This window comes from Muntiacus reevesi, chromosome 16, assembly GCF_963930625.1.
Source record: "Muntiacus reevesi chromosome 16, mMunRee1.1, whole genome shotgun sequence".
NCBI classification, from domain to species: Eukaryota; Metazoa; Chordata; class Mammalia; order Artiodactyla; family Cervidae; genus Muntiacus; species Muntiacus reevesi.
In genome coordinates this window covers 35,410,552-35,987,267 of record NC_089264.1, presented here as the reverse complement: position 1 = coordinate 35,987,267, position 576,716 = coordinate 35,410,552, and the positions used below count along the sequence as shown (strand labels likewise).

General features: G+C 38.2%; 6 protein-coding genes and 1 pseudogene across 25 annotated transcripts; 4 read left to right on the top strand and 3 right to left on the bottom strand.

The window, feature by feature from the left end:
- Nucleotides 1-175,861: 175,861 nt before the first annotated feature.
- On the top strand, nt 175,862-343,727 carry LCORL (ligand dependent nuclear receptor corepressor like). Of its 18 annotated transcripts, none has more exons than XR_010659432.1 (9): nt 175,868-176,175; nt 222,882-222,947; nt 235,073-235,152; nt 236,028-236,157; nt 286,304-286,555; nt 294,537-294,655; nt 296,322-296,594; nt 308,792-308,885; nt 310,175-310,200. XR_010659432.1 is itself a non-coding variant. In XM_065907512.1 (9 exons), the coding sequence occupies exons 4-9, from the start codon at nt 235,105-235,107 to the stop codon at nt 341,196-341,198; spliced, it is 5,343 nt and encodes a 1,780-aa protein (XP_065763584.1). In that variant the 5' UTR covers nt 176,115-176,175; nt 222,882-222,947; nt 232,318-232,380; nt 235,073-235,104; the 3' UTR covers nt 341,199-341,338. The 18 variants fall into 18 exon arrangements, 16 of the variants coding, with proteins under 16 accessions (XP_065763599.1, XP_065763583.1, XP_065763594.1 ...); XR_010659431.1 differs by lacking the exon at nt 310,175-310,200 and adding an exon at nt 301,812-301,930; XM_065907512.1 differs by lacking the exons at nt 294,537-294,655; nt 296,322-296,594; nt 310,175-310,200 and adding exons at nt 232,318-232,380; nt 316,914-321,718; nt 341,185-341,338 and having other exon boundaries at nt 176,115-176,175.
- Nucleotides 343,559-388,243, bottom strand: NCAPG (non-SMC condensin I complex subunit G). Its single transcript, XM_065907529.1, has 21 exons — nt 388,038-388,243; nt 386,710-386,916; nt 385,997-386,225; nt 384,012-384,157; nt 383,723-383,807; nt 382,547-382,739; nt 381,948-382,097; nt 377,181-377,321; nt 376,492-376,615; nt 374,437-374,526; nt 373,940-374,119; nt 368,849-368,959; nt 366,368-366,487; nt 360,565-360,792; nt 349,823-350,004; nt 349,380-349,554; nt 347,030-347,191; nt 346,657-346,795; nt 346,250-346,333; nt 344,701-344,776; nt 343,559-343,779 (listed from the first exon to the last, which is right to left on the bottom strand). Exons 1-21 carry the CDS (start codon nt 388,146-388,148, stop codon nt 343,656-343,658), a joined length of 3,057 nt encoding a protein of 1,018 aa, XP_065763601.1. The 5' UTR covers nt 388,149-388,243; the 3' UTR covers nt 343,559-343,655.
- On the top strand, nt 355,887-356,275 carry LOC136148084 (cytochrome c oxidase subunit 5B, mitochondrial pseudogene; annotated as a pseudogene).
- A 113-nt stretch (nt 388,244-388,356) lies between the features above and the next one.
- On the top strand, nt 388,357-400,620 carry DCAF16 (DDB1 and CUL4 associated factor 16). 2 transcript variants are annotated; one of them, XM_065907104.1, is made up of 2 exons: nt 388,357-388,581; nt 397,241-400,620. In XM_065907104.1, exon 2 carries the CDS (start codon nt 397,857-397,859, stop codon nt 398,505-398,507), a length of 651 nt encoding a protein of 216 aa, XP_065763176.1. In that variant the 5' UTR covers nt 388,357-388,581; nt 397,241-397,856; the 3' UTR covers nt 398,508-400,620. The 2 variants fall into 2 exon arrangements, with proteins under 2 accessions (XP_065763176.1, XP_065763177.1); XM_065907105.1 differs by having other exon boundaries at nt 397,226-400,620.
- Nucleotides 400,621-418,293: 17,673 nt separating this feature from the next.
- Nucleotides 418,294-536,016, top strand: FAM184B (family with sequence similarity 184 member B). Of its 2 annotated transcripts, none has more exons than XM_065907096.1 (18): nt 418,294-418,758; nt 475,974-476,729; nt 477,681-477,816; nt 479,083-479,222; nt 479,796-480,002; nt 492,041-492,151; nt 493,993-494,100; nt 503,049-503,155; nt 512,608-512,737; nt 513,534-513,746; nt 518,851-519,004; nt 522,043-522,206; nt 525,130-525,308; nt 527,043-527,189; nt 529,286-529,403; nt 531,417-531,521; nt 532,313-532,512; nt 534,559-536,016. In XM_065907096.1, the coding sequence occupies exons 1-18, from the start codon at nt 418,612-418,614 to the stop codon at nt 534,650-534,652; spliced, it is 3,216 nt and encodes a 1,071-aa protein (XP_065763168.1). In that variant the 5' UTR covers nt 418,294-418,611; the 3' UTR covers nt 534,653-536,016. The 2 variants fall into 2 exon arrangements, with proteins under 2 accessions (XP_065763168.1, XP_065763167.1); XM_065907095.1 differs by having other exon boundaries at nt 532,310-532,512.
- A 144-nt stretch (nt 536,017-536,160) lies between these two features.
- Nucleotides 536,161-546,560, bottom strand: MED28 (mediator complex subunit 28). The gene is made up of 4 exons (XM_065907097.1): nt 546,387-546,560; nt 543,321-543,387; nt 542,470-542,582; nt 536,161-541,189 (listed from the first exon to the last, which is right to left on the bottom strand). The coding sequence occupies exons 1-4, from the start codon at nt 546,543-546,545 to the stop codon at nt 540,992-540,994; spliced, it is 537 nt and encodes a 178-aa protein (XP_065763169.1). The 5' UTR covers nt 546,546-546,560; the 3' UTR covers nt 536,161-540,991.
- Nucleotides 546,561-549,330: 2,770 nt separating this feature from the next.
- LAP3 (leucine aminopeptidase 3) lies at nt 549,331-573,811 on the bottom strand. Its single transcript, XM_065907447.1, has 13 exons — nt 573,634-573,811; nt 571,115-571,230; nt 569,741-569,795; nt 569,175-569,280; nt 567,764-567,923; nt 566,197-566,361; nt 563,266-563,424; nt 558,676-558,800; nt 557,442-557,530; nt 556,491-556,593; nt 552,211-552,290; nt 550,334-550,443; nt 549,331-549,891 (listed from the first exon to the last, which is right to left on the bottom strand). Exons 1-13 carry the CDS (start codon nt 573,733-573,735, stop codon nt 549,702-549,704), a joined length of 1,560 nt encoding a protein of 519 aa, XP_065763519.1. The 5' UTR covers nt 573,736-573,811; the 3' UTR covers nt 549,331-549,701.
- Nucleotides 573,812-576,716: the final 2,905 nt, after the last annotated feature.

Sequence of the window (576,716 nt, the reverse complement as noted above, 5' to 3'; positions counted from 1 at the left end):
CCCTATTACAGGGAACAATGCAAGAAGGCAAAGAAGAAGCCTTGTCCCCTATTGAAGGCTTCTGACTGACTCATCCAGGTTTTGTCCTTGCCTGTCCCTGATCTGTTCTTAAAAAAAAACCATCTCTCCAGGTGACATGCGGGGCACAGATGGGACTTGGGAGGGTGGAAACATGAATTCTTGTAGCACAGCCAGCTCCCACTCCCAGACAGATTAGGCTTCAGCCATTTGATAAAGATTGAAGATATCATTTGAAAAGAAAGGGAGAATTAAGTCTAATACACATGTAAGCATTTTAAAACAATTCCCTGAACCCAGCACTTTTGGTAGGCATTCCCTGCCTACATCTAATGGCAGAAAAGCACCAAAATGTACCCTAGGGCTATGAAAAGAGGCTTAAGTAGTCCTCTATAGGAAAATAAAAATACAAGCAAAATTGGTAGTCCATGTTATCTCTATCTGCTGCCTTTACCCTTCTGCTCTCCATACCATGTAGTACATCTCTGGGAGCACAAGAGGTACCAATAGTTCTGTTGAAGAGTCATCTTTGTTCCATGTCTGGCTATCTCATGATCCTCTCCCCCTTTTATAGGTGAAGGGATAAAATCCTGAGAGTGAATGAGGTTTCTCTTTCCCTCAGGATTCCTGTTTTCCTGTGATCCACCGGCTTTTGAAAGAGGGATTACATTACTTCATAGGGAGAAAAAACACGAATAAAAGCCAGGAAGGCAAATGAGTCTCTGGAAGGATTTTTTTTTTTTTAATTCAGAACTTAGAAAATAGTTTAGAAAGCTAAAGTTATCTAAGTGTGTTGGTCATTCAGTTGTGTCAACTCTTCGCAACTCCATGGACTGTGGCCTACCAGGATCCTCTATCCATGGAATTCTCCAGGCAAGGATACTGGAGTGGGTAGTCATTCCCTTCTCCAGGGGATCTTCCCACCCAGGGCTCCTGCAGTGCAGGCAGATTCTTTACCATCTGAGCCACCAGGGAAGCCCAAAGTTATCTAAAGTAGACTTTAAAGGAAGAAAATGGGGTTTGAACTTTAAAAAGCTAATGGATTAGGAAATTTAGAGAAGAAAGTTTATAACATCAACCTCAGAAAAGAATAAATTACATTGTGTGTTCTTTTCCCCCCCAATAAAAAGACATTAAATTACAAAAAGCTAGTGGAGGGGAAACAAATAGGAGGAATAAGACTTGACTGTAGGTAGTGGTTACCTAATGAATTCTTCTGCTCACCTCCAGCCAAGGAAAGCAGATAAAACCCCTTGTAGGTTTAGGTGTTTGCTGAGCAGAGGCAATCTGTAAGTCCCTTCCAAATGAAGCCGTCTTCCTAAATCCTCACAAACTCCAGTAACAAGGATCTATTAATCAATCCAAAGTAGAATTGAGAAGCTATGTTTAGGAAAAGAAAATTTAAGCGGTTCCTGCTTCCCTGATGCAAAAGCCTTCAAGACCCCAAAACACTATAGGAGAGAAACATCAAAACAACACAATTAGACATGTTTCCTATTTATAAATGTGTATAATCTCCCCCAGCATGCTGTCCATTTAGTAATGCTGCTAAATCACAAAACACACACACAGAAATTGAAGAACCCAGGTATGGGAGAGGAGACAGGAAATAAGCTATAGTAGGAACTGCAGTCTTGAATAACCAGGTAATGGAATCAGTGACACTTTAACACTCAAGGTGAGGTTTAAGTAAATCAAGAATCCAATTAGAAAAATCAATGATAGGCACAATTGAGTACATTTTGCCTACAGTCTCACACCAGGGCTTCCCTGGTGGCTCAGATGGTAAAGAATCTGCCTGCAATGTGGGTGACCTGGGTTCGATCCCTGGGTTGGGAAGAGCCCCTGGAGGAGGGCATGGCAAGCCACTCCAGTGTTCTTGCCTGGAGAATCCCCACGGACAGACGAGCCTGGCGAGCTACAGTCCATGGGGTGCAAAGAGTCAGCCACAGCTGAGTGACTACGCACAGAACGGCACTTCATATCTTTAGAACATCAAATGTATTCAAAAGATGTGTCTCAGTGCCCTGCTATGATATTAGGGGGTATTTATAAGGGGCATTTTCACTCCACCAGTGGAGACATTTGTTGTTGTTTGCTGCTATTTAGTTGCTAAATCGTGTCCAGCTTCTTCTGTGATCTCATGTAATATGGTCCATCAGGTTCTTCTGTTCATGGGATTTCCCAGGCAAGAATACTGCAGTGGGTTGCCATTCCCTTCTCCAGGGGATCTTTCTGACACAGGATTGAACTCACGTCTCCTGCTTGGCAGGCAGATTCTTTACCACTGGGCCACCTGGGAAGCCTTTGAAGAGATTAAATTGTATCAAATAAAATAGTCCGAAACATTTATACTTATTTTCATGAATGACTGGTTACTTTGAGAAATATTTATCTATTCAAATATTTCCATCTCTTCTTGGAAAGTTTTTCATTTTAAGAAATATTCATGTGTTAAATAAACTTTTTTAAACTTTAATAATCAAAGGACAATTGTTTTACAATATTGTGTTGGTTCCTGCCATACAGCAACATGTATCTAAGCATCTATTGTAAGCTAAGCACTATGTTAGGGTAAAGAATATCGGCACCAGTGTTCAGAACTGTGCTTGTTACATAGGAAACACTTGTATTTGTTGAATAATTGATTAAAGATAGATAAGATGCATCCTTGAGAAACCTGAGAGTTTCTATGGTTCCCATGACCCCAAGAAGGATTCAGAAGTGACTAAGAATTGGTCAGTTGACCTAGGGAGGTGGCTAAGAAGGATGCAAAATGGTCTGCAAGAACCTGGAGCCCAGAAATATAAGGAACTATAGATGATTTAGTAGCAGATAAGGCCTAGAAAGACAAGAAACAAGCATATAAATACAGGAGCATCAGATACAAATACATAAATGAGAAAGACGAAGGATGAGGAGTAAAGACTGTCTCCCACCAACATCTGGACCACACATGAGCCTGCAAGAACTGAGACATCCCTGAAGAAAACAGGAAAGTAAATGAGATGGAGAAATCTTGAACTAAGCAGATTTTATCTGAAGGGGCTAAAGGAAATGTGCTTGAGTTTACCAAGATTTGGTAAGACTGAATTTTCTGCTCTAAGGGGAAAGAGAAGATAAAAAGATATACTTAGTTCAGTTATTAGAGAAACAGAAATTTTCTCATATGCACATTTGACCATAGAATTACCTGCTACATAGGAATGAAAGATCTAGGACTTTCTTGGTCCACAAAATTGGAAAGGAACAAAATATACTTCCAGCCCCAGGCTGTATGGCTTCAGGAAAAATCATACTTTCTACTCTACCAAGGAATCTGTTTAAAAGACTGGTCTCAGTCAGTCAGAGGATTTTTTAAATGTTTTATTCACATTTTCAAATCTTAACAAAATGAATGTGTTTTTCTGGTGAGTAAACCTCACAACGCCTTGAATTAAATGGCTTTCCCAATTTTCAGCATCATTTAAGTTTCCTACCTCCGTAGACCAATGTGGATCCAAAAGTTTTCACTCAGCTCAATAGATATGTATGTATTTAACAGCTGACATCTGTGGCCACCAACTCGATGTGCTGGATGCTTTACATGTGCTATCTAGTCCCATGCTTCTCCAGTTGTGGTCTTCAAATCTGCAGCATCCCCCAAGAGCTACTGGAAAGGCAGACTCCCCACACATACTCTGACCTACCAGATCAGAATCCACATTTTCACCAGACTCCCTGGTGAGCTGTGTGAACTTTCAAGGTTGAGAAGCACTGCTCTACTTGACTCTAAGAATTATATCAGGTTTTTATAAGATCACTTATGGCCACAATTTTTTATGTAAAGTATAATGCATGCAAGCTCAAAATGGTATGTTTTGGAATGTATTTTGCATTTGTCACAACTCTTTCCATTGAAAGTCGCAACTCAAACCTGCTTAAATTTAAAAGAGAAATGTATCTGAAGTTTCAGATAACTAAGAGAAGAATTAGCACTCAGCCAGGAGAGAATGTGGAATGGGATCAGAGAGATCCCACTCACTCATCTTTGCTATTGTGTTGATGTGTCTACTTCATTCTTTCTCACAAGGAACCACTACAAATCAAAGAACATAGCTAAGACCTCAGCACCAACCCCCCACCCATCTGTAGGTTTTTGACATCCAATAGGATAAAAATCCTTTTCGCAAACTCTAGCCCCCCCAAAAAAACTATGAAAATTCTCCTTTGGCTCACCTCAACTGTCCATCCTGGGATCATCAGCTGTGCTGAAAAGTCAATGTAGCACTGGGAAATTGGGAATGGGGGGACTTCCATTAAAAGATGGCAGCTCTTATTCAAACCCCATAGTTAATGTAGAGTAAAGAATATTTCTCAGGTGAGTTGGGAGGATAGTGCTATTAGAAAGAGAAGGAAGAAGTAGTGGTGGGCAAGCAATCCAATAGCATCTATCACATGTGCCACACTCATGTTATGCTCCTCCCTGTGCCTCTCACTCTTTCTCTATTGAATATATAACTACAAGTACATGAACTTTATGCAAGTTCGAGGCAAGGTCAAGGATTAGACAGAAAATCACAACACAATAAAATAAAAATAAAAGATAACAAGCGTGTGAAGGCAAAAACACATCATGATACCCTTGACAGAAAGAGACAGCAATGGGCTGGAATGCCAGTCTTGTTACTAAAACAAGATAATGAGCATCAGTTTTGTACGCTTCCTTTAACCAATGGAATTAGCAAATGAATGTTCTTCTTCTGCCTTAACTAACATTTCTTTCTCAAGTTAAAATTTTAGTTATTAAACTACAGCTGCACAAGCTTCTTCATTAACCCCAGTCTGGCATGACAGGACTTCTTGCTATTCCTCAAACACACAAAGGTCTTCAGGATATTGCACTTGCTATTCTCGCTACCTGGAATGATATCCCTCCAGAACTTCCATAGCTCACACCCTCTCTCCATTCCAGCTTCGGCTTGAAAGTCACCTCCTTAGAGAGATCTTCTGTGACCACCTTACCTAAGCAGGTGCAGCCATTACTTGCTCACACACCATACTCTACCTCCTTTGACCTGCTTTAGAACTTATCACTATTTGACATATTTATTTGTTTTCTTATATGTGTCTTGTCTGTTTCCCACTAGTGTTAGCACTATAAGGGCAGGAACTTTTACTATCTTTTCTCCTCTGTATTCCCCACACCTAGAACATCCCCAGCACCTAGTCATTGCCTAGTAAATTTTGCATAATGAAAAAAGAAAGATGATAGAAAGTGTGAAACCATAACTGGAACAGTGGTCAGCACAAACTTCCCAAGGATGGCTGAGGGAGCAGGCATAAGGAATAAGATGGATGACAAAACCCACTGAAAAAAAATAAAAATAAAAATAAACAAAAATCAAAGAGGAAATGAGAGTCTGTCCGGGAGATTAGCATATAAAGGTAATAATCCCCAGGGAAACAGAAAACAATCACATAGCCCCAAATGGAAACCTGGGACTGGTAAATTGGCAACCTGATTCTGGACTCTACAGCTGTGTACCAGGCTTCTCTTGTGAAACTTTTAGTGCAAATAAAGAAGGTGTTCACTGATTACCACCTACAGCTACACAGATAAAAGATGCAAGAGGAAATGTTTACTCTTGCTCAGAAGTGCATTGCTACTATATTAAAAGAAAGATGTATGCTCACCCCTTTCCTAAAGTCAATGATAAACTCTGAAAGTCATGACCAGAAAAGGCACTGAATGGAGTTGAAAACCCCAGGTTAAACTCAAGCTCTTCACCCCACTTTTCATGACTCCAGGAGAGTCGGTTAAAGATCTGGTCGTCCCAGTTTCTTCATCACCTCCAAAAGATAAGTAGCCTCAGATAAGGCTACTCAGGTCCACAGAGATGATGTAGTTTGCTCCAGATTACACATCAGGAGATTTATTTGAATGTTCATCTCTCCGACTCTAAAATTCATACTCTCACGTTGTTAAGTGCTCATCACCTAAGAGAGACAGTATACAAACAGACCACCAATAGAAACAGTACACTGTTAGACACGTTCCCCAGCAACCAGTCCTAGAAATTAAACCACAACCTCTGCAGCAATCTGCCCACAACAGTTAGCAACTGATCAATAACTGACAGCTTCCCTAAGTTTTGGCCCAGCTTTCAACTTAGGACCAACCAGAATAAGCCGATTATGCTCCACCAATCAATAACACAGGTTGCCCTGCGTGTAAACAGCTCACCTCCAGCCTCCTCATGACAGGAGCCTCCAATCAGGGCATAGATGAAACCTTCCTCTGTTTTCACTAGAAAACTTTCCCACTCCTCTGCTTTCCTTTTAATTCTGCCAAATACGAGCAATGGTGCTGACTCCTTCCTTATAGCAAGCTCTGAATAAATAAGTTTTGCTTGTTCTCATCTGGGTAGTCTTCACTTAAGTATGAAGGACATTATCCCCCAACACCTAGCAGAATGCTAGGCACACAATAGGTGCTCAATAAGTGTACAGTAGAATTAAACTGAGCTGAATCTACAATAGAACGATAACAACAGATAATAATAACTACCTTACATTGTTACTATAAGCATTAAATTAGATAATCTAAGTAAAAATATTTTGAAAACTGTAATCTGCTATGGAATCATAAGGTATTATTAAGTTAAAAACAAGGTATAATCAGAACCACATAAGAGAGTAGCAGTATAATGCTATTTATTCTGATTCTTCATAAATGAGAAACCCTTAGAATTATTTTCAGCTTTGTTATTACATGAATTTAATAGCCAAACAGGAAGAACTCTTTCTAGATTCTTTCAAAACAGAGTCTTAACCAATCTAGGTCATAGTGGGAGAAATTTCGGAATTCCAAAACCATCTCTCCTTTCTTCGATCAGACTCTAACCATACCTTCTCATTTCTGCTCCTCTGGCTAAAAAATCACATATTTTTAAACATGTCTGCCTATGCCAGCACAGGAAACATAAAAGAGAGCAGATTGTTAGATTTCCACTTTGGTGTCTTCTGCCTGGGGGTCCTAAGCTTTTGAGGTCCCTTGCCCTGGATAGACTGTGGAAAATTCTGAAAGATATGAGAATGCCAGACCCTGACCTGCCTCTTGAGAAACCCGTATGGAGGTCAGGAAGCAACAGTCAGAACTGGACATGGAACAACAGACTGGTTCCAAATAGGAAAAGGAGTACGTCAAGGCTGTATATTGTCACCCTGCTTATTTAACTTATATGCACAGTACATCATGAGAAACGCTGGGCTGGAGGAAGCACAAGCTGGAATCAAGATTGCCAGGAGAAATATCAGTAATCTCAGATATGCAGATGGCACCACCCTTATGGCAGAAAGTGAAGAACTAAAGAGCCTCTTGATGAAAGTGAAAAAGGAGAGTGAAAAAGTTGGCTTAAAGCTCAACATTCAGAAAACTAAGATCATGGCATCCAGTCCCATCACTTCATGGCAAATAGATGGGGAATTAGTGGAAACAGTGGCTGACTTTATTTTTCTGGGCTCCAAAATCACTACAGATGGTGATTGCAGCCATGAAATTAAAAGACACTCCTTGGAAGGAAAGTTATGACCAACCTAGACAGCATATTAAAAAGCAGAGACATTACTTTGCCAACAAAGGTCTGTCTAGTCAAGGCTATGGTTTTTCCAGTGGTCATGTGTGGATGTGAGAGCTGGACTATAAAGAAAGCTGAGTGCCGAAGACTTGATGCTTTTAAACTGTGGTGTTGGAGAAGACTCTTGAAAGTCCCTTGGACTGCATGGAGATCCAACCAGTTCATCCTAAACAAGATCAGTCTTGGGTGTCCACTGAAAGGACTGATGTTGAAGGTGAAACTCCAATACTTTGGCCACCTGATGCAAAGAGCTGACTCATTTGAAAAGACCCTGATGCTGGGAAAGATTGAGGGCAGGAAGAGAAGGGGACGACAGAGGACGAGATGGTTGGATGGCATCACCGACTCAATGGACATGGGTTTGGATGGACTCCAGGAGTTGGTGATGGACAGGGAGGCCTGGCATACTACGGTTTCATGGGTTGCAAAGAGTCAGACATGACTGAGCGACTGGACTGAACTGAACTGCCCCGGATAGAGCTCATCTCCTCATTTCCTGCCTCACCTGAACTCAAATAGCTCCCTGCCTATAGCCTGTCTAACCCTAGACTTTCTGCCTTGTTCTGCCAATCTGTATAGTCTATTTCTTGCCTGCTGAAATTCATCAGAGCACCTGACTTAGTCTCCAGACTCTAGACTCTCAGAGACTGGAACTTTTTTGTCAATGTGGATCACATCCTTAAGCAAAGCAGAGGATTGAGACAAACTTTCAGGCTGTTCAGAGACAGCCTTCCTTGGTAGTATTTTCTGGGTGAAGTCACCACAGACTAGAATTATTGCACGTAAGTAGTTTTGCATGTAGAAGTTTTGCATGTAAGAAACTCAACAATCATCGTCTCAAGAAATAACCATTTAAGAATAGCTTATACCAAACATACTCACAAGAAAGTAATGTATAAACTAGAATAGTTGCCATTTCCTTATTGAACAAGATACACTGAGCTAAGAGCTTTGTGGACATGATCTCCTTCTGCTTTTATAGCAGTCAGAGGACGTGAATGCATTTTAGCCCCATGCATGAGAAAAACGACTTAGGTTCATGGAGATTATATAACTTGCAAAAAGTTAGACATCTGATGAGTTTTGAATGCTCATCTGCCTGATTCCAACATCCATGTTATCTGGTTTATTCTATATGTCTTCATTTTCACTAAGAATAGCACTGTTAGTCAACTGGACCTTGAAATAGTTTGAAAAGTGAATTTGACCCCTGAGGGAATGCTGCACAGAAAGTCAAAATCCAATTTAGAAGTGACTTGACAAGCCTGGACACTAAGCAGGGGGGAGTGAGTCAGGTGAAGTAAACTGTGAGTTACGTGAGGACAAGGAATTCAATCTTTATCTAGCATCTTGTTTTGGTACACTGATGCTCAATAAATATTGGTTGGCTAAATAAATGATGGCATTCACCATAACACTTTAATGCACTCCTTCCTACCACAGTAATATGTCCTGAGAAGTGGAAAGCAGACACTGATGATTATTCTTGTCAGTTTCCTTCAGGAAGCTAATGGCATACATGCAAATTAGGATGATTTGAAGAGGGGGGCTTCCTAGGTGCTGCTAGCAGTAAAGAGCCTGCCTGCCAATGCAGGAGATATAAGAGACACAGGTTCGATCCCTGGGTCAGGACGATCCCCTGGAGGAGGAAATGGCAACCCACTCCAGTATTCTTGCCTGGAGAAGCCCATGGACAGAGGAGCCTGGCAAGCGATAGTCCATAGGGTCACAAAGAGACAGACATGACTGAAGTGACATAACACACACACACAAAGAGGATTTAATAAAAGCACTATTTACAAATGTGTGGACATGATGTAGGAAAAGGGCACGATCCTGGGGTTGTTGCAACCCAATAATCCTATAAACAAGAGAGAAGGAATGGTCACTAGGATCAAAAAAATGAGCTCATACAGGGGACAATTTTAGAGTAGCTGTGACCTCTGGTCAAGAACATAACTGCTTCTGGGTGATCTCTTGAGAAGCGTCTCTGGTGGTAGCAGCCCAAGATGATCTATTAACAAACTTAACATGAGACAAAAGCTATGGAAGAAAAGCTATGATCAATCTAGACAGCATATTAAAAAGCAGAGACACTACTTTGCCAACAAAGGTCCATCTAGTCAAAGCTATGGTTTTTCCAGCAGTCACGTAGGGATGTGAGAGTTGGACTATAAAGAAAGCTGAGCCCCAAGTAATTGATTCTTTTGAATTGTGGTGTTGGAGAAGACTCTTGAGAGTCCCTTGGACAGCAAGGAGATCAAATCAGTCAATCCTAAAGGAAATCATTTCTGAATGTTCATTGGAAGGACTGATGCTGAAGCTGAAACTCCAATACTTTGGCCACCTGATGTGAAGAACTGAATCCCTGGAAAAGACCCTGACACTGGGAAAGATTGAAGGTGGGAGGAGAAGTGGACGACAAAGGATGAAATGGTGGGATGGAATCACCAACTCGATGGACATGAGTTTGAGCAAGCTCCGGGAGTTGGTGATGGACAGAGAAGCCTGGTGTGCTGCAGTTCATGGGATCGCAAAGAGTCAAACACGACTGACTGACTGAACTGAACTGAACATGAAAGAAAAATAGATCCTCCATTAGGTCAATCCATAGACGTCAGATTCCTATTTTATACAGTCATATTTAATCTTGAATTGATATAGCCTCGAAGCAATCAGATAGGGGTAAAGCCAGGGAAGGTCATTCTTTCCCCTTGGAAATAGTATTGGATCCATACACACAAATTTTGAATATCAAAGCTTTTTGATTGGTCTTTCCTTGAAGACTTTTATTCTTCCATCCTCATACTCTGGCATCTTACTGGTTAAGCTATGATCAGGTTTTGGTAGCCTAGGAGTCACTTCTCTTTTGAGTAAATTTCATAACTTTTCTCATCTGCTATGTTGACTTCATTACAAAGTTCTAGCAATGACTTCCTATGACTGCCTACCATCAAGTCATCCAGGAATAGATATTCTGTAATCTACTACTACCAAAATAAGAACATTTGTGGAACAGTTACTATGTACCAGACACTGTGGAATACTTTATTCCTGTCTTTATTTTTCATCTCATTTTATATATCAGAAAACTGATACTTGGAGAGCCTATGTTTCTTGGCCAAGGATACCCAGTTAACAAGAGTCACAGCCATTATTTTGGCCTTGGTGGTCTAATTTCAGAATCTACATTATTGTAAATACTATAAAACAGTGTATTAGTGGTTAAAGATGTATTCTCTGACTGCCTGAATTCTAAACCCAGCACTGCTATTTAGCAGCTATGTGAGTCTATGGAGTTAATTAACATCTCTATGCCTTGGTTTCCACATCCATGAAATGGAAATAGTAATAATGCATTTTATGAGTCTTAAGTAAATCAACACACAGTGCTTAATCCAACATCTGACACAAAATAGCAACTTGGTCGCTGTTAGTTCTTATTATTCACCACAGGAGCAATATGGTAGCTCGGGTGGCATCTCTTCAGAGCTGAAGTGGAATGAAGAAAGCACTGGACTGTGTGACTTGGGCAAGTCATTTACCATCTCTGACCTTAATTTTTTACATCACTAAAATGGGAATAAAAATCCATACCTACTGCACAGTGTTTTATGAGCACTATATAAATATAAGTGCTTCACAAAGCACTGTATAAATATGTCATTTGATTTGATACTCACTCAACTATTTCAGGGCTTCCCTGGTGACTCAGCTGGTAAAGAATCTGCCTGCAATGCAGGAGACCTGGGTTCCACCCCTGGGTAGGGAAGATTCCCTGGGGAAGTGAAAGGTTACTCACTCCAACATTCTGGCCTGGAGAGTCCATTGGGTGGCAAAGAGTCAGACACAACTAAGAGACTTTCACTTTCAACTATCTCAAGATAATGGAGAAATAGCCAGAAGCAATGTCTCCACTGTATACAGTATGTTAGAATTACTTTTATTTGTCTCTTTTGGAACAGACAGTTGTTCAAACTTTTTGTGGAGCTTTTTTTTTTCAATTGAAGAATAATTGTTTTACAATGTTGTGTTGGTTTCTATCATACAACTTGCAGAGCTCTTTAAACTAAACTGAGCTCCATTCCACTGCTGGGCTCAAGATATATTCCAGAAATAATGGGAAGATCTTAACATGCCATGGATATTTCATCCTGTGGTTGGAATGCCCCTTTCAAAGTCAAAGTTCAAAGAGTCACAGTTCCCAACGCGGATACTTTAAGGTATGACTAATTTAGTCACTGAGGATATTAAACCCTTTCTATAGGTCAGACACTTTCTTATCATTGGAGATAAAACAGTAAATCAAAAAGTTAAAGTCTTTACAGACTCACATTGATTCTTGAAGACAGACACAAAGACACATCATTGTAATACAATGTTCCCAGAGGAAAACTTGTACCTGAAGGAGTAAAAATTTCTAGGGGAGGTGACATATGAGCTGAGTCTTAAAGAAGGACAAGCAGGGGAGGGATAAGAGGAAGAACAGGCAACTCTTTTAGCTATCTATACTGAGATGGCACAGTATTGTGGGAAGATTAAGCCCCTTCTACAGCCTCATGTCTCATTAGTCTGGTCTTTCTGATGGGGAGAAGAGCAGAGAAAAAGATGAGTTTAAGCTGAAAAGCCAAAGAAAAACTTCCTACTTAACCGACTCAAGCCCATCCAAGGAGCACAAACCGGGTTTCCCCAACTTACCATTTGAAGATAATGTGTCTGTGCCTGTTGTGTGTGTGTGTGTGTGTGTGTGTGTGTGTGTGTGTGTAAGAGAGAAAGAGATCTGTTTGATATTTTCTTTGGATAGCTTAGTGTCTTCTTGGGTGAGTTAAAACAATTCCCGTTCTTTCAGACGTTCTCCCCCAATTCCACACTCCGACTTGGCATCAGGGTATTTGAACAGGGTAAGTGGAGTGGTGCTTACTTGATCTAATCATATTTCTTCCCAATTTTTCTTAAAATTTAAAAAAAATCTCTTAGGACTTCAATAGACATTAAATAAATCAATGTGCACCTTGCAATAAGATCTGTTTGTGAAAAACAAATAAAGAAATCTTTAAAAGTCTTTAAAGATTGCTCCAGTGGTCAGGTGGGTGTTACTAAATTTTAAAGATTAAATTTCAGGATGAAAATATCTCTTGAGAAACAAGTGCCCTTTCTCAGATTATCTTGGTCTCTCCAGTTCTGGGGAGAGTTCAGTTAGGAAGAGCCTTTATCTGAAGAGTAACAATGAAACAAGAGATACAGGCATCCAACAAATTTAGTGACCCTCACCAAATTGGGTTCAGGGCAGGCCCCTGGATGCAAAGATAAACTGGACATAACCCTATGTGAAGGACTATGAAGGGGATCACAGTCTGGAATCCTGAAAAATCTGGGATTTCAGTCCCATCTCTCCTCCTAAAAATGGTCCTAGATTCTCCATCCCTAGTAAAATCCCAGGTGAGGATTCCCAAACACTAACTAGATGACAATTAAAAAATGTCAAAGCTGAGATCACAGAATATTCACTTAATCTACTAATCCCATCTCATACTGAATATGTAAGCTTCAGCAGCATACCACAAACTTTTTATCATGAAGGACTTTTTTGCAAAGTCTGTCCATTTGGTAGGTGTCCTCCATGCCACTTTCCACCAGTCTGCCTCAACCATCTCAAAGTCTCAGATAGTTGGTCTCCCCAGTTTCTTCATATAATCAGTGCTTCTCCACAGGATACTGTACTCATTTCTCTAGTATTATTCCTGTCTTTGAAATCATCCTGCCTCTTAAAACTCGGCTTTCTTGTCCATCTTTGGCATTGTCCACACAATATAAAATGAAATAGTTATGTGGCAGTTCTTCACTTATTTGATTTCTGTGGATAGCAAAACCAGATCCTTTGATCCAAGAAACCAACTCTGCAGCATCAGCTATCCCACTTGATCTTATGATTGAAATTTATTAAATAACCACCAAATCTTCACTACATAATGGGACTGATTATATGATTGAGCAATTTCACTTGAGACAAAGAAGGATTTTATTACATAGCATTTACATTTTTTAAATTCAGCACTTTGAAGACTATTATTCACATTTGGAAAATTATTATTTCCCTGACACACAATAAATTCTCAAATATACTTGTGAAAAAATGAACAAATTAAAAATAGAAGGAAAGTTTGTAATTTTAAATTCTAATGCTCAAAATCACTGTTAAAATGGGCACATAGCTCCAAAAATTTTGAAGCACGATAATAATAGTCAAATTTGTGTTTTAAAATATGTTAATTTTATTTAACCTTTATTGGCTTCCTAGAAGCAATATATAATAATATACAAATATATAATTCAGTAAATAGACTGAGGAATGAATGATCCAGATTGAGCTGATCAAAAACTCCTATATTTCTAAACATCAGAAGCAAGAAAATCAGTACCTTCATTATCCTCTGAATATTCCACAAATATTTATTTTTCCCCTCCAGGTAGATTTAATGAAAACAGAGATATTATTGTCCTGCTTTTTGCTTACCTCCCAATATAGTAGGTGCTCATGGTTTGGTGTTCATCATATTGACATCCATAACTTATAAATAACTCTCCAGCTACACCTACACCTACCAAACTTGCTCCTTCACTGAATAAATGTAGCACCTATCCTATTCTGAGTCCCTAACCAAGTGTCAAGACAACCCAATGGCTCATACCTTCAAAGGCTTTACTGTCTATGACAATGATTTTCATATATGAGTGCATCTAAGTCAGCTTTAAGGAGGGCATTGAGAATCTGCATTTCTCATACAGTTCCAGGTGGTGTAGATGTTCTTTTGGGGATCATACTTTAAGAACCACTGGCCTACATTTCTTTGAAAATTTAAAAATAGAACTACTGTGTGATCCTGAGGTAGTTCTTGGCATATATACAAAAGAAATGAAATCAGAATATCAAAAAAAAATCTGTTCCCATGGTTTTTTTGCAGCATTCCTCAATATAGCCAAGATATGGAAACAACCTCTACATCCATCAACCAATAAAAGGATAAAGAAGATGAGGTGTGCATATGCATGCACATACACACACATGTATATACACACCAAAATGGAATATTATTCAGCCATGAGAAAGAAGGGCATCCTATTATTTGCCATAATACAGATGAAACTTGAGGACATTATGCTATGTGGAATGTCAGGCAAAGAAAGACAGATACTATATGACAACAATCATATGTGGAACCTAAAACTGCCTAACTCACAGAAAAAGACTGGAATGGTGGTTACCCTGGAGCTGTGGGGTAGGAGGGGAAAGGGAAATGTCGGTCATAGTACAAACTTTTGGTTATAGGACGATCAAGTTCTGGGGATATAGTGTAGAGCATAGTGATTATAGTTCAAATACTGTATAACATATTTGAAAATTGCTGAGAGTAGATCTTAAATACCTTGCCACAGAAAAGAAATGATAATTATGTGACGTGATTATAGGTGTTAGGTAATGCTACAGTAATAATCATTCTGCAATATATGTGAATATCCTAGTGGATTCCTAGATATTCCTTAAAGAAGTTGGCAAGCCAGATGAGCAAGGCAAACGCCCAGCTGGAAAGTACCCATGTGTCCCTTGTTCTACTTCTCAAGAAAGAGCTTACCACATACTCAACCTCCAAATAAGTTTGATTAATAATCTTCTGCCTGCAAAATTTAAGTAAGTCAGGAATTCTGACCCTTTAAAAAGACTTCTAAATAAATAAACATTTTAATGAAGATATAAGATCTGAAAAATAACTGAAAAAAATCTATCATACATATGGGTTCTTTTCTGTCCATTCATAACAAACTTGCCAAATTGTACTGAATATGTTTTATAATGTTTTTTCAATGTAAGACTTTTCTCTGAAAATATATCGTAACAATCCAATGTGCTATTCATTTCCCTCCTTAAAAATCCTAAAAATTTGCACTGCTTGTTTAAATTTTAATCTTTTCAATTTATTAATGATACCAAAAAGAAATACTTGCCTTCTCCTTGTAAATAATTCAAATAATATAGACAATGTGAAGCCCTCTCTGAGTTCCTATTCCCCACATCTGCCCCTCCCTGACTTGAAGGCAAGGATACTCAGTTTGTTTTTAGGTAAATCCTTTTTCAGTTGTTGGTGGTGGTCATCGTATTTTCTAATCAATTTCATATCATCTACTCACAGAAATTTTTAATTTTGCTTTTACTTCTAACATAAATATATGTTAATAACAAATGTATTCTTCTGCAATTGGCCTTTGCCCTTTAATACATTATGGTATTCTTATAAGGTCTTTATATGTAGATACAACTCACTACTTCTAATTTCTGCACAGTTCAGTTCAGTTCAGTCCTCAGTCATGTCCAACTGTTTATGACCCCATGGACTGCAGTACGCCAGACTTCCCAGTCCATCACCATTTCCCAGAGCTTGCTCAAACTCATGTCCATCGAATCAGTGATGCCATCCAACCATCTCATCCTCTGTCGTCCACTCCTCCTCCTGCCGTCAATCTTCCCAAGTATCAGGGTCTTTTCAGATGAGTCAGTTCTTCGCATCAGGTGGCCAAAGCATTGGAACTTCAGCTTCAGCATCAGTCCTTCCAATGAACATTCAGGACTGATTTCCTTTAGGATTGACTGATTTGATCTTCTTGCAGACCAAAGGACTCTCAAGAGTCTTCTCCACCACCACAGTTCAAAAGCATCAATTCTTCAGCACTCAGCCTTCTTTACGGTTCAACTCTCACATCCATACATGACTACTGGAAAACCATAGCTTTGACTAGATGGACCTTTGTTGGCAAAGTAATGTCTCTGTTTTTTAATATGCTGTCTAGGTTGGTCATAGCTTTTCTTCCAGGAAGCAAGTATCTTTTAATTTCATAGCTGCAGCTTCCATCTGCAGTTATTTTTGAGCCCAAGAAAATAAAGGCTGTCACTGTTTCCACTGTTTCCCCATCTATTTGCCATGCAGTGATAGGACCAGATGCCATGATCTTCGTTTTTTTTTAATGTTGAGTTTTAAGCCAGCTTTTTCACTCTCCTCTTTCACTTTCATTAAGAGGCTCTTTAGTTCCTCTTCACTTTCTGCCATAAGGTTGGTATCATCTGTATATATGGCTATTCTCCATAATACAGAAATTCATTATTTATCATTTCTACTCATTTTTTTTTCATTTCTACTCATTTTTAATAGACAGACTATTTCTAATTTTTTTTTTTTTAATTTTTTTATTTTTCAGTGGGTTTTGTTATACATTGATGTGAATCAGCCATAGAGTTACACGAATTCCCCATCCCGGTCTCCCATCCCACCTCCCTCTCCACCCGATTCCTCTGGATCTTCCCAGCCCAACAGGCCCGAGCACTTGACTCATGCCTCCCACCTGGGCTGGTGGTCTGTTTCACCACAGAAAATATACATGCTGTTCTTTCGAAACATCCCACCCTCCCCTTCTCCCACAGAGTTCAAAAGTCTGTTCTGTACTTCTGCGTCTCTTCTTCTGCCCTGCATATAGGGCCATTGTTACCATCTTTCTAAATTCCGTATATATGTGTTAGTATACTGTAATGTTCTTTATCTTTCTGGCTCACCTCACTCTGTATAATGGGCTCCAGTTTCATCCATCTCATTAGAACTGATTCAAATGAATTCTTTTTAACGGCTGAGTAATATTCCATGGTGTATATGTACCATAGCTTCCTTATCCATTCATCTGCTGATGGGCATCTAGGTTGTTTCCATGTCCTGGCTATTATAAACAGTGCTGCGATGAACATTGGGGTGCACGTGTCTCTTTCAGATCTAGATTCCTCAGTGTGTATGCCCAGAAGTGGTATTGCTGGGTCATATGGCAGTTCTATTTCCAGTTTTTTAAGAAATCTCCACACTGTCTTCCATAGTGGCTGTACTAGTTTGCACCCAACATAGGAGCACCGCAATATGTACGGCAAACGCTAACAAGTATGAAAGAGGAAATTAATAGTAACACAATAATAGTGGGAGACTTTAATACCCCACTCACAACTATGGATAGATCAACTAAACAGAAAATTAATAAGGAAACACAAACCTTAAATGATACAATGGACCAGCTAGACCTAGTTGATATCTATAGGACATTTCACCCCAAAACAATCAACTTCACCTTTTTCTCAAGCGCACACGGAACCTTCTCCAGAATAGATCACATCCTGGGCCATAAATCTGGTCTTGGAAAATTCAAAAAAATTGAAATCATTCCAGTCATCTTTTCTGACCACAGTGCAGTAAGATTAGATCTCAATTACAGGAAAAAAATTGTTAAAAATTCAAACATATGGAGGCTAAATAACACGCTTCTGAATAACCAACAAATCATACAAGAAATCAAAAAAGAAATCAAAATATGTATAGAAACGAATGAAAATGAAAGCACAACAACCCAAAACCTATGGGACACTGTAAAAGCAGTGCTAAGGGGAAGGTTCATAGCATTACAGGCTTACATCAAGAAACAAGAAAAAAGCCAAATAAATAACCTAACTCTACACCTAAAGCAATTAGAGAAGGAAGAAATGAAGAACCCCAGGGTTAGCAGAAGGAAAGAAATCTTAAAAATTAGGGCAGAAATAAATGCAAAAGAAACTAAAGAGACCATAGCAAAAATCAACAAAGCTAAAAGCTGGTTTTTTGAAAAAATAAACAAAATTGACAAACCATTAGCAAGACTCATTAAGAAACAAAGAGAGAAGAACCAAATTAGCAAAATAAGAAATGAAAAGGGTGAGATCACAACAGACAACACTGAAATCCAAAGGATCATAAGAGACTACTACCAGCAGCTCTATGCCAATAAAATGGACAACTTGGATGAAATGGACAAATTCTTAGAAAAGTATTTCTAATTTTTATTAATATTTTTGAACATGCTCCGTTTTGAAGAGTTTCAAGCATGATCTTGCTGGGTCTTAAGAGTATCTATTAATACATTTAAAAATGTAATTAGACATTGCCAAAGAGTTCTCCCAAAAAGCTACATCAATTTGCACTCTCAAAAGCAGTGTTTAAATACAAACTTTTTCCCACATTCTCACCCACACTGGATATTATCAAACTATTCACATTTTACAATATGACAAACATCCAAAACCAGTTTTTACATGAACTTAAAAAACTATTCTTCATTCCCAATGAATCTTCTGAATATAGACTTCTTTTAAAACCCTACCTGCTATATATACAAATTAATTTCATTTGAATTTAACTGATCTCATTTTTCATTTTCTCTCTTAAGAAATTCTCCTAAATAACAGAGATGCCAGTCCTCTGAGTTTGGATGAGTTACCAATGCCCTCAATAAAAAGATATGAGTTCAAATGAAAGTGAAAGTGTTTGTCACTCTGTCCTGTCGGACTCTTTGCAAACCCCATGGTCTGTAGCCCATCAGGCTCCTATGTCCATGAATTTTCCAGGCAAGAACACTGGAATGGCAAATAAAATACATCAAAATATTAATAGTAATTGCTTCCTGGAGACAGGCAATATTTTCCTTATTTATTTTCTTTCTGTCTTTTCCTAATTTTCTCCAATAACTAAAACTTGTTGGGGTTCTATTTGGTAGGCCCTATTCCAAGCATTTTCCGTGCTTTATCTCATTTTATCCTCAAAAGAAGCATGTGAAGGAAATATTACCATTATCCCTGTTAAATACATAAGGCTTAAAAAGGTAAACTAATTTTCCCCAAATTCCACAGCTATGAAGGATTTGAACACAGGCAAGCTGGTTTCGAATCTTAACCACTGTACCATGCTTCTGGCTATAAACATGTATAACTTGAGTAAATAAAATAAGATCTAAAAATCAACTGAAAGCATATATATTTACTAACCAGAAATCAATAGCATTATGACCTGTGAGCTTATTCCTCCCTTTGCAAGCTTTCTTACACATCTCAAAGGCAATTTTACCTTCCTAGCCACACCAAACCTCTTCTCCCCAGCCTCATCTCTATCCAAAGACTTAAAGATACAAGCTTCAAAAACCCAGAGGTTTTATGATCTTTTAATCTCCCTATAATTCATTTTTATCGGTTTTCCTTTGTCTCTTGTGAAGACATCTTGTTCTGTAAAGCACGCACTGTAATTTAATTGTTGGCTCCTCTGTGTGATATTCTTAGCCAGCTTCTGCTCCTTTTTTGAAGCTCCTCAATCTAGCTGATGGTCTATATTTCCTAATATCAATGGGAATGGCTGTAACACCCAGCACTGACATACAGTTCCCTCAGCAAAGCCTCTGTGTTTAGGATTCCAACTCCTTAGCAGTGGTGGCAGCGACCAAGAATCGCCGTCAAAGAACACCAACAGATTGCATTACAATCTGTCAATCCTTCTCTAGAGAAAGGAATTGGCAACTCATTATATTAAAGAATTGCCATCAAGCATCTGGAATATGGCAATGCACGTCGATTTTATGTGAATTAATGAGTTTCAGCAATTTATCACCCTGAACTTTTTCATATAATCTCATCCACAACATCTCTAACACAAATGTACATTTTGTGTGAATCACAATTGCTATTCAAGCCACACCTTTGTGAATATTCCATTTCAGAGGTTTAGCTTTGGAGACTTACATATACACTTATACCAAAGAGAGAAATTATGTACTTTTAAATTTTTAATTAACAAAATACATGCCCTTTTCATTTGCCTCATGCCAGCAGGAAATTAAGACAGCTTCTTAATAAAACATTTGTATCGAGCCATGTCGTGTTAAGCAATAACCTCATCGTTTTCCCACATAGAGTCAACAGTTAGATAAGGCAGACAGGCTACAAAGGCCTGAAGACTTCCTCATAAAAATTAGTTTATTGAGCACTCACAGTGTGCCCAGCATTGTGCCTCCATTTTACATGTATTTTTTTTTCATTAAATCTTCCCAGATGTCCTGTGATATGTGTTATTATTATCACCAAGTAACAAAGAAAGTAAGGCTCCAAGATGAAGCAATATGCATAGTCATATAGCAAGTAAGTAGAAGAACTGGGATTATCTACCAGTTAGCTTTGCTGCATAACAAACTACTCCAAAACTTAGTGACTCAAAACAACAACCATTCATTTAGTTCATAGAATATAGGTCAGAGATTTGGACTGAGCTCAAGAGATTTCAGCTGGGCCTCACTGATGTGGCTGCAGCTGGCTGCTGGGTCAGTTGTTGGGTCAGCTGGGAGCTGGTTGGAGGACCTAGGCTCTCATTCATGCAGCTTCCCATAATCCAAAGGCTAGTTCAGGCTCATTCACCTGGCAGCCCCAGAGCTCTACAAACTGCAAGAAGAGGCAAGTCTGAAAGTGCATAACATTTTCAATCCTCTGCTTATATTCCATTTCCTACTCTCCATTGATTAAACCCAGGCTCAAAACCGGCCCGGTTCAAGTTCAGAGGAGAGAAAGAAAGACTGTGACTGTACCTCTAGAGAGATCACTTTTACGGTCTACCACAATTTCAGCCCACATCTTGCTGATGCCAAAACCCACTCTGTCTGCCACTCCTGGATTTGTCTGGCCTCCGATCTAGTCCTAACTTCCCATCTGCTCTGTTCTGTGTAACAGGCACACTGATTCTTACAGGCTCTTTCCAGACACCTGTGAAAGCCAGTACAAGGTAATGGAAAGAGATTAGAAGGTAAGAAACAAGAAAAGCAGGGTAGACATCACCCTCCCTCTCTGCCTCAGGCTGCATGTCCATCAGGGTGGCCCCTCCATACAGGTCTGCCATGGTTTCAGGCTCCGCCTCCTCCATGTGGTCCTTCTTCCCAGAAGGGTTTCCTGCCATTGCTAATCTCAAGGCTGCCACATTATCCTTTGACTTCCTAGCCCCTCCAAAACCTATGTAACCAAGTCTTGGCATTAAATTCCCTCTCTTCTAAATATTTAATGATTTCTGTTGTTCTGGTTGAACATGCATGCTACACACACTCTCCTGATTTTTGAGTCTCCTAATGGGAACTACTATGTAATTTCCCTCCTACAGTGCCATGCGCTATGAAAGCAACCATATTCATTTACTCAGAAAACATTCACTGAGAAACTACTAGGACCAAGCACTGGGCCAAAGACAGTTTGCAAAGTTGAATAATACTTTACAAAACTAACCCAAAGGAGATAGATCTATGTATAAATAATAACCATATAGTCAAGTTTTTTAATGAACATGTAAAGAGACTTTATTAGAAAAGCAGTCAGATGTGATAGGTCTGTGCACAAGTTCTGGAGTCAGATCACCTAGATCAGAATCTAGGACCCTTTTACTATCAGAATCTGGGGCACTTTTACAACCAATAAAGCAAGCTATTTATACTCTGCTTCTTCCTTGATCCAAAGAGGCACAATAGCATCAATTTCAGAGGGATACTGTAAAGACCAAAAGCAATAATACCTTCTTGGAGCTTAGGCCTGTGCATGTCTGGTCCATAAGTGTTTAAAAGGTGCTAGGTATGAATTTTATGGAAACGCAGTATGGAAAAAATATCCATTTGTTTTGGGAATTGGGGAAGTCCTGAAAAGAAGACGCTTTTCAGAGGACAAGAAAAAGTGATCACCAGGTGAAATACAACTTCTCCCAAAGAAGTTTCTTCAAATCCCATCTATAAGTGATTCATCCTCCTTCTGACCACCCACGGCATTTTATTTTCATACTCCTGGAACGGTGATATCTCAATTTTTGTTTTGTTACATATGCTTTATCTGCCCTATGAAACTGAAAGCTCCTTGAAGGCAAACACAAGCCTCTCCACCCTTGTCCATCCATAAAGCTAAGCAGACTGCTTGCCACATAGCAGGTGTGCCAATTACTAAGCTGTTGTTTCTCAGCTCCAAAATCACCCTGCTATAATTACTACATGATGCTGGGGTTGGAATTACAACCAAACTTCTGGGGTACACTAGAGGGACAATGCAAGACTGAAGGGGGGACATTATTTCCTTCCTGTTGACATCCTGTCTGTTCCCTATTCCTAGGTGAACAGCACCTTAGAAATGCTTCTTCACCTCAGACAATGCCTTCCTGGAGTGACAGTTGAAAGCACTTTGGGGTTCTCCCCAACACTGGGAAAACCAGCCTTATCCTGCCACCTCAGTGACACCAGAACCATTACTGGTACCCTGCCACTGAGGTCAGAGTTTCAAACCCATTTCAAAATCCTCCTCTAATTTTTCCTTCTAACCAACTTTGTTGAGCTTTAATTCATATAAAACAAAGTGTTACCATCTTAATTATACAGTTTTATAAATTGTGGAAAATTCTTAAATAGATGGAAATACCAAACCACCTTACTTGCCTCCTGAGAAATCTGTATGCAGGTGAAGAAGCAACAGTTAGAACCAGACATGGAACAACAGACGGGTTCCAAATTGGGAAAGGAGCACGTCAAGGCTGTATATTGTCACCCTGCTTATTTAACCATAAGCAGAATACAACATGTGAAATGCCAGGCTGGATGAAGCACAAACTGGAATCAAGATTGCCAGGAGAAATATCAATAATCTCAGATATGCAGATGATACCACCCTTATGGCAGAAAGGGAAGAGAAACTAAACTAAAGAGCCGCTTGATGAAAGTGAAAGAGGAGAGTGAAAAAGTTGACTTAAAGCTCAGCATTCAGAAAAATAAGATATGGCACCCGGTCCCATCACTTCATGCCAAATAGATGGGGAAACAATGAAAATAGTGACAGCCTTTATTTTATTGGGCTCCAAAATCACTGCAGATGGTGAATGCAGTCATAAAATTAAAAGACATTTGCTCCTTGGAAGAAAAGCTATGACCAACCTAGATAGCATATTAAAAAGCAGAGACATTACTTTGCCAACAAAGGTTTGTATAGTCAAACTATGGTTTTTCCAGTAGTCATGTATGAATGTAAGAGCTGGCATTAAGAAGGCTGAGCACTGAAGAATTGATGCTTTTGAACTGTGGTGTTGGAGAAGACTCTTGAGAGTCCCTTGGACTGCAAGATCAAACCAGTCAATCCTAAGGGAAATCATTGAAAGGAATATTCATTGAAAGGATTGGTGCTGAACCTGAAGCTCCAATACTTGGCCACCTGATGCGAAGAACTGACTCACTGGAAAAGACCCTGATGCTGGGAAAGATTGAGGGCAGGAGGAGAAGGGGACGACAGAGGCTAAGATGATTGGATGGCATCACTGACTCGATGGACATGAGTTTGAAAAAGCTCTGGGAGTTGGTCATGGACAGGGAAGCCTGACGTGCTGCAGTCCATTGGGTCGCAAAGAGTCTGACACAACTGAGCGACTGAAATGAACTGATGAGTTTGACATATATGAATATAATTATTTCAATTAAAATATAAATAATTTCTATCACTCCAAAAAGCACCTTTGTGCTCCTCTGCCATCAGTATCTCTCCCCACACAGTCTCAGAAAACATGATGTGTTTTCCATTTCTTGTTTTTTGCTTTTACTAGGATTTCATAACACTGATACCATGCTGTAGGCACACTCTGTATATGGATTTATTTATTTAGTATAATTTCAAGATTCATCTGTGGTTATGAGAATCAGTAACTTTTTTTTATTGCTGTTAACTATTTCTCAGTATATTTGTACCACAGTTTATGTATCTACTCAGCTGTTGTTGGACAGGTGGATTTTTCCAGTGTTGGGAAACTACCATGCCACTAATGTACAAGTCACAGAATGGAGACATGCTTTCACTTCTCTCAGGTAAATATCTAGTAGTGGGATTGGTGAGTTGTACAGCTTTATAAGATGTCAAACTGTTTTTAAAAGTTATTATATTCCCATCAGCAGTGTCTGCAAGTTCCAGTTCCTCCACATTCTCATCAGCACTTGCTGTGGTCAGTCTTTTAATTTTAGTCATTCCATTGGGTATGCAAGGGTATTTGATTATAGCTTAATTAGCATTTCCTAAAGACTAAGGCCACCTCATGCAAAGAGTTGACTCATTGGAAAAGACCCTGATGCTGGGAGGGACTGGGGGCAGGAGGAGAAGGGGACGACAGAGGATGAGATGGCTAGATGGCATCACCGACTCGATGGGTATGAGTTTGAGCAAACTCCAGCAATTGGTGATGGACAAGGAGGCCTGGTGTGCTGTGATTCATGGGGTCGCAAAGAGTCGGACACGACTGAGCGACTGAACTGAACTGAAAGACTACGGACTTTCAGCATATCTTCATTATTCATTAACTAGTCACATATCTTCTTTAATAAAGTGTCTGTTCATGTACTTTGTCACCTTATTAGTTGGATAATTTGTCTTCTACTCAGTTCTTCATATATCATGGGTGCATGTTCTTTATCAGGTTTATATGTTGGAATATTTTCTCCCAGTCTGTGGCTTCCCATTTTATTTCCTCTAAGTGTCTTTCAAAGAACAAATGTCAATTTTTGATGAATTCCAAATTATCAATTTTTTCCTTTCTAATTGAACTATTGTGGCCTGAGTAATCTTTGCCTGCTCAAGATCATAAAGAATTATTTCTATATCTTGTTCTAGAAGTTTTAAAATTTCAGCTTTTATATTTAGATATATTCATCCAATAATAGAGCTTAAAACATGAAAAACAAATATTGACAGAACTGAAGATAGACAGAAATAATTTAATTTTGATCAAATATTTAAATACCCTCTCAATAATTATCTTCATCAGATTGAGATCCCATAACTGAGTATTATAAACTAGATGGCTACAGAACACAAATTATTTTCTCACAGTTCAGGAAGCTGGAAGTCTGAAATTCAAGTGTCAGCAAGGTCAGAATCTGGTGAGAGCTATCTTCCTAACTTGCAGATGGCTCCCTTCTGGCTGTGTCCTTACATGGCAGACAGAGAGAGAAAGTTCTCTAGTGTCTCTTTTTAAAAGGATGTTAATTTCATCTTGAGGGCTCCACTCTCATGATGCTGTCTAAACCTAATTACTTCCCAAAGCCCCATCTCCAAACCATCACACTGGGGGTTAGGGGGGACACAATTCAATCCACAGAAACAATCAGCAGAATGACTCAACAGAAAATCAGTAAAGTGCAGAAGATGTGAGCAATGTATTTAACCAAATTGATTTAATTGACACTTGTGGAACACTTAAAGAGACTTCCCTGGTGGTCCATTGGCTAAGACTCCACGCTCCCAATGCAGGGGAGCTGGGTTCAGCCCCTAGTGGGGAAACGAAGATCCCACATGCTACAAGGTAATGCTCAAAATCCTTCAAGCCAGGCTTCAGCAGTATTTGTACATGCTGGATTTGGAAAATACAAGAGGAACCAGAGATCAAATTGTCAACATCCACTAGATCATAGAAAAGGCAAGGGAATTCCAGAAAAACATCTGTTTCATTGACTCCGCTAAAGGCTTTGATTGTGTAGATCACAACAAACTGGAAAATTCTTAAAGAGTTGGTAATTCCAGACCACCTTAACTGCCTCCTGAGAAACCTGTATGCATGTCAAGAAGCAACAGTTAGAACCAGACATGGATCAATGGACTGGTTTCAAATTGGGAAAGGAATATGTCAAGGCTATATTTTGGCACCCTGCTTATTTAACTTATATGCAGAGTACATCATGCGAAATGCTGGGCTGGATGAAGCTCAAGCAGAACTCAAGATTGCTGAAGAAATATCAATAATCTCAGATATGCAGATATTATCACCCTAATGTCAGAAAAAAGAGGAACTAAAGAGCCTCTTGATGAAGGTGAAAGAGGATAGTGAAAAAGCTGGCTTAAAACTCAACATTCAAAAAACTAAGATTATGGCATCCAGTACCATCACTTCAAGGCTAATAGTTAGAGAAACAATGGAAATAGTGACAGTCTTTACTTTCTTTGGCTCCAAAACCACTGCAGATGGTGACTGCAGCCTTGAAATTAAAAGATGCTTGCTCCTTGGAAAAGAAGCTATGCTAATCTAGATAGCACATTAAAAAGCAAAGACATTACTTTGCCAACAAAAGTCCATACAGTCAAAGTTATGGTTTTTCCAGTAGTGATGTATGGATGTGAGAGTTGGACCATTAAGAAGGCTGAGGACCGAAAAACTGATGCTTTGAACTGTGGTGCTGGAGAAGACTCTTGAGAGCCCCTTGGACTGCGAGGTGATCAAACCAGTTCATCCTGTAGGAAATTAACCCTGAACATTCATTGGAAGGACTGATGCTGAAGCTGAAGCTCCAATACTCTGGCCACCTGAAGTAAAGAACTGACTCATTTAAAAGACCCTGATGCTAGGAAAGACTGAAGGCAGGAGGAGGAGGGAATAACAGAAGATGAGATGGTTGGATGGCATCACCAATTCAACAGATGTGAGTTTGAGCAAACTCCGCAAGATAGTGAAGGGCTGGGATACCTGGCATGCTGCAGTCCATGCGGTGGCAGAGTCAAACACAACAGAGCGACGGAACAACAATGAAAGAACACTCCACATACAACAGAAAAATAAACATTTTTCTCCTAATTCACACAGAACACTTACCTGCATGTCATATTCTGGGTCATTAAAATGTTTTCAATGAATTTAAAAGTATGTTCTCTGACCACAGTGGAATTTTGTAAGAACTCAAGAACAAAAACATTTCTAGAAAATGTCTAAATATTTGAAATGTAAACAACTGAATAATCCATGAATCAAAGATGATTTCAAAAGAGGGATTAGAAAGGGTTTGAACTGAACTGAATAAAAATGAGAACACATTAAAGTTTCGGGGATGCAACTAAATACCTAGGAAGAGATACAGAGCATTAAATGCCTATCTTGACAAATGAGAAAACGTCTCAAATTATTTTTTAAAAAAGCTTTGCAAATTAACAAACTAGAAAAATAGGAACAAATTAAAGTCAAAGTTAGTAGAAGAAAAAATATGGTAATAAAGACAAGAGTACAAATCAATGAAATACTAAAAAATAAGAGATAATTAGTGACATCAAAACCTTGTTCTTTTAGATGGAACAAATAAATGCCAATAAATTCAAATGACATGAAATACACAAACCCCTTGAAAGACATAAATTAATAACATTCACATAAGAAGAAATAGATAAAATGAATAGCCATATATCTATTAAAGAAAATGAATTTATAATTAAAGTCCTACTTAGAAGGAAAAATGCAGGTATAGATGACTTTCTTGATGAATTCTACCAAGTATTTAAAGAACAAATTATACCAACTTACACAAATTCTTCCAGAAAACTGAGAAGAAGAGATTACTTCCTAAATCAATAAGATCATCATTGCCCTGATAACAAGACCAGAGGACATTGCAAGGAAACAACTTATAGATAACCTCTAATGAACATAGATGAATACATTCTGAATAAATTTTATCAAATCAAACCTTCATACATTACTAGTGGGAATTTAAAATGCGGGAGCCACTTTGGAAAACAGTTTGTAGTTCTCCAAAATATTAAACACAGAGTTACCACATGACACAACAATTCTACTCCCAGGTAGCTATCCAAAAGAAAACAAAACATGTGTCCACACAAAAATGTGTGCATAGATGTTTACAACATCATTAATCATAAAAACCAAAAAATGGAAACCCAAATTCTCATTACTTGTCTAGATAAACAAATGTGGTATATATACACAATAGACTATTTGGAAATAATACTGATACATGCTACAAAACAGATGAGCCTTAAAAAATATAAAAAGTACAAGAAGTCAGACACAAAAAAACCACAGATTATGTGATCTCATATATAAAATGTTCAGAGTAGGCAAATCTATAAGACATAATTAGATTAGTGATGCTCTAATAGTGGTGCTGAAGCTGAAACTCCAATACTTTGGCCACTTCATGCGAAGAGTTGACTCATTGGAAAAGACCCTGATGCTGGAAGGGATTGGGGGCAGGAGGAGAAGGGGATGACAGAGGATGAGATGGCTGGATGGCATCACCGACTCAATGGGCATGAGTTTGAGTAAACTCCGGGAGCTGGTGATGGACAGGGAGGCCTGGCGTGCTGCAATTCATGGGATTGCAAAGAGTCGGACAGGACTGAGCAACTGAACTGAACTGAACTAAATAGTGGATGGGAGGGTTCCCTAGGGGAGACCAATGGAACCAGGGTTTCCTTGGAGGATCATGAGAAATGTTCTAAAATTAGATCATGATAATTATTGTACAAATTTGTACTGTAATTAAAACCATTAAATTTTATACTTTAAATAAGCAAGCTTTATGGTATGCAAATTATATTTCAATAAGGCTATTGAGTAAATTAGAAACTGAAACCCAACAACACATGAAAAGGGTAATATATCATTGTTGTTGTTTAGTCACTTAAGTTGTGTCCAACTCTTTTGTGACCCCATGGACTGTAACCCACTGGGGTCCTCTGTCCATAGGATTTCTCAGGCAAGAATACTGGAGTGGGTTGCCATTTCCTTCTCCAGGGGATCTTCCAGACTCAGGGATCGAACCTGTGTCTCCTGCATTAGCAGGTGGATTCTTTACCACTGAGCCACCAGGGAAGCCCATTATACATCATTAGATATACAGAATATATATTTTACATATAAAAACATAAGTGGGAATTATCCAAGGAATGCAAGACTTGTTAACAAATTAAACACATAAGCAAACTAAAAGGCAAAAGTCACACTATCATTCTAGCAAAAAAAGCACCTGACCAAATTCAATATCCATTCCTAATAAAAGCTATCAGAAAACTAGGAATGAAAGGGAGCTTCCTCAACCTGCTAAAGAACATCCACAAAAACCCTCCAACTAACATCATACCTGATGGGGAGAGATTGAATACTTCCTCTGTAAGATCAGTAACAAAGCAAGGTGTCTGCTCTCCCACTTCTATTTAACCTTTCACTCAAATTTCCAGCCAGTGAAACAGAGCAGTATTTTAAAATTTGAAACATGTAGAATAGAAAGAAAAAATTAAAATGCTTTTACTTGCAGGCAACATAATCATTTATGTAGAGGGTCCATCCAATAAAATCAACCAAAAGTTACTATAATAAATCAGTGAATTTAGCAAGGTCATAGGATAAAAGATAAATACATTAAAACAACTGTAAAACAATTTACAGCAATATCAAAATATGTAAATTACTTAAGAGATAAATGTTACAAAATTCATAAAAAGCTGTACACTAGAAATTAAAAAACATTGCTTATAGAAATTGAATAAAGTATAAATAAATGGAAAGATATCATGTTCATGGAACAGAAGACTCCATTTTGTTAACATGATAGTTTTTCCTAAACTGATCTATAGGTTCAATGCAATCACATTCAAAATCCAAACAGACTTCTGCTTTGTAGAAATTTGACAAGCTAATTCTAAAACTCATATAAAATTGCAAATGATCTCAAATAGTTAAAACAACTTTGACCAAAAAAACACAAAGGTGGAGAATTTTCCAGTAGTCATGTATGGATATGAGAGTTGAACTGTAAAAAAAGTTAAGTGCTGAAGAACTGATGCTTTTGAACTATGGTGCTGGAGAAGACTCTTGAGAGTCCCTTGAACTTCAAGATCAAACCAGTCAATCCTAAAGAAAATCAGTCCTGAATATTCATTGGAAGGACTGATGCTGAAGCTGAAGCTCCAGTAGTTTGGCCACCTTATGCGAAGAACTGACTCATTGGAAAAAACCCTGATGCTGGGAAAGATTGAAGGTGGGAGGAGAAAGGGACGACAAAGGATGAGATGGCTGGATGGCATCACTTACTTGATGGATGTGAGTTTGAGCCAGCTCCAGGAGTTGGTAATGGACAGGAAAGTCTGGCGTGCTGCAGTCCATGGGGTCACAAAGAGTCAGACATGACTGAGCAACTGAACTGAAGTGAAGAAATTAAAACTGTTCTTTACATGACCGTGGTAAGAGAATGATAAGAAAAACAACATAATGGCAGAAAATATTTTCAAACCATGTATCTGATAAAGGAATTGTATCTAGACTATATAAAGAAGTACAGATGGCAAACAAGACAATGACAGTGCAACAACATTAGTTATTATGTTCACAATGAGATACCATGAGGTAACTCCTCAGTTCAGTTCAGTTCAGTCATTCAGTCATGTCCGACTCTTTGCGACCCCATGAACTGCAGCACACCAGGCCTCCCTGTCCATCACCAACTCCTGGAGCCTACCCAAACTCATGTCCACTGAGTCGGTGGCATTGGTGGCATCGGTGGCATCCAACCATCTCATCCTCTGTCGTCCCCTTCTCCTCCTGCCCTCAATCTTTCTGAGTATAAGGGTCTTTTCAAATGAATCAGCTCTTCACAGCAGGTGGTCAAAGTATTGGAGTTTCAGCTTCAGCATCAGTCCTTCCAATGAATACCCAGGACTGATCTCCTTTAGGATGGACTGGTTGGATCTCCTTGCAGTCCAAGGGACTCTCAAGCGTCTTCTCCAACATCACAGTTCTTCTGAACTGTGCTTTTTGCATCAATTCTTCAGCGCTCAGCTTTCTTTATAGTCCAACTCTCAGATCCATACATGACCACTGGAAAAATCCAAACGGACCTTTGTTGGCAAAATAATGTCTCTGCTCTTTAATATGCTGTCTATGTTGGTCATAACTTTCCTTCCAAGGAGTAAGCGTCTTTTAATTTCATGGCTGCAGTCACCACCTGCAGTGATTTTGCAGCCCAAAAAGTAAAGTCAGTCACTGTTTCCACTGTTTCCCCACCTATTTGCCATGAAATGATGGGACTGAATGTCATGATCTTAGTTTTCTGAATGTTGAGCTTTAAGCCAACTTTTTTTTTAGATACCTCCTAGAAAGGAGAAAATTTAAACACTGATAGTGTCAAGCACTGGTAAGAAGGTAAAGTAACTGGACCTCTCACACAACTGCTGGAAATGTAAAATGGCACAGTCATTTTGGAAAACCATCTGGCTGTTTCTCAAAAAGTTAAATGTTTGCCTACCATATAATACAGTCTTTACAGTCTAGATAGGGACTTCCCTGGTGGCTCAGACGGTAAAGCGTCTGCCTACAATGTGGTAGACTGGGGTTCAATCCCTAGGTTGGGAAGATCTGGAGAAGGCAATGGCACCCCACTCCAGTATTCTTGCCTGGAAAATCCCATGGACGGAGGAGCCTTGTGGACTACAGTCCAAGGAGTCGCAAAGAGTCGGACAGGACTGAGCGACTTCACTTTCACTTTCACTTTACAGTCTAGATACTTACTCAAAAGGAATGAAAGCATATATTCATTCAAAGACCTATACACAAATGCTCATAGAAATTTATTTATAATAGCTAAAAACTGAAAACAACCCAAATGTCCATCAAAAGGTGACTAAATAAGCTGTGATTGGTTGTTGTTCAGTTGCTAAATCATGTCTTACTCTTTTGTGACCCCATGGAATATAGCCCACCAGGCTCCTCTGTCCATGGAATTTTCCAGACAAGAATACTGGAGTGGTTTGTCATTTCCTTCTCCAAGGGATCTTCCCAACCCAAGGACTGAACCCACGACTCCTGCTTTGCAGGAAGATTCTTTAATCTACACATGAAATAACATTCACCAATAGAAGGAATGGATGACTGATACATGCTACAACATGGATGGCTCTCAGAATGATTATGATGAATGAAATGAAACAGAAAAAAAAGGAATTGACATTCCATTGTTTTATTTATATGAAGTCATAGGAAATGCAAACTAATTTACAATGACAAAACAGACCTCAGTTGCCTGAGGATGAGGTAGGGGGTAGGTAGGGGAAGTGAAAAGAACTATTAAAGAGCACAGGAAATTTCTGGAGGTGATGAAGTTGTTCATTATTTTGAATGTGAAGATGGCTTTGCAGGTGTATGCATATGACAAAACATCAAATTTTACACATTAAACATGCACAGTTTTCTCTGAATCGATAATACTTCAATAAATTTGTTTAATGATTTCTGTTTCCTGACTGGACCTTGATTATTAGAATGAAACAAAGGGAGAGAGGCAAGGAAGAAATTCTGTAGAATGGAATTAAACAGCATGGGAAAGGAAAGGAATGAATGGGATGAAATGGAAGGTCCATCTCTTATTGAAATCTCCAAAAAAAGCCCTTCCAGATAAACCAGAAAATGATTTGGGGTCTTATTGCTGCATAATTATTTAAGGAGAGAATATCTTCAGGCTGCTTTAGTATTTCATGGCATAGGATTAGAGATGAGTTATGCTTTGACAAACTTTTAGTTAAACTTTTTGTTCAAAACAGTTTTCCTGAAAAAAGAAAACTACATTCCCTAATTTCATCCTGTATATTTTATAAGTATAGCAATGTCTACCTTTTTTTTTTTTTTTTCATTTTAAGTAGTGAGTTGACAGATTCAGATAAAGAACCCTACAGTTCTTCAGGGGAAAGTTTACTGCCTAGTTCATGGGAACAGCACCAGAAGGGCATAAAATCCATATTGGAAGATCTCTACAGCATTTCCCATTTCCCATTCCCCATAGGATGGGAGAAGCTATTGTTTCAAGCTACTAAGGAACTTTATTCTCAGCTCCACTAAGGAATTTTACTTTTACCAACAAAAAAAGCTACTCATTCAATAAAGGTGTGCAATTCTAGGAAAATGAAGAGTAGCTCCTTATGACAGAGCCTGCTTAATGACCCTTATGTCTAGTCTCTGCTTCTTCCTTTTAATATTTCATCCCCCCAAAAAAGGCTGACCATGAATATAGCCAACCAATGGCCTAATAGAAATTTCCAGATTCCCATGGATCTAAATGTAGCTACAGTAATCAACACAGTACAGCACTGGCACAAAATCAGATATATGGGTCAACAGGACAGGACAGAAAGCCCAGAAATCAACCCATGCACCTATATTGATTAATCTACCACAGAGGAGGCAAGACTACACAATGGAGAAAAGACAGTCTCTTCAGTCAGTGATAAGAAAACTGGACAGCTACTTGCAAAAGAATGAAATTATAACATTCACTAACACCATACATAAAAATAAACTCGAAATGGATTAAAGACCTAAATATAAGACCAGACACTACAAAACTCTGAAAGGAAAACATAGGTAGAACACTGCTTGACATAAATTGCAGCAATCTTTTTTGGATTCATCTCCTAAAGTAATGAAAATAAGCAAAGGAAACCATAAACAAAAGAAAAGACAACCCCACAGAATGGGAGAAAATATCTGCAAAAGATGTAACCAACAAGTGATTAATCTCCAAAATTACAAACAGTATATGCAGCTCAATATCAAAACAAACTAACTAACAAACAAACCCAATTGAAAAATGGGCAGAAGAACTAAATAGACATTTCTCCAAAGAAGACACATAGATGGCCAAAAAGCACACGAAAAAATGCTCATTTCTAATTATTAGAGAAATACAAATCAAAACTACATGAGAGATCACATCACACTGGTCAGAATGGGCAATAAATGCTGGAGAAGGTGTGGAGAAAAAGAAGGCCTCCTACACCATTACATTTACATGATAGGAATGTAAATTGGTACAGTTAACAAGAGAACAGTATGGAGGTTTCTTTAAAAACAGAAAATAGAGCTACCTAATGATCCAGCAATCCCACTTCTGTGCACGTATCTGGAGAAAACTATAAATCAAAAAGATCCAGTGTTCACTGCAGCACTATTTACAATAGCCAAGACATGGAAGCAACCTATATCTCCACTGACAGATGAATGGATGAAGAAAATATGGTGCATATATACAATGGAATATTACTCAACTGAAAAAAAGAAAGAAATAGTGTCATTTGCAGCAACATGGATGGACCTAGAAATTATCATATTAAATGAAGTAAGTCTGATAGAGAAAGACAAATACTGTGTGATACCATTTATATGTAGAATCAAAAATAAATAAATAAATAATACAAATGAACTTATTCACAAAGCTGAAACAGACTCACAGACTGCAAAAACAAACTTATGGTTACCAAAAGGGAAAGAGGGGGAAGAATTAGGAGTTTGGGAGTAACATATAAACCCTACTACATATAAAACAAATAATCAACAAGAACCTACTGTATAAAAGCATAGGGAACTCTACGTAATAACCTATATGGTTAAAGATTCTTAAAAAGAATAGATATATGCATATATACAAATGAAGAATTTTGCTATACACCTGAAACTAACACATCACTGCAAATCAACTATACTCCAATATAAAATTTTTTAAAATTTAGTTAAAAATAAATAAATATGGCTAAGTGACTTAAGTTCTTGCCAATGGGATGTAAACGGGGATAATGGGTGCAGTTTTTACATCACTGCCTTTAAATGGGAATCATTTGCCTTCTACCTCTCTCTTTTCCTCTTCCTGAAGAGTAGAACATAAATGTGGCCATAAAATACATGCATCAAAAATGCAGATGTGGACCACACCTTAGTCAACAGTGGGGCAACATGATTAAAGTAACTGAATTCCTGACTGACCTTGTGAGTCAGAGTCATTTTCCTGTTTAGGATTACTCCCTCCCTCTGGAACAGTAAAGTGAGAGAGAAATAAGTTTGTCTGTTAGTCAGGCTTTTGTAGATTTGGATTTCCTTGCCAGAGCAGCATAGCGTCTTCTCAGATAATTGGGGATCTTTGCCCTTACCTACCTAAACTTGGTATGTTTCTTGAAACAAAAGATGTGGGAAGAGTTATGAATAAGAGGCATAAAAATGTGATAATAGTAAAGCTGAATGAAGGAAATTACTAACCAGAGACAAACAAAAGAAATGAAATGAAATGAAAGAAAAAATAGAAATTTAAGGATAACAGAGGCAGAGAACTCATCTGAAGAAGGAAAGAAGGGAGAAAAGAGAGTCTTCCTAGTACTAAACCTCTTATTTTGAATCAAGAGGAATTTGAAAAATTCCTAGCCAAGACCATTTCACTTCCCTGCCATAATTTAAAGTTAATAGTGTGTTTTTAGCAACGGTGGGTTCTCTAATCACACAGGCAAATGTGTCAATGAAATAAAGTGGTATGTCTCTCCATTAAGCAAAAGTCCTGTATTATGCAAATATACAAATAACTTTGAATTCTCCATCTTCTAATAAAGTGGATTTTCATCTAATCCTTCAACTATACAGCAATGATTAAGAGTTAGATATGTATTCATCTTATTCCTCTTTATCCCTATCTAGTCTTCATAATAAGTTCAAGAAATGTGCTGTTTCATGACTCTTTGGTCTTTGTAAAATTAAAATAATCACTCCTAGAATGAAATATTGCCATCTGAAGAGTAAATATGTGTCATAAGGACACCACAATTCTAACAGGTAACTGTGGCATTTCACTGGCTTTGCCCTCCCACTGAAATGCAGTCCTGAATTCCTACAGTTCCTTCTCAAGAAAACTTTACTGACATCACTCCATCATCTATGTTACCTATTTCTAGCAATAATCCCCTATCAGTTAATTATGGTTACAGTAGTGCTATATAACAATCTCTGCAGCATATACTAATAAGGCTTTATTTGTCTCATGGATGTGGGTAAACTGATTCACACTGGGCTCAGCTGGGCAATGTTATTGTTCTCACCTGTGCTCATTTACACTTCTGAAGGTTGTCAGGGGGCCAGCAGATTCTAGACAGATCAACTCTAGCAAACTATTGCTGCTTCATTTGTCTATCATCTTGCTCCTGGTAATAGAAGCAAGCTCAATCATGCAGGACATTTTCAAGTCTGTGGTCATGTCATGCCTGTTAACATTCCATTGGCAAAATCCTATGTCTAAACCCCAAATAAAAGAGTAGGGATATAGACTCTGCCTCTTTAGTGGAATAAACTAAAAAGTCATGTAACAATGCACATGTATATATGGAGAAGGGAAGAATTAGGACCATTATTAATGAGTCCTACCAGAATCTATTGTATGGGCACTAGAAGAGAAACTTCTTTTTCTACACTCCCAATATTTACAAGACCAGATGTCTGGGGGATTTTCCCATCCCAAGCTGGGACACCAGCTGGGTGTCCTATAATTCAATTCTGACCCTACCTGGAGATAATGTCAGACCCCAAATGGTAAAGGCTCAGTCCCACAAGACAGGCCTCTCACTTCAGAACCAGTAGCAAGCCCAAGTTCTCACCTGGGCTTATAACCAACAAGCTATAAATTAGAGGTTCTCACAGTCCCCTGATCCTCAGGTGTCATAATTATTAGGTTTCATAATTTACTAGAATGGCTTACGGAACTCAAGGAAAGAGTTTACTTAATAGATTACTGATTACTGGAGTCTGTGCCATTTGTGTAGCAATTTTTGCTTTGATGCTAATAAAGCTTATAAAAATGGGAAATATGCCATCTATCCTGAAGGAAAGATCTTTGGGCTGCATATTAGATATATTAAGATCAGAAGAGCAATGACCCCTGAATGGCTCACAATCTGGCAGTCAGAAGAGCTTTACAAAGGAGAGGAACACTCTGATAATGAACATGCCCGGGGGGCTCCCCTGGACTTGAGGTGTCCAATTTTAATTTCCCCTACAGGAACGCTAGGGGAGGGAATGGCAACCCACTCCAGTATTTTTTTTTTCAAATTATGATTTTTTTTTATTGGAGTATAGTTGATTAACAATTGTGAGTTTCAAGGGTACAACATAGTTGATTCAGTTATACACACAAGTATCTATTCTTTTTCAAATTCTTTTCCCACTTAGAATTATTATGGAACATTTTTTTCCCATTTATTTTTATTAGTTGGAGGCTAATTACTTTACAATATTGTAGAGGTTTTTGCCATACATTGACATGAATCAGCCATGGATTTACATGTACTCCCCATCCTGAACCCCCCCTCCCACCTCCCTCCCCATCCCATCCCTCTGGGTCATCCCAGTGTATCAGCCCCGAGCACCTGTCTCATGCATCCAACCTGGACTGGCGATCTGTTTCACACTTGATAATATACATGTTTCGATGCTATTCTCTCAGAACATCCCACCCTCGCCTTCTCCCATAGAGTCCAAAAGTCTGTTCTATACATCTGTGTCTCTTTTTCTGTCTTGCATATAGGGTTATCGTTACCATCTTTCTAAATTCCATATATATGTGTTAGTATACTGTATTGGTATTATTCTTTCTGGCTTACTTCACTCTGTATAATGGGCTCCAGTTTCATCCATCTCATTAGAACTGATTCAAATGAATTCTTTTTAACGGCTGAGTAATATTCCATTGTGTATATGTACCACAGCTTCCTTATCCATTCATCTGTTGATGGGCATCTAGGTTGCTTCCATGTCCTGGCTATTATAAACAGTGCTGCGATGAACATTGGGGTACATGTGTCTCTTTCAGATCTGGTTTCCTCGGTGTGTATGCCCAGGAGTGGGATTGCTGGGTCATATGGCAGTTCTATTTCCAGTTTTTTAAGGAATCTCCACACTGTTCTCCATAGTGGCTGTACTAGTTTGCATTCCCACCAACAGTGTAAAAGGGTTCCCTTTTCTCCACACCCTCTCCAGCATTTAATGCTTGGAGACTTTTGGATAGCAGCCATTCTGACTGGCATGTAATGGTACCTCACTGAGGTTTTGATTTGCATTTCTCTAATAATGAGTGATGTTCAGCATCTTTTCATGTGTTTGTTAGCCATCTGTATGTCTTCTTTGGAGAAATGTCTGTTTAGATCTTTGGCCCATTTTTTGATTGGGTCATTTATTTTTCTGGAATTGAGCTGCCCACTTCAAAACAAGGGACACATATAGACTGAAAGTGAAGGGCTGGAAAAAAATATTTCACACAAACTGAGACCAAAAGAAAGCAGGAGTTGCAATACTCATATCAGATAAAGTAGACTTTCAAATAAAGGCTGTGAAAAGAGACAAAGAAGGACACTACATAATGATCAAAGGATCAATCCAAGAAGATATAACAATTATAAATATACATACATACCCAACATAGGAGCACCACAATATGTAAGGCAAATGCTAACGAGTATGAAAGGGGAAATCAACAATAACACAATAATAGTGGGAGACTTTAATACCCCACTCACAACTATGGATAAATCAACTAAACGGAAAAATGACAAGGAAACACAAACCTTAAATGACACAATGGACCAGCTAGACCTAACTGATATCCATAGGACATTTCACCCCAAATCAATCAATTTCACCATTTTCTCAAGTGCACATGGAACCTTCTCCAGAATAGATCACATCCTGGGCCATAAATCTAGCCTTGGTAAATTAAAAAAAACTGAAATCATTCCAGTCATCTTTTCTGACCACAATGAAGTAAGATTAGATCTCAATTACAGGAAAAAAAACTATTAAAAATTCAAACATATGGAGGCTAAATAACATGCTTCTAAATAACCAACAAATCATAAAAGAAATCAAAATATACATAGAAATGAATGAAAATGAAAACACAACAACCCAAAACCTATGGGACACTGTAAAAGCAGTGCTAAGGGGAAGGTTCATAGCATTACAGGCTTACCTCAAGAAACAAGAAAAAAGTCAAATAAATAACCTAACTCTACACCTAAAGCAACTAGAGAAGGAAGAAATGAAGAACCCCAGGGTTAGTAGAAGGAAAGAAATCTTAAAAATTAGGGCAGAAATAAATGCAAAAGAAACAAAAGAGACCATAGCAGAAATCAACAAAGCTAAAAGTTGGTTTTTTGAAAAGATAAACAAAATTGACAAACCATTAGCAAGACTCATTAAGAAACAAAGGGAGAAGAACCAAATCAACAAAATTAGCAATGAAAATGGAGAGATCACGACAGACAACACTGAAATACAAAGGATCATAAGAGACTACTACCAGCAGCTCTATGCCAATAAAATGGACAACTTGGAAGAAATGGACAAATTCTTAGAAAAGTATAACTTTCCAAAACTGAACCAGGAAGAAATAGAAGATCTTAACAGACCCATCACAAGCACGGAAATCGAAACTGTAATCAGAAATCTTCCAGCAAACAAAAGCCCAGGACCAGATGGCTTCACAGCTGAATTCTACCAAAAATTTAGAGAAGAGCTAACACCTATCTTACTCAAACTCTTCCAGAAAATTGCAGAAGAAGGTAAACTTCCAAACTCATTCTATGGGGCCACCATCACCTTAATTCCAAAACCAGACAAAGATGCCACAAAAACAGAAAACTACAGGCCAATATCACTGATGAACATAGATGCAACAATCCTTAACAAAATTCTAGCAAACAGAATCCAACAACATATTAAAAAGATCATACATCATGACCAAGTGGGTTTTATCCCAGGAATGCAAGGATTCTTTAATATCTGCAAATCAATCAATGTAATACACCATATTAACAAATTGAAAGATAAAAACCATATGATTATCTCAATAGATGCAGAAAAAGCCTTTGAAAAAATTCACTCCAGTATTTTTGCCTGGAGAATTTCATGGACAGAGGAGCCTGGTGGGCTACAGTCCACAAGATCTCAGAGTCAGACATGACTGAGCAACTAACATTTACTTACACTTACTTACTGATTTCTTATAAAAGCATATACAGGAGGATTTCTTTTCCTCCACACCCCCTCCAGCATTTGTTATTTGTAGATGTTTTAATGACGGCCATTCTGACTGGTGTGAGATATACCTCATTGTATTTTGATATGCATTTCTCTAATAATTAGTGATATTCAGCATATTTTCAATGTTCCTGTTGGCCATCCAGATATCGTCTTTGGAGAACTGTCTATTTAGGTCTTCTGCACACTTTTTTAATTTTTTTTTTATATTAAGCTGTATGAGCTGGTTTTATATTTTGGAAATTAATCCCTTGTCAATTGCTTCACTTGCAAATATTTTCTCCCATTCCATAGGTTCATTTTATTTCAGCTTCTTTTGTTATGCAAAAGCTTTTATTAGGTCTCGTTTACTTTTGTTTTTATTTTCAGTTTTCTAAAAGACAGATCCAAAAAAATTTTTTTGCTGCAATTTATGTCAAAGAGAGTTTTCTGTCTATGTTTTCCTTTAGGAGTTTTGTAGTATCCAGCCTTACATTTATGTCTTTAAGCCATTTTGAGTTTATTTTTGTCTATGCTATAAGAGAATGCTCTAATTTCATTTTTTTGCAAGTAGCTGTCCAGTTTTCCCAGCATCACTTATTGAAAAAGCTGTCTTTTCTTCATTGTATATTCTTGCCTCCTTTTTAGCATATTGATTGACCATAAGTGAATGGGTTTATTTCTGGGATTTTTATCCTGTTCCATTGACCTACTGCCTGTTTTTATGCCAGTATGATACTATTTTGATGACTGTAGCTTTGTAGTATAGTCTGTAGTCAGGCAACCTGATTACTCCAGCTTGAGAATCTTCTCTCTCAAGATTGCTTAGGCTATTTAGGGCTTTTTGTTGCTTCCATACAAATTTTAAAATTATTTTTTCTAGTTCTGTAAAAAGTGCCAATAATAACTTAATAGGGATTGCCCTGAATCTGAATATTGCCTTGGAGAGTAAGGTCATTTTGACAATATTGATTCTCCTAATCCAAGAGCACTGTTTTTCCATCTGTTTGTATCATATTCAATTTCTTTCATTAGTATCTTAACAGTTTTTGGAGTACAGGTCTCTTGCCTCCTTAGGTAGGTTTACTCCTAGATATTTTACTTTTTGATTCAAGAGTAAAAGGAAATATTTTCTTAATTTCTATTTCTGATATTTCATTGGAAGGAACCTTCCTGCACTGTTGGTGGGAATGTAAATTGGAACAACCACTATGGAGAACTGTATAGTGGTTCCTTAAAAAATTATGATAATCTTGCAATCCCACTCCAGGGCATATACCCAAAGAAAACTATAATTCAAAAAGTAACATGCACCCCATATTCACCAGAGCACTTTTTACAACTGCCAAGACATGGAAGCAACCTAAATCTCCATCAACAGATGAATGGATAAAGAAGTGGTGCATATATACAATGGAATATTACTCAATCCTAAAAAAAGAGTGAAATAATGCCATTTGCAGCAACATGGATGGACTTAGAGATTATCATATTAACTGAAGTAAGTCAGAGAAAGACAAATCTATATATCATTTATATGTGAAATCATTAAGAATGATGCAAATGAACTTATTTACAAAACAAAAACAGACTCACAGACATAGGAAACAAACTTATAGTTATCAAAATGAATGGGATGAATAGACAAGAAAAATAAATTAGGAATTTGGGATTAACAGATACACACTACTATATATAAAATAGATAAACAAGGACCTACTGTATAGTACAGGGAACTATATTCAGTATCTTGTAATAACCTTTAATGAAAAATAATCTGAAAATTTTAAATTAATATGAAAAAATCTTTTTTCAAGAATGTTACAGAGTTTATTTCTTCCAGTAGTCATGTATGGATGTGAACGTTGGACTATAAAGAAAGCTGAGTGCTGAAGAACTAAAGCTTTTGAACTGTGGTGTTGGAAAAGACTCTTGAGAGTCCCTTGGACTGCAAACAGATCAAACCAGCCAACCCTAAAGAAAATCAGTCCTGAATATTCATTGGAAGGACTGATACTGAAGCTGAAACTCCAATACTTTGGCCACCTGATGCAAACAGGTGACTCATTTGAAAAGACCCTGATGCTGGAAAAAGATTGAAGGCGGGAGCAAAAAGGGATGACAGAGGATGAGATAGTTGGATGGCATCACCAACTCAATGAAGATGAGTTTGAGTAGACTCTGGGACTTGGTGATGGACAGGGAAGTCAGCGTGCTGCAGTCCATGGGGTTGCAAAGAGTCGGACACGGACTGAGTGACTGAACTGAACTGATGGAATTTATCATATTAATTATTATAAGGAGATAATTCAAGCCTCAGTTCAACTCTACAGCCACTGAAATCATACTACATGATTGAGCATTATTACCCTAGTGTTGAGAATACATGTATAACTGAATAGCTTTGCTGTATAAGTTTGCTGCATATGTTTGCTGTATACCTGAAACTGATACAACACTGTACATTAACTAGGCTTCAACTAAAAAATAGTTTTAAAATTACATGTAGATGGGTAGGGCAACATATAGGGGAAATGGCACAGAGCCTCCCTCCCCTTTCCTGGTGTACCATCCTCCCAGCACCAATCCAAAAGCTCTCTGAACCCCATACTTCAGGGATTTTTATAGAAACATCATTATACAGTTGTGATTAATGAAATCATTCATCATTCTGTGATTAAATCGACTTCCAACCTCTTTACCCTCCCCTGAAGTCAAGAAATGGAGCTGAAAGCTTCAACTCTCCAATCACAAGGTTGGTTCCCCTAGCAACCAGCTTCTATCCTTAAGGGCTTTCCAAAAATACCTCATTAATATAAATTCAGGTGTGGCCGAAATGGGCTTGTGATGACCAAGAAAACACTATTGCTCTTACAGGAATTTCCAAAAGTTTTAAAACTTCTGTGCTAGGAACCAAGAGGAAAACCAAATGATATGGGCTTCAGGTGGCACTAGAGGTAAAGAACCTGGCTGCCAATGCAGAAGTCGTAAGAGACATGGGTTCAATTCCTAGGTTGGTCAGATCTCCTGGAGGAGGGCATGGCAACCCACTCCAGTATGCCTGCCTAGAGAACCCTATGGACAGAGAAGCCCAGTGGTGAGTCCACAGGGTCACAAAGACTGAAATGACTTAGTCATGTCATCCTGTACACACGTGGCTGAAATGGGCTTATTGCGACCAATGAGAGATTTTTTGTTGCCCTTATGGGAAATTTCAGGAGTTTTAAAAGCTCTGTGCCATGAATTAAGAGAAAAATCAAACGTATATTATCATCAATCACAAGTATATACAGATATGAGAGAGTTGAACTATAACAAAAGCTGAGCATTGAAGAATTGATGCTTTTGAACTGTGGTGTTGGAGAAGACTCTTGAGAATCCCTTGGACTGCAAGGAGATCCAACCAGCCCATCCAAAAGGAGATCAGTCTTGTGTGTTCATTGGAAGGACTGATGCTGAAACTGAAACTTCAATACTTTGGCCATCTGATGAGAAGAGCTGACTCATTTGAAAAGACCCTGATGCTGGGAAAGACTGAGGGCAGGAGGAGAAGGGGACAATAGAGGATGAGATGGTTGGATGGCATCACCGACTCAATGGACATGGGTTTGGGTGGACTCCAGAAGTTGGTGATGGACAGAGAGGCCTGGCATGCTGCAGTTCATGGGGTGGCAAAGAGTCGGACACGACTGAGCGACTGAACTGAACTAAACACATAAATCCTCATACATACAAACACACTCCTATTCTGTTGTCCCCTGCTCACCTGTTGCCTCTTCTTAGGATGTTTTTCCTAAACATCTCCTGACTTACATATAGTTGCAGCTACATTAATGTAGTAAAAAAAAAAGAAAGAAAGAAAGAAAAAAGCAGAGACTAGGAGTCAGCCAACATATTCATATTCTGGATAAGTCAATAATCAACAATGTAACCCGTGAGAGCTCTGGAAATAATCTCTTCAAGTTTCTTTCCAACTCTTAATTCCCAGTTCTGTGTTTAGACTGCATTCCCATCATGCCCTTCCAAGTTATCACAACCATCAGATATCATCTTCATTTCTTCAGCAAATATCAACTGGGTGCCTTTTGTATGCTAGGACCTACTCCAGGAACGAAGAATTCAGAGAAATATTAAGCCAATCTTCATCTTTAAGAAATCACAATCTAGTGGATAAAACAGACAGCTAAAGCAACAATGCCAATAACAATTTGAAGTATAAGTGCCTAACAATTAGCTCTTTGATTGTAATCTAAGCACCAGACATTAAGCTTTTGATTGCCAAGGCATCCATTTCAAAGACATTCATCTCTAAAAAACACATTGCCAACTACACAACTAGATAAAAAGCCAGGCCACCCCATGCATGAAGTTCCCCTTTTGGTGACTTAGATAACTGACCACTGGAGTAACCCTGCTTTTCCCTTCCTGCATTTTAACTCTTACTTCTGTATTTAAATTCACCAATTAACAATGAATCTGCAAAACTGTAGGCACTCCACACTTGACCCCCCTAAAAAAGCAGAACCTCAGATCCACTCTCCCTTTCTCTTTCCCCTTCTTTCTCTCTAGCTGTGACTTCCCTGTGTGATCTTGGGCATGTCCTGTACCCTCCTGGTCCTGTGAGTAATAAACCTTTTTTAAGTCCCTGATGGTTATTGCTAAGGTGCATCTTGCAATCACAGTAAGAATCACAGTGTCCAATCTAGCCACAACATTGGCTAGATTGTCTGGGAAACATCTGTGAGGGCCCAGAGAGTGCCTCAGGCATTCCTAACTGACAACATCACCATCAATAGACTGAGACTGACACAAAACAAGAACTTTGATAAAGTTCTAACAGACAGCTAAGTAAGCCTGAAGGAAGGGCACATAAATCAAATCATTTCCTTGCTGTTATACTACATACTGCTAGGTCAAAGATGCTAGGTGATTTGTACAACTGATATAAAAATTTCAAGTAATCTACCTTGGCTATCTCCAAGATTAGACTGACCCAATTTCTATCCCAAAGATACCAAAAGGATTGTGTTATTGTTGTTCAGTCACTCGGTCATGTCCAACTCTTTGAGAACCCGTGGACTGCAGCACCAGGCTTCTCTGTCCATCACCATCTCCCAGAGTTCACTCAAATTCATGTCCATTGATTTGGTGATGTCATCCAACCATCTCAACCTCTGTTGCCCCCTTCTCCTCCAACACTCAATCTTCCCCAGCATCAGGCTCTTTTCCAATGAGTTGGATCTTCACATCAGGTGGCCAAAGTATTGGAACATCAGCATCAGTCCTTCTAATGAATATTCAGGGTTTATTTCCTTTAGGATTGACCAATTTGATGTCCTTGCTGTCCAAGGGACTTGCAAGAGTCTTCTCCAATAGTGAGCACATTTTAATTAGGAAAAGGTAGAATCTGAGCATTTCTGCTTATATTTCACTGGTGAGAACTTGGTCACACATGCTAGCTACAAAAGAGGCTAGGAAATGAGTTATCTAGCTAGTTGTCTATGTGTCTAGATAAGTGTGGGAACATGGAGTTCAATGCCAAAAAGTAGAATAAGTGGAGAATTAAATATTGAGTACAACTGTGGAGTTTCTGTCACAAAAAAACTACCCTTAATTTCCCTGAAATCCAGATTTCATGTGACTCCCATCTCAGCAGTCAATAAAGCTTAGCAGTTCCCTGCCATTATGGTCACTTTCCAGTCAACAGGAAATGGGGAAAGTGGGATGGCATATGCCTTCCTTTTAAAAGCATGCCCTGGAAGTTGCATCTAACACCTTCTCTTTTTTTTTTTTTTTTTTTTTTTTTACAGAAAATACCTAAGAGTTCATTTCCTTATCAGCCATTTCTTTCTGCTTTTGTTTGGCAAGGTGATTGGCCAGGATTCCCTCCTGTAAGATTCTGGCTTCCGTTCTCCAGAAAGCTGGTTCTGAGTGTCATGTCACTCTTCCATAACCTGATTCAGATCATTTCTCAGTCTTCAGTTCCATCTAGTGCTCTGAGAGTGAGTTCAAGTTGCTGTTTCATTTGAACTTCTTTACTATATTGGTCTTCCTTTCTTCTTAACTGCTCCCTAATTTTTTCATATAACATGTCAGCATTTCTTCTATTCTCTTCTTCTTGCTTTAAGGTCAATCTGTGAATGGTTATTTTCATCTCCATCAGATTTTTCTTGTTCTTCCTCTCATGTCATTTCTAAGTCTAGTTCTGCTGACAAATCTGTAAGTTTTGTTAAAATTACCTTCTACTTGTCCATTTAATATCTTTTTTCCTCTTTGGCCAGCAGCTCCAGATAAAGGATCCACATACTTCTGTGGAAGTCTCCCAGAGATACTCCGCCGCCTCGGCCTCAGTGCGCCGGCGGCGCTTCCGGCTCTCACCCGCGACGCAGGCCCGCCTAACACCTTCTCTTATATCATTGAACCTGAACCTAGCTGCAAGAGATGCCAGGAAATGGACTCCATTAATTGGATGAGCATGGGCCCAATGGTAAAACAAGGGAAAAAATGAACAGATATTGGAAGACAATTCAATTTCTGCCAAGAAACCAACAGTAAGATAAGCCATAACTGGTGTATGGGGGGGAAAAATGTGGTGTGTTAAAATCTGTTTTAACAGTGAAATCTGTTTTCACTCAAGAATCAAAAAGCAAGTGGTTAAGATTCTCATATGTGTATGTCTGATTAAATGTGTGCATGTAGGCACAAAAACTGTAATAAAGTCATGCTCACAAGCTACTCCACTCCCTCTTCAGGTGCAAGAGTTCCCTGAAATTGCCTTCCTAGACCACCTCCTCAATTATTTTAGAAAAGAAAGATTCTCTTCTGCTAAAATGAAACCTAAGCTGATTTTCCTAATAAAATGGGAGTTAGAATGGTAGGACACATAATATAGCTAATAAGTCTAGACTTGATTAATAGGAAGAAATATTTAGAGAATTGAAGAATGAGTTGAATGAGCCTAGGGAGATGAGAAAAGAGCAGGGAAGAGAAAGGAGATTCTAATGAATTCTAAAAACCAGTATTATTAATTTTTCTATTAACACATGACTAACTAATAGCCTTAGAGACTTAAAAACAACATAAATTTGTTACCTCACAGTTCCCTTGGATCAAAAATCTAGACACACCTTTTCTGGACCTTCTGTTCAGCATCTCACAAAGTTACAGTCAATGCACTGACTATGAGGCAGTACTCATTTGGAGCACGGTTCTTTTCCAAGCACATTCACTCATTCCATGTTGCCTGAATTCAATTCTCTGTGGTTGTAAGACTGAAAAAGTACATATTTTCTTGCTAGCTGTTGGTAACTAGGTATCATGCTCAGTGTCCAGAAGTCACCCACAGTTCTTACCTTATGTCTTATATTCAGGTCACAATATAGTCAAATTTGCTTTCTTCCGGGCCACCACTTCTTCTAATCTTCATCAGATCAGGTCATTCCCATCCAGGATAATCCCTTTAGATTAACTCAAAATCAACTCATCAGTAACCTAGTATTCCCTGGACTCATCTATACTCAAGGGTATCTCAGATAATAAGCCAAGTAAGGTGCCTTCCAGGCTCCCTTCCCAGGATGCCTGTCATGCTAATGGGACACACATATGTCACAAACCAGAAGATACAAAGGAAAGGAAAGGAGGGAACTTACAATCTGAGTTGATTGTCGATTTTAAAGAAAAAGAAAGGGAGGCCATATCATACTAAATTAGAGATTGCTAAGCAGGAAACTTGAGTAATACAGAAGCTTAGGAGTTTGAAACACATTTTAGCCACCAGAAAGAAATTGAGTCACTGAATGTTGCCATCATCTCCTTTCTCACAGCAATAACTTTCATTCCATCAGAATGGCATCTTTAACAAACATTCTTCTAACATATTATTTCATGGGTTTACCATGTGTCACTAGCTTAATATTCATGGCTCAGGGGTAAAGAATCCACCTGCAATGTAGGAGACTTGGGTTCAGTCCTTGAGTTGGTAAAATTTTCTGGAGAAGGAAATGGTAACCACTCCAATATCCTTGTCTGGGAAATCCCATGGACAGAGGAGTCTAGGGGGCTAAGTCCATGGGGTCGCAAGAGTCGGACAAGACTTAGCAACTAAACCACCACCACCACCACCACCACACCTCAAGAGCTTCTCCAGGGGATAATATATGAAAGAAGCAGGTTGCTTATGAAACCCCAGAATTGTTCATCTAAATGCCCATATATTCTTTATCTGACTCTGAACTATATTAGCTCTGAAAATGTGGTGTGATGCCATATTCAAATTTTGTCACTAGAAATTAATAAAACCATATGGTATCACAACACAACATAATAAAACATAACAAAGAGTCCCCATAAGAAAAACTATGAAAAAAAAAAAAGAAAAGAAAAACTATGCTTATAGAAGATGCCATTCTTCCACAAACTAAAAGATATCTATGGTGATTTGTCCTTGGGGAAAAGACTGACTTTTAGATAATTGAATCTGGTATTAAAATAAGAAGTTATTGAGAACTGCATACATATCCCTCCACTTAGAAGCTCTGGGACTCTGGAAAAATCACTTAACTCTTTACAGATTCCATTCTCTTGCCTATGGAATCTACCACATAGAGCTGTTGTGAAGGTTAAATGAACAATGTGTATAATGTATGTGGTTTGCTACATACAAAATAGCTCAACAAATGTTAGCTATTTTTATTTAATGTACAGGCACTAAGCATTCATGTCTTTCTGTATGTAGCAACTAGATTCTTGAAAAAGACTCAGATACAAAATTAGGAAAAAGTCCACCCAAGTTCCATCCTAAATAACAATAATATTTCTAGCTGCTGGAGGAAAATATTGCATATAATCCTGCTCAAGTCTTTTATTAGATTCTTGCTTGACAATTAGGGCCACTTCTGAATTTGGTATTTAGAATACTGACTAAATTTATTCTTTACAGAACTCAGCAACATTCTATTCTCCATGGCTACAGGTCTTCAACATCCATTATCTATAATTTTCTTTTTCTGTCTTCCTAGAAGTGTTCTTATTGGCAATGGTTACTAGCTGGGCCTTCTTTTCTCTATAATTACTTCTTTAGAAAAATATTCTTATTTTGCTTACAAATTATTCTCCCTATGTGCAGTCAGAGTTCTTTCAACTATTGACCCTCTTCTTGCCCTAACCCAGGCCAGCCACCCAGTATGCCAGCTTGCTAGTTATTTTGTTAGGCCCACTATTTCAAGAAAATCTTTCTTTCCTGCATTATATATGGACTTAGAACATGAGTGTTAGATAAACAAGGCATAATGAAAACACTTAAGAGGCAGAAAAAAATAACAGAGCTTCTTTTAAGTGAATTAATGTCATAAATTTAAGGTAAACATAATTTTAGGGATTGTTCCAGGTGCAGACCAGAAACAGAATTTTGTTAGGTCTTTATTAATCTCCTGTATTATGACAAGCACCCAAATAAGTGCTGAAAGCCCAACTGGAAACAAGACAAATGCAATCTCTGCCCCCACAGAGCTTGGAGTACAGGAGATAAGCAGAGAAGACAAATGCCAAATAATTATAGTATAATAATGGATGAAGGCAGGGGTGAGGTAAGTACTAAGAGTTTTCGGAGTGAGACAGAAAAAAATCATCTATACAAAAAATAATCACGACTTCTGTCCTCCCAAAATTCATATTGAAGCCCTAATCCCCAAAGGGATGTGTTTGGAGGTGGAGAACTGGGACATAATCAGGTTTACATGAGGTTGTAAGAGTGGGCCCCCAAGTTCAGATCAGTGTCTGTACAAAAAGAGGAAGAGACCAGAGCTCACTTTCTCTTCAGCCTGATGAGTTTACAGTGAGAAGGTGACTGTCTATAGGACAGGAAGAGGGCCCTCACCAAGCCAAACCTGCCAGCACCTTGATCTTGAACTTCTCAGCCTCTAGGACTGTGAAAAAATAAATGTCTATTGTTTTTAAATTCATTTTTAAATAGAATACATTTTATCATACTTTATAAAACATCAGTCTTGGTGGATTGTTAATAGAAGTACCAGCTCTTCACCACAGATGACTTAAGAAACCACATGCAGCAGACTACATTTTCCATTGTCTTCTTGTGTCGAGGGACAAAAATGGTGTGCGAGAAGGGATGTTAAGCGATGTGCACCACCTCGGCACCAACATCGGGATGAGGTGTTGTGCCTTCTCCACTCTCTCCTCCTTTCATCAGCTTCACACAGATGATGCCAAAGTCTGAAGGGCAGTAGAGCTACAAACAAGAGGCTAATTCCTTTATCATCATATGAAAGCTGCTCATTGACCAAAACCAACTGTATTATGTGAGTATTGTGGGTTGAATTATACTGAAGTCATAACTCCCGATATCTCAGAATATGGCCTTATTTGGAAATAGAGTCTCTAGAGAAGTAAACAATTTTAAATGAGGTCATCAGCGTGAGCCCTAATTCAATATGATGGAGTCCTTAAAAAAGGAAGAAATGGTCACAGAGACACACACACCAGAGGACAGACACTGTGAAGACACCCAGGAAGAAAACGGCCACAGAACTGGAGTGATTCATCTACAAGTCAAGGAACACAAAGGATTACTAGCAAACACCAGAGGCTAGAAAAGACAAGGAATTCTCCTTGAGAGTCATCGGAAAGAATATCTGATACCTTGATTTCAGATTTCTAGGCTCCAAATCTGTGAGACAATAACTTTCTGTTGTTTTAAGCAGTCCTGTTTTTGATACTTTATTATATCAGCCCTAGGAAGTTAATATAATGAATAAGAAATAAACTGTGCAAAACCACTGAAATTAGGAAGTTAAATTAGTTAGCATCACCCTAACTAATGCGGAGGCTTCCCTGGTGGCTGGGTGGTAAAGAATCTGCCTGCAAAGCAAGAGATGCGGGTTTGATCCTTGGGTTGGAAAAAAATCCCCTGGAGAAGCAAAGGGCAACCCACTCCAGTATTCTTGCCTGGAAAATCCCATGGATGGAGGAGCCTGGTGGGCTGGAGCCAGCCCGTGGCCTCTGCAGAAGAGTCAGACACTACTTAGGGACTAACCAACAACTGACGCAGAGAATGTATTTTAAGCAAGTGCAGTGTAGACTATGTTGTCAAAGACATTATCTCTCCAGTAAGGCATTTAACAGAGATCCGAGGAATGAGTAGGAATCATCTAACAAAAGGAGAGAGAGAGGGTTGGGACAGAGCAAAGAGTTGATCACAGCAAAAAAGCAGAAGGACTATCTAAGATGGTCCTGAGACAAGAGAGAATATGGTTGGTCCAGAAACTAAAAAAAAAAATCCAGTGTATCTGGAGCATGGGGAGTGGGATGACAGAGGTAAGCAGGTAGGTAGGTTGGTAGACAGGGATCAGAGCCTCTAGTTAAGAACTTGAGCCAGAAAGGTGTTTGTCATTAGCTTTAGGGAGGACAATAGGGTTCACAGACATTCATGCAAAAGGGGAATTGTTTTGTTTCTGATCTAGTCAAAAAGTGACTTCACACACAGAGAAAGTCAGGATTGATTAACAGCTTCCTGTCCCTGCTGCCCACTGCCCAAGTCTAGAGGAACCTGGAGGAAAGAGAAGAGATGCTGCTGCAAATACAGAGCCACACAAAAGCAGCCTTGAGCAGCCAATGCTTTGGAAAGAATATTGAAGAAAGCAATTAAAAAAAACAAACTGTGGTTAGAAGATGTCTTAGTTTGTTCAGGCAACTATAACAAAATACCACAGACTGGATGACTTACAAACAACAGAAATTCATTTCTCAGTTCTGGAGGTTGGAAGTCCAAGACCAAGATGGTCGGATTCTGGTGAGAACTTTCTTCCTAGTTTGCAGACTTCTCACTGCATCCTCCCACCATAGAAAGAGGGTAAGAGAGCACTCTGGAGTCCCTTTTATATGGGCACTATCCCATTCAGGAAGGCTCTGCCCTAAGATCAACTCCAAAGGCCCCATTCCTAATACAATTACCTTAGAGGTTAGAATTTCAATTCACAGATTTGGGGGTAACAGAAACATTCAGACCATAGCAGAATTTAAGCACCAAACAATTATAGAAGCAGAAAATGAGAAGTTCCAAACCCTCGTGGTATAATTCCACCTAATTCGGAAGAGAACCAGAGGAGCCAATGGCATAAGTCCTGGAGTCCCAAGACCCAAGAATCAGAGCTCTGTTGTCTAAGGGTAAGAAAATATGGACTTCCCAGCTCAAAGAGAGAGAGACCTCACCCTTCCTCACTTTTGTATTCCACTCAGGCCACCACCAGATTGGATTATGCCCACCCACGTTTGTGTGGGTGGCCTGTCTTCTGAATCAAATGCTGATCTCTTCTGGAAACAACCTACTGAAACATTCAGAAATGATGTTTTACCAGCTATCTGGGAATCCTTTAGCCCAGTCAAGCTGACACATAACATTACCCATCACATCCAATGAAGCATGGATGACTTTTCCATGACTAACTGGGATATGGATCAATGGAGACTAAAGAAAGGGAGAATCCCAGAGTATTTCCCTTGGCAATGAAGCCAGGAGGTTCTACCTAATTATTTATAATGCATTTAAAATGTAATGTGGTTTGTTCCTACATGTTTAGTAAAAAAAAAAAAAAAAAAAAAAAAAAAACTGTACATAGTTCTCATTTGCTAGTTGGGAATTCATTAGCAACCCCTTATATAACTTAATGTAATATTAAGTTTCTAGTGAAAGAACTTCCTCAGTGTTAATTAAAACAATAATAACAGTAATAACAATATCCAGATGGTGTTGACTCCATTAACAATTGCATTCAAAAGGTTCAAATCCAGTGTGGGTAAAACAGGTATACAATTCTTCCTAATCCACTTATTAAAATGGTATAAAATACTCCAAAATATACATTTATGTCTGGATATGCTACATGCTACAACAGAATAGTTCTATTGTATTAACGTTAGCCCTTAGCACACAGTCCACTTGGCACTACTTTATGACTTCATTTGCATATCTGGTTTTTTCCCTCTACCAATGAGTTAAGTTTTCAAAACTAATATCCCAAAGGCCAAGTCTCATGTAAAGGAATCAGTCATTTATTTTCATGCAGAGAGAACAAAGTCCCCTTTCCCCCTGACTGTTGGCATAACACTTTCCTCCACACTCCCACCTCAAAATGCTCACGCCAAAAATGTTGATCTCACACATGACAGACATTTGCTATAACAAGTGAAACAAACAGAAGAGGTTATTGTGTTTTGAAATTTGGGAATCTGGAACTTCTAAATTCTGCCTCAGAAAATCAGCCAAAGCTAAAGCAAGCTGTGCGTTTGAATTCCTTAGATGGGGACCACCTGTTCTCAGGGAACTCCAACTGATGAATCTGTTCCCATGAAACCTCTTTATTATGCCCTTGTCATGAACATACACCCTGGGAATTTCACAGATGTTTGTGGAATAAAGGAAGAAAGGCAGGTAGGGAAGGAAGGAGAAACGGAGGGTAGAAAGAAGGGGAGACAAGCTAGCAAGAAGCAGGCAGGAAAGGAAAAAGAAATGACATATATACAAGGAAAACAGTGCATGCTGAGCTAGGACACTGCTGTTGAATCTTCTGTTTCTGATAGCAGGAGGAGATCAGTTTGAAGCATCAAGGTCAAGACGGCAGAAAATGTAGTCAACAAAAAAGGCAAACTTTTCTTCCCTTTCAATGTCCCTCCAATGTCAAACAACATAGTGGTCTCTGAATTTCACTTGAATGTGGGTACTAGGTAATATTAATAAAAATAGCTTGCAGTTCTCTGGAGAGAGAAATAAACTCATCCACATCCTAACATCTGCCTCAGCTTTTCCTCTACTTGGGTGTTGTTTCCCTTTCCCCAAATCTCCACCTGCCGGCCTCCTTGCCATAAATGGCAAGGTTTTGGATCAAAGGTAATTCCCTTGACAAGAACATCTTTAACCACCCACTAGTAAAATAAATAGCCCCTCTAAATGATTGTCATTATAGCACTCAACACTAGCTAATATTTTTGTTTGTTTAGCATCTGTCTACCACTGCTAGAATGTAAGCCTCCTGGGAATAGGGATTGTAGCCTTAAGGTCTCATTCTCTGCTGTATCCCCAATACCTGTAAGAATGCTGCAACAAAGAAGGCTTAAATAATTGCTTGCTGAAGTAATCAATTTCTGTTACTTTCTTTTTTTTTAAAGAAGGGTGAAAATATCTGTGGCATGGAACAACAGATTGGTTCCAAATAGGGAAAGGAGTATGTCAAGGCTGTATATTGTCACCCTGCTTATTTAACTTATATGCAGAGTACATCATGAGAAATGCCACACTGGATGAAGCACAAGCTGGAATCAAGATTGCCGGGAGAAATATCAATAACCTCAGATATGCAGATGACAGCACCCTTATGGCAGAAAGTGAAGAGGAACTAAAGAGCCTCTTGATGAAAGTGAAAGAGGAGAGTGAAAAAGGGGGCTTAAAGCTCAACATTCAGAAAACTAGATCATGGCATCCGGTCCCATCACTTCACGGCAAATAGATGGGGAAGCAGTGGAAACAGTGGCTGACTTTATTTTGGGGGGGCTCCAAAATCACTGTAGATGGTGACTGCAGTCATGAAATTAAAAGACGCTTACTCCTTGGAAGGAAAGTTATGACCAACCTGGATAGCATATTCAAAAGCAGAAACATTACTTTACCAACAAAGATCCGTCTAGTCAAGGCTATGGTTTTTCCAGTGGTCATGTATGGATGTGAGAGTTGGACTATAAAGAAAGCTGAGCACCGAAGAATTGATGCTTTTGAACTGTGGTGTTGGAGAAGACTCTTGAGAGTCCCTTGGACTGCAAGGAGATCCAGTCCATCCTAAAGGAGGTCAGTCGGGGTGTTCATTGAAGGACTGATGCTGAAGCTGAAATTCCAATACTTTGGCCACCTGATGCAAAGAGCTGACTCATTTGAAAAGACCTTGATGCTGGGAAAGATTGAGGGCAGGAGCAGAAGGGGACGACAGAGGATGAGATGGTTGGATGGCATCACCAACTCAAAGGACATGAGTTTGAGTAAACTCCGGGAGTTGGTGATGGACAGGGAGGCCTGGCATGCTGCAGTCCATGGGATCACAAAGAGTCGGACATGACTGAATGACTGAACTGAACTGATGACATAGATTCCCACCATCTTTACTCAACTTAATTAACATCCACTTTGGAGTAAAAAATTAGTCTTTGTAATGTATTGACTTCCAGATTATTAGTTTTGTTTTCCCACAGATCACTCATCCCTGTTAACTTTCTAAATGGCTGAACATTGCCTTCATACAGTAACTTAAATCATTTATGGTACTTGATTGATTCTTTAAATAAGTGTAGAATGTGTATGCATGTATACTTTTCTTTATAAAAAAAACAAGCATATCTCACAAATTTAAGACCTCAAAACAGAATCTTGATAATCCAGTAGGTTTTTCAGAGTAATTCAATCAATAGCAGAAATATCTAACCACATAGAGACAAAAAAAGAAAAAAGATGTTTACCAAACAGCTAAATGTCACATTGGGGAATAAGTTCTGTATGTTATAAACTTAGATTTGAAAATTCTCAGAAATCCATGAATTATACAGATTTTATGCAACTGTTTTTTCTATCATTCAATAGTTTCCATAGCAACTCTGACATTAAATTGTGTATATGCTACCTTGAAGACACAAAGCATCATTCTCTCTATTTAAAGTGAAGTACTATGTTATTTCTCAGTGTTATGTTCTGTTTAGAGAAGAAAAATATACTGCCACTGTACACAACACTGTTGGGTTAGCTTCACATTGTTTGGCTTAATATAGATTTGAGTTCTCTTTTGTTAAAGTTTTCAAGTTGCTAAAAAGAAACAGGGAAAGTTAACAATAAAATTAAGATATTTTCCTTTCTGGTAAGAAGGAAATTTTTAAGACAGTGTGAGAAGTAAAAATATGGGAGACAAATTTAAAACTGTTCTTTTAAGATTGGATTGAAAATGAGGCTACGCATTTGCAAGAACAGAAAGCCAGGCCGTTACAAGATGATTTCTGGGAACCCAGGAATATTCTGTATCTTGATCTGGGTGCTAATTTCACAGGTATGGTCAGTTTATCATGTTTATGGAGTAGTACACTTAGGGCATGTGCACTTTTCTGAATGTATACTGTACTAAAATTTAAAATCCTTTAGAAGTTGGTCTGTTCCAAAAGCTGTTTGTCTTATCTGCTGTGCAGTCAAATCTTTTCTTTAAAAAACCAGATAGTGAACCAGATAGTGAGACACCATTCTATCTTTTGGATTAGAGGGTTTGGATGATTGGTTGGTTGGTTGGTTGGCTTTTTATAGATCTTTAAATTGAAAAGTCATTCTTAACTTGAGAGTTGTACAAAAACAGGTCATGGGCAACTTATGAAGTCATGAGAATTTGGGATCACCAAGGGAGTGAATGCAGACAGAGAGGAAATAGGACCACAGATTGAACCCCAGGGTCTCCAACATTAAGTTACACCTATTAAACCTATTATTATGATAAACTACATCACTAAATTTCCTAATTTTAAGCCTTTTCAGTTCTGACTTAGTCATGTTATATTATTCTTTAGTGTGCTACCAAGCTTTCTTTGCTAATGCCTTTTTTTTTTTTTTTAGTATTTTTCATTTTTATTTGTAAAGTGAGATAGTTTTAGTTTCCTTTTCTGTAAAATTTTTCTTAAGCTTTGTTATCAATGTTGTACTTACATCACAAGAATTGATCTGGAAGTTTTTCTTCTTTCTCCGTGCTCTAGAATATATAAAATAGCAATAAAAGTATATGCACTTGAAAGTTTTCATAGAAGTTTTCTACAAATCTGTCTAGGCCAAAGGCTTTGTAAATCTTTTTGATAATAGCAATAATTTAACATAGGGTTTACTCTTTGCCAGATCTTGTTCTAAGAACCTACACATAGTAACTCATTTAATCTTCACAACAACCTAATGAGCTAAGTATTATTATCATCATTATCATCATCTCCATTTTACATCTGAGGAAACTGAAGCAAGACAGATTAAATGCGGATGGCAGGTGGACACTGTATATTTTAACAGATGGAATTCAATGTAGGAAATTGATTATATAAGTATTGAAAAGCTGAAGGAGTAAGAAAGGAATATTGAGGCAAAGCAAAACAAAGACTGGTACCACTATCAGGGGTGTAGCAACAAAGGGAAAGAAAGTTAGAACAGCAAGAACCTAGGAGCTTGGGGATTTCCAGGTGGTGCTAGTGGTAAAGAACCGCCTCTCAATGAGGAGACATAAGAAACATGGGTTCAATCCCTGCATCAGGAAGATCTCCTGGAGGAGGACCTGGCAATCCACTCCAGTATTCTTGCCTGGAGAATCCCATGGACAGAGGAGCCTGGCAGGCTACAGTCCATAGGATCACAGAGAGTTGGACATGACTGAAGCAACATAGCACATGGGAACTCGGAGGAAGGGCCCAGCAGAATGGAGGCTCTGATCTCAGGGGCATGATGAAGCTGCTTCTGGGGATGTCCTTAGAAGCAGAAGGATGTGTGACAAACAGAAACAGCAACAAATCAAAAGAAAATCCACTTCCATAGCTCCTGACTTTCACCTTCCTCAGCGTTCCTTATCTACAGATGGCAGTGGGCAACGGAACCTGTGACTGAAGTTTGCAAAGGCCCAGCATCAGAGAACGTTTTAGGACGGATTTCAGAGCTCAAGGGCAGTGGATGGAGAAACCAGAATCTATTTTTCCCCCTTGGTTATTGGTTTGTTAGGATTTTCTTTCTCTCCTAGGTACTTTTGTTATAATTGGCATATCTCATATGTTTAAGTCATAATTTCTGAGAAAATTATTCAGGTTTTAAATTTTAATTTTATAGAGTTACACAAACTACCCTCTTATGTTTTAATTTCCTCTTTTTGTTTCATTTTCCCATTTGTTATATATGCACTTTTTTCCGTTTCTCTTAACTAGATTCTCATCATTTATCAGGTTTTTTTTTCAAATCACTAGATTTTTTTGTTGTTGTTATGTTCTCTAACCCCTTCCCCTTCTGCCTTTTTCTTTGTGAATTCCTTCCTTTGACTTTCTTTGGTTTATTCTGCTCCTTTTTTATCTTTTGTGTCATGTTTTTATGGTTTCTTTTTATTGTTCTAAGTATTTAAGGAGATAAATTTTCTTCTGAGCATGGCTCAGGATTCTGATATGCAGTATTTTCACTATTTTCAATAAATTCCACACTTTCTGCTCAATTCTTCTTTTCTCTAAAGAGTCCTTTAATATAGCTTTAAATTATTTTTTCAAAGAGGAAAATCTTTTTCATCTTGTGCTTTTCTCATTAATTTCTAGTTTTACTGCATTGTGATAGTTGTCCATGGTCTGTCTTCATTTTGGAATCGTGACCTCATATGTAGTCAATTTTATGAGAATTTCAAAGATATTTGAAAAAATATTTATCCTCTATTATCAGGATACAGAGTTTGATATATATCCCACCAGAGGTACCTTACTGATTATAATGTATAGGTTACTTACCTATACCTATTTCAGTCCCACTGATCTTACACTAAAGAGATGATTGAAAGCTTTCTACTGCTGCTGCTAAGTTGCTTTCTACTAGCAGTGTGTTTTTGCCTATTCTTTAATAATTGCCTCTATTGTCTCCTTTCTGAAGTTATTAGATAAAAAGATAATTATGACAATTACATCTTTGTTGTAAATTGTATCCTTCAACACTATATAACTGTTTTAAATACAAATTGAATGATTTTCTGTCTACTTTAATGACACTGGAACTAAATATTTGGACTGCAATCCTTGATTTTTATTTTTGGCTTTCATTTATATACATTTGTTTACCCTTTTATTTTTAACATTTCATTTTAATTTGTGCTAACTCTATCTCTTAGATTCAGCACAGAATTGGCTTTTGTTCAGTGTCCAATCTAAAGATCTTTTCTGTATCAATGGATGAATTAAGCCCATTCATAATTATTGCAAAAAAACATAGTTTGAGGTTTAGTTCTGTCATATTATAGGAGGAAGGCAGGATGGGGAATAGATAGATGCTCTCACTACGTGGTCTCATTCATTTTCTTTTTATAGTTCTGATATTTTGGAAGGCTTCAATTTTGTTCAAGTGATTACCTTTAGTCAGTGTTGAGAATTCCTAATATCACCCCAGTTTCAATGATTACACAGGAGACTCACAGGACAACTCATGGAGTTGCACTCAAGCTATGATCTATTACAGTGAAAGATCAGCAAACAAGATTAGCAAAGAGCAAAAGCACATGAGGCACAGTCTTAAGAAAACCAGACACAACCTAAAAGAATCCTCTCCCAGTGACATCACAAAAGACATGTTCAGTTCCCCCAGCCACAGGTCATGAGGTCACATGTGAAATTCTGTCTACTAGCAAAGCTCACTAGAGACTCAATGCTCAAGAATTTTATTGAGAGTGAGTCACGCAGGAACCCTGTGTTTAGCATGCAGCAAAATTCTAGACTCCCAGAAGGAAAGCAGGTGTTTAGCGAAACCATAATGCTTGCACAAACAGTATAGGCACAGTAAACCACTTTTATGGTCTGAAAGGTAGGAACCCTCCTGAAATCCAATTTCATTGGTGCCATTCCTAGGCACCAGCCAAAGACTAGTCATCTGGAGAGGCTTTTAAAGGACAGCAGCCTCAGTTCTTATTGAACCATTTTTGTAGCTATATCTTCACATTGTCAGTTCACATAATATTAACATGCCTTATCTTACCTATGATTTTGTCCTAGAACTGTAGTTAAATGTATTCACTGCTCACTAATTATCTTGCTGAAATTTCCTCTACCATCTCTTGGTAGATTGGAGTTAGTCCACTAGTATATTCTCCTAAGAATGGCTTATATGAACAATATACCCATAGCTTCTGCATGTTCAGTACTATATACTTGGATGACAACTTGAATAAATACAAACTTCTTGACACACATTTTTCCTTGAATAAGTTATAAACGTTATATTATCTTCTGAAATTCAATATTGCAGTGGAAAAGCCTGATAACTGCCTGATTTTCTCTCCCTTACAGGTGACATAATCTTTTTATCTGTTTGTCCAATACATTCTGTCTTTATATTTTAACAGCCTAATTTGCTATATTCTGGGTCATTTTTCCATGGAATGTGATATATCCTTTTGCTATGAGCTCAATGTCTGTGCGCTCATTCACTCAATCGTATCCGACTCTGTGCAACGCTATGGACTGCAGCCCACCAGGCTCTTCTGTCCATGGGATTTCCCAAGTAAGAACACCGGTGTGAGGTGCCATTTACTTCTCCATCAGTGTTTGTACCCCCACCCCAAATTCATCGGTTAACCCTCAATGTGATGGTATTAGGAAGAAGGACTTTTGGAAGGTAATTAGATCATGATAGCTCCACTGAATCATGGGATTAATATCTTTATAAAAGGAACCCCAGAAAGTTCTCTCTGCTCTCCACTATGTGAGAATACTATGAGGAGAAAGCCACCTTCAAACCAAGAAGATGTCAGATCAGCCAGCACCTTGATTTTGAGGTTCCTAGCCTCCAGAACCAAGAGAAGTGCTGTTTAAGCCACTTAGTCTATGATAATTTGTTATAGCAGCAAAAGCTTACTAAAATGCTTTTCAATATGTAACTTAGGTTTTCTTTTTTTCAGGAGAGATTTTATAAATTACATTTTTATATAATTGCTCTACGATACTACTTTTGGTTTCCCCTACCTCACCCCACCACTTTGGAAACTCCAATTATAAATATATTGCATCTCCTTTGTCTTTATTCTAAAGTGAAGGTGAAGGTGTTAGTCAATCAGTTGTGTCTGACTCTTTGTGACCCCATGGACTGTAGTCTACCAGGCTCCTTTGTCCATGGAATTCTCCAGGCAAGAATACTAGAGCAGGTTGTCATTCCTTTTGCCAGAGGAACTTCCCAACCCAGGGATCGAATAGCTTTTTCTCTTTAATCATTGTATCTTCTTATTTGCACTTCATTTGCTTATTTTTCCTCATTTCTTTCTTCTATGTCCCTTACTGTGCTTTCTAACATATCTGTTCACAAAATATATCTGTTTTATGCTTTGAAATTTAGTCTTCACTTCTACTTTCTTTTTCTTCTTTCTCTTCTTTGAAAGCTACCACTTTATGCTTCAACTCCTGCAACAATCTAGCTGATACTTCTTGTTGACTGTTCAGTTTTTCTGTGGTTTATTATATTTCTTATATATATATATATATATATATATATATATATATATATATATATATATGATATTACTTGAGAGTTGTAATTGCTACATTAAAGTTTTTAATTCACACTGAAATGTAGGATTTTAATTTTCTTTTGCTTCATGAAATATTTTCCAATGATTTTCTTTCTATATAGAGGATTTTGGCATTCTTTTGCACATTTTTCTTATTGTTTTTATGTTTGGATACTGTCTTTAATTCATTTTTGTTATGCATGTTTAAATGAGTTGAATTTTCCTAGATCAGTTAATAAGAGACACTGTGAATAGTTTTCTAGGTTTCTTTGTTCAAAAGTTCTCTCTGGTATTTCTAAAATAGTAGACTATTTAAAATATAATACACAGCTCCTTTGTCACTTAACACCTAGCCTGGTTCAGAAGAACTTCCACCCCCCAACTCTAATTTCCCTTAGATCCTTTGCTTATTACTGATATCAAGGGGATATACCTCTTGATTTCCAAACTGTTGACTCTCTTTTGGAACATGGAGTTTTGTAAGGCATGTCAATGACCTCTTGACTTCCTCAGATACTTTCTGCAACTTCTTTACCCACCTTCGTTAGTAATTACACCCTGTTCTGTCTCAGTTCAGTTCACAGCACTTTCCATTCAGACATGGGTCTGCTCCTTCCGGGAGTAAATGTTTGCTTCTGATTTCTAATATCCACCACTGCTAATCCTTTCTATGTTCCCAAATTCTTCATCCTATCTTCAGCACCCAAAGCCCCATCATTCCCATAAAGCTGATGTTGATTTCATTTGCCTGGGTACAGTTAAAGGTAACCTAAAGTTTGTGACAGAGAAGGCAATGGCAACCCACTCCAGTACTGTTGCCTGGAAAATCCCATGGATGGAGGAGCCTGGTGGGCTGCAGTCCATGGGGTTGTAAAGAGCCGGACACAACTGAACGACTTCACTTTCACTTTTCACTTTCATGCATTGGAGAAGGAAATGGCAACCCACTCCAATGTTCTTGCCTGGAGAGTCCCAGGGATGGGGGAGCCTGGTGGGCTGCCGTCTATGGGGTCACATAGAGTCAGATACGACTGAAGCGACTTAGCAACAGCAGCAGCAGAGTTTGTGAATTCTCTGTTTTCTAGAGAAAAAAATTTATTTATATTCTCCTTATGATTTCCAAGAAAAAAAATTGTAAGATTTACAACTAAGCTGTCTATGCCCCTATTATTTCCATTCTGATGATTAATTTATTTCTACTGAAACTATAGGTGCAAGAATTGCCAGGCCTACTGACAATAAAACCAATGATCAAAAAGGAAACCAATGCCCTATATTTATGCTTATAAAATTTCCAAAGTATTTTAATTATATCCCCAGGATGCCTTCTGTGTCTAATGTACTTCTTAATGCCCTCTGATCTGAAGTGTTGACTCTGTAAATATTTTTTTGTCTGAGCAATGTACAGTAGAATCACAATATCACCTTTCATAAGGATAATGCATGGTAGTAAAAGGCCAGCTAATAGTGCAATTCCCAATTTAATTATCTTTTCTGGCATAAAATAACCACCTACTTTCAATTATTATACTCATCATAATTAAGTCATAGAGACACTCTGTCTCTGAATATGTGAACAGTACGTTTGAACAAAGGACAGAGAGTCAGAATACAACTTGGAATGACTTTCTATTTACTGAAGCATTTTGCTATTACAGAAAGTGTTCCATTTCATGAAAATTTTTTACATTTCATAGAAATTTCTTTTCAATATGTTGAAAAGACAAATTGCAAGGAAAGCATTTCAAGTAAGTGTCTATAAGTGGTTTAAAATGTTGCCCAAGGAAGTTGTACAAACCTGGGCTTGAATCTCAGGGTCTTTGCTTGTTATCTATTTGACTTTCAAAGCTTCACTTTCTTCATATTGACATAACCCATTTGTCTGACCCATATTACTTTGGGATACACAGCAAAGTCACTCTTTTAATATCCAAATTAGTACATCTCAAATCCCACTCCATGAATCTCAGTTCATACTCCTTCTAACCATTCCCTCCATTTTAAGTGCTGCTTTCTCTGTCCATAGCAAAAATTCTATTTAAAATTGTCACAGAATACCATCAGCCCATGCAAAGAGATATCTTCCCTGATGCTGGCTCTTCATACACTAAACCTGGGAATCCTGGGAAATTTCAACCAAATTCCTGATAATTGTCTTCACGGCTGCCTCCTTCAACAGTTCCCCGGGAGACTGGGACATGGAAGGATTTCAGTATCAATGATGTGTTAAGTCCAAAACCAGCCCTCTCCTTCCAGTTACTCAAATTATGTGCACACACTTCTCCCTTGACTCACAAGGCACACCTTATTGTTATTATTATTGCCATGGTTAGCACATAGTAAAGATTATATAAATTTTTGTTGGGTATATGGATAGATGGGTAGATGAATACAGAGCACCTTCCCCCTTGAGATGCAAACTTAAATGAAAGAATACACGGAAAGTGTCAGCATAAAGCAGTACAGGACTTAAAAAATATATTAGTTTCCTGTCATTTTTGGTGACAATATTAAGTGAAAAATCTCTAATTTATCATATGCTTCAAAACATGATTTTAAAAAGCAACAAATATCCACTTTTGAAATAAGAGTTAATCCTTCAGTGTCTATAGATACAAATGTGAGTGAAATTAGCAATTCAGTTTTACTTCAGTATCAACAACCTTGACACCATACCTTCCAATTATGTAAAATACCACAGTGAATCCACAGACCTCACTTCATCAGTTTGAACCACTGACTCTAAACATTTCCAGTTCTTTTGATAAAAACGCTTATTTTTATCCTACCTTTTGGGAAAAATAAGTAAAAAGGCATGGCAGAAATGTATTTCCACAGTCAAGGAGAAAGCAGAAATTCTCTAAGAAATTTACATTTCAAATTTACTTGAATAAGCAAGAGTGTTCAAATTCTTTGTCATACTAATTTCATAGCTTTTTAAATAATTGTGAATATCATACATATTTCCTTGGAATATGATCATATTTCTTTTAAAACAATTTCTTTAATGAGCCATTAGCTTTATATTATTATTATAACTTGATTTTTTTATTATGATTAATTATTATGCCCACTTTACTCCCAGGATTTCAAATGTAAACAATTTTATTCAGGGTTGTCCCATACTCTTTGCTTCACAGTCTCCAGAGAATCTATAATTGTGATGAGACATTGTAGACATGAAATTAATATTTATAGAATTAATGAAATGTGTGTGATACCAAGTATGTAACATTTTGGTAAACAGAACCACAAAACTGCTGCTGAATAAGTTTGAAGCTCATGCTTGTTCTCTCCTGAGTGTCATTTAACCACTTATTTAATCAGTGTTAAATAGGAGACTATGCTAGAATTAGGAGTCATTATGGAGGCATAAAAATTGGGGGAGCTGGGATTTTTAAAAATTAAAAAGTGCAGTCTTGAATTAGGGGGGAGAGAATTTTTTTTGCCTTTTTTTTTTGCATTTCCTTCCCCATAAATTCCATGTAAATGTCAACTCAGTAAACTCAGTAAGTCCCTTGATTAGACTGTCCAGGCTTAAGAAGATGACAATTAAATTTAAAAAGATACATGCACCCCAACATTCACAGCAGTGTTATTGACAACTACCAAGATATGAAAGCAACCTAAGTGACCACAAAAAGATAAATGGATAGAGAAGCAGTATAAATATATACAATGGAACACTATTCAGCCATTAAAAAGAATGAAATTGTGCCATTCACAGCAACATGGATTGACTTGGAGGGCATGTGCTGTGTGCTAAGTTGCTTCAGTCATATCCGACTCTGCGACCCTATGGACCATAGTCTGCAGTCTTTTCTGTCCATGGGATTTACCAGGCATGGGTTGCCATTCCCATCTTCAGGGGATCTTCCCAACCCATGGATCAAACCCAGGTCTCCTGCAGTGCAGGTGGATTCTTTACCAGCTGAGCCACAAGGGAAGCCCAAGAATACTGGAGTGGGTAGCCTATCCCTTCTCCAGGGGATCTTCCCAACCTAGGAATGGAACTGGGGTCTCCTGCATTGCAGGTGGATTCTTTACCAACTGAGCTATCAGGGGAGCCTGAAATAAGTCATACAGAGAAAGATAAACACTGAATAATATCACTTACACGTGGAATCTAAAAAATACAACAAACTAGTGAACATAACAAAAAAAGAAGCAGCAGCAGATTCACAGATATAGAGAACAAATGAGTGGTTACCAGTGAGAAGAAGGGAGGGAAGTGGAGGGGAGAGGAGTGAAACAGGCATAGAGGATTAAGAGGTACAAACTGTTAGGTATAAAATAAACTATAAGGATATACTGTACTACACAGGAATATAGCCAATATTTTGTAGTAACTATAAATGGAGTATAACCTTTAAAAATTGGGAATCACTACTTTGTACAGCTATAAATTATATAATACTATACATCTACTATACCTCAATTAAAAAAATTCTGCAGGAAAATAAAAAGAAGTTGACAGTGAAAACGATCATACAACACTGATAGTCACATCAAGTTAGTTACTAAATTGTCTTGTTGAGGTCCAGCCAGACCACACTTCTATTAAAAAGGTAGGAGATGATGAGAGCTTCCTGGAAGGGAATGCACTTTTCCTTTCTATCATCCCATGAAGATTAATCTGATCAGAAAACAGAATGCAAAGACTAGAAGATAGAAAGGTATCTATTTATGTCTAGAGCTAAAACCATCTGGACAAAGAATCTGAGCGCCAGAGAGGCTCAGCCCATTCTGAATACAGAATCTCTTCACCCCATAAAGTCATACAGAATCCAGGTGGTTCTGTGAAGTTTGGGGGTTTTGTGGTAACAATAAGAATCATACAGACAAGGGATGACATTCTGAGATTACCAAGTCCTCTGACTTCAAAAGAATCAGAGACTGAGTTCTCGATGCATTTGTGAATGATTAAAACACAACCAGACACAAGATTAATCTCCAAAATATACAAACAGCTCATGCAACCCAATATCAAAAAAACAAAAAACCCAACAAAAAAAATGGGCAGAAGACCAAAACAGATATTTCTCCAAAGAAGACATACAGATAGCCAACAAACACATAAAAAGATGTTCAACATCACTAATTATCAGAGAAATACAATTCAAAACTACAATGAGGTATCACTTCACACCAGTCAGAACAGCCATCATCAAAAAAATCTCAAAGAGTAAATGCTCAGAGTGTGGAGAAAAGGGAACCCTCCCTACACCATTGGTGGGAATGTAAACTGGTACAGCCACAATGGAGAACAGTACAGAGGTTCCTTAAAAAAACAGAACTAGAGTTACCTTATGATCCAGCAATTCCACTCTTGGGCATATACCTGGAGAAAATCATAATTCAAAGAGATACATAAACCCCAGTGTTCACTGCAGCACTATTTACAATAGTCCAGAAAAGGAAGGAAACTAAATGTCCATTGATGGAAGAACGGATATAGAAGATGTGGCAATATAGATACAATGGAATATTATTCAGCCATAAAAATAATTAAATAATGCCATTTGCAGTGACATTGGAGAGACTGTCATATTTAGCAAAGTAAGTCAGACAATGAAAAATATTATATGATATTGCTTATATGTGGAATCCAAAAATAGGGTAAAAATCAACCTATTTACAAGAAAGAAACAGAGTCACAGATGTAGAAAACAAATTTATGGTTACCAAGAAGGAAAGGGGCAGAGAGAGAAATTGGAAGATTGGATTGACATATACATACCCTACTGTGCGTGCTGTGCTTAATCGCTCAGTCATGCCCAATTCTCTGGGATCCCATGGACTAGCTGGCCAGGCTCCTCTGTCCATGGGGATTCTCCAGGCAAGTATACTGGAGTGGGTTGCCATGCCCTCCTGCAGAGGATCTTCCCAACCCAGGCATCAAACCCGGGTCTCCCTCATTGCAGGCAGATTCTTCACCGTCAGATTCTTCACCGTCTGAGCTACCGGGGAAGCTCAAGAACACTGGAGTGGATAGCCTGTCCCTTCTCCAGGGGAACTTCCCGATCCAGGAATCGAATGGGGATCTCCTGTAATACAGACAGATTATTTATCAGATGAACTACCCGGGAAGCCCATACACACTACTATATATAAAATAACTAACTAATAGGAAACTATTGTATAGTACAGGGAACTCTACTCAACACTCTGTAATGACCTAGATGGGAACAGAATCTAAAAAAATGGATATATGTATATGTATGGGCTTCCCTTTTGGCTCAGCTGGTAAAGAATCTACCTGCAATGCAGAAGACCTGGGTTCAATCCCTGGGTTGGGAAGATCCCCTGGAGAAGGGAAAGGTTACCCACTCCAGTATTCTGGCCTGGAGAATTCCAAGGACTGTATAGCCCATGGGGTCACAATGGGACCCATATGGGAACAGAATCTAAATAGGTCATAATGGGACCTATACGGGAATAGAATCTAAAAAAAGAGTGGGTATATGTATACATATAACTGATAAACTTTGCTGTCAGCAGAAACTAACACAACATTGTAAATCAACTATACTCCAATAAAAAGTAATTTTTAAAAAATGACCGGTTAGGCCCTAGTAAGCCCCTGGGGATTAACGAGCATATTGATATGAGAGTCTCTAAGGATAGACTGGATAGAAGGCCTGCTAATACATAAACCCATGAGAAGTCAGAATTGCTGCATCTGGGAATATCAATCACTATATTCCAACCTGAATATACCAGTTATATTTAGAAAGAAGTATTAAACTGAACCTCTGAGAAGAAATTAGATTTGAAATCTCAGAAGCAAGAATTTTGTGTCATGAGAAAAACAGACTGTAGTGATATAAGTTCTAGGGGTATGGTATGTAGGAAGCAAAATCTTTTAAAACAATTTTTAAAATATAAACATTTTTAAAATTCTGATCTTTGAATATTCATATATCAATTTACATAATAATTCTACAAACTTTCACTATTGAAATATAGCATTTTAAAACTAAAACTCATAAACTCATGGAATCTAAGCGTTGTGAAGGTATTAGTCATGTCTGACTCCTTGTGATCCCAACAACTGTAGCCTACCAGACTCCTCTGTCCATGAAATTCTCCAGGCAAGAATACTGGAGTGGGTTGCCATTCCCTTCTCCAAGGGATCTTCCCGACTCAGAGATCAAAGGCATTTATGAGGGCATCAGGACCAATTTTCCCTCTATAATAATTCAGATTCCCTTATATAATGTCCCAAACCACAGAACCACAACAAGGAGCTGTGTTCTTGGATGGTATTGATGATCTGAGTAGGATGAACGAATCTTTTAACATTTAATGGGATTAAAAGGAGCATCACCTAGCTATGACTCAATCCTCTTATAAGAACTATTGAATAGGCTCCCTTACCAATTAATTCCTACTAAAGAAAACATATTAAATATTGCTTAGAAGTCAAGTTCATCTCTAAAGAAGAAAAAATAAAACTACTGAATCTGAGGGCTTACTAACTAGCATTTGTTTGTGGGAGGAGAGCACAGCCTCTGTTGGAATTCAGAATGAACTTTAGACTAAAATCTTGATGGAGACACACAACAACCTTATTTTCTTAGCTCCTAGGACTTAACTTCTTTTCATGAACTATAGAATAGTTTTAAATCTACAATAAACATTTCTAGTGTTGGTGGTATGACATTATGTTAATTTGGCTGTAAATCACTCACACATATTGTAAAATAATAAGAAATGTTAGGGCTGATCATGAATACACTGGTTTGTCTTATTATCCGCACTGTAGGATAATGTCTCAATAAGGATTTTAAATTTTTTGAAAGGAGCTTTTAAGTACTCACATAGAGCTGGCCCTATTTCACATACAGAAAGGGGCACACAAGACATGCAGATGGCTTTTAATTATGCACTGCTTCTAATTATACCATTTAGGGTTAGCTTATTGGCCTCTCTCCTCTGTCAGAAAGGATCAGCTCAGAGGATTTGGATCTTCAATGCCTTGCATTTAAGGCTTTTCAATTCTTTAAGCTGCTGATACATTGTCAGGGTAATGCTGAAAAATAAAAACTTTGCTGTTACAGAGAACCTTTCAGAAGGTGTTATTAGAATCTATAAAGACACCTTTCAGAAGGTGTCTTAGATAAAGTCATGTTGTCTAGACTGGTGCCTGTAATACTGTCTTCGATTCTCTAATTAGAAAACTAAAATGGTTTCTCTAAGGATTGTTCCCAATGCTGTTCCAAAATTTAAACTCTATTGGGTAACTTCCAAGCAAAACATATATTTCTGAAGGGTCAGAGGCTTTCAAAATTTCCTTGATGAGTGAGCATACTTTACAAGTGCTTTGACAGAACTGCTGTTGCAGATATTACTAGAACTCTACTCAATACATAAAAGAGTGTTCTAGCAGCATAAAAGTACTGGAAGAAATGAATACTAAATCCCCTAAGAAAAATGTTCTCAGCAATTTTTGAACAGTTAACAAGATGGAGTTCCTTGAAGGAAATTATGACAATGCTCTCCTTGTGGCAATTACTAGCCTTTGTATTGAGCCTGGCCTTATTTTTTTAGTCACCAAATAGAAAAAAAGAAATTAAGATGTGCTGAGTTATAAAATGCAAACTACAACAGAATATGTGTGAGAAGGATTTTTATATAATTAAATAATAAGCCTTATCATTTGTCAAAAAAGATGATAGGATGGAGTAAAAATTATTTAGGATTCTAAGTCCAAATGACACAGCACCACTACTAGAGGTCATGGGAAGAAGTTAACTGATAGAAAAATAGCAACGAAAAGGAAGATTTGAGCTCATTTTTTAGTTGTAATAGAGTTTGTGGAAGCCAAATAAGTGGAAGCATGAAGAAAAGATTTATGTGGCATAAAGAATTATTAATACATGAATTGTATTATTAGAAAATGTAAATGTACTCTCTTTTGGAATTATTATAGCTGCTTAGATAGTCAATTTTCTCAGACATTAACCCTCCAAGATGAATGTGAATGTTCTACTCTCCTTAGAGCTCTAGCTCATCTATGTGTAGGATAATCCCTGAAAAACTTACTGGGGCTGAGACTTATCTTTTTCTCAGGAACTCAGAGTTTGACATCAGGTAGATGGCTTCTATTTTCTGTAGGTCACTGAAATTTAAAGGCAAAATCACCAAAGTAATTTGGCTTAACCTGCCATCATAAGCTGCTTCCTTGAAATGTGTTCTCTGTTCTCTTTTATACCAAGCATATTTAAAACAAATTTCTTTTATATCCCTAAGAAGCATAGCTCATACTTTACAGATGTAACAGTTATTATACTATTCTAAGTTTTTGGTATAATTATTCTTTTCCTATGTGTTAACCCATGTTCAACAATTTAACCTCTTCCAGCTGAGCAATATCACAGAAAAATGGCCATCTTAATATTTCAAAAGTCAATCAAAATCCTAACTAATTTAAAGTAGATTGATAGCTGCCAATACTTCTTCTGAGTATTTTCTAATCTTGACTGACATAGACGTTACTAGGTCAGTCATGCTAAGGTAATTTCACATATCCCAAAAAGAAAATGAGATTTTTCACTAAAATAAAAAAGCTAGCCCTTTGAATAGCTCTGACTCAAAGTTTCAGGAAGATGGAAATGGGAAAATATTCAATGTCAAGAGTTGATCAGGATAAAACAATAAAGTACCATATATACTTATCATATTGGCAAAAACAAAAGGTTATTTTAACCAATGTGCTGGAAAATGACACAAAAAATAGAAAATAAGAGAACCCAATACCAACCTCATTCCAATAGAAGAGTTAATTTGAGACAGATCATAAACTGTATTAGAAAAATTAGAACCAGAGAGCCTAGAAAAAAACATAGGAGAATGTCTTTGTAGCCTTGCAGTAGGTAAAAAGTTCACAAAATACACAAGAAACAGCTAAACACAAAAGAAAAAAATGATATATTGTACTTTATCCTAACTGTAATTTCTGCTTATAAAAGCTACGCTCTAGAAAATGAAATTCACAACAGACATATCTGATGAACTTGTGTTCAAAATATATAAAGAACTCCTACAATAAAAAGAAAACTAAATTTGCAAAAATGGACAAAAGACCTGAACAAATCCTTTACAGAAGATACAGGAACAGCCAGTAAGCATTAAAAGGAGCTCAACATCCTTAGTCAAAAGGAAAACACAAATTTACATTCTCACAGCCACTTGAATGGCTAAAGTGTAAGACCAACAATGCAACTGTTTTCTGGGATAAGAAGCATCTAGAATCCTCACACATTGCTTCTGGGGGAAGCATAAAGTTGTATAACCACTTCTCAGAGCTACATGTCAGTTTCCTTAAAAGTTAAATAGGCATCTACCTTATGACCTAGCAATCCCACCTTAGGTATTTTCAAGACAAATTAAATGAAAAACGTATATTAACAAAAAGTCATATTCTTTATAGCCCAGACCTGAAAAAAACGGAAGTATTTATCAACCAGAGAGATTTTTTTCTCAGTGTAGTAACATCATACAACAAAACATCACTGATATTTGCAACAACAAGGATGAATCCAAAATAATGAAAGCAAAGAAGCTAGAAAGGAAATACCTCCTGTATTATTCTATCTATATGAAGTTAAAAAATAAGCAAAATTAGAACTCAAGACAATATTTGCTACTGTGGGATGGGGATTAAGGAAAAGGGCACAATATAACTTTCTAGGTAATGGAAATATTCCATACATTTTTTTGTGTATAACAGTTACGTGAGCATATACAAAAACTTAAGGAACTAAGTACTTAAGACCTATGGACTTAATCTGTGCAAATTACCTCAAACACATTTTTACAAATGTAACAGGGTATAGCTATATATATATATATATATATTCCTACTGGTAGGGTAAATTAATGCAGAAATACTGGCAGTAAAATTGATAATGAATGTTAAAAATGTGAAAGGCCTTTAACCAAGTAATTCTATTTATAGGAATTTACTTCGGGGAAATGATTAGAGATCTCTATGTGTGCACATATACACACATATATACACAAGCGTATGTTTACTGTATATAAGATTTATAGCAGTAGAGTTTTTATTCCAGTATTATTCAGTTCAGTTCAGTGCTCAGTCGTGTTGACTCTTTGTGATCCCATGGACTGTAGTACACCAGGCCTACCTGTCCATCACCAACTCCTGGAGTTTACTCAAACTCATGTCCATTGAATCAGTGATACCATCCAACCATCTCGTCCTTCTCCCGCCTTCAATCTTTCCCAGCATCAGGGTCTTTTCAAATGAGTCAGCTCTTCGTAGCAGGTGGCTAAAGTATTGGAGTTTCAGCTTCAACATCAGTCCTTCCAATGAACACTCAGGACTGATCTCCTTTAGGGTGAACTGCTTGGATCTCCTTGCAGTCCAAGGGACTCTCAAGAGTCTTCTCTAACACCACAGTTCAAAAGCATCAATTCTTTGGTGCTCAGCTTTCCTTATAGTCCAACTCTCACATCCATACATGACTACTGGAAAAACCATAGACTTGACTAGACGGACCTTTGTTGACAAAGTAGTCTCTGCTTTTTAATATGCTATCTAGGTTGGTCATAACTTCCCTTCCAAGGAGTAAGTATCTTTAAATTTCATGGCTGCAGTCACCATCGGCAGTGATTTTGGAGCCCAGAAAAATAAAGTCAGCTACTGTTTCCCCATCTATTTGCCATGAAGTGATGAGACCAGATGCCATGATCTTAGTTTTCTGATTGTTGAGCTTTAAGCCAACTTTTTCACTCTCCTCTTTCACTTTCATCAAGAGGCTCTTTAGTTCTTCTTCACTTTCTGCCATAGGGTGGTGTCATCTGCATATCTGAGGTTATTGATATTTCTCCTGGCAATCTTGATTCCAGCCTGTGCTTCCTCCAGCCCAGCGTTTCTCATGATGTACTCTGCCTATAAGTTAAATAAGCAAGGTGACAATATACAGCCTTGACATACTCCTTTTCCCATTTCCTATTTCCAGTATTATTAACAATACAGAAAAACTGGAACAACCTACAAGCCCAATGATAGGGGTTTAGTTAAATAATTAACAACATATCTGTACCTTGAATATTGCTGCTGTTGTTTAGTCACTGAGTTGTATCCAACTCTCTACAACCCCATGGACTGACTGTAGCCCTCCAGGTTCCTCTGTCCATGGGATTTCCCAGCCAAGAATACTGAAATGGATTGTCATTTCCTTCTCCAACCTTGAATATTACTTGATCATTAAAAATTTTAATGGTAAATAAAAGTATTTTTCAATGATAGTAAATTTAAAAAGGAATTTTAAAAACAGTATATACAATGTGAATATTAATTTGACTGCTTTGACAATAGCAGTGGTTTAAAAAGATGGAAGTTTTATTTTTTTCCTTCTATGAGAGCTGCTGTTCACTCTTGGCAGGTAGGCAGCTCTGCTCTACACAGTCATATGAAGATCCAGATCTTTCTGTCTAGTCCTTCCACAACCCCTGGAGTGTCTTCTTCTACAGGATTAAAGCTGGCTCACTAACACCATGTCTGCTTTTCATCACAAGGAATGAAAGAAAAAGGGGAAGGTAAGCAGCTTCCTTTAAGGATCTGAACTAGAAGCTGCACACACCTCTTCTCCTATCTTGCTAGTAAGAACATGGTCATAACAACTTTCTTAGTAACTCAGGATGCTATACCAAAATACCACAGAGTAGGTGACTTATAAACACTAGAAATTCATTTATCACAGTTCTGGATGCTGAAAGTCCAAGATGGTGGCACCCACATGGTTGAGTGGAGCTCTTCTTGTTTTCGAGAATTCTGCTTGTATCTTCACATGGCAGAAGGGTTAGCAACCTCTGTGGGGATCTCTTTTATAAGGGCGCTAATCCCATTCCTGGTGGCTCAAATGGTAAAGAAATCACTTGCAATGCAGGAAACCTGGGTTTGATCCCTGGGTTGGGAAAATCCCCTGGAGAAGGGAATGGCAATCCACTCCAGTACTCTTGCCTGGAGAATTCCACAGACAGAGAAGCCTGGTGGGCTCCAGTCCATGGGGTCGCAAAGAGCTGCTCACAACTGAGCAACTAACACTTTTCACTTTTATCCCATTTAAGAGAGTTCCACTCTCATGATCTAATCACCTACCAAAGGCCTCACCGTCTGCTAACCATTACCTTAAGGCGTTAGGAATTCAACATGAATTTTGGAGGGACACAAGCATTCAGACCTAGCCCTACACTACCAGGGCACTCAGAAATGTCTCTAATTGGCCACCATGTGCCCACCCAAAACTGGTAACACATAGTTTCAATGCTTAAAGGAAAAGAGGGGAAATGGATGAGCTTAAATGCAAATCTTGGAGACAATTCTGGAACTCTCTTTTAAGAAAACTATATCATCAATGTTTTTGATAGCACAAAGAATGAAACCATTAGGAAAAACACAGATATAAACAACTCTGAACCAAAAAATGACATGGAACTTTTGGACTCTGAATGTGAAGAGGTTTTAAGGCTCCTTTAACCAAATTTTTTTCCCTTATATTTTCTTTTTGACATGTGTTCTAAAGCCATCCATAATATATCTATATTTAAACAAGTCTAAAAGAACTTTTCCAATTAGCATAAACTTTTTAATAGAAAAGAAAGTAGTATATCATAGCTTGACTGCATTTCTCCTTTCATAGTGGTAAAATAGTAGAAGTTCTAGCCAATAGTGTCTTCAATTTGATGAAACACAGTAAAAACTATTAGTAATTATTTGACAGTGATAATTATTTTACATAGTTGGATTACAGTTGGTCTTTATATCATTCTTTATACTTCTATTTATTTTTTCTTTTTTTTTGCAATAAATAAAATTAGATGAATAACACACATTTTAAATGGCCCAAAGGGGGCAGCCTCATATGGTAGGAAGACTAAACAAAATATCAAAAAATGATAGCCTGAATAAAGATGTGGCATATATATATACATATATACGTATATATATAGTGGAACAGTATACTCAGTCATAAAAAAAGAAGAAAATAATGACATCTGAAGTAACATAGATGAACTTAGTGTTATACTGAGTGAAGTAATTCAGACAGAGAAGAAATATCATGTGACATCCCTTATATGTGGCATTTAAAAAGAAATAATACAAATGAATTTACTTACAAAACAGAAACAGACTCACAGACTTCGAGAATGAGTTTATAGTTGCTAGGGGAAAGGATGGGGGAAAAGGATAGTTAGGGCACTTGGAATGGGCATGTACACACTGTTGTATTTTAAATGGATAACCAACAAGGACTTACTGTGTAACATATGGAACTCTGATCAATGTTGTGTGGCAGCCTGGATGGGAGCGGGGTTGGGAGAGAAATTATGCTTGTATGTGTACGGCTGAGTCCCTTCACTGTTTACATGAAACTGTCACAACATTATTAAGTGACTAAACCCTGAAACAAAAAGTTTTTTTAAAAAAGGATAGACTGAGTACATTAATTCAAATATTAAAGAACCAGGTAATGCAAGAGGGTGTCATGCCTGAGTCTGAAAGATGGGAGAGGAGGAGGATACTTGCAGATCCCGGACATTTACATGGCTCAATTGTATGACTAGGTTATTTCCATTTAAAATCTAAACATAAATATGGCTAAAGAATATGTCAACCTGATTGGTTAAGAAAGAGTAAATAAGTGTCAAGCTAATCAACTACTATATCTGATAATTTATCTGTAAAGCTAAAACCAAGGCAGTCCCTTTCTCTGCACCCTAACTTATTTAAAAATTAGCATTATTTAAGTAGATGCATCTCCATAATAAGAAGCTTTTCCTCTCTGAGCTGCTTATGCCTACCTGACTTTCTTAATCTGAGTAATGGCTCAAGTCATTTAACATGTTTTCAAAATTCAACAATGTGTTCAATTTTATCCTTCTCATTTCCTACTGTTATATCATCCTGAAACTTATTTTTATATCAACTTATCATGGTAGCTCAGCTGGTGAAGAATCCGCCTGCAATGCAGGAGACCGTAGTTCGATTCCTGGGTCTGGAAGACCCCCCTGGATAAGGGATAGACTCCACTCCAGTATTTTTGGGCTTCCCTGGTGGCTCAGACGGTAAAGAATCAGCCTGCAATGCGGGAGACCTGAGCTTGAGCCCTGGATTGGGAAGATTCCCTGGAGAAGGGAATGGCTACGCACTTCAGTATTCTGGCCTTGAGAATTCCATGGACAGAGGGACCTGGCAGGCTACAGTCCATGGGGTTGCAGAGTCGGACATGACTGAGCAACTTTTACACACTCACTCATCCTTATCTCACTATCTTACCCTCTTCCCTAGCCAGTAATAAATACATTAGAATAATTTTAATCCAAACCAATTCCAGATTAATAAACTATTCTACAACAAAGAAACTATTTTACAGATTTATTTTGACTATAAAATAGCAAAAGCTTATAGGATAATTTAATTGTTTATCATCTGTGATCATACATCAGTATTACCTGATTCCTAATTAGAATCAAGCAGGAGATCAGGTACTGTCATCCAGCTTAGTTTCCACACAAGCAACCTTTATGAATGAAGAGTACCTGGCAAGGAAGTACAGGCATGAGAGTAGTTCTTTTGACAAATCCATTAAACAGATAGATAAGATAGAAACATAGAAATATCAATGAATCCATTAAGGACTAATAAAAACAACCAGAATAACAGTGCAGATAATTTAGTCTGTTCCCCTTTCCCAGACATGCAGGAGCCCACAGACTGAACTAAGACTAATTATAGGGAGCAAAGGTTTTCCCAGAGGCTGCAGCGCATTAAACCAACATTCGTGATCTGAGGGTGAAGGTCAAAGATGGACACCAAAAGCAATCTCTGGCAGATATCGATATCACAAAGCAGGTTATCAGTCTAAATGGGGTAGGCTAAAAGAGAGAAACAGAAAAGAGCCCAAAAGCCAGAAACCATGGAAACAAGAAAAGGGTGACAGTGTCCAAACTGGAGAGTGAGAAGCAGAGCATGAAAGAATTTCATGAGATGCAGGAGCACAGTTTTAGCAACTTTTTATAGAAAAATCACCATACTGTGCATGAGCTGAAAATGTGCTATTAAGGTCACTATACAGGCATTTCATGCAAAGATAGGCTCAATAAAGGACAGAAATGGTATGAACCTAACAGAAGCAGAAGACATTAAGAAGAGGTGGCAAGAATACACAGAAGAACTGTACAAAAAGATCTTCACTCCACAGATAATCACAATGGTGTGATCACTCACCTAGGCCCAGACATCCTGGAATGTGAAGTCAAGTGGGTCTTAGGAAGCATCACTATGAACAAAGCTAGTGAAAGTGATGAAATTCCAGTTGAGCTATTTCAAATCCTAAAAGATGATGCTGTGAAAGTGCTGCACTCAATATGCCAGCAAATTTGGAAGATCCAGCAGTGGCCACAGGACTGGAAAAGGTAAGTTTTCATTCCAATCCCAAAGAATGCTCACTACCACACAATTGCACTCATCTCACAAGCTAGCAAAGTGATGCTCAAAATTCTCCAAGCCAGGCTTCAGCAATTCGTGAACTGTGAACTTCCAGATGTTCAATCTGGTTTTAGAAAAGGCAGAGGAACCAGAGATCAAATTGCCAACATCCACTGGATCATCGAAAAAGCAAGAGAGTTCCAGAAAAACATCTATTTCTGCTTTATTGACTGTGCCAAAGCCTTTGACTGTGTGGATCAAAATAAACTGGAAAATTCTGAAAGAAATGGGAAAACCAGACCACCTGACCTGCCTCCTGAGAAATCTGTATGCAGGTCAGGAAGCAACAGTTAGAACTGAACTTGAAACAACAGACTGGTTCCAAATAGGAAAAGGAGCATGTCAAGGCTGTATATTGTCACTCTGCTTATTTAACTTATATGCAGAGTACATCATGAGAAACGCTGGGCTGGAAGAAGCACAAGCTGGAATCAAGATTGCCAGGAGAAATATCAATAACCTCAGATATGCAGATGACACCACTCTATGGCAGAAAGTGAAGAAGAACTAAAGAGCTTCTTAATGAAAGTGAAAGAAGAGAGTAAAAAGTTGGCTTAAAGCTCAACATTCAGAAAATTAAGATCATGGCAAATAGATGGGGAAACAGTGGAAACTGTGGCTGACTATTTTTGGGGGGCTCCAAAATCACTGCAGATGGTGATTGCAGCCATGAAATTAAAAGACGCTTACTCTTTGGAAGGAAAGTTATGACCAACCTAAAGAGCATATTAAAAAGCAGAGACATTGCTTTACCAACAAAAGTCTGTTTCGTCAAGGCTATGGTTTTTCCAGTAGTCATGTATGGATGTGAGAGTTGGACTATAAGGAAAGCTGAGCACCAATGAATTGATGCTTTTAAACTATGGTGTTGGAGAAGACTCTTGAGAGTCCCTTGGTCTGCAAGGAGATCCAACCAGTCCATCCTAAAGGAGATCCGTCCTGGGTGTTTATTGGAAGGACTGATGCTGAAGCTGAAACTCCAAATATTTTGGCCACCTGCTGCGAAGGGCCGACTCATTTGAAAAGACCCTGAGGCTGGGAAAGATTGAAGGCAGGAGGATAAGGGGATGACAGAGGATGAGATGGTTAGATGGCATCACCGACTCAATGGACATGAGTTTGAGTAGACTCCAGGAGTTGGTGATGGACAGGGAGGCTTGGCATGCTGCAGTCCATGGGGTTACAAAGAGTCGGACACGACTGAGAGGCTAACTGAACTGAACAGGCATATGTGGTAATTTGCACATTAACCCTTACATTGAACTGCTTCTTCCCCATGGAGAATTTTTCTTTCGATAGTTAGGAGCATGAGCACATGATCTACTTGGCCAAAGTGGTTCATTCCTCCATTCACAGTGATGGAGCCACAGAACGGGCATATAACTCAAACCAGACCATATCTACTAGACTTAATAAAGGACATCTGAGATGGATAATGTCTCCTATGCACTTTTGTCAGAATCATGGAAGCCTGGAACTGCCAATGGCATGGAAGATGCCTGACAATGAAGCAAAGAGAGAAAAGTGGAGCCGAGCTACAGAGCAAGAGGCAGTATCTAGTACGGCCTATGAGCTCCTGCATTCAGTCTTATTTGAGGACAACTGAACTATACTTTTCAGTTAAATGAAACAATTAATTTCATACATAAATAAAAAGCATATATTACCTCTATATCCTTATTTCTAAAACAAACGGGAATGTACACTATACACTGCTCCACATACTGATTTTTTTCACTTAACAACACATTTGTAGACTCCTCATATTAGCACTTACAGATCTACTTTATTATTCTTTAATAGCTGGATAAAACTCCATTGTGTAGGTGTGACATGGTATATTATTCTATTTCTTCACTGGTCAACATTTAGGATGTTTACAATCAGTTGCTAAATCAAACTAAACAACAATGAATATCCCTAGACTTGTGTTTTAAGTGTTTTTGTGCTGCATGCAAATATATCTCTAGCTTTCAGGAAGCAACTGAAAAGCTGATTCTGAAATTTAAACAGAAATTCAAAAGATCTAAAGCAGTCAACAAAATTTTACAGAAGAAACTGTGAACTATTCACGAAACGGATTTCAAGACATTATAAAGTTGGAGTAATCAGGACTGTACCTTTAGTACAGGAATGGGTGAAGAGATCAATGTAACATGATGCAGAGTTCAGGGGAAAAAAATGTACATGCACATTTAACTGACTTTCAACAAAGATACTAAAATAACAATGGGGAAAGAAAAATCTTCTCAATAAATTGAACTGAAAGAACTAGAAAAAAAAGACTTGTGAAAAATATGAACTTTAACCTCTATCTCATACCATGCACAAAAATTAATTTGAAACAGGTCATAAACCTAAGTGTATGTAGACACACCTCAGCCATCTTGCAGATATGGTTCCAGGTCACCACAGGAGATGCCCAAGGAGAAGTGGAGAGACAAGGGAACCGCCAGTCAGTGGAGCTAACAGAACACACACAACATTTAACCATTAAGCTTGCCATCTCACATGGGTGCAGTTTAAGATGCCTCAAAATGATCATAATAGTCACAGTGAAGATCACTGATCACAGATCACTATAACAAATATAACAATTATGAAAACTTTTGAAATATTGTGAGAACTGCCAAAATGCGACACAGAAATGAAACAAGCAAATGCTGTTGGAAAAACGATGCTAATAGCCTTAATCAAATCAATGTTTTCACAAGTCTTCAATTTAAAAAAAAAAAAAAAGCAAAATCTGCAAGTCACAACAAATTGAAATGCAACAAAATAAGGTATACCTGTACACTAAAACTGCAAGTCTTACCAGAAGAAAATTCATTCAGGAGAGTATCTCTACAACCTTGGGCAAAAGTTCTGAATAGATACTTCACTAAAGAAGATGTGTGAATGGCCAGTTAGTCCATGAAAAGGTGCTCAGCATCACTAGTCAGCAGAGAAATGCAAAATACAACTACAGTTAGCTACCACTTCACACCTAATGGAGTGACTTAAATTTTAAAAACGATCACACCAAACGTTAGGAAAGAAATGTAGCAACATACGTTAAGACAGCACACATGCTGGTGAAAGTGTAAAACTGTACAATCACTTTGTGTGTGCATGTGTTAGTCGCTTAGCCATGTCTGACTCTTTGCAACCCCCATGGACTGTAGACCGCCAGGCTCCTCTATCCATGTAATTCTCCAGGCAAGAATACTAAAGTGGGTAGCCATTTCCTTCTCCAAGGGATCTTTCCAACCAAGGGGTGGAACCCGGGTTTGCTGCAATGCGGTCAGATTCTCTATGGTCTGAGCCACCTTACAATCACTTTATAAAACTGTTTAGCAGCTTGTCACACTAAACATACACTTACACCATGACCCAGCAATTCATTTCCTAAGAATTTACCCAAGAGAAATGAAAACCATGGCCACAAGAAGTCTTGCACAAAAGTGTTCATAACATTATTCATGATAATTAAAAACAACAAAAACATTATCAATAGGAAAATACATTCTAGTATATTCAAGTTGTGAAACACTACCCGGCAATAAAGAACCGTCTTTTCACAGTGCATGTTCATATTCCCAACAGAGAGTTTGTCAGGGTTTCTTTGATTTTTAAAAGAACAAGTCCACAGGACAATAATCACAAAGCAGTCACAAAGAGGTAGGCACGACTTAGCGACCAAACAACGACAGAAATATTTACAAACCCTCTTGTGGTCCCACCGCTGGATGCTGTGCTTCTTGCTGGGGAGAGGTTTCCGTCGGGCCCATTAACTCATTCAAAAAACGTGCTGTTAAAATCATGGTTCCTTCCTGAGGCGGCTGCTCCCAGGAGCCCTAGCACTGGCCAGAGAAAACCCCAGCAACATCATCACCAACCCGTTACACCGTCACAAGGGTTGAAAAAGCTTGTTTGAACAGGAAACAAGACTAAAACAGCTGTGGAGCGGCGTTTTACCTGTATGCCGTTTGGGCGCTCATGCGCCCAAGGAGACACGCCAGGAGTTTTTAATTAACTTGGATCACTTAATTGACTTGTAAGGAAGTCAGTTTAGTTGACTTGTAAGTAAGTAACATCATGGACTCAATGGATGTGAATGTGAGCAAACTCTGGGAGATAGTGGAGGACATAGAAGCCTAGTGTGCTATAGTCCATGGGGTAGCAAAGAGTCAGACACAATTTATTGACTGAACAAGTATCAATAGAAAATAAGGATATTGATCTTTTATCAGTTTTATCTATCAAAGTATTTTCCCAAGATGTTTTTCTTTTATCATCTATTTTTTTCATAATCTTTCACATTATGTTATAATTTTTAATATGTGTGATTATTTTCTTTGTTAAATACTGCCTGTGAAGTCTCACAAGGTTTCCCTGGTAGCTCAGCTGGTGAAGAATCCACCTGCAATGCAGGAAACACTGGTTCAATTCCTGGGTCAGGAAGATCCCCTGGTGAACAGATAGGCTACCCACTCCAGTATTCTTTGGCTTCCCTGGTAGCTCAGATGGTAAAGAATCTGCCCGCAATGCAGGATGCCTGGGTTCGATCCCTGGGTTGGGAAGATCCCCTGGAGAAGGGAAGAGCTACCCACTCCAGTATTCTTGCCTGGAGAATTCCATGGACAGAGGAGCATGGCAGGTTACAGTCCATGGGGTTGCAAAGAGTCTGACACGACTGAGCGACTAAACACACACATACACACACACACACACACACACACACACACACGAAGTCTCACCATAGCAAGAAGATGCTTATGCATTCTATAAACACCTTGTCACTAACAGCTATTTTAGATTCTAAAATGCATTTAAAATTTTAATTTCATAAATTTAGAATAGCTTTAGTACGGCTTTGGAGTCTAGCAAAAATAGGATAAACTCTATAGTAGTAAACATCTTCCTTTCTTATTAGCCTTTGCCTATGTCAAATACATTTGTAAACCATTTTGCTTGTAGTATCTTAATACAGGGAAGAAATGAAAATACGTGTGCCCCTTTAAGGAACAGAAACACCAGTCCTCCTGCAAGCCATAGATTTAAATGTGTTCCATGACTCTGTCCTTAACATTCAGTATCCAATCTATCCAACAAGTTCTCCAAAACATATCTCTAATATGTTCAGTTCTCTCCCTCCCCATCACTACCATCTCAATCCAAGCCACCATCATCTTCCATTAGAACTATCACTATAAACCCCCGGTGTACCTTTCTTCCACTGTGACCTCTCCACCATCCATTCTCAACCCAGCAGCCAGAGTGCTGATTTTATCATTTACATAATGCAGTCCCTTTCTCTTATTTAAAACTTCTAACGACTTTCCAATCACAATTAAAATAAAAACCAACTTCTTCCTAGCTCACAAAGCCCTAGGTGATCTGCCCTTGCTTTCCTTTCCACCCACATCTTGGGCTACTCTCTTCCTCATACACTGCACTTTATCACAAAAGCCTTGCTTAAGCTCCTCTAACACACACTGAAGTTTTTGAGAACCTTTTGCCTCTTGCAAGCTGTTCCTCAGAGTTAAGTACTCCTCTGCCAGCCCCAACCCCTCCAATCTTTGCATAGTTTGCTAGCTACCTTGTCAGGGAAGTCTCCTTTGGCCTTGCAGTCACACCATATGATGTCACCCAATTTAATTGTCTGCTCAATAATTGTCACTTTGATTTTTTGTTTGTGCTCACTATTTACAAGCATATTTTTGGCTGCCCTCACTAAAATGTAAGTTCCAGGTTTTCAGACTTTGTCTTTCTTAACACTGTATACCCAGCACCAATAACTGTATTTGATATATGATAGATAACTTTCAGGAAATTAGAACAACCCTGAAATACAGTGTCCCTTCTCTGAGGCAGTATTCAAAAGAGATTAAACAAATACCTATTAAGAAAGCTAGAGATTTTTATTCCAGGCAATACGATCAACCTGCAGTCTTCCTCCTTTTACACTGCTTGCATTTGCTACTGAGAACTTCTGCCCATTCTTCAATCCTTGCCTTCCATTCTCTTACTCTGTGGGCTCCCCGCTGCCCTCAATTCTTGCCTAGCTCTTTAAACTTGGTCTACAGTATTGGCCTTCCTATATCCTTGAAATAATTTTTCTTCTTTAGGAATTAAACATAGAAGAAACAGTAAAGAATGCTATAGCTGTACATAACCTTTTTATTACCTCTCCTGGATCTCCCATATGTATGCACTCACATTTCATAATTATCAGGTTCTGTTTCTTCTCAGAATTCCTATTATACATGGAAACATTTTCTAACACTACCTTTATTCATATGACAGACCATTAACATCCATGAGAAGTATTTTAACGTGTCATTACAATATACAATTTCTCCTATAAAAAATGCATTAATTATTAGTGAAAATTTTTAACTGACCTATAAAAATTGTATAGGGACAGAAACAAAAGAATTTACAAAGTCATAAACATAAATTTTGTGACTAAAATAAACTCCATGATATTTATGCCTTAGTTGAATGGCAAAGGATTACGTTCCATGAATTTTCAGGGTCAGTTAGGAATAGTGAAAAAGAAAACACAAATGTTAAAGCCAGTAATGTCAAGGTTTTCTCTCCTTGAAATCTTATTCAAAGATGCATTTTATGCTTCCATGCCATCCTATTTAGATTATCAAATAGCATCATATGTAACTATTAATGTATATTATAAACAATTTACTTGACTGCCATGCATGCCTGCTCTTTAAAATCTAATAATTCAACACTTCCGGAAGATTTATAATGTACTAGCAATTCACTCAAAACAGATTTAAAAGTATGCTGCCCTCCAGTAGAGCATTAGCCTTCACACCTGTCGTGAGGGACAAACACATCGATTTTTCTGATTCTTCTCATAACAATTAAATACAGGTAGTTGAGGACAGAAAACAATCTTAAGTCAATTCTCTTGAAAAGGGGCCTCTAAGAATATTTAAATGTCCTTGGTCATATTTTTCAAATGTGAAGAATTTACATGTCCATATAAACATTCCAGTCCATTTCTGTTTGTTCCTGAAAGCACTGTAATTCATAGATCAGCAAGTGTATGTGAAGTGATTTATTTGTAGAAATCTGTCATTAAATTTACACCTTTCTGCACTTGGGAAAGGAAGTGTTTCTGAGAGCAGGCAGCTTGTCCACACTTGTACATAACAATTTTACATCTAAGATCCTTTATTTCAAGTATACAAGTAAGTGCCCAAAACTTTTTTTTCCTACCAGAAAATAAGGATATAGGTAGGCTTGAATTAGCAGAAACTGTCCAGTCTGAGCACTAATTTGGGGAACAGGTGTCTGGTAAAATTCACCCAAATTGAAGTATTTTGCTAATCTATTGCTATTCTCTATGAGAGCTAGTAATTTTTAAAATGGAAACATGCTTGAGAACAACATGTTATATTTAATACATACTAAATGATTTTGTCAACCTCAAACAAGATAATGGAGAAGGCAATGGCAACCCACTCCAGTACTCTTGCCTGGAAAATCCCATGGACGGAGGAGCCTGGTAGGCTGCAGTCCATGGGGTCGTGAAGAGTCGGACACGACTGAGAAACTTCACTTTCACTTTTCACTTTCCTGCACTGGAGAAGGAAATGGCAACCCACTCCAGTGTTCTTGCCTGGAGAATCCCAGGGACGGGGGAGCCTGGTGGGCTGCCGTCTATGGGGTCGCACAGAGTTGGACACGACTGAAGCGACCTAGCAGCAGCAGCAGCAAAGAAGATAAAATACTTATTCTATAGGCAGGAACCACCTGTGTCCTTCGTCTGGACCACCCATTCCCCCTCCCACCAGGGCTGGTCCCCGTGCTCCCTCTGGGCGTGTCTGGTCAGTGTCTGGCTGCTCCATCTCTTTTCCGTCCTCTTCCCCTCAGTCCTCTCCTACGTGTTGTGCCACACTCACACAACCCCATCGTGGTTATGTTGGGCCTCTTTACTGCATTACTCAGACTTTCCTGCTCTGATGACTAGTTCTTAGAAGGTCACCTTGCCCTTCTCCTGTGATTGCTGACCATTGCACAGTTGGTCTCTGTTCTGCATTTCCTCAGGTGGTGAGTTGCCACTGCCTACTTCAGGTTGGAAATCTTTTGCCTTTCAGTGAACTTCCTGGAAAGTTCTTCATCTTTTACATCTGAATGTCTTTATAGGATATGCCAAAGCCACTTTGTTTTGCTGTCTCAACACCAGTCACAGAATATTATTACCAGCGTAAAGGAGGCTCTTCAGAACAATGAGTACCCACCTAACTCATAGCATCACCAATAGCTGGCGTTATTATCTCAGTATTTGCTAAGGTAAGGGCTCAACTGAAAGAACCTGGATGTATCCTAGAAGCCAGTCTTAAATGGCTTATTGTTGGTGTCACACAGCTGAGGGGAATGGATTCACAGGATTTATGAACAATTTCAACCACTCCTCCCATATTGACTCATCTTGAGCACACTTCCACTGAAATACCCTCCCTTATATCCTTCCATTGGATCATATCCATCCTTCAAGTTCCGATTGATCTAAATGAATGAGTGCCTGTAAGGATGTCCTTTCTAGTTCTAACAGACCAGCAACAAGCACTTTAGGAAATGTCTCTGTGGCTACATCCAGAACCTCAGGGCAAAACCCTGCCTCTTTTTCCCAAACTGCTTGCTCTGTTGGAGTCTCTGATGCCTACCACATAATGGATTATCTCTCTGCCCAGACCCATTAAATCAACACTTTGATAGTTATACGCTTGGCTCTCAATTCCAACCTCAGCCCTGGACTATCATACATACCTCCCCTTAGCTCCATATTCTCAGGCTCTGCTTTTAGGAAACCAGACTGCAGACAATCCCTCGTGGTCAAACTTAATTCTGATTAATTTAAAAGGTGAAAAGAAAATATGGAAAAATTAAAACACACACTCGGTGAGAACATGTTTGCCCCAACACTGGCCTCTTAACATAAGCTGACAAATCCAAGATTTGATCACCTGTCACCATTAAAGTAAAACACAAATACCATCATCAGACTTTCCCCTCATTCAATTGCAATTCAGGTTCATAACTTTTGAGTCTTTACCTGGCTCCAAACTTCTTCTTCTGAGTCCTTATATTTCCATCACTCCAGACCTCCAGGCTGGCCCTTGTGGTTTTCTCCTTGGCAGAGGAGCCTCAGATTTCTTCAGCAAACATTGCTTTGACTTATACCTTTAGTTCCCCAAATCCTGTGACTTTAGGTTGGATCTCTCTTTCATGGCCTTGTGTTTACAAGTTGTAGTCCCTGGGTCAGAGAAAGGGACACTACGTAATTTTTATTTCAGTTTTAAATCACTTATTTCTATAATGATAGTTGGTGCACTGTGAGAGTTTTGTGAACTAAGTTCAGGTTCCTTTAAAAAGAAAAATAAGTCTATCAAGAGGCAGATCCCACGGACGTTATATACTACCATTCCAGGAAAGAAATTAAAACCATTAATGCCTGAAAATCTCCTATTAACATGGCATGTGAAACTTATTCCTATTCAAAATATATAAAACTTTCCCCAAAGAGGAAAAAATTATGTGAAAATTATACAGTCTGAAATAAAGATATTAATTAGCTAGCTTTGAACTGCAAGCAAATTGTCTGCAACTGAAAGATTCTTATTTTTTTACCAACTCTCAACTCCTTTAATTTTCTCCCACCTTTAATTTTATTTTTATGTAAAAAACTAAAGTTATGTTACTTTCCAGTCAATACAGAGGTTACCAATTGAAATTCAGCCAACAATTCTAACCACTTTGAACTTGTGTCTCATTAAAAATAAAAACATTTACCAGTACTATATTCCAGTTCCCTAGGTAACCAAGACTTCATTTCAAAAATGGACTGGATAGTCACAAGTAAGCATAATATACACATATACACTAAACCAAACAAAAGGCAATTTTACTTCATTTGCTAAAATAGATTTGACCAAGTGCTTTTGCATGATGACAGATGGTAGCTGCATTAACATTTATGTTGGACATGGCAAGAGAGGCTCAGAGGAAAAGGAGTTTATATTGAAGATTTATCCTTGGAAATAGGTAAAAATCAAGTTGTCAGTGTAGAATGACCACAGGTTCCCAAATATGAGCATGAACCCATGCTCTACCACCCTAAACAGATATATTATCTTGCATAAGTCTTATGTTCTCTAAACCTCAGTTTCCCCATGAATTAGAACTAAATTATAAGACTGCAATGGAAATTAAGTGAGCTAATGCTTATAAATCATAATTATAGCTACCATTTTCCACATGCTCCCCCTGGATTCACGTTTAGTTGCTCAGTTGTGTCTGACTCTTCGAGATCTCATGGACTGTAGCCCACCAGACTCTTTTGTCCATGGGACACTGTCTGGGTTTGTCATAGCTTTTTTTCCAAGGAGCAAGCACTTTTTAATTTCATGGCTGCAGTCATCATCTTCAGTGATTTTGGAGCCCAAGAAAATAATGATGGGGTAAATATTGGCACCTTCATTTTACTGACAAAGAAAGGAAGATTCTGAGAGTTTAGATAATTTGTCCATGCCCTCACAACTGATAAGTGGCAGGGGTGAAATTCAAAACTAAGGTTTCAAAGTCCTTGCTCTGGACCACTCCACTGTCCTGCAGCAAGATTGTACCTTAATTACAGTAGGCATTCTATAATGCTTTTTCTTATTAATTAGTATTGCAAATGCAAGAGGCACTTTTAGGGCTTCCAACTTGCATGACTCTAGAAGAATCATTCACATCTGAGTCTACATGAATGGCATACCCTTAGGAGTTATGCACTGAACAGCTAGTATTTCTGTACATGGTAATCCTTGGCACTATTTTTCACAGGTCTCTGTAATTAAGAAAGTAGAGATGGAAATAGATTTAAGAGAGAATCTTTATTTATAGTGGGTTCATAATATGTTGGCTCTCCCAGCATCTTCATAACAACCTTCACACGTTTAAAGAATGCCCTAAATTATGACTCTTATCTCTAAAGCTAGAACTCAGAACCCCTTTACCTTGCTTAGGAAGTTTGAGTACAAGTATATATAATCATGGGGCATGAATTTAAGCCAATCAAGCTCATCTGTATTTCATTCCAGAAGTAATAAATGTGGGGCACCATACCTGACTTTCACTGTTTACCTCCTCTTAAAATGTTCAATTTTCACTTTTGCCATCTCCTTACAGCATGGTCTTCATACTGGGTCACCAATCCTCACTTTGCACCGTCACAATAGTTTAACAAAGTTTTCTGAATAGTTCTTCTCTTCCTAAATAACTTTTTTGGCAATGCCAGCTGTCAAGATAGAAATATTTTTCAGTCTCTCCTCATGGTATATACCTAATATAAGTGGATGGCACATAGAAAGTGCTCAGTAAATGCTAGTTCCCTTACTGTCTTCCCTACACATCCCATTTCCTCTTCAAGAACAGAACTAGGCCTTATACCTACTACTGCACCCAAAGCATCCAGGGTTGTATGTCAGGAGGTGTATAACCTGTTGACTTGGTGATGATGGTGGTGGTAAGGACCCAAAATACAACTATAAAGCACAAAAAAGTGCCCATAACTACTTGCTATAGGCAAATATTTGTGTTCCTTCAAAATTAATATCCCAAAGTGCTGGTATTTGAAGGAAGGGTTTGTGGAAAGTGATGAGGTCATGAGGACAGAGACCACATTATCAGGATTAGTGCCCTTATAAAGGAGGCCCCAGAGAGTTTTCATGCCCCTTCTGTCACCTGAGGATACAATCAGAAGGGGACTGTCTCTGAACCAGGAAGTAGGCCTCATCAGATACAGATCTGCCAGTGCAATAATCCTGGACTTCCAGCCTTCAAAACTGTGAGAAAGAAATTTGTTTAAAAGACACCCCATCTATGATATTTCAGTTATAAACAGACTAAGACACCACCCATGCCTAAATGCTGTATTTCATTTTACAAGTGTCCTATGGAAAAGAAACAAAGAAAATTAAATACCAACTTTTGCTTATCATCTTTTCCCTTTTAAATAATGCATTTTGTTTTTTATATAATCCTGCAAGTATCAGAGCCTTCTTTCTATCTTGAACTATTTTTCTTTGTTCAACTATCTCTTTTGTTTTATTAAAACTCTCAACTGAGCATTCCCAAAGGCTCTGGGCAATGTAAATTAATTCCTAGGGGCTCAGCCTTAATCATCTGGTAACAGAGCAGTGAGAATATGACCTGCCTTGGGTATCAGGAGTTGCCCAGGCTGCCTAGTGATAACCATTATTTACACAGACACGCCCTTCACAAGAACCTTAACCCCTTCTACTCTGTCAGCAACTTTAATGGTTTAATGATCCTTAAAGCCTGTGATACTATGAACACAGATTACCCATCTCCCAAACCTGTTCAAGCTCTTCAGGTTAGCCAGGTTGGTCTTCACCATCTCCTGCAACACTAGCCGATCACTCCTCTCTGTTTCTGCATGTGCCTGCACAGAATCTGCCCGTCCACCTCTTCTTGTGAACTTCAGTGAAATGCCCCTTCTGCCTCTCTTGCAGCTCCAGAGTAAATGTTAGTAATTATTCAATAAATATTAATTTTTTTCTTAAATTTAATTTTTACTTTATCTTGGAATATAGCTGATTTACAATATTGTGTTAGTTTCACAGCAAGGTGCTTCTGTTTCGTATATATATATATATATATAAGTGAAAGTGTTAGTCGCTCAGTCATATCCAATTCTTTGTGACCCCATGAACTGTAGCCCACCAGGCTCCTCTGCCTATGGAATTCTCCAGGCAAGAATACTGGAGCTGATTACCACTTCTTTCTCTAGGAGATCTTCCCAACCCAGGAATTGAACCTGGGTCTCCCAAATTGTGGTCAGATTCTTTACTATCTGAGCTACCAGAAAAATTACATTCAGTTATATATGAGTATATAAATATATATGAAACTGAATCACTTTGCTGCACACCTGAAACTGATATGAGTGTATATACATATAAAACATTGAATATATATATATATATATATATATATATATATATATATATAACTGAATCACTTTCCTGTACAACTGAAACTAACACAATATTGTAAATCAACTACATTCCAAGGAAAAATAAAAATTGTTGTTCAGTCATGTCCAACTCTTTGCAACCCCATGGATTGCAGCATACCAGGCTTCCCTGTTCATCACCATTTCCCAGAACTTGCTCAAACTCATGTCCATTGAATCAGTGATACCATTCAACCATCTCATTCTCTGTCATCCCCTTCTCCTCCTGCCTTCAATCTACACCAGCATCAGGGTCTTTTCCATTGACTCACCCCTTCACATCAGGTGGCCAAAGTATTGGAGCTTCAACTTCAGCATCAGTCCTTCCAATGAATATCCAGGGTTGATTTCTTTTAGGATTGACTGGTTTGATCTCCTTGCTGTCCAAGGGACTCTCAAGAGTCTTCTCCAGTACCACAGTTCAAAAGCATCAATTCTTTGCTGCTCAGCCTTGTTTATGGTCCAAGTCTCACATCCATACATAAATACTAGAAAAAAAATAGCTTTGACTCTATGAACCTTCAACAGCAAAGTAACACCTCTGCTTTTTAATATGTTGTCTAGGTTTGTCATAGCTTTTCTTCCCAGGAGCAAATGTCTTTTAATTTCATGGCTACAGTCATCATCTACAGTGATTTTGGAGCCCAAGCAAAGAAAGTCTGTCATTGTTCATTTTTTTCCCATCAATTTGCCATGAAGTGATGGGATCAGATGTCATGATCTTCATTTTTTGAATGTTGAGTTTTAAGCCAACTTTTTCACTTTCCTCTTTCACATTTATCCAGAGGCTCTTTAGTTCCTCTTCACTTTCTGCCATAAGGGTGGTGTCATCTGTATATCTGATGTCATCTGCATATCTAATTTAAATAAAAATTAAATTTAAGAGAAATTTTGACATTTACTGAGTAATTACTAGCATTCTATATTCATTCTAAGTCTAAATATTAGGTTGGTACAAACATAATTGTGGCTTCAGACCGTGAATTTTAAATCATTATAATAATAACCAGGCTCAAACATATCTTTATTAATCAAAATAGGAACCATTACAATCAACAATTTGGCCAAAAAGAAATGTTTGTTTATTTCTGTAGCATAAAAAATCCATGCTTCAGGATTCAATGAACTCTTGGAAAGCATTTTCTGCATCCTGCTGGTTGTGAAAGCTTCCCAGGTGGCACTAGTGGTAACAACCTGCCTGCCAAAGCAGGAGATGAAAGAGACGCAGGTTCAATCCCTGAGTTGGGAAGATCCCCTGGAGGAGGGCATGGCAACCCACTCCAGTATTCTGACCTGAAAAATACCATGGACAGAGAAGCCTGGTAGACTATAACCCATAGGGTCATGAAGAGTTGGACATGACTGAAGAGAATTAACACACACACACACACACACATATATATATATCCATTCTTTTTCAGATTCTTTTCGCATATAGGTAATTAGAGAATATTGAGTAGAGTTATCAGTGCTATATAGTAGATCCTTGTTGATTATCTATTTCATATAGTGGTGAGTATACATTAATCCCAAACTCCTAATTTGTAACCCCCACCTTTCCCTTTTGGTAACCATAAATCTATTTGGAAAGTTGTGTCTTTGTCTATTTTGTAAATAAGTTCATTTGTATAATTTTTTAGATTTCACATATGAGTGATATTATATGATATTTGTCTTTGCCTGATTTACTTCACTTAGTATGATCATCTCTAGGTCCATCCAGGTTGATATACCACATCTTTTCCCATTCATCTGATGATGGACATCTAGGTTGCCTCTATGTCGTGGCTATTGTCAACAATGCTGCAATGAATTTTTAAAATTGGATTATAATTAGTAGATCAGCCATGTGTACACATGTAACCCCTCTCTCCTGGGTTTCCTTCCCATTTAGGTCACCAGAGAACACTGAGTTTCCCTGCTCTACAGTATGTTCTCCTTAATTACCTGCTTTATACATAGTAGTGGACATACGCCAACCTCAATCTCAGGTCAGCCCACCCACCACCTTTCCCCCACGGTGTCCATACATTTGTTCCCTAGTATACGTCTCTATTTCTGCTTTGCAGAAAATATCATCTATACCCTCTTTCTAATTTCCACATATATACAGTAATATATTATATTTGTTTTTCTCCACTTCATTCTGGATGATAGCCTCCATTCTGTATGATAGGTCTATCCATGTATCTGCCAAAGACATAACTTTGTTACTTTTTATAGCTGAGTAATATTCTGTGGTATATATATACCACATTTCTTTATTCATTTCTCTATTGATAGACATTCAGGTTGCTTCCACATCTTGGCTATTGTAAAGAGTGCTGCAATGAACATTGGGGTGCATGTATCTTTTTGAATTATGGCTCTCTTTGGGTACATGCACAATAGTCTGGTAGTTCGATTTTTAGCTTTTTATGGAACCTCCATACTGTTCTCCATAGTGGTTGTATCAGTTTACATTCCCACCAACAGTGTAAGAGGGTTCCCTTTTCTCCATACCTTCTCCATGATTTATTGTTTGTAGATTTTTTGATGATGGCAATTCTGACCGTTGTGAGCTGATAACTCATTGTAGTTTCGATTTGCGTTTTTCTAATAATTACTGATCTCCAGCATCTTTTCATGTGTTTGTTGACTATCTGTATATCTTCTCTGGAAAAATGTCTATTTGAGTCTTCCACCTACTTTTTTTATTGGGTTGTGTTTTGTTTCGTTTTGCTTTATTGCACTGCATGAGCTGTTTGTATATTTTGGAGAGTGATCCTCTGTCAGTTACTTTATTTACAAATATTTTCTCCCATTCTAAGGGTATCCTTTCATCTTGTTTATGGTTTCATTTCCTGTGCAAAAGCCTTTAAGTTTAATTATGTCCCATGTTTATTTTTGTTCTTATTCTCATTACTCTGGGAGGGGTCAAAAAAGATCTTGCTGTGATTTATGTCAAAGAGTATTCTACCTATGTTTTCCTCTAGGAGTTTTATAGCGACTGGCCTTACATTGAGGTCTTTAATCCATTTTGAGTTTATTATCCTGTATGGTGTTAGACAGTGGTCTAGTTTCATTCTTTTACATGTAGCTGTCCAGTTTCCCAGCACCACTTATTGAATAGAATGTCTTTTCTTCATTTTATGTTTTTGCCTCACTTTGTCATAAGTGAGGTGACCATAGGTGGGTGTGTTTATCTCTGAGCTTTCTATTCTGTTCCATTGATCTATATTTCTGTTTTTGTGCCAGAGCCATACTGTTGAATCTATAGCTTTGTAGTATAGTCTGAAGTCAGGAGCCTGATTTCTCCAGCTCCATTTTTCTTTCTCAAGATTGCTTTGGCTATTCGGGATCTTTTGTGTTTCCATACAAACTGTAAAAAAAATTGTTCTAATTCTATGAAAAATGCCATTGGTAATTTAATAGGGTTTGTTCTGAATCCATAGATTGTTTTGGGTAGCAAAGTCATTTTCACAATATTGATTCTTTCAATTGAAGAACCTGGTATATCGCTCCATCTATATGTGTTGTCATGGATTTCTTTCATCAATATCTTAGAGTTTTCTGCATACAGGTCTTTTGCCTCCTTAGATAGGCTTTTCCCTAGGTATTTTATACTTTTTGTTGCAATAGTAAATGGGATTGCTTCCTTAATTTCTCTTTCTTATCTTTTGTTGTTAGTATATAGGAATACAAGAGACTTCTGTGTATTAATTTTGTATCCTGTAACTTTACTAAACTCATTGATTAGCTCTAGTAATTTTCTATTGGTATCTTTAGGATTTCTACGTATGGTATTATGTCATCTGCAACGTGACAGTTTTACTTCTCCTTTTCTAATTTGGATTCCCTTTGTTTCTTTTTCTTCTTTGATTGACATGGCTAGGACTTTCAAAACCATGTTAAATAATAATGGCAAGAGTGCACACCCTTGTCTTGTTCCTGATCTTAGAGGAAATGCTTTTAGCATTTCAACCACTGACTATGATGTTTGCTGTGGATTTGTCATATATGGTCTTTATTATGTTGAAGTAGGTTCCTTCTGTGCTCACTTTCTTGAGAGTTTTTATCATAAATGGATGTTGAATTTTGTCAAAAACTTATTCTGCATCTATTGAGGTGACCACAAGATTTTTATTCTCCTCTACAACAGGAGACACACTCAGGCTGGGGTGTGCAGGGCTTTGGTACAGACCAAGGATATAGTTCTTACTTTGCCCTGCCTTCCACAAACTCCCCTCTACATTCTCCTTTGATCCCCTAAAGGTTCGTTTCTGTCCCAGCTGATTTCCCCACTGTGAAGTGGTGGTTTTCTGAGTACAGGAACCTCTCCGCACCTTCAACTTCCCACCAAGGTTTCTGGTCCCTTTTTTGATTCCTCTTTTCTTCCTTTGTTTTTCTTTCTTTCATCCTACCTGGTTGCCAAGGGAATTTTTCTTGTTCTTTAAGTTGTCTGAAGTCTTCCATGAATGTTCAGCAGGTCCTCTGTGAGAACTGTCCCATTTGTAGATGTATTCTGGATGTGTTTGTGAGGAGAGAGGAATTCTGCATCCTCCTATTCCATCATCTTGACACCTCCCGTCTCAACATTAATTTTTGTATCCACAATATGAGAGCAACAGAACATACTTCAGCATTGTTCTCAGGGTTAAATGGCATAAGGTATGTAAAGCACCTGGCACAGTGCCTGGTATATAACAATGCTCAATAGAAATAGGCTTCCTGCCTCCTCCTCCTCCTCCGGCCCTGAGTGGTCTCTCTTCTCCCCGACTCTTCTAATATAGTGTTTTGTTTCTTCTTCCACTTGTCTAGGCCCTGGCAAGCTCTTTTATTTAATTTAATCGGTTATTTAATCAACATTGAATTTGTCTAAAACTGTTCTATGAATTTGGGATGATGTACAGAATACACTCAGGGGCTTGTCTTCAACAAATGCACAGTGTATCATGGGCAGTAAATTGTTTTAATTAAACATAACTACTACAAGTTAGTCTCTGCTACAAAGAAGTGATGTATAAAGGACAGAGTGACAGTCACTGCTACAGAATATAAATGAAAACCTCAGCAACAAGATATTTAAGCTGGGTTATAAATAATTAATAAAACTTCATAGAATATGGCCAAAAAGTTGCTCAAGCAGAGAAAAGAAAATTTGTCCTGAAGAAATAGCTCACCATAGGAAAAAATCCTGTTAGGCATACTTTGGCTTATTGTATTATTAATGGTGATTATCAAGACCATATTTTTTAAAGCAACAAACAGGATAGCTAAATACAAAGGAAATTATAAGGATAATGAAACAAAACATTTAGAAAACCTAAATGTGTAGTTGTAATTTCTAGGAAAGTAAAATGAATGAACAAAAACCTAATTATAAAAAACTAAGGAAATGGTTAAATAAGTAGTGACTAACCAAATCAAGATACTATGTAGGCTTTAATAATGATAATAATGGAATAAATGTAATATCATTTCAAATTTTTAAATAATCTAAAATTGAAATTTCTTATACTATGCGAACAAAGACTTCAAAGGAAAATGCTTAAGAAAAACATGGCTGTTATTTGATGTGGCAGTAGTCATTATTTTATAAAAATCTTTTTGAAATCCTCTTATATTGTACAATTTCAAAAAGAAAAGATGAGGTGTTACTATTCAGGAAATGCTTTTATGTTTACAAAATTATTTTAAAATATTTTTCAGATTAACATAATAATTTTTTACTTGTGCTAAAAACAACAAACTGGAAGCATCAAGTATTCACTAAAGTAAATATTCCCACAATGTTAACTTACACTGCATTCTGGGAGCTTCCACCTTGTCCCTCCCTATCTCCAAAACTCAAGTTGCTCCCATTTAGAAAGATTGTAGGGCTTTTTTCACCCAGTGAAGAGCATATTTAATATTCAAAGCACAGAGCATTTAATTACCTATGGTATGAGGATTTTCAACTGAAGTTGCCTCAACAAGAACACATTTATTTGGTGACAAAATGAATTCTCCTAATCCTTGCTTTTTCCAAACAGTAAGATAAAACAGGAAAACCTTCACCAGACACATGATGCCTAAACATGAAATCAGTTGTCAGTCTAATGTGGAGTCAGAAGAAAGAACAAGGAACATGCTAACTCCTAGTAATTCTTCTATTTCCTAACATTTAAAATTATGAATGTTTTAGCATTTGATTTTTAATATGCCTGAAAGATTCATTCTTTAGTTTCTTATTAACTAATTGTTACAGAATTTTACTTTCTCAAATTACAAGATTAATGCACATATTTTTAAGAAAATATCAAAACAATTAAGACTCTGAAGAATGTCACACATCCAGTTTTAAAGAAGGAAACTGAACTGACTTTATATTATTACTGTCTTTTAAGTGTGATAGATATGCATATGTGTTTTATTAAATTTTTAATAAATGTAACAAACTACACTACAAGCAATAAAATAATTATCTCCTTCAACACTCAGGATTTTCTTTTTTCATTTGTGTTGAATACCAGCTTCTCTTTCACAGGAATTATTAATCTTGAAAGGTCAACTATAAATATCTTTTCCTAATATCTTTGTGGCTGGATAAAACTAAGCATCTGCTTAATGAGCATGATGCTCGTCAGCCTTGATTTTCTTTCTGTGGCTAGAGGAGATCAACAACTCCAAATACATTTCCTAGAGCTATTCAGCAGCAAGGGCCCAAAGTTTTCTGAGGTTCCTGCTAGTATGGGGAGTTAGCAAGTGAAAGAAAGAGAAAAGGCAGTGAGCTTTCTGAATCTCCAAATGTTACACCTCCAGGAAATGTAACAAGCATCTGCCACTTATGTAAATAAATCACATTTAAGCAGCACATTACTCTTTCTTAAGCATATTGTACACATGTTCTCCTCCCTATAGATGATAGAACAATCTCAGAGAGCCCAAGGTCATGGCCATGGCCACAGCTACTGAAGAGGCTGGAGATGAAATCTTCCTGCCCCAAATCTTAAGCTCTTCCAAGTGCACCACCATAGCCCATGGCGTTTAGAGTCAGGCAAACCTGTGATTAGTTGTCACAGTTTCTGCCACTTCCTAACTTTGGACAAGTCACCCAAGACCTCTGTGTCTCAGCTTCCTCATTTGTAAAATGGGATAACAGGAGCCTAGATAGCTTGTTATGAGCACAAAATACTACATGTAAATCCCTTAGCACGCTCACAGCCCTGAGATCATCCAGTTCTGTCTGTTATCATTGCTTCTGCTCTTGCTGTCCTTCATCCCTAAACGCAACCACCAGGACGATTCTTGTAGAAGGCAGCATGGTGTGGTGGCTAGGAATGCTGAGCTCTCAAACTAAACCCATCTGGGTTCAAAACCTACCACTGCTGAGTAAAAGCCATGTGATTCTAAACAGATTACTTAATAATAATAACTTTTTGTTATCTCCATCTCCTTTAAAATGAAGGCAATGATAATAAACCTAACTCTTTTGGCTTCGGGGAGGATTAAACAAACTGCACACTTGGAATACTTACAATAGTGCCTGATCTATAGAAAGCACTTAATAAGTGCTAACTTTAATCTATTGTCACTTTTATCTTATTAATTTCCAGCAGCTTCCCCCAAGGTACTGACATTAAACTTATTTTAAGACAACTAGACATCTGTCATGTGTAGATTATGGCAATACATGGAAAGAAAGTGACACTTCCTGGGTGTGGTTACAATCTATTTTACTAGCTAGGACATAAATCTATACTTACAATGCAAGGCATCATAATCTAACTGTCAATGAAGGGGAAAGAAAACAGGTGGGACCAGAGTCCAGAGGAGGAAACCATTTTGAAAGCAGTAGCCTTTCATTTTGGGGAGAGGATTTGTTATTCACGGCCAAAAAAGAAAAAGAAGTGAGACGTGGTTCCAAGACTGTGAAATTTCATGGTCCTATAATATTAGTTTAAAAATCAAGGGAAATAGAACTCTTCAATTCATTTTTATTTTATCTTGAAGGTTGAAGCATTAAGAAAGCCATCTACCCCCTATTCATACCCTAGGTTCTCAAGAGAAAGGATATTTAATTCCAGAAATCAGTAGAAAGAAATAACCTCAGAATGAAAAACAATCATTACCAAAAAAGGAAACAGCGATTGAGTGTATGTATGTGTGTTGTGCATATGTACGTATGTGTATTCAGAGGCACATACAATAGCATCTCTTCGTTTCTGATTTCTCTTCAGGCTGTTGTAAAGTGTTGTAAAGTGTTCTCATCACTACCTTAAGCAGGTCAAATTCACAAACCAGCTTTTGGCAATCACTGGGGTAAAGTGAACTTCAGAGTGTAACAGGTGTGGACAAGATCTATACTGGCAGAGCAAAGCAAAGAATTGGAATTAGATCATTTTAATCAAAATGTTTGTTTGGCTTCAGTTACTGAAATAACTTCTTTCCTAAAATCTGCTTCCGTTTCCTGATTCTGTTTGCTGAGAATAACAACTTTTTCAGACTGATCATGCCAACAATCCCAGCCCAGGGAACAGGAGCTTCAATGGGTTAAACTGAAAATCATAAGCCAGGCCAGCAAATGGAGATGAATTGTTAGTGTTCCTAGAAAGAACAGCCCCGTTTTCCAGATTTCCTGAGGAAGGAGCTGCATAAAGTGGTTTATTTGATTTTGCAGACGGAAGCAGGTAGCACGAATCTAGCAGGAAACAGAGCCCTCAAGGGAATATTCAGAGAATGTTTAAAAGGAAGCATTTTAGAAAAAATTTTTAAATAACTATTTCAAAGTTGGAGATATTATGTGGAGTAAAGGGCACAGGCTGTAAATGCCTACACCACTACTTACTGGTGATATCCTGAGCAATCCTCTCAACCTCTCTGAGCCTCAGTTTTCTCATCTATAAAATGGGGAGAGGAACAATACACCCTTTGCAGGATTAAACTATAATAAATTACAATGTATATAAATTGCCTGGCCCTTATTAGGTATTCAAAATGAATAGCCATCACAATGACAGAAGGTTTACTCAAAAGGGGACCACTAATGTTTTTTTACTCATTTGGCAAATATATAGGACACTTGCAAGGTCACAGAAGTCTTTGAATCCAAGGTGCTCAAAGTCCAGTGGCAGAGAAATAGTCTAATAGATTTTAACTGATTCTACAATTTTAAAAGCATAAATAAGGTAACAGTTTTGGAATCATGGACCAAGGTACAGAGCAATCAAATGTGTATAGGAGAAGTCCAGGAAAAACTAAGTGTTTGAACTGTCTTGAAAGGCATACAGGAACACCTTCAGTGGAGAAGGAAAGAAATGGCATTTCAGCCTGGAGGACTTGCATATACAACAGCATGAAAACACAAAAACCCCTGGTGCGTTCAGGGAACCTTAAGCAGTCACTTTCTGGAAATCCTCAAACATTTAATTTGTCATGAGGATTTAAATAGGCTATTCATGCTGTTTTATCCAAAACAGTAAAACTGTATTTGCAACAAATATGGCCATGCAGCATATATATATGGCCATAAGGCAATTGACAATTTGCTCCTATCACACATTCAGCATTGTCATCAGGCAATTTTGGCAATTTTGAAGGGTTAGCTCTCTGCAGTGAATAGAGGGGTAGTGTTAAAAATGACTCTTCCCCCAACATTCAGGCATTTTTCAGTTTAGTGAATGATGCGCATTTTGATTGTAATAACTGATCTATTTCCTATACATCTAATAAATGAAAAACATGTTTTTATTTCCTTCTCTGCACAATAACAGGAATAATTTTTTAAATGTATATTGCTTTTGTTTACATTGTAACAATAAAGCACTACGATATTCATGGCTAAACTTTTGGGACTACATTTAACATTGTGGAAGGAATTTGCTTTGTTTATATACTAAACAGATGCCAAAATAACACGTAGATTTAGCATATAGATTTCTGTCAGATCGAATATAGTATAGTGTCAACTTTTGACTGAGTTCTTCAATGTTTTTATTAATATTTTAAAGCATAACACCTGAGCCATTTCTGAATCAAAATCTTTAGTTACAGTGAATCTTTCCTAGACTTTATTAGTCTTGAGATAATCAACTATTTGCCAAAGAGAAAGAAACATCACACCCAGGAGCAAATTCAAATTGTCAGACACCAAAGAACATGCATCGCTCTCAGCATGCTGTTGAGATGACCTTAGAGAATCAAGATGGAATCATTGTTCAGAGCCATAACAAGCTAGAAAAACACCTTCACTTTCTACATTGGGAAACTGTGATCCTTGAAAACTGGAACTGTGGCTTACTGGCCTACAAAGTTACATCAGTTAGGACTACACACCCAACCCAAACCAGCTTGAGTAGAAAAGGGTTTTTGATTGAACTGGAAGTCCAAAGGTGAGGCAGATTTTGAGGTGTGGCCCAGTGTGGGTGCTTACCTAGGACAGTGATGTTACCAGCACATAGTTTCTTTTTCCTCTTTATCTATCATTGCCTTCTGCTCTGTTGGCTTTCATCCAAGACTCCACATAGTAATAAGTAACTCCAGCTCCACCCTCTCCCAACGCCACGCCAAGAAGAGAAGACCCATTTCCCACAGCTCTCCCCAAAGTCTAGGATTCCTCCTGAACCCAGTTCTGTCACTTGCCTCCTCTGAATTAATCTCATTACTGGGGCCAGACAACAGAAATTTCATTCTTCAGGAAAAGATATATTCCTGAAACTGGAGTCCCACCTGGTTCACACAGACAGAAGATAGGGAACGTCTGGCTCCCCAGTGAAACTTGAAAATCATCGCTGAAAGGCAGGGGAAGGGATTCTAGAGAGGTAGACACCTAATCAATCCTATTTCTGCTCTTTACTTCATGCTACCTAGGGAAAGTCAATTACTTAAGTTTTAGTTTCCTAATCTGTAATTCAGTAGTCATCTCACACACTTCAGCTATATCACTGGGCATATATTTGAAGATCAGGAGAAAAAGACATAAAATCTCTTCCTGTATATGATAAAAAATATTAACATAAAAGAAAAACATAAGATTTAAATCTGAACATGTGTACACACACAGCCCTATAGCATAAATGTGGGAATTTTGCAAAAATACTCTATATTGTAAACAAATCAAATTAATTTCCTAACCTTTATAGTCATGAGTCAGCCTTCACACACTTTCACTTAGGTATACTCATGTAGAGAATACCTGAGATTTTAAATAGGAAAAGCCTACTGCATTGCACTTTCTCACAAGGTATAGCTCTTAATTCTAAATGTTGTCTATTTCAGAAGGAATGTAACTTTTTGTAGGAGTCAGGAAGTATTCCCAAAGGAAAGGATTTTAGAGTGACAGGGAGTAGTCATCTAGGCAACGGCCAGTCTTGAGTTTTTGGGGGCTTTTTTTCCTGCTCCAAACCAGAGTGGACTATAACCTTAGTCTCACTTCAGCAACTGCAAGAAAAAGGCATTATTCAGAGCATCTCTTCACTCTGTCATTTCTGGCCTTGCTTGGATTTGTACAATAGCAAGTCAAAACAAAAATAGCTAATCCAATAAATATGTAGTAGTTGAATTCTAATTGATGATGAAAAATTGAACTCTAACCAACCGGCATTGCTCTATACTGAGGAAAAGTGTTCTGATACCAAAGGCAATCAGTCTAGTGGAGAAACCAACATGGAAATAAAAGAACAGTCCCAAGCAGAAAAACACAACACACACAAAATAACTCTAAGAAATAATTTCTGTGTAGGTGAGGTCACAGGACTTCCATCAACCCCTTCAAAACAAAGCTGCTTGGAGATGAGAACTGCACCTTAGTTATCCTTATCTACACAATACTTAGCATAGCACAGCTTCCATCAGATAGGAAGCATTTGTTATTTTTTAAAATATACTTGACTTCAATGAGCAGAGTTGGAATGAAGTAAAAGATACTGTGTTATCCCTTCTAACAAAGGCATTACCTGCTGAAAATACTCTGAAATAAGTTAAAACCAGACCCAGATCCATATGCTCTAACCGATCTATCTACCTATCTATCTGTATCTATCTTATCTTTGTACTATTTGCAGTGTTCTGTGTATATTTATGAGCTTAGTACAATAAGCATAGATTATTCCTTACTGTCCGTTTCTCAACCAATCTTTTGTCTTTCAGAGACCTGAGTTAAAGGCGGCCCTTTAAAGTTATTGGTAAAGAAAAATAGCAGAATACATTGTGCCAAATCTATGTTTGTAGTTACTTACTTGTTACCAACTTTGAGTGAAGTGATAAACAGTCTTCCTAGCAGAATGATTTACAAATGATTTTGGCTGAGCAACATCTTACAGGACATGTGAAATAGTCACAGAAGATTAGAATGCATTTTAAAGCTAGTCACCGAACTCAGAGATTTAGGGGGAAAAAATTGCTATTTTCTAACTCTGTATGTATAACGTCCATCTAAGCAAACAGCTCTAAAATCTGAGATACTCAGTCCCCTAGAATTCCTCATGCCTCTGTTCAAAATTCCACAGAGAAGCTGCCTTGTCCTTTTAGGATGGTCTCAGCATGTAGAAATAAAGTGAAGCAACACTTAAGGAAGGTATATTAATGCAGCTTTTGGACCTGGAGCCTGAGAGCCCAAATCCAGAATCATCTTGCAAGCTTTCCATCCATTGCACAAGCCTCTCTGTTATTCAAATAAAGCCTGTATGGACTGGATTACAAGTCAGAAGTCTACTGTGACCTGTTTTGTGGCTCTTCCAGAGCCTTAATACCCAGAACAGTAACTGTAATGAGTAGTATGGAACTCTTGAAGTGGGCATGGCTCCTGCAGCAGCAAAACAACCCCCACCTTCAGAAAGCAGCTCAGCTACCTTTACCTCCATATATCTTTAAGCCAGGCATCACCAAGCTTCTGGTTCTAAACTCACCACTGTCATCAGCTTGATCTAGCAGCTTCTGGGTTCTAATCCTGACACTGCCTAGCTGACTTTTGTGCCCTGAAGTCCTCCTTTGTAAAATGAGGATTTTACATACATGATCTCTAAGACTGGCTAGCTCAAAACGGACCTCATGTCTTGTAAACATCATGTTGTTGAGAAAGCTGAAGGGTGATTAGTCTAAAATAAGTAAACTTTTCGACTGGGATTAAGCTACAATTTCAATAGCACCTAACATTTATTAGGGGCTTATTATGTATCAGACACTGTTCTAAACATTTCACATGTTTTGAACTATTAAATTTTCAGAAATTGGGTCTTCCCTGGTGGTTCAGAGGTAAAGAATCCACCTGCCAATGCAGGAGACATGGTTTGCTACCTGATCCAGGAAGATCCCACATTCCATGGATCAACTAAATCCATGTGCCACAACTATTGAGCCTGTGCTTTAGAGCCCTGGAGTCGCAACTACTGAGCCCACATACCCCAGAGCCTGTGCTCTGCAACAAGAAATGCCACCACAATGAGAAGCCCATGCTGGGCATCTAGAGAGTAGCCCCCATTTGCCACAACTAGAGAAAACCTGCACTCAACATCTAAGACTCAGCACAGCCAAAAATAAGTAAATAAACGAATAAAACTAACTTCAGAAGTCATCTAAGGTAGGTCCAACTGCTATCCTTATATCACAGGTAAGGAGACTGAGGCACAGAAATGTTACAAAACATGCCCATAGTCATGCAGATGATGGCATGGGACTTAAACACTAGAATATTGGTCCAGTGGAGAAGGAAATGGCAACCCACTCCAGTATTCTTGCCTGGGAAATCCCATGGACTGAGGAGCCTGGTGGGCTACAGTCCATGGGTTTGAAAAGACTCGGACACGACTGAGTGACTAACACACACATACAGTGAGAGTTAAGATACTGAAAGAAACTGAATAAGGCTCAGGCAGAGAAAGCAAGGGGGAAAGTGGTGAGAGAATGAATTGGACATGTTTGCAGAAGCTAAATCATAAATAGCTATATTAAGACATTTAGACAAAGGCAGGATTACCTTAAAGCTAATGAAGTGCTCCACTCCCATGAAAGGCCTTGGCAAAGGGTTTACATAGTCACAGTTTTTGAAAATTTTGCAAAAGAAAGGTTCTTTTCACTGAAATTGGCAGAGACAGCTGTCTATTTCATTAAACATCCTGTGGTGTCAGTTGGCATTGAAGTGGCTATGGCACTTGAGGGAATCCAGTTATGGAAAGTAGGGTTGACTAGACATTAGTTTGGGTTTACTATTCACAATCATTTCCAGATATGGGGAAATTACCGAAAGTCATTTCAGTGTTAAAAAGGCTTTTTTCCTTTTTTTTTTTTTTTTAATGAGAATGGCATATTTGATAAAACTCAAATGCACAGCTTTTATTGCCGTTTGGAAAACATATTCATAAAACAAGTTGGGAATTAAAGACTTCTAACACGAGTGTCTATGAAAGGTATTTTCTTTTATTACTTTCAATTTTTTACAAAATATGTGATAAACTACAGATTAAAACAATGAAATATGAAATAGATGCAAGACAGATTAGAAATGAAATCAATAAGAATTTCTCTAAAATTGAAAAGCAAATTTTTACAATAAGCTCTCAGATCATACCAAATGATTAATTAAGATGAGGAAATAATAATTACTTTGGAATAGAAGTAATAAGTAGACACCTGGATATTTTGATAATCCAATTAATGCAGAGAAGTGAGTCATATGAAAACATTGGGAAAGGATTTAAAATTCTTGCTAATTTGAAATAAAATACTTGAGTCAACAAAGATGACACTTAACACGCCACTGCAGAGGGGGCATCAACAACCAGTTGCTTAGTGTGTATCATGAGCTTTACTGGTCCTGAAGATTAGTCACTGAACAAGAAAATCTGAAACATCCTAAAATCTTACAACTCATATTTAGAATAAATTTGATAGATGATTCCCCAAATTTGACAATAAACTTAAACAGTTACAAGGCATATCAATATGAGTTGTAAAGTTTTTCTAAAAAGAAAGCTATTCTAAAAAAATAAATAATCAAAAATCAATTTGAAAACATCAAATTATGATTACCATTTTAAAGAAAAGATTGAATTATCAGCCTACTCTCTTTATAGAAGATTTTACAAAACCAGTCATATGAAAACATGATCAAAACACATGCATCTGAAAAATTAAGACAGTATTCCAGTGGGATGGTAGTCAGATAATTAATAAAAATAAAATATCATTCTACTCAATTTTATAATATTTGTGGCATTTGTCAGAATTTTTTAATGTATGCTTTGCTCATTCACAAACATTCGCTTTGTTCCTAATTTTTGTATTGATAATCTTGTGTTGTTTTCCCTAAAGAGGGAAACTTGTATAAACTTGTATAAACACTGAAATCTGTCTCTGAGCTTGGACATTATTCCAAGGTTTTTGTCTTCCTCTTCTATCCAGTCTATTTTATGCTCTGCCCAAATGTCACCTCTACACCATATTTCTTTGTGTTAATGTCTGTTTTTACAAAGGAAAGAGGGACTAAAATGTTTTAAACAACTGTTCTCTACTGGACATCATATTAGGTGCTTTATGACATTATTTCATGTAATTGTATACATGTCTTGAAGGTAGGACATTTATTTTCCATATTTCCCCAAATCAAAAATAAATGCTGGTTGCAATAAGGCCTGCTCTCTATGAATGCCACCTTGCCAACTGCATATCTTAACAAGTCCTTCATAAGTGTGTTGATTAAAGATAACATATAACCCTTCAGGTGACCCATTTTAAATTTGAACATAACTCCCCAAAATGCAGCTTTGGGTTAACTGTGGGCTCGTTGTTCATGAACACTGTTAATGTTAAGATTGCATGCGCAAACCGTTTACATAAGGGCTTGAATGCACTTTGTTTTCTGTTCCTCAGCCTGTTTGAGCATATTCCCTTCTAGCTCATGGTAGTCGGTGCTTAACACCCCACTGAGAATGACACTCTAATCCTGGGGGATTAAGCAAACACTGCCCCTAGTCTTCAGCATTACATTGTTAATCCATTAGGATTTACAAAAGTACAATTTGAAAAACAAGGAAATAATTCTATTGCCCATAATTTAGGATAGCAAAATCAGATCAATTAAGGCTGCCAACATATGATTTAATTAACACAACCATTGTACGGAGGGTATTGCAGCACATATGGTATGATATGTAAAACCAAGCAATGTTTTTTTTTATAATGTGTGAATATAGATAATATAAAGATCAAGTAGCAATCTCTTCCTTAGCTCTACCTTGGGTTGCATTTTTAACCTGACCCTGACTATATCAAGTGTCAATTTCATATACAATGATGAAACTGTCTATTGAAATAAAAAGTTATAACCAGCATTTTTTACTTTATATGTCAGGTTCTTAATAGTTTCCTAAATAACACTCTTAGTCAGTTGGCATTTTCCAGTGTTTTAATTGCCTGCTGTGATATAATTATTGTGACATTTTGGGATGTTTTTAACATCCTGAATTAAATATTCTGACATCCCACAGAGCACTTCATGAAAACAGTCAAACTGTATTCAAGTCATTAGCAGTCTACAGCTGTCCTTTAATATTAAAATTATTTTCCAACACAAAACACAGATGAAAATTAAAGTACTTAACAACTTTGAGCTCAGGTTAGATTTGAGCTATATATTACCCTAATTTGGCAGGTAAGGAAGATCAAGGTGACTCTGAGATTCTTCCATTAAACTTTATCTGAAACACCAAGTGAATTAAGGCCACCTCATAATAAAAGATAATGAACAAAATGTACTGATTTCAACAGTGCAATTAGCCCCAGATTACACAGCCACAAATTCTGCATTAAGGATAATCACCAGAACACCACATCTCTTTTTCAATTGTCCTGGAAAGCTGGCTTGCTTTATTTTATTCAGGTATTTATTTATCTATCCATCGATCTGTTTATTTATTTGCTTCATATGATATATTCAAATAAAATCTTACAGATAACTTAGATAATCTATTTTTCAAATTCTTATAAAAATTTTAAAGGTAACACTCCATTTGCAGTTATTACAAAATGTTGGCTATGTATCCCATGTTGCACAATGCATCCTGGAGCCTATCTTACACCCAGTGGTTTGTGCCTCGCACTACCCTAGCCCTATGCTGCCTCTCCCCCCAGCCCACCCATAATCACTAGATTATCTCTGTATCTATGAGTCTGCCTTGTTATGTCTTGTGAACTCTTTTTTGTTATGCTCACTAATTTGTTGCATTTATTAAATTCCATACTTAAGTGACATTATACAATATTTATCTTTTTCTGTCTGACTTATTTCACTCAGTGTGATGCCCTCCAAGTCTGTCCATGTTAACACAAATAGCATATTTCCATTCTTTTTTATGACTGAGCATTATTGCACTGTAGCCCACCAGTGGGGTTTCCCAGGCAAGAATACTGGAGAGGGTTGCCATTTCCTTCTCCGGGGGATCTTCTGACCCAGGGATCAAACCTGAATCTAGTGGATTGGGAGGTGGATTCTTTATCACTAAGCTACCAGGGAAATCCTAGTATTCCATCGTTAGATAACTGATATTTTTAAAATAACAGACCCTATGCTGTACTCAATGTGACAAGGTCCTAATGGATTTCTGAAGGGAAAGCCTAGCTGGGTTGACCAGTGATTAGCACAAGGATAACTCACCATCTTCACTTGGATGTCTTTCAAACATCTCAGAATTAGCACATCCGAAATCTTCTTGATTCCCTTACCTTCTCTGCGCATAAGTCTCACCAGTCTCAGGGAAAGGCAACTCTATGCTTCCAGCTGCTCAGGTTCACAAACTTATTATCCCTATATTATCCCAGTATTATCCCTGATTCTTTTCTTGCTCTCACACATCAAAATGCAAAACATCAAAGAATCCTATTGGCTAAATTCAAAATCCAACGCTTCCTACCACCTCTTCCTCTGCTTCTTAGTTCAAGCCACCTTTTTTAATTTGGTAAAATAGACATAAAAAAGGGACTTCTTTGGTGGTCCTGGGTTAAGACTCCATGTCCCCAGTGCAAAGGGTGCACATTTGATCCCTGGTCACAGAACTAAGATCCTACATGTCATGAGGCATAGCTAAAAAAAAAAAAAAAAAAGACATAAAATTTGCCATGCTGACTATTTCAAAGCATACATTCCATGGTTTCCTTGGTGGTTCAGATGGTAAGGAATCCACTTGCAATGCAGGAGAGTTGGATCAACCCCTGGGTTGGGAAGATCCCCTGGAGGGAATGGCTACCCACTCTAGTATTCTTTCCTGGAGAATTCCATGGACAGAGGAGCCTGGGAGGTTACAGTCGATGGGTCACAAAGAGTTAGACACAGCTGAATCACTAACACATACCATGGAATTAAGTATATTCACAATGCTGTGCAACTATCACCACCATCCATTTCCAGAACTTTTTCATCATCCCAAACCTATGAAACAGTAACTGCCCATATCCCATCTCCCTCCACCAGTGCATGATCACTCCACTTTCTCTATGAATCTAATTCTCATAGATATTTCATATAAGTGAAATCATGTAATATTTGTCCTTTTATGTTTGGCTCATTTCACTTAGCATTTTTAAAGCCTTATCCATGTTGTAGAATGTATGAAATTTTCCTTTTTCTTTTTAAGGCTGAGTAATATACCATTGTATGCCTATTAAAATAGCTGAGTTTTTAAGATTTTCATACATACTGTCAATTTAAACTCTCCAAGGTAAGATAAGACAATGCTTGCTTTAGGGGTACCTGACAATCATTAGTGTTACCTACAGCAACTATAGCTATGCAGTGAAATAAACAGAGCAACCTCAGGGATGGGTTAGGAGGTGCATAAGTAAGGGAGTAAGATTAGTGGAAAAGAGCTCTGATTGGAACTGGGGAGGATAATATTAAAAAGAGATTTTACCTTCTTCAAAATCTCTGCCTGGACTGACCAAGATGGAAAATCATAGCATAGCAGGAGCAGCACGAATAAATGCTAAGCGTGTTTTACGTTACAACAAAGAAGTAAATAATAATTTTGATGCAAGCTCTGCATTGATTATGCCTGGTTTTTCTAAAAACGTTGGCTTCACACTCTGTGACACAGCAATTTAAAAGTTGCCTCTAAATTCAGTTGATTTCAATATTTGGCTTTAATGGGTTTATAGCTGTTTTTACAGCTGAAAGAGACAAGCTTGCAAAGGCATGATACACACAATAGAGAACAAACAGGAAAAAGTTTAGTGACAACAATGGATGAGATTCATATTTCAATTCACTGTAAATGTTTCAAGCCTTTTGGCCCAGTCCTGGTGGGGTTAAATCATTGTTTTGTTATTTCAAAGTGACAACTTGCAGTAGAAAGGGAAGGTTCTCTCGTTCTTTATAAATTATTAAAATTCTCCTTGATAAGGCGGTTTCCTTATAGGAATGTTTTTAAGAAACTTGTCCATTTTTTGGAAGTTTGCTTTGTTTCAGACTGACAGTGTAACACTTCTTACCCAGACATGAACTGGAATATAGTTTATTTCACTGGAAGTAAACAAAGTGGTACCAAGGGCAGTACCACTGCCCTGTATTTGGTGTGTGAAGCCCTCACATTTTCTCCCAACACCACACATCTTGTTCATGAAAAAGTCCATGTAGACCAAGGGAGACACTTCTGTCAATCAGCATGTTAAAACTTGGTAAAGCTCATTTCTCTTATTATTAGATGAAATTAATATCCGCAAGGTCTAATACTTCCTCTTGCACTCCACTTTAGAAATCACTGTTACAGGGAAAGAGCTTGCTACATTTTAGGGAAAAAAAATCTCAATATGACATAATGTGATTTACAGTTTTCAAAAGACTTTAGCATCCACAAGGTTGTCAGCACTCACGAACTCCACGGCTCACCATCCGTTCAGTTCTCAACTTCTTCCAAACATCCTTCCATCTTTCTTCCATCTTTCTAATGAAGATTTCCTTTCGTTAAAAACAAAAAAGATACTTCTTAGTCTTCATCTGTCTCAATCCCTCTTTGACTATCAACATGGTTACCAGGCCTTCTTTCTGCTTTTTTCTTCACAGCATATTGAAGTATAATTTATTTATCATAAAATTCATCCATTTTAAGTGCGAAACTCTTTATAGTAAATTTACAAAATCATGCAATCACTGCAACAGTCCAGTTTTAAAACATTTTCAAGCACTCCAAAAATACCGATGGCCTATTTATGCATTTTTTCCTTAACAATTGCCTTTGCTTTGGTCCGGTGACAGCACACTCTTAATTTCCCTGTTGTCTTTTTCCCATTCTAGCCCATCCTCCTTGGTCTGTCCCTCCTACTCAACACAACCTTTAAATATATTCCTTACAACCTAGTCCTAGGCCTAGGCCTAGGCCCTGGGCTTCTTTTCTTACTCCACATGCTTTCCTTAAGTCACCTTGTCCATTCCATGACTTTAATTACCATCCCACCTACACCAAAGTCTATTCTTATACTTGAAACAAACACATTGCAAATCAACTATACTTTAATTTTTAAAAATCTACTCTCCACTCAGACCTCTCTTCTGGGCTCTAAAATTTTATTTATTATTTGTGTACCACCTCCAACTTAACATGAAATGAACTTTGGTATTCTCTGCCTGCCTGCATGCATGCTCAGTCACTTCAGCCATGTCCAACTCTTTGAGACCCAGTGGGCTGTAGCCCACCAGGCTCCTCTGTCCATGGGACTCTCTAGCAAGAACACTGCAGTGGTTGCCATGCCCTCCTCCAGGGGATCTTCCTGACTCCGGGATTGAACTCCCTTCTCTGTCTCCTGCATTGCAGGCGGATTCTTTACACACTGAGCTATCTGAGAAGCCCATTCTCTTTCTACCCCAAAACTTTTCCTCCTCCAATGTCTCTTCCCTCAATAAAGACATCACTAACATCTTTCACTCAGTGACCTGTACCAGAAAACTTGTGCACTATCCTTAACCTCTCTCTTCCTATCCTACCATACTCAGGGCATCCCTTCTCCCCATCTCCATGGACACTTCCCTAGGCCCAAAGCAACAGCATTTCTTGCTTGGACAACTACTGTAACCTCCTAATGGTTTCTCTGCATCCACTCTGGAACCCTTCTACACTATTATCCACAACGTTATCAGTTGTGGATATAAGTAAATATAATTCAAATCTACTTTAAATGTTTCAATGGTTTCTATAACCTTTATGATAAATTCAGAATTCTTCACCATAGCCCTTCACCATCAGATCCCTAACAATCCCCCAGCATTCCTTTCATTCTTGCCTACTAAAATCCCACCACAGCCTTAACGTACCAAACTCTCCTCTCACTGTGGGTTACTTCCTCACCCTGAAATGTTCTTACATGGGTCTACCCACATCTCACTCTTACTCATTCTCAAGTGTTCCACATCTTCCCAAGAGAAACTTTCTTCCCTGACTCTAGATTCTTGGTCAGTTTCAATAAAGTACTCTCTCATAGTACCCTGGTCCTTGGTAGGACTGATCACAACTGTAATTAAATAACAATCTATATTGTTTAATGTCTGTTTCCCTCTTTAGACTGTTATCTTCATGAGGGCAGAGACAATGTCAAATTTGCTTCATTATTGTATGCTTGGGAGCCTGACACATAGGAGGCACTCAGTAAATGCCAGTCCAAGGAGTGCGTGGTTCATTTAGTCCTCATAATAATCCTGAAAGTTAACTAAGACCATTTATATAGCATAGGTAAAGAAATTATGATTCAGAGAATGCAGTTAACTTGCCCAAGATCAATCACAGAGGATTTTATTAATAGAAGCATAAATAGACTAACACATTGAGCATCTTAGAATACTTGCTTAATCAAAGCTAGAGTAATGATAAATGATACACACTGTCATTAATATTGTTCAGCTTTTAAACAAATCTTCCAGCCAAGGAGCCAAAGCAGTTAGTCAGCCTTAGGAAATAGAGTTAGTTACACCTATACATTTAATCTCTAACTCTCAAAAAATGCTTTTGAAGTAGAAATTAGCATATATTAAATTACTTTCTCCCAAGAAGTCCTAACCCATGGCCAGTCTATTATTTTTACACACCATATAGAGATGATTGATGAAAAGAATCCATGGTTTCTCCCACTCCTATACCCGGTCACCATATACTGAATAAACTGCTATGAATCAGGGAATCTAGGTAGTACTGGGTGGTATGGTAGATAGTAATAAGCACTTTATAAATGTTTGTTGATTGGATGTAGAAATGTTGATCAATAGAAATGAGACAAAGCTTGAACCCTCAACTTCCTGATTCAAATTTTAAAGGTAACTTATATCTCAATCAAAAAAATTTAGATGGAACTTCTTGAGCCTCCCTGTTCCTAAGGCTTTACATGATCTAGCCTTTTCATGGTACTAACTACCACTCCACCAGCACTAGACAACTTTGCCAGAATTCTCTGGAGAGAAAAAATGAGGCTTTGAAATAAGATAAGAATGTATAGTAGACACAAGAACTTTTTGTAATAAACATAAAAGCCACTAACCAATTGATCAATTAAAAAGCAAAACAAAAAACCTAAGCAATAAAAGCAATGGATATTATTTAGCAAATACCTGTTGAGTACCTGCTTTTGCCACATAGTGTTGATAATAATGACCCACATTTGTATAGTTTATAAAATGTTAATACCTGCCTTTCCTCCCTTTGTGCAGTGAACTTGAACATGCCAAACTGTGGTCTAACAGCCACTTACTTTTTTATCTATCCCCCTAAGATGCCAGCACAAACAGAGAAGTAGATTAGTCCTATGAGTTTTGTATCCAGCATATGAAGATAAGCCCTGAACTTATGTAAGCCCACCAAACCATGGCATTTTCTTAACACTTTGGGAGTAAACATGTAACTGGTTCTGCCACAGGTTCTAAATAGGACTCCAGTTCTTCCACTAGACCTGGGTTCTGCCTAAACCCCATTCAAACAGAAACCTGATGAACACACTAAGACTTGCTGGTCCCCTCTCAATGAGGTTGAGACCGTATCTATGAAGTTTCTCCTTAAAGTCAACCAGAACAGGCCAAACCAAGGCCACAGATCAGCAGGTCAACTGCAAGATTGGATACCAGGACCAGACAAGATTTGATCAGCTTCCGTAGTACACCAGGGTTATCAGAAGTAATGGAGAGCAAAAGCCAAGTGTCAACCCGAGAGGCCAAATCTTAAACCTAGGCCAAGTATGTTACTTACAACCAACAATAATAGATGATACACAAAGACCAGGGCCACAGTAAATGCAGGAGAACAGTTTGAGTCAAGGATCAAAGTAAGTAAGCAGCAAAAGATTTCAAGGATTTAATATTGAGGCCTCTTCCTATTAGTACTGAGTTAGTAAATGGCTGGCTAGGTTAAAGGCATAAGGGGAGTCCGGAATTTGCAACCAAAAGAAAACTAAAATAGGTCCTCTTAACAAGATAAAGTGTGTTATTCCCATTTTACAGATGGGAAACTGAGGTTTCAAAGCCCCAGTGATTTGCCAAAGGGAGAACTCTGATCAAGGAGTAGGATGCACCCAAAACCAAAAGAAATGTCTGACTTCTGAAAAGCACTTTATAAATGTCTGTTGACTGGATCCAGGAACAAACCAAAACTTGAACACTTCTGATTCATATTTTACCTGTAACTCTTGGGTTTTACTATAAAAGCATTTTACATAAACTAGCTCTTTAATTGTACTATCTACCATACCATCTTGCTTCCATTAGTGCTAAAGGTAAGTCAAATAACTCATGATTGGAGTTAGTCTAATGCAAGTCAGTTTTGTAGAAAGAAGTTTTGAAGGTGAGAAATGAACCCACAGAGAAGTCTTCCCTTACATTAGCAATAAGCAAAAAAAAAAAAAAGTGATAATAGAAGCCATATATATGCGTGTTCTTGAGAGAAGCCGTATTTGCCTGGTTAGAGAAGCATCAGAGTTAATTTCTGTATCCCACAGGCAAAGTCACAGTGGACACAATAGTGAACACTTAAATGACACCCCTGTAATGACAACCTCAACACAGAATATTTCTCTTCACTCTCTCTCTTTCTTTATATGACATCTGCTCAAAGCGGGGGATGGAGAGTACCTATATGGTAATGTGTTGACTATATTAATAATAAACATTTGTTTTGAATTGTATCTTGAATTAGTAATGAGACTCTCAGATTGAGAGCTCACTCACTGGAAGCCTGTGTTTGTGAATATTGTTGGTTAATCATTGAGCCACACTAAGAACTTATCAGGCACTATATACAATAAACATGTGACTACAGTTTGCCCTTCATGCCTCTGTGTTACCTAACAGCATAGGTCTGAGAGCACAGTCTTGTAAATGATAGAATAAAGTACACAAAATAACAATAAGACAATTCAAAAATCTCAACAGATGGAGACATAAAAGGTTAAGGTTGACATTCTTTCTTTAAAGTCACTGTGATGAGAGTAGGAAAATGTCAAACAGAAAGGAGGTAAAACAAATGAAATTCACCACAGTAGCTGAATTATGTCCAAATCTCAGTGGTGACAAGAAAGGCCTTTCAAGTCTAAAGATGGGGAAATACCAGTAATTATGCCTTCTATTTATCACCTTTCAGTAGCTGAAGGCATTTTACAACCTTTAACTCATTAATCTTCAAAACATGACTGTGAGTCTAGAAGATGACAGCTGGTCCATCTTGCTTCACAGAAAATGATGAGACCTAAGGGATGGGATGAGTGGTAGAGCTGCTGTACCATGCCTGTGGGTCCACCAGGGGAAACATTCAAGCAAGTAACTAGCCATTCTAAAATCCAGGCACTAAACCCACAGAAACATAGGCCTCTCCAAAGACATTTACTATCATAGCACAATCTAAAGTCCTAAGATTGGAAAGTCATTCTCTTTTAATTAGCTGCCAGGAATGACTCTCTGGTCTTTTCCTACTAGGTATTAATGAGAATGATTTATTTGTGAAAAGAATCTTGATGCCATCAGTAATAATAAACATGCAACCAGAGCTTTAAAATCATAAGTCATTAGATACTAAAGATGAGATCCATGTGTTATATTACCCTGTGTCTATACTACCCTCAAGTAGTCTGTATCATTCAATGTTTGAAGTATTTGCTGTTACTCTCTGGAGGAAACTGAAACTCCTATAAGAAGATTAAATATTCCTAGCCTATTGAGGTCAGGCTTGACCATATAACTGCCTTTGGCCAGTGGAATGTAGGCAAAAGTCACTTTTGTCACCTTTGAAAAGAAGTTTTAAGAATTAACATATGGTAGGCCATGGGAATTTCCCCTCTGTCGAGAAATCTGAAAGTTGCAGGTAGAGACTGTTCCATCAGTTTATCCAAAGTCACAGTTGGAAATGAACAAAGCTAAGATGTGAACCCAGGCATTTGAGTTCCAGCACCCATTTTCTTAATGATTAGTCCAGGAAATTTTCACCACTGTAAGAGTGTGCGCCAAAAGAGTCAAGGGTGAATTGTTCAATAAAAACTTTATAATTAGTAATTCCTTTAGGCATTGAGAGAACCCGACTGTGGTTTATAAAGGTAATCTTTAATTAAATGTTTTTCTGTGTATATGTTTGCTCAAGGTCTTTATATAAGAGGTATATTTCTAATATTAGGTAGAAACCTATTTATACTTGAGAACAAAGTGACCAACTTTTTGTCTAATAGGCTAATACCTGCCCTCAAGGATTTCAATTACAATTCTTTATTCCCCAAAATAAGTTGGACAACTGACAACTTCTAGATTCACCAGTCTCTTTGTATGGCCTTTTAACAATGCTTATCCTTCCCATTAGTTATTGTTCTTTGTCCCTCAGGTTTCTCTACTCTGGAAACAGAGATTGAAACCGCAACTTTTGGATATAATTTCCTACTCTAATCTGCTGTTTCCCAAGTCTTCCACATTTCAGTAATCAGTACCTCCATTAAGCCAGGTGCTCAGAATACAAATTCAGAGTCACTCTTGAATCCTCACTTTCCCTCACACCCTTTATTTAATTCTTAAGCATCTACTGTCCTAAATATATCCTATATTCCAAAGTTTCCTATATAACATACCACTTCTCCCAAACTCTGAGCCAACATCAGCACACCCAGGGCTGTGGCAGTAAATTCCTAACTGGTCTCCTTATTGCCACTCCTGGCCTCAAACACACTGCTCTCCATAGAGCAGCCTAAGTCATCCTTCTAAAAGATAAATGGGATTGTGCCACACCCTCCTCTTTTAACAGTTAGAAAGCTCTCATCCAGTCTTACACTTATCAATGTTTAATAACCTGTGTGACATCACCAAACACAAGGTTGGGAAGAGATGCTAACAGTCTGATCGCATGCGTATTGTAAACGGTCTCTATGATATCACTGTTCCCTCCACACTTAGAAAAAACTTGAAAAAAAAAAAAAACTCGAGAGTTCTTGCTGTGAATTTGAAGCCCTACATAAGCTGCCCCTGCAACCCCTCAGATCTTACCATTCTTTTTATTTGCTCTGTAGCCATATTGGCCTCTTTGTTACTCCTCAAACATTCCAAACATATGTCCATCTCAGTGAATGTTCCTCCCACAGATATTCACAGGGCTCTCATCTTCACTTCATTCAATTCTGAGTTCAAATGTTCCTTCCTTAATACCCTATATGAAATAAGAACCTCCCCTCTCCATGCCCTTACCCTTGATAGTTTTTAATCACTGTGTAATATACTGTTATCTTTATATACCCATAAATCCACTGGGAATATAAACTCCTCCCAGTGACTGACAATCACCTTGTTCATTTCCATACCCTCAGGATCTAGAACAGTTTGTAGCAAATCATAGATGCTCAATAAATGTCTACTGAGGAAATGAACATATGAATCAATGAAACAACCAATGAATAAGTCAACAAATAAGGTTTTTCAAAACAAAAAGATAGGAATAAGACTAGTGGAGAGGAGTATAAGGACCAAGTGTCTTTTGAGTCTTAACTGAGTCCTGAAATATCAGTGAAATCCAAGTTATATATGCCTTGGTCTGTGTCAAGTGGAGAGTAAAAACTAATTAGATGACAGAGGCAATGAAATGAAAGCAAAAATAAAGTGTAAAACAAATTAGGCAAGTTTCATTAACCAATAAGAATCTGGGGAGGGATTGTTAAAAAGAATTGTTATATAACAATTGTTATTGTTATAAAGAAAGAAAGAGTAAGGACACATTAAACATAATCTTGGTCCAGTAGAGAAAGTCCATGAGTTGTCAACAGGATGGTCTTCCCAAGTGGCTCAGCGGTAAAGAATCTACCCGCGAAGCAGCAGACGTGGGTTCAATCCCTGAGTAAGGAAGATCCCCTGGAGAAGGATATGGCAACCCACTCCACTAGTCTTGCCATGGGCAGAGGAGTCTGGTGGCTACAGTCCACAGGGTTGCAAAGAGTCGAACACAACTGAGGAATTGAATACCACCCATCATCAGGATAATCAGACACTAATCCAAATACTGCCATTTACATGCTGAGTGAGCTCACCCAAGGGATTTTGCTTAGTTTTCTAATCTATATTAAAAATCAATAAAAATAGGGGATGGGATGTCATCATTTCTCAAGACCATTCTTATTGGTTAAGATCATGTGGCTGCAAGGAAGAGACCAACTCTGGCTACCTCAGGCAGTAAAGAAGTTCCTAAAGAGAATTTTCGGAAGCTCTCTCAGAATCAAAAGGAAGGCTGGAGAACCAGGACCAGGGGAGAATAGGAAGTAAGGTAGGTCTGGATGTCTCAAGGCTAGAACAGAATAATAATACCCCCAGTGTTAGCAACTGCAATTATAGCAGTTAAGATGTATTAGACACATCCTAAACCCTTTAGATATTCTTACCTAATTCTCATAACAACCCTATGAGTTAGGTACTATTAATGACTCCATTGTAGAGATAAGGAAACCTGGCCTAAAGAGGTTAAGTAACTTGTCCTGGTTACAGTCATTTAGCTAGTAAGGGGTCTGAACTCAGGCTATCTGGCTTCTGAGTCTTTGCTCTTAGCCACTCAGCATATTCTGACCTCTTATAGTTACTTCAGGGTCCCAAGTGATTCAACAATTTTCCTGCATTTGTGTTATTTCACCAGGATTCAAAGTCCTAAAAAAAAAAAAAGTTGGCAGAATTGCAATGATTTGAATCTCATGCTCAGCCCTCGGCTAAGGGAAGGCCTGTGTTTACCTGACTGTACTCTGAAGACTACTCAGAAGAGGGCAAAAGGAACTCCCTTAAAGGGAATGAGAGCGGCATCACCCAAAGCAAAAGAAATGGATCTCCAGCGAAACACAGAAGTCTCTAGCACACCATTTCATTTAATCTTCTAATCACAGTTTCTCAAGTTTCCAAGATCCCACTCACTCCCAATCACATATGATTGTGATTTTCATAAAATCTCTTAATAGTCAGGCAAGAACAAGCACAGGACACTAATGTATTTTGTAAGGAAAAAAAAGAAAGAACATTGAGGACTATTTCCTGACCTTTTAATGTGTATCAGAGCACTGTGGTAACAGCTTTACATATAATCTCATTTCATTCTTTCAGTGTTATGAGATAGGCATTTTAAATGACATTGATGTTTAGAAAGATCTAGTGATTTGCCCAAGGTCATGTAGCTGGTAGAGCTGAGACTTAAACCCCAATTTGTCAGATTAAAATTATAATTTTTTAATTTATAAGATATTAAGTTATGCTTTCCTGTACAAAAATTAGAATGATCTTAAGGTGATGAAAAAACAATTCTAAGCATACATAAAACTCAAATTGTTTTATAACAGAAACCTAAGAAGATTAAAAATAAATCATAAGTGTGAAAATACCTTTAAAGCTAAAAGAACTAATTAGATTGAATATATTTTTATAATTGGTACAAGGCTATTAAAATCATATAATGATTATAAAATGTATCGACTCAGTAAAGTAACAAAAAGAATTGCTTTTGTAATAAAGCATCATAACCTTGAACTTTCATTATAATCTTGCATTTGAGGTGTTGACAGCTTTGTGATCTCCAGCCCAGGGAAGGAGAAAGGAGGGAAAAATAGAGAAGCCAAGACAAGGGGGAAAGGTTGAACATTGATGATGCCAGTGAGGATGCCTTCCAGTTGCCCTCAAATCAAGTGAGTTGTCCCTACAATTTAACCCTCCATTTTCCTTGCAAGGAAAAAGATCAGTTCACTTCTAACAATTCAGTTACTTCGAATCATTTTTTTAACAAGGCGGAGGATAACAGGAAATTTTCCTTTCTTCTCAAGTTACAGAGAGGAAACATCAAAAAAAAAAAGATGCAAATAAATAAATCTGGAATTAGTCATAAAGATCCACACACATCTATTCATGAAGGGAGGGGAATGACTATGTCTATGTGTACAGTCTCTATACAACTTACAGAATGGAAATAAGCAGGCTAGGACTTTAAGCAACAGATAGAAACTACACGTAATCCAGGTTAAGTCATTAACTAATTACACGACTCTGGGCAAGTCACTTGGTTTCTCTGCCCTTTAGTCCACCCTCTGATTGGGCACTACACAGAAATTCCCTGAAAACCAGATGTTACATCAAAGGCAATATTTCCTGGAGGCGAGCCTTGCTGACTTCTTTGAAAGGCACTAAATTTAGAAATAGCATGCAAATAACACTGCTCAGATTAAACTCGCTTATTAGTGGTCCAGATGATAATCAAAGGCAAACAGATGGTCGCTTAACGAATGTTATTGGAAGGAAGGCATCTTTAAATATAGGATTTGTGTGAAAAGTTTGCTTTTTCTTACAAGTTATTTTGATGATTATGTTGGAATGTTGGCATCTTTTTTCAGAATATAACTTTGTGGAGTCTCATACACATGTTGAGAAAGATCAAAGCTTTGGAGCACCAATGGAAGGTTTCTCCAAATCTAATAAGCAAAATTATGCAGTTAAAATGGAACTTGAAAACCGTAATAGTAAGTATATAGATATCAAGAGCCAGAGGATTCATTTTAAGGAATCAGAGATATTGAATATAGCTTGTTTTTAGAAACTTGACCCAATCTACACAAGTGCCAGAAAAGGAAACATCATTTCTTTTAGCCTAACATATTAAGAACAGGATTTTATTTGTTTTGTTTTGTTTTCAAAAAACATGCTATCCTCTTTGCTCAGCAAAAAAAAAAAAAAAAAAAAAAAAAAAAGTGTGGTTATTAGCTATATCTCTTTCCCTTCTATACAGAAAAAAAATTTACAAACTGTATCCTAAAATATGCAAGATAGCCTTCCACATGACTACTGGAGCCTCTGAACCAACATTAACTCATATTATTGATGTTAACTAATGTTAGTAACACAACTCATGTTATTGATTATTTACAAAATTCTAGGTGTTAGGCACCTTTTACAGAAGATATTTGTCAAAACAAAACTACACACAGTTACCAGATTTCCTGAAGGACGACTAGGATTGATAGAGGCACAACTCTACAAGGTAACATATCATTCAGGGTCCTTCTAGAATACAGAAACCACACTAGTTATTTGAACAGAGAGAAGTCAATGTAAAGTATTCTTGAAAAGTAGTGAAAGTTAGTCACTCAGTCATGTCTGACTCTTTGCAACCGCATGGACTATAATAGCCTGCCAGGTTCCTCTACCCATAGAATTCTCCAGGCAAGAATACTGGAGTGGATAGCCATTCCCTTCTCAGGAGGTTTTCCCAACCCAGCAATCAAACCCAGGTCTCCCGAATTACAGGCACATTCTTTACCATCTGAACCACCAACCATATACAAAGTAATTGACTAGGTAACTGAAGGAGTAAAAGGAGAACTCTAGTTAGTAGTGGGCTGCTAAGTGTTTACCCTTAGATCTCTGGTTGGGGAAATCTCATTTGCAGCATTTGCCAATTTCCATGGTGTAAATACTCCCATGGTGGCAGATTTCCAGCTATCAACAGTTTAACATCTCACTTGCAAGATTTCTGAAAATTTAACAACAGACTCTGCAAGCCAATATGGGCTGGCTCCCGCACAGAGGTAGCAACTGCAGGCAACCACTAACACCCCTATGGCTGAGGAATGAAGAGGTTGAAATTACTGAAATTTAGAAGCCTGGAGGAGGGACTCTGCAGGGTGGCGCAGCCTCTGCACCCAAGGTAACCTTGTGTACCTGAATGGCCTCAATCAAAAATGCCAATATATTGGAGGAGATGCAACAGGGCTTGGTGGAGTGGGCTATTCAGTCCTTGGAGAAATATAACACTGAGAAGGGCATTTGACAAGTACAAGCCCACTTGGGACAGCATCTTAGAAGGAACTTGGTACTTATGTGATGTCTGTAACTACTTGATCTACTTCTACCTGAGCCAGGTGGTCATTCTTTTCAGATCTGGTTTGGAAACATGGACTGTGCCACGCACTCAGTGGTCCAGCCAAAAACAAGGACTTCAGTCTAAATTCCAAATAGCAGAGGCTGAAATCTTTAGCCTCGCCTGAGGGAACACCTCAGTCTTTGAAGTTTTATTGTGCTGTTTTGAACAGGACACTCTGACATTTCTTACATTATAAAAGAAATAGCCAAAACAGCTTCCATTTGTATTTTTTTTCCCATTCCCCATTTTTTTCTGGACAAAATCCACTCTTTCAAAAAAATCTGATGGAGAAATATGAAAAATTAATAAATGCCTTCATACGTAAATGAAGGTGAAGGTGAAGTTGCTCAGTCATGTCCAACTCTTTGCAACCCCACGGACTGTAGCCCATCAGGCTCTTCCATCCATGGGATTTTCCAGACAAGAGTACTGGAGTGGGTTGCCATCATACATAAATACATAGACTAGTATTTATGTGACTAAATATATTAGTATATAAATATAAATTATATAAATATAAATACATGTGACTAGTGCTGGTGACTCTGAAATCCACAATATCTGAAGGCATCAGAGTTACTGCAAACTGGATTCAATTCTGAATTAGGGAAGGAACTGCCACATTGGGTAGAAAAGGACTGGTAGAGAACTGCTCACAAGTATAGGAAGAGGTCTGGAAGCAGTCAGGAAGGAGCATGGCTTTCTCCTCCAGCCTCACTATCTCCTTCTAATGCTCCCTGATGGAAGAGAAACGGGAAACTCAGGGCAAAGCTGAATGTGGTTTGCAGAGTCCCAGCCCCAGGACTACTGCTCTGAATCTAGAAAAAATGATTTGGAGCTGAAAGGCAATAATAGCTTAATAACAGGCCCAGTTATAATCAGAATACTATATTTGTATAACTCTTTATAATTTGCACAACTTTAATAAAAATGTATTTGACATGATAACCACCATTTACTGCTAAGTATTTATGAGCCAAGAACCATGCTAAATTTTATACACAACATACTTCATTCAATTTTCAGAATGCTCTTATGAGATAGGTATTGTTTTTTTTTTTGTTTGTTTGTTTGTTTTAAATATTATTTTATTAGTTGGAGGCCAATCACTTCACAACATTTCAGTGGGTTTTGTCATACATTGACATGAATCAGCCATATAGTTACACGTATTCCCCATCCCGATCCCCCCTCCCACCTCCCTCCCCACCCGACTCCTCTGGGTCCTCCCAGCCCACCAGGCCCGAGCACTTGACTCATGCATCCCACCTGGGCTGGTGGTCTGTTTCACCATAGATAATATACATGCTGTTCTTTCAAAACATCCCACCCTCACGTTCTCCCCCAGAGTTCAAAAGTCTGTTCTGTACTTCTGTGTCTCTTTTTCTGTTTTGCATATAGGGTTATCGCCACCATCTATCTAAATTCCATAGATATGTGTTAGTATGCTGTAATGTTCTCATTCATTTTATGAAGAAACTGAGGTACAAAAAGTCTGACAGTTGCCTGAGATTACACAAGCTGATGGCAACTAAATGTTTGTTTCACGTAAGTCCATCATGCTGTCTCTTAGCCACAGGGCAATCATTTTCAGTTAAGAAATAAACCAAAATGATAGCAAACTTCATTTGAGGTCAATTCAGAAAGATTTCTATTCTTAATGGGCTGTAGCAGAGATCCTATTAGTTCTGACAGTTCCTGCTCTCAGTCATTGCATAGGAAAATTTTAGTAATATTCAAAAAATGCTCTTCTTAAGAGGTGTGTGTTAAAGTCAGGATCAACTGGAAACAAAACCATAAAGTTAGCAACCTAAATAATTCAGGGGCCTCATTTTTGTCATATAAAATGAGTCCAGAGTTTGGCCTTCCAAGAATGGTATGATAACACTTGATGTCCTCAAGGATCTAAGTACTTTCTAATTTTTCACTGTTTATTATTCTTTTGCAGATGTCTTCCCTTCTTGTGTTGCCTCCTTGTGCAAAGACTGTTCCTGCATATCAAATGTTGAGTTCTTGTTTAAGTTGAAAAGAGAAGGACAAAGAACAGCTAATTCTTTTTAGAAGCCTCTCCCAGGAACTTCTGCTTATATCTGATTGTCCAGAACTGTGTCAAGTGGTAACACACAGCTGAAAGGAAGGCTGGGAAATACTTCTTGTAGCTAGGCATTTTTCCACACAACAAAATAGGGGTTCAGTTAGCTTGAAAAGAACAAAGCATATTGGTTTGGAAATTATGTATATCAATCACAAAAGATAAGCAGGACTTGTAAGATTGACAGCTTATTTCCCCTTTACTTAATTCATCTGTCTACTTTTCCCTACTTCCTTCATTTGTTGACTGTCCCAGATTTCCCAAGGCAGCCTCAGGTGAAAATGTTCATCCCTTTGTTCCTTAAATTCCCTCGTGCTCACCAGCCTTGTGCCTTGATTTTGGCTTGGAAAATATGTGCTGATATAAACTATTTACTTGTTTTCTAGTGTGTTCTACAATAGCCCTTCAGTTTCTCTTCTCAATTTAGGCACAGCTGACTCTGAAACCTAAAGTCCCAAAATGTCTCTTTTTCTTTTTCACCGTTTTTTTCAAACTTCTGTAGTATTCAGTAACACAAGATTCTTAGAGTTTGGAACCATTGCTAGATAAACTGAATAGAATATGTCAAGAGAGCATATTAAACTTCATGTGGAATAATATCCTCCTTCAACAGAGTATCTACCTTTCATCCACAGAGATTGTGAATTTGAAGACTAAGGGTTAGGAGGTCCTGAGCGTTCAGCCTATGAGTACTTACTCTCTCCATCACTCTTTCTTCATACTATCTCAATGATAATACTATCTCAATGATAATAAGTAGAACCTTAAACAATAGGAAGACTTCAAGGACATAGGAAAGCCTTCCAAGCAGGCACAGTACCCAGGATCTCTTTCCTCTCCTTCTCCCTCTCTCTCCAAGAGACCAAAGGCATGAGAATCAATAACCAAGCTCCAGGAGCCAATGACTTAATAGGAAGCTCTGTCAGGTAAGAGATAGGTGACATCTCATAATTACTATGCAATACCTTAGCCTTTGTTTTGACAGATTGTTATAAAGTGTTGATCTGTGTTATGTGTGTGCGTGCATGTACTTAACTCTACAGCCCTATACCACCAGAGCAGGCCCTTATGTCTTTTTCCCTTTTTTATCCTAAGGGTTTTTTAACAATTTTTTTTAGAAAGATTTTAGATTTGTAGCAAAATAAAGCAAATAGTACACAGTGTTACCATATACCCTCCCCTCAGGAAGTATACACTATTATTAACATCTTACGTAGAATGGTACATTTGTTATAGTTAATGAACCAGTATTGATACATTATTATTCAATAAAGTCCATTTGTTGTTGTTGTTATTTATTTGCTAAGTCATGTCTAACTCTTCGTGGTAACCTGGACTGTAGCCTGCCAGGCTCACTGGTCCATGGGGTTTCCCAGCCAAAAATATTGGAGTAGGTTGCCATTTCTTCCTCCAGTGGATCTTCCTGACCTAGGGATCAAACCCATGTCTCCTGCATCTCCTGCATTGGCAGGTAGATTCTTTACCACTGAGTCACCAGGGAAGCCCAAGTAAAGTCCATAGTTTATTCATATTTCCTTAGCTTTTATCTAATGTCCTCTTTCTGTTAGAGGATCCCACAGGGATACCACATCTATTGCATTTAGTCATCAGATCTCCTTAGACTCTTCTCGGCTGTGACAGTTTCTCTGACTTCCCTTATTTTTGTTTCTTTTTTAAATATCTTATTGCAGTATCATTGATTTTCAATGTTGTGTTAGTTTCTGTGGTACAGCAAAGTGAATCAGTTTTACATATACATATGTCACTCTTTTTGAGATTCTTTACCCATTTAGGTCATTATAGAGTATTGAGTAGGGCTCCCTATGCTACACAGTAGGTTTTATTAGTTATCTATTTTCCTTGTTTTAAAGACCTTAACAGTTTTAAGGCTTGCTGCTTAGGTGTGTTGTAAGATGCCCTCTATTGGAATTTGTCCAATGTTTTTCTGTCTAGTTGGGGGTTATGCGTTTGGGAGAGAAAAATCACAGAGGTAAAGGGTCACTTTATCACAATCTTATCAAGGGTACACACAATCAGTTCTGTTCAGTTCAGTCACTCAGTCATGTCCAACTCTTTGCGACCCCATGGATTGCAGCACACCAGGCTTCCCTGTCCATCACCAACTCCCGGAGTGTACCCAAACACGTCCACTGAGTCGGTGATGCCATCCAACCATCTCATCCTCTGTTGTACCTTTCTACTCCCGTTTTCAATATTTCCCAGCATCAGGGTGTTTTCAAATGAGTCAGTTCTTCACATCAGGTGGCCAAAGCATTGGAGTTTCAGTTTCAGCATCAGTCCTTCCAATGTATGTTCAGGACTGATTTCCTTTAAGATGGACTGGTTGGATCTCCTTGCAGTCCAAGGGACTCTCAAGAGTCTTTTCCAACACCACAGTTCAAAAGGATCAATTCTTTGGTACTCAGCTTTCTTTATAGTCCAACTCTCACATCCATACATGACCACTGGAAAAACCATAGCTTTGACTAGATGGACCTTTGTTGCAAAGTAATGTGTCTGATTTTTAATATGGTGTCTAGGTTGGTCATAGCTTTTCTTCCAAGGAGCAAGTGTCTTTTAATTTCATGGCTGCAGTCACCATCTACAGTGACTTTGGAACCCAAAAAAAATAAAGTCTCTCACTGTTTCCATTGTTTCCCCATCTATTTGCCATGAAGTGATGGAACCAGATGCCATGATCTTAGTTTTTTGAACGTTGAGTTTTAAGTCAACTTTTTCACTCTCCTCTTTCACTTTCATCAAGAGGCTCTTTAGTTCTTCTTCACTTTCTGTCATAAGTGTGGTGCCATCTACATATCTGAGACTTTTGATATTTCTCCTGGCAATCTTGATTCCAGCTTGTGCTTCATCCAGTCTAGCATTTCTCATAATGTACTCTGCATATAAGTTAAATAAGCAGGGTGACAATATACAGCCTTGATGTACTCCTTTCCCTATTTGGAACCAGTCTGTTGTTCCATGTCCAGTTCTAACTGTTGCTTCCTGACCTGCATACAAGTTTCCAAAGAGGCAGGTCAGGTGGTCTGGTATTCCCAACTCTTTCAGAATTTTCCACAGTTTGTTGTGATCCACATAGTCAAAGACTTTGGCATGGTCAATAAAGCAGAGATAGATGTTTTTTTGGAATTTCTTGCTTTTTTGATGATCCAACAGATGTTGGCAATTGGATCTCTGATTCCTCTGCCTTTTCTAAATCCAGCTTGAACATCTGTAAGTTCACGGTTCACATGCTGTTGAAGCCTGTGTGGCGCTGGGGTGGCTGGGAAGAGATACCCCACCTCCAAGGGCAAAGGAGAAGCCCTATGAAGATGGTAGGAGAGGCAAAATTGCATTTAGAATCAAACCCCGTACCCGCCAGAAATGCTCAGATGGCTCAAACAAACCTCGGGTACACCAGGACACAGAGACCCCACAGAGATGGGACAGAACTGTGCTTGAGAGTCTCCTGCAGGGCATGGGTCTGCAGTGGACTGCCGCAGTGGCAGGGCTCTGTGCGCAGTTGACCTGGGTATGGAATACGACCTCTTGAAGGAGGTCGCCACTAACCCCACCATAGAGCGGCCAGAACTTCCACAGAACTGGGAGACAGACTCTGGGAGGGCACAAACAAGACCTTGTGTGCACAAGGACCCGGGAGAAAGGAGGACTTACCCCACAAGAGACTGAGCCAGACTTGCCCCTGAGTGTCTAGGAGTGTCTGGCAGAGGCCTGGGTCAGCGGTGGCCTGCTGCAGGGTGGGGGGCACCGAGTGCATGGGGCCTTGTGAAGGAGGTTGCCATTATCTTCATCACCTCCACCATAGATTGGCCTCAGGTCAAATAACAGGGAGGGAACACAGCCCCACCCATCAACAGAAAATTGGATTAAAGATTTATTGATCATGGCCCTGCTCATCAGAACAAGACCCAGTTTCCCCCTCAGTCAGTCTCTCCCATCAGGAAGCTTCCATAAGCCTCTTATTCTTTTCCATCAGAGGGCAAATAGAATGAAAACCACAGTCACAGAAAACTAACCAATCTAATCACGTGGACCACAGCCTTGTCTCACTCAGTGAAACTATGAGCCATGCTGTGTAGGGCCACCCAAGATGAAAGGGTCATACAATCAGCATGACATACAATCAGCCTTACTAATTATTGTTGCAGCTGATCTTGGTCCCCTGGCTAAAGTAGTGTTTTTCAAGTTTATGTACTATAAAGTTACTCTTTTGCCCCCTTTCTATACTGTATACATTTTTGAAGGAAGCCAACTATACAGTCCACACTTAAGAAGGGAGGAGTTATGCCCCGTCCTTTAGCATGGAGTATCTACACAACTTATTTGGACATCCTCTATGTGAGAGATTTGTCTCTTCTCCCTCATTTATCTGTATATTCAGTCATGTATCTCTATCAGTGTGGACACACGAATATTTATTTTACACGTTGGGTTATAATCCAGTGCTACTTTCTCATTTTGTTCCTCAAATTTGTCCAGCTTTGCCTATTGGCATCACTTTCAATTGACTCTCATGCTCCTTTGACATAATATAAATAAATGAAGTTTTATTTTGTAGTTTGTTTAGGCCTTCCTTATTTAGAGGTTCTACAAGATATGCCAGGCTCACCTTGTATTATTTCCTGCCCCAGTCCTAGAATTAGCCATTTCTCAATTACATTTTCATCTTTATTAACAATTTCAGTTTTTTCAACAATTTTTATTCAATTAATAAGCATGAATTTCCTGTTTCCAACAAAGAAGAGATGAGAAGCACATACAAAAAAAAAAAAAAAGTTTAGAAGATACAGATTCTTGAGAGAAGGAAGGAAGAAAGTGTTGCACATCTTCCTTTCCCTGAGGTTTCCAGAAGGTGAGTCACACTTCTGGACTGTCAGAGAGGGAAATCCATCTGCAGGAGAAAATCACCACCTGGACCCCTTCAGAGCATCCCTAGAGTGAGTACTCCCCCTCCAGAAGAAACTTTGCCCTCTTTTTCTTGCAGGGAAAAACATTGCTTCTAATAGTATAAAGAGAGGACACTATCCAGCACATACTTATGTGGAAATGGTTCAGATTCTGGTGCTAACATGGAGAAGAATGAAAAGAGCCCAAAGAAGGTGTCTGAAGACAGAGATATCCACCAGTCCCTCAAAATATCAAAATACCCTTGTGAGAGGTGCCAGTGTATGTGAAGAGGCCAGTGGATCTTTCAGTGAAGCAGCATAAAGTAAAACGCACTGACTTCCATTTCTTAGAGACACAGGAAATATGTTGATGGGACCATGTTACAGAGAAGAGGGCCCAGCAAATTGCATGTTCCTGAAGGCACCAACAAATGGATAGAGGAAATCAGATCCAGAAAAACTGGCTGGGATTTTCCTTCTCATAGTTCTCAGAGGCTGTTTCCTCCAGAAAACCCTCCCTGATCCATAGAATGGCTGGGTGGGGCCATTTGAGCCCCTAAAGCTGTGGACTCTCATTGATTTATCAACAAATGTTTACTCAGCCCCTAATATGAGTCAGGGAATAAGCTATCTGCCAGGGATAAAGAGATGAATTTTATCCTGTCTCACAACTCACATACCAAGAAATGGAAAAGGAGAGTGGGGTAATCACAAACATGTCAGTGTGTAATTACAATCCATAACAGAAGGCAATAGACAAGACAGAAAAGAAAAATCTATACAGGCTAGGAGGTAAAGATGGCTGAGTGTATGAAGAAGCAACTAAGCAGTCTTAAAGGACAACAATTAATCCTCCAATTTGACTCGTTGACCATTCTTCATACTATCTATTATAATATTATCGTATTCTTCTCTTGCTTTTTTTAACTCCTCTTAAAGACACCTTTTTGATTCTCTCAGTGTTACCAGTCAAGGTTGCACAAGCAAAATGGAACCAAAAGGAAACATATATATATGTATTATACAATATAATAATTATTATTTATGTATATATAATTATATATATATATGTATATATATATAGGAGAAGAAAATGGCAACCCACTTCAGTACTCTTGCCTAGAGAATCCCGTGGACAGAGGAGCCTGGTGGGCTGCTGTCCATGGGGTTGCACAGAGTCGGACATGACTGAAGTGACTTAGCATGCATGCATGCATGCATCGGAGAAGGAAATGCCAACCCACTCCAGTATTCTTGCCTGGAGAATCCCAAGGACAAAGGAGCCTAGTGGGCTGCCATCTATGGGGTCGCACAGAGTCGAACATGACTGAAGCGACTTAGCAGCAGCAGCGTATAAATACATACATATATATATATATATATATATACACACATGTATATATATAGACATATATATATTGATATATATAGATAAAAAGAAAGAGAGAGACAGATTGACTGCAAGGAATTGGCTTAAACACAATTGTAGGAGGTGGCTAGACAGGTCTGAAATCCTAAGGGCAGGCTGTCAGGAAGGGTGGCTGGAAACTCTTCTGCAGGAGCTGACACTGCAGTCCACAGGTAGAATTTCTTCTTCCTCAGGGAGAGGTCAATTCTGTTCTCAAAGCCTTTCAACTGATTGGATCTGGCCCACCCAGATTTTTCAGGGTAATCTCCTTTTACTTAGAGACCAGATTTTTCAAGATAATCTGCTCTTAGTAGAGATTGTAGAAGTTAAACAGATCTATAAAATGCCTTCACAGCAATACCCACATGAATACTTGATTGATTAACTGGGGGCTTACAGCCTAACCAAGTGGACACATACAACTGACCACCACACTCATCCATCTCTTTCTACCATCTGCCCTCAGCACACCATTCACATGAGATCACAATGAGATTAATTCTTCCAGGACTTGTACAATGTAGTAGCCTTGCTTCCTCACTGATTCCCCCTGTCTCCTGCCCCACCACACCTGACTACTTGAAGCTTTTGCCTGGACTCGGGTCTGGCTACAGCTGTGTGTCTGGGTGTGGCCAGTGCACAGATCATACTGAACATTTCCTGGGTGAACAAACAGGACTATTGCAATACAGGTGAAAGGGGAAAGGATGCCACGTAACTGTTTAGAAAATGGTATGTAAAGCACAATCATTTAGAAATTAATGAAATTTGAAAATATGAGAGTTTGGGACCCTAGGGAAAAAACTTCTATTCCTAAACCTGCCTTCCTTTCTCCTTTAAGTGTTCAAAACAGTAATTAAATACTCAAGTCCCAAAATCAACTGGATTTGAAATCTAGATTATATAACCTAGTGAAAGTTGTTTGAAATTTAGTGGAAGTTTTATAACCATTGTGAACCTCAGTTTCTTCATCTTTGGCATGGGAAAATAATAAACCTTACTTCAGAAAGTTATGAGGATGAAATGAGAAAATACATTAAAAAACACTTAGCACAAAGACAAGCATCCTATAGAGTTTTTAAAGTAGCTATTATTATCATTTTGCGGTTTGTTGTTTAGCCACTAAGTCATGTCTGACTTCTTTGCAACCCCATGGACTGTAGCCAGCCAGCTTCCTCTCTCCAAAAGGTTTCCCAAGAAAGACTATTGGAGCCAGTTGCCATTTCCTTCTCCAGGGAATCTTCCCAACCTAGGGATAAAACCTGTGTCTCCTGCATTGACAGGCAGATTCTTTACCATGGAACCACCAGGGAATATTATCAGTAAGTACCTACTATGTGCCAGGCAAAGTAAGGGATAGTGAGATAAGTAAGAAGCTTGAAAATCCATTGAGAAATGTCAGACATTTCAATACAATAGGTAAATTCAACGGGAGAGGGAGAAGCACATAAAGGAGAGGGAGAAACAGCCTAGGGATCAGGAAGACTTCACAGTGGAAATTCCACATGAAATTCCACATGAATTGAGCTTCCAAGGACCAGCAGTGCCTTCCTGAGCACAAAAATGGCAAAGGGCATTACAAGCATGAGGAACAGCATGTGTCAATGCAGAGGCATAGAAGAGCATAGCGTGTCTAGAGGAGAGCTGAAGTCCAGTATGAATGGAGCATAGGTGCTGTCTGGTGGGGGGAGAGGATGGGGTAAGATGGAGGAAGTGGAGAGTAGGAGGATGGCAAGGAATAAAGACATCTGATGAAGGCTGATATGGCATGCTAAGGAGTTTGGCCTCTATCCTGGAGGCAGTTGGAGGCAGACTTCCAATTCTGCTTTTGGCCACAGAGCAATTGTACTGTAAATTGATAAAGCAGCATTTGTATTCACTTGTCTACAAGCCAGACATAGCAAATGCACACATCCCCATGGAAATGTTCCTCGCCAGGATCATCAGTAATCTGGGCAGAGGAGGGGCAGGGGGATTACACACACCAAAAACAAGTCAACCATGGCGCCCAACCCAGTCCCTTGCCTTACATCACCACATGGCTGGACTTACAGAGGATTTGGGAGGAAGAAAACTTTCTTAGTTGAAACAAAAGGACATAGCCACAGATATATTTCTCCCTTCTCTCCCTTTTGCATACTCCGGTTCTGAACCATTTTACACACTTGAGTATTCCCTCCTGCTTTCAGCACTTGCTCCTCTTGGCTTCTAGGACACCCTCATTCTCCTGGTTGTCTTTCTACCGCACGGGTTGCTCATTCTCAGTCTCCTTTACTGGTTCCTGATGTTGGAGCCCCAGATTTCAGTCTTTGGATGTGTCCCTTATCTTCCCTCACTCCCTAGGTCCTTTCATGCAAATGTATTACTTTAAATATGATCAATGTGCTGACAATTTCCAAATTTATAGCATCAGCTCAGACCTCTCCTTTGAATTCCAAACTCTATATTCGATTGCCTGCTCAATATTTCTACTCGATGTGTCAGGCATCTCAAACTTCAGATGGAGAAAACTAAAGTTTTGGTCTTCCAAGCCAAATCTGTTCAATAAACATAAATCACAGGAGTATTTTAAAACATAAATTATCACCTCACTTCACTGCTCAAAATTGTCCAACACCTCCTTGTTTCCTTCACAGTAAAAACCAAAGTACTACAAAATCCCAACTATTGAATTCCCTTCCTTTGCCTGACATTGATTTTCAACCACTCTTCACCATGGCCACTCCATGCCGATCACATTAGCTTCTTCCTTTTTCTCATATACACAAGAACACAGGTGCCTCAGAGCCTTTACACTTCTTCCCTCTCCTGAGGATGCTCTTCCCCCAGAATACTGTAGATTGCATGTCACTTTCTCAGTTAAATCTTCCCTAAGCACCTTATTTAAAATATTAACTCGGCCACTATCAACACCTCTTCCAGAATGCCATATCTTCTTCTCTGCTTCATTTTCTCCTTAGTACCAGTCACCATCTAATCAGGCATCTCATATACTTTTTATTTGTCAGTTTGTTGTTGTTTTTCTCTCTTGCCATCACCCCTAGAATATGACAAAGCATGAGGACTTTTTTTTGTTTTATTCAACATTGTATCAGTTCAGTTCAGTCACTCAGTCATCTCCAACTCTTTGTGACCCCATGAATCACAGCACGCCAGGACTCCCTGTCCATCACCAACTCCTGGAGTTTACTCAAACTCATGTCCATCGAGTCGGTGATGCCATCCAGCCATCTCATCCTCTGTCATCCCCTTCTCCTCCTGCCCCCAATCCCTCCCAGCATCAGGGTCTTTTCCAATGAGTCAACTCTTCACATGAGGTGGCCAAGTATACCCTACTGCAAAAAAAAAAAAAAAAAAAAAAAAAAGAACCTGACACATAGCAACTATTCAATAAACATTTTTAAACTAATTAATCAATCTATGGAAAAAGCACTGCACTTAGAGTTTGAAGACTTGGGTTTGAATTCAGACTGTGACTTATTTCTTTGTACCTTTGGTCAAATGATTTATCTTCTTTGGCCTCAGCTTTCTCCTTTGAAAATTGAGGATAGTAATCTCTGTTTAACATGTAGCAATGATTAACTAGGATTATAAAACATGATACAGTGGGCACTCAACAAATGATTATATACTCATTTATCTTATTTAATGTTTCTGGCAAATAAAAAAGTCAATCCTGTAATAGAATGAGAGCTTTATCCACTGCCAGCAATTCTTAGACAAAATATGATTTGTAAAAACCAAGTTTAAACATCTACATTTCAAAGCATTATTATTTCCATACTCCATATTAACTCCTCAAACTTCAGTAGGAACTTAGGGCTCAGATATGTTTTGTCAAGTTGAACACAGAATAAAATGACAGATTGCCTGTTTTATGTCAGATATGCATTCACAAAGTTATTTATTTAACAACATTTATTCAGTTCAGTTCAGTCGCTCAGTCGTGTCTGACTCTTTGCGACCCCATGAATCGCAGCACACCAAGCCTCCCTGTCCATTAGGAACCCAGTATTTGCCAAACACTGTTCTAGGTTCTGAAGATAGAGCAGTGAACAAGACAAAGTTTCTGCTTTCATGGTATTCATACTGTAGTGGAGAAAGAAATGAATGAATACCTTAAGGTAGCAATGATTTACAAAGGAAAAGCACTATAAAGGACTGGAGAGGGTTGCTATTTTTTACAGGATAGACTGATAAAGTAAAATTAGATCAGAAGCCTGAATGAAATCATGGATAAAGCCATGGGAATATTTGGGAAGATAATGTTTCATAAATATAAAAGAGAGAGGGAAAAAAAGGCCCTGAAGTTTGATGTGCTCAAAGAACAAAAAAAGAGGATAGTTTGGCTGTAGCTGAGAAAGCAAGGAAGAAAATAATCTGAAATGTAGTAACAGATTACCTAGGGACCATAGCATGTAAAAAGTTACAGGCACTGGCTTAACCACTAGCCACTAAGCTTCAAATAATAGGACATGTATTTTTAAATTACATGAGTAATGTTTGATAAATAAATATTTTGGCATATTCCATCAAATTTTTTCCTAAGAATTTAGTAATGCTTTCTTTTGTACATTTTATGGTCATACCATAAATACAGTCTTAAATCTTGCTTTTTATATTTAATGTACCACTCACACTTTGCATAGACTTCAGCATTCTTTGAGCATATATATTTAATGGTTGTATGATATATCATTATGTTGTGTACTACAGATTAATTAACAATTCTCATTTTAGTTATTTTTTACATTTCACTATTATACATAGTACTCAGACTTGAATTAAGATGGGGGACTAGGGCAATTTCTTCTATCTGCTGCAATCTCTAGAAATGACAAAAGAAATATATAAGAAGTAGAGAGGAAAAGGAAGATGAGAAGGTGGGGATGAAGAAGAGAAAGATGAAATGGGAAAATAAAAATAAATAAAAGTACCCAGGTTGGAAAAAAAGAAGTGAACTTATCTCTATTTGTGGATGCCATGGTCTCAAGTATAGAAAGTCCTAAGGAATACACATGCACACATACAAGCTATTAGAACTAATAAGCAAGTTCAGCATGGTTGCCAAGATACAAGATTGGTGTATAAAATTCACTTATATTCTAACCCGCCTGAAATACAGGAGACTTTAGAGACTCAGGTTCAGTCCCTGGGTTGGGAGGATCCCCTGGAGAAGGAAATGACAACCCACTCCAGTATTCTTGGAATGCATGGAAAATCCCATGGAGAGAGGAGCCTGGTGGGCTATAGCCCATGGGGTCACAAAAAGGTCAGACACAACTTAGCCACTAAACTGCAATCAGCAATGAACAATTCAAAAATGAAATTAAGAAAATAATCCCATTTATAAAAGAATTCAAACAAGTAGAATACTTAAATTTAACAAAAATAATGTAAAATTTGTATACTTAAGACCATAAAATATCATGGAAAGCAATTAAAGAAGATCTAACCAAATGGAAAGACATCCCATATTCATGGACCTGAAAGCCTTGGTATTGCTAACATTGCAATACACCTTACATTGATCTACAGATTCAACACAATTTCTATCAAAATCCCACCAGCCATTTTTGCAGAAATTGACAAGTTGATTTTAAATTCATAGGGAAATGCAAGGGACCCAGAACAGTCAAATTAATCTTGATAAAGAACAAAGTTGGAGACTTTGATGATTTAAAATTTTAATATAAAGTTACAATAATCAAGGCAGTGTGATATCAACATAAAACTAGACATATAGATCAGTGGAATAAATTTGACAGTCCAGAAAGAAACCCTTGCATGTATAGTGAACTGATTTTCAACACGGCCAGAGACCCCAATGGGAAAACAATAATCCTTTTAACAAATGGATTGCTTGTTACTTGAACAACTTGATACCTACATGCAAAAGGATGAGTTTATACCCTATCCCTCATACTATATGTAAAAATTAACTCAAAATGAATATATTTGTAAGTTTTTCTCTAAAATTAAACACATGGACTGAATTGTATAATGGACATGACTGCAGATAAATATTTGAGTTAGAAATCTAAGCCAGCTTATACTCCCAGGACACAGTATGAAAGGACAATGTGTTCAATGTGTAAAAGCAACTTAAAGACAGATGTCATCTAGATTCAGATATTTAGAACTCAATAAGATTTCTGTAGTAATAGAGAGAATGGAGGGAAAGACAGAACCAATGAAATAACCAATAAAGAAAATTTCCCAGAACTGTAGAAAGATATAAATATTTCTACTTAAAAAGTGCAAATGCATATGAATTTTCATTTTTCCTAGGAAAAGAAAAAATTCTAAAAGCTTTCAAAGATGGCACAGAGGGGAGGAATTAACAGGTACACTACAGAGGACTTAGATTTAGATTGGCATCACAATTTTTATCAATTTTAGATTTCAGAGATAATAGTGATATTTTCCAAGTTCCAGAGGGAAACAATTATGAGTCCACTCAAGCAAACAATCATATTACTCTAAAATATTCACCTGTACAAAACTAGTATACCACAAATCAGAGTAAGACAACAACTGGGATTCATTTAAAAATTAAGGGAAACCATTTGTTCACCATATATATTGAGCTCCTCATACCAGGCAGCATTGTAGTTAGCTGTGACATAAGGGTGAATAGTATACAGTACATTCCCATCATTCGTGTGTCCTGTATTTGCCTCCTTACTAACCCTTACTCACTACTCTTTTGTAGGCTTGCACAGATTGGAAAAGATTGAGTTGCCCTGCGTGCACGTTCCTACTGAGGTCAAACAAGGAGAAGCTCTGCCTTCTTATGTCAGCTCTCATATTGTAAACAAGTGTCAATGTTTCACAATCTATTTAGTATCACATTTTCCTCATTTTTCTGCCCTTTTTGGGAAAGGAGATTTTGCTATTTAAAGTGATCCCTAAGCATGATGGAGTAGTGCTGTCTAGGCACAAGAAGGCCTTGTGGAGAAAATTCATGTGTTAGATAAACTTGGTTCAACCATGAGTTATAGTACTGCTGGACATGAGTTCAATGCTAATGAATCAACAGCATATATTTAGTTCAGTTCAGTTCAGTTGCTCAGTCACGTCCGACTCTTTGTGACCCCATGAACCACAGCACACCAGTCCTCCCTGTCCATCACAAACTCCCGGAGTTTACCCAAACTCATGTCCATCGAGTCGGTGATGCCATCCAACCATCTCATCCTTTGTTGTCCCCTTCTCCTCCTGCCCCCAATCCCTCCCAGCATCAGGGTCTTTTCCAATGAGTCAACTCTTCACATCAGGTGGCCAAAATATTGGAGTTTCAGCTTCAGCATCAGTCCTTCCAATGAACACCCAGGACTGATTTCCTTTAGGATGGACTGGTTGGATCTCCTCTCAGTCCAAGGGACTCTCAAGAGTCTTGTCCAACACACACAGTTCAAAAGCATCAATTCTTCAGCACTCAGCTTTCTTTATAGTCCAACTCTCACATCCATACATGACCACTGGAAAAACCATAGCCTTGACCAGACAGACCTTTTTGCAAAGTAATGTCTCTGCTTTTTAATATGTTATCTAGGTTGGTCATAACTTTCCTTCCAAGGAGTAAGCATCTTTCAATCTCATGGCTGCAATCACCATCTGCAGTGACTTTGGAGCCCAAAAAAATAAAGTCTGACACTGTTTCCACTGTCACCCCATCTATTTACCATGGAGTAATGGGACCAGATGCCATGATCTTAGTTTTCTGAATGTTGAGCTTTAAGCCAACTTTTTCACTCTCCTCTTTCACTTTCATCAAGAGGCTCTGTAGTTCCTCTTCACTTTCTGCCATAAGGGTGGTGTCATCTGCATATCTGAGGTTATTGATATTTCTCCAGGCAATCTTGATTCCAGCTTGTGCTTTTTCCAGTTCAGCGTTTCTCATGATGTACTCTGCATATAAGTTAAATAAGCAGGGTGACAATATGCAGCCTCGACGTACTCCTTTCCCTATTTGGAATCAGTCTGTTGTTCCATGTCCAGTTCTAACTGTTGCTTCCTGACCTGCATACAGGTTTCTCAAGAGGTAGGTCAGGTGGTCTTGTTTCCCATCTCTTTCAGAATTGTCCAGAATTTAAATAAGGTGTATATAAATAGAAACATGAATAAAAACAAGATTGTATACTAGGAAAAGAAAAAATTCTAAAAGCTTTCAAAGATGGCACATGATATTTTTATCAGTTGATAAAAATATTGTGACCAGAGGATCACAGGAACTTAACTCTATATTTCCCCTGGGAGTGGAGATTCAATATTCAGCACTAATTCATTACCAGTATTCAGCACTAATTCATTAATTCAGTATTTCTGTCACAGTGACGTGATAGAAATAATCACCATGATTAATGGGAGTTGGCTAAAAAATTGCAAGTAGAGCACAAAATTTTTAAAAATATATAATTTTGCATAAATAAAAACAACTTAAACCATCTAAAGCCTGAAAAAAATTCCAACAGTATTCTTTAAAATTTATGAGCTGCCTTCCGTCTCCTTGTAATATCAAAATGGTTCTAAACATAACCTTTCAGTACTAGTCTCCTTAAATTCCTGAAAAGATGATAAGAATATTTATATGACTACATCAGTCAGTATTAAAGCACGTTGTGTTTTTTTTTAACTTATTTAAAAATAATCCTGAATTATTTTCTTGAATTTCTTGGAAATATTTCCTTTTGGAATTTCTGCAGGAGTCTAAGCACATCATCCACGTTAGGAGGGGGAGAAATCTGCTTTTTAATCTTTAAAATAATCAACTAGTATCATCTTTTCTAAAATAAATTAGCCAGTTAATCAGTAGGAAGTGGCAATACACAAACAAATCAAATTAATGGAACAAAAAGTAGAATACAAGAAATGATGAACTGAATGAGGACAAAATGGGAAAAGATGTTAAACAATTTGAAATTTTATATTCATATTAATTCTTAGAAAAAACATCTCTTTGAATTGAATTTCTCTTTTACTTTCCTAAAAAATAGAACACATTCATTTTTAAGTAGAAATATTGAAATTACTTTCCTTTATTTGCATATTTGGCACGACTTGCTTCTATCAACCACTTAGTAGTACTAAGATTTATGAAAGAACTAAAATACAAAATTAATGGGAGTATCACTCCAATATACTTTGAAGAGAAACTTATTCTTGCTGTCTTTGAATAATAAAGCAACTAAGCTTGCACACCAGTTTCCTGAACTGGGAGTCGAAGATCAAGTGTGAGAGAGTAGAAATTCTAAAATTTTTCAAATGTTTCAAAACATACCTTACTAAAGCTGATTCCTACCTGTTTGACTCCATTGTGATAAGCAAACAGATCTTGATTCCCAGTTTCTTAGGGGCAGGCTGTCCAGTACTTAACTGCATGATTATTAATATCATTTCCTATCACCATTAAAAGTGTTCTAGCAATGAGGGACATATGGAGAGGGGGATTGAAAGAGAGAGCTGACATGATTCTCTTTCCTATTTCATTATTCCCTCAGGCAATTTTCTTTTCTGGGGTCTGCCTTTGTCCTTTTCCAGGTCTAAGGAAACACATTTTTTTTTTTAATTCCAATTTAAAAGCTCCTTCTTTTAATTGAGGACTTAATTGGAAAAATTTTATCATTTCATATTACAATAGCAGAACCAGTTTTTTATTTTGTTTATAATATGATGTAAAATCAGAAGATAATATTTTTTGTTTCCTGGGTCACCTAATTATAACTATTTTAAGAATATCTCATGAGATTTTAAGAGGAATTGCTAAACTAAAGTTAGAAACAGGCTTCTGTATCCTGTCTCATCAATAGTTTGGTCAAGAGGAATATTTGACCATCTGGGTCAATATGAGAATTCCAGGCCTTTGGGAACAGACTGAAAATAGCACTTTGGACTACAAAGAAACCACAGACTTCCAAAGCATTGACCAGAAGGAAATTTTTTTTCAAAAAAAGAAAAGGAAGGAAGAAAAAATGAGGAAAGGAAGAAAAAGCTTTCTCTGCAATGTTTTTTTCAATTGCTTGATTTGCATTTTATTTAAAATTGTTGATAATTTTCCTTCTAGAGGAGTAGGCATCAGGGATTCCTTTCCCATGTTATCAGTAATAATAATAAATGCACACATTGTGATAGTTGAAGAAAATGCATAACAACAAAAAAGTATGAATTAATTACATTCTTAACTGAAATTACATTATGTTTGTTCATACTATCATCTTAATTTTAGGGATATTTGTCATATTATCATCTTATCATCTCTGGGAGTTGGTGATGGACAGGGAAGCCTGGAGTGCTGCAGTCTGTGGGGTCGCAAAGAGTCAGACATGACTGAGCTACTCAACTGAACTGAACTGAACTGATCATCTTAATTACGTGGAGAATATAGTCTTTAGATTATAGTTAATTTTTGGTATTTATTTTGATTCACTAATCTTTTGGACAAATTTGAAGCTTTTCTAAGACTCTGAAGCCTGGAGCCTGGGAAACCACAGTCTGCAAGAAAGAATGTAGAAATTGGAACCAATTAACTGTGGTTTTATTTCCAACTCTACCTCACTTGCTAGAAAGTGAAGAAAGTGAAGTCGCTCAGTCCTGTCTGACTCTTTGCGACCCCATGGACTGTAGCCTACCAGGCTCCTCTGTCCATGGAATTTTCCAGGCAAGAATGCTGGAGTGGGTTGCCATTTCCTTTTCCAGGGGACCTCACTTGCTAGACTTGGGTAAACCACTGAAGGATCTTGAACCTCAGTTTCCTCATCTGATGAAAGGAAGTCCTAGGACCAAGAAACACTGCTTAATGTTATGTGGCAGCCTGGATAGGAAGGGAGTTTGGGGAAGAATGATTACATGTATGTGTATGGATGAGCCCCTTTGCGGTCCACCTGAAACTATCACAACACTGTTAATTTGCTATACTCCAATATAAAATAAAAATTTTTTTAACTTTTAATTTAGAAAAAGAAGTGCTAGTATCTTTCATACCACATCTAATTGTTTTAAGGAACACATGAGAAAACAGAGGGAAAGAGATTGACGCTTAGAAACTACTGTACAAATTATTCAAATTGTTTATAAGTAGAAATAGCATTATCTGTTTAACTAATGCCTAATTTTAACAAATAAAAACAAAACTTGCTAGAAAGAGGCTGAGTTTCTGTGTGATTTTTATGTGCCTGGCACACAAAAATCATATGTGTGATTTTTATGTGCCTGCAACAGAGCATTCTTTCTTAAAAATTAGATTCACTATGATACAGTCCTCAGATGCAAATGATAGCCTCTTATTATTTCCAAGGAATGAAATTGTAAACTGAAAATATAGGGGTAAACTGAAAATATAGGGGTGAATGACGCTATATAACCTCTCATGATCCTTATTCATTTCCTACCTTATGTCCTGGGTACATGCCTTATCTCCCATTCAAATCATAAGGTCTTTGCGGATAAAGTTCCTGTTTGTTTCATCTTTGTTACCTTCACAGAGCCTTTGCACATAATTGAGAGCATAATTATGTCACAGGCACCTAATCAGAAATGAAGAAGCTCAGTTTCAAATCCAGGTCTTTCTAACATTGAAAGCCTTCTCCTTTCCAGATACCATCTCAGTGCTGTAAACTAGTTATTTTGTAAAACAATGTTGAGAGTTCCGTGGACAGCAGGTCTTACATATTTATATGTAAAATCATATATATAAGTGTAAGATCTGCTGTCCATAGAACACTCAACACTTATGCAATGTGACTAGTTTATAGTACTCATTAGAAATGACTTGAGGTCCCCAAGTTGTGTTCTTGATTCATGTTCTTATCCACTCATCACCTTTGCTCTCACCATCTCAAACCTTTACCTCCTTGGTTCTTTTCCACAAAGAAAAGGTATGCAGAGCTCTTTAATTCTCTGAGCACAAGGTAACCTCTTGGAGGCATCTCCCCACCACTAGGCAGAAAAGATAATATACCCTCTGATCCGAATTCAAATTGATATTTTGAAACATTCCAAAATAAATATTGTCTATTAGCATCCCTCTTGATATTAAATAATTGAAAACCTTCACTACTTCAAAGTACTTGAGTCCCATCTTGTCCCTGTGTTCCCAGTGCTGACCTCAGTGGCTGGGTGCACTCAGGGAACCTAAGTGTGTAAAGTCTTCAGTTAGGTCTACTTCATTGCTTGCCCCTCCTGGCCTTGTTCTCCAGCTTCTGGACCTCTTAGGGAAAAGTCATATCAAGGCAACCTAATAGTAAATGCAGCCCTACAGTTTCTCAAAGCATGGTTCTCAAAAAGACAGTCCCAATATGCTCCACCAAAAAGAAAGTAAAGAAGAAAAGATTCCCCTGGTTAAGAAAAGTAAAGAAGAAACTGCATATCATACATTTGCTTGCAGAATGACAGGAAATTCTCACCAGCCCTTACTTTACTAAAGGCAGGCCTCTACTATGCCCCCAGAGCTTACAGTTTCTGGCCCTGGAAGGTGTTTAACAAGTATTTGTCAATCAAAAAATTTAATGCATTTCCAACACCAAATACTCTGAGAAGAATTACAATGTTAAGCATTTTTTCAGTTTTGTTTCACCCAGAGTTACCCAAAATACATCTTAACAAAGAATCCTTTTCTCAAAGAAATCATGGACCACATTGTAGGAATAATTTATGAGCACAGTAAATCAAACCAAAGAAAACCTATTTTGCTCCAAAGGTTAGAGAATACTTTGTTTTAATTCTCTAGAATCTTGACTAGCCCTCAAAACACTCATACTCTTATCCAGTGGTCTGAATAACTCCTATTAGAGAGTGGAGTTCAAGAAGGAAGTAGAGAGTTTAGAATTTTTTTAAATTTGCTCAGTTCCCTATCATTATGGGAAAATTGAACAGTTCAGTTGTAGGAGATGGGCTAGTTCTGGATTCTCTAATGGTTTGTTTTCCTCAAACTGTGTAAATACCAATTTACCATCTTTATCAGATTTTTGAGGTAAAAATACAATGCTTTATCCCAATGTCAACATAATTTCTTAAAGGTTAAGAGCAAAAAGAAATCTTACATATTAATTGATCTAGTTCTATAAGCATAGAAGGAAATAAGAATTCCCAAAGAATGTTGAACTCAAAAGTCTGAGTTTCATATTTTTTGAAAGCTTTCTGAAAAAAATATTTTAAATGAATTTTATTCTTTCAAAAATGTTGATAACTTCCCCTCGAACTTCTCTCCTTCCTTGACCTGTATGATTGAACTGCATTGTCTTTCCATCCAACTCTCCAATTGCTGTCATTTCTTTCTTTCTTCTCCTTATTCTCTTGCTGTGGTATAGTCCAAAGATTTGCCCTGGACATTCTTTTCTCTCTTCATACTTTCTCTCCCCAACAAATCCATCCATTATCATAATTGTCTTAACTACTTCTGGGTAGATAACAACCAACTCTATCTCCACTATTGACTCCTTGCACGCACTCCTTGCCCTTATCCAGCTGAGTCCAAACATTTCTGTGTGATTGTCACACTATTTGTTTTCACTCATCATGACTAAAATGCCAGTCATTGTCGTCCCTCCTGTGGCCTCTGTACATCATCATACATCTTTCCAAACATAAGGAACAAACTCTCCACTTAAGTAGAAAATGAATTGTTAGTCTATAAAGACTGTCTCACAAGATCAATGGAAGTGCTGGAGAACCAGCCTCAAAAATAAGCAGAAACCAAGACACAGCCACACCCCACCATATATGCAGTCTGCTGAGGATACTGCCCTTATGTCATCACCACTTAACCATTATCTTGTGCTACTGGACTCACAACTCTGCCACAAGAAAGAAAAAAAGAATCTCTGACCATCAACTACCTTATTTCACTACTCCCTCAAGAACTAAAGCTCCACATGGGTGTATCTGATGTTTCCAGCCTAGGTGACATACCTGCACTTAAGCTACTGTATGAAGAAGCTTGGAGGGAGATTATCTGCTCCTGCACATAAACTTTAGGCTCCCATGATAGAAGGTAGGACTCTGCCTTCTTATTTTGCAATCCTTCCAAAATATGAAAAATCAATGCCCAGTTTAGATATTGGGCAATGAAAAAATACAAGTGTTTCTATACCTTCCTATAAAACCAGCTTTCCCTCCTGATCACACGCGGTTGTCATCACCTTCAAATCATTATGAACATACCCCACCTGATCATCAACCACTTTGGGGGTAACATCAACTTTCTTCATATTACTCCTTCACCCCAGTCCATTATTTCATCACCTCATATGGTGTTTTGAAATGATCTTCTCACTGGATCCCTGCCTCTAGCTTCTTTCCTTACATATTTGCTGTGGACATTTGTTCTTTAGTAGCAGGGCTCCAGTTTTCTTTTGGATAATTACCTCTCTTTCATTGTATCTGGGACTGTTAATCAAGGTGACTTGACCTACAACTCCTAATAGCAGACCTGTGATCCAAGGTAGACCATGAATACAGATATTGACCTGATATAATACCAAGACTGAAAATGGTCAGATCTAATTTATCTCAGTCAAGGCATCATGATAGTTCCATAGAACAGTTCCTTCTAAGCTGACCCTTGAAGTAAACTTGGTCCTATGTTTTTTCAAGTCTAATTCTCTAGGTTTTCCATCTGTGAGTTCCCATACAGTGTCCCACCCACAAAATGATTTTTTGAGCTTAAGTTACTTTTCAACCATAACTGCGTTAAAACATTGCAGTCAAATCAGTTTTTCAGAAATACCTCTGTAATCATAGTACTGCTCTGTCAGAAACTTCAAAAGCTTCCCACAGGACGAATGTGAAGCCTTTTCAAATGCTCCCCAAGACCTTTCACATTGTGGTTTCAAGCTATCCGTTTTAGGTTGAATTATGTCCCCCTCAAAATTCACACATTGAAGTGCTAACCAGTCTCCCACCTAGGACCTCAGAATGTGGCCTTATTTGGAAATAGGGTCATTGTGATGTCATTAGTTAAGATGAGGTTATACTGGAGTAGAGTAGGCTCTGATATTGTCCTTAAAAAAAGAATATCATGTGAAGAAAGACATGCATAGCTGACATGAGGGCACAGGGAGAACGCCATCCACAATGAGTGCAAAAGATTGCCAGCAAACAGGTGCTAGGAGAAAGGCATGGAACCAACTTCCTTCAGAAGGACAACCCTACAAACACCTTGATCTCAGACACCTAGCCTCCAGATCTTTGAGGCAATTTATTTCTGTTGTTTAAGCCACCCAAGTTCGTGGTACTTTGTTTCAGCAGCCCTAGTAATTTAATACACCATGTTTCTGGATTTAACTGCCATGCTACCTTATAAGAATAATTTTCTCACGTGAAATAATGAATCATTATAAACCATTCTCCTTATTTTTATACACACTTGAAATTTGTGTGACAAAAAGTTTTTTTTCTAAATCCCAACAGATTTCTAGGAACAACAAACTGATTTTAAAATTTACATGGACAAACAAAGATCTAAACTGCCTGGAAAATAAAATGTAGGAAATCACCCTATCAGATATCAGACTAACTATGAATTTATTTTAATTAATATAGCACCTTCTAAACACAGAGATAAAGAAATTGACCAATTACAGTGCCAATAAAAGAGAGTTACATATTACAAAATCTTGATACCTAGCAGAGACAACTCTATAGGTAACTAGAAGAAAAACAACTTATTTAAATGATGCTGAAACAACCAACTATCCACATGGAAAAAAATAAAAGTAAATTGAAATCACAACTTATGTCATATATAAAAATTAAATTCTAATGGATTACAAAACTAAATGTGATGGTAAAACTGTAAAATTTTCAGAACGAAATCTAAAAGAGTATCCTATGGCCTTGGGATAGCAAAGTATTTCTTAGGTGAGATCTATTACAGAAAAGACATAAATTCTACTATAATAAGATTAAAGACTTCTTTTCACCAAAAGACACCATAATGAAAGTGAAAAGACAAGCCAGAAACTATTAAGAAAACCTGCAACACAAATGAGTGACAAAGAATTAGTTTCCAGAATACACTAAGAACTTCTGTGAATCAATAATAAAAAGTCAAATAACTCAATAGGAAAATGCCCAAAAGATGTCGACAATAACTGCATTAAAAAGAAAGCAAACAGCCCAATAAACATGAAAGTGCCTTCAGTTCCATTAATAACATAGAAATGCGAACTAGGCACATGATATAGCCACTATATTGGCAGAGATTAGGAAATATAGCAATAATAAATATTGACAAGACCACTGATAGTAAGATTATAGTTTGATACAACTACTTTAGAAAAGAATTTGGCACTATCTTCTAAAGTTGAAAATGTACACACTTATAATCCAACAATTTAACTCCTAAGTATACCTCCCACAGAAACCAAGAAACGTGCTAAAGAATAGTGATGATTCTAATAGCAAAAATAATGAATATAACCAAAATGTCCAATAACAGGAGGTTGGATAAATTATAATCTGTTGATACATTGGGTTATTACTGAATGAACCAAAACCATATGCAACAATAGGAATAAATGTTAATAATATAACCATGAGCAGAAAAAATACAGGCCATAGAGGACTACATTGAGTATGATATTTTATAAAGCTAATAAACAAACAAAACTGGATAATACATTGTCTAAGGATACATACATATATTGAATTTATTGCTAATTCGAACACAAACAAAGGAAGGATAAATATAAATTTCAAGATAGAGTTTATCTGGTTGGAATAGAGAAGGGGAGACCCAGAAAAAGAAGGGAAGGATCCTAACATAACACTGATAGCTTCATCAGCATTGGTAATATTCTATTTCTTAAATTGAATGGTGGGCTCAAAGATGTCCATTCTAGAATTATGCATCAAATCTCATATATATAGTGCATATATCATTTTCTGCACCTAATATTACATAATTAAAAATTAAGGAATATGTCAAACTATGAGATAGGTTTGTATTATGTTTCATTGTTTCATTACTTACATTGAAAGCATTAATACTTACAGGGTTTATTGTGATGTATTATGAAGAGGTGATTCTCTATGTTTATTTACCTCACCCCAATAAGGTAAATAATGAGTTCTCTATTGATGTATAACACATTACAACAAACTTCCTAAAACAATGTCAGTTTATTAGCTCGTAGTCCTATAGGCCAGAAGTTCAATTATGATATGACTGAGGTCTCTGCTCAGGTGCTCATGGAGCTGAAATCAAGGTATTAGCTGAGCTCTCTCTCTGGAAAGTATGGGGAAGAATCTACTTCCAAGTTAATTCCAATTATTGGCTGAATTGCAGCCCTTGTGACTGTGGAATTGAGGTACACAATAACTGTCAGGGTGACTAAGCTCTTTCAGAGACTTCCCACATATCCAAAGTCAGTAAACAAGACTCTCTCTCATATGGAATCCTTCTCACACTTCACAGCTCCTTCCAGAAAGAGCTTATCATTTTTAAAGGTTCATCTGATAAGAGGATCCATCTGGATCTTCTCTGTATTTTTAAGGACAAATGATCTGGGACCTTAATTACATCTGCAAGATTCCTTCACAGAAATACCTAGATTAGCACTTGACTGAATAGCTAGGAGTATATGTGTCTGCACCAGGAGCCATAAATCTTGGTGGTCATTTTAGAATTATACTCACCACTGTTAGCTAATTATCAAGCTTGCGTTCATAATTTCTCCCATTGCCAGTTAGTTCTTTTATGCCATCTTTATCATATTATAAATGTTTGTAGTAAATATTAGCCAAGATCCAGTTTTCAGATTATCTATATTTTAATATTGATTAGTTCATCTTTTCTGATAGTATTTCCATGCAACAATCTTTAATTACAATATTTATAAAGTATTTTAATATTTTACATGACAAGCTTTCCCCCATTACTGTTCTTCTCCATATTTTGGTCTGGTTTTATATTGCATGTTACCCCAAATTTTTAAAAGTTAAAAATAAAGTGAAATAAAAAATTCCTTTGGAAAATATTTTATAGACTTTGGGACTTAAATCTGACAAAACTAGAATTTGGATTGGAACTGTATTTGAGAACAATTGACATTTGTATTAATCTGAACTCTTACCATTGCTGGTAAAAGAAAGTCAGTGTAAACTGTTAATATTTGTAAATCATATTAAACAGGATCTGATATAAAGTCAAAGTGTCAGTTTAATACATAAACAAACTATTTTGGTTTCAGCTTAAATATTTTCTCATCAGAAAGGCCTTTCCTGGCATTCCACATTAAAGTAGTCCTTCCACCATTTTCCATTCCATCCATTAAAATTTTGCAAATTGTAAAGGTCAGGTGACTGTAAAGAAATTAAACTTACTTTCTAAAGCAAACATTCAAGAACTTATACTTTAAATAAGTGACTATCTCCATCGAAGTTGTAACCTTGAAATTTATAGAAAACACCTCTGAGACATAGTCCCCGTTTCTGCTTCCCTTACCTGAGGACTTCCCCAGGTAGATCAAATGGTAAAGAATCTGCCTGCAATGCAGGAGATCTGGGTTTAATCCCTGGGCACAGGAAGATCCCCTGGAGAAGGAAATGGCAACCCATTCCAGTATTTTCACCTGGAGAATCCCATGGACAGAGGAGCCTAGTGGGCTACAGTCCATGGGGTCACAGAGTCAGACACAACTAAGCGACTAACACTTTCTCTGAGGACTTCTCCCAAGCCCATGCCACTTCGCCCAAGGTCTTAAGTCTTTGTATTGGGTCAGTTCTGTTGCCCAACCACAGTCAAACAGACACTGAGACCCTTTGGACTACTGAGCTCTCTCTACTGGGAATTTGTAAATGAGAACTTGAGATACGATAACCTTACACAAATGCTAAGCTTGTGCACGAGGGATCAGTCATCTTCCGCCCTCCTCCCTGTGGCCATGTGCACAGAAAAGTGGAAAAACTAAAGAGGGAAGAGGAGTGATAATTAATTATACAGATATGCAATTGTTAATGGACTTTGTGGCTTTAGAGGGAGAAAGAGATAAAGAAAAAGTAGATTTTGGTTACTTGTCAAATTCCACTTTTAGCTTTATAAAACATAGTACTATTTCTTGTATTTGGATTTCTCAAGGATATCCTTTCTTCAAGTAAGTTGCCCCTTATGTTAAGCTGTTTTGTGTGGGCTTCTGCTACTTGCAAACAAAAAAACTCCAATTAAGAAAAGTTACTTTATCCCTTTCTAATTATCCTTTGAAATTCAAGGCATGTTTGAAACATTACTCTAGAACTGCCTTCTGAACCTGGATCATTACCTTTCATTTGATGACATATCTTAATCTTTTAAAAAAAATTTTAACAAACAAACATCTTTCAAAGACACACAACCTAAAAATGTGAAGAACGCTCACTGAAAATTCATGTTTTAAAAATTGGCCTAATTGTTTTACAGTAACAAAGTTTTCCTGCAGAGTTAGAATGTGATTGAGGTTAAGATGATAGGTTCAGGAATTAGATTTCCTTGGCTCAAATTCTGGCTCTGTCACTTATTAATTGTGTAACTGAGAAAGTTACAGGGTTACAATGAGATACACATACAACATCCATAAAACACATAAAACAGTGTCATATAGTAAGTGTTCAATAAATATTAGCTACTATTACTACTATTCTTATTATGTGCAATATGCAAAGCAATGTAATACATACTATAGAGGAATGCCAACTGAATATTAGAAGGAATTTCTGCCCTCATGAATAAACAACCTATAAATAATAGTTTGAACTCAAGAGAATTAGAGCTTTAGTATCCTTAATGGTTTCAGTTCCGTTCAGTTCAGTTGCTCAGTCGTGTCTGACTCTTTGCGAACCCGTGGACCACAGCACGCCAGGCCTCCCTGTCCATCACCAACTCCCAGAGTCCACCCAAACCCATGTCCATTGAGTCGGTGATGCCATCCAACCAACTCATCCTCTGTCGTCCCCTTTTCCTCCTGCCCTCAATCTTTCCCAGCATCAGGGTCTTTTCAGAAAGGTTTAGTTGCGTGAATTTGTATACAACAATGTTTTAAATGAATTAGTTAAATATAAATTACATACATAATGTAATAGCTTTCATAGAAGCATTTAATATTAAAAACTTTTGATCATCTTTGAGTAAATAAGTTTTTAGTGCCTTTGTCAGCAGAAATGTTTCTCTATACCTGAATTTCATTCATTCCTACAAATTCTCAAGTATTTATTATGTATTTACAGTATGCTATGTTTTAAGAGCTATGGATACAGCTGTGAAGAAGACAAGATCTAGCTGGAGTTTTACTGTATGAAATCAGGCAATAAGCAAATAATTAATGTAGTGACTTTAGATATTGATAAATGCTGTGAAGGAAAGGAAACAGCAGAGTGACTGGGATGACATAGTACTCGGTGAGTTCCAGGTCTCTGAGGAAGGGACACCAAGGGAAGTTTATACAGCCAGAGTACCCACCTAGAGACGGACCCACCTAGAGTACCATATGCATTGCTCAGCCATGAAACTCCTTTTGGCCATAAACGACCAAAGTTTATGTTTAATTCTTTATTTTTATATTGCTGATACTTCAGATCCAATTTTTTTTGAGCACAGAAAAAAAAAAATCTAAATATGTAAAGCTTGTGACTAGTTTAACCTGACTATTTTAAAAGAAGTCTATTTTCCTTGTTTCATTTTAAACCTCATATGTAATGATACAGAACTGGAAGGAAATGGTGATCAGAAGATGCAAATTTCATTTAAACTATTTCAGTACCCAGTATCCTTCCTAGAATGACTGGACCTGTCTGGATGCCCAAGATGTAGGGAACTTTGTGTGAACATTTCAAGCATAAATCCATCTTCAGTTTTGCTTTCAGCTATTTTGGCAGCTGACCCCAGTTCTGGGAGAATCGTTGGGCCTCATAGGAAACCTGGATGGCTCCAGTTCTGTAAGGAAATAAAATTCTTGGATAATAACGCATTCATTTCACAATTGCTGCAAATTTTGAACAACTGATAAAATTGAGTTGTATTTACAAAATTATTTCCAGTGGGAGAGTACTAAAATCTCTCAACAAAATAATGAATTCTATCAATAATGGAAAAGGGAAGTAACAAGGCTAAATTGAGAAAGGTACAAAGATCTAAAATCAATAAGACCAAGAATTTTTAGGTTAGGTATCTTTTATGTCCCATCCCACTAGATCCAGCTTTAACCAATGTCACCCCTAAGTCTTATCTGCTGGTCTGTATCTAAATATCTTTTTAAGGTGTTGTTTTCTGATCACTCTCTCCAAAAAAGCTTATCTACTCTTCCTCTATTTTCTTCTCTCATTATATGCTCTTTATTTCTTTCAGAACACCTTCCATGATTTATGATAATGTACTTGCTGTTTGCTTATTCATTATTTGCCTACACTAGATAGATAATGTAAGTTCTTAAGGGCAGAGAAGAGGACTCCTCCATTCTGTTCTGTGCCGTATATCAGACACCACCAGGGCACCTAGCATGAAGTAGATACTCCATAAACACTGGTGAGGTCAGACACTGCATGCCATCCACCCTCCCTACTTTGTTCCATCTCCATCAAAATATTCCATTTTCATCAACTTGTTCTTGCCAACATTCTTACTATTGACACATTATTATCATCTGCTTCCAGTCTCGGGATCACTGCTAGTTTGGGCTGTTGGTGCTCTACACAAAGACACTATGCCGAGGGGATAAGGGGGGCTGAAATCCAGCTTGTGCTCTCTCTCCAGCTGTGAGCCCTGGCGTGGTGACTGCGTCCACCCTGAGGGACCATCTTTCCTGATTCGCACAGTCTCCATTACAGGCTAACGGAGGTCCCTTTCTGACCAGAGTCACTTCAGAGTTTGAGTTCTCTCTCTGCTTTATATTCTGTGATGGGTTGATTTATGCCCTCCACAAAAACAAACAAACAAAAAAATATGTTGAAGTCCTAACCCCCAGCTACTCTAGAAAGTGACCATACTTGGAACTAGGGTCATTGCAGATGTGAATAGTTGAGTTAAAGTGAAGTCATGCTGCAATAGGGTGCGCCTATAATCCAGAATGACTGGATTATAGGCGCATAAGGCAGACAAACGAAGACAGAGACACACAGGGAGAACATCAAGTGACAATAATGGCAGAGATTGGAGCAATGCACCTGCAAGCAAAAGCCTCCAAAGATTTCCAACAAATCACCAGGAGCTAGGAAGAGGCAAAGGAGAATTCTCCTAGAGGTTTCAGGGAAAAGTGGCCTTATCAACACTTTGATTTCTGACTTTTGGCCTCCAGAACTGTGTGATAATACCCTTAGTTTGTTTTAAGCCACCCAGTGTGTGGTGTTTTTCACAACAGCCCTAGGAAACTGATATACATCCCTATATCTTTTCATTTTGTTAGGCTGATTAAATATAGACACACACACCCCCAACACACACACACACAAAATAAATACCCTGCTTATTGAGTACTTAGTAGGTTCTTTACCCCCTGTTTCATTCTTTTTTAACCCTAGCTGGATAGACTAAGGCAAAAACTGTAGTGAATTTAAGGAGATCCTCTTTACACAATCAGTGATAGCTGACTTGGCACCTAAACTTGCACAAAAAATTCATAGATTGTGGAAACATATTTTTAAGCTTAGAAATTTGACTTCATGCTACATACTCCTATTTATTTTGAAACTTGCCTTTTCAAAATAAATTCAGAGATTAGACACTAATAGCTGTCACAAACATGATTCGTAAACTGTGAATAGCAAGCTTGTTCCTGAGATTTAAACTCTCAAGAATAGAAGCTTCCTAAACCTGAAACATTTCATGACAACAAAAACTTTCTTTGCACATCTGTATGATCTTTCTACATCTCTATCATAGGTGCTCTGGGAGAAAAAACACCTAGCTGAAATACAAAGATATTAATGGTTAAGGGGACAATGAGGTGTATTCAGGCCAAGATGTGAGTATAGATCTCATTAATAGTCTCCAATAATAGTCTCTCATCTGCAGGCAGAGCAAAGTTTTTAAGTAAATAAACAATATAGTAAAGTCAAACTGCACTGTAGAATAGATATGCTATCCCCAATACAAACTTGCATTCCATTAATATTACAGAGATCACTAAATTACCAGCTTCTCTACTTTCAAAAGAAATCAGACCTAGGTTACTAGAAAAGCCATTCAATTGGCCTCATTTCATGAATAAAATCCATGGTCTTGATCCAAATAGTTTTTTATTTTCTATCTTTGCTAAAGAGCTTGATTAGTTATTTCAAACAAAACTTACTAGTTAATAATAATTATTTTAAAACTTTTTAGAGAAGAAAATCATTGTGAGAATACTTTCTAATTCATTAACGTTCACAAATCAAGGCTTAAATTGAAGCCAAATGTAGTCCCACAAAACAGGAAAAAGTCACCTTTGTGGCTGAATTTTCTTCATATATTTCAGGCCAATTCTTTTACTTCTAAAGTGAGGTAGTTGATAAAAATTTTTTAGAAATTTAACAATATGAAATATTTTCCATTTAAATTCTAAAGCAGCTACACTATGAAATCCTAAATTTTTCAAGTAAATTATCCTTCAGGGTAGATATTTCTAATGCAACAAAAATTTTAAATTAGCCTTGTATGTATTTTAAGGATGAAAATTAAATATAGTCACTGAACCACTTCAGTTAGCAGAACAAACCCAGGACAGATAAGGTACATTTTCATGTCTAACTCTGAAACTGTCTCAAGTATCTGGAATAAAAATAAACATTTTTGAAACTTTCTGATCTGAATAATCCATTTTGAAAAACTAGTTTCCTTTTACTCACACATTCATTTACTTAGTCTATCAAATATTTCCTGAGTGTTTGCTTTGTATAAGGTCTGTTAAATACTATCACTTTACTATTCTATTACATGGACCTTTTTCTTAAATGTATGTGATCTTAACAAAAGTCAGGTATTTGCCTGAAAAAGCAAATAATTTAGGGAAAAAACTGGTTTTCAGTAGCCATTGGAACCTGTGGTAGATACTACGACTGGCTCCCAATTCATTCGCCCCCTGCCGCACAGTCTTGTCATGGTTCATCGTGTGCAAAATATACATCCCTTCCATTGATATTGGACTTAACTGTGTGACTCGATTTAACCAATGGAATGGCAGCTAATGTGATATGAGGAAAGGCTTTAAATGTTTCATGTTGTCTTGCTTGTTCTCATGCCTATCTGTCATCTTATGATAAGAGCATGCCCTGAGTAGCCAGATCCCAGAATAAGCCATGTGCATAAGAATCTGACCCACAACCTGAAACTAAACCTACCCTACCCAAAGGCTTTGGCGTAGTTAATAAAGCAGAAATAGATGTTTTTCTGGAACTCTCTTGCTTTTTCGATGATCCAGAGGATATTGGCAATTTGATCTCTGGTTCCTCTGTCTTTTCTAAAGCCAGCTTGAATATTTACTGATGATCAATTGTTAGGATCAACCCAGAGACAAAGTATATAACACTTAAATATGGTTGCAGGTTAGATTGTAAATATTATCAAACTTGATGTGAAAATGCAGATGATGAAAAGTGAAAACTAAAAGGGAAAGAAAGAGCAAATTGAAAGGTAAGGGTGCTAAAAACCTTCATCTGGAAAAGTGGAGAATCAAATACATTGGCTACTATTGATGAAAGAAGCAATAAAAGTATATTAAATAATTTAAATTTTTATTTTATTCTTTATTAGTTTGCTATGGCTGCCCTAGAAAAATACAGCAGACTGTGTGGCTTAGCAATGCATTTATTTTCTTATATTTCTGGAGTTTGGAAGTCTGAGATCAAATGGCTGTCTTCTCATGTCCTCACATGATCATTTCTCTGTGCACACATTCCTAGTGTCTCTTTGTATCCAAATTTCCTCTGCTTATAAGCATACCAGTTAGAATGAATTAGTGCCTGACCTTATGGCCTCATTCTAACTTGATCACCTTTTTTAGGGCCCTGTCTCCAAATGCTGTCACTGTCTGAAGTAGTGTGGGTAGGGTTTCAACATAAGAATTTTCAGACAACATATCTAAGCATATAGCAAGCATCCACATGTTTAAAAACGTGTATTCAAGACTTCCCTGGTGGTCCGGTGGTTAAGAATCTGACTGTCAATGCAAGGAATGCGGGTTCAATTCCTGGTCTGGAAGATCCCATATGCCTCAGAGTAACTAAGGCTGTGTGCCTAACTACTGAGCCCCGCATGCTGCAACTACTGAAGCCCATGTGCCTAGAGCATGTGCTCCACAACTAGAGAAGCTACCACAATGAGAAGCCTGCTCACCACAAGAAAGACTAGCCCCCACTTGCCATAATAAGAGAAAGCCCACACAACAACAAAGACCCAGTACAGCCAAAACTAAACAAAATTAATTTTTTTTAATGTGAAGGGCTAAATACTCCAATTAAAATACTAAAAGTATCATTAAAATATATTCAAATAGTGATTCAACTATATTGAAAGGTAGGAAGAAAGGAAAATAGATTAATAAGGTCAAAAATTGAAGTCAAGAACCAGCTATAAACACATACTATTCAGAGATATGGAGCTATTTTAGGGCTGCCACAGTTGTACAACTGAATATGGAGATTCTGAGCAACCACAAGAATAAATTTAAACATAAACAATTAAGAAGTTAAAATAGTTAGCTGTGGAGAACAGGACTGGATTGAGGACGGGCAAGGAGGACATGTGTTTTCATCAAAAGTCACTCAGTACTAGCTTATTCTTAAATCATGTGTACATATTAGTTAGATTTAAAATTTTACCTATAATGAAATTAATAAATTAATGAACTAATATTTCATTTTTTTCTTTTCCTTCTCTCCACCACTGCTCTATTTCCAAACTTTATTAACTCTTGAATGGACTATGGTAAAGTCTTCTAAATGTTTTCCTTGCCTCTAGTACCTTCCATCCTGCAATACCTCTAGAGGGTTCTGTCTCAAATAAAAGTATGAACTATGCCAGCTTAAAAAAAAAACTGATTCTAAATCAAGGAAACTATATGGGAAAAAATTCTAGAAATGTTCTTGTCTCCATTGTCATATAAGAATATACCTCTAGTGGATTGAACCATATGTAAATTTTTATAGGTCAGACACACTCACATATCAGCAATTTTGTATAGTTCAATACAATAGATCAGAGATTGAACTTGATATGATTCAAATGACTGTCTTCCATGAGTTCACAATCCGTGTATGTGTGTGCTAAGTTGCTTCAGTCATGTCCAACTCTTTGCAATCCTATGAACTATAGCTCACCAGGCTCCTCTGTCCATGGGACTCTCCAGGCAAGAATACTGAAGTGGGTTGCCATGCCCTCCTCCAGAGGATCTTCCTGACCCACAGACAGAACCTGTGTCTCATGTCTCCTGCATTGGCAGGCAGGTTCTTTACCACAAGCACCACCTGGGAAGCTCAAGTTCACAAATTTAATACTTGTTAAAATGTGTCCCCACATATTCAATTTCTTATTGCAGCTTCTGTTCTAATTCATTGAGTGCTTGCTTAATTAAAGCACTTTTTAAATGATTTTTACAAAACCAATACAACCATGTCACTCCTCTGCTTAAAATATGTTAGTGATCCTACCATTCTCTGTGTGATGGTCCTTAACCTAGAGGACAAGATCTTTGATTAGTTCCTTGTCTCTTTCTCTAGTCTTTTCTCTGATCACTCTATTGTCATTTTATATTTTCTCAAAATGAACTGAGGTTTTTTTTCCTTTTATCCTGCTGTTGCTGCCTTTAATCTTGTATTATCTGGCTGGAAGGCTTGTTGTCCTTCTAAAATCTGGCATCTCCCCTCCCCTCCAAATCTCATTGGTCTCATTGGCTCTCATTGGTCTTATTCTCTACTTTTCTTCTTTTTGTCCAAGGTTACTGGCTTTAGACAAAGCTCATTGTAGGACTTGGTTTTCCTCTCTCCTTTTGTGAGCTCCATTCCTTGGCAGTGGTTTCATTCTCAAACACCATGTATTTAGTTGCAAACGGTCACAGCACATTTAGTGGAAAAAAACAAAGTTCTCTCCCAAATTTCGCTGTGTCTCATTAGCCTTGACTAGTTATGTGCCCATTCTTGTGCCAGTCACTATACTAAGGAATCCAATGTTCTGATTGGCCATTCCCCACTCACCCGCTCAAGTCTGCAGTCAGGCTGCTGCTGCTGCTACGTCGCTTCAGTCGTGTCCGACTCTGTGCGACCCCATAAACAGCAGCCCACCAGGCTCCCCCGTCCCTGGGATTCTCCAGGCAAGAACACTGGAGTGGGTAGCCACTTCCTTTTCCAATGCGTGAAAGTGAAAAGTGAAAGTGAAATCGCTCAGTCGTGTCCGGCTCTTAGCGACCCCATGAACTGCAGTCCACCAGGCTCCTCCATCCATGAGATGGAGTCAATTCCATAGGAAACAGATACACAGAGAACAGGAGAGGACATGGTCCTTGGGGAAAATTCAGATCTTATTTCTAAAAGAAAGGTTTACAAACAGTGTGCAAAAAACACTAAAGGCATATGTCATGATCAAGAGAGTAAATTTTGTGAAACTTACCCTTAATGTCCATTGTTGCACTTGAAAAACACTAAAAGCCAAAATGTTTATTGAATTTTTATGTGTTTATTGTTTCTGGCTAAAAGATAGATTTTTATGATAAAGTATATATCTTAAGTAATGTTATTTTAAAATTAACTCACTCATATACAAATGCAAGTTGTTTAAGATATTTCTGTGAAAATGAACAGTATTTTATAGCAGCATATAAATTCTAATCATACTAAATTTGCAGAATAAAATTCTGTCACATTTTTATATATACCACAGTTTTGTTTGAATTGAGAAAATAATATAAAATCTATCCCAAGGTAGTTGACATTTTGGAGGGCTTTTTATTTTATTTTTTATCTTTCTTAAAGAGTCCTTAAAAACCAATGTTTCAAAAGAAAATGCTGCTTCAGCAATAAGTTTTACATAATCCTCAAGGTGCCAAAATAAACCCTTGGATCAAGGGATTCATAATAGAAAAAGAGCTTGCTTTTTAAATGCACAAAAAAGTACATCTGAAGATTTATCCTCAAAAGCATGAGCAAATCAGACTTCTTTAAGGAATAAAGGTGCACTAACAGATATTCTACCTTAGCAGTTGAGATTCCCCCAACAACATGATGCAATTATTTCATTAGCAGTATGTGAATAATTTGATTCTTCTCACTCTTTCTATTCCTTGTAGAACCTATCTGGGCAGCTATTTAACAGTACCAGGCCAAATTCCTTCATTTCTTCCTGCCAAATAGTACCATAATTGTCATCAAGATGTGATCATCTGTTTCACATTGCTTTAACTCATTATGAATAAAAGCACCAGAGTGATTTGCCATTTTATTTCAGCTCTCATTCCTGAAAAGTAGAAAATATGTGAACACTTCTTTTCAGTCCCTTTTCAAAACCATAAGACTGTGAATTAATTAAAAATGTCCTATTTAATTGGAGGGAGAAAGATGATTAGAATGGAAATAGAAGTTTTTTAAGAGAGGAAATTGGTTGGGAGGCAGGGAAGAATAAAGCCTTCACTTAACAGAATATAAAACCTTTCACAGTCCATAAATGTTTTGTCCACTATGGTAGCCTTCATCCATATGTGGCTAATTTGAATTGAAATGTGCTGCAAGTATAAAATACACATTGAATTTCAAAGAATACAGAAAAATAGCTCATTGAAACTTTTATATTGATTATATGTTGAAGTAGTAATGTTTTAGATGTATTGGATTAAATAAAATATATTTTAAAAATGAATTTCATGTGTTTGTTAGCCATCTGTATGTCTTCTTTGGAGAAATGTCTGTTTAGTTCTTTGGCCCATTTTTTGATTGGGTCGTTTATTTTTCTGGAATTGAGCTTCAGGAGTTGCTTGTATATTTTTGAGATTAATCCTTTGTCTGTTTCCTCATTTGTTATTATTTTCTCCCAATCTGAGGGCTGTCTTTTCACCTTACTTATAGTTTCCTTTGTTGTGCAAAAGCTTTTAATTTTCATTAGGTCCCATTTGTTTATTTTTGCTTTTATTTCCAATATTCTGGGAGGTGGATCATAGAAGATCTTGCTGTGATTTATGTCGGAGAGTGTTTTGCCTATGTTCTCCTCTAGGAGTTTTATAGTTTCTGGTCTTACATTTAGATCTTTAATCCATTTTGAGTTTATTTTTGTGTATGGTGTTAGGAAGTGTTCTAGTTTCATTCTTTTACAAGTGGTTGACCAGTTTTCCCAGCACCACTTGTTAAAGAGATTGTCTTTTTTCCATTGTATATCCTTGCCTCCTTTGTCAAAGATAAGCTGTCCATAGGTTCGTGGATTTATCTCTGGGCTTTCTATTCTGTTCCATTGATCTATATTTCTGTCTTTGTGCCAGTACCATACTGTCTTGATGACTGTGGCTTTGTAGTAGAGTCTGAAGTCAGGCAGGTTGATTCCTCCAGTTCCATTCTTCTTTCTCAAGATTACTTTGGCTATTTGAGGTTTTAGAAGACATACAGATGGCTAACAAACACATGAAAAGATGCTCAACATCACTCATCATCAGAGAAATGCAAATCAAAACCACAATGAGGTACCATTACACGCCAGTCAGGATGGCTGCTATCCAAAAGTCTACAAGCAATAAATGCTGGAGAGGGTGTGGAGAAAAGGGAACCCTCTTACACTGTTGGTGGGAATGCAAACTAGTACAGCCACTATGGAAAACAGTGTGGAGATTTCTTAAAAAACTGGAAATAGAACTGCCATATGACCCAGCAATACCACTTCTGGGCATACACACTGAGGAATCCAGATCTGAAAGAGACACGTGCACCCCAATGTTCATTGCAGCACTGTTTATAATAGCCAGGACATGGAAGCAACCTAGATGCCTATCAGCAGATGAATGGATAAGGAAGCTGTGGTACATATACACCATGGAATATTACTCAGCCGTTAAAAAGAATTCATTTGAATCAGTTCTAATGAGATGGATGAAACTGGAGCCCATTATACAGAGTGAAGTAAGCCAGAAAGATAAAGAACATTACAGTATACTAACACATATATACGGAATTTAGATAGATGGTAGCGATAACCCTATATGCAAAACAGAAAAAGAGACACAGAAGTACAGAACAGACTTTTGAACTCTGGGGGAGAACGTGAGGGTGGGATGTTTTGAAAGAACAGCATGTATATTATCTATGGTAAAACAGACCACCAGCCCAGGTGGGATGCATGAGTCAAGTGCTCGGGCCTGGTGCACTGGGAGGACCCTGAGGAGTTAGGTGGAGAGGGAGGTGGGAGGGGGGATCGGGATGGGGAATACGTGTAACTATATGACTGATTCATGTCAATGTATGACAAAACCCACTGAAATGTTGTGAAGTGATTGGCCTCCAACTAATAAAATAATATTTAAAAAAAAAAAATTTAAAAAAAAAATGAATTTCACTTTTACCTTTTAAATATGACTACTAGAAAATTTAAAATTGGAAATGTGGCTTACATTTATGTCTCACATTATACTTCTATTGAACAGAGCTGGTCTACATGTCAAGAAGTTAGAAAGACGGGAGATGAGGTATAAGAAGATATATGAAGTCAAATCTCAAATGCTATTTTCTGTTTTGAAAGGCTTATTTGAAGGAATATGCATGTCTCTAATAGAGGTCAGGGTAAAGGAGGTGAATTTTTTTCAATAAAGTGCTATTTGGTTTTGCCTGTATAGATATCTACATTTCCTTTTTCTGGTAATGGTGCCCTTTGAGGAACTCTCTGATTTTGAGCCCATCTGGTTTGGATGAGGCTGACCCATGGGTCTAGGGTTGGTCATGCGACCCAGGCCTACCTAATCAGAATATTCTATTCCCCTGGCCAAAATAATTAGCTCAAGAAGTTGATAAAAGTTTATCAGCTTTTAATAAGCTGTATATGTTGGAGCAGATAATAAAAAAGAGGTGTAGTTAATCTTGGGGAGGGACTCTTTAACAACCTACAGGGGTGGGATGGGGAAGGAGATGGGACATATGTATACCTATGACTAATTCATGTTGATGTTTGGCAAAAACCAACAAAATTCTAAATAAAGCAATTACCCTTCAACTAAAAAACAAATTTAATTTAAAATAAAGGACTAAGTCTAAAACTACTAATAGTTACTTTGGCCAAGCACTTGTGGAGATCTGACCTAAGAATCAACCTCTTAGAAACAACCAAGTGGAAAGCAATGGTAGGAGACAGAGAAACAGATTACTTCTGAGTACCTGGATTCATTCAATGACTAAAAGTTACCACCCGGAATTTTTCAGAATCTTAATAAATTCCCTACTTTGAACAAATTTAAATTTAATTTCTGTTTTTCAAAACTATGAAATCTGACTAATAAAAAGGGATTAACAAATGATTAAGTAAACAATATGCATTCACAAAATTCAATAAACATACACAGTTTTGTCTATGTTTAAGAAACTGTCAGGTGGAAGGAGGCACAAAGTCATTATTATTATTATCACATTATTAATTCATCCATTCATTTATCCATCCATGTATTCATACAGTAAGCACTCACTGAGACCCTCTTCCATGCTAGGCACTATCATAGATACTGGAGGAGCAAAGATTAAAAACTCAAAGTCATGTACATTGAAGGATCATTCATTTTCTAGGTTATTTATATACCTATTACTAGTTCTTTTTGCTCTCCCCAACATTCTTTAAATTTTCAGTTTTACACAGGTCAAGTACAGTTCAGTTCAGTTTCTCAGTCATGTCCAACTTTTGGGGGCCCCATGGACTGCAGCACGCCAGGCTTCCCTGTCCATCAATCAGCAACTCGTGGAGCATACTCAAACTCATAGAGTTTGTGATATAGAGTTGGTGATACCATCCAATCATCTTATCCTCCATTGTCCCCTTCTCCTCCTGCCTTCAATCTTTCCCAGCATCAGGGTCATTTCCAATAAGTCAGTTCTTCGCATCAGGTGGCCAAAGTATTGGAGTTTCAACTACAGCTTCAGGCCTTCCAATGAATAGTCAGGACTGATTTTCTTTAGGATGGACTGGTTGGATCTCCTTGCAGTCCAAGGGATTCTCAAGAGTCTTCTCCAACACTGCAGTTCAAAATCATCAATTCTTCAGAGCTCAGCTTTCTTTATAGTCCAACTCTCACATCCATACATGACTACTGGAAAAACCATAGCTTTGACTAGACAGACCTTTGTTGGTAAAGTAATGTCTCTGCTTTTTAATATGCTGTCTAGTTTGGTCATAACTTTTCTTCCAAACAACTTTTAATTTCATGGCTGCAGTCACCATCTGCAGTGATTTTGGAGACCCAAAAATAAAATCTCTCATTGTTTCCATTGTTTCCCCATTTATTTGCCATGAAGTGATGGGACTGGATGCCATGTTCTTTGTTTTCTGAATGTTGAGTTTTAAGCCAGCTTTTTCTCTCTCCTCTTTCATCAAGAGGCTCTTTAGTTCTTCTTCACTTTCTGCCATAAAGGTGGTGTCATCTGCATATATGAGGTTATTGATATTTCTTCTGGCAATCTTGATTTCAGCTTATGCTTCATCCAGTCCAGCATTTCATATGATGTACTCCGGGAGTTGGTGATGGACAGGGAGGCCTGGGAAGCTGCGGTTCATGGGGTTGCAGAGAGTCAGACACGACTGAGCGACTGAACTGAACTGAACTGAATTCTGCATAGAAGTTAAATAAACAGGGTGAAAATATTCGGCCTTGACATATTCCTTTCCCAATTTGGAACCAGTCCATTGTTCCATGTCTGGTTCTAACTGTTACATCTTGAACTGCATACAGATTTCTCAGGAGGCAGATAAGGTGGTCTGGTATTCCCATCTCTTTAAGAATTTTCCACAGTTTGTTGTGATTCACACAGTCAAAGGCTTTGGCGTAGTCAATAAAGCAGAAGTAGATGTTTTTCTGGAACTCTCTTGCTTTTTCTATGATCCAACAGATGTTGGCAATTTGACCTCTGGTTCCTCTGCCTTCTCTAAATCCAGCTGGAACATCTGGAATTTCTCAGTGCATGTACTGTTGAAGCCTCATTTGGAGAATTTTGAGCATTACTTTGCCCGCGTGTGAGATTAGTGCAATTGTGCAGTAGTTTGAGCATTCTTTGGCATTACCCTTATTTGGGATTGGAATGAAAACGGACCTCTTCCAGTCCTGTGGCCACTGCTGAGTTTTCCAAATTTGCTGGCATATTGAGTGCAGCACTTTCACAGCATCACCTTTTAGGACTTGAAATAGCTCAGCTAGAATTCTATCACCTAGACTAGCTTTGTTCGTAGTAATGCTTCCTAAGGCCCACTTGACTTTGGACTCCAGGATGTCTGGCTCTAGGTGAGTGATCACACTATCGTGGTTATCTGGGTTATGAAGATCTTTTTCATATAGTTCTGTGTATTCTTGCCAACTTTTCTTAATGTCTTCTGCTTCTGTTAGGTCCACACTGTTTCTGTCATTTATTGTGCCCATTGTTGCATGAGTTGTTCCCTTGGTATCTCTAATTTTCTTGAAGAGATCTCTAGTCTTTCCCATTCTATTACCCATCTGAATGCAGAGTTCCAAAGAATATCAAGAAGAGATAAGAAAGCCTCCCCCAGTGATCAATGCAAAGAAATAGAGGAAAACACAAGTCAAACCTGTGCATAATTTCTGTTTCATTTTGTGCCAAGAAATTCTTTCTTGGATCCTTCCACCATGCTACTTGCATTTGGACTTGCTTTTGAAATCTTTTACTAAATCTCTTTTATAACTGTCCTCTGCTTCCTCACCTTAGGAATTCTTTTGATCTCTTTCTTATGGTGGATTCCCTGTTTCCCTGGTTACTTATCTCCTCAGTTATAAGAAAAGCACATTGTCCAGTAGCATCTGAAAAAAAAAAAAATACATGGGGTGTAAAGGTTTTGAGACCTTGCAAGCCTAAAAATATCTACTCTGTTCTCATAACTGACTGATAGATTGGAAATCATTTTTAATTTTAATTCTGAAGATATTTTCCATTGTGCTCTGTTGAGAAATCTGATACTATTCTGACTCTATAAACTGCATACGTGGTCTACCTTTTCTGTCTAGAAGCTTTTAGAATTGTTTCATTATTCCTGGGATTGTGCAATTTCATGATTGTATGACTTGGAGTGAAGCCACTTAATCTAGAGGCTCATTTCCCCAGGTTCTGGGAACTTATATTATTTCTTCGAAAATACCTTCCCCTCAGTTTGTCTGTAATCCCTTTTTGGAACTCAGGTTGGTCAGATATTGGACTTCCCAGATTGACCTTGAAATTTTCACATCTTCTATTGTCTGTCTCTACATCATTTTGATTTTTTGATGCTACTTTGAAGAAATTTTCTGTCTTAATCTCTCAACATTTCTATGGAATTTTGTAATAATTTCATCGGAAATATTTTTAATTTCCAAAAGATCTTTCTTGATTCCTTGTTGTTCTCTGCTCTCACAGCATCTTGTTTCAAAGTAATTTTTGTTTTAATGATGCAGTATTTTCTTTTATCTCTCTGAAGATTCTAATTATAATTACTTGGAAGCTTTCCTGTATTCCCTGCATTATCTCTGTTTTAATTTGGATTACATTTATCTGTTTGTTTTTGTTTCTGTCTTTCAAGTTAGATATTTTACTCATATGTCTAAGGACTCTTAACAGCCAATGCACATTTATGAGTGAAACCCTTAAACATTGTTTGGATGCTCTGTGTAAATGGCGGGCCTTATGACTGGTGGGCTTTACTGAAGTGTCATCAAGCAGAAGACCAGCTTTTTGTTAAGGAGATATTCACATATCATCTATATATCATCTACATATCAAAGCATCTATAAATCTTTTCTATAGCATCTATAGGTCTTCCCTGTAGCTCAAATGGTTAAGAATCTGCCTGCAATGCAGGAGACCCAGGTTCAATCCCTGAGTCAGGAAGATCCCCTGGGGAAGGAAACTGCAACCCACTCCAGTATTCTTGTCTGGGAAATCCCATGGACAGAGGAGCCTGGCAGGCTATAGTCTATGGAGTTGCAAAGAGGCAGACATGACTGAGCAATTAACTCTGTAAGTCTTTTCTGTGAGACTTATGAGTTTATCTTGAGAAAGATCTCCAATTTCCTGTTGAATTGGAGGAATATAATGAGATATAACTCTGGTTATGCGTGTTCTAGGAGCAAGTTGGGGGAAATTTAGCAAACTTTTACTTAATAATCTGTGTTCAGTCTGCAACTTTAGCCCCTTCCCATGCAATACTTGATGTCCTCAAATTCATAATTTCTCCAGTTCAATTTCTCCAAAGTGTGAATATCCAGTCTCTTGTAGGAGTCAGGATAAAAAGGCCTGGCTGTATATGTATGGTCAAGAAGGAGTCTGGAGGAGGAGGTGATTCTCATCTCTTCATACACACCCTTTAAATTTCTCACTTAGGATTTTTGTATTCCCTGAGAACAATGGAGAAACAGAAATTCAGGGAGACCAACGATATTCAAAAGAGTTGCTGAGTTTTATATTTAGATTTCTTTTTTCTTTCAAGTTTCTGGTTTAGAGCTTAAGAGCTTAATGACTTTAGAGCATATTAATAAGATTAGCTGATTTCACCTATTAAATTTGAAAATCTATGATATATACTATTTTTTACCTTCTACTTTGCATTAGTAATTATTAATTATAATTTAAATCTTATTATAATTTAAATCATCAGATGTTATTAACTTTGAAATATTGACTACTAAGTTAAAAGGTACTAAGCTTTATCAAGTTTATTTTAATTCATATCTCTTCTTTATACGGGTAAATAATAATAAAATTTAATTGCTTTTTTCTTTTCTGTATTTTACATGTATTCTCTAGATGGTGTTAACATGCACCACTACCATATTTCAACTGGTTAAATAAGCATTTTTTATAGCAATATTTTAAAATAAACATTTAACCCACTAGATTTTACTTCAGAGCTTTATTGCTGAACCTGTTTACCATGAAATATTAGTATTTTGTATTAAAATACATAAATATTTTCTGTATGTTGAAACTGAGAACCCAATCCTAGCTATTGTCAATAGCATGGAAAAGAATTTTCAAATTCATAAATTGTTCCTATTTCTGTTCCCCTAGTCATTTTAGTAGGTAAATAGATTTGCTTTATTCATACAAGACATTGTGGTTTATTTTGTATGAGAAATTTCAACATGTTGAAAGGCCAAATGACTATTTCTTGGTTTGAAACATAACCTCTGTAAAATGCAAACATGCCACTTCCTTTTGTCACTGTCTTGACATCAAGGATGAAAAATAAGTTTGGATTTATGAGTAGGTCTTGAGAATGTTGGTGGGGGTTGGAGTGAAAGAAGTCATATATCTTTCATGTTTTCTTTTAAAAATCTCCATTTGTTACCTTTTCACTTCAACTTAACAGAAGTTTCTTTGGTATCAGCTAAATGTTGAATACAGATATAAAGAAATGATGAATACCCAGGCTTTGACTTCACAATCAACAAGGTGATAGAGTGTTAATAAGATACCTCACAAATAATTATAATATATGAAAGAATATGATAAAAACTTATGAGAAAACATGTAAATAATGTGTTTTAAGAGCACAGAAAGGAGTATTAGACAAGCTCCATGAGAGTAGACCACATGGAAACATCAGAAGGTGGGCAGCAAAAAACCCAGTTTGGCTGAATGATATATTAAATACTGGGGACCATACTTTTGTGTTTGTATCACTATCTTCCCTCAAATAATCAGAACCCCTCATGAAAATCATATAAGGTCTAGGCTCCTCAATTTCTGACTTTTTTTACAAAACAATATTATCACCTTCTTTTCTGCCTCCTAGTGTAAAGCAGTCATTAAATTTTGAAAAAGAGACTCAGATTCCAGTAATGTCAGTAACTAGATGAATGATGTTGAACCAGTTAACTTCTCTGGATGAATTTATAATTTCTTCTCTGTGATATAAATATATTACTAACAGAACTTATTGCATAGGGTTATGGGAAAGATTAAATGAATTAATAATGTATATACATGACATATACCTTTACGGCAGAAAGTGAAGAAGAACTAAAGAGCCTCTCGATGAAACTGAAAGAGAAGAGTGAAAAAGTTGGCTTAAGTTTCAGCATTCAGAAAACTAAGATCATGGCATCCAGTCCCATCACTTCATGGCAAATAGATGGGGAAACAAGTCAGACTTTATTTTTTGGGCTCCAAAATCACTGCAGACGGTGATTGCGGCCATGAAATTAAAAGACGCTTACTCCTTGGAAGGAAAGTTACGACCAACCTAGATAGCATATTAAAAAGCAGAGACATTACTTTGCCAACAAAGGTCCGTCTAGTCAAGGCTATGGTTTTTCCAGTAGTCATGTATGGGTGTGACAGTTGGACTATAAAGAAAGCTAAGCGTCAAAGAATTGATGCTTTTGAACTGTAGTGTTGGAGAAGGCTCTTGAGAGTCCCTTGGACTGCAAGGAGATCCAACCAGTCCATCTTAAAGGAGATCAGTCCTGAATATTCATTGGAAGGACTGATGCTGAAGCTGAAATTCTGATACTTTGGCCACCTGATGCAAAGAGCTGACTCATTTGAAAAAACCCTGATGCTGGAAAAGATTGAAGGCAGGAGGAGAAGGGGATAACAGAGGATGCGATGATTGAATGGCATCACCGACTCAATGGACATGAGTTTGAGTAAACTCTGGGAGTTGGTGATGGACAGGGAGGCCTGGTGTGCTGCAGTCCATGGGGTGGCAAAGAGTCGGACACGACTGAGTGACTGAACTGAACTGATACATGCTCAACAAATTATGGCTATTATTAAAGTAAAGAAAGTCAAGATTAGGAAACAGGAAATCTGATCTTTAGCTTGTATACTACTGCTTATAAGCTGTATAACCTACGTAAATTGCTTATTCTCTCTGGGTTTCAATATGCCCAACTGAAAAAGTAAGGGATTGACCTAGACAACCCATACTCTCACTAAACTGTAATAGTCTAGGTGCTATAGATGACATTTTATTTGACTTTGATACTGAACTATGCAATTGGATTAAATTGGATCAAATTGCCATCATTAAGCTATAATACATTGAAATTTTATTAAAAGACTGAAAATGAAAGTGATAATAATGAGTTAGGATGAGGAAGTAATTTCAAGTGCACACAAAAAGAGTAGTGATAGATCAGATCCTATTAACATCTATCTGGATGTAAGAGAAAATAGATGGTAAATTTATTCAATTCAGATGCCAAGCTCTAAGGTGTGTGATTTTGTAAAAAGAAAAAAAAAGAGAACAAGAAAAGAAAACATGCTCACCCTACTTTCAGTATTGGTTATCCTTTCAGTTTAGGGCCTAAAATCTTCCTAATACAGCAAAGCTCGTATCTAACTATAAGATATTTAATATGAAGAGGTTACAGGGTGTAACAGCAATCTTTTTAAAATGTATTTTAAAATACCCAGTGGTTGAACTAAACAAAGAACATGGAGAACAAAAATCTGAGATATGCCTCTGAGATAAGTGACAATGCTGAATCAACTATTATGCCCATTTTAATGTACACTGACAGTTTTGGAATAGCAAATAGACATTGTAGTGTAAGAAAGGAAATCCATGATCATTGTATTTCTGCTTCTTCAATTTTTATTCCATCATTTGAAACCTTATCATTATTCCCTACAAAATGTACAAAAAAGATGTTGACAATATTTAGAAATATATCAAGAAGATAAAATTGGTCATCTATTTAACTAATTATTTAACTACAGTATTGAAATTAAATGCATCAGCATGTGTATCTGAAGCAAGTGTCCTTAGAGTCCAAACTCCCACAATTAAAAAAATACTGAAAATCTTTGGCTCATAAATCTGGATGAATCTAAGATGCTTGCATAACATTTAGCATAATATGGTAGCGTGGTTGATTAGAAATATTTTGTAAGGGGCTGTGTTCCATGTCCTAATAATTCATTGATCAAATTTGTCTTTGATTCTTATCCTTCTGATCAGTGCATTATAGCTCAGAACTAAAGGAAATATAGTAAAGTATGATATTTTTAAAGCAGTTAATAAAGTTTACTTAAAAAATGACTTCTCAGAATAATGAACAATTTTATAGTTAAGGCATCTAATAGCTATGCTTTATACTTCCAAAATCTAGTTCACACAAAAATGTTTATATTTTATTAAATTATAAAATATATGCTATTTTGTATTTCATGTTGATAATTCATAATTAAATAGGTATTTTATAATCTTATTTGTATACTGGGTTGTTTATTTTTGTTGCAAAATAAAAGGATAGCTTTCATTTTTTGTTAGTATCTCAAAAAGCATCTCTTGTCATGTACCTCTGTAATTTCATATTTCTCTTCTATGAAAACATGGGTATTTCAAACTACTCCAATTTATTTGTATGTTTATGTCATATTCTAAAATGTACCCTAGCTTAAGAATTGACCAGCAAATGATTACATAAATCAAGAAATGCAATTTTTCCAGCAGTTCATATATATACTTGATACTCTATAGATTGTTTATAAGTTTTAGGGGGATAATAGTGAGCTTGGATGGATATTTTGGTGGTTTGATTGAAGTAATAACCCTAATTTGTTGATCTTTTCTGTATCCATGCCATTTGTTAGCTCTCTTGGTCTCAGACGTTGAGCTTGGTCATATGATTTGCCTTGTTTAATAGGAGAATAGCAAGTAAATATGCAAGCAAAGCCTTCAAAAGCACTTACACTGCTTACCCTCTTATTGTGCTTTATATCCTGCAACTAAATAAATAAACTTTAGCTCAGTTCAGTTCAGTCTCTCAGTCGTGTGCGAGTTTTTGTGACCCCATGGACTGCAGTACACCAGGTCTCCCTGTCCATCACCAACTCCCAGAGTTTACTCAAACTCATGTCCATTGAGTCAGTGATGCCATTCAACCATCTCATACTCTGTCATACCCTTCTCCTCCTGCCTTTAATCTTTCCCAACATCAGGGTCTTTTCCAATGAGACAGTTCTTTGCATCAGGTGGCCAAAGTATTGGAGCTCTAGCTAGTCTCTCGATAATGAGATGCTTGGCTCAGTCACTCCTTTTACCACACCAAATGGGGAAACTCCAGACCAGAGAGAGGACACTGTAGATCAAGCAGCTTCCAGCATTAGCAATCCCAGTCAAAACCAGCAGTGCTCACCAAATAAGCAGAACCACCCATTTAATCTGTAAACTTTTTGAGTGATAACAAATGGTTGTTCTTATTAGTTTGTTACACAGCAATAAACAATGATACAATATATACTGGAAATAGATGGAAGAACAAAAAATCTTTCTAAAGACCATTAACATTTTGTTAATTAAAATAACATTAATATAGCTATATTATGATATTATATTATTAATATAATTTTGCTATATTAAAAATCCTTTGTGAGTAGCTAGATTTTCAGAGTAGGAGCCAACCTTGCATATGATTCCTCTATCCTTGGCTCTATAGATATCCCTAACAATTGCCAAATCAATCAATAAACAATGGGCATCAACTAAGTGCCTGGAACAGCACTAGATGCTGAAAATACAAAGGCGAATCAATTAGACTTCTATTATTATGTTCATTGAACTCACACAAAAATCAAGTTATTGGATTGTTATAACATACTCTGTGATACTTGCCATGGGAAAAAATCTTTGCTCTTCAAAGTCAAGCTGAATTCTAGTCCATGGGGTCACAAAATATTCGGACACGACTTAGCAAGTAAACAACAACAAAAGTTAACTCAATTCGTGTATTTCATTGTATATGGCCATTATCTTCCTCTTCACCCAGAAGTTCTATAGATATGATATTCATTAGTTCTGTTCATTAATACTTATTTCCCCTACTTTGGTGGAATGGCATTGCACATTCCCTCAGGCAGTAGACTGAAAAGTGGGCACAAATAGTTTTCTTTCCTCTTTCTATGTCCTTTTCCAATGTGTCTTCCTGTTAAGAGGTAGGATCTATGTACCCATTTTGACACTGGGCTCGGCCACATGATTTGCTTTAGCCAATGGACCTGGAGCAAATGTGACCCAAGGCGAAACTTAAAAAGTGCTTGTGCATAGAGGCTTGCTCTCTTGCTGCTTTTAGAATCCTGTGACTACCACCAAGAGAACAAGCCAAGGCTAGCCTCCTGACGATGACGGACACCTGAACTGTTTGCTCTGTTGTCTCAGCTGACAGTTCACCCTCAAGAAACAGAGGTGCCTTGTTGACAGGGAGCTTTTCACAAACACCTGAGTGAGTCCAGGCTGGGCAAGCAGAACTATCTGGCTAAGCCTAATGAAAATTGCTATTCCATAGAATCATGAACTAAACAAAGTTGATGTTACTAACTTTTAAGTTTTGAGGTGCTTTGTTATGCCCTATGTGAAATATCAACTCCTCTGAAGTTAGGCATAGCCACACGATTTACTTCACCCAATGAAATATTTTACTTTTGACTGAAGCCTTTAAGAGCTGGACTATGCTTTGGTTATCTTTTTTTCTCTTGTCATGCTGACTGGGGGACTTTCAGATTGAGGGGGAGTCCCATAAACTTGGGTCCCTGAGTGGACACAGAACAGTTTCCCCTTCCCTCATCAATACCGATTTTTTTCCCCAATCATTTTTATTAGTTGGAGGCTAATTACTTTTACAATATTGTAGTGGTTTTTGCCATACATTGACCTGAATCAGCCATGGATTTACACGTGTTCCCCATCCTGAACCCCCCCTCCCACCTCCCTCCCCATCCCATCCCTCTGGGTCATCCCAGTGCACCAGCCCTGAGCACTTGTCTCATGCATCCAACCTGGACTGGTGATCTGTTTCACACTTGATAATATACATGTTTCGATGCTGTTCTCTCAGATCATCCCACCCTCGCCTACTCCCATAGAGTCCGAAAGTCTGTTCTATACATCTGTTCAGGCTCTACTACAAAGCCACAGTCATCAAGACAGTATGGTCCTGGCACAAAGACAGAAATATAGATCAATGGAACAAAATAGAAAGCCCAGAGATAAATCCACGTACCTATTGACACCTTATCTTCGACAAAGGAGGCAAGAATATACAATGGAATAAAGACAACCTCTTTAATAAGTGGTGCTGGGAAAACTGGTCAACCACTAGTAAAAGAATGAAACTAGAACACTTTCTAACACCATACACAAAAATAAACTCAAAATGGATTAAAGATCTAAATGTAAGACCAGAAACTATAAAACTCCTAGAGGAGAACATAGGCAAAACACTCTCCGACATAAATCACAGCAGGATCCTCTATGACCCACCTCCCAGAATATTGGAAATAAAAGCAAAAGTAAACAAATGGAACCTAATTAAACCCAATACCGATTTTTGGAGAACATATAGTTTAAGTAAGAAGTAAATTTTTATATTAAACCTCTGAGATTTTGGGTTTCTATTATTGGAGCATTACCCAGTCCATCTGACTAATATAGAATTTGGTGCCCAGAAGGAAGTACTGTTATGATAGAAAATCTAAAATATATTCTATGACTTAAAAGCTCAGTGAGTAGTGGCGAGGAAACTGTCATGAGAGGCTAGAAAGTAGGCAATCCATGTTAGCTGTGGTAAAATATTTTGCTAATACTATTCATGCATGCCACCCATTCGTGCCCTTTCTAAACAGTTATTCTGTTCCTGTCCCACCACTGTATGTTAAGTGCATGTGTGTGTGTGTGTGTGTGTGTGTGTGTGTGTAAGCAGGGAAGATAGATACTTTGTCATTTCAGGTCTCAGAGAAATGTTTTTTCCCTGTTCTAATACAGGAACTACCAAGCATCACCCAGAGATGCTGGACTTTGAGGTTAATGCCAGTACTGAATAGAACTTTTGGATTGTTTCACTTGTGATAGGAATGAATATATTTTGCAGCATAAGGAGAGTGATATGTAAATTGGTGATTAGAAGGATGGATTGCAGTAGTCATTGATACTATTCACTAGTAAATTTTGGTTAACTTTCCTTCTGGGCAAATGATAGAATTATACTTTTCTGCTTCCTTCAAGGTAGCATGCCCACATAACTTGCTTTTGTCAATGAAATATGAGGGAAATTTACTTGGATCACTTTTAGAAACAGCCTGTTTGACATTCATCTTCCTTGAGCCTATCATGCAAGTGGGGAAGCTCCAGAGATTGGCTGGAGCCTCCTTAAGCCAACTGGTTGCTTGGTGACAATCTCAGGAGTGAAGTTCTCCCCAATCCCTCCCTTCCTTCTACCAGAAATGAACATACAAATGAGCAGGGAATAACTGTTTTGTTGTTATTTTTAAGCCACTAAAACTTTTGCATCCTTTGTTACTGCACCAGTAACTTGCTGTTACTGCTTAGTAGCTTCAGTCTTGTCTGACTCTATGCAACCCTAAGGACTGGAGCCTTACCAGGCTCCTCTGTCCTTGGGATACTCTAGGCAAGAGTATTAGAGTGGGTTGCCATGCCCTCCTCCACAGGATCTTCCTGATCCAGGAGGGACTGAACCTGGGTCTCCTGCATTGCAGGCAGATTCTTTACTGTTGAGCCACCAGGGAAGCTCTAGTAACCTAGCCTATGCTAACCAACGTGAAAGAGGTTGATAATTCTGGCAATTACAGTTTCAGTAGAATGCACAACTGAAACCATCCATTGATAACTCCAAAAGCATCTTCATTCATGATTTCACTTGCTTCTTCAATGGTGTTCATTCTAAACAAGATGATTGAGATTTTGAACTTCACTTTTTTTTTTTTTTAATTTTTGAAAATTTAAAACTGCATCTTCACTATTGAGGAAGAAGTGATGAGCAGGGCTACTTTCTCCTGGGGGCAAGGGTGGGGCGAGAGGTAGATAAGAAAGGATAACCCACAAAATAGGGAGGGTGGAACCGAATTCAGAATTCACAGACGTTTCCAATAAGAATTAAAACGTGTTTTCCACAGACTTGTGCATAAATTCCCAGTAATACATTACTTCTCAGAAAACTTTGGGGTCCTAGTTTCGGTTCAACACTCTGCACTTATATAGAAACACATGCACAATCACTGTGGTGCAAAAGTAAAAACTGTCATTGGAGCTCATATTTAATCAAAAGCTTTCTCTCTGTGTGAAGAAACATTTTCTCTAGAGCAGCGCAGAATTTATTCCAAACGTTTAAGTGCTAAATCCCGTACCGCGCACTGTACCAGGGTTGGGCAAACGAAAGATGACATGGAACACAAGATTCAGTGGGTTGCTGTCCAGGAGCTTACATTTTGCCGAGCACAAGTTTCTCCTTTTGGAGTTTTAACCCAGCCACATCCAATCCTCTGCCCCGTAAACGATTTCCGGTGAAGTCCCACATCCTTCCCCTAATTTTACAAATGTTCTCGCTTTCTGAGATGTCATCGCCCTGGAAACTGAAGTCACTGTGGGCTCTGTCTTGGGACGTTCGGCAGATCTCGGATGCAGCTGAATCACCGGCTTGTTCTTTCCCTAGAGTGGCGAGATGACAGTGACCCCAAAAGTTTCCAGAACTTAGAGCATAAGCTTAAAGTAGCCCGAACCTCCACGGGACCCACAACTCTAGCGGCTTCCACTGCCCTTCTACCACGAATTCTAAGGAAGTTAAGGCGGCTGGGTCAGACCCTGCAACTCTCGCAGCGCATTGTTCTGGGCGCTAAACCCACAAGCCGCGCCGAGCTGAGAAATCTAAGGCCGGGCAGCAGTCCCAAGTGTGCTAAGGACCGAAAAGTGCCCGTCTCTACTGGACTGCAAGAACCGGCATGCATCGCGCCGAGACGGCAATCTCCGCTTCGGAACCCCAGCGCAAAGGGGCCTGGGAAGTGAAGTCTCCGGGCGTCCGGAGTCGCGGTGCGAAGGCAGAAGGAAGGCATTGCTAGTCTGCTCCATTAGCGCGCCGGTTCCTGGCCAGGCTCCGAGCCTCTCGCTGCTGCTCAGGGTTTTCGCGGGCGGCGGGAGCAGTATGGCTTGCTTGAGTAAACTCCGGGGGGAGGGGAGAGAGGGGAGTAGATGGGGAGGCGGGGTCAGCGGAAGCGGCAGGTTGCTTCCTTCTCCTTACGCTCCCTCCCCGCCTCTCCCAGAGGGAGCGATGGGAGGGGGAGGGAAGGGCAGAGGGAAGGTAGTGTGACACGTGTCAATCAACCCCCCTCCGGGGGGCGCGCGCTCCGGGGCTCGCGCCGAGGGCTCGCGCCCCTGCCTCGTGCCTGCGCCGCTCGTATGTAAATGAGGGCGCGTGACGCGGGACGCAGATGGACAAGGGAAGAGAGAGAATGGCCGCTGCCGCCGCCGCTGCTGCCGCCGCCGCCGCCGCCGCCGCTCAGTGCCGGAGCCCTCGGTGCGCGGCGGAGAGGAGAGGATTCCGGCGGGAACTCGACTCTTGGCGCCACCGCCTCATGCACTGTGTAGGTAAGAGAGACACGGGCCGGAGCCCCGGCTCCGCGCGGCGACGACTGCCGCAGCCCGAGGAGTTTGTGGCTGAGGGGTTTAGTTGAATCTTCCGTTCGGGTCAGTTCAATGGGGGAGCGAGATGGGAGCGGCGGCGCGGAGACTCCGGCGCTCGCCTTTTGTCTGGGGGCTCTTCGCCCGGCGCGGTCCGCGCTCATTCTCCTTCTTTGCTCTTGGGCTCCCCTGGAACTGTTAGTTAGGACCCGCTCGCCGAGCCCCCGAGGAAACGGCTCGCTTGCGCTCTCCCCGAAACTCGTCGGCGCCCCTCGCCGCTCACCGTCAGCCCTGTCAATAGGGAGGAAGCGGGCCGGCGGGTCGGCGCCCGGGCGGAGGGGAACCGGCGGGCAGAGCCGACGGGAGGAAGGCGGGTTGGTTCGCGCCCCCGCCGGGCGCACACACACCCCCTTCTGCCGCTGGGGACCGGGCTGGCGGACGCGGCCGGGCTCCGGGGACGGGGACCTGAGCGACCCTCGGGCGCTCGCGGGGCTGGTATCTAGGGTGGGCCCGCTGGGGGCGAGGGGCGGCGGGGGCGTCGCCCGAGGGGCGGGGGTGCCCAACTCTGCCCTCTCGTGCTCGGCGGCGGCGGCGCTGTGTGTACCCCTTTAAGAAGGAGCCGCTCGAGCGCTGACGGTTGGGATTTGAAGTTCTTCCTCCCTCTTTGGAAGTCTGGACTGAGAGGGGGTGTTGCCATGGCGACGGCAACCCGCCCCCCCCCCCCCCTTTCTCCTCACGGACGCCCAGACGACTCGGGTCCTCTTTTACTGTCATGTGGTGGACCCTTCCCTGCACAGACATGTACATCGCTCTCCTCACCTCGCATCCCCTTCTGCAATTTCGTCTTCCTTTTTGGTTGGGTGGGAATCGTTTTGCTTCAAACTTCTGGGCTCCGGACTGTCATTCTGCGGGTTCCTCGGGGGTGGCGTGAGGTGGTGGGATCTCGCCGCCTTGCCGCCGTTGCTTTTTTGTCTGAGTGAGACGTGTACGTGGAGCTGTTATCCAGCAGGTTGGTTGAGTGGGCACCGAGGGGATAACGCGGGTTGTGGGATGGGGTGTGTTGTGTTTGTTTTGGAAGGGGTTGATGGGTAGGAGAGTATGAGAAGAGGTGAAGGGAAGGTTGCATTGTCTAAGGAGTGGATAGTGGCAGCACCTTGCTCAACTGGCGATTAAACCTTGGCTTTGGGAGTTGAGGAAGGAAACCTTAGTTCCCTAAGAAAACAACTACCTTGTTTCCATCTGTTCTTGCGCCACCTCGCGCCCCTTTCCCTCCCCCCACTCCCCTTAGATTTGTTTAGTTAGCGCTTGAAGATCTTGTTTTTCAGTAGTGAAAAGGAGATCGTGGTAAGAAACTAGTACAGCTTAACTCAGAAATGTGCACTGCGGAGTACGGTGGGTATAGGAAAACACGAGAAGGAAGGTTGCTCTGGTTAGGGACATTTAAGTTATGTTTAAGCAAGCCACAGTTTTACCCTTTATATGTTTTGTTCTTATCTAAGGAAACGTTCTAGGAAATAGCTTTAGTCAAGTAGTCATAAGTGATTTTGCTTTAAAAAATGTGAAAAAGAACCTCATCGTATTTTTATATAAAATTTTAAGCGAAGTGTTGCTAATGCCTCCCGAATACAAAATGGACCCTGTTTTTATAATTGCTTATGTAAAGATCTCTCCCACTGACAACCTGTTTGAAAACTGTTGAGTTGTTCAGTGAGAGTCAGGCAGGATGGTAGCATTGTAATACTGGCTCGAGATACTGTGTTAAGTTTTGCCGAGGCACAGTTATTTGACGATGTCTTTGGACAATTTTTATATTTCAGTATACTTTGGCTTTTTGTTTTTTCTCATCTTGCTTGTTTAGTTGCATTAAGTATCACTTTGTCTCACAAAAATATGTTTTTGAAAAATAGTCGAATTTTTGTTAAACGCAAAATTAATTGGATTTGATGGAAAAGGGAAACAGGATATCTTCCTGTCTTACCTACTTGGATACTTTAGTAGGATTAGAAGACGTTGAAAATTGGGTTAATGCTGTGTGTTTAATATGCAGTCACTATATTCACTTGTACGATATTTGAAAGGAAATTTTTTTTTTTCCCTTAAGCCCTAACTATATTTGAGAATTACTTCCCACAGCCCCAGTCCTACTCAGGAGACCTAAGAAGATCCATCTCCTACTTTGTTTTTATCATGGTTGTTTTTTAAATAAATGATAAAACTCTTAAGCAGGATAAACACTGGTTGATTGGGTTTTTTTCAGTAGTCTTATGTGTGAAGCACCTATTCATAGTATGAATTGAGATTGAATGCATTTGTGTAACTTTTAAGTTGCGTTTTGCTATTTGTAAACATGTTCACAAAGAAACTGTATTCTTTTTACTGTGCCTGTGTGTATATGTGTGAATATATGTGTACTTCCATATTGAATATTTAGTGCTCTTATTGATATTTTATAAAATATCCTGTCTGCCTTTGGGGAAGAAAATGATGTACAAGGCTTTTTTTAAATGAGGTATGGAAATTGTAAGCAGTGTCTCAAGGCTGTACAGCAAATTAGTATTGAAATAATAGTGAAATTTTAAAATCTCAGTTCTTAGCCTAAATCTTCAATCTTTTTCATTTTTTTAAAAAAATATATTAATGTTCTAATTTTATGGGCAAAAAGTCCATTTTGTTTGTCATAACTGCTTGTAGTTATAAGATGTTTAATTCTTGATATGGAAAATATTGTTTACCTTTCTCTATTTGTGGAACTCATCTCTTTATGTTAGATTTATAGCTACTCTGTGATTTAATCCTAGTATTTCTTTTTTTAGAATTGAGGAGTTGTTCTGTAAGCTCTGTCACAGTATCATTATATACAATATGGTGCTTTTTACAATTTGATGTTTTTTGTTTTTTCTGCAATCGTCCTATACTGTGCTAACTTTTAAGTAGGTTCATCTAACAAATGTTTGAGTGCTTGTTGTGTATAATTAGTAGTATCCTAGTACTCAGCGTGATATTGAGTGATAACAGATTTACTCCTGGATTGTATGAGATACATAATTAGTATCTGATAAGTCATAAGATTTAAAGCAAAGTCAAGTCTAGGATTAAAGAAATGCATTAATATACTTTTAAACTTTATCAGGACTTGTATGTATAGTCTATTAAGATATTTGATCTGGGAAATGAGGCAAGTTTTTTGTTTTAACTTTTAATTTTGATATAATCTCATGTTTACAAGAAAAGTTGAAAGAATAGTACAAGGGACTCCTCTATATCCTTCCTCACATTCAGGAATTGTATTACATTTTGCAGTATTTGCTTTATCATTCTTGCCCTGTATCTATTTATATCTTTTTTTTTTCTGGACCATTCAAAGGTGATTTGGAGACATGATGCCTCTTAATCCCTAAATTCTTCAGTTATACTTCCTAAAACCAAGGACATTGTCTTGCCTAACCATAGTATAGTTATTAAAACCAGGAAATATACATTGACATACTTTAATAATACTATTACTGAATTCATAATTCATGTTCATGTTTTATCAATTTTATTTTATAGCCTTTTCCCCCAGCCAGGATCATACATTGAATTTGGTTGTCATATTTCTTTAGTCTCTTTAAATCTGGAACATTTCCTCAGCCTTTCTTGTATTTCTTGACCTTGACATTTTTGAAAAGTACAGGACAGTTATTTTGTCTAATGTCCCTCAATTTGAATTTGTCAGTTGTTTCCTCATGATTAGATTGGTTATGCATTTTTGGCAGGAATATCTTCTGTCCTTCTTAATACCTCCTATATTAAGGTTCATGATGTTGGTTTGTCCCAATGTTGGCGATGGTACCTTTGAAAGTTTGGTTAATGTCGTCTTCTCCCTATTTCTCCCTAAAAGGTACTGTTTGTCCTTTTGTAATTAATGGGAAAATACTTTGCAAAATAGGATATTTACATAGTCTCATAAAACTTACGCACAAGTTTTAACATCCATTCATGATTTTTTGTTCTGTGGCTAGTAGTTGATACTCTGTCATAAAGCAGTCTTTCCTCTCTCTTCCTTTATTTTGTTATTTTCATCAGAATGAACTCATTGATTATTACTTTATTCAGTGGTTAAATCCATTGCTGTCATTATTTTGATTTCCAGGTTGTCCTTGGTTTGGCCAGTGGGAGCCTCAGCAAGCTGGTTCCAGTGTTTTTTGACAAACCACATGTTTCCCCAACCCCTCCCTGCCCAATGATTATTTTTGAGCACTTCTTTCTTCTCAAACAACATATTCCAGGTTTATCTTGTACTTTACTTGTTCCAGCCCTGACATCAACCATTTTTCCAAGGAGTTTTAGGTTCTTTTTAGTGGAAAATAGATTTAGATACCAAAATGTGAACAGGAGGTGTCAGGACTGTTGTTAAGCCCTATTTTATGATACAGAAGTTAATGATCAGTGTAGCTGATTTCTTTAAGGTTACAACAGTAAAACAATGAAGATTTGATTAGAATTATTCTATAAACTCCAGCATATTTCCAACATAGCATCGTTGTCCCAGTAGAAATAGTTTTCTAGTAGCCACATTTAAATGGCATGTTTGATTTTGCCCAGTATATTAAAAATAGTTTAAATTAACCCATATAAAATTGTTGAATTAGTTTACATTCTTTTTAAAATGTTAAGTCTTTGAAAATCTCAAGTTGGACTGGTTACATTTCAGATGCTTTGTAATCTCTTGCGGCAAATGGCTACCACATTGGACAGCGCAGTTTTATAATGAGTGACTCCAGCAAAGTCTTGATTACCTGGGTACCACACTTATTCACTTCTGTTGATACTATCGCTTTCTGATAGCTTTCCCCAAATCTTTTATTCCCCATGTCTTTTGTTTGAATACTGTAATATAGCAAATGGGAATATAGACTCTGGAGCTAGACTATCTCTGTTTGAATTATGTTAACCACCTACCAGTTACCACCTACAAGTTACTTAATCTTTCTGTACTTCAGTCCCTTACCTACAAATTAAAGGTAATAACAGTTGTTTGAAAATTAATTCTGTTGATATCTGTTAATATGTCTGCCATAGAAAGCATGCCCTAAACTGCCTATTATTGTTATTGAATTATACTGGTTATTAGCAGCTTTGAGCTTTATGTTTTTGCCAATAGATTCTTTCTGGCGGGAATGCCAATGAACAATGAAAAGATCCTGAGTCATGTTAAAGAAGAAGATAGTAAGGGCTTAAAAGATCTATGTTCCAGGATATTCTTGAGCCTAATCGTGGAGTTTAAGAATCACAGTATAGTCACTTGGCTTGGTCTTTGCTTTTTATATGTAAGGAGAGCAAAAGACGTTTGATGCCATTCTACATTCTAAGGAATATTTTGGCTTCGTAGTTAACTAAATACAAGAAATTAGTTTAAATTCATTTTTAAAAAGCCTGTATCGTACTAAATCATCTTGAACTTACGCTTTGTTGGTACCTAATCTCTGTACCCTTCCTGTTAACCATGTCACTGTCTTAGAGCTCTGCACTCGGCAAGTGCTTGCAGAGTGAACTTTCTTGCAAACTACCTGCTCCTAGCCATCATCAGGGTCAGAAGATATTATCTTCCTCTATTTTTAACCTCTGAAGAAGTTAGAGGAGTACTTCATAGAGCTATAACACTTAAAGATGGGACAGTCCAGGGAAATATAGTTCTACATAATCAACTTGACACTTCTTTCTGGGCACTTCTTGTCTTCTACTCCTTTATTTTTCCACTAACTTCTGCTTCATCTTGTCACTATTGCTATGTAAATCCCAGAAGAGAAGATTTATGTAGAAATCTGGATTTGATGAGAACTGGTATGAATGGGTCAACTACCCAAAAACTTTGACCCTAAAACTGTTCTTTCAAATAGCATTTATTTTATTCTTTAAAAAAGATGTGAATTATACCACTATCTAATATGTATCAGGCAAGCGAAATCTGTGATGATCATGAGTAGTTAGGTGGTAAAGACACATATCCAGATTTCTCTGTAAAATAGGCTTACTGTGAATTTTGCATGTAAAATTTGAAATTCTATGTACTCTTCCGTTATTGTATACCTGGAAGTTCTGCCATCCTTGGGTTCAAGCAATATATGAATTTTATGTATTTGCAGATGTTAGAAACAGGCTGTGTGCCAGTGTGAGCATACTCTACATATCCTTCTTTCTGTGTGGTGCTTGCTGTCTCTTCCTGTCCATGCTACTCCCCTGAGCTGGCTACACGTGTGTACCCCCCTCCCTGTTTGGCTGGGTACTGTGGTAAGTTCCTATTATGTCACCATAAGTAGCTATTATGTGTTCTCCATGCTCCTCTGACTTGTCTTTCAATCCTGGTTTTTATTTCTTCTACCACAGTGCAGTCTTGGGAGGAGCAACCAACAGCATGTAGATTTTTGGGTATACAATTTCTTCTTTCTTTTTGGTTATTCCAGTTTTTCCAATTATAACATATGTTATTGAGGTTTAGAGTTCCTTTTTCCTTTGGCTAATACTCCTTTGTGTGTGTGTGTCTGTGTGTGTGTGTGTTTTATTCACCACAGAATATAGGAAAGACAATGTGAATAGGCCCAGACCAACCTACTACTGCCATTAGGAAACTAATGAAGGTAACAAAATAATGCCATATTTGTATTTGAAGAAGGCTGCTTTGCTCTTAATTAAAGCTAAATAAAAATTTGTTTTGAGACTTTTTATGTTTTCTAGAAAACAACTTACAACTTACTTTTCTGTATCTTGTTGCCTTTCATATAGTTTTCCCACTCATCGGCAACAATCCTATTCTGCTTACTTATATTTGCTTCTTTGTTTTTCTTTGTTCTTTACCTTAGTCTGTTACTAAGTTATTACTATTTTCTTTACCACATCCTTTTGGATTTTGTTTTTTCTGATGAAGTCAAACACTTGGGCAGGTTCAGATGAGAGTCTAGTTTATGCCAGTAGCTGCATAACTGATTTGCTGTCCTTCACCAGTTTACAGCCTATATTAAATCATTATTTGGAATAACTACTTTGATTTTTGTAGTTTACAAAGCAGTGGTATCTCCCATGTGTCTTTTTTCATCAGATACAAGTTAGTTGATCATAGTCCATCAGACTTCTTTCCTGTTTGGCTCACTTCTTCTTTAGACAGCCCCGCCACTTTCATCGATTTTTTAGTTCTGCTTTGTACACATTGCCCCAAATTCTTGAGTATCTTATTAATCATAACAGCCACCCTGCATCTTCAGTCACCTTTAAAAATCAGTTGTATCCTAAAGTCTTTTCTAAAGCATTTATTGAGAAACAAGTTTGAGACCTTTCTCTGTTAATCTCAAACTGGGTAGTTCTTTTCTGATGGCTATATGTAAGGTGTGTATGTAGGAAAATAACTTCATCCAGTAGTCTTCATATTTAAATGGTAAACTAGGAAACAGTTTAAGGACCAAGGGCTAAATCTGCAAAAGGTAAAAAAGGATTTTAAGAATTGAAAAAAACACAGTTCTTTTTAGCATCTACCACTGGTTCCAGATAGGAAAAGGAGTATGTCAAGGCTGTATATTGTCACCCTGCTTATTTAACTTAGATGCAGAGTACATCATGAGAAGCGCTGGGTTAGATGAAGCACAAGCTGGAATCAAGATTACTGGGAGAAATGTCACATAACCTCAGATATGCAGATGACACCACCCTTATGGCAAAAAGTGAAGAAGAACTAAAGAGCCTCTTGATGAACGTGAAAGAGGAGAGTGAAAAAGTTGGCTTAAAGCTCAACATTCAGAAAACGAAGACCATGGCATTTGGTCCCATCACTTCATGGCAAACAGATGGGGAAACAGTGGCTAACTTTATTTTTTGGGTCTCCAAAGTCACTGCAGATGGTGACTGCAGCCATGAAATTAAAAGACGCTTAGTCCTTGGGAGGAAAGTTATGACCAACCTAGACAGCATATTAAAAAGCAGAGATATTACTTTGTCAACAAAGGTCTGTCTTGTCAAGGCTAAGGTTTTTCCAGTGGTCATGTATGTATGTGAGAGTGGGACTGTAAAGAAAGCTGAGTGCTGAAGAATTGATGCTTTTGAACTGTGTGTGTTGGAGAAGACTCTTGAGAGTCCCTTGGACTGCAAGGAGATCCAACCAGTCCATCCTAAAGGAGATCAGTCCTGAGAGTTCATTGGAAGGACTGATGTTGAAGCTGAAACTTCAATACTTTGGCCACCTTATGCGAAGAGCTGACTTATTTGAAAAGACCCTGATGCTGGGAAAAATTGAGGGCAGGAGGAGAAGGGGACCATAGAGGATGAGATGATTGGATGGCATCACTGACTCGATGAGCATGAGTTTGGGTAAAGTCCGGGAGTTGGTGATGGACAGGGAGGCCTGGCGTGCTGCGGTTCATGGGGTTGCAAAGAGTTGGACATGACTGAGCGACTGAATTGAACTGAACTGAAGTTGCAATACTTTGGCCACCTGATGGGAAGAGCCAATTCTTGGGGAAGATTGAGGGCAGGAGAAGAAGAGAGTGACAGAGGATGAGATGGTTGGATGGCATCAAGCTAAATGGACATGAGTTTGAGCAAATTCCAGGAGATAGTGAAGGACAGGGAATCCTGGCTTATTGCAGTCATGGCGTTGCAAAGAGTTGGACACGACTGAATGAAAAAGTTATAACCCTAGGCACAAGTCATTTTACTTTTCACAGATAGAAATCTGTGAAACTAGGATAGTATCTGTCCTTAAAACTTCACTAGTTTTGGTTTTTATGAAAAGTGCTGTAATACTATGTAGTAATGGTTTCTGGACTAATTGATATTAATTAAGGAATTAGCAGCATAAAGATGACATTTACATCTGTGGAAATGAATGAGACCAGCTAAGGGCAAGAGATAGTATTACTAGAGGGGAGTAGAGTACTTGGTATTACATCTTAAGGAATCTTAACACTCTTTGGATGGAGGAAGAGGAGTCTCAAGGTGAGACCACTGAACTTTTGCACTGTAAAGTAAAACTCTTGGCTGAGTACAAAAACCAGGAGAGATGGTATTACCAAATCTAAGAGGAGAGAAGAGTGTTACAATAAGGAGAGATTGTTATGTGTTGATGAGATGTCGAGTACCATTAAACAGGGAAATGTACAATGTTTTTGGCAGCATAAAGTTCTTGGTGACCTTGACTGGATAAATTTAAGCAGAGTGGTGGGAATGGAAGCTGTGTTGTAATAGGTTAGAATGCATTTAAGATGTATGTAAGAGGAGAAAACATTTGAGAAGGTACATTTTGAGGGAGAACATGTGAATGGAGCAGTAATTGGAAGGGAGTTGCTGATGGACAGGGAAACATGTTGTGTTGCATTCCATGGGGTTGCAAGGAGTCAAACATGACTGAGCTACTGAACTGAACTGGGCTTTAGGGATGTTTGTTTCATAGATGGATAATAAGGTGGAGGATACTTTTCTGAACTGATAATATCCATGATTGCTTTATGTGTTAATTAAGCTGAGACATGATAGCTACATAATATTGAGAGATAATTGAATAAATGTAATAGACTTGGTTTGAATCATTGAGTGTGAACTCTCATTTTTCCTTCAAAACATATTTTCCTAAGTAAGTTCATTAACTTAATATGTGTAGTATTAGTGTGTTATACATTTTAAAAGAAAGATTTTTTTCCAGTTAATTTACTGTTGTCAGTCATCGAATATCTTGAGTCCTACTGTGTGTCAGTTAATTGTAGTGTAATTCTGTGATTCTTCCTAAACTAGGTTCAGAATTGGAAATAGACTCAAGAATCAGGAATCAAAATGTTAACTTTTTAGATGGTAAGGTTGTACTGAAGAACCTGGCTTATAACTGAGGCCAAAATTAAGACAGTATCACTCTGAACTGAACTTGCCAACCTATCAACGACAAAGCAGCTGGAGCTGCAGGCCTCTTCTAATAAACAAGGAAGCTTTACTTCCTGTTACCTGTGATTTGTCTATTGATACGTTGGACCATCTAGGCAGGATGAGTGGTAGGCTTGGACATGCATGAAAAATGACCTTTAAAATATTAATGCATTCTGCTAGGAATAACTATCAGGACGCTGGCAATACTAGTCATTCTTCTTTCCTTTGGTAGGATGAATAAGGGGTAGAAAAAAAGGCAAAAGCTCCAAGAGTACTTCCCCTAAAGTATTGGGCGAGGTGGGAATTGTGAGTTGGGTAAAAAGACTAATTTCTATACTAGGAGTTATTTGCTTTTCAAGAAATTACAGTTATGAGGGATGTTAAGTATTAGAGTTGGCATAATAGAAAGATAGAATTCAGTTCAGTTCAGTCGCTCAGTCATGTCCGAATCTTTGCCACCCTATGAACCACAGCACGCCAGGCCTCCCTGTCCATCACCAACTCCCGGAGTCCACCCAAACCCATGTCCAACGAGTCGGTGATGCCATCCAACCATCTCATCCTCTGTCGTCCCCTTCTCCTCCTGCCCTCAATCTTTCCCAGCATCAGGGTCTTTTCAAATGAGTCACCTCTTTGCATCAGGTGGCCAAAGTATTGGAGTTTCAGTTTCAGCTTCAATATCAGTCCTTCCAGTGAACACCCAGGACTGATCTCCTTTAGGATGGACTGGTTGGATCTCCTTGCAGTCCAAGGGACTCTCAAGAGTCTTCTCCAACACCACAGTTCAAAACCATCAATTCTTCAGCACTCAGCTTTCTTTATAGTCCCACTCTCACATCCATACATGACCACTGGGAAAACCATAGCCTTAACTAGATGGACCTTTGTTGGCAAAGTAATATTTCTGCTTAGAGCAATTAATTTTGATTTGAAGAATCTGAAATGACTAGACTTAAAAGGATTGATTGAAAGTAGGAGTTGCAGTCTTTTTTTGTAAAGGGCTAGATGTAAACATTTTAGACCTTGTGGGCCATATGGTCTTTATTACAACTACTCAACTCTGCTGCTCTAGTGCAAAGTTCAGTTCAGTCGCTCAGTTGTGTCTGACTGCGATCCTGTGGACTGCGGCATGCCAGGCCTCCCTGTCCATCACCAACTCCTGGAGTTTACTCAAACTCATGTCCATTGAGTCGGTGATACCATCCAACCATCTCATCCTCTGTCGTCCCCTTCTCCTCCTGCCTTCAATCTTTCCCAGTATCAGGGTCTTTTCAAATGAGTCAGCTGTTCACATCAGGTGGCCAAAGTATTGGGAGTTTCAGCTTCAACACCAGTCCTTCCAATGAACACTCAGGACTGATATTTAGGATGGACTGGTTGGATCTCCTTGCAGTCCAAGGGACTGTCAAGAGTCTTCTCCAACACCACAGTTCAAAAGCTTATAATCCAACTCTCACAGCCATACATGACTACTGGAGAAACCATAACCTTGACTAGACAGACCTTTGTTGACAAAGTAATATCTCTGCTTTTTAATATGCTGTCTAGGTTGGTCATAACTCTCCTTCCAAAGAGCAAGTGTCTTTTAATTTCATGGCTGCAGTCACCATCTGTAGTGATTTTTGTGGCCCCCCAAAATAAAGTCTCTCACTGTTTTCCTATCTATTTGCCATGAAGTGATGGAACTGGATGCCATGATCTTAGTTAACTGAATGTTGAGCTTTAAGCCAACTTTTTCACTCTCCTCTTTCACTTTCATCAAGAGGCTCTTTAGTTCTTTGCTTTCAGCCATAAGGGTGGTGTCATCTGCATATCTGAGCTTATTGATATTTCTCCTGGCAATCTTGATTCCAGCTTGTGCTTCTTCCAGCCCAGAGTTTCTTGTGATGTACTCTGCATCTAAGTTAAATAAGCAGGGTGACAATATATAGCCTTGATGTACTCCTTTTCCTATTTGGAACCAGTTTATTGTTCCATGTCCAGTTCTAACTGTTGCCTCCTGACCTGCATACAGATTTCTGAAGAGGAAGATCAGGCAGTCTGGTATTCCCATCTCTTTCAGAATTTTCCACAGTTTATTGTGATCCACACAGTCAAAGGCTTTGACATAGTCAGTAAAGCAGAAATATATGTTTTTCTGGAACTCTCTTGCTTTTTCAGTGATCCAGCAGATGTTGGCAATTTGATCTCTGGTTCCTCTGCCTTTTCTAAAACCAGGTTGAACATCTGGAAGTTCACGGTTCACGTATTGCTGAAGCCTGGCCCGGAGAATTTTAAGCATTACTTTACTAGCGTGTGAGATGAGTACAATTGTGCAATAGTTTGAGCATTCTTTGGGGTTGCCTTTCTTTGGGATTGGAATGAAAACTGACCTTTTCCAGTGACCACTGCTGAGTTTTCCAAATTTGCTGGCATATTGAATGCAGCACTTTCACAGCATCATCTTTCACAGTTTGTAATAGCTCAACTGGAATTCCATCACTTTCACTAGCTTTGTTCGTAGTGATGCTTCCTAAGGCCCACTTGACTTCACATTCCAGGATGTCTGGCTCTAGGTGAGTGATCACACCATGGTGATTATCTGGATCATGAAGATCATTTTTTTTTAGTTCTTCTGTGTATTCTTGCCACCTCTTCTTAATATCTTCTGCTTCTGTTAGGTTCATACCATTTCTGTCCTTTATTGAGCCCATCTTTGCATGAAATGTTCCCTTGGTATCTCTGATTTTCTTGAAGAGATCTCTATTCTTTCCCTTTCTTTTGTTTTCCTCTATTTCTTTGCACTGATCACTGAGGAAGGATTTCTTACCTCTCCTTGCTGTTCTTTGGAACTCCACTTTCAAATGGATATAACTTTCCTTTTCTCCTTTGCTTTTCGGTTCTCTTCTTTTCACAGTTATTTGTAAGGCCTCCTAAGACAGCCATTTTGCTTTTCTGCATTTGATTTTCTTGGGGATGGTCTTGATTCCTGTTTCCAATACAATGTCACTAATCTCTGCCCATGGTTCACCAGGCACTCTATCAGATCTAGTCCCTTAAATCTATTTCTCACTTCCACTGTATAATCGTAAGGTATTTGATTTAGACCTTACCTGAATGGTCTAGTGGTTTTCCCTCCTTTCTTCAATTTAAGTCTGAATTTGGCAATAAGAAGTTCATGATCTGAGCCACAGTCAGCTCCTGGTCTTGTTTTTGCTGGCTGTATAGAGCTTCTTCATCTTTGGCTGCAAAGAATATAATCAGTCTGATTTCGGTGTTGGCCATCTGGTGATGTCCATGTGTAGAGTCTTCTCTTGTGTTGTTGGAAGAGGGTGTTTGCTACGACCAGTGCAATCTTGTGACAAAACTCTTGGCAAAACTGTATTAGCCTTTGCCCAGCTTCATTCTGTACTCCCAAGGCCAAATTTGCCTGTTAGTCCAGGTGTTTCTTGACTTCCTACTTTTGCATTCCAGTCCCCTATAATGAAAAGGACATCTGTTTTGGATGTTGGTTCTAAAAGGTCTTGTAGGTCTTCTTAGAACCATTCATTTTGAGCTTCTTCAGCGTTATTGGTCGGGGCATAGACTTGGATTACCCTGATACTGAATGGTTTGCCTTGTAAACGGATAGAGATCATGCTTTCGTTTTTGAGATTGCATCCAAGTACTGCATTTTGGACTCTCTTGTGATGGCCACTCCATTTCTTCTAAGGGATTCTTGCTCACAGTAGTATATGCAATGGTCATCTGAGTTAAATACCCATTCCAGTCCTTTTTAGTTCACTGATTTCTAAAATGTCGATGCTCACTCTTGCCATGTCCTACTTGACCACTTCTAATTTGTCTTGATTCATGAACTAACATTCCAGGTTCCTATGCACTATTGCTATTTACAGCTTCAGACCTTGCCTTTATCACCAGTCACATCCACAACTGGGTGTTGTTTTTGCTTTAGTTCAGTCTCTTCATTCTTATTTCTCCACTGATTTCCGGTAGCCTATTGGGCACCTACCAGCTTGGGGAGTTCATCTTTCAGTGTCCTATCTTTTTGCCTTTTCATATTGTTCATGGGGTTCTCAAAGCAAGAATACTAAAGTGGTTTGTCATTCCCTTCTCCAGTGGACCACATTTTGTCAGAACTCTGTACCATGACCTGTCCATCTTGGGTGGCCCTACACGACATGGCTTAGTTTCACTGAGTTAGACAAGGCTGTCGTCTGTGTGATTAGATTGGTTAGTTTTCTGTTATTGTGATTTCGGTCTGTCTGCCCTCTGATGCCCTCTCAGTGCCTCCTGTCTTACTGGGGTTTCTCTTACCTTGGACATGGATATCTCTTCTAGTGCAAAAGCAATGTATAAATAAATGAGCATGGTTGTGTTCCAAAAACAAAATTATTTAGAAAAATAGGGAGATTTGACATACTGGCTATAGTTTGCTGCTCCCTAAGTTAAATGATCCAGCAGGAAAGTAGGTTGGAAGGAACAGGTTGAGGGATAGTGTAAGCAAAGATATAGAAATCTAAATAGTGTATATTCTGAAAATATTCAGCACTCTAGTGTCATTGGAATACAGGATGAAAGTAGGAAGTAGGATTGAAAGTCTAAATTATGGTGTCTGTAAGGAGGAAATTATAAGCGTTAGAGGCTTTTTTTTTAATGGGTAATAAGCATGATTGTATAAATCAGCTTATTTTCATTTTGGACATCTGCTGTTGGTTCAGGTTTGAGGGTTTTTTGTTTGTAATAGTTTTAATAAGCTCAAATCGAAGCAGCCCATTTAAGTCAAAGCTGGGAAAATGAGCAATTTCCATTTCAATAAATTAAGATATTGGATTGCTGAAATACTCTCAAATAGCATCCTTTTTTTTTTTTTTTTTTTTGCCTGGGTTCTGAAAAACTTGAAAATTAAAACAAGGAGAAAGATAGAAGCAGAATACCACTTTTATTAATGATAGAGTTCAGATAAGAGAAATAACTTGGTGGGAAAATTCGGGTTCTCCCATCCAAGTACTAACCAGGCCCAACCCTGCTTAGCTTCCGAGATCAGACGAGATTGGGCGTGTACAGGGTGGTATGGCTGTAGACTAAAAATTCGGGTTCTGACATAGGGCTTTCCTTGTAACTCAGATGGCTAAGAATCTGCCTGCAGTGCAGGTGACCCTGGTTCGATTCCTGGGTCAGGAAGATCCCCTGGAGAAGGGAATGGCAACCCACTTCAGTATTCTTGCCTAGAGAATTCCATGGACAGACCGTGGAGTTGCAAAGAGTCAGACACAACTGAGCAGCTAACACACAAATAGGCCTATTTATCTACCAAGTCCCAGGCATACCAGGGGTGCAGATAGAATATGAGCTCTTTGCAGCTGTGTTCTCTCAATAGCTACATCCAAGGGTCTACTCAGTTATTCTTTGCAAAATGACCAGTGAGATTAGTCACTTAATTTCCCTAGGAGTAAAAAGAGGCTGAGATTGTACATATGATGCATCCTCCTCGTAGAAGCAGGGAGCAAGGAAAGGGTATTACTCCTCTAACTATTGAGGCTGGTTTTTGCAGAGTTGTATCCGGGCATAAGTGTACTGAAAACAGTACAATTGTCATTATACTGAAAACATGTCAAACTTACATATTCAAAATATTTTTTTTAATATTCTAGTCTTTGAAATTCTCTTATTTTTTAAACTCTCAAAGTTGGTAGAGTTTTATTTTTTTTAATGAACTAGTTTTTGCTACAAGCTTTTGTAAGATATTTAAATAGAATGCATATTTGGCTAGAAACCGATAATACTGCCTTATTTATCAATTTTCAATTGACTTTTCAAATTTAGAAGGAATTAATGTAAAAGAGTAGACCACTGTTTCTTTAAGAAAATGCAGATGCTTTGACAAATAGATTATCCTTTTATTTAGCTTGGATTATGGGTGCTTATGCAGTTTATTTACTGGTATCACTTTTTGTTTTTAAAATGTCATCAGTTACTCTTCCTTGTTCCCTTCTTCCATTTCTAAACATTTTAGTACTGAAACCATCAGGTGGAACCAAACAAAGGTAGGTGTCCACATTGGCTAGGGTATGTCTGGGGTGGGGGGAGGGGCATGTCGTCTTGAAAGGTGGGATGTCAGAGCCTGGCAGGGATGAGAAGGGTCCCCATGTGCGATAATGGAGCTGGAGGTGTGAGGAGCAATCTGCATAGGAGGGCACACCAGTGTAAGGTTTTGGAGCTCAAGCAGGGTCAGATTGGTCTGTGTGCAGGAGAGTAGCCTGGTACCGGGTAAGAGGATGAGGAGGGCGTCTACTTGGAGGTGATGGGGGCCTGTGGGGGCAGCAGACAGCATCTGTGTAGGAGGGTAGCCTAGGATGGGTGTATTGTGCCTCAGGTTGGGTGAGGTGGGAGTCCATGTTTGCAGGCATCCCAGTGCAAGATCAGAGCTTGAGGATGGGGAGAGGAAGACATCCTAGTGGAGGGTCAGTTCTGTATGGGATGTTAGTAGCTAAGCAAGATGAGGATATTCTTTTAGAAATGCCAGGCGTGAAGAATAGCAGCCTGAGCAAGGTGGAGAGGTTTTACTCATAGAGTAGGCGTGCTGGTGTTGTGGCAAAAAAGGGTAAAGAGAGCATCCGTGTGGGGATGGGAAGCAGCCACAATGGGAGACTGGTAACTTAGGGAAACTGGTCCAATAAGTAACATTAAGGATAATGGGAGCCAGGCATATCAGCGTCTGAGAACGGAGTTACTGTTATGGAAGTTGGAAAATATTAGAATGCTTTCCATATTGTTGAATTGGAAAAGAGATGTTGGTGTGAATTCATAGTTTTTGTTATATATAGATATAGAATATAGAAATATATACTTATGCCCTAAATTGTTCTCTGAGAAGGGGCCCAGGAGCAGTGACACCTCAGTAGCAGTGAGCATGATGCTTCATTGTTAATATCCTGATTTTATAACAAATGGCTATATTTGTAAGAGAATGCCTTCCTAGGAAATAGTTATTAAAGAATTCAAGAGTGATGGGTTATCATGTGGGCCATTTACTCTCAAATAGTTAAAAAAGGAACAGTTTTTACCACACTTCAAACATTTGATTGTTACAAGTAAAAATACTTAAAAGCAATGCCATTCATCTAAATACTACATTCTCGAATAAATCACTTTTAGTGTTTGAAACTTGTCTAAGACTTTTCATCTAGAAAATAATGAAGATAGAATTCACTTTTAAGTCTATGTTACTCTTCTGGTAAAACCTGGTTGTAAAATTAGCAAATCTAATCCTTCCTGCTTCCTGATGCATTTAAAACATTAGTACTAGAACTGTGTTCTTTATTTCAAAACTTTGAATTCAGAAGTGGGGAGAAATATTATGGGTTTAGACATTCTTGTCCCTTCGTTCTTGGCCCTGGAATAAGAGAGAACCAGGAGCTTCTGTATTTGAATGTACATTTCAAAGTTAAGTGTTCCCTTAGGATCCCCAAATTTCTTTCTTGGCTTTAACATTGGGAGTAGAGGAGATAAGAGCATGGAATTAGTGGGGCAAGGGTTTTCCCCAGCATAGATTGTCAATATATGTTTTAGTCTTGATGTAAAACAGTTAATCCTCTATCCCAGTTCTAAGAATGATGGCCATCCCCTTTCCATCTCTTTTGAACTTTTCCCAAGAATGGCAAATGATCAAATAGAATTAGCTGATGACAGTCTTATTGTTTCATTTTAATTTTGCCTGGGTTCCCCTATACCCGTTTAGAGTATCGGAAAGTCATGCCCTGGTAAAATATATGTTTGGGTTTTTTGTTTTTTTTTTTTAAACACACTCATTTTATGGCATCAGTCTGGTCTTTACCTGTTTTTTTCCTTTGCCCTATTATTTAACCTTTTAACATTTCTAGCATAGATATAAATTATAAGTTATATATTTCCCTATGACTACAGATTAGCTTGCTTACTTTACTTATCTTACTGACTGAACTAATCTTTCTTCTCCTCAGTCAGAACCCACAGGTGCTTGCATCTTCTGTCACAGAGTGAATTTTTGCTGACTCTCTCATCCTTTAGACCTGTTCTAAAATTGTTCTTTTATTTTTTATCAAGAGTAATTAGATTTTCAGTGTTGAAGGAAGCATAGCCCTATGTTGTAATCCTTTCATACATTCCTTTTCTCTTCATAACTTTTTTCAGTAAATATTTATGGGCCAGACATTGTGCTCGATGACTCAGATATGTTAGATTGTCTTCACATAGTCTTGCAGTGAAAACAAGTCTCTCCTACTCTATAAAGTATGGTAAATACTATAATAGAAGCATATACAATATTAAAGTTGTGGTATAGAGGATAAGAGTGATTAAATTTCTTTGTATGGGTCCAGGAATGATTGTGGCACTTGAGAAGGGAATTAGAAGCTAAATCATGGAGAAATACCTAGGCAGTATATGACAGTAATTATTGTTATTTTAAATTATATTATTTTACTGTTCATTAGGCATTAAATGCTTAATTATAATTCATTTGATTTTCACAACATAAGTAGGAACTATTTTTATCATCCCCACTTTACAGATAAAGAAGTTAAGTAACTCACAGGTAGTAGAAAACCATTGCAAGATTTTAAAGCATGGGAGTGAAATATTTTAATTTGTGGTTTTGATGGCTCGGATGGTAAAGAATCTGCCTGCAATGAGGGAAACCTGGGTTTGATCCCTGAGTTGGGAAGATCCCATGGCGGAGGGCATGGCAACCCACTCCAGTATTCTTGCCTGGAGAATCCCATGGACAGAGGAGCCTGGTGGGCTACCGTCCGTGGGGTTGCAAAGAGTTGGACACGACTGAGTGACTCAGCCCAGCACAGCTGCCAGTAGAAGAATAGGACAGGCAGATCAATCAGGGAAATGTCAGGATAGCCCAACCAAGAAATTATGAGGGTCTAAAATAAGAGTAGTCGTAGAAATGGAGGAGGAAGAAGAATTCAAAAGATATGAGGCGTTAAAATCAGTAGATTTTAGGCATAGATGAGCTGTGGGCATATAGAAAAAGGAGGAAGATTAAGGTATCATTTCCAGGCTTATGTTTAAGAGGTTTAATTGGATTGTGAGACCATTATCCAGATGGAACATAGAGCAGTTTTCATATTTGAGATAGTAGAGTCAGTATATAGGTGTATCAGCATCTAGGATCAACCATTAGGACGTGCTAGTTTGCCTTAACCCAGTTGTTGAAAAAGTATGTACAACAAGAACTCTAAGGAAACCAGTCATACAGTGGAATATAGTAGAGTATAAATTCTGATCTGTCTTAGCTCAAAACTTCTGCTGCAAGAATGATGTGGCACCTCTGCATTCTTATGTTCTTAACATTTGTAGGTCCAGGGCTGGCTTTGGACCTTGATTATTATTGGGTGTGGTGTCTTGTCTCCCCCCAGCCCCCCGCAACTTTATCTTTTATTATGTGTCAGGAAAATAAGGAATAGACTTAACCTAGATAGACTTACTGATTTTATGTTTCATTTTTTTTTGTTTGGCACGTATCTTTATAATAAATACAAGTAATTTGGAAAGACTACCTCAAGTCAATTTTCACCAATTGTGTCAAATATAGCAGAGTAAATGTAACATAGTTCACTGTAGGTTTTAGACTTCCATAGCTGAAATATATAATGATTACTTCTTTAAATAAAATCCTAAACATTTTCTTGTGACCCTCATTTTCTCTCTTCCCAGTTACTCACTTGTCTCAATATTTGATTTCTTCTCCACTTGTATGTCTTTTCAGGTATCATAAGTAAAACATAGTCTAAAACTGAACTATTAATCTCCCTGTACCAAATACCAAAGCTGTTCCTTTGTTTTTTTTTTCTGATTATACCTAGTTTCACAAGTCAGAAAGTCATCTTTCACTTACGCTGCATCTCCATTCCTGTACCCAGTTATTATTTGTTATGCTTCCAAATATATCTTAAGTCCATTCTTTTCCCTCTCTTTCCATTCCAGTCTTGCTTTTGTTTGCCTGGACTACTGCACTGTCTTAGTTTCCCCTCTTCTGTTCTGATTCTTTTAGTTTAACCTTCTATCCTACAGACAACAATCTGATGAAATATTTGCTCTATTTTCAACCCAGTGATGCCTTCCTTTTGTGCTAGAGGCAAAAGCAAAAGGTTTGCTTTTGCTTTTATGGAAGTTTGATATATTCTCTTTTGTTTTTTAAAAAAAATATTTATTTATTTGGTTGTGCCAGCTCTTAATTATAGTATTCGGGATCTTTAGTTGCAGCATGGTAACTCTTAGTTGCGGCATGTGGGATCCAGCTCCCCAACCAGGGATCGAACCCACCCCCCCTACATTGGGACCACAGGGTCTTGTCTGCTGGACCACCAGGAAGTCCTATTCTGTGTTTTTTTGAAAATTATTAAAGCATGCCCAAAAGTTCCAGTTTGACAGAAACCATGAGAGTCTAAAAATTGGTTTGAAGCCGGATTGTGAATGTTTTTCTTCCCAAGGATTTAATCCTTATTCTGATATTTAATTGGGTGTTAATTGACATTTTTGTTAGTTAGCTTTTAAGTGGTGAAGTTCACAGGAATGCCACTTTCCACATTCCATCCAGGCTTCCCTGGTAGCTCCGCTGGTAAAGAATCCGCCAGCAACGCAGGAGACCCCAGTTCAGTTCCTGGATTGGGAAGATCCCCTGGAGAAGGGATGGGCTACCCACTCCAGTATTTTTGAGCTTCCCTGGTGGCTCAGACGGTGAAGAATCCTTCTGCAGTGTGGGAGACCTGGGTTCGATCCCTGGGTTGGGAAGATCCCCTGGAAGAGGGCATGGCAACCCACTCCAGTATTCTTGCCTGGAAAATCCCAAGGACAGAGGAGTCTGGTGGGCTACAGTCCATGGGATCACAAAGAGCTGGACATGACTGAGCGACTAAGCGCAGCACAGCAGCCCTGTTGCAGATCTCTCTTTTATACCAAACCTTGGCGAACACTGATTACTCTTTCTTTGGAGAAATAAAAGTAGCTTTCCCAGGAGAATATTTGAAATCTTGGGTATAATTTATAAGAATCATTATGGGACATCTTATATATTTAGAAAAGAAAGCATAATGAATCCCCATATTTCTGTGACCCAGCTTTAACAATAGTATTGTTAAAATTTTCATTAGGACAAAACATTTTGGATGTTGGTTGTGTGAATGCAGCAATCAGTCCATTCCATGTTCTAATGTGAACACAGCCAGATCACACATTTCTTTGTGGTACTTGTGGCTTTAAATGCCAGTGTTGTGAAAAATGTCATGACATTTATGATATCTTACTGCTTAATTTTAGGCTTAATATAAACTATGTTTGATTCCCTTTGATTTTGTCATGAGCCAGAAAAGGTGAGTTCTAGATCCTGGAAATTTACTCATTTCTTCTCTTCCCTCTCATCTCCTCTCCTCTTCCTCTTCCCTCCCCTCCTATCTTTTTGTCTACTTTTAAATGGCCGTAAAACCAATAAAGCATTGATGCTTATGTCTTGGACCTATCTGATATTTTATATTCATCAAGCAAATCAAAGAAGGTTTTGCTTATTAACAGATTTATTGCATATGTTGAAGAGCAGTTCATTGTTTTTCATCTTGTAGAACCACTGAATTAACAGATATAGCTAATGTGTCAAAGAATCTCAGAGCATTCATCATATTTGGTTGTTGCTGAAATAACAGTAACTTACTAAAAGTGTTTTTACATTAGTGTTGCAAATTTGTTAACACTCATGATAACTTGATACTTAAAATTTGGTCTCAAGTGTTTATTCAGATCCATATCAAATTAATTTATGACTTGGAAAATCTGAATTTTGGGAGATATGTATAAGCAGGGATATATAGAGGCATGAAGTGTTAGTCACTCAGTCATGTCCTGTTCTTTGTTACCACGTTGATTGTAGCCCACCAGGCTCCTCTGTCCATGAAATTCTCCACGCAAGAATATTGGACTGGGTTGCCATTTCTTCCTCCAGGGAATCTTCCCGACCCAAGGATGAAACCCAGGTCCCCTGCATTGCAGGCAGATTCTTTACCGTCTGAACCACCAGGGAGCTACAGAGGCATAGATGGATAAATATCTGTCCACATATATGTATGATTTGTCATTAGTAATAACAATTGTGATGATTCCAGGAGACTTTTAAAAAATTAGTTTTAGTTTAATTTTAATTTTAATGAATAGTTGAAGAGAATGTCCTGTTGACATTTGTCTGCTTGAAGTTGTGCTGTGTGCTCAGTTGCTCAGTTGTGTCTTTTTGTCACCCTTTAGACGGTAGCCCTCCAGGATCCTCTGTCCATGGAATCTTCCAGGCAAGAGTCCTGGAGCAGGTTGCCATTTCCTACTCCAGGGGATCTTCCTGACCCAGGGATCGAATCCGCAGAGGTCTCCTCCTCTCCTGCGCTGGCAGACAGATTCTTTATCACTGAGTCACCTTGGGAAGCCCCGTGCTTAATGTTAGAATTATATGAAAAATATTAAATTGAGATTTTTATAGCAAATTATGAATTTAGGGTGTCTTTTATTCTAGGTGTCACTTAGTAATTTTGTAACCTTTATAAAGTTATAAGCTATTCTTTTCAAAATAGCTTGTGTGTACTGATTTTCAAGTCAGTGCTTTTTTTTCTTCCTTTCTGTTTACTCTCTGTATGATTTGTTGATAGCCTCTTCTCAACCCTATTTTAAGCTTCACATCTTCTTTCCTTAGACAGTTTTCCTAAACTCAAATGTGATCATTTTACCATCTGTGTAAAATTCTTCATTGGTTCCCCACCACCTTAGGATAAAGTGAAATATTTTTGAAAACCCTAGCATAACCTGCTATCTCTTTTCTTTAGCCTTTTTGTTATTCCACCTTTATCAGCACAGTATAGTAATAGTTAACATTTATTAAACACCTATAAATATTTGTGTCAGATACGTGCTTTACACATATTCTGTCCTTTAATCCTACAGTAATCCTGAGTTTAAGTTTCATACTTAGAATTTTACAGAGGGGCGATGCTGAACCCTTTTTGGGTCAAGCACTGTGCCTTCAGACTTTAGCATTTTTCCTTTTGGATTACCAATAACTGCCATTTTTTCTTTTTGTAAACTTTTAAAAGTATAGGTATAAAGAGAAAAGTATATGAATTATAAATTTACACTTAAGTGAACAAAGTTAGTGTACTCTTGTAACCACCACCAGATTAAGAAATAAACACCCCGGAAATCACCTGATAATCCCTCCCAATCATTAATCTCTCCACCCTCAAACATGAATAGTATTCTGACTTCTTAAAGCCATAAATTATATTTGCCTGTTTTGGGAAACTCTGCCTGCAATGTGGAGGACCTGGGTTCAGTCTCTGGGTTGGGAAGGTCACCTGGAGAAGGGAAAGGCCACCCACTCCAGTATTCTGGCCTGGAGAATTCCATTGACCGTATAGTCCATGTGGGTCACAAAGAGTTGGACACGATTGAGTGACTTTCACTTTCACTTGCTTAAATGGAATTATATAGCATTTATTCTTTGTGTATAGCTTCTTTAACTTACTATGGTTGTCAGATTCATTCTTATGGCCTCCTATAGATATATACATTTTCTTTGCTCTATAGTATTCTAATGTGTAAGTCTGTGATAACTTATTCACCTATCATGTTTTGAAGAATTTTGGGCTGTTTCCAGTTTACATTATTATAAACAATATGGTTGACATTCCTAAACATTGTGCATTTTTAATTTTGATTCTACTCCTGGATTATCTTTGTTACATTTTAGCTAATTAGATTTCGTTTTTTCCAGGAAACGTTTCTTATTCTTTCCAAGTTTGTATTTGGGATCGTTTTGTCTGCATTAATAATCACCCTCTCCTTTCTCTGTCATATAAACATTTATGCTGTATTTTCCAGCAAGTAAGAAGTGTTTGTGTATGTGTGTTTATGTGTAAAGGAAAAAACAAGTTTTCTCCTCCCTGCTTTCTTGACACCCACTAAGTACATAAATAATTGTAGAGTGAGTGAGTTTTTTCAATATGTTCATGCTTTCATTGCTAGAAAATAAACATAAATTTAATGGAAATTGAGTAACATACTTGTGGTTTAGTCGCTAAGTCACGTTCGACTCTTTTGTGACCCCATGGAGTGTAACCTGCCAGACTCTTCTGTCCATGGGATTTCCCAGGCAAGAGTACTAGAGTGGGTTGCCATTTCCTTCTCAAGGGGATATTCTGGACCCAGGGATTGAACCCATGTCTCCTGCATCTCCTGCATTGCAAGCAGATCCTTTACTACTGAGCCACCAGGGAAGCCCAGTTTGATGTATCGATTTACCTTAAAATTTTTGATTATTATCAAGTTGTGTTGAAATTTTTTCATTTGTCAGGCATCTATGTTGTCCCTTTTGTAACTTTTCTACCATACAGCTATCATGCAAAATACCTTTGGAAATTTTCTTAAAATTTGTGGCACATTTGTTAATCTTATTTGTGGTGAATGAAATTATTTACTCTTTGAAAGTGGTGTTGTTTTGGACATAGCCAAAGGCAAATGGAGCCAAGACAGTAATTTTACAAATAATGTGCTCTATCAGAAGTGAGTTGAGACTGCAAGGAACATAGACTCTCCACTGCCCCTGTCCTCTTGTGGCTTTCAAAATTGTTTTTTGTTTTTTTTTTTTTTTTTACATAATTAAGTCACTGAATTCAGGTAGAGTTAAGTCTTTGAAATAAACTAGAGTTTATAGTATATTTTGCTTTTGAGTTTCTTGTGCCTTAAAAGCTGGTTACTTTTTCAAGTTACTTACCTTGTACTTAATTTATACTTGAACATTATTTCCTTAATTTGTAAGAGTATTTTCTTTTTCATTTTTAGCCTTTTTCATCTTGAATTTGTTGCTTCAGAAACATTTTTAAATTTTTCTTTAACCACGATGCCATTAACACTTAACCCCCCGAGTTTAAAGATAATGTGCCTTCTACCATCTTATTTCTCTCAAGTTCTCTTTGGCTTTAGCACTCTTTTCTTGCCCATCTCAGGGATTCTATATAATGTTTATTGAGTTTGTCTACTTTTTGTTTTTCTTCCCCCTTAAACTATGACCTTAAGGCAGGTGTTTTTATTAGGAGTGTAACAAAAATATTGACTCTATGAAGACTTTGTCATGTGTTTTAGTTGTCTCTAAAACACTGCATTTGCTACAAATCCTCATTTTTACATTTGTAATCTTTCTTATTTAAAAACACTCTACTTTTTATTGAAAAACCTTTATGTTACACAGTGTAGATGGTCCTTCTCTCCCTTCTGTCAAATTCTCTGTCAACTTCATTTTAGGTGAATTCAACTACATTTATTAGGTGAATCACTATGATAGATCCTAGGGTTAATAAAAAGGCACTAATGTTGTCTCTGTTATCAAGTTGCTAATCAATCTCAATCAAGAAGAAAAAAGAGAAGTCTCAAGTTAGTATGTGAACATACTTGGGAGAATGTGGTGCTAATAACAGTGAATTCTGACAAGTAAGATTGGAAAAGTATTTATGGTACTATTTGGACAGTATTTCTTGCATGCCAGATCTTTTGCACATGAACAAACTGCTGCTTAATGTGGTTAATTACTCAGTGAGTTATAAAGTTGGAAGAAAATGTTTTAGGTTAGTTTGGAAGAATACTTGACAGATCCACAAAGTTGGGGGAAAAGCATTTCAGAAAGACAAGCAGAAGCTCAGATTTGTAAATAACTGATATATTAGTTGTTTCTTACAAGTGGCATATTAATTATAATGGAGTTGTATAAAATGAGATTGGCTAATCACCAGGGGCAGATCAGGGAAGGCCAATAATTTATCGTAGAATAGTTAGAATTCATTCTGTAATCAGTACAGACCCATTGAAAAGTTTTAAGCAGAATTGGTATAGTTGTCTATTCTTTTAAATGGTGAAAGTTGATTAGAACAGTGACTTCTGTGTCCATTATAAGAGCCTTGGTAATCAGAGATACTCTAGTAAACTTCACATTTTCTGTACTGCTAAGAGTAATGTTCAGTAAAAATGAATCTTTAACACATTTACTGTTTGAAAACATAAAACTTTTTTCAGTTTATAAACTATATCAGGGCTTCAAAAACTTACAGAGTAATATAATATATATTCATGTACCTTCTTTGTTGGAGTTTCCAGGTGACTAAGTGATAGAAGAATCCATGTGCCAGTGCAGGAGACGCAGGAGGCCTGGGTTCGATCCCTGGGTTGGGAAGATCCCCTGGAGGAGAAATGGCAACCCACTCCAGGGTTCTTGCCAGGAGAATCCCATGGACAGAGAAGCCTGGTGGGCTATAGTCCATGGGGTCACAGAGTCAGACATGACAGTGCCCGCACGCACCACGCACCTTCCATCTTAAGAAATAAAACATGGCAGATGAAGTTGAAATTCTTATCTGTCTTTTACCCATCCCATTCCCTTTCCCCCATTCTGGAGGTATGTATTTTTCTTTTGCTGTAAGTTTTCTATAAAGCCTTCATAGTCTACTTTCTATAAGTTATTTCAGTGTAGGAGTCAGATGTGCCTTCTGAGTCAGATGTCTTTCATAAAAGTTGCACCTTGAGTTTTTGTATGTTTGTTTTAAATGCTCAGCACACCTTCTATTTAAAATTATTGTTTCTTCCTAAAGCACATTATTATCCCATATTTTCATTTGTATAGGAACTTAAGTCATTTTACCTATTAGGTTTGCTTGAAATGAGACATTGTCGGTCCTTTAAGCTATGAATATTTTCTTATTGTAACTTAATAAGAGTAACTTACAAACTTAGTAAAAGACAAAGGGAAATAATATGAATACAGCCTGGTCAGAATGTTTCCTGATTTGTGCCTGTGTACTCAGGTAGGAGTAAAGTCTAGTTTGGATAACTGAATTGTATATTTTTAGTTTCTGATATGTTTAGCATTTATTTATTGATTTGTTGCATTTTATTAATAAATTCAATTAATGCTGGATTGCATCACTGACCCAGTGAATATGAGTTTGAGCAAACTCTGGGAGATGGTGAAGGACAGGGATGTCTGGCATGTTGCAGTTCATGGAGTTGCAAAGAGTAGGACACGACTTAGCAACTGAACTCAACACATTAAGAAATTCTGTACAAATTAACTGTGTACCTGAAATGTATTGTTTTATTAAATGTTGAAAACAATAATTAAATCTTCAACATTCAAAGTGTTGATGACATTCCAAATCTTAGAGAAGAAGGATTAGTGACTCAGAGAGGTTATATCATATGTCCAAGATCACATGACTGGTATGGTGGCAAATTTAAGACTCCAGTGTGAATCTTAACTCCATTATCATTCTATATTTTATAGAAACAGACTCAGATATAAAAATTAGGGAATGCTAATAGCTTTTAATGAGAGGATGAGACTTTTTCCAACAATGACTAAGAAGCATCTAGATACAGTAAAATAATTATTCTCGTGTCAAATCAGTTATGTTTAAGTCTCAAACAGGGTAGCTATTTATCTTATACATGTGCTTATTCTTCAGTAATTCCATTTGACTAGTTTTTTCCATTTGTTGTGTAAATGTAAATTAGAGAATAATTAAGACATTCTTTGAGTTTTTCTCATCTAGTGATGGCTCAGACAGTAAAGAATTTGTCTGCAGTGCGGGAGACCTGGGTTCCATCCCTGGATTTGGAAGATACCCTGGAGAAGGAAACAGCTATCCACTCCAGTGTTCTAGCCTGGAGAATTTCACGGACAGAGGAGCCTGGCAGGCTACAGTCCATGGGGTCACAAAGAGTTGGACACGAGTGAACAACTTTCACTCACTAAGATTTTTCTCTTCTAGTGTCTATTCAGACATGTTGAACCTAGTTCCCTTAATGCTGAGTTTCAAACCAACCTTGGCACTATTTTTGGACTAGACAATTCTTCACTGTGCGGAGGTGTCCTGTGTACTGTAGGGTGTTTAACAGCATCCTTAATACCAGTAGATGCCAGTAGTTCCATTTATTTGCATGTTTGGGGATTAGGGAGACTTTAGCACCTTGTAAGAGAGACACTTTTATTTATTTATTTACTTAATTATTTTATTATTTTTTTCCCCAATTGTTTTTATTAGTTGGAGGCTAATTACTTTACAATATTGTAGTGGTTTTTGCCATACATTGACCTGAATCAGCCATGGATTTACATGTGTTCCCCATCCTGAACCCCTCTCCCACCTCCCTCCCCATCCCATCCCTCTGGGTCATCCCAGTGTATCATCCCCGAGCACCTGTCTCATGCATCCAACCTGGACTGGTGATCTGTTTCACAATTGATAGTATACATGTTTCGATGCTGTTCTCTCAGATCATCCCACCCTTGCCTTCTCCCATAGAGTCCAAAAGTCTGTTCTATACATCTGTGTCTCTTTTTCTGTCTTGCATATAGGGTTATCGTTACTATCTTTCTAAATTCCATATATATGCGTTAGTATACTGTATTGGTGTTTATCTTTCTGGCTTACTTCACTCTGTATAATGGGCTCCAGTTTCATCCATCTCATTAGAACTGATTCAAATGTATTCTTTTTAGTGGCTGAGTAATATTCCATTGTGTATATGTACCACAGCTTTCTTATCCATTCAAAGAGAGACACTTTTATTACTCGAGTTACCACAGTCCTTAAGTCAGAGAAGAAAATATATTTGGCATAGGCTTACAGAAAGAACAGAATAGTAAGAAAGTGCTAAACAAAGAAGTGAAAGTGTCAGTCACGCCTGACTCTTTGCGACACCATGGACTGTAATCTGCCATGCTCTCTGTCCATGGAATTCTCCAGACAAGAATACTGGGAGCCATTCCCTCCTCCAGGAGATCTTCCTGACCCAGGGATGGAACCCAGGTCTCCTGCATTGCAGGCAGATTCTTTTCCATCTGAGCCACCAGGGCAGACACTAACAAAGAAGCAATAGCTACATTGAAGCTAAAGTGTCTTAGAGTCCAAGAAATAGAAAAAGCACTAAGTTAAGCAAGACACAAATATGGGTTCCTCTTAGAACAAGATAGATGTAAATAAATGATTGTGAATTTCGGAAAGATACTTAATGGGACAAAGATAATTATTATTAAGTTTTTAACTTACAGGTTGGGCTGTGTTTTAATAATTGTTTGAGAATAAATGCCTTTGGTCTCAGAGTGTAATTTCTCTCTCAAACATGTATTCAACAAATATATGAATGCCTTACATGGGCCAGATTCTAGTGCTGTCATAGCAAGCAAAATGACATGGTCCTTTCGTTTTTGGAGCTTATACAATTTTGTGGCATTTGTCAAATAAAAATATCAAGATTTATTTGTGGTTTTTTTTTTTCTTTTCCTATCAGTCTTCTTCCACAGGTTTGAGCTTAGAGCAGAATTTTTATCTCTTTTTACTCACTGATGTCACCTTGTAGAACACCTGGTAGACATGCAAATATTTCTTAAGTGAATAATTGATTAGTTGGGAAGATACATTAAAAATTATACATGATTAATTAGAATTGTGATAGTGCTCCAAGGAAAGTACTATATAATATAAAGCATGTAACAATGGTTCTGGTCTAAGCTAAAGTCAGATTAGAATATGAACTTTAAATCTGAGGCAGTGATTCTTCCCCCACTCCCCCCAGCTTTTTTGTGGTATAATTGACAAACGTATATATTTAAAGTACACAATGTGATGATTGGACATATGTATACTTTGTGCACAGTCAGGTCAATTACCTGTTACCTCACATAGTTAACTTTTTTGGTGTGTGTGATGAGAAAGCTTAAAATCTACTTTCTTAGCAAATTTCAAGTATGCAACACAATATTACAAACTATAGTCATGATGCTGTACATTAGATGCCCAGAGCTTGTTCATCTTATAATGGAATGTGTATACTCTTTGATTAACAGTGCTCCATCTCCACTTACACTCCCATCCCTGGTAACCACCATTCCACCCTCTCTTTCTCTGAGTTTGACTTACTTTCTTTTTTTGTCAGATTCCACATATAAAGGAGATCATCCAGTTTGTTTTTGTCTGCTAATTTTACTTAGCATATTGTCCTTAGATTCATCCATGTCTTTACAGAGTTCCCTTCTTTTCATGCCTGAATGATATTCCATTCTCAGTCCAAGTCATGTCACATCTTCATCTGTTCATCCACTGATGGACACATAGATTGTTTCCTTAGTACATTTGGCCGCTGTAAACAGTGCTGCAATGAACACACAGGTTCACATATTTTCTTGAGAGAGTGATTTTTGTTTCCTTTCAGTATGTACCTAGAAGTGGAACTGCTGGATCCTGTGTTCCATTTTTAATTTTTTGAGGCCCCTCCATACCGTTTTCCATAGTGGCTGCATTACATTCCCACCAACAGTACACAAGGGTTCCCTTTTTTCCACACCCTCCCCAACACTTACATTTTGTCTTTTTGATGACAGCCATCCTAACAGGAGGCTTCTCAGGTGGTGCTAGTGCTAAAGAACCTGCCTGCCAATGCAGGAGCCTCAAGAGACAGAGATTCGATCTCTGGGTCAGGAAGATCCCCTGGAGGAGAGCATGGCAGCCCACTCCAGTATTTTTTCCTAGAGAATCCCGTGCACAGAGGAGCCCGGTGGGCTACAGGCCATGGTGTCGCACAGAGTCAGATATGACTGCAGTGGCTTAGCACATCCTAACACATGTGAGGTGATATCTCATTGTGGTTTTGATTTACATTTCCCTGATGATTATTGATGTTTAGTACCTTTCATGGTCCTGTAGTCATTTGTGTATATCTTCTTTGGAGAAATGTCTATTCAGTTCTTCTGTCCACTTTTTAATCAGATTGTTTTTTGCAATTGAATTATGTGAGTTCTGTATGTATTTTGGATGTTAACCTCTTCTCAGATACATGGTTTGTGAATATTTTTATAGATTGCTTGGTCATTGCTGGTTTTCATTGCTCTGCAGAAGCAAAGTTTGATGTAGTCCCACTTGTTTATTTTTACATTTGTTTTCCTGTGCTTTTGGTGTTATATCTAAAAAAAATTGTTGCCAACACCAATGTCAAGGAGCTTTTCCGCTTTGTTTTCTTCTAGGAGTTTTAGGGTTTCAATGATTTTTTTTTTTAAACCAAGATTTTAAGAATATGTAGACATTATCTAGACATGTTTTGGAGGCAAGAATGGGAGGTTGGAATGTGTTGTAGGCTGAATTCCTGAGTTGGGATACAGTATGGCTTTTTCTTAGAGTTTGAGTTTTGGCAGGCTTGGAGATGGGCTGGTGGGTAGCATGGTACCAAATGACATACTAACTTCTTCAATCATGTACTGAAATACTGAACATTTGTAGTAAAAACAGTAATATCATTATAATATTAGCAACTACAATAGAAAAACTTAAATGTTAATTTTAAAATATTTTTAATCTGATACTTGATGATAAGTTGTTTCAATTAATTTGAAAATGAAACTTTGTCTTCCATCTGTGTACTGATATTCTCTGTTTCTACCTCCAAATGTTTTTGTTTTAATTTATGCCCACATATCCAAGTTAGCATATCCAAAAATGAACTCCTTTTATAGTTACCAATCATATAAGACAAAATTGAAAAATAAAAAAACACTTCATGGATTTTCTGTCTCAGTGAATGTTTGTTCACTCAGTTTCTCAAGCCAGAAATCCCACCTTAAAATGATGAAACTCTGTCACCATTTAATTGTTTTTTCCATTTAATTGTATTATATGACTCAAAGGCATTCTTTTTTTTTTTCTTAGCTATACTTCTCCCTAAACTTACATTCTTGTTTTCTCTGCTGTATTTTTGCCGGTTTTCTGACCATTTTAAGCCTTATTCATTTTTCCTCATGTTAGTCTGTGTGCCACTTGCTGCTTGAGTGATCTTTTCTGAATGCAGAGCTAATCCTAATCCTGTCCTTTGACTACTTAAATGCCTGCCGTGGCTCATTTGGCTTCCAGGATAAAAATTAACTACTTGGCAAAATGTGTTAGGCCCTTCAGTATCCATGTCATGTGCCTCTCTCCAGGCTTTTATATTACCCTTCTTTCAAATCACATTCTTTATTTTTATCATACCTTTTTAACTTCTAGACATGCTGTTTGAATTAATTGAAATGTAATAAAATTTAAAAAATCAGTTTTTCATCACCTGTTTGGATAGCACAAACACAGAACATTTTCGGTCATTATATAAAGTTTCATTGGGTAGTGCTGTATTCAAGCATACAGTATTAAGCTTTCTTTTCCCTATCTAGGCATGCTGCTCTCCTTTGCTAAATGTGTAATATGCTTTTCCTTGTTTTGCCCAGCTAATTCCCAGTCTTCCATTAAGACTCAATTTGGATGTCCTCATTTCTGGAAAACCTCTGACACCACCTTTCCCTGTCTCTTTCACCTCCAAAGTCTGAATTCTTGCCTTTTGCTTTAATGTTTATTACATTTAAATTCAGCAGTCAGTATTTGAAAGCAGGATTCTAGCAGATACAAAGTATTGAAATTTTGTATAAACTATAGTTTTAGTCAGTATAGTTTTATAGTGAATGTAGTGCGTGGATTTACCACCATGGAAGTAAAGATATACTTAAATAGATTTATCATCCCAGTACTTACTGAAGATGCACTTCATTAAATAATTGTGACCTTAGGAAAAGATAGTCAGTTGGCATGTTACATAGGTCAGAGTTTTCTCTACTTGAATGAGAATTACATACATTTAATTAGATTTTTAAAACATAGAATTGAATCTAGCAACTCAAGAATTTGAAGATATATTTACAAATGGAAAAGCTTTGTATAAGATGTATTTCATTATAGAAATATAGTATTAAATTTTTAGATATCAGATCAACTTTAATAATTTGCATTATGATAATCAGAGTCAGGAATGCAAAAAGCATCAGTATGGGTACCTCCCCTCACTCAAGTTTACAGTATTGTTACTTATCAGCAAGTTTTATCGCTGCTCTACTTTAATTCCCCATTACTACTCACCATCACTTGGTATGCTCCAAGTGATGCATCATTAGTTCAGGTATACCTCTATTTGACCAGAATGAGGAAGGATTAGTTTCAGCATAGTCTTAGACCTTCAGAATGGTACTAGTGAGCCAAAGATAATATAGGAAAGGAAAATGTGACCTTTTGTGGGGAGACTTCAGATTTTTGCCCAGAGCTTGTCTTTTGCAGGAGTGGGACAAAATACTCATTCTTCTTGCTTATTTGTAATAGATTTGGTGACTGTATTTTCCAAACCAGATTTCTTCTAAAGAGAGATGGGTTTTTTGTTTTGGTTTCTGTTCGCTTGAGATTTTGTTAACCTATTCAGAAATATGAGACCATCATTGAATAAGTTTGCATGCCAAATATTAGAATACCACTATATGGCTTATGGAGACAATGGATTTCTCAAGATACTTCCGAATTCAAATGTTCAAATTTAAAAGATCAAACTATCCGAACCCTGGTTACCTGAACTCAGTTTAGTTACACTTGAGTTTGGAAAGGCTTCATTGAAAAAACTTAGGTCTTTAAATTGTGTGGCACAAATAAGCAAAACAGACATTTAAAGATGAACAGATAATTAATGAGGAATGGTTTGATTAGGGATACTTTCTTAGATGACCTGGGCTTTAGTAGACAAAAGAAGGAATGGAAAGTGAAAGGTAGAGGTCTTTCGAGGAAAAGAAAAAGGAATGAACGTTGTTTGTGAAGTAGTGCTGAGACAGGGTAAGAACACCTGACCAGAATAGAAGATGAGGAGTGAATATATATATATATATATATAGATGGTGATTTCACCTATCAGGGAAGGGATTGAGATCATGTGATGAACTCTCCTATAAAATCTCATTCATACGAACATACCACATTGTCCTTACTTATATTAATATTTGACTTCTCATACTTTTAGTCTCAAAAACTTTTTTTTGAAAAGTTTTTCTGTGTATATTTGTATCATACTTTTGCTTTCAAGTCTTTGTTCTATTTCTGTTCAAAATGGTTTTTATTTTTGAAGTTCATGTATCAAATTTAGTATTCCACCGCCATGCAGAAAGCTGTTATCTTTCCACATCCATTGATTACTGTGACATCTGACTTTCAGTCTTCTGTATTTGCTCTAAGCCCTGACATCATTCATGTTGACTTTATTTTTGATGAGGATAACCTATCAAGCTGTATAACCTCAGTTATAACTGTATAACTACAGTTCATCTAGTTCTTAATAATGACTCCCACCTTTCTCTGCTTCAGAAATCATCTATAGCATATTTAACATGTTTTGGTGAGGTTTCTTTTTTTGGCTGCCCCAGACAGCTTGCATATATGTTCACTCAGTCATGTCTGAGTCTTTGTGACCTCGTGGACTGTAGCCCACCAGGCTCTTCTGTCTGTGGGGTTTTCCAGGCAGGAATACTGGAGTGGGTTCCCATTTCCTCCGCTAGGGGATCTTCCTGACCTAGGGATTGAACCCGAGTCTCCAGCATCTTCTGCATTGACAAGAACATTCTTTACTACTGTGCCATCTGGGAAGCCCTGTGCCATGCAGCTTGCAGAATATTAATTCACTGATAGGGAATCGAACCCATGCCCCCTGCAGGGAAAGTACAGAGTCCTAACCATTGGACTGCCAGGAAAGTCCCATTGGCCAGGCTTATTAAGGTATGATTTACAGAGCATAGTTCTGACACCCTAAGAGTTGGCCAACCAACTCCTCAGCATTCAATATATACAGTAGTTCCACCATACTCAAAGTTCTTTTATGCCCCCTGATAGTCCTCTCCTTACCTGCTCCCAGGCACTAGGAACCATTGATCTGATTTTGACCCTATAGTTTTGCTATTTCCTGTGTGTTATATAAATGGAATCATACAGTATGTACTTTTGATTCTGGTTTCCTTCACATAATGATATGCATTTGAGATATATTCATGTTGTTGCATGTATCAATGGTTTATTGCTTTTGCTTCATAGTGTTCTCTTATATCAGTTTATCCATTCAGCACTGAGTAGCTGTGAATGAAACTCTACAAAACTTGTGTACAGATTTTTGTATGAACATAGTTTTCATTTCTGTTGGTTAAATATCTAGCAGTGAGATTGTTGGATCATGTGCTAGTGTGTGTTTAGCTTATTAGAAACTGTCAAATTGTTTTCCAAAGTAGTTATGCCACTTGGCATTCCATACTGTAGTTTATGAGAAATCCAGTTGCTGTGCATCCCTACTAGCATGTGATATTAGCCACATGATACCTACATTCTAGTAGGTATGTAGTGATGTTTTATTGTGTTTTTAATTTGCATATCAATGATAAATGTAAGTACCTTTCATATGCTAATTTGCCATCCCTTTGTCTTCTTTAGTGATTTGTCCTGTACCCTTTTTAAAAAATATTTAAGGGGTTTTCTCAAGAGTTCTCTATATTTTCTATATATAAATTCTTTATCAAATATGTTATTTGCAAAAATTTTACATATGCTGTTAACCAGTATTTTTACTTTGGTCAGTTATCTTTTAGAGCAATTAAAACTGGGAAACTTATCTTTGTAAAGATTAAAGTATAGTTGATTCACATTATTGTGCTAATTCAGGTGTATAGCAAAGTGATTCCGATGTGTGCATATGTGTGTGTGTTTATGTATATTCAGATTCTTTTCCGTTATGGATTATTCCAAGATATTGAATATGGTTCCCTGTACTATACAGTGAATCCTCATTGTTTATTTTCTACATAGTAGTGTGTTTCTCTTTATCTCATACTCCTAATATATCCCTCCCCCTTTCCCCTTACCATAAGTTTTTCTTCTATGTCTTTGAATCTGTTTCTGTTGTGTAAATAAACTTATTTGTGTTATTTTTTAGATTTCATATTTAAGTAATACCATGTGATATTTATCTTATGATTGTCTCGAGGTCCGTCCATGTACTGCAAATGGCAATATTTTATTCTTTATTCCTGTGTGTGTGTGTATACAACATCTTTACCCATTCATCTGTTGATAGACACATAAGTTGCTTGCCACGTCTTGGATGTTTTAAATAGTACTGCTATGAACAGTGGGGTGCATGTATCTTTTCAAACTGAGTTCTCATCTTACCCAGCTATATGTCCAGGGGTAGAATCGCTGGATCGTATGATTGCTGTACTTGTAGTTTTTTAAGGAACCTCCATACTGTTTTCCATGTTTTTTTTTTTAAACTGAAATTCTTTCAGCTAATATGCATTTGTGAAGGCAACCTGTATTATAGGATGAAAAATGATGTTTATATATTGAAAAAGAGGAGAAATTCTGGCAGAACACCATATAAGGGTGAGCCCCAAAGGGGAAACATGGTTTAAGAAATTAAAATGGCCACTTAGTTTTTGTTTTTTCCTCCCAGAAATGTAAGTAGTTAAGAGTTTGTATTATGGAAATACTAGTTGCTTTACTAGATCTCTTTCTTAGCAAAGTTTTTAGCATTGCTCTATCTTATCACTAAACAGGAAAATCAGTTGACTTGGAACTATAAACCAAATAATACCTTTATGAGCCTCACTGAATCACCCTAGAAAAACTGACTTTTGAAGGTGCTAAAGCACCTGCCAAGATGCAGCATACACAGCTTTCCAGGTTGTGTGACCATTTTGTATGTCTTCTTTGAAGAATTGTCAGTTTAGGTCTCCTGCTCATTTTTTTGATAGGGTTTTAGTTTTTTTTTCGTATTAAGTTGTATGAGTTGTTTTTATATTTTGGAAATTAAGCCCTTGTCAGTCACATCATTTGCAAATATTTTCTTTCACTCTGTAGGGTGTCTTTGCATTTTGTTTGTGGTTTGCTATGCAAAATCTTTCAAGTTTGACTTGGTCCCCTCAAATGGGAAATTTTCTTTTACATTTCTTTTCCTCTTTATCCATTTGGGGGAATCTTCACTTCTTTCTATAGATCCAGATGTCTGGGTTGTAACATATTCTTCTGCCTGAAGAATTTTCTTCCACATTTCTTATAGTGCAGGTCTTCTGGTAATCTCTCAGTTTTTGTCTGTCTGAAATGTTTTTATTTCACCTTTATTTTTGAAGGATATTTTTGTTAAGTACAAAATTCTGGGTTGATAGTTTCAGCCCTTTAAAGGTGTCACTCCATTGTCTTCTGTGTTGCAGAGTTTTGGATGTGAAGCATGCTATAATTTTCATCTTTCTTCTTGTGTATGTAGGGTATTTCCAGTTCTGTTTAACATCAAGTGGAGGCCTTAGGCAAAATAATAAAATTAAAGAGCGGGGAAGCACAGTGATTCGAAAGGACTTACAGTTGTAGTTTTCCATAGGCATTTGTATATAATAATATAAGATAATCCATATGTATATTATTAAAACTATCAGAAAAGTATAATAAGTTTATTGGATATAATTTGGCTACATCCATATACCAAAAAGAAACAAGTGTTTTTTTTTTTTTTCTTTTGAGTTGACATTTTTAGTTAATCATAGAGACTATAAGCAAGAGTAGCTCCAATAAATGATATGCTGAACCTTTGTTAAGAAAGTCATTGAGTGATATTAGGAATATTTTTTAAAATCATCAAATAGTAATCCTTTAACACATTGTGATATTCACTCAGGAGTAGACAAATAATGGGGAGCCTAAAAACAGATACAAAAAAGATTGATAAATTGGACTCAAAAGTTACAAACCTTTGTGCTTCAGAAGACAACATTATGAAAGTGAAAAGACAACCCACTGACTTGTAGAAAATATTTGCAGATACATCATATATCTGATAAGGACCCTATATCCATATGAGCTTTTGTAGCTCAATAATGAAAAGGCAAATGACCTCAACTAAAATATAAGCAGGTACTTCTCTGGTCCAGTGGTTGAGACTCTATACTTCAAATGCAGGGGGCATGGATTCAATCCCTGGTCTGGGTACTAGAATCTGCAGCCACATAAATACTTAAAAAAAATAAATAAGCAAAGGATTTGAGTAGACATTTTACTGAAGAACATATTTGAATTACCAATAATACAGTGTGCATGCTCAGTCGGGTCTCCCTCTTTGTGACCCTGTGGACTGTAGCCCACCAGGCTCCTTTGTCCATGGAATTTTCCAGGCAAAAATACTGGAGTTGGTTGCCATTTCCTACTCCAATAAGCACATCAATAAGATGTTCAATATCATTAGTCACTAGGAAAATGAGATACTACTTCATACTCACCAAAATGGCTATAGTTGAAAAAACAAGTGGTAAGACTGGAGAAATTACTAGTGGGAGTATATAAAAATGGTCTAGTTACTTTGCAAAACAGTTTAGTGGTTTCCTAAAATGTTAAACCTAAAAATACCATATAGCCTAGAAATTTCATTTCTATGTGTACCTACCCAATAGAAATGAAAATATATGTCCACAGATGTACATAGTAGCATTATTGACAATAAGCCAAAAATGTGAAAACAGTCCATCAGCTATCACATGGATGTACAAATGTGGTGTGAAGTAATAATACGTGCTGCAACATAAATGAACATCACAGACACTGAGATGATACCTGATGGTAGTTTTGGTTTTTATTTCTCCAATAATGAATTGTGTTGAGCATTGTTTCATGTGTTTGTTGACCATCTATATGTCTGCTTTGAAGAAATGTCTATTTAGATCTATTACCCATTTTTTGATTGGTGGTTTTTCTTTTTTATGTTGAGTTGCATGAGCTGCTTGTATACTTTGGAGATTAATCCTTTGTCCGTTGCTTTTGCAAATATTTCCTCCCATTTTGAGGGTTGTCTTTTAGTCCGCTTTATGGTTTTCTTTGGTGTGCAAAAGTTCTTACAGGACTTTAGAACAAGGATAAAGAGGAGCATTTTATAATAATGATGAAGTCAATTCACAAAGGAGACATAATGTTAAAAATGCATTAATATCAGAGATTCAAAATATATGACACAAAAACTGATAGAACTTAAAAGAGAAAGATGAGACAGAAAACCAATAGAAATATAGAAGACTTAAACAACATTTTGTCAGCTGGACCTAAATGACATTTATAGTACATTCCCCCCAACAACTGCAAATACACATTCTTTTCAAGTGTTCATAGAATATTCACTAACACAGTATATCATATGCTACCTGGAAATTAAGTCTCAATAAATTTAAAATGATTATAACCTAACAAAGCATGTTTTATGAACACAAGGAATTCAGTTGGGATTCAGTAACCAATTTCTGTAAAATTCCCAAATATTTAGAAATTAAACAGTACATGATATAACCTGGGCACATAAGGCACCATAAGTGAAATTACAAACATTTTTAACTGAATGAAAATGAAAAGATAATTTATCAGAGTTTATGAGATTGATCTAAAGTAGTGAGTAAGGAGAAATGTACAGTTTCAGATGTTTTTATTAGAAAAGGACAAAAGTCACTTATCAGTGTTCTAAGCTTTTACCTTAATAACCTAGAAAGGTAAGTGCAAAGATAAGTAAAAAATAATTATAGGGAAGAATATAATAAAGGTAGGGTAGAATAAAACGACAGAAAAAGGTGGACAATAAAATTATTGAAACCATAAGTGGTATTTTGAAAAAATCAGTAAAATTGCTAAAATTTTGGCCAGAGTGATCAATAAAAAAAGTAGAGCAGGTAATTAAACTGATACAGAGAATGAAAGAGGCGTATCACTGCAGATTGTACAGAAAATAAAATGGTAGTATGAAAATCTTTTGAACAATTTTAGACAAATATTATAAATTGTAAGATGCAAACAACCAAAACTGATCAATTAAGAAATACATAACTTGAATAGGTTTCTGTTGAATTAGAAAACAGCATTCATAATGTAAAACTTTGCTGAAAAGAAACTCTAGGTCTGGTTTCCGGTTAGTGAATAGATACTACTTTATACAAACTCAGAAAATAGAAAAGGATGGTTCATTTCCCAGTTTGCTTTATGAAGCAAGTATAACTCTGTTGCCATAACAAAATAAAGACATTTCTATAGAAAGAATGCTTAAAATCATTATTCATCAAGGAATTGCAAATTACAGCCACAATTATATGCCCATACATATTTATTAGAGGGCTAAAGTTAGAAAATTGACAGTGCTATATGTTGATAAGGATGTGGTGCAACTGAATCTCTCAATTACTGGTGGGAATGTCAGTGAATACAGCTGTTTTGCAAAACAGCTGTTCAGTTCCTTGAAGTATTAACAACCAAAACAATCTTACCACTCAGCCCAGAAATAACATTTTATTCAAGAGAAATGATAATGTTTATTCACAAAGACTTTCAAACACTCAAATGTCCATCAACATGAGACTTAATAAACAGGTTGTCCTGTATCCATAGAAAGTAACAGTACTGTTAATACATGCAAGAGCATGGATAAATGTCATTAATGGATTGCTGAGCAAAAGAAGCTAGACCCAAAACAATATATGCTTTGATTCCATTTATATGCAGCTATAGAAAAGACAGGTCTAATGTATAATGACAGAAAATAGGTTAGTGTTTCTTTGGGCTTTGGGTTGTTCCAGAAAATTTAGTCAGATGGCACAAAGATACTATTTTGAGTTGATAGAAATATTCTATGCTTGATTGTTTTTAGTTAAATGAGAGTATGCATTTATCAAAATTTATTGAACTTTATTTTTAAAAATTGGTGCATACTATTGTATGACAGTTTTATCTCTATAAAATTGACTGTAAAAAATCAGGATGTGTTTGTCAGTTGATTGTGCAATAGATGGAACTTGTGAAGTGAATATATATATATATGTAGTAGAAGAAATTAACCAAATGCAGTTAAGAAAAGAGAAAGAAAAGTAAAATATAGGAGGGAGAGAGAGCAGCATGAAAGTATATTGAAGTATATTGTGAGAACAACTTAGATACTTTTGATGGGAGTCTTAGGAAAGGTGTTAACAACAGCTATTTAGTAAAGGAGGTACTTAAGGCAGAGGGAAACTATTCCTAGATCAGTACTCTGAGATATGATAAGTAATAAAGAGCAGAGACAGTGGTAAATGTGTGCGCAAATGTAAAAGGTCATAATGTTTAATGAAATATATAGAGCAGTAGCATAAATTGGAAGGAGGTCTATGTCATGGAAGGATGAGTAAGGATCTGATTAATGTTAGACCTATATCCTAATTTCTGGGATAATGTCAAAAAGAATAAAAATAGAAGGCATAATTTTCATACTGATAGAGGAAAAAGAAAAGTGATAAATATTCAGTAAATTCCAAAGTTTGCAAGAAAGGTGAAAAAATAAAGCTTGATACAATAGAACAAAAACAGATAAGGAATTTAAACTCAAATATAAACTCTTATTACTGAATTTTGGCAAAATGTTATAGTATTTTAAAAAAATAGAAATTACATGTTATTTAATGATACAGAAAGGTTGTAAAGAAATAATTGAAAAAGACAGTAGGGAGATAAAAATGTTTTATAAGTGTATAAAAAGGCCATGTAGTCAAATGCAAAAATCATTACTAGAAATAAAAAGATTTGCTTCATAATACATAAAGTTCTGTTCAGCAGGATGATATAACAATTATAAAGTTATAAGCACTTTATAACATAGCCTCAAAAACTTGTAAAGCAGTATTTTGAAGAAATACAGAAGAAATAGACAGAGCCACAATTTCATAGAAGATTGTACTTACTTTTCTCAACAATTGATAGAAAAAAACAGGCATGAAAACCCAAAACTTACAAGGTTGATTAAAGAGCACAATGCTGCATCCAGCAGTTTTAGAGTACACATTCTTTTCAAGCGTATGTAGTGAATTTTCAAAAATTATATGTTGACCATAAAAAGTCTCAGAAAATTTCAAAGGATTGAAATTATGTTGGACATTTTCTTTTACTACAGTATAATTACATTATACATATCTATAAAAAGGGTACACTGTATATTTGGAAATCTAAAAAGAAGTCATAATGGAAATTAGGAAATACTTAGATTGAATGATGAGAAAATATGACATACTGAAAATTGCGGAATGCAGCTTATTAGATGGAAATCAACAACTTTAAATGCATGTGTTAGAGAAAAAGGCTCAAAGTAAGTGAGCTAAATCCATTTCAAGAAGAAAAAGTTAGAGCAAAATAAAATAAAGGGGAGGAGGAAATAAAAACAGAAACAGGAATTAATGGGTAAGAAAACAAACATGCAATAGAGAAGATCAAGGAATCAAAAAAGAATTCTTTTTAAATATTAAAAAAAGAGAAACTTTTAATGAGCTCAGCTGAAGAAAAAGAAAAATAACTAACCAACATGTGGAATGAGAAGCAAAAAGGACATGACTGCCAATACCGTTGACATTAAGATGGAAACATACAAGGAAATATCTTAATGCAAATAAATTGGAAAATATAGTTGAAATGGGCAAGTTCCCAGAAAACTATGACTAATGTAAGAAATAGAATTTGTGAATAGTCCTTTATCACAGCTGTCCCCAGCCTTTCTGGCACCAGGGACCATTTCATGGAAGACAATTTTTCCGTGGATGGGGCTGGAGTGGAGTGAATGGTTTCAGAATGATTAAGTGAATTACATTTATTGTGCACTTTATTTCTGTTATTGTTGTGTTGTGCTATATAATAAAATAAATTATACAGCTCACCATAATGCAGAATCAGTTAGAGTCCTGAGCTTGTTTTACTGAGCTCAGTTGATAATGTGAGTGATGGGTAACAGCTATAAATACAGATGAAGATTTGCTCACTCACCTACCCGGCCACTCACCTCCTGCTGTGTGGCCTGGTTCCTAACAAGCCATGAACTGGTAGAGGTCCATTGCCCAGGGGTTGGGGACCCCTGCTTTATCGGTGAAGTAAATTTGATCAGTGATAAGTGCTTCAGAAAGACTTTATTTCCAGTTGGCATCTCTGGCATATTGTTTTAAATGTTCAAGCAAGGCATCCTATATTTCTTACTATTTTCTCAGAGAAGAGGAAAAGAAAGGACATTGACACTCATTTTTTGAGGGTAGCATAACATTCATATAAATACTTGATCAAGTACAAAGGAAGTTTACAGACTAGTCTCATTAGTGACCATAGATGCCAAAATTTGAAAAGGCTAATCAAGAAACCCAGCAAATATATCTCATGATAATGTTGGATTTTCCCAGGAATAGGTGTTTTATTCAATGTAATTCACTGTATCACTATATTAAGAGATTTAAGAAAGAAGAAGGACATGGTTATTTCAGTAAATTCAAAATAAATTTGGTGAAAAGTGAAAGTGTTATTTACTCAGTCGTGTCCGACTCTTTGCGACCCCATGGACTGTAGCCAACAAGGCTCCTTTGTTCATGAAATTCTTCAGGCAAGAATACTGGAGTGGGTTGCTATTTGCTTCTCCAGGGGATCTTCCTGACCCAGGAATCAAACCCAGATCTCATGCATTGCAGGTAAATTCTTTACTGTCTGAGCTACCAAGGAAGTCATAGGGTTAAGAAGTTAATTTGGAAAGTGAAAGTGTTAGTTTCTCAGTCGTGTCCAACTCTTTGTGACCCTATGGACTGTAGCCCACCAGGCTCCTTTGTTCACCAAATTCTTCAGGCAAGAATACTGGAGTGGGTTGCCATTCCCTTCTCCAAGGGATTTTCCTGACCCAGGGACCAAACGCGGATCTACTGCATTGTAGGCAGATTCTTTACCATCTATAGGTAAAGTCAAATTTTATTCTCACCTGTAAAAAATGAGAAAGAAAGAAATTTTGTCATTTGTGACAAGGTGGATGGACTTAGAAGGTATTGTGGTTTGTGAAATGAATCAAACAGAGCAAGACAAATACTTATCTTTTCACTTATAAATGAAATCTAAAAACTAAAACAAATTGACAAATATAGCAAAACAGACTTACAGATATAACAAACTACTAGTTACCAGAGGGAAGAGGAGTGAAAGAATGGGCAAAGTATGTGAAAGGGATTGAGCGGTACAAACTACTAGGTATGAAATAAATAAGTTATAGGATTGAAATCTATAGCACAAGTAATATAGTCCATATTTTAAAATAGCTTTATATGGAGTGTAGCCTATAAAAATACTGAATTACTGTGTCATATACCTGGAATACAATATTATAAATCAAATATAAACTGACTGATTGATTTGATAAAATTCAGTATCTTTGCATGGCAGGGAAACCCTTCTAGCAAGCTAGACATAGAATGAACTTCCTTAGTGTGATAAGCAGTATTTCTCTTAAAACAACAAACATACTTATTAATGATAAAACTTGGAATGCTTTCCCATTTAGGTCGGGTGTAAGTCAACAGTGCTTACTGCCACCACCAATTTTCAACATCATACTAAGGTCCTAGATAAGACAGTGAAGCAAGGGCCAGAAACAAGATAAGGATTAAAAAGGAACAACAACAAAAACAACCTACCATTATCTATAGATGATATATTTGTGTATGTAGAGCAGTAGTCATGAGTGGATGGGAGAGTTGGACTATAAAGAAAGCTAGTACCGAAGAATTGATGCTTTTGAACTGTGGTGTTGGAAAAGACTCTTGACAGTCCCTTGGACTGCAAGGAGATCAAACCAGTCAATCCTAAAGGGAATCAGTCCTGATTATTCATTGGAAGGACTGATGTTGGAAGCTGAAACTCCCAATACTTTGGCCACCTGATGTGAAGAACTGACTCACTGGAAAAGACCCTGATGCTGGGAAAGATTGAAGGTGGGAGGAGAAGGGGACAACAGAGGATGACATGGTTGGATGGCATCACTGACTCAATGGATATGAGTTTGAGTAAACTCTGGGAGTTGGTGATGGACAGGGAGGCCTGGCGTGCGGCAGTCCATGGGGTCTCAAAGAGTCGGACGTGACTGAGCTGAACTGAAGAGCATTTCCAGATGAATTATTATAATTAGAGTTTAGCAATATCTTCAGATACAAAGTCAATATACAAACATCAACTGTGTTTCTATAAGCTCACAAAAAACAAAACTTTTTAACTAAAGGTATCATTTAATTTAGCACCAATGCTATGCAGTATACATAAATCTTAGCAGGCTATATGTAAGATCTTGATCGTTTGAAGAGCTGAGAAATCCAATAGAACAAGAATGTAAGTCCCTGTTTGCTTTCTTTTCAGACTTAAATCTAGGAAATATTCATGTTTAAATTCAGTATGCTTATCTAGGGAGGGCCTATACAGTTTGTCCAAAATACCACAGAATAGTATTCTAAAGTAGTTGTTTTGCGATATTACTTTTGGAGTAAATTGACCACAGAAAATGAATATCTTGTAAATAGAGATTTGGGGCTTGTTTCTTCTGAATCTTTTGTCTAATAGTAAGTCTTTTCTGTAAGCATTCTTGAAAGCATTCTCTGGTGGGAGTTCATTCACTTTTCTACCTGAACTTTCCACTGTGGGAACTAGCTCTGAATCATTTCACAGAAATTTTATTAAAGTACGTATTTACCAAGTATCATGGTAGCTATCTTACTTGGTAAAATTTTAAGACATTAGTTCTAAGATGCATCGTTTCTTCATAGTCTACTAAGTTAATGTCACTTTTTGACTGACATCATTGATTTTAACATGCATCTTGACTATAGAGATTTTTGTTTTTTAAAAACTTTTTATGATTTATGAAACATTCCTCTAGAAATATTTCTACTCTTTTATAGTTTAAAAATAACTGCATAGAAAATCTACTTTATAGTTCATTTTTCGGGTCTATCATGCTGTGTTTAGTTTTTTCCCTTCATAATTTAAGTAGTTCCTTTTCTTGTTTTCCCAGTTATTTTGCCATCTTGGCCATTTTCCTCTGGATGTCTTATAGTTTGTCAGTAACTTTCTTAATACTGTATATGATACAGACTTCAAAAAGAAAATTATAAAATCTTAGTAGATCCAGAAAGTAGTATACGCTGAATTTATGAACTAGAGTTTTGTTAATAAGATTTTCAGTAGTTTTTTCCTTCAAACAAGGCAAGATTATTTTTTAATTTTTGCAAGTAGGTTTAAATTGTAAGAATTTAAATTGTAGGTTTAAACTTTTTCCTTAAAACAAGGCAGAATGGTTTTATTTTTTATAAGTAGGTTTAAATTGTAAGAAATTGCAAGAATTTCTCCCTATTGACACTCATTTACTCACTTTTAAAATTGAAGTTAAAGATGCTACTTTTTAAAAAGTTAACATTTTTTCATAACCAGTGTAAACAGGATTGTAATACATGTCTTTTCCAGTTATTCTTTTTCTCTCTACAAAGTCGTTGCAAAACAAACCTGCCCATTATTTTAACCTGGGAATGTTTCAAAATGACAAAGAAGCTTACTTGTTTTAGAAGTGAATATTTACATTTGAATATTTATATATATATATATTTTTTACAATCATAATTCCTGATAGTAATTGTGTGACTTTTTACTATGTTTTATATATTCCCAGTTTAGCTTAATTCATCTAAAGGGAAACTGACACCTCATAGTGTGCTAAAATTATCAGATTGATGTAGAGTGTGGCTTCCTAGGTGGCACAGTGGTAAAGAATCCACCTGCCAGTGCAGGAGACACAAGAGACATGGGTTTGATCCCTAGGTCAGAAAGATCTCCTAGAGGAGTAAATGGTAACTCACTCTAGTATTCTTGCCTGGAAAATTCCATGGACAGAGGAGCCTGGTGGGCTACTGTCCATGGGGTCACAGAGTCAGATACAACTGAACGTGTGCGTGCTCACACACACACGCGCGCACACACACACACACACACACTCTCACTCTCACGTAGGGTTTATGGGTAAGCTTTTTTAGTAGCTAATATACTTTTCTCTCTTTAATAACACAGGTTTTGAGAGTATTTTAGAAGGGCTTTATGGACCACGGCTACGAAGAGACCTCAGTTTATTTGAAGGTAATAATTCTTAAATTCTATTTAAAAATTTTAATCTTCAGTTCATTTTACAAGTGAAAAATAGTTGTTTTATACTAGCGTTATATTAAAATGAATTTGTGATCTTGTTTAATTAGAAAATACTTTAAAATAAATGATCCAAATATTATTTCTGTTATTACATAATGTTATTAATATCACAACTTTAGTACACTATTTTAGTACAAAATAGGAAACAAAGCTTGGTTTTTAGCTTAATGATAAAATTTAACTTTTGTTATTTTAAACATTATGTTCCCTGACTTACTCTTAAAGAGGACTCAAAGGGGTTCAATTAGATAAATATCTCATTACTTACGATACGGGCAGCCTGGAACTCAGATTGTCGCTCGGAGGTATCCTGCTGTGTGTGTTCAAAGCTTTAATACCGTTTGTGTTTATTACAGCCTCCTCTTCCAAACACTTTAGCATAAATCCTGGTAGAAAATTTTGATCAATGCTATAATTGCTGTGATATAGTTTAGTTTTTTTATTTCTTGCTTGGAAACAGAGCATTATGAGAGGATATTTTTGTAGACATTGAAATTTTATAGTATAGCTCATTCACAAAATGGGCGATGTTAGTGTAGATTTTCTTGTTTGGTTTTGGTATAATTCTTTCTGAATCTCTTACCTGTTCAGTTTTATATGCTAACTCTGTTATCTTCTGTTCTCCTGGTACTTCCCATTCTGCAAAGACCCAAAGTATTTTGTGCAAATAAATCTTTTGAGTTGAGGGAGAGATAGTGATGTTAGGAGCAATCAAAAGTTTCCACTCATCCTCTCTCTCTCATTTTTTAATGTTGAGCAGAATAATTGAGTTATGAACCGTAGAGCTGAAATCTGTATCAAAGACCATTTGTGCCAGCCACCCATGTTCAGTCAGATGAATGATACCCATGTAGAACATGACTTTTAGGATGAAGACTCAAAAATGTGCCTGTTTTTTGTTGTTGTCGTTCTAGTGTTTTATCATTCTTATGGCTAAAATCTTTTTATATCTTTATTCATTTCTTATTTCATTTAGCATAGTTTAATACTGCATTAAATATTTTTACCTGATATATTTATAAGCAAAACTGGTTTTATTTTCACTTATTTTTCTGAGCATATAAATGAAGAAAGGAAAAAAAATCTAAAAAAACAAGTATTTAACATATGTTTGGTATTTCTTCAACTTTTCTTTTTAGACCTGCTGTCCTCATTCAGATCAGAAATAGCGTTATACTTAATTGCCTGCTGATAACCCAGATGTAACTTGTAACTCTTAAGCGTCTTGCTTCCCTGAATTTCATTTATCTTTATATAATTATAGAGGTATATATTTATGTTCCTTCAGAAATTAGTTGTTTTGTATATAAAGGGCAGAAAGTTCTAATGAAATAAAGTCTTATATTTTGTTTTTAGACTAGTATTTCCTTGGTATACAAGTAACACATGTTCACTTTTAGAAACTAGAAAATACAAATAAATCTGAAATAAAATATTACTCTTAGTTCCACGACCCCATAGATATCCTCTAACATTTGTATATAAATTTAAAATATATGTTTGGATGTAATTATTTTTCTATTAAAGTAGTACATACTGTGTGTACAGTGTGTATAGGTTTTTGTGCTTACTAATTTTGTTCACTAGTATATCATTTAGATATATGAAGTTCTGTATCATCATTTTTAATGGCAGAAAAGTATTAAATCATGTATCTGTGATAATTTAGTGGATTATACCTGTTGCTCATATTCATCCCATTTTTTCTTTTAATTCTGATAGATGTTGTACTTTATATCCTCTTTTGTGCTTTTTTTGATGGCAGGGTTTATAAAATTAGCTAAGCTGTGGAACTCAATCTTTTTCTCAAACACAGGCGCATATTGCTGTTGCCGTTTTTCACCCTAAATGTTTTTTCTTCCAGGTTTCTTCGGTAAAATCTTCCTTCTTTTCTTTACATTTTTGAATTTTTTTTTAAAAAAGGCTTCTAATCAAAGTTGCAGACTTAAGAGGGATGATACTAATTATAGTAATAAATCTATATGTGTGCAAGGGTAAAGAAGGACAGCCATATTATATATTGAAGGAAAGTTACAACACTGCTATCAAAGTGTAGAAGAGCCTTTGAAAAGGTTTGTGGAAGCTAATCCACTATAGACGTCTCCAGCTTTTTTCTTATACTCTTCTTAAATATTTGCTTTCTTTGTTCTTATCATTGTTTAAAATGGCTTAATATTTAGATGTTAGGATTACCAAGTGTAGATATTTCTCGTTATACAAATCTACATTCAGGAGGCACATTAGATGAGTGTATGTTTTTATCTAAATCATTGGAAATCTAAATCTTTGTTATTCACTGTCCAAAACACAGGTATCAGATTAATTAGTTAGCATGGGATCCTTATATATTACTCTAAATTATTTTTTACTATAAAATTAAGTGCATAGTATTTTTAGTTTGTAATACATTTAAGTTAAATAGACTGCATTGCCAATTTGCTACTATTTTGTGGAAAAATATGTTCTAAATTTCATACTGCTACCTTAAGAATCAACTCTGGTATACAGTGTGTTTTTTAATTTAAAGGTTTTTATCATATATATTTGTATTTTGAGGAGTTCATATTTTAATTCTTGAAATCTGTTCAGAGTTGCCTTCAAATCAAATGGTTTTGAAAGAAGCTTTTGAGTGTTCCTAATTTTTAATTTGTTGGAAACAGAAGTTCTAACTTTGTCTTCTTTTATCTCTTCTCACAACTTTTTGTCCTTTGGGGGAAAACATAACTAACTGCTTTTTGGAGTCAAGTCTCCAAAGAAACTTTGAATATTGTGAATTTTTTTGTACCCCCTGAAAAGTTCCCTATACTCTATGCCCCTCCCTCTTCTACCAACCCAAGATTCACTTATTCTGCTGTCACATGACTTCTAAGCAGAAATTCACCCTTGTTTTCTGCCTTAGTCAGTCCTTTCTCATGTCTTACCGGGAAACTAGTTTCTTTCATATGTAAGATTGTCTGATTTACTTGCCCTGACTATGGATATTTACTAATACATGAGAAGAGTACGGTAGGCATGTGTAAAGTGGCTGATAGATCCCATTGGTTTTTCTCTAGCTGTGCCCACATTTCAAAGAGAAATTATATCAAAGGTATGCAAGTGATTGCATGTTGGCCGGGTCCAGCTTACTGACTGTTTTTGAATGGCCTGTGAGCTAAGAATGGTTTTTATGTTTCTAAATAGTTGAAAAATATCAAAAGAAGATTTAATATTTTGTGACATGTGGAAACTATATGAAGTTCAAATTGAATGTCCAGTTAGTACAGTTTTATTGGAAACAGCCCCTCTCGTTTCTTGACATATTGTCTATAGCTACTTTTGTACTTCAACAGTAGATATGAATGGTTGTGACAGAGACCATATGACCTCCACAACCTAAAATATATATTTTCTGGCCGTTTATAGTAAAGGTTTGCTAATCCATGACTTATAACACTGACCAGCATTTAATATTTTTGGCTTAATATCTTTTTCTCCCCCTATTAGCACTATTGTGATTGAGCAAACAAAACTACCTTTTAGATTTATTGGGTAACATATTTTGAATGCTTATTTTGTGTTAGAAACCGTGATGAGCAGTGAGGAAAGAAAAATGAATGCATAGGATCTCTGCCTACTAGGAACTCATTGCTTAATAAATTAACTAAAAAAATGAATAGTTTTGTAATATGAATTGATGATTATTTATATTAAACCAGAGAACCTAGTACTATTTTATAGTTTAGTTATATAAGCTATAGTAGCTTTTCTCAGTGTGTTCACAAAGACTTATCCAAGTGTACAGGCATACCTCAGAGGTATTGCCAGTTCAGTTCCAGATCACTGCAATAAAGAGAGTAACAACAGAGTGAGTCTCATGAAATTTTGGTTTCCCAGTGCATGTGAACTTTTTGTTTTTTACAGTTGTGTTTACACTGTACCGTAGTCTATTGTGTGCAATAACATTATGTTTACTCTTGAATGTTTTGCAAGTCATAATTGTTTTGCTGGTAGAGGGTCTTGCATTGATGTTTATGGCTGCTGACTGATCAAGGTGGTGGTTGCTGTGGTGATTTCTTAAAATAAGACAACAATGAAGTCTGCCACATTGATTGTCTCTTCCTTTCACAATTTGTATCATTCATCACTATTTTATAGCCTATTACTCACAATAGAACTTCTTTCAGAATTGGAGTCAGTCCTCTCAAAACCTGCCATTGCTTTTACAGCTAAGTTTATATGATATTCTAAACCCTTTGTTATTTCAACAGTCTTCTGAGCATCTTCACCAGTAAATGCCATCTCAGGAAACCACTTTCTTTGTTCATTCATAAGAAGCACCTTCTTCTTATGATAAAGAAGTTTTATCATGAGTTTGTAATGATTCAGTCACATTTTCAGTTTTCACTTCTAATTCCAATTCTCTTGCTGTTTCCACACATCTGCAGCTACTTTCTCCACTGAAGTCTTGGAACCCTTCAAAGTCATCCATGAGAGTTGGAATCATCTGCTTCAAAACTCCTGTTAATGTTAATATTTTGACCTCTCCCTTTGAATCATTGATGTTTTTCATGGTGAATGGTGAATGGTGAATCCTTTTCAAAAATTTTCAGTTTACTTTGCCCAGATCCATCAGAGGAATCACTGTCTATGGCAACTATAACTTTATGAAATGTTTTTCTTAAATAATAAGAATTGAAAGTGGAAATGATTCCTGATCCATGGGCTGTGCAATGGCTATTGTATTAGCAGAAGAAAACAACATAACTCTCATTGTATACCTCCATCGGAGCTCTTGAGTGATCAGGCGCATTGTCAATGAGCAGTCACATTTACATTTTGAAAGGAATTTTTTTATTCTGAGTAGTAGATCTCAACAGTGAGCTTAGAATATTCAGTAAATCATGTTGTCAACAGATGTGCTGTCATCCAAGCTTTGTTGTCCCATTTATAGAGCACAGTTTGGGTTTTGGGGATGGTAAATGAGCATTGGCTTCAACTTCAAGTTATCAGCATTGTTAGCCCCTAACAAAAGAGTCATTCTGTCCTTTGAAGCTTTGAAGGCATGCATTGACTTTCCTCTTTAGCTGTGAAAGTCCTAGATGACATCTTCTTCCAATATGAGGCTGTTTCACCTATATTTAAAATCTGTTGTTTCCTGTGACCATCTTCATTGATTGTTTTAGGTAGATTTTCTGGTCAGCTTGCTGCAGCTTCTACATCAGCACAGTTGCTTCACCTTGCACTTTGATGTTATGCAGACGGCTGCCTTCCTTAAACGTCCTGGACCAATCTCTGCTGCTTCAGACTTCTGTGTCTTCTTCACCTCTCTCAATCTTAATTGAATTGAAGGGAATTAGGACCTTGCTCTGGATTAGGCTTTGGCTTAAGGGAATGTCTTTGGTTTTGGTTTAAGAATACCCACTCCAGTATTCTTGGGCTTCCTTTGTGGCTGAGCTGTAAAGAATCTGCCTACAATGTGGGAAACCTGGGTTCAATCCCTGGGTTGGGAAGATCCCCTGGAGAAGGGAAAGGCTACCCACTCCAGTATTCTGGCCTGGAGAATTCCATGGACTATACAGTCCATGGGGTCGCAAAGAATCGGACATGATGGAGTGACTTTACTTCTCTGAGGGAATGTTGTGGCAGGTTATCCAGACCACTAAAATTTTCTTCGTATCAGAAATAAGACTGCTCTGGTTTCTTATCATTTATGTGTTTACTTTTATTTTCCGTTAAGAACTTTTTCTTTGCATTCACAAATTGGCTGTTTGGCATATGTGGCCTAGCCTTCAGCCTATCTCAACTTTATGCTTTCCTCACTAAGCTTAATCATTTCTAGCTCTTGATTTTAAAGCGAGAGACTTACTACTCCTCGTTTCACTTGAACTTTCAGAGGTCATTGTAGGGTTGTTAACTGGCCTGATTTCAGTATTGTTGTGTTTCAGGGAATAAGGCCCAATGAGAGGGAGACAGATTGGGGACAGGCCATTTGGTGGTATAGTCAGAACACACACACGAAGAATATACAGTGGAAAAAAAGACAGTCTCTTCCGCAAGTGGTATTGGGCAAGTTGGACAGCTGCATGTAAATCAGTGAAGTTAGAACACATCCTCACACCATATACAAAAATAAAGTCAGCTTGGCTTAAACACTTAAATATGAGAAATGACACCATAAAACTCTGAGAAAAGAACTTACACAAAACATTCTCTGATGTAAATCGTACTAATGTTTTCTTAGGCCAGTCTCCCAAGGCAATAGAAATAAAAGCAAAAATAAACGGAGCCTAATCAAACTTAAAAACTTTTGTACAGCAAAAGAAAACATAAGCAAAATGAAAAGATACCCTACAGAGTGGGAGAAAATATTTGCAAATTATGTGACCAACAAGGGTTTAATTTCCAAAATATACACACATCTCATACAACTCAACAACAACAAAAAAACAGATAACCCAATTGAAAAATGGGTAGCAGACCTAAATAGACATTTCTACAAAGAAGACATGCAGATGGCCAAAAGGCACATGAGAAGATGCTCAGCATCAGTAATTATTAGAGAAATGTAAATCAAAACTATAATTATTGACCACTTCAGACCTGTCAGAATGGCCATCATTAAAAAGTCTACAAATAACAAATGCTGGAGAGGGAGTGGAGAAAAGAGAACCTTGTTCTACTGTTGGTGGGAATGTAAGTTGATACAACCACAGTGGAGATGGAGGTTCCTCCAAAAACTAAAAATAAAGTTATCATGTGAGCTTGTAATCCTACTCCTGAGCATACATTTAGACAAAACTATAATTCAAAAGAATACATGCAACCGTGTGTTCATAGTGGCACTATTCACGATAGCCAAAAGACAGAAGCATAAGTGTCCATTGACAGATGAATGCATAAAGATGTGGTATATATACACAATGGAATAGTACTTGAGTCATAAAAAGAATGAAGTAATGCCATTGCAACAACATGGATGTACTTAGAGATTATCATATTAAGTGAAGTAAATCAGAAAGAAAAACAAATACAATATGATGTCATTTATATGTGGAATCTAAAATATGATACAGATGAACTCATATATGAAACAGAAACAGACTCACAGACATAGGGAAGAGACTTGTGGTTGCCAAGAGGAAGTGGGTGGGGAGGGATAGATTGGGAGTTTGAGGTTAGCAGATACAAACCACTGTATAGAGTGGATTAAACAGCAAGATCCTATTGTATAGCACAAGATATAAAATATCTTGTGATTAAACCGTAATGGAAAAGAATATAAATAATATATATATAACTGAATAACTTTGTTGTACAACAGAAATTAACAGAACATTGTAAGTTAACTATACTTCAATAAAATAAAGAGCACATATAGAACATTTATTGATTAAATTTCCCATCTTATATCAGCTCAGTTCTTGGCACCCTAAAGAAATTATAATAGTTAAAAGATCACTAATCACAGATGACCATAGCAAATATAATAATGAAAAAGTTTGAAATGTGAGAATTACAAAAATGTGTGACACAAGAGACTCAAAGTGAATAAATGCTCTTGGAAAAAAAAGGTGCTGATAGACTTGCTCAGCACAGTGTTGCCACAAACCTTCAGTTTGTTTTAAAAAAAAAATTGTATCTATGAGGTACACTAAAACAAAGTAGAACAAAATAATAAAACTGCCTTTTCCAGCTGTGCCACAGTTTGCTTATCCATTCACCTATTTGAAAGACTTCCTTATCACTTCCTAGGTTTGGCAATCATGATTAAGCCTGCTCTCAACACGTGTGTGCAAGTTTTTGTGTGGACATAACATTTTCAACTTACTTGGGTAAATACCTAGGAGCATGATCGCTAGATCCTTGGGACAGAGTATGTCAGCCTGTCTTCAAGAGTGACTGTAATGTTTTGTGTTTCCACCAGCAGTGAATTTAGGTTCCTTTTGCTCTGTATCCTGACCAGTATTTTGTGTCGTCAGTGTTTTGGACTTAACTATTTTAATAGGTGTGTAGTGGTATCTTGACGTAATTTGCATTTCTCTAATTGCATTTCCTATGCTCTTTTGCTATCTGCATATCTTCTTGAGTGAGGTGTCCAGACAGGTTCTGAAGTCAAGAATGAGTTAGGAAATATTTCCTCTGCTTCTGTTTCATGGAACAGATTATGGAGAAACCATTTGGGGTGGTGCTTTCTGTTCGGGGAGGCTATTAACTATTGATTTAGTTCCTTTAATTGATAAGTGCCTTTGGAGGTTTTGTATTTTTTTGTGAGTTTGATAGATTGTGTCTTTCAAGAAGTTTGTCCATTTTACCCAAAATGGTGGGAAAATAATGTTGTCCATAATATTCTTTTGTTATTCTTTTAATGTTCATAAGATCAATAGTGATAGCCCATCTTTCATTTCTGTTGTTTTCTTTTTTTCCTCATTTAACTTGGCTAGAGGTTTACCATTTTATTGATCTTTTAAAAAAATCAACTGATCCTAATTTTTTAAAAGGCATAGAATATAAACTGGAAGGATATATTGCAGAATGTTAATCATTATTCTATAGATGATGAGATCATAGTTTTTCTCTTCTCTGTAATTTCAGTTTGGTTAATATACAGTTCATAATTAAAGATTATCTTTTAATTATATTGCTTACTGTTCAGTATCTTTTATCAAAATTAACAGTTATAATCACTATTTTGTGATCTTAATGAAAAATTTAGTTTCAGTATTCTCTTTAATCATTTTTCATTGAGCTTTGTCTTTAGGAACTCCAGGTTTGTTTTTTGTGGCTAGAGGGTACTGAAGAGAATAAAAACATTCAAAAGAAGTGTGATTAGTTAAAAGAAAATGAAAGTAACATTTTCTGGACTTAACGTGTTTTGCATATGTTCTTATTTAATTTTTACTACAGCCTTAAGATGCCATTATTACCCTCATTTTACAGATGAGGAAATTGATGTTCAGAGAAGGTAATTTGTCCAAGACCACATCTGGTATGTGGAAAGACCATGATTCAGTACAAGGCTCTCTAATTTCAAAGTCTATTATCTTTCCCTAGATTAGATAAATGGATGGAACCAGACTTTGACCACAAGAATATGTATACATGGTGGAAAGGTTGATTTTTATCATTCATTTACTATCAGTTTTCATATATGACATTGCCTTTGTTAATAAGGCTAGTTGTATAAGGTACATAACTTGACCTTTTTGAGCTTATAATTTCATGTATTAAAATTTCAAAATGAGAGACAACTTATTTTAGAGATGACTATCTGATTCATTGTCAAATTTTGTTTGAGAGATAAAATGAATGTGTTTTGTTGTAGTGCTTATTTAATTTTTATGACCTGAAAGGACAACCTGGACAGAGGGAGAAGTCTGGCCTCCAGGTGATTTTTCAAAATCGCTTTTCCTATATATAAAAAAATGTATATACCACCATCATTTATTTGAATTGAAAATTAAAAGTTGCTATATAAAGAGTAAATATTTTAAAGCAAATTCATAGATTTCCAAACATAGTAACATTTAATGGCATTTGTGTAATCATTGATTATTCAGTGCCATTTAACCATGTAGGCATTTAATTAAATTTCCTTGAAGAACTTCACCTAAAGTGACTGAAATAAATAAGGATTATCTCAGCATGCCCGATTTTATTTTACAACTGGTAATTGTCTGAATTAACCTAAAGTTGTTGTCCCTTGAGTCAACATATTTTTCATTTAAGTTTTATGAAACCTTTCAATGATTTTTCAAAAATATCTTTTCCAGACCTACTAGCTATTTTTCAGAAATCCTAATTGGGACTTCCCTGGTGTCCAGTGGCTAAGACTGCACTCCCAATGCAGGGGGCCCAGATCAGGGAACTAGATTCCTCATGCCAAAACTAAGAGCTCAAATGCTGCAACTGAAGATCCTGAATACTGCAACTTAAGACTGGCACAGCCAACTAAATATTAAAAAAAAAAAAATCCCAGTGCTGGAGTCCTTTCCTATTTCCGGTTCTTGAGGCCATAATTTTTAAAAGCAGTAAGATTTCCTTGATCTATCAAAATTATGCTTGGCATATGAGTCAAGTTTTAGTACAGTAATGCTGCATTACAAACAGCTTCAAAATCTATTTCATACTTATGGGTGACTATTCATTGGAGTCTACGCTGTGGATGGGGTTTACATCTCCTCATGACTCCATGTTCCAGACTGGATGGATAATGGCTTTATGGGGCAAGTTCTTCTGATGTTGGATGGTGAAAGTTCAAGATAATTGCCATGGGGAATTTGCCATGTCTTTTAAAGCCTCTGTTTAGAATGGTGTACTGTCACTTCTTATATATTCATTTCATTGGTCAGAGAGCTGTGCCTCACTCTCTGTAAGAGACACTGCATAATCTTACATTCAAGAGTGTGAGTCTGTGATTTTGTTATAATGACTGGGTAAAAAGTTGGAAAAAATTATGAACCTGCATAACTACAGTTCTGGGTTTTTAATTGTACAGATTATGTAAACCTTTTGATTTGTCAGATTGTTTACACAAAGTGATCAGTTTTCTTAAGCAGATACTCAATTAAAGTTATCTGTCTTCTGCAAACTAACTTTATTAAATACATGTGTCATAGTACAGAATTTAAAAAATAATGACTAGTGACTCTACCTGATTAATAGTTAGCCTTTGCATGATGTTTTGTAGTTTATAAAATATTTTAATATTTTAAAAATTTGATCACAAATAAGTTAGGTGACAGAATCCTTATTTTACAGATATGGAAATTAAAAGCCTGACTTAGCAAGGCTATAGCTAGTAGGTTCCATCCCAGATTTTTGGAGACTTCAAATCCAGTCATCTTTCCATTACTCCATACTGGATCTTATGTTCCCATTCCCTGTTCTTTTCCAAGTTTAAATAAATAATGGGAATATTTCTGGACCACTGCCAGAAATGAAAGGAATCTATCACTGTACTCTTTATATTCCAACAAATTATAGATCTTCTCTTCTGACCTATGTATCTGAATTAATGCAGAAGTATCACAGGGGCTGAACCTATCTAGTATTTATTCATTATCATTCCAGAAAGATGAGTTTATTTCCTTTGTAGTTTAGCAGAAAACAAGTATTTATTTCATTAAATATTTCAAAAGTATAAGAGAAATCACTGTGGTATACCAGTGCTTTTCAAATTAGTTCTCATGTAGCTGCCTCAGATGATGATGGTTTCTGTATTTGAGGTTCTGTGTATGAACTTAATTGGGAAAAGAAATTGGAGGGAGTTTCTGTTGCAAGGAGTAAGTCTGAAAAATCTCTGTCTATACCAAGTATAGTTAGGATGGCAATGTTATTATTTCTTCATAAAATTCCTTCATTTGAAAATATTTTCCACGAACTCTAATATATTCCAGTAGCTGGATTATAAGGAACATTCTTGTGAAAAAACCCATGTTTCGTATTGAATAATGTAACTTGTTTACTTGTTTTTTGCCCTAACTTTTACAACAAAGCCTTTAGCAATGTAATAAAAAAATCTGATCTGACTTTTTAGTAGTGGATTTCTATTAAATTTTCTTGGACAGCATCCCATGTTCTCAAATTTGTAGGTTTCTCTGGTGCTTTATTCCATTTCTCTGTTTTATATTGTCATTTGTACCAAATTTATTCCCTTATCCCATATCTCCCTGTCTGTTCTGATTTCTTTCATAGTGAAAATAAAAATCAGTAGACAATAATAAATTGAGTATTTCAGAAGGTTAAATGATGTACTTAACACATTATTAACCAGCGACATATTAATGCTACAGGTGTTAGTTTCTGCAGAAATCTCCTGGTCAAATAATGTGTTAAAACTCTATTGTTGGATAATGAATTTATAGCCAGCTCATTGTTCTTGCTACTTTGTCCAATAATAGTGCAAAATTACTCTCCATATTTCTTTTTAAATGTCACCAGTTTAATTTTTTTTAGGCCTTTCCCCCTTACTTTTAGTAGTTAGCTTTTTTATATGACCCATTGCTGTGGAGAGTGGTAATTTTATTTGTTTTATATAAAGTTAGTGTATTTAATCAATATTTTTCCCTCTTTTGAAGACTGTGAACCAGAAGAGCTGACTGACTGGTCTATGGATGAAAAATGTTCATTTTGTAACCTACAAAGAGAAGCAGTCAGTGTAAGTTTTAGTGCTATAAAATTATTTCTAAACTAATTGCACAGTTGTAACGCAACTTTTTTAAAACTTAATTTCTGAGAATTCTTACAGTGAAATTTAAATACTTGATTTTGATAATGAGAAGAATATTTTAAAGTCTTTACATTTAGCTTAACTTGCAGGTGAAAATCCCAGTATACTCATCTTTTTTGCTTATTTCACATTTCTTTCTTAGAACTCCCTGACTCATAAAGTTCAGTTCAGTTCTGTTTTGTATTTAGGTAGACGAAGGTGAGCCTGGTTTGATCTGAGACTACCTTACAGTCTGATTTCTTAGGAATCAGTGGTTGGAAGATAATGTAGTACTACTTTTCAGATTTTTACTTTTTTATGAAGTCTTTTGGATATCATAATTATCTCCTGTGAAGTAATTATTAGTTTCTACTGTAAACAGGGCATAAACTAGACAAGTAGAATCTTCTTGTACAGTAGGAAGTCCTAATTCTTTTAATACTGTTGTGAGAATGGCTGAGAAGAAATGGGAACTTTGAGAACTTGCACCCATTTTGGTCATGTTAGTGGGTAAACATCTGCTTTGTTCTTAAAACTCTCATTACTGGCATGCTATATAGTGAATTTATTTAATAATATATTTTATCTTTTCTCCCCCTTCCTCTTTTTTGACAGTAGTTTTGCTAAGAAATAAGGCTAGTTTGGCCCTCTATCAAAGATAAATTTCTTTTTTCCTGACTCCTTCCCAAATTTTATGTTCTGTATATAATTTGACTTATTTAAAAGAACAAATGAACATTTAGGGAATTTCTTTTTGCCATTTTAGTGGAGTCCCATGTTTAAATAAAAAGTGATTTTTTAATGACGTTTTCTTCTAATTTTAGGATTGTATACCATCTCTTGATTCTTCACAGTCAACACCAACAGAGGAGCTATCATCTCAGGGCCAGTCCAACACTGAAAAGATTGAATGCCAAGCAGAAAATTACCTAAATGCACTCTTTCGAAAGAAAGGTAATATTGATATACTTTGTCATTTAAAATTTGTAATAGAGACCTAAAATATATGAATTTTTCTCACATACGAGTTTTTAATATGTCAATCTCCATTCCATTCTTGATTATTTCCTTCTTGGTCCTTAGTTTTTCTCCATATTTTTAGGGACATTAGGATTTGCAGTCACAGAGCTAGCCTTCTGCTAGGCTTTCTCTTCACCATTCTGTTCTCAAATCTCTCCTTGACTTTATTTTGTTAATTACTGTAGGCAGAAGAAAATTTTGTATGCTTTTGGTCTTCCTTATTTTGTTGCTTTTCTCAAGACTGCAAAAGTTCTTTTGTGTTCAGTAAGTGATAGATATAATATATTGCAAAACTGTTTATAGAAATGTAACAGTTAAATCATTTATCAGCCAGGTTGGTAGTATATTTGCTGGCTTGAGACTTCAGTGTTTCTTTGATAGCTTGAATGTGCAATTACAATGTCACTGTTCTTCTTTGCTTCCTGTCTATCTAAAGGTTTAATCCAAATGAGAGTTGTTTCATGTGTTTCCTTGCTTGATACATATGTATCAGGCAGAATTTGTTTTTATGTCTTAAGCTACTTGAGAAAACTAGAGAAATATAGACCCTTCCATTTTTTTTTCTTGGCCATTTCTGCAACAGTAGAATGTCTTAATTTTTACCACGTAAACCTTGGGAATAAGTGATGGTTTAGGGGGAATGCAGGGTGGTAGTGGGAAGATCATCATACCTCCCAACTTCCAGAGATGAGGAAAATGGTACTGTGTTTTCATCTAAGTATTGATAATGCTTTTAATACTCTTTTGAATTAGGTAACATCAGATATTTTCTGTTAAATAGGTAACTTTCCAGTCTTAATCTGTAATGTTGAATATTGTCCTTACCTTTGACAAAGGAGGCTTTTGTTCAGTCTTAGTGTTATGAGTTCTTTTATGTGTTGAAATATGAAAATCCTCTGATTAGAAGAATCATTAGCATATTAAAAGGCCTAAAGTTAAGAACTATATATATTTTTAAGTGTAGAGGACTGAAAATCTTTCCCTGTGTGTAATTAAAGTAACTCATATTGAGAAATTGTCATTGTCTTTAAAAGACAAAATTTAAAAACAATTTTGTACATGAACCAATATAAAAATGTTTTACATGGCTTTAAGGATTTTGTATTAATTTAGAAAATTTTATTCTGCCTGTATATTTACACTTATAAAAAGAATTACGTTCTCAGATTCACATCACAAAGAGAGCTGGAGGAAATGTATGCATTTACACACATGCATGCAGTAAGTTTCACTCATCTTAGAACTCATTACTCAGTCTCCTTCTCCTTTGAGTAATTTGTAATGGTAGTAGGTAGAAATTAGTAATAGTAACTTTTAATATTTGATAGTATGGAGTTAACCTGTGCTCCATTGCCCTATTAAGAGTAATCAGTAAAAAATTGGTACTATTTCAGCTGATTCAAGCATCTGGGTCTTCAAGAGGTCTCCTACCAGTGGTTGGGTGAGTGTTCATGGATATTTAGTGACCTCTCCGTTTGGGGATTTTTTGTTTTTCTTCGAGATCTTTGAAGGATCACAGTTTAAAGATAAAAGATTCTTATTAGTAGTATTTTTGCCTTACTTTAGGTCTTTAGTATTTTTATCTTTGTTAATTTCTTTATTTGTGGTCCATCATCACCTTCCAGATTTAATTAAACCCAAGGATTTTTCTACTTGTTTACTTGGCTTTGTTTCTGTTGTTTGTTTTTACTTTCTTTGAATGAAATAGTTTTTGAGATTTCCAATATGGTCTGACCAGGATGTGGCTAGAAGATAGTAACAGTATGTTTTAAATGGTCTTAATTCCTATATGCATTTATTTCTTTAGTAAGTTCTTTAACTTTGAAACAAAAGGAAAAAAAAAATGTGTTTTTAAAGATAGGAAGTACTTCCGAGTCTTTGGAAGCAAATAAAATGCTAATAGAAGCCTCTTGTTGGTGAAGTTTTTATTTGATTCCTGAAAATTTCACAGTCAGTCATTTTTAGGAATTCTGGATATTAGTAACATAGTATTACTGACACTTTGAATCCATTGCTTAGTTTGAGGAACAGAAGCATGTGATCATCTTGCCAAAACACAGAGAAATCTTTTTAGTATTCTTATTATAGCTTGTTTATTATCTTTCCTAACTACAGTTTTATGGACTTTGATGATTTGTTACTTTTATTGAGAACTCTACACTTTGGATAATTATTATGGTTGATGTCACCACCTGTGATTGACCACTAAGCCCGTTTTGTGCCTTACATTTAATCCCAACTTTGTTGAGAGATAGATACTCTTGTTATCATTTTAGCAGATAAACATAATGAAGCTCAGAGAAGTTAAGTTTTGTGTTGTGAACATTTGAAACCTGGGAAGAAAGTTTTAAAAGGTCAAAGGTGTTTTATGTGAAGAACACTTAGATTCTAAGTATTAAGTAGAAAAACCTTCCTGTTTCCTACTACTTAGCAGCCTAGAATTAGAGGATTATTTTAATTGAATTGGGAAGGCTAGAGAGGATCTATGAGAAATACAGAGCATTCCATCTTTCCTTCATATGAACTGTGAACAGCTTCAGTGATTAGTTCCCTTACAGTATTTAATAATTGGAAAACCTTATTATTTAATCTAAATACAGTTTGGACAATTCCTTATATTAGAAGCTAGTCAAAAATACTCTTTGCGGGTTGAATAAGTATAGTCAGGGAGAGGGGATATTTTAGTGTAGAAGTGAATTTTTAACTAATTTTGTATATTCTTTGGAAATGTTTCAGAACTGAGTTCCTTGTAGAGGTTAACCTACATACTTACGTAGAGTGCTAGAGTAGAATGAAACCTCCATGATAGCAGGGACTTTGTTAATTGCAGAATCCTCAGTATATGTAATAGTACTTGTCACATCTTATATCTTCAGTAAGTATTTCTTGAATGGATGAATGAGCACTAAGATAAACTGAGCATTAAGATAAACTAAGATATCTTCCAGTTTTTCCACATACTTATGATATTATACTTATTCCATTTGAAGAACAAAATTGTTTTGCATGTATATATAGTTTATCTTCTACTTTGTACTTAAATTTATTACTATATTTATCATGAATATCAGTTTATTTGTTTTGAAATGTGGATAAACATAGGCATATAAATATAAAATTCCTTTTTCTGAAGCTATCCTCATAGGATGTAAACTAAATTATTTTGACTTTAGGCTTCATGTTCTCTGATCACCTGAAGCAGTATAAATCACTAGCTTACAATTCAAGAAGATATCCCATCTTTTATTTTTCAGTTAAAGAAGCCTACTTAACTAAATTGAACAGATAGTATATACATTGTAGCTGAATGAATCATACTGCTCAGTATATGATAAAGCCTTCCTTCATCAAAATATGGTGTTTTTCCTACTTTATCCTCCACCACCACTCTTCCCCGGCCCCCCGGCCCACAACACATATTTAACATTCATTTAACTATTATTCTGGCCATTTCTTTTCGAAGACTTTCTTGCTATATAGTTGAAAGCTGCTATTAAGCAATCTTTTCCCTTAAATTAATTGATAGCCAGGTTTTATATAAAGTTTTTCATGCCTTTTCTGAACACAAATCTTTTTCCCTTTAAACTTTTAATTTTTAAGCTTTATAATATTGCATGAAATAAATATTAATACTTCTCATTAATTAATTGGATTGTGACTGATACTAAAACATTTGACTTCTTAGAATCAGGAGTATTAAATCTTTTAGATTGCTTTTCTCTAAATGCAGGTATCTTTGAACGGCTATGTAAATTTGACCTGATTCATTCATGCCCTAAGTATTTCTTCTACAAATGGACCTTTCTGATACCATGTGGTCATACATTGAAAAAGTGAATTTAAAGTGTTAGATTCTTTGCAACCCCATAGACTGTAGTCCACCAGACTCCTCTGTCCATTCTCCAGGCAAGAATACTGGAGGGGGTAGCCATACTCTTCTCCAGGGGATCTTCCTGACCCAGGGATCAAACCCAGGTCTTCCACATTGCAGTCAGATTCTTTACCATCTGAGCCACCAGGGAAGGCCCTTTGGCTTTCTCTTTATATGTGGGTTGCCTTTTTGGAACTCTCAGGGAACTGTATGTTGCTGCTGCTGCTGCCAAGTTGCTTCAGTCATGTCTGACTCCTAGCGACCCCATGGACTACAGCCTACCAGACTCCTCCATCCATGGGATTTTCCAGGCAAGAGTACTGGAGTGGGTTGCCATTGCCTTCTCCGAACTATATGTTAGTGTAGTAAAATAATCCACATACCATTATGAGTCATAATCCAGAGGTGTTCATGAAAAGGTTTTTTTTTTTTTTTGTCATGTGTATAGATGATAGGAATGAAATTCTAAGAACACACGTAAACTGGATTTAAGATCTTAGGCATTTCTGTTAAAGTCACCTTTCTGCCTATAACACCATCCATAGTAGGAATTAAAGACAGACTATTGGATTATTCATTTACCATTACCTGAATTCTTTTATCTCCTTTTGTCTTCTTTAATCTCTAATTTGGCCTAGTCAGTTACACCTTTATAAGCACCCATATTTTTTTCCACTGTGTCTTCTGAAACTTGTGATCTTTCATCAACAATCCCCTATACCCTCAGTCTTTTCTCTTAATCTTCCCTTTACTTTATTGCTTTAGGTGAAACCTGTGTATTCATAAAAGATGCTTTTGTAGCCCTTCTCTTGCTAAATGTTTTTAATTGCTTGCTTTATGTAATACAGGAGTGATAAAATTGACAAGTTCCGAGATCCTTATAGCTGCTTTCCAATCATTTATTTACTGTCCTCACTCAAAACCCTGAGCTTGTCTGAAGCACCTGACATCTACCTGTTCTATCCACATTATCATGTTACACACCTCTACTAACTTTTTTCAATTTCTTCCTCCCATTTTAGTTCTTGGTGACTTTCAAGTACTATGCAGCTGATTGATTCGACATTCTGGCTTCTCAGTTACTTGACCTCTCCATTTCTAATGATCTTTTCCTCCATTTCACTCCAGCCACCTTTCTATCATCCCTAGACCTTTGCCACCTCCCAAGTATAATTTCAACCATCCCTATTTCTGACTACCATTTTAATAGTCATCCCAATATTTTTTTAACCTTATTGCAACCTCCAATCTATTGACCATACCACTTCTCACTATTCATTGTCTAATGATTTCACTTTTCTCCTTACTCATTTCAGATACTGTGCTTGATTGCTATAATCATCTTTCTGTAATATCTTAACTTCATTGCTTCTCTTTTCTTTTCTCATATTTGCATGTCAGAACCTCATCTGGATTTTGACCCTTTACCCCATATATTATACACTTGCGCTGGAACAGCTGAACTTGACTAAAGTTAAACACCTAGGTAGTTATTTTATATCCCTCGCCTCAAATTCTTCACAACTAAAAACCACTATTCCTTTTTGTAGTGCAGTCACCTTCTAACATTATGTAATTTGCTTTTTTTTTTTTTTAATGTATTATTCATTGTCTTTTTCCATCTGCTGGTATATAAACACCATGAAGAATTGGATTTTTGTACTTTTTCCTACTGAGATATCTCAAGCATCTTGACACATGCTGCTAAGTCACTTCAATCCCTGGGATTCTCCAGGCAAGAATACTGGAGTGGGTTGCCATTTCCTTCTCCACATCTGACACATAGTAGATACTTCTTTTCTGTACTTTTGCGATCTTCACTCTGTTCTTTTCTTTTCAACTCATCCCAATTAGACTTTTCTTTTTCACTACCCTGCTGAAACTGTTTTATCAGTTTCATTGGTAATTCCATTTTACACTCCTTAGAGGAAAGTTAATCAGTTCTCACCTTATTCAGATTTTCACCATTCATCAGTGATAGGGTTGATCACTTTCTTAATCCTGGTGTCTAGGATATTATATTCTTTTAATTTTTCCCCCATCTTGCAAATTACTTCGTTCACATGCTTCTTGCTGGTTTTTGTTTTCTTTACCTTTAAATATTGAAGAGCCCAAGAGTTAGTCCTCAGTGTCTTTTCTTCTCAAATGGCTTCTCTTACTTGATGGCTTCATTTCATCCAGTCAGCTTAATTACAGTGTATGTGTTGGTGACATCTGAATATTGTAGGATTATATCTAATCCTAATCTTTTCTCTAGCTTTTCTCTCTTATATCTACTTGGTGTTCTTCATTAGAATATCTAATGGACACTTCACATGACCTCTTTAAAACAGAATTCTTGATTTTACTTTCCCCAAACTTCTCCTGTCCCAACCTTTCCTGTCTTAGTAAAAAATATCACCCTTGACCCTAGTTGGTTGCTAGTCCCCAAAACAAGAAACTTTTATTGATTCCTCAGTATCCTGTATACACACATACAACCTATCATCAACTCCCATTTGTTGTTCTACCTTCAAAATCTATTCTGACTGTGTCTCACCGTTTGCGTTGCTGCCACTCTAGTCCAAGATACTTTATCTCTGGCATGTACTACTTACTATTGATCAGAGACATATTAACACCGCAAGCATTAGTTTCTGCAAAAATCCCCTGGTCAATATGTGTTAAAGAGCCTCCGAACTGTTTCTCTTTCTACTTTTCTCTTTCTGACCCATTCGTTTTTCTACACAAAATGATATTTCTGAAGCCTATACCAATACATTATTCCTCTGCCCAAAAGTTTCCAGTGGCTTTGCATGTCTCTTAGAGTAAAATCGATCAGAGTTTTGATCTACGTGGCCTAGTCTAGCCCCCTTTTCAGCCAAATCTCTGATCGCTCATTCTTTTGCAGACTCTGGCTTTTTGCTCATCCTCTGATGTGCTAACCTTATTGCCATCTCAGGGTCTTCTCACTTGCTGTTGCTGTTACCTCTGTCTAGAATCCTTGTTTGCACCTGAGCATTGCACTCTTGTATTACCAAACATTACCCCTGGCCCTGATCACTTGTTGCTCCACCACCCTGTTCATGATAATTCTTTCAGTCTTTCCTATCATTCTGCTTTTTGTTTGTTTGTTTTTCTAACTGACTCCTTTTTTAATGTGTTTGTTGTCTCCGCTACTTCTACAATATAAGAACAATAGGATGGGATTTTTGTTTATTCTATATCCCTAGCACTTAGACTTGTATCTGATACAGTCAAAACTCAATAACTTAATTGAGTGCATATAGAAAAGGAATATTTTAAAGCTCAACAGTAGTGCTTTAAAATCATGATTTAAAAGATCATGTTTTTTTAAAAGCATGACTTATAGTATACTAGATCTTTTAGCAAAGTCTTTAATGAGTCTTTGTATGTGATAAGAAAGTGTTCTAGGAATCAGCCTAAATAATGAAAATAAAAGTGGTTCCAAATTTCTTTCAGAAATATTTGGTCATTCAATTATTCTTTTCAGTGGTTTTACACAACCCTGATAACCTTTTAAGGACATAATTTAAATTTTGGGGAAGCAGTGGTTCTTCCATTTCTCTTTATATAAGGAGTTCTGTCTAAATTATTTCTTTGCACAGTCTAATTAAGTTTAAAAAATGTAGTCTGTTAGCTGAGAGGGAAGACCTAATTCTCGGAAGAATATAATTCTATTTGGGGGCCCTTTTTTTTTGTATCACCATCTGTCCCTGGGTAGTATTTCTTTCCTATACTTTGTCTCTGGTATGGCAGATAATGGAATTGGCCTGTGTATAAATAAATATAGTAATCTATATATGCTATTCAGAATAATCAGAGTTCTGAATTGGAAAAAGCACTTTTATGTAAAAGTAACGGTTACTATAATTACTATGTACTGTTTAGCTGTTTTGTATTAACTTATTAATATCATTAAAAAATCTTCTTAGAAAAAAAATCTTCTTAGAATATTTTTCTGATTTTCTTTAGTAACTCATAAATTCACCAGCTATATCATCACCCATGTATTCTTCCATAAAATGCTACTAATTTAGTTCTTTCTTTCCTTGAGTGTGACTTCCCCCAAAGCAAGAGTAGCAAGTTGGCCTTTATAAAACATATTTCCCATCCTTGATTAGAGAAGTTAATTCATTCAAGAAAGTTCCACTAATCTTCCTTCTATATGCTAGGTACCATATTAGTGGGGGGAAAAAAGGTAAAAAACATCTCTGTCTGCATGAACTTTTGTGTGGTAGTAAGGGGAAGCAAGCAGTAAACAAGTAAATTCTGTTTGTGGTTCAGTGTGCATGTATGCACGTGCACACACACACACAGTCCCCTGCCTTACACACACGCTGGATATAAATGTATATTTAAGCGTTGGCGACAAAAGAGGAAGAGGAGCGTAGGGAGTGGCAGAGCAGAGGTGGTAGTCAAGTAACGTTTGAGCAAACATTAAAAAAAGGTATCAAACTACAGAAAACCCGGGGGAAGTACATTTCAAGAGTTAAAGATAATATTGATTTTGAAAAATTATATATCAGGCATGTGGGAGGTGACTGCCACCCCCATTCCTCAGTTTTGCAGACTACTTATTTTCCTTTTAAGACCAAGCTAAAATTACAGCATTTTAAAGCAGATAGGGGATTTAGAGATTATCTGATTCTACTGTTCCTTTACTTATATACAAAGAAATAATTTAAGTAACTTGACCAAGGAACATATATTATTTTTTTTAATTTAATTTTTTTGAAGCATATATTAAACATGTATTAAATAATATAAGATAGTGATTATCAATAATACTTAGTAAAATAATCAAAAAGCCATTTTTTAAAATGTCTAATAAAGAGTTGCTTATATGAAGTTTGATGGTAATAAAAAAGATGAAGGCTTAGTTTTTGTTGCTGTTTGGTGATGAGTAATATTAAGCCAGAATGTGCTGGGGAAGTAGTGAATACATGAATGTCTAAATCCATGGAACTAGCTCTGAACCATCAGCTGAAGTCAGAGGAAAGGCAGTGGGATTTTTAAGAAACTAAAAATGGATGAACTATTCACTTCACTTGTAGTTTTTCAGCCCCTGGTCACCTGTTAATGTGTGGGGTCTTCTCATATCATGATGAAACTCACTTGTGTCAACCAAAATTTTATCTGCATGATCTGAAATTTCTTTTGAGGATTTGGTGTCAAGTATTTGTGACTCCTTTGTCTTTGCCTGACTAATGATGAGCATCAAGTTGAAAGATTTTCTCAATCATAAACTCTTCACTATGCAATGTAAACATTTACCCATTTTCATGGTCCACTTAATTAAATCTAGCCTCCTTAGCAAGTTGTAAGACATTTTGCTTTACAGTCAACATTTCTTTTAACACCTGGAAGTTAACAAAAAATATGCTAGGATTGTTCATACTCTAGTCATTGTTTACTGAGATACAAGCCTGATTGGCTAAGAGTATCTTTTATCTTTTTATCAAAACACTTTCATAAATCCATGGTCCCCATGGACACCATCCAGTGTGGAACTTTAGGGTTAGGGTTAGGGTTAGGGACTTAGTTCTTAGTATAGGTCTTAGTTTCCACATACCTCCTGTACTTTAAAGCATCTCTGCAAATAGAGTGTGATTCTCATATTTAAAAGTTGTGTGTTTCATGATACATAATAATGTATGAGACTGTAGACCTTAAGTGATGTATATACTGTATGGGCGTATTTAAGAGACTTTAAAGGATAATTTTGATTTTATAAAATAGATTTCTACCTTCTTTGTCAATTTTAAATATTATTCTGTCTTATCCCCTAATAGTATTTAGTAGATTTTGAACTTCTTGGAGGCACGGAATATTTTAATAATTTTTTCTTTCCAATTCATTATAAACATTTCTTAATTTCTTAAATAGAGTTCTGGTCAAAGATATAAATCATAAATATAGAAGATACTCTTCAACATGTAATATGTATTTGCTGCTCAATTTATGTATAATTATGCATTTTAGTGATAAAGTGATGAAAAATCATTTAAAGGTGAATTTTCCTGAGCATACATACATGTGTGTGGTGGAATAACGTGGCTCAGCTGCCAAACAGATTTTAGGATACCATACAGCAGTATGGTTCAGGAGTATTGGCAGGTGACCAAGCAAATACAGGAGAAGCCTGCCCAGAAGATTATGCAAAAGTAGTTTCCTCCTTTCAGTCGCTGTATATTCAGGTATCTTAAAATTTTGCTCTATGAAATAATATGTTTCTAAGAAGAGAGGGTTTCTTGTTTGTTTTTTGGTTTTTTATGACAACTGATGTTTACACGTTTTATTCAATCCCCCTGTCACAGGTTGTGTGTGTGTGTGTGTTCGATGCTGTGAAAATAAGGGTTTGGTTCTTTTTAAAGAAAATCTTGGAAAATCTACATTTCTTAGAGATCTGATTTTCTCTGATTTTTTTTTTTTCTTTTTAAATTTTGTCTCTTTAAGTTTCAGCTTCTTCATGTTATTTTAAATTTTTTTAATTAAACCACACCATTTATTAAATATGCTTTTAAAATGCTTACCTCTGTTATTATATACCTAAAAACAGCAGATGGTTAGATAACTTTAGAGTAAAAACTACTATGATAATTCTTTGGCTAATTTTCTTTTTAAGGTATACTTTAACACATACATGTAGAACGTTCTCATTGTCCTTGTAAATAATACATCTAAAACTCTAATCCACAATTCTTAAAAATGTGTTTCCTCTTGGTATTTTAGCTGTAAGACGTACTTAAACCTGGTTGTGGTCTGCCTCCAAATTTTAGACAGCACATTGTACTGAATTGGGTGGTATTAGAATCTTAAGATCAGGACTGTTTAAGGAAAAAAGAGAAAACTTAATAGCCAAGGTAATTTACTAAAGACTGAAATAGTTCATATGTCCTGAGTTGAAATAAAAAGGAAGAGGAGGGTTAGTTAGCTAACTAGTTAGCTAACCAGTTAGTCAGCTGGACTCTTTGTTGTTGTTCTTAGATAATATTTTTCATATACTGTAGTTTTATGGATGATAAAACATAATGTAAAAAATCATCTGAGTTATCAGGCAGACAATGAATCAGTCTATCACCTTAACTGTTTTATAGAAGGTTGATGTTCCATCTTGCCATAATTTTGAGTCTGATATTTTCAGTTTTTTACTCTCACATAAAGGTCTTTTTTTGATACAGTTTTTGTAGAAATAGCACTTTGTAAATATCCTCTAACATGAGCTTTCCTATCTCATTTAATATGATATAGTTATAGTTTTCTTTTATTTATTTATTTATTTATTTATTTTTATAGTTCTCTTTTAATAATTACTTATTCTCGGCACTTCAGTGGCTGATTAATTCTTTCTGAATTTCTCTTACTGAGATATAAGGAGTCTAGCACTAGCAGAGGGTTTGATCAGATACTGTACTTGTGAAATGTGATGAATTAGCTTTATAAATTACTATTTTATCATTTTTAATTTATAAGTAATTGTGACTGTCAGTTATAGTTTACTATTTGCTATTGGCTAGTTGTCCATTATATTGACAGTCTGCTCAGATTGTTCTGTTCATTAGAACTTACTGATTTGATATTCAGTTCAGTTCAGTTCAGTCGCTCAGTTGTGTCCGACTCTTTGAGACCCCGTGACACAGCATGCCAGGCCTCCCTGTCCATCACCAACTCCCGGAGTCTACCCAAACTCATGCCCATTGAGTCAGTGATGCCATCCAGACATCTCATCCTCTGTCGTCCCCTTCTCCCCCTGCCCCCAATCCCTCCCAGCATCAGGGTCTTTTCCAATGAGTCAGCTCTTCGCATGAGGTGGCCAAAGTATTGGAGTTTCAGCTTCAGCATCAATCCTTCCAATGAACACCCAGGGCTGATCTCCTTTAGGATGGACTGGTTGGATCTCCTTGCAGTTCAAGGGACTCTCAAGAGTCTTCTCTAACACCACAGTTCAAAAGCATCAATTCTGGCTGATTCATGTCAATGTATGACAAAACCCACTGCAATGTTGCAAAGTAATTAGCCTCCAACTAATAAAAATAATTGAAAAAAAAAAAAAGCATCAATTCTTCGGTGCTCAGCTTTCTTCACACTCCAACTCTCACATCCATACATGACCACTGGAAAAACCATAGCCTTGACCAGATGGACCTTTGTTGGCAAAGTAATGTCTCTGCTTTTTAATATGCTATCTAAGTTGGTCGTAACTTTCCTTCCAAGGAGTAAGCGTCTTTTAATTTCATGGCTGCAGTCACCATCTGCAGTGATTTAGGAGCCCCCCCCCCAAAAAAAGTCAGCCACTGTTTCCACTGTCTCCCCATCTATTTCCCATGAGGTGATGGGACCAGATGCCATGATCTTAGTTTTCTGAATGTTGAGCTTTAAGCCAACTTTTTCACTCTCCTCTTTCACTTTCATCAAGAAGCTTTTTAGTTCCTCTTCACTTTCTGCCATAAGCGTGGTGTCATCTGTATATCTGAGGCTATTGATATTTCTCCCAGCAATCTTGATTCCAGCTTGTGCTTCTTCCAGCCCAGCATTTCTCATGATGTACTCTGCATATGAGTTAAATAAGCAGGGTGACAATATACAGCCTTGATGTACTCCTTTTCCTATTTGGAACCAGTCTGTTGTTCCATGTCCAGTTTGAACTGTTGTTTCCTGACCCGCATACAGGTTTCTCAAGAGGCAGGTCAGGTGGTCTGGTATTCCCATCTCTTTCAGAATTTCCCACAGTTTATTGTGATCCACACAGTCAATGGCTTTGGTATAGTCAATAAAGCAGAAATAGATGGTTTTCTGGAACTCTCTTGCTTTTTCGATGATCCAGCGGATATTGGCAATTTGATCTTTGGTTCCTCTGCCTTTTCTAAAACCAGATTGAACATCTGGAAGTTCACGGTTCACGTATTGCTGAAGCCTAGCTTGGAGAATTTTGAGCATTACTTTACTAGCATGTGAGATGAGTGCAATTGTGTGGCAGTTTGAGCATTCTTTGGGATTGCCTTTCTTTGGGATTGGAATGAAAACTGACCTTTTCCAGTCCTGTGGCCACTGCTGAGTTTTCCAAATTTGCTGGCATATTGAATGCAGCACTTTCACAGCATCATCTTTCAGGATTTGAAATAGCTCAACTGGAATTCCATCACCTCCACTAACTTTGTTCGTAGTGATGCTTCCTAAGGCCCACTTGACTTCACATTCCAGGATGTCTGGCTCTAGGTGAGTGATCACACCATGGTGATTATCTGGGTCGTGAAGATGTTTTTTGTATAGTTCTTCTGTGTATTCTTGCCACCTCTTCTTAATACCTTCTGCTTCTGTTAGGTCCATACCATTTCTGTCCTTTATTGAACCCATCTTTGCCTGAAATGTTCCCTTGGTATCTCTAATTTTCTTGAAGAGATCTGTAGTCTTTCCCATTCTGTTGTTTTCCTCTATTTCTTTGCACTGATCACTGAGGAAGGCTTTCTTATCTCTCCTGGCTATTCTTTGGAACTCTGCATTCAAATGGGAATATCTTTCCTTTTCTCCTTTGCTTTTCGCTTCTCTTTTCACAGCTATTTATAAGGCCTCCGCAGACAACCGTTTTGCCTTTTTGCATTTCTTTTCCATGGGGATGGTCTTGATCCCTGTCTCCTGTACAATGTCATGAACCTCCATCCATAGTTCATCAGGCTCTCTGTCTATCAGATCTAGTCCCTTAAATCTATTTCTTACTTTCACTGTGTAGCCATAAGGGATTTGATTTAGGTCATACCTGAATGATCTAGTGGTTTTCCCTACTTTCTTCAGTTTAAGTCTGAATTTGGCAATAAGGAGTTCATGATCTGAGCCACAGTCAGCTCCCAGTCTTGTTTTTGCTGAGTGTATAGATCTTCTCAATCTTTGGCTGCAAAGAATATAATCATTCTGATTTTGGTGTTGACCGTCTGGTGATGTTCATGTGTTGAGTCTTCTCTTGTGTTGTTGGAAGAGGGTGTTTGTTATGACCAGTGCATTCTCTTGGCAAAACTCTATTAGCCTTTGCCCTGCTTCATTCCATGCTCCAAGGCCAAATTTGCCTGTTAGTCCAGGTGTTTCTTGACTTCCTACTTTTGCATTCCAGTCCCCTATAATGAAAAGAACATCTTTTTGGGGTATTAATTCTAAAAGGTCTTGTAGGTCTTCACAGAACTGTTCAACTTCAGCTTCTTCAGTGTTACTGGTTGGGGCATATGCTTGGATTACCATGATATTGAATGGTTTGCCTTGGAAACGAACAGAGAGCATTCTATCATTTTTGAAATTGCATCCAAGGACTGCATTTCGGACTCTTTTTGTTGACCATGATGGCTAATCCATTCCTTCTAAGGGATTCCTGCCCACAGTAGTAGATATAATGGTCATCTGCGTTAAATTCACCCATTCCAGTCCATTTTAGTTCGCTGATTGCTAGAATGTCGACTTTCACTCTTCCCATCTCCTGTTTGACCACTTCCAATTTGCCTTGATTCATGGACCTAACATTCCAGGTTCCTATGCAATATTGCTCTCTACAGCATTGGACCTTGCTTCTATCACCAGTCACATCCACAACTGATTTGTCATTACTACGTAGGAATCATCCCCTGCCTTTCTCCATATGAATTTGTGTGTGTGTTCTCCCTTAAGTGTTTTAAATGAAGTCTTTAAAATGTTTCTATCTTCAGTGGAAAGGGCAAAACATAAGTTCTACCATCAAACATGGATTAAAATCTTGCCCTCCCATTTATTCACTATATAGTTCTGATAAACTGCTTAGCATTTTATGTGACTTAGTTTCCTCATGTGCACAAGAGGCATAATAATTGTGAATGCTTGTATTCTGTTGTCTGCCCTCACCTACCAAAAAATAGTTTTATTAAAGATACTAGTTTAGATTTTAGTATTTTAGTATTGATAGGTATGGCGTGTGTTCTATAGTAGCTTCTGGTAGAAAAAAGAAGATGGACTATGGAATCAAATCTTGATGGCTTGCTTCCTGTTTGTTTCTTTTTCATTAAATAACTGTGATATTGGGCCAGTTACTTAACTTGGTGATACTACATCATTGTGCAAATTTGTTGTTGTTCAGTCGCTAGGTCATGTCCAACTCTTTGTGGCTCCATGGAGTGCAGCACTCCAGGCTTCCCTGTACTTCATTATCTCCCAGAGTTTGCTCAAACTCATGTCCATCGAGTCGGTGATGACATCCAACCATCTCATTCTCTGTCACCCTCTTCTTTTCCTGCCTTCAATCTTTCCCAGCTTCGGGGTCTTTTCCAACGAGTCAGCTCTTCACGTTAGGTGGCCAAAGTATTGGAGCTTCAACTTTAGCATCAGTCCTTCAGTGAATATTCAGGGTTGATTTCCTTTAGGATTGTGCAAATTAATATAATGTAAATGAAACATCCAGCTTAGTGCCATGTTTCTAATAGCCATCCAGGGAGGAGTAGCCCTATGGCAGATTGCACTATTTTTGTTTATTTGTTTAAGTGTATAAGAAAATGAGGCACTGGCATCTAAATGACTTTCTCTAATCATACTATGGCACAGTAGTTGAGGTCAAATTTTGGGTTAGACATGGATTCTAGAGTTGGTTCTACTACTTACTCATCCTTGTGTGACCTTAGGCAAACTTTTTAACCTCCTTAAGACTAGTTTCCATTTCTCTAGTGAAAGTCGCTCAGTTGCGTACAACTCTTTGCAACCCCGTGCACTATACAGTCCATGGAATTCTCTAGGCCAGAATACTGGAGTGGGTAGCTGTTCCCTTCTCCTGGGGATTTTCCCAATCCAGGATTGAACCCAGGTCTCCCACATTGCAGGCAGATTGTTTACCAGCTAAGCCACCAGGGAAGCCCCCATTTCTATATAATGGGAATAATTCTGGCATTCTTAAGAGGATTATTGTGATTACTTGAAGAGATAAGGCATCCAAACTCACCAAATTTTAGACATTATTTATGTGTAGTTTTTCTTATATACCAGTTATACCGCACCAAATTTGGGGAGGAGTGGGAGGAAAAATTAATGTAAGGATTCAATAATCTAAAACTACTGCTGCTATTCAGTATTATTTATTATCAATATCATCAATTACTTGGAATTACACTAAATCAAAAAAGGAGGATCACAAAGGATTTAGTTCTCAAGTTTTGTAATCATGAAGAAAATTGTCCTTAGGAGCCCGTGAATTAATAACTTAATATCAAAGTAGTATCAATCATGCAGTCTCAAAAGTGAGTGGTAATACTTAAGAACTGTCAGCAGTAAATGTAGTACTCTTTGGATACTTTAGGAGAGTAGAATGGTTAGGTAAATACAAATTATAAGATGTTTATTTCATACAAAAAAAGTCACTTTTGTGCTTCGATATCTTATTTGATAAAATGAAAAGTTTTTGCTAAAGTGTGTTGATATATTTTGTTAACCTATGTAGCATTAGGAAGTGAAACAAAGTTAAAGGAATGAAAGAAATTATTTTACAGGCATATACACCAACCAGTCTTAATAATCATTTGAGACACTTTGAAGTAAAATTGCAGTCTGGATAGTTTGAAAAGTTGACTATTCATGTTAGCCATTTTTCTTATTCCCTCCATGTTCTGACTGGTTAGAGGACCAAAGCTGATTTTAAAATATTAACTAATAACAGTGAAAATCTTGTATGAATATATTTGTGTAATGATAGGTCACATTTCCTAAAGCAAAATATAAATTATTTGGGCACTAGTTATTACTTTAGGTTACTTTTTACTTCTTTAGATCCATATGGACGTGGCAACCCACTCCAGTATTCTTGCCTTGAGAATCCCACGGACAGAGGAGCCTGGTGGACTACAGTCCATAGGGTTGCAAAGTCATACATGACTGAAACAACTTAGCATACACAATCAAGAGTATACATTATAGTAACTAGAAATGTTAAAATACTTTTATGTGTATTTAAGAAAATTTATTTTATATTTAAGCCAGCAGCATATTAAAGTGGACCCTCTTAGGGTTGCTCCTGTCTTAAAAATACATACTAAGTTAGGTTACCAGTGTTTCTGATGAGCAACTAGAACAATGATACAAGCCAAATATGTTTGTGAGTCTGATCATATGCTCTAATAGTCTGGTATGACTTGAACTTCTGGTATTATTTGGGCATGTTATGGCCTAGTGGCTCCTGATTTACTTTGCACATATTTCACTTTTCAATTTAAAATACTCTAAAGTTCTACAAAACCATCTGTGAGCCTATATTAAGTGCTGGCTATTTTTTTACTTTATCTATTTTTGTTTTTCTAAAAAGCATACTTATTGTTCTGGCAGTAGTGGTTGTTGTTGCTAAGGTTTATTTGTAAAAGAAGCACTCACTCACTCTTTGGTGGAGTAATGATCAGTGCCTACCTAAATTAGGGTGTATTTATGTACCTCTGGCATTGTCATTTGTTGGGAGTTACTGAAGCTCCAGGGTTGCAGGCCTTATATGTGTCTGGAAGGTTATAGAAATGAAACTATAAAAAGTCTGTGATTTTTGCTGTTGCATCCATTTCTGTGACTCAATCCTTGTTAACCCTGGAAATGTTTTGGACTATTAGTAGAGAGCATTCCGTTATTATTGTTGAATATTTTGTTAGAACAACAACAAAAAAACCATATTGGAGCAGTGCTGTAAAATGGTGCTGTCCAAAATCATCTGTGCATGTAGTCAGAGATTAAATAGGATGATCCCCTGCAGTGCAGGAATTCTATTTACATTGATATAAGTCCTTAATAAAATAAGACTTTTTCAGTCAAGAGAACCAAGGCTCCTTGGAGCAGTGGTTGCTTCCATGGCTGGGGCTGGGAAAATATAAATTGAATTGGAGTATCTTGTGGTACCAGAATTCCAGACATCCTGGAATGTGAAGTCAAGTGGGCCTTAGGAAGCATCACTACGAACAAAGCTAGTGGAGGTGATAGAATTCTGGTTGAGCTATTTCAAATCCTAAAAGATGATGCTGTGAAAGTGCTGCACTCAATATGCCAGCAAATTTGGAAAACTCAGCAGTGGCCACAGGACTGGAAAAGGTCAGTTTTCATTCCAATCCCTAAGAAAGGCAATGCCAAAGAATGCTCAAACTACCGCACAATCACACTCATCTCACACACTAGCAAAGTAATGCTCAAAATTCTCCAGGCCAGGCTTCAGCAATGCATGAACCGTGAACTTCCAGATGTGCAATCTGGTTTTAGAAAAGGCAGAGGAACCAGAGATTAGATTGCCAACATCTGCTGCATCATAGAAAAAGCAAGAGAGTTCCAGAAAAACATCTATTTCTGCTTTATTGATTATGCCAAAGCCTTTGACTGTGTGGATCTCAATAAACTGTGGACAATTCTTTAAGAGATGGGACTACCAGACCACCTGACCTGCCTCTCGAGAAATCTATATGCAGATCAGGAAGCAAGAGTTAGAACTGGACATGGAACAACAGACTGGTTCCAAATAGGAAAAGGAGTACATCAAGGCTGTATATTATCACCCTGCTTATTTAACTTATATGCACAGTACATCACGAAAAATGCTGGGCTGGATGTAAGCACAAGCTGGAATCAAGATTGTTGGGAGAAATACCAATAGCCTCAGATATGCAGATGACACCACCCTTATGGGAGAAAGTGAAAGAGGAGAGTCAAAAAGTTGACTTAAAGCTCAGCATTCAGAAAACAAGGATCATGGCATCTGGTCCCATCACTTCATGGCAAATAGATGGGGAAACAGTGACAGAGTTTATTCTTTTGGGCTCCAAAATCACTGCCGATGGTGACCGCAGCCATGAAATAAAAAGACGCTTACTCCTTGGGAGAAAAGCTATGACCAACCTAGACAGCATATTAAAAAGCAGAGATATTACTTTGCCAACAAAGGTCCGTCTAGTCATGGCTGTGGCTTATCCAGTAGCCATGTATGGATGTGAGAGTTGGACTATAAAGAAAACTGAATGCCAAAGAATTGATGCTTTTGAACTGTGGTATTGGAGAAGACTCTTGGACTGTGAGGAGATCCAACCAGTTCATCGTAAAGGAGATCAGTCCTGAGTGTTCATTGGAAGGACTGATGTTGAAGCTGAAACTCCAATACTTTGGCCACCTGATGTGAAGAGCTAACTCAATGGAAAAGACCCTGATACTGGGAAAGATTAGAAGGCAGGGGGAGAAGGGGATGACAAAGAATGAGATGGTTGGATGGCAACACCAACTCAGTGGACATGAGTTTGAGTAAGCTCCGGGAGTTGGTGATGGACAGGGAGGCCTGGCGTGCTGCAGTCCATGGGGTCGCAAAGAGTCGGACACGACTGAGCAACTGAACGGAACTGAACTGTGGTACCAGAAAGTAAAAGTGTGTTTAGTCGCTCAGTCATGTCTGACTCTTTGTGACACCATGAACTATAGCCTACCAGGCTCCCTCTGTCCATGGAATTCTCCAGACCAAAATACTGGAGTGAATAACCTTTCCCTTCTCTGGGGGATCATCTTGACCCAGGGATTGAACTTGGGTCTCCTGCATTGCAGGCAGATTCTTTACCCTCTGAGCCACCAGAGAAACCAGAAAGTAAGGAAGTCTCAATAAAAGGTAGGCTAGTAGGACACAGGTGCCAGCCAACCTGAAAGAGCTGCTAATGGTCAAAAGTGGAACAACAACAACAAAATAACAGTGTAATCCATAGAGGAACATCAGTATTCATTTTTTCATATTGATATAAATGAAGAAGGGGCAGCTCTATCTTACAAAAGAATTCCAATTTTAAAATGTAAGGAATGCAGGAAATTAAAATCACCCTTAGAACACCACGGTGACAATCATTGCATCCAGCAATGAGTGCTAAAATCAGTGGGCAAAAGTTTGATGAGAAACAATATCATTCTAACAGTATCTCTACCAGTGTATTAATTATGAAGAGAGAAGGAGAAGCATTGCAATACAGAAACCCAGCAGACTTGCAGGATAGCATCACCAGCCTTAAGACACATCCAGTCTTACTGGTGCACTGATATGGTATGCTGAGAAATGCACATCCTTTCTATAGTATTCTTGCCAAAGATGCATAACTGAACTGAACGTGAGAAAGCATCAGCTGTATTGAGGAACATTCTCCCAAATAACTGACCAGTACTCATCCAAAATGTCTAATACCGTGAAAGACAAGGAAAGTGCAAAACTTTCACTGATTAGAGGAGACTAAGGTAGCATAATAATTAAATGCATTATGGGTCCTAGATTGGATTTTGGAATAGAAAGGGGACGCTAATGGGAAAACTGATGAATTCCAAATAAAATCTACAGTTTAGTTAATAATACTGTACTGATACCAACTTCTGCGTTTTGATAATTGGTTATGTAGGATGTTAACATTAAGAAAAAGCTGGGAAAAGAATTTACAGGGCATTTTGTACTGCTTTTGAAGCTTTTTTTTAGTCTAAAACTATTTTAAAAATTTAAAATATTTTTTAAAAGTATAATAAAAATAAATAAGTTGACCTTTACTAATTTTTGATGGATGGACTAACAGTGACACCCTTATTTGAGCTTTGCATCAGAAGTCCCTTGCCATATAAAGGAGACCTAGTGTTTTGGGAGAAGAGTGAGAACTCAGTCCTTCAAACAAGAAGAGATTGATAATGGAGCCCTTATTCTTTGATTTTTCATTCTCAGTGTTATGATATATTATAGTTTGTATAGCCCAGTTAAATGGATGTATATATTCTACTGTGTAATTTTATCTGAATTAACTCTGAAAAATAGATAAGTGGCCTTTAAAGATTCTATCATTGATGAACCCTCCTCTAAGTATATGCTGTGCTTTGAGATGTTTGGTACATAATAATAATGTGACTGTAATTTATAAATAATATACATATTTTAAGTGCATTCTTAGTTTAGTTAATTGATGAGTGAATATCCAACAAAATGTGAAGAACTCTGCTCTAATGGTATATTTTAGAGATTGACTGATTCTTCCAAAGTCCTAAAGTGATGAGCTGAACGTTAACAAAGAACATTTAATTGCTAAAAAGTCTCATAGGTAAAGTTGCAGTCACAGGGGAGTTGGACTTTTCGATTTAACTAGGCTAAGAGATTCACAGATACTGTGGTCAGATCATGGCTTTAAAGAGGCAAAAAATAGGAGGAGCAGGAAGGGTAAGGAGGGGCAAAAGGATTAAATGTCTACATTAAGTTGTGGTAGGCCATGATTTTTACTAATGCCTCATGTAGTCTTTAAGAAATGAAACTTGGAAGTATAACTGGGGTACAGCAAGAATTTCCTCTTATGATAATAGCATGAATTCTTAATGATAACATTTTCTATCTTCCTTACCCAGCCCCCCCTCCCACCCCTCCAAAAAACTTGAAACGTTATAAAAGGCAGAAGTCCTATGGTTATGTATTCTCAGTGTTCCTCTGGCCTGGTGGATTCTGATTTTATGTGGGAAGTTGAGACCATCAAATCTGTGGAATAAAAAGAAGCTTCAAGAAGCCCATCCCATGTCCACTTACCTGATCCTTGATTTTATATTTATCCTTTGCAGTGCATGTTCAGTAGTGACATAGTAAACTAGAATGAAAGCAATATAAGCAGTGTCTAAATCTGCATTCTTGCCTTTGAACCAGCTAACTCATAAGACTTCCAGGGGAAAAAAAAGTCATTTTTCTCTATTATTTCCTTTCAGTGACTGTTTAGAAACCTTTGTGTTATGTATAAGAGAGTAAACAAATGTTTTCTCTTTCTTGTTTTCCTGTGCCCTGTAAAAAATTAAAACAAAAAATATTAGCTTAAAATGTGAAGAATCATTTACTTGTGAAATTTATTGAGTTACCTTGTTGTGGTACCATTGTAAATCCTTGAATGGGTAAATGAGTAAGATACAGTTCTTAGTCTCAGGGAGTACAGTGGCATGTTATATAGTAGGATACAGTGGATATAATACTAGCTTAGGGTAATAAAAGAGACACAGAGAAAGAATATATATTTTCTGCTCTCTAGGAGTTAGTGATCCAGTATGGAAGGATACAATGTAAAGATTGTATATTTCTTGGAAGAATATCTTAAGGCTCATTTGATCTTCAACTTCAACATTCATGAGTAGAGGACAGGAGGTTAAAGTGGAGAAGAGAATCAAGAGCATATGAACTGTTCTTATTCTGTCTCCACTGTACCCTACTTTATGATCTTGTCATGTCCAGAAAAGAATACATTTAAATCCTAAATCCTACAGTAACGCTTATCAAACTTAACTCATTTAGAATAGAATTTTTACAGCCTTAATTTGGACTTCACTATGTTGTTCAAGTATTAGAGTTTCTTTGGTAGGGAGTCTGATTTTCAACACCTTTGTTTCTGTTTGTTCCCAGGAATGCCTTAATTTTAGCAGACCTAAATAAGCTACTTTGAAAATTTTTGTATCTTTCTGAATGCCACATTGGTTGTAGTGGGTATTTTCTACAACTGGGTATGTTCTACAAACACCTGTGGAGCACTAGCCATAATTCTTCTACAGTAATAGCCTCCAGACAGTAACTTTTAAGCTCTGTAGAAAGTGCCTGTGATAGGAATAAGATATTATCTGAACAATTATCAATACTTTGTTGAGTCAGAGATTAATAGAACTTAATAGCAAGTGCTATAGATGTTGAGGAGGCAGAAAAAAAGTCTGTCATAGAAATTACTAAGCATTCCAATCAAATTTTCACCACAACACAGACTAGTGTGTAGAGATATAAGCATTAAGATAATGTATCTAAGGTAGCCTGACTGCATCCCTCTGAGAGGAAAATGGTTTACCCTTCATGTCAATATAATGCTCTCTCTAGGGTATCAGTTAGGCCAACTAAAAGCCTTGTGCCATTATTGTTCATCTGTTCTGACCCTGGCTTGCATTGCAGAATGTATAAGAAGTATATGGTATAAGAAGTAGAATCTGGATGAAGCAGGTTGGGAATGGAATGTGAAACAGAATGAACATTGTATTGGCAATCTGTGGTTATCAAGTGATTCTTGTTGGGGATAAATTTTTAAAAATTAGTTTTAAGTACAGTTATGATTTCTTTTCATTCTCTGAAAATATCCAGAAATCTCGGAATCTATTCTACTTTGCTTAACATGCTGTTCTCTAGTCTTTCTCTCTTGATCCACTCACAGTGGTAAGAAATGAAGCAGAGGATATAGTATTTTATCATTGCAGTTTAAAACTAGCATATACTGTTTTGCTGCTGTAATTTCCCTGATACTGTTTTAATAAGTTTTTATGTCTCTTTAATTTTACTTTCTACTTTATGGATTCTTAACTAGGGATTTCCCCAAGAAGTTCATGGATAAGATTTCATGGGTTCATGAACTTGAATGGGGGGAAAAAATGACATCTTTATTTTCACTAACCCCTGCTAAAGTTTAGGGCTTCCCTGGTGGTTCAGATGGTAAAGAATTTGCCCACAATGCAGGAGACCTGGGTTCATTCCCTGGGTTGGGATGATCCCCTGGAGGAGGGCATGCAGCCCACTCCAGTATTCTTGCCTGGAGAATCCCATGGACAGCGGAACCTGGTGGTATACAGTCCATGGGGTCACAAAGAGTTGAGCAACTAAACATAGCACAGCATAGCTGAAATTTAGCATTTCCTTCAAAGATAGATGTTTATAACAAACAACAGTAGTAATAATAATATCTGTTCTAGGAATAAAAATCATATATTTTCATGTCACAAATTATTGTTCATGTTCTCGCTACTTTGAAATTATGGTAAATATTAGACTTAACTATTAGATCTTATGTTTTAATGCATTGTTGTTGTCCAGTCACTAAGTCATGTTCCACTCTTTTGAGACCGCATGGACTGTAGCCCACCAGGTTCATCAGTCCCTGGGATTTTGCAGGCAAGAATATTGGAGTGGGTTGCCATTTCCTTCTCCAGGGAATCTTCCTGACCCAGGGATCGAAGTTGTGTCTCCTGCATTGGCAGGAGGATTCTTTACCACTGAGCCACCAGGGAAGCCCATTTTAATGCATTAAGAAGGGGTAAATATATTACTGTATCTCAACTTAAAAATTTTCTAAATTGTATTTAGTATAGTTGGTTTCTTTTGTAATCCTACAGATTTGTGCTTTTAAAATATGATTCTGTGATTAAGTAAGGGGAAAAAACGATCATAATTTAAAAAATCCAAAAAATGTTTTAAAAGACATGATTCTGAGAAGGAAACCATAGGCAACCACATTGCCAAAGGAGTTCTTGCATGAAAAGAATTAAGAATTCTATCTACCTCTTTACTGTTTGATCTTCTTGATGCCCCCAGAAGGTTATTATACCTTGATGACTATGTCCTTAGAGTTCATATACACATATATATGTGTATTTATGTATATACATGTATTTCCCTGACTACCCTCCTCCCCCAAAAATAACTATTCGACTCTCCTGGCTTCAACTCTTAACTTCTGTTTATGTGAGCCATGGCTTTCAAGGTTCATGCTGCTTTCTAGACATCTCCACATGTTTATTATGGGAGGAATTTTAGTTTAGTAGATCTAAACTTATGTTCCTTTGTAAGTTTGCCCATTTTCTTATGTGCTCCATTAATTAGTGCCATTTAAACCTTCCTGCTCACTCTGGATTAAAATACAAGAATCATTTTTGATTCTTTGTTCTTTCTTATGACCTCCTCTGAAAGCAGTTATTAACAAATCACTAATTATTAATAAGGCTACTGTGAACATTCTTATACTTTTTGGACATCTGTTTCATTTCTCTTGGGAAAATCCGTAAGAGTAAAATTGCTGGGTAATAGCATCAGTATGTATTTAAAATATATTAGAAAGTGACAAGTCATTCTCCCAAATTTGTCATTTTGTAAACTTATTAGAAATACATGGCAGTTCTGGTTGCTCTACATCTCTGTCAGCAACTTACTGTTACCCGTCTTTGTTACTAGCTAATCTAGTAGGTGTGAAATGATATCTCATTTTGCTTTAAATTGCATTTTCCTAATAATAATGTTGAGTGCTTTTTCAAGTTCTTATAGGCAGTTGGTAGTTCTTTTTTAGAGATCTGTTCAATTTTTGCCTGTTTTTAGTTGGGTTGTTTGCTTTCTACTGCTGATTTGTATGTATTCCTTATAAATTCTGTATACAAGTCTTTTATAAGATCACTAGTAATGTTTTGTGTTTGTTTAATAGGACTTTCACCTTGTTGAAGTGCCTTTATGCCTCCTAATTTGTTCAGCCATGTGAGGAAAAATATGTAGTTTTGATATCCTCCATGTGTGTATGCTAAGTTGCTTCAGTTGTGTCCAACTCTTTGTGACCCTATGGACTGCAGCCTCCTCCATCCATGTGATCCTCCAGCAAGAATACTGGAGTGGGTTGCCATTCCCTTCTCTAGGGGATCTTCCTGACCCAAGGATTGAACCTGTGTCTCTTATGTCTCCTGCATTGCCAGGAGGATTCCTTACCACTAGCACCACATGGAAAGCCCATCCTCCATGTGATCACTAAATTAACTAGACACATAGGTGAAACTACATTAAGACTAAGAAAACTGTGAATAATAAAAGAGGATCTCTGAAAACTTAAAATTGGCAATTTACTTTTTTGAAGTGAGCTTTACAAACTGTTGTATACTTTAAATGTTTTGTATAACAAATTAAGCTCTAAATGCATTTATAAAATGAAATAAAATTGTATTTACAAGATCATTAGTAGATGTACAAAAGATATTAATTTGTGATATCCAGGAAGTCTAGTAGACCAATGGAAATTTGAATTGTAAGACTTTTATTTTTTAAATTCTGTCACATATGAATATATAACCTCATTTGAAGATGATGCTAAAATCGTAAATACATAGGAAATCGGCAGATGTGAGGCCCAGGTCAAGTGACTCTCCTGGCTGCTTCTGTGTTGGATATAAAACTGGACTGGATTCAGAAGAGTTGTCAAGAATACACAGAACTACAAAAAAGATCTTCACGACCCAGATAATCACAATGGTGTGATTATTCACCTAGAGCCAGATATCCTGGAATGCCAAGTCAAGTGGGCCTTAGGAAGCATCACTACAAACATAGCTAGTGGAGGTGATGGAATTCCAGTTGAGCTATTTCAAATCCTAAAAGATGATGCTGTGAAAGTGCTGCACTCAATATACCAGCAAATTTGGAAAACTCAGCAGTGGCCACAGGACTGGAAAAGGTTAGTTTCATTCCGAAGAAGGGCAATGCCAAAGAATGTTCAGACTATCGCAAAATTGCACTTAACACACATGCTAGCAATATACTGCTCAAAATTCTCCAAGCCAGTCTTCCAGCAGTACGTGAACCGTGAACTTCCAGATGTTCAATCTGGTTTTAGAAAAGGCAGAGGAACTAGAGATCAAGTTGCCAATATCCATTGGATCATCAAAAAAGCAAGAGAATTCCAGAGAAACATCTACTGCTGCTTTATTGATTATGCCAAAGCCTTTGACTGTGTAGACTACAACAAACTGTGGGAAATTCTTAAGAGATAGGAATACCAGACCACCTTACCTGCCTCTTGAGAAATCTGTATGCAGGTCAAGAAGCAACAGTTAGAACCAGACATGGAACAACAGACTGGTTCCAAATTGAGCAAGGGGTACGTCAAAGCTGTATATTGTCACTTTGCTTATTTAACTTCTATGCAGATTGCATCATGCAAAATGCCGGACTGGATGGAAGCATAAGCTGGAATCATTCTCAAGGGAGAAATATCAATAACCTCAGATGACACCACCTTTATGGCAGAAAGCGAAGAGGAACTAAAGAGCCTCTTGTTGAAAGTGAAAGAGGAGAGTGAAAAAGCTGGCTTAAGACTCAATATTCAAAAAATGAAGATCATGGCATAGGGTCCCATCACTTCACGGCAAATAGATGGGGAAACAATGGAAACAGTGACAGACTTTATTTTGAGAGGCTTCAAAATTACTGAAGATGGTGACTGCAGCCATGAAATTAAGACATTTGCTCCTTGGAACAAAAGCTATGACCAATCTGGACAGCATATTAAAAAGAAGAGACATTACTTTGCTGACAAAGATCTGTCTAGTCAAGCCTGTGGTTTTTCCAGTATTCATGTATGGATGTGAGAGTTGGACTATAAAGAAAACTGAGCACAGAAGAATTGATGCTTTTGAACTGTGGTTCAAAAGTGTGGTTTGAGAGTCCCTTGGACTGGCAGGAGATCCAACCAGTCAATCCTAAAGGGAATCAGTCCTGAATAGTCATTGGAAAGCCTGATGTTGAAACTCCAGTACTTTGCCACCTGATGCAAAGAACTGACTCATTGGAGAAGACCCAGATGCTGGGAAAGATTCAAGGCAGGAGGAGAAGGGGACCATAGAGAATGAAATGGTTGGATGGCATCACTGACTCGATGGACATGAGTTTGAGCAGGCTCCAGCAATTGGTGCTGGACAGGGAAGCCTGGCGTGCTGCTGTCCATGGGGTCACAAAGAGTTGGACACAACTGACTGACTGAATTGAACTGTGACTTTGTTCTACTTTTGCACTGTTTAGTTTCTCTTTTTATGAAAAAAAAAATGACTAGTTTTATCTATTAATAATTATTATGACGTCTTAAGATTTCTTCTTATATAGTTTTTAACTGTACCTCTTGATTGTGGAGGTGAGTGTATGTGCTGCTGTCTTTCTACTAATGTTCTAGGTGTCATACTTGCTAAGTGTGATAACTGGAGAGTGATGAGGAAAAGGAGAAATCTTAAGTCTGTAACGTAATTCCATTTATTGCCTCTTGTGATAGATTTTCAGTAAAGTAAGGATTAAATTATTAATGAAAATCAGGTGTTTTTTAAAAAAAAATTGAGCAATTCAGTTAGCCCATGTTGTTCTTACATTCTTTTCTTACAAATGCTTTAAAAAGTTATATATGTTAATACTACTATTTATATTAAGGAATTATCTTTCCTAATGATATGTTAATAGTTCAGTGATTGCAGAAGATAACATTTCTTTATTAACAGACCCCTCTTCTAAAATGTTTTTTTCCAGTCATTTGTGTAGTATGGATGCTAGAACTTGTTTTGTTGAAGCAAAAACTGTCTAACAGTGGCAACATTAACAATCTGTGATGAATAGTTGCGATAGATTGTTGGCAAAATTTCTCTGGAAATTTTTAAATGGTTAGAATGTTATCCCAGAATAATGTTTGTTTGGTATTAAGGAATAATTATATATATATATAAGTATTATATATAAGTATATAAGGAATTGGATACCCAGCGTAAAAGGAGGATGAATACTCTAAATTGTTCAGGGAGATTAAAAGGCATACAGAATGTGTCATTTTATAAATTCTTAACCCTACATATAAATTATGAACTATTATAAAATTTATATATATTTTGAAATGATTGAAAATAATATAAAAATTTTGCTCTTGTAAAATTATGAGGTTGGATTAGATTTTGTCTCATCTCGTGTTAACAGATCCTGAAGTCTAGTAGTCCTAAAAGTTGGCAAAATATACAAAAGCTGTTTCTGACATTTTAAAAAGTCAGAAAAGTCATATATTTACTTGAAATCAGACTGTAAACTAAAGAAAAAATTCCTTTGTATTTGGTTCAAATTGATACTACTTTTTCTTCATAAAATTTGGCAGAGCAACTTAACCTCTTATTGGCATATCTTTTAAATAAATAGGTAATAAAATATGAAAGATTGGAAATCACTATGCTGTATATTGTCCAATGTTTCCCAGGGGATTAACGCATGTATTTTATGAACAAATAGAGATCCATCAGTGGTCATGCTTTTTTATATTACCTAGTAGTATATAGTGGACTTTTAGGGGATTCACTTTCAAGATTGGTTTTCATTTACTCTCTGTGTGTGTGTGTGTGTGTGTGTGTATACCTAGACTTAATTTCATTCCATTTCTGTTGTTCTGCAACTACAGTTACGTTCTAAAATTTTAATTAATTTGTTCAGGACACTGAGTAGATTTTTTTTTATTGGAAATAAATGTTAAATAACAGTTCTCTTGTGCAGAACTCTATAATGATAATTAAAGGTTAGTATATTTGTTTTTATTACTATTTCAGCCACATGCTGCCTAGTTGATAATTTGTTTTCTGAGAATTGAGTTCTAAATTTGGAAAAATAATGCATTTTACTCTTCTTTCCAGATACCTCTTTAATTTCCTTCTTTCTTCTATCGCTTCTCTTCAATCTCCACCAAAGCGGCAGTGTATGGTATTTTGTCTCCATTAATAGGGCTTCCCTGGTGGCTCAGATGGTAAAGGATCTGTCTGCAGTGTGGGAGACCTGGTTTGGATCCCTGGATTGGGAAGATCTCCTGGAGGAGGGCGTGCAACCCACTCCAGTATTCTTGCCTGGAGAATCCCCATGGACAAAGGAGCCTGGTGGCTATAGTCCATGAGGTTGCAAAGAGTCGTACATGACTGAGCCACTAAGCAGCAATAGGTAAAATACATAATTCCCTAGCACCTGTATGGGATCACTTTAATGTGATATAAATTAAGAAGGTAAAGGAAGAGATTATTTTTTAGAAGTCAGGGTTTTAGAAGTCAGGGTTCTCTGTAAAACTGCAGTTTGAGTATGTCAGGTTGAATCCCAGAGGGGTGGACAGTAATAGTTCCTTGGTAGGTAGTTAACATGTTTTCATCCTCTGCATTTTAGGAAGACATAATAGAATAGCTTTTTCTGTCCCAGGTTGAGGAGAAAATGAATTTTTACATGCCTTGATGGATGTTTAGTGACAACTTTTAGTCTACAGAGAAAAACAATTTCCCAATGAGACACTTACTCTTAGTAGTCAAGGAGTGTCAAATGGACATGCTATGTAGTTGTCAAAATGTGAATTTGAATTTGGTTTTTAAATGGCTTAATATAGCACTTTAAAAAATCTAACTGTAGTGTAGGACTACTATTGTTCCTTAATTTGTCAGATCTGCATTCCTGGATTTTCATGATTACTTACCTACTTATGGAGAAATATGATTTGCATCTAAATTTAGTTGTCTGTAACATGTTTTTCAAAAGCATAAGTCATAATATTCTTTAATAAATAAATGCAATCTCAAAGCATGTATTAACATCAGAGCTAAGCATTATGAGTAGTACATCTGTAATTCCTTATTCTAAAGGGTGTCTGGTGCCATCTACTGAGTAGCTTTTTAAAGTAAGAGAAATTTGAAATTAAATGACCTATTTTGAGTTCATTTTTGTGAAAAATGAAAGGTCTGTTTCTAGATTCTTTGCATGTGGTTGTTCAGTTGTTCTACTATCATTCTTTGAAGATAGTTCTTTCTACATTTGATTACTTTTGTTTCATTATCAAAGATGAGTTGACATTTGTTTGTGTGGGCCTATTTCTGGACTATCCTGTTCCACTGATCTGTTTGTCTATTTGTGTTCATTATCATACTGTCTTGTTATTGTAGCTTTATAGTAATTCTTGAGGTTGGTAGTATCAGTTCTCCTTTTTTTTTTTTTTTTTTAAACTACTGGATTGACTAATCGGTGTCTTTACTTTCTATATAAATTTAAGAATCAGTTTATCAATACCCATGAGATTGTGGGATTTTGATTAGGATTACATTGAATCTATAAAGTTGGAAAGAACTAACAGCTTAACAATATTGAGTTTCTGTCTGTGGACATGGGATCTCTCTCCATTTATTCAGTTGTTTGATTGCTTTCATCAGTTTTGTGATTTTGTTTAGTTCTTGTACATATTTGTTGCTGTCAATTTCTCCCTTTGTGTGTGACTTAATATTTTATGTATATAGATGGCTTCTATGTCAGATACATATATATTTATTATATATTCTTCTTGGATTGATCCCTTGATTATTGTGTGATGCCCTTCTTTGTCTCTTGCTACAGTCTTTGTTTTAAAATTTATTTTGTCTGATACAAGTATTGCTACTCCAGCTTTCTTTTGGCTTCTGTTTGCATGAAGTACCTTTTTCATCCTCTCACTTTGATTCAGTGTGTATCAACTAATTGTTGATAAAAATGTATTTATTGCCATTTTGTTAGTTGTTTGGAGTTGTTTTTATAGTTCTTTACTGTTACCTTCTTTGTTTCTCTTTGTGATATGATGACTATTTTTATGTTTGGATTCTTTTCTCTTTTACGTTTATGTATCTTTTGATATGTGATTATCATGAGGTATATGTATATATGCCTGGTTATTTTAAGTTATTGATTTCTTAATTTCAAATTCATTTTTAATACCCCAACATTTTTGCTCCCCTCCGCCCACAGTTACTGTTTTTAAATCATATTTTGCATCAGTTTGTTTTGTGTACCTTAATTACTTATTAGGTATATAGATGATCTGACTACTTTTATCTTTTAACCTTCCTTCTAGCTTTGTATGTGGTTAATTTCTTTACTGTATATTTGCCTTTACCAGTGAGATTTTCCTTTTATAGTTTTCATGTTTCCAGTTGTGGCCTCTTCTTGTTTACTTAGAGAAGTACCTTAAACATTTCTTATAATGCTGGTTTGATGAAGCTGAACTCTTAGGTTTTGCTTGTCTGTAAAATTTTTGATCTTTCCATCAAATCTGAATGAAAGCCTTAGTGGGTAGAGTACTCTTGACTCTAGGTTTTTCCCTTTCATTACTCTAAATAGTTATATCATGCCATTGTCTTCTAGCCAGCAGAATTTCTGCTGAAAAGTCAGCTGGTTGCTGAATGGGTGTTCCCTTGTATGCAACTTGTTGCTTTTCCGTTGCTGCTTTTAATATTCTCTCTTTATTTCTGATTTTTGCCATTTTAATTACAGTGTGTCTTGGTGTGGTCCTCTTTGGGTTGATATTATATGGGTCTCTCTTCTGCTTCTTGGACCTTTCCCAGGTTAGGGAGTTTTTTAGATATTATGTCTTCAAATAACCTGAAAATGTGATACAGAATTATCAAAAGTACAAGGAGAATATCCTAGAGAATTTAAAATCTTAGTTAAGTCAAACAGACCTAAAGTTAATGAGAAGGAAGAAGATTTGAACAACGTAGTTAGTAAGTTTGAGATAAAGGACGTGCTTAGAGCCCTGAACCCAACCATTACAAATTTATAAATTTTGTAAATATGTTTTTAAGTGTACTCAAAAACTGACTGCATTCTGTACCATGAAGTTATCAGCAAGTAAAAACTGATAGCATACAGGCCATATTTCTTGATACAGTTCAGTTAAGATAGTAATCAATAACAAAAAGATGTTTTAAATGAAGAAGTTTATGTGTATGGAAATTTTCAAGATTTCTAAGAAATTTATGGGATAAAGAAGAAATCCTAATGATTGTCAGAATATATTTAGCACTAAATGGTGTTAAAAATACATTTTAAAACTTATAGGGCTTATAGAATTTAGTAGAAGGTAATTTATAGCCTTAAATTTTTGTTTTACTTAAGAAAAGGATTGGAATTTTAGTGAGTGAAGCATCTAACTGAAGGAGTTTATTTTTCCTAAGTTACCCTAAATAAGTAGAAGAAAGGCAAACAAAGAAGACTGAATAAAACTTGTGAAACAAAATGCAAAGATAAAATAGAGAAGATAGACAAAGTTAAAAGGTCTGTTTTGTTAAAAAAAAAAAAAAAACTACTAAAATTAAAATGTCACAATATGCTGGTATCTGAAATTACATGTTCTAAAATTCTAGGGATTTGTGCTTCAAGGATATTGCTCATTTTTAGAGATTTTGTTTTAAAAAGATTTCTTGCAATATTGTCTTTGATATTTTTCTCCTGATAGGGATTGTTAGCAAATAGCTACATTATATAAAAATTACATAATCAGGCCATTACTCTTTGAGGACTATGTAATAGGCATTGGGTAAGTGCTGTCTATGTATTAGTTCATTTAATCCTGGAAGCAACTCCTTTAGAGAGTATGTGTAGAATCACTTTACAGAGAAAGAAATTACGGTTTACAAAGTAACTTACACAATGCTATATAGCCTGTATTCAGCAGAGCTGGAATTTGATTCCAGGTATATCTTACTACAGTGATGTACTTCCAATGATTCTTCTATATTGCCTTCCAGTAAATGGCAGCCCACTCCAGTATTCTTGCCTGGGAAATCTCATGAACGGAGGAGCCTGGCAGGCTACAGTCCTTGGGGTTGCAGAGAGTCAGACATGACTTAGCGACTAAACTAAAAATACTGTTTTTATGGGATAAAAATATTTTAGGTTTGGTGGTTCTCCAAGTGTGATCATGGAAATCTTGGGTCTCTTAAGACTCATTCATGCAATCTGCAAGGTCAGAACTTTAAGAAAAGTAAAATTCTGAGATGTTATTTGCCACTTTTGCTGTGTTGACATTCACACTAATGGTACAAAAGCAATGTTGGGGAAAATTTCTGGTGCCCTAGCGTGCATCACGCCAGGGACAGGAAACCGTGCCTAGTCGTCCTTGTGTTCTTCAGCATCACACACACTGTGTTTGAAAAACAAGGGCTGTTAAATTAAGACTGTCCTTGATGAAGGAATAAAATTGTTTTAATTTATGAAAATTTAACCCTTGGGTTAGACATTTAAAAAAATATTCTGTACAATTAAAGGTGAAGTACTCAAATATTTCTCTTGCATACCAAATTACATTGATTGTCTTGAAGACAAAAGGCTTGGTTCAGGGCCTTAACTCATAATGTTGACATAGCATTTATTAATGTCTATGTACCAAATAATATAGCAGCCACCTTCATAAAGCAGAAACGAGAGTATTCAGGGTAAAGGACAAACACTCAAAGAGTATTAATTAACACATCACTTTTAACTGGTAAAGTGAATCTAAAATAAGTAAGGATGTAAAAGACTAAAACAATAGTAAATAATAGTTGTTATATATTAAATAATAGTGAATAGTAAGTAATAGTTTATGGGTATAATTTGAACTCTGTCCTCAGATAATATTGTTTCTTCCTAAGTGTATCTGGAACATTCACAGAAAATTTATATACTATGTCATAAAGAAATTCTGAGTGAGTTCATAAAGTAGAAACATTACAAAATTATTTTTCATCATAATGCAGTAAAGACAGAAATGAATAATAGCAGCAAAAACCAGTCTTGTTCACCTACAATGTAAATGTTGTTTTAAGGAGCTTTAGGATAAGGAAGGGGCATCCTTGGTAGCTCAGACAGAAAGAATCTACCTACAATGCTGGAGACCTGTGTTCAAACCCTGGGTCGGCAGGACCTCCTGGAGAAGGGAATGGCTACCCACTCCAGTATTCTTGCTTGGGCAGTTCCATGGAGAGAGGAGCCTGGTAGGCTACAGTCCATGAGGTTGCAAAGAGTCAGGACTGAACAACTAAGACTTTGATTTTTCAAGAAAAAGAATCCGCCTGACAATGCAGGAGACACAGTTCGATCCCTGATCTGGGAGGATCCAACGTGCCACGGAGCAGCTAGGCCCGTATGCCACAACTATTGAGCCTGTCTGTGCTTTGGAGCCTGCAAGCCGCACCTGCTGAGCTTGTGTGCCACGACTACTGAAGCCTGAGTGCCCTAGAGCCCGTGCTCTGCAACAAGAGAAGCCACCACAGTGAGAAGCCCGCTCGCCTCAACTAGAGAAAAGCCTGCACAGCTTTAACAAAGACCCAGCACAGCCAAACATAAATAAGTAAAATTATTTTAAAAAAAACAAAAACTTTAACGTGAGAGGGAAGGAAAAGAGAGTAGGATCTCTTTAAAATACACTGATGATGAAAAAGCTACTTGTAGGAATCTAGAGGATATAATTAAAATAGTGACTTTGAAAACCTTTGGCGCTTAATATTTTTATCAGTAAAAGATGAAAGAATGGGAAGTTGAATTCCCATCAAAAAAGCTAGGGAAAAAAATCACAAAGTGGGAATTCCTTGACAGTCCAGTGGTTAGGGCTCCATGCTCCCACTGCAGGGAACTAAGATCCTGCAAGCTGCATGTTGCATCCCCCACCCCAAAAGAAAAATCACAAAGTAAATCAGAATAATGATCAAGGAAGGACATAATAAAGATGAAAGCAAAAATTATTAAGGTAGGGGACAGAAGAACATTGACTAAAAAATAAATAGAAGAAAAGTTTCTTCTTTAGAAAAGGCCACAGAATAGAAAGGTACTAGTTATGGAACATAGAGTTTAGCTGATCTTAGAAAATTTGGTAAATTTTGGCAGGATAGTAATAGGAGAGAGGTTAGTACAGAGGGAGAAAAGAGAGATACAGAAGACATGATAAGGGAGAAATAATCATTTAAGCAGAAGGTTTAAAAAGTCATAGATTCTGTTCTGTATAACTTAGGTGAGATGGACAATTAATAGGAAAATCCAGTTTACCACAATTGTCTCAAAAAAAAAAAACTAGAAGACTTAAATAGGCTTTTTTTTTTTTTTAAGAAATAGGAAAAAGTGTCAACCCTCAACAAAAGCACTAACGCAGAAAATTTAAAAGTTATATTTTACCAAATTTTCTAAGATCAGCTAATCTCTATGTTTCATGAAATTTTTCAGACCATACAAATTTAAGGTCCCAAGGGAACCCTCATACACTGTTGTTGGGGACATAAATTGGCACAGCCACTATGGAGAACAGTATGGAGGTTCCTTAAAAAACTAAAAATAGAACTAGCATATGACACAAGAATTCCACCCAGGAATTTCTCCTGGGCATATACCTGGAGAAAACTATAATTCAAAAAGATCCATCCACCACACTGATGTTCATTGCAGCACTATTTACAATAACCAGGATATGGAAGCAACCTAAATGTCCATCAGCAAAGGGACGGATAGAGATTTAGTTTAAGTCAAAGTGTTAGTCACTCAGTCATGTCCAACTCTTTGCGACCCATTGGTCTGCAGCCTGCCAGGTTCCTCTGTCCATGGAATTCTCCAGGCAAGAATACTGGAGTGGGCTGCCATTCCCTTCTCCAGGGGATTTTCCCAACCAGGAATTGAACCTGGGTCTCCTGCATTACAGGATTGTATGATTCTTTATCATCTGAGCCACCAGTGAATCTGATAAAGATGTAGTACATGTACACAATGAAATACTCTCAGCAGTAAAAAAGAATGGAATAATGCCATTTGCAGAAACATGGATGGACCTACAGGTTGTCGTACTGAGTGAAGACACAGAAAGACAAATATATAATATTACTGATATGTGGAATCTAAATTTGAAAGGTACAAATGAATTTATTTACAAAACAGAAGTAGAGTCACAGATGTAGAAACAAACTTACAGTTAGCAGGGGATAAGGGTGGGGGAGGGGTAACTGGGAGATCAGGACTGACATATGCACCGCTGGACTTCCCCTGGGGGCTCAGAACCTGCCTGAGCACAGAGACCCAGGTCCAATCCCTGGGTCAGGAAGATCCCCTGGAAAAGGGAATGACTGCCCACTCTAGTATTCTTGCCTAGAGAATTCCATGGACAGAGGATTCTGGCAGGCTGCTCTTCATGGGGTCGCAAAGAGTTGGACAGGACTGACTGTCACTTTCACTTTTTCATACACATTACTATATATAAAACAGATAACTAATAAGAACCTGTTGTATAGCATAGGGAACTCTACTCAGTACTCTGTAATGGCCTATATGGGAGAATAATCTGTAAAAAATAAAAAAGTGGATGTATAAATACGTGTAACTGATTTATTTTGCTATACACCTGAAACCAACACAACATTGTAGATCAACCAAAGTTGAATTAATAGAATAATAGACAAAAGGCATGAGCAGAGTGTTATAAGACATTTAAATGGCCCCTAAATTTGTACTAGAACTACAAGTTAAAATGATACTGAGTTACTATTTCTCTTGTGAGATTAGCAAAAATTCAAAAGCCTGAGAGCACTCTGTGAAGGAACCTATGAGGAAACAGTCGCTCATTAGTTGCAGTGGCAAGTACAAAGCGATTTAGTCCCCACAAAGAGGTATTAGGTAATATCTATTAACAGTACGTATGAATTTACCCTTTGATTCAATAATCCCGCTTATAATTTTCCCAGTGGTACTTGTTTAGCATAATGAAAATAGAAATGCACAGTATTATTTATTGTAGCATTGTTTAGAACAGCAAAATATTAGAAATCAGTTACATGCGTATACCCCAGAAACAGGGCTTCCCTCATAGCTCAGTTGGTAAAGAATCTGCGTGCAATGCAGGAGACCCTGGTTCGATTCCTGGGTGGGGAAGATCCACTGGAGAAGAGAAAGGTTACCCACTCCAGTTTTCTGGCCTGGAGAATTCCATGGATTGTATAGTCCATGGGGTTGCAAAGAGTCAGACACGCCTGAGCAACTTTCACTCACTCACTCACTGACTCTAGAAACAGGTTGACCATGTGGTAGAAACAATGGGTTACCATAGAGCTGTAGAATAAAACGGGCTTCCCAGGTGGCACTAGGGGTAAAGAACCTCCCCACCAATGCAGGAGACGTAAGAGATGTGGATTCAGTCCTTGGTTTGGGAAGATCCCCTGGAGGATAGCATGGCACTTCATTCCAGTATTCTTGCCTGGAGAGAATCCCATGGACAGGGAGCCTGGTGGGCTACAGTCCATAGGGTCACAAAGAGTTGGATGCAAGTGAAGCTACCGAGCAGCAGCAGTAGTAGAGTAGAATAAAGTGACCTAAATGTTCATCAACAGATGAATGGATAAAGAAGAGAGGGCATATATATGCAACAGAATACTAAGCCATAAAAAAAGAATGAAAAATGCAGCAACATGGATGAACCTTAGAGGGTATTATGCTTATAAAATAAGTTAGAGAAAGACAAATAGTGCATATCATTAAATGTGGCTTCTTAAAAATATAAAACTACTGAATATAGCAAAAGAAATGGACTCACAGATAGAGGCAAAACTAGTGATTATCAGTGGGGAGAGAGAAGGGGAGGAGCAAGATAGATTTAGAAGTACAAACTATTGTGGAAAATAGTTTAAAAGAGTTTTTACATAAACTTGTGGAAAATTAGCTACATGGATGTATGGTACAATACAGGGAATATGCCAGTAACTATAAATGGAATATAATTTTTAAAAATTGTGAATCACTTTTTTGCACATCTGAAACTTATTTAATATTGTATATGAATTATACTTCAGTAAATTTTTAAGACTATATGAACTGATAAGAATTAACTTGGTATGTATTTTTAAGTTAAAAAAAACAAGAGGAAAAAGGGCAAATATAGTATGTTATTAATGCAGAGTACATCATGTGAAATGTCAGACTGGATGAAGCACGAGCTGGAATCAAGATTGCCGGAAGAAATATCAATAACCTCAGATATGCAGATGACACCACCCTTATGGCAGAAAGCAAAGAGGAACTGAGGAGTTTCTTGATGAAAGTGAAAGGAGAGTGAAAAAGCTGGCTTAAAACTCTGCATTCAGGGAGGGATGTTCAAAAGAGAGGGGATATATGTATACCTGTGGCTGATTCATGTTGAGCTTTGACAGAAAACAGCAAAATTCTGTAAAGCAATTACCCTTCAATTAAAAAAAAAAAACAAAAAACACCAAAAACTCAACATTCAAAAACTAAGATTTTTTTCCCAGTTCTCTTACTTCATGGCAAATAGATGGGGAAACAATGGAAACAGTGAAAGACTTTATTTTGGGGGGCTCCAAAATCACTGCAGATGGTGACTGCAGCCATGAAATTAAGACATTTGCTCTTTGGAAGAAAAGCTATGACCAACCTAGACAGCATATTTAAAAAACAGAGGCATTACCTCGCCAACAAAGCCCATCTAGTCAAAGCTATGCTTTTTTCAGTAGTCATGTATGGTTGTGACAGTTGGACCGTTAAGAAGGCTGAGAGCCGAAGAATTGATGCTTTTGAACTGTTGTGTTGGAGAAGACTCTTGAGAGTCCCTTGGACTGCAAGGAGATCCAGCCAGTCCATCCTAAAGGAAATCGGTCCTGATTATTCATTGGAAGGGCTGATGCTGAAGCTGAAACTCCAATCCTTTGGCCAGCTGATGCGAAGAACTGACTCCTTGGAAAAGACCCAGATGCTGGGAAAGATTGAAAGCTGGAGGAGAAGGGGATGACAGAGGATGAGATGGTTGGATGGAATCACTGACTTGATGGACATGGGTTTGAGCAGGCTCTGGGAGTTGATGATGAACAGGGAAGCCTGGTGTGCTGCAGTCCATGGGGTCACAGAGAGTCAGACATGACTAACCGAGTGAACTAAAGTGAACTGAGTAATAATCTTTTAGACAGAAGAGGAAAGAATGTTTGAGTATTTTCTTATTTTTATACAATAAACACAAAAGGATAAACTAGAAACTGAAGAAATTTGGTTACTTTCGGAGTTGTGGAAAACAAGTGAACCTTTTTTGAGACTTGTATAGTTTTGAGTTTTGAGGCATGTTAATTTTGTGCATTTTTTAAAAATAAAATCAACAAGGATGTGATTGGGTAAAACAAACAAAAAAGTAAATGAACCTAACTGTATTTGATATTGATAATACAGGAAAAATTAACTCAGATAACTAATATAGTACTCTGTGTTCTCAGTGGGATATATTTTAAGGCTAAACATTTTTCAGCCATTGTATCGCTGTGGTAATTTTGTGAGTTTTTACTGTTAAAGGGAATAAAAATATGGAACGGGGGAAAACTCCATGGTTATAGAGGTAACAATATAAACTAATGATTTAAATGTATATATATTTTAGCATTTATTAACTTTGCCTACTATAAAATTCTAGAAGCAGTGACAGAACAGTAGCAGTGACCACCCTTATGCAAATCCCTACAACAAGTAGGCTTCCTTGCTAGCTCAGTTGGCTGAGAATCTGCCTGCAAGGCAGGAGACCCCTGTTTGGTTCTGGTCGGGAAGATCCACTGGAGAGGAAACAGGCTACTCAGTCCAGTAGCCAAGAACTTCAGTTCTTGGCCTTCCCTTGTGGCTCAGCTGGTAAAGAATCTGCCTGCAATGTGGGAGACTGGGTTTGATCCCTGAGTTGGGAAGATCCTCTGGAGAAGGGAAGGGCTACCCACTCCAGTATTCTGGCCTGGAGAATTCCATGGATTATGTAGTCGCAAAGAGTCAGGCACAACTAAGTGACTTTTACTTTCACCACAAGTAGCAAATATAGGACATTTGGCATATTGGTTGATTCCAAGTCAGGGAGAGGAAAAGTAGAAAGCAGACAAGGAACATTTTTATATGCAAAAAAAAAAAAAAAAAAAGGAAGTCCTCAAGATACATCAAAAGTATATAAGGACCAGTATGAAGTACTTTCCATTGGCCAGATTTGGAATCATTTGTGCATTAAAATGAGTAATTAAGTCCTAAATAACATATTAGATAATAAGAAACAATCTTTTCTTTTTCATTGTGATAAAATGAAACAAAAGCAAAAAAGGTGTGGGGGTCACAGAAGAGAAGGCATTTCTTTTTTTTCTTTTTTAAGAATGCTACAGAAAAGTAGAGAATGAATAGTGAACTTGAAAAAATTACTGGTTTGTAACCACTAGTATACCAGTTGGTTCTGGCAGAGATTACCGATTGATACAAAAACAATTAAGCAAATACAGGATTGTTGGGAAAGAGGATAATTATCATACATTAAAGTATTACTCCATAGATTACTAATTACAAAGGAGAACAGATAATTCTACAATGGAAATATTTGTTGGATAACCACCTTAAAGCTGGTGATCTACATTATTAATGCTGGGGTGAACTCATATGATACATTAAGGACGCATACCATCTGTGTACTGTTCCTGTCAAAAATGATTAACCTGAACTGAAATCTTAATGGAGCTAATCCAGACTTTAGGACAATACTACAAGATAAATGACATCTTAAGGTTTATTTTTTCTTAAAAAAGAAAAACAGGGAAAAAGACTAGGGAGACATGACAGTCAAATACAATATGGAACCCTAGATTGCAACCTGAGGTTGGGGAAGAAAAAGCTGTAAAGGAGATAAGGGGGAGAGTTGGGGACAATATTGTTTGCGTTAATATTTTTGAAAGGGATGATGGCAATATAGTTATGTATCATAATGTTGTTGTTGTTTATTACTCAGAGTTAAAGCTTCATGGTATCTACAGGTTTCAAATCCTTCACCCATAAATAACTTGTGTGTGTGAGTGTGTATGTAAATCAAATGAAACAAAATGTCAGTAGTTGAATCCATAGAGGTAAAATTTTGTGAAAGTACATTGTATTCTTCATTCAACTTTTCTATAGATTGAAATTTTTAAAAATAAAGTAACTGGAGAATAATAAAAAGCAAGGGCAAGAACTGTACACTGTCAGTAGTGCTCTAAGACTTCCCTTCCCTTCCCTTCCCTTTCATTATATCATTTTCTGACCTAATAGGATATTTGTCATTAAATGATATCAATGTATGTTAGAGCTCTTCATATTATTATATAAAGTGCTATATCAGTGTTAGTTGTTGTTAATACATATCAAACATAGATGGGAAATGGAGATGGAGAAGGAGAAGATAACAAAAACTATCATCTTGGCCTTTAAAATTTTTGTTGAATTAGTGACCAACATTTTCCATATTGACAGTCTCCTAATTGAGACAACCTACACAGATATTCTTAGATCGATCCTAAGAGCAGCATTCTTAGATTGATCCTAAGAGCAGCTCTCTCTCTTGGTAAATAATAGCATTATATGTTACCTATCAGTGTAGAAGAATACTTAACAAAGGAGTGAATACAAGGAAGCTGGAATCAGTTGGTTCTGGTGATTCACGTGTCTCCCATATGTAAAATATACTCACCCCTGACCAAGACTTCCAAAAGTCTTACTATATATAGTATCATCTCAAAAATCATGCTCTTGTTATCTAACTCAGTTTAGATACAAATGAAGTTCCTTGGGTGTAGTCCCTTTGGTATAGTTTCTCTGGATCTGTAGACCTTTAAAAGTGAAAAGACAAATTACTTGCCCATACACACCCAACATACAGTGTTAGAACAGGCATAGGATAACCACTGTAAACACTCCTGTTTGAAATGGAGAAATCGGGTGCACACAGGGATCACTGATACATAGCAATTCTGAAATCCACCTGGGCAAGTATTGAAAGTTATTTGATTAGATCTTAAGGAATAATTCTTTATGGCTCTTGAATCTGCCCTTTAGGCTCGAAGTTCCGCTGTAATTTATCCTTTTTTCCTATTTTTCTTTTTTTTTAATTCAGATATAATTTGCATTCTATAAAATTTACTTTTTAAAGTATAAAATTCAGTGGTTTTTAATATACTCATTCACAAAAGTTTTTTGACCATTACCACTATCTGATTGTAGAATATATTCTTCATCCTTAAAAAACCCGTTATTAGATTAGCACTCATTCCTCATCATTCTCCTACTCTTCTCCAGGCTCTGACAACCACTAATCTAATAAGATTTCTATCTTTCTAGATTTGCCTGTTTTAAACATTTCATATAAATGCAGTTGTACTATGCACAACCTTCATTAACATGCTTTTGAGGTTCATTTTTCTGGTAACATGTCTTTGTTTCCTTTTATGACTGAATAATACTCTATTGTATAAATATACTACATTTTATTTATATATTCACCAGCTGATGTTCATTGGGTTGTTTCTACTTTTTGGTTGCTATGAATAATGCTGCTGTGAACATTCATACACATTTTTGACCGAACGTGTTGTCAGTTTTCTTGGTTATATACCTGGGGGTGGAATTTGCTGGGTCATGGTAATCATTTGTTTACATTTTTTAATGTGTTATCAAGGGCTTCCCTCGTAGCTCAATTGGTAAAGAATCTGCCTGCAACACAGGAGACCTGGGTTCGATCCCTGGGTCGGGAAGATACCCTGGAGAAGAAAATGACAACCCACTCCAGTATTCTTGCCTGGAAAATCCCATGGACAGAGGACCTGGTGGGCTACAGTCCATGGGATTGCAACACGACTTAGTGACTAAACCCCCACCACCAATGTGTTATCAAAGTGTATTTTCCAAAAGACTGCACCATTTTGCATTCCCACCCGTGGTGTATGAGGACTCAAATATCTTCACATCCTCAGTTGCTCTTGTTATCTGCATTTATTATAATTCTTCTAGGTGTGAAGTAATATCTCATTCTGGTTTTGATTTGCATTCCCCTAAAGACTAATGTGCTTTAGGGAAATGTGTCTTGTCATGTGCTTACTGGTCATTAGTAAATATCTTATTTGGAGAAATGCCTGCTCAAATCATTTTCTCTTTATTTGGGCTTTTGGTTTTTTTTTTTTGTTTTTTTTTTTGTTTCTTTATTGTTGGGTTATAAAAGTTCTTTATATACTTGGAGAGTAGGCCCTTAACAGACATGTGATATGTAAATATTTACTCCTGTTCTGTGGAGTGTATTCACTTATTGATAATTTCCTTTGAAGTACATAAGTTTTAAATCTAATCAAGTTGTTTATACCTGTTTTTCCTTTCATTGCTTGTGTTTTAGTGTCAGATCTAAGGAGTCACTGATTTAATCTAAGGTCTTTATACTTATGTTTATAAGTAAATTTATGTTTATGTTTTCTTTCAGATTTTTATAGTTTTAGGTCCTGTATTTAGATCATTAATCTGTTTTGGGGTTAATTATGAGGTAGAGGTCCAGCTTCATTATTTTGCATATAAATATACAGTTGTCCTAAGCAAAATTTATTGAAAAGACAATTATTTTCTTCCTTGAATTTTCTTGGTACTCTTAACAAAAATAGATTAAGATATGTGTTCTTCCCATGAGTGCTGAGATTGTGTCTATTTTGTTCATTTTGAATTCCTGGAAAACAGCTTACTTCCTGGCATATAATAAGTTCTCAGGGATTTTGTGGAATGAATTATTGTTGTAGATCTACTTTGTTTCTTTTAGGAAAATAGCTTGGAAGAAGGCAAGCCTGGGAGGAGGGAATGAAAGAAGGGAAAAAAAAATTTTTTTTTTAATAAATTAAGGGTTTATCTTGGGGCTCAGTTCTGCTCTGTTGATCTATATGTCTGTCCTTATGCCATTAACACCTAGGCTTGATTATTACACTTTTTAATAAGTTTTGATATCAGGAATTGCTAATCTTCTAATTTAGTTCTTTTTCAAGATTGTTTTGGCTATTCTGGATTCCTTGCATTTCAATATGCATTTTAGAATCAGCTTGTCAGTTTCTAAAAAAATGCCAGCTAGGACTTTGATGGAGATTGTGTTAAATTTGTTGATCAATTTGGGGAATATTATCATGTTAACAATATTAAATCTTCCAGTTCATGAACACAGGATGTATTTCTGTTTATTTAGGTTGTCTTTATGCTTTGTCAGCCTTATTTTTCTTCTTTGTAATGTGTTGTAAATGGAATTATTTTCCTAATTATTTTGTTTTGGAATTGCTTAGTGCCTTTGTATAGAAGTAAAATTGATTTTTGTATATTGACATGGCATCCTGTAACCTTGCTGAACTTAACTAGTTCTAAAATTTTGTGTGTGTGGATTCCTTAGAAATTCCTATATACAGCATTGCATTATCTATAAAGAGAGTTTTACTTCTAATTTTTCAATCCAAATGGCCTTTACCTCCTTTTCTTGCCTAATTGCACTGGCTAGAACCTCCAGCACATGTTGAATAGAAATGGTGAGGGTATATGTCCTTTTCTTGTTCTGATATTTTTAGGGAAACTTTCAGTGTTTCACCATTAAATATAATGTTATCTGTAGATTTTTCATAGATGCCCTTTCTTAGATTGAGGCAATTTCCTTCTGTTTCTAGTTTGTTCAGTGCTTTTATCATGAAAAGGTTATAACGTGCTTTTCTGCATCTGTGGAGATTACTGTGTGTCTTTTGTCCTTTCTTAATATGTTATATTGCATTGCTGGACTGGCTTTTATATGTTAAACTAACCTTGCATCTTGAGGATAAATCCCACTTGGTGTTGATGTATAATCCTTTTTATTGTGTGTTGCTAGGTTCTGTTTGATCGGAGAGTTGACCCTCAAACATGTGGTAAACAGAGTCTGACCCTTTGTACAGCCAAAAATTCATGTATGACTTACTGTCAGCCCTTTGAATTTGCAGTTCCACATCCACTGAGATTCAACCAACCACAAATTGTGTAGTACTGTAGTATTTGCTGTTGAAAAAAAATCCATATATACGGATTCTTTACCAGCTGAGCTACGAGGAAAGCCCCAACAACGTAGCTCAAAACCATGTTGCTTCAGGGTCAGCTGGATTTTTTGTCTATTCATAATGGATAGTTTTCATTTGATTTGGTAGTTTTCTTTTTGTGTGGGTTCTTTGTCTGGTTTTGGTATCAGGCTAACGCTGCCCTCATAGGATGGGTTGGGAAGTGTTCTTTCCTCATCTCTTTTTTTGGAGTTTGTGAAGGATTAGTTTTAATTCTTCTTTAAATGTCTAATAGAATTCACCAGTAAATCTTATCTGTTCCTGGGCTTTTACTTCTGACAAGAGTTCGGCTACTAATTCAGTCTCTTTACTTTTATGTCTCTTCAAGTTTTTTATTACTTCTTGAGTGAGTTTGATAGTTTTTGTCTTTCTAGGAATTTGGCCTTTTCATCTAGGGTATCTCATTTGTTGATGTGTAGCTTTTTTTTCTGTAGTATTTCTTTATTACTTTTTGTGTTTCTTTAATGTTAAGGTAATATCTCTTCCTTCATTTCTAATTTTACAAACTTAAATCTTTATTTTTATTCTTGGTCAGTGTTTTAAATCTCAAAAGAATCAAGTTTTGGTTTTATTCATCTTCTCTTTATCTTACCTTGTCTTGCCTTTCCCTTCTCCTTTTTAATATTTTCTGCTCTAACTTTTTATTTATTTCTTCCTCTATGCTTCCTTTAATTTTCAAATCATTTTCTGTTAAGGAGGACTAGGTTGAGGTGAATTTTTTTATTATATATGTTTATTGCTGTAAGCTGCTCTCTAATCACTGTTTAGCTTCATCACATACCTTTTGGTATGTTGTTTTTCTTTTCAGTCATTTGGGAGTTGATTGGTGTTGAGCATCTTTTTCCATATTCGGTCATTCTACTGTTTGCAGGACACTTCAGTTCCTCTCCTTGTGAGCCCCCTCAGTGCCACTCACAGTACAACTTTCTCCAGAGTGAGTGATGAGAGAGCAAGAGGACAGAATAGAAGGGGGTGATAGTGAACATCAGTGTTTAGAGTATCCAGGATAGAAGCCATATCTCTTATAACCTAATCTTGGAAGTGACGTACACTTTTGCAGTATATTATTTTAATCTCACATTTCACCCTTCATACAAAGTGGAAGGGACTATGCAACACTGGAGACCAGGAGGTAGAAGTGAGAATCATTAAGGACCATCTTGAAACTGGCTACCACAAAGAACTTGTTAAATTCTTGAATTTGCTAAATTTGAAATATAAAGAGACGGGGCAAAAATAAATTATTTCTGTCTTTTTGGGGGCATACCATTTCCGTGTGGCAAAATATTTTCTCTTCTAACCCAGTGTTTACTAGTTGCCTGACTTTTGAAACTATTTGAGCATGTATCCCTGACCAAGATCTCTAGTTAATTCATTTTTTTGTAATTGTGACCACTTGTGCAAGGAATCTAGAAGGCTCACTAACTAATTAGCAACTGAGGAGCATTTTCTATATCTCTTTATCTTTTTAAATCTTATTTGTTTTTTGCTGTTTGCCAAGTCTTTTGGTTTACACATAGATGTATTCCCAATATAAACAAGCAAAAACTGAATAGATGAATAACTGAGCTCTAAATTCAACTCTATAAAGTGTAGCTCTAGTCATATGATATGAATGTGATTGTATTCCTGTCCCTTTTTTATAAATTTAATCATTTTGAATTTACAAAGTGACATTAGCCAGTAAATTAAGGTCAGTTAACCAAAATACATAGAAGTAAATCCAGTATCTCCTTTTAACACATAATGCAAAGCAAGATTAGGTTTGAAAAATTACGGAGAAACAGTTTGCTGAACACCTCCAAGGATTCCTGAAGGAAGTCATCAAGAAATAGTATTAATTATGAATTCTTCTGTGTAACAGAAATCTCGCTTTGATATAAATCAGTTTAGTTAGGTTACATATGCTAATACTGTCTATTCTGGATCAGAATATATCACATGGGCTTAGAAATTATGTCCTTTGTATTTTCCATGCTAGTTAATAATTTACATATTAACCTAGTTAGTATTTTTACTTAGTTGACATTTTATGATTTAAATAAAATATAACTGCTCAGCCTGAATCTTTCTGTTTCTCTTGTTATGTTCACTGAAATCTAAGTTAACAGTGTAGTTAATATCAATTATTAAAATGCCAAGTATAAGAACTCAGTATTTTATCTACAATCTCATACAATCTTAAAATATCCTGTGAGCAAGCCCTATTGTGGTTTCCAAAGTTCTGTTGTTTCCATTTTATGAACAGAGAAACTAAAATACGGAGGGGTGTGTAACTAGCCTAAATTTATAAAGATGGCTAAGATTTCAATCTGTCAGTCTTTTTTCATTAAAATTTAGTTGATGTACAATATTATTTTAGTTTCAGGTATACTGTGGGATGATTTGACATACATGATGAAATGATCGCCACAATAAATTTAGTAACAGTCTGTCCTCATACAGTTATTTCAATTTCATGGACCATATACCTTGTATTATATATTCTTACTTATATGTGGAACTTAAGAAACAAAACAAAGTAAAACAGACTCATAGTTACAGAGAACAAATAAGTGGTTGCCAGAGGAGAGGAGGGTGTTGGGGGATGAATAAGTGAAGAGGGGGAGATTAAGAGGTACATACCTCCAGTTTTAAAATAAATAAGCCATGGGGATATAATATATACAACTGACCCTTGAACAACGTGGGAGTTCGGAGCACTGACCCTCTGTGTAGTCAAAACTCTTAACTTTATAGTGGGCCCTTCGTATTTGGGGTTCCACATCTACAGATTGAACCAACTATGGACTGTGTAGTACTGTAGTATATATTTATTGAAAAAAAATTCATGTCTATGTGCACTTCTACAGTTCAAACACTTGTTGTTCAAGGGTCAAGTGTATAGGTAAGTCTTTCTTTTTAGTACTCTAGCACAGCTAGTGCCTCTCTTCCCCACTGGGTTCTAAACAAAGAATAAATATGAGGATTAAATACTACTTTTTTTTATAGGCCCATAATCCCTCCTCAGATGTTTTTTTCAGAATTCAAAATTGTTTTGAAAGAGCTAATATTAAGGAGATGTTTATTGTGTAACATCTCTAGCAGATCCAAAAAAGTACCCAGTGATCAAATATATTGATACTTCTGCAAGACCGTAAAGAGATTGATGTTGGTTTAGATTGCATTTTGCTATTCAGATATGCTGGTGGTCATGGTGGAAGTTGTTTGTTGCCTTTTCTCACCTTTATAAAAATAGTTGCTGGTTGGAGGATTTGCCTTCAGATCTCTTAGGCACTCCAACTAAGACAACATAAACCTTCAGTCAAACAGCTCGGGGTCAAGGCACATCTGTTCACACAACACTGATTTGTCTGCAGAAGAGTTGAGGTGGTAATGTGCCGGAGCCTGCCGGCAAACGAACTGGTCGAGAACGCAATTACCAGAATACCTAGGAAAAAATAAGACTCAGAAAAAGAAAGATGGGGTTGAGAGGGACGGAGTCTGCTTGCGTCTGACTCCGCCAACTTTATTGAAGAATACCACGCCTATATATACGCTAACAGGAGTTACTAAGAATAGATCGAGGGTTTGCATACGTGCAGAGCTACAGATGTTTTAAATTCCCACACTCAAGATCAGTAAAGCATTAATTACCCTAGCGCCCAACATGATTAAGATCAATAGAACATTAGATAGAAAGCAGGCTTCATCAGTAGAACATCATCTAGATGGAAAACAGGTTTCGAGCATGATGAGTTTATCAGCACCAGGAAAACAGGCAAAAGGTCACCGGGGTGTTTTTTCCCTGAAGGAGATAAATGCCAGTCTATACTTTAACAAGAAGGGGTGGCAGGACAAAGAGAGACCCTCTGTTCTCTCTTAGGGCCGTAAGGGGCCTGTACGTTCAGGCCGGCTCCCTGCAGTAATGAGCAGAGAATTAATATCTCTAGAAGTAGGCCCACTTCTGAAGAGGAAGTACAGAGCCTAACCAGATACACTTAGTCATCCTTCCCATTTCACCAGTCATTCTACCTCTGAAGGAGCAGGGTAAATAAAAGGATTGGGGTGAAACCAGTAGTGTGTCTGTGGAAAAACCACCACCACTACCACCCAATATCAGAACTCTTCTTTACTTTATTATATACTGTATTTATAAATTTATTTATTCCACACTTCTTACTATAAAATCATTTAGTTGTATTTCTTGTACAGTTTTCAAGCAGAGTTGTATATGACTACTTACCTTTATTTTGGTTATAGCTGATCAACATGTTTTGGGATCAAGGACTCATTAAGACTCTCGATAATGGTATTGCTGTTTCTATAGGGGAATCTTAGTAGATGAGTGCTGAAATATTTAGGAGTGAAATGCCATAATTTTGCAATTTACTTTTCAATAGTTCTACAAACCAGAAAGTAAAAAGAAGGTGAATGTGGTAGCATACTGACAATTCTTGAATCTTGGTTGAGGCTGGCTGTCTGTGTCATTGTAGTATTAATTTTTTCTTTATGATTGAAATTTCTTGATATGAAAAGTTGAGAAAGAAAAAATCCTTGATAACATTCAGGCTCTATACAAAGTGCATATTTGACAAGATTAATGGTAATAAACAGTTAACAGAGTTTAGATGTTTTCTTTAATAGTTAATGTGTGTACCTACTCTACTGTATTAAAAATTGCTTGATTACTTATATATACAATTTATGTTCACATACTAAGTTTTAATATCTTTTAGAATTCATTTTAATTAAAACTAAAAATAAGCTGTCGCCTTTTATGTCTAGTTCTTTATATCTTAATTTGGGACCAAAAATGTTTGTTTTCAAGAAATAGTTAAATGAGCCAAGTTTGGAGTTGATATATTCTCATAATACTAATTAAATCTACAAGGCTTTTGTTGCTAAGTTCCAGATACCATTCGCAATTATGGACTTCCTCTGAGACTTCTGAAATCATTAATTTGTAGTTAAAATAAATTTAAACATTGGTATTTTGTATTCTCTTTTTAATTTTTATTATATTTATTTCTTCCCTAGATCTTCCTCAGAACTGTGATCCTAACATTCCCCTAGTTGCTCAGGAATTAATGAAAAAGATGATACGTCAGTTTGCAATTGAGTATATTTCAAAAAGTGGTAAAATTCAAGAGAATAGAAATGGTTCAATTGGACCAAGTCTGATATGTAAAAGTATCCAAATGAATCAAGCAGAAAACTCCCTTCAGGAAGAGCAGGAAGGCCCCTTAGACCTCACTGTGAATCGAATGCAAGAACAAAATACTCAGCAAGGTAAGATTTGTGTGTGTGTATGTGATGTATGATTTTATGTTTTAATATTCTTAAGTATATATATGTATATATAACCATATATTCACAGAGAAATTTAAAAGTAATATTAGTTGAAATTAGTCTGTAACATGGACTAGAGAGAAATGCTACATTAGAACTTTTGTATTACATTTGACTTTGTTTATAAAAGGAGAAGTGAAAGTTTCTCTACCCTCTTTTCACAATAAAGTGTATGGTGAGAGAATCCTAACAAGCAACCTAAAAGAAAAGTATACAAATAAAAAGATGTATATGATAAAAATGTATTTTTATAAGGTACAGCTGAGAATGTTCATTAAGCCCTTTTGCTGTTCAGTTTTTTACACTTAGGTCAAAAATAAAAAATTGATGGATAATAGTCAGTTGTTTATGATGTCACTAGGGAAAGAGAAAAGTTAATACCTTGATAAACATAATGTAAATAATTATATAGAGAGATTCATTTTTCATAAGCATGAATGATGAAGCTGTGCTGATCTTATCTGATCATTATTTAAAGGAAGAATTGTGATTCTCAGAGGAAAAGAAGGAAGAGCCTTAAAGTGGTTGTGGAGGATGCCAAATAAGTGTTTGCCTAGAGAAGAGAGAACAGGTAGCTTTTGTTAATACAAATTAGGGATAGTGTTATCAGGCCTCGAAACCAGAAAAATGTTAGCATTAAGTTTGATTGCAGAAGGCAGTGTGGTGTTCGAGGCTCTAGGGAAAAGTACATTACTCAGTGTCTAAAGAAGATCGTCTTTTCAGTGTGTAAAACAGATTAAAATTGACAGACGCTGAAATATGGAAATACTTTTTTTGCTTCCTTAATTTTAGGTTGTATGAGTTTATTTTTGCAGAAAGATATGAGAAATTTGAGATAATAAGAGGTTGGTTATAAGAGAAAGAAATGTTGAAGATGATTTTAATAGAAGGCTTAAGGGCAAAGTACATCAATACATTGAGTTTTGAAAGTTAGAAAGTATGGGAATTTTAGTATTGCCACTTATTTGTGTTACATTACAATGTTTCCCCTTCTCTTAAATCTTTCTCCTTTGTGGAAAGCAGTTCAGTGTTCTAAACAGACTTAAACATAGGCTTTGGTATCTAAACAGACTTAAACATAGGCTTTGTGGTTGAAATCCCTGCTCTGCTACTTAAATTATACGAAGTGTTAACTTTCTGTCGGTTTTAATTTCCTCATTTGTTACTTGGCAATAATATAACAAACTGATTGGAGCAATATGAAAGTTAAATATAAACTAACCACCTCATAAAAGATATTCAAACATTAGTCCCTCTGTACTCCTTGCTCCATACTACCACAGAAGAGAAGCCTTGGAAGTCTCTAAAATTTATATCGTCATTCCACTAAAGTAGGACTGAATTTTCTCTGAATGGCCCGATGAGTAGAATTAGAATCACTACCTAGAATTTAGGTGGAAATAGATTTTAGATCCATATAAGAAAGAATATTTCTAAGGATCAGACTTTTTTTTTTAAGGGGGAACGAGGAAAATGTTTCCCTGCTTGCCTTATCATTAGTGGCATTCAGAAGCATCAGCTGATTGGTTGGAATAGACGACATTCTAAAAGTAAATTTCTAGTTCTTATATTCTGTGATTCTATGAATTCAAGTGATAAGGCAGGTCCAAGTATATATAGAAAATAATTAACGTAGTTACTAGTGAACTTTTTTGATATTCTAGTTATTTGAACATTCTGAGGTTGAAGGGATTAATGATCGATATAAATCTGTAAATAGTCTTCTCAATTATAATTTTGAGGGATGACTTATGATATGAGATTTCAGTGTTCTTACCCCCATACCCAGTTGTGTCTGGCTCTTTGCGACCCCGTGGACTGTAGCCCACCAGGCTCCTCCATCCATCGGATTCTCCAGGCAAGAATACTGGAGTGGGTTGCCATTTCCTCCTCCAGGGGATCTTCCCAATCCAGGGATCGAACTCAGGTCTCCCGCATTGCAGGCAGACGCTTTAACCTCTGAGCCACCAGGGAAGCCCTCAGTGTTCTTGAGGACAAAATCACATAGTTTAGTGTGGCTTATAGTGTAGCGAGCAAGGGAGAGAATCATAGCAGGTGAGACTAAAAAAATATAAGGATAAGATTATGAGAAAAACATATAAGAAATATTAACGATTTTGACTTTTCTTACAACCATGGAAAGCTGCTACATTACTTTCAACAGAGTAATAAAATTAGATCCTCTTTTATAAAACTATTCTGCTGTGGTAGAAATTGGTAAGCTCTAACTTTGCCTACTTGCATACCAGTTTTTTTTAATAGAGACGTAACCTCTGATGCATTTGTGTGTGCATACACGTGTGTGTGTATGTATACACACCAGTAATTTATATGTACTAATATTTTCACAAATTAATATTTTTTAAGGTTGAAATAAAGATATTATAAACAATTTTTAAATGTCTTGCTAATCATGGCAACTTCACCCCCAGTGTCACACAGTGTAGACACTGGAGTGTTTCATTAGTAATAATACAAGGTATAAATCCTTACTTCATATGGTTTCTTAAGACCTAAAAAAATGTTTGGACTGACTTCACTGTCCATACCTTATGATATAATTAATAAAATGGTCATATTAGTAGTAGCAGGATTAGTTCTGCCTTTGTTTGTCTATTATTTGCTAGTACTTAACTTTTTTTACATTATTCTTACTCTGTAATTTTGCAACAATACACATTTGGTCATTTTGTGAGTTATTTTATTCAAATTAGATGCTGTAGTCTGTAAATCCAATAATAATGTAGCCATAAAAAAAATGTGGATAATTTGTGGATTGTGTGACCTATACATCTGTAAAATTATTATCTCATGGTTTTACAGGTAACTTAAAGCAGTAGATAATTCTTCTCTTTTAAAGACTATTTTATAAAAAAGAAAAGAAATATTACTGTCATCTTGATTCAAAATGGGGCACAGATAGCAAAAGAAAGAAAAATTGCCGATTAGTCTTATTTACAAATGTAGGTACAAAAAATTCTAACATTAGCAAATTGAATATAATGAAGTATAAAAACATTATAAATAATGACTAGGGAAACACAAATAATTCTGCATTTGAAACACTTTTTGTTTCCGACATTACAAAAAAATGAAAACTATAGCATCCTAATAAATACAGAAAATATTTACAAAATCTGGCATTTATCATAAAAATTGCTTATAACACCAAGAATAGATGAGCACATCTCCTACCAGTGACATCATAATGAAATGATTTAAAGTAATAGACATGACAAAAACGCATACTATCAAAAATAAACAAAATTGACAAACCATTAGCAAGACTCATTAAGAAACAAAGAGAGAAGAACCAAATTAACAAAATAAGAAATGAAAAGGGTGAGATCACAACAGACAACACTGAAATACAAAGGATCATAAGAGACTACTACCAGCAGCTCTATGCCAATAAAATGGACAACTTGGATGAAATGGACAAATTCTTAGAAAAGTATAACTTTCCAAAACTGAACCAGGAAGAAATAGAAGATCTTAACAGAGCCATCACAAGCAAGGAAATCGAAACTGTAATCAGAAATCTTCCAGCAAACAAAAGCCCAGGACCAGATGGCTTCACAGCTGAATTCTACCAAAAATTTAGAGAAGAGCTAACACCTATCTTACTCAAACTCTTCCAGAAAATTGCAGAAGAAGGTAAACTTCCAAACTCATTCTATGAGGCCACCATCACCCTAATTCCAAAACCAGACAAAGATGCCACAAAAAAAGAAAACTACAGGCCAATATCACTGATGAACATAGATGCAAAAATCCTTAACAAAATTCTAGCAAACAGAATCCAACAACATATTAAAAAAATCATACACCATGACCAAGTGGGCTTTATCCCAGGAATGCAAGGATTCTTTAATATCCGCAAATCGATCAACGTAATACACCACATTAACAAATTGAAAGATAAAAAACATATGATTATCTCAATAGATGCAGAGAAAGCCTTTGACAAAATTCAACACTCATTTATGATTAAAACTCTCCAGAAAGCAGGAATAGAAGGAACATACCTCAACATAATAAAAGCTATATATGACAAACCCACAGCAAGCATCACCCTCAATGGTGAAAAATTGAAAGCATTTCCTCTGAAATCAGGAACAAGACAAGGATGCCCACTCTCACCACTACTATTCAACATAGTGTTGGAAGTTTTGGCCACAGCAATCAGAGCAGAAAAAGACATAAAAGGAATCCAGATAGGAAAAGAAGAAGTGAAACTCTCGCTGTTTGCAGATGACATGATCCTCTACATAGAAAACCCTAAAGACTCTACCAGAAAATTACTAGAGCTAATTAATGAATATAGTAAAGTTGCAGGATATAAAATTAACACACAGAAATCCCTTGCATTCCTATACACTAACAATGAAAAAACAGAAAGAGAAATTAAGGAAACAATACCATTCACCATTGCAACAAAAAGAATAAAATACTTAGGAGTATATCTACCTAAAGAAACAAAAGACCTATACATAGAAAACTATAAAACACTGATGAAAGAAATCAAAGAGGACACAAACAGTTGGAGAAACATACCGTGTTCATGGATTGGAAGAATCAATATTGTCAAAATGGCTATTCTACCCAAAGCAATCTATAGATTCAATGCAATCCCTATCAAGCTACCAACGGTATTTTTCACAGAACTAGAACAAATAATTTCACAATTTGTATGGAAATACAATTTTCAACGTTTTATGAGAGGTCTTGACTCATGTAATGTGAAGAGAAAAAAAGAAATACGAAAGTAAGCAGTAATAATTAATAGGTTATAAGAAAAGAATGAGTAGAATGTGGTTGTTTACAAACAGTATAATTGTGTATACAGAAAATATGAAAGAATATCTATATAAAGTTTTCAAACTGGTGAAAAAGTTTGGAAAATGTACTATTCACAAGATTAGCATGTATTATAATATCCAATTAGAAAATCCAGCTTATAAAAAATCTCTTCTACAGTAGCAACAAAAGCAGGAAAGATATTACAACACCTAAGAATGAAACTAATAAACTGTGACCTTTGGAGAACATTATAAAATTTTATTGAAGGATATACAAGAAGATTCCCAAAATGAGTAGTTATATTTTAAATGAATGGGAAAACTCTAAAAAAGATAGTAGTTGATCTTTAATATACTTAAAATTTGAGCTTCAGGTCTTCCCTGGTGGCTCAGTGGTAAAGAATCCACCTGCCAGTGCTAGAGACGAAGGTTCAATCCCTGGTCCGGGAAGATCCCACATGCTGAGGAGCAGCTAAGCCCATGCGCTACAACTGCTGTCTGTGGTCTAGAGCCTGGGACCACAGTTGTTGAGCCCATGCGCCCTAGCGCTGTGCTCTGCAACAAGAGAAGCCTGCTCACTGCAATGAAGATAGCTCCCACTTGCTGCAACTAGAGAAAAGCCAACGTGAAGCAACAAAGACCAAGCACAGCCAAAAATAAACAATTTTTTAAAAAATTCAGCATTAGTCCAGTCAAAATTCTGATAGGGTTTATTGTGGAAAATGACTTTCTAATCATAAAATTTATGTGCAAAACTTAAAAGAGCCAAGGATTACTAAGACAATGTGTTGAGGGACTTCTGTAAAACATATCAAAACTTAGTAAAATAATTCAAACGGAGTCCTGTAGCCCTTATTTAAATCACTGGTACCGATTAGCAAGCCCAGAAATTCTCCAAGCATTAGTGGAGTCTTGGTGTAAGAGTGAGGGATGTCATTAAACAGTTCCAAGGCAATTGGTTATCTGCATGGAGGGGGGGATAAATGGATCCCTACCTTATATCACTCACAAAAGTAATTTCATTTGGGTTAAAGGGCTAAATGTTACAAGCAAAACTAAAAGAAAAGATAAAAGATTATATCTTAATGAACTTAAAGAAGAATTTCCTAAGATGCAGAAATAACAATCCATAAAATAATTGTGTAAATTTGACTGCACTAAAATGTAAAACTTAAGTATTGTCAAATTAATTATGAATAGTGAAAATTCAAATCTCAAATTTGGAGACAGCATTTACAACTGATGTAACTAATGACTATTCAATTAAACAAACCTGTAGCCAATGAGGAAAACATGATACCGTAGAAAAATAGACAAAGTAGTTATCAGAAGATAACAGAATACCCAAATAAAGTAAAAGATGCACAAAAGAATATCCTGCCCATCTTTCAATGGTGATTCAACCTCTGATTGACAATAAGTTAACTTGCAAAAAATCTTTGACAGCTCCGATAGCTAAGCTCATATCTCTGAAATATCCACCCCTCATTTTGCATTTTTTTTTCATCTGCAACAGCATTTTGCTCAATAGTTCTATAAATATTTGTAGAAATCATTGTATCTCCAAGACTTCTCTTTTCCATGCTAACCTTTAGGGTGTTGGGTTTTCTTTTCCATCTGCAGCAATATGACAGAATTTATTCCTTTTACTTTTTATTAGTGCTGCAAATATTTGTTGAAACTATTTTGTCTGTCTAAACCTCTTATTTACCAAGCAAATCTTTATAGATTCTCTAATTGTTCCTCATAAATCGGTTTTCGTACTTTTCATTTCCTTGTCTTCTCTTTGAAAAACCCTCAACTGACTTAAAATATTGTTACCATGAGAGAAACATTCCTATTTACCTCCTCCATGTACTTTCTAACCAAGTATTTCAAATATTAGAGAGATTTTTTTGTGCACTTTCATGTCTACAGATTTGTAGAAATACTTTGAGCCTCAGAAACTGGGACAAAATAAGTTATGCATTTTTTTTTTCCTGGCGCAGTAAATTTAAAACCAGATAAGAAATAACATTAGCATACCAAAAAAAATTTTTTTTCTATTCTAATCTAGACCCAAAGTAAAAGCTTCTTTGAATTCCAAAGTACAAGAAGAAATTGCAGTTTACGAACTTTATCATTATTGTGACAACCTTGAAGAATTTACCAGTTCTGTATATGTACAGAACAAGATCAAGTGTGGGCAGAGATGAACCAGCAGCTCTTTGTTGACCCTGTTGGTGTTGTTTTCTACCTTGAGGCTTGAGTGAATATTCTGGTAGAATTTTCATTGTAAATTTCTCACTTCATTGCAGTTGTTTCTGTGTGTATCTCCCCACTTTGGGAGCAGGAACCTGTCTATTCACTTCTGCATCCCCAGTGTGTGTATATGACATACTGGATTTACCAGATTAAAAATCTTCACTATTCTCAAATACTGTTGAAAGATAAACTATGAATTGTTACTTGCTCATTGGATTTATGATATTTTAACGGTGAAATTTCTTATTTTAAACTTTTTGGGTGGAAGTTATCCTGCAGTATCTTTAAACAACATATGGAACTTAGTGTCATGAAGAACATTAATTATTGCAGTAATCTATATAATGACTGGACATTTTTCGAATTATTTTCACTACTGCTAGCTGCCAACAGATTAAGTTAAAAAAAAAATTTAAAGAAGTTATTTCACATTTCTATTAGTAGGCTAAACTTTGGAAATGTCTCCTAGTTAAATAAAATTTTTTTAATAAATTATAAATGAGAATATAAACTAGGCTTCAAGTGAATATTTGAGAGGTTGCATTGAATGAGCTATATAAATTTCAGTGATATGTTTAAATTGTCATTAAGTATCCTTTGGCAGTGGTGCTGCCACCTCCTCTAATCTGGTTTCTTGGCTGAGATTAAGGTAGGGGACATTGTCAGCTGAGATGTTAAATTATAATTAAAAGGGCAGTGTATCATTTTATGATACTATATATTTTAAATTACTCTGTTTATAAATGAAGTCTGTTACTCTGTTAGGAAAATACTTAATAGTTTTTAAGTTCAGTTCAGAAGATATTTCTGTATGTACTAATGAATGCAATAAAATATCCATCTTGTTTTTCTGTAATAAACTTTTGTTTTCCAAGGCTAAAGACGTGGAAGAAAATGTTATGTTCCATGCTTGAGAAGATACCATAAAACATATCTAGATGATCCATATCCCTTCTGATCTCATCTTCTCTGACTCTAGGGATATAGGAAACAGGTGATATTTAAAAATTCTGAATCAAGTCATACCACTCATTTGCTTAAAACTCTTTAATGGCTTTGAATTGTTCTTAGGACAAAGTCTAAAATCCTGAACTCACCAAGATCCAGACCCTGCCTACCTATTCACTCTCATCTTGCACCTTTCTTTAGTCTTCAAATTGAAATTCTCTGTTTCTTGAATGTCATATACTTTAGCCTCAAAACATTTGTACATACTCTTGCCTTTCAGTAGAAACCACTCCCTACTTCTACCAATTTTTTCTAAATAAATCTTGGTTTTTCTTCAGGTCTCCTTTTAAACATCACTTCTCTAAGAAAAACTTCCTCTATACCTCCTAAATTGGATGCACACAGACATACACGGGTTCTTATTAATTATCACTGAAATTGAGGTTAGGTATCTTATATTTTCCCATAGCATCCTGTATTCTATAGCCTCATCAACTGAATTAACTTGTCTAACGCAAAATAGCACCATCTTATTTTGTATTTTCTGTTTGTCCCATTTAAGTTTTTTTGTTCCTTTGTTGTTTCCCTTTAGATTGTGTTTTTCTCTTCTTTGGCTCTTCTCCCTTTGCTGATTCTGAAGTAGTACACTCTGCCGCTGTCCTGTTAGCGGTTGCCCTTGTTGTTGTGTTAGTTGGTCAATTGCGTCCGACTCTTTCCAGTCCGGTGGAGTGGAGCCTGCCGGCGGGCTCCTCTGTGCATGGAATTCTCCAGGCAAGAATATTGGAGTGGATAGCCATTCCTTTCTCCAAGGGATCTTCCTATAAATTTTTTAATGCTTAGTTAACTCAACAGTTTATTTAAGGAATATTTTAACTTATTACCTGTCCTGACACAATAGCCATTTCATCAGTTCTTTAGTTCTCTTTTAAAGACATCCCAATGAAAACATTGTAACTATTTGTTTTATATACTCAATTTTTGTTTAGATTTACAAACATGATTATCTTTTTCCTTAGAGCATTATTCATTCTTGTAGCTTGAATTTTCTTCTGGAATCAGAGTCTTTTAATAAAGATCTCTGGTAGTAAACTCTTTTGGATTTTTCTCTTTTTTTAGTGTCTTTCTCTTTTTCTTAAAATAATGTTGTTCTTAAAAGAGATTTTCTTCTTCTAGGTACACGAGTCTAGGCTGACAATTACTATTTTCTTAGCACAGCTACTACATCTGTGTCTTGGCTTCTATTTTTGTATAATTTCACAACAAATAGTCTTTTCTTTGTAGGTAATCTTCATACACTTTTTGTATCTACTTTTAGCACCTATCTCTCACTTTCTGTTTTGTTTATGCTGTTTTGCAGGTTGTCCTGGATATGTTTGGGTATAGATCTCTTATTCATTCTGCTTGGAAGTCATAAAACTGAGGACAAATTTCTTTTCTCAATTTTGGTTTTCCAGCCATTATCTTTTTCAATATTTTGCATTTCCCACTTTATCTCTTGTCAAAATTTTTTGAGGCATATTTTGGATATCCTCTCATTCTATCCTTCTTATCTCTTCTCTTTCGTATCTTCCACCTCTTTGTCTCTTTGTGTTAATTTAGATTAGTTAATTTGGAACTGTCTCTAGATTCACTGATTCTCTCTTGAGCTATTCTAATCACTGTTTAAACTTTTGTCTTGAGTTTCTAATTTGTTATTATTTTTTCATTTCCAGAAGTTATTTGTTACTTTTTTTGAAATATGCCTGTCAGCGTGCCCCTAATTTTACAAAAAGAATCAATAAGCAAGATACCAAGGGTGCCTTGAGAGGATTATTTTAGGTAAGGTGGTCAGGTAAACCTCCCTGAAGAAGTGAGTTTGAACAGAGAATTGAATAATGAGAAGTCGTCCTCCACATGAAGATCTGAAGGCAGGGCATTCCAGACAGAAGAAGTATCAAAAACAGAGACAAAAATATCAGAAATCAAAGAAGGCAGGAGCAAATCAGGTATGTTTGAGGAATTGTATGAAGATTTTCTCAGTCACTTAAAAATCAGGAGACTAGTCAAAGCTTGTTCCATAAAATCAGATTATAGTGTCAAGAAATATAAATTGTTACCATATATTTAACTTGGGCAAACTCCGAGAGATGGTGAGGACAGGGAGACCTGGCATGCTGCAGTCCATGGGGTCGCAGAGTCAGAGATGACTGGGTGACTGAGGAACAACAGCAGTATATTTAAATTGGATTTTTCTTTTTTTCTATTTTGTAAAGAATATCACATAAAACCATGCACTCTAAATTTAGAACTTCCAAATGTTACTATATAACCATCACTTGACTACCCTAATTAGCTATATGAAGTATAAAAAGAAAAAGAAGTCAGTTTTTCAATAGCTGTTAAATTTTTCCTGAATATTTTTTAAGTTTGGTATAAAGTTGGTCACTATCACCACGTGGTTTCCAAGTGACAGTTCATTGAGTTTTTGTTTTCTTTATAATTTTTTCATGTATTTTCCCTGCAAATACAGCTTTAATAAGATGTACCTTAACATAACTCTGAAGTTATCAGTATGCCAAAATGGGATTCAAAATATCCCCTTAAATAAAGCAAATTTGGTATTTATTCTACATTTAAGTTTTTCTATTATTATCAGTTAAATCTTCCTTTCTATTACTGGAAGAATAAAATTTGTTTTCTTCTCATAGTTTACATGGTTTTGCTAAGATCTTGTACCTGTCTACCCTTCTGGACTTAGTCCTTTTCCTCTCTTCCTGGCTTAGTTCTGTGTATTTCTGACACATGCTCAGCTCATTTCACTTTTGAACGTTTACTTTTGCCAGTTGCTTTTCCTGGATTGTTCTGCCTTTAAATCTTCTTGTTTCTCTGGCTTGTCCCCTTCATCATTTATATCTCAACTAGAATGTCACCTTAACAATAAGAGAGTGATAAATTCCAGTGTATAAAAATAACTTTGGGTGATAAAGAAGAAAGCACTATTAGAAAAATCCAAAGAGAAATAGTAGTCTCTGAAAAAATATTTATGATTTATATTGTAAAATAAAGGGCTACTAATCCAATGCAGTAGCTGAGTGCCGAAAGCAAGCCTCCTGATAGGTGAGTGAGCATTGTTTACTGTCAGTTCATACAGGACGCTTCAGAGGTTTCTAAACATGGGAAGACACACTTATAAACTCATAGGAAATACAGTCATATGTGGTTCACACCTATCAGACTAATAAGAATTCAAGGTGAACAACATCATCTTTCTCATGAGGCTGCGAGAAACCGGCGAACTCATGCATTCCTAAGGGAATACAAACTAGTACAATCCTTATGGAGGGGAATTGGCAATGCATTTAACTCTTTGACCCAGCAGTCTCATTTCAAGGAATTGAGCTTATAATTATATAAATATCAGTGGTACATATTCAAAGTTAATTCATCAGGGATATATTATTTGTAATACCAAGGAATTATAAGTAACCCAAATGGATAACTAAATTATTGTACATCCATGCAGTGGAAAACTTGAGTATTTGGAAAAAGGGTGTGAGAAAGATCCCTTTATAGTGACATTTTCAGGTTTAATTGTTAGGAGATAAGAGCAAGATACAGAACTGTGTGTGTGTATACATATATTTTATATACACAGATATATATATACACATATATATGTATTGTTTTGTATAAACAAAGAAGGAAAGATAAAACCTATAAGGGAACGAAGTAAATGAGATGGAGAGGGCTGAATAGAAGTGTTGTGGATGGACCTTTATATAGCTTTATATAAATGCTCAGCAAATCTCAAAGATTTTTAATTTTTAAAAATTAAAGCAATCCCTAAAATATGAAAAGGAAAGTAACAAATGAGCATAGTTGCATCAGGTTTTTAACGGTAATGTATTAACACTGAGAAAAGGATTCTGTCAGGTGACTTTACCCAGTATTTTGACTGTACATTTTTGGTGGACTGTGTTTTAAACACAAATGAGTACTTCAAAGAAATCCTAAACTTCTTTTAGTAATGTTAGTAATGATATTGCCATTGTGTGTTATTTTGGATCTATAGGATAAATCAAATATATAATTATGTTAACACTGTTTTAGGAAGCCAAAATTTTCAGGGTAAGAGTAGAAACAAACAAATTTAAGAATCAAAGAACTAAAAACCCTGTGAATTGCATACATGTAAATTGAAAAGGGCTTCCCTGGTGGTTCAGACAGTAGAGTCCACCTGCAATGCAGGATACCCGGGTTCGATCCTTGGGTCAAGAAGATCACCTGGAGAATCCGATGGTCAGAGGACCCTGGCGGGCTACAGTCCATGGGGTTGCACAGATGAGACACAACTGAGTGACTGATACACAGATTGGAAATGTCACTGCAAACTCATGGTTTTATTTTTATTTCAGAAATCTGTACTTTTTAATGTATATTTATGAACATTTCAATACTGAAATAATTGCATGACAGTTCAGTGACACTGAACTCTTAGGCCTAGATTGTGGTCTCTAAACATTATTTTCCCTTAAAGTAGACCTTCTTGGAATCCAGGTCTGGATCAGAATATGTATAAGATGATCCTGGAACATCTTGTGCCAACAAGCAAGAATGTACCAAAGACCAATTTGTCAACTAAATACAGGAGGCAATGTTAAGGGTTCCCTATTGGCCAGATAGGAGAACATTTAAGCCTCAAGAGGAAGAACATTTTCAACTGAAACATGTTGAATGTTTTAAAATCCATTAGATCTTGATAATGATAATGATTCCTCAAAGTCATTAGTCTACACAGAGGAATGTAGCATACCAGCTTATTACTTTGAAAATGAACAGTTTCAGGAAAGAGTTTAGCATTTATTTTGCTTTTCTTTTACAAATTGTATTTCAGGACAACCAAGTTGCCTTCTTTTGAGAAAGATTCTTAAGAATTTCAGTTAATAAATATGAAGGCATAATAATATTATTAGTTCCCAACTCCTAATAAGAAAACCGAATAAAAAATATCATCAGAGATAAAACTATTAGAGGAAAGATTACTTCGGGAACTTTACAGTGGAGGGGTCAAGCTATTGTCATCAGAATACACTGATCACTTAAGCATAATTGGAAATACACTTAATACATCACTTGTGAAGTATTCTTGACAGAAGCGTCGAACATGACTCTAAGCAATTTTTTAGGTCAGTGGTTCTCAATGGAACTCTTTCTAGAATACAGCAGGTCAAAACTAATAATAATATATCATTTGCCCTTTTCAATCTCATTTTCTCCCAGTATGTAGTAGAGTAGGTAGTAGAGTCAGTCAGAGGCTGATTGATGTATGATTTCTGAACACATTGAATATAGAAGCATATATGAGAATTCAACTGTATTCTATGAAGCATTCATTTAAAATTCATTTGAAAGATTTACAAAATTATTTTTTAAACCTCTCACTTTAAGTCTAAAAAGGTTTTTTCATTAAAATGTTATTATAAATATTAGCATTTATGGTTATCAATTACAAATATTTTAAAACATCTCAGTTTAACTTATGAATGTTAAGAAATAAAACGTTTTTTAACCAAAGCAAAGGTTCTTTGAGATCCACAGTAATTTTTAACACTAAAGAGATTGTGAGATCCAAAAGTTTCAGAACCATTTGCTTTAGAATTAACTTCATTTGTCAGAATTATTAAGAAATAAGCTGAAAACAAATGACAATATAGAAAAGGAGAAAGAACAAACCATAATGCAAGATATTCTTTAGTAGAACTGATGGCCTGGCTTCTAAAAGTCAGTATCATTATTTTTAAAAATGAGGGAAAGGGCTGCTATAAATTTTAAGAGAAATAGCATCAAGCATAACACAGCTCCTACTTTGAACATACCGATTGTAAAAAAAACACTTTGGATTGCCTAGAGGATGTTCAATACAAACTTAAGTATAAGGTAATAGTAAGGAATTGTTATGTATGAAAATGTTCATATGTTTAAAGGTGCTTGGGAATATAGAAACGATGTGACACCTGGAATTAACTTTAAAATACTTAAGTAGATAGTATAAATAGAGCAAGCATAGCAAAAATCTAGGTAATTGTATAAAGAGTGGACAGAAGGATTCATTCTATATTTTGCATGGTTAAAGTGTATCAGTGAAATTTCTTTTTTGAAAAAGAGCAAATATTCTCTAGACTTTGAAACCTAATCATTTATTCAAACATGGTAACCTCTTCCTACCTACCATTGTTGTTCTTTCCTATTACTGTGTTTTATTTTCGTTATAGGCCTTATCATCTTGTGAAATTATTTTTTAATTAATTTAATTGGAGGGTAATTGCAATATTATTTTATTGATTTATCTTTTCTTTGTCTGCTCTACTAGAATGTAAATTCTGTGAGAGCAGGAACATTTTCTGTTTTACTCCCTACTGTTTCCTTTGTGCCATTTAGAAAACTGATTGGCAATAAATAAATAAATATTAATAAAATGAATGAATTGTAAAGCTATGCACTGATCTTTTCATCCACCCAGAGTTTCTGGGGAAAAAATACTCATATTTACATACTCTTACTCTCACTCTCTCCTCCCAGAGCTTATTCCCTCAAATCATTCATTATATAATCCTCTGTAACTTGTGTTTTTAAAATATTTTAAAACATCAGTATGTTTCAGCTGAGTAGTATTCTGTTTCGTGGAAGGATTACATTATACTTACCTTCAGATATACATGCTTAAGCTGAAATTGTGCACTGAGTCTTAATTTTACTTAGGACATACTCCTAGAAGTGAAATTGCTACTTAAAAGATAAAGCTGTTAGAAGTCAAGATAGTGGAGGTAGGTGTAAGTTAGTGACCAGAGGAGATACGATGGGGAGGGCTTCAGGTTGATAGTGGTGATCTAGTTGCTATTTACAGCGAAATGTTCAAAATTCATTAGACTGTGTACTTATGTTCATTCTTGTTGTGAATGTAATATTTCAGTAAAAAGATTTTTTTAAACTCCTAGATCACCTTTGGATGAGTATGATAAGAACTAGCAAATCTAAAGTTTTCCAATATAAAGTTTTGCTTTCCAATCTAAAGCAAATCTAAAGTTGTAATAAGTATACATCCCACATATAAGTTTGGTTGAAGGTTAAACTTACAGAGTACACAGTCTAATAGTTGCTATAAACAAAGAGTATGTTTTACAAAATATTTTTCAAGGTGTTGACTTGAAGCCTTTTGACTTTAGTTTGGTACTTAAAGGAATAACTGAAGCAAGAAAAAAGAACTGCGATGAAATTCTAAAATGGCATAGGGTGGAAGTGCTGAAACCTTGTTTAATTTTACCAGTAATATTTCCTAATTAAGGTTAGTATTATTATTTTTTATATCCTAAATATATTGCAAGTGCTTTTTTCTGATTTATTTTGTCCCTTGTCATTATTAGTAAATAGTAGGTGAATGAATTCTATGAGATTTCAGCTGTGTATACGCTAAATAAAACACATTGAGAAAGCAGTAACTCTTCCCTTTTAAAAAGTGTGTTTGATGTGCAGAAGAAGGCAAATGAAGGGTGGAAAAACCAATATTAAAGTTTAATTGATGTCCTGCTCTGATGCTATATTGATTATTTCCCCCATGACTCTGAAACTAACTCAATGGTTAAACAAGTAACAAAAACAATTTTAAAATAAAATTTGGACAAACCCAAGTGATTGCTTTTATAGTTTGGTATTTTACTGATAAATTTGTGTGGTTTCTTCATTAATATATATGCTCATTATGGCAAACTTGGGGAAAGGATAAAATTAGCAAAATTATATTAAGTGTGAATATTTATATATATAATGCAAATATATATATTTGTGCTTACATATATTTGAGATTTTTGGTATACCTTTGTACATAAGAGCATTTTCTTGTTAAATGCTATTTTCTTAAGATGGATGTCTAGAGGAGTATGAACATTTTTAAGATTTTTGATAGCATATTACTAGATTATTTCCAAAAGTGTTGTGTTTCTCAACTGGTTATGTGTGATGGTAGCAAATTTCTTACATCATTACCATTGTAACTTGACTTTTTGAAACATTACGCAGACTAGATATTCTAGTTCAATAGGGTAATCAGAGTCTGGAATAACTGCCTCAGTTTGAATGGCAGTAATTGTAACTGTGTGACCCTGGGCAAGATAATTAACCTCTATTTCACTTTCAATTTTATCATTAAAAATTGCAAATTAAAAAAACTTTTATATTGGGACGTGTGAGCCCTGAGTGGGATTAAGATATATAATGCTCTTAGAATAGTGTTCTGCACACTCGAAAAATATTATAGTTTTATATATGTAGATTTTTCTAAGTTCTGTTTTCTAGAAACCAGTTAAATATAAATGATTTATATTTGAAATCCAGGGAATCTTCTAGAGAGTACAGTAGGGAAAAACAAGAAAGATCTGAAGGCTGACTAGAATAGTACATCGAGGGGCTAAAAGGATGACCATTTAAGGAGAGATAAGAAGTGATCAAAGACATAAAGTAGAAATAGTGTTCAGATATTTATTAGAACTATTAGCATAGATTTGTATCAAACATCATAAAATCTTAAATAGCATTGATTTGGAAGAAAGTTTTGTGCTGGTGATTAGCATTGTTATAAAATTTAATTTGAAATATTTTTCCCTTGTCCAAACAGCATAAAATGTATTTGATAGTTTGTCATTAAAATTCACTTGCCTTCATATGCTGAATTTTATTCATACTTATATCTTTAATATTGATGATAGATAATGTATTTTTGAAGGTCTTTTAAACTCATGTTCATTCTTAGTATGGCAACTGGAGATCAATAGTATTGAGTTGATAAATACGTTCTTAGCATACTTAATATTCATATTAAGTGGTTAATGATCAACAGTCTTAAGATTTCTGAAGAAAAATCTGTTATTGTTAGAACCTAATGAATATAGAAATTGATTATTAAAAATCATTCTGAACCTCTAACTGAATGGAGTTCTCTGTGTGCGAAACTAACTTCTCTGCCATATAAGATAGCGGCTCCTTGACTGTGCTGTCATTTTCTGACTGGCTGAACAAAGTTCTTTGATTTCATGATAATTTTGTCAGTCAGGGTCTGCTATATGCAGGATTGATGTGACAGAACTGGGCAGGCCATTGCTGAGTCAGTGAATTGGTGTTTACTGAGGTACTATTCATTTCAGGCCTTGCTTGGAAGTAAGTCTAGTGAGAAAATCAGCCAAATAAGTATACTTAATTAGATATAAATTGTAAATAGATCCTAAAATAGTTACTAATTCCCCACAGTACTATTGGAGTTCAGGTGCTAAACTTGGCAAATTATAATAACATTGCAAATAACAATATAGAAGCATACAAAGAGTACTATGGGAATATGAAAGAAGGCTGGGGGTAAATTAGGAAAATCTTCTTTGAGCGGATGATGCTGAAGTGATATGTAACCTGGCCAAGAGAGCATAGAGTGTACTTAGAAGAATGGACAGAGGGCAGGTAAGGGATGAGAGAGAATGGTGCCCGTGGAGGAGTGAAAGATCTGTATTATGTGGATTGTATTTATCTTCTTTTTACAGATTCTCTGTCAGGGATTTGCAATAGAATATAGAACTGAGAACAGTTTGTAAACAGAAATCCAAACCTTGGTTTTGGAATGTGAATTCTAAAAAAATTAACCCAATAAAATGTTAATACTCCAGAAGTTGCCTAATTTGTTCATGGTTTCAATTTTTCAAACACCAGTTTATCTTTAAAGTTATCTGGTAGTGTCACATATTTAACAATTACCTGACCTTGTTGATAGATTACACCAGCCTCTCTCTAATTCTGTATCTTTAGCATTAATGTTTGATGAGAAATAATTAATCTTGTTAATGCTCAGACTGTAACCAGTAAATGGAAATAATTTGTTTACTATTTGGAAAATTTTCATACATAGAGCAAAATGCAGTGTAATAATCCTGTTCCTATCACCCAGAACTAATAAATGTATTACTTGATCATATTTACTTCTAGTATATTTTCTCTTAAGGAACTGTTCATCCTTTTGTTTATCCTTGAAAGCAACCTCTGATAATATGTATTTGTGCATCTGTAAGCAAAACAGTTCTGTGTGCTTTAGAGATACGCATAAACGCATATCAAATGTACTCTTAGTTTACTCCTGCAACTTGTTCTTCTTATCAGATTAGCAAAAATTAAAAATCTCAACACCAAGTGTTGTCAAGATTGTGGAAAAAAATTTTAGTAATATCTACAAAAGTTCAAAATGTATACTGTCCAGCACTGGCATTCCTAGGTGTGCATCTTAGAAAAATTCTTACGCATGAATACTAGAAAACATTTAGAAGGATTTTCACTTCAGAATTGTTTGTAACAGTGGAAAACTGTAGCAACCTAAGAACTTACCAATAGGTGAATGGTTAAATAAATTTCACTCTCTTTCTGTCCTCTACTTACTTTATATTGCCCTGCAGCATTTAGCATAATAGATGTTTAGTTTTTATCCATCAATTATTAGTATTTGAATTTTAGTACTTTGAGTTTTATCCATTAATTGTTAGTACTTTGAATTTTATCTATTAATTATTAGTACTTTGAATGTGTACACATAAAACAATCTAGTTATGATGTAGCATCTCCATTATGAAGGAGTGATACTGATAAATGTAAATCAGCAGCAGGAACAAGAAAATGCCCTTTTTGCCATTCCTGATTTTTTTTTTTCTCAGTCCTGGTTCCCAAGCTATTTCTCCCTTTCTCTTTTTGTTTTTCAAACAATCCTAGGGATATTTATCATTTTTCTAGCTCTTGATCTTCAGCCTTTATGATGGAAAAAGGAATTGATATCAGCAAAATACTTTAGGTGACAAAACTGCTAATAAAAAGTGAGATCCTATTTTTATAGGTAACATGGGCAGCCTAGTTATGGAGAAGGGGTTATGGAAAAAAGAGCGTTTCTTACCTGCGTCACTGTTTAGAGTTCCTAAAGAAAGTGAATCAGATATATAGGCCTGATTTGAGTAGTTTCTCTTAAAGATGAAACAGATCTTAAATCTAGTTCCTCCTCAAGACTGAAATCAGCTACCAAACCGGCCGTCAAGGAGCGGTCCAAAAAGGACAAGAATACCTTTTTGCCCGAGCTTGGGAGCTGCCCTGTGACTCAGGCAGTTAAGATTCAGCCTGCAGTGCAAGAGACCCCAGTTCAATTCCTGGGTCAGAAAGATATACCCCCAGAGAAGGAAATAACAGCCCACTCCAGTATTCTTGCCTGGAAAAATCCTATGGACGGGGCCTGATGGGCCCTAGTCCATGGGGTCGCAGAGAGTCAGACGTGACTGAGTTTCAGTTACAGGGAGCGACAGCTTAGTTAGCACAGTAGCGTAAGGGAGAAAGAGGAAGAGCTCTCAGCACCTCCTTCTCTCCTTTATAGTTGAATAATTAACCTTAATCGTATCAAAAGTCTAGAACTTACAATTGTAGAAATTCATTAATTTATTCTGGAACATTGACAAGGAATAACACTTAATGAGGAGTGTGTTTTATATGCTATAACCTACATAAATCTATTTGTGTTTATGAAATATGTCAGAATTCCTGACCTTGAGTAATTCAGTCTTCTGGGAAAAACAGATCTGTAACTCAAAAATTGCATGAGTGTGTCGTTAAGTTTTATAGGATGCTGTTAACAAGGGTGACATTAAGCTTCTACTTGGGTGGGGCGGGGGTGGGTCTGAATCTTCAAAGATGAGGTGTTTGGCAGATTGAGAAGTGGAAAGAGTATTCTAGGCAGAGGGAACCATGCACTGGAGTTTTAGAGACCCAACACCACACAGCATATTTGATGAATTGCACATGGCTTAATCACTCAGGAAGTGTGAGCATTGAAATGAGTTGTTGACTAAGCATAAGATTGAACTGAATGGATAAACTGGGGCATTTATTAGGTAAAGAGATCAAAAGATACTTCATTTAATAATTTTTTAAGGTAGTATGTAGCATGTATTTTTCTGCCCGGTCTTTTTTAGCCTTTCAGTCTAGGCTTTGTAACATCTAGCAATAACTGAATTTCTACTTCTAAATTCTTTTCAGCAAATACTTAACTGAACACTTATTGTATATCAGCCACTGTTGTAGGGAATGAGGCTACATCAGTAAATAGACTTATTTTCTGCCTTCATTATATTGCCTGGTGGCTAACACTAGTAAGTAAATAAACAACTAGATTATGGGCTGCTAACTGCTAAATAATATAGGTAAGTGTTGCAAGTATAGGACCCTACAATAATGACCACAAAGTTCAAGTTGTGTCTTGAATGATGAGTAAGATTTGGTGCTTCCCAGGTGGCACTAGTGATTATAAAAAAACTTGCCTGCCAGTGTAAGAGACCTGGTTTGATCCTGGGTCAGGAAGATCTGGTTCGATCCTTCCTGGAGAAGGAAATGGCAAGCCAACTCCAGAATTCTTGCCTGGAGAATCCCACGGACAGAAGAACCTGGTGGGCTGCCATGGGGTTCCATAGGGTCACACAGAACTGGACACGACTAACGTGGCTTAGCCCGCATGCACAGGATGAATGTGAGGATAGAAGGAGAGGATTAGGAGACTTCTAGGCAGAGGAAACTAATTGAAAGTGTGAAAGCCCAAAGGTGAGAAGTAGAAGAGCAATTTCCCAACAGGTTTCTCTGTTCCCCCGACAGCAGATTAATCCTTTAAAAAAATTAAAATTGTCAGTCTTATGTTTAGAATCCTCCAGTGGTTTATTGTGTCTTTCAAAATGAAGTTCAAATAATATAATTTGAACTTGCCATTGTCTACAAAGCCCTATATGATCTGCCTGATTTCTGATCTCATTTCTCTCAGTGTGGCTTACTCCATCCCAGTTACCCTGGCCTCTTCGCTATTCCTCATATTCCAGATATGATTCCATATCATAGTCTTGGCACAAACGGGTCCTTCTATGAGCTTTCCCCCAGATAATCTGGTTGGTTGTTACCTTCACTTTGTTCAGGACTGTGTTCAAGTCAAAAGAGGCCTGAATTGATAATACTCAATAAAACAGCAGCTGCCTTAGGCCTACTCTCTTATCAGCTCACTCTGCTTTATTTTTCCTAAGTAGCACATATCATCAGCCTGAAGTATGGTTATGGTGGTGGTGGTGGTGTATGAATTATCTAACTAGATTGTTAGAACCATGAGGAGGTACTTTATGCATTTTTAACTATTGCTTTCCAAATTCCAACAGTGCTTTGCACATAATTGGATTATTTTTAAACCTAGTTGAATTTTTTGGTATATTTTTAAAACATGGATTTTTCTTAAAATGATTTCTTACAGCTTTTTCAATTTTTTAGGTATCAGTAGAAACATATTCACCATATGTATTGCTGTATTTTAAATTCAGTTTATTTTTATTCTTGATTTTGAAGTTTATCAGACTAACAACATATCTGAGTCACTTGAAGTTTTGTCTGTATAAATTCAGTATTATAGTAATAATAAAATAATTGCATTTTAGTAAGAAATACATAGGCAGTTGTTTTCTAACAAGCTACTTTTTCCTAAAATGTATTTTATTGTGTCATCATCTAATCACAGATATAACCACAATCTGTTACATAGGCAGTGATTCCACTGTTGTACATTTCAGTTATTTAAAACAGTAAAATTTTATACTGTGAGCTCTGAAAAATACATTGGTTGAGCGTAGAGTCATAGATTACCTAAAGTGTGTTTTCCAAATGTTAATAGTCCTAGTAAATGCTAATTATTATTCTCTTATTCCTCCTCGTATTTTCTATGCTTTCGGTTTTGTTAAATGTACATTATTCCCACTTTCCCAAAGCATCATCTGGGCAGCCTTGAATAGAAAACAGTCATGTTTTTTATTGAATAAGCAATCGAGTGACTCTTCACTGCAGAACAGTGAGAAAGGTGAACAAGGATTTTAAACATTTTTATCTAATTTCTTCATTTCATGGCAATGCCAGCTCTTCCTCTGTTCTTTTTCCTATGTAGTGCCTTCCCAGTCATGTTCTGTTGCTAAAACCACAAGATGAGTTGGTAATGGCCACATATCAAATACCAGTGTTAATTTTTAGGTCATTAATTAGTAGATCATCAAAATATGAAATGTTATGATGTAAGGATTATCTATCTGTCACAAATATAAAGTTTTTTCTCTTGCAAAAATTATAGGGGATGGAGTGTTAGATCTCTCTACAAAGAAAACCAGCATAAAATCTGAAGAGTCATCCATATGTGATCCTTCTTCTGAAAATTCAGTGGCTGGGTAAGCAATATCTAGGAAATATAATTTAATATTAGTATAAAATTATGCAGAGAATTCTTCATACTACTCTGAATAGACTGACATATATAGTTTTCTTCCAGAATTTTTGTCACTCATAAATGTGTGTCTTTCATACCTTTCATTTGTCCTTTCTCTTTCTTTTTTATTCTTTCTGTTAAAGAAAAGTTATCAGAACAATCACCAAACTTTAGTTCATGTTACTAAAATGAACTACCAACTTAATCATAGAATACAAACATAGAAGCAGGACGAGTAGAGAATTTTAAATTCAGTATTTAGGAGGCAGTTTTAAGGAAAATATGTAATTTCACTATTTAATTTTTTAAACAATCAACTAGTTTTAAAAGTACTATACTTACTAATTCTTATAACTAACTTACAGTGCTTAGAGTTTTTTCATTGTGTCTTAGGTGTGGTGGCAGACTTAATATATCTAGTAATCACCACAGAAAGTCCTTTCATGCTTTGAAAGCTGTTGTTTAATTAATTAAATCATTAATAGTGAAGTGCTGTTCTTTGGGATTTTTGGAATTTTGGGGGGTAACTTTTGCATCTTCCATTAACAATTTGCATAGGAAGCTTTTTAGTAACATTTAAATCTCAGATACAGAGTGTAATTTGTTTCAACTAAGGCTGTAATAGCTTTTTGAGTCATAAGGTATAAAGAACTTTCTGTTAAAGAAACTTTGAAAGTTATAACTATACATTCAAAATAGAAATAACATGTATAAAATCTAAAAGTATTTTACCCAATATAACATATCTACTTGTTTCAAATTTTAAGTTTTTATCTAGAGAAAAATATGGGGTGTTTGTGTTTGGAAATATTCTTACTGCTACAAATTTCCTTTAAAGGGGTTGACTCTTTTATTACTTGTTTAGCGGTAACGTCACGTTTCTACTAACAAAAACTCCTTTAGGATTTGGGTATTTTATATAATGGAACTCTAATTGTAAAAAAATTATAAGTGTTGCTCTACAAGCATCTGTCAGAGGAATAGCAACATCATGAGAATATTTTTACAAATACTGAGTTAGGATTTTATGTTCTTGGAAGGTCTGCCCGTTGAGGCCACCGTATGATTGACACATTGTCCTACCAGGACTGTAGCGTTTGCTTTGATAAGGAGTAACTACTACATCTCACAGACTTAAAAAGTGATGTTACCTAAGCAAGGAGTATAATAAAGGAGTGGACCCTCCCCTTCCATAGCTGTGTGAGAGTCTCTCATGCATCAGTTTACCATCGTTTCATTCCATCCATCCAGGAGACTACACAGAAACAGAGAGGACTATGTGGAAAGAAGTGCTGAGTTTGCAGATGGTTTGCTCTCAAAAGCTTTGAAAGACATTCAGTCTGGAGCACTGGACATAAATAAAGCAGGCATACTTTATGGCATACCTCAAAAAACTTTACTTCTCCACTTAGAAGCCTTACCAGCAGGGAAGCCTGCATCTTTTAAAAACAAAACTCGAGATTTCAATGATAGTTACTCATATAAAGACAGTAAAGAAACTTGTGCAGTGCTGCAAAAAGTAGCCTTGTGGGCAAGAGCTCAAGCAGAGCGTACAGAAAAAAGTAAACTCAATCTACTTGAAACCTCAGAATTAAAATTCCCAACAGCTTCCAGTTACCTCCATCAGTTAACTCTACAGAAAATGGTTACTCAATTTAAAGAAAAAAATGAAAACCTACAATATGAAACACATCCTACTGTACAGTTAAAAATTCCTCAACTACGAGTAAGTTCTATTTCAAAACCACAACCTGATGGTCCTGGTCTGCTGGATGTTATGTATCAAGTTTCCAAAACCTCTCCAGTCCTTGAAGGATCAGCCCTCCAAAAACTGAAAAATATACTCCCTAAACAGAACAAAATAGAATGTTCTGGGCCTGTAACTCACTCAAGTGTTGACTCTTATTTTCTACATGGGGACCTCTCTCCTTTGTGTCTTAATTCTAAAAATGGAACAGTTGATGGAACCTCTGAAAATACTGAAGATGGATTGGATCGGAAAGATAATAAGCAGCCCAGGAAAAAACGTGGCCGTTATCGGCAATATGATCATGAAATAATGGAAGAGGCTATTGCAATGGTAATGAGCGGAAAAATGAGTGTTTCCAAAGCACAAGGAATTTATGGGGTACCTCACAGCACTTTAGAATACAAGGTAAAAGAAAGATCTGGAACACTGAAGACTCCTCCGAAGAAGAAACTCCGATTACCAGACACTGGGTTATATAATATGACAGATTCAGGGACTGGCAGCTGCAAAAACAGCAGCAAGCCTGTGTAGATTACTTGTTAGGAAGATGTTTGTGTGTGTGTATGTGCGTGTGTGCGTGTATGTGTGTTTGCGTGTGTATGTGCACAGGTGTGTTTTTGTGTGTCTATATACACACATGTGGGAATTACAGATGCTCACTCTGACAGGAGACATAAATTTTACAGTTCAAAAACCACTTACATGCCTTTTGAAAAAAAGTTTTATTCAGGGTTTTCACTGTGGACAGAATTATATAGTTACTTACTTAATTCTGATAGTTTGTATTTAATCCTTGTATAAATAGGTGAAAAAGATTCAGGTTTTCTTTAGTAGTCAATAGCATAAAGCATTGTGGGAAAACAAGTAACTGTCAAGTGAAATATTTTTATTGGTGAAAGACCACTCCAGCCATTCAGTTGAACCATCTTCTAATGGAAATATATTACTAGTTTGTAAGCATTTTTGCATAACATACTTACATTTATTGTAAGTATATGAAACAACCAATCAAAGTTTAAACAGACAGCTATCTCCACACTAATAAAAATTAATATATACAGTATTAGTACACTACAGTGCATTCTATGAAATATGAAATGCACTCAAGTGCATCCACCAGAAATAGAAAACCTTAAATGATATGTATAATGAAATTTAATATTTATCATTTAATAGTTGATTTAGCAGGAAGTTGGGGTTTATAAGGTATATACTTTAAAAAGAAACTGACACATAGTTAACCCCAGCAGCTATAGAATCCTTTAATGTAAGATGGAATACTAAGAACAAAAAGTAATTTAAATTTAATTATTAAAATAATTTAATTTTGTTTTTCATTTGAAAAATAAGCTAATGTGTAAGGTTAGAAAAGAAAGTTGGAATGCAACTTAGAGCATGTTTATAATGTGCACAGAAAAAGCTTGAGAATGATAATTTTGGTTTAAATGTGCTGGTTAGTTGATGTTATGACTACTTTAAATTTTAAGGATTGTGACACACTCCTACTATTGAAAAACCTCAGTGTAACTTTAATATATTTGCTGCTGTGACATTTCAAAACATTTTCAGTTTATCAAAATGAATTACAGATTTCATTTTGGTGGGCGATACATTATCATTTTGCTAATAACCAAATTTGCAGTTTGTTCAGGGTCTTGAATAGATTTACAAATATTTAACACTGAAGCTGTTTTGAACTTTCAGTAATGTAAACTCTCTACTAATTAGGTAGTTAGAAGCTGGGCAGTGCATTTTAACTTTTACTAGACTCATAAGAAAGACCAGTAATTTTGTATAGCAGTTTTAAAATGTGTTTCAGAGTATCCATGTTGGATTTATGGAGTATGCAGTTTTAGTGGTAAAATGTTATAAAGCATGTGCCTCCATAGAAAGAATGGGGATTTGCTTCATAAATATAAAATTCTTCGAGTGCCCCTTTTCTCTGTTAAAATTCAGGTTCTGATCATTTTTTCTAAGCCAGTTTTCCTAAGTCCAAAAGGAATACTTAAAGCTGAATTTAAAAAATAAGTGCACCTTGTCAAATACATGTGTTTTTACACTTGTGTTTGTGTGTATCTAATAATCACATATACATATAATACTAAAGAGATTTTCAGCTATTACATTTAAAAACTGCTTACATAAGTTTAAAGAAACTGAAGAGTAGGAAACTACACAACCAAGTAGTTATTTGGTCTCTCAGATCTATACTGAATCCTCTTCAGCTGTTAAAGTTACTTGCATACTAGGATATGAATCCTCTTGCTCTTTTTTTTCCCCCAAGAAAGTATACATAATAGATTGCAAAACAGCAGATGTCAGGGTCATCTTTCTTTTTAAAGAATTAAGCCATATTTTGTGAGGGCCAGAACTTGGATTATTTAATATATTTCCCTTCCCCCCCACTGAAAAACAAAGTTAAATGTTTCAACACAATTTTATTGACCTCTTTATACAGAATTTTACCTGCAAAAATTTGGGGGTTTGAATGCATTACATGATATTTATATTGTATTGAGCTTTTTTATTCCTCACACTATATTTACATTAATAAATTGATTGAGAAGTTTATAGTAAAGGGATACTTACAGAACACTTTTATATCATTTAAAAGATGACCTGACCAAAAACTTTACAGGATTCATAAAATCAGGGATCATTTTGCTATTGACTTCACAGTAATCAGTAGTTTTATAGGTAATATTATAGTTAATTTGCAGCATTTTAGTACTCGTATTATTTATTTTTGGTCAGAAATAGTAAATTAAATATTTTTTGATAGTTTATAGGTAATGATCAACCCATAACTTTTAAAAGAAACAAAATGTTTCTGATTATTGAGTTAACTTTTGATTATACAAACTAGGAAAGGCAGGGAAATTTATGGGTTCCCCTTCTCCCCAGTGATTCTATTAAGGTGTTCTTTATGTTTAACTTTCAAAGTACTTTATAAATTTAGTTACCAGTTACTACTTGTTAATTGACAATTTTCTGAAAAATCCAGTTTCAGCAGACTTTTAGTGAAGGTGAAAGCAATCCTTATGTGCTTTCTACTTATTTGAATGTTCCTCAAGTATTTTATATTAAAAAAAAAAAGAAGGAAAAGAAAAAACAGTGCCTCTGTTTTTAGAAAACTACTGCTCAGTAAAGTTGTTTAAACCATTTCTGGTAGCTAATGACAATTTTATATTAAATTGTATACTAACTTTAGTGAGACTGATTTTTTTAGTTGTTTACAGTACAAATACTTGTATTTGTTCTTTAATTACAGTATTTTCATTGTCGCAGTAATTTAGTAAAACTCTGTGGCTGCCTTGATTTTGACAGATTTTGTTAATATAAACTGATTGTTAGGCAATTAGTTATATTTATGCATAAATCAATTGCACTATAATTCATGAATTATTTATTACAATATTTTCTAATGAATTCATGTATCTGTCTTGTGTTGTAAATGTACTGTAATTCTGTTTCTACTTTGTGTTGTTATATATCTAAATCTGATTGTATGAATTTTAATTGTTCAGTTAACGTGTTTCTAGGTTGTAATTTGTAGTAAAGCACTTCAATGCTTTTGCACTTAAATTTACAACACTGTTGGTGTGTGATTGATTTACTCATTCATTCAGTAAAAGAAAAAGAGAAAAGAAAAGAAAAAACTTGACTACACTGGCTTCTTTGATTCACTCTAGGAAGCAGTTTTATTAATATTAATAATAGAAATTGACTTTTTTCTAAAGACAACTCTCAGCAACAAAGCTTATAATGGGGAAAATGGATAGAAACTTATGAAAAAATACACAGGATGTGTTTGTTTATAAATCAAACAGGAAAAGATTAGAAAAAATTTTAGCATGAAAAGCAATGGAGCTGTGAAACATACAATTTTAGAATTGTTATGTAGTTACGTGAAAATAAATTCTAGATTGGAGGCTTATGTGTATTCCACTATTTACTCAAACATTCAGTTTTTCTTTGAGATTCTAACATACAAAGAAATACAGAAATGAAAATAATTGAAGCCAAATAAGCATATTGTGGAATTCTCTAATTTGAGAACTTAGTTATCTGATATCTGAGAGAGAGGTATAAAATCTTAATATCTGAATATCTAATTAGTAACTTTTTAAAGCTGTTCTTCATATGACATTAGATTGAAATTATTGGCCCCTATGATATTGTTGAGATTTTCGAAGTTCCACTATTAAAAATAATCAACTGAATAAGAAATTATTAAAGTATAGACTTCTTGGGATGTCAAAAGAGAGCTATAAAAATATTTCAATGATTTTCACAATAACACTAGTCATTAATTTTGATTCATTCTGCTCTAGACTACTAACAGAAAAAATCACTTGAGCATTTCAGGAACTGTTATGAAAGCATAGTAATGTTTAAAAAATAGATAGTCTTTCTGAAAAAGTTTTATCTAATTTGCAAAATTTGCTTTCGTGTTTTTGCTTCTAGTCAAACAACAATGTTTTATGAAATGTAGATACAACATTGCCTACTTATCTGTGAAACAGGTTAAACCAGTTTTAGGGAGTTATTTTTATGAGAAGCATGTAAATTCTCTCATTAGTCACAGATACGTTTAATAGGCCATAACATAACTTTTAAACAAACGTATTGGAAATGGATCTGTCAGAACTTTGGGAGTTTTCTTTTGCTTATGTGAAAAGTATAGTTTTTAATTTGCTGGGAAAGAATAGAATACCACTTACACTCTTTTATTGATAGTTAACATTTACTTGTGCCTTTATCTCTACATATGTTTTCTGAGCTATACAGTAGTGAATCTTTGGAGTCAGTTCAATCATTTTATATTCCAACCATGAAAAAATTTACAAAAAAATTATTTTCCAAAGGGAAGAGATACCGAGGTGTCATGTCCTTTCTTCATCTGTCTAGAGATGACAGTGGACTTTAAAATTTTTATTGTAATTTCATCTCTCCTCTCTGTTTGATAACTGCTTTATGTTAAATCCCATGCTAGTTTTAGCAGCAAAACATTGGTTGAATCTAGTAAAATTATCTTTTTTCTAGAAAAATTTTTATCTAATCTGAAACGTTTGCTTTGGTGTTTTTGCTACTCAACAGAAATTTTATAAAATGTAGATAACATGTTGCCTACTTATCTGTGAAACAGTTTAAACTGAATTTAGGGAGGAACTTTTTAAAATCAGTTTCGCTTTCATTTTAAAGAAATTATTTAATTTTTAATATTGATGAATATAACCCTTTATTTAAGCAAAATACAGTCTTCTATCGCAGTTCATAGTCAGCATATTTCAGTTCCAACCTTAAATAAAATTTATGCAAACCAGTAACTAACAGCAACAAATATAAGAAATCACAAGTGGGAGGCTATTTTCATGTACAGAGTTTGGTGATATGTTTAATTTAAATAGATACTTTTCTGAAACAGAATTCTTTTAATATATTTTATTCTTCTTGCTGCTGGTATTGGATTAGAAAGATTTTTTTTTATAGACTTATACATTGGTTGCTAAGTAATCCTGGGTTTTAGTTTCCATTAGATTTATGTTAGTTTCTGCAGTGGGATATTTTCCAGCATTTGAAATTAAATAATTAGGTAAGTAATGCCTTTAGTTTTGATGTAATTAATTTAGTATTTAAAATAAATTAAAATAGATTACATCTTTAAATAGCTTAAATTTTTATTTTATTACTAGGTTAAAATGCCTGTTATTTATATGAAATCTAAATCCCTTAATTTTCCTTTTGACTATACAAAACTTTTTATTAATAATTTTATTTTCACTACCTTGAAAAATATCTATTTTAAATAAAGATAAGAAAGATTTTCTCCTACATCTTATTTATCTTATCTGTACTAATATGGACTGATAACTACCAAATAACTTATAAAATGTTTACTTTACAAAAATTTTAACTCCTTCTGAAGCACTTTCCATTAAATATTCTTAATATAGCCAAAGCACTAAACATTAGCAATCTGTAAATATAACCATATCTATCAGTAGCAGCCTTTATATTACACAAAAAATAGGGTTTTGCTTTGACTCATATTTTGTCATAGGAAATTGTCATAAGTGCTTCATTATATTTTCGGTAACCAATAATCAAGATGTCACTTTCACAGCTCTCCATAGGAATTAGGAGTCCAGCAATATCAAAATATCTATTTCAAGCTCTGTTAAAATTAATATTAGTATTTTTGCTGTAATTCATTTTTTGTTTGATTTTTATTTTTAGTTCAACTGCAAAATCAGAGGAAGCTACTAAAATGGAAAAAGGAAAATCAGCATTAAGCAAAGTTTTGGAATCTTTGTGCATACATCACCAGGAACAAGTTTTGGCTATGTTGAAATTTCTAGTCCAAGAGCAGAATGCTGCTTCTCTTTGCTGTTGTAATTCATCCTATACTGTGTCTTCAGAGTCTCAGAATCCCCTAATTGAAGATGATTTAGATGGTCTGTTCTGTAGTTGTGAATATAGGCTGGCAGAAAGAGGGCATTTACAGAATGAAAGACAAAGCCCTGGTTTTGTGCCTCTGCCAGTCTGTATTAAAGATTTACATTGTTTATCTTGCCAAACTGTAACTATTGAACACATTAAGACTGTAGTGAATAGAGGAATTACGAACAGTTACGATTCTCACAGGTGTTGTTCTGGACTGTTAGCAGACATTCATTCCACAAAATCAGGCTTTCAGAGTCCTCTTTCATCAAGGGAAATATGTGATGTTTCAGTAAGTCTTCAAGATGTTTGTAGATCTCGAAGTCCCTCACCCCCACCATTATCACCTGTGCAGGCTGAAGGATTTGAAAAATTGAAAGATGTCATCTCAGAGTGTTCAGCCTTAGAAAATAATAGACTTGAAACAAACATTAACCAGCCTCCATCTCTGACACCGGCAGAAATAAGCAGTGATGAAGATGATCATGAAGGTAAAATGCCTAAAACTAAAAAATCCAGTAACTCTGATTCTTTGCTCTTAGAAGACAGCAATAATTGTACTACAAATCATGAAAAGGGTGAAACTACTATAATTTTTCAAGATTTAATGGATCGTATTAATGAAAAATTAAAATCAATAGAAACAATAGATATGACAAACCTTATAAAATTATCTAGCAGTGATTGCAATACAGATAATGATTTAAAATTGAGAGATTTAATAACCTCTCTTTTGCATAATGCAAAGGCCAGTGATTACAGTTTTATGGAATTACTGAGTCAACATGATAAAAAGATAGAAAATAAAATTATTCAGACAAGATTTCGAAAGCGTCAAGAAACCTTATTTGCAATGCACAGCTCTCCTGACTCACCCATATTCAGAAGGCAGTCTTTACAGATAAAAAGAGAACTTGCTAGTCTTGATGAAAACTTTATGAGAAAAAAATACACCGGAAAAAATCCAAGGAAGTTTTTGCGCAATGATGAACTCTTTTCAGCAGACAAAGAGCAATTCTATCATTGCCAAGGACCTTCTTTACAAAATTCTAAAAGCCTGCAAGATAATAATCATGTGGAAACATCCTTTTTACCAGATTATGGATTACAGTCATTGCAACTACCTCTAAATAATTTAGAAACTAACTTGGCTTTTGATGCATTTTCAGAAAGCTTTAAAACAGCTTCTCCTGAGGAAATGAGCATAAGGAGATCACAGGAGAAATCTGTGGCTAGGAAAAAGTTTTTGCAAAATCAAAAAGAGAATCCAAAATTAGAGAATACTCAAACTCCTTTGAAAAGTGATGTCCCTGGACTTTCGAGCAGAACCAAACGAAATATTGTACCTCCAGGGTGGTATTCTATATATGTAACAAATAATTATGTTTTCAAAAAATCCCCTAAGGCCAAAAAAGTTTCTGACTCTACCAAAAGAAAAGACGCAGTAAAAAATATTCAGATTGAAAGCTCACATAGTATAGATTTAAACAAAATTGCAATGAATTCTAATTTACAAGTTGTTGTGGAACGTTTGGAAGATACACTAAATATGGCCAAAAGGTCTTGGAATAATCAGTCATTATCAGAAGGGTATAAAGCATCCAAGAAATTGATAGAAGTTGATGGTAAAGATCAACCTGCTGGTAGAAATATGACTCTAACTGTAAGTAGAATGACATGCAAAGAGCAAAGTTTATCAAAATCCATAGTAGCATCCACCAATATTAAAACCAATCATATACCTACAATAGATTTGAATAGCAAGCGCCTTAATAACCAGAAAAAGTCATCTGTTTTAAACACAAATAGCTTGATTTCCAGTGTTGAAAATGTACCAACAAAATATGAAACCATTGAAAGCTCTTCTTTTGCCACCTATTCTAGTCCTATCAAACTCATGTTTTTATCTGAGGTTAAAAGCAGTGAAGGAGTCAAATATACTTTAACTTCAGTCAGTAATTCTGAATCAAATCATGATTTTTCTTCTGAAAAGCAACCAACTCATCAAGTAACTGACAATAGAAAAGAAACAAATGAGACCATCCCAAATGCTAACTCTGCAAATTATAGTTCTAATCTTAATGATGGTGACACTTTCCAAAAAGAACTAAACAAATTTAATTGTGCAAAAGAAACTGCAGAATCCTCTGCAGTGTTTACAGATGATATGAAGAATGATAACCCACAAGAGTTACCTAAAGAATATTCAAGCAATACGATTGATTCATCTTTTAAAAGAAAACCAGGTAGACCTAAAAAAATAGGTCCCCAGGTTGTGAAACAGATAAAGCGACCAATTGGAAGACCACCAAAACCTAAAACTGACCAAACAGACATCTCCATTTGCCAAGATGAGTCCATTAGTGCTGAAAAGAAAAGCCCAGAGTCTCTCATATCAGAAGTAAAAGAAGGTTTATATCAGAAGAGTATTATAGTAACTGTTATTTATGGAAGGTCAAGAAGAACTAAAAGGCATGTTTCTGAAGGAAGTATAAACAAAAGCAATGGTATGTCTTTAAAAAATAATGTTACTGATTTTCCAACAGAATATAATAGTCTCAGAAGTATTAGAGAATATGACACTGACTTGGGTGAAAGAATAAGTGCTATTTCAAGTTTGACTACTGAAAGTGAAATCTTGGGGTCTAGCTTTGAATATGTTAGACCTTTCAAGAACAAGTCTATGATACCTCAATCTTCCAAGAACATTATTCGACCAAATCAGAAGCCTTTGGCAATAATTAGGAAGCCTGGTAGACCTGCAAAAGTGAAAATCTCTGGCATATCTGTGACTATCAATAGAATTTCACCTCAGGAGAGAGAAGTGAGTATTAGCAGCTGCTTACCTCCTTTAGAACAAGAGAATATATTCCAGAAAAGTCTGCTTGAAGAAAATCGCCAGTGCACCATGGATACAACGCACACTGAAGCTGACAAATTCAAGAATGAATCGAAAAGTATGGTTGCTGCTATACCTTTGAGACATTCTATTAGGGATCGAAAACCATCTCTGCATTTCTTACATTCGTTAGCATCTTCTAGTTCACTTATTTATAGAAATTCCCTGCTCCATAAGTCATATAAGCTCCGTTTGCAGAAAGGTAAAAGTCAGGAGGACAAACATAAGCAGTCAAGGATTAAAATAGCTTCCAAAGGTATGCCAGGAGCTAGAAATTCAAGGAAAGCAAAAAAGCATTTGGAAGATAAATTAATACCCATTTCTGAAGTCTCCTTGGACCCTATAATTTCATCAAACCCTTTGCTCAGGTGGTGGGCTGCTTCTACTTCAAACGATTCCTTATTAGAGGAATTAAACAATAGATTTGAACAAATAACAAATGCTTGGGTGCCTGTGAGTGGAGATGAAGCTGAAAATTGTGTTCATAAAAAAAGAGAACCCATTGAAAATGATAACTTCAAAATAGCAAGTCCTTTGGAGACCTGTCTTTTAGAACTTGAGGTTTCACCTGTAAAAATGCTTTTTCAGAAAAAGTGTGATTTGAATGAACTCTGTACCTGGTTTATGCAAACAACAGAAACACAGTCTCTTTCACTAGTTAGAAAAGCAAATGCACGAAACCCTTTGGAAGTAATAAACACCAGAGGAATTAAATTAGGGACGAAATATTCTGATTTTAATACCAGCCCTTTCAGAAAGCACTTTAAAAAATTTGCACTATCTTCACCTTCAAAGTCAGCAGGGAAGTTGCATATACTGCATAAAATGGTTAGCTCCCCGCTTTTAAATGTGAAAAGTAATTTAACACTAACTAGATTAAAAAGAACTGAGTTTAAGAGGTTGCATCATGAAAGGTGGAGGAGAGAGGGAAAGCTGCACAGCCATGGGACAGGTGCTTGGATATCTAAAAGGAGGAACTTAAGATTTTTTTGCCAGAACCAACTTTTGAGTAAGACTGATGGAGTAACAAATGCTGATGTCCCACTCCAAGGAAGAAACACAGTAGATAATCAGTTTATTTTCCCACCTGAGATCAGGGATAACTTTTTGCAACAGAGGTTGGCCATATCTGATTTCAAAACACATGCTAGTTTAGAGAATAAATTTAACTCAGAAGCAAAGGAGAATGGAACAAACTGCAGCCAAAAAGAGTTTGAAAAGGGACCAAGACTAGGAAATGTATGTTTAAATAATTGGAGGTCAAAAACCTTAAAAGACTGTAGAATATTTTTGAGGAAGATCAACTATCTCGAACACAGAAATACTTTTAAGTTAAATACCATCATTTACTCTCCTGAATCTAACTGTGGCAGTAATCGTCAAACTCACATAGAAGAATCAAAGCGCTTTACCTTAAGATCCCAGTCTGCTAGGCAAAATTCTTTTAAAAAGCAATCTAAAGAAATAGAAAATGCTAAAGCAAATAATCCTTCAAGCGATAAATTTCCTGCCCAACTTGAAAATAGTAAATTAAATAAATGTGTTAACTATGACAAGAATCCTGATAATTGTGAAGCTCTTAGCAAATTGAACAAAAGAAAAAGACCACCATGGAAGACCACAGAAATGTCAACAAAAAGACATAAACGACAGTCTTGCAACAGTGGACAAATGGCAAACTTTTATTCAAAATACCAACTAGGTAAGTTTTTCTCTACTTAATTTTAGTTTCATTGTAGGTGCCTTGAGTGAAATATTAGATGATGGATAGAAAAGGAACAGTTGATTTAGTTTTATTTCCAAAATATATGGACAATCTAATTTCTTGGCACCTAGTATGAAACTCATGAAATTAGGTGCTGCTAAATGTCCCAGTGGACTTCCCCACATCTAAATGTGTCCAGGATTTCAAGAAAAGTATATTTGAGACATAGAAAGCTTATAAAGTATTAATGTAAATACCGTCTTCTTTTGCATCTGATCTAATGTAAAATATAGAGAACAGTTTGACAAATAAATATGCCCAAGTAACTATCTAAAAATTTACTACTACACTACAAGCTAATATATATTTATTGTCTAATGATAAATTAGTAACTTTGAGACCATCTGGAAGGTAAAAACTATCTCATGGTTAATTTGATAAAGACTGTAACATATATAATAATCCTAGGGTATCAATCTCACATTCACCATTAAGTTGTTAGGCCCTTTGATACTGCTTTGGGAACCACTTTTAGATTCTATTTATTTAAAAGTGTCAAGATTTGTTTCCAATTTGTTTCTAATAAGTCAGCAACTTATTAAATAGTTTTTTCATATCTGACATTGATTCCATGGGTATAAAGATGAGGATTTCTTTATGGAGATAATACATCACCTACCAAGGGAGAAAATCATATAGAAGTAATTTTAAGGTAATGCTAAATTCAGAATGCAAACTGAAATTACTTTAGCAAGTAATTATGAGCTTTACTCAGTTATACTAACCTGACATTAGTGCCTCAGGGAGACCGTTATCCCTTGAACCTAGCAAAAATGGGATGTAAACACTAGTTGCCATCATAACCAGTTCCAGTTCTGCTTCTTGATAAGTGCTAGACAATTTAGGATATGTAAGAGTGTGGTAGTGTTTGTTGATTCCTTCCCTGACATGAAAGAGTGAATGAATGCAGGGTTACTGGGTGACATTTGGGTATTTAAGGATATTTTATCATATAGTTGCATTGTTACATTGTATATTTTAAGGGAGTCTTTTGTGTGGCCCGAGAGGTATTAGTGGCTTAATTTTTGTTATGTCTTTTAAAAACTTTTTTAAAAGCTAAAAAAACACCTTCAGGTCTTAAATTGAAACATTAAAAGCAGTAATTAAACTCAAGTTTTAATAGGTTAGAAGATTATTATGAACCCCAATATTCAATTAATTAACTGAATAACTTTTATAATACCTATTTCAGTATATCTCACATGCAGTGATTAAAATTTTTAACTAACATAAATGATTAAAATTTTAAAGATAGTCAAATTAGAGTCTCCATTATTAAAGATGAATCAAATCTAAAAGTAACACCCTTTGTTCCTTGGCCTAAGGATAACTAAAAATAACACAACAAATAGTACGTCAGGAAAAAAGAGGGAAGAAATAGTTATTTTTTCAAAAGAACTTATAATTCACCTAAAAATACTTTCACATATTTTTAAAAGATTGCCATGAATGGAGAATAAAGTGTAATGTTTTATTTTTAATTCTTTACACCATCCTCATTTCATAGTAAAGATAGTTTGTATTGTCATTTCTCAACAGAACTGTATTTTGTTACTTCCAGCTTAACCATTGTATCTTTCTAAGGTATTAATGTAAATGTATTTTAATATGATCCTTCATCTCACTAAATATGATATCACCCTAGAAAAATAAGGTGGAAGATGCCTAATTGTTACTTTTTCAAATTAATTTCAAATCCTTTTGTAACATTTTAAAAAATTTTAGTATCATATTAGGAGTTGTTTTTCACATTTTCTCATTTTAAAAATTCATAGTATTAGTTCCTGTTCTACTCAAAGTTTTATTTATCTTTTACTGATAACTTTCCTTTTTTGTTTTAACATTCTTTTTTTTTCCCACTCAATCAGCAAGGACATTATTTTTATAAAGTTGTATTTATAGCAATATTTGTTATATTATCTGATTTTTAAATGTTTATTAAGGTGTTGTTTTTTTATCATTATTCTTGATATTCCATACTTCTTTTTGCCTTTTTGGAAATGACACTAAAATTCATTATTTTATATGTGTTTTTCTTCTTCATTGAATACATAGTGACTGGAAGTTTGAGACTTTTAACAGTAGGACTTTTCTAGGAAAATTCCTTCGGCAATGTAATAATGAATTAATGGAATATTTCTGTTGATGAAGAGTTTTGCTTTTACTTACAAATATCTTGTTTTTAAACTTTTCAAGATTAACCATCCAGATATGGTTTAGTACACAGAAATTTTAAACATTATCCTTGACAACATTTGTACTGCTTTATCAACTGTAAACACAGAAAGGAAGAAGAAGTGCAATTCTGTTGTATTTTTGTTTTATCAAATACTTAATGAATTCCTACAATATGCTCTTAGGTACAATAGAAGGTTCAAAAAGCTTTTTATCCATTGAAGTAAGAAAACAAGATCTATATTGCTTATTTATTCACTATATAGAGTGTATTTTATGTTTTAAGTGTGATATTATATGTTTTAAGGGGATAGAACGGTAGAAATCATGTTTTGTACTCTCGAGGAGCTTACCATCTTATGCAGGATAGTGAATAGGCAATTCCGGTAGAAAGATGAGTGCTATGATGGGGGAGAGAGATGGACTATAGGAATACAGAGGGAAATTGAACCCAGGGTCAGAGAATTACGCAAGGATTCTTGTTTCTAAGCTGGAATTTGAAGAATGACAAAGTATTAGAAGTCCAGAAAGTATTTCAGGCAGAAGCAAATTGCATGGGGAAAATATGGTTGACTGGAGAGAGCAGAGTTGTGTGGAACACTGATTAATTTAGTTCATATAGATAAGACACAAAATAGGAATTTAGGAAGGGGCAGGGGGTAGTTGAAAAAATGGCAAAATATAAAGCTACTGATGGAAGCATAGCACAAATTGTGAGGTCAGCATCAGTTAATTTAAAAAAAAAAAAAAAGTCTGGAACCCTAATAGTATCAGTATTGGGGAAGAATAGATACATTTGAGAGACATCCATGAAGTAGAATCAGTCTTAGAGAATAGAAGAATAAAGTTTAACATCAGGTTTTTGGCTTGGGCATCGGGGTAGGTGATTGTAATATTAACTTTAGGTGTTCAGTTTTAGACATATAAAGTTTGAGATATCTAGTGGGGTATCCAAGAAAAGATATTTAGGATGCAACTAGTTACAAGTTTTTGTTCAGAAGAGAGGTCTCGGCTTGAGATAAAGATTTGGGGGCCAGCAAATAATTCAAGCCATGAGAGTGGAAGGGACTGTTCAGTATAAAATGTGAAGAACATAGGGTCTCAAAGCCACAAAGTTATAGAGAAAAGAAAAGATGTGTACAAAAGGAGACTAGTGAGAGTAGCCAGGAGAAAAGAGGAAAGCCAGCAGAGAATGGTGACAGGAAATATGTTTTAAGAAGGGAAAAAAGCAACAGTGTAAATTGTTAATAAGAGGTCACTTCGGTCTTGAAATCTTCTGTGTAGCACAAGAGGTTATTTTAGTCAGAACTCTTATGATTGAGTAAATGCAGGAAGAAGAAATGAAGAAAATTAGCACAGAAAAATGTAAATGGCAGATTGGTGAGGAAATAGGGAAGTAGTGAGAGGAAGCCCAGTTGAAGGATGTTTAGATGCCAATGGGAAGAAGCCACTGGAAAATGAAAGACTGAAGTAGAAAAATGAGATGGCAAGTAGGGGAAATGGAGTGAAGCCCCTGACGTGATAGTGGGATGTCCTGAGAATCGTTATAGAGATTGGTTTTGGCCAGAAGAGTCCTTTCTCTCCTAAGACATGAGAATGCATGTGTGCATGCTAAGTTGCTTCAGCCATGTCCAACTCTGTGACACTATGGACCACAGCCTGCCAGGCTCCTCTGTCCATGGAATTCTCCAGGAGCGAATACTGGAGTGGGTTGCCATGCCCTCCTCCAGGGGATCTTCCCCACGCAGGGATAAAAGCCTCATCTCTTAGGTCTCCTGCATTGCAGGCAAGTTCTTTTACCATAGTGCCACCTGGGAAGCCAAAAGCATAAGAGTGGGAATGATTTTTAGCAGGATGCAAATCAGTTTATAATTTATGGGGAGAATGTTTAGGATAGTAGACTGTTTTCTATGAATCAAGAGGTAATCTAAGAGTTTTATGGTGAGTATTGAGCTCTGGATAATGTTTGAAATACTGTCTCAATAAGTAATAGGATTGAACACCTTGTGATTTTATCTCAGTTGCCAGAATGTAAAGCTTGGGAGAAAGATGGGCCATTATACTTAATAGTAACTGTGTTCACCAAGTGGGTGTAACAGAAGGAAAAGAGATCAAACTAAGAATTTATTCTTTGAATTGTGATAAACCATGTGATCAAACTACTTCTAAGAAGTCTTTTTCTCATAGCTGCACACATAGATTAGAAGGGAGGACAGAAGGAGTATGTGAAGGACCAGTTGTAAGAGATGGTTTTTGTGGTGATAGTGATCTAAAGTTACGTGTGACTATTGAAAATAATATTATAGACCTCTTTAATATCAGTGTTGTTTGAGTTCCTAAAGCAAATGTGTGCCTTTTCTTAATTGATATACAGCTGGATATAATAAATGGACTTTAGACACCTCTGAAGTTTCAGGCCAGAATAACCTAGTATGTACTTAAAGCTACTATCCTCATATTATTTTTCCTAAAATGTTAAATTTTTCCATAAAAATTCAAATCTCAAGTTTACACTTTCAATTGGATTCTGAGATGACTGAAAAAAGTTCAGTTTGTCAGTTTCTCCGGTTTTGTCATCTGTCCTCAAAAATGACTCTCTCTATATATATTTTTTTTCATTCAGAATGCTGATTTTCACTGAGATATGGGTGATTTGAAATTAATGATATACTCTTTTAATAACCTAAAACTGAAACTAACCATGCGTCCTTCTCTGGTTCTGCCAATGAACATTTTACCATGTTTTTCTGAGTCCTAACTCAAGATATTCTTTTAAATTTGTATGGTTGAGGCAACCTCAGCACAGAATATCCTTTAACAGTTAAAAATAAAATTTAGAGTTACTTCATGTAACGTTCAGCATCATATTACCTAATGGAAATTATGAAGCACTAGAGTAGATGATTTTCTAAATTTCATTTTGATAGAAAAATGTTTCCAGATGATTCAGTCACTTTAATCTGGTTTGCTACACAAGCATTCCAAAGTTATATTCCAAGAAAGACTGGTCCACCAAGATGTTCTGTGTGCAAAGTGTTCTGTAGTCCAGTAACATTGCCAAGTGCTCAGTTCTCTTTCTTGTGCTTACTGAATCACAGTGCCCCATTAGTATGTTAAAACACCTTCTCCAAACTTTGTCCCGTAGAACATAGCTTGCACGCTAAGTCGCTTCAGTCATGTTCAACTCTGCGACCCCATGGCTCATCTGTGCATGGGACTCTCCAGGCATGAATGCTGGGATGGGTTGCCGTGTCCTTCTCCAGGGGATTTTCCTGACCCAGGGATCAAACCAGTATCTCTTAAATATCCTGCCTTGGCAGGCGCCGCTAGCGCCACCTGGGATGCCCCAGAACATAGTTTTGGCAACATAATTAGGAAACACTGCTCTACATAGTTTCCTTCTAGGCTTTCTCTGTACTTACTGTGATGTTACCAGAAAGAATGCAGTGACTATAAATATATAAGTTAATTTATGTACTAGACTTGTTCTTGTACTTAAATTGTTAGAGTAATCAAAATTAAATTTTAAGTGCTTTACTAAGATTCACCATGAAAAGATGACTCTAGTAAATACATTCAGGCCAAAATAATCACATTTTGATAAATCTGATTTATAAGTTTCATTTTTGTTTAGATTTTATTTCATAATGAATCAAGAAAGGAAGTAGCAGTCAGTTCAGGTGGCTTTCCTTCTGTATTAAAAACCATGAGAAAATACATTATGAGTTTAGGAAAACATATGAGATCAGAGTCTCCTTGAGTCTTAATTAAACCACACTCTTAATTTGGTCAGAACTGGATAAAAAAGACATATTTTAATGTAAAAAATAATGAATATATTGACCTGTTCTTTTCTACATGTTCTTTCTACATGTTCTTTCTACATTTTACCGTCTTGTTACTTGCCAGTGCCATCAGTAAAAATGTTAAAACTGTGACCCAGTAATTTAAAGCATTCTAATGAAATAAAAAAGGCTTTAATAAAATGCATTCTGCTTACATTTAGATATTTTCCCCATCATTGTAATTTTCATAGAAACTGACTAAAGAGAAGAGTTAGGTTTTAAAGAGTTTTAGTGTAGTATTTTTGCTATATGAAACAGCTACTTTGGTAATTCCTTATCTTTTTTTTCCTAGAATTTTTCTCACATATCTTATATCTCATTGCTTTGTCAACCATTACAGAATATTCTGCTTTACTAATTGCCCCATATCTTTAATGGAAAACTATTCCATTTATTCAACAAATATTGTATATTTTTCTTTTGATCTACTGGGCATTGTTAGACATTAGAGTTACAAAGTAACTCAGGGAACTTAGCAAAAAATATTTCAAGTTATTTTTTTCAGTTTGACAACATAATTAGTAAAACTTGAAGAAAGATAATTTAGTTGACTCACCCTATTAATGGATATGAAGTACAGCACTATTTTCAAACAAGATTAACTTTCCAAATTGCGTCTGGCCCCCAGCCTGCCTTGTAAGTAGTTTTATTGGAATATTGCCATGATCATTTACCTATGTGTTTTGTCTGTTGGTGTTTTATGCTACAGAAGCTGAATTGAGTAGTTGCAACAGACCCTAAAGCCCACAAAGCCTAAAATATCCTGACCCTTTGCAGAAAAAGTTTGCTGACCCATTTTTACTGGTAGAATTTTGATGTGATGTGACTAGAAAAAAATTTATTGTCTTTTTTTTGCTTTTAGTAAATTAAGATTATTATATCCAGTTCATTCCCAAAACCCATCCACTCCCTCCCTGTTGTCCATTCCCTCTTCCCACACAATCCACTACATTTCTGACATGTAGTTATTTTATTTTTTCTTATCTCCCTGGGACAAGACCTGTCTGTATCCAGCAGAGTGGTGCTGGGGGAGCCATCAATGCCAGTTTTGTTCTGTTTTGTAAATCTTTATTCTCTCCCTGCAGCCTCCAGACCTGCTTTGTCTATCTGAGGTAAGTGGTTCAAGGGTCACCCTTCTCTTCCTTAACCAGCTGCTACCACCTGTTAGAGATTTATTTCAGTGCTTCACACCTTAAATTCCTGCCTCAGATGTTCTCTTCTCTGCTTTTCTACCCTTTTATCTTCTCTATTCATTTAGTAATTCAAAATCTTTAGTTCAGCCCTCATGGCTACTGTATTTTTCTCATTTGTCCTATACTGAGCTGAGTATTCTGTGATTATCATAATGAACAGCCTACCGAATTCACCTATTGTTTAATTACAAACAGCAACAACAAAAAAGGCAGAGCAGGTATCTGAATGATTTCATCCTGCCATGTTTTTTCCTCCTTGTTTTTGCTAATTTTCGGCAAGACCTTGGCTTCATTTTTTCCCCTCCAATTCCATTTCTAGGCAACCTGGAAAATTCACTTGTTTGCTTCTTTGTGTGTTATATAAATGTATAGAATGATAGATTTTAGAAACCAGTATCTATAGACCCCATTAATTTATTCTTTCAGAAATTTTTGTCTCCTGTGTTCCAGGCAGTATGGTAGTCATATGGAATATGAAGGGGGACAAAACCAGATGTCATTCCATTCATGGTCAGCTTTGGAGAGGCAGACATTTGAGAAAACTTAAACAAATCTTACAAGTTCTTAATTCATAGGTGGTACTATGAGAATGGGCTTCCGTTTTAGTTCAGTCAGTAAAGAATCTGCCTGCAGTGCAGGAGATCCGGGTTTGATCCCTGGGTTGGGAAGATCCCCTGGAGAAGGAAATGGCAACCCACTCCAGTATCCTTGCCTGGAAAATCTCATGGACAGAGGAGCCTGGTGGGCTGCAGTCCATGGGGTCACAAAGAGTCGGGCACGACTGAGCGACTAACACTTACTTACTTACTATGAGAATTCCTTATAGGGAGATCTTATCAAGTCAGCAAAGTGAAGGAAGGCTTCTCTGAGGAAATGTCCATTGAACTGAGCTGTGAAGAATGAGTAGGCATCAACTAGGCCAAGTGGCAGAGAATGGGGAGGGGAGGAATGACTTGCCAGGAAGAAAGGAGTGAATGTGAAAATAACATGAGGCTGGTATTCCTCGTGGAATTAGAAAGATAAGACTTGACTGGTGTGTCTTGAGTCGAGAGAGGAGGAGGAGCATGATGTCACATGTGAACGTTGAAGAGTATGTCAGGGGCAGACCACGCAGGTTCTCAGAAGCCATGTTTGTGTCCTTTCAGTGGCTGATTTCACTCCACTAGTCAGGCAACACCAGTGCCTATCTGGGGACTCTACTGACCCAGGTCTAAGAGGACATTCCATTTTTTGCTGGCAACACAGTTGTATCCGGTCCTGTATGGCCTCTAGGTATTTTCCATCTGGTCCTTCTCAGTGGTCTTTTTCACAGCTTTGGAAAACATTTATGTCTGATCAGTATTGATCTGTGGACTCTCAGGGAGCTCTGGAGCCAGCTCTCTCTGCCCCTCTCTTTCCTGTACTCCACACATTCTAGTCACCCTGGACTCCTCTACATCTAAACTCTGTCTTCCCTTTTCAGGAAGATTCCCAAGCTCTGTTTGGGTTCCTCCTATATTGCAGTGTGGAAACTCTCTAAGCAGTAAACCATAGCAAATTTTAGGACTTATCACCTTTTATTTCCTTTTTTTCAGGAATCACAGTCATCTCTACTTTCTGTCATCCTTTATCTTACAAACATTATTTCATTTATTTAGTGTGCTGTTTATAAAGTGAGAGGGCAGATTCTTCTTGTTACCTCATCATGGTCAGAAAAAAATGTCCCAGATTAACTTTTTAACAAATATTTATCCAACTGCGATATGCTAGGTGATGATGATTATACCGAGCAAGACCAACAGGGATTTATACTTTGATCAAGTTTGTATTTTATTGGGAGGGGGAAAAATAGAAAACACAGGCAGTGGTAAAAATCTGATGAAATTAGGTGATACAAGGATATTTTTGTAAAGTTGCTTTAGGTTTAGTACTCAGAAAAATTGAGACAACTAGAATATCATTGATAACAGAAACTGAGTATGGATGAGAGCTGACAGTATAGAAAAAGAAAAGAAAGCATGGGACTCAAACTTGAGAAGTGGCAACATGCGTTAGCCAGGTAGAGTGGGATGACTTGAATTGACAGGAAGAAGCAGAGGAAGAACAGTACTGAATCTCAAAAAAAAAAGAGTAAGAGTATGTTTAGAGATTTATTGTCTCACACTTCTGGAGACTGGAAAGTCTAAGATCTGGAGGATTCTGTTTCTGGTGAGAGCTCTCTTCCTGGCTTGCAGGACACTCTCCCATTCTTTGGTGTCTCCTTTTCAATAGAAACTTCAGGCCTATTGGATTATTGTTGTTGTTGTTCAGTCATGTCTGACTCTTTGCAAACCCCATGGAGTGCAGCACACCAGGCTTCCGTGTTCTTCACCATCTCCCAGAGCTTGGTCAAACCCATGTCCATCGAGTTAGTGATGCCATCCAACCATCTTGTCTTCTGTCATCCCTTTCTCCTCCTGCCTTCAATCTTTCCCAGCATCAGGGTCTTTTCTAATGTGTTTGGTCTTTGCATAAGATAGCCAAAGTATTGGAGCTTCAGCTTCATCATCAGTCTTTCCAATGAGTATTCAGTGATTTCCTTTAGGATTGACTGGTTTGATCTTCTCGCAGTCCAAGGGACTCTCAAGAGTCTTCTCCAATACCACAGTTCAAAAACGTCAATACTTCAGCACTCAGCCTTCATTTTTTTTTTTTTTTAAATGATCCAACTCTCACAGCCATACATGACTACTGGAAAAACCATAGCTTTGACTAGACAAATGTTTGTTGGCAAAGTAATGTCTCTGCTTTCTAATATGCTGTCTAGGTTGGCCATAGCTTTTCTTCCCAGGAGCAACTGTCTTTTAACTTCATGGCTGCATCACCATCTGCATTGAATTTGGATCCCAAGAAAATAAAGTCTGTCACTGTTTCCATTGTTTCCCCATCTATTTGCCATGAAGTGATGGAACTGTGGTTTTTCCAGTGGTTAAGTATGGATGTGAGAGTTGGACTATGAAGAAAGTTGAGCGCCGAAGAACTGATACTTTTGAACTGTGGTGTCCTCATTCGAAGAGTTGACTCATTGGAAAAGACCCCGATGCTGGGGAGGTATCAGGGGCAGGAGGAGAAGGGGATGAAAGAGGATGAGATGGCTGGATGGCATCACCAACTCGATGGACATGAGTTTGAGTAAACTCCAGGAGTTGGTGATGGATAGGGAAGCCTGGCGTGCTGTGATTCATGGGGTCGCAAAGAGTCGAACATGACTGAGAGACTTAACTGAACTGATGGGACCAGATGGCATGATCTTTGTTTATTCAACATTGAGTTTTTGTTTTTTTTTTTATTTTTATTTTTATTAGTTGGAGGCTAATTACAATACTGTAGTGGTTTTTGTCATACATTGACATGAATCAGCCATGGATTTACATGTGTTCCCCATCCCGATCCCCCCTCCCACCTCCCTCTCTACCCGATCCTTCTGGGTTTTCCCAGTGCACCAGGCCCAAGCACTTGTGTTTTAAGCCAGCCTTCACTTTCATCAAGAGGCTCTTTAGTTCCTCTTCACTTTCTGCATAAGGGTACTGTCATCTACATTTCTGAGGTTATTGATACTTCTGGCATCTTGACTCCAGCTTGTGCTTTATCCAGCCTGGCATTTCGCATGATGTACTCTGCGTAGAAGTTAAATAAGCAGGGTGACAATATACAGCCTTGACATACTTCTTTCCCAGTTTGGAACCAGTCACTTTCCGGAACACTTGATAGTTGGATTTGGACCATATTGTTCCATGTCTGGTTGTAACTGTTGCTTCTTGACCTGCATGCAGGTTTCTCAGGAGGCAGGTAAGGTGGTCTTTAAGAATTTTCCACAGTTTGTTGTGATTGACACAGTCAAAAATTTTAGCATTGTCAGTGAATTCTCTTGCTTTTTCGATGATCCAGTGGATGTTGGCAATTTGATCTCTGGTTCCTCTGCTTTTTCTAAATCCAGCTTGAACATCTAGAAGTTCACGGTTCACATACTGTTGAAGGCTCACTTGAAAAATTTTGAGAATTACTTTACTAGCATGTGAAATGAGTACAATTGTGTGGTAGTTTGAGCATTCTTTGGCATTGCCCATCTTTGGGATTGGAATGAAAACTGACCTTTTCCAGTCCTGTGGCCACTGCTGTGTTTTCCAAATTTGCTGGCATATTGAGTGCAGCACTTTCACAGCATCATCTTTTAGGATTTGATATAGCTCAGCTGAAATTCCATCACCTCCACTAGCTTTGATCATAATGATGCTTCCCAAGGCCCACTTGACTTTGCAGTCCAGGATGTTTGGCTCCAGGTGAGTGATCACACCATCGTGCTTATCTGGATCATGATCTTTTTTGTATAATTCTTCAGTGTATTCTTGCCACCTCTTCTTAAAACCTTCTGCTTCTGTTAAGTCTATACCATTTCTGTCCTTTATTATGCCCATCTTTGCATGAAATGTTCCTTTGGTATCTCTAATTTTCTTGAAGAGATCTCTAGTCTTTCCCATGCTATTGTTTTCCTCTATATCTTTGCATTGTTTACTTAGAAAGGCTTTCTTATCTCTCCTTTCTTATCTTTGGAACTCTACATTCAGATGGATATATCTTTCTTTTCCTCCTTTGCCTTTCACTTCTTTTCTCAGCTGTTTGTAAGTCCTCCTCAAACAACCGTTTTGCACTGTTGCATTTTTTTTTCCTTTGGAATGGTTTTGATCACCACCTCCTGTACAATGTCACGACCCTTGGCCCATAGTTCTTCAGGCATTCTGTCTATCAGATCTAATCCCTTGAATCTATTTGCCACTTCCACTGTATAATCATAAGAAATTTGATTTAGGTCATACCTGAATGGCCTAGTGATTTTCCCTACCTCCTTCAATTTAAGTCTGAATTTGGCAATAAGGAGTTCTTGATCTGAGCCACAGTCAGCCCCCCCCCCCGCTCTTGTTTTTGCTGACTGTATAGAGCTTCTCCATCTTCAGCTGCAAATAATATAATCAGTCTGATTTCAGTGTTGACCATCTGGTGATGTCCATGTGTAGAGTCATCTCTTGTATTTTTGGAAGAGGTGCTTGCTATGACCAATGCCTTCTCTTGGAAAAACTCTCTTAGCCTTTGCCCTGCTTCATTTTCTAGTCCAAAGCCAAACTTGTCTGTTACTCCAGGTATGTCTTGGCTTCCTAATTTTGCATTCTAGTCCCCTATGATGAAAAGGACATCTTTTTTTGGTGTTTGTTCTAGAAGGTCTTGTAGGTCCACATAGAACCATTCAACTTCAGCTTCTTTGCACTAATGGTTGGGGCATAGACTTGGATTACTGTGATTTGAATGGTTTGCCTTGGAAATGAACATAGATCATTCTGTTGTTTTTGAGATTGCACCCAAGTACTGCATTTAGGACTCTCACTGACTGTGAGGGCTGCTCCATTTCTTCTAAGGACTTGTTGGATTATGGCCCTACCCTATGACTTCATTTCACCTTAATTACTCCTAAAGGTCCCATATCTCTCACATAAATCTGAGGATGGGGGATTGGAGGGGTGGTGGGAAGGGAGGGGGACACAATCCAGTCCCTAGCTGAAGAAACAGCCAAAAATGTTGAATGTTGTTAGGAAGCCAAAAGGTCAAAAAACTAAAGATCCTTCGTTAGATTTATTTCATTGGTGACTTAGTAAGTGCTGTTTTCATGGAGTAAAAGCCCTGGAAGCTAGGTTGCCTGCTGCTGCTGCTGTTGCTGCCAAGTCGCTTCAGTCGTGTCTGACTCTGTGCGACCTCATAGACGGCAGCCACCAGGCTCCGCCAACCCTAGGATTCTCCAGGCAAGAACACTGGAGTGTGTTGCCATTTCCTTCTCTAATGCATGAAAGTGAAAAGCGAAAGTGAAGTCACTCAGTTGTGTCCGACTCTTAGCAACCCCATGGACTGCAGCCCACCAGGCTGCTCCGTCCATGGGATTTTCCAGGCAAGAGTACTGGAGTGGGGTGCCATTGCCTTCTCCGGGAAGCTAGGTTAAAGAATAAGAGGTATAGAAAATGGTGATAGCAAGTATACGGCAGCTCATTAAAGTAATCTGACTAAAAATATTCAGTTCAATTCAGTTACTCAGTTGTGTCCGACTCCTTGTGACCCCATGGACTGCAGCAAGGCAGGCCTCCCTGTCCATCACCAACTACCGGAGTAAACTCATGTCCATTGAGTTGGTGATGCCATCCAACCATCTCATCTTCGGTTGTCCCCTTCTCCTCCTACCTTCATTCTTTCTCAGCATCAGGGTCTTTTCAAATTAAGTCAGTTCTTCACATCAAGTGGCCAAAGTATTGGAGTTTCAGCATCAGTCCTTCCAATGAATATTCAGGACTGACTTCCTTTAGGGTGGACTGGTGAGATCTCCTTGCAGTCCAAGGGACTCTCGAGTCTTCTCCAACATCACATTTCAAGAGCATCAGTTCTTTGGCGCTCAGCTTTCTTTATAGTCCAGCTCTCACATCCATACATGACTACTACAAAAACCATAGCTTTGACTATGTTGGCAAAGTAATGTCTCTGCTTTTAATATGCTGTCTAGGTTGGTCAAAATATTGAGTGAAGCCATAGTTGTTTTTTTAAGGAATGAGGGACTTTGCACTTGTTTAAACATGATGGTGAGGATCCAAAAGAGAAGAGATGGTCTATTATTTATCTACTGCCACAACTTGCTACATTTTACAAACCACATCAAAACTCATTAGCTCAGAGTAATTAAATATTTGAGTCAGTGATTGGCAAGTATGACTGGAGGTTCTTTGGATATTGTCTGGGCTCCCTCCAGTGTCTTGGGGTTAGCTGGCAATCAAGTGGAACAGATTAGCCCTGCTCCTTGTGCCTCAGAGCCATCCAGCAAGCCAGCCAGGCATGTTCTCAGGGCAGAAGCAGAGGTGTAAAAGTGAACATAAATGTCCAGTTTCTCAACTTCAGCTAGCATCATGTTTGCTGTTTATAAATAGCATGTTTGCTATTATCCCATTAAGCCAGAGCACATCACATAGGTGGGTCAGGATGGGAGGGCATGGTCAAATAGGGCAGAGTGAATACAGTGATGGATGAAGAAACGAAGTCATTAATGTAATTAATCTGCCACAGATGTTATATTTAAGAAGGGTTGGAACCATTGATGATGATCATTGATAAGTTCCTGAGAAGGCCTATGGGAACAGGGTCAAAAACATTTACATCATGCCAGGTTCTGTGATTGTCTACAGTTAATTGGCATTATTTTAGATAAACAGCTTCCTAATTGCTTTTACTTTCATATTAATTTACTACTGAAATTTTATATTTTATTTATAAAGGTATCTGAATCATGTAGTTTCTGGATATTTGAATGCCTATTTTATATACTGCTTTAGGCACAGTTGTACTAATATGCAATTTTACTAAGAAATTCAGGGATCCCTACAAGACTGAGAATCACTTCCAAATCACATAGCAGTGCAAACTGTTCATTGAATCCTGAAGAAAATTTGTTTTGTACCTTTGATCTGACTATAGTTTCCTTCATTCCATTTAGCTAAAAATTCAGGTAGATATCTCACTTCTTAGTGAAATGATTAAATTCTAAATGTCTTCTTTTCAATTTTTGATTATTTCGGTTTGCTCTTTAATAATCATGGTAGTGCTAAGTAAGCACATACTGCGTGTACCATGTGTGATCTTTTATTGAAAATGTAATTTTTCTAAAATTGGTAGCAGCAAGTTGCAACTCTAGGATTCTATTCTAAGACTTGACTTTCAAGGTCTTGCTCCTAAACACCTGGTTCTTCTGCTTCTCCAGATAACCATATCAAATAACCAAAAGCAAATCCAGAGAAATGGCTGACTTAAAATTTCCCACTTTAACAATCTGCCAAAGCCTTAAAATTCATCAGTGTCTTACCAAAAGGCAATTTTACTCTTCAGATAAATTACATCTTTTAAAAACAAACAAATACAACAGCTGTACAACCTAACACTCAGTTTTCCAGCAAGAGAAAGGATTTATTTGGTCATGTTAAACCTCATGGTTGACATGTTTACCTAGCTACATGCTATTGCTTTTTTACATTTGATCCTCCTCAAGCCCAGAGATTCAAAATTAACCTGCTGTATACAAATTACTTGTTTAGTCGCTAAGTCATTTCTGACTCTGTTGCGACCCCATGGACTGTAGCCCATCAGGCTCCTCTGTCCATGGGATTTTCCAGGAAAAGAATACTGAAGTGGGTTGTCATTTCCTCCTCCAGGGGGTCTTCCTGACCCAGGGATAGAACTCAAGTCCCCTGCATTGCAGGCAGACTCTTTACTGCTGAATCACCGGGGAAACATATGGTAAAAATTGCAAAAACAGGTTATATATGTATCTGCCATAGTTTATCCCCACACATGTAATGTTTTATTTTGATTTTTGTTATTAGTCCTAATATTCACATTTATTGACTCCTTACTATGTGTCCAATCGGGCATATTACATGCATTCCCTATACCAGGTGCTTTATTTACATAAACTCATTTAATAATCACATTACCCTTAAGATGTGATATTCTATCTTCACTATGCAGTTAAATTGAAGCTTAGAGGCTAAGGAGTGTACACTCAGCAGGTGAATGATTTGATTTAGGATCAGAACTCAGGATCTAAAATCTCCTTCTGTCCCAATTTCCTGAAATGCTTATTCTTAAAGACCTATTTCAAATGTTAATCCATTTCTAGGATTAATCTTTCCCTTCTCTGTAATCCCTTTGTCCTTGGTTACTCCTTTTACTGCTTTTAATTCTGGTATTTTATGAATAGTCCCTCCTCCCCACCTGCCCTGCCCACCACCACCTTACCAAGCTGCAAAACCCTTTAAAATACACTTTTATATTCCTAATATATTAGCTAGATAGGATGGTGAACACATGCCAGCTCCATGTAGAACTGAAACATTTTTTTCGTGTGGCAGGGTCCTATATTGGCCTCCTAGAACCTAAGAACCATCAAATTTATATTCCAGTAGACCAGTGACTTCATTTTTGTTACTTACTACTGAAAAACATGGGAATACACCTGTCTACCTGATGAAGGTTCTCTGCTCTAGTTTTGCACATTGACAGCCCTTTCATGTTATTTGGACAGATTTGTGGAGAGATCAGACCCAAAGATAGTGCTGAGCTGTAACAGCTATCAGTGAAATTTTTTTTTTTTTTTTTTTTTACTGAATTTCAGTTGGTAAAGAATGCCTGCAATGCAGGAGACCCAGGTTTGATTCCTGGGTTGGGAAAATCCCCTGGAGAAGGATATGGCAACCCACTCCAGTATTCTTGCCTGGAGAATCCCATGGACAGAGGAGCCTGGCAGGCTGCAGTCCATGGGGTCACCAAGAGTTGGACACGACTTAGTGACTAAACTACTACTACAATAGAAGACACAATTCCAGAGGAAAATAAACCAAGTCACCCACTGGCATTAAATAAGTTCAAATTTGATGGTTTCCGGGACATTATAGTAACTCTTCAAATTCCAAATCCTAGGTCAGAGTTGCCTATCCATGCATATAGCTTGACTTCTTTCTTCCTTTGAAAAGATAACTTGTGTCCCCTGAAACTCAACCTAAAGAACACTCATGGTAGCTCTCATGTCAGTCTGTGCCCTGACATTTTCTTCTCACACTGAGAAATTAAAAGATATGACTAGCAGCTCCCTCTTTAAAGAAAATTCATGCTATAAACATATAGGTCTCTTGGATAAGGTTATGGCTGTAGACCTGACATGGAAATTAAGTATTTTAAAGAAATAGATAAGTAGGTAGTAACAAGGGAGAATAATGACAGAACACAACCCAAGAGTCAGCATGCAGGATAGCATAAACAGATCATAGGCCCTGAAGACTCACTCAGTTTTGTGACCTTGGGTCAGACATTTTACTTTTTTGAGCCTCAGTGGATGATTATTAAAACTGAATGAGGTCAGTGTAAGAAAAGCTTGTAGCATCATGCCTGGTATATAGCAACTGCATTATAAGTGACATTTTTAGACTTGTCTTGATTACACTAAAATGTTTTCTGCAATGTGACTGGCTTAGTTATTGTCTATATGACAGAAATGAACCATCACATACCTCCAGTAATAAGTAAAACAAATTTAAATTATTAGAGTTGTATATATGAAAAAACATTTTAGAATTATCAGTAATCATTAATCATTAAACACAAATAACTATTTGGATTTCCATGACTTAAAAAATTATTTTTTCCTTTCATACTTTCCAAATGCACATGTTCTGTAAACCTTTATTCAGATGGTGGAGAGGGGCTCTGTCTTAGGGTGAGTGAAACAACTTAAGTATTGAAAATAGGCTGAGCTGTCTACATAATCATTGCAGGCAACCTTTGCCTTATTCGGTCCTGTTTCTGATGATCTAATGAGAGTCAGTCACCATGCTTTAAAAACCATATGGAGCTATAGACAAATGTAAAATTTAGTTTAACACTACATACATTGGTGAAAGGGGAGGGAAGCTAGGAGAGGTACTTATCCAAAGTAAGACCTGTCTATATCAAATAAAGAACCCAGATGATACGTAAGGCCTGAATAAGGGCTGTGTTCTGTTCTTAGTATTCTGTAGATCACAGGTGTCCAAATTTTGCGTTTTTGGTAGGTATGTATTAATTAAACATGTCAATCTGTATGTGGGTACTAACATTTATTTCTTTTTCTTGACTGATATTTTCTTTCCATGCATTTGTATAGTTTTGTGCACCTCTGGAGTTTGTGTTCCCAAATTTGGAGTTTACTCTCTAAAAAAAGTAACTTTAAAAATCTGTCTTTAAGTATTGAAAAGAATAATAATATAGTTATTGAGTATTACTCTGTAATGAATACTTTGTTAGATAGCAAAAAGAAAACAGAAGAGAAATTTTTATGACCATGATTTGTTGCTCCATGCCATTGTTTTTATTTGGGAGTTTGATACCTGATATACATACCTACCAAGATACCTCAATTAATATCATTGTGTTTGTATAGCTTCCTTTAGTTTCTCAAAGAGGCATACATCAAACTGCGTTTTGAAAATACCAATAAACATGAAGACTGGCAGTCCTAGGAGGAAGTAAAAATTACTGTCATTAATCATCTCTCTAAATTTTGGCTTTAAGTGATTTACTGTCTTTGATTGGTAGTCTTTTAAGCTGTTATTTTGTTTCATATCTATAAAAATTGAAATCATGTCATTCAGTGAAACAATGTGGGAGAAACTCAGTGAAAACATGGTAGTTGTTAAAATACTGTTTAACAGGTGAAATCTCTGGTTTATGGAATGACAAATGAGTCAGTTGTTTGAAGTTGCAAGGAGAGATCAGGAAATTGCTAGCAAAGTCTGGATGCTGCTGCCATTTACCAATTCTAGTAAGCCACTTTACTACACAGCTAAGCTTCCTCTTTACTCACAGGCAGAATCATTGACACGCAGTTAGAGAAAGCTTAGGAGTGATGTAGCCCAATTGAACTCATCAGTCGTGTCAAATGAGCTAATGTATATCAAGCTGTTTCTAAACATAAGGACTTCCATCTCAAGATGTGAATTGACTTTCGTTAAAATACTTAAGACTTGGGATTACATGTGCATCACATGTGGCGTGGCTAGCTACCTCTGGACTGTTAAGTCTGTGATTTTAGAGAAGATTCTCATCAGAGCTAGTAGAGGAGCAAGAGCAAGGACTGTATTTCAGCTGCAGTCCTGCGACTTGATTTGTACTGTAACTCTGTGACTCACTTTTATTGTCTCTTATGGGCTTACAGTATACCAGCCTTGCTTGGTTGTTAATGAAATGTGAGATAATGCATGTGAATGTGCCTAGAATATGGTAGGCATTCAACAGAGGTTAATTCCTTCTTGTGGTCAAAGTGTCTGTGATCCTTGGAAGGTTAAAGGAAAAGTTAAAAGGGTTCAATTCGGCCAAGCTCAGTAGGTCAGATATCCTGAGGGATACTGATGAAATCCATATATGCTACTTTTTGTCCAGGGGTATCTGAGTCAGTTCTTAATTACTTATGTTGCATTCAGTTCATTAAGGCAGCAGGAGCTAAAAAAAAAAAGACACAAATGCTGTTTAGAGGTCCAAATGGTAAAACTACTGAGTTTTCTAAGGTTGATCGTTTCTTTGAAATGAAAGCAAAACTAAAGTGCTTTACACTTCTCTTTTCCAGCATGCTACAAGTGAAAACTGATGAGAAACTGAATTTGTCTGATGAGAATCCAGCAAGTTGCCCTCTGAGCCCCATTAAGATGTGCCTTAATCATCCCATTGAATGGAATCTGAAGTTGACAGCAGCATCTCTCGCAAGCTGTACAGTTCATAACCAAAATCTCAAAAGTGAAGAGAAATAGATTGCAGTTCTTCTTGCACTATCCTTATTTTGTACATCAACATTCTTTCTGCCGATAGCATTTATTGATTTTGAAATATTTCTGGTCTTGTGATTTGTCTATAAAATCATTAGCATTAATCATTTTGATTATATTCTTTGTATTTTTTACATGTTTTATGCCAGACCATTGTGGAATTTTGCAGTACAAATGGATTTTGATGTTTCTCTTTTTAATGGTATTTTGTGAATTTTTTACACCCTAAATATATAATTGTCCCCAGTTTTATTTCTGTACACAAAGTTTTAATATATAATGCATTGTGAAATTTAGAAGGCTAGTGTTGTAAAGATTTCTGATGACCTGACCCATGAACGGTTGTCTAACAGGTGGATACCAACTACCTCGAAGCAAATTGGTAAAAGGCAAAGTTCTCTCTTAGAAGTATCTCTTTCAAAGTTATATATGTATAGAAAATTGATCATAGTTTATCATCAAGTGTTTCACTCATAGGGAGAATCTGATCAGTTACATCTCTGTACTTTTAAACCTATGAAGTCTGTGGGCTTTAAGAGCAAAGGCACAACTGCATGTTTACTCTTAGCATATCTGTGCCTCTTGCAGATAAGAATACTGTTTGGTTTTTTGTAAGTTATCAGTTTTGAATGAAAAATGGTAAATGGATTTACATCTATTGATTTAATTGTATTCTAGCCATTTATTTTAAAGTGTAAAAGGATGTCCTAAAATGAGGATAATATTCCTTTAGTAGTGCAAAGCATAGCTTCATCATTGGCTTATGTGATTGTGTCTAAAACTTGAATAGTAAGAATACTCAAAGTTTGGTGCTTAAAGTTATTTTTCCCATGCCAGAGAAAAGCAAGCTGTGGTATGGGGGTCCATGTAAGTATGTAAGAACATGGCTGATTCCCTTTGGATAGCTATGGATTAAAAGGGATTTGGTTTATTGAGATTCTAAAGACTTTTACTCATGGCATACCTTTTAAGACCTTATTTATCCCTACTTACCCCACCCCTCAAATAATTCTTTAAATGACAGGGATTTAACAAAAAGGCTTACATAAAGAATTTGAAGCACAGGAAAAGACAGCCAAGAGAATGAAAAACAATCATCTGTTTTTCAGTTTTATGTCACCACCGTATCTTCATTTTCCTTTTAGCTTAATAAGCATTCTTTGTAACTTCTGGGCTCCTTTTATATTTCTAAGTTGTATAAAGCATTTATACATATGTAACGTGGCAATCTGGCCCAGAAAAGCACAGCAGTCTTAACTTCAGCTCCATCAGAGTACATCACCTTAAAGAAATGGCCTCTCAGAAATAAACCTTAAAAAAGCACAATTATTAAAACAGATCCAATGTTAGGGTATTTCTGTTCTGAATAATAGGATTATCAGAGGGTAAAAGATGTTTTGTTGGATATTAACACAAGGAAAGGGGACTGATTTGGCAGAGTAAATTTCTTAAGTCAGGCAAGTGCCAATTTTATTCAGAAAATAAATTTACAGTTGAATAGTGCTCATAAATTAGTATCTAGTGAACTTTCTGTCACATTCTTTTCCTACTAGTATTTTTTAATTACTCACAATAAATATTTTGTTACATCCCAAACACAGAAAACCCCATCATTAATATGTACATGTGAACATCTCCCTAACCAAGGAACCATCATAACATAAGCAAACTTGGGCTCTCACATGCAAACACTTTGGGAAAAAAAATCACCCACATAAGTAGCATTATCAAAATATTTTAAAGTGTAAGGATCACAAAGTTATCAAAATGATAACTTGAACTTGGATGCTGGGGACTCTGGTTCATCATACTAGTCTTCCCTGGAAATAAGCTTATTTCTGGCTAGTTTGTGGTATTTATTTGTCCTTAAGATGTCATTTTTAAAATGTATTCTGCGGTGTTATTATCTATGTTGGATATGCCACAGCTAAATCAAGTTTCTCAAAGCAAGCAGCCAGCTAGTTACACTTAGATGTTGCCCATATGCCATGATTTTAAACATGAAAATTCATAAGGATCACCTGGGAGGCCTGTTAAAAGGCAGGTTCCTGGGCCCACCTTAGATTCTTATTAAATCCATGGTTGATAGCAGATGGACCAGTAAGCACACTTATATAGATTCAATACAGGATAAAACAATGTGGAATCGCACACCAGAAATTTCTACAAGAATCAGACTTTAATTTTCATACAAGGATAACTTTATTAAAGCAAAGAACTGAACATAATTTTAAAGGCCATTTCTCAAAGGACTCCACCTCCATCATTTCTTCTCCTAACTTTCATCTTCACTGAGAAATTGTGCAAGGTTAAGTTTACTTTTTTCTAGTGCTGCTGTTTTGGCTCGTCTTGGTAATCTCATCTTCATTTCTGATTCTGGCTCTGGAAATTCATGATCACTAAACAGATGTTGAAATACACCAATTTAAATATAAGCTTTAAAACCAGTTTATTTATAAATAAAACTTTGTTTCTGTCATTCTATCAGTGTGTGATTGATATCCTGACTCAATTGAGCTTAAAACTAAAATCTCACAACCAAGAAACACTGACTGGCTATCCAGCTAAGTGAACCATGGAAAACCTAACTAATTTCTTTTTATATCTACCTTGAACCTGGTCTTATACAGAATAAAGCAAAAAACAAAAATTTAAATTTCTATAATGAAGCTTATAATTAAACAGGAATCATAGCAACTGCCCAAGAATTTTATGGGATATTCAAGTAGTGAAAAAAATAAGTTCTATTTATTTGGGCAAATAAATTCCTAAAACACTAAACAGCAAGTATCCCCAAAAGATAATTTCAATTTAATCAAACCTTTAAAATTACATACTGAAAATATATACATTTTACCTGTGAATGAATGAACACAAGACACCTGTAAACATTCAGCTTCCAACAGAGGCTTATTGGCAGAAATCAAAAATAAATTATACCACTGACACCATCCAAGCTACAGGCAAAAATTATTCTATCGTTATAAATGTAGAAGACCCAAATCTAAACCTCAGTAGTTTGCCAGTTCAAATACAGAGATGTCATACATACGTGATCTTTTAATTACATGAATAAATGGAAATATAATTTGAAAGAACATAAAAATAATTACATAGTACTAAAAGTCATGTCAACCAATAGGAAAAGCACACACATCAGAGGAAGTCAAATACTCCTGGATAATCTAAAAAGCTATACATGTTCAGATTATCTTGTTATATATTCACAGTATAAGCAAACTACAATTTTTTTAACTTCTAGATAATTTTTTAAAAATGAAGATAGGCTTCTTTACATATTCTAGATGTACATGTCATACCTTTCAGAGTTAGCCTCAGCCTCAACAGTCTGACGTCTTCTGTTCATTCGAGCTGAAGCTATCACTTTTCTCCGTCCTTAAAGACAGTATATAACTCATTATCAATTGCTCATTTTAAACCTACCACAGAGAAATGGAACCCAAATAAGATTAAAATTTTACTAATTTCTTATGTAAGCTCTGACAATAGGCAAGGAAAAAGATGGAAACTGAGTTATATGGAGGCGAATTTTGTTAAATTTCTTTGGGGAAAAGAAGTATGTGAAAAATGCTACATAAAGAGTATACCCCTTACGGCACAAGGTATATATAGATCTAACGATAAAGTTAGAAAGATAGATTAAGCCCATAAAACAGGTCCTAAAGGAACAGAACTTTAATCAGTAAGGTATGGTTTCTTGTAAAATACTTAAATTTTATAAGAAAATATTCAAGTTTGAATATTGAAATATTCAAATTACAAGGTCAATTCAAATGTGTGTCCTACAACATTTTAGAATAAAATCAAAGCCTTTATATTTTATATGCTGGAGGGGGTTACAAAAGTTCTACCTGATAGAAAATTACAAAGTTACAAAGTAAAGTGGCCTGTGATGATCCTCATTTATAATAATAAAACCATACATAAATTTGAGCTATTAAAAAAATAAGAGGTGGAATTCTTGTATATCTGACTAAAAGCAATCTGGATCAAAGCCAAATTATTCTGTGTGGTCATTTGGTTGAAATTTATATACCATAAATATTCAAGTGAGACTTTTTGCTTTTGTTTTCTTCCAACATTACATATTTGCTTGTAAACTTCTAATGCAGTTATCCCTAAGAAAACATCCAACAATATGGGACTAATGTGGAACAATATCTAGCAATTAGCATTCAAATAACTGGCTCCAAAACAATATCATGGCCAGATTCCATTTAGAAATAATTAAATCTCAATAGAAAAGGGCTTCAAAAAAAATTTTTTTTAATGCTTGACTCATGAATGGAATTATTAGCATTCTTTAGTTTGCTTGAATGTGTTTTCTGATTCTTCTGTAACAAGCATGCATTGCTTTTGTAATAAGAAAATAATAAAAGATTAAAAAGACCTTGATTTTCAGATTTTTTTCTAAGTGACCCCTAAACAGTCAACGTTTACTTTATTCCAACAAATCCCTTATTGTTGGATATCCCTTGGAAAATTTCTGGGAAAATACTAAATAAAAGGAAAATAGAAGCCCAGAAAAATACTAGGAGGATAAAAGGGACAAAAATGCTTAATCATATAAAGGACAGACAACAAACAACTGATAATATAAATAAATCTTAGTTTAACCCAAACAGTCCTTTGCAATAGACCTTTTGCATCATACTTCTTTCAATCAAAAGCACTTGAAGCAACAGATAGTACCTTTTTTAGACACAAGGTAAAACCTAATATAAGCTGAAACAAATCAAAAAGAAATTTATGTAAGACAATGAAAAATCCTTACACTTACCTAAGGAAACAAAGTATTTCATTGGATACCAGAACTGAAAAGTTGTAAAGTTAGACAATCCATATTACCTCTGTTGGTCTTTTGCTGAGTGGATTTCATTCGAGTTGCTTTTACTTCCTTGACAGGAGTTATGTATACATCTTTACTCTTTTCTATTAAAGGAAATAATACATAATAAAATATGAGCAAGTCAGTGACAATCAGTCCCAGCAGCAGCTACTGAAATGTACCATAAATATATGTCCCAAGTGTGAACACTGGCAAATAAGCAAGCAAAACTCTTAGGAACATAGTAGGCATGGTATTATGGTGAGAAATGTACACAAAAAAATCTATACAAGTACAACAAACACTTATCAGTAATATTAACACACTTTCCCAAGTGAATTTAATTAGAAAAACTTTTCTTCCATTTCTGACATCTATCACTTATATGTTTGAGGAGAATCTTATACTCAGGTTACGATATCGTTACCATCTTCACTCTGAAGAGCAGTCATAGTTGTGATGTCATCCTGTGCTGCTACAGCTTGGTCACTATGTTCTTTAATTCCTTTTTCTAACTGAATCTTGATTTTCTCCAAAGCTCTTAGACATGTTCTATCTTTTACTTGCTGTAATAGAAAAAAAAAAATTTTTATGTAGCATATTTTTTAATGCAGCATTTTCTAACCTTTTAAAAAAACTATATAATGATAAAATGAATAAAGCATTCTAAAAATTCTATTTATGAAGGAAATATTTAAGAAATGAGCACCAAGTACTAATGTATGTATAAATCAAATATAATGTAAATTCTACTTTGATTAAAAAAACATACACATTAAGAGTGACTAGAAACTACTTACTTCCTGAATCTCATTCAACACAACCAGAAGATCTTTAGCAAGATCGTTACTGAGTTCTAAAGAACTCAAAGTTTTCGTATAGACCCGAACTTCTGGTGAATGTGGACATGTTAGGATCTCACTGCAAATTTTCATAGCCAGATTGTCATGAACTGTTAAGGCCTGGCAAATCAAGAGAAAAATACTGATAAATTGAAATGGTATCTTTATAATACAGTCCTACATATCATTTCCAACTAATGATCTTGTCATAATCCCAAAATGTCTAAAACAAAATTAACATACTCCTCCCCATGTGAGCTCCCCTTCTTATAGTAGATGCTGTGGTACAATGTGTACTGAACCATTCACTCTCCAGGCTACCATGAGTTTTAGAGGCTAAAAGTTCCCAGCTGTAGACTGAACCAGACTGAAGACAAAATAATGGGCTTTGCTGAAGATCACACTTCCTGCCCAAGAGTTAATCCACACTGAGTAACTGGCAGATGTACAGGTACACAGCCCAGCCTTATCTCAATTCTGGACAAAGCAAAGAACAATCCCAATTCTGGAACTTCCTGTGAGATCAGCTGAGGCCTTAAGATTGCATTTTCTTAATCTTAAGATTGAATCTTAAGATTCAATTTCTTTCTCTGCCCAATCTATTTCCTCCTTAAGATTGAATCTTCACTCCTCCAAGATGCTGCTCATCAGAGTACACCCTAATGTCAACAGGTTCTTGAGGTCTTCAGTCACCATCACCTAGGACCTCAGAGTTATCTTGGATTCCTCCAATTCCCCAGCCTAAAACAAAGTTCTTTCTCCTAGGCTTCTATACCACCAACTTTTTTTCTGTCAATTTCTACTACTTTTTACTACTACTTTCTATTCTCTTTCTACAAGCATTTATCTCCAAAACCAAAATTTTAACTGCTCTCTTTATTAATATTCTCTCTTCCTCTTACCAATTCACCACACCTAATGAAACTGACAATCAAATTAATCTTCCCAATAATGACTGTTATCCCCTTAAGCCTTTCATTATACTCTCTGCAAATAGAGTCAACTCCAAATTCCCTATCCTAATGTTCTGCCCTAACAGGCCTATTCAGGATCCTTAGCTATAATGATTTTTCCAGTTCCCCAACATGACTTGTAAAACCAGCTACATTTGATCATTTGTACTAAGTCTTTTTCTCTATTCAAACCACTTCTCAAATCCAAACAAGGCCTAAGTGAAATTTACTCAGCGAGATTTAAAACTAGTAATGCTGAACTTATCATCCAAACCACATGAAACTTGCCATCTTTTAAAATGCTAAAGCACTTACCTGTATCACTGACCTTTACCATATCTTAATTTTTGTAATCTTCTAATAACATGTAACTTAGTAACTCAAATGAGGTATGCAGTCACTAAATATCAATTAAAACAAGACCAATACCTTCAACTTAATACACTGACATCTGAAATAATTCATAACATTAATTTTCAATATGGTGAATGTTTGATCAAATGATATTAAAGGATTAAAAACCAGTTTAATTTAATTTGTGGGAGAGTATGCACTAACTGTATCTTCTCTAAATTAAAAACAAAACTAAGCTTCAGGTGAGTTTCATCCTTTGAATTCCCATTCCCTGTATCAGAAACATAGCAGGTAAGTCCATAATTGAGTACTCAATGAGCCCTACATAACAGGTCATTATTCAGAATGAGTGACAGCCAGCATGAGGTGGGGAGCAGATGGTAAAAATGATGAATTTTTGATAATTTCTGTTCAGTAGCAAAAATGTTAGCACTTTTATTTTTATATGATTATCTCCCCATTTCCCAAAAGGCTTTTTTAAATTAAAATGTAGTTAATTTACAACATTAGTTTTAGGTGCATAACAGTTATTCAGTATTTTTATAGATCATACTCCATTTCAAATTATTTTAAAATAATGGCTACATTTCCCTGTGCTGTATAGTATATCCTTGTAGTTTATTTTATAAATAGTAGTCTGTGTCTCTTAATCCCTTATCTCTATCTTATCCCTCCCCTCTCCTCTCTGATAACCACTAGTCTCTATATCCGTTTGTCATATTCATTCTTTTTATTTTTTAGATTCCACAAATAAGTAATTAACAGAGTATTTGTCTTTGTCTGAATTATTTCAGACAAATAAATTATTTCAGACAAAATACCTTCTAGGTCCACCAACATAGTTGCAAAAGCCTTTTTCTTTTCTTAGTGTTATGTACTACCACATACACCAGAAATTCCAAGATCAATATGCAGCCTCTCTATTTTAAAGAAACTATCAAAAGGATTATTTTACCAAAACAACAGTGACCTGTGTGCTAGTTACTACCCTTACCACCCACCTGATAATCTTGGGACTTCTTGGCCTGAGGATTTAACCCACTTGGTCTTGTCAAATCTACAAGTAACTCAGCAACATTAGTGATATCTATTTCAGCTAAAGGAGAAGATGCCGGGGCATTGGCTAGTGTTTTCAGAGTTGGCAGAAAGGCTTCTTCAAAACATTCCTGGTTAGTCCTATTGAAAAACAATTCAAGGTATGTTAGCAAAGAAAAAGCATATGATTCTTTAAAAACAACATTATCTGTAAAATTCACCCTATCAAGATATAGTACATGTTTATCTAGGAAAGAGCCAAATAATTCAGGTAGATAGAATCTAGGTAAATTCTTCTCATTTACTACTGAAGAAAAAGAAAACTAACAACAAAATACTATAAATATGACTCATGAGGAGCCTAGATTCAATTTCAAGCTGGACTTTGGTTATCAATGTGACTAAATACCTGCTTGCATAAGCAAACATGGGGAAGAACACGCCTAGGCAATGTCGAAGTCGAACATCCTCTTCAGTCACAGGATTGTACCATAACAAGACAAGATGAGAAAGAATCCTGCTGCTGACCAAAAGTCCAGAGAACATCAGCTTGGCTAGTCCTTCTGCAGCTCCTGTCCTGAGTTCAGACACCTATTAAAAATGACTTTCATTAAAAGAAAATTTTTATTTGTATTAAAACTTCCCTTTTAGGCCTTACATTGTAGCCCATCCTACAGTACTTTTATATAAATTTATCCAAAATCATTCATGCTATTATGATTATTTAAAGGCACATAAGAGGACTTTATTTCTTTTTAGGTTAAGGCTATGTGACAAACTATTACTCTAGCTATAAATTCCCTTTCAACTCTTCAGAAGAACAAAAAGAACCAAAAGGTAATATTGTGAAACGAGAAACCAAAACCACATGTATTAAACACTTACCATGGTGCTAAGATACAGAAAACTTTCAATAACGGTCTCTACCATCAGAGAAGGTTATAAATGAAAGTTCCACAGGCAGGAGTGGCAATATGTGTGAATAACAGGTAAAATGTGAATAGAAGGTTCACAAGAAGAAAAAGGCATTCCTGGTAACCAAAACAAAACTAGAGAAAAAAATGAAAAAGAGGTAGTGGTATTCAAACAGGTACAGGTATAAAAGAGTAGCAATTAAAAATACTGGCTACTGAGCCTGAATTAAATTCAAGCCTCTGACACTTCCTAGCTGCATAATCTGATCCTATGCGTATTACTTAATTTCTTTGTGCCTCACTTTTTTCATATATATAAAATGGGTAACAGAAGTACTTATCACGGAAGACAAAGAATATATGTAAAACTCTTAGAAGCGCCATCCACACAGTAAACCCTTAACAAATGCCAGTGATTATTTTTATTACAGATAGAAAGTAAGTTTTCTTAGGAATCAGATTAAAGAGACCTTGAAAGTTAGGTAAAGAAATTCACCCTCAATGAAGTAGGATATAGTTGAAGATTTTTGAAAGAGTACTTAGACAAATGAGATTTCAGGAAAATTATGTTGACAAGTCATAGATTATTTAACTAAATTCTGTGACGCATATGCAGACTACATCCAAAACGTTGGGCTGGATGAAGCACAAGCTGGAATCAAGACTGCCGGGAGAAATATCAGTAACCTCAGATACGCAGATGACACCACCTTTACGGCAAAAAAAAAACCAGAGGAACTAAAGAGCAGCTTGATGAAAGAGAAAGAGGACAGTGAAAACACTGACTTAAAACTCAACATTCAAAAAATGAAGATCATGGCCATCCAGTCCCAACACTTCATGGCAAATAGATGGGGAAACAATGGGAACAGTGAGAGACTTTATCTTCTTGGGCTTCAAAATCACTGCAGATATGACTATAGCCATGATATTAAAAAGACACTTGCTCCTTGGAAGAAAAGCTATGACCAACCGAGACAGCATATTAAAAAGCAGGCACATTACTTTGCTGACAAAGGTCCATATAGTCAAAGCTATGGTTTTTCCAGTAGTCATGTGGATGTAAGAGTAGGACCATAAAGAAAGCTGAGCACTGAAGAATTGACACTTTTGAGCTGTGGTGTTAGAGAAGACTCTTGAGAGTCCCTTGGACAGCAAGGAGATCAAACCAGTCAATCCTAAAGGAATTCAATCCTGAATATTCACTGGAAGGGCTGAAGCTGAAGCTCCAATAGCTTGGCCACCTGATGCAAAGACCTGACTCACTGGAAAAGACCCAGATGCTGCGAAAGATTGAAAGCAGGAGGAGAAGGGGATGACAGGATGAGATGGTTGGATGGCACCACCGATTCAGTGGACAAGAGCTTGAGCAAGCTCTGGGAGTTGGTAATGGACAGGGAAGCTGGGTGTGCTGCAGTCCATTGGGTCGCAAAGAGTTGAACCCAACAGAGCAACTGAACAACAACAATGTTGACAGGTCATAATCTGGGAATGAAAGACAAGTCTAAACTAGAGGGGACAGAAGGGATGAATGAGAAAATACAAAAACTATTTCAGAAATTTTTTCCAAACTCAAAAATAAAAAGAAAAATATAGAGGTTGATAAGATTAATAAGTGCCAGAGTACTGTGGAAAGAGTACTTTCCACACACAAACTCATTTAGGGCTCAAAATCACCATGAGGGCAGAGACTTTGTTCCACCCAGCACTGTACTCTCAGGAGCATATAGTGACGGGCACATAAATAGCTGTCAAGTACTTACTGACTAAATTAAAGAACCAGCCCACTGAATAAGCATCATTTTCCCATTTCAAAGATAAAAAAACAGTCCAGAAACAATAAACACCTTATTGAAGATTCAAAGATGTTACCAGAACACAAGTCTGTAAGTCTCCAATTCCAAAGGCTGCATGCCTTTCATCTTTTTAAATTTAAAATTTAAAAATTTAAAATTTAAAATTTTTAAATAAATTTTATTAAAAATAAAAGAGTAAAATAAAAATTTTAAATAAATTTTATTTAAAATAAAAATTTTAAATTTAAAATTTCTAACATAGGAATTTGAATTGGGACAGGACTTCAGGTCGTTAAAGCATGTAAAAAAAACTTGTATATGGCCTAGAGGACATTAAGAAAGTCAAGATTTTTTTAGTGGTTATGACAAAAATAAAATCAAAGTCACAGAATCTAGTGAAGCCAGAAAGAGATTAATGAACCTGCACTATTAAAAAAAAAACAAAAAAAAAAACTCATTCATCTACAGTCAAACAGTTTTCCTGTTCAAAGTTTTCTACTGACATCTATGCAATGTCAGCAAACCCATAGCATTGGATAATTCCCAACAAGAAGTCAGTCTTATTGCTTGGCTAGTAACTTAAAATTTAAGAAAATACTAATAAGGACTTATTTCAACCAATTTATAGTCAAAATATGATGTCAAAAACTGTTACAGTAAGGAAAGACATTAAATGCTAATTTTAAAAAGGTCAACTCATCAAAAAGATACTTACAAACATAAAAGAAACAACAGAGCCCCAAAACATCTGGAATACATTGATGGGACTGAAGGGAGAAGACAGCTTGAAAACAGTAACTGAAGACATTAATACGCCGCTTTCCATAATGAATAGAACAGTTGGACAGACCAAAAGGAAGTAGAGGACTTAACACCATAAACCTACCAAATATACAAAACGCTCCCCCCAACAACAGTAGACTGCCTAGTCTTCTCAAGTGCACGTGGAACAGTCTCAAGAATAAAGCCTGTATTAGACCCAAAACAAGTCTCAATAAATTCATAAAAAATGACATCATACAAAGTATCTTCTCCAACTACAATGGAAAACACCTGAAAAGCATAACAAGATAACTGTAAAATTCACAAGTATGTAAATTAAACAATATACTCTTCTTACACATCAACAGGTCAAAGTAGTCATCAAAATGAAAATTAGAAACTACTTAATTAGATGAATAAAAATAAAAAACAAAAACTTTTGATACGCACCAAAGTGTTCAGAGGAAAATTTATAGCAGTAAATGTCTACGTTAAAAAAAATCTAAAACCAATAAGCTAACTTTACATCTTAAAGAACTAAAAAAGAGACAGAAAATTAGAAGGAAAAACAAACTCAATGAAACTGGAAGTTGGTTCTTTGAAAAGATCAACACACTTGAAAAACCTTTAATTATAGTGACAAAAGAAAAAAGACACAACTAAAATCAGAAATGAAAGCAGGAACATTACAGCTGACCTTACAGAAATAAAAAGGATTATAAACATAATACTAAGAACTGAATATCAACAAATTAAACAAACTAGATGAAAGGAACCACATCCTAGAAACACACAAACTGCCAAAAGGGCCTTAAGAAGAGAGATACCATCTGAACGCACCAATCAACACACAGACTGAGCAAGTGAATCAGAAACTTCCCCAGAAGGAAAGTCTACGACTAGACGTGCTCACTGGTAAATTCTACCAAATATTTGAGGAACTGATATCAATCTTTCTCAAAGTCTTCCGAGAAAACAGAAGAAGAGAAAACAATTCCTATCTCAATTTATGAGGTCAGTATTACCCTGACACCAAAGGCAGACAAAGACAATGCGAGGAAACTATAGATTAATTTTCCTTATGAATACCAATGCAAAAAATCTTTACCAAATTACTAGCAAACCAAATCCAACAACACATTAAAAAGATTATACAACTTAACTCAGTGGGATTTATCCAAAGAATGCAAGGGTGGTTCAATACAAGAAAATGAAGCATTATAACGTACCATAGCAATTGAAAAAAAATCACAGGATCGTTTCAACTCATACAGAAAAATCATTTGACAAAATTAAGACATGCTTTTATGATTAGGGGAAAAAACCTCAGAGAAATAAAAATAATTTCTTCAAAATGATAGAGGGCATTTATGAAGAATCCGCATTATAGTCAACAAAGACTGAAAACGTTCCCCATAAGACCAGAAATAGGACGAGGATGCCTTCTTTAACCACTGCTATTCAAGACTACACAGCAAGTTCCAGCAAGAACAATTAGACCAGGAAAAGAAATAAAAGATATTCAAATTGAAAAGGAAGAATTAAAACTGTCTCTTCACAGATAACTTGATCTTCAGAGAGAAAATACCAAAGAATACACACACAGAGAAACTGCAAGTTAGCAAATGAATGCAGCAAAGTTGCATGATACAAAATTAAGTCAATCCACACACAAAAATACAGTTGAGTTTCTATACAATATGAATGAACAATTCAAAAAAGAAATTAAGAAAATAATTCCATTTACAATAGCATCCAAAATAAAGTATATAGGAATAAATTTAACCAAGGAAGTAAAAAACATGGACCCAGACACCTATATAACATTTTTGAAAGAACTCAAAGACAACCTAAACACAAGTAAAGACATTTGAGTTAACAGACTGGAAACCATTAAGATGGCAATACTGCCCCAATGCAAACATATATTCAATGCAATCCCTATCAAAATTCCAACAGACTTTTCTGCAGAAATGGAAAAGTCAATCCTCAAATTCATAAGAACTTCAAGGTACTTCAAATAGCCAAAACAATACTGAAAATAATGAGCTGAAGTTGGAAAACTCAACTCCCTGGTTTCAAAACTTACTGTGAAGTTACATGAATCAAGACAGTTTGGGACTGGCCCAAGACAGACACAGACAATGAAAAGGAATTGAGAATTCAAAAATAAACCCATAGACTGATGATCAATTGACTCTCTGATCTTCCACAATGGTGCTAAAACAATTCAGTAGGAAAGGAATAATCTCTTCAACTAATGGTCCTAAGACAACTGGATGTCCACAGTTAAACCAATGAAATCAGACTTCTACCTCAAACCATTTACTGAGATATTAGCTGAAAATGCACTAATACATCTAAATCAAAAGCTAAAGGAGTAAAACTTTTAGAAGAAAACAAAAGGATAAACATTCATGACTTCTGATTAGACAGCGTAGTCTTAGACAAAACACCAAAAGCAAAAAAAAAAAAAAAACACCAAAAGCACAAGCAACAAAAGATAAATTAGTCTTCATCGAAAACTAAACTTCATAAAAATCTAAGAACATTATTAAAAAAATAAAAATATCAATTAAAAAATAAGCAAAGGATTTGAGTAGATATTTCTCTAAGCAAGGCATACAAATAGACAAAAGGCACAGGGAGATACTCATCACTAGTCATTAGGGTAATATAATCCAAAACTACAGTGAGGTGCCAAGCCAATCTACTAAAGTAGCTAAAAATTTCAGTAACAATTTTCTCATATTAATTTTAATAACAAACAATAAAATTGTTAAAATAACAAGTGTTGATAAGGATGGAACCCCTGTTCATTGTTGGTACACTGAGAATGTAAAGTAGTTCAGCTGCTATGAAAAACAGTTTGGCAGATCCTCAAAAAATTAAAGGAATTACCATATGAAACCATGAAATTCCTACAGAAAAAACAGAGGGTAGTAAGCTCCTTAATATAGGCAATGAGAGCCTGCTCCGGGAAGTGCTGGTGTTTGGTGTGATGGCGTCAAGGTTACTCCGCGGAGCTGGAGCTTTGGCCTCCCAGGCCCTGAGGGCCCGGGGTCCAAATGGAGTCTCCGTGGTGCGCTCTACGGCGTCTGGAGGCGGTGTTCCTACTGATGAAGAGCAGGCGACTGGGCTGGAGAGGGAGGTCATGCTGGCTGCACGCAAGGGACAGGACCCATACAATATACTTGCCCCAAAGGCAACCTCAGGTACCAAGGAAGACCCTAATTTAGTCCCCTCCATCACCAACAAGCGGATAGTAGGCTGCATCTGTGAAGAAGACAACAGTACGTCATCTGGTTCTGGCTGCACAAAGGCGAGGCCCAGCGCTGCCCCAGCTGTGGAACCCATTACAAGCTGGCGCCACACCAGCTGGCCCACTGAGCCGTTACAGTAACGCACTCAGAATGTGATATGGAATTTCTTCTTTCCAGTAAAGACTAGTCATTACCAAAAAAAATATATATATAGGCAATGAAAGCAAAATAAACAAGTGGGACTATATCAAACTGAAAATCATCTCCACAGCAAAGGAAATCATCAACAAAATGAAAAGACAGCCTACGGAATGGGAAAAAAAATTTGCAAATTATTTATCTGATGAAGGATTAATATCCAGAATTAAATATAAAGAACTCTACTACAACTCAATAGCAAAACCAACAATTTGATTAATTGTTGTTCCCTGGTGGTCCACCTTCCAGGCAGTTAAGTCCAGTTGTTAAGACTCCACCTTCTACTGCAAGGGGTGTGGGTTCAACCTTCCTGACTTCAGATTATACTACAAAGCTATAGTCATCAAGACCATACTGGCACAAAAAAAGAAATACAGACAAATGTAACAAGACGGAGAGCTCAGAGGTAATCCCATGCACCTATGGATTCCTTATTTTTTACAAAGGAGGAAATAATATACTATGGGGCAAAGCTAGTCTCTTCAGTAAGTGCTGCTGGGAAAACTGGACAGCTACGTGTAAAACAATGAAATTAGAACACATCTTAACACCATACACAAAGATAAGACTCAAAATGGATAAAGACCTAAATGTAAGACCAGAAACTAAAACTCCTAGAGGAAAACACAGGCAGAACACTCTATGACATAAATCACAGCAAGATCCTCTATGACCTACCAACTAGAGTAATGGAAATTAAAAAAAAAAAAAAAAAAAACACGTAGGACCTAATTAAATTTAAAAGCTTTTTTGCACAGCAAAGGAAACTATAAACAAAGTGAAAAGACAACCCTGAGAATGGGAATAAATAACAGCAAATGAAACAACTGACAAAGGATTAATCTCAAAAATATACAAGCAGCTCATACAAATCAACAACAACAAAAACAATCAATCAAAAAGTGGGCAAAAGACCTAAACAGACATTTCTCCAAAGAAGACATGCAGATGTCTAACAAATACATGAAAAGATGTTTAATATCGTTCATTAATAGAGAAATGTGAATCAAAACTACAATGACATATTAAATCATAGTGGTCAGAATGGCCATCATCAAAAAATCTAAAAGCAATAAATGCTAGAGAGGGTGTGGAGAAAAAGGAACCCTCTTGCGCTGTTGGTGGTAATGCAAATTGATACAGCCACTATGGAGAAAAGTATGGAGACTCCTTAAAAAACTAGGAATAAAACCACCATATGAAACAGCAATCCCATTACTAGGCATATACTCTGAGGAAACCAAAACTGAAAAAAACACATATAACCCAATGTTTACTGCAGCTCTATTTACAATAGCTAGGACATGGAAGAAACCTAGATGTCCATTGACAGATGAATGGATAAAGAAGCTGTGCTCTCGCACACACATGCACGCTCTCTCTCTCTCTCTCTGTGTGTGTGTGTATATATATATATATATATATATAAAATATATAATGGAATAGTACTCAGCCATAAAAAGGAACATACTTGAGTCAGTCCTAATGAGGTGGATGAACCTAGAGCCTATTATACAGAGTGAAGGGAGTCAAAAGGAGAAAAACAATTATTGTATGCTAATGCATACATATGGAATCTAGAAAGATGGCACGGATGAACCTACTTGCAGAGCAGCAGTGGAGACACAGACATTAAGAACAGACTTCTGGACATGGCTAGGTGGGGGGAAGGGGAGGGCAGGAGGTGTGGTGAGAGTAAAAGGAAACATACATTACCATGTGTAAAACAGTCAATGGGAATTTGCTGTCTGACTCAGGGAACTCAAACTAGAGTTCAGTAACAACCTAGAGGGGTGGGACAGGGAGGAAGGTGGGAGGAAAATGCAAGTGGAATGGGACATGGGTATATCTATGACAGATTCACAGTGATGTTTGGTAGAAACCAATGCTGGAGAAGGAAATGGCAACCCACTACAATACCCTTGCCTGGAAAATCCCATGAACGGAGTGGCCTGGTAGGCTACAGTCCATGTGGTCGCAAAGAGTCAGACCAATGCAATACTGTAAAGCAATTATCCTTCAATTAAAAATAAATTTTTTAAAAAATGGGCAGAGGAATTGATAAACATTTTTTGAAAGGAGATACACAAATGGCTGACAGGTACATGAAAAGGCACTCAATATCACTAATCACCAGGAAAACACAAAACAAAACTAAAATGAGGAACTTCCCTGGTGGTCCAGGGATTAAGACTCCACCTCCCAACGCAGGGGGCATGGATTCGATCCCTGGTTGGGAGAACTAAGATCCCACATGCTGTATGGTGCTAGAAGAAACCTGAATACTTTTATGCAAAAAAAGAAAAACAAACCCAGCAACAACTGATCATACCTTGCACCATATACAAAAGATTAACTCAAAAAATGTAAAAACTTAAAAAAGAATTTAAGGGGAAAAAAAAAACCCACCACAAAGAGATTTCACCTCACACTGTTAAAATGGTTTTACCAAAAAGACATTTGGCAAGAATCTGAAGAAAAAAGAACCTAGGTGCAGTCTTGGTGGGAATGTAAATTGGTGTAGTCATTATGGAAAGTAAAATGAAATTCTTCAAAACAGTAAAAACACAAATACTATATGATTCAGCAATCCCATTTTGGGGTATATATCCAAAGGAAATGAAAAGAGAATCTTGAAGACATATCTGCATTTCCATGTTCACTGTAGCATTACTTACAAGAGCTAAGATATGAAAACAACCTATGTGTCCATTAGTGAATAAATAGAGAAGATGAGAGATATATAGTGCAATATTATTCAGTCATAAAAAAGGAAGGAAATCCTGCCATTTGCAACAACAGGACTAGACCTTGAGGACAATAAACTAAGTGAAACAGCCTGACGAATACTTTTGTTGTATCACTTATATGTAGAAATCTTTCAAAAAGTTAAACTCAGAGAAATAGTAGAATAGTGGTTACCACAGATTGGTGAGTGGGGGCAAATATAGAGAGGTTTGTATAGATGAATAAGTTCTAGAGACCAAATGTAAAACATGGTGGCTAAATGATAACACTATAGTATTACTAAAATCTGCTGAGAGAACATAAATGTTTTAACTTTAAAAAGAAAGGTTGAGGATATATTAAGCAATTAGTTGGGATGAGGAGCAGAAGCAAAATCCTAAAACAGCAAAGAAGAATTAATATATGATCTGGTAACCCTACTTCTAGAAATATACTCAAAAGAATTGAATATAGCTACTCAGTCATAGATATCTTCATAGCAGCACTGTTCACAACACCTAAAGGTGGAAACAGTCCAAATATCCTTCAGCGGATGAATGGATGAGCAAATTGTGGTATATACATAGAACAGAATATTATTCTGCCATAAGAAGGCTTATGACACAAGTCACAACATAGATAAATCTTGAAAAAAAACTAAGAGAAAGAAAGCAGACAGGAAGTCACATATTTTATGATTCCATTTATAGGAAATATCCAGAAGAGTTACATCCATAGAGACAAAATGTAAATTGATGGTTGTTACAGGCTGGCAGGAGGAGACACTGGCAACAACTACTTAATGAGTAGCTTCCTTTGGGATAATAAAAATGTTTTAAAAGTTAGAGGCAGTGGTTGCACTACACTAAATGTCAATGAATTGTTCACTCTAATATTGTTACTTTATGTTATGTCAATTTCATCTCAATAAAAATTAAAAATTTTATAATTTAAACATTTATAGATGCTTTAAAAATGTAGTTAATGAGTACTTTAGGAAAGAGATCTAAGTCCATACCATATCTTAGAACTTGCACTCACTCAATATAAGATTATTTTAAATTATTTCTCAAGACTCTTTGGGAGGACTTCCCTGGCAGTCCGGTGGTTAAGACTCCGTGCTTTCAGTGCAGGTGGTGGGAGTTCAATCCCTGGTCAAAGAACTAAAATCCCCATGTCAAAAACGAGAAAAAAAAAAAAAAAAAAACTCCTGGGGAAGAAATTTGTAAGTCATAGATCATAAGACAGAGAAAAAAGATGAAAAAACAACAACCTCCCAACAGTTTCTGTTTACACTTCAATTCTCTAAACATGTAATATGATAGTGGGAAATCAGGTATATTATAAGTGAAAGAATTTAATTGATATTCAAAAGGCAAAAATCTTAAAAATGCTGGCCAAGTTTAAACTTCAGCTTAAAAACTAACGAGCATAAACATATATATGCTAAAAATGACCTTGTACACTAATAGGGCCATGATTATTTCTTACCTCGCTATCTAAGAAATCAGAAAGTAGTTTCAGAACATTCTTGGCTATAGCAGTCTCTTCTTCAGATTCTTTTGACTCTTGCTCTTCATCAGTGTTTATGTCTGCACCTTCCTTTTGAGTAGCTTTGATTTTTTTAGTTTTAAATGGTTCAAATCCAAATGTCATCAGTTGGTCAAAGATTGCCTTTAAAGCACTTATTTTTATTGTCACATCATCAATTTGCAAAACCTAAATTGAAACAACATCCCCCACCAAAAGTAAATTAGGTACACTTTCATTCTGTTCACACAAAATAAAATTAACATATATCTTAGTCTAATTTCAACAACAGTATCAAGTCAACATATAATATTTTTTAAAACGTAATTAAAATTTATTCTAAAGTTACTGTTATTTATACCATGATGTTTAAGAGTTACATTTCTTTCAGAAAAAGTTCATCAGTCAGTAAAAGTTTCCTGAACTAGAGTCAAGCTGAATTATATTATTTGTTCCTTTTATAAATAAAAATGTGTATGAGTATGTGTTCAACTATGATTTTATTATGTTTTTAAGATTTAGAAAGACTGCTCCATTATATTGCAATTATTTAGGTCATCTATAAAGACAAAAATATTACATCCTAACCAATGAAAAGCATTTACTAGAACATCAGTATTCCTCTAAGCTTCATTAAAGACAATTTTTTTCTTATTAGTGCAATAAATTCAGGTTTCATTAATCATCAATTCAGTTTTCATTGAACTGGACTCTTTTATAAAAGGAAGTAAATCACAAAACCCAACAGTTTGTATGAGTATCCTAAGTTAAGAAAACTGAATTCCTATAAACCAAATTTCAAAGCCATGAAAAAAAAAAGAGTTGAATGTTTCTACTATGAAGAAATTTACTATTAATATATTCTCTAATGTACTTAAATTTTGGTCACTGATAAGCCTGATTGATTGATAAACTATACAGCTTAGTCCATAGAATGGAAAAAAAAAAAAAAAATCACCAGCAAGTTTGTCAAATAAATGAATTGAGAAAAATGGCTCAAAATTACAAAACTTAATTTCAAGGCACATCTATTACATTTTCTTATGGCAAGACTTGCAAATTTGCCAAATCCAAGTGCTTATTTCTAAAAATGTACTGTCATAACCATTCTCTACAAATTTCAAACACACTACTCTCTCAACAGCATCCTGGCTTTCCTTGCCCTTTTCAGTCCTTTACTGGCTAGCAATAGCTCTCAAAATTGGATTTTTTTTAATGAAAGATTTTAAAATTAAGTAATTTCCCTCTTCTGCCTTTCTAACAAGTGTGGATATATTTCTTAAATCAGTTTCTGCTAGTCAAACTTGATTTAAAAAAAAAAACAAAACTGATTTCTTACTTTCCCAAAATATAGCTCTTTTCCTTTAATCTAAAATCTTCCAATGACAGCTCTGAAAATACCTTTATAAACAAATGAATCTGCTGTGGTTAAATTCTTTTGAATGCAAATCCTTTTGAAGATCTAATAAAAGTCCAACCCAGAATAACATTCAAAACATAGGCAAAATTCCATATACAATTTATTTTACTGCATTTGTATCTGGTATCACCCACATTTTTAATGTACAAAAAATTATACTGTTATTTTTCAGACAAACATTAATAGCCAGTCCCTGAAAAAAGCTCAGAGATCAAAGTTAAAAGTTAAAAAAAATAGGTCAATTTTAATTTTTAAAAATTTTAATTCCATGACAAGGCTACTGTTAACTATTTTGATTTGAAATTAAGGTAAAATTATGTAATGGTCTTGATAGGGAACATTCATTTATTTTTCACACGAACTTGATTTTGGCAATTCCTTTCCACTACAGAAAATTATATAGGAGAAAACAACGCTCCTATAACTCTGTCAAATGGGGGGATGAGTTTAGTATTAAATAACTTCCTAATGCTCCAGGACACTCTTAAGCATTAAATTCATATTACACTTCTTCTAAAATGACCAAAACACTTATTATTCACGTTGTTGTCACATTGTGTTAGTCACTCCATTGTGTCCTACTCCTTGTGACCCCATAGACTGTAGCCCCTGAGGCTCCTCTGTCCATGGTATTCTCCAGACAAGAATACTAGAGTTGGGTTGCCATTTCCTTCTCCATATTACTCATGTTATATCAACAAAAATTAAAAAGATCAAAATTCACATTTCAAATTTAAAAGTCAAGTGCATTACTGTATCTTTGGAAAGAGTTCTAGGCTATTTTTTTTTTTTTGCTGCAGTGCTAGAAATTTTATATAATTGTCTAACTTTAATCTCCTCTATCAGCATTCCAATTTGAAAACAACTTGTAAATTTTCAGAAGTACTCATAATGGTATATAGGGCAACTTAATGAATATTTTACCTCATTTTTAGAGACAGAAAGCACTGTACTTAGTAAGCTAGACATAAATGAACCCTTCACTATCAAATGTTCTCATAAGATTTTTCTTCCACTTAAAAAAGACAGTAATGACTAGGGGTCAATCTACACTTCACTACCCTTCCTCTAGAAAGCCAGAAAATTGAAGTTGACAACTTACTTATTTAATTTCTTAGCAAAATCTCTTTGAAAATGTAGGATTTTATTTCCTGGCCATCTATAAAGGCAATAAAATTCACAATAGTAGATGGAACTCCTTTTAGAATTACTAGTAGAATCACTGATGCCAAAACCTGCTGATTTAAATAGTAATGGGAGATTTATTCTCCATCTTGGAGCAAAACCAGATATATGGCCAACTGCTATAAATGATTCATCAGAATAAAGTACAAAATCTTTCTCCCAGTTTGAAAAAAACTGTACACCATTTTAAAGATAATACTTGACATTCCAAGTTTCCAAAAGAATCTCACATAACAGAAATTTTACTCTGATAACGAGCATGGGATGATAAATATAAACAAAGCAATGTTAGGAATTTAACCCTTGCACATTAAATGAACTGATTAGATGCGAAGTACTCCAAAAAAGGAAATTATAACCAAACACTGAAATTTCTGAGAACTATCTTTTTAAAAAAAGTATGGTTTAAAATTTTTTTCCTTTGATACAAGTCACAGTTTGACCATTTCCCAAACACATGACTTACCCATGTCCTCCCTAACTGTATGCTTTCTTTTTCTTGGCAATATCATATGCAACATTAAAGGAAGTTTCATTTGGGCCTAGCTTTACTTGGAAAATACACTTCCTTCCATCTCCCCACGTTGTCACAAAAGGACAGTGTGATTCATGTAGCACTTTGGTGTTGTCAAATGTAGCGGAATAAAAAGCTGCAAGCTATTTTTGTGCAAATTGCTTGCCAACAGGTAAACAGGAGCACTTTTCATGTTAACTTGAAAACAACAAGTGACAACAAGGATTATCATTTTTATGAAGATTTTTTTAAAAGACTCAACCCAATCAATAGTTGAATTTTCCCCCAGATCAAAAATACCTTGCAGTTTTTTTATCCCACTACATTTGACAACTCCAAGTGCTACATGAATCACACTGTCGTTCTGTGACCATGTGGGGAGATGGAGGGAAGTATATGTTCCAAGTAAAGCTAGGCCCAAATGTTAAAAACAGTTGTCCAAAGGAGCTAAAAAGTCAAATGGATTCCATTGATACACTAGACTTAATCCCCTATTGTCTACTCAATGGCACTCAAGCAGCTGAGCACTCTCTCTTCCCTATATTGTCACTTTTTTCATTCCATGTGGATCCTTCTCATTAGGGTACAAAACAGGCTTTAATTTTCTCCATCTTAAAAAAATTCAAACCAAAAAATCTTTTTTTTTACCCCATATCCTCTCTTGCTACCCCTCCATTTCTCTGTTACTCCTAACAAAGTAAAATCTTGAAAGAATAGTCTACACTGGCTGTCTCCAATCCTTCTCAGGGAGAAGGAATGGAGAAAAAAATCCTCTACTCAATAATTCTCTCTTTGGATCACTACAATAGACTTTGACCTTCACATAAACTACTTTCATGAGAGTCACCGAACACTTCCTTACTTGCCAAAGATGGTCAACCATGAAGTCTTACCAACCTGTCACAAGCATTAGACAGTTGGGTCATCTTGGCCTCATTAAAATATCATCTTCACTTGCTTTCTAGGACATCACACTCTCCCCTATCTACTTCACCCTGGTCTTAACTGGTTCCTCCTCATCTCCCTTGCCTGAGCCCTAGGGAACTACAAAGTTGAGATCTCTTCTCAAACTACATGCATTTGTCAGGTAACATCCACTCTCTAGGTATCAGATACTATTATAGAATAAAGACTCCCAGATCCATGTGGTCAGTCTGGGCCTGTCTTCTAGCTCCAAACCCACATACAAATGCCTCTCCAATATACACCCATTTGTACCTCCAATTTCAAACTTACCATGTCCAAAATTGAACTCCTTATCTCATTTACCTGCCATAAAACCTGTTATTCTGTTTTCCTTATCACAGGAAAGGGTAACTCCATCTTTCCACCTATTCTGGCCAAACTCCTGTTTCCTTCCACTTCTTTTTCTCACATGTCATGTCACATTCATCAGCAAATTCTACAGACATTGTCTTCAAACTTAAATTGCCATCACTTCTCATGACCCCAAAAATCATAACACTGGTCCAGGTCATCAAATTCTTTCCTGGATTATTACAATACCTTATGAGTACCCCTGCTTCCATACTTGTATCCCTGTAATTACTACTAGGGATCTGCAGACTATGACTCATGGACCAGATCCAGTTGCTGCCTATTTTTATACAGACTCTAAGCTAAGAATAAAATTGTACATTTTTAAATGGTTAAAAAATGATATCTCATTATGTGCTAAAATTATATGAAATTTAAATTTCAGATTCCATAAGTTTTATTGAGCTACAACTACACCTAATAATGTATCTCATCTATGGATGTTTTCAACCACCACAGCAGGGCAAGAGTTCAGACAGACTATACACCCTGCAAAGTCTACAAAATTTACTCTCTAGACTTTTACAGAAAAGGTTTGCCAACCCATGATCTAACTAACACTATACCCAGTCAGAGCATAAAAATACTCTACACAAAATCTTCCAATTCCTTCCCATCTCATTCACTGTGAAGCTACATCTTTATAGACTGCTAGACATCCATAAAGACACAGATGTCAGCTACCTACAAACTCTTTCTTCTACTATTCTTCCCTTTGCTCAGTCTGCCCTAGCCCTGTGAGGTCCTACTCCTTGAACATGTAAAGCAAAGTCCTACTGCAGGGCCTCCCGCCCTGCTCTTCCCTCTCTTTGGAAACTTCTTAACCCAGATCTACACAGTTCATTCTCACTCCTCACTGGTAATGGCCCAAATTTCGACTTATTAGTGAGGTTTTTCTCGATCAAACTGCTCCCACTCCCTATTACCAGTCTTCATTTCCTTCCTCTGTGTCTTTTCCATCTAACATACTATTTACTGTTTATTTTCCACTGTGTATTTCCTCTGCAACTTTTATCTTGTGTTTTTCATTACCTATTTTATTTTTTCCCAAGTTAGAATAATGCAGGGCATATATTATGCACTCAATATAATTTGCTATATGATTAACTTTAAGATAACCTTAAATAACTGACATTTCATCTTCTACAAAAAATTTTTAATAACAGAAAAATCGAAAGGTTAAAAACTGAGTTCCTAAAAGTCATCCATCATCAACAACAACAATAAGCCCTGTAATAGATTAAACTTATAATACTAGCACATTCAGACAGATTGAGTATTTATGTCAGGAAGTATAATCAAGATTTTAATCACGTGATAAATCCTACCTGCAATAGTAATACAAAGTGTTTACTTGCAAAATCCTGATTCTGCAGTCCACAGCATCCCAAACACAATACAGCCAAATTTCTTACTACAGGATGAACATTTATTATTCCAGGAAGAATCTAAAATGAATTAGAGATTAAAATAATTTTGACTAGAAGAAGAAATTTAAAACAGTATATTAAGAAGGTGGTCAAAACGAAAATTTCTTTAAGAACTCATAGATCTACTTCATTTCCATATATAGTCTATTAACTCAAAAAACTAAATAGTAAATTGCTAAAACAGAAGAAAACAGTCAGAGCAAATTATAGTTCCTATATTCCCTCCACCTGCCAAAACTGACTCAATGGCCTCCAGTGCTCAAAGAAATGATAAAACTCCCTATTGTGTAGTCTTTCCCAGTATCATCTCATGCCGCAATATCCCCTGCTCTTTGTTTATTCAGTTGATCTGTTTTCAATGTTTCCCAATCAGTGCTATCCACTAGAAACATAATGCAAATAACATATGTCATTTTAAATTTTCTAATAGCCACATTATAGTAAAATGAAGCAGATGAAATTAATTTTAATATATTTTATTCCAAAATAAATAACAACACATATAATCAACATCTAAAAATTGAGATAACATTTTTAGCTATGGCTTTAAAAAAAATTTATAAAAAAGTGAGATAAATTATGTTGCTTGTACTAAGTCTTTGAAACCCAATGTATTTTTACATTTATAAATATATATATATTTATAATAGTTTTTAATAGTCACAGGTTTTTAATATCCACATGTTGCTGGTGGCTACAGTATTCACAAGAGTAAATCTATACCATTCTTCCCTTTCTTTTTCACATACTTAATATGCCCACTCAAATGTCACCTCAAGGTCACCCTCCATGGACAGATGAAACTCATTATCTTAAGTTAACACATGACCATAAAGCTTTTCTTCATAGCCATTATCAATGGCATAAGCTTTCACTTGTTTATTTGATTGATGTCCCCCTCACTAGACCAAAAGATCTACATGTAGACCAAAAGGTCTACATGTGTTTTGTAAATCATGTACACTCTATCCCCAATACTGAGTGTACAGTACACAATACACTATGGTAGATATATTATTTATATTTATTATAAAATCATTAATATTTGTTCACTTTTTTTTTTTTTTTTAATTTTTTTATTTTTCAGTGGGTTTTGTCATACATTGATGTGAATCAGCCATAGAGTTACACGAATTCCCCATCCCGGTCTCCCATCCCACCTCCCTCTCCACCCGATTCCTCTGGATCACTTTCATTTTTTAAGCACAGTAACTCCATTAAAATATTATTACTCCTATATCTAAATACCTTACTCTTCCAATCTTTAGACAGATTACATTTATATATTTAAAATTGTTATGACCATTCAATTTTGTATTCTTTATTTCCTCAATATTGTATGTGTTTTCCCACATATATATATATGTCTTTGTAATTACTGTTTCAATTGTGTAGTTAATTATACCATAATTTATCATTCTCCTGCAACAGAACCAGACATAAAGCACACAGCAGAATTTTAAAATATCACTTTTCATTAGAGACATCTTCTTCCTTAAAATTAAAAACTAAATTCTAGAGATTGAATAGATCTAGTTTTAATCAGCTCTGGACTTTTCTGAATAATAATCTGATTTCTTTACTATATTGACAAACTCATGACAATCCAAGGAACCAGATTTTAGAGCACAATTGTTAGCTGTTTTTCACTAATCCCAAGGGAAAAAACCTTAGGGAAAATCCTGGAAGAGCTTGGACACATTTAAAATTTGCTTTGGATAAGTAGCAATATTAAAAAAATACTCTAAAGCTGCATGTCTAATACCATCACCACTAACCACATGTGGCTACTGAATACTTGAAATTTGATTTGTCCAGATTGAGATGTGCTTTAAGACTTAGTATGAAGAAGAGAATATAATTTTTATATTGACTAACTGATGAAATTATAATATTTGGGCTATATTGAGTTAAATATATTAAAATTAATTTCACATGTTTCTTATTAACTTTTAAATGCAGCTACTAGAAAATTTAAAGTTAACAGGTGGTTTGCATTATATTTCTACCAGAAAATGTTGTTCTAAGGCTTGCAGAATTTATATCCCTCTCCTGAGTAAAATGGAGATTACCTATGGGGGTTACTTTAGTAAAAAGTCCCTTAAATATGCAGTAATAAACAAACTCCTTCACAAGGCTTACAATGTAACTTTCTTAGTCTTTCTACACAGTAAGATTCTGGTACTTTAAATATTACTATTGTATCTCAGTATTCCTCTTACTATTCAAAAAATGAAGATATTCTGCATCTCTTGCCAGTATAAAATAATTTTTTCAAACTTTCTAAAAGAATAATTATAACATATACCAGGTCTTTTACATGCATTATCTTAATTCTCACAATATGAAGCAGCCACTACATTATTTCTTTCAACTTACCAAAGATTCAATGATGCCATCCATGGTTGCACCTATACCTGTTGAAGTGGACATCTGCTTCAATAGTTCATAGCACAAAATAAGACACTTCTGTAGGGTTTCAGCATCATTCTAAAACAAAACACAAGATATTCTGCTTTTAGTAAGAATATATTCTGCCCACCCCTCAAATATTTACTTAGAGTATTTTGTCTAAGACATGTTGTCTCTATACACATTCCCTGAATGACTTTAACCATTCACGTAATTTACCATTTATGAGCTAGTTCAACTATTCTCCAAAGTTTGATATTCATATACAAAACTGCCATAAGACATTTCCTCTTGTACGTCCAACAGGCTTTTTAAACTCAAAATGGCCAAAAGGGAACTAATTATTACTCAAATCCCTCCTCCTATGCAACATCCATAAATACTGCTGCCATCTACCCAGCCATCCAAACCAAAAGACCAAGGATACACTCCTGACTCACTGCTCTCCCTGTTACTAATTCCAAAATATGTTTCAAATCCATGACATCTTTCCAAATCTACCATCATCATGTTCAGACCACAATCAACTCAATCCTACATTACTCTAAGTCTTTAAACTAGTATATATGCATGAAATTAATTTCCTGAGTAACAGAATGACATAATCTCATTTTTAGATCTACACCATGATCTTTGAACAGGTCAACGTGGTCAAACAGATGCCAAGAGTAAACATCGACATTTTAAGAATCACTGAACTAAAATGGACAGCAATGGGTGAATTTAATTCAGATGACCATTATATCTACTACTGTGGACAAGACTCCCTTAGAAGAAATGGAGAAGCCCTCATAGTCAACAAAGAATCTGAAACACACAGTACTTGGTGCACAGTACTTGGGTGCAATCTCAAAAATGACAGAATGATCTTGGTTTGTTTCCAAGGCAAACCATTCAAAATCACAGTAATCCAAGTCTATGCCCTAACCACTAACACTGAAGAAGCTGAAGTCGAATGGTTCTATGAAGACCTACAGGACGTTCTAGAACGAACACCAAAAAAAGATGTCCTTTTCATCACAGGGGACTGGAATGCAAAAGTAGGAAGTCAAGACATACCTAGAGTAACAGGCAAGTTTGGTCTTTGACTAGAAAATAAAGCAGGGAAAAGGTTAAGAGAGTTTTTCCAAGAGAACGCACTATCATAGCAAATGCCTTCTCTCAAAAACACAAGAGCCAAGTCTACACATAGACATCACCAGATGGTTGATACCAAAATCAGATTGATTATATTCTTTGCAGCTGAAGATGGAGAAGCTCTACGCAGTCAGCAAAAACAAGACCGGGGGAGTTCAGATAATGAGATCCTTATTGCAAAATTCAGACTTTAATTAAAGAAAGTAAGGGAAACCACTATGCCATTCAGGTATGATCTAAATCAAATTCATTATGATTATACAGTGGAAGTGACAAATAGATTCAAGGGATTAAATCCGATACAGAGTGTCTAAAGAACTGTAAGTGGAGGTTAGTAACACTGTACAGAAGGCAGTGAAGAAACTATCCCAAAGAAAAAGAAATGCAACAAAGCAAAATGGTTGTCTGACGTGGCCTTACAAATAGCTGAGAGAAGAAGAGAAGCGAAAGGCAAAGAAGAAAGGGAAAGACATCCCCAACTAAGTGCAGGGTTCCAAATAGCAAGGAGAAATAAAAGAGCCTTGTTCAGTGAACAATGCAAAGAAACAGAACAAAAGGATAAAAAACGCTAGAGATCTCTTCAAGAAAACTGGAGATACCAAGGGAACATTTCACGCAAAGATGGGTATAATAAAGGACAGAATTGACAAGGACATAACAGAAGCAGAAGAGATTAAGCAGGTGGCAAGAATAAACAGAACTATACAAAAAAGGTCTTAATGACTGGGATAACCACAATGGTGTCGTCACCCACCTAGAGCCAAACATCCTGGAGTGTGAAGTCAAGTGGGCCTTAGGAATTATTACTATGAGCCAAGCTAGTGGAGGTGATGGAATTTCAGCTGAGCTATTTAAAATCCTAGAAGATGACACTGTTAAAGTGCTGCACCAATGTCAACAAATCTGGAAAACTCAGCAGTGGCCAGAGAACTGGAAAAGGTCAGTTTTCATTCCAATCCCAAAGAAGGGCAATGCCAAAGAATGTTCAAACTACCGCACAATTGTGCTCATTTCGTAAGGTAGAAAAGTGATGCTCAAAATCCTTCAAGATAGCCTTCAACAGTACATGAACCAAGAACTTCCAGATGTACAAGCTGGATCTAGAGAAGGCAGAGGAATCAGAGATCAAATGGCCAATATTCATTGGATCATAGAAAAAGCAAGAAAATTCCAGAAAAACATCTGCTTGTTTGACTACACTAAAGCCTTTGACTGTGTGGCATATAACAAACTCTGGAAAATTCTTAGAGATGGGAACACCAGAGCACCTTACCTACCTCCTGAGAAACCTCTATGAAGGTCATGAAGCAATAGTTACAACCAGACATGAAACAACAAACTGATCCAACACTGGGAGAGGAGTACATCAAGGCTGTATGCTGTCACCCGGTTTATTTAACTTCTATGCAGAGTACATGTTTCAAAACGTTGGGCCAGATGAAGCACAAGCTGGAATCAAGACTGCCAGGAGAAATATCAACAACCTCAGATATACACATGATACCACCCTAATGGCAGAAAGCGGAGAGGAACTCAAAAGCCACTTGATGAAGGTGAAAAAAAGCTGGCTTAAAACTCAATATTCAAAAAACAAAGATTATGGCATCCTATCTCATCGCTTCACAGCAAATAGATGGGGAAAAAAATGGAAACAGTGACAGACTTCTATTTTCTTGGACTCCAAAATCACTGCAAATAGTGACTACAGTCATGAAATTAAATACACTTGCTCCTTGGAAGCGGAGAATGCAAAGGCATCCTCCTCCAGTACTCTTGCCTGGAGAATCCCAGGGATGGCAGAGCCTGGTGTGCTGCCATCTATGGGGTCGCAGAGTTGAACATGATTAAAGCAACTTAGCAGCAGCAGCAGTTCCTTGGAAGAAAAGCTATGACCAACCTAGACAGTGTATTAAAAAGCAGATGCTCCTTTGCCAACAAAGGTCCATCTAGTCAAAGCTATGGTTTTTCCAATAGTCATGTATGGATGTGAGAGTTAGACCATAAGGAAGGCAGAGCACTGAAGAATTGATGCTTTTGAACTGTGGTGCCGGAGAAGACTCTTGAGAGTCCCTTGAACTGCAAGGAGATCAAACCAGTCAATCCTAAAGGAAATCAATCCTGAATATTCATTGGAAGGACTGATGCTGAAGCTAAAGTTCCAATATCTGGTCACTTGATGTGAAGAGCCAACCCACTGAAAAAGACCCTGATGCTGGGAAAGATTGAAGGTAGGAAGAGAAGGGGATGACAGAGGATAAGATGGTTGGATGGCATCACCAACTCAATGGACTGAGTTTGAGCAAACTCCAGGAGATAGTGAAGGACAGTGAAGCCTGGCATGCCACAGTCCATGGGGGTGCAAAGAGTTGGACACAATTTAGCGACTGAACAACAACAACATGATCTTTGGGTAAGGCACAATTTTTAAAAGATTGCTTATACAAGGCCTTACATGAATTAGCCCTTAATTTTTCCCCCCAGGTTTATCTCTTACCTCTTCCCATCAATTCTATAGTCACACGGACCTTAAGTTTTTTAACATGACAGGCACTCTTTAACTTCTGAGCCTTCACACATGTCACTCCATCTGCCTATAACATTCCTTCAACAACTCACTGCAGAGAGATGACAGTGCAGTAAAAGCACAATGAAAGCTGCATGCCTGGGTCTGAATTCTGCCTCCACCACTTACTATCTATATAACTTCAGGCAAGTTACTTGCCTTCTATAAAATGAGGGTAATTGTACCAATTCCACTAGGTCATAGTGAGAATCAAATGAATTCACACTCATGAATATCACCTCCACACACACATACAAAAGCATCCTGTAACTACTAGCTTAAGAATTATTTTTCAAATCTCAAGCTTAAACATTTATTCTTTTGGAGAAGTCAACACCACACTATGTGGTTTGGATGCCTCTCCTACACTTACCTGACTATAGCATTTATTACACTATACTGTGATTATACTGGAACAGATTTATAACCCTTAAATAGGACAAATGAACACATAAATGGTCAAAGCAAGTAAAGTTAAACAGATAATAGTAATCATGACAGATCACCTTACTTAAAATTTTTCTAATTCAGATTTGCAATTTTATCATTTTTCAGTTTCCATTTTCAATTTTTGCTTTAAATTTCCTCCTCAAATTTAAAAGCCCACTGAATTTGTCAAACAAAAGAAATAGCTACTAACCATGAAAATAAAATTCAGGCATATCCACTGGGAAGGTGGGGTGTTAAGAGCAGGAAAATCTATGGCTACAGAACTCAATGACATAACTCACAAAACTCCCCTGTAGAGTAAACTCTTCCCTATCCAGCTTTCTCTTCATGAGAATAATCAGAGGCCATTACAGAGTACTGAGAAGAGCTCCCCATGCTATACAGCAGGTTTTTATTAGTTTATATAGTATTTCATTTAAAATAACAAAGTTACTTAGGTTTTTCTAAAACAAAAGAGTAATTAAACTTTAAAAAATATATGTGTAACAGTATTATTACTATAGAAATTCTTCTCCTAGCAGTGGAAAGATCATGAATCTTCCATAAAAAAGGGAAAGATGCATTTTCCTTTTCTGAATCATTGATGACAAACAAACAAAAAATAAAGAGAAGGCAACCACTCGAAGGCAATTTTCCTTGGCAAGGAATAAAGACTTTAGACCTTAGGGATCAGCATGACAAGGGAGCAAATCAAATAAAGTCCTAGCTACAATAATTAAAGTTCATTAAAGCTTTTTGAAGTCCAACACAGAAAGAAACTGGCAGAAAAATATAATTTTCATATTATTTCATGGTACTGTTAAAAATCCCTCCAAAGGGAATATATTCTGGCAGCTAAATTAAGCAAACAAGGTTTAATTATGATGATTAATAGCAGCTGACATTTACTGTAAAAAAGTTATCTATACCTTCTCTATGTGGACTTCTTTAATTTCAAGTTGTTCTGTCTCTTTCAATAGTTTTATTTTGGCATCCTCTAATGCTTTTATTTCTTCTTTTAACTCTGATGCTCGATGAAAATCCTGTAAGGTAATGCAATTTTCCAAAGAGTCTTTCGCCTCAATAAGTTTAACTTTTATTTCAGCCATCTAAGAAAAGATATAAATTGTAAAAACAACAAACAAAAACTATTAATACAAAATCTGTAGCAAACTAAACAGTATTATTAACATCTCAACCATCAACAAATTAATCAGTCGGGCACATATAGAAAAAGTTGTAGTCTTCCTGAAACAGATTGGAAAATCTTTCAACTCACATAATCTGATAACATTTGATACTCTTATAGTTTAATAGTTAATCTATAATTTAACTTTGTGAGAGAAATTTTTAAAATGTACAAGAAATAAAAGACTTGCACAACTACATTCTAGTCAAGCATTTCTTTAATTTAGAAGAGAGTTACCTTAAGCTCTTTCTTTCTTGCATCAGCTGGATCATTATTAACACCAACAGTAACAATGGGTGCTCGAATCTCTGAGATAATTTCTGTAACCTGATAAATTATAATTCAGAATAAATGTTTTAATATATGTTACACAACATAAAATGACATTCAACTGTCACACAAAACTCCAAACAGTATCCACAATCTTTTCAAAAATAGAGCAAAACATATAAGCAAAAATGGCACACATTCTATCTCCTAGACAATTTTAGAAAAAAATGACCAGACAATACATCTGACTAAAAACTCTTAATATTATGCGACGGTAAATAGGCATATTATTTACTGAAGATGAATTCTCTTTCACACAGAGCTTAGAAACAGAAAAAAAGTGAAAAAAGACTCTAATCTTGGGTACCATAAACCTAAAATTTTCTGCCTCTAATCCTCAACTCCCTCTCTTGTTAAACTACAATGGGAGTGGAATACAAAAATAAGAGTACCCTTTAATTCCTCTTTTGGGTGTACAAGGCATAACGACAGCAAACTAAACACTTCCCTTTCAGAGACACTAGGCCTTGGAGTTGGCAGATTCAGGAAAAAGTGGCATCCCTAATGAAAGTACATTAAACAGGTGCTGTTATAACCACTAATTGGCAATGTTGTAGAAGGAATTTATATACTATCTGTATAAGGACGGACTGGAAAAGACAACCTTTGAATTAACTTGTGATTTACAATTTTATGAAAATCAATGATACAAGTCTGTTTTTTAGGCTACCCCAGAGAAAAATAAAAATACTTGAAAATAGTAATATAATTGTTTAAAAATAAAATAAATAGATTTTATCTATTTATCTAAAAAAATTAAGATACTTATGTTTGTATTTACCAAGCACTTTATGAAAATTATTTCATGGAACAATTAAAAATAAATATTGTTATTCTTATTTTGCAAACAAAAATTCTAAATTAAGTAATTTGGGTAAAGTCACAAATTCAGAAAGTGTCCAATGGGAAATCAACCCAAAGTGAAGAGGAACTAAAGAACCTCTTAATGAGGATGAAGGAGGAGAGTAAAAAGCTGGCTTAAAACTCAATATTAAGAAAAATAAGATCATGGCATCTGGTCCCATCACTTCATGGCAAAAGGAAGGGGAAAAGGTGGAAGCAGTGACAAATTTCCTTTTCTTGGTCTCTAAAATCACAAGGGATGATGACTATAGCCATGAAATTAGAAGACAACTACTCGGCAGGAAAGCCATGACAAACCTAGACAGTATGTTAAAAAGCAAAGACATCACTTTGCCGACAAAGGTCCATACAGTTAAGGCTAGGTTTTTCCAGTAGTCACGTATGGATGTAAGAGCTGGGCAATAAAGACAGCAGAGAGCCAAAGAATTGATGCTTTCAAACTATGTTGCTGGAAAAGATTCTTGAGACTCCCTTGGAAAGCAAGGATATCAAACCAGTCCATCTTAAAGGAAATCAACCCTGAATACTCTTTGGAAGGACTGATGCTGAAGCAGAAACTCCAAAACTTTGGCCACTTGATGTGAACAGCCAACTCACTGGAAAAGACCCTGATGCTGGAAAAGACTGAAGACAGAAGAGGGTGACAAGAGGATGAGATGGTTGGATGGCATCACCGATTCAATGGACGTGAACTTGGGCAAACTCTGGGAGACGGTGAGGGACAGGGAAGCCTGGTGTGCTGCATGCAGTGCATGGGGTCACAAAGAGTCAGAGACAACCTGGCGACTGAACAACAACAAATGTATAAATTCAGCCAGCTCTCAAACCCAGCAACCAATGCCTATGCCACCTCTTCCCTAAAGTGCTCCATTTCAAACTGAATCAACACAATAGGTACCGTAAGAGAAGAAAAGAAATATTTTTTAAAACATTTGTGTGAGAGGGACTGGGTTTTAAGAAGTTTAAAAGCTTCACAAAGAGACAAAACTAAAACAAAAGCAATTAAAGACAAATAAAGCCAAAAGCACTGAAAACACAATTAACAATGTTATTGACCAAAACCTTTTATTTCTATCAACAATGAAGAAAATTACTTACAATTTGTATTCTCTTATTATCATCTATAATGATGTGGAGCAGTCTCTCAACAAGAAAAGAAATTAGGGATATTGGGGTAGTAGGTAGAGTAAGAATCTCCTGTAAGATAGCCAGCAGTCGTTTCCTAAATTCAAGAAGAACTATTTAAATTTCAATACAAAAATAGAAATACGTTATATTTCACCTATTCTGCAGACTTAATTTGTCTTAATTCTTTTTTATATTTATCTCTATAGGTACAAATATATATGTACTGACTTTAGGCCAAAAATTCATTCTGAAAAAAAATAATTTATAAATGACCCTATAATCTTTCATAAATCAATAGGATGAAATGACAAAATACCATAAGTGATTCAAATAATTTATACTGTATTTATTATAGAGAGGACTAGTAATACTACCAGAAATTTTTAAGCAAAAACCTGCAACTTCATTGTTTATTCTGATGAAACTGAATTAGAAACTCATATTTCCATATTCACATAACAGAGAAGAGAAACATAGACAGCATGTATTTTCACTTATATACTCCATATATGTATTATATATATAAGAGGAAAGAAAAAACTTCATATAGTACTTTAGAGAGTTAGGTTAAATACATTTAATCATATGGTAATATAACTGTATCTTAACAAAGGCTATTAGGAGAACAAATTAGAACAAGAATTAACATTTAAATGTACCTTCCTCCTTCTTCATTGGTATCCAAAGACTTGATAATTAGAATCAATTGTTGACCTATGAATTCTTTTGTCATCAAATTGCCAATATAGGAAAAATCACCTCTCTGTTCTTCATTAACAACTGGAATGCTTTGAACATAACTAAAACAGGCACAATTAATAAAATGTAGAATTTGTTACGAAACATTGAACAGCTCCCTATTAAGTCAGAAAAGGGTCATTTTATGCCCTTATCAGTCCCAAGATCTATATATGGACATTTATACCATGTGATACTAATGTGATTTAGAAACTAAATTCTGTGCTATTGTCATGAACTTTTGTGAACTTACTGGCTTGATTCAAAAGAACTTGGAAATATATTTTCATTAAAAATACACATTTCCTAATGGAAATTTTCAAAAGGTACATATTTACATCTCTTAATATAACTAATTATTTCAATGTTACTAGTATTCTCAATTATAAAGTTCTAAATCTCTTCTCCAAAAATACAATTATTCAGAAAGAGCCAGTCTTCCCTCATCATCCTTAATCATTATTTTGTTTAAAAGAATAATAGTATAAATAAAAATTACGTTGTCAGCCATGAACACAATGACCTTTTTAAAAAATTAGAAAAAAATAGATAGCTTCATGAATTTCTATTATCCTTGCTTGAGGGCTTTCTCAGTGGTTCAGATGGTAAAGAATCTGCCTATAATGCAGGAGACCTGGTTGGAACCCTGGGTCAGGAATATCCCCCCTAGAGAGGGAAATGGCTATCCACTCCAGTATTCTTAACTGGAGAATTCCATGGACAGAGGAGCTTGGTGGGCTACAGTCCTTGCTCAGGGTCCTATTAATTGCTATACTGTTCTAATTGCTACCAAGCAAGCACTGTCAACTACACTTTTATTTTTACCCTGTGTGTGTGCTCAGTTGCTCAGGGGTCTCTGACTCTCTGTGACCCTATGGACTGTAGCCTGCCAGGTTCCCCTGTTCACAGGATTATCCCAGCAAGAATACTGGAGTGGGTTGCCATTTCCTCCTCCAGTGACTTTCTGACCCAGGGATTAAATCTGCATCTCCTGTGGCTTCTGCATTAGCAGGCAGATTCTTAACCACTAAGCCACCAGGGAATCCCTTAATTTTTTTTACTACCACTGCCTATATTAGTCATTTACAACCCTCACCTAGATAACATTCAAGAGCCTACCAGAAGCTCTCCCTTTTTTTCTGTGGAACAAAAAAAGCTATTTAAAAGCAAAATAAAGAGTTTAAATAGCTTATGAGTTTAAACTCACAACTAGGTGCCATTAGGTTGGAATATAGGAAATGACCCATTAGAAAAGACCCTGATGCTGGGAAAGACTGAAGGCAAGAGAAGGGGACAACAGAGGACAATGCAGTTGGATGGCATCACGGATTCAGTGGACACGAGTTTGAGCAAGTGCCAGAAGATAGTGAAGGACGGGAAGCCTGGTGGGCTGCAGTTCATGGGGCCACAAAGAGTCAGAAACAACTGAACAACAACAATGTAGATTAAAAAATGTGTCATTTTAAACTGTCAACAAAAATAAAGTTATAGATACTGCAGAATTCTGTATGATGAATAAATGAAATGATTCATAAAATGACAGCCAAGAGTAAATAAAAGCTCAACAATCTACAGCAATGATATTAGGAACTTCAAACATATCAGACACCTTGTGGAATCTGGCAGGAAACTAAGCAAAAGCTACAAAACTGATAATTATCAAAATCTATAAATCAGTATAGTTGCTGACTTCTGACAAGCTAAAAAACCTTCACTCAACTTTGGATCCCTCCCTACCTTTCCATCCCAGCTTCAGCACAATGCATAGCATTAAGACTTTGAGTATTTTCAAAAATAAATTCAGAGTAGTTATTTCATTAGTAATTACAAATCCTGAACTGCATAAATAAAACTCAAAATGGATTCAGTAATTTTAATTACCATGAAATCATCTATATTCAACCATTTTTACAGGCAATCATTATAATGAAGAGACCACTCAAGAAAGTCTTTAACTCTCTAAGAATTTATATTTAACCCTTCTAAAAACTGTGTGTCCCTTTTCCTTACTCAAATTTAATAAGCCTCATTTAACATCCCCAATTTCTCTCTTTATGTGAACACCTCAGTTAACAGGAAATTGTTTCATATTAGCATTCAGAGTCACTGACTCTTCATGTTACAAAATGCCTGAAAATTTGAGATTATCAAGAAACAATTTTTCCAATTCATTTTGCTTCCGTTCCTGAGAAAACTATTCCTATCTAATGACATTGCTCCAAAGAGAAAATCATCCTGTTTAAGTATTACTTCAATAATTAAATATAATCTTTAAATCTTTTTGTAAGTGAAAAAAACAAGCTGATTCAAGTAAATTAATTAAAAACTTACAAAGCGACAAAGGATATATAAAAATCACTGATCTCTCCAAGTCAGAGGAACCAAGCTCTTCACAGAATTAATCTGTGAAGCAGTCTTTGAAGAGATGTTTTCTCTGTTATTTAAATATTTAACACAGCCTCATACTTTCTTGTATTTTCTCAATCTATGAGCACTTATTACTTTTATATAAACATATGTTATTAAACACTGCATCAAAAACTTACTCCTTTTGGCCCTTAGCTGTTCACCTGAGCCATCACAACATTGCTAATCGGCTGTTTGTTGTTCGGTTGTTCAGTTGTGTCTGACTCTTTGCAACCCCACGGACTGCAGCAAGCCAGGCTTCCCCTGTCCTTCACCATCCATATCCCAATACAAAATAAAAAGTTTAAAAAAAAAATCATTTCTTTTTGGAACATTTCAACATGGCCCAAACTGCATTATAATGAATATTCCAATTAAAGCCTGAAGTAATTACAATTAAAACTCTAAGTAGATTCCCATGTTTCTTGTGTTACTATGAGCTCAAGCTCTAAGTCTCCATATTGGCTCACATTTAAGATATTTTTAAGTTCAATGTTTTGCATACAAAATTCAAACACATTCTTAGCTTTGCTCTCTAACTTATAAGTGGAGCCATTATAAGCAAAAGCTTTTCTGGTGGCTCAAATGGTAAAGAATCTGCCTGCAATGTGGAAGACCTGGATTCAATCCCTGGGTCTAGAAGATCCCCTGGAGAAGGGAATGGCTACTTACTCCAGTATTCTGGCCTGGAGAATTCCATGGACAGAGGAGTCTGGTAGGCTCCAGTACTGGGGTTGCAATGAGTCAGACAGGACTGAATGACTAACACTTTCACTTTCATAAGCAAATGCATAATTCTATATTTCCAAATAAAAAGAATTCAAGCCCATAATTCATATTGTATGAAAAGCTTTTTTAAAAAATGCATCAAAACCAGGACTTCCTGGTGGTCCAGTGGTTAAGATTCTCCGCTTCCACTGAAGGGGTTCACTCCCTGGTTGGGGAACTAAGATCCCCACAAGGTGCAGTCAAAAAAAAAAAGGGCACCAAAATCATGAAGTTTAAAAATCTACACACCAATATCCATAAAAAAAAAAAAATACATATATAACCTTTGGCCCAGCAATTCCACCTCTCGGAATCAACTCTACAAAATCCCAAACAAATATAAAAATGTAAAGAAAGTTTAAGACACCTTTATCAGTGAAAACTGAAAACATCCTAAATGTCCATCAACCATCAAGAAGAGCAAATTAAATATTACCACCATACTATGAAGTGACATGTTGTTAAAATTGATAGATTTGTATGTACCAATGTATAATGATCTCATGTATCAGTAGTTGAAAAACAAGCAAAGATATGTGTAGTCTGTGTTATAGTTTTAAAATTATGCATTTAATGTGTGTCTCTAAATGCAGAGAAAGAGGATTTGGAATTGTACGCCCCAAACTGTTTAGATATTAACTCTATGGAGATTGAGGAATTAGGAGATAAGAGGAAACATATTTATTCTATGTACTTTTGTATTTGAATTTTTGACAATGCATTCATGTTTTACTTATACAAGTTTACTTGTATAATTGTAAAGTGAATTAAGTAAAAATCAGAGTAATTCAAATAAATTAAAAGATATTTTGAAAAAACTTAAAAAAAAAAGCCAAACAGTAACAGTTTTAATAAACACTAAAACCGGCCACAGGGATACACCCGATCAATTGGAAAACTATTGCTTGCCCATGCACCAGACCCAGCCTGTTCCTTGTTTTTGTACAGCATGAAAGTTAACATTTTTACATCTTTAAATGACATACATATAAATACATAAGTAAAAATATGTACATGTGAAAATTACATGAAATTCAAATTTTAGTGTCCATAAAAGTTAATGAAAGTTTTATCAGAAAACAGCCAGATCTACTCATAACATATTTTGTGGCGGCTTTTGCAGAGCCACAGCAAATTGAGTCACTGCAAGAGAGACAGCATGGCCCACAGAAATATTTACTAAGTATATTTACTACCTGGCAGTTCAAAAAGGTTTGCCAACAAATTTCAAAAGGGAGCACAACAGTGTCAACCTTATGAAAAATGTTCATCATCACATCTGAACAATTTTAAGAAAATGTCCCAAAACATACTGACTTTGGTCTTTTAGTATACTGAGCAGCACAGAATATTCTCTAGAAAGTCTCAATGTGCATATCTATTTTTCCTTGTCTGTCAAAAAAACTGGATTTTAACTTAATCAAGTATGTCTCTGAGGGAGGGGGCTGGGAAGTTAACACACAACAACACAAGTACAACATAAGCTCAGTCCAAACCAAACGAAAAAATTTTACCTCAGTAAATACTCTGCATATACTACAGGCTCTGGCAAAATCTGCTCTAAAAGTTCTTCACCTTCTTGTCCTTTTGATTTCAAATGTTCACAAAGGACACGCCAATACAAAGCAATTTCAGGAGTTAATGTATCTGCTGGAATCAATTTCCTTCATTTAAAAAGGAAAGAATAAAAGATATCTTAATATCCAGTAAAAATCTGAACACACAAAAAATTTGAACCAAGTAGAAAATTGGGAATAAGCAGCCTTGATTTATAACCACCACCTCTTTAATTAAAGTCATTAATTTATCCACACACACAAAAAATGAAGATATTTAGACAAAAAGGAAAAAGAAAGATTAAAATAAGCAAACATAATAAGAATACATACTGCTGGACTTCTCATTAATAAAACAAAAAATGCAAAGTAGTCTAAGTGGTAAGTTCTTATATAAGGAGGAAAAAAAGGGAAAAAAGACATTCACCAGAGTAAAGAAAACCTAAGAGGTAAGGGTAAAAGATACCGATACAATCTTAAGTAATGGTAAATGGGACTACTTTTAAGTACAGAAGTTCATCAATTATCATATTTCAAATAATGAACACTTTATATACCTGCCATCATTAGTTTTACAGATTTCTGCCAGTTCATTAAGAGGAGTCACTGAAAACAAGGCATTGAGAACAGAGATTGCTACTTCAGAAGAATTTTCCACATCCAATCGATGAAGCAACTCTAATATATTTCCTTCAGTAAAACATAACCAGCCTTGGAGAAGATGCTTCTGCATTGCTTGTTTCACAGCATCTGTTAAGTCATTGGAAACACAGATGAACAAAGTCCCCATCTAGCTTCCATCTCTTACATTTTTTGTACATTAACTTTTATCAGATCAATGTTAACATTACGTTGACATTTACTACAAAAATGAAACCAGACAGAGACAAAACAAAGCGTACTAAAGAAAAAATTAAAAGAACATTACAGGAGTCACTATGATCCTCACTTTCAAGTGAAAATGGAAAAGGTCAGAACCATAAACATAACCACTCCCACAGCCTAATATTTGTGCATTCCTTCTCATTGAGTTCACTGTCAGATGTTAGTTTAGACTATATATAATACCTACTATTTCACTTGTTGCCTGACTTCATGTCATATATACAAAATGTCAAATATACGACTGATATTTGCAGTAGTGAATCATACAAGCAATATCACTGAAAAACCTTATTCTTAGTTTTTAAAGTCATCCTAGTTATTAGTCCTTCAAACTCAGGTTTTCTTGCTGTGGCAAAATTAAACCATTGGAGACTTCTCATGGGGTTTGGAAATTTAAAATATATCATTCCTCATATCACTGCTGTAAGTCAATTCTCCAATTGTAAAAGAGAAAAGATGGGAAATAGGGAAACTACACTGGTCTGACCATTTCTACTTGTTTTAGATGTACAGAACACATTCATAGCAGGATATACACAAAAAAGATAGGATTTTTTTAAAGAGAGAGGGCTGGAAAAGAGATTCTGCCCTACTGGTGATGTAAGTTATTTTTACAGCCTTAAATTCTAGTTCCTCCATACACCAAACACAGGAAAAAACAAACTGTGCTACTTCTAAGCACCAAGATCTTAAAAAATGTCTTCTATGCAATATACCTAGATAAATTCTGACAGGCTGTGGAAATGATAGATTTACCTGATCTAATTTATTAATAGGACACTCCCCTAAACCTTTTAGTTTGACCTCAAAATCTAGAAAAGTTTTATGTATAAAGATGTCTAAATTACCTGATCGGTCATTGAGACCTTGTTGAAGGAGCATTACTCTCTGAGCAATGGACAGAGCTCTCATGTGAACCTTTTCAGCTAAAACCTTTAAGAGATAATAAAAAATGGCCATTAAACTCAGTATAACTTATGAATTTTATAACTAGTAATATCTCCTTCACTAAGAAAATTATCTACAATCTGCAAAAAAAATTAATACCTGTAACACATAATGCGATAGGATTCTACCAAGAACATGGCTTCTTGTCTTTTTAAGAACAGGTCTACACAAGACACTGGACTTATTTACCTGATAAGCCAGCTTTCTGACAGTTTCTTTCACATCCTTGGTGCGCCCAACAATTTTTGGCAAAGTCTTTGCTGATGGAGCAATACACGATAACACTGCCCGCCTAACTTCTGAATTTGAATCATTTTCAATCAAAGTAGCATATGCTAAAAATAGAGTAATACATTTTAGTACAGCAACAAAATATTTATTTAGCCAGTCATATGATAAAAGTACCATATTTTAGTCTTACACATTTAATTTTAGCTGAAGATTCTTTTCTGCCAACATTCCTTGAAAAGGACAGAATGAGAAAGCAGTCAATGAACTGGGCATAAAGGCTAAGACTGAAAACAAATAACCCTAAAAATCATGAAAAATCCATCATTCAGATTGTCTTTGCTACTCAAGATTTAGAAAAAAGTCTAAGATGGAAGGCAGTTTATTTTAAACTAATATAGCTTTTATAAAGAGGTCATTATTTTAATTTTTAATGAACCTAAAAAGACAGAACTTCTGGTTTTGCTGAACAAAATTCATTTCCTGTATTTAAATACTTACCTCTATTTCTCAGATTTTCCTCAGTTTTATAATCAAGTATATGTTAACTATTAAACATACATATTTTACACATTATTATGTCCTTCATTTAATACCAAAAAATAACAACTACCACGAGTTATCAAAATTATAAAGCTAGTAACAGAGACAAAGAAAAAAACAAATCAAGAGTTCCCAAAAGAAGCACAGGCATAAATAGAAAAGTGGACTATGACTCTCTTTATAAGCTGAGGTAGAGAAAGATTTCTTAAATAAAAGTACAAATCATAGAAGAAGAGATTGGTAATTTTGACATTAGGTTTTTGTCCAACAAAAGACATAGTGAAGAGAGTGAAATAATCCATCTAAAGTAGGAAGATCTACAGTCCATATAACCCAATGGTTTCCTTTCAGAATATATAAAGAACTCCAATTAATACGCCAAGTCAAAAGAAAAATGAGCAGAACACATTAACAGGCATTACACAGAAGAAATAAAATTGGTTGCTAAATATTTGAAAAGATGCATAAAATGACATGTACATAATAACCAGATTAACAGAAATTTTAAAATATGACAATAGCAAACATTAGAAAGGATAGGGCTCAATGAACACTTAATACAGTTATTGGAAATATAAACTGATAAACTGTTTTGTAGAACACCTGCACCTTATTCAATAAAGCTCATGATATATACCAAGTCAACCCTTATGTATACATCCCAGAAAAATTGTGCACCACAACCCATGTATAAGAAAGTTCACAGCAACAACACTGTATTTTAACAGGGAAAAAAAATGCAAACAACTAGAAGGTCCATCAATATCAGAAACAATATAATTGTCTTATACTCATACAGCAGAATGTTATAAATCAACAAATAAATATATCAACATGGATGAATGTTAGAAATAATGTTGAGAGCACAGAAAAATATAGTTGGTTGGGCTTCCCAGGTGGTAGTAAAGAATCCGTCTGCCAATGCAGGAGATGATCCCTGGGTCAGGAGATCACCTGGAGGAGGAAATGGCAACCCACTCCAGAATTCTTGCCTGAAAAATCCCATGGACAGAGGAGCCTGGTGGGCTGCAGTCCATAGGGTCGCAAAGAGTCAGACACAACTGAGTGACTGAGCACACACACACACATGTGTTTAACTGTTCAAACAAACAAAAGGCAAGAAAATAATTAAACCAAAATTCAAGATAAACATTACAGAGGGAGAGTGATAGAAGTGGAGTGGGACCTAAGATAGGCTTCAAAGGTACTGATGATATTCTTTTTTAAGTTGGATGGTGGCTACTTGAGTGTAAGATTGTTCTTAATACAAGTTTCAAAATCATATATGTGTACAATATATATGAACTATACTCTTCCATAATATGTCATAATGAGAAAATTCATCAGCTGAGAATTTAACAGAATCAACAGAACTGAAAAAGGATTTAGGGAGCTATACATACCATTAACCACTGGGCATTCATCATCTTTGGGATCCTGAAGGCGTGAAAGAGCAAGAACTGCCTGTATCCTTACATTTGGAATTTTATCTTTCAATCTAATAAGCATGGCTTCGTTAATTTTATCAAACAAATCATCATCAATCTGGGCATTTTCTGGCATATTTCCCAAGAGCTTGTTTATGAGCTGGCACACTCTAAATCTAACTGCATTGCTGTTTGCTTCATGAGACTAAAACAGAAACAAATCAAAATTTATTCCAAGTCACATGCCATTATTAAATAATAACATACCATTTGAATTCTGTATGTTTAGAATTCAAGAATATATAACAATAATAACTCATAACTTGCAGAAAAACCTTGATCCATACGTATACTAAATCCACATTACATACCACAAAGACTCAAAACATAGCCTAAAGTATTCACTAAATTACAAAAGCATATTCCTCTTTGTAGGAACTCTCACTTCTAAAATAGAGAATCCATTTAAAACAAATGCTTATGAGAACTGGCTTAGAATGGTCATTAAAAATTTAATGCAGAGTTATTTTTTAAAGTTCACATTTTAATCTTAATGACAGTTCTAATATTTCCTTTACATTTTCTCAATTATCAGATATTTCATTGTCTAAGATGCACAAACTCCTATGGCCCTTTTAAAATAGCAAAATGTTCTATACTGTTCTCCTGAAATTCTAGTTTTCCTATACCTTTAATAGAAAAGTAAGCAAATAATTTAAAATGCCACCATCCTCCTCCTCCTCTTCATCATTTTCCATATCTGATTGGTGAAATGAAGTAACAAACTTTGCCGCAAATTCTATTACTCTTTCCACAGCTGGTTCTCGTTTATAGACCACCATAGCATATTTAAGGTAATGAACAAACTCCTCATGAAAACCTGTCTTGTCATCCACCTGAAAGAGAAAAGAAACCCTTCAAAAACTGCATGGATTAAATCCTTTTTTCTCAACATTACTCTAAAAAGCTGAAAACACCAGCCCTTACCACAAACTAAAATCATTATTTAGTAAACTCTCAATTATCCAAACCACCAAAGGGGAAATCAATCTGCACAAATCTCTCTAAAGAAATGTACTTCTCCCAGAAAGAAAACAAACGTGAATTTTGACAGTGAAAAGAATTCCTCCGATATTTTTTTCAACACTCTAATTCTCCATATGATGCCTTGGTACCAGTTTAGTAAAAATCTGCTTCTTTATGAACAATCCAAAATCAATAACAGCGTCTGCATTTTACCGAATTACCTTTAATGTGCGTGGGCAAGTAGCCGCTGCAGTTGCGTCTCTTTGCGACCCTATGGACTGTAGCCTGCCACGTTCCTCTGTCCATGGAATTCTCCAGGCAAGAACACTGGAGTGGGTTGCCATGCCCTCCTCCAGGGGATCTTCCCGACTCAGGGATCGAACCCGCGTCTCCTGAGGCTCCTGAACTGCAGGAGTATTCTTTACCTCTGAACCACTGGGGAAGCCTATTACCCTTAATATTACACAGCAATTCCTTTCCGATAATAACTTTCACATCTTGTCTCATATCCTCAAGCCCTATTATACTGACATAATTTTTCTAGCACCTCAAGATAATTTATTTTCCTAAAAACCATTGTCCTATTCGTCTCAAGACTTCATTCAAAAGGAAGCACAGTATTTTCGTGACTAGGAAGACTCTGGTGCTAACAATTAATTTGCTAATTGGTGATCTGATGCAATTTCACTGTGGTGCGAAGTTTAAGTAATTAGATGTGGGCGGCGACCAGAAGGACAACAACCGTTGAGCCACCAGGCTCAGGACCCAGGATGCAGCCCTACACTAGGTCGCCCCGGTACGCACAAACATTTCTCTTAAATTCACTACCAGAGAATTAACGGTCTACGCCGTAGACCTCTTCGAACCGGGTCTGGGGAGTTGAGAGACTGGAGTCGTGATGAAATTAGTCGGAAGGGTAGCGGGAAGCCCCTGGGAGAGAGGCTGGGGAGGGAAGAGGCGGGGGCCCCGGACCGCGGGCGGCCGCGCTTACCGAGCCGTAGGTGCGATTCAGCGCCACCACCAGCTTCGCCTGGTTCTGGTGAGGCTGCTGCGCCAGCTGGAAGGCCTCCTTAATCGGCAGCAATCTCTTCTCCTTCCCCATGGCGCCAATACCCGGCCGAGACGAAGCCTGTTCACATTCGCCTACTGCTGGCCCGACGGACCAAGGTCCGCGTCTCCACTGGGAAGCAGACAGTCGAGGGCGTGGTTACCGCCAAAGCTTTCAAACAACTCCCGCGGGAGAAAGAAATACCGCGAGACTACCGCGAGTGCGTAGAGCGGCGAGAGCGGGAAGAGGTGAATCCACTGCCTTCGACAACGCGGTTTGGGCGCATGCGCTGAGGGTCTTTTAAGCCGTTTTCCGAGAAAGACTTGGCGTTTCTAAGAGAAAGGGTCATTGGCTCCCCCGGAAGAGATATCCGCCGGGAGTGCAAACTCTGTGGAGATTCGACTATTGGAACCGAGCTGGTGACGCTAGGCCTAATCGGGTCTTGCGGCTGGGGGTGAGGCGAGGAAGAAGAAAGGATCCTCCATGGGTGAGAACAGGGACTCTGCTGAGGGGAAGAATCCCTGCTCCCCCTGAAGGGGAGGAGGGAAGGCTGGGGCGTCTGGGAGTGCTGCGCAGCGGCCCGGCTTCTACTGAGAAGGGAAATGTTCCGAGGTCTTCTGATGGAGGCGAGCCGCTTTTTAATTCTGAGCGGTTGTTGTCCTTCTGGTCAGTGCTCACATCTAATTACTTAAACCTCGCCCCACAGTGAAATTGCTGGTGGAGAGGCTGCAAACGTGGGAGGCAGTTGGGAAGAGAGGCTCGAGTTAATTTAGATACAGCTTGTTGTAGATGTACAGGCTTTGAAGGCCTGGTTTACAAACGTGCATGTTTAGTCGCTAAGTCGCGTCCAACTGTCTGCTATCCCAGAGACTGTAGTCCGCCATGCTGCTCTGTCCGTGGGGGATTTCCTAGGCAAAAATACTGAAGTGGGTTGCCATTTCCTCCTCCACGGGATCTTCCCCACCCTGGGATCTAATCCGCATCTCCTGCTTTGGCAGGAGGGAGCCACTGAGCCACCAAGGGAAGCCCCACAAAGGTACCTAAGGGCAGCGTTTTCAACAAAGGAGAACACAGATTGGGAAAGGGTATAGAGATTAAGATAAATTTGGAGTGCCTTCCTAATTTTTTTTAATGGAGTTATTTCAGATAGAAAGCAACAGAATTAGATTACAGTGCTTCATGTACGCCTTTTTCCTGTCGAACTATCTTCCCTCCCCGGCAGTAATGGGTTTTCTTCTTTTTTGGAGGGCGCGGGGCGGGGTGGGGGGCATTTTCTTAATTTACTGTTAACTTTTGTGTGTTAATGACATATGAATAAATCTGTGAATAAGTATACTGTATTGTTTTCATGTTCTGACGTTATATGAATAATCATATGGAACCTGCTTTTTCCCATAACTGTTATTTTTGAAGTTTATTCATATTGATACTTTCGTAACAGTAACTGAACACCTTATGGACCGTTTGTCTAGGAAAAAGTAATCAGTGGTTGATCTAGGAAGGAAAAGGAAAATTTTACTCAAGCCAACCTGAGGATTATAACCCATGAGATAGTCTTTCAGAAAGCTCTGAGAACTGTTCTGCCCTTTAGAGGACTAAGCACGATTATATATGTTTTTGAGACGAAGGGTGACAGTCAACGCATTACTGACAGTTTACACAATCCAGATCTATGGGTATGAAGAGAGTAGTAGGTCATACGAGACCCCCTACAAGATTAAGAAGGAAGGTTATCTCCTAGGAGGTCTGGTTAGTGCAGCTACACAACACACACTAAAGGGGAGGGAGGAGGCCCAAACAGGCAGAGAAAAAATGTATGTTTTAATTTTTATTTTCTTGCCATAAAATTGTATTTTATTTCATTGCCTTTTATGCCAAGACACTGTTCTAAGCACTTCACTTAATCCTCCGATACAACTCTTGAAACTACTTTCTCCTTTTTAAGCAGGGGAAACTGAGGTACATCTAGGTTTCGCTAATATTCTATTGTTTGAGTATGCCATAATTTGTTCATACATTCCCTTGCTTCATAGTCCTAATTCCTGAAACATTGTAGGTATTCAAATTCTAGTTAAAATAAATATGGTAGTAGTTGGAGTCCCCATAATTTCAAAATTATCAAGATGTCTAATTTCTGAAAAGGCAAGATGTGTGGGTACTTTAGGTTAATCAGCTGCAGGAAAATCATAGAGGTTTAAAAGTGCATGGAATATGCTTGATAACAATTATAATCTCACTGTAGATTAAAACAGAATATCTAGACAGCTGTGGTGAAAGAAACATAGAAAGGTCATTATTTTTTTTTAACCAAGTATATCCAAAATAGCATTTCAACATGTATTCAACATAAATTGAGAATTATTTACACTAGCCACATTTCAAGTGCTAAATGGAGCTAGTGGCTGCAGTATTAGTGTAGAACTATTCTTTGGGAACCACTGAACTTAACCTATTTGTTTTTCATCTAAAATCAACTGGTGAACTAAAAGTTAGAACAAACTAATATTTGGAGGCATTTTTCTTATTTTGTAGCCTTTTATTGCTCAGGCTTCCTTATGCTTTGGGTGTGTGCTACCTTTGTTGCTTTTTTAACTGTGCAGTTCTGTTATTTCCTTTACCATATTTTATTGGATTATCTCACCACAAATTCATGCCATTTTGTCAGTTACTGAAGGGTGAGGCATTGGCCACCAGAGGTCAGCCTAACTATCTTGATTAGCTCTGTGGAGGTGAGGTTTTAATAATATGCCTTTTTTCAGTATTTTTTTAACATTATAATCTGAAAATTTTTTTTTAAAAATACTGGATTACAAAAATGTCAGTCTTTGGAATGGTAAAAGATAGTTGCAAACCATATATCTCATAAGGGGTTAATATTAAAAATGTATAAGAACTCATATAATTCAATAGCAAATTAATAATAATAACTTAATTAAAAATGAGCAAAGGACCTGAATAGACAAATTTCCCAAAGAACACATGCAAATGGCCAACCAGTATATGAAAAGGTGGTCAGCATCATGAATCATCACGGAAATGCAAATGATAACAACAGTAAAGTATCACTTCACATCTGTCAGAATGACTATTAAAAAATCTAAAGATAACAAGTGTTGATAAGGATGTACAGAAAAAGGGACACTGATACATGTTGGTGGGCAACAATATGGAAGTTCCTCAAAAAAGTGAAAATAGAACGGTCATATGATCCAGGAATCCCCCTTGGTATATATTCAAAGGAAATAAAATTACTATCTCAAAGATGTATCTGCACTCCCATGTTTATTATTTACAGTAGCCAAGATGTGGAAATAAGTGTCTATCAATGAGTGAATGGATAAAGAAGATGAAACATTTATATACAGACATGATTCAGTCTTTAAAAAGAAGGAAATTCTACAATTTACAGCAACATGGGTCAACCTGGAGGACATTCTGCCATATGAAATAAACCAAACACGGAAAGACAAATCCTGTATGATCCTGTTTACATGTGGACTCTCAAAAAGTTGAACTCACAGTAACAGAGTAGAAAGGGAGTTATCAGTGGCTAGTGGGTAAAGGAAATAGGAAGATGCCAAAGCATACAAACTTTCTGGAGACCTAATGTACGTTGTGGTGATGATAGTTAATTATGTATACTTGAAATTTACCGAGAGTAGATCCTAAGTGTTCTCATCACATAACATGCAAAAAAAAAAAAAAAAACAAACCTGTGAGGTGATGGATATATTCATTAGCTTGATTGTGGTAATCATTTCACAGTGAATACATGTCTCAGGATGTCACATGTACATGTTAAATATATACAATTTGTCAATCATACCTCAATAAAACTGGCTTCATTTTTAAAAAGATGCTATGTTAAACTCACTGCCTTTCGCTTATCTGTGTCTTGACTTTTAATGCTATTGGGGAAAAGAAATTGTAGCAATTAAACTAAGCAAACTAATTTGTATAGTAAGACTTTCTGAAATTACAGAAAAATCATTCTTTCAAGGTAAATTTTACATGGGAGTATATAGAGTGATTAATTCAGTTTTTATGTTTTTTGTTCAGTTACTTTATCATCATATATGTGTTGTTGCCAAGTCGTGTCCAACTCTGACCCCATGGAGGGTAGCCTGCCTGGCTCTCTGTCCATGGGATTTCCCAGTAATTCAGTTTTGATATGGGGTTATAGTGCCTATAACTGCTTCTGTAATGGCTGAGACAGTAAAGAATCTGCCTGCAATACAGGAGACCCAGGTTTGATCGATCCCTGAGTTGGGAAGATCTCCTGGAGAAGGAAATGGCAACCCACTCCAGTATTCTTGCCTGGAAAATCCCATGGACAGAGGAGCCTAGCGGGCTACAGTCCATGCGGTTGCAGAGAGTCGGACACGACTGAGCAACTAACATTATAATGCCTGTGGAATGTAAGAGGTTAACAGGATGGGTTCACTCTAGAATTTACAGATGCCTTCAAAGAAACCTTGTCTTATTTCTGCTATAGTAGAATGAGCCTTTTAAAGAATGCTTTGAATAACACAATAATTAAAGTGTAGCCAATTAATAGTCTTGCAGATGGAATCTGGCTGAATGAAAATAGTAAAACTACGAGGACAGAAGAATTAAAACCTCCTATCTCAATAAAATACTTATAATACATTTGTAATTTTCTTTTTGTTTTCAGATTGAAGTTGGTAATATAAACTTTTTAAAGTATTCTTAAAGATGAAGTTTTAAGTTATAAGCAGTTCCCTTTGTATGCCTTTAGTAGTATCTTTGTTGATTCTGTTTTTAAATATTATTTCATATGTCTATATATCTTTCTCATACATGTATATTAAATATTTTTGTCTCCCTAGAATAAAAGTAAAACATGCTTGTGTAGTTAACTTATAACTGGCCTCTACCATTCTCTCATTAATTTTTTTAAAAAAACTTGCTAAGCCCCTAATATGTGCCACTGCTGAGAACTAAATTAGATAAAAGAATGAGTAGAAGCCAGAGAAATAGTCTGTTACTTTATTTGGCCATGCTGCACAGCATGTGGAATCTTAGTTCCCAGAGCAGATATCTAACCTGTGTCCCCTGCAATGGGAGCATGGCATCTTTACCACCGAACTACCAGGAAGTCCCAGAGAAATGTTCTTTAGATGAACATTACTGACACAAAGCCAGCCCTTATCACCTCTATGTATTTGACCCTAGAGATGTTACAGACTTTCATTTTGAAAATCATTCTTACAGAATGGCCTAAGTGGGATGTTGATACTTTGGTTTTGCTTATTTGACTTGTTCAGTTGCTAAGTTATGGCCAACTCTGCAATTTAGACCTATGCTTTTAGTCCATCTGTGTTGCTATGTATACTTCTAATGTGCTTTCATCACATGTTACCTATCCATTCCTCTAGGGATGGAAACTTTGAATGCTTCTAATTCTTTACCATCAAAGATGAAGCTTCAGAATACATGTTGGTTTTCCAGAGATTTTCTCTGTTATATAAACCCAAGAGTAGATCCTGAGATGTGCAGATAGCCTAGCTAAGTAGTGCTGCCAGATTGCTCTTAAGAAAGGTTAGCCCAGTTTATAATCCCATCAATAGTGCTGGTTTCTAAAGGAATTCCTTTAGTCCCCTCACTAACACCTGGCATTATCCATCTTCCTAATTTTTACCAAAATAATAGGATAATGTGATTATCTCTTTACTCACATAGAGTTAATGGCCTGTCGATTTTTTCTTCTGTAAACTGGGTATTTTTATCCTTTGCCCATTTCTTTATTGAGATTGCTACCTTTGTTGTTGATTTGTAATTAACTTTTTTCTTGATGTCTTTACTTCAGTCCAGAAAGGATTAATTTTGATGTGATTGAACTCATCATAGTTTGGTCTTGTGCTTTATGTTTGTTTTTTTTAAGAAGTCCTCTGCTCCTAATTCACAAAGATATTCTCCTGCATTATATTCTAGTGACTATATAGTCTTATACTTCTCACTTAGATCTTTAATCTATCATGAGTCCTCCTTTGTATGTGGCATTATATAGGTAACTTTTATTTTTCTTTATATAATGAGCCAGATTTACCATTATTATGTGCTAGATGGATTCATCCCCCCTTGATTTATGTGCTAACTTTATATTACATTCTAAAATTTTATGTGGCTCTATTTCTGAGCTTTATTCCATTGGACTATTTGTTCTTATACTTCACCAGAGAACCCCTGTTCTTATACTAACTCTACCTTATTTTAATTTCTGTAGCTTCTCTAATATGTGTTAATATCCTGTAGGCCAAGAACTTCCTTTACTCTTGTGTTTAAATAGTTGGTTTAGCTATATGTGGAATTTTATTCTTAACATATGAGGAGTGTATGAATTAATTTGGAAAAAAGTTATCTTTGTAGTATTCATTTGTTCCATCCAAGAGCATGGAATGTCTCTTTTAAATTATCTGTGTCCTTGATTAGAATTTTACAGTCTTCTTTGTAGAGGTTTTGCATATTATTGATTAGTTCTTAAATCCTTCATAGGTTTGGTCTGAGTTTTTTTTTTTTCCTTTATTGTGAAAGTATTTATGTAATATATTTTATGGTCCATATTGCTGGTATAGAAGTTAAGAGTGCCTGTGGTCAAATCTTATCATTTTGTAGATATAGGACCCTGGACAGGTAGCTTAAACCTCATGTATAAAATGGGGACAATAAAAGTACCTATCTTACAGGATTGTTAGAATTTCAATGAGTACTGTTTGTGCAATTCCTAGAACAGTATTTGGCAAATAGTAAGTGCTATGTAAATAAGTTAATGAATATTCATAGGTTAATGTGTGAATTGGAAAAAAGATTCAGGAACCTTGTTGAGCTTTTTTGGTAGCTCTAATAGTTTATATTTTAGGGTTTTTTTTTTTTTTTTTAATTTGGATGACCATATCATCTGTAAAATAGTAGTTTTATCTCTTTACAGTTCTCACCCTTTAAAAAAAAATAATAATAATGTTGACTAGGACTTTGGTACTTTGTTACACAGTGTCACCAGAATCACCCTTATGTAATTCATTTTTAAAGAGAATGTATCTAAATTTCTCATTTAGGATAATAATTGCTGAAAGTTTTTGGTAGATAAGTTTTACCATGATGAGAAAGTAGCTTTCTCTTCCAATTTGGTTAAAATGTTTTGTTTTTTTAAGTCATAAATAGGTGTTGGTCAAAAACTAAGAAGAGTTAAATTTCCACAATTGATAAAATTATCTGATTTTTTCTGTTTTATTACTATAGTGATTTATATTTATAAATTTATGAAACTGAGATGTTCTTGCTTTCAAGCTCTACATGATTATGACATTCTTTTTTTCTTTATTACACTATTACATTTCATTAGGTAGTATTTGAAATTTTTGCAAGTAAAATGAGCCTATGTATTTCTTATATGCTTCATCTCTAGATTTAATTAATGTTTTGTTATCCTCATGAAAGAAGCTAATCAGTTTTATGCTTTTTTGCTTTTTTCTGAAACAGTTAATATAAAATATGTATTAATTTTTTTGGAAGTTTAATGGAACTCATAATCTTATGAGAGTGGTGTTTTTAATAGGCAGTTATTATTTTTCCACTTTCTTTAATACTGGTCTGTTTTATTCAAGTTATCTATTTCTTCCTATATGAATTTTAGTATTTTATATTCTTCTAGAATTTAGCCAGTTTATCTAGGTTTTCACATGTTAGCATATATTATGTTTTTACTTTTAATCTTTTTTGGAGTATTTTTAAATCTCTTTCTTGATAAGTCTCACCAGTTTTGTTTTTCTTACTCATATTTTCAAAAACTCTTTTTCAATTTTATCAATCTATTTTTCTGTTACATACTATTTAATTTCTGCCTTTATTATTTCTTTTCTGCTTATTTTGCTGTTGATTTTTTTCTGTTATTTTGAATGCCTAGCATGGGGATATTTAAACTCCCTTATTTCCTCACAAGTGTATTCAAAGCTATGAATTTCTTCTAGGTACTGGTTTGGCCATGCCCCACAAATTTTGCCTTGTATGGTTATATTACCATTCAATCTTATATTTAATGTATTTTATGATATCCATTTTACTAATCCATGAGTTATCGAGTTTCCTAACCTATAATTACTTTTAACATCTACTTTTATTGCATTATGGTCAGAAAATTTAGTCTAAATGAAGTTCACCCTTTGGAATCTAGTTATGCTTTATTACTTAATGCATGAAATATTTCTGTGTTTGTCTTTTAAAATTCCTAGAGCATATTAATACTTTTAACTGTTTCAGAATGCTTATATCCCTGCTTATATTCCCCCCTCAGTTCTATTAGTCGTTACCTGAGGAACTTTAAGGATGTGCTTTTAGGTTTGTAGACATTTATAATGAGTATATCACTTTTATTCTTTTCACTTTTGTCTGTATTGTAACATCCATCTTTGTTCCTTATATTTTCTGGTTTGAAATCTTTTTTGTTGGGTATTAAGATTGCTATCTGAGTTTTATTCTGGTCCACAGTTACCTGGTAACATCTTTGTTCATATTTCTGGTTTTGACCTTTGTGGGTCTTTTTGCTTTAAAGTATGTTACTGAATCTTATTTTCTTTTGTTAATTCATTCTGAGTGTCTGTCTTTTAATTATGAATTTAAGCTGTTTATAATCATTGTAATTCCTGCTATATTAAGATTTATGCCTGCCATGATCTGTAGAGTATAGTCATAGGACCTCAACCTCTGGGTCCCAGCAAGAGTTCTAATATCTAGAAACTACTATGAGGACAGGTCTCCTAAAATTAATGCCAAGAAGCACCTCTATAGATAGAAAGGTACCTTTTACAGCTCCCTATTTGGAGTTTGGAGCATAAGGGATCCGCTTTGGCAGATCCCTGGTCTAGAACTGCATAATAAAAAACAAACTGGCCCAGGTATGTACCAACAAAGGATTAAAGTGGCCCCAGGCTCTCTTTGCCAATTTTGTCATGGTAGGAGCCAGTCCCAGTTGGAGAATCTGCCTAAGTTTATGTGCTGGAGATAGGAAAGCCAATAAGGCTTCTTGCTTAGCATCAGTGTGCTTGGATACTCTATGAAGTTAGATGGATAATAATGTTACCCAGTGCTTTCAAGCTTTAATATCATGTCTCAAGTCTTCTCATTCACAGGTTAAGGCTACCTTTGCAGATGGTTCAGCAACTAAGTCGCCAGTTTCCAAGGGCATTTGCACCATCTATGGAAAACATCGGATCATTGCACACCAGACAGATCCTTGGCAACTCATCCCACCATCCCCCTGCACAAAAGTTACTGCACCAGCCAACAAAGAAGGCAACCACTGAGTTTCTTTTCATTACCAAATAGATACGATATCTCTGCCAACAAAAAAGAGTACACAAGGTGTCTCTTCATGAATTGCAACCAGTTGAGACCATGCTAAGCAAATCAGCTTGTCTATACGATGACCTCTTCTTTTCTTCAGTAGCCAGGATTTGAAGGAGAGACTCTGACCTGTGCCACTGGTAAGTGACTAACTTTTACACACTGAACTGGTGCTGAGAACTGAGCTGTCTTTGTAAGTGAAGAATATACAACATAATCTTGAAGAACTGTACAGTGTTGCAAGCCAGAGGCATACTATGTGTGTTTAACAGACTGAGATACAAGTGAATCTTACTGAAACAGCTTCTCATCTTTTGCTTTATTTGCCAGTGTTAGTGTTTTGCTGGCTTAGATTGTTACCTTTTCCTGGTATCTTTTTTCTTATACTGGTGGTCTATTTTAATGGGTCCTAGAAATCCCTCTCCTGATCCCTTATCAGAATCAGAAAGTGAGGAAGAAGAAAACACTACCTACCTAAATGAGAGTTCTGGGGAAGAGTGGGATTCCTCTGAAGAAGAGGACCCTGTGGTGCCCAACCTAACACCTCTTGAGAGTCTTGCCTGGCAGGTTAAGTGCCTTTTAAAATATTCTACAACTTGGAAACCGCTAAATCCTAATTCCTGGTTATATCATGCTAAACTCCTGGATGCTAGCACACCAGTCCATATACTTCGAGAGATAGGTCTGAGACTCTCTCATTGCTCCCATTGTGTACCCAAACTGGAGCCAATTCCTGAATGGCCTCCTTTGGCTTCTTGTGGAGTACCACCTTTTCAAAAGCCCCTTATAAGTCCCAGCCGGCTTTCTAGAGACCATGCCACTCTAAATGGACCACTGCAGTTTGCCACCAAACAGTTAAGACGAACACTGAGTAGAGCCACCCCCATACCTGAATACCTAAAACAGATTCCTAATTCCTGTGTTTCTGGTTGTTGCTGTGGCTGGTTAACTAAAACAGTTAAGGAAACAACCCGCACTGAACCCATCAACACTACTTATTCCTACACCGACTTCCAAAAGGCAGTTAACAAACTCCTAACTGCATCACTATAAAAAACCCACCATTCATTCTCATCTCGTGTTCCCACTTGAGAAAGGAACACAGTTACACAGCCCACAATTGAGAAACAAATGTCTTCTCAGCCAAACTATGCCCTGTCTTCAGAAGCCAAAGTACCATCAAGTACTAAATACATACCCTAAGAGTCCTATAACTCAACTGTAGAAAATGTGCAGTGCAGGCATTCCCTTTGAAAGATCCTGTGGATGAGATGAGAACTTCAATAGAGAATTAGTTAAAAGGGACCTTTTTATAGAAAAATAAGTTGACTATTCTCCACACTCAGTTTTCCCTGCAATTTACTCTGTCTAATGGACTTAACTAGATACCTAGTTATTAATGGGAAGGAAAAGTAGGCCACTATCCCATTTGTTACCCAATATTGTTCCACAATAGCCATTGTGGAAACTGGTAAGTTAGCTAGTGCTAATAACACCTTTCTGAGCATACTTTTCTCTAGTACTCATTTTCGGAGAGGTTCTTGAATTAAATTTAATAACTGGACAAAAGAAAACGGTAGGAATATGGATTTACCTCCCAGTTTTATATTGATAGTCCTACATAGGGCGCCCTTCAGGGGTTCCTATTTTGGGGGGGGGTGCAGTGCAGCAGTGCTTAGTCACTTAGTTGTGTCCAACTCTGCAACCCCGTGGACTGTAACCCACCGATGCAGTAGTAGCCTACACTACTTCAGACGTATTATGGGACCTGCAGTTACAGCATACACATTTTATAGACTCCCACCAGACTGTCTCTAGATAAACTGGCTTGTAAGATCATGTGTGTGTGTGTGCTCAGTCTTGTTTGACTCTTTGCAACCCCATGGACTGTAGCCTGCAAGGTTCTTCTATCCATGGAATTTTCCATGCAAGAATACTGGAGTAGGTTGCCATTTCCTACTCTAGGGAATCTTTCTGACCCAAAGATGAACCTGCATCTCTTGTGTCTCCTACATTGGCAGGTAGATTCTTTACCACTAGGTCATGTGAGCAGCCTTGTAAGATCATATATGGAGTTAAAACAAACACTTGTTCTGTATAGAATATATTTCCTGCATCCTGGCATCTAGACTTCAGTTGGTAGCAAATAAAACACATTCCAAAAGACCAATGGGAAAGAATTAAAAGCATTTATGCTGGTAGAAAGTATTTTATCTATATGTTTCCTGGAGCAGTATTCATGCACTTTCCACATCTGTTGCAAACTTTTTAGGAACCCTTCTAACTTTAAAGAACTTCACTGCAGAAAATCTCAGCCTAATACAATCTGAAGTGTTTCTTTGTCTAACTTTAGATTTTTTTCTGGTTGAATAAAAGCATACATACCCTTGCAAATGAGTCTTGCTGTGTCTAAACATAGAACTCAACATACATAAAATGTGTGAGGCCAGTAAGTCTTTTCACACACCTACAATAAAGAGGAAACCTGTATGTGATCCTGGTTGCTGGTCATCTAAAGGGAATCAGAAAATAGATTGTTTAAAAAAAAAAAAAAAAAAAAAAAATATATATATATATATATACATCCTTCCTTATTTTATTTTTGCTTTTTCCTGTCTCCATAATTAAGTGCTGTATACAATGTGGCATCAAAAAATGGAAGCATTAATGGAATCACAAATTCTATAAATGTATAGCAACTTTGAGAAAGAAGAATGTTTCTAACCTAATGAGAAATTTCTACTGAACCTTAGTTGTTTCATCTTAAGGAAAAGGAGGGAATTATAGTGGGTAGAAAAAAAAAATTTGTTAATGGAAAATTACTGAACTGAAACCATGTATTGTTAGTGTAACTGAATGTAACAGTAACTGCTCCTATGTAGATGTTCTATGAAATTTTTTTTTTAATGTTACAAAAATATGTTTCTTTTTTTCAAAGGGGGAGGTGGGGAGAAGTAGGGAGATCTAAAAATTAAAATATGTTGATGTTTATGTAACAGTAATATGTTCTTTTTTCTGTGTGTGTGCATGCGTGTGTGTGTGTAAAAGTGCCTTGTTCATGAACACATCTTTGCTGTTCATTCCAAAAGGAAGCCTTTTCCCAGCTTCCCAGCTGAATAAAGCAATAGCTTTGTACATGCTGAACAGAGTATGGTTATTTGTTCCTAACAAAATGAAATAGATTCTACCATGCTTAAGGCATATTCACCATTCACTAAGTGCTAAATAAGAGTCCATAGAGATACAGTGGATCTCATAGGAGGTGACTTGGCTGCTCTAAGAAAGAAACATAATTGAAGAAAGTGTTAGATATTCAGTCCAAACTTAGGTTTGAACCCATTTGTTTGTATATATTAAGTAGTTTCAGGTTGCATAAAATGATAGGTACTTGAGCTCAAGCCTTAAGACTTTACTTCTGTTTGTGTGTCATGAGTGTGGGGCTAGGGGTCAGTTTACTACTTTCACACCCTCTCTCTCCATGGACCTTGGTTACATTCAGTCATCATAATTAGGATTAAGAAGGATGAGTTTTTTCTCTATTTGTGGAAATATTTACCAAAGAGGTAGGAAAAGGGATTTCTAAACCAACAGACATCAGTGTTATTTAAAGGTATTATTCTTTCTTGATGCAAATAGTCTCTTTTTGTTGAAGCAGTCCAGAAAACTTGAGCCCAGAAGACCATAATCATGCTTTTTAAGCAAGTCAGCTTCCTAACAGAAGGAAGAAATCTGGACATAGCAGGAAGAGGGTAGATGTTAGGTCACCTTTAGGCAATTATCTTGTGGGACTCCTATCACAACTATCCATCTAAAAGATGAAAATAGTGTTTTGATACTAGAGTAGATTCCTAAAGCAATTAGGACTTTAGTTCTAGTCACTTGGGTTGTTTGTTTACTTTCTCTTACATCTCTAACAAATGATTTTCTTTTTTTGGCTCCATTGTTAGAGGACTCAACATCTTTTGGAGCAGCCCATTAGTTTTAAATAGAGATACAGTTGTTCATCTAGTAATATTATGGAGTGCCTACTATAATTCAAGATACTCACTGGGAGTACAAAATTAAGATATATAAGAAGTTAGTTTCAAAATGTATTGAACCAATGTGAATTACCCCAAGGCTTTTGGCTATTAGTGCTTACTGTGAGCTTGGGTCAGGCTCACAGTAAATAAGCTTACTTCTTACACTGGCCGGTGATTATTTGAAAATGAGACAGCCATCCAAGCATAGTGGAAATTCACATGGAGAGCACACCCCAACACTTAAACCCCACAGGAGGTAGTCAGATAAGGGGATACATAAATAGGTATCTTATACACAGATTTAAATTGTATATACTAAATTCACAAGGCAATGGCACACAAAAATCAAGACCTGAAGTGTTTTGCTCATATGACTGAGGTATATATAAAGGCCCAGAAAGTCTGGACTTCTCAGACTTCATGAGACAACTTTGTACAAGCCTCTGCCTTAATATAAGTCTACAAATAAGCAGTATTTATTGTACTGAGGGAAATCAAAGGAGCTACACTGACACCAACCACCAGGTATTGTGTCTACTTGGCTGTTATCAAAGGAAAGTATGGTGTATCTTTGCCAGTTTTGAAACAAGTTTAGTTAATGGCTACATGTTTGAGTCTGATCCTTGTATAAATCTTCTAATCTGTTTCTATTGGTGGCAGCAGTGGGATTATGTACTATAAAATTTTTGGAAGTGAGACTAAGGAAGGAATATCACATTGATGTGATCTTCCGAGCTCTTCTTGGCTGTAAGAGGTATGACCAGCTCTGAATTTTCAATAAGGTATGGAAAAGGAAGACTTGATTTAAAAATAATAGTAGAGTTCCCTGGTAGTCTGGTGGTTAGGATTTGTCGATTTCACTGCTGTGACCCAGGTTCAATCCCTGGAGAACTGAGATCCCACAAGCTTCAGGATGTGGCCAAGATAAAAAATAATGATAATTTAAAATAACAGTGTAGCAGGCAGACAGTACTAGATTTGTTGCTTCTCAACTGTGGAGTCAGTTTAAAATGTTAACCTCCCCAGTGAAGACCCACTCTCAGATGGACTAGAAATAAACATTTCATTTTAAATGTCAATTCTGAACTTAGTCACTTTTTTCCAGCCCACACATGACATGAAATAATCCATTTAGTTCCAAGAGAATTTTGTTAATATTCTAAAATATTCAAAAATGAACTATTTTGTGACATAATATAAAAATCCTCCCTTTCTACTCACATCTTCACTAATGTAAAAACCCCGTAATATTATGCATAAATACAAAAATGATACCTTACCCTATCTCATCAACTATGTTCAGGGCTTAGGTTGAATCAGAACAGGGCTACAGCAACAAGCATCAGAACTGAGGCAGAAGGGTGTTGATAAAACCAGTCCTCTACCTCATCTAAAACCTAAAGATTGGCTTTTGCCTTTTTTTTCTACATGTGGAGCATAGACCACTGTAAGGAACCTCTCCCCACATCCCCTACAGCTTCTGCCTGTGGTTGATTATTGCTTACTTCTCATCAACACCAGCTCATAAACCTGAAAGTGACCTTCAACAGCCAGGCAATATTTACCACATTCATAACTTTATGATTTTGAATGATTCTTTTTTAATCCTACAGCACTCATTGAAATGACACTATGGAAAGATACTTTGAGATAATTTCCAGAGATGAGAAATCTGAAGATGAGAAAAGTTACTTTGCCAATTCTGTACAAAATATTTAATAATGCACTTAAAACACAGTGTATAAAATTGTACAATAAACAATTCAAACTCTCAAAAAAAATAAAATATTAACAACAACTTAGTGTTGGAGCATAAAGCAGTAAGTTGTCTGGAATTCAAGAAGTTTATTCGGGAAAAATATGCACCTGAAACATGATATGGAAATTATTGAAAACATTTGGAAAGTTATGCTCTATTTCCTAGAGTAGGGCATAACCAGTATTCATCAAGGAGATAGGATCCCAGTCAGCCTAACAAGATTGTTTACTGAGTTCCTAGTATACACAGAAACTGAGCTGGTGTGTCAAATTAGGGATCAACAGAAGCCAGATGACATCTTAAAATGAGTTGCAGCCTGTAAATTAAAGAGCTGATCACATTTTAGTTAGGGGGAAGTTATTATATTTGGGTTAACTACCAAACCCATGTTTCATGCTACTCTTCCACCGTGGTGTCAGCCTGTGAGATCTGACACTGCAGTACATCTGTTAATGTCTAGCTGTGAGTCATCCAGGCAGTGGTCTGGTTGGGGGAACTTCATTTGGCAGATACACAAATAATTGAAACAGTCCAAGAGTATGGCCATCTTCCATCAGAAAAGACCCTTGATTGGCTTTGTGATGATGCTCTAAGGAACCACACTGGCTTGATAGAAGGAGAGCTCTAGTGATACAATTAAGGGACTACCCATGCTACCTAGATAATGCAAGTTCCTATAATGACTGAAAGCATTAATTTTTGTCACAGCCAAGGCAGTCTATATTGCAAAGTGGGTGTGTTTGGGGTTGCCCACGGATACCAGCTTGGTAGTAATGCAGATTTTTAAAATATTATTTGCCCACATCGGGTCTTAGTTGCCGCATTCAGGATCTTGAGTGTGTCATGTGGGGTCTTTTCCTGGTGGCTCAGTAGTCACGGTGCACAGGCTTAGTTTCTCTGTGGCATGTGGGATCTTACTTCCCCCACCAGGGGTAGAACCTTCATCCCCTGCATTGCAAGGCAGATTCTTAACCACTGGACCAGCAGGCAAAGTCCCAGTAATGTAGATTTTTCTCAGTAGCTTGAGTAGTTTTGGTCCAGATCCCCAGTTTCCTTCTTTATATCCAGCTTTTCTATGGTGGTCATTTTATACTTATGATATATTCTTTCTTTAAATATGTTGGATTGCCAGTCTTAGCAAATAAAAATACAGGATGCCCAAATAAATTTGAATCTCAGAAAAAAGAAATAGGGGTCATACTTATTTTAGAAAAAAAAAATTAGTTATCTGAAATTCACATATATGTGGCATCCCATATTTTATCTGGCAACCCTATAAATGTGTTAGTAACACTAGTTAAGTTTGGATTGTAGTCATGAATTTGTTCCCAGGAAACACACCAGTTCTTTCCATTATGTACTGGTTTTTTACCTGCTAATACCTGATACGGGAAGAAGGAGGCTAACACATAGTTGACCCAAAGTTTATTGTTAAGAGAGAAAAGAGGAAGCCTAATTGCAGATATGAGAGTTTTTAATAGGAGACACATTGTCTTTAGCTAAAATTCTCACATAGCCATTAAAACATTTCCAGATGTACAAATTTTCGAAATAATGTCTAGGTAATCGGTAGTTTAGGGGTTGTCGTTTTTTGTTTGTGTGACTTTTAAACAGTTACTTTCCCTTTCTCTTTTACCATGAAGGGAAAGAGTGCACTACTTTTTTTTTTCTTAAATACTTGATAGGTAGCACAATTCTCACAGCCACTCTTCATCTCAGAAAAGATCCACAAATATGGAACACCTATCTTTTTCTTCCAGAACCTCCCAAAGAGTCAAGGATTTGGAGTCACTAGGTGCCCTGAAAGGTGAGGTTAAGTAGCAAAGTTGAAAACAAGGGGATTATTTGAAAGTCTATTTTTGTTCTCCCTTTGTAGCCAAGCAGCTTTCTCTTTTTCTAGCAGAAGGCTGGAGACTTCTTCTCTGGAGAAATTAAACCAAACAGATTAGAGCTGGGACCTGGGGGGAGAATGGTGGCGGTAGTGAGGTACTACACTGAAAACAATGACAGAGATTAGTGTTCAGAACATTATAAGCCTTCAGTGCCCCTCACCACCTTGCTACAGAATGTGGCAGCTGGGCTTATACCCAGCCTGTCCCAGCCCTTCTGGAAAGGTGAACAATTTTAAAAAACAGTTTGCCACTTGATTATTTGTTGCAGTGAAACTCAAGAGTTCACAACCCTGCTCATTCATACATGACTTTCAGTCCCTTGCAATAATGCTAAGCTGATAGCCAGGAATCACTATACATACAGAAATAACTTCAACAATGAAAGATGAAGGCCAAAACAAAAGTGCCCGGGAAAAAAAAAGAAAGCAGAAAACATAAAGTCCCCAAAGATGCTATAGTATTCTCAGAAACATAGCATATATTGCATCCATGAAAATTAAGAACACAGTGCTATAAAAAATGAACAACCAGAAAAAAAATATTAGAAAAATAAGACAGCCAAAATTAAATATGGAATAGTTGTGTTCGGGGATAAGTTGAAGAAATTTCAGAAAATAGAACAAAAAAGCGGAGGTGAAAATAGCAAAGAACCAAAAAATTAGATCAGAATGGGACACAACATCTGATTAATAAGATCTCGAAAAGCAGAGAACAGAGAAAGGAGGTGATAATTAAAAAGAACATCTCCCCAACATGTAGGACATGTGGCTCTTATTAATAAAATGATCCACTGAGCTCATGGTACAATGAATCACCCACACACACATGCAAAGGCATATGATGATATTTCAGGATATCCTTAAAGTTTCCACAGGGGGATAACAAGAGTTACATAAAAGAATGTTTTCAGAATGGCATTTTGACTTTTTGATAGCAACACTAGAAGAAGATGCTAGAAGACTATAAATGCAGGGTCTTCGAATATAAGAGAAAAAATTATTTCCAGTCTAATATTCTGTCTAGAATTATAGACAGTCCAATCAAGTATGGGGCTAAAATAAAGGTTAGACTGGCATGGTCTCAAAATTGTATCTTACCATGTACCCTTTCTTAGGAGGCTACTGGAGGATGTGCTTCATCAAAACAAAGGCGTAATCTAAGTAAGAAGCATGGGATCCTGAAAATATAAGATCTGACAAAAGAATACAATGAAAGTCCCATGATGACTACTGTGTCAAATAAGTAGGGTGGGGGTTTCAGGAAGTAGGTCCCTAGGAAACTTGGAACAAAGTGTTTGAGTTGGAAAGTATAAAAAGAAGTGCAACAGAGGTTAAGGCAAGAGAAAATATAAAAAGATAAGCACAAGGGTAGTGAGAATAATGATAAAATGAGGCAATTAGAAGTACACCAAATATACATTTTTAAATGTTTCTGTATCACAAAAATAAACTGAAATTTTATTTCTCAAAATGTAATCATTAAAATTTTGATAGTCAGATTTTAGAAGTTTGACATTAAAGATACAGGAGAATTGTAGCATTGTCAGTGATTAGATTGCTCCTTCAGGCATCATACTCCACAACTGCAATAGGTACTCACCTTCAAAAAGATGTGCCCTGCAGAAGATTTTTTCAGAAAGAAAAAATTGTTTTCAATAACTTGTCTTGTAAAAGGAACTATGCCCCTTATTTAAAGAAATAATGCATAATACATAGCAATAATTTCAACAAGCTTTTTGTTTAAATTTTAGCCTCTATAGATTCAAAAGCATAAGGAATGATTTACTTCTTTAAAAATATTTTGAAATTACTTACTATTTTTCATCTTCTGTACTATTTTTGCTATCAAGATATAGTTATTCCCATATAATGCTTTAGATTTTTTTTTCCTATGTATAATGATTGAGGTTTTTTTCCTGTACTTTGTCTACATTAGTATTATATAACCTAAGAATAAATTTTGATCTAATTACAAATGATTATCTATGGTGATGTGTTTTTTCTCTGTCATCAAATCTATTGAGTAAACCATGCCAGGACAATTTGTTCATGTGCCTTTTCTAAGTAAGGGATAATCATAACTACAGTGAAGGACATGAAGTGCAATAATCACAAGTGTACTTGATTTTTCACATAGTCTATACTCTCATATTAAGATGTGTATACTCAGATTAAAGTCCAAAAAATTTCTGATTACCTAGTGTCCTTTTCCCTATTTATATATGCCCCAGAAGGTCTTCTAAAGATCAATTCGTTTTGCTTTTTCTCAACTTTATGTGAATGGACTCATCCACTTTGTGCTGTTTTACACTTGGATGCTTTCATCAGTGTAATATCAGCGATTCATCCAAGTGTTTGCATGTATCCACTGTTCATTTTTTTTTAATTGTTGTAGACTGTCCCATTGTATTCATATGCAATTATCTGTTAGGTAAGATTTGAGTACTTTCTAATTTGTGGCTATTACAGACAAAGCTGAAATAAATATATTTCTGTGTTTTTTGTGAGTATATGCACTCATTCCTCTTGGGTCCTAGGGAGCCAAACTGCTGTGTCATAGAATAAAACTGTCAAATACTTTCCAAAGTGATTGTATCATTTTATGCTCTCATTAGCAATATATGAAAGTTCCAATTACTTCACATCCTTACAAACATTTGTTATTATCTGTCCTTAATTTTACCGATTCTGGTATTGTATAGTAGTATCTCACTGTGACTCTAATTTACATTTCCACGATTTGCAGTATTGAGTACCTTTTCATATGCTTATTAGCCATTCAGATACCTCTTTTGAAAATAGTTATTCAAGTCTTTGCCCATTTCTAAATTACACTACAGTTATCTTTTTCTTAGGGATATGTTCTTTATATATTTTGTACACAAGTTTGTCAGATATATATGTGTGTGTGTGTTATAGACATCTTTGCCAGTCTATGCCTTTTCTTTTTACTTTCTTAGTGGTATATTATGAATGGAAATTTTTAATTTTTATAAAATCCAGTTTATCATGTTGTTTTTCTATTATTATGAGTGCTTTTAACAAACCTTTGCCAACCTGAATGTTCTGAAGCTATTCTGTGTTTGTTTTTTTTTGAAGACTTACAGTTTTAGCTTTCACTAAGTCTGTGATCCATCTCAAGTTAGTTTTTCATATGATCTGAGGTAGAAAAGGAATTGTCTTTATTAAAATATTCCTATTACAACTATTTTGAAATCTAATTCCTTGGAACAATATTTTAAATATCTTATTTTTCTCTATTTCTTTCTTCCTTTTTTCATATTCTTTATGTTTTTTTAATCCCGATTACTTCCCAAGTGGCACTACTGGTAGGGAACCTGCTCGCCAATGTGCAGTGCCGCAGACATAAGAGAGGTGGGTTCCATCCCTGGGTTGAGAAGATCCCCTGGAGGAGGGTGTGGCAACCCGCTGCAGTAGTATTCTTGCCTGGAGAATCCCATGGACAGAGGAGCCTGGCAGGCTACAGTCCATAGCGTCCCAAAGACTCAGACATGACTGAAGCGACTTAGCAAGCAGAAATCCAGATTATGGTCATTTATCACAGATGTACTTTATATATCTTTGGAATGTGTTCTTTTCATGAAATTTGAGGTAGGAGAGTTGACATTCTGCTTTTCAGTTACCCTCAAAAGACTGAAGAATTTGAAAACTGGACTTTTTCTTGAAAATTAATTATCTAAAATGGTATAAATCACTAAAATCTAATAACACTTCTTTGTTAAAAATAGTGAATTTTAGTATACCAATTCTACAGCTATTGGAATTATAAACAGTTGAGTCTATTTATTCTACCCTGTGTGTGCATGCATGCTAAGTTGCTTCATCCGTGTCCAACTCTTTGCGGCCCCATGGACTGTAGCCCACCAGGCTCTTCTGTCCGTGGGATTCTCCAGGAGAGAGTACTGGAGTGGGTTGCATGCACTCTCTGGGGATCTTCCCCACCCAGGGATTGAAACCTTGTCTCTTATGTCAGCAGACAGGTTCTTTACCACTAGTGCCACCTAGGAAGCTCATTCTGCCATGTACTGTTATTTAAATGTTTTTAAATGTCTTATGCAGGAGACCTGGGTTTGATCCCTGGGTTGGGAAGATCCCCCGGAAGAGGGCATGGTAACCCACTTCAGTATTCTTGCCTGGAGAATCCCCATGGACAGAGAGTCCAGCAGGCTACAGTCCATGGGGTCACACAGAGTCGGACATGACTGAGCAACTAAGCATAGCACAGCACGCACGCATTTCATACAGTTAAGTTTAATCTTAGACGTTACCTAGTCTAGTATTCATGTTCATCTGCTTCCCTGTTATTCAACTACCAGAAAGTTCTCAGTGTCTGTTTCTGGACATAAAATTAATAGCTTTCAAACCAATTACTTTCATAACTATACTTTTGCAGTATATACACATTGATATCTTAGCAGATTAATAGAATTTCAGTGCATAAAATACATTCATTCAGTTGGTCATTCAGCAAATATTTTTTGAGCACCTATAGAATGCCACATATTATTCTAATCACTAGGGTTTTAGCAGTCAAGAATTTCTGACTTCATGCAGCTTTCATTTACGTGTGATTTTTCACTTCAACTTATATCCCAAATGTTTACCTGTACTAAAGTGAATATTCAGATATTAACAGTACGTCTGAATTATTTGTAATAGATGATTCTATGTCCATCATGTTGTATGTTCCACTTTTCATAGTGTAGAGTTCTTATGAAAAATTGCTACCCAGCCAGAAGTTGTGTTTCCAGCCCCCTTTATATCTTACTCAGTTCTTGCCTATAATTAGTTTTTGCCAATAGAATGACAGCAGAGTTGGCATGTCAATTCTAGGATCCAAAGGCATTTTAGTAGTTGATATACCTTCTCTGTTCTTTTTGCATTTTACTGGCCAGATGCATATGACTATGTGGTCTTGGGTTCTGGAGGATCTTGGAACACAAACAGAGCCAACCTCTGATTCACTTTAGATAGGAAGAGGGTCCAAAGACAAGTAACTCAGACTTTCATGTGAGCCAAAAGTAAACTTTGCTAAGTTAAGCTACTGAGATGTGGGGTTTGTTTATTTTAGCAATTAACATTACCATAACTAATACACTTGCCTCATTAATAATACAGATGTTGTTCATCTGAATAGGTTGATGTTCATCTGGAAAAAGAACCATTATCATTGATCTAGTACAATTTCAGAGTTGCCAAAAATCATATTGAAAGAAGTTGTCAGTTATTCAGTCTCCCAAAGGGAAAGGCAAGTGCCTAAGAGCAAATTTGGCTGAATATTGAGACCAACACAAACTTAAATCTGTGCCTAACAGTTCATAAATAAAAAAGGAAGAATATGAAGATAAAAATAAATGAACGTATAAGAAAAGTAAGAATAACTTTGAGCATACTTTAGTCCATGAACCATATTTATGTAGTTATTATATTAAGCGAATACTATTCATATTCTGATAAAATAAGACTAAGGAATGTGGAAGGGATATGATGTAGGAATTCCTCATTCAATATGATAGTAAGTGTAAAGGGTGTCAGGAAATCAAATATATACATGCTTTTTATGCTCACATAGGAATAGAATTTGTTGCTTCTCCAGGAGTGGAACCAGTCACTAGAAACAGAGGTGGAAGGAAGGCTTTTCATCTTTCACTCTTGAATATCATACCATATGGATAAATTACCTATTTAAAAATACATTTTTAATAAATGCAAAATTTTATGATTAGTTTATGATAATTGATCAGGGACTATATAACTACTAAATTTCAACAAAATTTCAGCAAAATCCTTTATGAATATTGGTATGTGGGATTGAAAAATTGATAACCATAATTTAGTAAATACCTTTAATGATATCCTTCCATTGAACCTGTGAAGTTTCATATGTTTTCAGTTATAGCAACTATTAAAATCAATGTTGAAACTGAACTTAGAATTACATCAGAATTACAATAGCCTAAAATGATAATGAGAAGGAAATGGCACCCCACTCCAGTATTCTGGGAAATCCCATGGACAGAGGATCCTAGTAGGCTACAGTCCTGTGGTCAAAAAGAGTTGAACACAATTTAGCAACTAAACAAAATGATAAAATCAAAATTTTGTAAAATGTTGAAGCATATTCAATTCAATTGCTTCATCTAAAATACTGTAATATCATATCACAATATATTAATAAAATATACCAAAATTTTTGTCTAGTAATAATATGTCATATTTTCTTTCATTCATCCATTAGCAGTCTCTTTTGTGTGTATTTTAATAGCATATATAAAATATTAGTACAATACAATACTGAATCATAGGTTAAGAAATACATTATCAGGCATGCATGCTCAAAACGTTTCTGCTGATAGGCTGCTGAATCAAACTTCAGAGACGTTTGCTGTATCCTAACTGCCATGGGAGCTCTGAGAGAGCATCTCTGACTGGAGTCAGCTGGTCAGAGCTCCCTCAGAGTACTGCCTGAGCTGAGACTTGAAGGCTGATAGGATGTGAATAGGAGGAAGGATGCGGAGGACACTGTAAAGCAAGATGACATAGATGGAACTGTTAAGGCTGGTTAAGGACATTAAAGCTATTCTCAGAGTGGGTCCAGTACCATCCAGACCAGCATCACTGAAACGGTTGTTTAAGATGCCTTACTCAAACCTGAATGAAAATTTCTAATGTAGGGAGTCAGAATTCTTCACTTTTATCAAGATCCAGATGATTTTTAGGTTTACCAAAATTTGAAAAGTTCTAAAGCCCATGTGCATATTCTAGGTGATACTTGGATTTGTATTGCAGAGACACCAAAGACGACCTTAAAGAACAAACAAACAAAAACAGTGGTCAATTCCGAAAGGAAAATTGAAAAATGACTTGGTTAGGTTGAAAAATTCAACCATAGGTCATCCTTATTACCAACAATTAATTCAGTTAAAAAATTTTTTTGTTTCCATTAAGTGGAGAACAGGCTTCCTTGGTGGCTCAGATGGTAAAGAATCTGCCTGCAATGCAGGAGACCCTGGGTCAGGAAAATCCCCTGGAGAAGAGAATGGCTATCCACTCTACTATTCTTGCCTGGAGAACTCCATGGACAGAGAAGCCTGGCACGCTACAGTCCATAGGGTATCAGATACGACTGAGTGCTAACACACACAATTAGAGAGCACTCTGCTGCTATGTAATAGAGTTTAAAAGCATCAGTTCCATTTCAAGTGTTAGAGAATTCTGTTCAGTTACCTTTGAACTCACAGAAAAAGACTAGAAAGGCAAGAGTACTGAGCTGTCAGATTCACTTTCTGCCTGTTTAAGGTGAAGTCAAATGTACTTTGCAAATTGGCTGTTAAATGTTTCAGGTACTGGAAACTTGTGTGATTAACTACTCTTAGCCCATGTACTCTGGAGAAGGCAATGGCACCCCACTCCAGTACTCTTGGCTGGAAAATCCCATGGACGTAGGAGCCTGGTAGGCTGCAGTCCATGGGGTCGCTAAGAGTCAGACACGACTTTCACTTCTCTCTTTCATGCACTGGAGGAGGAAATGGCAACCCACTGCAGTGTTCTTGCCTGGAGAATCCCAGGGACAGGGGAGCCTGGTGGGCTGCCGTCTATGGGGTTGCACAGAGTCGGACACAACTGAAGTGACTTAGCAGCAGCAGCAGCACCCATGTACTCAGCTCTTCTTCTATCCCTGTGTTTCACACCTCTGTTACCACTAAGGTATGAAGATGGAAAAAATGACTGCCAGTGCTAGAGTTCCTAGACTTATATTGCCTATAAGCTGTTTCCAAAACAATTTGTGGCACTCAGAGTGATCATATTAATATTTAACGTCTGTGTATTGTCACACAGCCATGTCCAACTCTTTGCAACCCCATGGACTACCGCCTGCCAGGTTCCTTTATCCATGGAATTCTCCAGGCAAGAATACTGGATTGGGTAGCCATTCCCTTCTCCAGGGGATCTTCCCAACCTGGGATCAAACCTGGGTCTCCTACACTGCAGGCAAATTCTTTACCATCTGAGCCACCAACATAATCTGGCTAAAATTCTGCCACAAAACATTTTATTCCAAATGTATTCCATAGTATTGTTTGATACTGTAATCTCAGTGCAAATGTTGCCATTTTGTGATGGGGGGGCGTTTTTGTGGAGAGGAAAACATAAAGTTAATTTTAATGAAACCCTACTACTAGTTAATATGTGTCAGGATACAAGCATAGTGCCAATTTAAGCTATGTTCATTTCTTGCATTCCCCCCTCAAAAGGGGGAGGGAATATTTTAAAGAAAAGCAAATTTTAGCTTTTAAAAATAAAATATGACATAAGGGCTACAACAGAAATGTGAAGCCCTGAGAGCATATTTTAGGGACATGTAAACTCGTGTGTAAGATCAAGTAGGAATAAGACAGGGCGAGGAAACTAGCCTTGTAGGTAAAGAAGTTTAGTGAAATATTCAAGAATGTGATCTTATTTTTTTGTTGTTTTTGTTGTTTAGTAGGTCAGTCATGTTTGACTCTTTTGGGACCCCATGGACCATAGCCTGCTAGGCTTCTCTGTTCATGGGATTTCCCAGGCAAGAATACTGAAGTGGGTTTTCATTTTCTTCTCCAGGGGATCTTCCCGACCCAGGGACTGAACTCAAGTATCCTTCATTGGCAGACAGATTCTTTACCACTGAGGCACCGGGGAAGCCTGATTTTATTTTTAGATGAGTAGTAATAGCAGTTATGATAGAGTTACCCATGCTGCTTAACTGATTAAGAAGAAAATTCCAAAGCAAAGGATAAAACATTACCTTAGTAACTTTCTACTGAAATCACCTAAGGTTGCACTTAGATGATCAGTGTGGTAAAGATGAATTATTCAATACCTGTTGAGACAACTGCTTAGCCATCTGGAAAAACATAAGCTTGGATTCCAACCTCACTCCATGTATCAACATAATCCCAGCTAGATTTAAAAATGTAAACATTTTTTAAAAAGTGAAACCATAAAAGTGCTAGGAAAACATACTCTTGGATGGGGAAGGCCTTTCTAAGCATGATGCAAAAGCCAGAAAATGTAAGAGAAAATATCAGCAGATTTACTACATAAAAATTCAAAATATTTGAGAAGCATAAGAAAGCTAAAATAAACTACTAACTGGGGGAAATGTTTGCAATATGCATGATAAGCAAAGTGGTAGAAGCCCTTACAAAGAAAGATGTTGTAAAGTGTTAAAAATGACTAAAGAAAACAATTTAGCACTTTATAAAGTGGAATAAAATGATGTAAAAGACAGGGAGCTTTTAAAGGATGAAGAATAAAGAACACAGAAAAGCAGAAAAGATCCAATTGGCTGGGGTCACCCTGTCAAACTTGTTTGGCGTAAGAAGGAACAAGGAACTAAGTAAAGTGCCCAGAGTTACATATACTGTGTTTCTGGTCATGCAGAGCATTACAGAGACACAGAAGTTATCTAAGTTTTGATTTGCTTATGTGGTACCCTGCACAGTAGCAATTCCATCTTGGTCTAGGAAGTTACTTCAACATGTGGAAGAAAGCCAGGCAAAAGCAAATGCACAAAAAGTTTAATTCAAAAAATAATAATGTTAAATTTCAACAACCGATCAATTTGTAGAAATGTGTTTTAACAACCCTAATTTTGATTTGATTTTACTAGTAAAGTACAAGTAATCAAACAAATGGTGAGGGGAGACACTTCATTTTTAAATCAGAAGATATTTCAAGATCACTAGCAACAGTGTTGGTATGGGAAACACACATTTTTGTGCACTATTAATAAGTGTAATTTGGAATAACTATTCTGAAGAACAGTATAAGAAAATATATCAAGACTTAAAATTTGCTTACTCTTTAAAGTCAGGTTTTCCCAGGAATTACTCCTATGGAATTACTTGCACATCTGTGCAAAGATCCGTGTATAATGTCGTGTAGAAAGTTTTCCTGATGCAATGGTAACCTCCAAATTACCACACTTTATTCAGACACTAAATTACCATTCAGGCACTCTATCCTAGATGTCATGGACAGGAAATCCTTACAACTCAAATCCCATAATTTATTGAAACACTTTTAAACAGAAGTCAATTAGTGAAGATTAAGACATTTAGAATACAGTGCCAGGGAGGTAGGAGGACCACACCACCTGAATCCTGGGTTACACAGTCTTGTTGTCCTGTCTGCTACAGCAGCCTTGACTTCTGAACATGCAGTTATGAGAACCGCAGTTGAAGTTGAAAGGACTTAGCAGGATGGGGGACTCCTAAAGTCAATACATGCTTGCTCTGTGAGAAATGTTGAGAGGCAAGTATGCCTGGTTAACGGCTTGCTAAGAGCTATGTTCTTTATCTGTGTTTCTAGGGTGGAATATTCACTGGGGTCTGACTCTTTGCAACCCCATGGACTGGGGCCCGCCAGGCTCCTCTGTCCATGAGATTTTCCAGGTAAAAATACTGGAGTGGATTGCCGTTTCCTTCTCCAGGGGATCTTCCCAACCCAGGGATCAAACCCAGATTTCCTGGATTGCAGACAGAGTCTTTACTGTCTGAGCCACCAGGGAAGCCCAGATCCATTTACTTGCTGTATAAAATTGGGTACTTACCCTCCCTTAGCTTCAATTTTCTAGACTATAGAATGCGGATAAGTGCCTAAGTTGGGGTGAGAACATGTGCAAAGAGCGTGGTGCAATGCCAAGATCACATTAGTGGACTAATAAATGCCTTGTATTAGACAAAGCACTTAATCCCCTTCTGCTTTCTATGTCATTCCTGATAGTGTGAAAAGACCTACTAGCCATGGTGCTAGAAAACCTCCGAAAACTGCAAAGGTCTCTTTCCAAGACAGACGAGCTCATGGTACCTTAACTGCAATCCAGCAAAGCCTGATAAGGGAATCTGCGTTCCCCATTGTCTTCCACTATAAAGTTGAAAGTATAATATACCCCAGACTTAATAAGATCATTATTAAACAACTAAAACTTGGAATTAGGAGTATTACTAAATTGTATTCTGTGTAAGATCATCGAGAGCAGTGTGTCTCAATCCTCTTCACACCCAGTATCATCTTTTCTGTAACATTCATGTTATTATCTTGAAATTCATAGACAATTTTTCAAATTAGTAAACATATTTAAAATATTATCAGTATAATAAAAGGAAAGCAATATAATTAAATAATATGTATTTCAATAAAGGAATGCTCTGGCTTGATGAACTTTATGACATAATACAGTACTCAGATGCTTGTACATATTGGCTAATTCATCATGAATGTGGCAGTTACATTACAAGTGTGTTGTGTGTCCATGCTTATTTGCACAGTTGTGTCTGACTCTTTGTGATGCCATGGACTGTAGTCCACCAGGCTTCTCTGTCTATAGAATTCTCCAAGCAAGAATACTGGAGTGGGTTGCCATTTCCTATTCCAGGGGATCTTCCCGACCCAGGGATCGAACCTGTGTCTCTTGCATCTCCTGCATTGGCAGGTGGATTCTCTACCACTGAGCCACTTGGGAAACCCTACAGGTGTGTTGTATCAACAACCAACTATCATAAGCCACAAAGCCATTGATGATGTAATTTTCCACAGAGGTAAATAACTTTTGATAAAGTTCTGATCAAAATGGTTATTTTTCCTCTAGTTTACAAAGTGGTTGAATTCCTGTAAATTTTAGTATGTATTAAAACCCTGCAGAAAATACTCTAAATATGGAATTAGGTAGGAAGCTCGCTTAAAATGTGGATTCTGGAGCCTCATCTTCAGAGATACTGACTCTGTAATCTAAGCGTCTACATCAGCTTCCTGGTAGATTCTGATTCAGGCATTCTGTTTTCTAACTGAATTGGGGAAAGGGTGGTTGTCCTGCAGAGGGAAACTAAGATGATAAACTAGGAACCAAAACCTAGGTTGGCCATGCCTATGTACTGTAACATGATGGGGCAAGACTAAGGAAATTAGAATAGAAATATTCTAAGTGTCTGAAACAGACACAACACAATATTCATTAGAATATTTCTAAGTTGTGTCTTAGAAATAACAAATTGGTTGAATTCCTGTAAATTTCAGTATATATTAAAACCCTGCAGAAAACACTCTAAATATGGAATTAGGTAGGAAAGTCACGTAAAATGTGGGCTCTGGACCCTCATCTCCAGAGATTTTGACTCTGGAATCTAAAATAGCACTAAGAGTCTACATCAGCTTCCTGGTAGAGATTCTGATTTTCAGGCATTCTGTTTTCTAATTGAATTGGGGAGGGATGGTCTAAATAGCCTTTTTGATCAGAACTTTATCAAAAGTTGTTTACCTCTTTGGAAAATTAGATCATCAGTGGCTTTGTGGCTCATGATATTTGGTTAAGCGAAAGACGACAGGATTCTGGTTCCGGGAGGCGGGTGGCCACGCGTGTGGATGAATCATTTCACTTTCCCTGGGAACTGTTTATTTAGACTTTCAGCTCCATCTGTTACCCAGTTACTATTCCGTTCCTCTTTTCCTCCTTCCCACACCTGCTATCATCCTTTCTACCTCTGTCTTTGACTTTTCCTCTGCGCCCCTACACCACACAGTCCCTCGCTACATACCCTGCTCTTTCTCTCAGATTTCGGCCACCAGCTTCTCCGCAGCCCCTTTGGCTTCTTCCCTTTGGTAAATCTCCGGCAATTCTCCCGCAACATCCTCGCTCCTCCTTAAAATGGGAGAAGGGAGGCTCCCACCCTCAGCCTAGACAGGGGCCCAAATCGTTTGCCCGGGTCCCCGCCATCTCCTTGCGTCCCCGCAATTTGCTTTCCCCACCCCGCCCCTCTCTCGGCATCCAGCCCCCAACTCCCAACCTCCAACCTCCGCCCTAAGCGCCGAGCTCGGAGGCTCCCGAGTAGCTGCTTGAGGGCACCCGTCAAGGTGCCCCGTCCCTCGCCACCCGTTGGCCCACAGCACTTCGCCAGGGTCCCCCTCCCCAGATCAAACGCCCCCAGGTGGCCGAGGCTGAAGCCGGCTCTTCTTGTTTGGCCTGGGATGCCTACCACGGGCGAGGGCCGTTGCCGCTGAGTCTGGAACCCGGCTGCACCCACGTGTCCCAGAACGAGGCGCCGGGCCAGTGAAAACCTCTTCAAGGCCAGCAACTCCTCATCTCGGAAGCTTATTGCAGACGAGACCCGCACCGGCCCGGGAGCGGCGCGCGAATCACGAGCAGCACGTGCGGGTCCTCGGCGCCTCTCCGCAGGGTGCGGGTGCCCGCAGAGCAAGCGAGCGAGCGAGAGCGCGGGGGCAGACAGGGTGGACGCGCGGGCAGCTGGGAGGAGGACACCCAGGGGGAGCAAGAGCCAGGTGGCGGTGCAAGCGGCGGGACTGCAGTGCTGCCTCTCCGGAGAAAGCCCACAAGCGCACACGCCCACGCGCACAAGCACGTGCACATCGTGGGTTGCGAGAACCCGAGCCAGCAAGAGCCTTTTGAGTGCCGTACGCGTTTCAGCGATGGCTTCTGCCCTGAACAGCAAAATTCACGCTCCCGGGAATTGCCCGGGCTCCAAAGCCGATGCCCGCGGTGGCGCCGGCTGGAGAATGGACTGTGATCCTGAGATGCACGTGAAAATGTGCAAGAAGATCGCCCAGCTCACCAAGGTAAGGTGAGGCGCTGCGGGCTGGCGAGATACGCGCCCGGGGCGCCCGGGGCAGGGAAGGGAGTGCGGACGCACCCAAGGGAGGCCCAGGCAAAATCCCTGCTGAAACTTTGTCTCCGAGGCCAAGCGGAAGGGAAGCGGCCTTAAATCTTGGTGACCTTCTGGAGGCACCGTCCTAGTGGAGTTGAGAGAAAGGATCCTTGCCAAAAAAACTCCTACAGCTTGCACGCCGAGCAGGTGGTCAGTGCTCCCAGGGTGGGAATGTGAATCGAGTTGAATCAGTGCTGGGGTGTGTATGTGTGTTTCTTTGCAGGTTCTGCTCAAATGATTGTGTCTGTAATGTTGTGATTTCATTCATCACAGTACTTTACCGGCGGGGAGGAGGTCATGTGGGCTATTTAAATATTTGATTCATTTATTCCTTCATTCAGCAAATATTCGAGTCATTTGTTGAGTGCCAGCAGCTTGCGTGGCACCGTGCTAAACCTGGAAGGCTGCCCAGGGGACTTACTATCAAACTGGCTGCAGACGTGTGCAGAGCGTAAATGGGGAAGTGAACAATTCACCATTTAATTACGGGATTACAAAAGAGCTTGGGAGGTCAGCCAGCCCATTCTCCTACCTCATCCCAGGGCCCTGATTGAACCTCTGGGGACCGTGCTGCCTTCCTTATAAAGACCAGCAAAAGATGTCACCCTGTCCTTTGTCAGCTCCCTCCAGCTTCGCAATTAGGAGTTCCTTGTGACAGGCACCCCTCCTGTGCCTGGCGTGTAGATGGAAAACATCCCTCTCTGTCTTTAATACAAGGTCCCCCAGTGCCTGAATTTAGCTGTTTGCCTTGGAGTTTCCTTTTGATCTCATAATTATTCCTGATAACATGCTTGCTAGTAGAACATCGGGTCCAGGTTCTGTGTATGGGACGTGCTTTCTTCCCCAACTGTCTCCCTCCCGCTTCCAACACCCACTTTTTTGTGGGATCACAGGCATTTTCCTCCCTATCTCGCCAGAAGAAAGAGAGCACAGAGATCTGAAATTGGGCACTAGCTGCCTTCTTAGGCCCTTCCCTTAACTTCTCCACATTTTTTGCAAATGAGCCTGTATCCAAACTGTGATCTCTTAAGTCAAGGGAGGAAAAGGGGAAATGGAGATACTCCTTGGAGGCCTTGGGACATGCTGCTTGGCACCACTGATCTAAGTTGCAGTCTCCCAAATAGTAACGTCGACCCAAAAAGTATTGATTTGAGATGTTAGGCACAGAATAAAGCATCTTATCTGTCTTCAAAGAAAGTAAAATATTTTTGGAGAAACAATTTTGGAGAGAAAACGAAAAGACACTACTCTGTAATCAGTTACTAAATTGGATATTTCAAGTTGTGAGTGCTCTAGAGGTAGAAACAAAGGTTAAGTCATTATAGGCAAGACAGTTAGAAGTTTTATGGAAGAGATGAACCTTGAACTCAGTTTGAATTTATGGGGTGCCTACTGAGTTGGACCATCAAGAAGGCTGAGCACTGAAAAATTGATATTTTCGAATTGTGGTGGTGTTGGAGAAGATCCTTCAGAGTCCCTTGGACAGCAAGGAGATCAAACCACAGTCAATCCTAAAGGAAATCAACCCTGAATATTCATTGGAAGGACTGATGCTGAAACTCAAATACTTTGGCCACCTGATGTGACGGGCCTATTAACTGGAAAAGACCCTGATGCTGGGAAAGATTGAGGGCAAAAGGAGAAGGGGGCAGCAGAGGATGAGATAGATAGCATAACTGACTCAATGGACATGAATTTGAGCAAAGTCCAGGAGATAGTGGAGGCCAGAGAGGCCTGATGTGCTATAGAGTGTGACGTGTCCAAAGAGTTGGACAACTGAAAAAGATAGGGCCCCTGTCCTTGTGGTGTGACAAATGTATAAACAGATCATTTGAATATAATGTGGTAATGGTAGTCACTCCACCCATTAATATTTTGGCATGATTATTATTTGCCCAGCACTGTGAAGGAAGCAGTGAAGAAAGCATCCACAATCCTTACAGCATAGTAGGCAGTGTTTCTCAAAGCATATTCTGCATTAGAAATCATGGTTGACTTTTATTATGGTGTGCCCTCTTTATCATTTTCCATGCTAGTTGTTTAAATTAGACCCTTTTAATATTGATATGCTACCTTTCTTTTGGTTGTTTGTACATCGTATTTTCCATCTCTTTATATTTAATCCTTCTATAACTTTTACTTTGTTGTATTTCTGATAGGTGAATTTAATCCATATGCATTTACTGTGATTACTAATATATTGGGGCTTATTCTTCCATCATATTTTGTGCTTTTCATTTATCATCCTTTTTCTCCATCTCTGCTTTCTATGGGATTAGTTAAATGATTTATATTCCCTCATTTTCCACTGTTGGTTTGAGGGCTTTAGGCATTATTCCTATACTTACCAACATTTAGTTTTTCACATCCATATTTAACTATAGTTTTTCTAATATGACAACCTAGATAGCATATTAAAAAGCAGAGACATTACTTTTTCAACAAAGGTCCGTCTAGTCAAGGCTATGGTTTTTCCAATAGTCATGTATGGATGTGAGAGACGGACTATAAAGAAAGCTGAGCGCCAAACAACTGATGCTTTTGAACTGAACTATGGTGTTGGAGAAGACTCTTGAGAGTTCCTTAGACTGCAAGGAGATCCAACCAGCCCATCATAAAGGAGATCAGTCCTAAGTGTTCATTGGATGGACTGATGTTGAAGCTGAAACTCCAATACTTTGGCCACCTCATGCGAATAGCTGACTCATTGGAAAAGACCCTGATGCTGGGAAAGATTGAAGGCAGGAGGAGAAGGGGACGACAGAGGATGAGATGGTTGAATGGCATCACCGACTCAATGGACATGAGTTTGGGTAAACTCCGGGAGTTAGTGATGGACGGGAAGGCCTGGTGTGCTGCAGTCCAGGGGGTCACAAATAGTCGGACACAACTGAGCGACTAAACTGAACTGAATAAAATTATCATGTAATTCTTTCTTCTTGAAAAAGAGCTTTGCTTACCTTACTCATTTAATAGCCCTTCCCTTTCCCATCTTGTCATTGTTGTCTAGAATTTTTTACCTTTTAAATTTTAAATCATTTTTATGGTTAATTAAATTTACAGATACTTTGCTGATTCTTTTATGCTTTTTTTTTTTTCTTGAATCCATGGCCTTCTTTTTTGGTTCAGTTTTCTTCTATCTGAAGTTCATCTGTTAATGTTCTTTCTATAGGGGTCCTGGTGGGCGAAGAAATCCTTTGTGCATTTGAAAATGTCTTTAGTTTGTCCTCACTGTTGTTTATTTGCCCATAAAATTCTTCTGAAAAGTTATTTTTCCAAGGCACAGTGTTGGTAGTGTTCTATTACTGTCAGGTGCTAATTGCTGCTGGTAAAAATCCTACTGTCCATCAAATTTTCACTTATTTGTAGATAATCTGCCTTTTCTCTTGGTAGTATTTGCATGTGTTTATTTTGATGTTTAGCAGTTTCATTATAACTCTCTAGTTGATATTGAGTGTACTTTCTACTGAAGATTCCTATGCTCTCTTTAATTCTGGAAAATTATCAATGATTTTCTGTTCAAATATTGTTTTTCTGCCAATACCTCCTTTCACTTTTCTGGAACTGCTATTAGGTGATTTAAGGAAGCCTCTCCATATTCTGAAATGTTATTAAAAATTTTTTATCTCTGTATCCTGGTGAATTCCTTAATCATGTTTTCTTGTTTGCCAATCCACTAAACAGTTTGTCCAATCCAGAGTTTTTCCCATCTATTAAGTTGTATAATTATATTTTCATTTCTAAGATTGCTGTTCTTGCTTCCTTTCTGTCTGATTTTGGTAACTTCTTAATTTGCACAGCTTTATTGAAGTATAATTTACATATCATAAAATTCATCTAAGCATACAATTCAACATATTTTAGTAAACTTACAGAGTTGTTGCACCGTAACCATAATCTAGTTTTAGGACATTTCTGTCATTGTCCTTTGTATCCATTTGTAGCCAATCCCTGTTCCCACCCCCATGCCAAGCAACCATTAATCTCCTTTCTGTCTCTATAAATTTGTCTTTGTCAGACTTTTCATGTTAGTGAAACAATGCAACATGTATTTCCATCTGGTTTTTTCACTTAGATGCTAAATCTTAGCATCATGTTTTGAGGTTCATCTGTTGTTGTAGCATATGTCATTCATTCATTCCCTTTTATTACGCACTAGTATACCATTGTATGGGTACTAGTGATCATATTCACCAATTAATAGGCATTTGGATTGTTTCCACTCTGGGTCAACTGTGAATAATACTGCTACAAACATTACAATACACACATCTTCATTATTTTACAAATAAGATAGAGAATATAGCAAGAGAACAAATAATAAAACAAATGGGACAAATGGTTAAGAATAAGAGAATCTGAGTAAAAGGTAGGTGTGAAGTTCTTTGTACTGTTCTTTTTCTGGCAGTTTTCCCCTAATTTTGAAATTCTTTCTAAATAAAAGTTTAAAACAAACAAAAAGCATACAGGATCCCAGACCCCATCTTAGAAAGTAAGGAGAGGTGACAGGCATTGCTGTTTTCTAAAACCCCTCAAGACCTATAACATTCACACAAGGTTGAGAATCAGTGGTTCAGAATAGCCAAAGGTTTAAATAGTAGAGCAGACACAGAGGAGTTAATTGGGAGAGCAGGAGGTTTCATGTCTATTTCCCATAATAGCCTGTGGGATCCTTTGGTCTTGAAAGCATCAGTCAGGTTTGCCTAGCCCTGTCCATTCAGCCAGTCTCTACTTTTCACCCGCTCAGAAATCTGCAGCTGGTTTTTCCTTTTGTAACTTTCTCCACATCCTCTTACCCAGAAGTGTTGGCATCCCTCATACGCAGAGATTTCCCAATTCCCACTTTCAAGGTGGGACGGAGTGTCTTGCCCCCAAAACAAGTTTAACAAAGATCCTTTTGTATTAGAACACAAAAATGAGTGGGAAAGCACATGCTTCCTCTCCATCAATCATCCCTCGAACTGAAGGCTGAATCTTAGGAACCCAGCCCATAAACATGACTCCATACACCCACGAGACCACCTCTCATTGGGAGTTATGAGAAGAAAAGTATCCAGGAGGCAATAAGCAGTCCTCTTAGTACCAGAAGCTGCCAAGCTAAAACTATAAGCAGTAAGATAACCCCAAGAGAACCTGTCAGTCACCCTTCCAAAATGATGTCTTTCCAGGTCTCAGAAGACCCTATAGGGGCTATGGTGAAATCAAGTGGCTGCAACTTCTGGAATTAGTGATGCCTTATGATTCCCTAGTGTTTGCATTGTTTGCAAAGCCCTTGACACGCTTACTCATCCTCTGGGAGCACAGCATTTCTGCATGGCAAGGAGATGAGCATGGTCAGTCCCCGTCTATTTACAAGAATAGGTACAGTTCTGGGAGAGGGAGGAACTGCCCCGGCCCAGCTTATGAATAGGTGGATAAATATCAGGAATCCAGCTTTCCCATGGATATAAGCCACATTCTCTAATATTACTCTTCCCAGGTGGCTCAGTGGTCAGGAATCCACCTGCCAACGCAGGAGATGCAGGAGACACATTTGATCCCTGGGTCAGGAAAATCCCCTGGAGGAGGAAATGGCAACCCACTCCAGTATTCTTGCCTGGGAAGTCCCCTAGAAAAAAAAGCCTGGTTACCTACCATCTATGGGGTCACAAAGAGTCAGCCATGAGTGAGGATACACACAGTATATTTTGATCTCAAAACAGCCTTATGCTTTGGTCTTATGTTTTAGTTAGTTCACTGGGGAAGAATGACTTTTTAAATTGGACTTTCCTAAAGACCCACCACACAGATCTTAGGATGAGTTCAGTTTTGAGGACTGTGGTAAAGTGTTGTAGTAAGAATGAATTCTGTCATTCAAGAAAGCATCCTAACTTGAGAGCAGGGGCCCTTTGAGTGGCAGTATAGTTCTTATCTGTAGATCCTTCCTTCCTGCTGTGGGAAGGTCTGGAGGTCAGAGTCAGCACTCCCAGCACAGTAACATGACAAACCAAAGGAACTGTGTCTCCCCACATCCCAAACCTTACTGAAGTCTGTGGAGATACATGAGCAGAGACAGTCATATTGGATGTTGGGGGAAAATAGTGGATTGTTTAGGGATGTTTAGATATTTTTATGGAGAATAATCCCTGAGTAAAAAGTCAGAAATATTAAGGAAAAAGAATTATAATTTCTACTCCAGGTTATCTTTTAAATGAATTTAAGTTGGATTTATTTCTAGAAGGGTGCTTCTTACTCTTATTTATATAATAAATATAAATAAAAATTAAATATGAATAAAAACGAGGATACCCGGAGAGCTAACAATTTGGGATTTACTCTTAGAATGATCCTTGTGTGGCTGTTACCAACTAAAATGCTAACTTTTCAGAGATACCTTTTCTGACTTTCCCATCCAAAGGGGCCAACATATCTGTAAATGGGAAAAGTAGTCCTTTCTTCCTTGGTGACTAGTTGTGAGGGTTCACTAACAAGGAATGTAAGGAGAGCATATCACCCCAGGAGCGGGACTATCATAAGTCTGATGGATGTTGGTTTCCCTTCCCTTCCTGAGCTAGAAGAATTGCAGAGGGACAGGACCACTGCTCATTTGTCAAGACCAGCAACTAGGAACAAAGCCAGCCCTTTTCTGGGCTGAGAGGCCAGGGCAGTGGCCCCAGCAGTAGGAGTGATGCCTGCTGCCACATGAGTCCTCGGGAACACGTTGCCACTTGAGCCCTGGGTTTTTGTGGCTTGAAGCTGTGGAAGTTTTATTGCGCTGCTGACTCCCTTCGCTTCTCTCCAAATACCCTCCTGCCTGCAGGAGCTTGTGTGGGGACAGATGTTTAAACAGTTCCATACCAGTTTGCTTTAGGATTCTAGATTTGAAAACTGCAGATCTGTATTAACAAGTCCTCTCTGTTGGAATCTTTTAATTTAATGAAGTGATTTGTGGTGTACAGACAGCTATCTCACAGAAATCTCTTTGCCAGAAAATAGGATGAAGGACACTTTAAATTGGGTGTCTTTGAACCCTACTAAGGTGCCTCCACTTTTGCATAACATTCAGATCTCTGCACTTCCCACCCCAAACCTTGCTCCAATTCTTTCTCCTCACAGCAGCCAGAGTGATGCTAAAACTGAATAACACCCTCCTACATTGCTGTAGAATGTGGCAGCTTTTTTGGAAAACAGTCTAGCCGTTCCTCAAATAATTAAGAGATTTATCATGATGAACCAGCAATTCTACATCTATGTATATACCCAACAGAAACTAACTTGTACATAATATTCAGAGCAACATTATTTGTAGTAGCCAAAGACGGAAATAAACTAAATGTCTATCAACTGGAAAATGGTATGAATAAAATATGGTACAAAGTACAATCAGGGGCAGTGACTGAGGGCTGCAAGGTTTCATTTTGGTGCAATGAGAATATTCTTAGGTTGACTGTAGTGATAGTCATACAATTCTGCACATGTGCCGAAAGCCATTGAATTACACAGTTTAAATGGGTGGATTGTGTGGTCTCAATAATTATATCTCAGTTAAGCTGGGAACATTAAAACCGACAAAGACAAACTGAATTTTCTCCCGTTTGAATCCAGTTCTGAAGCAAGTCCTGATGACTTTACCCCATAAATGTAAAAGATCAGTTCTGCATTTTTGCTTCTACCCTAGTCTGAGCCACCTTCACCTCCTTCCCTCAACCCTTCTGGGGCTCCTCATGGTCTACCCTCGCCCCCCTCACAGTGGCAATAATCATACAGTATAAACCAGAGTGTGACATTCTTCCATTTAGAACCCACAAATGGCTTCTCATTTCACTTGGAATAAACTTTCTTCACCTAAGTAAATTCTTCAGTATGGTCACCTGAAGTGTCTGCTGTCCACTTCTCAGCGTCATCTCCTCCATCACACTGGCCTTCTTTCAAAGCCTTCAGACGCTAGTGCCACTTGGAGCCTTTGTCCTTGTGGCTTCTTACGCCTGCTCCTGGCTTGGCTCATATGTCTCTTAAGGGAGGGCCTCCCTGCTCACCTATACCATGAAATTCCCTCAGCTCCATCTCCTTTTTCCATTTTTTCTGTCCATCTGTTCATCTGTTTATTGCCTTCTCTTCCCTGCCAAGGAAGTCATCCCTTGAAGGCAGGAATTTCGGTCTGTCCTGTTCTCTCCTATACACCCCAGTGCCTGGAACAGCACCTGGTTAGTGATTGGTGCCCGTCAAGGGTTTGTTGGTGGGCTAAATGAACAAAACTCTTCATGGACCTCCCACAGCTCTTAGGAAAAAATATCACATTTCAAACATAGCCTACATACAGCCATCTCATGGGACAATGGGGAGATTTCTTTTTCAAGGACAGAACTCAGGAGGTACTAGCATCTAATTTCAAGTTTCGTAACGGCAATGGAAAACTGGCATATCTGATAAATAAATGGACTTTCCCCATCCCCTCCCAGGTCAACTTCTGACTTAGTCACTCCTAGCCCCTGACCATAGACACAGGATCAGACCAAGTTCTCCATTTGATCAGGATTGCCAAGAGAAATATCAATAACCTCAGATATACAGACAACACCACCCTTATGGCAGAAAGTGAAGAGGAACTAAAAAACCTCTTGATGAAAGTGAAGGAGGAGAGTGAAAAAGTTGTCTTAAAGCTCAACATTCAGAAAACTAAGATCATGGCATCTAGTCCCATCACTTCATGGGAAATAGATGGGGAGACAGTGGAAACAGTGTCAAACTTTATTTTGGGGGGCTCCAAAGTCACTGCAGACGGTGATTGCAGCCATGAAATTAAAAGACGCTCACTCCTTGAAAGGAAAGTTATGACCAACCTAGATAGCATATTTAAAAGCAGAGACATTACTTTGCCAATAAAAGTCTGTCTAGTCAAGGCTATGGTTTTTCCAGTAGTCATGTATGGATGTGAGAGTTGGACGGTGAAGAATGCTGAGCGCCAAAGAATTGATGCTTTTGAACTGTGGTGTTGGAGAAGACTCTTGAGAGTCCCTTGGACTGCAAGGAGATCCAACCAGTCCATCCTAAAGGAGATCAGTCCTGAGTGTTCATTGGAAGGACTGATGTTGAAGCTGAAACTCCAGTACTTTGGCCACCTCGTGCGAAGAGTTGAATCATTGGAAAAGACCCTAATGCTGGGAAGGATTGGGGGTAGGAGGAGAAGGGGACAATAGAGGATAAGATGGCTGGATGGCATCACCAACTCGATGGACGTGGGTTTGGGTAGACTCCAGGAGTTTGTGATGGACAGGGAGGCCTGGTGTGCTGTGATTCATGGAGTTACAAAGAGTCGGACACGACTGAGCAACTGAACTGAACTGAACTGATATTCCTTCAGGACACCAGAATTATGGGGCAAAATAAAAAAGAAACCTCAGTGACCAATCACACATAGAATATCCATTTGAGAAAAATTAAAATTACAGAGAAACAAGAAGAAAAAGATTTTAAAGTATCCCCAAGCTACAGTAACTGCAGTGATAAAATAACTAATACCATTTTGTATAGCCTATTCTATGATTTCCCATACATATATAGACATGTAATTTTAAAAAGCAGAGCTATATCATTCATAATTATTGTGTTACCTGGGGTTTTTCCCTCTTTAGAAGTAAATCTAGAACTGTCCGACATAATTTTAATGGTTGTGTTAAAAATATTCCATTGTATAAATGTTGTATAATTTAACTTCTTTCATTTGAGACACTTTTACTGAGTGTTTTTAAAAGTGCCAGGTGAAATCCCTTATCTCATGGAACTTACAGGCAAGAGAAGTAGAAAGAAACCCTCAAATACAATAGAAGCCCTCGTAGTCAATGTCATATGAACATTTTGAATAAATCAAAATGAAAACTATAAAAGAAAAGCCTAGCACATACATAACATTTTTTTAAACTTAAAACAGGGGTCAGCAAACTATGTTGCAGGCCAGATCGGCCTGCTGCCCATTTTTGTATGGCTTGTGAGTCAAGGATAGTTTTTACATTTTTAAAAACTTGGAAAAAATACAAAATAAGAACAATATTTGGTGACACATAAAAAGTATATGAAATTCAAATTTAAATGTCCAAAACAAAGTTTTATTGGAACATAGTGATGCACATTCATTTAGAGATGATCTAGGGTAGCTTTTGTGCTGAAATGGCATATCCGAATCATTGGAACAGAGACTTGCTAAAGCCTAAAATAATTACTACCTGGTCCTTTACAGAAAAAAGTTTGAGGACCCCTAATTTAAAACACATAGATGGATACTCATTCACTAATTCTTTCATGTGAGACTCAGTTTCAGTTCTTTGGGATGGCCTGCTGTCTGGCATTTCACTTTACTTGTCTTGTATAAACTATACCCATAGTTTAACATAGTTAGAGTGACATTTTAATTTGTCATACAAACTGGGATACTTCTGAGAATGAAGGGGCCACTAAATCAGATAGGGCACTGAAATTAAAGGTATAAACAGGGAGTGTCCTGGCCTGACCATAATGCATCAGTATTTTTTTTTTTAATCATTTTGGCATCTTCAAGGTAGAGAAGGAGAATCTAAAACACTTGTGAAACAATATGGGTTCAGAATCCTTTTAAACCTTTAAAACTTTTCACTTCTTCATCATACCTAATTGAATACCATTTTTTTTCCTCTAGCAACTCTCCTTTATCAATAAATGCTTTATCTTTTCAAATTATTCAGCCCAGTTTCCATCAGAACAACAACTTTCTCTTCATATTCATATTTAACTGGCTTAGTGCGGTGTTAAATCACATAATTACAGTAGCAAATACAACTGACACAAGCAGTAACTGTGAGAGCAGAAGTCTGGTGGCCTTCCAGAGGAAGAAGGAAGAGTATTAAGTTATCCACACGTTGACTGAATGGAGACTGGTTAAAACAGCTTCTTCTGTTTTTATTAAAAAATTGAAATACGGTTTTGATATGCTACCGAGCAAGAAGTATGAAAACACTGAACAATCTGAGGGATCAAGAAAAGTTTCCTGAGGCACATAGCGACTATGATTCATGGATATTTTGGTTGATCCTGGTTTCTCATTGTTAAAATCATTGTGATGTGATTTGTTGTTAAAATATTGTGATGGATATTCTTGAGATTCGATCCCTGCACTTTTACTAGATTATTTCCTTGAGATAGATTTCCATGAGAAGAACTTATGTTTGTTACAGGTAGATTCCTGTAAAAAATATTAGGAAAATTGGAAGAAAGAGACCTGGAGAATATTTATCAATTAGTTAAAAACAACCAAAAAAAAACAAGATATATGGAGGTCCTAACTTGTTAACTACAAAGCTTGTCATTTAAAAAGGCATTTACTACAACTCTCTTCTATAATCTGAACACTGGAACAGTTTCAAGTGAGCAACTCTCATAGTTACAGAGACAATGGCGTAATTACTTTCAAACCATAGTGGCATAATAACAGGCCCAGGCTGTCAGCTCACATGATAACTTTAATGGACCTATTTGAAGTTGCTCACTATATTCTGAGCCTCCAGGGTAACAGGATACACCTAGAAAAGGCTCCCAGGTTCCTTGAGGCGTTAGAGAAACAAGCAGCTCTCTCACAGCTCGCAGGCCAGTAGCTCCAGTAAGCACACCAGCAGTTCTCGCTGGTCTGTCCCTGATCTCACTGGAGGCCTTTCTCTTAGTTGTGGAACCTTCAGAACATGAAGCAGAAAGACCTTCTTATGAGTTTTTGATGTACTCATCAGGAATAATGTTGTTCCAAGTCTTGTGAGGCAGGGTGGCAGAGAAAAATTTCCTGAAAAGCTGCTGAATCCTGACCAGGTAGCACTATAGCTTTACCCCATTAAACTTTATGCTCTTGTTTTGTTAAAAATGCAAGTCCAAGAGATTATTCAGTCTTTTACAGCTTTGTGTAATTGTACACTTGGCAGTTGCTGTCTTCTCTTTATAAAAGCCATAGTAGACTAAAAATAGCCTTTCCAATAGGTGTCAGATCTCTGGAACCTGTGATGCTATAATACTTTATTTGGAAAAAGGATCTCTGCAGATTAAGTATATTGAGATGAGATCATCTTAGATTATATGGATGGTCCCTAAATCCAATGACAAGTGTCCCTTGAAGAGAAAGGCAGAGCAGGGTTTAAGACAGAAGAGAAGAAAATGCAGAAGAGAGGAAGGTCATTTGAAGATGAAGGAAGGGCTTGGAATTATGCAGCCACAAGCCAAGGAACACCTGGAGCCACCAAAAGCTAGAAGCGACAGGAGGGAGTATGGCCTTGCAGTCACCTTGATTTTTACTTCTGACCTACTGTGAAAGAAAAAGCTCTATTTTTTTTTTTAAATAGATTTCAGGTGTACAGCATTATAGTTCAACATCTGTGTACACTACCACGTGATCACACCACAAGTAGTTGCCATCTATCACCATACATTTGATGTGTGGTAATAGATGGCATTCACCCATCTCACCCATCCTCTCCAACCCCTTTCCCCCCAGTAACTACTAAGCCATCCTCTGTGCCTATGAGTTTGGTTTGGTTTTATTTTGTTTGTTCATTTGTTTTGTTTTAGATTCCACATGTGACTGAAATTGTACAGTGTTTGTCTTTCTCCATCTTATTTCATTTAGCATAATACCTTCAAGGTCCACTTGTTATTGTTCAGTCGTTAAGTCATGTCTGACTCTTTGCAACCCAATGGACTGCAGCACACCTTTACCATCTCCTGGAGCTTGCTCAAACTCATGTCCATTGAGTCGGTGATGCCATCCAACCATCTCATCCTCTGTCACCCCTTCTCTTCCTGCCTTCAATCTTTCCCAGCGTCAGGGTCTTTTCTAACGAGTCTCTTCGCATGAGGTGGCCAAAGTATTGGAGCTTCAGCTTCAGCATCAGTCCTTCCAGTGAATATTCAGGACTGATTTCCTTTAGGATGGACTGGTTTGATCTCCTTGCAGTCCAAGGGCCTCTCAAGAGTCTTCTCTGACACCACAGTTCAAAATCATCAATTCTTTGGTGCTCAGCCTTCTTTATAGTCCAGCTATCACATCCATACATGACTAGTGGAAAAACCACAGCTTTGACTCTATGGCCCTTTGTCAGCAAAGTAATGTCTCTGCTAAGGTCCGTTTATGTTGTTCCAGATGGAAGAATTTCATTCTCATTGGGAAGTAGTATTCCACTCTGTGCATCTTTATTCATTCATTTATGGACACTTAGACTGTTTCTATATATTGGCTATTGTAAACAATGCTGCAGTGAACATAGGGATGCATATATCTTTTCAGATTAATGTTTTCATATTCTTCAGATAAAAACCCAGAAGTGGAATATCTGAGTCATATGGTAGTTCTATTGTCAATTTTTTGTGGCATCTCATACAGTTTTATGCAGCAGCTATACCAGTTTATAGTTCTACCAACAGTGGGTTCCCTTTTCTCCACATCCTCAACAGTATTTATTTCTTGCCTTTTTAGTAATATCCATTCTAATAGGTGTGAGATGATATCTCATTGTGATTTTCATTTGTATTTCCCTAGTAATTAGTTATGTTGAACATCCTATGTACCTATTGGCCACCTGTATATCTTCTTTGGAAAAATATCTATTCAGTGCCTCTGCTCATTTTTTATATCAGATTGTTTGTCATTTTGTTGTTGAGTTGTGTGAGATGTTACATATTTTGTATATTAATCCCTTATCAGATGTATGATTTGAAATTATCTTCTCCTATTCATTAGGTTGCCTTTCCACATTGATGATGGTTCCTTTGCTGGACAGAGTCTTTTTAGTTCGATGTAGTTCCGCTTGCTTATTTTTGCTTTTGTTTCCCTTGCGTTTAAAGTCACATCCACAAAAATATCACTAAGGTCCGTGTCACTGAGGTTACCACCCATGTTTTCTTCTCGGAATATTATGATTTCAGGCCCTACATTCATGACTTTAATCTATTTTGACTTAATTTTTGTGTCTGTTATAAGATAGTGTCTAATTTCAATCTTTTGCATGTGGCTGTCCAGTTTTCCCAACACCATTTATTAAAGAAACTGTCATTTCTCAACTATGTGTCAGGACTTCACTTAATCATTTCCAGTGATAAAGACACCACACTCCTAATGCAGGGGGTACAGGTTTGATCTTTGGTCGGGAAAATAGGATCCAGCATGCTGCACAGTGCAGCCATATAAATAAATTTTTTTAAACAAATAAAACTGTGTTCCTTGCTCCTTTGTCATGAATGAATTGTCCATTTGTGTGTGGGTTTATTTATAGGCTCTCAGTTCTGTTCCATTGATTTGTGCCAGTACCATATGTTTTGATTACTATAGCTTTGAGTATAGTTTGAAATCAGGGAGTGTGATACCTCCAGCTGTGTTCTTCTTTCTCAAGGTTGTTTTGCTCTTTGGAATCTTTTGTGTTTCCTACAATTTCTAGAATTATTTTTTATAGTTCTGTGCAATATGTCATTGGAATTTTGACAGGGATTGTGTTGCTCTATAGTTTATTTTGGATACTATGGACATTTTAACAATGTTAATTCTTCCAAAACATGAACATGCAATATTTTTCCATTTATGTGTTCTTAAGTATCTTTCATCAGTGTCTTACAGTTTTCAGTGTACAAATCTTTTACCTCCATGGATAAATTTATCCTTAGGTACTTTGTTCTTTTCGATGCAATTGTGAATGGGATTGTTTTCTTTATTTCTCTTTTTGTTAGTTCATTATTAGTGTACAGAAAGGTCACAGATTTCTGTATATTGTTTTTGCATCCTCTGACTATACTGAATTAATTTATTAGTTCTAATGGGTTTTGGTGGAGTCTTTAGGCTTTTCTACATATAGTGTCATGTCATCTGCAAATAATGATAGTTTTGCTCCCTTTTCGATTTTCCTAATTGCTGATGACTAGGACTTCCAATATTGTGTTGAATAAAAATGGCAATAGTGGGCCTCCTTGTCTTGTTCCTGATCACAGGCAAAAAGCTAAAAGCTTTTCATCATTGATAAAGTTCTGTTGTTTTAAGCTATGAGTTTGTAGTAATTTGTTATAGCTGCCATGGGAGGTGAGGCCACTGGCTAACTTTCACAATATCCTCTTCATCATCAAAGGCATCTTCCTTCTCAGACCCCTAATGAGGTTCTTGCCTCTGATAATTGTCAGACTCAACCAGGCAGCATTTTTAACAAAAAATTAGACCAATGAATTAAAACTTTTGGGTGAGGTTCAGGCAATTATGCATTTTGAAAACTGCCCTGGTAACTATGACTTTAACCTGACTCTGATATCACCACAGTAGGCCTTTGGTCTTTGGTCTATATAGTAGGTCCATGTCCATTGCCTGGTCCTGGACTTGCTCTGTCTGGTAGCAGAAGATTGAATGAGAGATTCTTATTTCTTTTACTTCTCTAGGAGGTCTTTAGGCCAGTACTGTTGAAATGTTAGTATTAAATGCAAATGGCTAGGCCTACCTACAGCACATCTCGTTCAGATGATCATGGCTGAGGCCCAAGAATTTGCATTTTTAACCAAGTTCAGGTGATGCTGCAGACTCCAGTTTGAGATAGCCTTTAGGATTCTCAGGGCTCTCTCTTTTGCCTTCCCTCCATTTGAACTTCTAGCATAGTGCAGCTTCTAGCATAGTGCCCTGCTCTCAATATTAATAATATGAGTTGAATTACTTTGAACTGTTAAACCTTTGATGACAAGGACCTCGCCTTATACCTTTTAAATATATCTTTAGCACTTCCATTAATGCCAAGGCAGAGGGGGTGCCAGTTGGAGACATATTAAAGGGTGGGTGTGCCAGCAAAACTTTCATCCATAAGTGATACAAGTGCATCACTGGGTGCCAGCACATCACAGGAAGTGCAGAAGGATGCCAAAATGGTAAAACACCATCACCCCCACCCTTAAGGGTGGTATTGCACAATCCTCACTGGCTGTTTCCAGTTGCAGGAGTGACTTGGAAGGGGTTGTGAAATAGTGAATGAACAATAAACTGCTTTGTGAAGGAGGGCACCGCTGGCTAATGTCAAGGCTTTGGTTTTGCTGAGCAAATATGCAGGTTTGGGGCCAGAGCTGAACTGCTCCAGACAGTAAAAGAAAGATTAATCTTCCCTCAGCAGTTCTGCTCCATCTTTCTCCTCATGTTGCATTCAGTCTCTTAAATAGGCATTGACCAATTATAGGTTTGAAGGAGTGACAGATGTTAACCTGCTAAGTTATCCATGTGTCTTGGTCTAGCTTTGTGGTCTGCTGATGATTTTGTTATGATTAGAATTACAGAAGCATTTGTGGGTAGAGTAAGGATTTATACAAATAGGATATGGGGGGGGGTGGGTAGCATGAAGAGTGATAGCTTTATATTTTGAAGACAAAGTTTATTTAAATCATAGTTTTGGGTAAATCAAACCAGTTTCAAGGATATGAAGAAGAACCTGTTACTAGTTTTTGTCCATTTTCTTTCCAGGGTGGTCTGCCCTTGAAGCATACCCTCCACCCCCAAACATCTGCTTTTCCCTGCACTTGCAGGCTCATTAATGGGCATTTCCCAGAGAGATCCAGAAATAGCAAATTCCATTAAAAGGCTTATCATTAAGTACAATACAGCTCTTTATGTGGAGTAAGGATGGCCTCTGAATACGAGTCCATCAGGGCTGTGGGCTGGAAAAAATGGGTCAGTTTTCTTTTAAGGGAGAAATTAATATAGCAAGCAAGAGCCAGCAATACCGTGACATTCATCCTGCACAGCTTTTCGTCTTCACACTGCCAAGTGCGTCTGTCCAGACTTGCTATTCCTGTCCTCAGGCCCCGGGGGCAGGGCCCATTTGTCCTGAAGAAGCCTATCAAATTATCTGGCGACAGCCTAAGTAAACATGAGCAAGATTAGAACTGAGCAGAGGGTGTGTGTGTGTGTGTGTGTGTGTGTGTCTGTGTGTGTGTGTGTCTGTGTGTGTGTGTGTGTGTGTCTGTGTGTGTGTGTGCGCATGCACGCATCCTGAATATAATCTAAACCAGGAAAACAAAAGTTAATCAGTAACTCTTTCACTGACCTCTTTCCCCTTTGTTGGGTCCTACTGTCAGTTCCATAGGAGGTCGCTTCTAGCCAAGTTCATGTGGTGCTGTCCCCAGAGAAGAGCTGATAAAAGAATCTTGCTTCAGAAAGTGTAAGGGTGAGTGCTTTAAAGGACCGTCCAGTGTCCAGTCTCCTCCTGGCAAACTGATGCAGAGGGCTGGGTGGGTTCTTGGTAGCTGAGGCTGATGAGCACTGAGCAAGTGGGGAGTTGGGAAATAAGCATCCTATTGAGGATATCTGAGGACACAAAGTCCAGAAAGCTTAGAAAACCTAGGTGTGAATCGGTTTCATGTCTGCAGTGGGAGAGTTGGTCTGCTGTGTGGGTCAGGGCAGTGAGGGGTTCCAGAAGGTGAATGATTCAGAATTCAGGAGAACTGTCAGAAAGAATTGGATGTTCTGCCCAAATTCAGCTGGATGCCCAGCTAGTTGGTGATAGACCTGAGGACTTAATTCTCCAGAAGGAAGAAATTGGCAGGGGGCTAGATTCTTGGCAAATGACACAGAGAATTTAAGGAGCTTGTAAGACAGTCAAGGTGGAGAGGTCTTGCCCTACAGTTGATGTCTAGTTGTGCTGGATTGGATTTTGCATTATTGTTCAGTGAATATTCACTTATCTCTAATGTCTTCCTGTACCCTATAAGCAGAGATTCTGTCCTCTTCCCATTGATGATGCGCTTCTTAGATTTTCTTTGGTCTGTGGAATGTTAGCGGAGAAGGAAACAGCAACCCACTCCAGCATTCTTGCCTGGAGAATTCCATGGACAGGGGAGCCTGGCAGGCTACAGCCCATGGGGGTCACAAAGAGTCGAACATGACTGAACGACTAACACACATGCACACACATGGAACGTTAAAGTGTACACACAGGCAGAGGCTTTAAACGTGTTTGTGCATTTAGGTGATCACCTTGAGAAAAGCATGTGCTGACTGGCCTCTGCCCCTACAGCCTAGTGCTAGTGAGCAGACCTTAATCCAGCTCCCAACTCAAGCCAAGCCCAGACCAAACAAGACCTGAAACGCAGGGTAGATGCACTCAGACACGCCTGACCACAGTTAACCCTACATGAGAACAAATGCTTCTTGGTGTAAGTCATTGAGTTTGCTGGTAGTTTGTTATGCAACATTATTGTGGGCAGTCCCTGACAGAGACTGTAGGGCTGGAAATCAGAAAAGATATCTCGACTAGAGATTCAGTTTTAGAAATGATCAACTCTTAGAGGATAGTCTGTTTATTTGTTTGTTTACTCATTCATTCAGCAAATATTTAGTAAAGGTTGATTCTAGACTCGGTACTTATTCATTGGTATGGAGGAGACTGTCCAAGATCCTCATGGAAATAGGTCTCTTGGCAACTTTCCCAGGGAGAATTTGCAGAGCAAGAAAGTGCTGTCAAAAACAGAGCCTTAGGGATTGCTAGCCCATAAAAGAGAGTCTGAGAAATCCTTCTGAGTGTACCAGGAGACACAAGTGAAGGTGGTATTTCTTCTGGGAGAAGAGGCCTTCAAATGGGAACGTTAACTGGTGGTTGGTACAAAGACGGAAGGTGGGTTGTGCTCTAAAAAAAAGTCATTATAAGTGCTCCTTGATGGCCTGAGGGTCATTAGAATGATGGACCAGGGTTGGGTTCTGACAGTCATGTGTGGACTTCTGTATTAGTCAGCTTGGGCTGACATAACCAAATGCCACAGACTCTGTGGCTTCAACATCAGAAATTTGTCTTCTCATAGTTCTGGAGGCTCAGAGTTCAAGATCATGGTGCTGTTAGTGTGGGTTTTTTATGAGGGATCTCTTCCTAGCTTGTCAACGGCACCCTCTTATTCTGTCCCCACATGGACTTTCTTCTGCACACACATAGAAAGAAAGACATCTCTGAAGTCTCTTCCTGTTTAAATAAGACACAAGTCCTGTCAGATTAGGACACCACGCATATGACCTGATTTAACCTTAATTACCTCCTAAATGGCCCTCTCTCCAAACACAGTCACACTGGGGCTTAGGGCTTCAACACAGGAATTTTGAAGGGAACCTAATTCAGTCTGTAACAGTGTCAGGAGACTTTGTTCTGGTTCCATCCTTACCACTGCTTAGACCACCGCCTTGAACTTTCCCCAGGACTCCCTATCCTGATCTAAAAGGCACAGGGCCCACCTTATCTACCTGCCTCAGGATTGCTGCAAGGAGAAAGTAAAATACAAGGAGATACCATTCCTTGTATCTCTGGGGCACATCAGGGGTACAGTCAAGGTTTCCTTCATTGTGAAAGGGATCCTGGATAACCACCATTACCAGATTCTGCCCTCTCTTTCCCTGTGGGTCCTAGATGGGCATCTGTTTTCATGTTGGCTTTTCATGCCTCTTCCCTGCTCTTTCCGGTTGCCTTCTTCATGTGTCCTCCTTGGGGAGAGGGGCACCTTAGAATTTGTATGTGGATTCTTTATAAACCATGCCTGTCATGATATCTGAGATGTTTACAGGTCAGTGTGATATAGGGAAAGAGCCCTAGCTATGCAGTCAGCTAGGCCTGGATTCATATCATGGGTCAACCACAGACTGTCTGGAACCTTAGAAAGTTACCTAACAAATTACCTTATTCCTTACCTGACAAATATTGAAAGCAGTACCACCTAGGTGTGTGGCAAGTGAAGTGAAAGTATTAATCACTCAGTTGTGTCTGACTGTTTGTGACCCCATGGACTTCAGCCCGCCAGGCTCCGCTGTCCATGGAGTTCTTTAGGCAAGAATACTGGAGTGGGTAGCCAATCCTTTCTCCAGGGGATCTTCTGTACCCAGGAATCTAACCCAGGTCTCCTGCATTGCAGGCAGATTCTTTACTGTTCCAGCCACCAGGGAAGCCCAGCTGTGTAGAGATGGCAGCTAAAAGACATAGGATATAAAACACAACAGTGAATGGCTGAAAATTTCCTTGACTTAACTTTAAGAACCTAGATGCCTGGTATCCATCTTTGAGCCACTTGCTGAGCTATGGCGCTCTGCAGTGTGACACCCCTCCCAGCATTGCAGCTGGTCTGCTGCCCCAGCCCCTGTAGAGACGGTCCTTGGGAAAGGAGTGGTGATCTGGCATTGTTCACCACTTGGCAGTGTCTCCAGAGGCAGGAAAGCACACAGGGCCTTGAGCAGATTCCTTAAGGGAGTGAGTCCAGTGGAAGCAGGGATGTGGAGCTGGGGGGACGGGGGGTCTAGGAGAACAGAAGCCAGTCCAAAAGGTGGATGATGCTGGGATTCCCACTGTATGTTTACTGGAGGTTCAAGTGTCATTTCCTTTGAATCTCAGGGACAGGATAGGATGGAAGCAACCTAAGTGTCTATCAACAGATGAATGGATAAAGAGGTATGTATGTATGTGTGTATATATATAAACATATATACATACACACACAATGGGAATTTACTCAACCATAAGGAATGAAATTCTGCCACCTGCAACAATATAGATGGACCTAGATGATTATTATGCTTAGTGAAATAAGACAGAGAGAGAAAAAGGCTTTATATTAATACATATGTGAAATCTGAAAAATAAATAAATGAATATAACGAAGCAGAATCTGACTCACAGATATAGAGAACAAACTAGTTTTGCCAGTGAGGAGAGGAAAGGAGGAGGGGCAAGATAGGGACAGGAGACTGAGAGACACAGACTATTATATATAAAATAAATAAACTACAAGGATATATTGTAGAGCACAGGGAATGTATCCTATAATATCCTTTAATATTTAATATTTAATATCCTATAATAACTTTAAATGGAGTATGATCTATTAAAATATACTATTTGTAAACATGAAACTAATGTAATATTGTAAATCAACTATACTTCAATTAAAAAAGGATAGGATAGGATGCCCAAGCTGATAGTACCCGGGCTTATATTGCCTCTGAGGAAAGATAAACTGAGTTTAGTCACAGCTTCTGAAGTTTACTCTGTAAATCAGCTCCAGATCTGTGGTGGTTGTGGTATGTACAGTTCATACTGCTGCAGAAACTTTGTGTCATCTGCACCTTTAAAGTATATTCACCCCAGAAGGCACTAGAATTCAGCAAAATCCATTAATTCCTTCCCATATTCCCAATGTGTCTAAAATTCTCCTCTGTATACTACAGAACAGCATTGACCAGTTTCATGGCAGCATTTTTTAAAACAGAGCTTGGTGTGGAATCTTGGCAGTTTCATGAAATATTTCACACATTAAAAAATTACATTGTATCTCTATGCAAAGTACAAAAAATAAGGATAAAATGAGCACATGTATTTACTATTCAGCTAAAACATCAAGACATTATTAATAACTGTGTGTCCCTCCCTAATTGTATTTCTTCCCCTCCTCCCCAGGGGTAACCTCTGATCAAAATTTTTCATTTGTCATTTTCTTTCTTCTCTTTAGATTTGCTACATTTCTCTACATGGTAATAAACAATATTTGTTTTTTTAATTTTTATATAAATGGTATGTTCTTCTGGGACTTGTATTACTACTTAATATTGAGAGTTTCATTTTTAAACATAGATAAACTGAATTTAGGGCTTCCCTGGTGGCTCAGTGGTAAAGAATCCACTTGCCAATGCAGGAGATGCAGGTTCAATCCATGGGTCAGGAAGATCCCCTGGAGAAGGAAATGACAATCCACTCCAGTGTTCTGGCCTGGGAAAGCCCATGAATAGAGAAATTTGGCAGGCTACAGTCCATGGGGGTCACAAAAGAGTCTAACACCACTTAGCTACACAATAACAACAAAGCTGAGTTTAAAATGCATTATTGTTACACCTCGGAGAAGGCAATCGCACCCCACTCCAGTACTCTTGCCTGGAAAATCCCATGGACGGAGGAGCCTGGTAGGCTGCAGTCCATGGGGTCGCTAAGAGTCGGACACGACTGAGCGACTTCACTTTCACTTTTCACTTTTATGCACTGGAGAAGGAAATGGCAACCCACTCCAGTGTTCTTGCCTGGAGAATCCCAGGGATGGGCTCTCACAGAGTCGGACACGACTGAAGTGACTTAGCAGCAGTAGCATTGTTACACCTGGGAGTAGTTCTGAACTGACCAGAAGAGGCTGAATCACTTTTTCTCCACATTTTTCAAATTATCTTTTATTCCTATTTGTATTAAGCTTACTTGACATTTTACTCCCTTAAATCAGGCAAGTCATTCCAGTGGAGAGAAAATGAAGTCCAGCAGCAGCACCAGCATGTAGCGTAGGGAGCCATAGGAAGAGAAGCAAGTTGTTATGATCCCTGCACCATTCGCAGCTGTCACTCAGGCCTCGTCCCACCAAGTGCCATTTAACGGCCTCCAAGAATCTTATTTATCACCCCCTTCACTTCACTGTGGGAGCACCCTCACTTATGCAATAAAAATGACAACTCACCCTCCTGCAGACGCTTCAACAGGCACCAGAGGTCAAAGCCATCTCTTCCTCTTGCCTTGGAAAAAATTGCACCTGTCACATTTCTGAAACAGATACAAAAAAAAGAAAGAAAGAAAGAAAGAAACCCAGCCATCAAAATTATCTTCACAACAACAGACAACTCCTTAGCTACAGAGAGGCAGCTTTCTGGCTGGGTTGGTTCTAGGACACTTGCACCCATACTGAAAGCAATTATGGGCTGTTTGAAATTTCAGCTAAATATACTGCAGTCACTGATATTGAGCAAATGATTACTGGTGGCTAAATTGATGTTAAATTTATCATGAGATGGTGCTGCTTCTAGAAACATATAGGCTAAGTCCCTTTTAAGATGACTTGTTATTTAAATATAGCATGGAGTTAAATTAGTACTGTCTAAAGGGGGTAGGTTTTAGTCCCATCCATTCCCGGAGCTGTTGATGACCTGAAGATGATTTAGTTGATTTTCCCAGTTCACACACTGGAGAGTTGGGAAACTAAGGGGCTTCTCTGAGGTCACACAGCTAGTAAGTAGCAGGAGAGGGTTAATATTTAGCTTTGGTTTTGGTGTAGAGTTGGAGGTCCTGTGAGACATCCAAGTCAGGTGTCAAGGAGGCAGTTGAATATTTTTTATGATCCTATAGGAGAGAGGTCAGGGTTTGAGTTACAGATTTGAGGGTGAACAGTGTTGAACATTGCATTCCCACATATTTCAACCCTGATTCTGCCAAGTGCTGCAGAGGCTGAAAAGCTTAAAATTATATTTCTCAGGATCCCTTACAGATGGATTTCTTGATGTGATTCTGGTGATACCAATCATGTGCTCCCCAACAAGACATTTATTGTCATTTTTATATAACTTCTGCCATGAAAGTTTCAAGTATATTTACAACATTTCAGTACACTGTTTCCCTGTTGCTCAGCTTTAGCAATGATTATTAACTTATGCTGTTTGCTTTGTTTGAACCCATATCTACTCCCTGCTTCTATATTATTTTAAAGCAATCTGAGAAGTATTTCATCCATTAAAAATTTAAGTATATATCTTTGGAAGATAAGTATCCCTTTTTGTAGCATATCCTTAATATTCAATACCATTATCACACTGAAAAAATTAACAGTAAATCCTTCTGGTAGTAGTTGTATTGTTTCATAGTGTTGTCTCATAAAATTCTTACCATTTTCTTTTCAAATCAGGATTCAAATGAGAACTTATATATTGCAACTCAGTTGATAAGTCTTTTAGGTTTCTCTTAATCAATAGTTTCTCTCTCTCTCTCTCTCTCTCTCTCTCACACACACACACACACACACACACACACACACACACACAGAGAAACATATTCCCCTCTTTACTTGTAAAAAAAACTGGGTTATTCTAGAGTTTCCAAAAGTTTGGATTTTGCCAATTGCACCCTTGATACCTTTTTACATGTTTTCTGTCACTTACATTTCCTTTAAAATGGTGGTTCCATTTACAAGACTGATTAGATTCAGGTTCAATTTTTTTGGTTAGAAAACTTCATAGAAAGTGCTGTGAACTTCCCAGAAATCCTTTAAAGGGAGGCAGAAGGGTCAGAGGCATGGTAGGAGATGTGGTTATGGAAGTAGAGATTCAGGGGACTTGAGGAAGCGGCTACATACTACAGAAACTTCATAGTGGCCTCTAGAAGCTGGAAAAGGCAAAGAAACAGATTCTTTTCTGGAGCCCCTGGAAGGAAGGAATGCAGTCCTGCTGACACCTTGCTTTTAAGTCTTCTGAGTCCCAGAGTGTGAGATAATAAATTTGTGTTGTTTTAAGCCACTAAACTTGTGGTAATTTATTACAACAGCAATAGGAAACTAATAGAGTAGGTAAATAACAGCTTAACCACTCAGTCGTGTCCAACTCTTTGCTACCCCATAGACTGTAGCCCGCCAGTCTCCTCTATACATGAGATTCTCCAGGCAAGAATACTGGAGTGGATTGCCATCCCCTCCTCCAGGGGATCCTCCCAACCCAGGGATTGAACCCATGTCTCTTATGTCTCCTGCATTTGCAGGCAGGTTATTTACGGTTAGCACCACCTGGGAAGCCCAGAAAGGCTTTTACCCATCTCCAAAATTATAAATTAATATAATATATGAAATAAATATAACTAAATTAATCCATGGTTTCTTCTAATATTTTTTATGGTTTTATTTTTATTTTAAATTGTTACTCTATCTGGGTTTAGTTTTCATATGAAGAGTGAAGTGGGGATCCAATTTCTTTCTTTCCAAATGGTTAGCCAATTGCTCTGTACATTTATTGAGTAATTCTACCATTCCCCATGGACTTGAAATGCCATCTTTACCATTAACTTAGCAATCAGGACTCTCCTCTGTTCTAATCATCTATCTATTTCATAGTTATGACCAATCTATTTAATTATTATAATTTTATAATAAGCTTTGGGCTATACTAGAAAAGCTACTCATAGGGCTAGTCCACTCTTGCTACACTTACTTTACAAAATAGTTCCTGGATTTTCACTTTTTAATTTTTGATGTGGTATTAGAGTGTCTGGCTCCACCCAAAATCCTGTTGATATTTGTGTAGGATTGCTTGTGTAGGACTGCATATGCATTAGAGAGAATTTACATATTATAGTATTAAGTGTTCCTATTCAAAAGCACAGTAGGTCTTCTCATTTACTCTTATGTCTCACAGCTTTCAAGTTTTCTAGATCTAAATTCTATGCATTTCTTCAATTTGTTCCCCTGTGTGTTGTGTATATTTGCTGCTATTGTAAATAAAATTATTTCCTTCCTTAACCTTTCTCAGCTGGTTATTTTTTATAATTGGGAAAACAATTGAATCATATATTTTCATCCTAGTCAATTTTTAAAGGCCTCGAGGGAGTGACAGCCCAAAAGCTCTTTAGGCAACCAATCCCAGCATTTAATAACCTCTGAATTACATGATCGTAGAAATTATTGACAACAAGAGAGGAGATTTTAGTCAGTGGGAAATTGCCTTATTTAAAAAATAATGCTGTGTTCCATTTAAATACATTTTAGACATTTTATTTGAATAAAATATACATACAGAGCAGTTTTAAAAGCCTGTTTTAATAAAACTTGGTCTAGAAAAATTCAAGTTGATTCATTTATTCTTAAGAGTTTTGTGCTAGGTTAGGAATAACCTGAAAGTGAAAGTTGGTCAGCCGTGTCTGACTCTTTGCGACCCCATGGACTTTATAGTTCATGGAATTCTCCAGGCCAAAATACTGGAGTGGGTAGCTTTTCCCTTCTCCAGTGGATCTTCCCGACTCAGGAATCGGATCAGGGTCTCCTGCATTGCAGGCAGATTCTTTACCTGAAGGAACCCCTGATAACAACGAGGAGACAGATTCTAATGAGTGCGGCATAACGGGGGAGGCATTGGAGGCCTGCAAGGGGTGCAGTGGAACCCACAGGAGGGACCTCAGTGGGGTAGGGGGCACGAAACATCAGGCTAGGAGTCAAACAGATGTGAGAGGGAACTGCACCAAAGCCCAGCTACCAATGTTAAAAGGATATCTTGGTTTTACTAACTGAAGTATGAACAACCAAATTAAAAAAGCCTGCAAGCAAATTACTAGTAGCTGCTCGTTTTAAGGGCAAATCGCTGAGGTTAAGAGAGGAACTCAGGAGTCAGTCACACTGCCTGCCAGTGAAAAAGACGTGCCTTGCTTTCATCTTCACTGTTCTTTTAATTTTAACAAGTGCAGCTATCTCGGATTCAGGATAGGCCAAAGCGTATTTGCAGTGATATTAGATTTATGATTGTAGCCCTCTATCAGCCTGAAAATTCATTTGCAATTCTCATTTACATGCCTGACTTGTATAAAGTGTCTTTATTTCTTTTTATTTTTATAATATTTGCAAGTTTTAAATAGTAGACAGTTGGGATAACCTGGGCATCCTCTTGAGGATGCCCACAATGGGCTTCTCTGGTGGCTCAGACAGTAAAGAATCTACCTGCAGTGCAGGAGACTTGGGTTCGATCGCTGGGTCAGGAAGATTCCCTGAAGATGGCTACCCACCCCAGCATTCTTGCCTGGAGAATTCCACGGACAGAGGAACTTGGCAGGCTGTAGTTCATGGGGTCACAAAGAGTCGGACACAACTGAGGAACTAACACTTTCACTTTTTCACTTATGAAGTGGAGCCACACTTAAAATGGGAATGTGGCCTCCTGAGATCCCCAGAAGTTCCTTCCCACCTGAAGAAGGTGGCTGTCTGTGAGCAAAACAAGACCCAAAAGAGTCCTTATTATTTGTTTATTCATCAATCTAGTTACCGACTGCCCCTCCATTCACCTGTCCCATTCACTCACTCACCCCACCTCCCATCCATCCTCTTCATCACTTTTTCACCCATGCAACTTCTGACCAGCCCCTCCTCCACCCATCTGCCCTGCCCCCACCTTCCTATCCATTTACTCACCCATCCACCCACGTCAGACATGGGTTTGAAATCCCTCTTGGAACTCCAGTTCCCAAACCCTTTTTTTCTCTTGTATTATGGTACTCTCCTCCCAGCAGGGTACAGTGGCATTAGTTCCCAGAGGCCCCGCCTCTCCTAGCTCCCTGCGGTTACTGGTACTGGACACCTCCAGGCTCAGTCCTGCCCAATCTGACCCAGTGAACACAGAGCCAGTCACTATGTATCAAGAACTTCTGTTACTTTTTATGGTGGCCTTGGAAGTCATCTGCTCCTCTGAGTTCCTGACTCCCCCAAGGAACAGCTTCTATCCCACTATTCCTCTACCTTTCTGGACCTGCTTGTCTGGATCTAGAGGGTCTGAATCAGCTCTCCAGACTCCCTGACTTCATTACATCTCTTTGGGACTGTGTTTGGGGCTCCTGGAAAGCCAGTTGGATGCAATTGTGGAAAACACTACAGTCTTCAACATCTAAAGACGTGTTATCTCACATAACAAGAAGTCAGGGGGTAGAGCCTTTCTGTAGCTGGTAATTCAGTGTCTCAAGGATGTCACCACAGGTCATGTGCTTGCCATCTTCATCTTATGCATGTCAATGATTTCTTCCCGCAGAGTTCCACAGTGGCTGTTCCAGGCAACATACAGAGACATGACATCTCCTGAAGAAGGACATTTTCTCCCTTGTGCTTCTTTTTATTTGTAAGGAAATCTTTCCCAGAAGCCCTTCAGATGTCTCCTTGGGTCCTCTGGGCCAGGACCGAGTTCCATGCCCAAACCAAAGTGAGTCATTGATAAATGAGACAAAATTGGAAGGCCTGACTTAGACCAGGCCTAATTTGCCATAATTCACCCCCTGAATCCATGGGAGGGGACAGCTGAATGAAATTGGGTTTTTGTCGACAAGGAAGGAGGCAGAAAAGGATGTCGTATAGGCACTATCGTATAGGACTTACAACTCTGTGTTTTTCCTTAGTCAGGGGCTATTTTTTTTCCCAGGGGACACTGGGTTCTCAGAGGCCACTCCCTATCCTTTCGGGGCTGCTGGGTCGGGGGGGAACACTTGGTGATGTCTGAAGCCATTTTTGGTTCTCACAGTAGAGTAGAGAGAAGCTATTGGCATTTGGGATGCTACAGTATCAAAGTGCCGAGACTGAGAAATCTTCCATCAAAAATATGAGAAGGAAGCATGATGAACTAAAAGAATAAGACTGCTTTTATGAAGGTTAAAATTATTTTTACACATTTTTTTATACATCTGTGATACTTATTTGTAATGTCTTAGTGGCATCTCTGAGAATCAAGGGCCATGGGATTAAAAGACAACCATGGGAAGTAAATCAGCAATTTTTGCCAACAGACTTGTAAAGCTTAAAGAACAGGAAACACAATGGTGAAGGTGTGGTGACGGAGACATTTGTTTAGGCTGGTAACAGTATGAAATGTTCTCATTGTTCTCAAAAGCGGTTTGACAATGTGTTAATAACTCTTAAAAAAAACTTTCTTATTTAAAAAAAAAAAAAAAACTTTCTTATTCTTTCATCCTCAAATTCTACTTCTGAGAATTCATCCTAAGGGGAAAATCCAAAGTGTGAAAAAAAGCTTTAATGCAATTCTGTATTCTAAGCACCATTATTTATAATGAAACATTGAAAATGACTTTAATTTCCAGCAATAGGTGTATGTAGCAGTAAAATATGATAGAGGTACATGGTGGAATTTTATGTCCACATTAAGCATGATGTATATGAACAAAAAATCACTCATAATGGTAAATGCAAAAGTGAGGAAATGAAATTGATTGCACACCATGATCATAGTTACGAAAATAAATATCTTAAAATATATACGTATAAAAGCAACCTTGGGACTTCCCTGGCAGTTCGGTGCCTTAGACTTCATGTTCTCCATGTTCAGTCCCTAGTCAGGGAACTAGACCCCACAGCTGCAACTAAAGATCCCACATGCTGCAACTAAGACTTGGCACAGTCAAATACATAAAATATTTTTTAAAAAGGCAACCTGACAGGAAACACATCCAAGTATTAGCCAGACTATTTCTTTGTACCAGTGAGGATACAGGTGATTTTTATTCTTTGTTTGTCTTTCTTGAGGTAATGCACCTATGTTTATTTAAACTTATTTTGTTCAAGGCAACAAATACTAAATGTATAGATTGTACAACAATTCCATATTTAGACCTGTTTCTGTTCTTTTTTTTTTTTTTCTGATACCTTCTGTCTTCCTTTTTTCTCATTTCAAAAGTTTTCCTGAATGAGGTACATTGGCAGTAGGAAGTTTATAGATGTATTTCAGAGCACCCTTAAACCTCTAAAATTGTAAGATATATGTACTCTTTTTTTTAAAAAAAGAGTCTTTTAATTGGGAGTAATTTTTTAAAATAATGGTTCTTTTAATTTATTTTTACCTTGATCCTATACTGTTTTGATAACAAGAAAGAAAATCATTAAAAAATTTTTTACAGGGGATTGAAGCGCAAGGGGCTAAACCATATGTCAAATTCAAGGACAACTATGGATCAGCGTTAGGGACTCTCAGTGGACCAGAGGATCTTGATCCTCACTACTGAACTGGGATCAAGGGGCTCAAATGCCCTCACTGATAGATTGGTCCTTTGTATCTGGCTAACCTTCAGAGACAATAGGGGGTTCCGAAACCAATTAGATGCTCATTCCTGGGGCTGTGAGAAGCCTCAGAATACAGCATGCACCTCAGGGAGCCAGAGCAGAGATCCCGAGGCATCACAGAGAGTTTCCAATCTAGTGCCATTCTAAATTCAGGCCCCTGTTATGCCAAGAAAGAAAAAACAAGTAGCATTTCTACTTCTGGCTCTCAACTTTCTGTTGACCTTGTGTTTTCTCAAGATAAGAGGGCTGTTCCCTAAACTTCTGTAGTGATGTTCTCTGTCGATATTGCAGGTGCTGAGAGTGAAGTCCAAGGTGGTAACTGAGATAATTCCTTCCCTTGGTCTTCTCTTCCATTGCCAACCAACTCCAGGACTCCTCAGTTCCCCAGTCTAACGTGATCTACATATACTGGGAGTGTCTTCACCATGTTACTGGCTGGGGGACAAATGCCTTCTTATTTTTTATGGCCCACTGCAGGAAATCACCACTTTTGAGAAATCATCATGGCCCACCCTGGCCCCTACCATGCATGCAGAGTTAATGACTCTGTATAGCTTCTCACAGCACACTATAGGTTCTCAGTAAATAATCACTGTAAAATTTAAGAAAGAATGTAGATTTTCTTTATCATGAGTTCTCATTTCTCAGTTACTCTGTGAACTAACAGCATCAGTCATAAGGGAGTTTAATGAAAAAGTGATTCCCAGGGTCTCCTACCCTTCTCTTGAGTGAAGCTGTCTTTGGGTTGGGTCCAGGAAGCTGCCTTTTATAAGATACCCCCAGGGAACTTCTCTGCACACTGAAGTATAAGAGCCATTGGCTAAGGTAAAATGATGCTTCAGGCCAGTTTTCAGGCAGTCTCTGAAATGTTTATAGCCATCTGAAACTTTGCTCAGAATTATTTACTTTTCTTGATATTACCAAAAGGGGGAGGTGGGTAAAAATCAAAAGAAACAATGAACGTAGGCCTAATAGTTGTGGATTAGAGATGTAAATGCTCAGCCATTTTTCTCTTCTCTCACGAAACAGGTATAAGCTTGTAGAATCCCCCAAACAGAGTTTTAGAGCTGGAAAAAATCCAGTCCAAGTCCCTTGATGTTATATTGGATCCAGTCCAGAAATCCAGTCCAATTCCCTTGATGTTACATTGGATCTTCCAAAAAATGAACACCAAGACAAATTTCGATGTGGAGTAGATTTATTGGGAGAAGTGTCTAAAGTATGGGAGAGGGAACAGGACTAGACAGGGAGCTCCTACTGACTGTGCTCCAGGTCTGACACCTGTAAGAGGCAAGAGGGAAGGAAGAATTGGGTAGAAGAATCCACAGACTGCAGTCCAGCTAAGAAAGGGTCTTGGCTAGGCTGGTGAGGGGCTCCTGAGCAGAGAGGGCACATTAGAGGAGTCTTGTGTTGGTTAGAAATAGCCCAGTCTTGTTCCTCTCTCTGGGCTTGGTTGTTGGTTAGAAGCAGCTTTATGGGGGTGTGGGGTGGGAAGGAATCATTGCCTTGGTGGGACTATCACAGTGAATCTAAAGGTACCAATTGACTATACTCCACATGTCAAGTTCTTGGAATGAGAGAACTGGACAGTGGACGCCTGCCACATGCTCTGTATCACAGTTAGAAATTCCGGGAGTTGGTGATGGACAGGGAGGCCTGGCATGCTGCAGTCCATGGGGTCACAAAGAGTCAGACACGACTGAGCAACTGAACTGAACTGAAGGACTAAACTTTAGTGCAGAATTCTTTTATTCCTCAAAGCATTATTACTTTAATGTCTAACCACATCCCATACCCCCAACTGTCATAGGCTTGAATTGATGTTTTTTTAATTTATTATTTTTTTTAAAATATTTGTTTGTATTTATTTATTTGGCTGCTCCGGATCTTAGTTGTGGCACTTAGGATGTTCAGTCTTTAGTTGTGGCATGTGGAATCTAGTTCCCTGACCAGGGATTGAACCTGGACCCACTGCATTGGAAGGAAGCACAGAGTCTTAACCACTGAACCACCAGGGAAGTCCCATGTAGGTTTGAACTTAATCTTGTGGATTCTCGAGCTAGGTCTCACGAGAGGTAAAGAAGGCAAGGCTGGTCAAGTAAGTAAAGGAAAGGGAGGGATGCAGAGGGGATTGAAGGTCTTTGGGGGAAAGAGTGAGACAGCTGACTAGGGTCACAGCTGGTCTGTTTGTCTATACAGCAAGTTTTGCATTTCCCTCGTCTGGAGAACCCTTCCCACTCTCCACATGGTTCTCAGAGGGCTCTCAGTCTTGGTGCTGTACTTCCCATCCCAGCCAGGAGCACATGACCTAGGCGGCTGGAATCCTTAGGACTGGTATTCAAACTTTGGGAGAAAGAAATTCTCTTTCTGCTGGAATAACAAAAACTCTGATTGCTGGTAATAGGGCAACTGATGATGGTCTTTCTTGTTCTTTGGGGAGAGGAACTCTGGAGAATGGAGACAGGCAGAAGTGAGCAGAGATGAGAGGTGAGTAGAAAGAGAATGTATGTGAGTCATGGGCACAGGGAGGCCTTACCCAGCTCCTGTACCTCTCCCCTCTATTCTGGGAGGTCCTTCCCAGGCATGTGGGTCAGTGTGCTCTCTTTTACCTGACTATACTAGGCAGATTCTAACATGGGCCCAAATTCTCAGCCCCTGGTATATACACATCTTGTTTTAGTCAATCAAACACCAATCTAGGTTTCTCTGGAAGGGATTTTGCAGTTGTAACTAAGGTTTCAAGTAAATTGACCTTAAGATAGAAAGAATAGGTGAATCTGACCTAATCACATGAACCCTGAAAGCCCAGTCTAGAGATTACAGTTGGAGAAAGCAGAGAGATTTGAAGTATGAGAAAAGCTCAGTGAGGGAGATGGAGGCATCATATACTAAAGAATGCAGGCGGCCTCTTGGAACTGAGAGCAATCACAGATAACAGTCCTATAGCTATAAGGAGGTGAATTATGCCAGCAGCCTGAATTAGATAAGAGACGAATTTCTCCCCAGGGCCTCCAGATGAGAACTCAGCAGGCAACACCTCAGTTTCATTCAGCCCTTGAGCAAGAACCTGGCCACATCATACTTGTCAGTTTGTGGTCATTTCTTTATCAGCAGTAGAAAATGAGCACAGTTGGATTCATTTTGCTTACAACTGAGGAAGTCCCGACTGAAGAGTGGGGAGAACATAGACCCCCTTCACTCCATGAGCCCTCTACAAATTGTTGCTCTTCACTCTGTTTTTCTTGGGTATGAATCTGCTCAATAATGGCAGCTGCTGTTGACTAGTGTGATGGAAGAATCTAAAAAAACATTTTGATAGGGACAAAGGGAACACAAAATGGTTCTGAAATGGGCTAGGGAGGAAGATTACCAAGGGAATGAAGATGGGGGAAAAGACTGGTGGGACCTGGAAGAGACATGTCTCCTAATGAATTTTCCTGCTTCTACCATTCTCAACAGCAGCCAGAGTGATCTTTATAAAATGTGGATCAGATCACACTCTGAGCTCTCCAAGGCTTCCTGTCTCACATGGGGTAAAGCCCGGGGTTCTTTGAGAAGCCACGGGACCTCCACAGCCCGGCCCTTCACCTCTCCTGCCTTCTCTTTGCCCTCCCTGCTCACGCTGCCCCAGCCTCCTTGCTGCTGCATCAGCCTGACGCCCAGCCTTGTGCCTCTGGGGCTCTGCTGTTAAACCTCTGCCCGCTCTGCTCTTCCCCAACACCCTTCTTTCTTTACGTTTTTGTGTCATCTGCTCTCTACTCAAATGTTACTTCCTCAGTGAAGCCTTCCTTCACTGCTCTGTGTAAAATTTTAACTCCACCACTCAAGTATTCCTTCCTTGCTTTATACCTTTTCTTTGCATTTATTATTTCCTACCAGATTGTTTATTCCACATATTTCACATGTTTGTTGTCTGACTCTCTTACTTGAATGTCAGCTTCAAGCACCCAAGGATTTAGATTTGCTTTGAGCATGCTGTATCCCCCATAGTGAAAACCATGACCAAAAAGGGGATGTGTGCATAATGAGAGATATATTTTACTTTCTAAGGGTGATTTCTTTCTCTTTAAAAGAAATTGGTGGTAGGTAATGTGATCCAGCAATCCCACATCTAGACGTGTATCCAAAAAAGACAAAAAGTCTAATTCAAATAGATACATGCATTTCAGTGTTCATAGCAGTACTATTTACAGTAGCCAAGACATGGAAGGAACCTAAATGTCCATCAACAGAGGAATAGATAAAGAAGATGTGGTACATATACCCAGCCATAAAAAAGAATGAAATAATGCCATTTGCAGCAACACAGATGGACCTAGAGATGAAGGTGAAGTAAGTCAGCAAAGAAAAAACACCATGTGATATCACTTATATGATATCATAAGTGATACCCATATGATATGTGAAATCTAAAATATAGATGGACTTACAAAACAAAAACAGACTCATAGACATAGAAAGCAAACTTATGGTTACCAAAGGGGATAATTTGGAAGTATGAGATTAACAGATGCATACTACCGTAAATAACCAACGAGGACTAACTGTATAGCACAGTGAGTTATATTGAATATCTTGTAATAAAACTGTGAAAGTCGCTCAGTCATGCCCGACTCTTTGCAACCCCATGGACTGCACAGTCCATGGAATTTTCCAGGCCAGAATACTAAAGTGGGTAAAGCCTTTCCCTTCTCCAGGGTATCTTCCCAACCCAGGGATTAAACCCAGGTCTCCCTCATTGCGGGCGGATTCTTTATCAGTTGAGCCACAAGGGAAGCCCAAGAATACTGGAGTGGGTAGCCTATCCCTTCTCCAGTGGATCTTCCCGACCCAGGAATTGAACTGGGGTTTCCTGCATTGCAGGCAGATTCTTTACCAACTGAGCTATGAGGGAAGCCCAATAAAACTGTAATGAAAAATAATTTTTAAAAGAATATAGATATAGAACCAAATCATTTTACGATATACCTGAAACTAACACAATGTTATAAATCAACTATATTTCAATTTTAAAAATAGGAAGAAATTTGTGGAGGATATATTGTTTAAGAAAAATTGTGAGCTGGCCATTTGTTCCCTTTAGCTACAAAAATCCAGGACAATGGACCATATGGCTTTGCAGTTTACTTTGCATGCAGAGCCAACAGTGAAGACAGCTGTGATGGGAAAAGAAATACATGATATAAAACATAAACCCCCCATGAGGCTTTATGATACAAAGCACCTGGGAGCCTGGAGGTTGGCTCCTGGTGACAGTTATCATTTATAAATATTAAATAAATATAATCATGAAAACACTCATTGCTCCCAGCCAACTTCTAGCTGGGCAGCTGCCACTATTCCTTGTCTGTTTATTGTCACCTGAGTGATGAGGCCAACCTGACATCAGGACTCTCCCAAAAGCAAAATTGTTTGTGTTATTTCAAGAAGTGAGGGGTGTAAACAACAGCCCAACTGGGTCTTAAAAGTTACAGTGGAAAATCCCTAGCTACTCCCAAAATATGCCCTGAACTATAGATAGCTACATATGTTTTATGTATGTATGCATAATGTTTCTTTTTTTATTGTGTTTGTGATGTGAGCCATTTAATACAAACCCATTTGTTTATGATTTATCAGCCCTTTCTCATGGACACAGACTTTGTGCAAGACACAATGCAAGGTACAGGAAATACAAAAGTGAGCAAGATAAATGGGTTATTTATTAGCTAATTTATTTATTTGGCTACGTCGGGCCTTAGCTGTGGCATGTGGGATCCTCATTGCCTTAAGAAGGATCTTTCGTTGCAGCCAACATTCTCTAGTTGTGACTTGTGGGAGACAGACTTTTAATTAGTTAGGATTAGGTTCAGCTACATATATAACAGAAAAATCCAAACAAATGAGGAGTTTTCCCTCCCTTACATAAAAGAGAACCGGAGGTACAAAATCACAGGTTGGGATGGAAGAGTCATGCTGTCGCCAAGTCAGGCTTTTTTTTTTTCCCATTTATTTTTATTAGTTGGAGGCTAATTACTTTACAATATTGTAGTGGTTTTTGCCATACAGTGGCATGAATAAGCTATGGATTTACATGTGTTCCCCCATCCTGAACCCCCCTCCCACCTCCATCCCTCTGGGTCATCCCAGTGCACCAGCCCTGAGCACTTGTCTCATGCATCCCACCTGGACTGGTGATCTGTTTCACACTTGATAATATACATGTTTCAATGCTATTCTCTCAGATCATCCCACCCTCGCCTTCTCCCATAGAGTCCAAAAGTCTGTTCTATACATCTGTGTCGATAACCCTATATGCAAGACAGGCTTTTTTATCTTTCCACTCTGCCTTGCCAGCCACAAAATTTCTTCCTCAGCATCAATTTCTGGTCCAAGATGACTGCTGGAGCTCCAGCCATGACAATCCTTTTCCATGCTGCTTGGAGGAGAAGGACAAAGATATGTGCAGCCCCTCACATTTAAGGAGGCTTTCTGGAAAGCTGCATAATACTCTTTCTAACTTTTCATTAAGTAGCACTTAGCCATGTGGCCACAAACAACTGCACAAGGGTGTGAAAAATAGAGTAAATTAGCAGGATATCAGCTAAAAATTGAGATTCTTGGGATCAACAGATTGTCAAGCAGGACACCATGCACTGGTTATCAATGACCAGGGAGGACCCTGATTATTACTACATGGAGGAATAGCGAAGATCATCCCTGTGCCACCCACCGGGAGTAGAAGTCCAAATGCTTCTTCCCATAGCATCTTGGTGTCTGAGTTGCCAAGGAAAACACAACATTGTTAAGTGTTGAATGAATCAGCCCTTTACTGACAATGAGAAGAAAGAGAAAGATCAGCACCAGTGGTGCATACTCATTCCTCTGCTAGCAGATGCCCATGCGCTGACACAGGGCGATTGTGCTGTAGCAGAAGGTCCCCTCCTACCCACTTCAGGATTTGAAATACTGAAATCTGGGCACATGCCTCAGGGCCATTGACCTACACGCTTCAGCAGAACAAAGGAGTACACGCTGAACCTGAGACAGGGCAAGATATTCCTGCACAAGCTGATAAGCCGATGCAGGCTGTGTGGATTCTTTATCTCCAGGTAAGGAAGGAGTCCAGGCCAAGAGGCCCATTCTTATGTGGCCGAGCAGGGGCTGAAAGACTACATGCAGGAGACTGTCTTTCCCAGCACAAATAGTGGTCTCTGATGCAGAATGTAGTGTGGAGCGCTAAGGTTTAGTAACTTCCCCAAAGTCACACAGCTTTTAGGTAGTGGATCCAGGCAATGAACTTGGGTAGTTTGGCCCTGGTGTCCACATACTTAACTCCTGTGCTCTATAAGAAAGGGCTCGACACTAAGGGGTTCCCCAGCCACATGGACAGATCCTATGGGGGAATAGAGAAGGAAGGAAAAAAAGGAATGTAAATTTTAAAATCTATATCTCTTCACTCTTCATACCAGAAGAGAACTATTAGGCGAGGATAACTCACAGCATCATTTTAGTGCCTCGGGACTCAGTACATATTTCTTGAATGAATGAAGTCCCCACGGTGGCCCTGGAGGAGCTCTTGGAAGGCAGATGACATTGGATCTAGAGCTTTGTGTTGAGGAGAATTTCACCAGGGAGAGCGTGGTAGGAAAGGCATGCCAGACAGATGGAGGAGCTTGAGCAAAACCAGAAAGTTTTGCAAATGTGTGGCTTGTGCAGGAAACAGTGTGTAACCCAGTTATCACTGGAGCTTGTGGTCCTCAGAGGTGGTGGTGGGATTTGATACTGGATTGTTCCGAGCCTTGAGTGTCATGCCAAGGAGCATCATTTTACCCAGGGGGCTGTGAGGAGCGCCATCAGGTAGTGTGGGGAGAAGCTGTGTTCAGTTTATTGACTCCTGGAAAGCAGGGAGCTGGGCAGCAGGGAGACAAGGCTGGAATAATGAGGACCTGGTGGGTGAGAGTAGGAGGAAGCCCAGCACGAGGAGGGATGGACATGAAGACTTCCTGGCGGTCAGGCTGTGCAGTCTTCATGTCCTGGGGGGAAGAGAAAAGGGCCAAAGAGAACTCCTGGGTTCCCACCTGAAGGGGACTGCATTGTGGCATCCAAGGGCAGGTCTGGATGGGAGGTAGCAAGGGGAAGGGGATGAGTTCGCTGTGGGACACACCATGTTGAGATGCCTGCATTACCTTCCCCGAGACGATTACCTCCGAATTGTCTCCCTGCTGTCCCCTTGGTCCCCCCATAGTTTATTCACAACCCAGAAGCCAGAATAATCCTCTCTAAGTCAGGCTTCTTTCCTGTTCACACCTACCAGTGGCTCTCATCCCTGGGTAAAAGCCAAAGTCCTTGACTCTACAACCCAGCCTCCCCATGACCTCCCCAGACTAACTTCTGTTACTGCCCCTTGCTCACTCCACTCAACCCCGCTGGCCTCAGGACCCTCGCTGTGGCATAGAACCCTTCACCCAGATGTCTGCCTGGCTAACCTCCCACCTCTTTTTCGTCTTTGCCCAGATGTCACCTTCTCAATGAGGCCAACCTGAATTGTCCTATTTCAAATAATTGTACCCTCTCTCCCCGTACTCCTCATCTCCCTTTTCTGGTCTGCTTTTTCATTTTCCATGAGCTCATTTATTATATCTATTGTTTACTGTCAATCTCTCTGCTCCCTCCTCCCTCACCCTGCCACTAAAATCCAGCTCCATGAAGGCAGCAATCTCTATATGTCATGTCCCCTGATACGTCCCAAGAACCTGGCACATAATGAGATCTCAGTAAGGACAACGTCAGATTTATGAACACTGTGGAAATGTGTTGGTGTCAGAAATGGTGGTTTTCTACTCTGAACAGAAGTGGAGACTGTGGAGACAGAATCTGATATTCACCATGGGGTGCTGGTGGAGAGGACTTGAGATTTCTCTGTCTGGAAGGAGGACTTCCACTCAAGGTGTCAAGGAAGGGACGTCAATTTGGGGAGAGACCCACCAGGAGTCAAGAAGCCATCCCCAGAGTCAGTCCAGCCTGGAGACCAAATGGTGTGAGTACTTGAATACTAGTTCTGCACGGGAAATTCAGGCTCCCTGCCTTCATTCAGAGCACAGTGCTTTTCAGGCTACGAGCTATATGTTGCTGTGGAAAGAACTAGGTTTGAGTCAAACAAGTTTGAGTTCATGGCCCACTAGCTGTGGGACAAATTATTTCACCTCTTTGTTTCTCAGTTAACTTTTCTGTAAAAGCAGAATAATAATGCCTTTATAGCCTTATTAATGTTACTATTATTATCATTATTCAAAGAGGTTATCAAGTGCCCACATTTTATATAGGCACTGTTCCTGGCATCAAGTAAGCACTTAAAGTGTTAACTCTAAGGATGTTGATGATGATGATTACAATACAAGGACCTAGATATTTGTTGTTGCTAGATGGGTACATTTAACTCTTTCTCCTACTCATATCTCTGCATTTGTCTCTGTGGCTGAATCATTCTTTTCCAGTACTTAACTGGCTTTTTCCATGTGATGGAAAACAAGGGTGTAGGTCACTCAATCAATATCCTTCCAACCCTCAGACCCAACAGGCAAGAGAGATTCTCTCCTACCCCAATTGAATAAAACCCTGGAAGGACCCTGGTTGGCCTGGCTTGGATCCTGTGACCAGCCTGTCCTAATCACTTGGTCAGAAGAATGGGGTTCTATCAATAGCCAGCCAAGGATACCTACTCAGCACTTTTGGTCAGGGGTGAAAGTCTCTCACAGATTGTAGGTCAGATACTACATTTTTCTGGAAAACTAAAGTAGTCATATCCTGTCATCATGTCATTTTTCATCACTTCCTGGTTGTTTTTTTATGTACTTGTTGCTAAATTGTGAGTTTCCTGGGGCAGGGACCATGACTTCAGTATGGTCGCTCTGCTCCTTCATGATGCCTGATGAAGGGAAGGGCTTCTGTAAATGGAAGTTGTTGAATTGAAACTGAGCTATATCAGAGAGTAACAGAGTCTGTAGATAATGCCTGAGCAGACAGAGGTGGAGTTTTCTGGGAGTCTCATGGGTTCCAACTTTAGGGTCTTCTGAGACCCATTATCTTTCTCATGAGGGACTTTGAGATTCAGTGAAAAGAACATTGAAAATCAAGAGATTAAAGCCCACTTGTGACTTCTATACAAGCTGTATGACCATGTAGAAATCAGCAGACTCCTGGGGCCAACGTTGTCTTATTTATAAAGTGAGAAAGATGGTCTTGGTGGTATCTTGTTTACAGTCTTAAAATTCTGTGAATATACTCATCTTGCTTTTTGACATTTTATTGATTCCTTTGAATCTCTGTTCAACATTTGAGTAGTGTCACAGTCTGGTATCATTTTTAAAGGTCATTGTATTTATCTTGCACCACTTAAAAATTCAACAGTAACCTTTTCAATTTAAACTGAAGGAAGACTCAATTTAGAGAAAAGAACACTGAACTGAAAATCAGGACACAAGCTCTAGTTTCCCTCTGCCCTAATGGGATGAAGGATATTGGCAAAACTGCTTAAAGTCTTTGAGCCTTGGCCTCCTCATTTGTATGTAACACAGCCGGTGTAGATTTGGTAAAAGGCAAGATCGGACTTTTAACTTTCTAAGGTGATGGCACAGGGGAAACAACCTGTCTCTCTTTTTTCCTGTTAGTAAGACAACCATCTATGCTTTAGCTAAGCACATGGCCGCCCAGCCAGAGACTGCATGTCCCCGCCTTCCTGTGGCTCTGAGATAAAGAGCAGGTCTATGGGTGCTAAGAGAGGTGGTATATACATCTTCCAGTTTATCCCCAACCTAAGGACAGTTTGCTCACCCTGGACCTCTTTTCTCTGGGCCCAAAATTGAGCCCAGATAATGGAAGCTGAAGGTTGATGCAGGTGGAGGATGGCAGAGCTGAGAATTAATAAACCAGAACCTTCCCCCTAGCTCTGACCACCACTGACCTAGGGACTGTTTTGAGAAAGAGAAAACTAAATTTCTACTTTTATTTAATCCTCTGTGTTTTGGGGAGTCTTTTATAACAACTTAACCTGTGCCCTATCAATCACAGAACTATGATTCCCTTTTACTTAGTTGGCACTCTGATTTTCTTTAAATGGCTTACACAGTGGTTGAGAATATAGGCTCTACAATAAGAATGGAATAGAATCAATCTTGGTTTGGTTGCTCTTCAACCCCAGAACTTCAAGAGTGTTACCTAATATTCCTTGCCTTCGTTTGACAATCTGTATAATCAGGCAACATTGAAACTTACCTGCTGGGATTATTTTGAGGATCAGATGAGAGGAAGGTATAGAGAGCTGTGACCTCAGTGTTGGCATCTTGTAAACCTTCAAAAAATATTCGTTCCTATTAAAATTATCAGTATTATCTGGATCATCCTTACTGTTATCACCATCATCATGTATTTATATGCTTTTAAAACTGGCTCTCTGAACATCCTAGACTTTGGAAACCCAGTAAGAACAGTCACCCAACCTGAACTGAGCACTCTAGGACTCTGTATATCTGTTTGACACAGGGTGAATTTAGTACCATGCATGAGTGTGTGTCCTAAAGACACCTGCTGCCTTTACACTTAGTCTGCTTGTAGTGTCAACTGCAGGGTGAGCGTGGTGTTTGCTGCACCCGTGGTTTTGCATGTTCAGCATCCTGTCAGGAGCCAGAGCACCTGAAGTGAGATAAATGAGAGGTTGAGTAGAGGGTGGTTTCTTTTACTTGTCATCCTTACATGTGTTTTTTGGATTATTAAAAAATGCCAATGACAAGGATCTAAGGAAGAAGCTTTCAACATTACCGTCCATGTGAAAATCTTTTCTTCTTAATCAAATATGATATTGGATATAGAAAAGCCACGTGGTTAGCTGGTTCATATAGTTTGGGGATTTTAAAATATATTTTAAAATTTTCCTTTTCACTTCAGTTCAGTCACTCAGTCATATCTGACTCTTTGCAACCCCATGGACTGCCGCACACCAGGCTTCCTTGTACATCACCATCTCAGAGCTTACTCAATCTCATGTCCATTGAGTCGGTGATGCCATCCAACCATCTCATCCTCTGTTGTCCCCTTCTCCTCCTGCCTTCAATCTTTCCCAGCATCAGGGTCTTTTCCAGTGAGTCAGTTCTTCGCATCAGGTGGCCAAAGTATTGGAGCTTCAGCTTCAGCATCAGTCCTTCCAATGAACATTCAGGACTGATTTCCTGGGATTGACTTATTTGATCTCTTTGTTGTCCAAGGAAATGTCAAGAGTCTTCTCCAACACCACAGTTCAATGGCATCAGTTCTTTGGCACTCCTTTTCTTTGATCACTTTAATTAACCAAATAAAACAAACTCTGTAGGAAATTAGGAAATGAACTGTGAACTTTCAGATATTCAAGCTGGTTTTAGAAAAGGCGGAGGAACCAGAGATCAAATTGCCAACATCCATTGGATCATTGAAAAAGCAAGAGAGTTACAGAAAAACATCTATTTCTGCTTGATTGACTATGCCAAAGCCTTTGACTGTGTGGATCACAATAAACTGTGGAAAATTCTGAAAGAGATGGGAATACCAGACCACCTGACCGCCTCTTGAGAAACCTGTATGCAGGTCAGGAAGCAACAGTTAGAACTGGACATGGAACAACAGACTGGTTCCAAATAGGAAAAGGAATATGTGAAGGCTGTATATTATCACCCTGATTATTTAACTTATATGCAGAGTACCTCATGAGAAATGCTGGACTGGAGGAAGTACAAGCTGGAATTGGTGGGAGAAATATCAATAACCTCAGATATGCAGATGACACCACCCTTATGGCAGAAAGTGAAGAACTAAAGAGCCTCTTGATGAAAGTGAAAGAGGAGAGTGAAAAAGTTGGCTTAAAGCTCAACATTCAGAAAACTAAGATCATGGCATCTGGTCCCATCACTTCATGGCAAATAGATGGGGAGACAGTGGAAACAGTGTCAAACTTTATTTTTTGGGGCTCCAAAATCACTGCAGATGGTGATTATAGCCATGAATTAAAAGATGCTTACTCCTTGGAAGGAAAGTTAAGACCAACCTAGACAGCATATTAAAAAGCAGAGATATACTTTGCCAATAAAGGTCCATCTCATCAAGGCTATGGTTTTTCCAGTGGTCATATATGGATGTGAGAGTTGGATGGTGAAGAAAGCTGAGCGCCAAAGAACTGATGCTTTTGAACTGTGGTGTTGGAGAAGACTCTTGAGAGTCCCTTGGACTGCAAGGAGATCCAACGAGTCCATCCTAAAGGAGATCAGTCCTGGGTGTTCATTGGAAGGACTGATGTTGAAGCTGAAACTCCAATACTTTGGCCGCCTGATGCAAAGAGTTGACTCATTTGAAAAGACCCTGGTGCTGGGAAAGATTGAGGGCAGGAGGAGAAGGGGACGACAGAGGATGAGATGGTTGGATGGCATCACCGACTCAATGGACATGAGTTTGGGTAGACTGCAGGTGTTGGTGATGGACAGGGAGGCCTGGCATGCTGTGGTTCATAGGGTCACAAAGAGTTGGAGATGACTGAGCAAATGAACTGAACTGAGGAAATGAAAATAAGCAAAATTTTTAATAATTAAAATCCCCTATAGTTCCACCACCTAAAAATAACTATATTAGAATGCTGAGGTGCCTTCTAGTCATAAATCAGCATTCCCCCCAGCTGTCCAGGACAGCATTCACCTCCCATCCCTACACATCTGGCCCAAACTCTCTCCCCAGAGTTCTTCCTCACTCTGTCACCATCCCCTGTCCTCCTACCCAGCAAAACCTGTGTGCCCTGACTGTGAGATAAAAGGAACTCCAAGCCCTGAGCCCTCCAAGCATTTCTTCTCCTGTACTTTTGACACTGAACTCATAGTGTCAAAACCTAAAGAATTCCTGGCCCAGGGACTTCACTGGTAGCCCAGTGGTTGAGAATCCCCCTCCCAGGGAATATGGGTTCCATCTCTGGTCTGGGAAGATCCCACATGCTGCAGGGCAACTGAGCCCATGCGCTGCAACTACTGAGACCGCCCCCCACAGCAAAGATTCTGAGTGCCACAGCTAAGACTCAGTGCAGCCAGTAATTTATTTATTTATTTATATTTATAAGTAAATTTTTTTAAAGAACCTCCTGGTCCAGCATGTCCCAAAATATATAATGAGGGACATCAATTGGAATTATAATTTTAAAAAAAAACTTGATGACCAACTTCTGGGGTAAAGACAGACTAAACATATACCAGAGCTGCACACACTTCAGGCTTGTTCAACCTTGGAATCCCTTGTTCACATCCATTCCCTTTAGGAAATATCAGTTTAGTTTGTCTATTTCATTTACTAGGAAAAGAAACGGTTTTCTCAGAGAGATTAAAGGACTTGTCTAATGTCACACTGCTTGAAAGGAACAGGACTCGGCCTTGGAACTCAGATCTATTGGCAGAAGGCCCTGTGCTTCCTCCAAGGTCCCACAGAGTCTTTGTTCTACACCATCTTTCCATCCAGATGTTTTGCGTACACTGGTGTGTGTGTACCTGCCTCTTGTTTCCTCTGTGACATTAGGGACCAAGTCCTAATGTTTTGTTCTTTCTTCTCCATTTCTGAAGTTGATGCTCAGTCCATATTGAGTTTCCTTGGAAGAGTCAGAAATATCAGCTGTAGTGGACATCTGATCTTGCTGACACAGCATCCATTCTTTTTGGTAACATATTTCCATTTTCCTTGAGATGCTGACCATGTACCCTACTTCAGTCCTCCATCCATGTGGTTGGGGCAGATAAGCACCATTCTCTTGGATCCCATATGACCTGAAATTAGTCGGTTAGTGTATTCTGTTCCTTTGCCCACAGGAATTAGTGTTAGACCCATGACCCTGCCCAGGTGAATAGAGTCAACTTGAGTCTCTTGTTGGAACTGTTGACAATGAGGACTATCTGGGAGTGTCCTAGGCTGGCAAAATGTAATCTTAATGCTACCTGTGGCTACTTTGCAAAGAACTTGCCAAAGAATAAAGCCAACTCAGAGAAAAGCAAAACTGTGAGATGGAAAAAGATAGCCTCGATGACATTATTTAAGAGTCTGGAGCTATCTGTACCTGAAGCTAGCACTAGCTCTGGGTTTTTCAAGTACCTGAGCCAATAAATTGCCTTTTCCCCAGTCTAGTGGATCTGTTTTTGTATCTAGAAGAGTCCTTACTAGTAAATCAGGACATTTCTAGAATTTGGTTGCTAAAACAAAAGATTTTAAAGGGAATTTCACATGTTTTTACTGGACAAGAAGCGTCAAGCCAAGACATACTGAAGGGGATTATTCCATAACCTCTGGATCTTTCTTTACTTTTTAAAAGCAAAGAAGGAGTGTTCAGGAGTATGTGTTACATAGAATTTCTACCCCCTAGAACTGGCAAACTTTATAAGACTGGCTAAGGGAACTCAGCTAAGAGAAACAAGACTGTCACCATTAGTTAAAACAGAGATGATTATATATTTAATTTTATTACCACAGCCCAACCTGACAAATTCTTAGATACCTCCAGAATATGCTAGTAGGAGCTTGTATAACTACACAGACAGCTACCTGATTTGAACTTAATGAAAAGAACTCTGGATTCATGGTCTGACACATATTAGGTGCTAACTAAATATATATTATTTTTGCTATTTTCTGACTTTATCACTTAGGGGCAGTAAAAATCACAAAATTGCATTTTTATCAGTTAGATGGGAATATTAATTGCTTGCTTTCTTCCAAGACAGCCCTGTTTAATTTCCGTAGCACATAACACATCTGAATGGTGTACCCACTTTATTGTATGGACTTTTTCATTCATTTTTCCCATCAATTATTCATTCACTTACCCTCTGTTGAACTCTAGACCAGGGATCTGGCAAGGTGGTGAGGATACAATGGTGTATAACAGTCCCTGTTAGTTTATTTCAACAATCTTTCACAGAGGACCCACTGTGTGCCTGCTGGTTGCCTGGTCCAGTGTTTGGCATCTGGACACAAAGATGAGAGCAAGTCATGACTCTGTCCCTACAAAGCCAGCAGGCTCCACAGTGGAGAGTCCCCCACAGCACATGTCCTACCCTCAAAACAGTGGGGCAGGAAAAGGATGAGAGCTACTGTGGTAGGTGATGAGGAGACCCTGGGGAGTATTAAGCAGGAATGTAGCTAGTTCTTGGACTGGGAAAGAACACTTTAGTGAGGCAAGGGATGAAAGGGCCCTAAAGTAGAGTAATCGCGTGAAGGTAATTTGGAGGAAATGATTCTAGAAGTTTTTAGGAAGTATGGAAAGCAGGCATGCCTTCAGCTTGACAAAAGGCAAATGCTCTTACTATTGTTGTCACGTGTTTATTTCCAGGAGAGGTTTATTCAAGGCTGAGTTCAAGAGCTCATTTCTGAAAGCAGAGTGGCTGCACCCAGCATGGCCTGTGGCCTGTGGCTACCTGTCTCCCAGATCGAAGCCTCAGGGAGCACTGGGCTCACTTCATTACACCCACAGCAGCAACAAGACTGCCTTAAACTTCCCCCTCTCAGAACCAAGGTCCATAATGGAAAAGACAACACACTGATCACAGCCGAGCTGCTCAGATCAAAATACACCAGCCAGGAGGAGGCAGCGCCACCAAAACTCAGATCCCCAGGAGGGAGGCCTCAGCACTTCCACTTCCTTGTTAGAACATTTCTCCTCCCAGGGCTTGTGTCTAGTTTTAGACACATGTGGATTAACTAATGAGGAACCATTTGATGGAATAGCCCTATCCTCAAAAAAAAAAAAAAAAAAAAAAAGTTTTTTCTGATTATGTTAATAATTGAAGTGCACACTCATAGAAAATTGGGGAATACACAAACCTGAAACTGTCACAACACTGTCAATCGGCTATATCCCAATATAAAATAAAAAGTTTTTTAAAAAGTCACTCAAACTCTTTCTGTCTAAGTCTACCTGTGTGTCTATCCACACACACTGTACTCGTTTCCTTCTAATAAACACTTTACTTGTTTCACTAAAAAAAAGTTTAAAAAAGGGAGAAAAATGGATACCCTTCACTTACCATTCAGAAATAACCCTGGTCATGTTTTTAATACCTTCTTGACGTTCTTCTTTGTTGATGTGTGTGTTTGATTTTGGAACCATGTTGCATCCTCCCTTTTACATCCTTTTAATTTTAATTTAGAGTAATCTAGTCCTGACACTGGGGAGGCTGGCAAGGGCTCTGTTCTCCCGTAAATACTCTCCATAGTACAAATCAGAGACAAAAGATGCTCTGGTCTATGAACTTGGCCAAAGGCGGCCCTTCCATTTCTGGTGTGCAGTTTAAGTGTGCAGCATGCACCATCACCCATAAATTGAGAATAAAACTCCTCATCGTTGTACTCAAAACTGCATGATGGTAGAACACAGAAACTCAGCCATGACTGCAAGGACAATTTGCAAAGCTGATCAACATGTAATAAATGAATCTGTGGGTTTTAGTATGATATTTGGACAAGACTATGTCACTTGAAACATATTGTTTGTCTGAGGATTATGTAGATGGTACAATAAATGGATTGGGAAATGTTTAAAGAGATTATCCCACACACACAGAGAGAGAACAGTAGAGAAAATAAGAATCCCTTTAGATTGCACATTCAATATATTTATCTTTCATTCTGTGGGGTTTATCTTGTAAAGATGCTTTGTGAACTGTAAAGTGCTGTGCAAAATAATATTAGCACTCAGTGTGGTATCATTTGTATGAAACAAATGGATATGTGTGTCCATATGGATGCACACAGAAAATCGGCTTTTAGAGTTTATAAATTGTTATAATAATTCATAAAGTATTATAAATTTACATTTATAATATGTAATCTAAAGCAGACAAACTTGAAGAGCTGCTTTTTTCTGCTATCAAGTTCACATGATTTTGTTTCTTTCTGTGGCTACAGATTTTGATGCTCCTACTTGGATTACCTCTCTGTTAAAATATTTCCTGTGAGAGGTATTAAGATTACTTTGCATTGATTTTTAAATACTTTTTTGTATTGATTTTGTTCACAGAAGAAGTATTGTGACACATATGCACAACTATTGACTAGGTTGACTAACCAAGGGCATTAACCCTAGTCTCTGTGTTCTACGAAACTATAAACAAGTCGTTCAAGCTTCAAAAGATTGTCCCTTTCCAGGTCCCTCATCTTTTTGCTTGTTTGTTTGTTTTAAGCTTTTCTTTTAAAAAAATTTTTATTGGAGTATAGTTGATTCACAGTGTTGTATTAGTTTCAGGAATACAGCAAAGTGAATTGGTTATACATATATCCACTCTTTTTTTATTCTTTTCCTATGCAGGTCCCTCATGTTATGCAGGTGGTGAAACTCTCTGGAAGGCAGATGGGTCTGTATCTGTGAGTGTTGGCCTCTGTCAGTAAGAGCAGGGGCTCTCATTAAGGGAGGGGCTCTCAGTAAGAGCATCCTGGAGAGACTGCCCTTACCTTTCAGCTAAGTCTCAGTCTACATTGGCTTGGGAGACAGTTTAGCTTCCTTTATTCAGAAGCTTATGCCTCACAGCTCAATGCCATGTGCAGCCAGTTGCCTACAGCTCTCTGATCGGTAATGTTGAGATTTTAACCAGTGTTTTGGACTTCATCTAGAAATGCATTCCAAGTCTTCCATTTGTCTGCAGGAGCCCAGCCTTGTTTAGGACCTGTTTTAATCCATTTCCATAAAGGAAGGAGCATCAACCACTTGACCTCTGCTCCTCTCAGGAGTTTCAGCACCCACGTGCAAGACTTCCTTCTTAATATTTAGCTAGTCCTCTTCCTGACTTGGTGTCAGGGAAGCTGGTGCTCCTTTGTCTGCAGGGACATGAGTCAAGAGCAATGACCTTGGCCTATCCATATTCTGGCATCCCAGGATGCTGTGCTTCTGAGGTGGGGTGGCGTGGACACACCCCCAGTCATGCCAGCTGGAGAATCCTTTGACTCTTTCCTCTCTCCCATTCCACACCTAGTGAGTCAATGGACCTGCCACTGTTCCTCATTATCAGCTCTTGATCCACATGCCTTTCCCCTGCTCTAATTCCAGCCTTTACCCCAACTCATTCCCCTGTTCTCCCTGCCCCCAATTACATCTGGACTCCAAACTGAAACCAAGGCAGTGGTCCCCAAACATACGAAATAGGGAATGTCTTAGTCAAGTTTCTCCAGAGGGACAAGACCAATAGGATATATATAGAGAAAGAGACTTCTTATGAGAAATTGTCTCATATGATTGTGGACACTGAAAAGTCCCAAATATACCATCTGCAAGTTGGAGATCCTTGGGCGCTTGTGGTGCAAATCCCAGTCTGAATCTAAAGGCCTGAGAACCAGGAAAACCAATGGTGTAAATCCTAATCTGAGGACAAGAGAAGGCTTGCATTCCATCTCAAGCTGTCAGAGAGTGAATTTTCCCTAACCCAGGCTTTGTTCTATCCAGGCCTCCACTGGATATTGAATAAGTCCCACCCACACTGGGGAGGGCAGTCTGCTTTACTCAGTCGACAGATTCAAATGTTAACCTCATCTAGAAACACAGACACACCCAGAATAATATTTAACCAGATATCTCAGCCCCTCATGGCCCAGTCAGGCTGACACATAAAATTAACCATTACATAGAGTTTTATTCCCTGTAGTTTCAGAGAGGCAGAATCTTGTAAGAAAAGCTTCCTACATGGCACAGAAGCCACAGTTCCTTCAAATATGCACCCATTTGCTTTTAGAGCCCAAGGCCCTGAGCAACCAGATGTTAAAAATGCAGGTCCTGGCTTCTCCCTGCCCGAGACCTGCCACATCTCTGGGCAAGGTATGGGAGTCTGCATGACCACATGCAGACTACATGCTATGTATTCTACGTACCACATGCTGCATGCTATGTAAACAGGATAAAGTCCAAACTCCTTCACATGGATGGTGGCCTCTTGAGTGTCTGACCTCTGCCCACCTGTCTAGCACTGGGTCATGGTGTTCCCTCTTTTCTGCCAGTGTCCCTCACCAGGCTCTGGCCAGGAGGACTCCCATTGAATACTTCCTCCCAGTACCCCCTATTTCATGTCTTTGTGGGGGTCCTGACACTCCCCCCACTTGTATGTTCTTCCTCTTTCTCTTCACTTGGCTGATACTTGCTCATATTTTCAAAGCCAACTCAAGAATCCTCTGCATCTGATACCTCTGTGCTAGGATAAAGAAATATTTCATTCATTCAACAAATAGTTACAAAGGCCTTTCCACATGTCAGGCACTATTCTGGGATCTAGTAGTGGACACAACAGACAAAAGAACATACCTGCACATAAGACATATTCTGCAGAGGAAGACCAATAAGAAAATTTTTAAAAAACATGTAAAATATATGATATGTCAGATAAAGGTGACCTGAAGAAAAATAAAGTAGGATGAGGTATGGGGAGAGCATCGATTTGGGGAGTAATCAAGGCAGGTCTCACTGATGATGTGGCAAATGAGCAGAAACCTGAAAGAGAATGGTTGTCCCAGAATAAGCAACAATATCCACAGAGATGCAGTGAGTGAGTGTGATTGCATGATTGAGGCAGGGCAAGGATGTCCATGTGGTTGCAGTGAAGGGAATGAGAAACAGAAGAGGATGACGTGAGCTCAGAAAGGTCATGAGAAGCCAAAACATGTAACCTTCCTTCTGGCTGTTGTAAGGCTCTGACTTGTCCTGTGTGGTTAATCATCAGAAGGTTTGGGGCAGTGGGGAGACATGATTTGACTGACTTTTAACCGACCTTAGATGGTAAAGTAGAAACAAGGGTTGATGTCTTTGTAATGGTTCAAGTGAGAGATTTTCATGACTCAGATTAAGGGTAGGATGGGATGGTGAGAAATAGCAAGATTCAGGATTAGATGTTGGAATGGATTTGGAACGTTAGGGACATATTTGAGACACAGATAGCTGTAAACTTTTTTTTATTCTAGTAAAATATAAATAACACAGAATTTACCATTTTTAAGTGTAAAGTTCAGTGATGTTAAATACATTCACATTGTTGTGCAGCCATCACCACACCTGTCTTGAGAACTTTTTCATCTTCCCAAATGAAAACTCTGTACTGATTAAACACTAGCTCCCAAGTACCCCCTTCTTGCAGCCCCTGGCAAACAGCATTCTACTTTCTATCTCTGTGAATTTTACCACTCTAGGTACCTCCTATAACTGGAATCATATACCATATTTGTCCATTTGTGACTGGCTTATTTCACTTAGCTTAATGTCTTCAAGGTTCATCCATGTGGTTGCATGTGTCAGAATTTTTTTCTTTTTAAAGCTAATTAATTGACACTTTAACCTCTGAGCCACCAGGGAAGCCCCAATATATCATTGCAGGTATATATCACATTTTGTTTATCCATTTACCTATCAATGGACACTTGGGTTGTTTCTGCCTTTTGGCTAGTGTTAATAATGCTGTGAACGTGGGTGTACAATATCTATTCAAGTTTCTGTTTTCAATTGTTTTGAAATTGAAATTCCAAAATGGAATAGCTGGATCACATGGTAATTCTGTGTTTAATTTTTTTGAGGAACCACCACACCATTTTCCATAGCAGTTGCACCATTTTATGTTCCCACTAGCAATACAGTTGCAAGTTTTCCAGATCCTCTGCACTTATTTTTTTGTTTTTTGATGATGATCATCCTAATGGGCATGAAGTGGTATTTCATTGCAGTTTTGATTTGTATTTTCCAAATAATTAATAATGTTCAGTTTCCTTTCATGTGTTTATTAATAGACTCCAAAGTTTGACCTAAGCAACTGAAAGAAGGGGGTTGCCAGATGAGCAAGATGGGTAATAATGTACAAAGAGCAGGTTTTGAAGGAAAAATTTCCAGAATTAAATTTGAGGTACATATTAGATAATGGGGATATTGATAAGAACGGGACATGAATCTGACATTCAGGTGACAGGTCCAGCCTAGACATATAAATTTGACAGTCACTAACCAAAAGAGTGTACATAAAATCATGAGATGGAATGAGATCTCAAGAAAATGTTTGTAGAGAAAAAGAAAGTCTGAGGCCTAAGCTCTAGGGCCCTTTTATTTGAAGGGTGGGAGATGAGGAAGAACTTGCCAATCAGATGAAGAAGCACCATGCTGAGCATGTAGTAAATGCTGTAAAAATACTTAATGAAAGAATATCACCAGTTTTTTTTTCTAAACAAGCTTATTGTTCTGTTTCTTTTAATTTGGGGATCCAAAAGGATTTGGGTTTCAATCCTAACATCTGCATTTTTAAGTATTATTTTATTTTATTATTTATTTTTAGCATTGTCTTGGCAATAATAATGGGCTTCCCCAGAGGCTCAGGCAGTAAAGAATCTGCCTGCAGTGTAGGAGACCTGGGTTTTATCCCTGGGTTGGGAAGATCCTCTGGAGAGGGGAATGACAATCCACTCCAGTAGTCTTGCCTAGAGAATTTCTAGGACAGAGGCACTTGGCAGGCTACAGTTCACGGGGTTGCAAAGAGTCAGACATGACTGAGCGAGTACACTTCGCAATAATAGTAAAAATAATGACAGAATTTCTTGATGTTTACTTTGTGCTAGGAATTCGGCTAAGGGTATTAGGTTCGGTGTGTCATTTTAATCTCCAAATAAATCTATGAAATAGGCATTTCTCTCCCCTGTGCTAGATGAAGTGACAGAGAATCAGAGAAGTTCAGTAATGCCCTCAAGGTCACAGAGTTAGAGAGAGGTAGAGCTACAGGCCCAGCAGAATCCAAAGCCTCCTTTTAAGCACCATGCTTTATAACTGCTAGAGGTTAAATTAACCCCACCCAATGTGTTTCCTCACCTGTAAAATAAGAAGTATGAGAATGTCCACTTTGTAAAACTGTTAAATTTATTGACAAATAATGTATCTATTAGCTGACCCAGAGAAGGTTATATTCTGGGGGCACTCGATAAGTATTATTTCCTGTTTTCCTTTTCCATTTCACTTCTGACTCCTGCTGCCAGACTCAATGGAAACTCTCCTTAGGATCTGATGCTCAGAATTCATTAATTATAGCTTTGTTAAACCTACAGTGCGTGCGAGCTCAGTTGCTCAGTTATGTCAGACTCTTTGTGATCCCATGAACTGTAACCCACCAGGCTCCTCTGTCCATGGAATTTTCAACCTTTAAGACTTTGACAGGTCCGCTGCAGACATTGTCTCTGAAATCAAACCATTAGCAGTGGATTTCTAAAACCCTTGGGAAGACTTTGCAACTTGCTCAGTGTTGCTCTTGACTGCTGAATTATTCATGTCCCTTGATGGCTTCTGAAGTTGACTTCCTCCTGAGAAGGATTCACAAAAGAGACTTGGGCCAGCCACTTGAAGTTTCAGTTCAGTAAGAAGGTGGTGAGTGAAAGAAAGCGAGCAGGTGGCAGAGAAAGTGTTGTCAAGTGGCCTGTGAGGCACCAGGAGCAGAAGGGGGGGTATATTCAAAATCTACTCAACACTTTCAGATGCTGACAGTGTTTGTGTGGGATGGGGTGGAAGGGTGGACCAGATTATGTTTCCAAAAACAAGAGATGTTTCTTTTTGAGGACATAGTGTGAAAAAAAAGAAGAGGAAAAAAAAAACACTTATTAAAGTACTTATTAAAGTACCTATTTTGTGCCAACACATATTTAGATGTAATACTACTTGATCCTCAAAAAAAAAAAAAAAAAACTGGGTCTGAGTTGTCTCTGTCTTACAGGTAAGAAACTGAGGCATCAAGAAGTGAAATAACATAAGCAATTTTAAAAAGAGTTGAGAAATATGTCTACCAAATAGAATTAGTTTGTGAACAACAGAAAATCCAGAGCAATCTGTGTGGAATCACCGCAGGGCTGGCACGGCTTTCCACTGTGTTAGAGACCCTGGCTCCTCTTATTGTCTTGCCAACCTTAGCCTGTGGTATCCCCTTCAGCACCCAAAATGTCCGCTTGATAATAGGAGGTTCACCCCAGAAGAAATAATGACACCTCTGCTTATATTCAACTGGGCAAAGCTTGGTCCCTTAGCTGCTCCGAGTTAGAAGGGAGGCTAAGAAATGTGGCAGTGTGCCCAAAGGAAAGGTAAGGGTTCTGTTTCTAAGGACGAAGGAGAAAAACAGATACAGGATCCACCAGTAATCTCTGCTCCTAGGTAGTTAAATCTAGGTCTCTGTCACTCCAGAGGACCCCTACTCCACCAGTTCTACTCTACTGCCTTCCTTAAGAGAAGTGCCATTGCCACAGAGATCTCCATCAGGCTAAAAGTGTCCAGTGGGCAATCGTAATAGGAACAGCCAGGTCCCACAGGTTCTTTTTGTGAGCCAGGCATTATGCAATGTGCAGTATAGCACTGCCTCATTTAATCCTTCAGTAACCTCATTAAGGGGTTTCCCAGGTGGTGCAGTGGTAATGAACGCGCCTGCCAATGCAGGAGATGCAGGAGACACGGGTTTGATCCATGGGTCGGGAAGATCCCCTAGAGCAGAACATAGCAACCCACTCCAGTATTCTTGCCTGGGAAAGTCCATGAACAGAGGAGCTTGGCGGGCTATATACAGTCCATGGGTCACAAAAAGTCGAACATGACTGGGTGGCTGAGCGGATGACCGACTGACTGAAACTCATAAAGCAGGAACTTCATTCTCCCCATTGTACAAATGAGGAAACGGAAGCCAGCGAGATTATATAGCATACCCAAGCTCACACAGCGGGCAGACAGCTTCTGGATCCACACGTTATATGGCATCCACACAATGGCAAATAGGATCTACACTCAGGCAGCGTAGACTCCACAGCCTCATCTTTTACTTGTTGTGCTTGTCTGTTTCATGTGTGTTGCCATTCAGGGCGTCTGCTTCTGCAAGTCTCTCTTTGGATTCCTATCCCTCAGTGTAGTCACAATGCCAAATTTCATGGAATAACCTTTTCAAGGATGCTTTGTTCTTCACATGAGAAAATCCCATTTATGTTAAGATTTGACCTGGCACAGCTTGACTCCATTGAAGAGAAAAATCAGTCTTTTTTTTTTAATCAGTTGGGGTGTTAGGTGTGCAGAAAAGTTAACATAGCACATCTGAGACTGCTCCTTAGCTGGCCTGTTTGCAAAGTTGCTCTTGGCTGCCATCTGGGAACTTGGATTTCCAGAGGGTTTCCACCACCGACACCGATAAGGATATCTCAGCAGGCCTTAACTTCTGCAAACAATATAACTTATGTGAGCACTTAACTTTCCTTCTGGGAGTCTGGAATTTTGGTAATGCCCAGGAGATGTTGTCTCTCTGACTGTGCTGTGCTTGGTCGCTCAGCTGTGTCCAGCTCTGTGACCCCATGGATTGTAGCCCGCCAGTCTCCTCTGTCCATGGAGATTCTTCAGGCAAAATTACTGGAGTGGGTTGCAATGCCCTCTTCCAGGGGATCTCCCTAACCCAGGGATCAAACCCATGTCTCCTGCATTGCAGGCAGATTCTTCACCATCTGAGCCACCAGGGAAGCCCAAGAATACTGGAGTGGGTAGCCTATCCCTTCTCCAGTGGATCTTCCCCACCCAGGAATCAAACTGCGGTCTCCTGCATTGAAGGTGGATTCTTTACCGGTTGAGCTACCAGAGAAGCCTGTCTACCTGACTCGCCCTGAATAAAAACTTTGCTAAGTCTTCAGTAAGCTTCTTGGCAGGAGGTATTTCACATGTGTTGTCACAACTCCTTGCCAGGGAAATCCTGTGTGACTCCATTTGGGAGGGATTCTTACAAGCTTTCATCTTGTTTTTCTCCAGACTTCCCGCCACCCCCACCACTGCCAGGCTTGTTTTCTACTTGCTGATTTTGCTTTGTATCCTTTCTGTATAATTAATCATAGCCATAAGTATGATTATATGCTGAGTCCTATGAGTTCTCCCACAGTGATCATAGCTGTTGTAACAAATAAATGTCAAGACTTTAGAGGCTCAACACAGTAGTTTATTTCTTGTTAGTGCAGAAATCAAGACCAGCGCTCCTGGTGAGTTGGTGGCCTTCTGCTCAGTCACCGAGGACCCAGGCACTTTCCATCTTGCACTCCACATTAAGTTGGCAGATAGAAAAAGAGACTATGGAAAGGACATGCCTTCTGCTTAACCCTCCTCTTAACCATAACCCCAACATTGGACCTGAGATGACATCCATCCACCTCAGGCCACATTCCACTTGTAATCACTAGTCATGTGGTCCCATATAGATGCACGGGGACTAGGAAATGGATCTTGGTTTGGTGGCTGTCTCTCTGTATCAACTCTGTAGAAAGCAAGCATGAATCTTTGATGACCAGCAACAGTACCATAACAGATACTTATTATGAACCTACCCCGTGCTCAACTTCATACCAGATGCTCTGAGACAACATGAAGAAGTCAATTGTTCATGCCTATACAGAGCTTGACATGTTAACCGGAACTGGTCAACCCCAAGGATGAGGAGGCAAGGTTCCCCTTTTCTGGAAAGTCTTCGACTACACCATTCCTCTGTGCTTCCCTAGTAACTAACTGGTGCTGATCACTTTCATAGCACTTAGTGCACTAAAACCAACCATAATCTTATCTGACTCTCCCACTGAATTATATTTTTGAGATCACAACTTCAGTTGCCTTATTCATCAACACGTATTTCTAGTACTCAGCACAGAACGTGGCACATCTGGGATATTGGGTAAATGCGTAAATGAATGAAAGCTTAAGTAGAATAGTGAGATGCAGTGCAGTACCATACTGTGAGCACGAGTTAGTCAAATCTTATCCCTTGTGACCTTGCAAAAGTTGCTTAATTTCTCTGAACCTCAGTAGTTCATTCTTAGAATGGGGACAAAGATACAAACTTTTCAGGGTTGTCATGAGGATTCTCTGAGATCCTAAATGTGTATTCAGCACCTAGCCCTGTCTCTGTCTTGTTTCTGAAGTTACAGAGAACAGTTTTTCACCAGGGAGTATGATGTTAGCTGTGGGTTTTTCACAGATGCCCTTTATTGGGTTGAGGGTGTTCCCTTCTCTTTCTTGTTTGGTCAGTGTTTTTGTCAAGAGGAGGTATTGGATTTTGTCAAATGGTTTTCTTCTGTCTGTTGAGACAATCTTATGGGTTTTACCCTTTATGCTATTCATGTGATATCTCACATTAACTGATTTTCAGATGTCAAATCAATTTTGCACTTCTGGGATAAATCCCACTTGGTCATGGTATATAATCCTTTTTATACATTGCTGAATTCTGTTTTCTAGTGTTTTGTTGTATTTTGTTTTGGTTTGGTTTTCAGGGGTGCTTTCTGTGTCCCAAAGTGTTTCAGACCCTTTGCTTGATTCCCATGGCACTCCCCAGAGGCACCTAGGGAACTCCTTATTGGTTTATCCTGGGGGCAATTTCTAATAAATCACTTCCAGTCAAATCCTGTTCTCAGGTGCAGCTCGTGGGGATCAGCCTGAGTCACTGCCAGGCTGGGCAGGGTCAAGGCCCTCTCTGGTCACTGCGGCCCTTCACACACACCCACACCCACACCCCTCGGGCTAACCCAGCTCTGTGACTTTTCCCGCAGGTGATCTACGCCCTGAACACCCGCCAGGACGAGACTGAGGCGGGCATGGAGGCGCTGCGCGAGGCCCACCAGGAGGAGCTGCAGCAGGCGGTGGCGGAGACCGAGGCCAGGCTCCTGCAGGCGCAGGGCCGCGCGGGCGAGGAGGAGGCCCTGCGGCAGCGCATCCAGGCCCTGGAGAGCGCCCTGGAGCTGCAGAAGCGGCTGACACAGGAGGCGCTGGCCCAGTCGGCCTCCTGCAGGCTGGAGACCCAAGAGAGGGAGCTGAGGGTGGAGGCCGAGCACGCCGAGCGAGTACTCACCCTCTCCAAGGAGATGCTGGAGCTCAAGGCCAGCTATGAGAAGAGGCTCCGGCACCTGAGTGGCCACGAGGCGCCCGGGTGGGGCCGGCTCGACCAGGAGGGTCCCGAGCCCAAGGCCGAGCCGGGCTGCGGCCCCGAGATGCGGGAGGTCCTGCTGGAAGTGGAGCGGCTGCGAGCGGAGAACCAGCAGCTGAGCAAGGAGTATGCACGGAAGGCCGAGGAGCTGCAGGCCGCGTACGAGCGGGAGAACGAGGCGGTCCGGCAGGCCATGCAGCAGTCTGTGAGCGAGGCCCTGTGGCAGTGGCAGGAGAAGGAGACCGACCTCCGGAAGAACTTCCAGGCCCAGGAGGCAGCCCTCCAGGCCCAGGTCCGGAAGCTGGAAGGGGATCTGGAGCACAGAGGCCGCAAGATTAGTGACCTGAAAAAGTACGCCCAAAAGCTGAAGGACCGCATTCAGGTAAAGCAGGGGCTCTTCCTACCTCCCAAGTGTGAGTAATGAACGGTAGTATGAACACCTAGCACGCGTCAGGCACTGTGACTTCTGCCAAAGTGAGCATTGTTACCTTCATTGAGTTCGACCACATTCATTAAGGAAATATTTATTGAACACCTACTATGTGCCAGGCCAGGGCTGTGTTCAGGAGACACATGGTAAGCTGGAGTTTGTCCCTGTCCTTTGAGAGCTGAGAGTTACAATTTACAGATAAGAAGATAAAACTGAAATTGAGAAGCTTGAGGGGCTACCTGGGTACACAGCTGAAAAGTGTTTGAACTCAGTTCAGCCTAGTTCTAAAGCACCTGCTCACTCCCTAACAACTTGCCTGTCCTAACGTCCTTGAGGCTTTATGTTTGTGGAAAACTAGACCAGTGACAAGTTAGTTATGTGAGGCCCACAGTCTCACAGAGCCCCGTCTCTAAAAGTAACACCAGCTAGTATCTTTAATACTTCCTAAGCATTGTTTTCTGTCCCAGTTTATCTCATTTAATCCTCATTACAGAAAGGTTGAGGTTTCCCAGGTGGCACTAGAAGTAAAGAACCCACCTGCAAATGTAGCAGATATGAGAGACAGGAGTTCAATCCCTGGGTCCAGAAGATCCCCTGGAGGAGAGCATGGCAACCCGCCCCAGTATTCTTGCCTAGAGAATCCCAAAGACAGAAGAGTCTGGCGGGCTAGGGTCACAAAGAGTCGGACATGGCTGAAGCAACTTAGCACAACACAGAAGGATTAAATAATTTGCCGAAGGCCACACAGCCAATCAGAGGATGAATCAGGATTTGATGAACACTGAGCGGTTGAATTCCAGAGATTAATGGCACATGCTGTGCGTTTACCCGCTTTTCAGAGCTGATGTACGTAGGCTGTGTCTGCACAGAACTAGAGAAGTGATACCCTGTCTCTCTGATTAGGACCTGGATGTGCAGCTCAAGGAGGCTCGACAGGAGAATTCAGAGTTGAAGAGCACGGCAAAAAAACTTGGGGAGAAGCTGGCCATTGCCAAAGATAAGCTGATGTTGCAGGAGTGTCATGTGACACAGAAAACCGGTGAGATGCCCCAGTTGATTTCCTTACAGAGCAAAGGTTGGCCACCAGGTTGGCTTGGTGCTGCTTGCAGCTTTGAGACTGTTAAGGGAGCAGAATGGAGGGCAGGGCTCTTTGATCTGACCTGCCTGGTGGTGAGTCCCATCATGCAAGACACAAGCAAGCCAATATCCAGAGCTGCCACAGGTCAGGCATGATGCAGAAGGATCTCTGGCTCCCAGATAGTTCTCCATCCAGTCTACCATAGTGCCTGAACTCAGTTTTGGCTTTTCCCTAGACTTAGACAGCACTTTATACTCTAACGTCTTTCACACAGTGATGTTATTGGATGTTCCCAATAATTCTGTGAGTTAGGTATTGTCAGTATCCCATGTCACAGATGAAGAAAAGAACCAGAGAAAAGTTATGTGGCTAGCTTAAGGCCATCCAGCTGGCTGGTGATAGAGTAAGATACATAGGTTATCTGACTCCAAAGTGCTTTCTTTGAGATAAGGTTAGATGACATCACTGACTCAATGGACCTGAACTTGAGCAAACTCAGGGAGATAGTGGAGGACAGGGAAACCTGGTGTGCTGCAGTCCGTGGAGTCACAAAGAGTTGAACATGGCTTAGTGACTGAACAGCAAAAAAGTGCTTTCCACTGAGCTCCCTCATCAGAAAGTTCTTGAATATGTATAGTGTGATCAGCTTGACACTGGGATGTATAACAAGGGCACAAAACATAGGCTCTGCCTCCAGGGAGAGTATGGGATTGTTACTTTACAGCCCACAGCATGCTTTCATATCATGAGTGCATCCCAGGCAGCAGAGGAACAAGGTGTCTGGGAGAGAAGAAATCACTTTGGGCTGAAAAGTGTGAGTTGGAACCAGAGGGTATGGTGGTCTCAGAAGTAAGGCATGAGTACCTTGGGGAATATGGGAAGAAACCAAGCAATCTAGTTGTATTTAATTTTTGTCTTATACTTGAAATATCTTTAAATTTAAATCCTTTGAATGTACATATGTCCTTTGAATGTACATATGACCTCAATTTTTTAACCTATGTAAAAGATGACTAGTTTAAGAAGGGAGAGCAGGGCAACTATGTGAACTCAAGATGCTACTTGGGCAAAGATGACAGTCACCATCTTGATCATACTTGAGGCCAGAAGGCCATGGAGCAGGGATTACATAGGGGAGTTGAATAGCAGAATGGTAACCTGCAGAGGCCTCAGGCACAAGGCCCAGGCCAAGGGCATTCCCAATGATGTTGGAACTTGTGCTTACAGATGACATGAAGACAGACAGAGTTTCAGAGAATGAAGTCCTAGGGAAAGAGAATGATTTGGAAACCTGCAGTATCCATCCTCAGCAGGACCAGAACTTTGCCAAGGAGTGTCCCTGCACAAAAGGAAGCACAGATACACAGGTAGTGTATGACCCAGCCCTGGGGATGGAGCAGTCACGGGGAGCTCTGCTGGAACAAGCTTCAGAGGAAGGCCAGCCCCGAACCATGATAGGTCTACTTGGAAGCAACAGGTTCCATAGTTTCAGGGGTGAATGTGTAGGTGTGAAGTTCCAGCCAATGTCCTGCCAACTGCATGTCATTTGAAACTAGGAGACTGAGAATGTAGCGGCATTCTTCCAACTCCTTATCACCAGCTCCTGGGAAACTGGAAACTTGCTTAAGATTCCTACTATATGTTCCCAGTCAAAACAAAGCATTTTTTTGTTTTTTTGTTTTTTTAGAAAGCACTATAGTGTGGGCTGGAATACCTGATCCTATGACAATAGATGCATTACTCCAAAAAGTCCTTTTCCGATGGTGGATAAAGTGAAGTTTCTTACAAATATCAAACATGTCATCTTATAACTTTTACTGTACCTTGTGATACATGCTTTAAAATCAGTAATCAACATTGTAGAAGTTGCACAAAAGAGATATGGTGATTTCCTGTTCTCTCCACCCTGGCAGTTTTACAAGCCCTTTTTCTTTTCATAGACCAAGAAAGAAGCATGCATTGAGACAGAATTTATGAAGCAAAAATATGAAGAAGACCTTCGCAAGATCAAACATCAGACAGAAGAGGAGAAGAAACATCTCAAAGACCAGCTAATGAAGCGCCTAGAAGACTTGGTGAAGAAGCACACAGTGGAAATCAAGTCAGTTCGCTCATCAATGGAAGCTGAAAGGAAGAGACTGCAGAAGGTTAGACTCCATTCCAGAGATACCGTTCCTTTTGTTCTTCCTTGCCTCTACCTCGTTCCTTTCCTGTTTGTTTCTTTTTTCCTTCTTCAAACATTTATTGAGCTCCTGTTGTGTACAGATCTCAGCTAGTTCTCTGACCAAAGGAAGTTCAGTATCTTCTGGAGGAGACAGGGCATCCCAAGACCATGAGACAGTAGGGCCTAGAGTCATTAGCATGGGGTGGAATTGTGTCATATGAGTGTTTAACTTAGGGAAATTCAAATCCTCTATTCTGCAAAAGCAGAGAGAAATAAAATGAAGTGAACACGTGGACCTGGCAGACTGCCTGGATTCAAATCCCAGCTCTGCCACCCTCCAGCTGTGGACAGTTGGGTCCCTCGTAGAAAATCTCGGTGGGCCCCATGTTCCTCATTTATAAAACAGATGTTGATAATAGCACCTAACAGAGTAGCTGCAAGGAGTACATGAAGGAATCCATGTGAAAAAACAAAGCAGATCATAGTGCCTGGGGTGTAATAGACACTAGGTGAATGCAGGTAATTGATTAATCAGTGGGTCGGCAGTGGGAGAGAAGTTTCTCAGCCTCTGAGTACTGCTCCAAATTCGCACAAAAGGGGGTGCTTTCTGCTGAGAAGGAAAGCAAAGCCTCATCCCTCGTGTTTGCTGAGGAAAGCAAATACATATGTATTTGAATGTTTTAGGAAAAGAGTGAAGTAAATGAGCATTACTGTAAGCATGGGTGGTGCTTTAATTATTATAAGAAGGCTTCTTTCTAATCTAAGAACTTGCATTATCAGCTCTGAGTTTCCATTGAAAGAGAATCATATATCACTGAGGAATGCAGTGTGTGGTGGTGAAAAGTAGTAGATACTCAATAAATATGTGTTGGATAAATAAATGGTCTCATGAAAGACTAGTATTGGGTCCAAGTCCTGACTCTGATTGGCCTTCTGACCATGAACTGGTCATTTAACCTTTCCAAAAATAAAGATAATTACTTTGGGGGCTTGTTACATGCATTAAATATGGTTTTGTATATAAACTTTTAGCTCAGTGCATAAACATGTACTCAAAGTTTGATAAACAGTGGTTATAATTAGTTACCATGTGCATTAGATGATGTCATGTATGATAATATTATTTAGTGACCACTGTACTTTATAAAGTGACTTCCCTGGTGGCTCAGACAGTAAAGCATCTATCTGCCTACTATATGGGAGACCTGGGTTCGATCCCTGGGTCGGGAAGATCCCCTGGAGAAGGAAACAGCAACCCACTCCAGTACTCTTGCCTGGAAAATCCTATGGATGGAGGAGCCTGGTAGGCTACCATCCACAGGGTCGCAAAGAGTCAGACATGACTGAGCAACTTCACTTTCACACTTTGTAAAGCACTTATTCTTATGAAAACACTTAATCCTCCCAACAGGGATACAAAATGAATGTTTGTATTGCCATTTCAGAGATGAGAAAACTGAGGCTCAATGATGTTATATAACTGCTCACACAGACAGTGAGTGGTGTAGCCTCATTAAAACCCAACAGCCTGACTCCAGAGCCCATGATTTCCCATCCCTGCACAGGGTGGGAAGCAGGCGTATTGAAAGCACTTTCCTCCCGACGAGCAGTAACTGGTTGCACAAACCCAGCCCTCATGTAGCTGAACCCTCTTTCTATCCTGAGCCACAGTCAGTGGGAGGGATGGTGACTCTTCTGGAGCTACAGGTTGCCCTGGTAACCTGTCAGCCAAGCCTGACTCTGAGTGTAGAAATTCCATTTCAGCTCTAATCAGGGGCATGGATCCATTTGGGAAATGAATCATGTAGAAATAAATTGCATTTCCTCCTGTTTTTTTTTTTTTAATTATGATCATTTCTACAAACTGAGGACATAAATTACATAAATTAGGCCATGTAGACTAGAGGAAGGTAAAACCTTGAAGAGGCCCCAAATCAGGTATTCATAGACTAAAAATAGATACCTGTTTTCCCTGTAGAGTTAAGAGGGCACTGTTTCTTTGGGCCCTTGAGTACAAGTGTGTTATGTATCCTGAATGCTACCTTAACCTGAAAAAGGTGCTACAGGAGAAGGGCTGGAGTTGACCCAGAGGGCCTATCTGCCTTCCCTGTCGTGGGATTAGAGGATATGATTACTTAATCTTCAGACAGAGCAGAGTCATGTCCTATAATTAGCATTTGCCCACACATTCTTAGAAGACCGTGGAAAAGTTTATTGAGCTGTGCTAGACACTGCTGCATTCTACACCTCATTTGTGTCACTTATGATTCTGGGTGTCAGGCATCACAAACCCACCCTGGGCGCTTTAGGCGAGAAAGGAATGTAGTAAAGGGCAATGAGAAGCTTTCTGGAAAACCAGGGAACCGGGCTTGGCAGCTACTCAGTAAGTGATGAGGACACGCCTGCCACCACCTCTGAGGCCAGACATGCCATGTACACAGCTGACAACCACCAACAACGGGCCCTGGATGTTGCCTGCAGAACTGCGCTGTCTAATTGGCAGCCCCTTGTGGTTATTTACATTTAAATTAATCAGAACTAAATAATATTTTAAATTCAGTTCCTCAGGTGAGCTAGCCATATTTCAAGTGCTTAATTGCCATATGTGGCTAATGGCTCCTGGAATGGATAGCACAGTGCTGAAGGACTTCTATACATAAGCCTTAGAATATTTCCGTCATCCCGGAAATGTCTGTCAGTCGGAGCTGCTATAGAATGGGTGGCCCTGCTGCCCCTGGGAAATGCAGTTGCCAGATCCTTTTTGTTTCAGTGACTCCAGCTTGTACATATCGATGGCTTCCAATTTGAAATCTGGGGTGAGTGTGTCTGATGGTCACATGCCCTCAGTCCTCTTTGGAAGGGGGTCTGGGAAGGTAAGTCTGACATTTTCTGGTTCTGTGGTGGGAGGATGGCCTGATGTATCGGATGGAGAATTTCTCAAACATTCCGAGAAGGATCAGATGCTGTGCAGCTAAAAGGAATGACAGCTCTCCAGTCCATGATTTATTTCTTACCTCAGCCCTGTAGCCCTGTAGGCTTTCCCCTTTCACAGATGAATCATGCCTGCATAACCTTTGCTCTCTGTCTATGTAGTAAGGCAGAATAAACATTGCCCTGGGCCTTGGAGTGCAGCCTTTAGGTCTTCACCCTGCCAGCATCCCTTTATGGTTTATTTATCATTCATTGAATGCATACTTGGTGTTTTGGATATACGAATCCATGCCTTCAAAGAGCTCACTGTCTAGTAGGAGAAACAAGACATGCACTCAAACATCAGTCAAGTCAGTGTGTAAGAAGTGCTGTGCCTGGGGAAGGAGCCTCATTGTCAAATCTTGAATAAGTTAACCCAAAACATTCTAGGCCTCTGCTTTCTAATTTCAATAATAAATATGAATGTGATTGATTTTCTCAAATTTTTTTCAACTTTTTATTTTTACCAACTCCCAAAATACTCTTTGTTATTTAAAAATAGGTTACTTGATTTCCAAATATTTAGAACCATACCAGATATCTCCCACTACATGAATCAGCCATAGGTATACATATATCTCCTCCCTTTTGAACCTCCCTCCCATCTCCTTCCCCCTCCTACCCCTCTAGGTTGACACAGAGCCCCTGTTTGAGTTTCCTGAGCCATACAGCAAATTCCCATTTACTCTCTATTTTACATATGGTAATGTAAGTTTCCATGTTACTCTTCCATACATCTCACCCTCTCCTCCCCTCTCCCCATGTCCATAGGTCTATTCTCTATTTCTGTTTCTCAATTGCTGCCCCATAAATAAATTTTTCAGTAGCACTTTTCTAGATTCCGTATATATGTATTAGAATACGATATTTATCTTTCTCTTTCTGACTTAGTTCTCTGGTAGTCTAGGGTCTTGGAGTCAGTGCTCCCACTCCAAAGGCTCGGGGTTTGATCTCTGGTTGGGAACAAAGATTCCACAAGTGGTTTGTTATGGCATTAAGTGAGATTAAAACAAATATCCAAAAGCGAGAAACCAAAGACGAACCCCAGACAAATGGCAGTTACAAAATCAGGCAAATAATAATTAAAACAATGGTATACACACACACACACACACACACACACACACACACACACACACACACACACACACACACACACATATATATACACACTGATGAGCAAAGTCAACACAGTCCAACAAAAATAAAGTACAGTAGATTGACCCAGCAAACAAAGGAAATAAAATATTTACCAGTTAAGAGCAAAATTAACTAAAACACAAACTGGAAAACAAAACTAAAGCAAGGTGCCAAGTGGGGAATGAAGCAATGAAAACAAAACTAACAAATATATAGAGAAGAAAGGAAAGAAAGAAAGAATAGATATGCAAAGTTAAATAGAAGTAGATGAAGAAGATTTGTATACATTAAAGATTAACTGCAAGGGGGAAAGAACAGTTGGAGAGGCAAACAAAGGAATAAATGTAGAAAAAATATAATAGGTTTAAAAAATTAAAATTATAAAAAAGAGAAAAGGAAAAAAGGTGGGGGGAACTCCACAGAACTGCAAAAGCCCAAAGTAGAGGCAGAGGTTTATAACAACAATAAATAATGTGATTGAGGGGGAAAAAAGCTCAAAAGCTTAATTAGATTTCATAGTGAAAAAAAAAAAAAAAAAAAAAATTGACACCTAAAACAGAGGGGGGATAAAAGAAAAAAAAGAAGAAAAATTCCAAAAGAATCTATAGAACAAGTCAAAACATAAGAATAATAAATGTTTTCCTTGAGTCACTGCTGTCAGAGTCCTTTCCCTCGCTGGGGTCACAGTCCCCCTCACCTCCCTAGGAGGCCCTCCAGCACTGTGCTGATCTCTGGACCTGCTGTCGGGGGAGCTCCGATGCTCACCTGCTCCTACTCCTGTGTGTTCTTGCCCTCAGTGTCCACAGCTATCAGAACTAGTGCATTTTCTTTTGTGGGAGCTCTCAGTGACCTTTTATATATTCCACAGACACAGAGTCTGCCTGGTTGATCGTGTGGACTTAATCTGAAGCTTGTACAGCCGGTGGGAAGGTTTTGGGTCTTCCTTAGCCACACTGCCCCTGGGTTTCAGTTGTGGTTTTATTTCCACCTCTGCAGGTGGGTCGTGCACTGGGGTTTGCTCCTCAGGCTGCCCCTGAGGACCTGGGTTTGCCCCTGTGAGGCAGGGGTGTGGAGGTGGGCAGCTGCTTGGGTTTCAGGGGCTCTGGCAGCACCAGGTACTCAGGGGAGTTGGTGGCTAGGGCAGCAGGAAGTATAGTGCTCTAGAAGGGTGTGGCAACCAGTATTGGTCAATACACTTCCATATTCTGCCTGGAAAACCCCCCTCGCTGACAGAGAAGCCTGGCAGGCCACAGTCTACAGGGTTGCAGAGAGTCTGGACACAACTGAAGTGACCCCGTGCACACAGACACAAGACTTTTCTTTGCCTGTGCAGCTCTGCCCAGTGAGAGTTGTGCGTGAAGGTGGCACAGTTGCTGGGCTTGCAGGGACACGGACTGCCTCCGCCGCAGGAGTTAGGGCCCTATCAGAAGCTTTTTTTGAGCCTCTTGTTGCTGGCGATCAGAAGGCCTCTCTGGCCAGTCTATCTCCGTAGCTCCGCCCATTCAGGCGCCTAGAGCGATGCCTTGCCTGGGGTCCTTCTCTGTTGTTCCGTGTGTCAGGCACATAGAGGGGCTCCCCTGGCCGGGGTCCTACTGTATAGATCAGTGCAGTGCCTCAGGCACCTGAAGGGGTCCTGCTCTAGTTCAGTGTATCAGCTGTTTGATGGACCAGCCTCTCTATTGTTCAGACACCAGTGCTGGCTTTTGGGGAGAGAGGGGCTGTAGTGATGACTCCACCTCCTACGCGTGACTCAGCAGTATCGCCTTGCTTGCATGGCTGCCCAGCTTTCCTCCACAGGCGTTTTGCACCACAGTCTCCTCCCTCACATCCCCTTGATCTGTCTCTCTGCAGTCAACAGCAGCCCTTGCCTTGAGATTGCTCCTCAATCCCTAAACTCCAGCTCCCAGCTGCTGCACCTTCCGGGGGACCTGCGTCCCTGTCCGGGGTATGTATGGCTGTGGCAAGGACTCTCTGATTCTCACTGCATTTAGGCTGCCACAGATCAGCTGTTTCACTCTCAACCTTAAATGTTTCTCCTCTGACTCAGACAGTTGCCCCAGTGTGGGGATCAGACCCCACTTCAGTTCCCCCACCCACCGAGGGCAGGTCCAGTCCTACTAACACTCCTGTTTTTCCCCCTATTTCCTTCGTCCTACTGAGTTTTGTGTGGTTCTATATATTCTTTTCTGCTGGTCAGGTACTCCTGTCTGCTCTCAGCTGTTGTTCTGCATGCATTTCTGTGTCTGAAGGTGTATTCCTGGTGTATCCATGAAGAGAGATGTATTCCACCTCCACCTACTCCTCCACCATCTTATTCTCCTGACTTCATTTTTGAAGGTTATTTTGCTAGATATAGAATTCTAGGTTAACAGTTTTGTTCTTTGAGCACTTTAAAGATGCTGTTCAATTTTGGGGTGTTTTTTTTTTTGTTTGTTTTGTATTTTCGTCAAATGAAAAGTTGGTAGCCACTCTTACTTATTCTCCCCAGTGCATAGTGTGTCTTTTGTTTTGTGACCACTTATAGGATTTTTTTTTCTCTATCATTGGTTTCTACAATTTGATTATAGTATGTCATGGTATGATATACTTTGTGTTTTTATGTTTGAGGTTCATTGGAATCTTGAATCTATGGGTTATAGTTTCTTCTGTATTCATATTTTTAATTGAAGTATAGTTTATTACAATATTCTCCTGTGGGTGTTAGTTTTTATACAGTTTGGAAATTATAAGATCATCATCTCTTCTGCCTCCCCACTCTGAGTGACATTTCAGGCTTTGTACTGGTTTACTGTTTCAGCTGAACTTTACTATACATACATACCAAATAGTAATTTTTCTTCTTGAAAAAAGCTAACATGTTTTCCTTTAAAATGTGAACTGAAATATCTGCTTGGTGATTTTCTGTGGTTGCATATTTGTTGTTCCCATCACAATGACTCCGTTATGTGTCTTTTCTTAAATTGCTAGTAATTGTGGACAGTGTAGACAAGAAAGCAGAAAAACGTGGAAGTCCTGCTTCTGCCTCTTATCAGTCACTGGATTTGCTCTGTGTGAAATGGATGCAATAAAGCCATTTTCCATGAGTATTTTGAGAGTTCAATGAGAATAGAACTTATGAAGTACTCTGTGAATCCTGTGAGTTAATAGCTCATGGAGTCTTCTTGCTGGGGTGGGATGCAACAATTTATATGTTTGAAATCAACTGTCTCCTTTTCCCTCATGTTCTTGTCTTTGTAGCTGTTTTTTCTCTTTACTTGAGTTAGGAAGAGACTGTTAATGATTCCTGTTAAAGTCCTTGAGGTCGCTTTGGAATGAGCTGGACATGGTCATGCTTCCTTTTAATCTGTGTTTTCCATGTGACCAAGAACTCTTTGTTTACTGACAATAAACCACATACTATTCTGCACCTAAAATGTGGCTTACTAATGTCAAAAATTACTGCAGAAATTAGTTATTTCCATCTGTGGAGAAATTTTTTTCCCTTAGGTCCGTTTGTCAAGGCAACAACTGAAGCTGTGATTGATTACATGTACCCCAGAAAATTAAGCTGTATAAAATTAGAAATAGCCACTGCTTTATGCTAAGAATCTCTCTCAGGGGCTTTCACTGTTCTGTTACTGCAAACATGCTTTGGCAGAGTTAGCAAGTGTCTGCACCAATAAACACATTAAATAAAATTTTTGTTCAATAAAAGATTCTGTGAATGAGGGCTAAATAATGAAGTCAAAGATCAGAAATTTTGCTGAGAGGATGGCCTTATTTCTGATGGTTGTTTAAGTTGTCTCAACTTGTTTCAAACAAAAAGATAATTTATCTATTGTCTTTAGAAAATGAACTTTCTGAAACAGCAAGACCTGCAAAAGGAGATGATGGGTTTACTGAAGACCCTGTACATGATCTAAGTGTCCACATCATGTGACCCTTACAATCTAGTCACATCCCTTTTTTTCTCTCTTATATGACTGACCCCAAGGACAATGCTAAGTGCCACCCCAGGGTCACTAGACTGGCCTGTGATTGGTCCCATAGAAAGTGTAAATATGTCATGTAGATGATCAGTAGCAGCATCTTTTTTTATGCTCAGGTTAGAAATCCAGGAGTCAGAAATTTAGAAATCCATGACTTCTGTTTCATTATTCATGCTCAACCAGTCATAATGTCCATTCATTCTGTACTTGATCCTTGAACAATGTGAGAGTAAATCCAAGTATGATTTATAGTAGGTTGTTTGTGTCTCCAGTTCCTCCACATCCTCTGACCACAGACTATATAGTGCTGTAGTATTTATTATTGAAAAATGTCCACATATAACTGGACCCACACAGGTAGGGAAGAAGCAAGCCAAGCAATCATCTTTTCCTGAGTTTAGATCTTGACTCTTCCACATACTGGCTGCATGACCCTGGGCAAGTTGTTTTAGCTTCTTCAAGCTTCATTTCTTTATTTGTATAATGAGCTTTAGCAATACTACCTAGCTCATATGATTTCATAAGGATCAATGAGATGATCTGTGAAAAGCACTGTGCACACTCAGCAGATGTCAGTTGCTAATATGTTCATCTACTCACAATTAGAGCATAAAGGTCTATAATCAACTGTCACCATCCAACATCACATCAACTACATTATAGCCGTTGACTTTACTGCCTGTCTTTTCCACACAATTGTGAGCTCCTGGTGAGTAGGCATAGTGTCATTTTATCCCCAGCTTCCGGAACAGTGCCAAACACATGGTAGGGTGTCATAATTGAAAGAGACCCGTGTACCCCAATGTTTATCGCAGCACTGTTTACAATAGCCAGGACATGGAAGCAACCAAGATATCCATCAGCAGATGAATGGATAAGAAAGCTGTGGTACATATACACCATGGAATATTACTCAGCTATTAAAAAGAATGCATTTGAATCAGTTCTAATGAGGTAGATGAAACTAGAGCCTATTATACAGAGCAAAGTAAGTCAGAAAGAAAAACACCAATACAGTATATTAACACATATATATGGAATTTAGAAAGATGGTAACAATGACCCTATATGTGAGACAACAAAAGAGACACAGATGTAAAGAACAGACTGTTAGACTCTGTGGGAGAAGGCGAGGGTGGGATGATTTGAGAGAATAGCATTGAAACATGTATATTAACATACATGAAATAGATTGCCAGTCCAGGTTCAATACATGAGGCAGGGTGCTCAGGGATGGTGCACTGGGATAACCCTGAGAGATGGGATGGGGAGGGAGGTAGGAGGGAGGGTCAGGATGGGGAATACATGTACACCCATGGCTGATTCATGTGAATGTATGACAAAACCAATACAATATTGTAAAGTAATTAGCCTCCAATAAAAATAAAAATAAATAAGTAAATTTTTAAAATAAATAAATAAATAAAGTTGAGTAAGACAATATCCATGTCTCAAGAAATTCATAGTCCAAGACATCAGGAAAACATCATCATATTATCATTGTAATAAAATTAGTTTTTTAACCTAAGTAAAAAATAAATAAATATTTGGTGAATGAATAAATGACTTAATGTCTACCTAAAGTCCAGTTGTCTGGCTCTAGGTGAGTGATCACACCATCATGCTTATCTGAGTCATTAAGATCTTTTTGTATAGTTTTTCTGTGTATCACTCACCTAAAGCCAGACATCCTGGAATGTGAAGTCAAGTGGGCCTTAGGAAGCATCACTACAAACAAAGCTAGTAGAAGTGATGGAATTCCAGTTGAACTATTTCAAATCCTAAAAGATGATGCTGTTAAGGTGTTACGCTCAATATGCCAGCAAATTTGGAAAACTCAGCAGTGGTCACAGGATGGGAAAACATCAGTTTTCATTCCAATCCCAAAGAAAGGCAATGCCAAATAATGTTCTAACTACTGCACAATTGCACTCGTCTCACACACTAGCAGAGTAATGCTCAAAATTGTCCAAGTTAGGCTTCAACAGTACATGAATCAAGAAGTTCCAGATGTTCAAGCTGGTTTTAGAAAAGGCAGAGGAACCAGAGATCAAATTGCCAACATCCATTAGATCATAGAAAAAGCAAGAGAGTTCCAGAAAAACATCTACTTCTGCTTTATTGACTGCGCCAAAGCCTTTGACTGTGTGGATCACAACAAACTGTGGAAAGCTCTTCAAGAGATGGGAATACCAGACCACGTTACCTGCCCCCTGAGAAATCTGTATGCAGGTCAAGAAGCAACAGTTAGAACTGGACATGGAACAATGGACTGGTTCCAAATTGGTAAAGGAGTATGTCAAGGCTGTATGTTGTCACCCTGCTTATTTAACTTACATCAGAGTGCATCACATGAATGCCAGACTGAATGAAGCTCAAGCTTGAAATCAAGATTGCTGGGAGAAATGTCAATAGCCTCAGATATGCAGATGATTCCACCCTTATGGCAGGAAGCAAAGAGGAACTAAAGAGCCTTTTGATGAAAGTGAAAGAGGAGAGTGAAAAAGTTGGCTTAAAGCTCAACATTCAGAAAACTAAGATCATGGCTTCCGATCCCATCACTTCACGGCAAATAGATGGGGAAACAATGGAAACAGTGATGGACTTTATTTTCTTGGGCTCCAAAATCACTGCAGATGGTGACTGCAGCCATGAAATTAAAAGACATATGCTCCTTGGAAGAAAAGCTATGACCAACCTAGACAGCATATTAAAAAGCAGAGACATTACTTTGCTGACAAAGGTCCATCTAGTCAAAGCTATGGTTTTTCCAGTAGTCATGTATGGATGTGAGAATTGGACTATAAAGAAAGCTGAGCACCGAAGAATTGATGCTTTTGAACTGTGGTGTTGGAGAAGACTCTTGAGAGTCCCTTGGACTGCAAGGAGACCAAGCCAGTCAATCCTAAATGAAATCAGTCCTGAATATTCATTGGAAGGACTGATGCTAAAGCTGAAGCTCAAATACTTTGGCCACCTGATGCAAAGAGCCAACTCATTAGAAGAAACCCTGATGCTGGGAAAGATTGAAGGCAGGAGGAGAGGGGATGACAGATGATGAGATGGTTGGATGGCATCACTAACTCAATATTCGTGAGTTTGAGCAGGCTCCAATAGTTGGTGATGGACAGGGAAGCCTGGCATGCTGCAGTCCGTGGGGTTGCAAAGAGTAGGACACAACTGAGCGACTGAACTGACTGAACTGAAAGTTCAGCTAAGAGGAAAAGAATATTTCATCCACTGCTCTAGACACTTGCAAAATTTCCCCAGATATTAAGCTAGATCAAAAAGGGTAGGAATCTATAAGAATTGCCCTACTTTTAATTCATTTATCTCTTGCTATTAATATGTACCTAGAACTATGCTAAACTTGTATTAATAAGTAATGCATTGAGTCACAGAGAGGTTAGGAAATTTGCTCAAGGTCACAGAGCTGAAATGCAGCTGCACCACTCACATGAGCTCCAGAATGTTCTTTTATCTGGATCTGCTTTGCACTAAGACTGTCAGGCTGTGGGGAGGGACTGTGGAAACAGTATTCTGTGAATCCCATCATTTTGACTAAAGTAAGATTGCTATTGAGAAGACCAAAGAGGAAATTTAATTCTGCTTTTGATATTTCCTTGCATCTGAGGGTATATTTGGCTTTTTGATTCATGGAACTAAGAGAATTGTGTCAATAATGAGCATTCTCTTTTCTTACTTGACACTACAATACTTAAAGCCAGGGGTTTACCATGCTCTCCCCCAATATATATTAATCTTTGTGGTGTGAATTTAGCATCTGTTTTTTTTTTAACTTTCTCATATGTTTCTAATTTATATTTTTTTATGGAGTTTATGACTCTTGTGAGCTTCTTTGAACCCCTTTCGGAATAAGGCAGGGTGTGTCCTGTTCATGTTTTTATGGTTTGTGTGGTTAACTCTTCTATTTATCATTTAGGAAGTAGAAGCACAGTTGGAAGAAGTGAAGAAGAAATCAGAAAATGAAATAAAGCAGCTGGAAGAAGAGAAAGCGGCCCTAAGTGTGAAGCTCCAGAATTCACTGCTTGAGATAAGTCCTGAATAAACACTGTGCTTGGGATTGATGAATCTGGACTCCAGGAGGTTTTTGTTTTTGTTTTTCATTTATTTTTATTATTTGATTAAATAACGTGCCAGGAATCTCAGGAAGTCACCCTGACTTTCTTACATTTAGCATCCTTGCAAGGAAGAAAAAGACTTTAGCCTGACAGGAAGATGATCTCAGGGGCATAAATTCAGCTGCAAGTAACAGAGAGCCTGATTTATAGAGGCTTAACAAAGAGGCACTTAATGTTATACATAAAAGAAGGAGGCAGGAGGCTGCTGGCGTTGCTTCTGTGGCTAAATAATATCAGGTCTGGAAAATCTGCAAGCCTCTTGGTCCCACCATCTCCCCACCTCCTGGCAGTTTTCTGGGCATTAGATACTTCTGCCTTTGTGGACTCTTTTCTTTATCAAAAAGAATTAAAAATTTTAATTTGTAACTGCATTGCCATAAAGGTGAATACAGCAAGGCTGCGTTTTTTCCTTCAAATTTTGAATGAAAACATTTTCATGGTCCCTAAATGTATCACAGGTCCCTGACACTGCTTGTAGGAGAAGTTGGCTCAGATTCCCCTTGGTTGTGAGAATGACTGTCACTGGCCAGTTGTCATGTCCAAATTTAAAACAGGAAACGAGTAGGGGCAGGGGTGACCAAGCCTGCCCACTTCTTTAGAAAAACAAAAGGGTGTACCGAAGCCCCTAGCTGACTCCTACTCCCATTGGTAACATCTGTGCCACGTGGCTAGCCTGGGAAACCAAGGATTTAGCCATCAGACCTCCATGCTGGAGGCCAGCCAGAAGAGTGGGATATGAAATGGATGTAAGCCAGCTGAACTATGGGGTTTTCTTCTTGGGCCCATCTGTCCAAACCACTCAGGGACCAAGTTCAAAGTTTAAAAGCACTGTGGACAGTATTACTGGGGAGAAAAACTTGCCGCTGGATTCTATTCATCCTTTAGTGCTTGTAACACTGTGCCAGAACTCCTGGGCAGTTTTTTGCTGAAAGTTCTTTGCAGTAGTACCTACCTCGTAGTGATTGTTAGGAGAATTAAGACTTAATACTGTAAAATGCTTAGGTCTGTGCCTGACACAGAGCAGGCACGTCATTAACAATGCTCTTTTTATATTTCACATATGTCTACTGAATGTTGTGATTATAAGTGTGCATCTGTCTCCTCCATTAGATGACAGCTCCTTGAAGGCAGGGACGATATTTTACCTTACCATCTTGCTCTCAGGCTGTTTCTTCTCCTCCCCACCTTATACCTAGCATGGTACCTGAGGAGCATTAGTTTCAGCAACATCTGAGTTTCCTTTATGGTTATTAGTTCTTCTCAAAGTGTAGAGCTGGGAAACCGATCTGTTTAATTCACACTCTACATTTAGTTGGTTAATAATAATCATTATAATTAAGGCCTTATAATGTAGTAGCATCCTATAGCCACCCTTCTCTCATATTATCTGTATAATTCTTAAACATTGTTCCTTTTCTTTGCCAACTAACTTTGTAAAAAAGAAATAGGGTGGCCTTCCAGGAATGGTTTGAAAACCAGTGGAAACTATGCTACAGCTTTGGTATAGTTATATGGACATGAATAATTTAAAGGGAGTGTTGGATATTGTAAACATGCCAGGTTCATTGTCTTCTGAAGAAATAAGCAACTAGCTAACTAGATATGGTCCCTCAAGAAGCATGTCTGGGATTTGTCTAGTGAGACACTGTCCCCAGAAGTGATTGACTCAAAAGAACAGGCTCCCAGATTAATGACCACAGCCAGGTGGTAGGACTTTGCTTCATCACTGAATATTTCTATTCTTCTATTTTAGGTTTTAAGGCTGGAAGAATTTATCCAACAGAATAAGGCATGTCCCCCAAGAGGTGATCAAAGGCCCCAGGAATTGGAGTGCCAGCACTACAACATTTTAGAGACCCAGGTAACCTCTAGCTTTTTCTGCTTTAATTAAGGATATTTTTCTTCTCTTTTTCAGCACTTTGGTGTCCCCAGTGACACATGCTGGCATTAATGGGCCCTTATATTTCCCCTCTCGGAGCTGCCAAAATGCCTGGGGAAAAAATCATTATAAAATCAATTTGCAACAACCATGAAGAAAATAGAGTTCTGAGTAATTATCTGCATGGTTTGAAAAAGAACAAGGCTTGTCAGATAAATCTTCCCTCCCTCTCTGAGAGCAATCTGGCTGGCAGACAAAGGGGCACTGGACTAGAGTGGGGTCTTTGGTTCTGCCTGGAGCATGAAGCCTAACAGTAATCACAATGCCCCCTTGCATCCCTCCACATCCACATTCATATCTGTGATATCTGTTACTCTCACGGTAGCCCTCCCATGTGATGCTGCCCCTTTTTAAGGGATGGTGCTTCAGGATTGAATCTAGTTTCTGTTTGTCTCTGTCAGGCTCATGCTAGGCTGTGTTCTTTCCCTAGGGTTGCCACAATGAATTACCATACCCTTAGGGCTTAAACCACAAAAATGTATTGTCTCACAGTTTTGAAGAGTGAAAGTCCAAAATCACAGTGTGAGCAGGGTTGGCTCCTTCAGGTGGCTCTGGGTAGAGTCTGTTCCAGCTTCTGGGAGTTGGTGGCACTCCTTGGCATTCCTTGGCTTGTCACCACATCATTAGCTTTCTTATAGGGACACTAGTCATTGGATTTAGGGCTCATCCTAATCCAGTATGGCCTTATTTTAACTAATTGCATCCGCAAAAGCCCAGGTTGCAAGTAAAGTCACTTCTTTAGGTGCTGGAGTTAGGACTTCAGTGTCTCTTCTTGGGGGCACAATTTAACCTAAAATATAGGCACTCAGTTAACGTTCCTTGCATAATGTCAGAAACATAAATTCTTCCTCTGAAGTTCATGTTTGAGTAGCCTGGCCTGAAGGACCCTCTTGGTTCCTATTTCAGCTTACCTCTTAATCTTTACAGCTGGCACCATCAAAACTCCATTGCCTAAATTTCATATATTTTATTGCTGCCTCAAATTTTCAGTCTACTTCAGACTCCAGGTGGGAAAACACTATGTAGGTGAGTCTGAATCTCACTGCTTTGTCCTCTTCCATTAATCCACCCATTTCCCTGTGCCTGTGTGTCTTCAGAAACTATAAGTTCTCCTTGTTGATTCCAGTCCTATTTTGCAAACAGCCCTACTGGGATAACCCATACTTAACCTTAACCACATATTCACCAGGATAGAAATGAGTCAAAAATCTAGTGGCTATGGATTTGAATAACAATATTGGTCAGTTATACAGCACTGTCTCCATTCATGACCTCATTGGAATTTGTGTAACCCTGTAACGTAACCATTTTACAAAAGAGGAAAGTGAAGGACAGAGAAGTTAGATGACTCGCTCATGGTCACAGGCAGATAAGCGGCCGAGATGGGATGGAGCTAGGTCTGTGGCTCTGATCCCCCACTCTTCCTGTAAGAGTATCAACACATGTCCAGGATGCCTTCCAGATAAAATAGGCTATAGTTGTACGTCTTGGGATTAAGGAGAGTGGCCAGGACTCCCCACATTTCCTCCTCTGACACCCAGATGTGGGGGAAATTCTTGAGCAGCCCCCATTGCCCCTGCATAAGCTTGGAGGAGAAATAAAGGAACACAGGTACATTTATCAGCAGGGCTGGCCCTTCCTGACTGAGGCCATCCCATCCTTTCTGAAAATGTCTGCTTGTAGAACATTCTCTGTGAGTTTCTCAAGAAACAGCCTCATGAGCTATCGTTCAACAAGAACTCCTGGCCCTAGGGACAGCTGAACTTTTCACCAGTACCCTGTGGGACTTCCCAGAAAGGTTCTCCCTCAAATATTGGAGAATTTCTCAGGGCCTCAAAGTGACTGTGGTAGGGAGATGGGACAGAGTTGGCTGGGATCTTAAGTGATGAGATTCAAATTAAAGGAAGGTTGATAAGCTAGAAATAAATAATGATGAAGCTCCAGAAGATAACACAGCAGGCTGTATTTTCAGAAGGGAACACACACATACACACAAGTTCAAGGTATGTCCCAGGACTGACGTACAAGGGCCAGAGCTTTCATTGCAGTTCACGATCTCTCAACCTTGGCACTTGACTTTTGGACTGGGTGAAGTTTTGTTGTGGGACTGCCCTGTGCATTGTAGGATGTTTTGTAGCATCCTTGGCTTCTACTCACCTAAGGCCAGTAGCACTCCCTCTGCAATCAAAATGTCTCAACCAAAAACTTCTCCAGACATTGACAAATGTTTCCTTGGGCCCATAGCCATCCAATTGAGAACCACTGCTGTAGCTAAAACGGCAAGTCCTAGAGAAGTTTAAGGGCTATAGTCCATGGGGTCGCAAAGAATCAGACATGACTGAGCAACTATACACAAAGAAGTTTAAATACAAGTGCACATTGAAAGCCTTGGGTTGGTTCATCATGAAACTGGGCTCTCATCTGACCCTTCTGGGTCTAGACAACGATCCCTCCAAGAGCTCAGTTCTAGACAGAAGTAAAGAAGGAAGAACCTTCATGAGTATCAATTCTGCTTGATTCAGCTCAACATGTATGTTACTCATCATTCCACAGTCATCTGTGAAACAATGGCAGAAACAGTACATGTAAATGTTTAGTAGGGGCTAGCTCTTACCTCTGTAGGATTTGCTAGGTCCAGTGGTGTGAGAAGCCTGAACTTGGATAGATTTGCTGCGTTGCACTCCATCGAGGTTGCCAGTGTACCCCCCCGGCAGCGGGCGCAAGTGTCTGTTTCCCCACAACCTTACCGACACAACAGGTTACACAACTTTCTGAACTTGGTCAAGCTATATCAGAGAAAGTTTATAATTTAGTTCAGATATTTTTTTCCAGCAAAATCTATGCCAACCAAGCGAGTCAAAAGCTTTGCCAAGGCCCAGAGATACAAAGTCGAGGCCTGTATGGATGGTGCGTGAGCAGTGCATTACAGCGCAGAGAACCCAGCCCCCACACGGGACACAATGACGGTTGTTCTTGGCTGTTCTGCCAAACCATTTCAGTGAGTCAAGAGAGATATAAATAATAAGGCCAAGATTTTTCACTCCATTCCCAGAATACACAGAGGGAGGGCTGCCAACCCTGGGTGTGGCTCTGTCCCCACCGTAGACAGCTGAGACTCCATTGAGCCTGGCCTCTCATGTCTGGTCTCCTTGATTCTCTTAGGTTCACAGAGTTCTTCATTAGTTTCCAGAAAGTCGTGTGAGTCTTGGTAATTTTCACAGAAACTTTTTTTGTGGAAGATTCTGGTGTCTGGGTCTCAGTGAACTGGGGACAGGGAAGGGATGAAATTTTCATAGATCCTTGCCTGCACCTTCTCCAGAACAAAAAGAAAAGTCATTTGTGGTCATTATTATTCAACTCATTTTGCCTCAACAAGTATTTATGAGTGCTGTCATTAAGAGAGGCCCAGGGCTGGATGAGTGAGGGTGGTCCTCAGAGAGCTCCATTTCAAATGCAGGAAGTAAATATTATATAATTACCTCTCTGGCATCAGTTTCCTCACTGTTCATCGTGGCAAACAGATCAAGTACCAAGAACATAGTGTGTACACAGTCCCACACCACAACCCTATGAGGCAAGTGTTATTATCCTCGCTTTACAGATAGGGAAACTGAGGCCCAAGCTGAGGAACACTGAGGAACACCAGTGTCCAAATTACAGTTCTGTACTGCTTTTCATTAGTAAAGTGGCAGACATGATTCCTGTCCTCCACCCCAGAGACTTGTCATAAACGGAAGAAAGCACATGAAGTCACTTTTCGAAACTGTTAAAAGAGTCTATAATGTAAGGTGACTTTGTAGTATCTATTACAGTCCCCTGTAATCATTTCAGCAAAACCCCATTGCATTAGGTGTTCTATTTTTAAGATGTGCATAATGCTGCCTTTGAAAGATTGTCAAATGAACTTGAGAAAGACTTTCAATATTTCCTTCCTGAAGATTTCCTGGGTGTGGGTGTTCCTTAAAAATAGAAACAACCCAGATGAGGTTCACTGCCTAGAAGATGAAAGATGAAGGCCTAATGTGACTGTGGGTTTAAAATAACCAGCCATTTGCTTGGGAGGAGTTTGGGAGGAGGCTTTTGCAGTGGATGGTTAGGGGAGAAGCAGAGCTATTTATTTTCTGTGCATACTTTAGTGATGGAGAGAGTTCTGGACAAAACCTGAGAAACGCCTGATGGGGAATGCAAGAGTGTGAATTAGGAGCGATTAACTCAGGATACATCCAAAGTGGCTCACTGCTGGTCCTGGGAGGCACTCACTGGGATCCCAAGCAGACAACCGCAAAAGGGATGCTGGAGAGTCTGCCCCATTTGAAATTCAGAGAAATGAGTATTGGTGAGGTAGAAAGTGCTCCTTCAGCCTACTGTTCATTTCCAAGGTCAGATTCCTTTGAGAAATATTCAGATGGCACCCCAGTTCCTTTGGAAAGATACACTTTGACCCAAAATACCAGGTACAGAAGGTAGGGTGGTGAAGGTGAATGCTTTCCATTTATATGGTCTGTTGGTCCCCTCTGCTGAACCATTAGTTTGTTGAAATCAAGAATTATGTCTCTTATTAATCTCTGTCCTTCCAGCACCTAACATACCCACATGTGGCAGATGTTTGCACCTCCTTGTATATTAACTGATCCATGACATGACAACTGAATGAATGGAGCTGAGAGTACTGTTTCAAGCTGGATTAGGAACACCTTCAAAAATTAGCCTTGGCCAGAGGATGATTTAAAGGAACAATGGGTCCTTTAATTATTTGCAGGGAGGGGGAGGACTCATCTTCTTTTCATGGGAAGGATATCCTTGTCTTTGGTTTCCAGGGAGCTGGAAGCAAGTGAACAGAAACAGAAAAGATTACTGAGTTTATCTCCCCGTTGATTTGGGAAGCAGCCTTCATCTATCAGGTTGATTTTAAGTGTCTGATTTGCAGATACATTTATATCACAGTTTGAACTCACCCAGTTAGGCCCTGATACTGACAGCTGGTGATCATGCTAACACAACAGAGTGCCAGTACAGTCACATGGAAGTCTGGACTTCTCCGACCTTAAATCCCCCTCTGCAACACAAGGACAGGGTTGTCTTTCCTGCCCACCTCCCTGAGTTGCAGGCATCCATGAGTTACTGCATGGAAATAGATGGATGCTATGCTGTGGGGAGCTGGCGTAGTCATCTAAGTGCATCGTCAGCCTTTTTAAGCATTTTCTATCCTCTCCTATTTCTGGACTCCTGCCCAGGATGCCTTTAAATATATCAGTGGTCAATAAGGTAGCCCAGAAATTACATCCTGCACATTCTCTTTCACAGTCTTCACAGTGACTCAGAGTGCATTTGAAATTCTTTTTCATCTTCATAACTGTCATGAGATCTTTGTCCATTATTCATGTTGCTTTAAGTTCCTTCTCCCTTTTTCCTTGATCAGTCTTAGCAGTAGTTTGATGTGTCTTTTCAAAAAGTCGGCTTTCAGATGTGCTGGTCAGATCTGCCTTTTTCTATGCCATTAATTTTGTCTTTCATACTTCTTTCCTTCTACTTAATTTGGGTTTATTATGTTATCCTTTTTCTAACTTCTTAAATGTTCTATAATAAATGCACTTAAGGCTATAAATTTCCCTCTCAGTGTATGTCTTTAGCTGTATCCCAGAATTTTGAAGTTTATCTCACTTTTTAAACCTACTTTCTTACTGTTTTCTAAATTTTTTGCATTGTCATTAGATAATGTGGTCTATAAAATGTCAACACTCTAGCTATGCTGAAATTTGCTCTGTAGCCTTCTGTGGAGTCCGTTTTTTAAAAATGTTTCCTATGTGATAGCCAAAAAGTATACATTCTGTTTGGTTGTTAAAGGTTTGTTGTTGTAGCTCAGTCACTAAGTCATGTGTGACTGTTTGTGACCCCCATGGTTAAAGCTTATATATTTAAACTCTAGTTCTAGTGTTCACTGCATGACCTTGGGCAAGGTTCATCACCTTTAAAATCGTATGATTCTCGCCTCATAGAGGTGAGGGTACACACTAAGCATTATATAAACATTAACAGTGATAATTGTTCTTTTTTAGATACTAGTTTCAGTTTATTAATCTTGTTCAAATCTTCCATTTCCTAGCTTATTTTGTGTACCTGATATATGAGTCTCTGAGAAGTGTATATTAAAATCTCCCATTATAAATTTGCCTGTTCCTCCCTACATTTCTGAACATTTATTTGCCTTATGTTTTCAGGCTCTGTTGCTAAGTCCCTACAAGTTCTTTTTTTTTTTTTTTTTTTTGTAGCTTAGTAAGTCTTTTATTTTTTTCTTTTTTTTTAAATTTTTTTTTTATTAGTTGGAGGCTAATTACTTCACAACATTTCAGTGGGTTTTGTCATACATTGACATGAATCAGCCATAGAGTTACATGTATTCCCCATCCCGATCCCCCCTCCCACCTCCCTCTCCACCCGACTCCTCTGGGTCCTCCCAGTGCACCAGGCCTGAACACTTGACTCATGCATCCCACCTGGGCTGGTGATCTGCTTCACCATAGATAATATACATGCTGTTATGTTACAAGTTCATTTTTAAGCCTTGTAGTGATGATTCATTTTACTAGGCTTCCCTGATAGCTCAGTTGGTAAAGAATCAGTCTGCATGCAGGAGACCTGGGTTCGATTCCTGGGTCAGGAAGATCCACTGGAGAAGGGATAGGCTATCCACTCCAGAATTCTTGGGTTTCCCTTGTGGCTCAGCTGGTAAAGAATCTGCCTGTACAGACTTTTGGACTCTATGGGAGAAGGCAAGGGTGGGGTGATCTGAGAGAATAGCATTGAAACATGTATATTTTCAAGTATGAAACAGATCGCCAGCCCAGGTTGGATGCTTGAGACAAGTGCTCAGGGCTGGTGCACTGGGATGACCCAGAGGATGGGATAGGGAGGGAGGTGGGAAGGGGGTTCAGAATGGGGAACACATGTAAATCCATGGCTGATTCAGGTCAATGTATGGCAAAAACCACTACAATATTGTAAAGTAATTAGCCTCCAACTAATAAAAATAAAGGAAAAAAAAAAAAAAAAACTCAACCTTCAAAAAACTAAGGAAAAAAAAAAAAAGAATCTTCCTGCAATGTGGGAGACTGGATTCAATTCCTGGGTTGGGAAGATTCCCCTGGAGAAGGGAAAGGCTACCCACTCCAATATTCTGGCCTGGAGAATTCTGTCAACTGTATAGAACATGGGGTCACAAAGATTCATTTTACTAGGGTATAGATATTCATGTTGAACTGAGTCAATTCTTATTTATTGTGATTACTGATACCATTAGGATTGTTACATCATAAATAAGAAGAAATGGGATTTAAACATAGGCAGTTTGCTGCCAGAGCCCAAGTTTTAAACAAGGGAAGGTCTCTTGGTTGTGGTGAGTGAAGTGAGGAAGCTAGACATGTAAATATCACAGGGTAGAGCATTGCAGGCAGCACGAACAACCAGTGCAAAGGCCCCGAGGAAAGTAGATGCTTGTTGTTTGGAGGAGGTAAGACCAAGTGTTCAGTTCTGGACATGTTACAGTTTGAGAAGCTTATTAAGCATCTGAATGTTTGGAGGGCAATTGGGTATACAAGTCCAGAGTTTAGGGGGAAACTTGGAAATGGAGGTTAACTGTTTGTCATTAGTATCCATGGACCTTGATGAGACGCTAGGGAGTAAGACAGAAAAGAGAAGTCCAAGGACTGAGGTTTAGGGCAGGAATGGAGGAGGCTTTAGCAGAGGAGACAGGAGTAGCTGAGAGAGAGGAGGAAACCCAGGAAAGGGGGCTGCATGGAGGAGGAAGGAACAGATATTCCAGTTCTGCAGAAAAGTTCAATTAACCGAAGCCCAAGGAGTGACCATTGGATTTGGCAACATGGAGGTCCTCATTGGCCTTGACATTGGTGGCCTTTAATAAACATTAGAGTACATAGAAGGCAACCAGAGCAGTTTCATTCTGTATCAGGGAGGGAGGGGAGCCCAAGGCCCCATCTTCAGTCTCAGCTTTGCCTCTCTTATCACCAAGGGCATCTCTAATGGTCCCTGGAGCATGGTTTGAAAACCAGAGATGTAACCAACCACTTTGTTTTACAGCTGATGAAGCTCAGGGCCAGAAAAACACAAGACTGACAGAGACACATAATAATAATAATTAGCAGAAAGCCCAGGTAGCAGTTTATTATTATTTAATGAGATTTCTCAACAAAGATGTCTATCCTAGCCTGTCTTACACTGTTTTCTGTGAACAGTGGTTATTGTAACAAGTAGAAGAATCAAAATAAGAAAGTCTTCTTCACCTTTCTTCTCTGCTGAAAGAGGAAATAATAACATGAACAAATTCTATTGATAGAAAATTCCTAAGCCTCCTTATTAACTCATGGTTTCCATATTGTCCTCCCACCATACCCCACTTCTCAAGGCTTCTGATAAAGTTCCATGTTTTCTCATCCTGTATTATAGGATGTAGCAGACCTGTAATATGAGTATAATAATAATATCAGTTGCTCACCCGTATAGACCAGTGGCTGTTGCTGGCACTGTTCTCTGATTCCACAACAGCCCCAGGGTTGCATTTCATTTCCATTCCTCTCTGATAGGAACCCTGGACAAGCTGTGTGTTTTAGTTTCTCTGTCTGTGCTTTAGTTTCATCAGCTGCGTGACATGCTTGCTAGGCTGAAAAGCAGGATACAGGGTTCAGGGCTGACACTGCTCCTGAGCCGGGCAGTGGGCTCAGCACTGAATCATCACAGGCCTGAGAGCTGTGAGGATTGCTTGGAGGCTCTTTCTCCTCTGCTCTCTGGTTTGGTAAACCACAGGTTGGCTCCAGGAACTTTACTTTAGTCTCATCTTACAACTGTTTTTCCCTTAGGATCCATGCTTGAGACCGAATGAACCTTCTCAGACCCTGCCCAGAGGAGAGGAATATCAAGATAAGTTAGCAGCTGAAGAAGGAACCAGCAGCGAAGAGGAGGAAAGGTACAGGAGGACAGGCAGGCTTCCGAGGGCTCCAGTGATTGAGGACTCACACTTGAAGGATTCATTCATTCATTCATTCATTCTGTACCTCATATATTTATCACTGCCCCATGCATGAAGCTTAGGGAGGGAATAGAAATGTCTTGTGTGCCTCCAGCACATCTAAGGACTTTACCTGAATTATTTAATTGTCACACCAACTCAGAGAGACCATTTTATAGATTAAAACCTAACACTCAAAAAAGTTAATAAACTGCCCCCAAATCAGACAGACCTGGACTGGCCCAAACCTCTGCCTCCTGTTCTTCCAAGTGACAAAAACTAATACCCTGAGCAGAAGGTAATATGCTCTCAACACGTCTTAGTTAGTTTGGGCTGCTATAACAAAATACCATACAACAGAAGGTTATTCTCACAGTTCTGGATGCTGGGGATCAAGGCGCTGGCCCATTCAGTTCCTGGTGAGGACTCTTTTTGGTTTGCACATGGCCATCTTCTTGTGTCCTCTCATGGAGAAGAGAGAGGCAGCAGACAGTGTGGGAGGAGGTCTCTCTTGTGTCTTTTCTTACAAAGGCACTAATCTCATCAGGAGGGCTACTTTCTCATGACCTAATTACCTCCAGTGGCCTCACTTCCAAATACCATCATATTGGTGATTGAGGTTTCAGCTTATGAATTTGGGGAGACACAATTCAATCCACAGCATCACACAAGGCAGTTGGTATTTGCTGAGCAATAAAGATCTGTCATACTACCTGACAAGTTTCTGATACAGTAGGTCTGGGTACATCCCAACCCTGTGTCTTTTGAGAAAGATTCCCAGGTGATTCTGAGGCTACCACAGTTATACTTCACTTCCCCACACTAATGACCAGCTGTGTGGGGTCCTGACAGATGACATGGAGTCCATGCTCCCATCTGGTAGCTCTTCAGATAGTCCTGGTGAGAGCTCTCTTCCTGGTTTGCACATGGCCATCTTCTCATGTCCTCTCAAGGAGAAGAGAGAGGCAGCAGACAGTGTGGGAGGAGGTCTCTCTTGTGTCTCTTCTTATAAAGATACTAATCTCACCATGAGGGAGAGTAGTTGTCATGGTCAATTTGGACTGCTTAGCAAAATCCCATAGATTGGGTGCCTTATGAACAACAGAAATTTATTTCTCACAGTTATGGAGGGTATAAAGTCCAGGGTCAAGGTGATGGCAGTTTCTGTGTCTGATGAGGACTCACTTTCTGGCTTATAGAAGGAGTCTTTTCACTCTGTCTTCACAAGATGGAAGGGCAAGGACCTCTTTTAGAAAGGTACTAATCCCATTCATGAGGGTCTCACCTTCATGAGCTAATCACCTTCTAAAAGCCTCATTTCTTATTGCCATTAGATTGGGCAGTAGGCTTCAAAACAGGAATTTTGAGGGCACAGAAACATTTATAAGCTAGCATTGAGGAAGCAAAGCCTACACCCCTAAATCATGTCAGTGGTAGTGTCAGGTACCCCATAGTCCTGTGAACTCTCTAGCTAATAATATTTGCCCAGCTCCCTCCAGATTCTGTCTTGGGATCTATGAGATGTGTAACCATAGAGGTTAAAGAGCACAGACTCTGGAGTCGGGCCTCCAGACTAAATGCTGGTGCTGTCACTTACCCCTGGAAGCTACAAATCTTATTCCGTTCAAAACTAACAAAGGGAAAGAAATAATCTTTACTGTGAAAATACTGGCAGGGATTTCAAGAGGTTTCTAAGGGGCCCAGCTTGGGTCATTTGTCCATCCCTGAGTCAGTCATTCTGGCCAAGGAGATATCTGGCTCTGATGGACCAGGTATGTGTCAGCCCTTCCCATGGGCCAATTAAGGATGAGGGCAGAGCTAGCTGCATCTGAACCTTGTGGACTAAACAGGATCATTATGGAAAGAGAAAAGGCTTCCCTAAGGAGAAGATGCTGGGCAGACCAATGGTAGGTGGTGATCACAGAAACCTTGTCTTTTCTCCTGTGTAGCTTTGTTGTTAAGGGGTGTACTCAACCCCAGAAGAAAATGAGGAGGTGTGGGGTCTGTAGGCTTCTTTCATGGGGGTTTTAGTGAGAGTGTAAGAACTGAGAAGTAATGAGAAAGAAATAGAAAGATCTATGGTCAGAGGCTGCAGAACAGAACAGACACATTGGTTCTTTAGGGGTGAGGTTGCATATTCAGTAGTTAACCCCTTGAAGGTTGCTTGTCAGAGAACTTTTGGCATGGTGGGTTTTCCATTGGCTGTTGATTTAAGGTGGGGGTAGCAGATCAGATGGGTTTCCTTGGTGGCTCAGCGGTAAAGAATCTGCCTGCAGTGCAGGAGACCTGGGTTCAATCCCTGGGTCAGGAAAGCCCTGGAGGAGGGCATGGCAACCCACTCTAGTACTCCTGCTTAGAGAATCCCATGGACAGAGGAGCCTGGCGGGCTACATTCCATAGGGTCACACAAAGTTGGACACGACTGAAGCGATTAAATGGCAGCAACAGCAGCAGGTCAGAATCAACTTCAGTGGGAGCAGGGGGAGTCAGAAGAGTCTGCTATGGCTTGCTTGTGAGAGATGGCAGGATGGGATCCGCTTTTTAGGATATGAGGATACGAGGGAATTTGACACGAGAATAGAGTGAGAGAGAAATTCTCATTCATGGTGTTCCCAGAAATGATGATGATGATGAATATAATAATGGTAAATATTTACTGAATGCTGGATTAACCCATTTAATCTTCATTAGATAGATACCATTGTTGAAGTACTTCATTTTAAAGATGAGGGAAACTGAAGAACAGAGAGGTTAAGTGACTTCCCTTTCTACTTATTCTGCCAGTAGATGGTAGGATCCAGATGATAGCCTCTCTGGCTCCAGAACTAATGTTTTTAACTGCATCTCAACAGCTGTTCTTATGCCATATGAAGTTCCACAGTTTTTCTGTTTTTCTAAGGTCACTCTTTCCTTTAATACTTAGTAAAATGACTGAACTTGTACTTCCAGCTGTGGCAGGGTAACTGGTACTAGACTTGCCCTCTTTCTGTAGACAACTTTAAAAGTGAGCAAAATAAATGACAGCTCTTTTAGTAACAGGACACTATGCAGAGAAGGACCATGTTCTTTAGAAGAGAAACATGAATTGAATCCCATAATCTCTCCACATTTTCTCCTGCCTCTCTGTCTGGGGACAGTGCCAACCACAGTGCAGAGAAGTGGAGGTAAGTTGAGCTGAGGAAGCAGACATCAGGGCTCAGGGCTGCTAGAGCAGCTGGAATTTGTAAGGTATGGTGCCAGAAGAGAAGATACTAAGTGGGGGTATTGGGGGCAGAAATCTATAAAAATTTTCCATAGGTCCTTGCCGGGAGCTTGAGTGAGATTCATGAGGCCTAGGAGTATGCTGCTGCCATGGTGCTGAGAAAAACGAAGCTACTAGAGATGAGATGTTAGGAGACACTGGATTCCAAGATCAGCCACAATTTAAAAAAAGCCTTTCTGAGCTCTATGAGCATTGAGTTGAGACCTCAGAAACAACATTGCCGGGGTCCAGCCTCGGCAGGATCCAGGGGGTACCCTCAGGATGAACGGCGTCGGCGAGAGAGAGAGAAGACACTGAGACTAGCCTTGATAGGGCCAAGTCTGTGTTTTACTTTTTGACAACCGGTTTTATACCCTTTCACAGAACGTTTTCAAGGTACAAGATGCTTACTCATGATTACACAGGATTAGCATTACATCATTTTGATTTTTAGGAAAAGCAGGATTTTTTGCTTTCTAATTCTATAGTAATTTTTAGCACATGATCTTCTGGACTTGAGGCTATTAACATTTCATGCAGGTCAGGTGATTGTAAACCTATTTTCCGTTTTTATGGTGACCTTAACTGAAAGGTAACAGGGTCATAGGGAAATAGTACAGAGTAGAATTATATTCTTGTTAATACAAAAGTTAATCTTTCTGCAAAAGTTGTCAGTTGCGTTTATCTAAGAAGTTTACCCCATACAGGCTCTGCGGCTTCAGTGAGGCAGCTTCTGCCTAGCACTCCTGGCTGACAATTAACAACCATCTCATTGTTACCACACTAGGGCTAAGTTCTTATTTCTCTAGATCTTTAACTATATTAACAATGGTTTTTATAACACAACCTTAGCACATTAAAGGCAAAAATACAGCAAGCAAAACACAGCAAGCAAATCACAACCCAATAACCACCTATAGAATAATTTTCTTATGTTTTCTAATAGGACTCCTTTATCCCTTAAAAGGGTTCTATATCTATTAGGGCTTTTATATAATCAGGTTCTTTATGCTATTTTATGATTAGGATATTATAAGCAATCATGCATATTAGTACCAAGCGCATAAATGCATTTGGCTAACAAAACTACCAGCAAAGGAGTTTGAATTAAAGCACTCCTTTCACCCTGAATAATCTCATAAAATACCACCACCTGGGAAACTTATTGATTAAAGTTCTAAATTGATTCTTATTTGGGAAGAGATTGGGGAAGGCCTTCCTGCCTATGTCAGAGAAATTAGGGAGTAGTCCATTGAGGCAGGCATCAGAAAGACAGATATCATCTTTAAGGTGAGAGCCGGGGGCAGCTTTTCAAAATCCCTGAAAACCTGATCTGCCTTGCCTGTCAGGCTTTCTCCTTGTGACCTTGTCATGGGTGGGATCTCGTAAGCTGGCCTTTTCGAAAACCCCTGAAAACCTGATTCGCCTTGCCCGTCAGGTTTTCTCCCCTATGGCCTTTTTAGGGGTAGGGTCTCATGTGTTGGCTCTCGACATAACATTTTAGGAGTAAGAAACACACCCTGTAGGATAAGGGCCACACCCTAGAACAAAGGACAGTGTTGAAATATACATGCTCTAACAAAAGACAAATCCAGGAATAAAAAGATCAGAAAGAGCCTTGAGTAATTTAACTGGCTGTCATAACAAAACTAAACACTTTTGAAAGGAATTAATAATGCAGACTCCCAGTATTTTATTATCCACAGTATTGAGCATTTGATGAAAACATTATAAGACATGCAAGGAAGCAGAACAGTATGACTTATAATCAAGAAAAAAATCAGCTAATAAAGCCTCAAATGACCTAGATATTGGAATTAGCAGACAAAGACTTGAAAGCAGTTATATGAGCTATGTTCAGGGAAAGGATTGTTATAATGAATGAACAAATAGGGAATTTCTGCAGAGAAATGAAAACCTTGGAGCAAATGGAAATTCTAAAGCTGTAAAGTACAATATCCACAATGAAAACCTCATTAGATGTACTTAACAGCAAATTAAAATCACAGAAGAAAAGTTGGTCGCTTGAAGATAGATCAGTAGAAACTGTGCTATCCAAAGAATGAGGGGGGAAATTTTTTTTAAATGAGGAGATTCTTAGTGACTTGTGGGACAATATCAAATAGTCTAACATGCATGTATTTGGAGCCCACATGTAAAAAGGCAAATAAAATGGAGCAGGAAAAAATATTTGGAAAAAATGACCAAAAATTCCCCCAATTTGATGTGGGACACCAATTTACATATTCAAGAAGTTAGGTGAACTCCCCACAGAATAAATCTGAAGATAACAATGCCTAGACACATCATAGAAAATCTGCTGAAAACAAAATATATCCCCCCAAATCTTACAAGCAGTCAGGTTTTTAAAAAGACAAATTACATACAGGAGACAGTTGGCTTTTCATGAATACTAATGACAACTGAGTTCTCATCAACCTTCTAGGCTCATTTTCTGATGAAAGTCAGAAAACTGTGAAGCAATATCATTAAGGTTATAAATGGAAAAGAAAAAAAAAAACCTGTAAAATCCTAATTTTAAGTCGAGTGAAAATATCCTTCAAAAATGAGAGTGAAATAGAACATTTTCAGGTATATAAAAGCTAAGAGGACTTTTCACCAGTTAAGCTGCAGTATGATTAACAGCAATGGAATTTATTAAAGCTGAAAGAAAATTACAGCAAATTTAAAGTTGGATCTACAGGAGAAAACGAAGAGCCTCAGAAATGGTAAATGTATGCTGCTGCTAAGTCGCTTCAGTCGTGTCCGACTCTGTGCGACGCCATAGACGGCAGCCCACTAGGCTCTGCCATCCCTGGGATTCTCCAGGCAAGAACACTGGAGTGGGTTGCCATTTCCTTCTCCAATGAAGGAAAGTGAAAAGTGAAAGTGAAGTCTCTCAGTCATGTCTAACTCTTTGTGACCCCATGGCCTGCAGCCTACCAGGCTCCTCCGTCCATGGGATTCTTCTAGGCAAGAGTACTGGAGTGGGGTGCCATTGCCTTCTCCAGGTAAATGTATAGGTAAATAGAAAAAACTACTTCTTTTCTTTCTCTTCAATTTCTTTAAAAGACATATAACTGCTTAATAATTAAGCAGTATGTTATGAAGTTCATAATACATATAGTTGAATAATATATGACCACTAGCACAAAGAACAGCAATTAGTGAAATTATAGTATTGTAAGGGACTTATATTTTATATGAAGAAGTACAATGTTAACTCTAAGAAGGTTGCGATAGGTTAAGGATATGAGTTTTAATCCACAGAGCAACATTAAACATTAATACAAAGAAAAGCTTAAAAAATCCAATAAAAGAACTAAAGTGGAATCATAAAAAATGTCAGGTAGGAAGATAGAAAAAGAACAGAAGAACAATAAGAAAAGGATTGGGCAGTTAGAAAACAAATAAGATGTGGATTTAAACCCAGTCATTTCAATACTGATATTGTAAATGAAATAGAGACATCATTTAAAAGAAAGAGATTGCCAGAGAGGATAAAAAGGCAGGACATTTACTACGTGCTATCTACCAGAGAGAGATTTAAGTATAAAGACACTGTTATGGGCTGAATTGTGCTGCCCCGTGGCCCCCTCAAATTCGTATGTTAAGGCCCTAATCCCCAATATGAATGCATTCAGAGAAAAAGCTTTAAATAGGTGATTGATTTAAATGGGGTTATTGGGATGGCCCCCACCCAGTATTTCCTTGTAAGAAGAGATCAGTGCCCTGGTAAAGCAGATAAGGGACAATCATGTGGGGACACAGGGTGACGGAAGTTGGCCATCTGCAAGCTTCAGAAGAGAAGCCTTAGAAGAAACCAAACCTGCTGACTCCATGATCATGGACTTCTAGCTTTCAGAATTATGAGAAAATTAATTTCTGTTTTTTAAGCCCTTCAGTTGGTGGTATTTTGTTTGACACAGTTTATACAGGCACAGATAGGTTGGGAGGTAAAATGGTAGAAATAGATACTCCATGCAAATACAAAATGTAAGGAAGCTAATGTGGCTATATTCATATCAATGTAGACTTCAGAACAAGAAGTATTACCAGTGATTAAAAAGGGATGTTTCACAACAGTAAAGTGGTCAATTCATCTGGAAGACATCACAATCCTAAATGTGTATTACCTAATAACAGAGCTTTAAATAATGAAGCAAATACTATGTGAACTAAAGGAAGAAATTTATAATCACATCTGAGATTCTGAGACCCTTTTTTGAATATTTGATTGAATGACTAGACTAATGTCAGTAAGGATATAGAAGATTTGGACGACACTATTAACTAACAATCTATTTTATATCTGTAGATAATATGCTGAAAAACTACAGAATAAATTTTTTCAAGGCACTTAAAACATTCATCAATATAGACAAACTAATATTCTTCATGAATGCAAAATCCTCAACAAAATGTTTGAAAATAAAATCAAGCAGTATATAAAAAGAATAATACATCATGACCAAATAGAGTTTATCCTAGGAATGTGTGGTTGATTGAACATTTGAATGGCAATCATGTAATTCATCATATTAAAATATAAAGGGAAAAAATAAATAATCATATCAATAGATGCAGAAAAGCATTAGACAAAAGTTAACATCCTTTCATGATAAAAACTCTTCAATCCATGAATAGAATTTCTTCAACCTGAAAAAGATCATGTATGATAAACATGCTTAATGGTAAAATATTGGACACATTCCTCCAAAAACTCAGAACAAAGCAAAAATTCTGCTCTCACTACCTATTATTGTCCTGAAGGTCCTACCCAGTCCTATAAAGCAAGAAAAAGAGCTACAAATTAAAAAGAAATAGTAAAAGTGTATTTACTTACAGACAGAATGATTGTAATTGAAGTACAGCTATAGATTCAGTTCAATCCCATGTAAAATCCCAGTAGCCCTATTTGTAGGAATAAATAAGCTGTTCTAAATTTGGTTATATTTAGCATAGCTTCCAGAAGTTTGAAAATAACCTAAGAGAATTAGGATGCAAAGAAAGAAACCTTTTCACTTTATTAAATACTTGACTAATTTTTTTATTTGTATATTACAATGTGCCACAGAGTTAAGCATTTTTTAAGATATTTACTCTATTAATCTTTATAACAAACCATGTGAAAGGTACTGATATTAACCCCATGTTTTAGAAGAGGGAACAGTTTAAAGAGCTCAGACAAGGTAACATAACCAGTTACCAGTAGTAGAGCTAGAATTTGAATCTGGGCAATCTGGCTCTAGTGTCCATGATCTTAACAACTTTGCTACACTGCTTTTAACACCCTGCCCTTCCTTTCAGGGGTTTCCTCTGTCCATGTTGCTGGGCCTTTTCACCTCTGCCAAGTCAGAGTCCTTATCAAGGTCTTTCTTCACAGTCCAGGGCCCTAACTCCCTAACCTCTGGTCCTCTGGCCTGAAGCGTTTGCCAGAGACAGCAAAATGTCATTGACCTCCCAGCAATCTCTGCAGAGATGCCCACGGTGTGGCATCCTTTTACACTGTTAAACAGGATAAATACTTAACTTTACAATCTCACCCCATCACATTTGAATTTATCAGCTGGTTTACAGGCTCAAAACTGAGTATAGAAAAGTCTCCTCCAAAAATATTTGTCAGCATCTCTTCTAGAATGCAGAAACTACTGCAGCTTTAAACCAGCCTGTCTTGTCCCTGCTACATACACAGAAAAGCTATTTATAATCCTCTTGTGTATACCTGGGAACAGCCAGTTAAAGCAATGTGTGCTTTGAAAAGTGTAAATTACTGTATTCAAGTAGAACATAAATTTTTTGTTATTTTTTTTCTACATTCATGAAAAGTTGTGAAATTAGACTGCAGAGACCCCTTCTTTTGAAGCTACTAGGGACCCCATATAAGTAACTGTAAGCTCTCAGTCATTCTGATAATTGATCATCATTTATTAAGTACCACTGAAACAGATATCCAGTGATTCCAGCTGAATATTGACAGTCTCCCAAGTGCAACAGCAGTCAGAATTGTATGTCAAATGACTTTTTCAAATCCAAGAGAGATGTCTGTCATTTCATTAGTGCCATCGGAGCTCCCTCCTCCCAGCCCAAGTGGCTGGGATGTTAGCAGGGTGACCATGTCATTTCCAAGCTGGGATCTTTTGTGATTTTGGCCTCTGTATCTTCAAAGGATCGAAGTGCCCATCAAGGAGGGAGGTGACCTGCAGCCTCCATTGGGCTCTTTGCCAAAGGAGAAGGCACCAGAAATCCAGCGTCTGCAGGAGGAGTGGCAGAGCCAGAAGGCCAGATTGCAAGCCCAGGTAGAAGGGTGACCTTGGTGGGGATGCACCCTCATGCTGAGTGAGACCCTGCCTCTCCCTTATTCTTGCAGACAGCCTTGGAAATGCATGTGGGGCCCAATTCTTGTCCAAGCTGGGGAGGGCAGTCCAGGTCCAGGGCAAGGTGGGCTTCTTGGTTCTGTTCATTTATTCATTTCATACCTGCTGTGGCTCATGAGACTGGCTATGAGCCAGGAACTCTTCTAGGTGTTTGTATGTTATCAGTGAACAAACCAGACAAAAGTCCTGCATTACAGGGCTTGTATTTTAGCAGAGGAGGTGGACACTGACAATGAACACTAGACATAAAAAATAAACACTTATAATATTAGAAGATGTTAAGGGTGTTAGTAAAACGAAAAGACTGAGCAGGATAAAGAAGACTGAGTGGCTGTCTGGTGATGAGGGGTGGGTATAATACCAAATAGGACTGTCAGGAAAAGCTTCCATAAGAAAGGGAGATTTGGGCGTGTGGGGCACGCGAGGGAGGCTGCTGTCTAGATCTCTGGAGGGTTTTCTGGTCCCCTCTTGATTTCTCTTGGATGGCACACATCCCAGCCCTTCTCCGTTCCCTGGTATCCATGGCTGTAGCTGAGGAGCCCCTAGGAGGACCAGCTGTTCCCAGGTCCTTCAAGCTTGCAGCTTCTACCCGCCTCAGCATTCCCGTGGGTAGAGGAGGCTCAGGTGGGCTGTGGAGACGTCAGAAAGCTTTGATGTTTAAGGAAGATCCCAGGGAGGGTGAGGGTCCCAGCCTGAGGTTGGATGCCCCGGTGGGCAGGTGTCACAGATGCAGCAGGCCTTGGAGCAGTGTGCCACAAACTACAGGGAGGACCTGCGGGAGCTCCAGCAGCTTTCGGACCACGAGCGGGAGCAGCTGCGGCATGAGCTCCAGGAGACCGTCCAGCAGAATCAGGCAGCGAAAGCCCAGCTTGAGGCTGCCCACAAGCGAGCTCTCTGCATGCTTGAGAAGGCTAAAAACCAGGAAGTCAAGGTAAAGGTGTTAATGATGACGTCCACTAACTACTACTGAGCTCTTGTTGTGGGAGCTGCTCATCACTTTGGGGGGAGCCTGTTGTACAATATCTCCAGTCCCCATATTCATCCTACAAGGTCATTATTATCATATTCCCTTTTTCTGGATGAGGAAAGAGGCTCAGAGAGGTTTGGCATCCTGCTCAGGGTCACATAGCTAGTAAGAGGCAAGACAAGGATTCAAACAGACTCAGGTCTGTTGAACTTCTGGTCATCTGCACGTGACATTTTTATATCATGACCAACTTCTCTGTCATGACTTGGGCAATATCCTGCAAAAGAAATTCTAAGGGAATTCTGAGAAATTCTAAGGGAATTCAAAAGAAATTCTAAGGGAAAAATTGATACCATACTCAAAGTACTTGAATTCAAATGTCATCAAACATCTCAGCAGCAACAGGGAAGCTAGAATATAATGAAGCAATTGTGAGAAATTTGATTAAAACCATTAATAAGGGTGATAACTGAATAAAAATATCAGACACATGAAATATTAGGAGAATTACCTTCTGTTATCAGTTTATGCCTCTCAGTTCTCGATTTACCCTTCAATACCTGCTTGTGATAATGATCTGTATTCTTGAGGCATTTCTCCTCCTTTACAGAGCTCCTTTAAGCTTTGTCAGTAGAGGGCGCTGGAGGCCCCTTGCAGGAGGAAGGAGGCTTCCCTTCCTGGTTCTGGAAGGTGCATGTTTGCTCTGTTTCTGGCTTCCACTGCACACCTGAACAGTGTCCTGGGTGTGTGAGGATGCTGAATGAGGTGTGAATGAATGAATGATGCTGAATGAATGTGTGAGGTCACTGCCCCAGTGACCTCACAGTAATCTCACAGCTCTGGTCCAGACCCAGTTGTGATGTGGACACAGATTCCATCCTCGCACTTGCTGACCCTGCCTCTCTCTGAGTTCCTATCCATTGACTGCTGTTGCCTGTACCCCAGAGGTTTGTTTCTTGCAACCCTCACAGAGCAAACACTCTCTGCTCGGGCACACCTGCCCTGACGCCCCCATTCCCTCTGGGCACCTGCCCACCTTGGTTCACCTGCACAGGTGGAGGGCTCCTCCTGCTTGACTCTGGCCTGGGCAATCCAGCCATCTCCATCAGTGAACTACCACCAACCTTCTCCAACAAGGTCTGGATCCCAGGCTGGGGAAGGGCTCCCCATTCCAAGCTTTCCCTTTCTTGGATGGTCTCACTCAGCCTCAGAACACCCTTCAGAGTTCTTTTTGCATCTTCCATACGCTTTTCCTCAGGAAGTTCCTTGAGGAATATCCCACCAAAACAAAGGAACAAACCAAAAAAAGAGGGAATAAAAGAGATCTAGCATACACGGAATCTAGCACAGGAGAAAGGTTTATGGAGCCTAGCTGTGCCACTAACAGAGCCTAGACTGGAGTCTAGACTGCAGCATGAGGATGGAGGGCTCCAGAAGAGATGCCTCCATGGAAAAATAGGCTTGATGGCTTCTCTGATCTATTTGGCCATGTGCAAAATTGTAGCGAATGTATTTTACAAAGCTTTTAGAGATTGTAGGAAGACTTGGCCAAAAAATCCAAAAAATAATAATAATAAAATACAGTAGTTATTAATGCAAGGAAAAACAAAACTTTGGATAAGGTAGCTTATTTATTTATTTATTTATTTATTTTTGGCTGTGCTGGGTCTTGGTGCATGTGGGCCTTCTCTAGTTGCAGTGGGGGCTACTCTCTAGCTGTGGTGCACAGACTTCTCATTTCAGTGACTTCTCTTGTTGCCAAGCACAGGCTCTAGAGTACACAGCCTTCAGTAGTTGTGGCACAAGTGATTAGTTGCCCTGAGGGATGTGGAATCCCTTCCCGGACCAGGGATTGAGCCCAGATCCCCTGCATTGGCAGGTAGATTCCCAACCACTGGACCACCAGGGAAATCCAAGGTAGATTTTAAAAATTATAATTTATTTAGCTTAGCAGTAAATGGCATTTACTCACAAGAAGGAAATATTGAATATATTTCACTGTATTTAAAAAAATATATGACAGTATTTAAGGAATGGAAGAGAAAGAATGTATGAGACAAAATCCTCATCTACCATAATAGAAAGAAAATTCATAATTTCTAAAATAATCAAGTTAAAGCAGAATGGAGATACTGTCTTATTATTGGTGGTAAATATCAGAAGAAAGAACTAAAAAAGTTCCAATGGCTGCCTCCAGTAGACAGGATGCAGAGAGAAGAAGAAAGAGGTGGGAGGTGCTAGTTTTCATTTTTAAAAAGCAGTATTTGGCTTTTTATACTGTGTTCATGCATTGCCCAGACAAAAATATAAAATAAGCTTTTAGAAAAAAGAGAAAAGAAATGAAATAATACATGTGGACTGCTTGACACTTAGTAGGTGTTGAGAATTTGTGAATTCCTTTTCTTCTTTTATTCTCTTAAATCTTTTACCAGCTTTGCTTTCAGTCTACAAGAGCTAAGGCTGCCAAGTTCCCCAGGTTATTCACTGCTGGGTCATGCTGGCCTTTGTGTTGGTTTGAGCTTTACCCCTCCAGGCTATAGGCCTCAATACCTTGCAGGAGGTAGAGAAAGCATAGAGGCGGGTGATGGGAGAGGGGGGAGTGTGCTCTGCCCATTGGGTGACCCACAGTTCTAAGCCCCAGTCCCTAGCAGCCATGGAACCAGATTCATGGAGTCTTCATTACTAGCTTCTGTCTACTTGGGGTGGTTCCAGAATGAGACCAAAGTGTCTGCAATTCTCATTGGAGATGGTAGACATATGATCGTTCCTAATACAGGACAGTGATTGAGAGTGAGATGCCTGGGTTCAAATCCTGGGTCTGCCACCTACAAGGAAAGGGAGCTTAGGCTTCCTTGTACCTCATGTTCCCCATTCATAAAGTGAGGCTAGTCATATGTACTGTACAGAACCACTGAGCGCATCAAAAGAGAGAATCCACGAGAAGTGCTTAAAGCAATACATGACTAACAGATTGTCTTAGTCCATTCAGGCTTCTTTAACAGAGTAACATAGGCTGAGTGACTTATTAACAACAGAAATTTATTTCCCACAGTTCTAGGGGCTAGAGGTCCACGTCTAAGACTTGGACAGGTTTGGGGTCTGTTGAGGCCACTTCCTGGCTCATAGATGGCCATCTTCTCACTCTAATCTTACATGGCAGAAGAGGAAGGGAGCTCTTTCTGGGGTCTCTTGTATAAGGGCACTAATCCCTTTCATGAGGACTCCACCATCACAACTTCAGTGCCTCCCAGGGGCCCCACCTCCCAATTCCATCATATTGGGGAACAGGTTTCAACATATGAGTTTTGAGAGTGGAGGGATACAAACATTCTGTCCATAGAAGAGCTCAGTTTTAAGAAGACCCACTCTTATTACTCACTCATTGATTCTGCAGGTATTTATTGAGCATTTATCTTGAGCTACCATCGTGCTGAGCTTTGGAGATTCCCAGATGATTAGCACAGTCTACCTTCATGGAGCTCACCTCTAGGGGGAAAGACAGCCACTTGAACAGGTTGCTCTAATTCAGTAAGTTGGAGCCATGAGATAATCCCTCACAGTATTTTGGGAGCACAGAGAAAGAAGACACTATATAGGATGGAGCATGGAGACTTGGGGGCTGAAGCTGGGTCCCTTAGGAGGTGGTCACAAGAGCAAGGCAAACAAGAAAAAATGAATGTCTTAGTCGCTCAGTCATGTCTGACTCTGCAACCCCATACTGTAGCCCACCAGGTTCCTCTGTCCATGGGATTCTCCAGGCAAGAATACCGAAATGGGTAGCCATTCCCTTCTCCAGGGGATCTTCCTGACACAGGGATTGAACCTGGGTTTCCTGCATTGCAGGCAGATTCTTTACTGTCTGAACCACCAGAGAAGCCCCAAGGCAAACAAAAAGCTGGAGCAATTTGCCAGGGATGAGTGTCTGGCTTGATATAAAATCTGGCCACTAAACCTTGCGTGGTCCTCACTGCCAAGGACTTCTGAGCCAGAAGGCAGGCAAGGCTGACCTAAAAAGAGATTGGCTCCATATTTTGCAAACCTTTGCTTCAATCTCTCCATTCACATTTCCTTGGGATTAAAATGTCACCAGTTGGAGTGCTCTGAGCCTTGCAGCAAGTGCAAGAAGAAAGTATCAGAGAGTTTGAAAAGTACAAGACTTTTCTGTCTAAATAAACTCACCAGGGGATGACTGAGTTTCCCATGAGAGGAATAAGACTGTTTCTCCTCATTTGCTGGGGAGTGGCAAAGCAAAGAAGCTGCTGCCTTCTGGTAGTTGCCTCGTCTGCTCTTCCCTCATGGGAGCCTCATGCATTTGATGCAGTCCAATTTCTCATTGTTCCTAGAGGTTGCTTGAGGGAGTGGGAAGGGCTTGGGCCCTGGATACCATCACGCATGGGTTACAATCCTGCACCCGCCATTACTGGTTTTCAGTTAGGGCACTTTACTTTTCTGAGCTTGTTTCCTCCTAGTCCTGTATCTTTTCTGTGTGACCTTGGGAAAGCTAATTCATCTCTCTCAGCCTCAGTTTGCTCACCTGAAAAGTGGGATGTGTTAACTGGAACTCTTTGTTGCAAAAGTAATATAAACTGTTTCTTATTGCTGCTGTAGCAAAATTACCATAAACTTGGTGGCTGAACACAACACAGATTTATTATCTGACAGTGCTGGAAGTCAGAAGTCCTAAAATCAAGGTGTTGACCGGTGTCCCTTCTAAAGGCCGTAGAGAAGAACCTGTTTTCTTCCTTTTCCTAGTTAGTGTCTGTCTCTTTCTGCTCTCTCCCCCACCTCCTAACACCAAATTCCCAATGATTGCTCCAGTTTGGAACAGCTTTCCACTCTGGTCCAGTCAGCTGTGAACCAGTTAGGTTCACACAGCACAAAACGGCTGCTGTGGCCAGGTCATTACTGTCCTTCCAGATGAGTAGGGGAACATTCACAGTAGCCTGATAAGCCCTCCACTGGGGGGTGGCTCAGGGAGCCCCCAACAATGAGGAAGAACTAGGCAAAGGGGACAGGTCTCCCCTCTGTGCCTGCTTTCATGCCTCCTTCCTCCCACTTGTGCCCACAGGCCACAGAAGAACGCTTGAAGAAGGAATCCAGCCACAGCCTCCAGATCCAGCACCAGACGCATCGGCTAGAGATGCAGGCCTTGGAGGAAAAGGCCCGGCAAGAGCTCCAAGGGGAGTTAGAGAGGATGCAGGCTCAGCAGGCACTCCTCTTAGGTATGCAGTCAGCTGTGCACCCATCAGGGCTTGGGGCAGCGGGGTGGGGGGTGGTAAGGACCAGGGCGACTCTCCTGGCTCTGCCACCAACCAGCTGCAAGATGTGCATCAGGTCGCATGCTGCCTCATTTTCCTTTTCTATGAAGTGAAGTTGCACTTGTCTGTCCGTCATAGAAGCGTTGTATGGATTTGATGAGATATTAAATATAAAATGCTTAGCATATAAATGAGCCCAGCTAGTGCAGATAATATTATCATCATTATCTTTGTCATCATTACTGAGCATTAGCCAGATCTCAGCCTTCTTGAGAGTTTCATGAGATGGCCTCAAACTCTCATTTCTAAAGATTTCTGTAAATGTGGGGACTTAAGCCCCCAGGATTCTGGGTGTGCCTCTGCTTCTTCCCCTGCCTTCACATTCTCAGCAGGAAGCTCATTTCCTCTTCAGTTTTCACAGAAAAAAAAGCACAAAGTCACACAAAGCATTCTGGAAGTTTCCAGAGGCAATATAGATCTCCAAAATCAAATTGCCTGGGCATGAGGCCCAACTCCATTCAATGTGCACTAGCTGTGTGACCTCAGGCGAGTTGCTTGACTGCTCTGTGACTCATTTGCTCGTCTGTAAAATGGTAATAATAATAGTATCCCCTTCATTAGGCTGTTATTACAATTACATGAGTCTGTACATGGGACGTGCTTAGCATAGAGCCTGGTAAATGCTGTGTAAATGTTCACTGTCATTACTGCTGAATATTCCACCTTTGCATGGCTAACTCTGTCTGTTTTTGTAGATCATCTCTCTCCCTCATTTTCTCCTTTACTCTCATCTTCTTTCTCACTCTTAAGAGCAAGACAAATGCCCTCCTCATTTCATGTCTAGCATTAAAGACCGTATAGACCTTTTAAAATATTTCTTCAAACCCCGACAGTGCTCTCCTTAAGAGAATTTTCAGAAGAATATTTTCTTTACCTCCATAAGTGAATAAGATCTACTTGCTGTTTGATTTCATTAGACAGTATAACCTGCTCACTGCATGTCAGCACATCAGCCCTGCATGTTTCCAGATGAAGGAGACAAAGAGTCCCACAGAATTCCCAGTTAGCAGCTACCCTGGAGTGGAGGTGGCCACGTGGGAAATGCCAAAGTTTCGGCATCTTAAGAAGACACATTATACAAGTTAAAACCCAGGTTGTACCACACTTCCCAGAAACCAGACTCCCCAGACTGAGATCAGACTGGACACCCCTGATGAGTCTAAAACCCCACAGTAACCATCCTTGCTGCCCTGTCCCTGACCTCTCTGACCCCACAGCAGCCTGGTCCTTACTTGGATGAAAGATTCCAGAGAGACCCTGAGGATAGACTGGCATGCTCAGCACAAGTCCCAGGAAGAAGGGGTTTTGTGGATTCTGTAATGATGATAGCAAATCATGGGCTTTGTGGGTGGCATTGGGTGGGCGGGAGCACAGGCCACCACAGTGTGATACTAGGACTTCCTGGTCGAAGTTACTCCCCTTCCATCATCTGTGTGAGACAGACCTGACATGCAGCATAGGTCACTGTGAGGAGCAGGAAGTGTCAGATTACCTGACACACTGGGGTGGGTACCTGGACATGCTGGATGAATAGGTGGATGGGCGGGTGGATGGATGGGGGTGTGGATGGGTAAATGAATGGATGGTGAGAAAATATGAGAGAAGAGGGGTAGGTAATGAATGAACCCTCTGTAGTTCATGCTTTGCTAAAGGGTTTTATTACACATATTTTTGTGATAAAGAATTTCAAAAATTGGATTGTGTTTAAGCTATAGAAATCACTCTATTAAAATCCTAGGGGAGAAGGAAGATGATGAGATAAAATTTTCAACATAATAGCATCAGAATAATTAAACTTTTATATGTGTTTAAATACTGTCCTTTCAGGGAAGCATAGTAAACTTGTGGGAAATCTTTTATAACTGGGACACTTTCACAATATCATTAATTTTCACTCTAAACATCTTTTATTTATTTTACAAATAAATGTTGAGCACTTGCTCTATACTAAGTCCTGTACTATGTATCTTATGGCCTCTGGGATTATCGGAGCAATGTTTCAAAAGTAATTTGCAATAACTAAAGTATAAAGTCTCAAAAGTCCATAAAGGAAAATAAAGTATCAAATTTACTAGCGCTTGAAAATCATATTCTCTTTAAAAATTAATAGCTCACTGAATACTGTCTACTCCATCAGAAAATGTTCTTTTTGAAATGATTATTTTAATTGCCTTTTGATCATGCTGGGAAGTGTCACACTATCAGAAACCACCCACAGTCCTCAGAGGAGAAATTGTACTTCCTGGTTGTACTGGTCCCTGAGTTAAGGAGGGCATGTGCATTTCTCCTGGATGATTCTGGTTTTCATAATGACTTTGTTGGGATGATATGCCATCCCCTCCCTGCTGTCCACAATCCAGCTAGGAACTCATATCCATGAGAAGTAGAACCTGTGGTTGTCTGTCTCCATGAGAATTAGTATAAATGTATGTCACCATTTTCAGTTTGAGACCTGTACTTCAAGAAGAGGCCACTGGGTCATGTGCTAATTCTCTGTTCTTAATTTTCTGTCTTGTTGCTGAGGCCAAGTGTTGCCTCAGGGTTCAGCTCTGGATTCAGGCTGTCCCACCCCCTATCCTAACCAACCAGCAATGGTTAAGCAGATGATTCTGAGGGAAGAAGAACCATGGAAAGTGTTGAATCCTGACACTATGACTTATTGGCAGAATAGCTCTGAGCTGCTGAGCCTCTCTAAGGCTCTATTCCTTCGTCATAAAGTGGGAGGGATAATACTGGATAGGATGGTTGTAGAGTTTCACTGAAAACACTTTTTAAGGGCTTAACATATTTAGTACTCTATAAATGGTATTATTGTTGCTGTTCTCTTGAAACAGGTAAGTTTGGGGAACTTGAACCAATACCTACAGCTGCTCGCCACCCTAACCCACCCCAGACTTTGGCCTCAGCACACCCCTGACCTGCCACTGCCCTTCCTTTTGCAGAGTCCCTGAGGCAGGAGCTGGCAGAGCAGCGGGCTGCCTGCTCTGAGCACCAGAAGGACTTGGAGGTTCTGCAGACCGAGCTGAGGGCCCTGGAGAGCATGGGCAGACGGCAGGCCATCACCCAGTGTCCAGGGGACAGCGAGGACCGTGCTGGGACTTCAGAGGTCAGCACCCCTGCCCTGCCCACACCCTTCTTGGAGCAGCATCAGGGAGAGGTTCCAAGTGCTCTTTTACCCCCTGTCCTTCCGCAGGCCTGGGGGATACTTGATGAGCCTGCAGACTCCATCTCTGGAAAGCAAAAACAAGTTTTAAGTACAGCCTGTTATTTTAAATTCAGATGAAATAGTGTCTCAGGGTGTTGGTGACAGACAACCCCTAGAGACAGCCCATCTGAGTCACTCCATGGACCTGCACAGAATTTCTCAGAACACCTCCCCAAACAGACTCCTGCCTTGATGCCCCCTGTTCCCATGAGTGGAGGCTGCCTTTCTGTCACCAAAGCTCTGAACTTTCTGGTCAGACTTGGCCCATCGTTTTCCTCCTTGCCCATCCATAATTCCTACCTTGCTGGGCAGCACAGGGACCCCCTCACAAGCCAGACATCTCTCCCCAGCCCACCACAGCAGGCCTCGGGTATCCATCTAAGGCACCTCTGTATAAAGCCTTCAGGCTCCCTGCTGCTATCAGAACAAGCTCCCAGCGCCCAGTCTGGTGTTGAAAAGCCTTCACCCACTGGCTGTGTTTCCCTTTCTGCTCTAAACGTGGCCTCTGCCTCCTGCCTCGGTGCCTCTGCATGTGCCCTGCCCCCGGCCTGGGACCCTTCCTCCCTTTTCAGTGCCTGGCTGATCCTTCCAGGCTGGGGGTCTCCCATCCAAACCCATGACTTCTCCGCACCCTCTGAGTGCCTGGAGCACTTCCTGTTAATACAGCTCAGCTGGCACCCACATCTACTGCCTGTCCTTTTAGGGACCCGTCACTACCTGGATATCCTTGGTTCCTCCACCAGACTACGAGTCCTTTTAGAACAAGCCATGTCTGCTCCATCTCAGTCCACCCAGCCCCAGCACTTGGCACACAGTTCTGCACACAGTAGAGTCTTCACCAGGGTATGCAAATGGCCATAGTTAGTTGGTGTCCCAGCCCTGCTGAAGATCGGAGGAACGTGGGGATCATTCATTCCAGATGTTGCTGGTACTGAGAACCTGTACACAATTTGCCTTTTGATCATGCTGGGAAGTGTCACACTATCAGAAACCACCCACAGTCCTCAGAGGAGAAATTGTACTTCCTGGTTGTACTGGTCCCTGAGTTAAGGAGGGACCCTGTGTTGAGTGAGAATTATTAACAACTGATATATCACAGTGAGTTCAGCGCAGTTGGTAGAGTCTAGCAGAGGGGAAACAGAACATGATCCATTAAATGTTCTAGATTGGTGGGAGCCACCTGGACCTATGGTAGGGGACACGGGAAGTGTAGGATGGTGACAGCTGGTGGCTGGAGGGTTCAGTGACAGGCCCACTGCAGTGAATGACAGGCTCTCCTGAGGACTATGGATAGAGACTCGGGCTGGGTAGATGAGACAGTACCTGGTCATCAATGTGCCGGCCTCATCTACATCTCACTGGAGGGAAGCCCTGAACACTCAGGGAGAAACAGCAGACCCTGGGTGATCTCCCACACAGAGAAGAAATGTATTCATAAGAAGGGACAACTTCAGGCAGCAGGAATGAAGGGGCAGGCAGTTGGGGGGCAGGCAGAATATAAGGATGCAGTCTCAAGGTGGCTGCCACTGCAAGTAAGTGGTGTTCCATCCACTGGGATCTTCTGAGAGCCCCATGAAATAATTCTCAAATCTTCCCCAGTCAAGGACAGAAAGGGATGGACTTACCCGTCAACTTCTCTCTCCCTCTAGTCAAGGGTGGCCCCACAGAAGCTTAACTGAGCTCTTCTGGATCATGCAGATGTGAGCGCCAGGTGGTATCCATGAGTGTCCCACACTATGTGCACCCCAGGGCTGGAAGCACAAGTATGGGGCCTGGGCCACACATGCCCCCTCTGCAATGCTGTTCCGTCTTCATGGGGCAGGAATAGGTGCACAAACCTTCAGGCATGTTTGCGTGACCTTGAAAACTGCTACATTCACCAATTGGGAATTAACTGTGCCCTCATTTAATGTTGGACATAGATCCTTATATTTCTGTCTGAACCTTGGCATTTCAAGCATCATTTCACAGCAGGGATTCATTAGGCACCTACTGAATCCCAGACTGTGCTAGGGGGTATAGAATTGGGAAGATTGAAGTGGAGATAGCTCCTTCCTTTTCTCCACCTGCTGGTCTGATAGAGAAAAACAGCACTTCAGCAAATCAGTGCACTTCTATGTAACCTCTACACAGATGGGAGCTGGCTCGCAGAGAAAAGAAAGCGTGTTGCCTCTCCCCCAAGGAGATGAGAAGGTATCACCAAGGCAAGAATGATTGGGTGTGGAGGGCACCCTAGGTAAAGAGACGGGCGAGGGCAAGTGTGGGGCAGTGGATTATAACAGTGGTGGCCTCAGAATCACCTGGGAAACTTTCTCAGAAGACACAGGGCCGAGATGTATCGAGACTCACTGTTTCAGAATCTTGGAAGGAGGTGTGATAGATCGTTATTGCTCAGCAAATATTCACTCTCCCCTTCCTCCGCCCTCTGTGGTCTTGCCCAAATTTACATGTTGAAGCCCTAATCACCTGTATGATGGAATTTGGAAATGAAACCTTCGGGGGATAATTAGTGAATTAGTGTTCTTACAAGAAGAGACATGAGACATCCCCCCCGCCCCCCCCCCCAAACACATAGACTCCACAGAGGTGGAGTGTTGGGCTTGTTTTGATTTAAGCCACATTCTTGGCTCAACAGCATCATTCGACTTTTGCAGAGCCAAATTTGGCCAACTCTCAAAGCTGAAAACTCCAAGAGGTTAGACATGAGCTCCTGAGTCAAGTGCGGAATTTGGGCTCCAGGCTGGGTCTTTGCCGCGGTACATCTGTGGCCCTTGTCTGCCATTGAGCCTCCTGCAAACGGCTCTTCTGGCTGCTTTCTCCCCAGGAAGAGGGCGGCCCGGGCCAGGCGGGCTCTCCCAAAGGCAAGAGCGCAGCGGAGCTGCAGCCCAGCGAGGGATGCGGCCTCTGGGAGGAGAACTCGCAGCTCAAGGAGGCAGTGAGGCGGCTGCAGGCCGAGGTGGAACAGCACCAGCAGGAGGCGCTGCAGCTCCGCGAGCAGCGCAGGTCGGTCTGAGGCTCCCAGCTTCCCTCCCTCCCGCTCTCCCTCCTCTGCCCGCTAGTGAGCCTCTGGGATGTAAGATTAGGTTACGCCTTCGGCATCTTCCCAAAGAAAAGACTCCCTAGTACGCCAGGACTTCACTGGTGTTACTCCTTTGACCCATGGAAGGTATCAGTGGTCTAGGAATTCTAGATCTCAAAACTGCAGAGGATAAGCCCTGAAGTAGACGGAGGGGTCGATGCTGGATTTACCCTATTTCACTACAGATCAGGAAATTTATGGAATCAAACTTAATAATCCCAAAAATATCCTTAAAACCAGCCTTAGGAAGACGGTGCTGTGGCATAGTTTAAAAGACAGTGCTGTGGTCCTGTTGTTAGCTGTGTGACCTGGGCAAGTCTGCTAACCTCTCCTACCTGTAAACTGTAGGAAACACTACCTCTCTTGGGGCTATTGTAGGTGCAGTGAAACATATAGGAAGAGGCTTACCATGGACTGACCCTGGTACTTGGTAAATTGTAGTGATAACTATGATTTTCTTATCTAGGTTGGATAGCCCTTTTTCCATCCTGAATTCACAGCCTTTTTTCACCTTGATGGAAAGTTTATAACTACAACTTTAATTTTGTTAATGGATATGGGACTTTTCAGGTTATCTGTTTCTTCCTGAGCAAGCTTTGGTAATTTGTATCTTTGAAGGCACTTATCCATTTCATCCCAGTGTTTGAATGTCCCAGTTCCCAGCATAAAGTTCAAGTGAAAGTAGGCCTGAGCTCATCTGAGGAACAGCCGTGAACCTACCTGGCCAAGGTGGAGCACCTTGAATTCAGTTAGGGACTCACCGTGTAACACTGGAATAAGGACACTGGACCAGAGTAGGGGTTCCTAATCATTTCTGGTTACAGCTTCCTCCAGATGAGGAAAGCAACAGCCTCTCTCCTGGAGAAGGCTATCATCACACAAAAATATGCATGTACTTTTGGAGGGTGTCAGGCCCTTCAGTCTGGTCTGAGGATCCCTTCATGCCCCACCCCAAGGTTAAGAAAAGTGATATTAATAGCTGATGGTCGAATATATACTTTGTGCCACGGGCTGTCCTGGACACGGATTAACATGGTTCATCCTTGCAATAACCCTACAAAGTAGCCCCTGTTGTCAGTCACGTGGAGAAACTGAGCCAAGCCTAGCTTGCCCAGGGTCACACAACTCGGAGGTGATGGGGAGGTCATGGATGGACACTGGTAGCCTAAATGCTGTTCTCTTAGGCCCTCTCACTGGTTCACACCCTGCCTTAACCCCTACTCTGGTTCACACCCTGCCTTTCCAGACTGGACTGCAGGTCTTCCAGCTCTCAGAGTTCCAACAATCGGCAATTCTGATAAAGAATCTCAGCCTCCAGGCCTCCCCACCTGCTCCAAGTGAAAGGAGTGTTTTCTGGGACTCCTCTCCTGAGCTGTCCTCCCACCTTTCCCCTTGAAGGCTGCCCTTTGTGCTCAGGTCCTTCATGGAATGCTGGGGTGGAAGATGCTGAGAAGGTGTCCCACGAGATGGGTTTATCCTGGTCCCCACAACTCAGAGAACCCAGGTCTCCTTCCCACCATGTCCTGATCTCAGATTTTGCAGGCCACCCAGCAGAGTGGGGAGAAACTCCAGTCCCCTAGAAGTTCAGTTGCTAGAGCCTGGGCAAGCCCAGCTGTGCTTCTCCTCCCACTCCCCCCTACCCACCTCTACCCCTCCAGGCTGCTGGAGGAGGATCAGCAAGCCCAGCGGGCCCGGGAGGTGGAGATGCTGCGCCAGGAACACCGGAAGGAGATGCAGGCCATGGTGGCTGATTTCAGCAGTGCTCAAGCCCGGCTCCAGGCCCGGCTGGCTGCCCTGGAAACTGAGTAAGTGAGGCTGTGGCCCCAGGCTGGGAGGGAATTGTAGATGTACCGTTTTGTTAGGGGGACCAACTCATCCCAGTGTCCCTGGGACTCTCCTAGTTTTAAAACTAGAAGTCCTGAGTTCCAGAAGCTCCTCAGTTCCAGGCAAACTGGGAAGGTTGGTCACCCATCCTTTTAGGAGAGACAAGATTCCTGTCTCATGCAGGGCACTGTTAATCTGTGAGGAATGAGCACGATTTAACCCTCACACTTGGAAGAAATCAGAAGGATCAAGGCTGCTTTTTTAAATGAGCATTTCCCCCTCTAATGTGCATCATCTCATTTAATCCTCACAGAAGTTCTTTTTTAAATTTTATTTATTTATTTTAATTGGAGGCTAATTACTTTACAATATTGTAGTGGTTTTTGCCATACATTGACATGAGTCAGCCATGGGTGTACTTGTGTTCCCCATCCTGATCCTCCCTCCCACCTCCCTTCCTATCCCATCCCAGTGCACCAGCCCTGAGCACCCTGTCTCATGCACTGAACCTGGGCTAGTGATCTATTTCACATATGATAATATACATGTTTCAATGCTATTCTCTCAAATCATCCCACCCTTGCCTTCTCCCACAGAGTCCAAAAGTCTGTTCTTTACATCTGTGTCTCTTTTGCTGTCACAGCAGATCTTAAAGGTAGAAACTTATTCCCATGGACAGATTAAGAAACCAGGAACCCTTCTTGCGAACATTCATTCATTCATTCAACAAATATTTGTTGAGGGCCTTCTGTGTGCCTTGCACTGTTTTAGGTTCTGGGGTTACAGTGGGAATAAAACAAAAACTGTGATCTCATAGCACTCACAAATTCTAGATGGAGATTCTGACAAAGAGTCAACATTTGTTTAAATGTTAAACTTCATAACAGTGAAAATGCTATAAGGAAAACAGGATCAGTATCTGGAGTGCCAAGGGTGGGCATGGAGGTGATATTTAAGCTTAAGGAGGCATGGAAATGAGAGCGACATTTGGACAAAGAGCTTTCCAATCAGACAGAACAGCAAGTGCAAAGACCCTGGGGCCTGCCTCCCAAGACCAAACAGCCAGAAGGCTTAAGTGGAATGAATGAAAGAGTGATGGTAGGAACTGAGCTTGGCAGAATAGCTGGGAGGGATAGAGAAGATGCCTCACTGAGAAGGGGTTTGTGTGAATTTGTGTGGAGTGAATGGGGCTTCAGAAGCAAGGGCTTCTGATTCACCTTTTAACAGGGTCATTTCTGACTGCTGAGAGGAGAAGAGACTGGGGGATCAGGGTTAGTGACAAGGTGACCAGGTCAAGCAGCACTAAGTAACTTTACATGTCACCTGTCTTACCCTTAACTTGTGCTCTTAAAAACTGTCCCCAACTGTCTCCAATATAAAGCAAATCATCCAAAATCTGGAGTAGGTTTTACCATCTACCATCTAGTGGGTTCTTACCATGTGCCAGGCACATTATCTCATTGATCCTCACAACCACCCAGTTTCATGTCCATTTTAAAGAAGGAACTGAGGGTTATGGACAAAATACCCATTACACAGCTAGAAAAAAGCAGAGCTGGGTTAAGAGTCCAGGTCCTCTCACCCCAAAACCCTGGCCTCTTATCAACTAATCCGTGGACCAACTGCAGCCCCCCTCCCTCCACCACCATCCAGAGGTTGTGTCTCTCCAGCTTCACATTGAAAGGGCTGTGGGTACCTGCTGCCCCCCATTTTGCAGAACTAGCTCATGCCATGCTCTCTGGCCGCCAGGAGATGGCGATGGACCCACATCTGTATTAGCACAACCTGCTGTCCTTGCTAGCAGTGGGGACATTTGCCAGCCAAGGCCACTTTCTCCAAACTTCCCTACAGCCCAGGAATGACACATGTCAGACTGGGAGTTGGGGTCCTGGGCTCCATCCACCCAGAGCTCTGCAACCAATTCACTGGCTGACCCTGGGCCTCAGTTTCCCCTTTGGTGAACAGAGAGTGGCCAGCCAGGCCAAGCACACGGCATCATCCCCATCATGTCCACATCTCCCTCCTCGCGGTTGAGTCATTGCGGCACGGGGGCTAACTGCATGCCTGCTTGAAACAGACTGAAAGATTCCGGAGAGAAGCCAGGGAAGGGGGCATCCAGGCCAGAGGACGTTCAGCTCATAGGCCGTCTGCAGACCCGCTTGAAGGAGAGGGAGGAGATCATCAAGCAGCTCACGGTGAGGCTTCAGGGGTGTTTGCTTTAGCCTGGCACTTCCCTGGGGGCCTAAAACTGTATTCCTGATAACCTGAAAGCCACCTTACAAAAGGTCCTTGGATATTGTTTCCCTGTTATATAAAATAATACATGCTCACTAGAAAAAATTAACACAGGAAAGTAGAAGGCAAAAAATAATCACTCCGCTCCCAAGTCCTACACCATCTGCCTGATGTTGGTATTGGTTTGTGTTTTGCTAACCTATAGAATTTGGGAAAATCTAGAATGACCTGGCAGAGAAGTCTATGGCACCCAACTCCAGTACTCTTGCCTGGAAAATCCCACAGATGGAGGAGCCTGGTAGACTGCAGTCCATGGGGTTGCGAAGAGTCGGACACGACTGAGCGACTTCACTTTCACTTTTCACTTTTATGCACTGGAGAAGGAAATGGCAACCCACTCCAGTGTTCTTGCCTGGAGAATCCCAGGGATGGGGGAGCCTGGTGGGCCTCCGTCTATGGAGTTGCACAGAGTCGGACACGACTGAAATGACTTAGCAGGAGCAGCAGCAGAATGACTTGGACCTCACATCTGTGTCTCCTCACACTTGGACCATTGCTTTAGGCTTTTGTCCAGGCTTCCTGTGCTCCACGCTTTGGTTGAAAATTCTCTATAAGCCAGCTCCCAGTGGTTTACTTTCAGCTCTGGAGACGTTGGGTGATACACATTTCTATCAGTGTGGCCCGTATGGGTCAGCTAGTTAGCCACATGAGAAGTCCAGCCACTTCCTGGATCTCTCCCTTCACCACCTTGAGTCAGGCCCCACTGCCTCTTAGGAATGGTGGAGAGTCCTTTGGTCTCCCCACTCACTCCAGCCTCACCATACTCTGTTGACCTCACAGCAACCAGGGTAATCGTATTAAAATGTAAGACAGATCACAGCACAGCTCTATTCGGTACTACCTATGGCTCCCTGTTCTTCTCAGAGTAAAATCCATGGTCTTATAGTGGCTTACACAGCTACACATCCTCCCACAACACACACATACACTTGTATCTCAAACCCATCCTCGCACCCTCCTGCTCCCCAGGCACTTCATGTCAAGATGATGAGGAAAACTTAACCACTAACTGAAAATTAGATGATACTAAAAAGGAATTGGAGAAGGAAATGGTGACCCACTCCAGTAATCTTGCCTGGAGAATTCCAGGGACAATAGAGTCTGGCAGGCTACAGTCCATGGGGTCGCAAAGAGCCGGACTAAGTGACTAACACACAATAAGGAATTGTTTGTTTGTTAAGTGTGACAAAAGTATTGTGGTTATGTTTTGTAAAGAGTTCTTATCTCTTAGAAATACTTATCAATGTTTTTACAGATGAAATTATACACCTGGAACTTATTTTAAAAACAAGACATCCGGGAAGAAAAAAAGTGGAAAATAACACAGATAAAGAAGATTGACCATATAGCGATTGTGTTTTTGTTTAGTCACTAAGTCATGTCCAACTCTTTTGGACTGTCCAACCCCATGGACTATAGCTCACCAGGCTCCTCTGTCCATGGAATTTCCCAGGCACGAATAATGGAGTTGGTTGCATTTCCTTCTCAGATCTTCCTGACTCAGGGATTGAATCCACATCTTTGGCATTGGTAGGCAGATTCTTTACCACTGAGCCACCAAGAAAACTCATATAGTAATTGTACCTGGGTGTTTTTTATTTTGCCTTAGCTAATAACTTTTTGCAGTAGACTTTTCCCAGATGCTAAGAGTACCTGGATCTCTGATTTCCCTAAGGCATGCCAAATAAGCTTGTCCTTTCCTTTACAAGAGGGGCTGGGGACACAAAGGCCCCAGAAATAAAGGTGCTTCCTCAAAGCCTCAGTGGATTGTAATTTGATTCCCACTGACTTCCCCTCTGTTCCCTGGTTTTTCCTCCTCTCTGTAATCTGCCCTCACACAGCCATCTTCCTTCAAATCAAACTCAGTGTGCTGTGTAGTTAGGCTCATTTAGACTCAGTTGTATTTTTTCCAGGAGGAGAGAAGATTTCACTATGCAGCGTTCCCCAGCGCAATGTCCCATCGGAATAGATCCTTCTCTTTCAATCCTCACCCAGGGTATTTGACCCCTTCCATGAAGGTAAATTGGTCCTACTGGTTTCAATGCATTACATAATTCTGCTGGCTTTATTTTCCCCAAAGATAACAGTAGCTTATTTATCAACAATCTGGCATTCATTTAGAGAAATATTCATTGAAAATAAGACCCCCAGGAAATAGTCCAAATTACTAGCAAACTGTTTATATCTGACTAGGCAGATTATATATATTTTTTATTTTTATGAGTTTTTTTAACTTTCCAAACTTTTTATATATGTGTCACTACTAATAGTGGAGATATCTTGGTGATAGGAAGGAGAAGGAGAAGGGCTAGAATCCTTCACTTCACCATTTTTCTCCTTTTATATTTTTGGAATGTATTACAGTGAAAATATTCACATCCAAATTTCTCATCTGCTATCACAAAATCCTAAAGCACTAAAAAGTTTATATTTTTTTGGTAATTCATTAACTCCAGCTGAATTCATGTGAGCTCATTTATAATTTTTATATATCGCTCTTCATGTGACAAAATGTAAGTTTCATTCCAGAAATATTAATGTATTGAGGACAGTGTGGGCCAGCTTCTGCTGAGGGTGCCTTTTAAAATCTAAAAACTTTAAATTAAAAAATATATTTGCTGCCAGAAGTTTTGGATGGAGATTGTGAACCTGTTTTAAAGCACAACTAAATGCTTTCAAAAAGAACATGTAATAGATAAGTAAAAGTATTGTCTCTTGCTCACGTAATTCTGGCATGGCAGGCTTATCTCCTTTTACAATAACGCTGCTTTTAGGCGGCACTAACAGGCCTTTCTTTCAATCCCAGCAGAAGAAGAAGGTGGAGGAAGTGCCCAGCCGAGTGGTCAGTGTGCCAAACCTCGCTTCCTACGCCAAGAACTTTCTGAGTGGTGACCTGAGCTCCAGGATCAATGCCCCGCCGATAACTAAGTCACCCAGCTTGGACCCAGGTCCCAGCTGTGGCCGGCCCTACAAACCCACCCCATCTCTAGATGTGAAGACTGCCACAAGGTAGGGGGCCAAAGCTGGGCTTCCCGGGTGGCGCTAGTGGTAAAGAACCTTTCTGCCAATGCAGGAGATAGAAGAGAGGTGGGGTTGATCCCTGGGTTGGGGAAGATCTCGAGAAGGCCATGGCAACCCACTCCAGCATTCTTGCCTGGAGAATCCAATGGACAGAGGAAGCTGGCGGACTATGATACATAGGGTTGCAAAGAGTCAGACACTACTGAAGTGACTCAGCATGCATGCAGAGGGCCAAAGCTATGATTCCATTTTTCTGTAGACAGGAGGGAAATTAGAATTCCTTTCTGGCACCTGTTAAATACCCAGCATTTGGGCCAATACAAAGAATAAGAAAACAAGCCTTGCCTTGGACAAACTGCAGCTCAGCCAAAAAGAAAGATTATCTACAAGAAAGGAAATAGGTCATTCTTTTGAAGAGATACTATTCCTGATAAAAAATTCCAGAAAGCCTTTTTTTTTTAACTTTTCCATGGATGAGTAGACAGGGGACACTGAATCACTTAGCCGATCACTTCAGAGTGGTTCACACAAACGATGGGCTGTCATCATCTGCCCGTGAGTCTGGATTCAAATTCTGGTCCTGCTCATTCTTAGCTTGTGTGGCTTTGGGCAGCTCACTTGACATCTGTTTCCTTACCTCTAAAATGAAGATAATATACCACCTACCTCTTCAGATTCATGTGAAACTAAAGGAATTAATCCATAGGACATGCTTAGCACAAGACCTGGCATAGAAGCTTTCAGCAATTTTCCACTATTATTAAAAGGTTATTTCTCAAGATTCATTATATAATCTTGTAATTTTAATCTTAATCTGTGGGTTTGGTTGATCTCGTATTGTACTCTCTGATACTGCTTTGTTTTCCAGAAACTCTTGCAGCATGCTTCTCTTCCAGAAGTGTGATTTCCCCTGTTGTTGATTTTCCTTCTTGGCCAATTTTTGTTCAGAGCTAAATCTTTAACTATGGACTTTGGAGTTTGATTTTCAGAAGAGGCCTCTTCTGAAATGTTCGTTTTCCAAAGGCCCTGTCTGCCCAAGGCTATTTGGACAAAAATGAATGTGGAGCTGGAAGGACCCCCATCAGTCATTGAGCAAGTCCAGCCCTTTGTTTCACAGCTGAGGACACTGAGGCCTAGAATCCCAAGAACATGGTCTATTAACTGCCAGAGCCAGAGCCGGCCTGATCCTGGCCACTGTTCATAACTCATTATCACACACCTTTTAGAAGCTGTGTTCCCACTGTTTTATAAGAAGCTTCACAAGTACAGATAGAGACTGTTCAGATAGGTAAACACTGTACTTATCATCTCTCTTTTTCAGTTTATTAGACTAATTTCACAGCCTCATTGAAAGGCCAGAGCACATTAGGTAACTTTTGAAGAGGCCATAAAGTGTAATTTTGTATTCATTAACCATTTCTCCTTTTACTTTTTTTTGAAAGGGGTTTATTGTTTAATTTGTCCCTGAAATAAATAGTAAATGTTGCGGACTTCTCTGGGAGCCAGAGGTTGAATCCACCTGCCAGTGCAGGAGACATGGGTTCAGTTCCTGGTCTGGGAAGATTCCACATGCCATGGGGCAACAAAGCCCGTGCACCACAGCAAGAGAAGCCACTGCAATGAGAAGCCTGCACACTGCAGCTAGAGAGTAGCCCCTGCCTGCCACAACTAAAGAAGGGCCCCGTGCAGCAACCAAGACCCAGCTCAGCTATATATATAGCTTTAGGCCATATGTATCTCAGTTATATATATATATATATATATATATATATATATATATATGTATGTATCTTTTTCTTTTAAATAGTAAATGTTGCAAAATATGCCTCATTCATTTTAAGTGAAATATGGAGAGCATTGTTTCCACAACCGAATTAGACGCTCTCTCTTCATCTTCATCCTTCACAACTTTTTCTAGCTACTGATCTTTTGAAGAGTAAAGCAGTAGTTATCTTTCACTGAAAAGATGATAGCATATTAAGTTGTTTACTGAATAATTTTCAAAACCATCTAAGAAAACTTGTTTGTTTTTAGGACACAAGATGATGATACAGCCCAACCCAAAGAAGTCCAACAGAAGCAAGGTTCAGCCCACCAGGAATGGTTTACCAAATATTTTTCTTTCTAAACTGATCCTTGGGAAAGCATAAAGAGGATATTTGAAAAACATTTCTTTTGAAACACCTGATTGAAAGAATGAACTAAAGAGTCAACCAATCAAGTAACTTGCTTGCAGTATGATTTACATATATAGCTAAAACAAATTCTTACATTAACATTTCATACTGTTTCATTGTGATGTTAAGATGAAACAAGCCAATGTTATCAGAAAGCACCCATAGTGAAATATTATTAATGTTACTGATGACCTATACATATTTCTAGTGTCCATAAGACTGCACACCACCTTGTGGAATATCAGACTTTGTGCTTTCCATGGTCTACTTTGAAAGTAGTTTCATTTTTCCTAGGATGCTGATCATCTTTAAACTGTTCCTATGTAAATAATTCCAAAATGCACACGTAACCTCAATAGGAAGGGAAATAAAACAAAGTCAGAATAACCAGGAAAGTCAAGTTTTTAAAAACCAAACCAAACTACTAAGAATGGACTATAGCAGACATTGGCATAGTTGGATCAAATATTTTGACTTCCTAGGTCCAGGACATGAAGATTACAGAGGGTGTAACACCTACCTCAAAGGGGCTTTTTGAGGTTTAAACAAAATATGGGCAATAATTCTAATCATGAACTGGAATTAAGCCGTGTCAGGATTTTTCTGTGAATAATGGAGCCTCACCCTGTCATATATCTCGACCTCAATGACTGTAGCATCAGTTAGATTGTATGTGATGGTTTCTAGACTATCTGTTCTTTGAAGTCAAAGACCTACTGAACCTCTAGTCTTGCCTCGTGGTGCATTGCTTCCCCACTGCATGGATGCTCAGTAGATTAAAGGGAACTGGGAATGGCTGTTCAGTGCTGACCTTGCTGTCAGTCCATGATGAGTTGTCTGATCCTCTGATGGAGCACTGCAATTTAACAAACTCAATACAGCTTTCAGTGGGAAAAATATATTCTCAATCCTTTGGTGCTGGCCCAGCAGGTGGCCTATAAACAATTGTCTATCCCATGCACTGTCAAATCTTTGCTCTCTGAATAAAACTTTAAACAACTGGGCAATAAAAATGGTTGTGACTTCTATTGATTTTTCAGAGGTGAAATTATACAAATGCTGAACTTGGAAACAGGGACTTCACATTAACCTCAGTCAGATCATCTTCAATAAAATGTAGCTGCTCATGCACTTGGGTCATTTTGAGAGAAATGCAATTACAACTCAGACTCACAATTTGAAAGTAAATTTACTACCTAATTAAAACATGTAGCCCAATAACATACTTTTTTTAAATGCAAATACTTGTTACCATCTGTGTAACATGCCCTGTTACTTTTCACTATCAAGTATTTTTTAGTTTTATTTCCTGCTTAAGGTAACATTATAGGATAGTGTTTTGTTTTTAAAAAAGAGTACATACAGTAATTCTATTTTTGTTGAAATATTTTCCCACTACTGTGCAACTCCTGATGACTAACAAAGGAGGCTGTTTAACTCAGCATAACACATGCAACAGAGACAGAGTTTTATTGAGACCCCACATCAGTTTTAACCAAGATCATGCTAAATTCTGAGGTTATACACAAATAATTATCTTTGCTAAGTACATCTTGGCATGCATCTATCATTTTTTCTTTAGGACATATTTTTCTTTAGGACATAGGATATATTTTTCTTTAGGACATAGGACTCAATATTCCTTGAGTATTGAAATAAAGCATCAAAGGGTATGCCTAGGCTTTTTGTGTAATATTACCAAAAAGTTTCTAGCAATTTACACCTTCACCAGCAGGGAATCAAATTCTCCCTCTCTGTACCCTAAATGATAATGATAAGGAAATTCGAGAGAAAAAACATTCTTGTTTTCTTTTGCATAATCTGGTTCCATTCATCTCTCAAGAGCAGAGTGGTCTAGAGATGATGGGGATGGCTTGGAGGTTAACAGCAGACATTAAGAGAAATGAACTGATTCAGAATTTATTTAGGAGGAAAACAGGGTATCTCTTTAAGCTATAACAAAGAGGAGGAATTAATGTATTCCTGGAACAAAACTGGAAAGGAACATTTTCCAGTTGCCAACTGTTTCTTAACTGGGGGAGAAAAGAATGAAGTCGTCCAATCAGTATTTGCACACTACATACCTGAGCCCTTATTACTGCTCCAGTATCATTGCAACAGCAGGTGCAACTGAGGCTGCTTGCTATATACTCGGTCTCCAGCCTCTACCTGGATTCTATACGGGCAAGTCTGGGAAAGTAAATGGAGCTATGATTGGCACAAGTTTCCTAGCATCCTTCAGGTTTCTAAGAAGAGCACTAATCTCCACCATCATCCCCTAGGTGCAGCACTGGTTTTGATCTGCTGCCTCCTACTAGCTTCTCAGTTGTCTGTTCTCCCCCTGCAGGGGATAACCAATGATGCCGCAGGAACTCAGAGGCCTTTGAGCATTAAACAGTTATTCTGTCATTGTCCCTTTGCTGTGAGTCGAGACAGTGGAGGGTAAACCAGTCAATTCCACTGTTTTTATACGCAACACTGAATCTGTGCATTGACAATAGTTCCCTTCCACTGGGACACTTGCCCAGGGCAGCACTGGTAAAATCAATAATGAGGCCACCCTCTTGTGCTGGTGACTGGACCTCACATCCCACTCAGGATGGATCTTCCTGCCAGTTGGACAGTGAGTGAGTCAGTCTCCAACCTCACCGTCCTGTCGATTCTCTCAGACCGTGCTCACAGCAGCATGTCAGTCAGGCCCTTCAGGAGGTATTCACTGAGACAGCTGGAGGAGCAAAGACCACCAGACACCTAGCTACAGGTGAATGAGTTGGGTTTATTATTTGTTGGAACAGGGGAAGAAGGTCCATCATGAAGAATCGTGGGGCTGCTCAGAAAGTGTTTTAGAAAGGTCCTATTGTAAGATTTTGGCATTGGATAGTTTCAAGGAGGTTCTAAAAGAGCAGGGCTTCACTCCAAACTGGATACTGTCAGAAAGGAGAGGAACCTCTATGGCTGGATCTTATCTTACTCCAGTAGTCATATACAGATGTGAGAGCTGGACCATAAAGAAGGCTGACTGCCAAAGAATTGATGCTTTGAAATTTTGGTGCTAGAGAAGACTTTTGAGAGTCCCCTCGACAGTAAAGAGATCAAACCAATCAATCCTAAAGGAAATCAACCCTGAATATTCATTGGAAAGACTGACGCTGAAGTTGAAACTCCAATACTTTGGCCCACCTGATGTGAAGACCTGACTCATTGGAAAAGACCCTGATGCTGGGAAAGACTGAAGTCAGGAGAAGGGGATGACAGAGGATGAGACGGTTGGATGGCATCGCCAACTCAATGGATGGGAGTTTGAGCAAACTCTGGGAGATAGTGAAGGACAGGCAAGCCAGGTATGCTGCAGTCCATGGGGTCGCAAAGAGTTGGACGTGACTTAGCGACTGAACAACAGAGAGAGCAGACTAGAGATAAAGCTGCAAATGGTTAAAAAAAGTTGCAGTCACTTCTTTTTTAGCCAGGACAATGTCTGGTATTTGAGGGGTGGCAGTGTGACCTTTATTTTTTCCTGTGCTATAAGCTCTATAACTCTATAAGAGTTGTGAAGTGGTTTGTTTTGCTCTATCATGGTCTCAGAGTAGCTTTGTCTAGGAGGTTGGTATCCTTAGACTGCTTCTGTCTCATAGAATAACACAGCCCAGCAGTGCTGAATCAGTGTCTAATGTCAGGGGCAGGTCTCCCCCCTTCTCAGGAGAAACACCTGTGTTGAATTAAGAGGAGGAGGCAGGAAGAGCCTTCATATTTTGATACAGAGTTGACATCTGTAGAGAGAGCCAAGGAAGATTTGGGCAAGAACCTTAGATAGCAGCAGAGTCAGGAGAAAAAGCCTTGGTCAGGCTGAGGAGCTTCAGAGTAAGGACTGGCTGCCCATTAAACAAGTCTATGTTGGACAGAAATAACGCGGCCCCACTAGCCCCACTCTGCCTGTTGTATCCAGGAAGGGTAGGGCCTTTGAGAAAACTGAGCAGGGCTCTTTCGTGGCCTCCAGAGGCCCATGACCAACCCTGAGGAATGTCAACATTTACAGGCTGGGCAGAAGACAAGAGAGGAAAGTTAAGATGTGTTAAAGACAATGAATTCAAAAAAAGATGAAGAAGTGTCAAAGTGAAGCAGGCGAGAGCATGCGGAGGAGCTGGAGACTGAATGAGGGGCCAGGCAACGGGGCTCAGGCATCACAACGGGAATGCTGAAGACGGGAGGCCGAGGACACTGAGCCGCAGGGAGTGACCTGCAGACGAGAGCCCCCAGCGGGTTAAACCCAGCAGAAGGCGACTGGCCTGGCCTCACGTCACTGAAGGAAAGGCTTGTCTTACACAGTGTAAACGCTTCAGCAGAGGGAACAGGAAGGGAATAAAGATGCCCTCAAAGTGTGGGTGGGTCTGTCATCCCTTGAGAGAATTAGCGAAATCCCAGCGGATACCTCATTATTTTCTCCTCGAAGGAGGCGGCATCCTCTGGGTTTTCTGTGCTTGTTGACCAGCAAAATACATCACGAAAAATGAAAAAGATATTTAGTAAAATGTTATTTGACAGAAAACTTCTGAATTTAGTAAAGAAATGGTAATAACTGGTACACCATTAATTCAAAATATTTTTAGTAGCACCAAATAGAACAGTCTCTATAATCAGAGTTTCTGATTGGATAAGATGACCAGGTTAACAACCCTGAAATCAGGTAATGTGATTAAAAACAACTTTTAAAAGCTTTATCTATACACTCTGACTGAAGGAATTCATTGGCCTCAGGCTATGTATCATACACTTAAGCGCACAAAAACAAGTACTATGTATAAAAAGTTAACATATGGTCCCTTTGTATTCAGAGGGGAATAATGCCTACTCTTCATGAGAACAAAGAGACAGATCACTAACCCAGAGGGAGAACCAAGCAACTTCTTCTGCCAAGCTGGCAGAAGAAACAAGAGGTCCTGTGTCCTGGGGATGCGATGGACGGCCTTCAGAAGCTGTGGAGACCAGGTGACATCCAGGCCAGACGGAAACTTGAGTGGATGTCAAGGTGGGTGGGGCGGGGCCTTCAAGACCAGAGAAAACAAAGTCAGCCAAGACACTGAGTCACAGAAGTACTGCCTGTTCAGAAGACAGTGCTGCACTGGTTGAGGGTGATGGGGTGTAATCTAATGAAGGACTGTAAACAACAGAGAAAGGAAAGCCTTATCTAAGGAGACAGGGCACAATGCCGGTTTGTATTTCTCAACAACAGTTCAACAGAGAAACTGAGATGGACTTTGTGGCCAACAGAGGGTTAGATATCTTCCCCACACCGAGTTCTCCCATGCACCCTGCAGCCTGCCTCTCACCTCCAAGATCCCAGTCCCTTGGAATCAACACCATTAGCAAGAACCTTTGTTAACAGAAAAATATGCTCCAAAAGAGCAGAACAAACACACAAAACTTAAAACTCAAGAGATGATCACAGCAAGTTCATATTCACCAATGCCTCTGTTGAGGGCAGGGTCCACTGTGTTAAGCTGATTCATTACTGCAGAAGTGAACATCACTAGCATTATCACTGCTCCCACCACTGCACCCCAAAAGTAAATAAACACTACACAAAAGATAAACTTACCCCAAATAAAAGTCAACATTAATTTAAGGATACTACTGGATTTCTAAAGCACTAGGTTACTGAAGTACAGTAACAGTCAGTACACTAACTTAGGATATTATAATCCTCTTCCTCTTCCGATCTATTTATAAAATATTCTCACTGTGAGGCTCTGGAAGTTTTACACTGTGCACTAGACTCCTCTTCTTGAGGTAGTTCAAAGTCTTGAAAAACAAAAAAGTTGCATATTTTTATACACTGCCAATGAACAGTAAATTATCATGAAAGCCTACAACCAAAATCCTCATCCTCTTGATATGCAGCTCCATCATACAAGCTTCCCCCCTCATATCATACAAACTAATCTAAAACTGAAAATACAGAGATTGAGTCATACAAAAATAAAAGCAATGTAAAAGCAAGCATAAAAAAAAACAAACAACATAAAAGGAATCTGTAAATAGCATCACACTAACAATCTTAAACTTTGCTAAAGACAATATACTTGTCTTATACCACAGCAGTAAGCATTTTATAAAGTACTCAAGAAATAACACTTACAAAAATAGGGGGAAAATTTTAGGTGAGAGCACAAAGCTAAAATCATCTCATTCTCTGGCAAAGAGTTCTCCCAAAATGTCAAGTCTACAAGAAGTGATGTTAGCGAAACAGTGTTTGGGCTGACTCAGGCACCAGCCCGTGTTCGGGTGGCTGTTCCTCAGGTTTGCTTCATCGGTGCAGGGATATTTGCAGATGCCTGCTCAAGGTAGGCCAGGGAGCCCTGAGGGATGTCGGCTGGCTTTTTGTGCTGCATGTTGATGTCCTCCAGCACCTGCTGCCAGTGTCTTAGTTTTGTCAAGTGCTTCTGGACCAGAGCATCCTTTCGCTGTAATTCATTCCTCAGTTCTGAGACATCCTACAAATGAAAGCAATCAAAGCAATGAAGTCAGAGCAAACTCATGAAAAATGAACATAATTCCTGATTAGTTAAGAGCACTAAGAAGTAAATTCAAAACAGAATCAATTAAGCCATACTAGGCTGATTACTCTGCTTAGCTGCATAATTTGAATAACCCAAAGCAACTCTTTCCATGAAAGATGCCTGCTTAACACTGAGTTATTTTTAATTCATGTTCTTTTAATAAGTAATACAACAAGTCACAAAATTCCAAACTACCAAAGGGCAGCCAAAAAGAAATCAGTCTCTTTTTTATCCTGGCCTCTGGGCACCCAGAATTTCTATATCCAAAGCCTACTATGAGAAGAATCGAAACACTTGAGAATCTGAAACACATATTAACTGTTTTAAAAGAATCCACAGCTACCATTCTATCATTTCAGATTATGAAGTAGTAAACTCTCATTTTTAAGAGTTTTTTTTTTTTAATGAATGACAGTATTAAAATTCTGTATTAAGACCTGGTCTTGAACATATCTAAACTATCACTCAGGTATTCAAATCAGGAAATGATTTGATATGGTGAATTTTAAGAATATCATCTTCTTACCATTCATCTTAATAGCTGGTATCAAAGAATAAAAACATTTTAACTGATTGCTCAGCTTGTGGGAGAAGTTACTTTAAAAATTATTTTAAAATATTCCAATTTGGTTTTTCCCATTGAAGGAACTGCTGTGTTTTGGGCAGGAAGATTCTTCTCTCTTCCACATTGCAGGGAGCAGACCCTGGCCCAACCCACAAAATGCCATTAATGACAACCTCAATATATTTCCAAGACTCTGGTTTCAAATAACTGAGATAAATGAAATCTTGAGTTTCAAGGAACCTGGAACAGAACACTAACTTTTTGATTCCTTGAACAAAACTGCCTAGAATCCTTCCTGTGTGTAAGGCACCAGGGACATACAGACTAGTTTCTATCCAAAATGAATTTATCATCTACATTAATAGCTTTTCAATATTTTCAAGCAGTAGAACCTTTTTTTAAAAAAAAGAAAAATCTTCCACAGAAACTAATGTATGAAACAAGTAGAGGCCGCTCTGTTTGAAGCCCTGCTTTCCACCCCTACTCCTAAGGTGCAGGTTGTCATGAACACTGACAACCAACACTTTACACTCGAGCTATGAAGCCCCACTATAACTAGTGGGCAAATGGAGCACCTCGGTTAAAGTGTAAATGGAATTTTGACAACATTTGTTCTTCCTTAAATTTGGGAAGAAAGCGGAGCTTGTACCTCTTTGATAACTTGCTCTGGTTTCTGGACAGATAACTGCAATCTTTTTTGTAGGAAAAAACATTCTGTCTGTCTTGCAATATCCAGGAATTTCTGGATACACTGGTCAACACCTTAAAAAAAAAAAAAAAAAAAAAGACCAAAATATTAAATTAAGAAAAACACTAGACACACATCTCTCTCTCATAAATGAACAGTCAGAATATCAGATGGGATCAGGGGTTTTAATCCTACCCACAGCAATAATATTGACCTCCTATGTATTAACCAACATTAAATAGCACATAATCCATGCATTTATAAAGTGAATAAGAGGCCTACTGACAGTGCAAAGTTCTTCCAAAGAAAGACAATGCAGAGATCCAGCAATTAACAAACCATTGACCAGGGACATATACATGTCTTTCATTACCCAAACATTATTGACCAGAGATGTTTCAATATTCACTTACATAACAAAACACCAGCCACAGGCATTCATTTCTGTGAAAATCCCCTGGTCAGTAACGTGTTAACATCACGATTTCCAGTTGAAATTAAACATTTAAAACACAGTACAAAGAAATCACAAGTACCTGTCTGGGGACAGAACTTGGACGAGAAGGGAGAAGCACAAAACTTAGTTCTTTAAAAAGCAGTACACACTATTGGCCTTCTCTGTCTTGGTACCAACATGAAAAGCTCATTCATTTTAAGTGGTTCATTATGAGTGACATGAGATGTCAATAAACTGAACAAAAACAAGAGATATATAGATTGACTACACAAATCTTACTCCTGGAAAAGTTCTCTCAGGATACAGCAGGACTGAAACATACCAAATGTAAAATCAGCAATGACGGAATTCTTACCAGTTCGAATTTCTTCCTGATCTGTACCATTGACATAATCTTGACTCACCAGAGAAGCAAAGCAAGCCTGTGTGATCAAAATATCACAGAAGAAAAAAATGTCATTTACACATCAAGAATCTTAGAGTAAGAAATAACTTCTCCTGATGTCATTCAATTAGTTAACAGCTTCTGAGTTTGCATACCAAACGACAAGACACTGTGTCAATGAAGAAACTTGGTAAACTGAGCCCATTAGGCCCACATAGGAAGCTGGTATTTGCAGGCACCCCATCTGGTCTCTCTCCCACTGCTGCTCCTTTTCCAGCTCTCATTCCACACAAGGGCCTGGATCCCTATTCCAGTCCCATCTGTAGCTCCTTCCTTTGATGCTTACATGACGCGTATAATCACACATTCAGGAATCAGGTCAACTGTCACCTACTCAGAGGATATCCCTGTCTACTCTTTCAAAATGGTGTCCCTCAGGCTCATGCTCCAACCTCAAGCCCTGCATTATTGTTTTTAACCTGGTTAACTGATCTTGTGCCATCCTCTCAGTTCATTATTAGCTGTGCCTTACTAGCAGCTGGGAATTTTACCTATCTTACTGTTTGGCACAATGTGGATGCTCAATAAATACATGTTACTGACTGACTGGACAACCTAAGAGAAAGTGGTGTCATATGAACAAACAAGTCCCAGTGAAGGATTCTCTATAAAGGAACATGGATCTAGAGGCACAGGAGTTCTGTGCAAGGGTAACTCTCAGGAAATGGACGAAGAAGGGCGATCACAGAACAGAAAGGACAAAAAGAGAACCAGATGGGACCTGGCGTGGGGGTGGGGGGGTGAGGAAGGAAAATCTCAAACCTCAGGAAAGCACTGACCTCGTTTGCTAGTAAGCAAACTACACTAGGTGTGAGGCAGGCAAGTCTAGGTTCAAATTTAGGCCATCATTCAGATGTGAGAGCCTTTCTCCTGCCTGCAATTACCCTTCAGAAAAATCAAAGATTTTTCCAGGGAAAATCCTGTAACAATCAAGAAACTGGAAAAACAGACTGCCCATTCTGTGTATTACTTTGAAAGGTGACCCTTGTTGGATTTGGGATGTAGGGGGTGTGCACCTGCTTTGTGAAACCTGTGGTTACTGGAAAACATCTCATCCAGGAAGCCAGCCAGTCACAAGCTGGCAAAGAAAGCTGGGGCTGCTCCTGCACCAGCAGAGCCACAGAGAGGATAGGAGGAAAACTCATCTCAGGAATTTTAGTCTCCTCCTTCCCCTTAAAAAAATACAAATAAATAAACAGATAAATAAGACACAATACACATACGAATATTTAGCTGACGAAAATAAAAACACTAACTCAGAAAGGTACCTGTACCTCATGTTCATTGCAGTATTTATTCACAATAGCTGAGATATATGTTAACAATGTGAGTGTCCATCAATGGATGAATGAGTAAAGAAGTTATGGCATACACACATACACAACAAATATTATTCAGTCATAAAAAGGAACAAAAGCTTGCCATTTGTGACATGGATGGACCTTGAGGGTGTAAGTCAGCCAGAGAAAAACAACTACTATATGATCTCACTTATTAATGAACCTTAAAACCACCACCACCACCAATAAAACCAAGCTCACAGATACACAGAACAGATTGGCGCTTGCCAGAGACAGGTGATGAGATGAGTGAAATGGGTGAAAGCTAAAAGGCAGGAACTTCCAGTTATAAATATAAGTCATGGGAATTTCCCTCCTGGCTCAGTGGTAAAGAATTCACCTGCCAATCTGGGGGACATGGGTCTGAGCTCTGGTCTGGGAAGGTCCCACATGCCATGGAACAACTAAGCCTGTGCACCCCAACTACTCAAGCCTGCAGGCCTAGAACCGGTGCTCCACAATAAGAGAAACCACTGCAATGAGAAGCTTGCACACCCCAACTAGAGAGCAGCCCCTGCTCCCCACAACTGGAAAAGGCCCGTGCAAAGCAATGAAGACCTGAGGGGACCCGGTGAAGTCATAAACAAACAAATAAATCTTTAAAAATAGATAAACAAGTCATGGGTATGGAATGTACAGAGTAATTTAAAAAAAATTTTTTGTAACTATGTATGGTGACAGATATTAGCTAGACTTATTGTGGTGATCACTGCAATACATACAAATAACAAATTGTGTTGTACACCTGAAACTAGTATATGTCGATTACACTTCAATTTAAAAACAGAAAAAATCTCCCAGACCGCTGAGGCACTGATGACCCCATTACATCTAAGTTGTAGTTGTATATGGATGTGGAAGGGAGGAAATATTACATATTTATATAATTACCATTTGGGGCAATATTTGGATGACACACCATCTATTACTATTCTGACTTAAAACTTGTCATATGCAACCAAAGTGAAAATGAGTTTCAGCAAAACTCAAAAGTCTGGGTCACCTCTGCCTCTCTCTTTACCCCCCAGCTTTCCTCCTCCTCCCTCAGTCTTAGTACCAACTTCCCCTACAGTAACTTTTAAATAATTCCATTTCGGCTCCAAGAGACCCACTACGTCAGGACCCTTTAAGGGTGGAGCCCAGTGGAAAGGATGCAGGACACAATGATAGACACTGCAGTCTAGAGGGTGAGCACGTAACACGCAGGAACGCAGGAAACCAAGGACGGGACCAAGGCTGGAGTGAGGCAGGAACAACCTATGGAGAACCAAGAAGGGTCCCCCGATTGGGTACGGATAAACTTCCAGTCTGCGTGCCTCCAGAAACGTCAAGGTGACGCATATTCGCCAGCCTGTGCTTGCGTGCTAAGTCGCTTCCGTATTGCCCGACTCTGTGCGACCCTGTGGACTAGTAGCCTGCCAGGTTCCTCTGTCCACGGGATTCTCCAGGCAGCGTACTAAAGGAGAATTTCGGCCACGACTCGATGTGGCGACTAAAGCAAGTGACTTACGCTCTCTGAACCCGGTTCCCTATTTGTAAGCGGGTGGAGATATCGCTGAAAGAGATAACCTGCGCACGCGCAGCATGCCTGGGGTGGGGGAAGGCTGGGAACACAAACGCCCACGTCTCATCTTACCTCGAAAGATGATTCCAACTCGTCCACCAAGGTACTGTTAGAAGTTCTCGGAACGCCTGGAGTGGCCTGAAGAAGCGAAGCTTGGCCCAGGAGCCCCGGCGGAGGTTGCGGAGGTCCAGGTGGCTGTCCAGAGAACATGCCTCCCAGTGGAGCCGCCATTTTAAAAATGGTGCCTGGAGCTGGTGCCCGCGGGTCACGTGACGTAAGTGGTCATGTGACAGCGTCCGGGGCGAGTTGGCGTCTGTGGGATGCCTGGGAAACCTTTCGTTTGGTGCTTTATTTCCAGACTCACAGGCAACCAGGCTTTTACTTTTTTTTTTTTTTTAACCTTGAGAATTGAAGGCTAGGATTTAACACAGTTGTGTGGAGAGGAGAATCAGTAAGTACGGTGGAGCGAGTCCTCCTGCGGAGTCAGGTATTCCTGTACCACTCCCGCCTTCGCTCTCAACTCCTGAAATTGCTTTGGCCCTGGCGCTTTCTCGGGCCACGTTTTACCCTCTGGTAGAAGGGAGGTGCGCGTTCATCCCGCAGACATTTATTGAGAGTTTCACTGTGTGCCACTTTCTAATCCAGTCACTGGGCATGTAGCTGGAATAAACTGGGGAAATGTCCCCCGAATCCCTTCAGGGGAGATCCAGGTAACAAAAACGACATAACATTGTTGAGACCCCCTGTCTGTGTGCTGGGCGCTATTTGCTTTAGATATTTATGCTTACATTAAATAAAGTCACTATGCTAGTTAAAAAAATTTTTTTTGCTTATTCATCTTTTCAGAAGCTAAATACTTTTTCACTATATTTAACTTTATAGTTATCCTGTTCATTTGTTAAGTCATCTGTGTCCCAGGTTCTATTTAATGATCTGGGGGTTACAGTAATCACCGCAAGTTTCTGCTTTCGGAGAGTTTACCGTTGTTTTGTGGAAGAGACGGATAAGCATGTACATATTTAGAGTGATATCATGTAGAGATAATTGTCAAGAAGGAAACTAAAGCCCAGTAAGGGGATGACTCCCTGGAGGAGGCATGGCAACCCATTCCAGTATTATTGCCTAGAGAATCCCCATGGATAGACACATCTGGCGGGCTACAGTCCATGGGGTAGCAAAGAGTCGGACACGACCAAAGCAGCTTGGCATGGCAAGGCACACTCCTAAAACATTTTTGAGAACTCCAAAATGTTTTTGTTTATGTGAGGTATGTTGGGCAATATTTACCTATTAAAAAGGTAGACATTAAAATTGAGACTTTAAAAATGTATATTGGAAAAATAAGCCTATTATATGATAACAAATGGTGTAATTAAAAATGTAACTTCTATAAAACCAAAAATACAGTGGAAACATTTTGCATTTTACTCTTGGGTTTCCAATGGCCATAGGGCTACTTGAAGTCTAGATTTCTTAACTTCAGTGATCTATTAACACTGTTGTGTTCTAAACCACTACTCTCTTGGATTTGCTGCTGTCTGAAGCCATGCCTCTCTGCAAGCCATGCCTTGTCCTTAGTGATTCAGATGCAGATTACACCACCTGTCTCTGGAAGTTTTGAGGATCTGCCAAGGTTTTCTGAATACTTGGTAGCCAGATACACCAGCAATGAGAACTAAATTTCATCTCAGCCAGATTAGGTAAGCACAGGAATCCGGAATCCGGTCATTCTGTTTGTATCCCACACACTAGTAAACACAGAGTTTTATTTTTATTTATAAAAAGTTTTATCAACAAATATTCTATTTTTTACTTATATTCTTTTATTTATAAAAAGCCTTTGATAGGCTTCTATCAAATCCCAACTTGGCTTTCTGAATCACATAGAAGAAAGCTAAATGTTTTTCTTTTCACAAGCCAGTAGTTCCCCCTTATCATTTCCATGTTTCCTGCTGAAGTAGCATCTGGACATGAATGCCCAGAGAAACCTGTTTACACACTATTCCTAATTTTAATCAAATTTAAATTCATGTTATTTGTTAACATGGATATGCATATCCCTTTCTGTAAGCCAATTTAGACACATTATACCCATTTACATAATATAAAGAAGGCAGAGCATTGAAGCATTGATGCGTTTGAACCGTGGTGCTCCCTTGGACAGCAAGATCAAACCAGTCAATCCTAAAGGAAATTATCCCTGAATATTCACTGGAAGGACTGATGCTGAAGCTCCAATACTTGGCCACCTGATGCGAAGAGCGAACTCATTAGAAGAGACCCTGATGCTGGGGAAGATTGAGGGCAGATGAGGCGTAACAGAGGATGAGATGGCTGGATGGCATCACTGACTCAACAGACATGAATTTGAGCAAATTCTGACTGAATAACAATAACCACCAATTTACATATCAAGTTTTTAAAATACTCTAAATGACTCCAATTAAAAAATATCTCAAACATTTTCAAAGTCAAAATAAAAAAAGATACTACTTTTGGATAACTTGATTCACTCAATACAAATGTAGAAAAGAGAGCTTTCTTCTAAATCTGCACAAATGGAATTTTGATCGGTTGAAGTTCCAGATGGTGGAAGTAGTTTACCCATTGACAGTCTCTCTTATGGCCCTCTTATTTCAGTTATTTCAAATAAATTCCACATCCATTCAAGTCCCAGAAGTGAAAACAAGCATTACAGTGAAACAATTAAGAATGCCAGCCCTGGAGGCAGACTGTCTGGGCTTAATTTCTGCTGTCCCACTTACTAGCTGGGTGACATCACTGGCATGCTACTAACCCTCTCTTGTGTCTTTTTCCTCATCTGTAATGTGGGGATAATGGAACCTGCCTCACAAATTCATCACTAAGTGCCCCAAAGTTATTAACATTGAGAAAATACATTTTTCATCATATCTCAATTTACTTAGTTCATGTAACATAGCCAGAAGAGATAAATTATATTAATAGCATCACTGGGTTTTATAGTAGTAAAAGTGAATATGAGAGCCACACCAGAGAGCACCAAAAGTTGGATTTATTGTTTCTGACAATTGCACAGCAACTTTTTAGTTTGTTCATATTCTCAGCATCATAAATCTGAAATACAATTTTGCTTCTCAATTAAAAACATATACTCTGAAAAGTGATTAGATAGCTTTTAAAAATTATTTTATAGACTATCTTAAAAATCTTTGCCAAGTAAGATACTAGCTTTACCTTTATAAATCTCTGCATAAAATGAAAAATCAAGGCATACAAATTTCATTTCGTTCTGTTTTTAATACCATCTTTTGTTTCCCTTAAAAGATTTTTATCTATTCATTCAAAAGTATTCTGAAGTTCCCCTGCCCATTTAAGACAGAATGAAGGCATTTTAGAGCATCTGAACTAAGCACTGTCTTGACTGAACCGAAACAGGAATTCGATCAGGGTCCTCGTGGGCCTCCCAGCCATGCCTTTGCGAAGATAAGGAACCTCATCTTTGTTGGTCATCACACCTGCTATATCTAAATGTGCCCACTTAGGATGAGTCACAAATTCTTTCAGGAATGCTGCAGCTGTACATGCTCCTGCAGATCTGAAAAGAAAGACAAAAATCAACATCTAACCCCATCAAATGTACACTGAATGTTCTATTAAGATCCTCCATTCTTGCTAAGTGGCTTCTATGACTAGAGAGCAAAGTCAAGCCAATGAGACCTTTAAAGAAGTTAACCCAGAAATCGATACCTATCTTTAGACACAGCTTTAAGCATAAATTCTTTTTCCTGTGGTAATGACCATATTGTCCATTTCCTTCCCTTACCATTTGCTTAAAATGACCTTTAGATTTGAAAATGCAAAAACTGAGAACCAGTTGGGAAACACCTTGAAAATAAAAGACAGAAATTAGTGCTTATGAGCACTACACTGAAAAGAAACTGGATACCTAAACGTTTGTGAAGGAGATTAAAACTGAAAATGTTCATTTTGGCAAACGATAATTGTAAAAATGTACTTTTATAGCTTATTTTACATACCTGTATTTTCCAATGTTATTAACATCAGCAAGTTGGCAATCTATAACCTGTCTTGTGTAATGTTCAAAGAGAGGCATCCTCCAGACACGGTCTCCCGTTTCAATGCTGGCCTAGAGAACAAATAGGTATGATAGTTGGCAGAATAGATGAAGCAGGTTCTGACCTGTTACTCTAAAACATGACAAATACAACAGATTCCAGAATTATTTTAATTAATTAAAAAGCTTAAGAATTACAAAAGAAGCCAGGGAATGCTGCAGAACAGTCCTACAAATTTGTAGGGCATTTGCTGAAATTATCAAACTAATATTATGGGTCTCAGTTTAAATGAATAAGCTGGTATCCTGTAGTGCAGACAGGCTTTGCTGGATTGATGAGGGTGAACTAGTCTTCATGATGTCTGTGGCCTTGGTGTGCCTAGAACTAAACTACTGAAGGCCAGATACTAAGATAAGGTGACCTCATTAATTCATGTCATCATGTACACACTCATTCACCCATCCATCATCTACTGAACTGCTAAATACCAACAGGGGTTGGGGATCTAAAGATACTTAATATCTGAGTCATCAAAGGGCCGACAGGCTAGTAGGAGAAATGGGTAAAGGTTGTTTTGATACACTGTGGTCAAGGGTAAGAACCAAAAGTGAGAAGTCAGGAAGCAGCACTGTAAGCTGTTAATTTGAGACTCCAGAAGAATAACTAACAGAAGAATCCATCAAGGGTTGAAAGTGACTACCTCCAGGAAGAGAGGGTATAGGCTGTATAAACTGCTGACTGTTATTTCTTTGTTCATCATAGAGAGGGACAGTTGTGTGCCTGGTACAGAGGAGGGGAGAAGCCCCACATACTACCTGGAAGGAGACAACAGGGCTGAGTTTCTCCCAGAGGCTGGAGACGGTAGAGAGGGGCTTCACAAATGGCGAGATGACAGAAGTGAAAGGGAAGCAGTTTAGAGTGGAAGAGAAGTTTAGGACCTGAAACCACATCAAGAATGTATTCAGGAACATTTTGTATTTGTCCCTGCTGGTATACAGTAAGCTCCCATTAATTACTTGTCGAAAGAATGAGGTGCCAGATGGAGCTGTTTCATAGCCAAGTGGATGGGCAGGGTCTGGGGCTGAGGATAGACAGAAGCCAGAGAGGTGCCAGCTGAAGCCATGGGAATAGACAGGATTCCTGGTGAACACTGTGCAGAATAAGAGCATGAGGTCCAGGACTCAAGTCAACCAAAGGGGGAGACAAGGAAAAAGCTGGCCAAGGAGGCTGAAACAGAAGTCATCAAGAAAGGAAACCCGAAGAGAAGACTACGGTGGAAGCCAAGAGCAGGGTGTCACCAAGAGGCCAGGGTACACGCTGCCTCTGGACAAGCTAAGGGAGGCTGACAGTGGTGTCACTGGGGACAGCTGATGGCAGTGAGAGCGTGGGGGCGGTGCTGATGGGAAACTGCTGTTTGGAAGAGGCTGCTGTGACAGGGCTGGGAGGAGGTGCAGGGCACAGCAGCAGAACTGTCCCCCTCACTGTCCGCTAAGGAGCCTGAGCAAGCCCGATTTACATACTCTGCTATTTGACTCATGACATGTGTTCATTTAAAGGCCATTCCTTCTTTCACAAAGCTGTCCTCATACCCTTTTCTACATCAGGGATATTTTAAAAGTCATTTTCACTTCATTCTGAGAAGGAATGTGGCATCATTTAAAAATTTATCATTTTTAAATATTTATAGAAAAGCACACTGAATTGAGTTTATGGAATCATTTCAAAGACAAGTCTACAACATAAAAATCCCTGTAACTCAGGGTTGAAGAAATACAGCATTCTAAGGCTAAAGGAATGAAATCACCTCCATAATTTAAGTGTTTCTGTGTTATTCTTACCTCAAACAGTTTGTTCCACAGCCAAGAAGAGTTGGTAAAGACCCCAGTGGCTCCAGATCCCAAAGCTATGTCCATGGCACCTGCAAAACACAGGTGAACCCCTCAGGCCAGCGTCCAGTCTTCTGGCGAGACGGGCTTCTCCACCGCTGTGCAGGCCAGAGCTTTAGCCTTTAAGCCTACTTTAATGTCTCCCTTACTGTCAACAAAGATGATGTTGGGAAATCCTTACCATATATATTTAATGGCTTGTTAGTTTCTCAAGTTAGAATTCACCTTCAATTATTAAGGAAAATGCAAAAAAGCAAACATCAAATATCACCAATGATCTCATCCCAGGGATAACCATTATATATTTTTATATTTCTTTCCAAATTTTCTAAACTAAAAAGAAAACAAAAAACAAAACCCATAACTAAGACCACACTGGACATGTCCAAGTACATGTTCTTCCTCTTATGCTTTAAATGTTTATTCTTCTTTTATAAACAAATTCATTTCTTAGTGATTTTATAAGTCTACTGGGTAGAGGTAGTGGCCTACCTCATTTTATTACACTTTGTTTTACTGCAATTTGAAGATACTGCATTTTTCACACATTGAAGGTTTGTGGCGATCCTATGTCAAGTAAGCCTTTCAGAGCCATTTTCCTAAAGCATTTGTTCACTTTGTGTCTCTGTCACATTTTGGTGATTCTTGCAATATTTGGAACTTTTTCATTTATTTGTTACTGTGATCTGTGATCAGTGTTCTTTGATGTTACCACTGTGACTCACAGAAGGTTTAAAAGATGGTTAATTAGCATTTTTCAGCAATAAAGTATTTTTTAATTAAGATGTGTACATTGTATTTTTAGACATAATACAAATGGGTCACTGCAAATATATCAGTGACCCATATGTAAAAGCCCGTGATTCTGCATGACATTTGGGCAACTCTGTTCAGGTCATTTGTTCCTTGGGCTTTTGTTACTCTACCTCCCAATAATCTCTCAAACCTATCCATTTCCCTTTACCATGGCTACCACCATCATCTACCACTGGACTATGGTAATAGTTTAAAAAAAAACAACATAGTCAAAAACTTCAAACATACACAAAGCAAAGAGAATAATACAATGGACATACAAGTACCCATTAAACATCATCAATGATTATCAAGTCGTGGGCAAACTTGTTTCACCTGCACGCCTAGATCCAACAGATAATACTGAAGTCAAACACACTCACTCTTTTTTAACACACACAGTTACACATCTAGAGTCAATAACCACACACCGCTCAGCAGCCCACCTGGCCTGCCAACCTCTGCTTGGTCCCTCTCCCTTGTGGCTGGCACACTGTTGGCCAAGGACCCTTTCGCAGCACCAACTATCTCACAGTCCCCACTCATCGCCTCCTGCTGCACTTGGCTCCAGACTAAATCCCGCAACACGCCAAGGCCAGCGGGGACTGGTGCCTACCAGCACATGGGTCCCGAGTGTCTTGACCCCACCACACCCTGTTCATCACTGCCCCCACACTCCAACCTTGAGGGGTGCCTTCTGAGGGGTGCTCTTCCCTCTTTGCTCCACCCAGTGATGCCTCCTCTTTCAGATTCCAGCTCAAGCAGCACTTCTCACACTGCCTGACTTCCCGTACCAGTCAAATTCCCAGATACACAGGCTCTCACGAACTCCTTTTAACTAGGCTCCTCTGTGCTGGTCAGTGTGATGACCCACTGACTGAACCTGCCCAAGGGATGTGGGCCTCACCTCTATGTCCCACCTCCATATTCCCAGCCATTCACAGGAATTAAATAGGGGCCAACTGAGTCAACAACTATTCATTACACCTACTATATCCCAGATACTATGGCGGGTGCTGGTTACTCACTGCCTATAGTCTGTCTATACGGCTGGGTGGGATACATCTTCAGCTACATATACACACTCATGAATGCTTTACTTTTCAAGTTAGTGGCCTCTTCCATATTTATTCACTTGTCCTTAAAACATTCCTATCAACCACACAAGTACCTTGCATCAGTGTTTGAATTTCTCAGAGAGAAGATAAGCATTGGCCACAAACAAGAATGTGATGTGACATCCTCTCTTAAAGGAAGAGAAAATGGGAGACATAAATATTTAATGTGATCCAACAGGGATCATGGCTCTAGAAGTGATTTCATTACATATTTCAGAAGATAATTACTTTCTACACAATTACAGAACTAGTACCACAGCAATTTCAGAAGTGCCATTATTGGGGGCATACTTCAAAAGTGGGGGCATACTTCAAAAGTGCCTATTGAAGTTGTATTAAACGCTAACTCATCCGTGTTACCAGAATTTCTCAGAGTATGGAAGAAACATCAAAGCTCCAAGGAAGATGCTGAAGTTACCACTCTCATTCCATCCTAAGCACAGACATTAAGAAAACGAGAGGTACCATGACTGAAAGGCACCCATTGAGCAGTCACTGCTCCGATAGTCTGCTACAGGCCTGCTCTTTAAAGGTCAATAACATCAGTCCAGTGTGTGCCAAGCCAGGCACAACCACCTGGATCATCTCATTTAATTTTCACAGGCAACCCCCCTGCCCCTACCAAAGAGGTGCTATTATACCACTTTTACAGATGAGACCACTTAGACACTATCAAAGTCACATGCTCTTAAGAGGCAGCACAAATTTTAAAATGAGGTCTTCTCCCTCTAAAAACTTATATGTTCTTTTTCCTGCTAGGAACTCTGGTTGGAAACGTTCTCATCCTCCCCTTTGGATCCCAGCTCCTGGAACTCAAAAGGGGCTCAGTCAAACTAAAGCAAATCATTTGGGGAACTAAAGCAAATCATCAAGAGCCTTCAGTGAGGACAACGGCTGGGGTGACCTGAAGACTCACCTATCAGACTGCCCTTAGTTAGCTAGATCCAACTTTCAAACCCTCTCATACCTCCAAGTTTGGGGGGGGAAAAAAGGATGGGGGGCGGTGGGGAGGCACTGTGACTCCTCATTTACAGAAAGGGAGTCCTACCACCCACCTCAGCATTGCACCTCAAACACCAGCCCTAGAACCTCTGTTGTTCAGCTTAAAGTGTTTGCTAAACTGAACAGAGACAAAAGACCATAAAAATACTATAACACCAGCTTAGAAAAAAGGAGTCTAGCAGATGAATCTATGGACTGCTGTTAGAATCACATAAAAAAGAAACATGAACTGATTTTCTGTTAAAGGCTCACATGACCAGAAGAATTAAAAGAGGAAAATGATCTGAAATTTAATCTTAAAAGAGCTAGAGACACAATGAATCCCTAAAGTGAACTGTTAGATAAAAGATTATGAACATTGAGCTTTTGCAATAAGGTAATGACCACTGTCATCCCTTTAAGCATTTATTACTACCCCACAAAGCCAGTGGTCTAGCCTGTCGCATGCCAGCACTGTATTAAAAGAGGCTTTTCAGAAACTCCTCCCAATCTTCAAAACTCTGCAAGGTAAACAGACTTGTCCTGAGGTAAACAGATGTACTGATGTTTGAAGGTGTCAGGGAACCAGCCCAAGGCTGGTAGACTAGGAAGTAGCACATCTGGGAGCCACCCCCGTGTTGGCCTTAAGTCAACATGCTTCACACAACAAACACATTACATGGCTCCGTCTCTGAGACATGACCCTGCCACTCCCACCCCTCACCCCAGTGCTTTTATTTCTGTATAAACTCAAATACAAAAGTTCAGAAAACACTCAGGGGGATCAGATACATCTTCTACACCTCATGGACTATAGCCTGCCAGGTTCCTTGGTCCATGGCATTTCCCAGGCAAGAATACTGGAGTGGGTTACCATTTCCTTCTCCAGTGGATCTTCCTGACCCAGGGATAGAACCTGAGTCTCCTGCTTTGGCAGGTGATTCTTTACCACTGAGTTACTTGGGTAGCCCATCATGATTAATAAAAGCAACTACTGATTTGGGAATTTATCACTAATCTTTTCTGAGCAGTATCAAATGGCAACCATAACAGAAAACACTGCTTTGCATCATTTTTAGCTGTCACTGTGGAAGGGCTGACCTGATCCACTATTTCTTTTTTTTAAAGTATAGCCTCGGATGTTTCAAAACCACAAACCTAAGATTCAAAGCAGTTTACAACTGCAGTATAATTCTTTTGGTGAAAGATCTTTGAACACAAATGGAGCTCTGAAATCGCCAGATTTCAGCAAAATAATGCCCTGAGTACAATGTGTGCACTCGATGGCAACAAATGAGACTTTCTTCAAACAAAAGCGGGAAAAGCACACTGTCTGACCTGTCAGGGTGGCGGCATTAATGATGAGCTTTGGGTTAAAAGTGTGAGCGTAGCAGAGCGCATCGGCCAGGATGAGTCTCCCCTCGGCATCAGTGTTATCCACCTGCAAAGAGGAAGGTCAAAAGACTAAAAGGATAAGATGATACAAACAATGAATACAAAATCTAGACACTCAGAGCAGTGTTCAATTTAAAAGTACAAAAAGGCTGCTGTGATGTTTGTCATCAATTATAAAAAATATACTACCATTAAAATAGGAATATATTTACCCTGAAGAGCAAATATAATTTAATAATCCCTGTATCAGAGCTGATGACCAAATGCCGATGACTTTGGAGGCTGAAATAAAGAGAAGTGTCTAGTTCATATTACCATTAAGTTTATAACAGGAGTGGGGAAAATGTCAAGATTTTCAAAAACAAAAAGGTGAAAGAGTTGAAGAAAGATACACTAAAGCAGCAGCCTGGATCTCCAGATCGGAGAACTCTTGCAACTGCAGCAACTTCAGCTATATTAGATATATTTCTTCTTTTAAATAGGCTGAGTCGTTATGTGCAGTGTATGTAGGCATGTGCCCAGCGGAAGACTTGCTGCCACATCCCCAGATACAGTGCCCATGATGCAGGACCTGTTTTCCTCTCAAACACTTTGCTAAATGGAAGAAGTTACCACATCAGAGGTGTATCCAGAAAACAGCCTGTACTTTTCCCACTTTGCCCTGCTCTACAGGGCTGGCTGCAAATTCATAAGCTGTGTGTATAGCATACAGAAAGTAGGAGGAACAGTAAGGTAGGGAAAACAATCTTAAAGTTCCCATAAAGAAATACCTTTGACTGCACGAAAAGCTACTCATAATAAAGGTACTTCCCTTCCCTAAGTGGGGCCCACACTCTGCACCCATTCAAGGCAAGGAATAGCAGAACTCAGAGGCTGTGTCTTTCACCTACAAACCTGTATGGTCTTCCCGTTCCTGGCTCTAACAACATCCCCAGGCTTGTTGGCCTTCCCACTGGGCATATTTTCACAAAGAGGAGCCAAACCTATTTAAAAAAAAAAAAGAATACATGAAGGAACATGGAGTGTGCTATGTCCAAATATGCCACCCATGGGACCGAGGTCACAGCGGACCCTCAACAGATGCCAGTCACAGACATCACCTTGACTAAGTATTTGAGTTTAGCATCACCAGTGAACCAAGTGGCATTACATGAACCAGTGACAGGAAGCACACATCACTCTTTCCAAAGAAGTCTAATTCTATCATGAAGAAATAAGCAAAGAAATCCGAATCACGGAACATCACAAGATAAGCTTGAACCTTTAAAAACTTCCAAGAAAGGGCAAAAGAGGGGGTGGGGTGGGAATAGGTTCTGGAGTAAAGAAAATTAAACGGACATGATGACTACATGCAAGGGGTGATCCTTGAGTGGCTCCAAAATTTCAAAACCAAATAGAAAGAAATAAATGCTTATGTATATAGACACACACATAAAACTAACATTTTCTGGACAACTGCGCAGTTTGAATTTGGTTACTGTATCAATCCCTGGGAATGACAATGATATCATCATTACACAGAATGTCTCTGTTCTTAGGAAATATAAGCAGAAGTATGCAGGGGTGACGTATCCTCATGTCTGTAACTCACTTGTCAGACAGACCTGCACAGTCCTACTTACTCGTGCAATGGAGGTGACACTGGGCAAGCCAATTCAATCTTACTCCCAACCTCCAGGTCCCCCTCTGACACATGACAAACCTCCAGCATTGTGTCTGGCATCTTGCACTACAAAAATCGCTGCTGCAAACGGAGGATTTTTTCCGTCCCAAGCACTTTTTCTGCACGTCAAGGCGTTTAATCAGCTGCAACTGTATGAGATAATCACTACCCTACTTATCGGGCATTTTCCGGTGGAGTAAACTGCAAACTTGACATTATGTGCCCCTGACTGCTAACCACATTTTGCAGAAGTAAAACAATCAATTCTAGTTACTGCCCATAATGTAGAATACATTTAACTCTGCCAGTTAAGACAACACTTAGCTAAACAAAGAGCTTCTGCCTGATGAAAACCATTTAAAAATCATTTCTTGGTCTTTTCAGATTAAAGGAAACCATGTTTGTTGTCTCCATTCTACCACTTGACTGGATTCTAGAAGCTCTCCAAGACAGACGCCCACGCACCTACGATGTTGATGGGCAGGTCGAGCTTGGCAGCAGACACGATGGCTGAACAGATAGTGGCAGCTCCTCCCATGTCGGCCCTCATGAGGTCCATGTTTGCAGCTGCCTTGATGGAGATGCCACCACTGCCGGGAAAGGACAATGTACCATGTTAACAGCCAACGAGGGGGCTAGAAGCACTCTCTTAAAAAGTGTGGGGTGAACTACCACATACAAGCACTAAGAAATTTCCAAATTGAGAATCTGAATGATTTCATCATTTAAAAAGATAATATTGTGGTTTTTATAAAGACACAAAATAATTCCAGAAGTGCGGGGGGTAGGGGGGTATCTTGGTTCATTTTATTTCTGTCTGAATGAAATGTTAGCATTGCCACTGGAAACATTACTACATCATACAGTCAACGGTGGTTAAATCCTGTCTGAGCTCTGAATACTCATGTAGATTTGTCTTTTCAGCAAATTTTATGAATTGATCAACTTATTGAACCTGAAGGTCACAAGCTGTTGGGGAAAACAGACCAGTTCACAGAAGACTGGGAGGATCCCCTTTCAACTCCTAGGAAGACAGGGGAAAACTCGTCCTGACAGTCCCAAGGTACCCCAGATCTTGCAGATAGCAAAATACAACCCACAGGCACAAGGAAGACACTAGCTCAAAGCCTTGAGACACAAGGGTGGGGAAAGGTTTCAATCCACAAGAAACCCAGGCCACTGCCCCAGCAGACTTCTGGAACTAACAAGTGACTTTTCTGCTTCCAGTTTACAAGAACTCAGTGCGACTTGCTTCATAGGCTGGGCAAGGAGGCAGGGGTTCCAACTTTGAGCTCTAACTGGATTCTGCTGCTGACTTGCCCTGGTGAGAGAGAGTGAACTCCTTGCTCTGACATCAGCTCACCTTAGAAATCAGGCCCTAATTCTCACTCACCTCCAGAGCACTTGAGGGTGAGATGGTTGTCATTTACACACCTAGAATTAGAGCTCTAACTGGATTCTGCTGCTGACTTACCCTGGTGAGAGAGAGTGAACTCCTTGCTCTGACATCAGCTCACCTTAGAAATCAGGCCCTAATTCTCACTCACCTCCAGAGCACTTGAGAGTGAGATGGTTGTCATTTACACACCTAGAATTAAAGATTATCCATTGGCTCAGAATAAGAAAAGGACATTCCTGGTTTAAGAAGTCCAGAGATAACCCCATGGGGGCAAGGGGAGCGCACTGGTCCTTCTATCTATTTTTAGGCTGCTTCCACTCAGGGGGTGCCAGTCTTACATAGAGGACTATCGTTCCAAATAACCACAGTTATCTTTGCTTACTTTTTAGATTCCCTTCCAATCCATCCATTTCTTTTCTCTTACATCCATCCTAACTGAGGCTATCACCATCGATCATTCAGATGTTTGCCTAGCTCCTATATATCCATAGCAGTCTTACCCCTTCATTTCGTTACCCATACAACTATGAAATGTTTATAAATAGATGGGAAAAAAAAAGATAAGCAGAAGAACCTCAAATGCTTTTTAGAAGTATATACAAAAATTCAAGATAGATCACAGCCTTAAAACCTAAAACCTTAGAACACAAAGACTTGGCATAGGTAATTTCTTAAACAGGGCAGAAAAAAGGATAAACTATAAAATTAAAAACTGCTAACTATACCTCACTGCAAATAAAAATTGGCCTTAAAAAGACACCACTTTAAAGGATATATATCTGGAATATATTTTTAAAAAACATATAACTCAGTAAGACAAACACAAAACCTATAAGTGTTTTGCCAAGGGCAAAAGGTTTGAAGAGATACTTCACTAAAGAAGATGTACCAATGGCTAATAAGCACATGTTAAAAATGCTAAACATCATTAGTTAGAGAAATGCAAAGTAAACCTCAAAGAAATACTACTACACACTCCCTCAGTGACTAGAACTAGAAAGACAGACACCATGAAGTATTGGGGAGAATGAGGAGCAACTAGAACCTTGTACACTGGCGGTGGGAATGCAAAATGGTATAACCACCTTGGAAAAGTTTAGCAGTTTCTTGTAAAGTTAAACATGTAGTTATTATACAACTCAGCCCTCCTCTCCTAGGTATTTAACTAAGAGGAAGATAAACATATATCCACACAAACACATACAGATGATGCTGGCTTCTATAATTAATAACTCAAAACTGGGACAACCCAAATTTCCCTCAACAACGATTAGATAAACAAATGCTGGTATTTCCCTACAACGGAATATGATCAACAACATGGTTAAATCTCAAAGATAATATGCTGAGAAAGAGGCTAGACTTTTTATTAAAAGAGTTCATGTAAATGAATTTCTGGAAGAGGCAAAAGTAACCTACAATAACAGAAAGATGACCAGTCATCTGAGGTGGGGGTGAGAGAGGGGATGAGTGCAAAAGAGCACTCTCCAAAATACCCAAGGGAGTTTTTGGGGCATTGAGGAAATGTTTTATTTTCATGATAGAGGTGGTTGTTGCAGGAGTGCGCACATTTGTTAAGCTCACTGTACTGAACACTAATGTCATTCTTTCCCTCCACTAGACACCCTTCACTTACTTCCAAATGTTCAAAGCCCAAAATCTAATGAGGTCCAGAACAACCCAGTTTCTGCCAGCCTCTTCAGCTGTGCCTTGACCCCTGCCCCAGTCATGCACTGTCTTGGCCACTCTGGCCATTTTTTCAGAACTAGGAATTTCCCCTCTTTCTGCCCATCTGCAGCCTTCACCTGGCTCTGTTTCTGACCTACTCCCCACAGAACTAACTCCCTTATCCTCCACATCTTAAGCTAAAAGTGTCACTCCTTCTAGGAAGCTTCCCTAAACCAAAAAGACTAGGTCAAGCGTCCTTGCTAAATATCCCCGTAACAAAAAGTTGAAATACAGATTTAAACAAACAACTTCACCTTGAGCATAAAAGTTTTGCATTGACATTACCCCATGATAGTATAAATCCGTCACAATTAGCAAGACATTTAAGAACAACTTTCACTCTTTTAATTTTTATTTACTGTAATGTTTTATTTATTTTTATTTTTGGTTGTGCCATGGGGCTTGTGGGATCTTAGTTCCCTGACCAGGGGCTGAACCTGGGTCCCAGCAGTGAAAGCACTGAGTTCTAACCACTGGACCACCAGGGAATTCTCTGCTGTGGTGTTATACAAAACACACTTCAATACAACAGTATATGCATATGATATAAATAAATATGCATATTTTTCAGTGATATGAGCTCAAATCTTTTACTGATGGGCCACATAGTGAAGATCATTTGGAGACCAATGTTGTTTTTTTTTTAATGCTTTAAATAAGAGAAAGTGAACCACTGAAAGGAAAACACAGGAGGCACCACAGTCTGCTAGTGTAAAGAAGACCACTCTGGCGGTCAGATCTGCCCAGGACAGAGGCATCACAGTACCTAGAAATACTCTTGTAAGGGCAGGATTCATTCACATTTCAGAAGGAGTTCTTGAAAGGGTACAAAAACATACTAGGGACATCAAAATTTCATAGATCTCTAGCAGCATTTTCCAAAGCAGTGTCTATGAAGCATGATTTGCTGAGATACAAGTGCTCTTCAAAAGGAAATTTAGATGTTAATTATATTTCAATTAAAAACAAAAAAGATTTAGAAAATGCTGTATTCTGTACCCCCAAAAAGTACTATAGTTCAAACAAAATAAAAAACCTAATTCGTTTTATCTAACCTAGACTTTTAATCAAGTAATCTTTTTCAAGATTACTTTCTTGAAATGTGAGAAAGGTTACTTTCTCACATTTAATTAGCATCCTAGAAGCCAGTATTCAGTAGCAAATGCTTTCCATGGGAAATACTGACTCAGACCATCTTTTCCAACTCAGTTTCTCCCTGGTTGAAATAGCCAGAGTGAGCTTCCATTTCTAAGGAACACTTATGGCTTAAGGCAGGGATCCCCAACCTCAGCTGAGGTGGAGCTGATATAATAATAAAATACTCAATAAATGCAATGCGCTTGAATTATCCCAAAACCATCCCCTACCCTCCAGGCCCCCTAATCTGTGTCTTCCATGAAACTGGTCCTTGGTGCCAAAAAGGCTGGGGACCACTGGCTTAAGGAGATTAATGAAAGCTAGACTGGTTAGCAAAAAATGTGAGCTGGAAGTAAGCAAAGGGAAGACAGCATGATCCACATAGCTGCCTCAGGTTATCCAGCTGGAAATCTTAACACGCCCATAGGAGAATCAAAGTGTATGGTGGAAATATTTGAAGGCATTTTAAACACACTGCTAAGTTTGATTTCTGACTCTATTAGTTATGGAGCTTTCAAAAAAATTATTTAACCTGAGTCAGGACTGCCTCACCTGCAGAACGTTCACAACGCCTAGCTCCTACGGATAAGATCAGGGCTAATATATGTAAAATGCCCTAATACAGCCTCTGATACACAGTAGGCATTTTATAAGTGGTGACCTAATACATTTAAAGTAACACATAAGATATGACCAAACACCATACTTCTGAAGCAAATTACACAGCAAATAATACACCTGCATGCAAAGCATTCACCAAAATACAAAGCACGGATACAACAAGTACGTACCTGTCAAAGGTAATCCCCTTCCCAACAAACACCAAGGGAGGTTCACTTGCATTGGGACTGCCTTTGTAGTGAATTTCCAGGAAGACTGGAGGTTCTTCAGACCCTTTGGCCACACTTAGAAATGATCCCATTTCCTGTTCCTCAATCCAAGACTTGGGTCTATATGGCAGGAAAGGAAAAATATAAATACACATTGTTCTATTTCAATAACAGAATAAAGTCATCTGTGTGTAAAAAACAGTATAACATACAAGCTCTTAAAATATACATGTTAAATTCTGAAAATATATACATGTTAATGCTTCAATTATCACCTCCTATCTGCTTTCTGTATATTCTTGAGTCAGTCACTTGATTCTGAATCTGTTTCCTCATCTACAAAATAAGATTAACGACACCACCTTCAAAAGATTAGCTGTAGAAAAGACACCTCCATCAAAAGATTACCTGTAGAATTATAAAAGAATTCATGTATAGTATGTAATATGATGTCAGGTAACCGTGCATAGTCGAAGGCTAGGGGCACAAAAGAACTTTGTATTGATTTCTGGCCACAGTAATTAGGCCAAGGGAAGACTTCTACCCTCCTACAGACAGACCAGAAACAACATTATTCAAGGAATGCTCCTCTGGCTCCTGCCTAGCCAGAGGAGCTAAGCAGGTGAATGAAATTTGTTGAAACTATTAAACTAGGACTTCATCATAGAGAGAATGGCCACCCAACTTCAGAGGGAAAAGAATACAAATACAAAAAAGGAAGGTATACAATTCAAAGAAACTCACTTCAAAAGAATCGAGGCTGTATAATGTGGGCATTTTTAATCACAAACCTAGTACCTGATGTTTTACTAAAGTCTTGCCCTTCTGGAAGTACAGTCTGTACTTCTTTGATTTACACCCACCTAACGCTAGAGTGCAGAGAAGGCAATGGCAACCCACTCCAGTACTTTTGCCTGGAAAATCCCATGGACGGAGGAGCCTGGTAAGCTACAGTCTACGGGGTCCTGAAGAGTCAGACATGACTGAGTAACTTCACTTTTCACTTTCATGCATTGGAGAAGGAAATGGCAACCCACTCCAGTGTTCTTGCCTGGAGAATCCCAGGGACGGGGGGAGCCTGGTGGGCTGCCGTCTATGGGGTTGCACAGGGTCGGCTGTGACTGAAGCGACTCAGCAGCAGCAGCAGCACTAGAGTGTGTTTGATGCAGCTGCCTCAATTTAATAGGTTACCTTCCGCCCACCTGACCTGCCCCATCTCTAGCTGAGTTCCCTTTGCTCCACCTCAAGCCTTGTGATTTCCCAAGGCCACTGCATACGTGCTTCTGCCCTGCTCTCTCGTCTGTTCACCTCCCTGACTGCTTAGGCACCATTTTTGCTGGCAAACCTTTTCAATTCTCCCACAATTCTCCCCAGCTGTCTGCTCCTGCAGCACCCCCCTACCATTTCCCTTCCTATTCCTTCCTGCAAAGCCCTCAGTTGTCGGAGGACAAGAGCCACCACCACCCATCTTTGTTTGCCAAGGTCCAGGCATACAGGAGGTGCCGTTACTAAGACATGTGGCCACACGGCCACGATCTGCTGACAAAATGTAGCTCTGGTGTCTCCTTAAATAAAACAAGGAACAGTCTTCACCAAGACACCTTTTTAGAGACTAAACATTGTCATAGAATACACAGCAACCACCCCAGAAATTTTATCAAGCTCCAATACTGCATTTTCTATAGACGGCACATTTTCTTTATCTAGATCACAGGAGTTTCCCTGAAAAAATGTGAATTCTAATCACAATTAAATAGTGAAGAATCCTTTTAAATGGAAGCACCCTTGATTAGCAACTTTGACAGTAAAGGATTCTTTAGGTGAAGCAAATATCTGTCGAGTTACTTTCATTGGAGTTCCCAAAGAGGGCAGAAAGCCTAGAGGTGCATCCTTTTAGGTTCAACAGCAAGGCTGCTAACAACAAACCTCAGGACAGCCAGGGAATACCAGCTCTGTTATCTGATCTGGCTAAGGGAATCTACCAGGAGATTCTCATTCCATGCCAAGGAGGGTATGCTATGTTATTCACTTATGTCAAAAAAAAAAAAGAGAAAAGACAGAAAGAATTCACCAAAACAAAACACAATATGTACACTCCTCAAAAAGGTAATAGAGTTACCATTCAATCCAATAATTCAATTCCTAGGTACATGCCCAACAGATATGAAAACACTTGTCCACACAAAACCTTGTACACAAATGCTCACAGCAGCATTATTTGCAGTCCAAAAAGTATGTGCTGTGCTTACTCAACTCTTTTGCAACCCCATGGACTGTAGCCCGCCAGGCTCCTCTGTCCATGGGGATTCTCCAGGCAAAAATACTGGAGTGGATTGCCAGGCCCTCCCCCAGGGGATCTTCCCAACCCACGATCAAACCCAGGTCTCCCGCATTGCAGGCATATTCTTTACCGCCTGGGCCACCAGGGAAGTCCATCCAAAACGTATAAACAACCCAAATGTCTACGAACTGACGGCTGGGGAAAAGGGAAATGAGGAGTGGGTATAAGATTCCTTTTACAGGGTAATGAAAATGTTCTAAAATTGACTGTGGTGACGGCAGCACAACTCTGTAAATATACTAGAAATTACTTAATTGTATATTTTACATGAGTGAATTGCATGTTATATGAATTATATTTCAATAAAGCTGCTACAAAACACATGCAAAATGCAGTGTGAAGTCACAACAGTGTCAAAAGCAAGGCGAGATATGACAGAAATAAATCTCAAACTGAACCCTTACCCTTAGTTGTGTGTGGATGCCAGAGGGTCACTTTACCTCTCTAGTCTCAAGTTAATTCTCTGAATGGTGAGAGAGCTGGATTTTAGGATCTCTGAAGCGCCATCTGGCTCTAGCATCATATGAGCCTATGGTATAATCCTGAATTACCTTATGAGGACGTCTGTTTTACTACTAGCGCTTTTGAGATTCTCCTCAACAATTTCAGCAAATTTGGTTGGCGTCATCTCGTTGGCAGGTGTCTCCATCAAGCGGCGCGCCAGGTTCTGCCCAGAAGCAAAGAGGACGCCCCTCTGCCAGGCCTCCTGGTCCTCGCTGGCAGAAGCAAGCACAAGGTCACCGTCAGACAGCCTCTCCAGACACTGACCACAGCCCGGCAAGGGGGGCTCTTACTGAAGACAAGCGAAAAGTGATGGACAGAGGGACCCAAATTTATTCTTTGTAATCGGAACCAGGGAGGCAGCTGTTATGGTTTACAAGGAGCTGGAGAGACTTCCCTGGTGGGTCCAGAGGTTGAGACTGTGAGTCTCCACTGCAGGGGGTGCAGGTTTGATCCCTGGTCAGGGAACTAAGACCCTGCCTGCTTCGTGGCATGGCCAAAAACAAAAATAAAAGCCAGAAAACACAACCCCCATTGAGCGAAGCAAGATAAGACCTAAAATCCTCTTCTGTCTGAAAAAGGGGTTGGCCTGATGGACCTCTGAAGCCCTATATCTGCCCCCCAATCTGACAGCAGATGTGTTCGCAGAAAGGCCGGAGGGGCTGCAGAACAGGCTCTACCTGCTCAGTCCTGCTGGAGAATTGCCAGCTTCCTGCCTTCTCCCCGCCTGGCTCAGGACCCTGAACTCTGACCTGCCATAAATCAGGGTTGGCTTCAGAAAACAAGGGACATGGGCCAATTTTCCAGGACCCTGGCTCTTCTTGTGCACCACAGGAATTAACACATGTGGTATCGGAACGGACAAGAAAACACTCATTGTTTATAGAGCTCACCGTGTGCCATACACTTGATGGGTTTTGCCTTTTGATCATAAAAGTCCCATGAGATCTGATTCACGACTCTACTCAACCCAAGAGGGAAATGATTTCTGTCACCTCATTGAGGTCACCCAACCAGAAAGTGAGAGCCAGCTTCGAAGCCAGGCTGATGGGTCACATGGCCCTCATTTTCACCCACTATATCACAGGCGCCAACAAGGCCCCCGTTGTCCCCCACCACGTCTCCTGAGGGTCTCACACTGTCTGCTCCTGAACCCAGAACAGGGCTGGAGTATAAGTGGTGCTCCAAAAATGTGCCCAAAGCTGATTCTCCCCACTAGACTAAGAGGGCAGGGACTGGATCCCTGCATCTGCTTATCTCTGGTCTTGAGCACAGAACCTACAGGTGCTAGGTAGATGGAAATGATCTGCATCAAAACCTTCTGGGACCCTTCTGTCATCTTGTTCTATCCCTCCTCAGGGGGCCAACCAGGAATAGTTTCCTAGGAACCAGCAAGCAGGGAGAAGGGATCTAGAGAGTCGGAGGGAAACACACACAGGAGCAGCCAGGAGCAGAACAGAGGCAGAGTCATCATACGCCTAACCCGACTCGGGCCAGGAGAGAGCCACAGACAAGCCATGAGGCAGTGCCGGACGCTGAAAGGCAGGCAGCTCGTGTCCAGGAGGCCGTGCCATCAGCACACAGGGGGTGGACCTGGTCCTCGTTTCGTGCCATCACCTTCCATGGAGCTTGGCCGACACCACCACCTTCCTTTTCTGCTTCAGGTCATCATACTCATAGAGCCCGAGCACCGCTCCTTCTGCAGCCGCCTGGGCATCTCCGCAGGGGTCCACCTCCACGGACGGGATCTCCAGGTCCTGAATCTGTCTGCACCCCGCTTCACAGGGCAGAGGAACCAGAAAACCAGAGTCAGTCAAGGACCCCTCAGAGGGCAGAAGACAGAGACCTAGGGTGGGGGCCTGAGAAAACAAGTTTGGGTTCAAATCCCAGCCCTGACACTGGTCTTTCTGAGCTTTCACTTCTTCCCTTTCTGTACAGTGAGGACATGCACACGCCTTACACGGTAGTGGGAGGACAGAATGATGGGTAAAATGATTGGTCTCACTCACAAGAAAGTGACTGCTATTACTAGTACCACTTCTGAAACACTAGGGTTCCCTGAGGAAGCATCCCAGTCACTAGAAGCTTGCCAGATTAAAAATGAAAGAGCAGTGATGACTCTGAAATTATACCCAAGGAACTGAGCAAAGTCCATTATTAACACAGCGTTTATTAAGATCAGGTCAGCAAAATCTCTCAAATAAAAGTTATGATATAATCACCCAACATGAACTTTGAAAGTCAATTTAACGAGCACATGTGATATATGTGGGGTCACACCACAGTCCAGCTAACAATCCCCGCCTCAGCAATGGTGTTCAAAGCATCTTTAACCACAGTCTCCTCGATGCAGACCTCCTCCTGCCACTCAGCCCTGACAGGACCCAAAGGCACCTACTCCAACTTTTCAAACTGTCCATGTGACGAACTGGGACAGGCACACGCCTCTGGTAACTAGTGATAAATAAGCACCTTGTACTTTGCATCCATTTTCTCTGATGTGTAAATAGTTATGACTCCATGGGATTTAAAACTGGGGAAACACCACAGATACATTACAAAAAAAGAAAAAACCAATCTACCCACCAGGACTTTCTGGCAAAAAAAAGTTCTAGGGCCAATACTGCAAGAGAGAACAAATGGTACTAAAACCCCAGAAACAAGCTGCTGGTACTGCTGCTAAGTCGCTTCAGTCGTGTCCGACTCTGTGTGACCCCACAGACAGCAGCCCACCAGGCTCTGCCATCCCTGGGATTCTCCAGGCAAGAACACTGGAGTGGGCTGCCATTTCCTTCTTCAACAGACACAAGCTAAAGAAATATAAAAATGAAATTCCATAACCTAACCTTCTATATCTAAAGTAAGGCCAAGCATGCTGGGTAAGGAAAACTGAGTATTTGTTGAGAGTTATTTGTATGAATGTGGGAAGGACAATGATGGTAAGAGGACAAAAAGAACTAAGACTGATAATCTTGCAGAGTGACCCTTAGGAATCTTTATCAATAGTTAACTTCAAAAGTTAAAGAACCTGCAACAGCGACTCTGATGTTTTCTTTGCCTTCATGCCAGTTCTCCTGTTCATCAACTCCAGCCGTCTTTTTGCCGAGGCCCACTACCACCACACTGGGGAAGTCCTGTTCCAAAAAATACAAAAAGTCGGCCACTTTAAACTTTAAAGCATCCATTTCTAGCAGGAAATGGTATATGACCTTTCACACAACCACCTTAACCTCCGCACAGGACAAAACTCACGAAGAAATTTGGTTGTTTTAATTTTTTTAAGCCCTGACATCTTGGTAAAATTTTATAACTGTGTGTTGGAAAGGCTGAGTGAGGACAATCCTGCAAATGTCTGCTTCTGTAAGACAGGGCTACTGAACCAAGAAAGCCTGTAGATTGAGGAATATGAGATGCAATACTTTTCGACAGCAATTTGCCTCTTTACAATTTAACTAATGCTTGTGGCTTAATACTGGGATAAAACTAAATCATAATCCCACACACAATTTTCTGTATAATGGTACAGCCAAAATACTTGGCACATAGAGGTGCTCACTGAGGGTTTGCCAAATAAACCTTATCTTCGTCTCATACCTCATGTAGACCATAAAAGGTTCGGGTTTTGCCTGCCTTCAGGGGTGGTCCAGATCTGAAACAAAAAGAAACAGTTGTGTTAAAAATTATAGTTTGCTCTGTCCTCTTTTGAGAAGTGACATAAACCAACTGTATTATTACAGTGGTCTGATGCTTCTGCAAATTTGCTACTTATGTTATCAAAAGCAGAACTCTCTCAGATTTCTCAGATGCAGCACTTCTAATTCTAGCCCCAAAACTCCCAGATTAGATTTAATACACTTGTCTCAAAACAATGATAGAAAGCAGTGCCATGGGTGGGTAATGCAGAGAAGACTGAGCACTGGATGGAGGCTGACCTCAGTCTTAAACCTAATAAAAGATGTAAGACACCAACCTAAGTGGCTGACTTGACTGCACTGTGTTTAGCTTGGAGGATTTTTGTGATTTATCTACAGATGGGATACGAGGCAATTTCCAAACAAAGCAGCTGGCAATACACAATTATAGCCTGAGAACTGGATGCCCTGGTACCATGCAGTCAGGAAGGCCAGGCTGTTCTGTATTCATACAGGTTAGCTTTTGGATTAATGAATTAATCAAAGCATTTCAGGGAGTTGTCGAAGGGTAAAGGATTGGTAATTGACAGGGGATGCAACTTCTGTCATCCTATAGTTAGAAAATTATTCTAATTATTAGGCTACATCTATCAGATACTAATAGGTTATCTGTAATTCAAATAATATGCAGTTGCAGTGGCCTATGTTGACAACTGTTTTTGTTAAAATTGCAGCCCATAGCTGAGAAGGACTTGAAATGCAAATCTTTTCCTACCTTCCCCATTCCCTGACTAATCCAAGAGTAGTTAGAATCTCAGGTCCCCACTAGATTTACTGAACTGGAATGTGCATTCTAACTACACCCCCAGGCGACTCATGTGTCCTTTAAGATCTAAGAAGCCCTTGAAATTCAAAGCTTTTGATGCAGCCTCCTGAGGCTATCTGATCTAGCCCAGAACAGACTATTCCCCCCAAGTGAAGAGGAGTTAAAGAGGCAAAGAGATTGATAGGAAGCAGGTGGGAGGTGGGGTGGGGAGAAATGAACTGAAGCCAGGAGGGCAGGCTGAGGAAATCTGGTACTTTGCAGATCCTTCTGGGTTAGCCTCTCGCAATACCCTGGTGATTTGGTTGAAGCAGCCTGATTTCCCAGAACTGTGAACTCACCCGACAATGGGCCATAAAGTACCAATATGCAATCCACAGACACTTACTTTCACTTCCACCAAGAACATCCTGGCCAGTGTATTTCTGTGCATTTTCCTCCACCAGCACAGAAAAGACTTTCTCTTTCACTTTCAGGCATTTGAAAAACTGAAATCCAAAGATGAATACGTACATGTTCAAAATTTCTCTCAGCTTCCCAGACACCAGTTTATTAAAATTCTCTCCTGCACTTGTAAACTGAGGCTCATTTTCTTCTTTTTCTTTGCTATAGATTCCTAAAACAAGGCCCTGAGAAAAAGAGAAAAAAGGTGTATATAAGTTGAGTAGATCCCAGAGAGGGACTCAAGGGATCCCAAATTCAGAAAAAGCTAATCATTTCAACCGAACGGTGTCCTCCTCAAGGACAAAAGAACAAGGCCAAAACAACAGCAGGTGCTGGGCAGTCAACTATACTCATATCCTGCCTATATGTTACAAACTCCGGCCAATACCAGAGCCAAATTACTACCTGTCCCGGTCTTAATGGTCCCTCTCAAGAGCTTTCACAACACAGAGGGCTTTTCCTTCACTTTCCAATAAAGAAGAGTAGAAAGGTACTTTAAGAAAACAATTCCCTTTTGTAACCAAGTCAGAACTGGAAGGGATTCAGAACATGCCACCCTAAAATATGCCAGTCTGGCATATTGATTACTTGAGGTGCAGGCAGCTAAGAAACAGCAGATGCAGGAACAGCTCTCTGATCTCTCCCCCTTTCTATCCAAAAGCTGGTCATAAAATTTCCCATGAGAAAGTTTCTTTCCTTGTACCAGCAAGAGAACGTCCGTATCATCAGAGACTGGTGATAAGATTTGGGAGTCAATACCAAAACGGACCTGTACAAACAAACCTACTAAAATAAACCTCATCCTCCCTTAGTTTCCCCCACATATTTCCTAGTCCCTGTTTCTCAACTGACTGCCCCTACGCTCCTTTGCCTAATCACATTCCCACAATTTCTCATTCTCTGTTTTAAAAGGTATATAAGCTTCAGGGCCTTATAGGCTTCTTCAGGTCTTCTCCCTTTAGAACACGGGACACATAAAAATATGAAGTATAAATTGTATGCATTTCTCTTGTTAATATAATCTGTTTTAGGTCCATTTCATTCCTAGGCTCAGCCCTAGAATCTAGGTGAGTAGAAGTTTTCCCTCCCTTACAACCTTCAAATGCAAAAATAAGCAATATTCGGGATACCATCTCGATAAAGCCAAGGGCTGCACTTGCTGATACTAACAAGTTCTCTGGCCAACTCATAGTCTGGAAGAGAGGAAAAGGATGCACCTTCACTGGGAGGGACAGGGACACACAGCATTCTGTCAGCACTAAAAAGTGGCTTATCCTTTCATCTCCTTGAGCCCCAGGCTCCAAACACCTGAAACAAGGAAGTAAACCTAGGAATCCCTGCTTACGTCTCCATAGCAATTTATGACTTTACAAATGTGCTCTGACTTAGGGTACCTCTGTAAGGTGGAAAGAATAGTAAGGAAACCGAAACCTGGTCTGACATACTAGTCTGGGGGCAACAGAACTGGGCAAGAGTCCAGATGCCTTCCCTCAATGACCTCTGTGCTTTCTACAAAATCACACTGGTACTTAGACAAAATCATGTCTTGTCTTTTCTACTTGAAAAAAAAAAAAGGCTTCCTCTGCATTGGTAACCTTCCCAGATTCTAAGTTTCCTAAGGTTGCCCACTGCCTGGGGTTCCAGTGAACCAAGGAGGGAACTGATCAGACAGAACACAGATGTTACCTGAGCAGGATGTATTTCCAAAGTACTGCAAAGAACAAGGGACAGACCTCTGGTCCCTCGGCCACCCTGAGCTCAAGCCCCATGGAGAATACTCCTAGCCAGGGACAGTCCTGCTGGCCCTCAAGCCTGACTCCCACGCGTGTGCTCCCCCCACCGAGCCGTTCCCCCTTTCCAGATCCCCCCACGACCAAATTTTAGTGACCTTCACAATGTTTTGGAGCTCAATTACGTGAAAGAGGGGTTTCTTCTGCAGGACACTTCTTTTAATCTCACGAACAGATGGCTCTCCCTGCAAAGCCCTTTTCCCTAGGGAGACATTCTTTTTCTCTAGAAACCCTTCCAGGTAGTTTACTCCCGGAGGACCTGTGTTTTCCTGGCCTTCAACTTCAGCAGAGGAGGGAGGTCCTGGTATGGAACCCGGGGCCAGTGACTATCCGACTCTAGGACATTCCACCTCACTAATACTTGGGCATCCTCCTAGCTAAGGTGGGAACAATCCTGGGGCCGTCGTTCCCCGGGTTACTGGGAGGACCGAACAAAATAGCAAAATAAGGGCATGGTGCAGAGCTGGAGCTCAGGTAACGGTAGTTATCTATCTATGGCTATCAATCTCTCGCGCTCAGAGTTCGGATCCTAGCACTTTCAAGCAAGAGAAGGAAGACAGCATCCGCCACTCGAGTCTAGGAGAATACTAGGGGGCGGGGCGGGGGGGGGTGGTCTGCAGCTCCGCGCAGTCGGCTGCCAAAGCCGAGCTCGGCAAAAGCAAGGTACTTTTCTCTTTAGCCAATGTCTGCGACTTGGCTCAGAGGCCTGGGACACCGCGGCCTCGCCCCGCCCCTAAGCCCCCGTCGCCCGTGGGCAGGACTCTCGCGGCGGCCCCGGGGCGAGCCGCGGCCTCTCACCTTCGTCATGTCTGCGGCGGCTGGACCGGGTGCCCACAAACGCTTCACGCTCAGATGCCGGACGGCGACTCGCGCGGCAGCCGGAAGAGGCAGCAAGAACATCTTTTCGGCTCGGCCCCCCGTACCGCCCTCCACCGAGCACGTGGCGCCGGGAAGGCGGGCGCGCGGCTAGAAGCCGGGCTTTGGGGGACGGCCTGCGCGCGTATGGGGTGGGGCAGGTGCCAAGGGGCGTGGCGTGCGTAAGCCAGGGGCGCGGCGGGAGGGCGTCAGTGGGCGGGGCTGCCGGGTGAGGGCCGACGCGCTAGCGGACTCGGACCCGGACGAGTACGCGTGCGCCCAAGGGGCGGGGCGGGCCGGGTCGACTGGGTGGTGCTGAGATAGAAGCGAGACGGTAGCCGGCGCTTGCGGACTGAGGCGAAGAGGCGGCGCTCTTGGGGGAGCGCGCGAGAGGGGCGGAGTCGCGGTTGTGCTGTACCACAAGAGGCGGGGATGGAGGCGGGGCACCGAGGAGAAAGGTTACACGTAGCTTTAGAGCAGAATCGAAACTGCGTAGAGAGGGCCTTCCTGCTGAGTTATTTTTATTATTTTGCTTTTTTTGAACTTTTTTCCTGAACTTCCATCTGGTCCAAGGGTTCAACATTGTAAGGCAGTTAGCCCAAATACTGTTTTTTGAAAAAAGAAGCTTTGCGAAAAGCGCTCAGTATTTTAATATATGTTTTTAAAAGAAGTCTTACATTTTTTATTGTATGAATAAAATATGGTTGAATGGAACTAGGAGAACACGACGAAGCACAAAAAGGGATACAAAAAAATATCCTTACTGTTAGACCAGTGACCGAACCCAATTTTAGCTGGATCTTTTTACCTCTGGCGCAAGGTGGGCGGGGTCCACGAACTAGAAGTGAGTAAAGTCCTGGCCTCAGTGCCGGGAAGGAGAGAATGTATATTTTACTGTACAAGGGCCAGACACAACAAAGATTTGACTGACTGTTTTTGAAAAGGTTGGACAAGTTGGGCATAGTAGGTCCTCTTTGACTTTCACTTCCTTTAGATAGTTAAAGAGTTGCATCACAAACTTGGAAAATTCACCTATGTTCATTTAAATGAGAAATTTTGTATTCACCTTATGGCTGTTTTCTTGTTCCGGTGAACTCAAGCTGCAGTTTCCACAGCCAGAAATTTGCTAAGACCTGCTCCTGAGCTTTCTGTGTGAGTGGAGAGGAGGGTTCTGTGAGCTTCAGAGGTGATGGTTGCTGCAGAGCCGTAAGTTACATTTGTGTCTATCCCATTTCAGCAAATTCTGTCCCCTTCGTTTTGTTTGCTGTTCCTACCAGAGAGAATTTGTTTCCTGGCATAGCCTCACTTACTTTCTTTTTTGCTTGGTCCTTACGATACTGTTTGCATTTTCACATGCCTGATAGAATGAGGGAGAACAAATGTCACAGGCCTCAAATAATTTTTGTCGTTACTGAACAGTATTATTGGCCACTTTGGGATGCACCTGGACATGGAACAGCAGACTGGTTCCAAATAGGAAAAGGTGTACATCAAGGCTGTATATTGTCACCCTGCTTATTTAACTTATATGCAGAGTACATCATGAGAAACACTGGGCTGGAAGAAGCACAAGCTGGAATCAAGATTGCCGGGAGAAATATCAATAACCTCAGATATGCAGATGACACCACGCTTATGGCAGAAAGTGAAGAGGAACTAAAAAGCCTCTTGATGAAAGTGAAAGAGAAGAGTGAAAAAGTTGGCCTAAAGCTTAACATTCAGAAAACTAAGATCATGGCATCCAGTCCCATCACTTCATGGCAAATAGATGGGGAAACAGTGGAAACAGTGTCAGACTTGATTTTTGGGGGCTCCAAAACCACTGCAGATGGTGACTGCAGCCTTGAAATTAAAAGACGCTTACTCCTTGGAAGGAAAGTTATGACCAACCTAGACAACATATTAAAAAGCAGAGACATTACTTGGTCAACAAAGGTCTGTCTAGTCAATGGTATGGTTTTTCCAGTAGTCATGTATGGGTGTGAGAGTTGGACTATAAAGAAAGCTGAGCAATGAAGAATTGATGCTTTCGAACTGTGGTGTTGGAGAAGATTCTTGAGAGTCCCTTGGACTGCAAGGAGATCCAACCAGTCCATCCTAAAGGAGATCAGTCCTGAGTGTTCATTGGAAGGACTGATGCTGAAGCTGAAACTCCAATACTTTTCCACCTCATGTGAAGATTTGACTCATTGGAAAAGACCCTGATGCTGGGAGGGATTGGGGGCAGGAGGAGAAGGGGACGACAGAGGATGAGATGGTTGGATGGCATCACTGACTCAATGGACTTGGATTAGAGTAAACTCCGGGAGTTGGTGATGGACAGGGAGACCTGGTGTGCTGCGATTCATGGGGTCACAAAGAGTCGGAAACGACTGAGCGACTGAACTGAACTGAACTGGGATGCAAGATTTAGTCATCCATCAAACCCTAAGTTCACAACATGTTTACTGTGTTTTTCTTTTAGAAACCGTGGGGTACAACAGAATGTGAAAGAGTCCCTAGCCTGAAGGACTTTATTACCTACTAGAGGCAAGATATATCATGACTGTACAGAGATACAAATAGATACTGTACCATACAGTTTGTAAGCACATATACTTCCTTCTGTCCTTTTCTTTGCTTGACCAAGACATTGGTTTGGTGCCATGGCTTCCAGGAAACCTTCACTAACGTTGCACACTTAGAACATCATGTGCTCTCCCTTTGCTTCCAAAACAGCCTGTCTCAAAGTATTGATCACCTGTATTCTACTTGTCTGTTTCCCCTAGGCATCTTGGGAGCCATGGCTTTCCTCTGTGAACTTCCAGTACCTAGATCTAGAATTCAGACTGTGGTTGCCATATATATAAGGTGTTCATAAAATGTTTGAGTGAATGTGTGATCAAGGTTTACTGCGTGCAGCATTGTTTATTAAAGAACAGAACAAGTCCCATTTATGGCCTTCAAATAATAAATGCAAAAACAGAAAATGCTTGAAAGGAGCCAGAAAGGAGGTCATTGGCTTGGCTTGGGATGTAGGGATCAAG

Bases quoted from the DNA above. Each gene is read 5' to 3' on its own strand.
- LCORL (XM_065907511.1), top strand. From the start codon at position 176,019: ATGGACAAGGGAAGAGAGAGAATGGCCGCTGCCGCCGCCGCTGCTGCC. The intron at 176,176-222,881 runs GTAAGAGAGACA...TTAATAACACAG, and splicing joins CCGCCTCATGCACTGTGTAG to GTTTTGAGAGTATTTTAGAA. The intron at 222,948-235,072 runs GTAATAATTCTT...CCTCTTTTGAAG, and splicing joins AGACCTCAGTTTATTTGAAG to ACTGTGAACCAGAAGAGCTG.
- NCAPG (XM_065907529.1), bottom strand. From the start codon at position 388,148: ATGGGGAAGGAGAAGAGATTGCTGCCGATTAAGGAGGCCTTCCAGCTG. The intron at 382,098-382,546 runs GTATATAAAGTG...TTTTAAATGAAG, and splicing joins TGTAAAACTAATGATGGCAG to GAAATTGATTCCAGCAGATA. The intron at 349,555-349,822 runs GTATTTAGTCAC...GTTTTTCAATAG, and splicing joins ATGTTTGCTTATGCAAGCAG to GACTAACCAGGAATGTTTTG.
- DCAF16 (XM_065907104.1), top strand. From the start codon at position 397,857: ATGGGTCCTAGAAATCCCTCTCCTGATCCCTTATCAGAATCAGAAAGT.
- FAM184B (XM_065907095.1), top strand. From the start codon at position 418,612: ATGGCTTCTGCCCTGAACAGCAAAATTCACGCTCCCGGGAATTGCCCG. The intron at 476,730-477,680 runs GTAAAGCAGGGG...CTCTCTGATTAG, and splicing joins AGCTGAAGGACCGCATTCAG to GACCTGGATGTGCAGCTCAA. The intron at 480,003-492,040 runs GTTAGACTCCAT...TTTATCATTTAG, and splicing joins AAAGGAAGAGACTGCAGAAG to GAAGTAGAAGCACAGTTGGA.
- MED28 (XM_065907097.1), bottom strand. From the start codon at position 546,545: ATGGCGGCTCCACTGGGAGGCATGTTCTCTGGACAGCCACCTGGACCT. The intron at 543,388-546,386 runs GTAAGATGAGAC...TTGATCACACAG, and splicing joins AGTTGGAATCATCTTTCGAG to GCTTGCTTTGCTTCTCTGGT. The intron at 541,190-542,469 runs GTACAAGCTCCG...TTTCATTTGTAG, and splicing joins CAGAGCAAGTTATCAAAGAG to GATGTCTCAGAACTGAGGAA.
- LAP3 (XM_065907447.1), bottom strand. From the start codon at position 573,735: ATGTTCTTGCTGCCTCTTCCGGCTGCCGCGCGAGTCGCCGTCCGGCAT. The intron at 569,281-569,740 runs GTATGAGACGAA...TTTTTGGAACAG, and splicing joins CCTTTTATGGTCTACATGAG to GACTTCCCCAGTGTGGTGGT. The intron at 550,444-552,210 runs GTAAGAATAACA...TTTGTTCTCTAG, and splicing joins TGTGGAACAAACTGTTTGAG to GCCAGCATTGAAACGGGAGA.